This window comes from Rissa tridactyla, chromosome 2, assembly GCF_028500815.1.
Source record: "Rissa tridactyla isolate bRisTri1 chromosome 2, bRisTri1.patW.cur.20221130, whole genome shotgun sequence".
Classification (NCBI taxonomy): Eukaryota; Metazoa; Chordata; class Aves; order Charadriiformes; family Laridae; genus Rissa; species Rissa tridactyla.
Window position 1 is genome coordinate 37,360,290 of NC_071467.1, and position 513,197 is coordinate 37,873,486.

The window sequence follows — 513,197 nt, forward strand, 5'->3', positions numbered from 1 at the left end:
AATTATATAAATTTTAGTTTCACTTCAGCAACATATTTCCAACATCCCCATGTGTAGCTGCAGCTTAATAAAACTGCCTATAAGATTACCACCATTTAGTTGGTTTCACAAGTTCAGATTGTTGTACAGAATCATGCCATGTTGTGAATTCAGTACTAACCACACTGTAAACTATGACCTAACTTGGCAGAGAGGGTGTATATATTGTAAATAGATATTATGACAGGTGTATCAGCTAGTGCCAACAATCAAGTTTTTAAAAAATAGACAGTATCAAATGGTTATGGCCATAAATAAGCTGGAAAAAACTGTAAATGGCTTATTAAAATATTCAGGAAAAATGTTTTATTCAGAGGGTCATTTCTCATTACCCATATCATCAAGTAACAAATTAGAAATAAAATGCTAAGTCAGGCCAATGCATTTTACTCCTTTTTTGCAGAAGTTATATGTAGTGTGTGGTAATAGATTCTTGTGGGAGAAGAAAAAAAAAAAGAGGCTTAAGAGCACTATAATTATTTTTTGTCAAATAAGAGAGTTCAGTAAAAAACAACGCATCTCTGCTTTGTGTATGTCTTCCTTTTATGAAAATCGTAAGTTTTTAAAATCTGTTTTGACAGCACAAAGGTTGAAGCATGGTAGAATTTTCTCTAAAAACAGGTTCAAAGCATGATTGACCAGAAGCAAAATACTTCCAAGCTTGGAAGGAACAAGATGCTTAAAGGGAAGAGATGAAGAGATTAACCAGAAAAGTTAATGATTTAAAATACCTACTTCCCAATGCTAATGTACAGCACTAAATACAGCAAACAACTTAACTGTTGTTGATATAGCCTACGAATGGTTCCCATATGTGGTTCCTGACTATGTGTATACTGGGTAGTGTATTTATTCCAGTGGTAAATAAAATCTTAATTCAGCAGCCCAGTGGTTTACCGATAGGACATGTGTGGATATCCAGCTTTTAAGAAAAACATTCTTAGTGGTATTCATAGCCACATTACAAAACCCCGCAGACATAAAGTCCCTCATGAATTTCCACTGGAATTCCAGCCTAATATGGAACTCATGGGGTATAATAAGGATTTGATTTTGTGACGTCTAAGGCAAAGCACTGGTTATGAACTGCTTAGAAGTTTCACAAATAAGTACAGAATTGACATCTTCAGCATATTCTCCAATATATTTGCAGTACATACTGGTCAGACACTCCACAAGCTTACTGGAGTGTCACATGTTAAAGCTAATTGTAGCAAGAAAAATGTCAACATAGCGCACTAAGATCTTATTTTATCCCAGTTATAGTTACTAATCGATGCTGCATTCCCGCTTCTGCCTCAACTCTCATTAAAGCATTATGCAGGAGAATTGAAGCACTAAATATAATTATGAGGTAGTGGAGATATTCTCAGTTCTAAGAGTTTGTTTCATATTGTATACAAGAAAGCATTTACAAATATGTAAGAAAACATAGGGCAATGAAAACAGAACATTTCCTTTTACTTCCAAAGTCATAATTAATTTAGCCAACCTCTTGAAAAAGAAGAGAAACTTATAAAAGAAATACATTACAAAAAAAATGAAGGTTGCAACAATTAAGAGAAGTCAACGATAAGACTGCCCACATAGCTGTAAGCTAGTATCTTTCTGCAAGTACATTCAAGAAATGGTGAAATTAAAGACTACTTTTACTTCAGGGCTTCTGTCCAATTGACTGGGCAGAGTAGACTATTACACAGGACTAATTTGAATATAAATACCTATTGCTTGCAAGACCTTTGCTTGCTGCAGAAGTTGAAAGAAACAGAAGACATGGTATAGTAAAGTGTTGGGAAAGAAAGATTGTTCTCATGGTAAGTTACATTTTTGCCCTCTGAACAACTAGATTCAACCTGTCCCAAAAGTCCTGGGTGTTGCTCAGCAAAGCGTGTTATTCACATTCATCACGGCTGTTTACTTGGTGGAAACTTCTTCTCACTCTGTATTCAAGTTATGAGCCTGGAACTGGCTATCCAAAATGAATACTCTACTTTTAAAAACAAAACCAAACCAAAACCAAACCAAAACCAAACCAAACCAAACCAAACCAAAACCAAAACACCCCCCACCCGCAAAAAAAAAAATAAAATCCTTAGTATTTCAAAGTTTGGATTCATACTTTCTAGAAAGTCTTGATAAAATTAATCCTTTATCTCACAGGAATGGGAAAAAAGAGACTATTTTTTTGAAGTGCTTTAAAAAGAAAACCCTAAGTAATAAGCCTTACAGAAAACTCTATTAAATGACCTGTGTGTATTTTATAGCAAGGTGGTACACAGCAAGGCTAGGAGAAACACAAAGAGGAGAAAAGATTAATTAGTTGCTCATTAAATAAGTACTCTCCACAGTGAATGAGGCAGGGATCTTGCAGGAAAGAAATACATGATCATAGAAGTTACAGATAATCTAAAAGCACATCACTGGAGGATTAAATTAATTTTGGAAAACAAACAAGCAAACACACTTAGTTCTGGCATTTTCTAGTTTACAGCCGCATGAGTTTGCACCCAAAGGCATGTATGCAATTTACCCACTAAGAGCAGGGCGGGCTGTTAAATCTACAAAAAAAAAATATCTTTCCCATGAATTCTGAAAAAGCATGTCATCAGGGTAGTAACAGGGTGTTTGTCAGGCCACAGCATGAACTGCCTGAGCTGCAGCTGGTAACAGTAGTGGGTTGTCAGTTGCTATTTACACAAGGCAGACAGGACAAAACCTGAAGTTTGGTCAAGAAGTGGCTGAGATGTCTGCTGCCAGCAGAGGAACAGGGAGAGTGGGGAATTTCAGGTACTTCCCAGCACCTGAGCAAGTCTCCCAGATGTGACAGGCCTTTTTTTCCTCCTGTTCCCAAACCTGTCCCAGCTTTCATTTCTTGCTCCACATTTTCCACATGGATTTCTTTTTGATTCCTACTTTAGATATTTATTCTCCAACCTCATCCAAGACTTTCAATGGTTTCCCAACAGAGAAGTCTTCCAGAGGGCATAAACACACAATAAAATGGAGGCTTCAGATCTTATCATTTTGTCCACAGTAGTTTAAACAACACAGTGAGCTTTGGGTCCAATCCCAGAAGTATTGGAGATACCAGTTTCTCTTTTCTCTTCCCCGTGGTTGTGGACCCTGCAATAACATGCAGCAGTCACAAGGCTCCCATGCTCCAATTACCCCCCATCAGCTGCTCCCCAGCCTCTTGCTGCCTGAGGGCAAGGTTAACATGATGTGTGTAGGACTACCTGAAGCTATCTGCTGTCTTGGTGAAGAGGATCAAAAGAGTGGACTACGAGAAGTGAGGAAAAAAAATACAGGTGTGTTACGAGTGTAGGAGGTAGAGGAAAAGGGGTGGATATACAGCTGAAATTATATAGAGAATGGGTTTGGGGCTTCAGCAGAGGAACAAGAGAGGTAGGTGGTGGGCGTGTGGTTCAAGATGCATGACAGAAGGGTGGAGGACACAAGGATGATGATAGAGCAGTGGACTGGTTGTACAGCAAGTTACTTGTAAACTTCACTCGGAGTCTTGCCCCTGTTTAGACGAATAGATGCCTTCATGTTAATACATGCTTCAACACAAAGACAAACACTAACCAATAACTCCAACTTGCCCTTAGATACTCTAAGTAATACATTGATTGCCATCGATTATTCCATCAAGGCAGGCAGACAAATATTGTGCCCTGCTTCTCTGTGGAGAGAGAAAGGCAGAGAGGCGAAGCTCTGCTACGGGAGGATTTCAACTTGAGCACGCCTGACTCCCAAACATACTCCTTCTCACCCCGCTGTGCTTCTGCTTTTCATTTAGCATATTTTATGTACTGGGGGTTTCCCAACTAAACCGTTTCATGAGGCTCTGATCACGCATTATCAAGCCAAGCCAATCTGCCAGCTGCACCATGTAGCGTGTCACTCCTTGCTGGAAGAAAGGAAAGAAAAGGCTTGAAATATCTTTCTGTTAAAGATATATAGTGCTTTGTGTTGTGTCAGCATGCTGTATATTGGTCTTGTCCCGCAACCACTTCTGACCTAGCTACTACATATACACACGGTAGTAATATTTAAGTCTAAGTTTATTCACTCATGTTTTTTAAGTACAGAGTAGACCAATTTAATCAATGAATATGACCTCCTGAATAATGCTAAGGCCATACTAAATCCTGCATCTAGTCATATGTTCACATTTCTAAACACGTTGCCTTACTAAAGCATGCTTTCCTTCTCCAGCTGTGAAATTTCTACTGTAGACCTACAGTGTGACTTGTAATGTTATCCCGGAGTCGTTTAAGGGTTAAACTACAACCTTTTATTCTCCATAAAAACAAGGAAATCTCCAAGCAACTGACAAAAATCTTCTTAGGAATTGTTATGTTCAGCAGCAACAGCTGAAAGCATTTAGTTTATGAGCCAGTATTCATCTTCAAAGACTTCATTCTGCCCAGAAAAGAAAGAACAAGAGATCAATTAAGATCTCATCCAGTGTGCTAGTAACAGTGGGAAACATACCTCACACAAGTCATATAATCTTGGAACACCTCCTAAGCAAACCAAAGCCTGATTTTCACTTTCTTACCTTTCATAGACTGTACAGATGCTGCTTCAGACTGAGATGACCAATTTTGGGAAATGTGAACAAGAAGAACTTTTGGGAGCTCAGTTCTGAAAAAGGAAATTATATGCAAGGTACCAGACTCATCATTATTTAGCACACATTATCCAGGTGATAGATGACCAGTCTTTTTATTTGGTGTGATGTCATTCCCATGTAAAATCTGTACTGTATGGAGCAGGAAAATTGCATGTGGTACATTTCCTTATTTAATCCTCAAAGCAACTCCATCAAACTGTCATTTTTATATTAAACATGGAATTAATTATAAGATTATGAGATTTCATAGCAAGGGTTATAAAACTACTGTTTATTCATCTGAAAATGCTTAATTAGGTTTATTTATAACAGGTTTTCATGTTTTGTTTAGAATATTCCATTATGTTCCATGAAGAAATACAGCTCCCTTCGACATGGGCCTAAGCATAAGTCTGGGAGCTGTGCTCGCGTTTTCCTGAAGATGAAAATTTCTCAGATCTCAAGCCAGCTTGGCTCTCTACAAAGGTACAGACGAAGACTCTTACAGGGGTGAGAATTTCCTCTAACTTCTAAAAGGAGAGTTGGTGTAAGCTCCTTGCTAATTTTAATGGTAGTCAGGAGCTGGTTTTCTGCATGGACAATAATGGGTACAGCCTTTCATCCTACTGGTTTTCTATGTCAAATTCAGAACATTTGCAAAGGTGGGTCATATTTTTGGGGGGTCCATTTTATGGCCACTGTAAATTCTCTGTTCCAGGTTCTTGAGACCAAAAGGACTGATGTAAGAAAATGTATAACTTGTAACAGCGGTCCTTATAAATCTTAGCCACACACAAAAGAGCAAAGAAAATAAAGAGACAGTGAACAGACTTTAAGACCAGGGAAATAAAAGAAAGTTTATTTAGAGGAGACTCGCTACCAGACTGGTTTGACTTGAATGACGCTTGTAATCTGTAAAGAGGCTGCGTTATGTGAGGTGAATACAGAGTAATATTCCTCAAGGGCAAGAGAACGCTTTGTAGGACTTCTTGTGACTAAAAGTACCACTTACTGTGGATTAAGACATACAGCACCGAATTACAATTCCAAAAGTGCCTACAATTGGTGAAAGAAAACAGCCCAGTAGAGTAGAATTCACTAACGTGCATGTCAGGTAAATTATGCTTGTTTGCAGATTATTTTATTATTTTAAAGTAGTAAAGAAGTGAACCTTTGCCCTGTCTGATTCACTGTGAGAGCACTCACATGCTTTTGCTCCAACAAGACTAGGGAAAAAGAGGGCAAAAGTGGCTAGACAAGACTCTTTTTCAACGCTAGTATACTCAGTGGGTTCCACTAGCTCAAAATATAACTCCAGCTACCACAATAATCTCATTTTGAATCCAGCCTTTGATTTTTCTTTTATGGCAACAATTCAGACACAACATAGTTAATAAGCAGCATAAATGTCTCCATACCATTTTCAGTTATGTTCTTCCATAGATAGAGAGAGATACCTACAGATCTATACTTGAAAGAATTTTTACAATATTCTTTGTAGTTCTCACACTGCGAGCCAGATCTTTTTGAGTAATTCAGTTCAGACAAACTGGAAAGCAGCATCTCACAATATCCTCTTATGGAATAAAGTTATGAGCTCATTTTGAAGGAAAAAAAATGATATAATTGTGCAAAGGATTGGTTTGAACTACATTAGCTAACAGAAATTTAACTCCAGAGCCACTGATTTTGCAAACACACTTCGAGCTAAGTTTGGTATTAGAAATCAGGAAAGTGGTTAACTGTTTCCAGCTGGACTTAGAAAACAAGGTCACCTTCAAAAGAAACTTTTACTATGAAATTTTTGAAAGAAGTGACACCCATAGTTGTCACTTTAGCAATTCCTCTGCAAGAGACCACGATTACATCTTATTTCTGTGTGTAAGTGCATAAAACATTGTATTTCTGCTTTGTTACAAACATATTTACACAAAATCACGGATGTTTCTGGGAATCACGGATGTGAAAGTCCCGCTCAGTGCAGGTGTGCTACAGCCATGCCTTTTCTGTATAGTAGCATGATTCATCTCATTTAAGACACAGAAATGAAGACAAAAACCACAGGCACTGGTGTGCTACATTTCAGTATCCTGTGTATAATCACTACAGGAAGAATGCCTGCGTAGTTTACAAAACCTTCATCTTTTTTATCCATTCTAAACTTCCTGAGTGTAATTTTATTAAATATGAACAACTCCCAAAGAATTCTTTCCCTGACCCAATACAACCCTATTTCTTCTCCAAAAAAAGCAGACTGATAAGAAAGCCTACTTGCACATACATCTCCAAAAGCCACCAGATATTTCAGCATGCAGGATGGGTTGATACTGTTGGCAGGATACATTTCATTCTTACTGTAAATTGTAGACAAAGGAAACAGCACCTTGAAATGGACCAGCTGTTAATATTTGTGGCAGCTATTTGGATGGTATTTCACTAGTACATGGTGGGGACAGACTCAAATTACTGACTTGAACAATTTGGTATGTAGATAATGAGAAACGGTGGTTGGATAATGTAATACGGTAGTGCCAAGAATAAACGTTATAATATGTCAGCAGCTTTTTATTGAATTAAAACATGATTTTCTAGGTACCAAGCAGTGCTACTACTTTACACTTTCTCTGAGAGCTTTTCATCTCAAAAGTTCTAAAAAACCAAGATGTAAGTGAGATACAGAATATTCTTACCTCTGGGGTGAAACTGAGCAGCTGTTTAACATCACATACAACAGCACAGTTTAGGACAGCAGTTGCTAATGTGGGAAAACATACCCAGATGTTGACTCCTTGTCATTTTAGGATCACATCTTGCTTAGATATTCATGCTCAGAAGACTGAACTCTTTCATGCCTTTGAAAATTCTCTTTTCCCCTCAAATTCAAATATGAGAGGAAACCATTATTTTTTTTCCACATATAAAAGCAAGATGTATATATGGCTTTACTGACATTTCTCAAAGCCCCTGGTCTCAAGGTTCTGCTTTCTTGGACTTCAGCACTGTGGTGACGCATGCATGAACACTTGCATCTCAAAAGGCATTGGGAAGTGGCAGGGAGAAAGGATTTATTGCCTTTACTTCCAGACAATGCTCATGGAAAATTAGAAAGGGTCCTCGCATGGGTCACACAGACATCCTTAAGGACTGGCAGCTAATTTTGACAGCCACATTAAAGGTTGTCTCAAGACCAGAAACTGGTTTTCCAGGCCAAAGCAATTTCAAATCTCCATACTGTTATCTGATTTAAGTCCTTTCAAATTATATTTTTATGTTCTTTTATGGACAAAGCTATTTTAAGTCACGTAGCTTGGAATGGAAGAAATTCTGTATGGAGGAAAGTCTGACATGCCTGCCCAGGACTAATATGTTCTAATAGGTGCCACAAGCAAGGGATTCAGAGCAACAAAATACTCCCAAGTGCTCTGCCTAAGTCTGAAGTCCCAAACCTGCTGGTTTATATGCACAAAAACGTATACATATATATATGTAAAGTATATTTTATATGCTGAGCCAGCGACCATGCACACAGTGAGCAACAATGTCACGAGAGTGCTGTGCTTAAGAAGTGTCACATTGGACGAGGCAGCAGCTGGCTTCGACCTTGTCAACAACCATCATCAACTGCCTGAGGATGAACTTCAGCTCATGCTGAAGCACTGTGCTTGGATTTAAGCTTTTCTACAAGGGACTGATTCAGAGCTCAGTGCAAGCCTATATAGGTAGCCAGCAACTGGTTTGTTGAATGTCTGTCCATGGGCATACAGTTAATCTGGTGCTTGACTGACCAGGTAGATACAACCTGGATATGTCCTCAGTTTTCAACTGGAACCACACAGGATAAATATGACCACAGAGTAAGCTTAAAAGAAATATTTTTTCTCTCCATCACAAAGTCGTGCAAGCACTAAGTGTTACTTAACTTTATTGTGGTGGTGGGGGCGGGGGGGGAAGAATTTTTTTCAGTGTCTAATTTAGGCATCCAGTTTTGACACATACTTTTGATATTTTGCCACACTCCTCCAAAGCCCAAACACTAAACGTGCAGTTTTACATTTAACAGTTCCAGCTAATCTCTTGTCCACAGGTTGCATTAGCAAGGCAACAACACGTCAAATGATAATGACTTACCAGCACAGTCCCAGAACAGATGTTACAAGGAGATCACCCGTCAGGCGTGGCTTTGGGAATTTCCAGTCAGAGCACATAACAGAAGACTGATCCCATGAGCCTGAGAAACAGATGATTATTAATGGGACTTATATGACAAAGTTTTTGGCTCAGTCCTGAAGAGTTCAAGGGCTGAAACAAACCTGGAAGAAGTTCCCCACAAGGACTGCCAGGAGGACAGCTGCTCGAGGAAAAAGAAAAAAGAAGTGACCCACGTTTCATAGTGGAAATGGGTGGAGTTCAGTCAATAGACAAAGCACAGACACAAAATGAATCGAAAACCCTGCTGCTAAGTAACTGTGAAGTTTCAATACAAAGGTGATTCTGAAGCTCTAAACAAGGCAAAATGTCTTAGAAAAAACCTGGCTGCAGGAACCAAAGGGATATAATGTCCCTAATGACATCCCCTAAAAATAATGCTTTTGTTTATGGTAATGGTTTAAATCAGAGCCTTAGTGATGATATTTTAACTAAAGTTAAGTAATATAGTTAACTACAGATGCACACCATATGGAAACCAAGGTAACCAAAGCTTTCAAAGCAAAGGGGTAGGTCTAACCTGTCCTACTCAGGCAGATGGGAATGTGTTCATCAAGACAAGAAGTGACAAAATTTTTTGAAGAATAATTTTTTTAAAGTCGTATCCATGATTTTGTGTTCAGCATAGAAACATTTTTTAAAAAGCGGCAAAAGCAAAGATCTAACAAAAGAAAATAGTCAACAATACCAGAGCAAATGCTCCAGGTAACCTGTGAGAGAACATGATGATGATCCAAAGAGTCTTATCTCTATTCCCCTTGCTAGACTAGCAGAAAGACTGAAAGGAGGATAACAGGGTTAGAAGGAGAGTATCAAACCTTTTTGCTTCATCACCTCTCCAGAAAAGAGCAAAGAAAATGGTTAGAGATTAGAAAACACAAAGACAGAAAAATAGTTTGCTGACAAAAAAGGGAAAGACCATAGCATCCTTCAACTACATGAAAAGCTCTTGTCAAGAAGAAGAAAATCATCTGTTCTACTTGCTCATGGTGGAGAGAACAAGTAGTGACAGCATCAAAGGTTAAAGATTAAGAAATAGCTTTGGAATAGATTTTCTGGGAAGGTCACGGAATTTCCATCACTGGAAAAGGTTAGACAAACATCTTTCAGGAAAAAAAGATAGGTATAGCTGATCTTAGTTTAGGACTTCATGACCTCTTGAGGTCTTTTCCAGGACTATTTTCTGTGATTTGACAACTTAAGCAGTGATGACAAACTTTATAGACTTTCCTTTGAACTCTTCAGATGTCATTAAGATTATCCAGACCCTTTATTCTAACAATTACTCATTACATAGATAATGAAGGCAAAGTTTGCAGGAAGAGATGACAACCTTTATTTTTCCAACTACAACAATCTAAAAAGAGTATTTGAGGCACATGTGCTTTTCTGAGAATAGCAGACAGGAAAGGCAACACATTCCCATTGTTTAAAAGAACTGAGGTGCTAGTTGGAGAAGAGCAGGTGCACTTTGCGCTAGCATTTAATATGAGGTCATGAGGTTACATTATTCTTACGGAAACAGTAAAAGTTAACGTGCTGGAGCATCGTATTTAATACCAGAAAAAAATTCTAGTCTAGTTAACATCTTCGTATTCCAGTTGAAAATGTACGTTTACCTCCACAGTTTCTGTTTCATACTGAGAAGGAAGACATAAGGCTTTCAAGTGATAAAGTTCACTCCTGTGAGCTGAATTATGATTTTTTTTTTCCCTATCATTAGAAGGGAAATAAGATAATGGTCACATGGGAATAATAGTGAGAATTCAAGTAGCACCCTTAGCATGTGGTCAAGGACTCTAGTGACATGAAGAGATAAGCACCAGGCTGGTCTGATCACACGGTTGCTGATCATCCTTCTGTAGGACAACCTTTCATACGTGTACTTGGTTGTGCGAACTACTCATTGCCTGTGCATCCCTCAAGAAGAGAACGGCAAGGTCTGGGTTGCAATTCTTCCTTCCTATCAAAGCCCCCACCTGAAGCTGTCAATGGAAGGGAGAAAACAAAGACTGGGAAGGTTTGTTCATGAAACTATCTTTGGCCTTTTGTGGAAAATGAAGGTCATTACAAGGGTGCGCTACACAGAAAAAATGACTTCTGGCACAAGCCCTCCTCTGAGTCCACTACCAAAGGAACCACGTGGTTTCTGCTTACAAGAAGTATAACCACTTCAGTCATAAGACAGACAACAGTGCTGCTGCACGGTACTGTACCTCTCACTTCACTCAAAATACAACTAGATGCCATCAACATAAGCTGGTGCATGTAGCATGCTTTACAAATCTTATATTTCCTTCACAATTTTCCCTATTAAATAATCAGACCTGCTCATCAGCCTAGTTCTGTACTTTGTATTTACGTCTGCGATGACTAATTAAAAAAAATCATGAGACCTTGCTAGAAACTGTATTCTACAAACTTTACACACCTATTGAGGCTGAATCTCCCGTATTCCTCCTAGAATGAGCTTTCCAGAGATTTTCTTCCTTTCAGGAAAAATTCTATTCTATTCTATTCTATTCTATTCTATTCTATTCTATTCTATTCTATTCTACTCTGTTCTGTTCTGTTCCCTTCTTTTCCGTTCTTTTCTGTTCTGTTCTATTTCCATGCCTTTAGCTTCATTGTTGAAAAGTTTCTATACCTGAGTTTTGTGTGTCCTTTATCGGCCTTGGTATGTACTTAACAGATAACTTCAGAAATATGACATCAGAAAATATCTACATCACTAAACACTAATCACATGACATCATTGCAGGATAGTCTATTAGATCAAAATTTAACTAGCTTTTTTTCCTCCGTTGCAAATCCCATGAAAGAGCTGATATTACCGTTGAAATCCCTTTTATATGCAAATTAACAAGTCTGTCTAAGACACAAACAAATATAATTTGAGTTGTTAGCTATAGCCTAGAGACTCTGCTTGCAACATTTGGACAAACAGAAGCAGAGCCTTCTCCCTGGTGATCTCTTTTACAGAGATCAAAGACTTTCTAGCCTTTTATGGGAGCCAGTTTAGGAATTAAAAGATGACTTGGCCTTATGCAAACATCAGACTTCCATAATATTTGGAACAGAATTAGAAAGCCTTAACAAAGCCTGTGGTTTAGAATTTGCACTTCTCCTTTAAGCTTAGAATCAAATAATATTTTCAATGCTAACTATGTTAAATAAAACAGCCTCTCTGCCAGCTTATAAAAAATTGCAGACATCTTAGCTGTATAAAGTCTCTGGTGTGTTTATCTGTTTGAAGGAACTAGGCCCTCACTTCCAGATGGATTGAGTTCAGCACTTATTAAAATCAAACCAAACCAGTTTATAGAACAGAAATGACGTCCTTAATTATTATCCCAGTATTTTTATCTATTGCTTGTAAATATGTGAGGTCAGCTGTACCTTTGTAAGAAAATAAACATAGGAAAAAATCTCAAAGTGACTGAGCATGTGAAAAAACTTCCAGCTAAGCAAGCAAAGTCATTTTTGGAAGGAAAGCTGCAAGACTTCTCTAAAGGTCTTCCTGTGTAAAATGGTTGAATATTAACGTGCTGCAGCAGCAGCAACTGGCTCTTTACAAATATGTCAAAGAGGACAGTGGGCTTTGACACTCCTATAGCCCTCTTGTAGTAATCCACAACTTCAACTCATCATCCTGAGCACTCCTACTGCAACAGACAAGCGGGAAATGCAGAACAAGCCCTGCAACAGCAGCACAAAGAAGGATATGTCAGGAAGAGAATAACGCCGCAGAACACGGCTTGTCTTCAACTCTGAACTCAGACTGACTGTAGAAGGATGATGACAGAGGGTGGTTGGTGCAACACCAGCCTGTGCGTGCTCCCAAATCAGAAATGGACTTTACAGTTACTGAAAGCAGAATACTCTTTTGAGCCTCTAGCTCCCGATTCATTTTTTGGTTGTACTATTTAAAGCAACAACTGCTTACCAAGCATGATTGACCGAAGGAAAAAACCCACATTGGTTAAACAAAATAAGAAGTAATTATTGATATAAGGTGCCACTACATGGCAGTACGTCACTACTGGAATAAAATGTTTAAGCTATTCTGTCTTGAAGTTATATAATGGGGTTTTTTTTTCTCCCCTCCCCCCCCCCCCCTTATTGGCATATTAAAAGCATCCTATTAATTTAAATTTCTTTGGGGAAAAGGGATAAGACTGAAGGCTGTCTTTGTCCAATTTGTTTATTGGTCATGCACAATAAATAAGGTTTAAATTTCTACATAATAGGGAGAAAGGCTTAATAAAATTATAACAGATAGGAAATATATTAATATTGCAACACAAACAGTCCTAATGATTTCTTATCATTTCCAATCATTTCCTGATTTTGAGAAGCAATTTCAATAAATAATGTCTATTAATGCCTACACCTAGCCAAGTATTTCTGTACATTTGTCACTTTATTTCTTTTATATTTCATCAAGTATCAGTAAATCCAGTATATTTTTTGCCAGAAGCTTGTTCTAAGATATCCTTGTTTATTACATACCATATCTCTGCCTACTAAATAAACTTACACAAGCCCAGAGAGAAAAGAGGAAGATAAAAGAAGAGCAGAAAAAAGAATAAAGTTCTTTTAATCTTCTGTGGACTCTTTGTAATGTCGGTTACCAATAGATCTCCTTTCTCAAGCAACTGGCACATGACTTGTTCCAAAGACAGATCAGCAGAGCACCATGCACAGTAGAGGGAAAAAAAACCCAAACCTGGCATCAGTCTCCTAAGAAGGTATTCCCAACCAAGCCAAAAGCCTGGTTTATAAAGCCCACAGGGACAATCATCCATTTAGCCATCTGCAGACCAAACACAGAATGCCCTTTCTTCCTAAAAAGAAAAATTCATGTGAAGTCAGATGTGCAGGGAAAACAAAATCCTCTGTTCCCAAAAGCTTATGCGAACAAAAAGGATTTGCGGCTTCAACATCCCATGAATTTTTTGTTCTGCTGCGTTTTTATCTGACAGAAAAAAATTAACACAGGGCCATATTACCAAAAGGTAGTTCACAGAATGTCTTCAGAGTGCAGTGCAGTGCAGTAAGCGCAATTCTGTTGTTTGCTGTGTTTCAAACGAGTGCCTTCACCCATTCAAACATCTACAGTTGATACATACACACGGTATAAGAATTCATAAATCCAAGACTGTCTGAGGCAAACCTACAAAGGTAAGCAGAGTGACAGCCATGGGCTTGGCTGTGGTTTTGTGCTCTGAAAAGGTTTTCTGGAGACCAAGATCCCTGCACCTTGGCGTCCTGGGCAGCAACTCCCTCAAGACCCTTCCTCTCTCTTGGCTGGGACCATGAAACAGAAGGCCTAAGCGTAGAAAAAAAGAGCTAGAAAGGGTCTCAGAAAGTTGTGCAGGAAATTCCTGATTCCTGTGCAAGGCCCGTTGTGCCATGCCAATCAAGGCAAATTCCATAGCGCGTCTTCTGTGGGGAACAGTACTCTAGGAAGCATGGGGGACAGTTGCAATATGCACCATCAACGGTGTTTGTTATCAATGACTCTGGTGCTTCATGGGTGGAAATGTGCTGCCATGGCAGCAAGGGCTGAACACGACAACAGGCAGGACTTAGGCGGCATTACAGGAAAATGCCCAGTCATTAAGTTCATTTTTATAATGTAGAATAACATCATTTAGTCTGCTGGAAGGAAATGAGGCCAAATCCCTTTCCAGCCCTCCCCCTCCCACAAAAACTTCTCACTTGTTTTGTTGCTAATGACTACCAGCCCCTTCCCTCTTCTCCCTAAATGCTCTTTTGCGATGGTCCTTCCTGTGATTTAGATGCACTAGAATTGCAAGCATGAATAAGTACCTCACTTTTCTACCATGCTGTGTAAGTACAACACATTTAAACTAATAAATGTTCATTCTTCCATTTTTAAAATAGTTTTATTACTGATAATGGGAGTTTCTGTACTTATTCATTACATTTGCCAAGGCCCTTCTTTAGAAATTGATTTTGAGTTTATATTACAGTGTGCTCTGGATTAATATTAACGTGTAATTCTAAGCCACTTTTTTCTTGCCTTGCTGGATTAATTTAATGTCTTTTTAAAGACACAGTTCTATGTGACATCATTACACTCCCAGATTTATAACAGCCAATGAAGTCACCATTACAGCTTCTCATAATTTTCCTCTTTCACCAATGGTCTAATATGCCATTAGTCCCACTTCTCAATTATGAATCTAGCTTTTGGACAGGTAACCTTTACCTAGAATACGATATTTAACTCACAATAATGGTAAGAATTACTTTACAGTGACATTTTGATTAATAAACTATAAATCAGTACTACCGAATTTCAATATATCTGAGGTGCAGAGAAACAGTATTAAAATATAAGGGTTAATATTGAAAATGTTGCCAGTGTTTCTGAAAGAACTATAGCTCTTTCCATTTTTTTAATCCTCGTTCAAAATCTTGTTGTTTATCCTGTTTGCACCTACTTGTAGCACAGAAATTTCTTTGTACAAGAACACATATATGAAATTACATTCAGTATTATATGAAAAATACTTTGCATATTGTGTGTTCTGCTTCTTGTACCCTTATTAACAAGTGATTCAATATATTTGTGCTCCTCGTACCAAGTCTAACATCACGAGTATACAGAGTGTGAAATTAATAACTTTCTGGAAAAACATTAATTTTGGCAATTCAAATATTTTCAGCTATAAGTTGTACCTTGGGCAGTGTACACCTTTACATCTGCGTGTTTGCTCTTGGCTCAGTCACATTTTCTCCTTTGGTTTCTCTCAGTTTCAGGGTCTCTTGGATGACAAGGAGGGCCTATGCCTCTTCTTTCTGCCCCAGTGTGGTGTTTGATGCTCAAAGTATTTATTCTCATTTCTTCACATTTAGACTTTCATGTATGTGTGTGTTGAAAGGTGCCACAGGTTTGATAAATGACAAAAGGTTCACATCATGGAAAGGTAGTAGATCAATAGCTGGCCATGGCCATCAGATAGGACTAGGTTTTCTCTAAGAAGATTCTTTATTGCAACAAAAACTAACAATCCATATATCCATTTACACAGGTAATTTGCATAGATGTACTTCAGTGGGTTCTGAAATTAATTTCAGATCAACAGTCATAACTTTGGTGCCCTGGGCTAGTACGGCTGCAGGAGATGGATTTATGTTATTGTAGTTGTATAACATTTTTGTAAATGAGGGAAAATAGCTTATTGACAAGCTAATCATAGGAACGGTATTCCTGTTCCAAACTTCAGATGTGTTTAAGAAATAAATACTTGTGTATGGTCCTCCTTTTCTCCTCAGTAATGATTCTATTTCTCGGGGGATAGAAAAAGGAAAATGCTGGAAACATGGTGGCCAGGAGAAACAGCAAGTCAGAGAAACAGCAGAAAGAAGGAAGAAAAACATGACAGACAAATCAAACTGAGTACTCATCTTCAGACGAGTTTCCCTGGATTGAACATCTATTATGCTATTATGCTCATTTTTAATTTATCAAATCTCTCATCATTCTGATGATTCATTCTGATGAATCACCTCTATACATTTAACTCCTCAAAGTTCCTTGAAGAGCTCAAATGAGAAATAGTGATGCAGAGGTTGCTCTTTTACAAAGTATTTATGAGCATGATTTTGCTCCATGATCATCACTTGACTCTTCCGTTTGCCACAGGGCAAGCAGTTCCCCCATAAATTTTTAACTGTCAATGTGAAGAAGAAATAAGAGGTTCGATTTTTACATTTAAACTTTTCAAACCAGGATTAAATTTACAAAATTTCACCATATATAATTTGCCTCCTTACTTAACTTTCAAAAAAAAAAAATAGAAAGGGGATGAAAAATAATTTTAAACCCCCCCAACCATTCCTAAAACAAATGTTATCAGTCACTGGTTTAACTATATTTTTCATGAAAGGATCAAATGTCCCTATCCCTGACAACTAAAGATAATGAAAAAATACAAACATGAGCCTCATCCTTTGTTGCAGGGTCAGGAGATACAATCACTCACTTAAACTATTAAATGTAATGCATACAGGCATACAGAGATGAAAAGTGCCAGTTTAAATTAGCTTGACCTGCAGTGTTGACTCCTGGACAGATGGCATAATATACCCTGACTTCATTGCTGAGGCATTAGAAGTACACAGCAAGAGCCCATTGTGATATTAAGAAAAAGCTCAGAAGCAAACTCAGACTGAGAACCAAAACCCTGCTGGCCCCCTGTGAGGCTCTTGGCTTCCTTTTGCCAGACCTATTACAATATAGAATGAAGTCTTCTCAGTTTTAGCTAAAGCAATGCAGTGCTCAGGCAATGAACACTCATTTTCTACTTTGCCGTCTACAGAGCAGCCTTTAGGATGAGATTCAGAGTCCTAAAGACCAGGCTGACAAAGGGCAAACCAGTCAAAGTCAATGTATTCTTTCCAGGAGAAGGAAAAGCTAACTGTACCCAAACCTCACTGTTTGACAAAGCTGGCAATCCTTTTAAGGAAGAGTGTACAGGCATAAAAATTAGGTAGATCTGTAAATCCGCATATAGTATTTCTCGTGAGACAGCAAGAGTCATCTAAAGAAGTCTTTCTCCCCATAAATCTTTCTACTGTCAGCAGAAACTGAAGGATCTCCCACACACACACTAACCCACACAAATTTTTTTTTAGTAGATTTCAAATTAGAAGAGAAACAAAGTGCTTATCCAACTTCCCTTTTTGCATTCATTCTCGAAATTGGGAGGGATGTCTCTGAAATGAATAGATAATTCACTGTCTAACATCCTGAGAAACAGAAGCAGGGGTATAGAGTGCGGAGCCCTAACAAAATAGCTGGGTATATAAAAACAAAGAGCTAAAGGCTAATGGCATCTCAGCGAGTGAAAGGCAGTTAGGAAAGAAAAGCAATTAGCCGTTTTTACAATGCATGAAAGTTGGCATCGTGAAAATGGTTGGCTCCAAATATCAATGATTTACGCCCATCTGTTTCTTCACCAGCACAGGTCTGCAGCTACGCACTTTGGGAGTTTCGAGTTTATGGGCTGTAAGTGGGAAGGACACATCACAATACCGGTGCCCAGCATTCATCAAACAGGGTCACCCGCAGCTCTAAAGGTCATTTGGGTTCTGTTCTGTTATCTGGTCCCTTTATAAAACTAGAGAAAATAATATCCCTGAAATCTCCTCATGCTTCCCTCTCCTGCAAAGTCGTAAAGCTTAACAAAGGGCAAAAAAAGTTAAGAAAAGAGATGATGACATTGGATGATGTCTTGCACAGAAAGGAGTTGTGGGATGCTCTGTATGCCGTGTTTGCATTACTTTGAGTAGTCCTGCCCAAGTTTCTCCTTCTCTTTAGTCATTTTTATGTACTGAGATAATCCTACAGGAAGCCAGATAGTGATTTTTTCCATAAAATATATCCGATTCAAATTATTCCTGCCAGTGACCACACTTTCCATTTTGTTTTGGGGCCGTAGCGTAGCATAATCTTGTTCTTTTCCCTCACCCTCCAAAATCTTTATTGTTTTACAGACCATAAACTTGAGGAAGCTCTCACTTTAAAGGAAGAAAAGAATTAAAAAATAGGAAAACATTTTGTCACTTACAAATCATCTTAACAGGAAACTACAGTGATTCAACCCCAAAGCCTGGCAGCAATCTGCGGCTTTCAATAGGGGTTTCACTACATTTTGCAGCTTCTCCAGGCATTTGCCTTTTAAAATGGTGTTCCACCTTTGTTACATGGCTTGCAGTAAGTCTGCACACTAAGAAATCAAGTATAAAGTGTGGTTTAATTACAGCACAGACCATCTCTCAAAATGTGAATTATTTCCCCAAAATTTTAAGTGCACAACAAGAGAATGATTTGTGTTCCCATGTCAGTTTTTTCTAAATAGTTAGTCTAATAAAAGATATTTAATCCAACAGATGCTGCCTTGCCTAAAATTAGGCATCTGAGTAAGAAGTTTGGATTTAGCCTTCGCCTCGCTAGGGCATTCTGGCACCTGCTTTATTAACTTAAAGCACCCTCTTAAATTTAAAAATATTTAAGTACCAACACCAAAAGTGTTGGGCAGTTTCCATGAATCTCTGAAGAAAAAGAAAAAACAACACACATTTATCTCCCTGACTTAATTTCATCAGGCATATTAAAAATGTTGGCTTTTATGACTAATGGAAAGTCAAAATACTTTCTCAGTGTATTATTTTAAAGGATTTGCAACACAGTGGAGCTTTCTGAGCAATCACAGCACTGTGCATATATACCCTGCTTCTTATTTATACCCTGATAGCGCTGAGGCGGTGGATAATGGCTCCACTGTTGTAGTTACTGTACAGACAAAACTTTTGCAGCAACCTTTGCCAAATGTACAGTTTGGGCTAATACCGAGCCGGAGCTGAAGGTCTAATCAGGGAGCACTCAGAGCAAGTGAGGGAATATTAAAAGCTCCCTTGCAGTTCAGAGCAAAGAGAGGCCTCTAAGTAGGGCAGATCTCCATTCCTGGCTGTCAGAAGGCTGAGTTGTAACATGAGCTGGGCTCCATTTGCTTTTCCATTTATATAAAAACCTTTTTGTTTCTTTTGTTATAAACTTAGACCTCCAGAATAAAGCCTGGAGGAAGGGGGGAGGGGGAGGAACACTTGCTGCCTGAAAGATGTAGTTTGTTGTTCGACCACCTTATGCAGCATACAGTTCCCAGCTATCTGCCGAGCTTGCAGCGGCTCCTCTATGTCAGCTCTAATGTCCCAAAAAATAAAGTACTTGTCAACATCCAGAGAATCCAAACCAGTCCCTGCCCTCAACGACTCTACATTGCAGAGCAAAGACTGGAGGACACCAGGGAAGAAGAGCAAGCAAAATCGTTTCCTTTTACAATACTTACAGAATAAGTCAGTCTTTAGGAGGCATTTTAAGATGGGAAGACCTTGGCAAACCAAGACTTCAAAAGCAGCTCATGGCAGAGAGGAAGAAATCGATAGGATGGGAATAGGGTGAGCATATTAAGAAAGCTCTGCCTTTGGCATTACTGACATCAAAGACAGCAAACCTTGGACAGTAGAAGAGAAAGCACGCTAAGGGGAAGTGGCTTGGTAATAAATGAAAATAATGTATTGATCATTCAAGGATAATATATATTGCCAACTTGCTACACTTCTAAGAGGTTAGAACAAGAATAATAAGTAGTAGAACATTAGAAGAGTTAACGTGGAGATGATGAGTGAAAACACAAATACAAGTGTTCTAGTTTTCTGCAAGAGATGACATATTCACCTCTTAGGCAGGCAGGGAGGAAGCAACACAAGCTACGTGGATGTATTGCTGAAGGGAAAGAAATTAGAAGATTTTACTCAGATGAGACTTATGAGTAGCCATAAACAACAGCAACTATGCTCTTCATAAAATAAATTTCCATCATTACTTTTATGAAGAACCCTTATCAATGCTCCCATTTTACAGAAGAAGGAAAAATGACATACAGCTAAGCAATATAAATCACCTAGTACTGCCTAGGGTGGCAGTACAGGGGCAAGAACAGAAGCACGGTGCTTGGAAAACCCCACAGCATCTCACCCATGAAGCTGCATCCCTGCTGAAGCCAAACGCAGCTGTGGCTAAAGGGAATGCAGAGGGAAAACTCTTTTACAGTGAGCAATGTGGAATGCATGAGGAGAGAAAATGAACCTCCAGGTGAGACCTTCATCTACTCTCCATTGAGCAGGTCGAGTGCTACGTACAGGGACTAAAAAAATTCATTCTCCCTCCAAATGTAAATTAAAGTATTCTTCAGCTTTTCACTTATTCCCATTGGTTTATCTCAGGCCTGTAAAGAAAACAAAATCCGAAAAGAGAGCGAATTGCAGTAAATAAACAATTACTAAATCACTATTTAGGGCTGTACCTAGTTTACTATGCGAAATTTAAATTGAAAGAAGGAAAGACAGATCTCAAAAAAGAGCAACTTCAGTTTGGAAAGCAGTGATATGATTACCTCTCTGCATTTTGTATGAGCTCTATAACTTAAGCTGCTAAAGGAATTAAGCGAAGTTTCCAAAAGATAAATAGCCAACAAATTTCAGAAATCTGCAGAGTCATAGGAACTTTTTTTTTCAGCGTCTTCCCTCACATATGCCCTCTCATTTAAAAATTACACAGGAGAGTTCCTCATCACAAACACTTCAGTCATTATCTATATTGTAGATTTTTAAGGCTGATTTTTAGGGGGGGAAGGAAGAAGCGACTGATCTTGGCAATAGCTACCACATTTGATAGCACTGAAGGTGGTGGTTATTCCAGAATTAAGTATACACACACCTCTGTTATATAAAATGGCCAGTAATGTATTATTGCACGTTCCAATGGAAAACCTCAGAAACACACAAAAAGTAGTGTAAACACATATACGTACATTGAGGAAACTAGTGAAAATATGAAGGTGAACACAAAGGAAGAGCCTTGTCACTCAGAACCTGAAAACTGCGTGAGAGCTCCTACCACACTCTGCAAGCCCCCAGTGCTTCTGGAAAATATAAGGGCTAAATGCTCATAAGGTTGGGAAGAACTTAATATGACCTATCACTTGGATGACAGGTCTGCCGTGCCTTGCTCCATTTGAACTTCTCTGCTTCCCCCACCATTGGAGCACAAAGATTTAAGGTTGGGGGGCTGCAATGATCTGAGGTGAAATGAAAACAATGGGAGAAACTGTTTTCTTTCTCTTCCCTCCTATGAATCCCGCAGGGGCCCAAAAACCACATTTTATATCAGATTTCGAGGGATGAATTCTCAGCCAGTGTTCTGTAAAACATGCTTTTTCATGTTATAAATCCAGAAAACGCCAACAGCTTTAACATTTTAAATTTTATTCTGTTAAAACAGGCTTATTTCTATTTCCCCTCAGTTCCCTCTTTTTTTTTTTTTTTAATTGTTCCAAGCCTATAGGGACAAGTTTGACATTTGGCCAAGTTTCAGTACTAAATTTTATAGCTGAGATAATATAAACTTCTGTAAAATGAAGTAGCAAAATGCTGCCAATTAGGTTTAACAATAACTGGAAAGGGGAATATTGCGTCTGAAATAAGCCCCTTTCCTCTACTTGTTATTAACAAGTGCTGAAAGCGACTACTTTTTTATAGGTGCTATTTATCTTCCGCTTCTCCTTGCTATTGATTTATAAACATATAAATAACATATAAAACATATGTAAGTAAAGTATTTAATAGCACAGACACATTCAGAGTAAAGTGTTAGAGTCCACTGTCACACTGCTTTTCAGTAACACAATTCTATTCATTTAATTGACCTATTCCTGATTTATAAGCCACAGAAGTAGAGCAGAATCTGATCCACAGAGCAATAGGATCTTTCTCTGTAAAATTTGGTTTTAAATGTTAAATAGTCAGTGCCGCAATGATCAAAAGATGCCACAACAGTAGCAGCATCTCTGTTATTCTGAAATTTTCTTGCTTGTAAACTTCAGACAAAACCTCTTTTTGTTTGTTGATGTGAGCATTTTAACAGGAAACAGGAGTTCAGCCACTAAAAAGCACTTTTTTTCCGACACAAATTTCACCATTGTACTGTGATTGACAGCCATCCCAATGTCTATAAACAACCTACAAGCCTCCCAAATTGACCATTCAGTTCCTGCGTCCAACATTTAAACACTGAGCGGTTTTTGCGCTCAATAAAATTCCTTTTCATTTCACCCTGGGTTGCCATGTCTCTTCAAACAGAGACAGAAAAGCAGTGCTCTGTGTCAGACAGATTTTAATTTTCAGTCCTCATCCATTCGTACAATGTAGACACAAGCAAACAAACCCTACCCAAAGCCTAGCAACCCACAGTTTAAACAGTCAATGCGTATGAGCTACGGGATGAAGGCCTGGACCTGTTCACACATGAATAAAGAAGATTAAGATTTTCTTTCAAAGACATGAAGCCTTTTTGACAGCCTGTGTCAACAGCGCTGTCTGCCTCTCAATGTGAAACAGTCTTCTATCACAGGTTCCCACAGGGAGGTCTTGCTTATTAGCATGCTTTACACTTCCATTCCTTGTCAGTATTTAATTTAAGAATAAGGGTGCAAAGTTTTGCAAACTCTTACTTACCCACAATGAAAGGATAACTTACTGGAGACGCTGAAAGGAAATACCAGCTAACATGAACACCTACAGGGTACACTGTTAAAAGGATAACCTAGAAGGGAAAAAAAGCAGCACGTACAGTCGTGTTCTCTATTCGGCACTGCGGGAATACACCAGTAAATTTGTAATCACAGAATATCTTTTTTAGCGGGTTGCTTTTGTAGAATTCCTGTCAGCCTACATTTTAAGTGCAACAACACACATGCTGCTGTGCGGGGCAGTATTTCAACTAAAATTTTGGACATAAAAACAGAAAAAAAAATCCCCATCCAAACAGCAACAGTAATACTGACTGGAGTCATATAGAAGCACAGGACTGGAAGGGATCTCCAAAGTCATCAAACTGAGGCCACTGCGATCACAGGCAATATGACATATAATGCTTCTCAAAAAGTGACCAAGCGCTCTTCTAAAACAACGCTGTGCACAACAAAAAGTCAAAACCACGGTTCTCATTGAAGAGAAAGATTAGTCCTTGCTGAAACAATTTAGATTCCATTTTTCTGAATGAATGACAGCACCAAGTCACCATTACATACTGATGGTATCGTATTGTTTAAAATCAAAATATCCTAAGACTCCAGTCTTGCAAACACACTTAGGGAGCTGTTTAGATAAAGAAGTGAGTGGTCCCAGGGAAGGTAATTGCATCACGCAGATGTAGAGCACATGCAGCTTTCAGGATTACAGTTTAAATTTCTGGAGCTAAAAGTAACAGGAAAAACAAAATACCTCCTTCGATATTGGTATAAGTTTTGTTTTCAGGAACAAACGAAAATGCTGAGTGCTGTATTACCTCACTGGTTGGGTAAGACCACAGGTTTGTTACCAATTTGTTATCAATCTAACTTAAAATTAAGAATTTATTTTGAAATTATCACATGAGAAAGTTAGAATGTTCAGGGCAAAAAACTGTTTCAACAAGGAACTGATTATGTCTCAGTGAAGTAAGTGGGAAAAGCTCCAAATTTATCTCAATATTGGACTTAAAACAACACAATTAAATGAGAACGGTCCTGAAAGCCAAGTCATAACCCGTATCATGGGAAGTAAGATCTCAGGCAGGAAAATTATAAAGATTTTTTCCAAAATTGCTAAGATTTTTCTTAACATTCCAAATACTTTGCATCTGTATTTTTTAGGGATTTTATTTTTTAAATCATGCAACTGAAATAAAAGGAAATTAATGTTTCATGGCTCTGATGTAAAATTCAATGTGAGATACAGACAAGAGCTGAATGACCTCGTAACTAGAAATAAACAGCTAAGACAAGGAAGGATAACTAGGATTACACGGATCAACATTTAATGCATCAAAAATCTTCCTTTAAAGCTATGTACTGTACACAGTAATGATTCATAGTCTTTCACAAGTATCTGCTTAGCAGATGCTTTTTAACAGTATTCCTGATTTCTTCTCCTCTGTCTGAAAATCATAATTGAGTGTGTGTGAAAGCTAACACAATTACACCAAAGATGCACTTCCTTTTATCCTGGTTTAGTACATCCCAAAGAAATATTCTAGGTTTTTAATTAGTTATTTTTAAAGCAGTGCACTTTGAGTTCTACAATTTGATTCTAGCCAACATTTATTCCTGTCAAGCAAGTATGTGACTTAGTGCACTGCAGTTATAATTCATAACACATTTAGTTATGTTCTCAAAGCTACATATTTGTTTAACAGAAATAAATGTCAATTCAAGTTTTAATTTGCTAAAGTTAAATTTGTCGAGACATCTAGAGAAAAATTACATAGGTCAAAACACAAAGATAAATAAGTAAAGAAGATGTACAAATACAGTATGTGTGCAAGAGCCTGGAATTTATTCTCTCTAATGTCAGTTATTTATAGGTATTAATTTTGAGAAGGAACAGTAGGTTCTAGCAACAGTCAGTGGCAGGCCTATAAATAAAGCATCATTTCCACTATAAAAGAAAAAAACCCCAACAAATAAACTTGTTGATTTGTATATTCTGATCAGTTCTTTAAAGTTGTAACATAAAAAATGAAAGCATACATCCATGCCTTTGCATCTTTTTTCTTTTTTCCCCAAATTAATTTATTCACTGTCTCTCAGGGTCTCAGGATGCAGTCCTTTGTTTTGCTTTGTTTTATTTGAGACAGATGCATTACTTGGAATCAAACACGCTTTTTAGGTTTAGATATACAGCGCGTACTATTTGCAAGACACACTCTCAAGGCAGTTTGGAGACCCAGGCATAATTTCAGTCACAAGCAGGGACTCATCAGAGCCACCACGTTTGTTAAGAAATAAAAAAAAAAAGGTGCAAAAAAACCCCCTTGAATTACTTTCAGTTTTTGAAAAAAGGAAAAAACAGCTATTTCTTGACATTTTTGTGTTAATTTTCGTCACCAAACAAGCTACACAACAAAGTCCATCAGCAGAGAAATTTCACAAAACCTTGTGAAGTCCCCGTTCAACATGGCTGCCATCTCCCCTTATTCTTTCCCAGTTGACCTCAGTGGGCTGTGTTTTTGCAGATGGTATTTCTAACCCTTTGTTCTTAATGGGATTCTCTTGTCTCCGCCTCCTAACCAGTTAGGAGGTCATCCTTCTCCCTGGGGGCATTTGGCTTTACTGTCTGGAGCACAATGGGAAATTGCCACCCTTCACGCAATTCTCAACAAGTTTCTCTGAAGCATGAGATTCAAGAGAACGGTGGTGGTGTTATTTCAAAACTCTCAGTTGCAGCTGGCAGGAGTAAATGTGACCACACATATGAAATACTTCTCAGAAGTCCTCATGCACACTAGATCCGCTTGATAGAGTAGGCAGAAAAGAGGAAGAAACTTGTTTTAAGTGCATGGCTGAGTGACAGAAGGGAAAATTTAGGAATGCATGTCAGGGGATGGGGAAGCTAAGAGAGACCAGGCAAAGGCTGGCAGGTGGGAGGGGGAGGAAGGATGGGTGTTGCTTCACCACGAGCAGCTACTCCCACTCATTTTCTCTAGGGTATCTTTGGAAGATGCTAGTATAACACCTAGGCAGAACTGGTGGCTGACAAAGGCAAGAGTTAGCAAAATTTCTGTGTGACTGAAATGTTCTGGCAGTTTCAGACACTTCAGTCATCAGAGAGCAATCCAAGCCCTGGTCATGTAGCAGAAGCGTGCACCCGTGCTCCAGCTCTCAAACTCACAGGCAGCGCCCTCGCACAGATGTGCCCTTACCAGCAGTTTACACAGACATGCCAGGCTGTCCCACAGACACTGAAACTCTACAATCCAAATCCAAGTGTTACTGCATGGCACGTGCAGGACAAAATTAGGGTGAATTGGATGTTCTAATTTTGTCTTTCTGTAACTTAGCATTTGTAAAGAGAATGTCTCACAGGGTTTCTTCTTTACACTTTAATCCACATGTGGTATACCCATGCATGCTCGGGGGAAAAAAAAAGACACATTCTAATTAAGGTTTTGGGTTTTCTTAACGATTTATCAAAATAGTGAAGTGTTTAAAATGGAAACCAAAATCACTTGGTTTTAGATACTATTGCAGTACCCCACATCTTTTTTCATTGACCAAGTCCCTTGCTCAGGCCACCACTTCCACTGGAGTTCCATAAATTCCTCCCTCGCTACCTAGGCTATGAGACTGTAACGCCCCTCAGCAGCTTCTAAGGAAATTTAGGGCTGGGCAGTGAAATGTTCCTGTACCCCCAAATGGCATCTTACAAGCAATCACCAGGCTTCAAAGCTGGCATGACATCAAGGTGACCAGGACTCATGCCCCTCAGAGGTAGTTGTCATGTATTCAGTTGGGACAGAGTTAACTTTTTTACTAGCAGCTGGTATAGTGCTATGATTTTGGATTTGGGATGACAGCGCACTTTTGGTAGCACACTGGTGTTTTTAGTTGTTGCTGGGGAATCAAGGCCTTTTCTGCTCCTCACACCACCCTGGCAGCAAGTAGAGTGGAGGTGCACAAGAGGTCGGGAGGGGACACAGCCAGGACAGCTAACCCCAACTGACCAAAGGGATGTTCATACTCTATGACATCACGCTCAGTATATAAAACTGGGGGAAGAAGGAGGAAGGAGAGGACGTTCAGAGTGATGGTGTTTTCTTCCCAAGTAAAGGTTATGTGTGATGGAGCCCTGCTTCCTGCAGATGGCTGAATACCTGCCTGCCGATGGGAAGCAGTGAATGAATCCCTTGTTTTGCTTTGCTTGCGTGCACAGCTTTGGCCTTACTTATTAAACTGTCTTTATCTCAACCCACGAATTTTCCTTACTTTTACTCTTCTGATTGTCTCTCCCATCCCAATTGGGGATGAGGGAGTGGGGGGGAGTTGTTGAGTGGCTCTGTGGTTCTTGCTGCCGTCTGGGGTTAAACCACAACACTACTGCTCCCTGACACCCACAGTTCATAAACACTATTTCACTGTTCACTCTCAGTCGATATTTTCAAAGGGAGTTTTACAGGCAATCATATTCCAAACATAACTGAAACTGCCCTACAGTTCTAGGAGGTGTGCCAGCATCAGTGATGAATTGCATGGCACCTCCATAGTGCCCAGCTACAGGAACACAACACGGAATGTGTGGCTGTTCTGCTCAATTTATTATCATATCACAATCTTCAAACCTTAGGTGGTGGCATTGAGAGCATGGTCCTTCTTTTTGGCTTATTCAGGCTTGCTCAGGGTGTGAACGTGGCCCAGAGGGTTAGATCCTGTAGCTGGTATCTCAGATAAGCAAGTGGACAAGGATCAGTCAGGTTGAAATTAAGAAAGAGCAGTTCTCTGCCCTTGCTACTGTAAGGCTTGTTGACCATACTTACGAAGGACGGCAAATTCCTTCTGAAGATTTCAGGGCAGTAATGAACAGCCTTCCTTTTGCCACACAGCAAAACTGGGAGATAGAAAGGGAGCTGGGAGGGCAGTGCAGGGGGATAACAATTGGTTGAAGAATGGGAGAGCAAAGACTGTTTATGCCAGCTTTGTCTGTGGAGCCACAGCCAGAAGACACCAGGTACTAGCTCGCTTTTAAAGCCTACAGTCATCCTATGTCCTGAATCCCACTCAAGAAAGGGAAGAAGTAGCTGCAGGGACTGGGGCAGATCTGGGCATGTGTGAACATTGGGGAATCTCTGTCACATAAGAAGAAACGCTGATGCTACCTAACAAATGGTAGTATCCGTAGAACACTGATTTTGTAGAAAGAATTTGTATGTTGGACCCAATTCAGTGTCGGGCCTAAATCCATAGTATTTCAAAATTCTATTGCAGGTTATGCTTTGTGATCAAGCACATTCCCGGTTGTCACAGTACTTGTTACTCTCACCACAAAGGCAAACCAGGCAAAAAGCTGTTGCCTAATGTTTTCACAATTTATAGTGTGTTTGACATTCATTCAGTTTACCCATCTTGTTCCTAATCCTAAAATACCCAGCTTTAAAACAGGGGTTTTTGCAGATTTTACAACTTTATAACATCTGCACCAAATATTGTGGGAACGCTTTAACCCAAGTTCCAAAATTATACATGATTTAATAAGAGAGTTGTTTATGTTGGTTAAACAACAGTCAGCTATTGGAAACAGATTCACGGAGGATAAACAGCTCTAGTATGTGAATTGTTTAGGTTTATTGCATTGTCCTTAAGTATATTTAAATATAAGTTATTAAATTAGTTTACTAAGCCAGCTTAGCCTTACAAATCTATGTTTGGGGACTGTGTAGCATTTGATGGCACAACACTAAGCCACCTATTAGCATTTTCAAATTAACCTGTTTGAAGAGTAACTGATAAACAGGAACAGCATCAACGGGAAATGTTAAACATTTATTAATGTGTTTATCTGAGAAGTTTTCCTGTCTGTAAATACAGTTATTTTTGCATTGCCACTGATGACGATCAATTGTAATGAGTTTAAAGCTTTTGTAACTATGGCTCCACTTAACATGAGTGATCACATATTTATGCTAAATTTTGCAGTACAGCCTAGATTTGGTTGATTTAGTACCAGGAAAGTTACTTAAGGTCTCAAAAGAAGTACAGTGCGATATCTCTTTCTGAAATAATTTCTTTTCACGACTCCTGCTCCATGTAAATTGTTTTCTTTGCAATTTCAACATAATTTCAAAAAAACATAATAAAATGCAGTTCCTGCTACAGTATGCCAGCAATCTAAAATATCAGAAATATATTGGATAAAACACACGTACAGAAGATGGGACTAGTTAATAGCGAGGTATCAACAATTAATGACCTTTTTACACACTGTTCTTTTGCATGCACTTTTCTGCAAGTAGCTCATCTATAGATGAGTGAGCACGGAGACCGTCTTTGGAAAGCATTGCCCGCAGATGAAAAATAAGGAGTGGAATAGAGGGGGGACCGGGGCGGGGGGGAAGAGGAAGAAAATTATGTGCAGCTATTAGCATGGCATCTCTCACTTAGAGAATATGTAAGAAGGCAGATGTCATGCATTTGCTAAAGTATATTTCCACCTGTTCTCTATTCCCCATCCTCACACACAGCTCGGCATTCCTTCACCAGGGCGAAAGAGAGCTTAGCTGTGTTAACATCAGGGATGAGAATTCCCCTCCAGTGTTCATTTTTCTGTGAGACAACATATTCCTTTCTCTATCAGCAACGCTTGGCTCACTAACAGGAGAGCGCAGCAAAATTTGGGTAAGAAGGCATCCAAGGTTTATAGCCCACAGAGCCAACTCTTCCCACTGCTCTCCGCCAGCCTCCTACCAGATGTTATTCTGCAGGTAGTGCCAGGGTCCAACTGCTGCTCCTGTTAGAAAAAGCCATTCAGCTCACCTGCTGGAGACAGGAGCTTTGCTGTGACTACCTCTGCAGCCAGCTCATTTACTCTAACTAGAACAATCCAATCTCTCCCCCTGGGTTAAAGGACCTGGGATGGTAGGAGACGCAGGTGCCTTACTGGATAATTGAGACCTGAGCATGGCTAGACAGGAATTGCAGCCACCTGGTTTGCACACAAACGCAGCTTTTCTCCTGCCGGGGAGGCAGGCTCAAGGCAGCCTCCTGAGAAAACATCATTTCATGAAGTGCCAAACACTCAGCGGTGGCACATTTCCTTCTTCGCTCTCGGCAATATACAAAGACAATGGTCTGATTTCTGCCTTTCCAGAGGCAAGGCTAATTTTCTCTCAGTGAATCCACCGTAGAGCAGCGAGAAAACAATGTGTTGAGAATAGATATCAGACAAGGTAAGAGCCAAGGAAGGCACAATGATGCTTCTTCTCTGCAGCCATCAGCAGGCATGGAGATTTGAGCAGTTCTTTCCCAGAACAACACTGAAAAAACAGCCACAAGCCAAATAAGTGGTGAACCAAGCCTGACCCATGACCATTAGGATCATAAAACCAGAATAATTATAAGTGATCATGTCCCAGATTAGTATCACTAAAATCCTTGGCACTACCACTTACCACAGCTCTTTCAACACTACGTCCAAGTTCTTGTTTAATCCTGACTCACACAAAAGTGTGTCTTACATTCAAACGATAACACAAACCCTCCTCCACATTTCTGAAGTTCGTTCTTTCCCGGTTCCAACAAGACCTTATCATAAATTATCAGACAGGATGGGATCACAGCATGACTGAGGACAGTCATGAGAAATCTGAAGTTGTTTGGTAGGTTTAGTAGAACAACAACAGAACACAGCTGAAGAATACAGTAACACAAATCATAAAGCCTTATTGTCAGTACTGGAAAAATCAACTTTTATGTGACTAGCCCCACCTTTAACAAAACATTAACTTTTTCCACAAGTGAAATATTGGGTGATTTGGTTGTTGGGAGTGGGCTGAGGTCTGATATGCCTGGTTAGTCTTTGGTGGGTAATTCATTTGGATCCTGAACACCTAAACCAGATGTTTGTATTTAATAGGTCAGTGAGTCTCATAAGCAAGTCATTATTTAATAGTAGAATTGGGTATTTCAACATCTCTCTCTCCTTTTCCACTACCAAGCAGACATAGTGTCACACATACATACTTTTATCACTTGTGTGCAGCATACTGTAGGCAGTTAATAGCTTTAAGAGTTGTATGTAGAAGACTGATGTAATTTTTGCAGTTTATGAGAGGTCTAACTGTAGATTTATAGGATACAAAGGTTTAAGTATTCTATATCTGGGGCAGATTTGGAGGCGACGCAAAAAAAGAAAGTCACGTTTGGAATATAATGCAAGTGTGACACAAATACCACAACAGTCATCTGTTAAGTCCTCCTGACTAATTTGAGTTACGGTTGTATTCATTAAATTGCATTCACAGCTAGATACTCTACTGAGCCTTTCTTTAATGTGAATCTGGAGTGAATTTATTGGGGTAAGTCTCAGTTCCAGGTCTTTTTTTTTTTAATGTTCTTTTTCTTCACTGAATTATTTTGGATTTACTCCAGTGTAATAGGGTAGGGTTTGGCCCATCATACCCTGTTTCAAAGATTCCAGCATTTTCAAACATTGGGTTGCAAGTGAACCTGTGATACCCATAATTTATGAAGAAATCTATTTACCAACTAAATTTAGATCTGTACACAAATAAGTAGAAAACAGTCAAGATGTGTAAATTTGAAGCCTATCAAATCTATCTTGCCCCTTTTTCTCCAGTCTAGAAGGTGACAACTCATGTTAAATAAAGTAGAGTTTCCGAAGTTCAGGGCAGAATTTGGCCCCAAAACTGACACAAAGACAAAATAATCACTTTTCTTAATACAAATTTATTCTTTTTCTAAACCTTATATGGTAAAATGAAATTTGGAATGGTACCTTTATTCAGAAACATATTTTTGTATAATTCAGAATTTCAGAATGGGATAACCTCCTGCTTAAATGACATTTAAAAGCAGGTTTTAAAACAAAGGAATGCCTAATTGCCCAATTTTTTTTCCCCAGTAAGTTTCTATTTTGAGTTGCTCAGAACTTTGCCATATTTCAGTTGTTCATGCTGAAGTATGTCCTGCTGTTTGCTTGCTTCAGGCTGAGTTCTTCCAGAGAGTGTCATCTTAAATGGTTCACCCATTTCCAGGAATAGTGATAAGATTAAAATGGTGCTGTCCATGTAAAAATGCTTCCAGCTGCCTCATGAAGGAAATCTAACATCCTTGATGCCTGGAGCAGGGGCATGCATCTGCTCAGTAGGTTTATCCCTACAAAAATCTGCAGCAATTAAAAAGTTGCTGGAGACAGCGCTGGAAAGCGCATTGCTACATGCTGAGCACAGTCAGCTGGAGCCTGGCAGCTAAATTCTTTAAAGATCCTCTGGGCCTTGAGCGTGCCTTGTCCCCACACAGCTCCCGTGTGCTGGCCAAGGGGCAGAGCTGACAGCGCTCCTGGTTCTAGCCCATCTCTTGCACCATATTATTTTTTTCTGAAAATGACAGCTTCTGAAGTCCCGCTGAGCCTAAGAGAATCTCAGCTGCCAATATTTTTTTAAAGATTTCCAGCACTCCTTACTACAATGAAAAGCCTGCAAATGTGGTGTGAGTACATGCCGAAGTCTCAAAAAAAGATTTGAAAAAAACCTCAACAACCAAAAATTCTAATAAAAAGAACAACAGAAGTCTTTTTTTTTTTTTTTTAACGCACTCTTATGACTGTAAAGGCCGTTTCATGATTTCTTGTGGTCTGCCTCCTTTTAAATGCTTGTGGCTGGGAATACTGGAAATATGCACACGCTTCCTTGGGAGAAGCACTGCAAGGGCTGGGGTAGTCTTGTCATGCAGTTACTTCAGAACTGAAGACAGAAAACCAGTTTCTATCCAGTGAGCATGCTATTCCCATTGGTGTCCTGTCAGTAAAGGAAGAAACAACCCAATCCAAAGGGAAAGAGAGAAGAGGAACCAAGAGGCATGTGCTGAGAGAGGTCAGAACCAGAAGCTGGGGGTCTGGATCAAAGCAGAAGGGAGCAAGAGATGGCTGGGAAGCAGAAATTAACATGTCTATAGGCAGTGGTGAAATTCCTCCCTTCAAAAATTTGTGAAGAAAAGCAGCAGTCCTGAATTCCTCTGTAGTGCAATGAAACCCACTGCTGTGAAAACCACTGCTAAAATGTGTGGCTGCACACTAGGTAATAGCCCACCGCTGCAACCATGGACAACTCGGATGGCTGAGATCTTTGCTGAGTTCTGAAGTTTCGAATCTTCTTACTAGCCCTGCAGTAGTGGACTGACATTCCTTCCCCTTCTCCTCCCCATATGTTAAAAAATCCACATGAAATAGAACCCAGAAAAACAATGAATCTCCCCCAAAAGTGAAAAATGTCAGAATTAAGGTGGTTCAAAATGAGCTCTTTGTACATGTTCATTGTGGCAGTCTGTAATAATACTACTGCCCATTTCTTCCACAGCCTCCTTCATGTCATTACGGAATAGACAACAGCCTCTACATGGCTGATTATTCTATACTTTTTCTCAGATCAATGTATTAAATACAGGATAAATATTTATTCCCAGTCTTTTGAGTTCAGTCCTAATGCTAGAACTACCATAATGCTTCACAAATAAGTATGATTTTCCTGAAGTTCTCTTTCCATTTCTTACAGCTGGTGCTGGGATTGGCAGTAGGCAGCTGTGAGAACGTTAATTAAAAGCATTTGATCATCGTCGTATGAAGAACTCTGTGTCAGAAACAGAGGTAAGGGCCAGTTAAATATTGGAGTGTTTTTCAGCTTCTTGTAGTACTAATACTGTCCTTTTTCTTCTTGAAAGCCTCTGTTTTATTCACCGACACCTTTCAGCTTCTGTAAAAATATACCAAGTGTTCCCACAAGAAGCAGACTCATGCAATAAATCAGGTGGCCAAAGCTCTGTAGATGCAGGGCTAGCTCCTGCTCTTGGGATTTCTTTTTGCAGGTTATGTTGGCACCATGACTTCTGGCTCCGAGCCTGGCTGTGCGGAGAGACGTGTGCCTCCCACCTCCCCCTCCCAGAAGGATGTCACCGAGGTGACCCCGCAAGGTCCAAGCATCTGGCCATATGGAGGAACAGCAATTGACTGCATGGAAATACTCCAGCCAGAGCTGGACGAACAGTTGGATCTTGCCCTCATAAATACACTACGTTCATGCACTTAATAGGTATTGCAATTATCATGTAATTAAAGAACGCCATAATATGTACAAGTAGGTTGAATTAATATAACTTAGGCAGCTTTAACCCCCGCAGTTTTTAACTTCTATGTGCTCTTGACTTGCAGTCTTAGCATTCCTGTAGTGTAGTTTTCTGGATGTAACAGTCTTTACATATCTGACTATGTGTTTCATGCTTCATTTGCCAGAAATGTTATGAGCTTTGAGTCAACACATTAGGAGTATGTCTCTGTTTTCAGTGGCAAAAGGCCAACTTTTAATTTCACTTATTTGCCACTGGCTAAACTGTGTCATTTCCTAAACATTTCTTAATTTTTAAAATAAATGTCTAACTAGTATTGCAATATATTAAAACATACTGTTCAAATGACTGTAAGAGAGAACAGAAATATGTAGGTAAAGCACTATGTATGGGAGAACTAGAGGTTTCTACTCGATTTTTATTTTGGCAGTGAAGATTTTTGTATATATTCCTCTGCGTTTCAATTTAAACGTTATTTTGGGTTTGGCCCTACTTTGCTTTGAGCAGGACTCTGATCGGTTTACAGTTTTGTATTCATGACAGAATTTTATTCATGGTAGTTTCGTATTCGTAACATGTCTTCATGTCACAGAAAAAAAAAAAAAACCAGCAGTGCACACTACAAGGTAGTTTGGGTGTTCCTAGAAGTATAGGTATAGGTAACATGGATTGACATGTTACCTCAATAAAACATTTGTCTAAGGACAGCTTATAATGTTAAGAAGTCAGATGATTTTTCTTTTTCTCCAGAACACTGAATTAAAAAGACTCCAGCACTGTTCTCCAGCAGTGGCTATCTTCTGCATTCCCTATGGGTGCCAGAGATGTTAGCTTCTCCAGTATCTTTTTATTTTTAAGAGAAAAGCTCCTCTAACGCATTATGGTTTTTTTGGTGAATTCTCTGCAATATCGAGAGTTTATTGACACCAGTGTGCATTTGCTCACAACAGTACAGTCTCTGGTTGATAGATCCGGTTACAGTAAAGTAAACCTATCTAGAGGAACTGGGGACAGTTGTGATGAGAAGAATAATAAGAATTAAATTTAATCTGCAATCAGATTCTAAATGTTATCTGTAAACAGAATTTGTTTGGAATAACACGGAAAATATTATTGCTGAACCTGCATCTGATTTATACTGAGTCATGTGACAGTTTTAGTATTCACCAATATTCAGTATTTAGCATTCACAGAATGTTACACCTTCAGGAAATGTACTTTTCCTTCTTCATGACTGACTTTGATTACTCGGGTATTGCCATCATCACCCGAACAGACTTCACATTTGAAGTCGCTCCCCATAAAAAACAGGTCTGTCTGACCTTCCCCAAGCTGACTTTTTAATTAATTAATTTTAGGACTTTGAGATTTATTCTTAATAAAGTAGTCATTTTATGTTAAAATCTTATCACAAATATTGAATAGCTTTAAAGAAGATCCGTTTCTGCTGAAAAATAAAGCCACTGCCACTCTACAGTTAAGGAATACAGAGCCATTGGAAATAACTGGAGCAATCGTCTTTTGTTTTCAACATGGTAGCTAGCTTAAAGCTACTGAGCATTAAGGCATCAATAAAAGTGTCCACGACAGCAAATAATCGTAATAAGTGATGTCAGCAATTTTTCATGACCTTCCAATTTTATAGCCTTTTATTTGAAATACATTAATAAAAGAGCCCATAAATCAAGCCCTGGAATGTAATTAACATGCTCCTGTATTGAAAAGTCCATTCTGTATTTCCATTGAAATTTCCACTTCATCTGTTCAAATATCCATTGCATTAATTCAGACATAGATCTAATGTTTCCATGCTATCGGAGAGAGACAATTTACTTTAAATATCCATTACAAGTATTTTTAGGTTCTATTTGAAGCCCCAAGGAAATGTATATGATATGCACTTGAACACCAAATTAAGTCATTAAGATAAGCACAATTTTGTTAGTGTTAAATCAATTTCTAGTAAAAGGCTGCTTTTTTGTCCTGGTAATTTATGGAAACATTTGACTGTTACAGCTCCCAGCAAATCCTTACTAGCATGTCTGTAATCTTACTATGCTGAAAGTATTATAGATAGTAAAAAAAGATGCTTAGGCATCATTTTTAGAGAATGTACTGTACCTTGAGGCATTGTGGAATCTTCTTCCTCAAGAATCTCGTTTTTCACTTTAGGGAACTTCCAAAACAGTGCATGAAGTGGGCTCTCTCTTGCCTTTTGCTAGTGCTCTCTTGTCATGGTATAATGTGAACTTTCCACTCAGAGGAAAAAGGGGTAAGAGAGATGAACCAGGGAAAAGATTCCATTAAAAGGGTATTTTTTAGGAACTGTGTCACAATTCATTCCATTAACTTGGAGAATCCCAATTCTGCAGCAATTCACACTGAATACTGAGTGGATTCTTTCTGAAAAAGGTAGCACATAAGGTTTTTTACTTAAATTTTACAGGGCATGTTCTCAATGGCTACAAATCAGTGTCACTCCATTTGCACAAGCCTACAGTTCCACTCCAGTATAAACCAACTGAAGTCTACATTATCTTGGTCCAGGCTTCATCCTCACTCCCGTCCTTGTCCCAGTCATCCTTGCCATAGCAGCATGGCTGAGAAATGGCAGAGCAAGTTGCCACAGGTAGAAGACTTGCTGAAAACAACTTCAGCACAAACATTTGACGGGGTGGGGGTGGCTCCCTGAACTACTCCTTTGTGCAGGCATTTGGGCAGGTCAGTGTGGCCTAAGGCAGAGGGAATGAATACCAGTTTAGCAGGAGCAGCCTGGCTTTCAATCAGCTCAAGCCACTGTGGGACTGCACCTTTGACGTATGTCACCCAAACTTATCGGCTGACGAGCCTAAATTGCCTTGGGTTTAGGGAAATGAACCTTGCCACCATAAGAATGGGGCAGTTTTCCAGATAAGAGATTTTCAAGTAACATATGATTTGTCTATAAACACCGAGATCATGGTAGCTTGAGACACTGGTTGAGCAGGGCAGATAGATGCAACAGATCTTTTCAATGAAATTACATTTGATAACAGAAGACCGTAACTCCAGCTTCAAGATTCCCTGACAGAAGTTAAAAAAAAAGCAAACAAAACAAACCTCCCAAAAAACATATCGCAGACTTCTTCACTGCACAGATGTGCAACAGACATGTGGGTTAGTTGCTGAGGCTGCAGTTACAGTCTGCTTTGTAGTAGGATCACGAGAAACATGATATGTGGCTGTATCTATCCTGGAAAGCCGTGCGGCCCAGCATGAGCAGATCTGGGGAGCGAAACGGTGGGTGCCAAGGACCTCGCTTCCAAACTATCTGCGTTCAGGGGGACGGGTGGCTGGTTCAGATGAGCTGTATTCTGGCCGTGTGGAACAAATGCCAGTGAGCGGTGGGGGTGCATTAGTTCAGCTCCTGGAGCACATTTTCTGGCTTGGCTTAGCCCAAAAGGCAGCCGGTCTGCGTGCTGGGAGAGCGTGCTGCGACGTGGACCAACAGCGAGTGGGGATGAGTCTCCTCAGGAATGCTCACCTGGTCTAAGCTAAAAAGCTCATAAAGATATGCCCATATATGTGTACGAATGTCTGCTGTGATGGAGCAGATGTCCCTTTCTGGAAAGTTATAGTCCACCAAGGAAACTAGTGAAAGTTGTATGTGTGGAGCAAGCTATAGTGTATCTTAATCATCACTCCTTCACTTTTAGATATGAGGCAAAGTTCAGCTTTGATACCTGTAATTGCTTTTGTTAATGGTGTTTTTTCTTCATGGCCAAATGTTATATGAAACCTTATATATCCTCTGGTTTATTTCAGGCATTTTGCCTGAGTAAAGACTTTAGGATCAGGCTTATAGATCCTAAATTCTTAAGATCTTTTGGGAGACATAAATCATGACTGCATATAACTTGGCTGATTTAAGTGAAAGAAAATACATGTAAGAATGTGTACTTGTTAGAAAAATATGTTTAAAGATATATTGAAAAATCAAGTCCTGTTGCACTGATGTCATCTACAAAGGTAGGGCACTGCCTGTGAGGTACTTCAATCTTTTGTGGGTTCCTGTAAAACTTGGCCAAGGAGCAAACGCATTTCAGTTTAACAAGCTAATAAATAGTTTTGAATAACCCACCTTGTGTCTCATAACATTTGGAATTAAAACATAAAGCAAAGCCAAGGAGGATAGAAAATAAAGAAACGCAAGGCTGCCCTCTGCCTCTTACGCTGAAAGGGATGTAGGCACTAGTGATGGAAATGGTCGCTTTTTGATGGATGTGATCCATCAGCTTTTCTGTTTTCTACCCTTTGCCTCAGTAAATGGGCCAGTATATTGTATTAAATAAAATTAAAAAGATACTCTGCCACAAACTGAAGATATATTAAATAAAAAAGTGCTGTGCAGAACATTTTTCAGGGAATTACAAGACCTACATAGGTATGCAAAGACATTCAAACGTTGCAAGAGGAAATCATACTCTGTCTTGAGATCTAGCCTAGGATTGATAAAGCTGATTTGCATTTAATATTTTGGCTGGGGCTGGCCCTTTTCTGAGATTTTTTTTAATGTTCTTTTGGGACTGCAAGAACGTTGCCTTGGTGTCAGCATTACAGCATCCCCAACTGCCAGATAACCGGTCAACACTGTTGTGATCCAACCAGAGGTTTCTAAAGTAGGAGAGGAAGTGAAAGAGGAAGAGAAAGGCCACGTTCATGTAGGATGGACATATTTTAGTGGACAGTCTCTGCATTTTAATTCTGGCAGTCGGTATGATATTCAATGAAGTGATTTAGCTGTAGAACAGAGCTAAGTTAAAGGAGAGTTTTCTCCAAAATTTTTAGTATTGGTATAAACTACACCTTTATGATTGATAAGCCAGTGTTTCAGCTTTGGCTTTTAACCTGTATTTGAGAGACAATGTTTCTTTATGGCTGGTGTCTAGGGTAGGAGGAATTAAAGGTGATGAGGATAACAGAATTCAATGGTAGCCCAAATTATACTGCAATTGCTTTGATCGTTAATGACTTCTTTCAGCTTTTGATGGGAAGCCTTAGGCTTTTGCATGTGGAATACCAGAAATAAATTTATAAGAGTAAATTTTAAATATTAATTTTATACATGAAGTATCATGCCATGGATAACATCTGCTTTTTAGCTTCAAAAGGCACAAGACTGAATCCACACATAGAATTTCAACCAATTCTTGTTGTAGTTCATATAAGAGCACATGAACACTATGTGACCACTGTGGGGCCATTATGCAGGTTGAACCTACAAATCTTTAGGTGTCTGCCATCTTTAGTAATACCTGAGTTTCCCAATTTAAGGTAGGAATTAAACATATAGCAAATGAGAATCACATGGGTAACATTTGGAAAATAATTACAATAAGTATGTTCATGGAAATCATCCAAGAAAAGCTTTGGCAAAATGAGCTCTGAAGTACATTTCATCTGTGTTTACATTTTTAACACTAAGATACAAAGTTTATACTGTTCCCCTTTAGTCCTCACAGGAAACAAGGGATATTTCTCTTCTATGGTTCAAAAAAAACAAAAATAAGATTGGAAATAAATGTTAAACTGCTAGCTTAAGGGCATATTTTCATCTTGTTTGGAGCAATAATTTTTAATAGCATTAATAAGAGGCATGCATACTGGGAAAATAAATCCACCTGGGCTTGTGTGTCAGAGGTAGGTGAGCTGAGCTCATATGCGTATGTCTTTGTCTATGTGGAACTGATCCAAGCGCTCTTCGTATCTGATATGCCCAAGGACCTCAGTCACAGTCTTTGCCTTCACTTTGCCAGTTATTCCCTGCATACGCAATTAAGAATTTCTGTTACTTAACTATATAGTACTTCAGAAATATGTAATAGCCTATCATTAACCTTTGCACATTAATTTTCACAGTGAAAAACATGGAAAAAAAAGTACTTGCCAAAGCCTGCCTATGTTAATGTATTACAAACACAAAGCTCAAAAGAGTATGAGATCTAAGATGAAGGCATTATTATTTCTATTTATTTTTCTATTAGAGAAGCACATACAACTTCCAAACAAGGATAAGGGCCTTATTGTAGCAAGATCTGCACAGAGAGAGTGCAGAGAGATCCTGGAGAGACCTCTAGGTCTTCCTTGTGTCCCAGCCACCCACTAGTACCTTCCAGTGACTCAGGCTATGCAAGCACCACCCAGTCAGCTTCCCTTCTGCTGTCCAAATAAATATCAATAAAGTTTGGGGAACAATGGGCAACTTCAGCTAGTGAAATAAGGTAAGACAGCTCTTTAGCCAGAATAAACCGAGGTGGACCATAAACATGACTTGAAGGTCTGTGTTTGGAACAGTCTATTTTTTGTCTGATGTCTTCCTCAGTAAAGCAGGAATTTAAACTGAATAGATGGATGCCTGACTGCAGTTTTCTTATGAATGCATAAATGCATGTAAAAGACAGCAGATGATGGCTACTGAGGTTGGCAAGGCTGGCGTAGCCAAGACAGAGGTCACAGACGGGATGGCCCAGCAGAGGATAGGTGGTGCAGGTAGGCAGTGGTGTCCACCACAGGAGTCAGTTGACTTATCAACACAGGGTGGAAGGAGAGGAGATTGACAAACTAGAAAGAGGATCCTAGAAGTGGCATTTTAATATTACGGCAGCTGAGGTTATGACTTTCTGTTTCGATTAACCACCTGACACAGATTAAATAGACTTTCTTCTGTAACCTAAGCAGGTATAATTTACACCCACAGTGGGTAAAACAACTAACATGCATCCAGACATGGTTTTTAATTATATGTGCTACTAAAGTCGCTGTGATTTAAAACATCAGAAGGAGCTGCGCTGAGGTTAGTAAGCACAGACCAAGAGGCAACAGCATAGATGACATCATTCAAATAAATTAGAAGAAAAACAAACAGAATTAACTTCATTTTGTGAACTAGCAGTGGCATTAGCTCTTACAGCAAGTGCACCCCACCTCTGTTAATATACAGTTAACACTCAGGTAAAATAAATAAAGCTCAGTTACCAATAGTCCACCCTTGAGCATTTCACTACAATCATTAAGATACGATTAGCAAAACAATTACATCAGAGTCTTCATAAAAGAGACGCAGTTTTATTCCACAAGAGTAATCATCTTCTAAGGAACGCTTAACTTCTAAATACAAATAAAAAAACCTCTCAAAAGTCATGTGTCGTCTCTTCCTGCCACCTGCCCCCCCCACCCCCAACCCCCCAGCCTTTAATTCTGTAGATCTTGCTATTACAGATCAGACACACACTGAAGTGCAAAACATTCAGAAAAGGGTCTGGAAAGTTCACTCGTAAATCCTAGAATCAAAAACAATCTCAATGGCTTAAGGCTGTCAGCACATGCAAACTTCCTCCAGTGTCAGCAGTGGAAAAACTGTATTACAAGTAAATCAAACATTCGATTTGCAAACTGATAGCAGCTGATTAGACTTTCAGCCTTCAAGCTTAGCTTGGTTTCAGCTCTGTATGTATTCAAAGTAGCAAAGTACCAATTAAAGAATCTGCTCCTAACCTTCATGGCTCAATGTTCTGGAGAGAAACGTCAGTCTGTGTGCTCCCCTACTTCCAAAGTCTCCCAGCATAAACCTGAGGCTTCACCCTTTCATTTTACAGGATCTCTGGGACGTGAAGTGACAGGACTGCCACCTCTGCACAGGGAAGGGGAAAGAGGGTCTCATGACTCCTCCAGAAAATAGGATTTTTAGTAAGATAAAGGAAATTTTGTCTTTCTTATATTTAGACAGAAAAATTCACTGGCAAAGGCCTGTTCATAGCAGAGGTTCCTGTAAAGGTGGGTCTTCATCACTGGTAGAAACCAGCATGCAGATTCCTGTCTTTAATCTAGCTTTCTGGATACTTTGTGAAAAGTTTTGGCAAAGCTTAGTAATAATAACCCTGAGGATCCTGGGCTACCCACATGGCCTATAACCATATTTCTAGTTGGCTTGTGAGCATATCTGAAAACATCTGGAATTTCTGGGACTTCACTGTACCAACAGCCTCACTAAACAGTAAATCCAGTCACGCCAAGACCTGTGCTGAACTCTTCTCATTGATTTTCCTACTCAAAGACCATTTCTAAAGGATATCCAAAGGACCATTTTAAAAAATGTTGTTCTACTATACTTTGTGGTCCAGCATGCCTCATATTTTGCTCCGTCATGTTGTGTGCTTACCTTGTGAAGTAGCTAGCATGTTCCCTCAAGGCTGTCATGTCTGTTCTTTCTCAAACTTATTAAAGTTTTCCCTTTTGTTGCGACTAACCTGGAATGTTTGGCAACACTAGAAATTCATCTTGGCGGATGTGATGTACTGTAAAGGCTTTTTTTAAAAAAAAAATTTTTAGATTTTATCAGTGCTGATGATAAATATTAGCATGAGGGACATACATGAAATTAACTCTCTCTACTTTCGTCATCCTCTGGGACAATAAGAGGACAGCAAGGTCATATCCCTCAAATAATTCACAGCTTTTTGGCACTTTTTGAAGTGATCTATTACTCAGTAAATTGATTTTCTTCCACTATTGATTTTGAGCAACACTTTGTGGAATCCTGCCCATATTTCAGGAAAGGAGCTTCGTTTCATCCTTACACCGTGAGTGTGTCATAAGAATCTCTGTGACAGCAAAACCAGACAGACTCACGCTATGTGCAATAAATGCTACGTTTGAAAGCCCTTTGAAACAGATTTCTGTCATAAACAAACTGCTCCCACTGGGCTAAATTTTACATGCACATATATAATGTTACAGAAAGAAAAAGAAAAACCCCACAAACTCTCTTACTGACTGATGGGTACACTTTTTATTTACTCTGTGTGTGCAGTTTATAGGAAAGTCAACAGGAATGAAAATGTGTTTTTAAGTTGCCAATTGATAATATGATTTCGTGCATAAAAGCGAATCACAATCTCCCTTATAAATTAAAAGCATCACAGATAATTTATCTAATACACTTGCCAAGCTTTTTCTTTCTGTCAGTTTAGATACAGTATTAAAAATCAACTTGAAATAATAGAATGGTTTATGAAATGCAGCTACTGTCTGTTCTACATTTTTATTTTTAAGTAAACTTGTGCCAAAAGGAAAGCTCACACAGAGCCAGAAAGTCTGTATGAAATCATTTACTACCCCCCCAAAAATGCACTGAAGAGAAATTAAGTTCTGAACTTTGACTAATCTCTAATAAGGCTCCCTACAAGAAGTAGTTTATTGTTCATGGGCCAACACTAAAAATGTGATTAATTTCAATTTGTGAAATATGCTTTGATCGTAATTGTTACATATTTGAATGTATCATGAAAAAAACACCCTCGTTTGAGATGGGATTGCAAGTAGACTATTCTACAATAAGGTGTAAGTGGGGTGGAGTGGTTGGAGGGGAGAGAGAGGCAGTAGGTAACTGGCAAAACAGGGTGGCGTGACTTTGCATGCGCTAACACTGATAGCAATAAATCTTTTCTACTTCAAATCAGACATTCCAGTGCTCTATCACTGATCAAATTCAGATCTCAAAAGGCTGCAGCCAGAAAGCCTGGTTTCAATCCACCATTGGAATGGGGGCATGGGTGAAGGGAAGGAAAAATGAGCTAAACTGAAGATGATGAGATCAGCTTTTAAAGTGCAACATAGTGCATTTTAATTGCTTAAAACATATTTTTAAATATATTAATGTATAAATTCAGGATGTCAACTGTCACATTCAGAGAGACAATATGATGTTATTCCAATCCTGGTTAGTGAAAGTGAAACTCTAGCTCAGTAACATAATGGAAAAACAGGGGTTTGGAATCAAATTATATTAAAAAAAGAAAGAGGTGATTGATTCAAATTATATTCTGAGAAAACTCAGAAAATACCAAACAAATCCAGTATTCAGACTGTTCCCCTCAGAGTCCAAAGAAAGCAGAGGCTATAAAATTACAGCAAAGCTGCAGCAAATTTCAATTGCTTCAGCTCTGGCACGTTGGCAGAGCAGAGATGCAGAGTGCAGGTGGGCATGTCTTTGTCCATAGGGCACTCAGAGGGACTGCTGAATTATCCGGCTGTCTGGGGAATAGTGGAATGGTAGTGACTGTCCAAGATAAACGATCAATTATAATAGGACATAAACTATATAAACACCATTACATTAAACATTACATGTCTGACTTTAACAGTCAGGCGCTTCAAGGAGATCATGCAGGGGGGTTAGACTAAATGACCTTTAAAGGTCCCTTCCAACCCAACACATTCTATGGTTCTATGATTCTATGAAGGCTAGATTACAAGACTAATGTAAATTATGGCGGTCCAAAATAACACACCTTTGATGATTTCAGTGTTGATAGAGCCGGGGCTAGCATTCAGATCCTAAATTAGGTGGGATCTGAAAGAGTTGACAACGGCTTAACCAATATCTCCTTCCTGTGTGTTAACCTTCATTAACCGATTCAAAGGGCAGGGACTTTAAAAAAGAAAAAAGACGTCGAAAAGCCTCTACCAGCCCAAGAAAACATTGCTCTGAGACCAACATTCCCATGGCCAGCAGACTCTGATGAGCACGCAGTAGCTACTTCCCTCTTAAAACTAAAATTGTAAAAACATTAAAAAGAGATGAGTAGTTTAACTCATTTTGTTTGGAGATGCATAAGTACTTGTGAATGTAATTCATGACAGTTTTATATAGTGACAGATTAAGGCCAAGTCCTATTTAGTAGCTGCAAATGCTCCATAATAACAGCATCCTAAATAACTGTTGTCAGAGCACTGGGTTTACTGTTATTTACTCTCCTCCTTTAAGAGCACGCTTCCCAGTTCAGCCATTGTTGTGAGGCACAAGCAAACTTCACAACTGCTTTCTGGTCTCCTCCCTGTCCTGGCTCCTGAATCTGGAAGAAGGATGCTCTCCTGGATGGCACGCTGCAGAATAATGGCAACAGCGTGAAGGAAAGCAAGACTCGGGGTCTTCAGGTTTTCAGAAAAAGAGGGGTTGTTTCCATAATGAAGGATACTAAGAGGTGAGGAGGAAGGAGGGGAAAGAAGGGAAATGAGGAGGAAAAAAGGAATTTCTGAGGTTTGGGCTTTGCAGCCAAACGGATGTTTGCCTTCATGGCCAGGGCAGGCATTTTGCAAGACCTTGACATTTTGCTCAACCCAGGTCCCATTTTCGCTTAGTTTCTTTGTGAGTGAACCTTTATCACTCACAAAAGTCTCCCTGTGGCTAACCACAGACTAAGTCAGGAGAGATTTTCAAGACCCTACAGAGACACTGCAAGGAAACATTTAGAAAGAATGGCAAAGAAGGCAGGATATAGGATAGAGAGGGTAAAACAAATTTCAGAATAAACTAAGCAGAAGGATACTGCTCACTACTTCCAAAACTATCTAAAAAGAACAGTTTACAAAGGCATAGATCTAAGTCACTGCCACAAATGCAATGTGGCAGTTTGAAGATGGTTGTACAGCTGTGATGGGTACAGCTTCGACACCCAAGCAGAAAAGAGACCAGTTCCAGCATTACTTAGGAAAAATATGGTGTCCAGCACACATTAAATCTTGCAAATAATTCAGCAGTCCATCATAACTGGAACATATTTCTGGGGATGGTGAGTGGAAAAAAGTTCAAAATACAACAGCTGAATGCCATTTCTACCTGAACATACCTCAGTTTTTTAGTAAAATTGTTTTTAAATGTGTATGTCTTCAATATCAAATTTAACACATCTGTTAGAAGTTTATACTCATGGTGTCATTACCAGCTACAGCAGTTTTTTCACAGAGCTACAGCGACTACAGCTCTTTCCAGCACATTACTAAATCAAAGGACATTGCTCTAAAAGTAGCAAATGAGATTTGAGATGTCTAATTGTTATAAAAGGGTAATTTTATTAGCTCAGTTATACCCAATATGTAATACAGTTACATCAAAGCAATTAGCTCCATTAACATGCCCTTTCTGACTGATGTGATTTGTGATAGGCTTCCCTTACATACAGTGCTATATACAGGAAGCAATTAATAAAAGTCATTTAAATTGTTGCATACTATAGAACCCCCCTGAGACTGAACAGATGTCTTAGATGCACATAACAAATAAGTGAATCAACCATAATACAAATGGAGATTATTTCTATCTCAGAAATCATAAAATAGTTCTGAGGAACAAATATTTTTGTGTTTGGAACACACCAGCCTGCATCCCATAATGAAGCAAATGACAGAAACCCGCTTTCCTCCCAACTACGTAGGCTGAATATTGGGACTATCACAAATCCAAGAAGTAGAGCATAAATATTTCCAGAAAATGCACCTAATCCAAATGTGCTTCCTAATGATGCTTATTTCTTCCTGTTTATGAAAGCACTGTCTATTTTTTATGTAGGAGGGTAAAATAAAATAGCTACACTGCTTTCCCCTTTTTGGAGTACCCAGTCTTAGCAATGAATTTTAAATAGCAGACATGGTGGCATATTTCTTTGGTATTCCCTTGTCAGGGAGTGGGTGGAAAGAAGAAGAATTTCTTTTGCAGCACTTGGGACTACAATACTGGGCTTGCAGCAACCATATGTTTGCATGTAGGTGACCAGGCTATATAAAGAAACCGATCGTTATTCAACAATCCAATACAATATATTTTTTATTCCTTTTGTGATTGCAGTCACATTTTATAGCCAAATAAAGGCCTCCCCCTGAAACTGATTTGAACCCAGGCAAAGCTCCCCCCAGGTTAAAGGACCTCTGTGCTACCCATGCACAATAACCAGAAGGATGTTTTCAGCCTAGTTCCACCTCCACAGCACAGCTGGCAACTACTGACCCTGCTCGCCAGAGATCTGCATGTCTATAAGGCCAGTAGACTGTGGTTAAACTATAATATGAAAAGAGTTTTTATTTATATTTATTTATATTTAACCTGTGCTGCGTCTAAAGCTCTGCCACAGGTTTTATGGCTGACTCTAGAGACAATTGTGTGACCTACTGATTATATAGTACACACTATATCACATCGAGCAAATATAAGCAGGACCACCAGGCACAAAAGGGGTCACTTGATCAAAAAAAAAAAAAAAAAAAAGAAAGAAAAGAAGCCTGTTCAGCTCTTTGAGAGAGCATTAGTGAGTCCCTCCAGAAGCTACTTTCAAGCTAAATATCCTGATGGTTGGAGGTAGCTCCTTGCAATGCCAATCAGTGAGTACAGAGCCAGGCTTAAAACCCACCCCTGCATTGCATTTTTTTGCATTTTTCCTAGCTATCTAACCACTTTTGGTAGCTTTCTGCGTCATTTTCTAGATATGCTGGATCTTACCATGTGGCACCTAACTGTCCTCGTGTCCTCTCTGGAGACTATGGGAAGCTCACACCATGCTCTGGATACCATTCCAGAGGCAGAGGCAGGCTTCCAAAAGCTGGCATTTCATCCATTAATTACAAGGGTCTTCAAACCAGTATTGGATTTGTTCCCAAGTAAGATTGCGCATGCACAGGTACAGAGCAATGCTATGTGTTGCAAGGCACAGGATGTGCAATATTGCACTGGACCACATAATAGCTCTGTAGTCTTTACCAGAAGAGCTAAATTGCCTTTCTGAAGAACACCTCACAGGTATTTATATCCTTATTATAGTGATTGTTTTTTACAGTGGATTAAATGAGTCAGCGTGACATGTAAGATCTAGAAATCTAAATGGTTGAACAAGTCATCAAATAACTATCAGTAGTCTCGATTGATCAGGACAAGAATGTAATCTGGAAATGTCATTTAGGAATGTCTACACTAATAATTTCTAAGGTTTGCATTGTCTTGGTATTCTCAGAACTGTTTTTCTTGCTCAGTAAAAACACACGTCAGGACACCAGTGATACAGAATAAAACAGTGAGATGAGCAGTCATGCATCTATTTTTTCTACCAGGGATAGCTACTGATTTTTCAACTCTTCAAAAAAAATTTTAAAGACTTTATCAACTCCTTCACGAAGGTGCTCAGAAGTAGAGAAGGGCCAAGAACTTCCGTTAATATTTCATCATTGGAAAATATTAATTACAGAATCTTCCTGTAGGAACACGCTCAGCCTTTTCAAAAAGGTTGGATGCCAAATGAGTGGCCATGAACTCATTTCAGCATGTGTCCTCACAACTAGAGCACTAGCTATTCTGACATAGCTCTTTTGCCTGGTAGGACAGTTCCGCATTCCATAAAAGTTCAGTAATCACAAGCCTAGAGCAAAAGCAATTAAAAAAAAATGGTTCTATGTCCTGCTGTCTAAAGCACTCAAGAGATGTTGGAAAGTCATATTCAAAACCTTGTTCCGAATCAAGAAGAGCAAAACCACACAACTGTCTTTCTGTGGGAAGCACCTTAAACACCAGAGTGAGCTAGGGAGTGAAAGTAACCATTTCTTGCACTTTTTGAAAGACCTTGATTTGAGCTCAGTGAGGACTAGGACACTTTCTGAATTTGCAGCCTTTCAAAAGACAGGACAGTTGTTTTTCTGCTGAGGACCTTGCTGGATTTAACACCTGTCTGTGCTAAAATCTATACGTTGGTTTTCTGTCTGAAAAGACTCAGGACATTTAGTGTTGTTAACTTAGAGCTGTTAGAATTTGAGATTTCTCTGCAGACTCAATAAAGCGGGGTCTGTGTGATTAACTCAGTCTGGTTTGGGTATGAAAATCAGATTCTATTAGTGCTGAGATAATCTACATATGCATTAAGTGACATTCCATTAAAGGAACCATGAATTGTGTGTATTACATTGCTTCAGCATCCATGTGCAGCCAGAAACTCACCTCGCAGTTTTTATTCCGTTTTGTCTGAAAAGTCAGGGATGAAAAAAAAAACAAACCAAACCCAAACCAGAAGATAAGAATGAGTGGGTTTCCCTAAAATGTGGGGCTGTGGGAAAATGTACAAGAAAAATTGTCTTGCAAAAGGTTTGAACCCACATCCAGATCTCTCATTGCTCTCAGTGGAAGTAGGAACACTTAACATAGCGATCTAAAAGATAAAAGACGGAACTTGATTTTAGCATAGCTGAAATAAAAGCACTACAATTTCACTTGGCAAATGCTCGTATTTGTGTCAAAATTGAGAAATAGCAGTTTCAATGCTGTTTTGTGTTTCTAATGTTCTAGCTTTTATAAAATGCCTGTTCTCTGTACAGGAAAAGTGTCTGAACTATTAAACTTTGTTATTTCATAATACAGTGTAAGTATGAATGAAGGTGCTTGAAGAGGTTATTTAACCAATGTCCACATCGGACTTGAGACAAACCTTTTTTAATTAGCTGTCAAGTTAGAATTGATACAGTTTTGATGTTTTCATAAGCAAAGGTCATTAAAAGTCTACCATGATCTCTGTGGGATTTTACTGATAATGGGTAGGAAAAGAAGTAGTGCTGTAATACAGACAGGTTCCATGGGGAACTTAATAACATGGTATTAAAAAATATTTCATACAGTGATTCATAATATAGCTATTTTCCATGGCTTCTCAATGAACAATAACAGAGGCCACAAACTCTAACAACTCTGTTGGCTCAGCTTAAGAATAATCTTGTTATCTACTCTATTCAGACATTGTTAATTAATAAAAGGTTAAATCACTTAATAGTTTAACATGAATAATGTAAAGAATGATACAGTCTATATAGTCTCTTCTTTAAAATAAAACAGGAATGCACAAATGTCTCGCTGTGAAGGCCGTTGCCACTGTCAGTATGTTTATAATGTTAGTTTTTATGTTTAGAATGTGAATAAGAAAGTATATTTGAAAACAGATCTCATTTAGGTCACAAATACTTTCAAATTTTGGCATTTGAATGGACTGATTTGTCCCTGCTACAATGCTGATTTAACATAATCAGAAGCATAAAGCAAACTGTTTGCAAGGCTCATCCTTTGGTTAGGTTACAAAAATACAGTTCAGTTCAGTTTAGTTTAGTTTAGTTAACTTGGGGTTATTCTGTTTTATGCCCCAAGGATCTTGGTAATCAAATGGAGGGAGCCCTTAAAACAAGGCAGGCTAAAACCAGGAACTATTCTGCATTCTTTAAATCTCATGGCATTCTCACAGTTATCCTCTTGGAATAAAATAGCATCAGCTGAGCCAACAGCACATATGGTATCAGCTGATTTGACCTGTGAAAAATTTCAAAATGTATACAAAAAAAGATTAAAAGCTAATTATTAGCCCTAATGGAATTTAATTCATCATTTTAACATTCATACTTAACCGGAGTAAGATACTAAGATAAAGCTTTTTGAAGTATTATTACTCTTAGCATGGAAATGTTTTTAAATGTTAATTTAAATTTAAGTGTTTTAAATGTTTATAAAAATTTGCATTCAACCATTTAATTGTATATGCTTTTTAGCAACACACAAATCCAAAAGAGATTTTTTTCAATTGATAGAGAAAGATGCCAATAGATGAGGCTACTATGAATTGCAACCGTACATCCAGCTGGGCTTCAACCTTAATTATTATGGAAGCCATACCACATTCCGTATTTCATTTGATCCTGCTTTTATTATCAGCCATCCAAAGCCAAAGATTTTCTAATATAAATATAAATAGACGGGAGAAACTATGAAGGATACCTATCGGATCTACTAAAACCAGATTTCAATAGGACCTGACTTGCTAGTGTGGTACACTAGTTAAAATCAGAGCATATTAGTTGTGTGCTGCACTGATGAGGAACAAAAAGGACACGTCATTAAATAGGGTTACATTCTCGGTTACTGAGAAAAAGAGTAAGTGAAATTTGATCAAGAGCCATTCTTCAAACATGCCTATGACAAGAAAATACCATTGCTATTGTGTATCTAAGATAACCTGCAGTCAGTGTTGAGTTCTACTCATTTACAGTGTTGAAAATCAATCAGCATATACACATGAAAACATCAGGGGTAAATAAGGTTAATACTGGATCCCTGATCAAAAGTAATCTTATCAGATCATGAACTGTTTTCTCTGGAAGTTCTTGATTAATATCTAGCTTTGTACGACATAACTCATTACAGTATCACGTTGTGCCTGTTTAACAGCATGTTCATGTACAAGTGCTACTGGTAACCAAAGTCAAATCAGCCTGGGGAGGTTCCCAAGATGAGTGATTATTTTTCTCTTCACGTCACAATTCGCTATCCCTTCAGTTTGCTCCTTTGCTGTGGAAGAAGCATTACTAACAAGCCCAGCATCTGAGCAGTGTGGCGTGGAGGTTTGATATGTACCCTTCAATACCCAAATGCACTAGCATGGCCATTTCTGGAATTGCACTATAAATCAGAGCAGTGTGAAAATACACACCATTTTTTCTTTTCTGCTTTTTCCTCCACCTTGGAAATTTTTTTCTTTGGTTGCAATCCAGCTGACATTGCAAGCACCACAAACAGCTTTGCCAACAAAATTGGTAGGACACATTAGTAATGGCAAACCTACCATGAGGGTACGGGGGGCAGCAATATTTCAACTAGTATTGCTGTAAGAACTTTTTAATCTCAAACCAAATGACAGTCAAGAAAAGTCACATTTGATTCTCATAATAGCAGGACAGTCCTACAGAAAGCTTGTGGCTGAAACTGTGTCTGACCCATATTTTATTCATATGGCAAGGGTCCTTGTTCCACGTGCAGGGAAGCTATACTAACTGCAGACAGTTCCAGGAACAGACTAACCAGACGGTAGTCTTTTTCCCTAATTTCCAGCTCAGTTCTTCCCAAGCACACAGTCAATGATGCCACTTAGACATAAGGTCCTTGGACCTTGGCTGAGCTCCCATGGGCATCAGTGGAAGTCCTGTAAACCAAAAGTGCCCAGCACGTTCATCTGGCAGAGTTGTGAACTAGCACATTTGAAAGGCAGGAATGTCAATATGAGTGGAGAATGAGTAAAAGGGTTACTCTGAGGACTTTATGTAAGGTAAGACACCTCTTAGACTTGCAATGTATCTATCTGACTGATTTTAAGACTCATTCTCTCCTGAAGGACTCCTACAAAATATTTCCCATAAGGGACACAGTGCACTTAGTGCTTTTACATATGAGAAAAGTATATTTTGAGTGTACCTGTTGATAGTAGGGCAGAACCTGTTTATCACACCAACTTCTGCATTTGCTTTGACTTCAATCTAACTATAGGCATGAGTAAGGAAACATTAATTGAATCTTGGCATACCAGTGAGGAATAATAGATGAAAAAAACCAAAAGCTTTCTTGTAGAACTACGGACCACAGGAATGGAAGACCCTCACCCGACAGCATGACAACGGATGTAGTCATAATGCATGCTTTACAGAGAAAATAAATGACTCCAACGAAGTGACTTCTTTTTGCCTTATCATGTGGGTTTTGCATCCTTTTTACCATAGACAGTCAGCGTGCTAGGGACCCATTTTGGCAACAGTTATTTCCTGTTCTACCATCACAACTGATAAAGTATGGACAACCCCATTTCATTTAACACAAGCCAACCCTCTATCAAGTTGCTCGGAAAAGTTCTTATTCGCAGCCTCCTCTGGTAATAGCAAACTGGTGGCTGAAGGCAATCAGGGACTCCATCACAAATAGAAACAGCTGCTTCTTCTGCTTGTTAATTGTAAAGAAGATAGTGCCATGCCAAAATTTATTAAAAATAGATGGCATTAGTTTTTAAAAAAGGCCTGGAGATCTTCCAGAGACCCTTTTAGCTAATCTTTCAATGCACTGAGTGGTTTACAGCTAAGTGAGCTAAGTTATTCAGCTAATTGGCAAGTAGGTAAAGTAACTTCTCTTTTCCTTTCTGGATAGAGAGACAAACAATTTTGGGAAATCTGTAAATGTTCAGTGAAACACGCATTATATCTGACTTCAGTGTTCAACTTAGAGCTTTTTTTTTAAGTAAAGAAAATCCACACTTCATCTACTAAAAAGAGACACCAGTATGCTTCTGGTATCATTTTAATTGCCAGAACACAATCATTAAATTTAAAGGATTATACGCAATAAACAAATTGGCAATAATGGTATTAGTAGTTTCTTTTCACTTCTGTTAGGTGGGATTGTGATCAACTCTCTTGGCATCTAAGAGAAGCCTCTCCCTTTTTAGTTAGTCCCAGACTACTAATGAAATCTGAAAGCAAGAGGTGTGAAATCCCACTGCTGGAAAAATCAATATCAAAGCTCTTAAAGTTTTAGTGGTATTGGTCTATAGTTTGATGTTCCTCATCACTTCCCTCTAAGAATTGTATTTCTCTAATCAGGCAAGTCCCCTTTTTACTTTAATCAGTAAGTAAAAGGCAGTAAAAAGTGGCCCTACCTGATTGTAAAGGATAGATGATTGCAAAGAACTAGAAATAAAAAGCAAGTTCCTTTATTTGTTCATTTTCATCACAGTATTGTCTGCTTCTGCAGCCAGTAAACACTGGTGTTCAACATAGAAGTCAGTATATGTTATATTTATACAGGCATATTTGGCATATTTGCATAGAACTCAAGTTTCTTTTTCCAAGAATCAATTATTGCTTGTTTGAAAATGTACGTGTCAGGCAAGGACAATGAATTCCCATCAGAATTTTGCTAAGAAAACATTATATTCAATATTATCATCATTATCAGCAGCAGCGTTTTTTACCTTCATGACAAACCAGATTTGGAAACCTATACGAATTAAGGGCTTGCCAGTGATAAAACTGTTATAGATACACTGACTCCTACCAAATGTGGCTCTTTTCTTTTCATGTAAAGACACAAGAAATGCACCTCAAATCCAACCTCCCAAAATGTGGGCAGAAGCCTTAAAAATCTGTATCACATGCATTAATATGAAACAAAACATGAGTAACACTTTAAACGCTACACATTTACAAGTCATATATTTAGGAATCTAAGGACAGGGACAAGTCCATGACAGGACTGAGCTACTTTTAATGAAAATGCTCCATTTTTACAATTTTACAACTATAGATAGTATTAGAGCAAATAATTATGATGTGGCTGAAATGCATACACAAACCATGGGGTGTGTCTAAAGAAAGTACTTGATTATGTTAAAAAAAAAAAAAAAAAGAAGAACCACCACCAAACAGATTAATTCATGGAATTTAGACACACAAATGTTCTGGAGCCATGAGAAGCAGGAGCTCAGGGAGGTGCTCCTCACACGACTGACTGCCACGCAGTCATAAGTGTATTTTCACTGTGACAGCCCGTAGGGACATTCAGTAAGTTTTGATAAGACCCATCATAGAGGATGCCAGTCCCTTGTGCATACATTAATAGGTAGCTTGGTATGCAGGACCTGCAAACAACTGGATGTCTGAAAAGTCTTGAGTGAGTCTCACCGAGACCTAAGTGGTGTCCAGCCAATCCTTATTAACATTCTAGAGGCCAAAGGAGTTGGACATAACAATTTTCTTCTGTCTTCTAATATTCTTCTATCAGGTTAGTTTATTTTCCCTCTCCTTGACTACAAAAATTATCACTCTTGTCCTTCCCAGAACTTACTTCTTCAACTCTATCATCACAGCAATTTATTCTCACCACAGATACCATAAATGTGTTTTGAGCTCTCTCTGTCTCTCTCGTATCACTTAATTCCATTTTCCATTATAGAAGCAATTATGTGATCAGAAAGCACCTGAGAGAACTAAAAAGTCAATAGTCCATAATTGATTGCAAAAGGAGCTAGGACCAGATGAGAAGTTGCAATCTTAGAGAATGCATACTGACCATTTTGTCCACATGTGGTTTTACTGTTTTTTATATGCACTCTCTGTTTATACTGGATCAGCATTTCTCCTTGCCACCCCTCACCCTCCCACCTCACCTCCATATGCCTATAGTGCAATCATTAAATCTGTATCTTGGATGTCCAAGATGGGACTGAGGTTTACAGCAACCTGTAGCTAATTCAAATGCAAATAGCAGTAGATCCAGGAACCAATCTGGCTGAAGGTGATTAACAAAAGCCGGTGGTTCATTTTCAGATCATCATAGAGCCAGGAATACATTAGCCCTGGCACAAGGGAAGGGGTAGTTTCACAGCAGTAGCTGGTGTAGACCCAGTGTCAACAGAACAGGCCCGGATGACCTGAGGACTGACTGAGTTGTCAAACTGCAGAGCCAGATGCTACCCAGCCTCAGAGAAACTGTCATGTCCAGCTCACAAAGCTTTGGATATTCAATAAATCATTGTCAACCGAGGATAGAGCGCTACATACACCTTTGGCAAAAAAAGTTGCCAAATGGGGACAAATATGACAAGCAGCATGCCCCTCTGCAAAGGCGTTTGACATGTCTAGTGGCACGGTCACTGGATGGAACACAGAACTTCCCTTTTCAACTAGGGACACAGAACCAATGTATAAATAATGTGGGTACAGTGAGGTACAAAACTAATCTCCCTTCACTTGTACCACAATGCCCTCCTACAGTCCTGCATGTCAGTAAAGTCACTGACCTCAATGAATTCCAATAATGGGTATTCGCACAAATAATAAAAATAAAATGTTTGCTCTCCAAATTCCAGGTTAACTGTTCCTACCTTTAGTTTTGTTCCGATGTGCGGTGCAACAATTAGAACTGTAAAAATAAAGAGAAATTGCTAGGAGGAAAATTTTCTTTGTAAAAGGCGTTCTCACCTGAAGATGTGAGCTATAGTGTCAAGTATGTCCAATAATAACATTCCCCCCCATTTCTTGCATAAATAAAAACTACCTGTTAATATAAGTTAAAATAAGACTGGGGGTGATATTATGTAAACCTGTTCCATGACACCTTCTTGTCATCATGTATTTCAAATACACAGTTTGAAAACAAGCTGGCACGTTTGATTATTCAATGGTGTCAAAATAATGCAATAAGGTTCAAAAGCCCACAGCCCGCTTATAAAGGATTCGGAGAGACCTAATTATCACCATTTCTTGCTATCGATCAATATGCCACGATGCAGCATCCTCTGTCTAAGTTGGATTGCCTGGGAAGAAGGTTCACTGCTTTGTGTGCTACTGACATAGGTGCTGAACAATGTAGGTGGTGAAAATTGCCATATGGTCAGTATTAAATGAAAGCTGTGCTGCTATAAATCAAATAACGTTGCTGGCTGTCATCACTGGAAATACACAATCGCTTTCCAAAAGGGCCAAAGGCTGCTACTTGTTTTGTCTTTGCACTGGGCTACAGCTCAAAAACTAATTTCCCAGCCCTCACACAAAAAATATATTAAATTTTACAGCAGTAGATTAAACACTGTATCTATCTACTTAGTCTACTTGTTTCCACAGTCTGGTAAGTCACAGTCCTCTAAGTAAATCTCATTCCTCTGAAATATACCCGTATGCCAGTCACTGAAAGTTATTCTATAGAATAGCAAAATTTGTAATGACATGTAAAGAAAGGGAATATTTTATTAAATCAACAGTTTCAACTTCAAGGCAAAACAAGCAATAAGAAAAGGCTTAGCTTCCAAATACTTCATCAAAGGAACCTTAAATCTTATCAAAAAGGTGTTTTTAGAATGCAAAAATTCGAAGAGTGTAATAAATTTAGAATCCTGTATAATGTATTGGTGAGTGTTCCTCCTCTCTGTCACATAAATATTGCTTTCCACTGCCATCGATAAAATTATTTCCGCATTCTGGGAAGTTACAGAATCTCTCACCATGCAAATAACTGTTCCTTTCCTCGCGAAAGAGAAAATTGGTACCTCTTTGTACAGAATACACAAAACAAAGGGCGGGTTTGAATGCTCTACAGGTCAAAACTGGATTACAGTAAATGATGTCTGTAAGTCGGGTTGTGGGACTGGGGGAAGCACTTTCTGCAGTGTTTCAGCACGTCAGCATCAAACAGATGGTGTTCAGAAAGCATTTTTAAATGCCCTCTCAGATCCCTGTCCAGAGCTAGAAAGTCGCTTGGCAGCAGCATAAGCAACGCTAAATTGCATCATTTGAAGGATAAAAACAACACCCTTTGCTTGTGGATTTACGTCTGTTCTCAAACCTGAGACAGGACCATTCATCTTGGGACAGCAGCAGGACACCCTCCTGGGACACGGAGGATGACAACAGAAGACTCAAAGTGCTGTCAACAAGGCAAGGGAACTATGAGAAGACAGAGGATTTGGGGTGCATGAAAGGTTGTCAACAAGGATCTCTGTTTCCCAAGCTGATCTAGCAATCTGTTTACTCAGGGGGCTTCTGTTCACAGTGATGAAGTAGCCTAGCAGTAGTGGCATGGTTCCTTCAGAAACATATGACCAAGCACTTGGAAAAGTCTGGATGTTCATTGTAAGCAACATGGAGACCGCCCACCCTGGTACACAGAGATGCCCACCCAGTTCCACTTGTTCAAAAAGACAGAAATAGAGATGTACAGAAATATCCATATATACACACAGCCCATGCAGCAGCACAGAAACACCCGTGTACAAACTCCCTTCACTTCCCAATGCACACAAACTTTTCTCTACCTGAGAAGACACGTCTGAGGTCATTCCCATACTCCACCAAGGAGCGCTACAATGGCAACAGAGCAGCCCAGCCTACACGCAAAAGGAAGAGCTTCATGTCGCAAGCCACATACTGAAGACAGACCAGGAAGAGGACAAAAAAGGTGCAGGATAAATGCCACTACAGCAGCTTTAAAGGGGAGGAACTTGAAGCGCTAGAAAGAAGGAAAACACACAACCTTGTGGAGCTCAGGACAGATTTCACTGCCCTTCAGACTTCTACACTTGGCAGCACCCACGGTTGCCTCTACCTAAAGGCACTCTGGACCTGTGAAAAACTATTAAACAATTAAAGGTTGTCATAATGTTAGCTGACACCCAGCTACATATTCTGTGTGGCAAAATGCCATGCCATTCACCCAACTAATTAATAAAAAGCAAACAAATGATACAAACAAGAAAAGCACAGAAAATTCCTCTTATCTGGTAGCATCTGATTTCCAACTGAAAAATACAAACTAATACAAACTAAAATATAAGGCAAGACTACTCATTTTTTATTGAAGGATGGAGAACAGTCTCTAAAAATTCACACCAGCCTGTGAGAGTGTTAAATGTTAGTTTGCTACGGAGAAAACTAAATTTCACAGTGAACTATGATCAAACTTCTCCAATAGTGAAAAAGCATGAAGACCATAAAACAGAACACTGCAGTATTCACATGACATCATAGGGTATGGAATTAAAATGTAGACCAATTGTTAGCACACTAAATGGAGAAATGAGGGATTTTTTATCGGCAGATCTTATGAATGTGTTTCATACAGAAAAACTCGGCTTTTACAAATAATACAAAACAATGAAGTATTAAAATCCAGAGATGCCATGGAGTACAACACACTAAAAGATGAAGTGTTTTTCTCATATGGCTTGTTCCTTCAATGCTCAGATAAAGAGACAGAGAGAGACAGACAGACAGATGAACTTACAGTTTACAAGCAGAAGGTGAATCCTACCTAGCAGGCAGTTTTTTCATAACACCCCACACACACATTTCCTTGAAATGCTTTTGATAAAATTGAAGCAATACAAGACCATATATAAAATGAAGTAAATCAATAACGAGTTTTCCTTACTTTTACTCTTCTGATTCTCTCCACCATCTGAACTGGGGAGAGTGAGGGAGCGTCTGTGTGGTCCTAGATGCTGGTGGGGGTTAAAGCATGACACTGTGCCATTATAGACACATCATGCACATGGCTCCATTCTAGTATCTACAATTCATAACTTATATAGTGGCATTGCCTGGCATCCCCTTTTTCTTCAAAAGAGAAGTCACTCCATGTTTTGGCAATGAACATATTAAAATCAGCAATTAGGCTCTCCAGGACAGAAAAGGTATGGAAGGAGAAATACTGGGACTCTATCATGTTAATTTTGTTTAGGCAATCACTGAGCTATGACAAGATCAGTCTCCTGCCTGTGGCGCTCTCAAGGGTAGAAGGTATGGCAATCCATCAAGCTTGAGCAACAACCCAAACTAACAGCGCCTACATCAGTGCTGTCTGATACAGACAATTATTTTGACATCTGGTGGGTTTGATCCATATTTTCCCAAATATCCTTCAGTATGAACAAATAGGGAATATAATAAAGTATCACTCTTACTTGCACTGCATTAGTGGTGTGATAGTTCAAATCTTAAAATAAACGAAATATCTTAAACATTCTCAAAACCAGTCTGTCATAGCTGCATTCAGACCAAAAAAGTAAAATTGGAAAGAAGGATCTCAACTTCCTCTTGGAAAGAAATACCCTGGGGGGTGGAGGGGGAGTATTTCCTCCCTTGCCAAGGAACCAATGAAACATAAATCCACGCAGGCTTGTTCCCTGTGCTGAAGGAAACAAACAGCTGTGTTCCACTTCAGTAAGCAATATATTAAAAGAGTTGGTGGGGATGGGTCGTGGGAGAGGGCAGAGGGTCAACCTGAAGATGTCCCTTGCCCCTAAGCACCTTTTGTAAATTGAACTAACTGAAGTTATGATGGTTGGACTCGATGATCCGAAGGGTCTTTTCCAATCTAAATGATTCTATGATTCTAAGTTTCAAGTCTATCTCAGTTATCACCCTAACTCTCCCCCAAGTCCCATGGTAGTGATAAATTACAGTTAGTAGGAGGAAAACCTAGCATTGCTTCCCAGTAACACTCAAAAATGCTATATTTGGATTAGAGTAGCCACCTCAATTAAGTACTTCAGTGTTTAACATGGAGGCAGTGGGAAGAAGGAGAACAGGTATTCCTAATGGAAAAATTGTAGCCCTGTAATTAATCTACTGTAATTAATCTATGTCAAAGTTCTCCTAACCCCAAAAGAAATAGTTTAGAAAGAATGATTAAAACTTTCAGATGTTATTTAATAAACGTCCAAGAATAAAACCAGATGACTTCCAAGCTCACAAAACATAAAGACTGCAGGAGCTGGAACTTCACTGCACAGTGCAGAATCTGCTGGGAACAGCAGCAAGGATGCGAATGATCCTTCAGTGTGCCAAGAGGATGAGGCTGCTGGGAGAGTGCTCTCTGCTGCTGGGAGAGTGCTCTCTGCTAGGACAACTTTGCCCACCAAAGAAGAGAATTCCACGGTTTAAAAAGACAACAGGGCAATTTGGACATAATGCTTTTTACAGTTCAGAAAGGAGTTGGCTTTTTCAACACAGAATTTATTAATGCTAGAAATACCAGAATCTAACGGATGTAGCAAAAGCTGCGTCACAGAAGTGAATACTATGTACACAAAGATTAATAGTAATATTTTCTCTGTATCAGTAAGTACAGGATAAAACTTTATCCCAGTGTCCCTGTTATAACAGATATTTTATAACTAGAATAACCATAGAGCTGAAAAGTATCACGGGTCACTAAGCAGTTTAACCAAAAGCAGTTTAACCAGTAAGCAGTTTAACCACTAAGCAGTTTAACCAAAAATACCACATAACCATCAGAGGTTGAGGTCAAGCAAAAATTCATGTCAGTATCCCACATTATCTGTAGAGCTCATTCCTTAGTATTGGCAACCTCTCATTGTATCTCTCTGAAGAGATAGGGACCACTGCGAATGGCACTTCTCAAGGTTTTCAGATTTCCGAATCACTAGTGAAGACAGAATTAATATTAAAAGTGTTATGAAGGCATGATGAAGTGTATCTGATCTACTTGAATGTGGTTCCATTGGAACGAAGCAGAGAAGGAGATACTGTATACTTTTTACATTGAGTTAGATCATGCCCCAGATAAAACATTCTGACCACAAATACTTCATCTGGATACAAGATACAAGATTTCCACATTCCTGAATACATTCTCTTATACTTTTAAAATCTACAGTGTAGAATATTTACTTTTCCTAAATGAGTTAACCTTCTTCTGACGTGTCTGAAAGCTGAAAAATCAGTGTTCCAGCATTTGAACTTGTTATTCTCAACAAACGTTTAGCATACAGAACAAGTGACAGAAGGTAACATTTGTCATACTGTGAATTAATTGCTTTTAAAGGGAAATAGTGAACGTACATCTCTATCTGGCATTTTGGCTATGTTTTCACCTGAAGAGCTTTAGCTTTGGCTTTTAAATAGCTTACTGTCTTTACAAAGAGCAGGCACAGAATTATGGATGACGTTGATGCTACAGTCTTTCCCAGAAGGCCTATGTATCACAGGCAAGACCATCAGATGTTTTCAGCACATCCTCATAGGAAAATATTTTAAATTCTGTAAGATCTCTGTCCAGATGAAAAGTCAATAACAGATAGTGTGTTCTGGACACAGAAATGTAGCATCACCTGGGGGGATAGGAAGTATAAGTTGCTTTGGAATCTCAGCTAAAGGGCCCCACACTTTAATAAACCCAGAGTTGTGAGTGTGTAGGTGTTGGATTACACACATCAATAGGAAGAGAATGATTTCTGGAGGCACTTATGGAGAGACTTTGAATTATGGTACTTATCAGGCCCCAGGGAGCATTTTGGCAAGTTTTTGAAATGCACTCATGAATTCCTCATGCACATTTTGGAGACAGCTACAGTGACTGAAGCATGGAGGGTCGAATGACCCTTTGCTGTTTCATCACATGCCATTTCCAGTGCAAAAGCAGGGCTTCTCAGAGCAGCAACATGTGCAGCCTGCAGAGCACAAGTCCTTGCTGTCAGTGGCTGACACATCTCATGGCCTGTAACAATGCCTCTTCAGTAACTGACTGTAACTCTGGGGTGAAAGCCTGGCCACACTTATATCATTTGAAATATTAAAAAGATTTTACAGGACCAGTATTCCACTTTGTTGCTTGGGGTGGCATCTGAATTTAATGTTATCTGAGCTGAAACAAGATGCAAGCAATTAAGACGAGAATAATGCATTCAAGGGGAAAAGACCTTGTTCTGAGAAACTACTGTCAAGCACAAGTACAAGCACTTGGGTATGCAAATTTCTAAAGACAAGGAGGGGGATTCTCCATCTCCAGACATTCTCAGAATGGGTTAGACAAACATCTGTCAGAAATGGTTTATCTGCAGTTATGCTGCCTCAGGGTTAGCAACTAAATGATATCTGGAGGCCCTTCCCAGCCCCATTTCCTATTACACTCCCTCTGTAGGCAAACACATGCGTGCAGTTCTGGGAGACGAGGTCCCTGGTGAGAATCATCAGCTCACCACACAAGTCAGTCACAAGAGCTATTTCTGTTCGCTCTCCTGTGGTGTCTTTTTACAGCTTTGCTGTAGCTGGTTTTGGTGGGCAAAAAGAAGGTTCCTTCTGTCTCACAATTTAGAACAATATTCTGTCACTACGCTCAAAAGAAGGTCCATGAATCTACACAAGACATTGGTTCAGTGATTCTACCTAATTGTTTCAGAACCAGAAGCCTTCTCCAGGACTGGCTGATAATTAATTACAAGAAAAATAAAGTGAAGCTCAAATATAATACAGATACTATTCATACAATAAAGATAAACTAGTTGGAGAGTGTGTCAAATTCTACAGCAGAACATCTTCTGGAATAGCAGCTGGCATATTAATCACTAAACCATTGCCATCTTCCAACAACAGGGAGCTTTGTAGATTAAGTTCCAGTTCTCAATAATGCCGTGTTTATACATTTGTACTGTTTTTTAAGTGAGAACACCACTAGACTTCTTTGCTGGTTGAACTGAACGTGAAGTCCAGTACAGGGTTTTCACTTGACAGTGCACCTTGATAGAGGAAACTTCTAGTGACAACATATACTAAAATTTGTCGCACGTTCTCTCAAGCAGACAAAAAAAAAAAAAGAGTATCTGACTGTACTATCAAAAGAAAGAGAAAAAAAGCTATCAAACTAAATTCCATTTGGCTATGCTTTAGTTTTATATAACATGTCATCAGGAAACAAAGCCGCAATCAAAGTCATAAGGAAGTCTGTCAGAATTCTAACTTATAAAGATTTGTCTTCTTTTAACCAGCAACTTGGTAATTAAAAGTAATTAAAACGTATTTGACTAATATAGTAGTAAGTAAGCTAATGCTGTCAAACCAGTGGTCTGTTTAAACTTTACTAGATTAACCTCAAACTTCTGTACTTTCATCTAAAATTGTAAAGGGCCAAAATATCAACAACACAAGATACTTGCATTGCCTAACTACTTGCTGCCTAACCCGAGGAAAGTAGAAGCCAGGGCCAAGAGTGAAGGAGCACCAAACTTCTATAAGCACAGGAAGAGCCATTTGCCTCTGAACACGGATTTTTGCACATCTTTTTTTGTTGGGAAGCTGCCTGGAAGTAGCCATACAAACCTACTAAAAACATGGTAACTTCACGGTTAATGCACTTGCTGCAGAGAAGTCCAGGTCACTGTAAACTATCCCAGGGAGCTTTTCTGCATTTTACATTAATAGTTCATTGGATGAAATGTAAAGCATGTCCACATATAGCCAGAGCAATGAAACAATAGTGTCACACCTACGCGTGTGAGTTGGCTTTCATTTAGTTCATATATCTCTATGAGTTTAGCTGTTGCAATACAGAATTTCCCTCCCTCTCTAAGAGAAATGTAGACATACCCGAAGCAATATTCCAGGCAGCAGGAAACAAGTCTCCCTCCCTCTTCTGTAATTACTGGCTCAGGAGAAAGAGACTTAAAGTGCGAATAAAGCCATATTTTTAGGAAGCGTATTCCCACAGGGCTAGAAGCTTTTGCTAATACTATATGTGCACAGTACAGCTGGTTGTTATGCAAGTGCTTTTAAATTATTGCTTAAGTTTTCAAGATAAGGATATGCTCAGAGAAATCTTCCACTGGATAATTTTCTGTTTCATTTTAATAACTTCCGCACTTAAATTTTTCCCCAGTTCTCCATCAGCCACACCTACAAAGGCTAGAGCTAGGCACTGGGGTAGCAAGAGGTCACTCTTTCAAATCTGTCAAATGATGAAGTTACTTGATATGAGCAGTACAGAAGGGAATTTATTAATATTACTGTGCTATTGAAATGAATAAAGATACATTAAGGTTGCTTTTAAGATTACCCAGATAAAGTATTAAGGGTGTGAAGGTCTTAAAAGGAAGCAGCAGAAACTCATATGACAATAAAAACCATTTTATTATAAACTGGTGTTTGAAAGGAAGACAGCTGCTTATTAGACAAGCTACATGCATTTTTATATACTGAGATATATTTGTATTTTTTTCATTAATATGTACTGTTGAGAATGCTATGGACCTACATCATTGCATTAGTAAACGTTTCTAAAACCTAAGCTGTGAACATGTGGCTAGGAAAAATGTATCTGTTTATCATGACTCTTTTTCCATCAAAAAGCCCTAATTGAATAGCATCAGAAATGAGCCATGAAGTGTCTTTCTGAAAAGTACTAAATCTACTCTGTTCCATGCAACTAGAGAGAAGCACATTTCTACGTAGCTTAACACTGAACGTTTTGTGATGACTTTGAAGTGTCTGGTGCAGAGTCAAAAGCAAAACAAAACAAACCTACCTTGATGCTCTTGCCAAAATAACTGGAGCAGCGTCAACAAGAGGAGCTTGCACAGCTGACTCTCCATTCAATTAGGCACCATGGCAGCAGAGTTTATTCCATAAGCAACTAACAAATGGAAACTGCTTCCTGAAGCCAAAAAGGTCAAACAGAAAATGAGTAAGGCTTCCCGCGGCTCAAAGGTGAAAACAAGTTTATCACACATGCCTTCTCCATGGCCTTCCCAGCTGCTGTTTATCCTCCCCAGCCTGCTAAGCTCAGCTGCTTCTTGCCTATTAAGCGCATCTCAACCCCTCCTTGGAGTTCTCCTGACTTGTTACGCTTCATTGCCAGCTTGTTCGCAGTCAGGGTACCAGGTGGCTGCTCGTCCTCTAGAATGCCAGCAGTGGTTGCTGGGCTGAGTGCTAGCATCAGCCAAGACTGCTTGCCGTACACTTTAGAGGGAATAGTGCCAACCACAAGCGTTAAAAAATCATGAGATCACACCAAAATCATGAGAACTAAACAAAAAAAAAAAATTACATGGGATTTTCTGTATGTTTTAGTGTGAAAATAAAGTAACATTTTCCATGGTTTTATCCTTTATCCTTCTGCTTAGATTGTGTCTCAGAAAAATACCATTGTTCTGACCAGAGCCAAGAACAGCCAGATCTCAGGAGCCCAAGACTTCACAGCTTTTACAGCTGGAACCCGCCAAGAGTCAAGTCATCCTGTCACACTTCGAGACACTTGCACACAATTCACACTCACTAAATTATTAATCATTCTAATGAGTGTTGATGGTACCCACTATATCCATAACTGAAAAGTTTTTCGCCCTCTGAAGACCAGAAGCAGCATTTATGTTCTGCCTTCCTGCATAAAGCTTGTGTTTCTTCCCACGTAATCAAAATATAAAACCAGACATGTCCCTGACCCAACCTCTCTGCACTACCCAGCCAAAACTGCCTTCAAGTTCTTAGATGTGCAAGAACTTCTAGAATTAAGATACTGCCAAATTCTAATTTCTTTCTCTATTTGTTGTGGGCAAGCTTAGTTCCACTGAAGTCAATGAGATTTTTCCCAGGGATTACACGTGGTCATAATTTCAACCAGAAATGGCACGAAGCAGAAAGAATGGGGCTTAACAGATGTTCAGTGAAGGAACTGGAAGAAGAAAAAAGGCATACCTACTTTATGTTTTTCAGAAGTGTCAAGGTAAAATATGAAATGCAGGCCACTACGAAGAATAAAATCCACGATAAGGAGAAACTAATTTCAGAAGAATGTTTTACTGAGCACAACTGACTAAATATAGCATATCAGTGATAATACGCTCTCCTATATGCAAATGAGTCTCAAATATACTGCAAATATAGACAGCATAACAGATTTTCTTTATTGATGATAAAGAGCAAGGTAGGTTTAGATTAGACATTAGGAAGAAGTTCTTTACAATGAGACACTGGCACAGGTTGCCCAGAGAGGTGGTGGAGGCCCCATCCCTGGAGACATTCAAGGCCAGGCTTGAGGAGGCTCTGGGCAACCTGATCTAGTTAAAGATGTCCCTGCTTAGTGCAGGGGGGTTGGACTAGATGACCTTTAAAGGTCCCTTCCAACCCAACACATTCTATGATTCTGTGATAAATTAATAAAGCCCCTTACTGAAATGAATTTCAAGGGACTATCCCCATGGGGTTCCAGTATGCTAAATATTTTACCCATAGGAAGTCCATACTATGATGATACATACAGCAAGTACTTCTTCATCACAATGTTACCTTCCATTTTACTTGCTCATGACTTGGGACAGACCATCCACTTTTTGTGTACTTAGCACTGTAGGTTTGCGAGACAGCAAAAAAAGTTCACGCTATGAAACATTCATGACAGACAATCCATTTTTATTTCTTAAACAAATAGATGGCTTGTTATACTGTATTTTTTAATAGTTGCAAGCAATTTCATTATATCATTATGTCTAAGATACAGGAACTAAGCGTACATAACTGAAGACAAAGGAAATTGAAAACACGCTTGACAGAATAAACAGGTAAATGAAATCAGTAAATGCAACTGCCACATCCCTTCATTTGATGTCTGTGCAAAAGCATCTTCTAAAGTTCCAAGCACACAGCATACACCAGTTAGCTTATTTTAAACAGCAAATTTGTCTCAGTAATCCACATGGGTAACTAATGCTTTATCATATATATGAAGTTCCTTTGGGCGCTTTATTTTTGCATGCATGCTCCATTCCTTATTGATATGTTCCCTTTTCAACAGAGTCTTTATTTGTTTTAAAGATCAAAGTAGATAAACTCAATACAAAGCTATTCCGCTACCCCACGCACACTCTTTCGCTCAGCCCCCCTCCTGACCTCTCTCTGCAGGTGACTATGAGTGAACAGCTACTTCTCTGTGAGACCTGAATGGGACATACACATTGGCAGATGTGGGCGAATGCTTGAGTGTTTATTAATCTAAAAAAGAGTAAAGATTACAAAAATATAAGGAGTAGAAAACCTTAGACAAGTTAAAATACATAAAATCTCTAGGCAAAGTTTATTTTGGTCAGGCAGAGTTTAGTTTATCAAATGTCAATCCAAAATAAGAGGGGTATAAACTAAACAAAAACATTATACTAACTTTATACTAAAAGGCGACAGTTACCCTTCTTCCCTAAGGCCACTGTACCACAGTAAATACTCTGATTCAGTGCATTACAGCATCCACATATCAGAGCCGTTCCACTTATGCACTGCTGATACTAGAAAAATAATTTTATTTAAAATTATTATGTATAAACTAAAGTGAATTTTCAGGTGCAGTTTTGATTCACCATAATTTTGTTTTAATTAAATTGTTCTTCAAGAATCCCACTGATTTCACAAACCTGTGAAATCAAACAGAAAAACACAGAAATTAGGGCTAAAATTTAATGTACACAAAAACAGGATAAAAGGGAACATTTCCTTCGTTGTGTTGGCATTTTGTAAAAGTTTTCCATAATGCTGAACTCACAGTTAAATAAGCTACGTTGATCAGTATTTTCATGAATACCGATTAATTTTTATTTCTAAAATATTCAGAAGCAAATCACAGCTTCTTCACTTATATTATTTGTTCCAAGTATTCAGTGTTTTAGAGGGGTTTTCTGCTGCTTCTTTTTCAATAGGAGTAACAGATTGCAAAAAACGATCCATGTTGCAAAAAGCATCAAGCGTAATACGCAACAGTGATGAATCAGATAAGCTGAGACAGCAATGTGTTCATTTCTGATTGTGTTCAGCTTGAAAACCTTCCCCAAAGCAAAATGGAAATTTAGCTTTTACAAATATTTACATACGCATATTGAAATATTGTTTCACAAATGTTGCTGACTACAACACAACCTGCCTCCCCCCACCCCCGTGTTTGTAAAAGATGTAATGCCGCACCTGGCCTGTTACATGGATCCAGTTAGAGAAATCACGGTTATAAACTGGAAACACCGCAACCACGCTCAGTGACACAGCTGAATGCATAAAGGTCTGTATGTTACCTCAGAAGCCTTCACCTTGCCATTTTTAAACACTGAAGGAAATCAGGAACAGCAGCTTCACATTTATTCACTCCTTTTGAACATATAAATATGCAACCCCTCTTTGGGAGATTAAAGAAACTTGGCATGAACAAACTACTCCCATTATCTCCAGCTAATCAATTAAATGCAACTGGAACAAGATCTTTAAGTTTCACTTTGCCAGGTGATACGCCTGGACTTCATATGATGCTGTACTGATACTCAACAGAACAAGGAACATACCATGAAAACCTCTGTATCAAAAAAAAAGAAATAAAACCTATGAAATCTTAGCAACAGTTCTTATCCTTTATTAACCTTATATGTCTTTTTTTTGTCTTTTATACCTAATGTTTAACAACTGTTTTCCTTGGAGGCACTTCATTTAGCAGATACTCAAGCATTGTCACAGTTTGATCTTCAAGTAAAAAATTTGTCTTAAGGTGGGGAAAAGAAAAGGAAATATATGTAAGCCTGTTTCATTAGCAGATTCTTCTGGTGACTGTTACCCACAAGAACTCCAGGGACTGTGGTCTTCTCAGCTGCAGAAGGAAATGGGATGCCAGCCAGAAAACATATTCCGTGCTACCCCATATCCGTTATGGAATCCTTGACTGATGAGAAATGATATTAGCAAAATCGAATCAACTTTCAGTTGACATGAGATAGAGAAGTCTCAAGGTGGAGATGCAAGAGATGAAGGACACCCTGAAGGGGTGAAGGGATTCAGTGTGCCTGTCTCAGTCCCCCAGTAAGACAGATCTCTAGCGGTCCTCTGAGGTCCCTTTGTTTGTCTCCTTACTTCAGAGGACAAATAGCTCGGACTGGACTCTCTCACTTTTATACAGCTGAAGGTAGGTGAGATGAGTAATACCCCAACAGGCTGATCTCTCCAATATAAAAGGGAATGACAATAATTTAAAAGTAGTAGTTAATACAAGCAGGAAGCCACCATGGACTTGGGGAAAATAATTGAAAAACTACAGCCATTGTAAATTTAGCAAAATCACACCAGAAAGTAACAAAGATAGACATTAGAATTGGGGACCAGACTCATGACACATTTTAGAAACATTAATTGGTGATTTCTCATAGCTTTGCTGTCAGTTATCACATTTTATCATCCCACTTCACAGATCAGGGAAATAAGATCGAGAAAATAAGGGCTGTCCAGATCTTGCTGTAGCACTCACACTGGCACCACACATTGCCAAACAAGATTTAACCAAAATGAACACAAGTCACACATCAAGGATTAACCCTCCTCTCTTCTCTCTCTCCCCCAGTCTCCACATTCATGGATTTTCTCCCTGACAGGGTCAAGAACAGCCACCATAACTATGTCACAAAATCTTAACCTTTTCCATTACAGAGCTTTTCCTACTTGAATTTGAAATGCTTCTTTCCTCTTCATGATAAAAGAGGAATTTCTACAGGTTTGGCTAAGAATAAATCTTGGCCTTGTAAAACACATTTACAGAATAGGATACTAGGAGAGCTTGGAGAATACTGGGCCAAAGGAAAAAAAAACAGATGTATTTCATGGATCCTTCACCTCCTGGTCATTTTTGCACCCTGGGATTACAGTCAAACATTCTACATTTTTTCTGGTTTCTGCAGCAATCTGGCTGCTCTGCTGAATCAATCACTCAGCTGTGGAGCCAAAAGCCTTTCAAGGCCTTATTTAATGCAAAAGGATGTACTCCTTGCTTGCTGCTCCCTGGGTCTTGCACTTCATGGGGTCATTTGCATTCAAACGAATTGAGTGAAAAGTAGGTGTAGAACATGATCAATGAGCTTTGGTACTACTTGAGGGCTACTTCGTGCTCTTTCTTCACTGCTGTAAATGACTACATGAGGTACTGGTGAAAGATGACAGAGTTTGATAGCTTTTGAAAAAACTTGGGGCAATTAAATGGAATAAAAAGCATACACAGGTTTCCAGCAAGATCTTCTTGGCCCATAGTGAAAGCACTCAGCCAGCATGCCAAACAAAGGAATCAAGAAAGGCATAAAAGAATGAACCCGCCAGTGTAATTTGGTCCCTAGCTCTTTCCAATGCTCTGTACTATAAAGGACGCGTGAAATGGCCAGTTCCTTCCAACTAGAAAATCAGGACAGCAGTCCCCCAGTCAAGCAACTCATCAATATGTCCCTCTAAGGCCAGACGCTGTTTCATAGAATGACTTTGCACCTCACAATTTTCGTGGGGTTATAGTCACTTGTCTTTACTAAAACCCTAGGGGTATTGTTTCATGAGCATTTGGGGCTTGAAAGGCCAGCTGAAGCAGTTTCAGCTCGCCCCTGTCAGACTCAGATATTCTTCACAGATCCTCCTAATTGATGCAACACAAACGTTGGGCAGCCAAAAGGGTGAGCAACAATACAGGACTGAATTATCTGAGGAAAAATACTCTTTTTACTCAGAGATTTTTTTCAACAAGATCAGTTCTCAGTTCACTGCACACCTTCACAAAGAGCTACATTTAAGTTACCTTTACTCAACAAGTGTTTTGGAAGAGCAAAGTCTAAAAGGGGATGAATCAATCTGATATAATCAAAACGCAATCAAGTGATTTAGTTAAAGTTCCTTCATCAACATGCAGCAAACTAGGCTGCATTCCCATTAAAAAGTTACATTTCTTTGCTATAATGGCTAGCCATGTTAACTGGTTGTGAGTTATCAGTGAGTAAAAGCTTTAGTTTCTTTTATTCTCTGGAATTCTTTAACATTAAAGAAGAGCTTTATGTTCCTAGAAGTTTATTATTTTTTTATTGTGTCCTTTCAGACTGATCTTTTAACAGCACCTTATTAAACAACCTGTGTTTCAACACATACAGTATACTTTGTAATTCATATCAAAGTTCTTCTATCAATATATATATAGCCTGCTATATCAATATACAGCTAGTGCAGTATTTTTACTGTGACGTATTTAAATCAATATATCTTTATATTCTTATTTTGGAACAAAATTCTAATGAAGCTTAGTACAGTTTTTTAGGGGTGAGCATAGATGATTATCTGTTGGACTTACCTGTATATCTATTCAGAGTGGTTTATATAAGGCATAGAACTCTGTGGAATTCAGAAATTAAGCACAGCCAATACTTTTTTCCTGAAAGCTTAGAACTCCACTTGCAAATGTTTTTTTGAATTAAAAAAAAAATAATGTTTTAAAAGCAAAATATTTATATCACTGTTATTATATACACTTCCATTTAATACTGGACATTCACACAGATAACGTCAGCATGAACACATTTTGTGCTTTGAAATCTACAAAACTTCTATGACTATTTAGAGCACAGTAAAGTTTAACGGTATTTTATTAATACCTTTGTTATGGTCAATATTAATTCAAACTGTCATATCTTATATTTCCCAGGTGCATGTTTTTGGATCACTAAGGACAGACATTACTTTATCCACAGGCACCCCGACTTCTCAAGTAAATGATTTTTATATTCCAAAGACTAAATTACAATAACAAAAATAACTGGGGGGTGGGGGAGAAGGGAGAGCTTTGCAGTTTAAAATCACTAGAATAAACCATAGAATAAAAATCACAAAAATGTGTTTACATGTATATACTGTTATGCACATCTTCAAGGGTTTGTGGGAAAACAGGAAGCATAAATATAGAATCATGACCGTTATGTCATGTGCATCTTCATCAAAGCCTAACGTGTAGCGTCCAGGAAAGCAACTGAAATTGCACATCCAAATTGTTCTTTATGAGAATGAGTAAGTATATTCATAGACAGACACAAAGACAAAAAAATCTTGCTGTGATCATCTAGTTTGATCTCCCGTATACCTGTCTAGAGCCCACAGAATCTCCTGCTAGATTATCTATCATCCGTCATTCAGAAAGCTCTAACACCTCACGTTAATGAGTCCAATTTCGTTGCCTCCCTTAACTTTTGCTTACAATGCTTAAGGCTCCTGGTTGCAAGGACATAGCATTTAATTTCCTTCATCACAGGCTGATCAGTTGAATCTTTTTTATTTAAATGTCTACCTACAGATGCCAAGTCATCTCCAAGGTTCCTGTTTGAATGCCTTTAAGTGAGGCAAACTCCTAACAGGTTTCCCAAACCCTGGGTCATTCTTTATCATCTTCTGAAATCTCTCAAATAGTTCCAATCTTTCTTAATGGCAAGACACCAAAACCACAGTTTTTTACTGATATGATGTGGAATAATTACTTTGCTACTTAACTTCTTAGGAATTCAAGGATTGGTCTACCCTTTGTGACAGCATTATCCTGAGAGCTCACACCGAGATGATCTTCTATGATCATCCTAAATCCATTAGGTCACTGCTTTCCAGGATAAAGCCTCATTATTCTTCAGCAGAGACAGATATGTTTCTCTGGTGCCAGATATATTTCATTTGGTTCAAATATATTTCATCTGGTTATAATAAAGTGCATTTTACTGGAATGTGGCCATTATACCAGGGGATTCATATCATTTAATAACTTCAACTTGTCCTTCCCACCAATTATCCAAAACTATCAGTCCCTAATGAGCCCCATTCATCTACGTCTTCCCATTAGAAACTTGAGGGTTTGATTCCTCAGCGAGCCAGCTTTTAATTTACCTAATGTGTGTCCTGATAATTCTCTATGCCATTTTTTAAATGATAGTGTCATTTTTTATTATATTAAATGTCTTTGGGAATCCAAGTTTACCATAATAACGCAAGTTGCAGAAAAAGATATCCTTAGGTTTGGAAGCTGTACTGAAAACAGCTTTCTGCACTGAAACAAATTTTGAGAATTTTTTTCCTCGCTGCAATGGAAAATTCTCTCTTCCTCCTAAATTTAGTTCAATGTGAAGTTTTCCAAGATGAAATCAAATATTAGTCAGTAGAAACAAAGTGACATGAGCTAAAGCCTTAATAGTATAAGGAGATAATGGCAGCTTTGGATTCAAGTACATCCATTCAAAAAATAGGAATCTTGAGTTTAGTTCTAACATTCCCGAGGTGTATTTGAACTCGCTCCTCACTATACAACAGTCATCTAACTTCTGGTAGAAATAATGTCAATCTCTACTTTTGTTTCACTGTCTATAAATAATTAAATCCAAGTGGACAAGTTTCCATGCTAGAAATTTGTTTTCTCTCATTTTCAGACTCAAAAAGCAGTTATATGAAATGGTGCAGCTTCAGCTATGGGTGTTATAAGACATCCAGCAAAGACCATCCAATAGGCCTGGGGAAATTCTGTTTACAGGAACACAATCCTGACTAGTATCCCATTTCTGAAGTGGACGGACATATATCTCAAGAAATATCTCAAGCTAAAATACCTAGCTAGACACGGCAGGGAGAGTGAGAGACAATGTATCTTCTTTAAGATACCTATGCGCACTGGAGAAATTTGGAAAATGACTCATACCCCAAGCAGACAAAAGCTCCATGACACTTTCTAGAAAGGATATGTGGGATGGGGAGCTATGACTTTTTTACCCCAATTTATATTACCACTCTTGCAATATTAAACGAAAGAAAGATACCAGTAAGTTTCTCCAGAAGATTCATGAATCTGGAATAAAGTCACCCAGAAGTTCAATCCAGATGCACTTTTGGGACAAAAAAGTGAAGTTTATAGTGAATTTACTACTCACTGGGAAAAATTTTCAACTACAAATATTATGTTCTTATTAACCAGACACATAATTGACCGATACATTTGAGCAAAGCCTGAGAACTACCTTGCTCCCTAGAGAAACCTTGCCCTAAACTCACACCCACTGAGAGAGATGTTTCCAGCATTGCTACGCTCCATCAGAACAGAACACAAATACAAATAGCTGAATTTGACTGACAGAAATGGAATCTGTTTGTGATAATATCATAAAGGTTGCAATGAACAGTTGCTGCTCTAAGCTGGATTCTGTCTTTCTTACTCACACTGAGTAGTACCTGACTCGAGCAAAAGGAAACTTTCACAGCAAAAACATAGTCCAGCAGTAAACTCCTTATTATTATCAACTCTGATCAAGCAATTTTCCAAATCTTAGGAACACTTATTTTCATAATTAAGAAAAACTTAACTGTTTAGCCATGTGAATTTGCTCAACGTAAGGAATCTTACCCGTATACAAATATTGTATGGTTTGGATTTTTACTGGAACACAGTCTGAATTTCTTGTTTCTACAAAAAAAACCGTCTTCCATTCTTTCAGTCTTTTTCCTAGGTGGACATTTGTGCAGAATAGGAAAATTAAGGTTTTCTTCGATACCTGTTGAAGTCATCAGCAAAGTGTCTTTGACTGCAGTGTTTCAAGACCAGTACAAGAATGAATGGAGTGGAAATTCCACCTTTTTCCCAACAATCAGCTTTGATTTATCAGCAGTAGACCTTCCACTGCAAACGTAGAAAACAGTTTGCAGATGTATTAATGGCAAAACATTTAAGTTTCTTGCCACAGGTCAGTAGGTGACAGTTCAAGCCTTGTCCCAGATGAGCCAAGCTAGAAATGAGCATCTAGTGCTCCTGTTGGCAAGTTGGAGTGAAGTGATAGTAGTCACACGACTTAGCGTGCCAATGACTACGGAAACTGAGATGCCTTAAGTGGATTAGGGTAAAGGAATGTATATCCAACTATGTATATATTTAATATGGATTAACCGAGTAGCAAGCTCACTAAGAGTCTACATTATTCACCTGTCATATACATATGCAAAATGGACTGGCTGCAGGTAGGGATCGTCTGTGTCCCAAGTTGTGAGACCTGGGGAAATCTACTGTGTGGGTTACCTCTTGAATTAGGCACCCAAGCAAGCAGATTCAGGCTTTTGGGAAGTAAGTCCATGCCGGTACTACAAATAGTAGGTCAAATTATACCATAAGACTTTGTCTTTTCAAGGTTCTTGGAAGTAAGCGATGCATTAGAAGTTTCCAACCAGCAGTATTCGTAGGACCTGTTCTCAAGGGAAAATTCAAGCTGACTCTTGACAGTCCCCTGAAAGGCCAAATTTCTTCCATAAAAGCTGGCTAAGAAATGCTCTGCTGGTTGTAGACGCAGCTCTTCTGCCTCCTTGCATCAGTACCCCAAAAAGAAGAAAATTATTTTTGCCAGCTCAGAGAACTCTCACCAAACTGAACTATTGTGGAAGCGATAAATATTTTCTCTAGATCCCTCCTTTTTCCATGAACGATCTCTATGCATCCTCTGAAAATTCTCTGCAGAGAATCTGCACGCAAGCAAACTACTACATGAGGCCCTGCCTACAGGTGTTTCAGTGACACTAAAATCACAAAACCACAAATCCTTGATTTTTGGATCATATTGCCTTGGCCATTTTCACTCCTCTCTGCTCAGTACATACAGAGTATCAAAGGAGAACACATCTAGCAAGCAGAAGAAATTTAGTTACTAAATGACAGTAGTTCTTAAAAAAGCCAGTGTTGGTTCACATTTTTTAGTAACAAAATTTACATTACACCTATCTCTGTCTCTGACATATGGCCACAAACTTGATTAAGCACATAAAGAGGAAGAAGGAGAGGTATGCTAAAAAACTCAACAATGCTTCTTGAAAATGTTTTTCTTTCCTTAACATAACAAATCTTTTAAGCTGTAATAATTCATACTCTTTTATATGAGTACCTATTTGATTTCGAATTTTGTCATAATTGGTATGAAGCTTTAAAAATGATTGACTTCCAGTTGTCTTTGGATCTTGCTGATAAGGATAAATTCTTAAAATGCTGTCAGAGAGCCTGAAGGATTCAGAAAGTAAAGTCTGATTTACAAGAACTGAGAACCTAGATCTCATTTCCATAAGACAAGATGTGTGCTGTCATATCTGTTTTGCAAATGATGTTTGTTGGGAGATGTTGAGATGCCAAAGTGACCCAATTCTGTTCAGCTATCATTGGCTTTGAAAATAGCTTCTTTAAACTCCTACATCTGACTACATTTGAAACTGTTACCCCTAAATTTTTTTCATTCTTTTTCTTGTAGAACACTAACCAGAAGGTATTAATTTAAAAGAACTCAAGCTCTTTTTGCATTGTTAATTTTCCCACTACCAAAAACTAGCTTTACACCTGGCTGCTATTATCTCAAAGTAGTCAAAGAATGTGGTAAATATTATCCACATATAATTTATTAAAAGCTGAGTCAAAGAACAGGTGTTGCTATTGTAAAGATTAATTTTGCAGCTCTTCTGCTCAGACTCATAAATTATGAACTCCTGGGCCCCCTCAACACTAAATCACACACACAACATCCACACAGATCTATTAACTTTAAGGTGAAAAATGATGTGTAATCTTGCCAGCTGCTCTGCCTACAAGCACTGGCATCAGCAAGTATGCCAAGCCCCTCACTGACTCTCCACTTTACAACTGGGAATTGGCAGCTTCGCTTTGTCAGCGGTGGCAGTTCTACACTTTCTGCTTGTCAGACACTAGAATATAACTTTAGACGGGGATGGTAACATTCTAATTGTCATTTTTAATAGCACGTATCATTATTAGATTTCAGATACAGAAAGTATTGCTTTGATCAAACATTTTTGTTCTACTCCTTTAGTTACATTAGTAGAAACACTGACCTACTAATAAGGGTGCAGCAGTTAACTACACAGTCAACATGGGTTCACCACGGGAAAGTCCTGTTTAACTCATTTGATATCCTTCAATGATAACGTCACCTGCCTAGTGGATGAAGGGAAGGTGGTGGATATAGTTTTTCTGGATTTTAGTAAGGCTTTTGATACTGTTCCTCACAGGACCCTTCTGGACAAGTTGTCCAATTGTGTGACAAGAGGGTTCACGGTACGCTGGTGAAGAACTGGCTGAAGTATAGAGCTCAAAGGGTTGTAATGAATGGGGCCACATCTGGCTGGCGACCAGTCACCAGCTGTGTTCCTCAGGGTTCAATTCTAGGGCCGGTTCTCTTCAATACATTTATCAACGATCTGAATGCAGGAGTTGAATGCACCATTACAAGTTTGCTGATGATACCAAACTGGGAGGTGCTGTTGACTCTCTTGAGGGACAGGAGGCCCTGCAGAGGGATCTAGATAGATTGGAGCATTGGACAATGATTAATGGGATGAAATGGGATGAAGTCTAAATGCTGATTCTGCACTTAGGATGGAGTAACACCAGGCACAAGTATAGACTGGGAGAGGAGTGGCTGGAGAGCAGCCCTGCAGAAAGGGATCTGGGGGTGCTGGTCGACAGCAGGCTTAATAGGAGTCAGCAGTGTGCCCTGGTAGCCAAGAGGGCAATCTGCATCCTGGGGGGCATCAAACACAGTATAACCAGCTGATCAAAAGCAGTGATTATCCTTCTGTGGTCAGTGCTGGTGGGGCCTTATCTGGAGTACTGTGTGCTGTTCTGGGCCTCACAATTTTAGAAGGATGTGAAGGTCCTTGAACGTGTCCAGAGGAAGGCAACAAAGCTGGTAAAAGGGCTGGAAGGAATGTCCTGTGTGGAGCGGCTGAGGACTTTGGGCTTGTCTAGTTTGGAGAAAAGGAGGCTGAGGGGCGACCTCATGGCTCTCTACAGCTTCTTGAGGAGGGGAAGTGGACAGGGAGGTGCTAAGCTCTTCTCCCTGGGATCCAGGACACGTGGGAATGGTTCAAAGCTGCACCAGGGGAGGTTCAGACTGGACATTAGGAAGCATTTCTTTACCTGAAGAGGGTGGTCAAACACTGGAACAGGCTTTCTGGAGAGGTGGTTGATGCCCCAGGCCTGTCAGTGTTTAAGAGGCAATGCCCTTAACAACATGCTTTAACTTGCGTTCAGAAACTATAGCTTACAGCTACCTTCTTTCGCTTCTCTGTTCTCAGTACCATCAGATCAAGGAAAAACAATAGTTATTAATTAGGCAACTACCACCTCTACTGATCTGGTGGTAGGACCAAAACTTTTATCTATAATTTACCCCTCTGTCACATGGGGCAGTGAAAATGATCCACCAGGATTCTGGGAATCTTATAGCACAGGATCTTGGATGTTCAGAAGTCCCCGCACCCATGTAATTCAGGTACAGCAGCTATAAAAGAAACATGCCATGCATCTGACATGTCCTGAAGCATCAGTCTCCCTGACCACATAATTGGCATCATCTATGTGTGCACAGCCAGTTCTACCAATGTTTGTGGGATTGTAAATCCATCAAAGAAAATACAGAGAAAAAAATCATATGCACAGAAAAGGCAGGTACCAGGCTCTCCTTCTGGCTGCCTAAGGTGACCTTCAGCCCAAAGACAAGCAAAATGTTCAGATGCAAGTCAAACTGGACTTACTGGTTTTGGACTAAAATCAGCTGGACACACAGAACTTCATTTTAACCCTGTGCTAGTGTTAAAAAAACTGGCATGTGCTCTTCAATATGTAAATTGAAATTTCATAGTCAAACCCCAGGCAATGTATGGATTTGTGAAACTGGTATATGAATAGAAAACTCTTCATTTTTTAAGTGGCATAATTTAGAAATATACTCTGTTTATCTGGCATAATTATTATTAATCATTATTAATCATTAATCCCTTACACAACTGTTCCATTCTGTGAAGAAATTGGCTTTTTCTTATTTTAACTGTGCATGCTTAAAGCAGTTTTAGTACAACGTATTAAATTTTCTAAACATGCTGATTAAATCATCTGTTCTTTTCAAGTATATCAGCCAAAATATGTTAGGAAATAGTCTGTATATTCACCCTTGCAGATCACAAAACTACCGTGAATTAAAAAAGAAAATGCAAAAATTTTAATATTTTCAGCAAGATTATTTACAGGTACCTTGTAGGCAGATAGAACTTCCTACAGTTTGAATGTATTGCAATTTATAGCACGTTACTTGTTGCTACTTGTTCTGTCATTAACATTATAATCCTGCTGACCTTTGCTTTCATGATTAGACAACTGCTTCAAAGAGTGTAGGATATTAAGGATTACTTGTGTGATTAAGAACTTTTTTTTCATACAGAGGAATTCAAAAGAATGCAGGCAAAACAGAGATAATGGAGTCACAGGCCTGAGGAGGAAGGCTCTACTTTTCACAGTTACTGGCGTTTTTTGTGAGTTTTTTTGCTGGTCAATACAGAATTACTAAACAGAGTATCTATTTCAACTTCATGCTGCTTCTCTGGAACAGCTACTTCAACACATCAGGACAAATTGTTTCACTTAGCTAAGTAAACTGTGGTCTGCCATCATTTTGTCATTGTTCAGTGACTGCAGGAAAGCTTATGTAAATCAATCCTACAAAGTTCAGGCCTCAAACAAATGAGTAATTGGTACTTATGAGAATAGTTCCTGTGAGCAGGCATGACATCTTCACAGATTTGAAGATATGAAAAAGAGAAGTTAAAAGTGCGAGGGGTTTTGACATGTTATCTAATCCTAACAAATGTACTTACGTTTGTCTTGGTCAGCTTCCACTCCTTCACTTTCTGTGTCACTCGGCAATATCCAAGGTTGATGAGCAAGCTGAAGCTGTTGTAAGAATTCATCCTGCCACAAACAGATCTATTTTAGATAAAATGACAGAGAATGGTTCTATATAAATGCAGACTGTAGCAAACCCTCTAGTCTCAATTAACTAGAGAGGAGAAAGCCTTTAATAAAAAATTATTTTGCTGTGAAATAGAAGCAGAATGCAGAGGATATGGAGGCTTTTTTAATTCTTATTTATTTATCTACTCTGTGGAAAAAAAAAAGTCTCTTTATCTATCTATCTGCTATAGCCACAGACATATACATAATAATCCTAGAAATGCAGCGACACAGAACAAAACCTTAATGCAGATATTCCATCTGTCCCTGCAGTTTCTGGACTATGCCCAGACATGTCGTGCACGATTTGTTTAAGTAAAGCTTTGCCTTGTCAGAACTTTCACTGTTTCCAATCTAGCAAGAACAAGGACCTGAAACTTGATTTAGAACCTGTGGTTTTATTGGAGCAGGAGAGAGCCTAGAAAGGAAAAATGCTATGGAAACTTTTGTCTCCAAGATACCATAAAACTCTAAGCATCAAAATATAAATGTTTTACACAGTTAAAAATCCATACGGAGCTGAATATATGCTTTTAAAAATGTTTTACAATTGCCTCCTTTTTTATATGATGTATATATGTATGCATATAAAAATATTTTTCCATACACACACACACATATGTGAGCACATACACACGCAGACATATAAAATGCTTTGACAGGTTCCTTTGCAATATACAAGGTAAGAGATGAGACTGGAATGCATAGTTTTATTCTCAAAAGCAGTTCAAACACGCAGTTCTAGTCTCTAGAAGAAAACTTAAACGTTGGCCAGATATCATAAAATTACTGACCAGATTCTTATAAGTAACTGAAAAAAAAAAAAAGGGGGTGCCAGGGGGCTAACAGCCCTGTCTTCTTTTACACCAGCTGAAAACCAGAACCTACAGATTCAAAGGTAAATTGCATTTAAACAGCATAATTTTTATTGTTAGCCTACCTGTTGTTTTTTTTTTTTTTGTTAGGCCATCTGGTTTAAAAACAGAAACCATGTTTGTTTAAATCAGTTCTTGGAGACCAAATGCTGTTCAATCATCAAGATCTAACTCACTGGGAATAAATTATTAATTGTGTTGGTAATCTGTTGAAAAAATCCACAAAGACTGCTGCAATAGCCCAACACTAAGCTCAGGCAGGAGCTCCAGGCCTTACGCACATGTTGCCGTTTCAAATGTGCTCAGTGCTCGAGAAGGTTGCCGAGTACAGCACTGAACTGGGCAAAGCGTTTTGGTTCACGGAACAGGTTTCCTGCAGTAGGAGCGAGTGGCTCCCACGCTGATCAGCATACTTTTGAATCTTCCAAAAACACAGAGCAAAGAACTGAGCCAGGCAGCAGAACGGAATGGAAGTATCTTACCAAAAAGAGAGTCTTCAGTACATCCAGTTATGTTCTATACTCCAGTAAGTAGGAGAAAAACCTGTGTTAACCAATGCTATATTCAAATAAGCTGAAATTTCTCACTGTTAACAATGACAGACCAATAAAGATTACTGAATACCCTTTATACTATCTGGATAAATAAAGTGATTGCAAAATTCCGAGTGTTAAAAAGATGAAATGGCAAACAAGGGAGTCAGTAGTATTTCCATCTCAACAGCTATTGATAACCATCACAGAATTGTGTCACTTTAATGGAATCCTTCCTAAAGAGATAAGCGGGATTCAACATTCCTTTTTCAATTTATACAAAACACCAAAGGATAAGGTAAATGCATAAAAGTGTCTCTGCCAAAGGATTTGGAACTCTGATTTATTAGTTTTATAGAGATAATAAAACTATTTCTCTAGGTAGCATTTCTTTGCTATAATTCAATTCAGCCTTGAACAGAGCTGATAATAAAACACACCTGTTAGAACTTTGTAATATTATGTGTGCCAAGAGGCAGAAACTCACCCACAAAATCTCAGATCATGATAAGTCTTAAGCATTAAAAAAACCCAAAACATTCTTCACAGCTGATATGTTAAGTACTTGCCCAGTTATTTAAGATTTGTGCTATAACAAGATTAAACCATCCTGAGCTACAGCATGAGCTTTACTAAAACTTAAGAACTCTGAATTGTACTTATTAGTAATATTTTTGTATTTTAGACTTGTTACGTTACTCTGCAACACGTGACAAACTAGGAAGCATACATAAGGCATTGAGTGATATATTAAAATTCCTCATAAATAAACAAGTGACAGCACACACAGTGTAAACCCATGCAGATTCTGAATTCTTTAATTCAAACTCCTTATGGAGTTCGGTATGCCGGTACCCGGTAACTGCATCCTTTTCAACTGACTTATTCTCATCAAATATGTATCCATTTTGTAATGGTTAATTCCATTAACACCACCTAAGAGTACGGAAGCAGAACTATTTGCAAAATCTCATCTAGTATCTTCTATAGGATTGGCAATAGAACCACAGTGTATTCACATCTATTGGAGATTCCCAGTTCATACCATAAGTCTAAGAGGAATAAAGGCACTTTCTCTTCTTTTATTTTACTGTTTTATACAGGAGGAGGATACAAAACCTATAATGAAAGTTGCAAAATAATTTACAGTATCAGCCTTGAGTTTTATGTTTGTGATCTGTAAAAGTACAAAGAAAGACAGAAATTTTTTGTTCTACCCCAGGCCACCTTTGATGTTTTAAGATTTGTCTCCATGGTCAGAGAGAAGCTGTTACACAAGAGAATGAAATTACATGGCCACAAATAGAGACACACCTCTAACATGGCAAAAAATGCCACTGAACAGAGGTACTTCCTGGGTATGTTCTGTCTAAACCCAGTTCTCTAAGTGACCAGGAACTTCAGTGGGCAAAGACAGCTTAAAAGAGCTCCCAAAGTTACCAGTATAACACTCCAAACACAGAGCTGGGAGCAGCAGATTGGCCAGACTGCCATCAGCTACGTTCTGACATCCCAGGGCCTTTACGGCTTGACAGAGGAAGGTCTTCAGTATGAACATATCATATTAGCGGTTTTCCCCTTGGAAGCAGAGCTAGACCCAAGATGAGTTTCCATTAAGTCAAAGGTCACTTGTGCATGTCACGAAGGGATAAATAGGGTTTGAGCTGGGTCACTAGCAGCCAAAGTACTATTGTACCCAGGGAGCAAAGAGAAAGAAAAGAATTTGTCACTTCTAGAAGGGATTATAATAGAGGATAAGATCCTATATAGAAATGCTGAGATTTAACACCAGTATTACCAGTGGGCTTGCTGGATGAAACAGGACATGCCATTCTAACTGTAAAACAGGGTAATATTGCTCATTTCTTAATGTTCTTAAGACATATATATATATATATATATATATATATATATTGAAAGTATACCAGGACACTTGTTGTAAGAGCTATCAGCAATGCCTGGCATTTGGCAAACAGAAGTAACAAGTCACAGCAACTGAAATGGGACTCATGGTTATTATTAGTATAACTACAGAAAGGCTGCAGAAGAAAGCATTTTTAATTGCCTGCCTTGTTACAGGAAAGATCAGAAGTGATGGACAGACTGGATGTCCCTTGGTGGAGATGCAGTGCTCATTACATGGCACTTTTCAGGAGTCTATACAATAATTCTAGTTGGCATCACATGACTATGTATCAGTTAAGAACAGGACTGCTTAAAAAGAAAGAAAGAAAAAGAGGAGTGAAGTGTTTAGTGGTAAACAATGAAACCCTTCATTTCTTCTGAACATTTTTAGTTAAAAATTAATTGCAATTCTCATTTTCGGGTATGTGAGAAAATTCCAACACACAAACCCCTCAAAACAGGAGACAAAGGGGTTTTTGCTTGTTAAAAAAGAAATTTGTTACAATTACATATTTTTTTACATGGAAAACTTCTGATTTGAAAATATATCAACTATTAGTGAAGATACTTTCAACAGAACTGTAGTCACCTTCAGTCCTCATGTCTTTAAATTGGATATCCAGTTCTAGGCGAAGAAGTAGCTCAAGTGATGGGATTAGCACACTGCCATTCAAACACCAAAATGAGGATTTTTTTCCACCACCAAATTTAGGTAAGATTTCCTCACCAAATTCTTTAGTTTTAGAGTTATCTGTGCCTCGTTTCCTTTCTTTCATAATAAATAATGGAGGCCACATACTTAATTGCAAGATTAGACTAAGTATCAAATATCTAATTTTCCTACAAGCATCTCTAAACAATGTTACTATAAATAACACTTTTTAAAAGTCATTAGATTGATGATACATTGTGTCAAGTGTCACATCCAACAGATTTTTAAAACAAATGATACTTCTCAGAAATTACTATCTACAGGTATGATACTTTTCTCAGTCTTGGAAAAAACTCTCCAGGCTTTGACAAATGGATTACAAAGAGACTGGTAATAAGTGGTGGGAACCGACCTATTTCACCATTAAAAAATTAGCAATGTAGACATATAGGTCCTTCTCAAGTCTGTAGAGAAGGACTGACATTTCCTGAGAAAAAACTCACCTTTATAAGGCTTATATCTGAGATAGACAGCAGGGCTGTTCTTTCACAGGTGCTTTTATTTCCACTGCCTGCACACTAAAGTTATCTTTAAGGCAGCTAAAGTTAGCAGAGGAGAATCCCACTCAAACTTTACAAGGTACTTTAACTTTTTGGGTTTGTTTTCTTTTGTTTTTTAAATAAAGGCTAATCCTGTAAAAGCCATTAATATGGGACAGGAAGTTTTTATGCTCTGAATCAGCCTAGTTAACATGCATGTAGTACTAGAGAGTGATTCAACGATGTTGGACATTTTCTCATTGCAGTTCATTTTTGTTCTTTCGGAAAATTTGTCCATTCAGCAATGCCTAACTAATCATTCCAATGTGTTCAAAAATTGAAAGAAAAAGCAGACCAAGGAAATATTATGCACTGCCAATGCAGCAGCAAAAAAAGAATAATAATACCCTGGAATCATAAAGATAAGATAAAAGTGCATTTAATATTCCAGAAGTACACACCTCTTGGAAACTGTAAGGCTGGTAAAACTGCTACGCATTATGCAGGCAAAACTCTACCAAGCTCATGGAAAATTTAGGGGGCAGGAGTGTTTCAGTATGATTTCTGTAATAATACTGACATTCTCTAATCAGTACCTCTCAAAGATGAGCAGTATTTACTTGCTAATTTTCTCGTCATTATATTTCAAGTTCTTCTCACAGTAATAAGTTACATTAGGTATACTGATGTTACTGCAACATAAAACACAATCTAGTCTTCACTTATAGTAGCTCTTAAACACAGCAAAAACATTAAATTGAAAATCTTACTTCTGATAAACTGCTTCTCTGAGTAGTGACAGTTCCAACAATGTCTCCACTCATTTGCACAGAAAGCCCTGAAGCAGCGCTGAGGGTCCTCCCCATTTGGCTCTTAGATGTCAAAGATCTGCTTCTTTGCATACTAATGATGCCTTCCCTATTTCCTTGGTTGCTAGGGGTAAGAGGCCATGACAGCAAGCTATTTGGGGTCACGGGCCTGCTCCCCGGTGTTGATGGAGTTGGTGGCCTGTTGGTTTGTGTACCGGCTGTTGGAGGCCTACTGTTTGCAACACTGGAAACCAGTGTTCTGCTGTTAGTGGGCAGCGGTGGTGATTTGTTTCCTTGGAGCTGAATGTTCTTCCCCGTCTGAGTTGGCACCTGAGGCCTCGGATTTTGGCCCTGTGTAGCTTGAAGATTGCCTTGATGGTCAGATGTAACTAAACTATGATGTTGGATGGTAGGGCTTCTTGAGAGCCTTGCTTCTTCCCATAGTGCTAGGTCCTTTTCAATATCTGTGCACACACACAAAAAAAGAAAAGAAAAAAAGAAACTCACTTTCTGTTTCTCTCTGGTTTAAAACTCTTATTGATTTTCTCCAATGCAAGTGACAACCTGAAGCTGCGCAGAGAAAATCTATTCACCCTTAACATATAAGGCATCAGAATTAACAGTTCGAATGTTTGACAAGCATTTCCTCACAGTTTATTTACATTTGATTTACTGCAAACAGAGCTATCCCACAGAAACGAAATATTACCACTTCGTTGAACGTCAATACAACCCGTAAAAATCCCTCTCATTTCTTCAGAGTTATCTCTCTGTACCTTTTGCACAGATTCTCATCAGTATCAAACCAAGATGGAGCAGTGAGCTAAACTCGCCATCCTCAGCTGCAGTGACGGGCAATCCAAAACTGGTTCAAGGCCAGACTTTTGTTTAAGCCTCGTTACCTATTGCCCAACCAAAACTCTGGGGGAAAGAACCCTTGAACTGTGGCACATCTGGATCAGTGATCCTGTTTGAATCTAAGTTTTGTGCTCTGGCCTGCCATTACTGACACAGCAGGTGATGGGGTCACCAACACCTAGAATCTAAGGAGAAAAGGTGGCCACCAATCCCTACCCCTCACACAGCCATAAGGAATAAGACCCTATTTAAAGGCAGAACAGATCAGGGTTAGTGATGAAAAATGTCTTCTGAATTCATTTAAATTATATTAATGCTTCTAACGAATTAAATCAGACACATCCAACAAAGTTAGGTGAGGGTAGCTGGAAGTTAGGTTAGCATTGCTAACATACTAAAAGTCCTTGCAAGTAAAAACGTCAAGCTTAAGGAACAGTTTACTCAAGTTTATTTTATCTTTCACAGTTGTTATGAATTTTCACTCTCACTGTCATGTACTCTATTGTAACTTGGTTTTGATATGGATAGTTGGTTATCTTTAGAAAAGCAATGCCATTTCCCATTAAACTGTATAAGTTACAGTCTCAGAAGCTGTAAATCAACAAGGCTTTACTTATTTAAACAGCTGTTAAGTGAACTTATATAAAATAAGCATTTTATTCTTTATTTTGATAACAATAACTTTAGGTTCTGAAAGTCCTAAAAGATTCTAAACTGCATATTGGAAAATCAGATTTTCTTTCACTTATGTTTACCAGTAGGTATAGAAGGAATGCTATATGTAAAATAATTAAAGATGTGCTGCCTTTAACATTAACTTATTTTATAATAACACCTTGGAAACAGTAAAATAAGTTATGCTGATTTCATATTACTAGTCTAATACAAGACATTCTATACATTTCAAATGTTTTTACTAGAAAAGCTGGTAAAACTGAAATAGTCCTGAAAGCCTCTGATAAAAGTGCCTCACAGCTCTTTAATGATTAAATTTTTTGCTGTTAGCAAATTTCAAAACATAGTTATTGTTTCTAGCAAACAGTTAAAAATATTTCTAATTGCTACCTTGCCGGCCTCTTAAAATTAATTATTTCCATTTTGAAATAATTACGTCTTGAATTACTTTTCCATGATTCTTTTAAAGAAATCAATACGCATCACTTTGGAACTTGTAATATGCCTGGCAAAAAATCAGGGGCCAATAAATGATAATGTGGGCTAGCTGATTTAAACCAAATGAGGAATACATTCTTTGAAAGATTCAGCCTAGCCTACGTCTTTGCAAAATTACAGACCTCTAACGTCCCCATGATGATTCAGTATGCTAAGAAATTATCTGAATATTGCATGATTTAATAAGACTTAAATAAGCATTATATTCGGGCTCATGTTTCCCTAATTCCATATAGTAATCAAGCCTGCAGATAAATCAATTATTCTAATCATTTCTCCACACATAATTAAAATGTTTCCATAGTGTAATTATTCAGTTTTGTTTAGCACACATCCTCCTTTTGATTGTGCTTCAATATCAGCTTTTCAACCAGAAAGAAAAGAAAAAAAAAATAATCACACGTCTCCAGCTTTTCAGTATTATCTGATCCATAGTAAACACCAGAATTGAATTATGATTTAGCATTTTTTAAATCCCTTGCCAATGTCATTTAAAGGAAAATAAAATGCAGGTAACAGAGCAACACAATGGCATCTCACTTTCATATCAGAAACACCAGAATAAGAATATGATTCATAATGTGCTTAGAAACTGTTTATGCATTTAGCAGTTCTTCTTGCGATAAAATATATTCCAGAAGTATCCAATGGCCACAGAAGCAGTGTAACAAACCAAATTGGCAAGATCATGGAATTAACTACCAACAAAAATACATTGCCCACTTGCATGTGATATAAAGCAGCCACAGTAACATAAGAGACTGGATCTTAGACAAAAGTATTATGAGCCATATATAGAGAAGGAAAAGAAAACTCATTGCTTCAGTATCTGATTTTGTAAAATTGCTGCTTTCAAACATCAAGGTACTGAGGCAGTTGCTGGCAGTTGGTGCTAGTCCCTAATTCAGGCACAGGCACCAAATTGTGCCTTATGTTAGGAATGAGTTTTATCCAGCACGTAGTCCATGAGAGAAAGCCAAGCTCCTTAAGAAGGTGTATCTGAGACAGGGGACCACATTTCATCATTACACAATTAATCCAAGTCATAATTCAGGCATCTAAATGAGTGCCTAGTATTGCGTAGAACTGATAAGTTCCGGTGTGCGTGGTAAGAAAACTGAAACAAGGAGACTTGCTGCTATCAGACACACTTGAACTTTTGCAAATGTATGAGACAAATAAGGCTAAGCAAAAACACAGCATTACTATCTGAGCTGATTCTTCATGGAAATTCTGTTATGGTTGTCTGTGAGGGGAATAATGGTCTCAAGCAGCACTGGTGTTATAATAGGACATGAATTATTAGGAATACAAGAGTCCAATGTCTAATAATTGGGCTGTTTTCTTGTGAATTTCTCAGGCAGACAAAAATTACTGAATAGTAGAACGATTGAACCCCACGTTACAGTGTTACTGAAATAATGGTCCCAAAGCCATATGACAACAGCAGCATTGAAGCGAGAGAGATGACCTTGTAGGTCACACAACAGCAGACTGAACCTCGGAGACTAAGTGGATGTAGCTAGTTAGCTTACGGTCAATTAAGTATTTAAAATTCCATATTCTATTGAATACAGTGCTACCGTCAGCTTTGTCAAGAGAGATCTAAAGGAACTGCATGTTTCAGAGCATACTGCATACAAGAACAGCTTGTACAACCATGGAAGTGTGACCAGTTAGGACATAAATCAAAGTAGGGCGATCTTCACCAGACCCCTCCTGAGCAACAGCCGCAGCAACACACGGGAAGGCGAGTGCCACTGCAGTGTTCAGGTCCCTGCTAGGCCACAGAAACCTGCTGACCACAGCTCAGCCTGCTGCTCTCCTGGTTCCTACTGGATGTTCCTGACAGTTTCAGCTTGGAGAGAGGGCTCATGGATTTCAGTTTAGTTTGGCAGTGGCTACATCTCCCTCCACCTTACATACACAGTCTTTATTTTCCAGTTCTGCATTATTTTTCGTTGAGTTGGCCCACGAAGTACAGCTTTCACCATATGACAAATATCACGCATAATATAGGACTACCATGCTATAGGTCTATGTCATATCTTATAACTAAGGCTGAAGATAAGAAAATATTGATTACAAAGAACAACAAATTGCAAATTATATCCTAGGATATCCCTCATCATTTTTTTATAGAGCTCTGAAACACATTTTCACTGAAAAAAAGAAGTTTCTTTGTTTGACCTTTTAGAAATGGTTTCTCCATCAAAGATGTTGCAGGTGTTCCACTGCACTCAAGTTAACAGACTTCACTTAGTCAGAAGTCTCAGGAACGAGACGGACTTTTCCTGAAAAGTAATCTATTCTCAAGCTAAAGGTCCACTGCAGCCTCTTCTAAAGACTACTTATGTGCAGGTGAAGCATCAGTACCTCCTTATTGCATGTCTTGGTGAAATGTGAAAAACAAAAAAAAAGGTGCATTATTAAGCTGTCAGACTGCAATATATTTAACACAGTTTAACTACTGTTTAATTACTGTATTTACTGTAATTACAGCAAAGTTCATTACACCTACAAACCCAAGAATAATTGTGCTGTTTCTCCTCAATGAAGAAAAAGGGAAGTTTAAAGTTTTTATCTGTTTTCATCAGCATGTGAGAGAGAGAACTTTTTCCTTCATCTAAATATTGGCAGAGCTAGCTGGGTGAGTGCTGCTCACCGTTTTATGATCCCTTGCTACCATACATACCAGCTAGGTGTTTTTCCATGGTCTGAAGTTCTTTTGCTGCTAAGGAGTCCTTTAAGAGTTTCTGCCTTGGGGAACCTCCAGGTCTGACATCCATGGCATCCAGGGTCCAAACTGTCTGAGACTTACACAGATAAAAAGGAAACGGAATACTTTTAATCTAGTTTGACATTTACATGTGAAACAATAAAAAAAAAATTGGTGTCCCCATTTAGAATAGTCAATCTGGTGCTTTTTATGTAGAATATAAAATGCTATGCAAAATATTACAAAATATCATGTCTTACTTTAAATAACATAAATAGTAGGCATTCCTTCAAATCAACAGTTCTAAAATAATTCAAATATCTACCTTTACACAAGCTTTTGTTCCATGGTGAGACATCATAACAGGACAAATCCTTCCATGATTTACGTCCTGTGCAGTTCCAGTTACTTAGTGGGGGTTGCACTTACTTTAAATTACCATAACATTTGGCACCATATCTCTGCAAAGCAGCACTTCTGGGAATATCACAGAATTTCCTAATTAAAATTGCCAGCGCTGTTTTATCACTGCAAGAAGTATTCCTTTCAGGAACAACAACTAAATCATCAGGGCAACAGAGCAGTTTGGAAGGGATGCCAGCAAACAGACCACCTCCCCAGTCACTTCACTATTGAACGCTGTGGTATTCAAAATTATCTGCATTTTCTGGAACCCACTCAACACAGTCTCAAAAAATAATTTTAAAACATAATATGAGGTAAATTTGTTTTTTTAATGCTTATTTGAAATACGCAGGAAATACATGACCGAGTGTGCAAAATTTGGTCATAAAAACAACAAACAAGAACATTAATTAAAGCATTCTTAACAGCCTATCTGAAATAAATTTTATATTACCTCACCAAAACATTTCATCTGTAGTCTAGGGGGTTTTGTTGATTTCCTAGGTATCCTAAAGAAACAAGGCTTATGCAATGGTCTTCTCATTGTCATTCACCTCTTACTAATTTTTTAATCTTTCGGTAAATGTCAAAAATATTCAGAGAGGGGCCACCGTTTCAAAGACATTAAACTGCTGTAATTTCAGGGAGAAGAATGATCGAGCAGAGGAGGGAGACCCAAACTGGTGACACCATTCAAGGGAAACACACCAGGCTGCAGTGCCACGCGCGCTGCCGGGCTGCAACTGTGTCACCAGTAGGTATGTGGGTTGCTGCAGGCAGCTGCAGAACGTGATGGTATTTTTCTGGCTGGACTCTCATCTCATAGGGAAAGGTGTACAGCAGTTCAAAGGATGAACACAAAAATACAGGTTTGATATCATTTCTATTCACAAACAATTTGCTTTAACCATAAACACTAAATAACATACTGTGGCTGCCTTCCTTTTTAGAAAAGTAAGCATAAATCTACAGAAGTAAAATGTGAAATATATTTTGTATAATTTTTAATTTGTTCCAAATAAAGACTTTTTTGCTTTGCATGCATCCGATCATTGTGAACCATGTATCTTTAAAATATGTTAACACAGATTTATATTTATAAAGCAACAGCTATACTGTAATGCTGCATACTCATACATAAAAAAGCCTAAGCATATTTACTAGCATATGAAATAGTTTGAAGCGGCAGATAATTCTGTTGTTATTAGCTCACAAAATTTTTAGAACACTAATGACATTTTTGGATTTGCCAATTGTTTTCTACGCTAGTACTGTGCTGGTTAAAGGTTTAATCCCAGGTAAATACATAGAAACAGCTGAATAAAACATTAAGTTGCTCAGAAGTGGAACTGATCCTGCAAACACATTTATTTCAGATGTATCCCTAGACCTGATTCACCTGTTCCTCCAAGAGATTTTGAGCATTTGTCGCTTCAGTCCTCATTGTGAATTCTCCATCCAAATCATAAACTGGCTTGTTGAGGTCACTACAGAATATTGATCTGTATTAAATTACTCACATCTCTAAATGTTTATTCCTAATAGATATTAGTTACCCAATACCCACCTCAAGATGAAAGAATTTTTTATGCTGTGAACAATTCTTCTGAAATAAACAAAACTAAATAAGAGATGGGAAGGGGGAATAGAGCCTGTAACGAAACTTCAATATTTTAATTTTCAATCTGTTTTTAGATATACTCTCATGCCCAGATTTTTATGGTGGAAAAAGGCCATTTTTATATACATTTTATAGTGTATATTTTCATAAGGGGCAAAAACCAGCAGGACTTCGATAATGACTATGGGGGAAAAAAATCCCCAAGGTTATAAGGATGAATCCCTTTTGAATACACAATTTTATGCACAAATACAACTCTGATGAAATACAGAATAAAAACTAGTCAGTGGTCTATGGTAATACTTGAAGACCAAACTGCTCTTCTAATATTCTTAACTCTGAGTATTCAAGTTTATCATAAGCAAATTATTACGGGTTGTAATTATGGGTATTATATTTCCCTAACCCCTAAAACCACAGAGTTCCAAATGTTAGGCTAGTGAGAGGGTTTCACTCTCTATGTCTTGTTTTCTGGAAAGGCAATGGAGTTATCTTTCTCTTCTACAAACCTCTACTGTTTCTTCTTACATTCCACCCTTTCCTGTACTCTGCTTCTTTCCTTTAAGCACAGGAATCATGTAAGACACATACAACTAAGGCAACTGTCTGAGTAAAGTCAGCTCTCTACAGCCTGTAGCAGAATCTAAGATAAACAGAGAAAAATTATTCTTTAATGGTAGTCATCATGGTAGTGCTTTAGACGTTTATATAAGCATGAGTAATGTTTAAATTAAATCACTTGCAATTAGGAGACTCCAAATCACAAAGATCATCAACCATCAGCATTACCTTTGTACGTTTCAATACAGGATTTAAAATCTTATCTAAGTTCATGTAAGACATATCGATATGCCTGTGTATAAGGAACACAAAGGCAGGGACATGCATACATTTAATAAATATTTGTGTTTGTCTTCATCCTGTTAACACACAGCTCCAAAGCCATAAAGAGTTTGTGTTCAGTTCTGGATGTAGCATGGATGTATACATTAATCTTGTATATGATTTAAAATAAATACATTTACATATATTCAGTCTCTACCATTACATATTGTTATAAGTTCAATAATATCATAAGCTTATGGCATTTAGTCAGACAATAGCTTCACAAAATACCAGAATAGTATTACAATACTAGTTATGGAAGATGAGATATTTAATAGTAGCAATTTAATTTCATGATAAATTACATGCTTATAATAGTGCCTTCCAATTAAACACTCACTTGATAGAAAGCAACAATGATCTGGGGAAAAAACTAAAAACTAAAACTGTAGTGTAACCTTTTTTTGTTCCTTCTCTGAACCTAGATATTTCAGGGCTATAACCAACAACATTTTTGGAGGCAGGCTCAGGTAATGTTTTTTTCTATATATCTAAATAATACTGAACATAATTTTTTTTTTTTTTAACATTTTGAGACTATGAGTTCATCTATGTGATAAATGCATAAACACAGACAGAGGTCCTCCAGCATACCATTTATGCAACAGCCTTATTCCTAAAAGATAAACACAAGCTGAAAGTAGGGGATGTTATCAAGGCGGTTTTGGAAGCATGTCAGTTCAAATGAACGGAAAAATGAATCTGCAGAGCTCTAGCAGAATTCGCTGGTGCCCCTTCTCTCCACTGGATGAACGGCAGCAGTTCAGATATGTCACTTAAGAAAGAGATTCAGGCTGGCAAGCCACTTATTTAAACCTTCTTATTCCACTTCACCAAAACTTATCCTTTGCCTTCTGGCCAGGAATTGCAGAAATAAAACACTAATGTCAGCTAACTTGGACTTTAATAAGAAAGACAGCAGACGGAAAGTAGTTGAAAAATATAGCGTATATGTATGAAATATGTGCATAGAAGTCCTTCCAATTCCTTCAGTATCTTCCAAACTACAATTGACCTTGATCATTCATTAAGGTATATAAATATTAGTACAAAATTTATAAATGGCCTATTTACATTAACAAGATTAACAAGATCTAAATATGAGGATGTTCCTGCCTGAAAGACATCCTTGTCTTTCTAACTTGTAGAAGCAGCTCTGGCCCCTGTTCATCACCTGCAAACTTTGAAGGCGAGGCAACGTCTCTTTGTGCCAGAAATATGTTCCAACAAAGCCCTCAGGATACATTTGTCAACATTTAAGGTCAACTATGTGTCCATTTCTCAAGTGGCTTTCTTTACACATCATCATAATTTCTTCACATACGATGGAATCATAGAATCATTTAGGTTGGAAAAGACCCTTGGGATCATCGAGTCCAACCATCAACCCCACTCTACAAAGTTCTCACCTACACCATATCCCCTAACACCACACCTAAACGAGTCTTAAACACATTCAGGGATGGTGACTCCACCACCTCCCTGGGCAGCCTATTCCAGTGTCTAACCATTCTTGCTGTGAAGATTTTTTCCTAATGTCCAGTCTAAACTTACCTTGTTGCAGCTTGATCCCATTCCCTCTTGTTCTATCACTAATTACCTGTGAGAAGAGACCAGCACCAACCTCTCTACAATGGCCTTTCAAGTAGTTGTGGAAAGTGATGAGGTCTCCCCTCAGCCTCCTCTTCCTCAAACTAAACAGTCCCAGCTCCTTCAATCGCTCCTCATAAGATTTATTCTCCAGGCCCTTCACCAGCTTCGTTGCCCTCCTCTGCACTCGCTCCAGCACCTCGATATCTCTCTCGTATTGAGGTGCCCAAAACCGGACACAATACTCAAGGTGTGGCCTCACCAGTGCTGAGTACAGGGGGACAATCACCTCCCTACTTCTGCTGGTCGCACTATTTCTAATACAAGCCAGGATGCCATTGGCCCTCTTGGCCACCTGGGCACAGGGCTGGCTCATGTTCAGCCGCTTGTCAATTAGAACCCTCAGGTCCTTTTCTGCCAGGCAGCTCTCCAGCCACACTTCCCCAAGCCTATAGCGATGCATGGGGTTGTTGTGGCCCAAGTGCAGGACCTGGCACTTGGCCTTGTTGAAGCTTATACCATTAGCATTGGCCCATGGATCCAATCCATCCAAGTCTCTCTGTAGAGCCTCCCTATCCTCATGCAGATCAACACTCCCGCTTAACTTGGTGTCATCTGTGAATTTACTGATGATGCAGTCTATGTCCTTATCAAGATCATCAATAAATAAATAAATTTAATAGTGGCCTTCCAGTACCCAAAGGGGGCCTACAGGAGAGATGGGGAGGGGCTGTTTCCAAGGGCATGTAGCGATAGGACGAGGGGCAATGGTTTTAAACTAGAGCAGGGTAGGTTTAGATTAGACATTAGGAAGAAGTTCTTTACAGTAACGGTGGTGAGACACTGGCACAGGTTGCCCAGAGAGGTGGTGGAAGCCCCATCCCTGGAGACATTCAAGGCCAGGCTTGATGAGGCTCTGAGCAATCTGATCTAGCTAAAGATGTCCCTGCTTAGTGCAGGGGGGTTGGACTAGATGACCTTTAAAGGTCCCTTCCAACCCAACACATTCTATGATTCTACGATTTCTTTGCTGAATAGCTTAAATATCTTAAATAGACACATTTGACAGAGATCCCTCCAAATACAAAAAATTCCCTTTATTGAACAATTTGTTTGCAAGTGTCCCTTCTGTTCTGACCAAGCAGCTGGCAAGGACAGTTGTTATTCACCCAGCAGAACTTTTTGTGCAATATTTTGTTTGAAGAATCTTCACACAACATGTACTTTCTGTAAGAGTTGACCACAGGTTTAAACTTTCAGCTTCTGTAGTCTGTTCAAGGACATCAGGTAAGCTAGTCAACATGGGTTTTTGGTACTGTAAAAATAATAAACATTCTCAGAGCTCTGTTGCAATATTGGCAGCCATCTCTAATCCCCACCTTCCACATTAGGGCCTGTTCTACTTGAAATGCCGTGTAATTGAAATTACAAGCTTTTTGCTTCCCATGGCAGTCGGCCAGCACATTTTACACTAAACCTTAAACTAAAAAAAATGGTAGTTTAAGTTAACTTACACACCGTTTTTCTGTTTACAGGCAAGAGGGAAGGAGGAAATATGTGGGCTTCTGGGAATCACATTGGTTTCAGTTTGTGAAATGTAACTAGAATAATTGTTTTCTAAGCTTCAGTCCTGTTTTATTTACTGCTATTTGGACTAATATTTTTGAATTTGTCATGCCCAAGAAACCAAAATTTCAGACAGGTCAAAACAAGGCACTCCTTGATCTTTTTTTACAGCTATTTTTTTTACATTCAGAAAATTCTTTCAATTTGAAATTACATTTTAGAGGATTAAGTATTTTCAAATAAGAGTATTTTCACTCCAGAAGACATCTGTGCCTCTGTCTGCCCCATGAAAAGTCTCCTTGGAAGCACTAACCACACAGTGTGTGCAACACCTGCCAGTGGGGCTGATAAACTGAACTTGTGAGGAGCAGGAGCCTGTCTGGAAGCGGTCCTTATCCCTGGGGATCCGGGCAGGGAGATGGGGCAGCCCCACCACCCATCACAGGGGTCAGGCAAGCCCCCAGGGTGCCTCAAGTTTTGCAATATGCAACATGATATCAGCAAAAAGAATACCAGCAGGTAAGAAGTGAAAAAAAATTTTAAGTACTTCAGGTGCTCTCCAAAGTCAAAGTGAATTTTAAAAGTAAGAACTAATTATTTTGCAGCTGCATGTACAAAGTACTATGTCTATTTAATGGATTTATTTTTTTTTTCGATAGAGGAGGTCTCAACCGAAGAGGTTCAAGGTATGTAATTCAAGCTACTTGCTTAAATTCTTGCAGGAAATATCACTTACTTCCCAAGAACCTAGATATTATATTTTTCTACTATCTTTTATTGTTAATCTAGCTAACAGTAATTAAACTTATTTATTTGCATGGTTTTTTTGGACTAGCTGTGGAAGACTTGTACTAATCTAATATTATCTTAGTTTTACAGAAGATTTAAAATTTAAAAATTTAACTTTATGTGCCTGTATTTCCACATAAAAAAAGTCAACTTGGATTGAAAAACTTTTGTATCAGAACATACTAATTTTGTGTGTATAATACATAAATATGACCTTTATAATTCATACTACCTCACAGACACACTGCTGTTCCTGATGTGGTAGTGGAACCTTAAAATACTTATTTTAAAGACTAACCTGCTAAATGTTAAGCAGTGACCACAATCCAGCAAATAATTTATAGATTTAGTTAAATACTGAAGTTTGGGTGATTTAGAGTTTTGTCGATCATCCTCAAACTTGAACAAGTCATTAAGTTGTTTCTCAGCACTGTTTCCAGGGAAAACAGTGGGAAAAGCAATTACAGTTTAAATCACATGTCACCAGAATATAGGTGTATTCAACATAGATTGATAGAAAGAATTAAAAGCTTAATTTTTTCTTGTGCATGAAGCCTCATGTCACTTCACAAATTGAGTTACTGTTAAGGAATTTCTGTATTTATCGCGGAAAATCCATGTGTGCGTATTCCTTCCAGGAAAGCAACTGAAAAGTTCCAAAGCAGCAGGGAAAACAGGAGAAAATGTAAAACAAAACACCTTTATAAAACAATTCATTAGAGTATTTTCCCCACAAAAACCCAAGGCAAATTCATGCAGAATTGGCTTTTGCAGTTGGACAACCTTTTTTTTCCACAGTTTCTGTTACACTTGAATTGTTTTGCCTTACATGGATAATTTGCAAAGAAAAATATACCTTTTTATGTGCAAGGCAAGATGAGTGAATGCAAAGATTCACATAAAAAAATAATAAGCATGAGTCCTTTTAGATCCACGTGGTAAAAGAAGCAACTCAGAGGGAAGGCAAAGGCCACGTAATGTGAATTGCCCAGTGAATGTGCCCTCTTTCTTTCTGTTAGTCAGTGTACATTTAGTAACTTCTGATACCTTACTTTTCCATTTCTGCCAGAATTCCAACCCACCTCGTTTTTTCCCGGTATCACTTCATTGTTTTCTTAAAGATTGCTAGCCACGTATTTATAAAACTCATCTACATAAAGTAAAATAGGATGAGTTTACCACACTGCAAAAATCTCAAGAAAAGGCTTTGCATTTTGTCTAGCATGTTTTGTTACATTAAATGTTTGTCAGAAAGTGAGCTCTGCAGTAAACTAGGATTTCTAAGGACATTCTGAATGCTTGCTTACACTTTGAATCCTTGCAAAACACCTGGGAAGAGTGGCGATTCCTGTAAATACTTCAAACTTGTTTTTGCTAGCATTACTCGTTTATTCATTCAGTACGCTTTGTTTGGGATTGCACAGCACTGAAAATATAAGTTCTCAATTTTTCAAATAATAACGCTCTGCGTGAGAAATAAAGCATAACAAAAGATTCTATTAAAAAAGTTCTAAAGGAAAAAGGTCTAATTAGAAAAACTTCCAGATTCTTCAGAAATATAACAGTAAACATATATAATGTTACCAGAAAATCATAATGTAACCCTAGTATAAATTACATGAACCGTGTTCATAGATGTTGCCTATCTTTTCTAAGTACTGGTATTACATGTGGATTTATACATGGGACATGAAAAAAAGCTCTTTTCTAAAGATCTTTATGCATAATTCCTGCTGCTTTATCCTAGTTTTTCTCAAAACGCTTCTCTGAAGGCCAAGGCATTTTGAAAGAAAATTTGTAAATATATATGAGTGGAGAGAAATTTATGATAATGATCCATTTAACTAGTAAGAGACTCAAATTACCCTATTGGAATGCAGTACCAGTATTAAACATGGCACACCTTGAACCAGATCAGGAATTTTTAGATGTAATATGCACACTTGAGTGAATGCCATGAACCAATTTGTCCAATTTATGAGAAATGTCTGATCAACATCATATTTATTCTCTTTTTCCCCCATCTTGTGTCTCATATAGTAACTCATATCTCCTATAATATCTGAAAATCACTTAAAGTCACGAGAATGTATTTTGGTATCAATTCTGAAGTAATTTTACAGGTGTATTTCTTACTGTTTTGAAGAATTTGTGGGAATCCATTGCAAGAATGCATTTATCTTCACAGCCTTCCTATGAGGAATCTCAGTTTTACCTCTGTATTTTATAGGTCAAGATTGTCAAAGAATAAGTCTCACTGGAAGTTACTAGGGGACCATGAAACAGATATCTGCTCCTTCAGAGCTCTAAAAGGCAGCAACAACAGTTGGAACATTTTTTTCTTTTTTGAGGAGATAGAGTGGCAGACAAACATAGAGTGTTGGATAGCCGAATCTCACTCTGAATAACAAGCAATTTTGAAGAGATAAAGTACACAATCAGCTAGCTACACACTATTTAAGCAAGAGCTTTAAGATACAAAAAAACCCACAAGAGTGGATGAACTAACAGTTACTGGTTTATGCCTCCTTAGTAACTTAGGCAAAGGAATTTTCCAAGAGCTCAGGAAAGCGAAGCTATCTGCTTTTCCTCCAGGGAGGGGTTGGGTGGGCAGAGCAATAGCTGCAACTGCTCTTCTTGCCTTCTCTTTGCAGCACTGGCAATAACAACAACAGCCAGTGTGGCTTTCAGGGATTCAGCCCAAGCAACTTTGCTGCCTCTGGCAGTCTACTGCTCCAAACAACCTTACCAATGTCTAGAACTAGCAGAGCATTAAATGATACACGTACATACTGTTTATCCATTCATAAGCATGCACACACAGAACATATATCTAAAAATACACTGTTGAAGGCCGTACATTTCTGTAGCACAATTTTGGTAATAAACACAATGATCTCTTGTTTTCCTTGTATATTTATTTTTCTCTATATCTCAATTTATTTGTTGCCCTTTCCTTATGCCACATGTCTGCAGAACTGAAAAATCAAAGCTGGTAGCTGCGGGTCCAAATCAATAAGAAAAACATGGTTCCTGCTGCAAAATTTATTATACCTCTCTGTTCACTGCTGTGAAGCAGAAAGGACACTTGAGAAAGAAGCTCAAAGCAATGGCAACTAAAGCTCTGCTCCTTACTCTTTTTGACCAATATCTGCAAATACTCTGTGAGGTTCTTGCACTCCAAACTCTCAAAGAGCTTTAGGAATTGACCTGGAAGTCCACATCTGCCAACTGTTTTGATAACTCTGGTTGGAAATACAATATGTTCAGTATTATTTGGCTTTAGCAGTAGTAGTACTTAATCAGCTGTCTGAAAGACTGCACGATCAGTCTGCATTGACATTTTTCTTTTTTCTTAAATACTGCCCTTTTTTCCTCAGCTAACAAATAGCGAACCCTTCTTTTCAATTTATCGACACTAAAGCGTGCTATAAACCAGTATTGCTATGGTTGAATGGGAATTAATGTGTCCTCTTTACAGCTGTGTAAGATTTTGCAAAAACAAACAACTATTGTCGTTATTTGCCTCAGAAAACAAAGCAATCCTTTCTTTAACCTATGTTCAAATTTCTGATGCAATACAATGACAAAATTCTGATTATATAACTTCTAAAAAATCATTTTATTGCTGGTTATATTTTCTGCAAACTGCAAATCTGGAAGGATTTTCTTAAATTTCAAAATAAAAGAACTGATGAAAATACTACCAGGCATAATACTGTATTCTTCAAAACAATATATAAATTAACCATATATTTTAATTAGACACCTCCTGTTTATTAGTATCCAAACAACTGTTAACAAAAAGCTAAATTACAGTTGAGATATTATAATTTCATATTTCATAATGAAATTTAGAGTTTTCATTATTTTGTTCTCTTAATTTTGTAAAATTGAATATTATCTGGTAAAACGGATATTTGACTAACCTTTAAGAACATACAGACACAGGATAAAATGACTGCACTTTCAAAGGGAACTATACATGTAAATCCAACAACATATGGTTTTGTATGAGATTATAATAATTTCCTTCAAAATATCACCTTTCCTAGAATGAAAAAATTAGAACAGACAGAGAACTGAAAATTCAGATGGGTTAGGTATATTAAGTTTTCTTCTCTCTAGGATAACAGCGCTGGCAAGCACAACTTTTATCTTTATGCAAAATTTTTGTTGATCTATTTTTAAAAATTACAGGATTATGCGTAAGGGAAGATACTTACAGATACTGCCACTTGAGAGGCACTCTGAAATTCATCAATATCTTCCGTAAGTGTTTCAACCCCGGGTACTTGAGCTGTTCCAAAGAGGTAGAAGAGAAGTAAATCACTCTCATTAAGTAAGCATTAGTCACTTTGAAAATAAGATGCCTATAAATTAACTGCTGGGAAGGTATATGTGGCTACTATAAACTCACTGCTTTTCAGTTACACTTCAATGGATTTTAATTTATGTTGGATTTTAATTTATGTCTGATTTTAATTTACAAGCTTAATGCAATGTGGAACAGTGTCTCTAACACGATTAGAGTGATAAGCAAGCTTCCTTCAGCTGCCAAGGTGTCTTGTGGGTTATTTATTACTTTTACTATTAAAACTAAATACTTTTTGTCCTTTACACAAGTGAGTAGTGAATCGCCAGCTTTAATAAAATCAATAAAATTAAATTTAATTAATTCTGTTAAACTAATTAGAATATAGTTAAAATCCTTGAATCGAGAAGTTCTGGTCACTTTAGGCAATGTTCAAAAGCCAGGCAAGCTGTAACTTTTGCCCATACTGCCACATTTGTAAAACAACATGGCTTGGTGAGAAGTTTAGAATGCCTCTTTGACACATATGTAAGGACTTAAAACAGGATTGATGTACCTATGTAAGAGAAAGCAATTTCCAAGTAACATGCTATGCAGTTTCACTCTTTGCATGACAGTCTGTTAGGCCCTTAGATGCTGTGAGCAAGTAGCCTAAGAAAACAAGATGCCCTGATCTTCCCTAGGTTCTGCTGTTACTCAGACACTTAGCAGGGAGGTCCTTACATCTCCAGGGTACCCTGGTTTGTTAAACATCTCTGACAACAATAAAGACAGACCTACGCTGAAGTACGGCAACCATGCTTACCACACTCATTGCAAACACAAATGGAAACGGAGGAAGAAGAGGTGATGATGATGCAAAGTTCTGGTCAGAGAACTGTGCAGGAAGTGGGAGATGATGACACATTTTTGCCACTGCCGTATCTAGTTGTCAACCCTAATTCCCACATATTTGCATCCTTATTAATCTTTTTACCCTGATCATGCAGTTCTATCTGGAATAGCATTATATGTGTTTCATACATTCCTATTTCTGTTGAACATCCCCAGTTTCAAACTTTTGCTCTACATTCAAATGCCTGTTCTGAATTTTCTAATATATTGTCACTTTAAAGGAAAAAAAATATGTAGAAGCTACACATCCTAGTCTTTTCAAGTTTCTTCAAACAGGAGCTGGCTAACTGCAAATACTAAAAAGCAGTGACTCCTGTTTGATAGGGAACGAGCTACTGATGTGAAATTTGCTTAGTAAAATTTATTTAGCAAACTAAATATTATGTATCGCAGCATAATCTGTAGATCTAATAACACAGTAGAATAGGAAATACCACATGTACACACTGTGGCATAGTACCATATAATCTATCATTTTCAGTCCAATTATATCACTCCAGGTAGAGCCGCAAAAGAAACAAGTCTTTGCCCACACCTCAGAAATATGCAGAGTTGCACACTACACTGCAAAGTAACTCACTTTATGAATAGCTTTTCTCAGACAAATTGAGGAATGGTTTAAAAGTTTAGAAGTGCTACATTTTTCATTTATCCAATATTAAGAGTTTACTACCTAATAAGTTATTGTATTTTAAGCTTCCTTCTACAAGAATGCACTGACTGCAAAGATCTTATTTGCAATAATGTTTTCTTTTCCTGCCTTATATCGTGGCTGTCACTCAAAGGGTAAGGTACTTTTCAGAAAAAGAGATTGAAATAAGTGAAACAAGATCCTACGGTACTTACAGGCAACTGGAATTAAATGAACAGTTATCCTTTAGTGATATTATTTCTTCATATCCAAATTAAAAAAAAATACACAGTAGTAGATGACCTCTACAGTCCCCCCAATCTGAAAAACAGACTGGGGGTTGACAGATGCAGATTTTTTACTTATCAATCCTGTTGCAGTGTCTATCTTTTGAAGCATCAGCTGTTCTCCACGTCTATCTGTACAGAACAAGAGCAAGCTTAATGGAGGACTGATCCAAGAGACAAACTTGACAGGCTTGGCACCTACAGGGGAAATTTGCTGTGCGGTCACTGAAGCTGCTTCTTCTAACCAAAATCAAGAACCTAGCTATTACATTCTTCCCTTGAAGTGGTCCAATGGGAAAGAGAAACAGTTTTGAGAGGTATAGTTTAGGACAGTAAAAAGAAACTGCAGCGTTAAAGCGCCCTGTGTTCTACAACCTTGAGACCTGATTCCCATCTCTCATTTTTACTACTTAGATCAAACACAACTCTGTCCAATTCAGCAGGATTATACTAGAGGGAAATCAGTGTAGTGGCTAATCAGAACCAGATCCAGATTGCCAGTGGTCAGTATAGTGCCTGATGCTGCAGGTGGTCTTTTTACATAAGCTATTACTCTGACTTTATTAGGTGGAATTGCTTTAGTAGGGCTTATTTATAAGGGCTGTTAGATCAGATGTGCTGCCAATTACTTCTGAACCTAGTTCATCTGAAATCCACAAGAGAGATGCTCCAGATCTAACTACTTAACAATTTCCCACTAACCCAGAAACAGATCATTATCTAAAGAAAGCTACCCTCAACTTTGCTGTGCATCAGCACCTTGCTTTCCTATTCTTGAATGAATGGTTTACCTCAGCACTTCCCAATGCATAGTTTTCTCTCAGTAAGGTCATTGGTACTGATAAGTAAGAAGAGAAAATAAATTCAAATAAACGTGGTAAATGAAGCCTGTTAGTCACTTTTTCATGATATAATACATTCTTCAGAGAATATAACTAAAAATTCAGTGCAACATGATGCTTTGGTTACTTAGGGTTTTCTAACAATATCTTTAGGAGTCTCTTTTATCATCTTCTTTTCGTACATAATATTTATTGGAAATAAATATCAGATGCACAGAAAGCAAGCAATGATGTGCTGCATTTATAGGAAAGATTGATAGGACGGGCAGTTGCCCAAGTTCTGTGCCTGTTTCTAGTCTGTGCCTACTTGTAAAATCCAGCTGTGCTTTTTTCAAATCAAAATGTATTACTAGCCAAAATTGCAGGAAAAAAAACAATATTTTGAAAGGCTGAACATTTCTGAGACTGACTCTTGACAGAAATTTGTCAGTACCTCACTGTTGACCTCAGTCCTTTTGCGCTAGGCGCTTTGCTGTTCTCTAGCTATATGACTAACAGGTTCATGTGTACACACAGACATGAGGTAGATGTGTTTATAACAACACAAATGTCATTTGCCCCACCTACCTAACCTACATTTTTATTGGAGATGTTTTTTTAGAAAGCGCGTTCTCCATCTCTGTGTCTATGCTGACTACAGAGTACCCAGCAGCGTGTAACGTGGTCCAAGTTACAATGGCTTCACACTCTGTGACAATGAAAGATCCAGCTCCACTATTACACAGCATTATTCTGACAGTTCCACCTTCTTTAATCCCGGTGCCTCTGCCACTTAGCAACAGTTTACTATTTTACTGAAGTCTACAGTTTCAGAAGATGGCATGGCAAAGCAGGCACATTTCCACTTCAAGAACAAGGGTACACCAGAAGGAAAAAGGAAGGCAGAGATCTGTTCAAAACAAACTGTTTCAGGAAGTGTAGAACTTTTTCCTACATGTATGTCTTACCCCTCTACTTGTTTCTGCTGCAATAATCTCATGCTTGCACATCCTCTTTCCCATCCCAAACAAGCCACCACCACCTCCCTTCCTGGGGATTACTCTCCTAAGAGAAGAATTCTGCCTTCTTTTCACAGGGCTTGAGAGCAGTCACTCGTCTGGGTCTCTCTTGCTGAAAATCATCATCAAGCTTGTAAGAACATCATATTTTGAGATTCTGAGTCCCCTATTAATTTTTTTTTATACAGCGATCAGTAGCAGATGAAAGGAAAAACAAATGGCATGACTGCACGAAGCCATGCATTCTCCCAAAACCAGTTTGAAAAATTTATCTTTAAAGACATACTAGTTACTAATGCTGACATACATTGGTTTGCAAATGAGGCAAGGAAATGACTGAAAGCTCAGGTTGCCTTCATAGTTAATAGCACACCTAATAACACCAAAGAGCAGACAATTAGCAGGATAATTAAAAACAAAAGTTAGTTCCGATTTGTTTTGCATTAATTAATCAACATAGCTAACTTGTCTGTGGCTGCTGAAGATTAAACTGCAAATCAAATCCTCCAACCAATAGACTCAGCTGGTTCTGCCCAAGGGTAAGGGAATGGACTGAAAGATTTATTTCTGCAGAGTCTCTATCCAAACCTCTGTTCCTTTCTGTCTTCATTCCATTGACAGCTAAGATAAAGATAACCTTCATCAACGTAATCTTTCATAGGAAAGCAGGGCATTCTCTGGCAAGGTATCCCTTAGGAAGTGCCGTTTTCATTAGTTTTCATGTGTTATTCTGTTCAAAAACCTGAGCAGAAATTGAAATAAGGCGGAGTGTCCTGACTGCAAATTAACACAATGTATGATTATGTTTGTACGAGGAGAAAAAAAAGTTCTTCAGAGCTATTGTATAAAATCCTTTTTATTGTATTTTGATTCTAGTCTTTTATTGTATTTTGATTCTAGTGATCTTGTAGAGATCAAAGAAGTATTTCTGATACTCAATTTAAAGACAGGGGAGAAATACTGTAACTCTTTTTATTTTTACTGTATATTACTTGAATCCTGTGGATGCATTTGTAGTATTAAGTTCAATATTTCGAAGACCATTCTTTGGCTTGGAGGCCAACTGGCAATGAACCGCCCATGCTGTTAATAGCCATTGTAGCTATTAAGCTATTTTACATCCAAAATAGTGTGCTAATATATAAACTGTCTACAAGGAATGAATCCTGGCCCAAAGAGGCTCCCAAAATATGCCTAGGAATTACTATGGAGTGCTGACTGGCCATGACAAGAACCACATTAGGGGTTCTTCTAACAGATTTGGCATGTAAATGATTGAGTTCAAATGCCCAGTCTGAAAGTGTTTAATCTTCTTTTACAGACATAACCTCTACTCTTAAATTCAAGATGTTAGCGTTTGGGATTTTTTTTAACGAGCAGCAAATATTTATATATAACTTACCATCAGAGTCTGACACTGCTGGCTCAGATGTTTGAGACACCATGGAGACATCTTCTGGCCTTTCTGCCAAATTATCTCCTTGCAATCTAAATTGTGGAAAAATGGAATGAAAACATTCACAATCATATTCCATAGATAAGACACAGAAGAGTGTTATCTCTGACTACGCACTCTACTCACATTTTCCTAATTAAAAGGGTAGTTTTGCTGAAAAGTCAACATCCATGGTTCAATCATATCATCCCAGATTGTCTAGTAACCAAAACTAGCCTCTAAGAAATGGTAAACTGAATCCTAGCGTATGTATTTTTGTAAGACTTATTTTAACAGCAGTGGGGTTTTGGTGGCATCATGTGCATATGAAACTGCAAGCTTGCTTCACTACATTCAACAATATTTTAATTGAACAGGACTGTACTGGGTGTCTCTGTCAAGTGTTGGCAGTGGGGGGGCTGCAGGGGTGGCCTTGGTGGGGAGAGAGTGGAGCTGCCCTGTGACGGCTCCAAGAGACGTACAGAAGGACACAGCAGACCCCCTCAGACAAAATGGTGGTTCCTTGGAGAAAACATAGTAAAAGGAAGAGCAAACAATGCCACACAGGCAGAAGAGCAGGGAACAGAAAGGGTGGGAAACAGCAAGGTCAGAGGAGCAGATACTCCCCTGCAGCCCATGGTGAGGTGCACGCCAGTGCTGATATCCACTGCAGCCCATGAGGGACCCACAGCAGAGCAGCGGGATATGTCCTGGAGGGACTGAGGCCCATGGAGAATCCACAGTGGAGCAGATTTTTTCCCTGAAGGATTGCAGCTCGTGGGGATAGCCTATGCCAGAGCATGTGAAAAGTGTGAGGAGGAAGGAAGGGCAGAGAGGAGCTATTATGGAGTGACCCCGACCCCCCCATTCCTTGCTCAGGGGACAGGGAGAGGAGTCTGGAGTGAATCACAGAATCGCAGGGTTGGAAGGGACCTCTGGAGATCACCTAGTCCAACCCCCCTGCCAGAGCAGGGTCATCTTACAGCAGGTTGCACAGGAACACATCCAGGCGGGTTTGGAATGTCTCCAGAGATGGAGACTCCACCACCTCTCTGGGCAGCCTGTGCCAGTGCTCTGCAACCCTCAGGGTAAAGAAGTTCCTCCTCATGTTTAGGTGGAACTTCCTATGCTCAAGTTTGTGACCATTACCTCTTGTCCTGTCCCCGGGCAGCACTGAAAAGAGCCTGGCCCCATCCTCCTGACACCCACCCTTTAAGTATTTAGAAGTGTTGATAAGGTCCCCCCTCATCCGTCTTTTTTCCAGACTGAAGAGACCCAAATCCTTCAGCCTTTCTTCACAAGAGAGGTGTTCCAGTCCCCTTTGTAGGCATCTTTGTAGCCCTTTGCTGCACCCTCTCCAGCAGTTCCCTGTCCTTCTTGAACCGGGGAGCCCAGAACTGGACACAGTACTTCAGGTGCAGCCTCACCAAGGCAGAGTAGAGGGGGAGGATGACCTCCCTCGACCTGCTGGCCACACTCCTCTTGATGCACCCCAGGATGCCATTGGCCCTTTTGGCCACAAGGGCACATTGCTGGCTCATGGTCATCCTGTTGTCCACCAGGACTCCCAGGTCTCTTTCCACCGAGCTGCTCTCCAGCAGGTCAGTCCCCAACCTGTACTGGTCCATGGGGTTATTCCTCCCCAGGTGCACCACCCTACACTTGCCCTTATTGAATTTCATAAGGTTCCTCTCTGCCCAAATCTCCAGCCTGTCCAGGTCTCTCTGTATGGCAGCACAGCCTTCCGGTGTGTCAGCCACACCCCCCAGCTTTGTGTCATCAGTGAACTTGCTGAGGATGCACTCTATCCCCTCGTCCAGGTCATTGATGAATATATTGAAGAGGACTGGGCCCAGTACTGACCCCTGGGGAACACCACTCGTCACTGACCTCCAACTACACTCTGTGTCCCTAAGCACGACCCTCTGAGCTCTGTCTTGCAACCAGTTATCTCTCCACCCCACTGTCCATTCATCTAACCCACTCTTCCTAAGCTTCCCTATGAGGATGCTGTGGGAGACCCTGTCGAACGCCTTGCTGAAGTCAAGGTAGACCACATCCACCGCCCTCCCCTCATCTATCCATCCAGTCATGCCATCATAGAAGGCTATCAGATTAGTCAGACATGATTTCCCCTTGGTGAAGCCATGCTGAGTACTTCTGATAGCTCTCTTTTCCTCCACATGCCTTGAGATGATGCCCAGAACGAGCTGTTCCATCATCTTTCCAGGGATGGAGGTGAGGCTGACCCGCCTGTAGTTCCCCAGCTGCTCCTTCTTGCCTTTTTTGAAGACTGGAGTGACATGGGCTTTCCTCCAGTCCTCAGGCACCTCGCCTGTTCTCCAGGACCTTTCAAAGATTAAGGAGTCTGGCCCGGCAATGACTTCTGCCACCTCCCTCAGCACTCTCGGGTGTATCCCATCAGGGCCCATGGAATTGTGGATGTCTAATTGGGCCTGGGAAAGGGGGGGGAAATGTATGGGTTTACTGTTTGTCTTTTTGTTTCTCATTACCAAAAACTATTTCAATTGGCAATAAATTAAACTAATTTTCCCCAAGTCAAGTCTGTTTTGCCCACAACAGTACCTGGTAAGCAATTTCCCTGTCTTTATCTCAACCCACAAGCTTCTTCATCCTATTTTCTCCCCTCATCCTGCTGAGGGCAGTGAGTGAGCGAGCGGCTGGGTTGGGGGCTAGCCCTCAGCCAAGGCTAACCTTGGGAAATAACCACAGGGAAATACATGCAAGAATATTTTCTCCTCCTTTAGTACATTTTAAAAGAAAAATATAGCAATTACAGCAGGCTTCGTTTTCAGGCTTTCCCCCTGCATCAGCTGACTGCAATGCCTTGACAGCAATTTACAAAAATAGTCCTTGTATCTGTTCTTTTAAATGAGCATCCCAGGAGTCCCACCATCCTTCTCCGGGCTTTTATGAATCCTGAGTATGGATTCTGCTCTGAAGAAATGGTTTGCATCTCTTAACCCAATATAGCTGCCATTTACATAAAGGTTATCTTCCTTTGAATTTATTCAGACATGAAAAGAGTAAGAAAAATGCAATTCAATTTTGTAAAGCCCAGGAATCATAAAAATGCATTGAAGTAAAACCTTGGGAAAAAAAATAATTTATCTCAGAAAAAAAAGTTTCTTTCACTCTGTATTCTCGCTCTCTGCTATTGCTTTACACTAAACTTTGAATTAACCTTTGAAACCAAGCAGACGCCCCAGTATCCACCCTATCCAAATTTCACATTTTATGACTCTCTCCGTTATCTACTACGTTTGAATCTTAAGTCATCTATTTGTTTGTATCAAAACCATTCCCTCCACACACAATTACTTGGTCTCCTTTTATTGCCGCTGGGACAGTTTATTTATGATGGAAAGCTCAATGTAAATTCATAACGACTCTTACCTGAGGAGGCAGTTCCATAGAACACAAAACTCCTTAAGGCAACAAAAGTGTAAAACTCAGAAGCTGTAAACCTAATTTTGAAAATGACTTCTGTTAATTGTTTATAGCTCTATACCTGGTTTGTAATGCTCTAGTTACTAATTCTTTAAAAGCCTCGCTTGTCAAACAGGCTCTTCTAAAGCTGACAGTCAAACAGAAGCAAATAACTTTGTACATTATTGTAAAGATATTCAAATTGGGAGAAAACAAATTGCAAATGAAATAACCACACGAATAGGAAGATCTCAAAAGTAGTTTTCTTTTGCATTAAAATTGACCTTTCCTCCTTCGTTACATACGTATGCATGTTTACTGCATGCACGTATGCAAGCTTATAAGGATATGCATGGAATTGCAGGAATCAGAAGTGATGTACTATTCGCTGCAGCCATGTTGATAGTTTAATTAAAAGGAAAATTACTCCAACCTTCTCTGCTTATATTGCAGTCCTTAAAAAAATTATCTCTAGAATTGGGAGCTGCTTCTTCTATCCCATCAGAATTTTCAAGACTTTATAATACATTCCCCTTCTGAGTTTTCATAAATCCAAACCATACATGAACAACTGAAATTATTCTCAACTTATTCTAGAAATTACATGTATTTAAGTAGCCCATTGCCTCACGAAAAACGTGCAAAAATCCATCTTTTTAATGTATCTGGTCAAAAAAGCCATTTCATATGATTTCCCTTTGTAGGAGGAAATGGCTGGCTGAACTGAGCGGGTGGATGGGTGGATAAGATGTTTGACATACCTGGACCTCGTTTTCACATCCAATTTTCAACTTATTTATGTATTTCTTACATGTGGATTCATATTGGAATACATTCTCATGTGATTCGAGCAACAAAAAGAGTTACAAACACTACTACACGCCAAAAGAATTGTTACTTGGACTAGTCTGATTTCCTCTTCAATAGTAATACTATTCATGACACCTCCACAGTAAAATGAAAACACTTAAAAATTCTTAAGCAATAGACTAGAAAGAAGCATACATCTAGAAAAGCTTCTGAATGCTTCAGAAGCTCATTATATAATCAGATGTATTTTCTAATCCATCCTTGCTTATGCTACTTTCTTCCCTAGTTCATTTTTGCTGAATGTCTTCCAAGAAAAGGGTCTTGTACCATGCTGCAAGCATCATTAATGTTGGAAGGACTAAGCTATGAGATCCACTTATCTGGTCCCTAGTAGTACAAAAGCATTTTAATCTCCAAGTCTTTTTCTTGCGGACTAGGGTACACAGAAGTGTAAACTCCAAGGTAGACTTGATTCTTTATTGCCAGATACCAGGTAGAAATTCCTTCAGCAACAAAAGGTAAAATGATGACCAAAATGTTATGTTGGAACTTTTAATCCACAGCTTTGGGAAAGGTGATTATAAAAAGTGCGGTGTATATGCATATGAGAGTCACATCCCTGTTTGCAAAGCGATGTAAAAAGAGATGAGCTTTTCCAAACTGGTGGCTAGCTTTGAAAATCTTTGCTGTTATTTTCACTGTGTACTCTTAAAAAAAAAAAAACAAAACCAAAAAATGAACCAAGTTACCTAAAAATACCATCTTACTAATACTTTATGGACTGTTTCGGTTATTAATTAAAACATTACTTCAGCTATTAATTATTTTAATGGGAGTCTAAACTTGATACCTGGTAGCAAACATTTTTTTCTATGTACCTCTGTTTATAGTGCAGTGTGATGTCTTGCTTAGAGGCCATTGTTTCAGTTGCATTCAAACAGCTGCATGTTGGAGCTTCAAGAGCTACAAAGGCAAACAGCCTCCAGGCAAATATTTCAATTTCCTTTGACCCAAAACCACATTCTGTAGGACTTGTTCCAAGAAAACTGCCAAGGACTTCAGGACCAAAGACATTCTGAGTAAGTTCTACAGGATGGGTGCAGCAGCATTATAGCAGGTCTATCACTACAAACAAGCTTGTGGGTGTGTGAAACACAGTCGAACCGCCAGTATGATTTAGAAAATATGATATGATAAGAGTATGCAAAAAGAGGACAAAATGATTTCATCTACATTCCTTGAATGAGTCACAGCATAATAAAATCCTACGTTGCCTCATCAGAGGAAGGAAACAGCAAATAGGAAAAACAGAGTCAAGATTGAAATGATAGATTATTTTTTTTTCATCCACTACTTTGAAAAGGTCTTTTTACACTCCTGAACAATCTATAAGCACACACAGTATTATCTTAGAAATGGCAGTGACTAAAGTCAGCAAAAAGAAAACATGTTGATTCCTTAAGGATTCAGATTAGGAAAACATTTCCTCTTGACTTGATATCTGAAAAAGCAATGTTTTCTACAAACGTTTAAGATTTATCACCTTATCAAAGATTTTATATTATTTCCATGTAAGTTGCCTTTATCTACTATGTTTACTATGCTATTAGAGATGGTGCAGTATTTGGAAGCAGCAGTAACATACCTAAAAAAAAACCCCCAGCTTTTTTTTGTCTTTGTCTAAAAGTTCAGCCATCTTAAATTTTCACTAGAAAAATGCAAAATTACTGCAGCATCCACAAATACGATATGAAACAAACGTTGCAGTTTTGATTCAGTAACACATTTACCTAAATAGATTACTCTTGGGTTAAGTTAAGTGCATTGCTGAACTCGAGCATTTAGGTTATTTTTCTTTCTTAAAATATAGACTGTTTGAGAAAGGGCATGTCAACAAGATGAAGATATTATAATTCAATATTTCAATAGAAGTCACCAATTTTACCAAATGAAAAAATACTAAGATGAAACTATAATTTGAATCCCAGTTGCTAAACTGAAATGAAAGTGAGGTTAACTCCGTGATTTACATTGTGTAACCTCTCACCAATGAGGCTGTGTGAAATAACCTACATAAAACCCCATTCTGACTAATATGACAACCTCTTTTTGAATTTTTCAATATTTCACTGGCAGTTTTGAGTGCCCAACAACACCTCAGAACACATTGTTCCCTGGTATCACAATTACCGACAGTCTTAATGAAACACTTGTAAATCCCTATGATTACAGAGGTGGAAAACAACTCACTGACATTGATTTCATCCTGCAGGCAGTGCAATAAGCACTACCCTAGAGAAGTATCAGATACTAGTTCCTACTCTAGTTCAATTTGTTGAAAAAAAAAAAAAGTGAAATAAAGCAGACTAATGGCCATAAATGTTTCAACTTATTTCCATTTTCAAGATGACAGAATGTTCCAGGGGAATTCTAGCGGGATTAAATATGCAGCACGTAAGTATCTGTAACATGAATTTAGTGACAGGGACATTGTACACCATGCAGGTGGGCTAAGGATTCGGTGCAGATCTGCATTTCCTGCCTGGTAGATGAGCTAGCTCTGTTGAGCGGCTGTTTGGTCGAGTCCAGCTGGAAGAGATGATCAAGTGCTACAAAGTCTCAAGCTTCTCCTGTGCCTGACCTTTCAGAAAGACCCATTCTAGCACTCAAAGACAGACTCTTGAGCATTTCTGACGGTACAACTTAATGAGGAAATGCCTCACGGACTAACTTTATTTCCCTTCACAGCAACCTCCTCATCCTCCCACCCTGTTTTCAACACCAGAATAACATCCCCGTGGCAATCCAATCATTACTAGCAGAAGTAAAAAGAGAGTGCATCTTGATCTTTCGTCTAGCAATACTTAGCAGCTGGAAATAAATTGGCACAGCATGAGCAGTCATTCTGCAAGATCAGCTTTGCTTTGAGCTTGAACAGTCATCCATCATATTGTTTGTTTCTAGATCGTACTGTCTATTTGAATCAGATTATAGAGTCAGATTCTTCCACGTATTTGCATAAAGCAGAGAGTATTCTGTTAGTACTAAAGAAGGAATGAATAAGTAGTATGAATGAATGCATGCTGTAAGGCTTTTTTTTTTTTTAAGTCAACAACGAGTTTTCCGTAGCAGCAACATATTCCCCATTAGCTGACTCTGAAAACCTAAGAGCATTTCCCATTTAGTTTCTGGAATTTACCAGTAAGTCCTTTTGATACTATAATACATGCTACTTAATTATGCCAAAAATATTACAGTTGGAGCTATCTACATAATTTTATCTAATTACAGGTATATAGAAGTAGATACAAGAAAGGACCCTTACCTTAGGAAGATCTGTTCTCTGCAATACACAAATCTTTGAAATTCCATTTACTTTTTCAAACGCAGTTCACTAGGACATATTTCCTAGTGACCCTTTCTTCTAATCAAAGTGATATTACTTAAGCAGACTGTGTGATGAAACTTGTCACTACTATCTGAAAGTGGGTCCTTCCCAAAACTTGACTTATTTGACAAGAAAATAAATGCTGACAGTATCCAAGGTCCAATTGAGTTTATTGCTCTTCTTTATTGTAATCAGCTACGTAGCATGTCATTACACTTTCCCATTCCTTTTGTGTGACAGAACTAGTGGTCTTGTTTTCAAATCTCTCCGATACCCATCAATATCCAATTTACCTGAGCTATTAAGAGGACAGCTCCTTGACATTATGGCAATTGTTGCTTTAGAAAGATGACAGATTTATGACCTCACTTAGAAGCTGAAAAGAAAGAGACAAGATGATCCTACAATACAATTCCCTATATGAATCCAAAATCCATCTAACAGCATCCTAAAATGACTAATTATAATGGGTACCTAATAAAGTGTGGATATAGTGGGGATGGAAAGAGAGTAATGCCAGAGGAGATGTGATTTCTCCATTTGTACCACCCCTAAAACAATGCAGTAGCCCTCACGCAGCTGCAGAGTTTCTTGACAATAGGACACTGGAATAAAACTAAAGAGGAAAAAATAACAGGGAACAATTGAGGAAGCTGAACTAAAATAGTTGTTGGGTTTTTTTTCTCCACGATTTAAAGTTGGCATGTATTTTCAGATTTGAAATTTGTGGAAACATTTAGGCTTCAGCAAAGTGGATTTTTAAGAGGTAAAACAAAGTCCTGCTTTGAGGGCAACTATGGGTTTGTCTATACTTGAGTATGTACGTGACTGCAAGTACACATGCAGGACAAATTCCTACCTAAGAATTCCTCCGGTGCACTAAATGTAGACACGCACTATGATTGTCCTCTGTGTCAACACCGTTGTCCTATGATGTTCTTAAAATAAGCAGTAAATGAAATTAAAGTAAACTTATTGCAGAATATTAAAAAAAAAATAAAGTTCACTAGTGAACTTTAGTACTGTTCTTTGTGTAGACTACTAGTATGCTTGTTGTAGTGTATAGTAGAGGTTGCACTTTAGGAAATTTTTGTGTCAAATCAAATACTAAACAGGAGAGGAGATTCACCTTCAGGGGAGGGTGATTGTTCACTCACAGACAGAGGAATTTTGATTATATTTAGATTAACAATATTCTGACACAGTCTACCAGAAACATGTCACAACTCAAATAACCAAATTTTGTTCATTCCAAAAATGAGCCAAAAAACCACAAACAGAAGAAGGGTTAACATTTTTGGACAAATTCTCCTTTAATCCCCAAGTAAACAGCTACAGGCAAGAGTTAGATAATTACTGTGTACATGGCTGGCCTTCAAATTCTGGTACATGACTATAGGACTTCTTTTTCTTTTTAAACATAGCAAACCAGAGCTGTATAAATTTATTCAAATTCTGATGTTCCCCAGAGGTGAACAACAACAGAAACTTTGAAATTCCACTTGAGAAGAAATCCTGAAAACGTTTTTCAAGACAATACAAATGCTTCTGCTGACTTTTTAGTAATAAAGAAAAATTCCTCCAGGGGCTCCAAGACAGTAGAGGGCACTCCCCGAGGAGGAAGTGGGAAATTACATGTCTGAGAATTGCAACTACACCCATTCTCTCTGTTCCGCCCTGTGTCAGCTAAATTTTGTTGAATCTGGATAATTTCTGTAAAACGTTTTGGTTTCTGTGAATTGTTATTTCCTAAAGAACACACATTTCATTGGAAAATTCCTGATCTGCTTTGCTGAAGACTCAGCTCACTTCTTTTAGATAAACATGGTGAGGATTAGGGGAAAGTTCAAAAAAGAATCTTTAAATCTTTCAGCAAAAAGAGCAATAAAGCTGTTTTCATGATCGCCCAAGATCAGTGTACATTTTCAAAGCTACAACCGCAAAGAAAAGTTCTCAACTCTGGAAAAACAGAGATAGTCTCGTGTTTGTATTAGAATCTTAATTAAGGAGATTTTGGCTTGTTGAATCACCGATTTTGCTGAAATTATTTCAAAGTAGGTTAACTCTTGAAAAGATGCTGACAAATACTTGAGTGATTTACAGTTAGTTTCTTTATGAAGTAGTTATTAATTTGGATCAAAAAATGTAATATACATTTTTTTAAGATTAATGAATATCATGAAGTTATTAACAAAATAAACTTATTAAAAATATAACATGATGATGGGTTTTTGGCAACCAAAGGGAATTTCAGTCAGAGATGAGGTGAGGATAAATTTGACTTCCTGGCCTTCCTTTTTTTTTTTTCTTTTTTCCTTTCAAATCATCTGCTTCTTTTCTGTAATTTAAAACACTACATCTACAGCTAACATCTCTCTCTGATATCACTGTAATACGGAATTATAATTTCCCTAGAACAAATACATAACTCTAGTGAAGTTATAGCAACAGAGATCAGACAACAAAAGTCCTGAAAGCACCCACATGCTTTTAGGTTACATTGAATGTTTTCTTGCACCTTTCCCTAGCAACCTCATCACCACACCAGTAACAGTATTCCAAGCTTTATAATCGTTTGTCCTGACTTGCCTATATTATGGTAAGCTTATTTCATTCTTTGTTCTCAAACATACTGATCCAAGTTCTGATCTCATGTACCTTGACTTACTGTCTCCACAAGTCCTGCACTCCTTTATACTGGTGTAAAATCCAAGGCTTCTCCAGCACCCAAATATAAAGCCAGGAAATTCTGACCTATTCCATTTGTTCTACAAATGTCTTTTACAAAAATGAAAATGTTAAAATTGTGCCAGAAAAATTCTTAGTGTATTCACAGGTACAGAGACAAAAAGATGTCAGTCTTCCAGTATAGACTATGCCAGTTAATATAATGGTAAAATTATATTAAATAAGGATTATTAAACAATATACAGGCAAAAGTACTCTTTTGCTGGTAAAACTCTACTTTTGCTTTAGCAACGTACTCTAGCTTCTTAATGAAGATTAGGTTTTAAAAGAAGCTCATACAAATTTCAGATCAATAAACTATAGAAAAAAAATATCTTAGATCTATGGGGGCAAACAACAGAGGATTGTGAATTCAGCGAGTAATGAGAGTGGCTGGCACCTCTTGATTCTGAAGTAATAATGGGAAAGCTCTGCAGCATGTCACCTTGTTATATTAAAAAAATCAGTGCCACAGCTTCTGTTGTCATCATAGACTAAAACACAGGAAGCATCTGCACTGAAGAGAAATGAAGCATGAGGACTATTGGATTATCCCGCAGAACATTATCCAGGAAGGTAGACATTTCCAAAATTAAACTACAAGGCTACATGAATAAATACAGATGCTTACAAAATTTGTAATGCACTACAAAATTAGTGACATATTCAGCACGCTCCCCAACAGAGATTTATAATTCCTTTAAATCCATTTTAAAGAAGTGGTGCAAAGCTCTCAGGCACGAGTATGTCGTTACTACCATCACTTCTATTTATGTGAGATATACGGCATTTGTATTATTTGAGTTTCATCCTGATCTAAGGTACAGTTAATCTAAAATACCTCCATTTTCACTGATACTATTCAGATCACAGTTTGTTTCTTACTTTTGCACTCACTTTCTGAAGACCACTATTTCTCAGTGCTTGCACAATAAAAAACAGCAAATGATTTGGAAATCTATAAAAAATGTAGCTAAAAATAGATTTTGGTTGAAGTCCACTCTCTTTCTGCAAATTAAAAGCACTATTCTCCAGTCTCTTTTGGAGATCTTTGTGCAAAGTTTCCATGTCACCAATACATAATTCACAGCCATAATGTTTTCAGTTGGTAAAACTAGAATATCCATTGCTGAGCAAAACTTACACATTGACACAGCCTGCAAAATAATCTTTTTCTGTGTGCTGTTTGCCTTTTCAAAATGTCTGAATGCAGGTCTTTGTGCATTTAAATAAGTACACTCTGCAGCTATTTCTGAGGAGAACCAAAAGTGGAAATATATTTCCCAGAGTAAGGAATCCATAAAGAGACTGAATTATCTAATCCTTTTACAAGATGGGGAATTAAGCCATTCTTATGGCAATCTTTTATCTGCTGCTGGCTTCAAACCATTATCTCACAGGAGAAAAATTACAGTCTTTGTCAGTCTTTTCAGACTTAACACTCTTTCTTCCCCTGTGAACCATTTTTTCTCGGACTTGTGAAAGAGTTTTGTGTGTGTGTGTGCATGTGTGTCTTTAAGAGCTATATTAAACTGTTATCCAGAGCCTCAAATTATGACCAACAAGCTTCCCCAAGCTCATGATCTCCTGGCTTCCTCCCTATATCATTTGCATCCAGAACCAACTGCTATTGCCGATATACATCACAGGGCAGCACCAAACAGAAAGAATCTATAAACACTGCAATAAAGAATTAGCTTGCAAAGCACACATCAAAGAGAGCCAGGGAAAAGAAGGGGGAAAGGCTTGGGAAAGCACTTGTCTTTTTAAATTATTGAGGGGGTTAAACGTGTTCTGTAGTGGAAAAGAGAAGGACAGGATGAAATGGATGTTACTCTCTATTAAATGGTGAGACGGTACAATAATTTTCAGGACTAGACAAAGTGATATTAATTTCATTGGCAAATATGCTCCTACACCTTTCATTATTACAAACTAAGACTGGTACATTCAAAACAACTAAAAAATCCCCTAAGTCTACTCTTCTTAGAATTTCTCAACAGCATTTTTTTAAATGTTTACAAGTGGACCAACCTCCTCATTCCAGTCTATCTTTTTACAACCTGCCTGAGATTAAAAAAAAAATACCGCTACTGTTGAAAAGATGTTCTAGTGACACATCATTAATTCACAGCACCTTAAACTGTATTCTTCCTTCATAACCAAAACCAGATACTAATTCCCTGTCAGTAAAGTTACAGTAGGGTATCTCCAGATGAACTTGGCACACTAAGTGCCACATTTCCAAAACCAGTCCTATCATGAGAACAATACATTAGTACATATGTATAAGATGCAATTCACATGCAAATTCTATGTACCTAGTGTACACATTTCAAGTATAAGTCTATTTTCACTAGCATGCAAACACCTATCTTTCTTCAAACAAGCAGAGCTCTTCCGTTTCTCTTATGCTGACTGACAGTTATTTAGGTCAAAAACAAGAAGTCTACCCCACTCGTGCAGCCTTTAAGGAAATAAAATAGCTGTTAAATCAAGCTCAGAGGGAAAAGCTTTGTCTCTGAAAATACTGCGTAATGCAAGGACGCAGACACACACTGTTCCTTTTAAAGAGATATAAGCTACATCTGAAAATACTGGTTTCTTCACAGCTTACATAATTTTTGATAACAAACGATGTTTTTATTATCACAGTATTTTGTGGAACTTCTGATAGGTCCGAAATTATTGCTTGGAGGATTTATCCAGTGGGACATTCTGGTAAAAGAGAGGGAGGAAAGAAGTCTGATCCTTCTGGGATTTCTGTCTAAGCACTTGATATAAATCTCCTGTCTTACATTGTTCCCTTCCCAAGACACGGTTAAAATTTTGAAAATAGGGAGACCTTGGCCATTCTTCAAAAACACACATTCATTGAGAGTTTGACATAAAAGTAATTAAGGTTTGGGATTAAAAATTATCATATCTTGTGCATTTCAGAGGTCAAACTTAGATCCATGAACTCAAAAAATCATTTGAAATCACAGAGATATTCTCTATTTTGCATATAGTAAGATGTTTAAAAGAAACACGAGTCAGTGAAAGAAAAGGCAAGCCAGTGTGTTACTCTGACAACTAGGCAAATCAACCTACTAACTTAAAAATTAATTTATGTTCTCTGTTTCTGATAAACAGTAGGATCAGTAAAAACATTTCCTGAATTATTTTTTTCTTTAGTGTTTTCCTATTTTTTTGAAAGAACAAGTAAAATACCAAAGTGGTACACCACTCCAGAAAAGGAAAGATAAAGTGGTTTGGTTTAGCTGTATTTAACACTTACAAAATCAAGAGAAGACAATGAGACACTATCGTGGTTATTTCTGCATCAAAGCTGGGCCAATTAATCACTATCCCGATTCAACTCAGCCAAAAATCTAAATGAAATTTTTTTTACTAATTTTTTTTTGCAACAACTTTTTCTTTTCTTGTAATTCTTTTCGGTTTTCTACCATATAAGAAGTGCTAGGTAGCAAAAGTAGCAAAATATGGGTTTTCTCCACAATTTTCCAAAGTGAAAGGAGAGTTTTAAAAGTTACAAAGCACTACTATATAGAGTTTCATTTGCTTGTTTGCCGCTCTTGAAAGGAAAAAGATGCAAATAAGACTGTTTCGGACAAAGTCTGAAGCTAGCACAAAGAAACATGAGGAAAATTCAGCTCTTTGAAACAAGAGGTCCAATAAAACTAAGGTTACAAAAAAGAAAATAAAGGAAAAAAAGAATGAAAAATAGTGACACAAATCATCTGTACTTTCTTCTCTGTAAGAATAGCCACTTAGAAATAGTACACAGAGAGAAAGCTAATATGAAATGTAAGACGGGAAAGAAAAAAAACCTATATATACTCAAAAGGATTGGTAACATTTGAAGACATAAACTTCCTAATATTCTGTGCATGAACTTTAATCGGAGAATTTATCCCCCAAAATTATTTCTGTACCAATGACTTTGGTTTGGAAACGTTTTTTTTTCCCTTGGTATTTTGAAGTCATTCGTTGCCAAATTTCAGGAATATTAACAAACCAGAAGCTTCTGCCAGGAACTGAGTCACTAAGCTGGCCTTACCACTGCTGGGCAGACATACAAATCTATTCTTTATGCAAATACATGTACCAAACCACACGTATACCTGTATCCATTCCCCGGTATTACATCACAGTGTACAGAGCCAAACCAGGGATTATATGGAGGATTTGAGACGTTATTCTTTCTGACACATCCATATATTATTGTTTAATTAGAAATATAAGTTGTATGACATGATATTCTCCTCTTTCCTACCTTTCTGCTGCATGATTAGACAGAAATTAGCTGTTTCTTTTAAAAAAATTACATGTTTCAAAGGTATTTGCATACGGAAAAAGACTAAAAACTTCTGCAAAACCCACAAAAAAACCCCAAAATACAAATCCTAGGGGGTTCTTTGTTACATTTCTGTGTAAAAGGCTGCACTCTAGACAAATCAAAACCCATTTAAATGTAGAAAAGGACAAATTTACCTAAAATTACATTACCTAAAAAAATGGAACTTCGTGGGGAACATAATAAAAGATTCAGATGCAAGTCATCTGGACGCTCTGCATCTTCTGCTCTGACAGAATACTCACTATGCATTTATTTATACACATCTTTGGGGAGTAGCAAAGAAAGCTAGGAAAAAGGGGAATCAAAACTGTGGGTCAGGTCTAAAAAGGAAATGTGATGTTAGGTTTTCCAAATAGATACATCATGTTATATCATGATTTTGATATCAGAAATTAGAGTTTATTCTCCTCAAATCCCAGTTTCTAGTCATATGCATTCCAGGATCTACTATTTGTAGGTTACTCCCCAGGAAACGTTAGATTAGGATGGAAGTTAAAGTTTATAAAGAAAAATAAGGATTTAAAGACATCCTTTAAAGTCACATACACAGTGCTTTACTCCTAACACTGTTAGGAATAGATAATATTGTAGTCTTGGTGATCAGGTTCTCGTCTATCTAATTCCATCACCTCTTGGTTTATATGAACACTGCAGTTAAAGGAATTATTATAGTTCATGTAAACATACCCGAACCACCTATAAATACCTGAACTGCCTTTAAATTAGCATCTGCAGATGCTATCACAGAAGAGTTTTGACAATTCATGTAGCAGCTAAGGAATCTTTGCACAGGCAGAAGTCTCCCCGCCAGATTTAATGTAGGCATAGCCTTCTATCATCTCAGCCAGACACCAGCTACTGTTACCTATGCTCAGCATAAGGGGAAAACCGTCCATGGAGTTTTAATGTATTTTAGTCCTGCATGCATTTTCAAGCTACTACTCCCTTTAGAGTGACTCACACCAAAACACCTCAGCCTGGGAAAGACAACTTCACACTCAGACTCCGACTTCAACAGCAGTCAGTTAAAACAGAGCAGAGGGATCTACAGTGATGGCTTGGTCTACTTTGTCAGAACATAAACCTAGACCACCTGTTAAAAACCACACCAGCGGCAAACTCTGCATCCTCCCTTCTTCCAGGATCTATGACATCTATATGGGATGTCACAGGTTGCCCCTCTTCTTCACCCTACCTGATCAGACTCTGTCCCAATGTTGCATGGTGCAGCACCCTTTCCCTGACACCTTCCCGTCCCCGGCTGTGAAGTTAGTCTGGGATTACATGCCTAGACAAGATAGGAGAACCCACCCCATTTCAAAAGACAAGTCAGGCATCCCAGTGGTTTCTGTGCAGGGAACACAATGACAATGAGAGCCATGAACAATAAGGAAGGGATCTAGCGCACAGCTGAAGTTAAGGAAGGTCAGTAGGCTTCCTTCCTTCACTTGAGGAAACCTTCCAGGAGCCCTTCAGCTTTAACTGCTTTTTAAATATAGTCTTCAGTCAGTATTTAGAAGCTTGATCTTCCTCACAGGGGTAATTAATTTCATTCATTTTCCTCTTTGTTGTCTGAAGTTTCAGGTGTTGTCTGTGGACAGTACATAGAGTAATATGGCTTAACAACAGTTTTTTCTCTATTTACAGTCATAAGCCTTTCTGGTTTTGATAGTTAAATGAGACACACTTGTCAAGCTTCAGACACTATTTTCTGCCCAGCTCGTTATCAAATTTTCCACCAAATGCTTCTTAATGACCTCAAGTCTCATTAGTATTGTTGTAGCTTTGTGATACTCAGATAAAGTATCTCCACACAAACTCTTACTCTGTAAGAATCTAAAATAGTTGAAGCTAGATTAACACCAGAGAATTCCCTGACCAAACAGTTAACTCCTGTTCTTTTCTAGAGAGGTATATCATGGCCAATTCAGGTAACAGTTCTGTTCTTTCCACCATTATTCTGCAATTTAGGAGAAATTGTAGCTGGTTCCTTCAATTCTCTTGTGTCCCTCCCCACATGTTCATGTTCCTCATGGTTCTGGGTCATGATCTGCTTAAAGTTCAGTGGTGTATTTCAGAGAACTTACACATGATTCTAAAATTTCACATAGTACTATGTAGTTTATATGACTATGTCTTAAGTACGCATGGAAGTGGTGGAGACCACACTGTAGAAAACCAAACTTACTAAAATATTGCACAAATCCAGATGGTTAAAGAAAAGTTAACTAGCCTTAAGCAACCTAACTTGAAGATTTTTTTGTAGGACAAGACATCTTAAAGGACTCAAGAAACAGAGATGACAAGCAAGGCACGATGAAGATTTCACAGACAAGGCAAACTGACATGCCAATTTTTGAGTATTTTTTCCAAAGTAAGTTTTCAGAGAGCATCTGAAATGGTAGCATGCACAGAGCATCTAATTTATTCTACATTAGCAGCTCAAGCACACAAGTTACTACACTTGAACTGTACTCCACATCACAATGGTGCCAGTTAGAAACGCCAAATTTGCTTTTTTAATGTACAGATGTACTTTGTTTGTTTATATCTATATATTTGATTCCTCTAATATGTTAAAAGGCCTTAGGACATCGTGGTTTTGCTGTAGCTAATCTTAAAATATTAACTAAAATATTGCATCTCAAACCTACATTTGTATGCGACTAGTGCTCCTTCCCAACATTCTTGTTCAGAAGCCTTCAAGCTTGTGGCACAGTATGTTTTCTATAATCCCATTTCTTTTTTAATCACATGCAACCCCTTTTTTGTATTCTATTGATGTTAAGAAGAATGAATGCAGCCCTTGCGCTATTAAAAACAAAAAGCTTCTTACTTCCAGGAATGCATTGGCAAGACTCCACAAGAACAAGATTTAACTTTTGAGCATGGCAGTGGGCATACAAGGCTAATGGGTGGTCCTTATAAAAAAAATAAGAAAAAAGAAAAACCCCTAAAATTCATTCAATAGTACGTTAATATTATCTTATACCTTACGCCTGATTACATTCTTGCAAAACACTCAATGTGCAAGTCACAACACATGAGAAAATATGGAAGTGTTGTTTGGCTTTTACAAATTGTCATTTAGATCTTTATTTAACCCATATGAGTTTTGCTTATGTGTGAGGGTGTCTTACGATTCATCGGCTAAACCTGAAATTCATTTGTTTTGCCTGTATGTGAGAAAGGATTCACAAAATCTTGTTATAGAACGAGTCAGTTTATTCTCTAACTCAGTCAGACTAGTTGTGCCCCGAGATGCAGAAGTTTTTATTACAATATTTTGCTCAAATGATCTAAATCCAGATCAGCTGCAATAAAAGTGTCTTTGCTAATTTTCCAGACAAAATAGCAAAAAGCAAACCTTCCAAATACAGGGGTTTTTGCAGCCTTTTTTTCTGTATCTATAAACCTTGTTTTGTTCCACCTTGTGAATGATGTCACCCCTTTATTTAGATGACTTAATATGCTGCTTAACTTGCACTGTAGTCCAAGAGCGGCTATGGGAATAACATTGTTCTGTAGCTGCTTTCCCATTTGAAAAACCTCTTAAAGCTGTTATCCATCTGCATTTCGCTCATCGTGTGTGAAACATTTATACAGAAAACAGTAAGCTCTCTGTTTCTTACAGCTATATTCCAGTCTACAAACCAATTTATACTCCAGGAGAATTAACCCCTCCTTTTATTTCTCTTTCTCTCTCTCTTTTTTTTTTTGGGGGGGGGGGGGGGTTCATTTGGTTGGCTCTGGGGGTATTTTTTGGTTTTTTGTTTGTTTTTTAAATATAAGCCGTAAAAAACAACTTGGTGTGATAGCTTGAAAGAATCCTCCATCTTTACCTCCTAGATGTTAGGGTGGAAAACTACACCTTTTATTAAAATTACTGACCTGGGCTGTGATAATTCCATCTATCTATGATTTGAAGATGATTGGTGAAATCATCAGCATTGAAGGTTAGATACCAGTTTAAAAAAAAAAATTAAACGTTTGTGGGGGGGGGTTATTCTAGTTCAAATTACGTCCATTCTCAGTTTCATTTCTCATGATTCATGAAAAAGCCCTTACTTTTGTCTGAGAGACTTAAGGCAAAGGAGAATGTTTTGCAAAATGCAGCACCTCAACAGCATTGAAGGTTTGGCCCATAATATAAACTGGATTTAATTTGCCTTGTAAAAAGTAGACTTTTATCTATAGTCACTCCCATTTGGCATTCTTTTTTAAGATCTTCCTCTGACACTGTGTGAAAGGCTGCATCAGAAATAGAATAGGGGAGTTCAAAGGGAAGAACTGTAACTCTGCAGAGTAACAGCCTAGTGACAGTCAGAGAAAACCAGCCACACAAGGCATTTAATACTAGCTTGAACTAAATGCCAGTTAGAGAAAGAGGGAACCAGAAGCTGCTAGTATTGTCCTCTTATTATTACATTTTAGAATTTGGGTCCTGATTTTCATGTATATTTGAGTGGTACAAAGGGACAGAGCTAATCTGGAGCTAAACGAAGTTCGATGACATATTTCTTAGCGTAAGGGAAACAGCTGGTTCAGCCCATTCTTCTCACAAGTCGCTGTACTCCCATTTGTAGGAAGCTAGAGAAGCCACAGAAGAGGTAAGACATATTGCTGCACTGTACCCTACTGCAGGTGCTCTCAGTGGGCATAAAGAATTAAACCAGCACTCCTCTCAGGCTAAATTAACCTACACATAGACATAGACCTATTCTCAAATAATGAGGGAGCTCTAATGTTCTAGTGCAGTAAAAGGTAATCCTAGTAGCAGAAAGGTCTAAAACTTATACACGGTTTTAATGAAGCAGTAGAGTGGAACTTCAATTAAGACTATTTGTCCTTTTCAAGTGAGACCCAAAAAATTAAGCCAAATTAAGTTAAAGCTAGTACTGAGGAACTCCTTCAATTGTTTAAATAAATCCCCCTCAGAAGAGCCCCAACATGTCCAAGAAAGTGAGGAACCTTCTAGAGGAGGTATCACAGAAGGTAAATTGACTGGAGAGTAATTTTTTAAAAAAATACAGCAAGGTGAAAGAACTAGATTATGCAAATGCAAGAAGTTAAATTAAACTTTTTGTCTGAGCCAAGAAGCAAGTTTCCTAACACTTGGAACTCCACCATTCAAATTTCAAGCAAAAAGTTATATTCCTCCTACAGACAGCCAAAGTATCTTCAGCAAACCTGATTTGGTAATCTGATTTGACATGTCCGATTATCTACAGAACACTGACTACCATTAATAGGTCCACTCATTTCAAATCACTTTATACAACCAAAAAATGGCCAAAATTAATAGGAAAGACACCTGTTTAATTGTAACCAAAAGAATGCATAATGACAACTTATACTGACTTCTTTTTCAATTACTTTCAAATCTGCCTACAGTCAAATCCCATAGTATTTATATATAAACAATACAGCACACAAGGCTACTTAGAGAATATGAAAAACCAAAAACCTCATTTCTAAAAATATAAATATACTAATAGGTTCTGTATTATGACCTTAAAATAAATGCTAGGTTTTGTCATAACAATGGAGATAAATGCCAAGACTAAGAAACCCTCACAGAGATGACCCAAATACTCAGGCTGTGATTTTATAGCATGTTATTTTCAATGTCTATATCACTAAGTAACAGGAAATTTAATTGCTCTTGGAACCAAATAGGAAAAAACCCCTATCTGCGTGTCCTTGAAACCACTTGCTTCATGCAGCTCTCTCGGCCCACTATTTCAGCTGCTGTGAGAAGGTACTGAACAAATCCACTGCAGAGATATCAAAAGAGAGAACTAACTGCACTAATAAGTCTGTGTTGAAGTAAGAGAGGAAAGGTGTCATCAGACTCAGTAAGGTGGAAGGAACACATGCTCCCAAAGAATAGACTGACTTCATCATCTTGAAGAATAAATGCTAGTATCCTCTCAACTGAATACCATAGCAATACCCAGTTCTGTCTTTTGACTTCCCTTGCTCCTGATGAGATGGTATATTTTTTAATTCCTCCAAAGCTTAAAGAAACTGCTAAACTGCAGTGAGAGTGAAAAGAACTACAGCCAAGTAGGCATCATCCAGTTCCTCACCGACTTCATTAAACAGGGTAGGGAATGAAATGAAGGTGTATAGGTAAAATAAACTACTACTTTGCATTCTCTGTTAAGTGAAGTGACAAAAGGGGATTTTATGAGATCTTTCTCTCACAACTCATATTTTAGACTGCAGAGACACATAGTACAGCCAGTTGAAAGACAATAGCAATAGCCAAGGTTGCTAGGTTTGGCTCAAGATCTGAGCCGTTTGTTCCCTGGTGTGCAGTACTGAGAGAATATATAGTATCTTGGCACCTGCTGTTAGTGGTTACTTCAGGGAATTTAAAATTTAATTAACCTTCATATTAATCCATACAAGATTCTATGTAAATTCAAAAAGACCATGTAGGAAACTTAACATTTCTATTTTCCTTACCCTCTACTTGTTAATCCATGGACAACCGATACCAGTTGAAAAAATACAGCACACTTTGGTGTAGCTAGTTGTTTGGAAACATTTTACAACATAAGCAATTTGTTTCTAGTGAATTGTGAAGAATCCCATGACTAACATGTTTGCTCTTTTCTTAAAGCAGAAGGCCACACTGCTGACAGCAAAACTCTCTGTAACCACAAGGCCGTCCAGTCACTGCTGCTCTGACAGTAACGTGAGCAGAAGTTCCCTGAGGCTCCACAACCCTGATAAAGCTATTGCATGGGTGATTCAGTATGCCTGTAGTTATGCTCCCTGAGCATCAGAAAATGCTTTGAAGCCCCTCTTCCTACATAAGTGCCTTTTAAAAGTAGTAATTTACAAGCAAAATGGGAAAAAAGTAGAAACGTAGGGTGGCATATGGCCAAACTTTTGACTTAATTTCACCACAGGTTGCTTTTTATTTACAAGCGGCTAATCCCCTCTCAAACTACACAATAGAGCAGCCATTGGCAAAGGCAGGCAGATAAAATTGGCATGCCTCTCTATTGTTCTTGCTAATCTGAACCATTAACAGAAGGGTGAGAAGGTTAGTTTTGTCATTTAAACAGGCTTAAATCCTTTCTCCAAATGAGCTTTTGTCTACACAGAAGAATGCATCTAGGAAATTTAAGGGGTTTCTGTTAGTGTTGCATTCTCAAGTTGACTTGGCTACACGAATACCAACCTGTTTATTTGGCCCTCATACTGTAAATGCAAGAATTATTTCCAGCTGTCAAAACCAAAAGGGGTTCAACCTGACTAAATTATTTCTCAGAGGTGAAACAGGATGAGATTATAAAGTGCTAAGACGCAACTATTTGAAATCCTGAACTGCACCTGTGCAACTAAATCTCCATTTATACAGGTGCTTTTCAAATTGGATTTGAACCTTTAAATTCCCTGATTCATCTCCCGAAAAACCACAGAAGCTCAAATAACTAATGAAATTCAGAGACAGAAAGGCTTAAAATAGTTTCAAGCTGTGAAGTAAGGCCTAAGACTAACCATGCTCTTTGATTCATTGTCGATGAGACATATCAAGCATAAACCCAAGTTGCACAACCCAAATGCCAGAGGTCATAGGGCAGCCAGTAGATAAGTAATTATTTTTTCCTTAGCACGGGAGAGGTCATCACCTGGCCTATAAGCACAATACATAGCTGAAAACCTGGGGAAAAGAACGTATTGGTTAGTATGATCTGGTTTTGTTTTGCTTTTTACCTGGCACATCTTGCGCAGATATTCAAAGTGACCTTTGCTTGAGGCTCAGATGTATGAGCACTTCGGGTTTGATTGAATTTGCTCCCAGAAGACACCACACTTGTTACTCCTTCCATTCTTAGATCATCAAGATCCTCTGCAACAAGACAGAATGACTGGATGAACACACAATTAAATTTTGTAGCAATAAAGGTGCTTCACCTGCAGAATCACTATAGAACAGAACAACAAAAAATCAGTAAGAAAACACACAGAGTTACTTGTATAATAATAGGAAAAGACATTTGAGATGATTTTATTTATATATATATTATCACCCTGCTACAAGGAGTTCCTTGAAAAATATTCAGTATTATTTCCACTTCACACACTGCTGCATATTTTTTTCAATCTCTATTTCTCTGATGCACGTGGCTTATGGTATACAGTATGTGATCATCTAATTAAAATGTCTTTCAGATAATGTAAACACATGTATTTTCATATATTTATGTTTACAAAATAAACCTGATGATAAAGGATCTGAGCGGAGCAGAAAGTGCATAAAGGCAGATTTTAAATTGCAACATGAGATGGGGAAAAGTCACAAAGAATTTTAAAATCAGAAGAGGCAATGTTCAATTAGAATTTAAAATACATTATAGTCATTATAGATGGTCATTATAGATACACAGTGGCGTACTAGGCTCCTCTTCATACAAAAAAGAATGAGATACAACCCCCCGAATCATTACCTGAAATACTTCTGGTTGTCCCCTACAGTTCATAGACACTACTGTAACCACCATGCTTCAAATTCCAGGCAGTACGGTCAGATTGTCAGGATTATGCCCTATTAACAATAGTCTTTTTGGGAGACATCCATTTAAATAAGCAACATCCAAGAACAGCAAGGCTAAACTTAAATGAAGTTTTTGTGGCTGAAGTCGCTGAACTAGATTTTCTTATCTGTAATGTTTTGTTTTACTGCTGAAGAAAACCCTCCTCCCTCCCAAAATCGGTTGGCTTGGTGGTATAAACTGACAGTTCCCCTGAAGTTTCTGGCATCAGTTTACACCCTTTCCACACCTTTTTTCTTAAATTTCATCTGCAGTTAATATACAAACTAATTCAAAGGACTTGGAAGGCTATATGATAAAGAATTATGAAATCAATCATCTATGAGTCATTTCAGAAAAGGTATTACATATTCGGAACACATTATGTATTAAAATAAATACAGTTTAATTGTGCTTTAAAGAGGTGTAAAAAGTTCCATATTTTTTAACAGATGTAAACCACTGGATGGATTACAGTTTAAATGAAATTGAAGCATATGCCTCAGGTTTTTTTTCCCTAAACAGATGTGATTTCTTTAAATGAGGTTTTCAACTGTTCTCTGCTTGATTAACTTTTGGCTCTCTGACGAGTAAGACTGTTTCAATAGAGTGATGACATAGGCTGGCCTCTATCATAGCTTTTATATTTGAATCGGTCTATCAAAACCATGCCTTTTTTCATTTTTAGTCAAGTACCAACATTTTTCTCTCAAAAGAGAAGAAACGGGGATTTCAGAGCTGTAGCTCTGTGGTAGCTAACAGACACGTAGGCAGAGTATTATGCAGCACTGAGTTATTGTCACATGCTGTTAGACCAATAGCGGTAATGTGCATGCTCAAATGCAGATTTAAAACCAAAACCTAGATCATACACAATTGTTAATTTTTCTCAAGGAATTTTCATTGATCTAATTCAGCATTAGATGGAATTTGTCCATGGCAAGGTACAAAAAGCCGTTAATGTTCCAACTAGACATAGAAGTGTAACCCCATCTACCAACTCCAAAGAATAACTGCATCATTTGACTTAACTTTGACTACTGCACTTCTCCCTCAATACTGAATGATTTCAGTTTCTCTGGATACCTCAGATTTACAGTGTAGATATTGTGCTTTCTTCTCACTAAAGCAACTGGGCTTTGAGAATCTCATAACTTTGGATGGGAATTTTTAAGTTGTGAGCAAGTTTACGCGCCATCTGGCAATCTTCCTGATCGACCACATTCATTATTGAAGGGCCTTAATTAAAAAAAAAACAACCAAAACACAACAATAAATCTTATGGTAATTTTAGTACTAAAGTCCGTCCATGTGTTTGTATATATTGTTAAACAATCGATGTCTGTTTTGCAGAAGAATATTTGTTCATAAATAAGGACATTACTAAAATAAATACAAACAACGAGTGCAATAATGCATTTTAAGAATAATAAAAAAAAAGGTTTCCAAAGGTTCAGATGTTTCTATGTAACATTGGAAAGAATCAGTCTTAGCAAAAAAGGATTTCATTGAGAAGTCAATTCAGTTACAGGGTCTGCAACACTGAATCTGTTCTCTTTCTTTGTATTCTTTGCTAGACCAACGAGTGATGATACAGCTGAGTGGTTCAGTGATTTTATTGAGCAGCAATGAGGTAATTCACTGAGAAAAGAGAGAAAGAGAAGCCAAGTTGATGACTGCTTATGTGATGGAAGACAAGAATACTGTGAAACTTCACAAATCCTTAGAAGATTGTTACCTATCTTTGTACAGTTATTGATTAGAAGTTCACATAAATGAAACAATCTCACTTGTGCTGATAAAAGTTTGTTAAATGTGTGACTGTGCACTGTATTTCTTTGATTTAATGCTAATTCTCTGCGATTCTCTACATGGATAGGGTATGTGAAGACCCTACCTTGGTCCTACAGCAATTTCCATTAAGTATGTTGTATGTTCCGTGTAGTAAAAAACCAACTACCTACAAACCAAACAAAAAGCCCTTACATTTTTCTCAAACCAGCAATTCACAAAAATAAATTCACACAGCCGCAATCTTCATGCATCAGCATAACAACACTACATGAAATACTTAAAAGTGAGATAAAGATCACAAGTGTAATATAGCATAGCACAGAAACAGATGTTTTCTGTATTAATAATAATAATAATGCTGCACTAAGCTAAATTCTGTGTCTTTTTTTTTATAGACAAGTTTCATCAAAAAGGGAAGGGGAAAAAGGGTATCTATTTCAGCTAAACAAGAACATAGCCTAGTAACAAGGTAATGCTTTTAAATAGGATGTTGTTCGTAATTATTCACTTCCTTTCTTTTTGGGGAGGAAGGGGCACTAATGCCAAATATACTAGAAACTGTGCAAGATTGCTTAATGTCTTGGGATGAGAGGGTATGGAATCATCTTACAAACATCTCCTACAAGACTTGTGCACCGTTCACTTTAAGGACAGAGCTCTTATGCAAAAAATCTTATTAAATGCAGTGAAAGTTCAGTTACAGAGAAGGCTCATGTAACTCAGTTATGTGCTACATTATGTGATATGATCCAGTCACTTTGGTCTCCTTCCTCCATAATAAAACATTTTGTAATTTCCCAGGAGTAACTTAAGAAGTAGAAGGTACAAAGCTGGCAAAAGTCTTGGTTCGTCTTTAAAGAGGTTATGACAGCTCGGAGTTTATCTGTGCAGTCTAATGCTAAGGAAAGCACGAAATGTTTTCATGTGAGAGTAAAAAATTCAGATAATGAATTCTGATTTATGGTCTTGCAGGCCACCAGTCAATTCTGATGCACCAGTAAAATAATGCCTCTTTCTTTGAAACAATGAATTTCTCAACACAGTGTTCTTACATGATAGACATTGATGTATTCCATGTACATAGCATTGACTTGTTAAGGATTGTTGACTGAAGCACAGACTCTCAATATGCTCTACTACTTTAATTAAAAAAAAAACCCCAAACAACAAAACAAACAAACCACACAAAATCAACCAAATAAAAAAACCAACCCAAAAAACCAAACCAACAAAACCCTACTGCCAATAGCAGTTCAACTTCTGTTCCAGAAATTTATGCAGCTTTATATGTCATACTTGTACGTTTCCTATTATGCTAACCAGTCCTCTCTGTTCTAGACAAATTTTCTTACCAATATCAAGAGAGCCCAATAAAAATTCCACCTTAATTCAGAAAGAACTGTTGGTACAAGCAGGAATTAAGCTTCCAGACAAAGAAGAACCATTCATCTAGAACAACTGATGCTCCACTCCTGAAAATTATGTTTAATCACTTCCTTCTACAGAAGCAAAACTGGAGTTATCTTGTGCAATACACTAGCTACAGGACTACACTTTGTTTCTCCTTATCCATCAATGAGTTCGATGTCACAGAGTAGATGATGCTGTTAGTCTGGTGCGTATGTTCTAATATACCTTCCTATTAACATCTTCAAATATCAGAATTTGTCACAGTTCAGACCCATGCCATAGACCGTTGATGAAAATATCTTCCTAAGTAAATCCATCAAGAGACTTTCACTCCTTAGAGCCATTTTAGATTCCTGAACCCAATGTTCTGACGACATCTTATTTTATAAACATCACAAGTTGACAATAAATTCCCTAAATGTTTGTGCTCCCACTGATGGACTCACAATCGAAAACCAAATGAAACATGATGCTGCTAAGTCCTTGAGTTTGCATGTTCACCTCTACCTGCATCATTTGTCAGAGCCAATCTAGCAGAATCCCCCTCCACAGTCAAAAACACAAACCCAAGATGGGACTACAGAAAGCAGCATTGCTTGCAGGTACTGAAACATACAATGAATCATTGATTAGAGTTCTCATTTTTAATCAGCAACAGTGACAGGAATCTGTCTTCAGTTTCTGCATCATCCTATTTTAAGATGGGACTGGAATTAACATAGGAGGTAGCCTCTGCTGATGAAGATGTTCTAGCTTCATTAGAGCACACTTCATTATCTTTAGACAAATACAGTAAGCGCTGGCCCACAGGGATCCTATTTATTCTCCATTTTTCCACTAGGTGGTGTATTTGTTTACTACAGAAAATAAATTACTTGGAGGCAAGACTGATGGAGCACTGACTTAGAGGATGAGAGTGTCTCTAAAATGCAGTGTCCGGGCTTCAGACCCTTGCTCCAAATCAGGCAGATGAAGTTTATAAAACAAGTCTTGGATGTCCCAACTGCACAAACCACTGGCTGAACGCAATATTATAGTCTCATTTTATTTAAATAAGAAAGTCCATAAGCACAGTTGAAAAGAACTGGCATCACGCTCTCTTATCATTCCCTACTGGTAATCTTAGGACAAACGATTGAATATCACCAAATAACCATTGCTCACCCACTAGTTCAGCAACAATAACTGACTATTAGTTAGTGACTGGTGATTTCAAACACCAGGGTCTAAACTATCAACTAGGTAGTTTCATTCAGTGCTAAAGAATTATTTCAAACACTTTATTTTTACTACAACGATAATCTACTGTTTATTGGAGCACATTAATTACTTCTGCATTTCCAATAAAATAAAATTTAGAATATTTCACTTGTTACATCACATTCTATAATTCTACTGCAACTGCCATATTGTACAAAAGTACTTGTACTATAATAATAATAATAATATAGAACTGCAAAAAGGTCATGAGAAAATTCACGAAACAACCAGAAATTCTGGACTTCAGAAGGCATGTAAAAGGAATGTCTTTTAATATTTTTCCTTGGCAAACTTTTCTTTTTTTGCAATTTAGATTTAAATAAAACATCTTTTAAAAGTAAAAGCAAAATTTTATCAATATTTCTAATGAGCTCCAATTCTGATGTCATTTATTTATGCAACCACCATATTTATTTGAATATGCAATTCAGACCTCAGTCCAACTCTGCATTCTTAAAGAAAACCGCCAAAAAAAGGCTTTGTCATAATAACAGAATAAGCCATGTTTAAACTAGTAAGCTTTTTTCAATCATATCAAAAATATCAAAGCACTAGAAAGGAATGTATATTTAAAAGGTTTCATTTTGTTTTTAATTTTAGTCCATTTTTTTATTTTCTAACAAAGAGAAGCAGCCACATAATATTGAAAAATATTATGTTTTCAAGTGTATTTGGTTAACATAGTACAGATGTTCCTTACAATACGTATCCAAAATACTGAATTTCTCATTACATTGTCACCTATGTTTTTCTTTATTAAATCTATTTTTTAATTAAACTGATAATTTGCATGCTGTTTATATGAAGTTTTACAAAAATGAGCTAAGATGAATAACAATTCATTAATTCAGTAGTACACCTCACTAAACGTAAAGCAACTACAGTGAATCTTTAGCCAGTCAGAGAAGATATTAAACTGTTTACCTTTGTATGAATCATTTTTTTCACTGAGGGCCACATTTGTATTTCTTTGCATCTACCTATTTTACTCTACCAGCCCCTTGGCAGGATGAAGCTTAGCTGGCTTGTCAAGAGGCCAGTGGAAATTCATACACCTTTTATTGAAATGGAAGTTGAGGCAAAGCATAAAAATCACAAATAATCTTATGCCAAACATTTTCAGTAACACTGAAACTTCCAACAGCTTTCTTTTGAAAAATTATTACTACAAGCACTTCTGGAGTGACGGTTACTAGACCATCTGTATGCTCTCTTCATAGAATCATAGGGTTGGAAGGGACCTCTGGAGATCATCTAGTCCAACCCCCTGCCAGAGCAGGGTCATCTTACAGCAGGTTGCACAGGAACGCGTCCAGGCGGGTTTTGAATGTCTCCAGAGACGGAGACTCCACCACCTCTCTGGGCAGCCTGTGCCAGTGCTCTGCCACCCTCCAAGTAAAGAAGTTCCTCCTCATGTTTAGGTGGAACTTCCTATGCTCAAGTTTGTGCCCATTACCTCTTGTCCTGTCCCCGGGCACCACTGAAAAGAGCCTGGCCCCATCCTCCTGACACCCACCCTTTAAGTATTTAGAAGTGTTGATAAAGTCCCCCCTCAGCCGTCTTTTTTCCAGACTGAAGAGACCCAAATCCTTCAGCCTTTCTTCATAAGAGAGGTGTTCCAGTCCCTAATCATCTTGGTAGCCCTTTGCTGCACCCTCTCCAGCAGTTCCCTGTCCTTCTTGAACCGGGGAGCCCAGAACTGGACACAGTACTCCAGGTGCAGCCTCACCAAGGCAGAGTAGAGGGGGAGGATGACCTCCCTCGACCTGCTGGCCACACTCCTCTTGATGCACCCCAGGATGCCATTGGCCCTTTTGGCCACAAGGGCACATTGCTGGCTCATGGTCATCCTGTTGTCCACCAGGACTCCCAGGTCTCTTTCCACCGAGCTGCTCTCCAGCAGGTCAGCCCCCAACCTGTACTGGTCCATGGGGTTATTCCTCCCCAGGTGCACCACCCTACACTTGCCCTTATTGAATTTCATAAGGTTCCTCTCTCTGCCCAAATCTCCAGCCTGTCCAGGTCTCTCTGTATGGCAGCACAGCCTTCCGGTGTGTCAGCCACACCCCCCGAGCTTTGTGTCATCAGTGAACTTGCTGAGGGTGCACTCTATCCCCTCGTCCAGGTCATTGATGAATATATTGAAGAGGACTGGGCCCAGTACTGACCCCTGGGGAACACCACTCGTCACTGACCTCCAACTACACTCTGTGTCCCTAAGCACGACCCTCTGAGCTCTGTCTTGCAACCAGTTATCTCTCCACCCCACTGTCCATTCATCTAACCCACTCTTCCTAAGCTTCCCTATGAGGATGCTGTGGGAGACCCTGTCGAACGCCTTGCTGAAGTCAAGGTAGACCACATCCACCGCCCTCCCCTCATCTATCCATCCAGTCATGCCATCATAGAAGGCTATCAGATTAGTCAGACATGATTTCCCCTTGGTGAAACCATGTTGAGTACTTCTAATAGCTTTCTTTTCCTCCACATGCCTTGAGATGATGCCCAGAACGAGCTGTTCCATCATCTTTCCAGGGATGGAGGTGAGGCTGACTGGCCTGTAGTTCCCTGGCTCCTCCTTCTTGCCTTTTTTGAAGACTGGAGTGACATGGGCTTTCCTCCAGTCCTCAGGCACCTCGCCTGTTCTCCAGGACCTTTCAAAGATGATGGAGAGCAGCCCGAAAATGACTTCCGCCAGTTCCTTCAGCACTCTCGGGTGCATCCTATCAGGGCCCATGGACTTGTGAATATCTAATTGACCTAACTGATCCCTCACTGGATCCTCCTCAACCCACGGGAAGTCGTCTTCTTTCCCTGTTACTTTCCCCAAAGCCTGGGACTCCTGAGGGCTGGGCTGAGCAGTAAAGACCGAAGCAAAGAAGGCATTCAGTAACTCCACCTTCTCCGCATCCTCCGTCACCATGGCTCCTGTCTCATTCACAGTGGGCCCACAACTTCTCTGGTCTTCCTTTTGCTTCCAATATACTTGTAGAGCCCTTCCTGTTGAGCTTGACATCCCTAGCCAGGTTTAATTCTAAGGCAGCCTTGGCTTTCCCTGTTTCATCCCTGCACGCTCTGGCAGCATTCTTGTAATCCTCCCAAGGGATCAGTCCATTCTTCCACTTACTGTAAACTTCCTTCTTCCACTTGAGCTTTTTCAGCTCTTCCATAAACCCATCTAGACCAAGGAGTCCTACGGTGGAAATATGTCTCCTACCCTGACGACTTTTTTGTTTTTTTATTAAAATGATCAAATTCCAAATGTAGTGAAAAACCTTACTTGCCCTTCAGAGAATCCTCTTAATGAAGAGAGAAACACACTGAATAAGAAGCGAGATGCTTGCACAGCTTAATCTTCCTTCTGAGAAACTAGCTATTCTCCCATTTTCAAAAAAGTGCTTTTCAGTCAAGCACTATACCCAAACACACCTGGCTGCAGACCAAGCTGCTGTGTTAGCAAAGTTCCAGTTAATTTAGGGACTCGTATATGAGTGATCTCAGACTGGACAGTTTGGGCAGGCAGAGAGAAAGCAAAGAAATCTCTAAACTCTCTGTGAACACTGGCACATTTAGCAAAGGATATTTAGTATTTTGTGTGTGAAAGTTCATAGTAAGTTCTAGGTGCATTAAAGTCCTGACTGAGACAGTAACATATCAGTAATTCTATGATAATCACAAAAATTCTTAGATAATAAGCTAACTTATCTAGGAAACTTCCGCCAAGCTCCAAAGGGACAACTGCCCTCCTTGTTACCTCTACTAACCGAATAAAAGGTAAGAATAAGATGGCATCCAACAACTGAAGCTCTGCCGTTTCTTCCAGTTCCATCCCTCTATCAGCTTGCATCAACTCTGCTTTGTCCTGAGACAAGACCATCTGTTTTGTATCACTATCCCTATTTTGGCCAGACATTGGGACATCTGGAAGGCTGCAGTGTCTACACTCAGAGAAGCAGACACCGAGCTGGATACCATCAGCATACCAATGGCATCACAGCTGACAGTACATGCTCTTCCTCACTCATTGATTAAATTCATACCACTGACGTCTTTTGAGAGAGGGTAGAACAAAATTTTTAAATATAATTTTATCTCTCCAGCTGGGTCAAGCAGATAAACTAGCAGGTATGTCAAAACCATCCCACACATCCAATAGATTAGCCAGGTAATAAAGTTCCAAATAAACCACTCGGTTTTCCTGTATTTTTTTTACTGAAGAGAAGTAAATGCTTTTTAAAGAAATTTTTGGTTACTGAAAAACCTGTGTAGTTGGGGGTGTTGTATAGGTTCTGCTTGTTAGATTGTTTTGCGTAACCTATCAGTTCAGTGCACTATCGGGTTATGTTTGCTCATGCTTTTGGTTTGGATAAGAGAAAATCAGATTTTTGGTTTTGCCACAATGCTTGCACAAGCATACTGCAATACAAGACAGAGACCTGGCTGAAATGGAAAATAATCTAGTGGTACATAGAATACATGTGGTTGCTAGCTACATTTTCCTGAATATTGCAGGACAAGATTATTATCTAAATAGTAAACCAGCATTGCAGCATGTTAGTTCATATAATGTTAGCTCACGCCTACTATCTTATACATCATAGAGACACATTTGCTTTTACTCAGCACTACTTTATCTTCTGGATATGGAATAGAATCACACATTTCTCCAGAAGACCTCATTTCAGAACTATAAAACCATCCTGTAAACAAATCGGAGAACGTTACCTGACAATTCTGATTCTCAAGACATACTAAGGTTAATCATGACTCCATTGAACCCCAGTGGAACTTGGCATTGACTCCACAGACTAAAAAATTTATCTAAAATATTGCAAGATTCTCTCTTTAGGGTTTTAGCTCCTTAATATGACAGCTGTGAAAGGTCTTGAGAGGTGTTTAACTTTGGAGTCCACAGTAGTGGAACAGAATGTGAACCGCATCCCCTGGTGGCCGCTGTATGCCATCCTCTGCAGAGTATAATAATGGCGGGTTAACCATTCAAAGCAATTCTACCAACTGAGAGGGAGGCAGAGATCCCAGAATGGAAAGCCAGTTCAACATCAGATAGCAAATGTTCCTCAAAGAGTTGTAAAAAAACAAGGATGAAGGAAACACAAAACCTTAGGAAGCACAATCATCCTATCCTGGAAGGAGGCAGCAGAAAAGAGTACATTGTATCACAGAAGATAAATTACTAATTTAGTAGATTTTCCCTCCCAAAAAGAACCACCTGTACTAAATTCCTAGAGCGCAGGCAGTTTGACTGATAGACAACCTAAAAATGAAATGAGGTCAAGCTTGCAGGACAAACTGTATCAACAGGAGGAACAGAGAACATAAAAAAAAATTAAGTCTAAACTGAAAGCACCTTCAGCAAAATACAGCTGAGGAGACCTATTTCGAGCAAAAAGAAAACAGCTAGCATTGGACTAAAAGGAAAGTTAGGTCAACGCAAAAAGGCCAAGTGATTCACGGTTTTCAGGCTTCAGGCGCACTAGCAAAGCTCACTGGCCCTGAAATACTATCAGCTCAGGGGGTGGATGAATGAGGTCAAACTCCAAGGTGCAAACCAGCAGTCACTAAGGGTGCAGTTCTGTAATGTAGTAACTTGTTCTCAGTGATAGAGAAAGTCCCACTTATTTCCGTGCTCTTACCTCTTTCTACTGTTCCCAGTGATAAGGTACTTGATTCTTATCTGACCCTGGTGTGAGCTCATTCAGGGGAAAAACGTCATGTTATTGCTGGAATCTTCTGCGTTTGGCTCAGTGAGCTGCAGTGGCACACTGAGGGTCACAGAAGCATTGAAATCAGTTTAAAGGAAACAAGAGGAGCATACAGCCCTGTGGGAAGGAGCAGAGGAGGACGGAGGACTACCTTCTTTCATGAAACAAATATATCATATTCAGTTAGGCTCAGCCCATCTCCCAGAGCCGCATCCGAAGAGGTAAAATCATTAGTTATTTAAGCAACACTAATAATTCGAATATAAATGTTTCTACAGACTAAAGCACCAGAAGGAAAAAAAAAAAAAAAAGAAAAAAGTTGTTTATCAAAGTCTCAGAAATAAAAGTAAGCAAGACATCATGTTTACATTGATGGAAGGATACCCCATCTGCAGCTCACCACTGCTGCTTTTATGGACCTTAAAACTTAGCGTAGATTTGCTTCTCTCAAGACACAAGAATCAAAGTTTTTCAAAACTGGTATTATATCAGAATATTCAAGTATGTATTCAGAAAAGCATTCCTAATATATTATCAAAATATGATTCTTATTAGCATGTGTTAGCACATTAAAGATATTATTTTGGATTTTTTAAAAATTTATTACATTTGCCAAGTAATCATTGCCTTTCAGTTTTTTTTCTTATTTACCCGAGTAATGCAAAGCTGATATAATCTAGTATGACTGAATTTGTAAGTAAGCTTGAACATGAAAAGCAGGTTAAGATCTCTTGCTATCCACACAATGTCTTACCTTCTCAGCAGCTTTTCTTCATCTGTTTTAGAATTCCTGAAATATGGTAATGTGCATGAATTAAATGGATTCTGATAGTATGATATGACTGTATAAAGAGTTTTTAAGGTGAATGCAGATTAAATGCATGAGTCTTGCTCTAACAAGAGTTGAAAGAAAAACTGAAGTTGCAGCTACTTTGAAAGTTATCACAAATGAGAGAGGTCACCGATATGCTCAAAGAAATTTTCAGAACTTAGTAATTTATCAGTTTCATTATCATGGATACAAATATTATTCTGAAACTAATGTTCAGCTACATTTTCTCATTCATAAAATGATGTCATATCAATTAAACTACATTCCTCCAAATGCAATACCCCTCCAGTCTCCCAAAATACAAGAAAGTTTGTAATATCTGATCATCTTCAGCAGATCCCCAGAAATATTTTTTTTCCAGCTCCCTAATGACATCCTCGATTATCTACATACACTCGAAGTGCCCTTTCAGGTGAGCAACCCAAACCGGTCCTGAGCAAGAAGCTCTCCCATCTGTCATGAACTTACTGTTCCCTATCACCTGAGCAGCTTCGTTTGTAGACCTTCTCATAACCCTTTCAGTAAGCACCCTGAGTAAATACCCATAGCAATTAACATAACTTCCCATCACACCAGTGAAAGTCTCCCATCTGTTTAATGTTCTATATTCACCTACTCAAGAAACATTTATCTATGCGAAGATTCAATATCATGTGAAATATTGCCAATTTATTGCTCATTTACAAGTTAGAAATTATGTCCAATATAAACAAACTAAACCAATATAATCCAAACAAATTCTAAAGAACAGGTTATCAGAACCAGAATTCCCAAGGCACTGGTGGCATAATTACAATGTTTACAGAATTTGGCAGTTTTAACGGAAGAGTTCTGATTCCTTAAGCAAATGCATTATTCAAGCCTTTTCACCAATGTTTTTGAACACATCAATAGACAATCAATATTCAAAGATGAAGAAATAACTACTACTCAGCAGCTAGATCTTAAGAGTATTTTGTAACTAGACACACATTTAGAGCAAAGTTCACAAAACAAGTATTACTTTTATCAGATCATGATGGGAGTATTCATAAAAAAATGCAATGATAAATTCAGCTTAATTATTTGTGACTGACATAACCCAGTTGCTATCCATTTCCTGAAAAATGGCAGGAAAATGAATTCCTCTCAGAAATACTCAAATATGTCAAAAGATTTTTCTCTCCCTCTAAGGGCATCCAAGTAAGCATGAAAAACATTTGATAAAATCCCCTGCAAAGATCCATTTCCCCATACAACCAAATGGAGAAATAGGTCTGCGAACTATTGCAGACACCTTGCCAAGTCTCCTCTATCCCAAACATTACTTAGAGTACTTCTGCATTTAGGTGATAGTGATTGAATAATTAAATCTGTGACATTCTGAGGAACTGCCTCTCCACAGCCATTAATTCACATTTGCCTATGGCCATATATACACTAACTGAGAGTCAGAAATAGAAATGAAAGGATACATAAAGTTCCTTTGTATACGTAAAAATGACAAACATTCAGTTGGCTTCTGAGTGTCCCAAATAAAATGCAGAGTAATCCGCATACCAAGAAAAAACATTTGACTTTGATGTGCTGGAGTAATCTTTTAGAGATGTGGTTGGTGAGCAAGAGGAAACAATTCCACAAGTAAGGATTAATTAGGAGTGACTGTATTCTCTATGTATAGGAGAGAAATGAGGACTCTGGTCCACAGTTCAAAGTTTGAAGAAGGAAACACATGTTCGGTTAGAGTTACTTTTTAATACTGTTAACAGGGAACTACCACAGTGAATGCTAACTTCTCTGTAAGGCACACGCACGACATGCACCCATCTCTACAGTGCTTTAAGGATGAAACCAGCTGATTTGCCTTCAGGTGCTCAGAAATCTACAAACAATGAGAGGCATGTTTCTACATAAAAACTGTAAAAGCTGCACATGGCAAGTATGGCTTATCTTCTCAGTCTCAATCTTTATGTTTTCAGATGAGTTCACTTAAGCAAAAGATTGTATATGAAAACAAAACTAGTTATCCTTCATTTGCATTTCACATAAACCGTAAATAATGATTTATAATAATGATTTATAAACAGTAAAAATAAATGCAAATTTTATACAATACAAATGTTACTTTTTCCAGCCTACTGGACAATACTTTAATGCTCTACAATCTTGAAGCTGAAATTTCACATCAGAAGGGACCTGAAGGAAGACTAAGGAAGGTTTATATGCAACATTAGTTCAGTACTTCAATGTCAGCATTTATAGTTTCAAGAATAGGAAAATTTAAAAGTCAGTAACATTTAAGAGTTCTGCAATAATGTGGGAATGTATTGGAGAAAAAAGAAAGTATGTTCTTTACCTTTGTTGGAAAGGACAAATACACGACTATCACTTTTTTATTATGAACTATGCCTTTAAGAACAATTTTGTATTCTTATTGTTTCATTTACAACATCTTTCAAGTTTTTATTCTCATCATATTGAAAAGAAAACAATCTCTTTATAACTTCTGGTTTTAATAAAATAAGGGGAGAAACCTTTTTGAAGCCACAATTGGATTTGTCTCTCTTTGCATCTGGTTAAAAATCAAAACTGAAAAATCCTATTATTTGCATATTTATTTATATTTAATTATTCCCAGGACTGCAAACTTTCTCTGAAGAGAATTAAAAACAATGGAATGACTGTAATTCTTTTCATTTCTATTTTATTCCTTCATTATTCAATACTTCAAAGTTACACCATTTCTTTACACAGAAGAAACTTGGGCTTCAACAATGATACCCAAAAACCATTACGCCAATAAATGTAACCTTGTTGTGTTCAAAACTCCTCCTTCTGTCAAAAAGGCACATTGTAACCTCAACTGTTCAGCCCAGGAATGTATAAACTTTATGCATTTAACATCACATCCATCCATACATATCCTATTAAATTTTCATTTATTTTTCAGCTGCTCAATATCTCAATATTTTGCTAACCATTTCCATCCTTATTTTTATATATCCTTCCAAAGGTGACTCACCAGCTCTCTTCCCATGCTCACACTCCCTCCCAGCAAAACCTTGGCTTTATTTGCATCAGTGGCCAAACTCATATTTCACTGCAGTGAAGCCAGGATTTAACTCTTTTAAGTGTGCTTCCTGCGCAGCTTATTGTTCCAAGATAGGGTGATTTAAGGTGCAGTTTCACAATCAGTTTAAGCTAAACTAAGTCTGTGCTGCCACTGAGTCAGACCTGCCTGTCTCCCACTTCAGCTGACTAATGCTTCCCATCCTTATGTTAGCGGTAGCGCTTGTGTGGCCCACAGTGAGCTGGGCCAGGGAGCTCATCTGTCTGAAGGTTATCTCTTTTTTGCTGGGTTGATTTTTGGCCCAGCTGAGACTCACTCTTCAATATCTTCTTTGAGGTTTCTTGCTCAGACACGAACTGTTTTAAACAGGCAATCAGAAGAGCTGATTTTAAAAAACAGCTTAAAATTTTTTCTATTCAGTGTTCTGGTGATATAACACCAGTTAAATTTAACCAGGGTCAAGGATGGTTATTGAAGTTAAAATAGAGGATACCACCAGCAAGAATCTTCATAGAAAGTAACAATACTACGTCACCTTGAAATATCATTTTTATTTTCCTTGGAATGTGAAGCTGAAATCCTGTAGGCTACAATTTGAGGAAATATTTGGTAGATATTAGAAATGAGTTTTAGGAGTTATTTTAACACCTCTCGTTTTGGATTTAGTTTATGAAAATAATATTGTATATATTATCTTGAGATCATTGCTGCAGTAGGTAAGTACAGAGATAACATACAGAAATTGTCAAAGCTTTCACAGCTCCAAAGCATACGGTGCTAAGATAAAATTTTCTCCAAAAATAAATATTAAGCTTAAACCAACACTCCTTCTGACTACAGAAAAAACATCAAAAACAATGATAAATGTAATAAGGAAAGGACTAAGAATACAGAGTTACATACAACAGCTTCCAATGTCAACTCATACTTACTGCAACTCTGTAGACTTCAAATCATTTAATATCAAATATAACTCAGATCCTTATATTTAAATCTAGCATCTTTCCTCTTTCTTGCCTCATCTTTGTCCATGGGCACGCTTTTTTTTTTTTTAGATTTGGTATTTGGATGTATTCTTACTGTTCTTGCGTCTGGCTCATCCTTCCAGCCCTCACTAATTATGCAAACGATCTAATAGCAACTCATGACAGCGGACAGACATCCTTCAGCTGAAATGCTCCTTTACGTTCTTTGTTATTTATTTTCCAGCACTCTTATTGTGTGATGGTATAAACTGATGATTACCCCTGATTTCTCTTCATATTAATTCTCCTGTTTTTTAATTTCTCGTATCCTGAATTCCTTTCAGTCTCCACAGACTCCCATTTGACCACTTCTCTTGCAGTTTAGCCTTTGCTACGTTTTGCCTCTTTCTCATCTTTGCTACATTAATAGTCAAAATGTCTTCACATAAGAATACTTACTGACAGTATATTCTCATATAAACAACTATGTTTTCATGAATGCTGGGTCATTAAAGAAAAGGCAAGAAAAGAAGCTGGTAGCACCACTTCTGACATCAGCAGGTGCACTGCAGTTACTACAGCGATATGTCCAAGCCAGCACTGAACAAACTCAAGGTATTATGTGCCACAGTAACCCCATGAAATCACAGCAGTGGCTAATGAGCTTCTAGGTCTGCTCAAAATTGCTACATACATATTACAAAAGCTGGCATTGCTACCGGTATCTGACTTGGACTGCTTGAAGCTCTCCTTTGTTTGCAGGGCAGTCACAACATTTACTGCAGTATTTGTAATTTTACCTGATGAAAAGTCTGTCATGTGATTTGTTAAGACAGCAACTGAAGTAGACAAATGGGATACTTGAAATTGTAGGTGGGCTGAACAGCTGGTTAGAGGTGCTTTTATTTATTTTTTGTTTTCAGTCTCTCTCTCCTCTCATTTTTATCAAGGCTCTCCAAATCTAATTTTGAGTACTGCAAGTATCAGAAGTTACCTTTCTGAAAAAGCATCAATTCCCTTTCTACTTAGCTATAAAATGATCTTTTACTTCATTCTATTCTTTCTTCTCCATGTTTATTCTTCCTCCATCCTCCTATTTGTTTTCAGCAATTACATCCATTAGAAAAACTTAATTTTACAAAACAGAATACTCTCGGAATCTCTTCACATGCAAAACACTATTAGAAAGAATGGCTGGCCAAGCAACAGCTTTTTAATATATGTTGAATCAACTGTTTTCAAGTAAAAACAGGTAACAAAGTTTGGATGTTGTCATGTTATTTACTGCTTGCAGCATTTAAAATTGCATTTATCTTACGATTGTTAAATTCAGTGTTGCACTTGATATTATGTTCAATGGTAAGAGCACACACCTTGCAACCAGCAATAAAATTAAAATTCTACCTGGTCAGGGAAAGATACACAAAAGAAAAAAAGTAAAGGTAGTTAGTCTGTAAGCAGCAAACCTAATGACTCTCAAATTCTTATGGAATTGTGCTGCATCCCAGTAATTCCTTCATGTTAATTTCAGCTGTTTCCCTCTGTATTTCTTACAGTACCCTCCCCCTAGTAATTCTGCCCATCTTCCTTTTCCTCTCCTTCATTAACTCAAACAGCTTGTCCCAAATTGCTTGAGCAAGTCAGCAGATGCTTTGCTTGATTCAGAGCCATAATACTGATCAATCTGCAATTGTAACCTCTTTAGTTTGTACTGAAGCTTCAGGGGTGGTACTAGTGAGATTGTCTTCTATCCAGATAACAATTTTTAGGAAATTGGAAGAAATTTCATATATTAGAGAACCGTCAAATTCTGTTGAAATTTGTCTGTAGATTAAAAAGTTGCTAGGACTAGAACTCAAAGACAGATAGGCACACCTTACAAAAGTCATATAAGTGCACAGAAAACCAGCCTCACAGGAAACCAGAGGCTAGAAACTTAGAGCAGGAAAAATGGTGTATCATTGTCATTACTGGTTTACCATTGGGGAATATCATTACTGGTTTACATCCCACTGAGCTCACGGCTTTGCAACTGTTACTGTGAACATTTCCACCAGTTAAATACACACTGGATAAAACAAACATTTCCCTTTTTATCAGATTTCAGTAGTGGCAGTTTTATAAGCTTCTGTCCTTAAAATATCGAATGTATGAGGTCTCTGGCAGACTCACCCTGCCCGATGTTGCTACCAACCGAAACCATCTTCCCCTCCTCCAACAGACTTTGCTACTCTTCTAGGCAGAAACGGGCTTCCTTAATGCACTGGGCTGAAAACAACAGTGATTCACAAGCTGATTTACAAGCAGATCAGATGTCTCTGCCCTTAGGGCTTCCATATCTATTAAAGGTGCAGGGCAAGGCAGATGGCTGAGGGTGGCGATAACTTCAGCCAACAATCTCCTGCTGCAAGTATGTCAGAAGCCGAATAAGAATCAATTTATACACACTAATGATTCTGCATGCCCATTTTCATTCCTTCTCTAAACTGATATGTATAAAACTCTTCAACTTCTGGCTCTCTCCAGTCATCTCCCTCTCACATTTCCAGTCTCCTTCCCTTCTGCTGTATCCACTCTGAGATCAGGGTGACCAGAACAGAAAGCCTTTATACCAAACTGAGATATATCACTCACCGGATACAGACTGAAAGAGACCTAAGCGAAGTCAAGCAGGATATGCAGTGCAGACAATGCTACATTTTGACGTAATAGCATGGGCGAAACAAACGTGGGTCCTTTTAATGTCCACCGCAGTTACAGGCCTGCAAACACCTCATCACAACCATTCATGTTAATTTAGTAGTCTGAAAATTGTAGCTGTAGTTCAAATCATTCTTTCTCATATGTTCCCTGATATTTCTCGACCACAAAATTCACCTACTGTCATGTTGTTAATTTTTAGAAAATCCTTCACTTGTTTCTGGTCTTGACCAACTTGGGTATTTGTGTGTAATGTTGTAAATATCATTTTACTTACCATTTACCTCCCAGTGGAGAATAATAATATATTAAACTATAACACTCTAATTGAGGTACTCCACTGCTACTGGATTGCTAAAATAATACATATATATAAGTATCATGTATTTATTCATTACTATTGTTTTGCCGCGTGGGCAGCTTCTAATCCATGACAGCACTTTAGTTCTCATCTTGTGAATACTTTATTTCCTTAGTATCCATTTGACCTTCGACAAAGGTTTTTATACCAAAGTCCAAGTCATACCTGCCGGCACTCCTTCGCCAATATTTTGCTGACACCATCACAGAATCATAATTACATACACAAAAAATGAAAAGATATCTGCACTCAAGCCTAGTCACTAGAACAGTCTCCTTTTTATAGCTTTCTAGGGAGAAAAATAAACTTGACATCACTATGCATGTCCACCTTTAAAGAAGGGGTAAAAATCCTCCCTTGCTAAAACGATCGGTTTACTTAATGGCCTAAACCACGACAATACTGAGAGAAAAAAAGAAAGCAATGATTAAGTATTCAGTGTTCGAGTCCAATATTACCTCAGAAGCAGTGTAGCAGCTCACATCCTAACCATCCATTTCTTACAAGAAGCTGTGAAATATTTACACAGAAACCTCTCTGGTGTCTTCTTTCTCAAAACTGGACCTAATAACTAGCTAACTAAAAATTAATCAAACTGCATAGGTAAGCTCATAGAAAAAATTAAATACCACTTTTTAGTCATACCACCTGAAACAAATTTTCTAAACAATTCAATTTTTTTTAGTTTTAATTTGAAATAAGCATTTATTTTAAAAAAGGGTGGTTTTTTATTTTTATTACACAAGGTGTTGGTTAATACATAAGCACTGGGGTCTGTAATATTTCAAGCAAAGACATTTGTAGGAAGATATTCAGTGGGAGTTAATGACACTGGGATGTTACATACCAGCTGACAAACAAATTTTCCATGTAGAAAAACTGATGCTAGTAACATACAAGAAAATACTTATGTATTTATAATTCTTGACAATTCTTGGAATGGCGGGGTGCAATAGCAATGTTCTGATGTATGCTGATAAAATTTATAGGTCAGAGGAGGTTAATACGGAAAGAAAACAGAAATCAACTGACTATTTATTCACAATGAAACACTGAACATGCTTACAAGCTCCAGAATACTGCTATATCAGAGTCATAACTAGCCTTCACAGACAAGTGACATGAAACAGTGCATAAACGTGGTGATACACCACTAAGAGTCAAAGTCTACCAGTTACAAACTTTCTGAAACTTAAATTTGTGGCAAAACTGGAAGTAAAGAAATGTGGTTTTCCCTTGCATTCTCAATTCTGTCAGACGAACTCTTCGTTGTATTAAATGGTTTTGTAAATCCTGGCAGCTTCCCCTTTGATGTAGCCTGATTACACCAGGAAAACATTATCTATTTCACAGCCAAGATCATTTATTTTGTATTGGGCAGACTGCCGTTAAGGAATAATGCGATGCCTAGGGGATACATGCACTATTTACTCTCTATCTAAATTTCAGATCATTTTGTTAACTGAACATGCAAAGGGACAATAGCTGAGGGCCCCTTCTGTTAAAATATGTAAAACCACAGACAGAAGTATTTGCTATACTGTTAGTTAAGGAATGCCTCTCTAGCAGTGAAAAAAGCACAAGCTTTTCAGAAACATAGTTTGACGATCACCAACAATATTCCAGATTCTCACTGTTTCTTTTAGGAAAAGCAATTCTGAGCCGATAATGAAAAGATAACTTTGGTGTTACCTTTTCTTTATTTCACACATTTCATACTAGTATCTTTTCTAGTTGAATGTGACCAAAAGTATTTCAAGTGATAAATGGCATTATGTTAACAGTAGATGACTGATGTTCAGACATCCATGTTAATCTTTTCAGCTATATTCAAAAGCATTGTGTCATTAAGCTTAAACATATTTCATTCCAAAAAATACCAGGTTTCCTATACTTTTACCCAATCCAGAACAAATTTACTCCAGCTTTCCTACCCAGCAGCAATCACTTTGGTAGGTCTGTCTACGAAACGTTGTCAGCCTACAGTGATGCTGGAACCTGCTTGTTGCTATCACACAAGCCTGAGAACCTGGCACCAATCAGCATCTGCCTCTCAGAGCAAAGGGCCTTCGACTTTCCAAGGAGCTGTAAGCCTGCAGTTTAAAGAAGCTCTAGCTCTAACCAAAGATCAGGTTTACATGCTGCACACTTAAGTCAAAATGCCATTATAACCGTCTCCTAACTGCAGAGTGTGGGCACACACTATGCTTGTCAATTCTGAGATAGGCGGCCCAGGTCTCTAATGGCACAATGCACACAGGGGCCACAGATCTTGCCAGTCCCAAGTGGCTCTTCCGTGAAATCAGACATTCATGTCAATTTCACAGCGACTATTAGCAGGGAAACTGACAAGAATGTCAATGTCACCAGCCTGCAGCAGGGGAACTGGGCATTTTCAGACAAAGACCAAATTTTAAAATTCCAGTTTCAACCCTATTTGGAACAAAACATTTTTTAAAAATAAATTAAAATGTCTGCTATTCAGTCCAATCTGATATTCATACTTCTTTAAGGCATGTGTAAGTAGTCATGCAATTTCAAGACAAAAGCACATTGAAAAACATCTCTGACTTTCAGTGGTCACCAGAGCACATGGAAACACAGAAGAAAGATGTAACTACTTGTCATGGAAAATGCCCTATCCTTTTATTAGCAACAAACTACAAGAATGTTGCAACATTCATTCTCAAACTGTAATTCCTGACTACAAATTTAAAATCTTAGAGCAACCCTCCTCTTCATGGCAATCGTCAGTAATACAGAACAGCAAAATCCTGCAGTCACAGAAAAAATGTGGTATGTATATATAAACATATATATTTATATATGTGCATTACAGACTATTCTGATGGAGATTACTTGAGATCATTCACCTAAATATACTGAAATTCAGGTGGAAAAACGGATAATATATTTTCCCAACAATAGAGACTACGATTCTGCAGATTATTTCAGAAAATGAATGATCTCCAGATTACCACTCCAGTCCTCTCCTTGAAAAAGTTATTTAAAGTAGAGACGTTTCTGATGAGTACAGCTTTAAACGTTGAACAATTTCCACTGTATGATTATTTTTCAGTTTATTACAATATTAATAAAAAATTGCAATTTCAGCTCATTTTTTTTCCTTACTTCTTGTACCTCTGAAAAAGATTTTTTTTTTTTAACTCGTTGAATTAACTTGTTTGATCCGCTTCTAAGAGTTAGGAACATAAAAGTGTGTTTGCCCATGTTAAGAAAATTATGTACCTATTTTAAAAAGGAGTTCTTAGACTTCAGACATTGAAGCAGGAATCCAAAATTTTGTGGCAACTCATGAGAACTGCATTGCTATCAATCAGGCTTCTTATTGACACATCTACAGAAAACCCAGCCAATGTGGCCTCCTTCTAAGTGTCTCTAAAGTTCAAACTCGTCCATAGTTAGTAAAAGCTCTCAAGGTTAACATCTTATTCTGTCTACAATATGGGAATACGGAGAGATGTATCCTATCTGGTGACTATTCCATCTCTACACAATACATTCTTCCCAAAGGCTTCAGTATTGGACAATAAACAAAATTTTCTGTTGGATACTTGTCAGCATTGTTCTACCAGGCATCAGAACTGAGACCATGCCTGGCAGTCAGGACAGAAATAAGAAAAGATGAAGTGCAACTCAAATGGTGAGAAAAGTGAAGGATGGGCTTGGCTGGAAACAGGCATGGAGAACAAGAAAAAATTTAATCATACATCTAAAAATTATGTTGTAACATATATGCACAAGAAGTTCAAATGGCACACGCAACAGAACCCTAAGCCTACTATTTCTGAATTTCTGATTAAATGTCCTGCTGTTTTACTTATGTACATAAAATCATAGAATCATTTAGGTTGGAAAAGACCCTTGGGATCATCGAGTCCAACTATCAACCCCACTCTACAAAGTTCTCACCTACACCATATCCCCTAACACCGCACCTAAACGAGTCTTAAACACATCCAGGGATGGTGACTCCACCACTTCCCTGGGCAGCCTGTTCCAGTGTCTGACCACTCTTTCTGTGAAGAATTTTTTCCTAATGTCCAGCCTAAACCTACCCTGTTGCAGCTTGAAGCCATTCCCTCTTGTTCTATCGCTAATTACCTGTGAGAAGAAACCAGCACCAACCACTCCACAATGTCCTTTCAAGTAGTTATAGAGAGTGATGGTTATAGGTTTGATAACCCACTTACTAATGGTAGACCTCACAATGTTATTGCTCCTTAAGGTACTCCTGCAGGTGTAGTTTTGTCACAAATGAAATTCTGTATAAATGCACTTTACTTTTTGCCTATTAAGCTCTAATTACGTCTTTCTTTTCTTTTGCATTCTTTTCTTGCTCATTCCAACTCAATTCAGTTAATATATAGCATGCCCTGACAAAACAATTCATACTATTCTCCCTTCTACACTCTTTGAGGAATTAGAGTTGAATTGCAGCAACAGATTCAGGTAAATAATTTATTCTCTGTAGCAAAGATCAAGTCAAGCTACTGATGGTTTTCAGTAGTATTTTCTATGCAAGTTTGCACCTGTTTATAATGAACACCTTAGTTTATCACATATAATCTCATTGAACAGAAGATGAGCAATGCCTGTGCCCTAGAAATAAGTATTATTTAAAAGCATCTTTTGAATAGTATTAGCTTGATCACTCACACACACACACACAAAAAATCTATGAGCAGTGGCTTTTATATTAAAGGCCGTTGAGCCATTCATATGCATGGGTCAAAAGCTTTTATTAACATCTTGTAGAAAGATCCCCTTAAAAATTAGGTGATTATATCTCAATGCTACATTTCCTTTTACAAAATAATTTGTGAAACAAACTATTTTTTCCCATACGAGATAAAGGGAAGCATTAGATTTTTTTTTCAGTTAAACTATGAGTTCTCTGAACCCTACCTTCTTTCAACAGACTTAACTAACTCAGCCAATTATTTAAGACAGGCTTTTGTATAAGCAAATCAAGCAACAAAAAAATCCAGACGCTAAAATAGTCACACCTTAAACAACTCACTAGAAAAATAGTGGCAGGCTTAGAACCATTTAAAATTCAATTTTGCCACATGATTCTAACAAAGGACCAGGTGTGCTACAAACTAAAAGTATGAAGTAAAGTTTGAAAAGAGAAACCAATACATATACAATGAAAAATTTGCCTTGCCAAAGAGATGGAAACCCTTTAAACTCATTCGACCTACACCTTAGAAGAGAACAAATTGCATAATCAGTTCAGTAGGAGAGGTTTGACAGCAGCTGTATCCTTAACTTCTTAGTTTTTACAGTGATCAACATACACTTCATAAGTTAATCACAAAAGTTGCACATATGTCACTACTTTTAATCAAAATTAAAAAAAAAATAAAAATTCTAACTGCCCCATGAATCCAATGTGGTATGTCTTTTGAACACACCAATTGAGCAGAAATTCTGTTACCAACAAACACCATTTTATTTTCATGAAAGAGTATCAAATTGGTTAAAATTCTTAACAGCTGAAGTTGGAGATATCAAACCAATTTTTTAATTTCTATACATTTCCATTTTCTTTCAAAGGGTTTATTTTTCTGGTCTCTACAAAGAAACTATTTTTAAACCTTATTCTGTGATAAAAATGTTATAGAAATAATATCATTTTCATACCCAGGTAAAGAATACCATAATCGCTGTCACTAAACAGGGACAAATTCAATAAATTTTGTGGTAAAAGGATGAATCAAAGATGACCATTTTGATGACGACTTCGTGTTTCACATCTCCTTTGTCCCACCCAAATTAGTTCATTTATCCTGATACAATTAGCCACAGTTTTGTACTACATACTAATATATGTTTGATTAAACACGTTACATCATAAACTATTTCAGGATTTTGGTCTGTAAATCATTTTCCAGCACTATCTAAATGTCACAATTGGTAAGTCTAGCATTAACTACATGCTAAGTTAATTACAAGTGCTATAAATTTAAATAAAGTTCAAATGCGTCACAACAACAAAGTTCATTCTTGTAAAAATTCAAACTCATCATTCTTAGCTGAATACCAGCACTTCTTGCCTTCCCTATGCATTTATTCCCCTCCCTACGCATTTATTCCCTTCCCTACGGATTTATTCCCTTTCCTATGCTTAAGTGACTGCTTTGCCATCAGGCTTACAAAATTTGGGATAAATTTTGAATATAAGTAGGCAGCAGCAGTCTTCATGAGCAGCAATTGTTGATATGATTCTGCTACATTTTGACAAGCGTTGCCCTCTGAGTTTACTCGCTTCTACATTAATCAAGATGACATAAGCCAGTTATTCACAATTTGTACGATTAGATGAGTCATGCGACAGGTTTACAGGATCACTGACCTAGGCTTGGAAAATTTGGCAAAAAGAAACACATTTTGTTAAAATCGACAAATCCGGGCGGTTTCAAAGATAGCCACCATAGTGCAGGCTATATTTTTTTTGCTGCACATTACAGCATTTCTTGATCATATAGAAGATTAAGATGTTTTCTTCCTCATATGAAAATATTACCTTTTAATTTCAAGGATAAAAAAAATAAATCTGTTTCTCCTTTCTTCTGCACGTTTCTTTTAAATGGTGCACGCTTATTTACAATCACAAGTTTAAAATTAATGTTCATTGCAAAAAGTAGCAAAAAATATTTTGCTGGAGCTTACAACAGTGAGCTACTGAGCATTAGTTAAAAATTGCTTATCGGTCCTTGCAGTCACATGGAGACTTCACTGTGAATTTGCATACATCTCTTATTAGAATGAAGCACCTATTTTATTTTTATAACCTTTGAAAAGAAAAATACCTCAGGTTTACAGTATACCGATTTTTTCCGTTTTCCTGTCCGTACGGTATTTTTTACCCTGCAACGTTAAGCACTTTGTTCGCCTTTTAAATTGATTAAATCTAACCTACAGCCAGATTAAGCAACATTTAGAGAAAAACGCCAGCGCCCCCTGGTGGGCACAGCGTCCCTTTGGCGATTCATTTCCCAGGGATTATTTCATCTAGCTATAGAAAAAAAATTAATTTCATCAATAATCGTATTTAATTCCCTTGCTAGGCATTCATATTTTCTAGTCATCTGTGGAACTAGATCTGTAAACTGGAGAAGCATTCTCTAGTTTACTCAAACATTCATGTTTGTCCATTTTCACTATAAAATAGATGAGATGGGTTTATAAAGAATAATCTGCAGCTAATTTAGCTCTTTATTTTAGCTGTGTGTTTAAAAGATAATAGCTTAATAAATGAATTAGAACTAGTAAATTACATTTATTATGTTGTCTAGTTATTCTAAAATAGGCAGAAAAGTGTTGCAAACTCAAAATGAAACAGAGAACACAAGAATGACAGGCTGAACCTGTAGGATGCAATCTTATTGCAAATGGACATAATAGCCCACACAATGTATAGGGGCATTAATGCACTAAGAAACAGTCTCTTTGTTTTAGTAAGGCTGTTTGCAGGGTCAAAGCCTGAGTTTGTTCACAGCACTATTCACAGTAAATACTTTTGCACGGCTTTAACATTGCAGATTCATAAACAATATAAGGTTATCAGACAGAAGTCTCACCTGAACATAATTCCCACTGATATCATTGGAAGTTCAGGGTAAACAGCAATCACAGTATCCTAATTGTAATGTCTTCAGAGCATAAAACATTCAGTGCAGAATAAAGATATTATTGCAGCATCAATGATACAGAGTGAGTCACAAATGTATAGCAGCACCTGGAACCAGTATGCCAAAAGCCGTTACCCCTAACTGAGAAACTATCAGTCCACCCTGGAACTGTGTTCATCTCTGCACACAGAAAGTCTCTGAGGTCACATCCCAGGGCTCTCAGTGATGCATAAGCCAAGTCATTCTACCTATTATTTCCAGCATATTACAGGAAACTCCTTTCTGGAACAGGAAATAAACTCTAGCCTGAGTCAGCACTGAAGGGTACTGCAGAAGATTAAGCCTATACCAATAATTTTCAGAGAAAACCATGACTCTTTTTGAGCAATGAATTTTGTTTATGTCCAAATACTTGTGCTAGGGTGATACTCAAGTTACGAGATAACTTTGGATCCAAAGACAAACCTTTAAACAAGCTTTCACTGAATCCATTGTTCTGGATAAAATTAATGGGAACCTGGTTTTGCAAGACGTCAGTACAAAACAAGCAAAAATCTTTACGTTTGGTCAACACAGATATAGAAGATTTCATTATTGTTCCCTGTTCATGTAGCTTGTTCATCATTGACGTAAAGGAAAATATTACTTATCCATCAGAACTTTCTTTTGCCTTTGGATTTTTTCTTTTCTTAAACCATATTAATCTCATAAAATTAGAACAAAAAGGTGTATGTTTAGAAGACCCTAATCCAAACATGCTGTTTCCATTTCTTTTTAATCTCAATAAATAATTATAAGCCTCAGCGATATCACAATTATGTTAAAGAGTTTTGAAGATAATGGACCAGCAAATTTACATTAAGGCCATTTAAACTGCTACCATTTTTTTTAGAAGTTACTTTCAGACATTTCAGTCCATGTTAAGGACTCAGAAGAGAGCAACAATTGTAATGCGCTATAATGACTTATGTAAGTAGTTTTCTATTAACTTTCTATCTGTATAGTTTTAATATTAATTACTTCAGTGTATTAACTTCTAAAATGTGGCATAAAATATATTTTCTTCTGAGTCTTTATCGCGACAGTACTCTTCAACTTTTTTCTCCTCTCTTTCTCTCATGTGATTTTCTTTCTAAGCACAATTCAACATTTTGGTTTTGACTCAGCTTACAGTTTCTTTTTTTCCCCGCACATTCCGGAGATAACCATGAGGTCTGACAGCGTTTTGGCAGTACCAGAGATCTAATACAATTTTCATCAGTAAATGAATCTCCTTTCTGGATGACTGAACCTGTAATCAGCTGCTGGTTAGTTAAAAGCTCAGCTTGAAGCTGTAATACTTGTTACCAGATTTGAAACTGGCTTTTTTATATTAAGCAATGTAGATATGTTATGAGAGGAGAAAGGGAATACAGCAGTCGTTCATGCATGTTTGCATGACAGATATACTTCTCATACAGGTTATCTCAACCATCTACTATTTTAAACCCTTCTGCATGTCTTATAATCACACAGAAAATTTCCTATTTCATTACCTGTTTCACTTTTTCATTCTTCTGAAGTCCAGATCTAATCTCTTTGTCTCAGTCTGCTTGTTCTGTTCGGTAAAACATACACTTGCACAGTAGTTTACTCAGATACAGACCAACATTTACTTTCTAATGGTTTCATTTTCAGTATTTTACAAGCAGAGTACAACAAAATTAAATTTCAGGGGCTCATGGTCCTCCCTACACTAGCAATTCATAGAATCATTCAGGCTCAGAGGGACCTCAGGAGGTCTCTATCTCACCTCCCTGCTCAAAGTAGGGTCAGATAAGTTGCTTAGGGTTTTATCCAATTGAGTCTTGAAAATGTCTGAGGTCAGTGACTCCACAACCTCGCTGGGCAATCTGTTCCAGCAGCTAAATATCCACATACTGATATTTACCACACACCCGCCCCCCTCATCATATCTAAATAGAACCGTACCTGTTTCAATTTATGCTCAGCGTCGCTCACCCTCCTGCTGTGCACCTCGGTAAAGAGTGTGGCTCCTTCTCAGGAGCCTCCGTTTAGGCACTGGGAGGCTGCTCTTAGGTCCCCCTGAGGCCTTCTTTTTTCCATGCTAAATAAACTGAGTTCCCTCAGTTTCACCCCATAGGCAGGACCCCTACACTACGAATACTAGACAGTCTGAAAAGGGATATCATCTGCTCTTAGCTGCTAAGCTTCCTGCATTTCCACAATCTCTTTACTACCACAACTTCTATCCATGCATTTAACTTCCCCCCCACACCCCGCCTATCCAGAAGGGCTACAAGAAATAACAAGCTGTAAGAACAAGGTGAATCTCCCCATGAGAAAGGCAACAGCTCTGCTTCTTTACTATCACCTTATCTCAAAGCTGCTATATCCCATCACATCAAAATAGACAGATCTGCTGCAGCAGGTGGAGCTTCAGGAAAGCTGAACTTCTCATTTGACCCACATTTGTGTTCATGAGGTTTTGCCATTTTATTTTTTTTAATAGCCTAGAGGAAAAAGCAAGGTAAGGCTCTGTTTTTCTGTTCATTCTCCTAACTATACTTCACGTCTCTAAACCATGGATACATCCTCTACTTTCATTATTTTAGCCTTAGGAGACAATACTACGTTTACATGATATATCAAATGTTTTAAGTACTAGTTCATTGTAGTTTCTACTGGGAATATTAGTTATTCTGAAATATCCACACTTCTGCAGAAAAATGTGTTACTGAAGCTCTAATATTATTCTCTTGTGGTGCTACAGTACTTGTCAACTCCAATTCATTGTGCTACGACTCATACTAAAATATGGCAGAGTTTTACAGCAGAGACCTTACGATCCGGTTACTTCCTCTCAATAAAACTATCCACATAATTCTCAGTGTCTTTCTCATACTTACAAATCCACATTGCAAATCTGTGAATCTAAACCCAAATAATTTATTACATATTAACAGCTAAGTGTTTAGTCTTCTGGAGTTAATAACATTGGTAGTGTCATAGAAGCATAGAATGGTTTAGTTTGGAAGGGACCTTAAAGATCATATAGTTCCAACCCCCCTGCCATGGGCAGGGACACCTCCCACTAGATCAGGTTGCTCAGAGCCCCATCCAGCCTGGCCTTAAAAACTTCCGGGGATGGGGCATCCACCACCTCTCTGTCCACTGTGACATATAGATTTCAACTTGATTTCCAAAGTAATGAACTGACATTCAGCATTCCCTGCTCATCCCCTGCCTTTCACAAAACTGTCAGAGCTTATCTATATATGTTTTGAATGTTCCTTCTATTAGTTCTGCATCAACAACCTGTACTGACAATTGTGAATTAAATTATACCAATTGCTAAACCGGATGGCAAGTCTTAGCACATGCTAATCTTATGAGCCAAAATTAAGATTTGTCTTTTAGTAACTGGTTGTATAGATACTGTTTGGGTTTGGCTTTTTTCTCCCTGGCAATCCACTAAAAGCTGACTCTGTCTTTGAGATTAGCCCACAGTTCTGCGATTCTCAAGTTCTGTGATATGATTTATGATTCATCAAAATACCTTTTGTTCCCTTCCAGAAGCTATGTGGTAACTTAAGTGAAATTCCCATGTAAGTGATATTTATCTACATTAACACATAACATTAGTATGCCTTCTCCTCCCTATTTCTACTTTTCTTTAATAGCAGAGGAAGGAGTAGCTTCAGCACTCAGTCTAATACTGAGGAGTTATTAGTTTCTCTCAAAACTCTGCTGAAAGAGCCCTAGTGTTCCACATGAGAAGGAAGTAAGCTCATGTCTTGACAAGAGCCAATACAATTTCACTAAGTCACGCAAAATTAAGTTTATAAGATTATGAATGTAACAAAATATAATTTTTTTTTATGAGGAATGTGTTCTGGTGATTATTTTACATGGCATTCATCATCAGTCTTGGGGGGAAAAGAGACTACATAGAAGTTCAAATCTAACTCTTAAAAGAAACCACTAATACTACTGAACAACATCAAAAAAGCAGTAATTAAAACTTACTTTAATATATAGTTAGGAATAAAACACAAATAACCTACGTCTCAAACACATTTATAGTGCCAAACTCAACTATCAAAACCAAATAAAACAGAAAAATGAAGCAAATATAGTATAAACTACTGGCGAACAATACCTAACAAGTTTTTAATCATAATATTTACATAAGAAGGTAAGATCTTCAAAATATTCGGTATTTACAATACTACTTCCTTAGTTTTGGGTGCATCAGATTCAACATCAATTCAGAATCATGCATCAATTGCATCAAATGCATCAATTCAGAAATTTCATACACTTTCCACTAACTGTACCAAAACCTAAAACATCTATATACATTACGAAATGTAAATAAAAACCCCTATTTTCTGTAAGCAGCATTAAATTACAGTTTCAGCAATTGGAAAGACTTCACTTTTTAGCAGGGTCTGTTGTGATAGGACAAGGAGTAATGGTTCTAAACTGAAAGAGGGTAGCTTTAGACCAGACTGAAGAAGTTTTTTACAATGAGGGTGGTAAGACACTGGCACAGGTTGCCCAGAGAGGTGGTAGATGCCCCATCCCTGGAAATATTGAAGGTCAGGTTGGACGGGGCTCTGAGAAACCTGATCTAGTTGAAGATGTCCCTGCTCATTGCAGGGGAATTGGACTAGATGATCTTTGGAGGCCCCTTCCAACCCAAACTATTCTATGATTCTATGCTTCCATGAAAAATAACTTCAAGCTCTGCTGTGTTTGTATATAATTTTTGCCTTCACATCCTTGCTTCCCAATACGAATTAAATTCACAAATGCCTCTTTAAATAAGCCCTCTCCCTACTACTCTGATGAACAATCTCTCCTCAGCAGCTGAAAAGAGCCCCGAGGCCGAGGAATTCACTGAAGCAGGTCAAACTCTAGCTATAAGGGGTTATGATACCTGAAATCATGTAATCATACTACCTCTCACTCTGCTGCCACCTCCCTAAATTGTCCTGATAACTTTCATCAATCCTATTCTCCTACCACAAAGACAGTGATTTCAGACTTGTGTACAATTGAGTAGTAATGAAGCCTCACCAGAGTTCACGCAGTTCCACTGTTGCCTTGTGAATCTCCAAGTGAAGAAAAACTGTCATTTCTTACCTAAGTACGAGCTTGGCAGTTGTAACTATTTCTTTCATGCTTCCTTTCCCTGCACGCTCCAAAAAGAGGATAAGATTGCTCAGGAACTGGCAGCAGTTTAGCCCACAGACTAGTCAATCAAGTAGGCCAGATCTCTCCAACCAGCTTCTGAATTCCAACATTCATATTTTGATCTTCAGTGTAAACTAAAGAATATACAGAGGTTAGTGCAGATTACTAATACTGGAGACTCAGTGGCCTCACTAAAACAGATCCAGGCACGAAAGAAATTACATCCATTGCTGGATTTCCTTATATATTGTCACTGAAGGATTTCTCAGCAGTATATCTAGACTAACCTAAGTGTTCTTAAGAAGTACAAAGTAGTTTGGGCATCCATTTATCTAGCATCCTAGGGATAACCCATTCCTAGGGATGAGTACAAGAACAGAGCAAGTATATAATGATACTTTACTAGCATAACCCCTCAGCCCCAGTCGATTCATGCCCAGGGACTTTCTGAAGCAGAGGTAGTATCCATATCTTGCAGCCCTTGATGTATTTTTCTTCCATTAACCCTTCCAGCTCATTTTCAGCATATGTAAATTTTTGGCAGCCACAACACCATTAGCAAATAAATCCATACGTTAACTGTGCAGTACATGAAAATATATGTCCCTTTTATTTGTTTTGAACTTGTCTACAGACTACAGTTTCAACTGAAGCCCCACGACTACTATAAAGGAAAAATCAGTAACCAGTTGTACCTTGTTCACCCTAGCTAGAGAGAGAGAATGTACCAGAACTAACATACTTAGTAAAGTGGTATTGATCTATCTTCCATGAATTTATCTACTTTTGTATATTTACACTTGTAGTCTCCACAATCTTCTGTGGCCACGCATTCCACAAAACAACTATGCTGAACTCATGAAAAGATACTTCCTTAAACTTCGTAGCTTAAAATGGTATCTAAAATATGCCACCTGACTCAACCACAGCTCTTTATTATTTGCCCAACACTTGATGTGCTTGGCACATCTGGAGGTGGGCAGAGAAATAAGATTGGGGAACAGAGTTGGCTGAGAGAGTCGCTTTCTTGTCTTATAAATGGTGTTGGGGTGGGAAGAAGCGTCTTCCTACAGCTTCTCTAAAGGGACCTCTGTTGTCTCCACAGACATTAAACATCAGTACTGCAAGCATTTACAAGTCTAGAAGAGTAACAGTCTGATCCCATCACATTGGGATCAGTATCACATCATAATGAGTGATATATACCATGTTGCTGTGTCCCCTTCATGTCCTTTAGAAGAAATCTCAGGCATAGAGACCGTAAAAAGGCTATGTTAATACAGATACTTATGTCTTCGATATGGACAGTCACAGTGTCCCTGCTCTGTTCTTTGGGCATAGGCTTAAAAGCTTAAGCTTTGGTTCCTTGTGTAAACCGCAAACAAATGACATTTTAGGCTCCTGCACATCATGATATTCAGTACACATCTATTTCTTGAAAATGATTCATTCTTTTGAAGCTTTTTATTAGCTCATGTAACTCATTTCAACTCACAAGAATCTAGTATCTCTAACTATAATTGATTTTCTCTCTCCGTTTACCCTTTAGCAATATGAAGCACAATCAACTCCAGTTTCAACCCATTTTATGCTTATCAAACCAGAAATAACTATACAAGTGTTGCAGCAAGTGACTAATCCAATTCATAATTTATTGTAACCTTACAAACAGCCTCTTAACCAAACTATAGAACTTACTAAGTTTACTAGAAGTTATTGTCAGTCTAAAAATGCTACATAAACATCAAAAACCTGTAGTATTACTGACAGTAGAATTCAAGAGCAGGATTCCATTATCTTAAGACTTTAAACACCAAATCCCTGTTCTTTGAATAACCAGTTAGAGTGTTGCTTAAAATCAGATCAACTAAAACATTCTCACTGCTGTTGCTGTCTTTTAGCATGGACCACAAGATGAACTGAAATCAATAAACTCCATGAATGACATTAAAGAGGCCTGCACGTCTGTCTTGCTTCAGTGACTTTATATATTGGCAGAAAGAAAAAAAATACTGAATATGGTATTTGTTAAACTTATACACAGCTGTTCAGCGACAAGTATAATACATGAAAACATTGCTTTAAAATTAGTAGTAGATTTCAAGTTTACGGCTTCTCTCTAGACAATAGTTCTGCACTAAAGAAATCTGGTAAAAAATACTGTTGACAGTATCTGCAATAACATTGTAGTTAAAATTTCAGTGAAATGCCATAAAATATAAAAAAATACTTTTCAGGTTATATCTCACCTTAGCTGTTTTGTATAAATAAGTACTCCAAGTGATTTACCTATTCTGGCATTATTTGTATACTATGTTTCCATAAAAGTGATCAGCATTTACTTTATTGTTTGAAGCACAGCATAACAATTCATATATTGCACTAAAAGCAAAAAAGATAAAGATTTAATGAGACTTACTAGAGCAAGCTAATCACTGTAGCCTGAAGATAAAAATACAAGTTATCCATAATTGCCCATTTTAAAAGAGAAATTCCTGTTCACAACCTTAGTAGTTTCTTCGCTGCTCTTCTTCCCCTACCCTTTCCACTAGACTGCAGTATTTATTACACATTCTCAAGGTTAGATCCTGCACACGGATCCCTCCAGGTAAACTCCACATAACCAACTACAGTAAAGAAATAACAGAATATGTATGTTAAAAGGGAAGAATGAGAAAAGGATTTACTGCAAATACAACCTCCTGAAGGAAAGAATGTTTCTTTATGTAAGTCCACAGAAGACTAATAGTTGTCTGAATAGTAACCATAATGCTCTCTATTGAGGTCTACAGGTTTTGCAGTCTTTACCACTTATGGTACACTTACACAATTGCATAAGAATCCCAGCCAGATACCGTCACTTACAAACTGTATCCTCTGCGACAACTATGGTCACTTCTCAGTGCTATGCTAAGGCCTTTGTGCACAACAAAGACTAAGTAAGAAGCAAACACAAGAGAGAGAGGGCAAGTGTGAAAGACATTCTGGAGTCTGCAACTATGGTCTAAAACACCCATGGGGAGAACAGAACCATCTGCAAGTGAAAAGCAGTATAAAATTGGGGAACAGTTGCAAGAGATACACCTGTACACTAGTCAGCTCATCTCAGGAGAAGAGGAGCCTTTATCTAAAAGAAGTGAGAACTAGAGATGTCAGAGAGTACAAGAAACCTTCCATCATGTCAATACAACCTCTCAGTCTTCAAAAAGACAACAGTGATGGAAAAAATATCTTTAAGGGATGTCCTGGGCCTAGCTGGGATGGAGTTAATTTTCTTTGTAGCACTTCATATTGTGCTGTGTTTTAGATTTGCAACTAAAACAGTGTTGATAACACACCAACCTTTTAGCTATTGCTGAACAGCACTCGCATAGAGTTAAGGCTTTCTCTGGTTCTCACTCTGCCCCACAGCGGGTGGGCAAGAGGCTGGGAGGGGATACAGCTGGGACAGCTGACCTGAATTGACCAAAGGGATATTCCAGGCCATATAATGTCATGGTCAGCAATAAATCGTAGAATCATAGAATCATTTAGGTTGGAAAAGGCCCTTGGGATCATTGAGTCCAACCATCAACCCCACTCTACAAAGTTCTCCCCTATACCATATCCCCCAACACCACATCTAAACGACTCAAACGCATCCAGGGATGGTGACTCCACCACCTCCCTGGGCAGCCTATTCCAGTGTTTGACCACTCTTTCTGTGAAGATTTTTTCCTAATGTCCAGCCTAAACCTACCCTGTTGCAGCTTAAAACCATTCCCTCTTGTTCTATCGCTAATTACCTGTTAGAAGAGACCAGCACCAACCTCTCTACAATGGCCTTTCAAGTAGTCGTAGAGAGTGATGAGGTCTCCCCTCAGCCTCCTCTTCCTCAAACTAAACAGTCCCAGTGCCTTCAATCACTCCTCATAAGATTTATTCTCCAGGCCCTTCACCAGCTTCGTTGCCCTCCTCTGCACTTGCTCCAGCACCTCGATATCTCTCTCGTATTGAGGTGCCCAAAACCGGACACAATACTCGAGGTGTGGCCTCACCAGTGTTGAGTACAGGGGGACAATCACCTCCCTACTTCTGCTGGTCGCACTATTTCTAATACAAGCCAGGATGCCATTGGCCCTCTTGGCCACCTGGGCACACTGCTGGCTCATATTCAGCCACTTGTCAATTAGAACCCTCAGGTCCTTTTCTGCCAGGCAGCTTTCCAGCCAAAACTGGGGGGTGTTTTTTCCCAAAGTAGGTGTTGCTTGGGGACTGGCTATGCATCAGTCTGCTTGTAGGAGGTGATGAGTGATTGCTCTGGCATCACTTATTTTAGGTTTTGGGGTTTTCTTTCCTTCCTTCCTTCTTTCTTTCTTTCAGTTATCAAACTATCATTATCTGAATCCATGAGTTTTCTTGCTTTTGCTCTTCCTATCCTCTTCCCCCTACCACCGTGGGACAGTGAACAAGTGAAGAGCTCTGTGGTCCTTAGCTGCTTGCTGGGATCAACCCACAAAGAGGGAAAAAACATCTTTTGGAACTTTTGTCTTCAACTGTTCATTGTCTGTCCAAATTCTAAATCTTTTAGGAGTTTCAAAGTACCCAGTAATCAAGATTATCAGAAATTGCCTACCATACACATAGAAAAAGATTGAAGATAAATGGCAGATAAACAGAAGACTGAAGATCAGAACTTTTAGAAATTGTGATGACAGAAAATTGCATTTATTGGTATTTTTCCTATAATCAAACAGTTCTATTCAAATTGGGATGAACTATATCTTTCACATCAGACTCTAAAGAAAAAGCCACTGAATGTCAAATACCTATCACTTAGAAAGTCGATTACATCTCACAAAAGTAAAGCTTAAGATATTCCATTCATACAAGCCATATCATTCACAGGGCAGCAACATCATGGCTGTTCATATGCTAAGCCTGGTCCATATAATACAATCCTTCTTTTGCTCCAGTAGTAACCATCAAGGAGCACAAAAGTATATAAATGCTTTACACATTTTGGGAGGTAATGCAACTAAAAAAAGGCAATAAACCAGTGTTTTCTTCTTTCTCTTTCAGATACAGAGCATGCCTCCTCTTTTCAGCTGTTGAAATTTGAAGGAAACTGAAAACTTCATACAAATAGTTTCATAAAAGCTATGATGATTCACCCTGTAAGACATTACAAATGAAAGCATGTAGATCTATTGCAATTTCCAAAAAAGCTGCATCTAAGTATTTGTCTACATGTGAACTTTTTTCAGAAATACTACTAGCAGGGCAGTAGTGATGCAGATAGTCAAGTGATGCATACAAAGACATTTCACTTGACTTTTGAAGACATACTATAAGATGAACAACTTTGCTTTTTTTTAAAGATAAAAATAATCCTGGATCATACCTTGCTAAATATCTTTTTGGAATCTGAGAACGGCAATGTTTATTATTGCATTGAGGGTAAAGAATCAGCATGCAGTGATAAGAACATGAGACAAATACCACTGCCATTATCACTCTCCTGTGATGGGCTAAAGCAGTGATCACTCTCTCTGACTAGACATAAAACTTATTTTCTTCCAGTGGCATGAAAATACTGTGCTACACTGACTTTCCTCCTTGCTGGTGATCCAAACCTGGGGACCATTGTACAATGAGTTCATGATCCACTCAGAAATTGACCTGAGCAGGCGCAGGTCTGTGCTGTGCTCTGCAGGCTGCACACACCACTTGGCTGCAGGCTAAAGTTGGCCTGGTAATCATAAGGGACAAGACTGCAGGCAGCTCTCACTTGGCATTTGGCAATTACACCACCTGCGTGGTCTTATCTTAAAAGTGAACCACCATGTTGTCATGCGAACATCTTTTTGCTTGACAGTAGAAATGCTGAATGAAATTCTTTAGTAAACGAAATCATTTACTTCTAAGAGCCCTAAGAACTGTAATGCTGGTGAACTTTAGCATGGCAGGATCTGTGCAGCATACGGTGCTGTGACTAGAGGCCCGACCAATGTCGCGTAACTTAGGGATCCCAGTATTTGAAGGGATGTGAGATTATCTATGCTATCCTATTTTTCCACCTCAAAAAGGTATTTAAATCCACACCTTATGGAGTCTGAGTGTCCTTCTAATGGAGATCTGCAACACACATTTGCACCAGTGCATTACACCTCCCACTGAAAACTTTGCAATGCATAGTGCAGCCAGTCTCTGCAGGCAGAAGAGGCCTACTGCCTCCCACTGGTGTCAGCGTCTCTGCATGCACTGCGCAGCAGCTGCTCATTGGTAATGTTGCTGATTTCCCAATAGCTACCAAAAAAGAAGAGTCAGCAAAAGGGGACACGATGAGCAATTCACACAGCTTTCTCCCACAGAATCATTCTACTTAAACTCCAACAAAACAGGCTGCGGGCCAGAAAACTGTTCTGAAGACATAGTACAACTCACATACCATCTTTCCCAGGGCATTGTGGCCTCTCTTCTGGCAAATGATGTATTCTAGTCACATAATGGAGGAGATGTTTTTGTCCAGCTAGGAGAGACAACAAAGAGGAACAACCTGCTGCTAATATTAGAATAATTTATCAGGTCTAGAGACTGTTTTCCTGGATGTTGCCAAAGACCTATAGGAAACAGGGAAACCAGGAAACAGGGAAAAATACATTTCCTCATCAGAGGAAATGTACTAAAAGCACTGCAGACTGGACACACTTAGAGACTTATTAGAACAGCAGTATAGACAACATAAGGGGTAGACTACCAGATGGTGAGTTATTATCTCATCCTACAGGCAAAGGCAATCTCCACTAAATTCTGTTTCTCCTCTTCTTATAAAAGGTAAATATATCACCAGCCAATCTTTCTGGGGTGTTACAATGACTAAGTAATTAGCATTTGGAAAGCTTTTGAGGAAAAAAACTTCTAAAGATTAGAAGAAGAGATAGTAAAGCAAACAGAAGACATCTGGTATCTCCTGATAACAATAGTTAAAAAAATACATTACTACTTAAAGTGCATTGCTATCTTTAAAGATTCTGGTTTGTTAGTGCATAGCAAGAATTATAGGTAATAAACATGAGGCAGACAATCCTTGAACTTTCACTTAAGATCTCTGCATTGAGCAAAAGAAACACTATTACTGTGAAACCAGCTCTGAAGAAGAGATGTTTTTACAAGTCCTGATGTTGCAAACACTTAAATTTCACTCAGATATATGATTATTTGCATTGAAATCATGGAGGCTTTTCGGAATCATACGGACTGGCATATGCGTCAGCGTGCCAGCAGGAAATGGGCTTCAATTATAACCACATTTCACTTCAGCCACACCTGTGTGAGCTTTCTGGGTACACTTATCTTTGAAGTGGTGCTTCATAGTTAACTATTGCACAATATGTATTAGCATATGGTAACACTTTTAATATTGTGAGCATGCATAAAGATTGGACAACAACAAGAGGTGATTGAGCATTATGACTAAGTATCAATATTGTGTAAAACAAAACAGAATTTCTTTTTCATGTTCCTTACTTCTAAAAAGCTCAAGAATGTATATTTAAGTCCAAGTGTGCTACAAAAAAATTTATGCTTTTACCATGTCTATGTTTATGCATAGCAATGAGTCATGCTTTGGTGACTGTTCAATCAATATTCCCGGCAATTTCAGGGAAAATACAGTTCAAGTCCTCTCCAATGGACATCAGTGAGATACTGAAGAAATAACATGATTTCAAAGTCTCAGTGGACTTCAGCCAAATGCGAAAGACAGCTTAAGCTCAAATCTCATGGAATTCCAAAAGGACTGCAGAGTTTTATGAAGAACTACTTCAGCTCCCAATTAGATTTACAAAACACAATACTTGGCATTATGATGTATACAAAACAAACCGTTGGATATAATTTTCAGTCACAGACCTCAATGGCATTACCCTTTTTACATTTACAAATACATGTGATACTACAGTTACAGTTCTCAACTTCTTAAAGTCAGGAAAATCCTTTCCACTACGATGTTATCTGCCAATGATCTATTTCAGCCACCTGCGTAACTGAACACACTTAGAAAGTTATGAGTGTGATAACAGCCCTTCAGTGCATCTTATGTTGTGATAACTGAAATCAGAATGTAGCCCCATAATATTCTTTTTCAGTTTTGCACATATATTTCTTTTGATATGGATTGTTCAGAAGTATAACAGCTTATTTGTTTCTTCTATTTGGAATGTTTCATTGTAGCTTTATTGACAATTCTGATGTGAGTACTGGGAGGGTTTTTTTAAAAGAAAATATACCAACAGTCAGTTTCATGCTTTTAATACCTAAATAAATCAATCAAACTATGAAAAAGATTCTCTTGAACACACATAAAGATGGAAGCTTGTGTTTCACAAAAACCTGCATTATAATTAGGGTATGCAGTAAAATCATCTGCTACAAATAGTAGAAAGTTTTTTTCCAGAATCCAGACTTAGGAGCGTGACGTTTTGTAATTTTTTAAGAAAGGGCTGAATAAGCAATAAATACTGAACTCTAAAGGGAACAAGTCAAGTAGCTGTATGCAACAGTGCCCTGCAATTCAGTGATGGCAGAAAGCTATGATTTGAAATTAGTTTTACTGCATATAAGCAGTGTAAAAAGCATCAAAGCGGTTAATGGATTAATGCAGTACATAATAAAAAAATTCAATCCCAGTATCATACAGTTACTGATCTGGAAAATATAGCAATGAAAAATACCTATGTTTGCCGATAGAAACTTAAGTTCTTTACATTACCCTCAAAAGAAAATAAAACACCCTTCCTGTGTAACACTTTGTCATATCCTCAAGTTTTGAGCAGTTCTGCAGGATGTAACCTAACCTTATATCAAATATAAACCATATACTGTCAGCAAATTGCAAAATGACAATTAAAATAAAAGCCAGTCTTTCAGAAGCACAGCACTTTCAACACCAAGATATGCATATTGAACTTTCTATCAGTGGTAGGTTACAATAACCTGTCTATTTTATAATCACTATAATCATGTCTGTTCATCAAATACGCCATGATTTTGCTTCAGAATCTCAGAATCACTTGTATGACACTCTATCCAAACCAGGGGCCCTGTTTATGACCTTTCCTATTCTTGAGTTTATTTTGTATAAACTTTGCCAGTTTCAAGAAAATGCATGACAGAAAAACTTTCCAGGTTTCACATGGCAAAAAAACCCCCAGAATGGATTCTTACAATTGAGTTCTTATTAAAAAAAACACACAACAAAAAAACACTTGCTTGTACACAGATAATATATTGCCCAAATGTCAAGACACTAGAAAATAAAATTTCCTTTATACCGCCTTTCTGGTTCTGGATATTTTGAGGGATTCAAATGTCTAGAAGAAAAGACCTAAACATCTATTTGATAACTTTTCCTCAACAAAAGATTCTATTCTGTATGTGATATATAATGAGGCCAACAACATCACACAGACACTCACATATTGTACCTTCCAGATGCCACAGAATACTACTTCAGGAGTCCTGTGGTTTATGTCAGTACAAGACACCCATTCGGCTTGTTTTTTATGTCACACTGAAAAGTTGGAAAGATCTGTAAATTGCAGGAGCAAATAAAGAGATAATGCAGCTACAGACTAATTATGGCCTTCACTGTAATCCATGGATTAGTTCTGAAAAGACCGACTGATTCCATGAAGACTGCAAGCCTACAGTCACAAATAGTGTGACTTCCTTCAAACACAAAGAACTGACCCACTGTGACACCTGAGTGACCCAGCTCATTAACTCTTATTTCCTGTAAAAACAAATGCATGCATCAAACTTAAAACTACCAAAAAAAAATAAAATATGTATTAATTCACAATTATTTGAGCATATAAAAAAAATTCTTTTGCCATGAGCATGGTCAAGGATTGGAACAGGTTGCCCACAAATGTCATAGAGTCCCCATTATTGGAGAGTCAAAACCCAACTGAACATTGTTCCGAGCAACCTGCTCTAGCTGATTGTTTTGAGCAAGGGGTTGGACTAGATGTCTCCAGCAGCCCCCTCCAACCTCAACTACTCTGTGATCCTATGAAGACTGTAGTAAGAAAACAAGAGAAATATAACAGAAAAAGAGTAGAGCACCATGTGTTTTTCTGATTTCTAGATTAAGGTCCAACCTGAAACAAATAATTTGTGATAGAATTCATAAATGTAAGAATGCTGAGCTATCCTGAGAGTGTGTATTTCCTGTGCTTTGATCCCACATAAAGTTCTATATAGCAAAAACTGTGGAAAAAAAAAATTGAAATACATGACTACTTTTTAAACATCTTACATTGAGGCTTTTAAAAATGGCAGAAAAGACTACTAATTAACTTTCTTCAGCAATTTCCCTCCTGTCACAACTAGTAATTCTAGGAAAGGGAGAAAGCTGTGAGCACAGAGCCTTCTAGAGTGCAATTTAACATACTATACAGTCTACCGGAAAATTACAATCAAATCCTCTGCAGAGGTTACAAATTCACATTGCATAAGCTATTCATAGCTAGTAAGTCTCAAACAAAACCTACTGAAGTTAGAACTGTGATACAGCTAATAAAAAGAACTAGATGAAAGCCAGTGAAGCCGATTCTACTCCTTGTATGTAAATATATTCTCCAAGTAAAACCTGCAAGTGTTTTATGTAGGAAATCAAATCAAAACTTTAAGCACCTGAAATGTTTGATATTTCATGGGATTTTGATGCAGCTAGCAGTTTATTCACACACATATACGGTCTTCATTACATTCACTCCTGAAAGTTGCAAGTTAAACGCTGTGAACCTTCACACAGCTGCTGGATACTTTAGTTTCAAACATAGGGAGCAGATTCAAACTAATTTATGTTTGATCAGATATTACACTTTTTAGATTAATCTATAATAAAAAAATTATCAGAAAATGCACATAATTTTTTGCAGTTACCCAGCAGTTCCATTGCATCATCTTCATTGTCAATATCTTCTTCGGTTACAGATGGAGCTGTGCTTTGAGCAGAATCAAATGAGTCCTGAGAAAGCATGGCAGCCAGCAGTTTCTTATGTTGCTGCTGTTGTTGTTTTAGTCCTTTGGTCTTCGGCTCCATTTTTAAGCTGTGAGGGAGGAAAGCACAACTTTATGTCACACATTTGGCAAATTACTGTACCCCATGATGTCCTCCAGATTCTGAAGGTTAATGCCATCAGATCACACATAAATCAGTTGGTTATCACTCATTCCCTGATCATTGGATGTTATAAGTCAGTTTGTGCTTTCAATTCCTATCTAAAGTTTTGATCAAATGATAATGGAAAATTTCCTATTGCCTTTATGGGCATTAATCAGGCCTAAATAAGCCACATATACAGAACAACAGGATGTCAATTACTAATCATTATTGCTAAGGCAATGATCACACAGCAACAAAGCAGAGAACAAAGAACTGCTCCCTTGAGTGGTTGCATTATCATGACCACAGGATTAAGGACTATATAGTTATAACAGTTCTCATGGTTTGTTGACTTGTGTCCCTAACCTAAATAACATAGAATTGGAACTGCACAGAAGTTAGCAGACGGGTCTAAGGCAGGACTTGCAACCGTTAGCAATTTCTGATTCCTTACAATATCAAGATAAAGACAACAGGACAGAAATATTGTGCCCTGCATGAGGGTATCAGCAACACCTCAGACTCTTACATCCTGCTGCAGGAAGGCGGATCTGTTGCAGATGTATGAAATTTAGTATAATCAATTACAGTTCATTTCCCACTGCAAAGATGAACACTGATAAGACAAAGTGGACCTTGGAGATGAAGAACGGGCTTTGCATTTAAGGCATCAGGTTATGAATGGGGCCTCTGCAAGCTCTAGTTCATTTCAGGCTCTAAGAAACATATTAAAAATCACCCAAATTCCCCATTGTGTACACACATTATCCCTTGAGGAAATTCCCCAAGAGACTTGCTTCTCTGAATTTCTCTAGGAAATTCATCATGTAGAAAACTACTAACAATGACTTGGAAATGAGCTTAATCCTATTTTCACAGTGTTCACATTTCTGAAAGATGAGCTCAGTACCAGCAGGATTGCCATCAGCACTTTTATATGGTCACTTATCACATATTAATACCTTACCTTGCACCCTTACAGCACCAACACATAGCAACACAAAACCAGTGACAAATAACAGTCTTTCCTCTGTAGCAATCCAGAATATTAATGGCAAAAAGGTGACAAGACATCACTAACTCAGCTCCCTCAGACTGGCTCCGCTGTCTTTCCTAGCCAAAGTAGAGGTGAAACCTGCCTTTTCAGTTACTCGAAATTAATTCCCCTTCTTTTTTTAAGTAACTGGGCCTGGCTTTCAGATACACAATGTGTGCTTTTGTTGCTCATCATCACAGGAACGTATGTTTTTAAGGAGGAAACAGTGGTTCTTTTCCACTGTCCGTTACTGAACAGAGCAAAAAGTGAGGTTCATGGTTGCAAAGACAGAAAGACAACTCATAGATTCCCAAATACCATGTATTATGTACACCCATGTACCATGTATATGTATCTGCGTTATGCTGAAAAGGCCAATATTGAAAATGGGCATGTTATCAACAGACTAGTGGTCCATAGGAATATGCTGTTCTCTGCAGCTTATTCAGTCCTCAATAGAATGCTATGAATGTGTACGGACCGAGGGCTTCCCCTTCCAGCAAACAGGTAAAGACTCGTAGACTATGGTCTGTGAAAACAACACAGAAAGAGGGAGTCGCATGACAATTATGGCAATTACCAGTGATCCGTAATGCCTAATCCTCTGGATATTTATACACTATTTCATTTATGTAGCGTTTCCTTATGTTTAGTAATAGGTAAAAGAAAACATATTACCTGGAAATAATGGGACAATTATAGTTTTCAGTTTCCTGTTATGCTGTAACTGATGATTAGGATTCGTTTTGAGAGTTTGCTGGCTTATCACATAAATCCTGATAATTAGTGATCGATAAACTATCACTTTTTATTAAAAGTGTTGCTAAATCAAATTTAACAAGATATAATTGGAAACATTCAGTATGAATTTCAAATTGCTCCCTCTTGCAGTTGCCAGGTGAAAACGTCACTGAATTATTTTAGGCTACATTAACTATGAAGTAGATGAATGAAATACAAATGAGGTAGCCAAAAATTCTTTACAACTGATAACAAATTCACTCTTTTCAGAGTTTAATTTAATCTCATAAAATCCATACTACTCTCACCGCTTCTGGATGTACTAGGTATATGCTACATTAAAACTAAGTTATTGTTACCTATTACTTGTCTCATGCATTTGGTGTATAGTCAGTTCCAGCCTCTGCTATTAGTACTTTAATTCCCAGTAACACTGAATCAGACCTTGAAGAAACTGCCTGTTATTAGTTAATTATTATTAATCATTCAGATTAACCTTGATCAATACAGGTCTTTTAAACTTCCATGTATAGGTGACATCAATTTTAGCACCACCACTATCTTGAAGTTCTGTGATTTTATGATTATTCTGCAAGACTGCAAACATGCTTTTTACAAATGCCTTACAAAAGCTGATGAAATGCTAATGAAGCAAAGAATTATCCCAGACATAAAATCAGTCATCCAAATGTAAATCCATATGCTGCATGTAATTTAGTACTTATTCATTTACACTGAAAATCAGTGTTCCCACTTAACGATACATATTTTCCAACAGGTCTTCATCATTTACGCCCCGTAAAACTGGAGATGTCAGTATCCCATCAGTCTTTCCTGGCATCAAGTACCCCATATTCTCCTTATTTGATACATCAGGGAATGTGATTTTGTCATGATACTCAACAAGACTTCTCAAATACTATTCTCAAAGCCATTAATCACATTTTTTAATTATAGCATTAGCTGTGAGGTTTCTCACAGCTTGTACCACACTCTACAAAGAGAAAAATATGCTGCTTTGAATCATCTTTGTTACTCAGAACTAAAACCTCTTTGCTCCCGTCTAGAGATCAGAGATGCTTATTTCTGCTCCTTCCTATTGAGAGAAGGGATACAATAGTCTCAATTTGCTCTGCAACGTGGAACAGATCTTTATTCAGTGTCTTTATTGTACTGCTGAATAAGTAAAAAAAACCCCAGGCCCCCACAATCAAGCTATGGTGCCAGTTGCTGACTCCATTGCTTTCCCAGGAACTGCACTGGAAAGACCCAGTGTTTGAGTTCTGTTGGTTCCAGTCCGATGTCTGGCTACATTACTACATGCTGCTGCTTCTTTGAAATGGTAGTACTTGCAGCTACCCCCACAATAATCTAATTAAAAGAAGAAAGAAGTACTCATGGATAAAAAACATTCCCAACGTGTAAAAAAAGTTAACGAATACAGCCTGTAAGAGTACAGCAAGTGACAGACTAGTTTCCCAGTGACAGGGAGGTGAATCCCAATGTAGAAAGCATATGGAGGACATAGTGAAGGAATATTCATGATTCAAACTGGGGGACGAGAGGATGGAGAGCGGTCCTGTGGGAAGAGATCTGGGGGTTTGGGTTGATGCCAAGTTGAATATGAGTTAACAGCGTGCCCTGGCAGCCAAAACGGCCAACCACGTTCTGGGGTGCATCAAGCACAGCATAGCTAGCCAGTCAAGGGAGGTGACTGTCCCACTCTACACTGCACTGGTGCAGCCCCACCACAAGTATTGTGTGCAGTTTTGGGCACCTCAATATAAGAAGAACATCAAACTATTGGAGTGTGTCCAGAGGAGGGCGACCAAGATGGTGAAAGGTCTCGAGGGCGTGACCTAGGAGGAGCGGCTGAGGTCACTTAGCTTGTTCAGCTTGGAGAAGTGAAGGCTGAGGAGTGACCTCATGGCAGTTTACAACTTCCTCAAGGGAAGCAGAGGAGGGGGAGGTGCTGATGTCCTCTCTCTGGTGACCAGCAACAGAACACGAGAAAATAGGATGAAGCTGCATCAGTGGAAGTTCAGATTGGACATTAGGAAAAGGTTCTTCAGTGAGAGGGTGGTCAGTCACTGGAATAGGCTCCCAAGAGAAGTGGTCACACACCAAGACTGTCAGAGTTCAAGGAGACCTCTTAGTCATATGGTATAGTTTTAGGTAGTCCCGCGAGGAATAGGGAGTTGGACTTGATGATCCTAAGGGTCCCTTCCAAGTTGAGACACTCTATGATTCTGCAATAATACTTTAGACCTTTTCAAAGGTAAAGCAGGGAGTTTCTACCTTCTTAAAAGAGGGAGAAAAAGATGTCTGCTGCAGTCGGAGTACTAGTTATAACCAAGGAGAAAGGCTACAGAGCTGAGGGAGAACCACAGGTGTTTAAGGCAGTGCACAAGCTTTACATTTAAAAAAAAAATAAATTTACATTTAAAAAAAACCCCACAGCATGAATCCCTTTTAAAGAAAGGCTGTGAATACTTCACTTTCTGTGATAAACAGGTATCTTTAAGTCATGGTAAATGGACTCCTTGGAAAAACGATAATCTCTTCCATGTAGCTGAAGCACATTAACAGACAGACATACTCCCCCACCCTCAGTCAAGCACAATAAATCATCAGAAGTAATTTACTGCAGAGAATACAATTTTCTCTTTGAGAAAGAATTGTTATTAACACCAAGTTGCTAAGTATAATAACTGAAGATTAATTTAGGAAGTCCTGTTAAAATTAATATAGATACTGTTTCCCTTGTCTGTCTTTCCTTTAAATGTGAAAATCAAATTTATCACTGAAGCGTCAAGAAGATTAACAAAGAGTCACTATCAACTGCTGAAAGACAGAAGGGTTTGAAGTGTCTGAATGCATCTATACATCACACAATGGGCCCTAGCCTTGTCAACATACACTTAACTTCATACATAGGAATAAAATCATGAGACTGCAAATGAATATAAAGTTAAACATATATAAAAGCATGAGAAGAAACCAGTCACGTATTAATATCTTCCATTGATTCTGCATGTCGCCAAACTGTGGCATGCGAATTTAAAAACCCTGCATTCTGCTTTCAGAAATGGGGCGTTACAATGACATAGCCACTTAACAAATTATAAAATTTCTAGGCAGAACCAAAATCCCACCTTCCTCCAGGACTGCTGCTATCCTCACTGTCCCACTGCTCATTTTTATTTCTTGGTATTGGTGGCTGCAGCATCTCAGCAGCCAGTGGGTCAGCATCATTCTCTTCACGACCAATCCATTCTCCAATCACACGAGGTCTGAGAAGGGGAGTGTTAAAACCCGTTGTGTCCTGAAAAGAAATTTTAAAAAAACCAAACAAAACAGAAACACTGCATTGCTTGTTCTCAACCGCACATGTAAATAGGAAAAAAAAAAGAAGAAATAGAAAATAAAGCTATTCATTAAAAAAGTACAAAACCAGTACAGTATATTATAGTTTCAGAGGGCGACAAAATACCCAGAAACAATCATGGACTAATGAAAAGATTCCCATTAACAAAATTCCAAGAGAGATTTGCCCACCCTGATGCCACAAATCTCTCCTATTTCTTACTTTTCAATAGCAACTGTAGAAATCTGGGGTATCATCTTGAAAAACTATAATTTTTTTAATAAACGCACAATTCTTAAAACCAGCACTGTCAGTTCTGCTAAGCAACAGATGAGGTCACTTGCATAATGAACACCCCAACCAAAATACTGTTGTAGATTAATAGCATCACTCTTATTTGCATTATGAATTAATGCAAAACTAATAAATACATCTGCATTTGGCATTTTAAAAATAACCCTGCTGGGATTTACATAATGTATCTTTCAGTTCTGAAAATGGTATTAACATTTTAATAAAATGCATTTCTGAAACTAGTACTCATATTTTTAACCACTTACTGGAAGAAGATAACTGGAGAGGACTGCAAGAGGCAAGCAAAACCCAACTGGAGTATTCAAAACAACAGCGATGATTTGCATCATTATATTAGGAATTTAGATTAAGGAAACAAATTGTGCTTAAAAATTGTATGAAAAAGCTGTTCTGAAGTGGTAAGTATCTCTTCTTAATGTTACAACGGTTGTAGATAAAGGATCATGTACCAACAGTATAGTGAAACTAAAAAACAAGCATACATGCAAAAAAATGAACATGAAATTATAGGTTAGGAATATTAATTTTGCTTTAGTTAAACTCTTTTCTAGGCTAGCAAAGACATTTCACATACAGTGTTCCTAATTAGGAGAGAGATATTCTATCCTATCCTTTAACGAGAGAAAATTTTAAGAAAACAAATCCTCGGCTGTTACCTAGTTCAGTGCCTCAATAAATATTCCTGCCATAAAACAATGCTTTCCAAACAAAAAGCATCTGGAAAAAGTACAGCACAGTGATTACTTAGCCTAGCAACCATATTTTCTCATCTTTCTAAAAACAAACCATTTTTAAAGTCTCTTCCTAATTGACACAGATATGGTAAAAGCACAGTTTGAAGTAGACGCCTCTACTGAAATGAAACAAACACAAAAAGCCTGCAAACTGCTTTCATATGAATATATTTACCCAGCTCCAGCTAGACACTGTAATTTTGTTCAGCAGAACTCCAAGAGCTTCCATTTTGACAGAGCCAAATATGAGCCAGGCCCTTGATTAGACTCATTCCCCCTTGTTCTTTTGTTCTGCTTTCTGCAACGTGCCTGGGAGTGCATTACCACAGTCCACTCTCCATACATCTGTCCAGAGTTCTCCATCATTTGACTAACTCACTTTTTACACAATGTCTGTTTTCTGCACGGTTGACATGACACAGTAGGACCACTGAAAATGGAATGCAGCCAATACAGAAGAGAGAAATCTAAGGAAAACACTGCGGCTTCAGAGGTTTTAGAATACCTAACCACTGGTGTCTTATGTACTTACGAATATACATTTTGTACATCTGTCTGGTGCTGTGTCATAGTCAGATAGATGACAGTGGCCTCTACTCACATGACAGTCGTATTATGTCACCACTGTGACTACCATCAAATGCCTATGAGCCAGGAAAAAAGATTATTCCACTGCTCACAATGCCTTCATTACACAAGATGCCTACAGTAGTTGAAGTTAAGAACAATTTGGCCCATTCTAAGGTTTATTCCAGCTACTCTAGCCATTTTCTCCCTTTCTTTTCTCCCTAGGATAACGTCTAATAATTAATAAAAACAGGTTGCTGGAGCTAGTTAAACTTGCAACAACTTGCAGCATCAATCTTGCTAAAAGCTTTCAGTCCTTTAAGTGAAAATGAAAAGCACCTAAAAATTTGCCCTTTTTTCCATTCCACGTTCTTCCTGACACTGTACACTGCACCACCAGCATATGAATAAGTAAACCCTGAATGCTGTGTCTATCCTTGTTATGCTGATTTCTTTTCTAGACGTTTTATGGATCAAAGTAGCACTTTCATACTCTACTTAATAGAAATGTAATTTACATTACATAGTCATGCTTTGCCTCATTTTATCACCTTGCTTTCCTTTTTGAATCGTGTTAGACTAGTACACCATAGTTTCAGTGACCTAATTTATTTTCCTCCTTTCAACTATCTAAGCAGCCACAGTGAAAACAGTAAATGGAGAATCAGAGAGAGCTCTATTGAGAACACCAGGACGTTTATTTGGCACCTTATTTCAAAAGCTTCAATAAATTCAGATGAAGTATTCTGTTCTTAAAAAAGTTTTTATAGGTTGTTTTTTTAATATATAAACCTTAGAATCTTAACTGATTTCCAATTTGTATTCTCTCATAAATAACAGAAGAGATTGACAGTGACATTAGTGTACACAGAAATATTTTCAGGACAGGTAGGTATTGAAATCTGCACTAAATGAACTTAGAGGATTATTTTATGGTGTAGTCCAAGTGTCATCCACTTTTTATACACATCAGTGGCTACCAACTTGACACACTTGAGCTTCCTTTATGTGGAGACCAGGAGAAGGGAAAGACTGGAGGACAGCTGAATCTCACCTTTGCATTGGGTTGAGATGTGGTTGCAGTATGGAACCCCTACCAGGGAGCACAACAACATCTGTGTATCCATTTATTTAAGCATGGTTTAAAAAGCTCAGCATTTCTAATTTCTGGTACGAATTTTGAGGGAACCTCTGTAGTGAGAAATACTTTTGGGTGAGGAGAAATGTGTTTATTTTTATGACTTAGAGTTGTTGTTTCCTCTATTTTATTAATTATAACCTGTGTTCATTGTAGCAATACTACATGCAAGAAGAGTATACCCCAGACACATCATAGAAAAAAGTGTTTTAATATTAACCTTGAGGGTCAAAATCTGTTATGAATTATTAGATCATCTTCATTCAAGTCTGATTTTGTATCTCTAACACTTAGCTGTCTCCCATTATTGATGTTTAAAGTGACTGAAAGACATTGTTGAGAATTTCGAGCAAATTTAACAATGTTATGACAAGTCTCGCTATCTGTGAGAGCTCCACTACACAAAGCTTAAGTAAAGCACCAACCCATGGAATATTGGGATTATGTGAAAATCTCACCTATTTAAAAAGAAAATATTCTTTTAGTCTTAGTATTTGCAGTTAAAAAACCCAAACAAACAACAACAAAAAAAACCCAGCAGCTTGGAAAACATTTACTAAGTGTTGAGAGAATCAAAAGCCAGAAAATTAATAACCTTCCCCTGCCTTCTTTCAAACTGTTTTAGAACGACATTATTTTAGTCAGTCTTCAACCGTGGCAAGAGGTAAAGGGTGTAACTCCTTATTTTGCATGGTCTGGTTCAGAAATATAGCTGAAATGGGTACAATCATATAAACTCATTTTAAACCTCTTTCTGCGTTATAGCATCCTGGCTACATAAACACAAATAGGGTCTTCCAGCAGCAGCAAATTCTAGAAGAGGCACATCATCAGTAGCCCCATTGTCAGAGCATTCAGGTAGGACGCCAGAGGTTCAGAAGTATGGCTGGTCTATATTTCTGTGTAAATTTGAACTTTCACTTCCCAGAGAAGCGTCCTAACAGACTTCGGAAAAACCCTGAAACTCACAGTGAATTCAGTGGTTTTTTCCTCTATAATTTTTTTTTAACCAAAGTAGAATTCTGTGAATTTCACTGAAATGCTAACATCCTAGCTCAACTTCTTTGTGAACATAAAATTCTTCACATTATTGAGAAGCTTTACAAACCGCACACTTTCAACCGCACACAGTTTCTGTGCCATGGTAGGGAGGTGAGTCAATTTAGAAATTTGTATTATATTAACTCCGCACTTTAGCCTTAAATTCTGTGAGTCACAACGCATCCCTTCTCATTTTCTTTCCTTACACAAGCAGTGCCAGTTGCTGCTTTTACATAGCTTCCATGGCCTAGAGACGCGGTCTGAATCATCAAGCGAGACTAAACACCAAACTCTGCAAGTCTGAAGTAAATGAGATGAAAAAGGAGGGAATCTATACGATAAATCTGTTTTAATTGCAGTAATTTTAGGAAATTTTTTTTTGCAATTATATCAGTGAACCCTGAAATTTTATTAGACTGTCAAACTGAAAGCTTCCATTTTGACTGACCTTGTCTGCCTGTATTTTCTCTACCTCTGTCTTGGCCTGAAGCCCTAAATACTGGCACAAAGCTAATAATAGCAGATATTTGACAAGAATCCATTTAAATGAAACACCCTTCCACAAAAGTGATTGTAATTCAGAGCAAACTGGTTTTCCAAACCCAAATGCTCAAGTAACTAAGCAACTAATTAACTGCATTACTTGGAGGAGGAGTTACATCAACCAACAATACTGATCAATGCTCCCTGACGAAGGCAGTTAGAGGTTACTGCAGCCAGAAAGAAATAATTTTTTAAAAAAATACTTACATAATGAGAAACAAAAATAAAGAAACATATGGTCCAACCAAACATGGTTGGACTTGATGATCCCAAGGGTCTTTTCCAACCTAAATGATTCTATGATTCTATACACATGCGTTCTCTGTTTTCTCTGTGTTCCTAACCTAAAACACAGATAAAACAGCAGGATTATGGGCTCTGTCCTACTCCCAAGAATGTTACCGATTGTCAGGAAATTAAAGCAAGGAAGAGCATATAGAATAATTTGCTATTGTGTTTTATGTTTCTCGTGACTTCTATGTAATGACATTATAACAGAATCCAACGCCAAGTTTCATCATCCTGTTCTAGATCCATGACATGTACCTGAAGGGTTAAATAGTTAACCCAAACCACTGATGGTTTGAATGCTGCCACAGCCTAGATAAGGAAGCTGTAGTATCAGCATATATTTCTGTGAAAGGAATTACAATGAACTTAACTATATTTATACCCGAAAAATAAGCATCACCTGGGAACATGGAACCGTGGCTCAGGTGAAATGGAACCAAATTCTGTCTAATGTTAAATGATTATCAGGTAGTCTTTGGTTGCTTATGGCCCAAGCCAAACAATACACTTAGAAACAAGTCACAGGAACATTTCAGGAATTATGTCATGTAAGGGATCATTCCTAAGAAGCAGGATTCCACAGAATGGTCCTGGCTACACTTATTTTCTTAACACAGAACTAGCCTTTATGTCCATTAAAAATCCTTAAGGGGCAAAACAAGAAACAGAAGTGTTCACTAAAGCCCATAGAGATGAAAAATTGTACCTCTGTAAATCTGTCCTGAAAGCCTGTTGAGCACTGCTGCACAAAGGAAGCATGTTAAGAGCTTCATTGTTTTATTATGTTTTATTTATTTATTTATTTTCAAAATAACTTTCAATTTCGAGAACGTTCAATTTAGCTGTCCTCATCAGAAACAGATGTTAAAGCAGATGCAGTATTGCAAAGGTGTCAGGTAATATATGCTATTGAATGTATATAACATAACGTCAAGTTTTACTTAAAAAAAACCCACATCATCTTCCAATTTCAAATCATAAACAATAAAGTATACATTAATAAAAAGAAAATTAACTCTTCTCTCAGACCGGGCCCTGAGGAAATTCACCAATGATGTTCCTCATCTCAATTTTCACACTGAATAATTACATTTAAAAACATGAATGTTTTTGAACAATAATCTATCACTATTTTAAAAAAAACAACATAGAAGTATCTCCTAAAAAATGTAAAAAATATATGATAACAGCCTCTAGCCCTAGCCCAAAACGTCTTCTTCCACACACAAACAGTATTTCATAGTTTTTTTCAACAAACAAAACCAAGTGGAGTTCTTCATAAGTATTCTTAAAGGTAAGGGTTCTAACGGAAGGGCCTTCTAATTGTATTTCTCATCACCTCTGAGCACAGTTAAGGAAATAGTAGGAAGGAAGACTTAGACACTGTTATACTCTTAATATGAACAACAAGAGAAAGCAAGATCAAGGGCAAAATGATAAGTAAAGGCCATCATTTTGAAATGGCAGCCCCACATGCACATGACTGCATGGGATCTATCAGTGATCAAGTCTTGTCTAACTGGCCTTTCCTGGAGAACGCAGAGGAGATATTTTATACGCACTTGAGTAAGAAAGGTTCGTGCCCTCATTCTACCAGGAGAAAGGAAAGATATTTAAAAAACTGTCTCCTATATTAGCCATTATTCCTGTGTCTTATATACCTTTTGATCCTATTTCCCTGATAGTAATGATTTTTGACACCAAGAACACAACCCAAGATTCTTGGCACTAGAAGTGTACTGCTGTTCACTGGTGAAATTAGGGAAGAGAAAGGTGTTTTGTTTCCTTTGGAACTTTGAAAAATTAGCTTGATTGCTCTTTCAGCATAGAGTTCATTATAGCTAAAACTAAAATTTATATTAACTGCATAATACATCAAAAGAAGCCAAAACAGAAGAGATCAGTGTTTGTTGCATTCAGCAAGGAAGTAAAGACTGATCTTTATGCCCTGTGCGTTCTTGATTGAATCTAGGGAGCAAAAACTATTCCTAAATATTCTCACAAATCACATCTGAGAATGTAGAATTCATGACTTCATGAACAAAAGGTATTTAAAGCGAAATGTTTCCAAAAGTATATAAAGTAACCCAACAGACTATATTGAGCAAAGATGGTATCAGGATCAAAAACATTTCCATGGCCTCATTAAGAGTCTCCTAAACTCAGTGAGATTTTTTTTCCATAGTTGATAGCCCATCCTGGATCAAGCTCTTAATGTACTGTACTTACGCATATAGCTTTCCATACCCGAACTTCCTCTGAATCCAACAGAACTGAAGTGTGTATGCCAGTACAGGGAGATGCAGGTCTCATTGCCTAAAATTATCACAATCATCTGTCTTTTTGTACTGTTCATTAGGCATATAGTAAATCTTACCTTATCAAGTTCATCAGAAATAGCAATGCCTGAAAACAAAACAGATGAAAAAAATATAAAATTTAGAAACATTCTTTCTATAAATGTCTTTTATTACAGTAAGTGAAAGTAAGGTTTAATCTGAGAAGTTTACATATTGTTCTCTGCACACTGCTGTACCATAAAATGTACCATACTTTGTTCCATTAGTGAAATTGCCTGGAAACAATATACTCTTAACTTTCCTCAGCTGCAGTATTATCAAAATGAGTTTTCAAAAAACTATAGAAATGGAAATAGCAGATGTGCCAGTAAAGTGACAACAAGCTTAAGTATACTTCTACTTGCTTTCTAAAATTAAACCATCAACATAATATTTACATATGGACACACTATTATGCAAATCTCACCATGACCCGCATGCATAACATCATGCTGCAATTACAGGGCAACACGGACATGACTCTTCTCTCTTTCTCCATCATTCTATGAAAACAGATGGAATTTAAAGAGAGGAAAATCTCAAAGTAAAATTTCACAATAGAATGCAAAACAGTTTTTCTAAACCATCTGAACAAGAACTTCTTTATTTGCTCTTGTCCTTTCTGCTGATGCCTGCCTGAGGCTTTCCTATGCTTGCTTCCATCATGTCATCTAGCTCTTTTGACTATCCTGTAGCTTATTAAATATGAACAGCTGGTCTCAGAATTTTTAACACATCTACACGCTTCAGTCATATCACATGGAGAGATCAAGTAATCGTACATTTAATGCTATCATGTTGAAAATTCAGCTGTATTGAAAGCAAAGCATTTCCCAGGTTCGTATGAGGTCTGATCAAAAACATTTCCAGGTTAGAACTTCAATTCAAAAACCAAAGGAAAGCATCTCCTGGTGGAGAAAATAAAGTGGAGAAGTACCCATGTATAGGAAGAACACACACTTGAAAGTTGTTTTCTAATTCATATCATGTTATCAAGCCAACTTCTTCCAAAGAATGCAAGAGATGATATGGCAAAATATGTAGTATCAGCTGAGCAGAGAGTTGTTCTTTCTAAAAATCACACTAAAGATTGCAGAATTACAAGCTTATTTCCATGACATTTTTATTTCTTACTATTTGGTATACCATAACTACATTAATTGCTTGGGTTTTTTACTGTGCTTTCAATCATTAACTCTATATGGCTAATTCTCAGTTTAGATGACTTCCTTATATCGATTCTTGGTTTTAAAAACAGTGAAGTGCTAGGAGAACTGCAATTATAATTTTCAGAGCTGATCAACACCTAAGAAATATGCCAGGAGTTAATGGAATATTTTCAGTCATTCAATAATTATAAAGTAGACTGTATTGAAAAAGATCTATTTTGCCTAATCCTTCTATTCCTCACAGCAATTAACCCATTTTAATAACTTCAGACTTTTATTTAGCCCAGACACCACACTTATGTCCATACAGTATAATCAGCAGGTTGCACCAACCTGAATCATTCAACAGGACTTTAATGTGTCATGAATTCCTTCAGTCCTCAATGGGCATTTACTAGAGAAACGATAACTGCGCTCTTGGAGGCAATAAAAACATTATTCAAGGTTTCTTTGTCTCAACTTTGAAAACCTGATTTCCATCAACCAGCTCTCCGTCACATTGGATGTATTTTGCATAACCAAGGTCAATCCATTTTGCAATGACAAATGTTCTTTCTAAATGGACAAACTACCTTTTCTCAGCAATTTCCCACAATGTTAAGACAGTTCATTTTGTTTTGATGTGGGTTTATTTCCTCAGACTGGAGGTTGGTCCCCTTTTCTTCTGCTTTCACAGATGCACTGTGAATGGGTCTTTGAAACCTGGGAGCAGACACAAAAGCAATTTTTCTTTGTACTGACCTACTTGTTAAAAATATTTATTTTCAAATATAGCAAAAGAAACTACTAAAGGTAACTCTGCCATTTCCAAGACTCCATTCTAAAAAGTGCCAAATGCTTTTACTATTCAACTGCCTGTTTTGCTAATCAAAGAGCAGTAAAGTACCAAATAGAAAATGGGAAAAACTGTACGTACAACTATAGGCCTTACACAAAAAGCTCCTAACTTCTCTCATCAAGTTACATATAAGCACATAAAATTGAAAAACATCCATAATCTAAAGGAGTGCTTTTAATAAAATGCTTTTTTAAATAAGTCCCATTGGTTCCCCAGAATCTACTCTAAATTTAGAGAAGACTAAGCTGAGTAATTGAATTGACCAGAATGCCTCAAATTTCTTCCTTACTAAATTGCAAACAGTAGCAAGACACCACAACGAACTGTATTTCTTAGATAAGCATGTAGAGAGATAGCAGTTTCTGAGGACATCTTGCCAAAATAAGTTAGAAAACTTTTTGCAATCAAAAATTAAACCTGCAAACTCTTTTTATCTCTCTCTCTCTCTGATGTGGTAACAAGAGAAAAGATAAAGGATTCTTGGGAAGAAATTTCTTAAGGAGCTTGTTACAGTAATCTTGGCATGATGATTCTTCTGGAGGCGGGATTTACCACACTGTCAGTTATACAGACCTTTATGTTATGGCTTCAGCTCCATTAACATTAGCAAAAGTCCATTAGTTCCTGATAATACAACTCCATTAGCAGACCCTGGAATAAATTAACCCATTAAAAGGTGTGTGTAAAAAAGCTTCTCGTTTTCTTCCAAGGCACTACTGCACACTTAGTGTGTGCCCACTCTTACCAATTTTCTTTTGCAGTTGCCAAACTGACAAAATATCACGGCTGAAGTTAAGAAGAGGGGCGCCTTGCACCCTGTGTGCAGTAGACAGAAAATCACAACAGTGAGGTGATTTTTGGGATGCAGATCTCAGGTGGAATAATATGGACTCCAATTTGGACAAAGTAGTCCCCCGAAAAATTAAACCCATTGCGTATATTACTGTAACATTCAAAAAACCCCAAAACACCTTAATCCAGAATCCTGACAGATAGTCATAACTATCAGAATTGTCATACAGGAGTATTTAGGGTTTCTGTTATTCTCTTAACCCTTAGCACACTCCTGGCTTTCTGGTAGGCAAATAGGTCATTGTCAGTTACTTTATTTTCAAGTAATACATGGACAATTTAAAAAAAACTTAATTTCTACAAAGTAATGGTAACAATGGTTGCTATCTCCAGTTCATGTAATTGCTAATATCCAGAGATCAGCATTTTTTAAAAAAAAAACAAAACAACAACCCTCTTTTCACTTATTTTGTATATTTGACAACACATAATTGGTTGTGCTCTCTGTACTCTTATAGTTATTTTCATTTTGTTTCGCTGTGGTTTTCATACAACGTCGAAAAGGAAAAAATAAATTTTATTTTTTATATATTCTCAATAGGAAAACATCATTGTAAAAATCACAGAGCACTAGAGACAAAGGGACAGCCCATTCCATAAAACTATTTTAAATGGAAACAGCTATGTTTAGGTTTCAGCAAAACATCCAAAAGTATAGCTAAAATGTCCACACACTAAAAGTTATTACCTAACAATTTAGCCACTTCCTCAAACTGTAGCCTTTTTCCATCACAACTGAATCCTCATCACCAGAAAAACTGACACACCTAGTTTGTTCAAGCTTGAATCCAATGGCTTTGTTAGAATATAAATTACTAGGAACTAGTTACTAGTTTCTGACTTTGCTCAGCTTCAGGCATTTAAAGCCTGACTCTGCATGATGGTGAAACATAGAGAATGGAAGTTTTAGGGCTGCTTCATCATTCCTCTGCCTCAAGTCACTGAGCAGTGGATAAGAAGGGTACTGCTGAAAAAGTTCTCCTCCATTTGTTGGGGAAGGTCTTCTGATGTCAAAGGCAAATCCTTCAGAAATAAAGGAATATGCTTTCCCCTTTCTCTCACAGCAGCTGTTTCTCACAGACAACATTTGCTATAGTTTTATATTATACTATGATTGACAACTATACAATAGTCTCCCTTTCTTACTTTTTTGCAATGAGAAAATGCAGTGTTCTGACTACTGGGGTGAGAGGTTTGCTTGCCACCATCAGCTAAGGCTCACAGACAAGATTTACAGTTAGATACCTAACTGCCAATTTCATGCCTTTAAAAATCCTCCCTTTTAAAAGTAATTAAAGGTGCTGAACTTTGATCAGGCACCACAATCACCCAGCCCACTCAGCTGCCTGGTGAATTGCACAGACAGATTCAGGGCGCTTGTTTCTGCTTTTGAGTGTAATGACCCTCTGTGCTGTAAGGGTGCTGGAACAATAAAGTAATTGGTCTGAACATGCTTTCACAGTCCTTCAGAAACGCTCCACAGCCACAGCTACTGCCATCTCTGATCAGCAACAAAGCTGGAGTGGGGCTGTCCATGCTAGCACAGCCGCTCTCAACTGGCACACTTTCAGCCTGTCAATCGCTTGGTTTTTGAACTGAACTGGAAAAACAAGGTAGTCGCTGATTGCAAGAAGGGTCTGGAACACTGCAATTAAGTGAAACATGACTGCCAGAAAATGTAATAACAACATAACTTATTAATACTTATTATACTTTAATTAATATTATCGTGCCTACATTAAGCAGATTGCCCCAAAACATATCTCACCATGTTACCCATGTACCTTATGGCTTTTTTATACCTAAAATACTAAACCAGTTGTTTGTCACACCTTTTTTAAAATTATAATGGATTATTAAATTGCCCATACATATACAAAACCATTCTTTACATGGTTGTCTTAGATTTCTGTTCCCAATCTTCTATCCCTTCGGCAATCTGCAGCAGCACAATGGTAGAATCATAGAATCACAGGGTTGGAAGGGACCTCTGGAGATCATCTAGTCCAACCCCCCTGCCAGAGCAGGGTCATCTTACAGCAGGTTGCACAGGAACGCGTCCAGGCGGGTTTTGAATGTCTCCAGAGACGGAGACTCCACCACCTCTCTGGGCAGCCTGTGCCAGTGCTCTGCCACCCTACAAGTAAAGAAGTTCCTCCTCATGTTTAGGTGGAACTTCCTATGCTCAAGTTTGTGACCATTACCTCTTGTCCTGTTGCCGGGCACCACTGAAAAGAGCCTGGCCCCATCCTCCTGACACCCACCCTTTAAGTATTTAGAAGTGTTGATAAGGTCCCCCCTCAGCTGTCTTTTTTCCAGACTGAAGAGACCCAAATCCCTCAGCCTTTCCTCATCCTGTTGTCCACCAGGACTCCCAGGTCTCTTTCCACCGAGCTGCTCTCCAGCAGGGCAGCTCCCAACCTGTACTGGTCCATGGGGTTATTCCTCCCCAGGTGCACCACCCTACACTTGCCCTTGTTGAATTTCACAAGGTTCCGCTTTGCCCAAATCTCCAGCCTGTCCAGGTCTCTCTGTATGGCAGCACAGCCTTCCGGTGTGTCAGCCACACCCCCCGAGCTTTGTGTCATCAGTGAACTTGCTGAGGGTGCACTCTATCCCCTCGTCCAGGTCATTGATGAATATATTGAAGAGGACTGGGCCCAGTACTGACCCCTGGGGAACACCACTCGTCACTGACCTCCAACTACACTCTGTGTCCCTAAGCACGACCCTCTGAGCTCTGTCTTGCAACCAGTTATCTCTCCACCCCACTGTCCATTCATCTAACCCACTCTTCCTAAGCTTCCCTATGAGGATGCTGTGGGAGACCCTGTCGAACGCCTTGCTGAAGTCAAGGTAGACCACATCCACCGCCCTCCCCTCATCTATCCATCCAGTCATGCCATCATAGAAGGCTATCAGATTAGTCAGACATGATTTCCCCTTGGTGAAGCCATGCTGAGTACTTCTGATAGCTCTCTTTTCCTCCACATGCCTTGAGATGATGCCCAGAACGAGCTGTTCCATCATCTTTCCAGGGATGGAGGTGAGGCTGACTGGCCTGTAGTTCCCCGGCTCCTCCTTCTTGCCTTTTTTGAAGACTGGAGTGACATGGGCTTTCCTCCAGTCCTCAGGCACCTCGCCTGTTCTCCAGGACCTTTCAAAGATGATGGAGAGCAGCCCGAAAATGACTTCCGCCAGTTCCTTCAGCACTCTCGGGTACATCCTATCAGGGCCCATGGACTTGTGAATATCTAATTGACCTAACTGATCCCTCACTGGATCCTCCTCAACCCAGGGGAAGTCGTCTTCTTTCCCTGTTACTTTCCCCAAAGCCTGGGACTCCTGAGGGCTGGGCCGAGCAGTAAAGACCGAAGCAAAGAAGGCATTCAGTAACTCCACCTTCTCCGCATCCTCCATCACCATGAATGAAGAAATAAAGATGATGATCATTACAGCATTATACCATCTTCTTTGATGAAAAAGACGCCTCCCAAAATGTATCTGCACCATGTTTTAACGAAATAAATTCCCTTTTGAGTCTAGAATGAGTATGTTCCACAGTAAAGAGAAGACTTCCTGCTTAGGACATTCTGCTCCGTTTCTAGTTTACCAGGAAATGAACTTTCTTTCAAAAGAAAAATGAACATGAGTTCCATGAGCCTTAAAAACGCCTAGCTCTTTCATATGCAGTTCTTAGCAGAAGAGTTTTATTTGTTGCTGCTCTCCTGCAACAAATACAACTAATCCAGTACCTAATGCCTCTCCACTCAGTGGTATTATTCCTCTTTGAAAAGTGATTTTTACACTTCAGTGCTCTCAATTCAACAGCATAAAATTAAATTTCAAAACAGTAGGCACCATATGAGTTCAGGTCTTTTTGAAATGGCAAGTCATAAAATCCCTGTCTGCTGCATTATTCCTGATGAACTTAAAAAGTTGCAATATCTTTATATGCTATATAAACCTGAAATTATAGAACAGGCGTTCTGATAAGAATGAAACTTCTCGAGGTATCTACCATTTTTGCTACCATTATGTGGGCAGCCTAGTAAACTCTAGACCTTGTGCCTGTTTGCACCATGTATTAAACACAAGATAAAACACAAGCTTCTATTTGTGGTCTTTAAATAATTATAGAAAGAGATAACACAAAACAAAAATGAGTTGAAATTTTGTAAAGACTTACATTTTTCTAAATGCACAATGAACATCTGACAAATCTAATGTGTACCTAGTCATAAGAAAATAAAATGCTATTACTTTAATGCTTGATAGACATATTATTCAGCTCAATGGGAGCAAACAGTTTATGCATTTTCCTAAACATCCAGAAGATGGCCACATAGCTCCCAATAGCCAGTTTTCCTACTCGCCAAACAAATCCTTCTGGATTTGACAGGTTTTGACATACAGAGTTTAGACATACTAAGACAACTCCAACGCAACTCTGATTAACTTGACAAAATTCATTTTCAGTCTAGGCCAGAGAACTTGTGGATGGCTGGACTGGCAACCTCACAGTGTGTCGTAAGTTCTGTAACAAACTCCAGGACAGAAACGGTGTTATCATTCTACCATTATTAATACTGCAGCTTTGAGCATGAACACAGGAATAACGCTTCATGTATCAACTGCCCAGGAGTTAATTGTCCCAACGCATTCTCCTACCCATTGTAAATCAGAGGAAGCATATGTTCCCTCACTGGTGGGACAGGCCATCTCAGATGTACTTGCATTTCCCATGGCAAAACCTTGTGCCATACTGCAGCGGGCAGCATACTAAACTCTAGACCTTGTGCCTGTTTGCACCATGTATTAAACACAAGATAAATTAAAATTATTTATTTCACACCATCCTTGGATTATAAAGAACATAAAATGGTTGCTCTGGCTGCAGCATACAAAGCATTTCCCCCAGAAAATACATACATAGGAGCTAAACCAGCTCAAGCATTTCTGTATAGGAATTTAAAAATAGATTTGTCATTGACTGTAATAATAGACATTCTTATATTATTTCCTTTACTTATATTGAGTCATTTTACAACTTTCAAAATTAGACATATTTCCTCCAGTAGTAACTCAGAGATTTTCTGCAAAGGCATGTTGGATTGAAACCTCAGAGGTCTTGCCAATGAGGGGCATATGTCCCTATATTATTAAACAACTATGTATCAAGTTTCTGTAGTGGTATCCATCTTGAATTAGGATAATTTTCCTCCCCATTATCTAGCCATATAAGAACAAGGCAAACAGTGTCATCTACAAGGTACCACACATTAACGTATCAGCACACTACACATCAGTATAGTCACTATCTAGGAAACATGAATTTTAAAAAAAATAAATAATTAATCCCCAGCAAAAGAATCTGTGCTTTAGACTTGCAGCATTTCTATATGCAAATTTCAGAGTTACTGCAATGGAGAATACAGGTTTCAGAATTAGGCTTGGTGAGTAATGAGATAGGCAGAGAGAGAAACAAAATACAAAGTACCCACCAAATATTATGTCCCAGAAACTCTCTTAGGCCTCTCAGAAGAGAATAATCAACACTGCAGAATCTTTCAGAACTCTTGTTTTTAGGGAAAGATATACATTACAGTTGGTTGGTTAAGGTTGGTAGCCCCCAACAGCCAGTAGCCAAGGACAGAGTCATAGCTCACCCTTCTACAACCTCCTAAATGCCAACCCTCTTCTGCTAAGAACTAGAAAGTACCATATCTAAGATGACAGTCCCACAACCCCCAGTTCTGCAATAGCATTAGGGAAACCTTTAGCAGGTCAAAAACTGTTGCAGAAAAGGACACTGTAACTCAAAAACAGACTTTAATCCTGGAACATAGAGTAGGCTAGATCAGAATGGCAAATACCTCCACAAAGGTAATTAAAAATTTAACATCTGTAGGAAAAAGATATTCATAACTGAAGTAACAGTGATCTCCTGGCCACATAAGCTCCCCTTTATAATTGAATAGCAATAATTATGTTCACATTCTTCCTGTTTCAATCTCAGAAAATATCATTATTTTGTATTATTACTCATACATGACACTAAAAGCAAGTGGATTTTATGAGCAAAGGCAGTATTGGATAACAGCTGCAGTACTGAGATAAAATTATCATCCTTAAAGGTTTGATTGAGCTTATCTAAAAATGTCAATCTCAAAATAAATCACAAACATTGATCTCACACAAGAATAACACGATTTTAAAGTTCAGCCTGAACAGAAGAAAGGAAAAATCCTCTACAGAATACCGATGACTAGTTTTGTGGTTCAATTTGCAGAACACATTTAGGGCTAAATGCTCAACTGATCATGGATAAGTCATTTTTACAGACTAAGGCCCGTTTCAGACCAACAACTGTGTATGATTGAAAAAAAATACTGAAGTATTATGTCTTAAAGCAATTCGTCTCATGAGGTGATTGATAAAAGTCTAGTTACATGTCATGCAGGTGTGCATTTGCAGTTATATAATCATTATCAGAAATGCCTAGTTTCAATGAGAAAATTCAGAGTCTCTGATAAATGTTACTGGCATTCCATTCAAGTACATCTTCCATAACCAGAATGTAAATCACTAATAGTATCTTACAGTGTAGATGCTTCTAAATGAAACTCCATTCTAATGTGTTTCAGAGACTGCTAAGTGCATTGAAGTAGTTCATGATGTATATATTAAACTTCTCACATCCCACATACTTGCAGGTTCATCTACAAAAACGAGGACATGATTTTAGTGGTTTGTTAACATATTCTGATCTTTTTTTGAACTAGTTCTACACGCATTATTATGAGAGATTTACTCTTGTTGCTTATCTTCTTCCTTGTAAAAGATAAACAGAACATACGCTTTTACATTTCACAACTTCATCTTTTTCTTAAAGAGGTAAGATCATGCTTGTCTTTCTTAAGCTATGCATAAACAATATCAAGTCATTCTAACATTATGAGAAATAACTGTTTGAGATACTCTGGAGGGACTCGGAGATCTTTCATTCTTGGAGACTGTCAAGAGCCATGGACATGGTCCTGGAGAACTGGCTCTAGGTGGCCCTACTTCAGCAGGTGGGTTGGACCAGATGACCTCCAGAGGTCCCTTGCAACCTCAACCATTCTGTGACTCTATGATTCTCTATGGTTTCCAGCAATATTTCCTACTAGATTGCAGATGGCTTTCTTAGTAATTATTTATTTATTGATTACTCCCCTTCAAATTAAGAAACAAAAGAGTACTTTTTTCCTATTGGTTATAACTAAATACCATTATTTCTGGGATTCCCTCCAACTAACTGAGTTCAACAGGTCCCCAAATAGCTTTGGTTAATGTTAACTTAATACCATTTTCTGACCCTAGTATGTCTACTGAATTCAAAGCATGATAAATTTGTTTCTTCCCCTCTGATCTGCAGTATAGACCTGGCCTTAACAAGTATTCAAACATTACTAACAAAAGGTTGGTTATCTCTGTTGAAAGCCTATGTGCAATTATGAAAAAGTACCTGTCTCACAGTAGGACATTTTAAGTGTCATCAAATGCTGTTACCATGTATAAATTGAAACATCCTATAAGCACACATTTTCAATATGCAATCTTATCCTTAACTGTTCATATAAAAGATATAAAGTAGTTCCCAAAGCAGGCAGACTTCCTATCTACTTTGCAGCAAGCTCTTGTTGATTTAGGCCTCATTTTTCCCACTCAAAACACTCATAATTCACTGTTTTCTATCTCTTGTTATCTATTTTTCCATCCTTAGAAGACTGGGGGTGAAGACAGATATATTCATGAGCAAGATCCTCAGCTATACAGGCTATTTCAATTCTCTTTAAAAGGCAAACAGGCCAGAAGGGGAAATACATTTGGAACAACAGGGAACTTCTCTTACTTATGATCAGCTGAGGGAGAAGGATGACTGCAATAAATATGAGAGACCCTGCAGTCAAAGAAAACTAAACATGCAGAAGGGAAATGCAGTATATTCCTGTACGTTACTTCATAAACCAAAATCTCCCCTAAATAGTTGACTTGACAGTTCAAAATCCACTTCAATGACACACAGCTGATTGGAGAAGGAAACAAAACCTAGGTTTCCCACATGAGGAGGCCTTTCAAAAATGGTGTATTTAAATCACCCTCTAAAGCACTTAGACCATCATTATGGCAATACTCTTCTCCAGTCTTTCAAACTTGTAAGATACTTTTAATGCTGAGTGTGAAGTCACTTTTGGTTTCTCAGATCTACTGCAGCACAGAATTACTCACACATTGTCTTGATGGGGCTCGGGAGGGGGGCTGCAAATATAAGGAATTTCACTTTTAATCACTAGGACTGAACATAGGAGAGACCAGTCATCCAAGTGCCTGAGCCTCACCTTCCAAAGCTTTCAGGAAGTACTAATTTTGTGTGAAATGCACAGGTTTTCAAAGCAGATATCTAGGACTGCATAGCGAATGAAGCAATAGAAACTAGAGTTTAGTTCACAGGCTGTGTCAGCTGCGTAGCAGGCAATGAAGTCCTGGAAGATCCCAAGCTTATCTTTAAAAATGGAAATGAATTCCAGGACTTGATGGAAAATTCATTTAGCTTCAAACATCTAGTTTTATGTGGCACTCTTCCCTGATGAAATACTGAAGAATGAAATGAGAGGGTGCTGTAAAAAACCATTGATAGTGCGTTGTGATCATTTGCGTACTCAACTATTTCTTGAGACAGGTGCCTGTCCCATACTGCTTTGAAACAAGATTAGTACCAAATGTAGCATTAGACTCATAGACTTTACAGACATGCTAGTAGAATCAAAACCACTGACTAACCTGCCCAAAACAAGCATTAACACTGGAGAAGGTAGCTGCTGGACCTTGTCATGGCTTTTGTAAAATTCACATAGGATGCTTGTTTGTGTACAGCACAGAAAGAGTATCACATGTTTTATACTTCTAAAATTCTAGATGTGTCTATTCATTGAAACCCTCTAAGATATTTTCTATATGCAATCGGTATTCTTCATTTGGGAGAACAATAAAGCCACGTTTGTTTTCAAAATTATACGTTTTCTTTTTTTCCAAACTTTCCACATTTTTTGTTTTTAATTTTTATATCATCCTAACACATAAGAAATCACAGCACAGAACAGATTTATTTCTTGAAGTGATCTGAAAATGAGGAGTACAAAAACTGGCAACAAGAACATACAGCTTAGAATTAATCCGATGCAAGTGTTTAAATGATACAATCAAAAAGGCTAAAGCGCAAAATGAGTAACAACTACCAAAGAACAAAAAAAGCCACAAGAAAAGATACTATAAATACACTAGGAAAGGAGGACAAAGTAAAATACAGAACTATTACATCGAAGAGAAGGAAAGCAAATAACAGATGATACAAAGAAATCCCAGTGTTCCACACTTTCACTGCTTCAGTCTTTACAAAAAAATTAATTGTGGACAGATGCTTAACGCTAGTGATTTTAAGAGGAAAAACTGTAGGCCAGAAGACGGAAAGCTGAAAGATATTCTGATGACTTAGATATATGCAAGTTGGAAGAATCTTGTGAAATGCACTCTAGAGCACTTAACTAACTAGCTGAAGAAACCTGTAATCTATTAGCAACTGTCTTTCAGGAATGGAGAGGACAGAAAAGGGCAAATACTGTTATCTTTCTTTGGAAAAGAAAAAGGGAAGACACGGGAAACTACTAACCAGCAGGACTAAATCTAACAGCAGCAAGAATATTTGACAAAACCGTTAAATAAACCATCAACATCTAATGGATTGGAAAGGTGATAAGAACTAGCAAACATGAATTTATCAAGAATGAATCACATCAAATCAGTCTAATTGCTTTCTCAACTGGGAAACCTGCCTAGTGGATAAGAGGAGGAAGCAGATGTAAAATACTTCAGCTATAATAAGACTTTGTTTACTGTCCTAGATGATACTCCAGTAAACAAATTAGAGAATTACATTCTAGGAGAAATCACTGCAAGGTTGATAAACATCTGGTGGGAAAAAACGCACTTACTGAGTAGCTTTCAAGGGCTGGTTGTCAGATCTGAAATGGAATCATGAAGAGGTCTGACAATATTTCCATTAATGATCTGGATGAAGAAATAGAGAGCACATTCATGAAAGTGAACTTAGTATTACACTGCAAGTGATTTAAAGCACTCTGGGGGATAGAATTAAAATTCCATATTATCTTGATAAATCATCAGAAAACATCAAGTACTAGCAAGAAATAAGGAAGAATGTTTCATTTGTGAAATAACTTTATGAAAACCTGACTCCAACAACACTGAGCAGGTACATTCACCTCCAGGCCACGTGTAGGACCCAGAAGAGCTGCAGTGTTTTGCCCCAGTTAGAAAACTTCGTGGCAAAGAGAAGTATAGAATGCTGCAAACTGTATTTTAGGTATAAGGAAGACAGAGTTCAGTGGAACCTAAACAATATTCACAAGGAAAGACAAAGATGTAGGATTGAAGACTGGATTTAGTTCTTTATTATTGAACTCTCACATTGGATTGGTTTGTATCTCCAGACAATGAATACATAACACTTCTGAAATTGAAAAAAAATGTTTCTCGATCTGTGTTAAGCTTGGTTACAAGTCTCTAAAGGAGAAAAGCTTGAAAAACGACACTCGCACCCATCACAATAACGTGGTCAGGCAATGGTGGGGCTGCAAATCAGAGACCCTGATTGAAGGTGATTTAGCTCCTTAGAGGCAGATAGACCAATTCACTAGAATGTATTTGAAAAGAGCCCTGTAACTAAACTACTATAATTAATATAAATATGAAAATTGCTTAGAATATAATTATTGTGAACAGCCTAAAACATTTGGGAGAGAGGGAATTTGTGCTAACTAGTTTTGGGTATTTGACACAATTTAGAAAAATGCTGAATCTCAAAATTCTCCACAAAACAGATCTTCCATTCTTCATTCAGCTCTGTTTCTGACTTCACCATCTGCAATTTCTCCAGTGAATCAAGAAGTGCCATGGATAAAATTAAATGAGAGAAGAAAGAAAATATTACTCATTCAAATATCTCCCACCATACTTGGTTTTCATGTACCATGGCAGACTGTACTTTTCATACTTTGATAATTGTTAGTAGTGTTTACTCCCACCAGTGTACTTCAGAATTCTCTTCTATAGGAAAGAAAAGAAAAAAAAAAAAGCTACTCCTTATTATATCCAGTAATTCTCAGAGCTACTACTTACATGAGCATGCTATTTTTAAACGCTGCTCCTGTTTGACTATGTCTTTTAAGGGACAGTACTTGGGTTTTGTTATTTAATAATTAGCTACCATGTTTCTGAGTATGCTTTAAAGTATTTATTTGAATTGCATTTGAAAACCGGAAGGAATTAATTGCGGTCAAGGATACAAAATACTTAATTGTTTTTCAGTGACAGGTCTGATCTCCATCAACGAGGTTAAGGTTTCACAAAGGTTAATCCAATCTTACTGCTACCACCCAAAGGAGTAGTCTCACTGCCGCACGTTCCTAACATTTTCCTTAAACCAGCCTCTTGTGTTGATCTTTTTATGAGTTAATTTAGCTCACTAAACTGGGAGAAAACTAATATAACAGAACAGGAGGTGCAGGGGAAGTACTTTCAGTCAGCAGGAGAGCTAGTAAATTATCTCCGACATTCTGTAAACCTCATCAACAGGAGTGTAACTGCTGATGTCAGTGAACTTAGTCTTCATTGAATAGAAGACCACCTTCTTGATACATACTTTGAAATTACAATTCAGGCTGCATGGTTACATTAAAAAACTAAAATCAATCAACTTACTGCGAGACAGATTCTCAAGGGCTTTTCCAAGTTTTTTGCTCTCTTGAAGAATATGATTTAGTTCATCAAAATCATGGTTCTCCGGTTTTGTCCTCCAATCCCATTTAGGATGCTCTATTGACCTTGGCACTAAATATACACAGATATATAGATGAAGTTTAGATTTGGTAGTTCAGACTCCTACAGTAGAAAAAAAGCTGCACAATGAGTTTACAAGCTCAAGTACCTTCAGTGGAAATTACTTAACTATCCTCCTATTTTAACAGCTGGAAACATTTTCTTTGGACAGTGTGAAGTAAAAATGAAAACACCTATGAACAAATGCATAGTTGGGATGATTCTTGTGACTGAATTAATTGGTAAACAGGAATTGCTAATATTAACAATTAGAAATTATAAAAATAATGCAATAACAGAAAAAGTTAATAAAAATATTGCTTGTGAAGGTACTTCATTTCCATCAAAACTGAACTGTGTGTCCTAGGGGCCAATAAGGAAAAATGTCAAAATGAAAATGAGTACTCTTGTCTTTGCTAGTCATTTTATCAAAAAGAAAAAAAAATTTAGATAAAGCTTTTATAACAACATGTATATACATTTTTTTAAAAAATATCATAAAGTGTATATAACAGTTCATAAAAACAGTGAAACAAAATATGTCCCTATTGCTCATGCTGTATCTTTATTCCGATACTTAAACAAACTTGATCTTTGGGAAGCACAGTCCTAAGCTTGCAGTCTCCTACTCATTATCTATTACCAAACCCTTGCATTTAATTTTAAAGTAACAGTTTCTCAACTGCTAAGCTAATTTTACCTACAATGGCAGGGAAGAAGAGGAGTTTCTGACATATGTAAGACTGACAATGAACAGAGCTGCACTGACCAATGTGAACATTTTGAACAATTTGTAGAAATGAAAACAAAAATGATGCTGTCTAGAACTGCAGTTTAACATGTTCTTTTTGCCAGTGTTCTGAACTAAGTGATCTGCTGTCTTCGCCACCAAATGCAATTGTTGGTTTGACTCCAAACACAGCATTACCCTGCTGAGAACGGCACATGCTGGTGTGAAGATTATGATGCCTAGGCTACATTCCCAACAGAAAGGTCCAGTTGCGTTTATCAATGGTTGCTAACTAATCACTTAAAAATAAAGTCAAACCCAAAGTCTATAATGCCCAATATATCCTGGCCAACTTTGAAATTTTTATTTACTATTTTGACAGTTGACAACTAATTTATGCTTACAAACTTCATTTTCATTACACGCTAAGAAAGGAAGTTGCAGACTCCTACAGATCATGCAAAAAAAAAAGCAGTACCTTATGATCATTTGGAATTTCAGAGTGCTTTTACAATGGTACAAGGAAATTATGGTCTGACTTCGAGTTCTGGCAGCTCTTATAAAATGTGTTAAATAACTGTTGCTATCGAAATTTGCCTTATTGCTGACTGCCCTCTGTGTGAATATAGAATCTGTTCCATCCACTTTGGATCGACTCCACATGGAAAAGCTGAAGTTAAGTCAATAGCCATCTTTTACAGGTAAAGAATTGGGACAATGGTATGATTAAGTCCTTCTGTCAGAAAGAATGTGATTCCATCTCCCGTAGACATAAACCAAGCCATCTTCAAACTGGACATCTGTACTGAGACTGACAACCCAGAGTATATTCTGATCTGCAGCACCCACTCAGGAACCTGGGTAAGTATTGGGGAAGTTAATACATTAGATTGCAATTACAGACATAGTCAAAGACAGAAGGCAAAGGAGACATTAAAAAGAACCTACAGAGATAAAAGTAGGAAGAAAGAGACACAGGAAGCCTCAATAAGGAGAGGGGAAGAGAGGGGCAAGTTGGAGTGTCTCAGAGTCCAGTTCTGCTTTGTGTTCAAAAAAGACAGTCACTTATTTCCTTCAGAGGACAATGGAAATAATGAGCTATGGTGATTCCTAGTGAACAGATAGAGGGATTAAGGTATGCGAACAGCCTCTACTCAGATGGACAGCTTATAACTTTTGTTGATACTTAATGCCAATCATTAAATTCATAATTCCTAGTTTAGAAACCACTATGTTCATTAAAAGTTATCTAAGAAGTTATCTAAATTTTTGTGTGACCAAAAATTTGCTCCATTCATACACCCTAGTATAATTAATTTAAATTTAAAAGCACAACTTCAGTATTTCTCATCCTTTTTCTTATTTACAGGTAACAAAGTGTTCCACCTAGTATTTTTTTCTAAACTTTTACTAACTGTAAATGTAAATATTTAGTAAACTAGAAAAGAAATTCTATAGTGAGGTCTATTTTTGCTCACCTTTGTTTTACATTGAGATCACATGCTCCTTTACTGCCTGCTTATTAGCAACCTGATCTTCTCCCTTCAGTGTACCAACACTATATTCTACAGCATCACTCACTCTAGCCTACTAGCAGTTTGACAGACTTTTCTTTCCATGTTTATATTGAACTCACCACACCACAGAAAACTTGTATTATCACAAAAATACAAACAGACAATAATTTAATATCGTAAAACCACGTACAGAGATTAACAACCTTCGAGCTTCCAGGTTGCAGAAAATTTCAACAAACTGGAATATGATACCATGTCAATTTGAAACAAACCACATTTTTAAAAACACCAAAGAACAGAACTTTTGAGAAACCAAACAATTTTGTGATGAGTCAGAAGCCAAACAAAACAAACATAAGTTCTACTCAACAGCTGTGGAGCTTCCAGGACCAGCAACTGCCGAGTATGTGGACCAACTTGCATCAGGAAAATGAGAGTATCAAGACTCTATCCTTGGAAAGTAAGGCAACATGCTCAAGAGACAATTATCTGGTCCCTAATTTCAGAGAAATGTCCCACAAACACAGGAAGTTGGACTGCATCTCACTAGATGGATGGTGGGAAACCAGTCAAAAACACAGTGGAAATTTGCTTTGCATGCTGTTGTACAACAGTCTGTGTTTCAGTGAACCATTTTGTACTTCAGTGAAAATGTAACAAAACAGATATGCTGTCATGGAACATTTCAGACTTTTAATACAATTTGTTCCAACAATGAGTTTGGTTCATTTTAATGAACCAAAACTGAAGGGTAAGTTAAGCAGACTTAGAACTGACTGAAATTTTTATTACTTCTAGAGAAAACATAGTTCTTCTTACTTGCCTACTCTTCTAACTAATGAATGTATACTAAAACTAAAAATCTACTTCATTACATCATGTGGCACGTGTCTCTCCTTTCAAGATTCATCTTCTGCTTGTTTACAAATGTTATTTTAAAATATATCCTGTATCTTCCCAACTATAGCATCAACAAGCATTGGTCATTTTCAAATGGATGGCTTTGTGTGAAGCATGCAGAACTGTATAAAGACCATATGAGGCTCCCTTGAGATCTTTTGAAACACATGAACTTCTTCTGTATGTATGAAGTTCATCATGTATCATTTCCATGTGTATGCCACTACACACTTAGTAAAATCCTTTCATAATATTCTGCCCTTCCTCTTTATTATACTCACTCACATTGCTCAAAATCATCATATCAGTAATTTTAAATCCCACATCATATTACCTGCCTCAACTTCATCTCTGTTATTTGAGATATTTATATAACACCTTATCTTGAAATTATTTGCCTACAATTAAAAAAATTATTACTTCTACATCTTCTACTTGTATAGAAACATTTAGGTTTTCCCTTTATGGAGCTGCGATTTCCCCATCTCATCTTAGAAGACCGCAAAGACATGCTTTCCAGTATTTCTGATTTTCTGGTGGCACACTCCCCTAAAAAAATGCACATCAGATTCATTCACGGATGTATTATGAATTCTGTCACAAATCAGCAGACCTTTATTTTCTACTGGAAAGTAGAAAATAGACGGTACAAGATCAGTACTGTTTTTATCTACATATACGTGTCTTTTCAAGACATGATTTGCAGACAGAATCAGACCAGTTGCTCATTAAATCCTACATTTCATTAACGCATTGTATGACCATCTTACATCTCAAAGAACAAAATTATGTGTGTTATTATTGAGCATAAAATTACTCATGTATTTAAATTTCACAATAGAATTCAGATTAGAGTTCTTTGATAATATAGGCAAACTGGTTTACACAGTACCTGGATATTATAAGGCTAAAAACGATGGCCTCCAGTCCTAGATTGACAAAGGGCAATTAGAAGTACACAATATTGTAAATGGGATATGGTGAGTATGGTGAAGTGAGGCAAACTGAAAGAATGATCTGTGATCTGATTTAATACAGAAGTGGTGAAGAGATCAATCTACTTTGCCTAAAAGCAGTTGGTCGGGAAGCAAGAAGTCTGTCTCACTAACTATTTACAAACTCCCAAATTTGTTCTTCTTCAAACAGAGAATGTGATCACTTAAACATTTCATTAAGTATACTTAATATAAACACACACACACGCTAGGAGTCCTAGCTTCAAGCCTTTTCCTTGCCAGACAACAGCAGCAGCTTCTGCTTAATTGTGGTTTTGCACACACCAAACAAGTGATCAGACCCCTTAGATACCAGGGTTTCCTCTTTCTGTGTTTGTTTCAGGTGCAACTGAGATCACAACAGGCAAGAAGAAGGACTGAAGGAATCTTTCCAGTAAAAAAGTTGAATGGATAAGAAAGAGATATCCATGCAGGAATAACATGCACGCTGCAGTCAACATCAGCTCTTCTGAATGAAAAAAATATTTCCTAGTTAAATAAATCAACTCTCCTAATGTTTCCAAAGATTCCTATGAAAGGGTATTTCTCAGTTCTGAATAAACTTACAAGTTCAGGATCATTTCAACAAGATAGTTGTAAGACAAAAGCTCTGCAACAGAACGCATTACAACTGATGGACTCCATTAAATTTTGTGGGGTTTTTGGCAGTTTTGCGGAGCTTTTTAGGTTGTTGGGTGTGGTGATTTGTTTGTTTGTTTTAAACACAAATCTGAGAGCAAATCTTTCGCTCCCAGCAGGTCCAAAACATTCTGTTTCTCAGATGAGTCCTTGCTACCTCTTTGGATAGTGTTTGAAAAAAAAAAAAAAAAATGTACAATGACACCCAAAAATATTTTGAGGTACAAGGTGAAGGCACAAACCAAATGGAATTTGCACATCTGGACAGAGTAATGAATGTCATCTGAACATGCTTGCTTTCTGCTGATCTGGGTGGTTGAAGGGGCATACAGTACCCACTGATTTTGGCATAAACCCAGAAAAAAAAAGTCAAAAAAGTCAGTATTAATTTGGTTGTTGGCAGAAAATAAGCAATATATGGCAGGCAAAAAGGCGCATGCCTGAAAACAGCCTCTGTGATACGAATTAAAAAGAAAAGTAGTTCAAATACAGATGGTATTTTCAAGAACTTGCAGAGACAAATATTTGCAGGGGTGAGTAAGTCATGAAAATAATAGGAGAAATCAAGGTTTAAAACAGTGGTATGGACAAAAAAATAGGAAAGGGTGTAAACAGGAAAGCATGGAATCAGAGCATAATTAGACTGAGAAAGGATCTTAAAATCTTCTAATCCAACCAGCTGCTCAAAACTGGTCCACTGAAGGCAGGTTGCTCAGACTATCCAGTTCAGTTTTGAGTATCTCCCCAGACGAGATTCCACAGCCTCTCTGGACAACCTCTTCCACTGTTTGACCACCCTCGCAGTATATTTTTTGTTGCCTGTTGTCCTTTGCTTATCCATCACGTGCTCGAGCCCTCTCATCATCTTGGTGGACTTCCACTGGACTTGCTGCAGTACACCATTGTCTATCATGACATACTCCAGATGCCATCGCAAAAGTGCAAAATAAACACTGCTGACTATACTCTTGCAAATGCAGCCTAGTGTGCAGCTCACCTTCAGCGCTGCCAGAGGGTACAGCCATAGCTGGTTCATATTCAAGTTCTTGTCCATCAGCACCCCAGGTTTTTTTCTGCAAAGCCACTTTCTAACCACACAGACCCCAGTTTATACTATTGCTCAGAGTTATTCCATCCAAGATGCAGGATTTTGCATTTGCCTGTGTTGAACTTCATCAGGTTCCTCTCAGCCCATTCCTCACTCCTCTTGAGGTGCCTCTGAATAGCAGCCTTGCTACCCAAAATACCAACCACTTCCCACAATTTGGTCTCACCTGCAAACCTGCTAAGAGAACATTCTACCTTCTCATCCAGGACATTAAGAAAGACTTTTAAATGGTATTAGCCTCAATACCAGTCCCTTAAGCATGCCACCACTGATAGGTTTTCCAACTGGAGTTTGCATTGCCAGTCACAATCCCTTGAATCCAACCAATACTACGGGAAACTGACAATGGTTTTGCTGAAGTCAAGGAATTAAACATCCACTGTTCTTTCTTTGATTACAGGGCCAGTTATTTCACCTAAGGGGGCAATCAGAATGATGTGATACAGCATGTATGATAACATAAATCCATGTTTGCTGTCCCCACTCACATTTTCCTCCTTTTCACCTTCCAGGAAAATTTGCTTAATAATCATCCCACAGAGTGAGGCTAGGCTGATCAGCTTGCAGTCCCGAAAGTCTCCTTCTTGCCATCCTCAAAATTGATGTGATGATTGCCTTTTTCTTGTCATCAAGAACCTCCCACAATCGTCATGACCTTTCAGTGATGACAGAATGGCCTGGCAAATACATTAGTCTCCTCTCTCAGCACGCAGAATAAATCCCATATAGTGCCATGTATTTATATATATGTCCAACTGCCTTAAGCACACCTTAATTCCGTCTTCCTCTGTTGGGGGTAAAGAGGCACTCCCACAAACTCTGCTGCTAGACTTATGGACTTGGACAGCTTGAAGGCAAGCCTTACCAATTGAAGAGCATTATTAGATGCCCTTCAGTCCAAAAGGACAGATCCTTGAGTCCTGTCTTATTATGGATGTATAAATTATTTCCTTGCTTGACATTTGACATGCTAGTTTAGAGTGCCCAGCCTCTTCTTTGTCCCTCTCCTGGGACAACCTAAGGACCAACAAGCATGAAACTTGTAGTAGGCACACAAATGAAGGGAGTGACATGATGTCACACCCCTACCTGGGATAAAGACTGAGAACTTGAGGTCTTTAGGAGGTGTCATAGAAGTTACTTGATGCATATCACAGAATCTGAAGTGCAAGAACAGGGATGGAGAAGAATAACATAGTATGATGACAGGCACAGCTCACAACACCCTTGGCCACTGTTTCTAACAGTGTATCTCCATAAATTGCTCTTATCCAGCAAAGGCTGTTAGATTAGACTCAGATCACGAGTGACTATGACCACTTCTCTGAATCTCCCTATTTACTCTAGAAATTGAATTAAAATCCATATGCTCCTTTTGGACTGACTTCAAAATTTATGTGCCTATAGAGAGGTACAGTGGAACCGATGAACAAATTTGAGTAATTTTGAACCAGGGAATGTGCTTCATGAAGAAGAAATATAGACACATGCTTCATTTCCAGAAAAATAATCCATAAATCTTTCTAGGACAATACAGTCCTGAGAAAAGCTGTGCTATGGGACACAACTACCTGTACAGCTTTCTTTAACTTGTTACAGTTATTTATTCCCAATCAAAAAAGTTTTCATAACTATACAAGACCGTTAGTTACCCAAAAGCACAGTGTCTCTATTTCATAAATCTATCATGATTTACTTCACCCATTGCTGTGCTATATTTTGACCTACTGAGGCCACTGGAAGATTTTTCTTTGACTCCTCTGAAGTCTAGACTTCTCCATCTTGCTTTTAGAGGAAAGACAGCAAGCCTTCTATTGCAGCATACTATATATCTCTGTTCTCATCTGATCCACCTGTTCACAATCTGAGTTATTAAAAAGATGTGTCTATTATAAACATTTCAAAAAGCTACAACAGTCAACAGAAGAACATATAATTTTGCAATTTATTTTGGAGAACAAATCTTGTATACATACTTGTGTGTGTGTGTCTACTGATATGTACATATGTATGTATATTGTAGATATATTTATTTGTGTAAAAAAACCCAAACAATTAAAAATCAAGCTTAAAAACTAAATTTCTTCAATAGCCCATACACAGGAAGCATTATATTTCATTAAGGCTTGCTGCCTCTATTTTTACCACTTCTGTTTTACAGGTCATTGACAATATTCTCTTCAGTCACTCTAATTATATTCTGCCTTTTCTTTCAGTGTACATTTAGATTCCTTCAGCAACTCTCAGAGCAGTACACCTGTTCTGCTGACACTGTCTCCAGATCTTCAACAGTATTTATTCATAATTCATAGTTTTGCATTGCCTGACACATTGAAAAAAAAATCTATTAGGACCAATATCAACAGAACAGATTTTGCACGTGCAAAATGGCAATGCAAACTAAAATATCAAATCATAATTGGTACCTGAACATAAAATTGTGCATGACACCCAGATATTCTTCTATTTTTTTATGTATTTACAATTCTATTCTATCTATAGATGACAACATAAGGTATTATTAACTATTCATAATTCAAGTGAAAGGAAAGCAAGAATGAAACTCTTCTAACATATATATCTAGCCATTTCAACTGCTCATAGTTTGCTTTCCATTTTAATCCAAATTGAACAGAAAAACATACTATGGGTTTGGAAGTATGCACGAATTAATAATGTAGTGAAGCTTCCTTACATGACTTGGACTCCGGTGACGGTGGAGAAATGTTGGACACGGCAAGGTCGCTCTTTGACTTTTTAGGCTTTTTTGCATTTACCTGCCAAGGTTTATCATAACTTCTAAAATCTCTCCTTGTTCCTTTATTTTCTGTTAAAAGAATTGAATCAGGCAATTACATTTGTAACAAATAACATTTGTAGGGTCATTTTTCAAAGTCTTAATAAACAATTAATCCAGAAAAAACAGCCCAAACCAAAGTCAGTTCTTTTTGTTCTCCTATATCTGATTTATGCTAAATTTCATATATTTCTTCCATTTCCTAAACATCAACATTTAGAAATTCATTAATATGTTTTTCATTAAAAACACAACATCCTAGGTTTTGTTATGAAAAAGCCCTTAATCTCCATTTATTCTCTTACACGTTTGACTGCCTATGCTTAAAATTTCACATTTGATACAAATAAAAAGTTGATTTGTCAGGCAATTAACATTTTGACTATCAGCAACTATTTGAGATCTATTACAGCCTGAAACAGATAATCAGTCAGTTTTTAAATGCAAAACCAACATTCTAATAGTAGCTTGTACCAGAATATCAAAGCTAAAATTTCTACTTTAGAATTAGCGCAGATATTATTTCAGAAATTTTTTTATGCTTCTGAAGATCTACAATCATAAATTATTCACACTGGAGTTCATAAAGTAGTAATAGCATCTTCTCATTAAGCGTTGGAATGATGGGTTGTTAAAAACGTGTGTTATTAAAGAAAATACCTCAACAGAGGCTAATCTCAGGCACAAACACACCACGGGAGGGAAAAGGAAAACAAAGCAAAGTGAAAGGGAAAGCAAAGAGGGCACCTGGGGAATCAAGGGACCTTTATATGCACCTTCTTTTTCATTGAGACTGAGATTGTTTCCACCTTGTAACTCTCACCCATACTCACATAATATGTACACAGGCTGAGCTGATAGCCAACGATATATATTAAATTCAGTATCTACTGGACAAACAGAATTTATTGTACATGCTCAAAACCAGAGTAATATCTTTTCAGCAGGCAAATGTGCATCCAGAAAATCATAGACAAAAGTGTGGGAAGATTATACTGGAGACTAGCCCTTTCCAGCATACAGAACATACCTGATGTTTCACTCTCTGCCCAAAGGGCAGCAGAGCCAGACAACGTTCTCTGAAGCTGACTGCGGTTCCCCTGTTTGGACTGAAGATGATCAATTAGAAATGGAATAGGCTGGTCAGGTGTCTCTGTTATCAGCTTGGTCATCAACTCCTTTAGAAAATTAAAACAAAACAAAAAATTAGTGGCATTAGTGGCACCTAAACTAATCTTGCATTTACCAAAAGTAAAGGAGCATTTATAAAGGAAAAACCTGTTTTCAACTTTGAAGAAAACAGCTGGAAATGCCCAGGTCCTCAAACTACTGCTAGCTTTGCCCTATGAAGTGTCCATGTCTGAAGTGCTCTTAGCCTGTACAGTCACTTATCCACTAGAATTTACATTAAACAACCCAACCCCCACTATCTGCTCAAATTTACTCCAAACAATCTGAACACCGTTCATTTAACAAACACCTTTTCTGATAGCTCTTCTCTAACCTATACATTCAAGTTTCTTCTCATTGGAAATTGCTGTATCAGGAAGGTTGGTGCATTTTTGATCTCACCCAGACATGGAACAATGACCTGGTTAGATTGCCCATTCATACGTGGGAACTCCAGGGTCTGATGATCAAACAGGCAGACATTTTTTACAGCAAGTCCTCCAAAACATTATAGTATAGACATGAGCAAATATTGTATTACACTGTTGCAGACATGGATACGAAATCAATGTCAACAGGAAACCACCTCCTAATGCCATGCATTGATACTATCTAATTGCTGTTATACACCCTGGCCTTGCAGGGCTGTGGAAAGAGAAGCACTCTCCATAAGGCTGCTGAGATTCTTCCTGGCTCCCTACACATAAAACACAGACCATGAATCCAGAAAATAAGATATGTCTCTGTGTCGGGCACGTGCCCTGAGAGGAAATCAATGACTAATGTGGGAGGTGACCCTGAAATCCCCATAGTTCCCCATAGGAAATCTGTGGCTGACACTACAAAACAAAAAAGCTCCACAGAAGTAAAAAAATTACAGAAACGTCCAACAAAATTAAAAAAACGGCTAAGTTATCAAGTGCATTTATTCTCTCTTCATCTATCCCCAAGCATAAATCTTACCGTAATTTCCACACAGTTAAGTCTATGTCCACTACATCTTTTCCACACAGCTTCATTTAATAAATAATTTTCCAAATACCAGTACTTACTTGCTATTACCATCAGTTAATTGTGTTGGAAAAATACACTTAAGAGGTAGTACACAAAATAACAGTAAACATGAGTAACAGCATGCAAGATTATTAAGACACAGCAAGTTACCATTGTCCATTCTAAGCCTTTCCATTCTTTTTATTCAAGTAGTGGTATAAACAATTAGGTATAAGTGAAAATGAGACAGAAACAAGCTTTCCATTTCAGAAGGAGAAATTTAACTTCAGAAAACAAAAAGGAGAAAACATGCCCAATCTCATGTCTTGTGAAGACATGAAGATCTGTGACGTGATTTTTGATAACTATCTACAGGGAACCGAAAAAAAAAGTGTCTTTTGTTTTTAAATGAAATTCCACAGGGAGAAATTCAGCTACTTACTAATCTTAGAAACAGTAAAGCTATGGAGTGTAACTTCATCTAGACTGTCTCTCACCAAAGGTAGGAGAAACCCTCCGATATACATCATACAAGAAACATCCAGAAATTGGAGTAATTCACATTTTGGTTGCTTGGCAACACTCTATCAGCAAACCTTTCTTTTTTTCCCTGCCAAAATGTAGAATTGGTGACAAGTGGAAAGATGTAATCTTGTGCTTGTAACAGACCACAATAGCCGTAGGAGTTCCACTGCAGAGGATTCTATCACCAAAGGAAAAGTGTCAACCTGTAATAGCTGACTTGCAATTTAAATCATTTTTTTGAATCATGGTTTGAAAATGATTTTTCTGTCTTAGATTAATAAAAACAAAATGATGAGAACTGAGATACATGCATTGATACTATTATTTTTTTTAAAGACATGCATGGGTGACTATTAATAACACATTATAAAATTAATGTAGCATTAAAAAAGATAATACGGAGATGAAAAATTTTATAATGTCTATGTGTCAATATAAGAAAAATGCTACTTGATTGTTGCCATCACCAACTTGCTTGTCACAGGAACAAATGGTCTTTAATTAACATAAACAGACCTAATAAAATACAACTGATCATAGGATTCTTCACTTTATTCTGAGACATAGTAATAACACTAAAGAATATAACTGCACAAAGTACAAAAAAAAAAGAAAGTGCTATTCCGAGGTGATGTGAAATTAGCTCCTATTCAAAAGGACCAGTTTTTTATCTACTGTTAACATAGAATAGTTTTGTTAACATAGAATCATAGAATAGTTTGGGTTGAAAGGGACCTTTAAAGGCCAGCCCCTCTGCAATAAGCAGGGACATCTTCAACTAGATCAGGTTGCTCAGAGCCCCATCTAACCTGACCTTGAATGTTTCCAGGGATGGGGCATCTACCATCTCTCTGGGAAATCCGTTTCAGTGTTTCACCATCCTCATTGCAAAAAAATTTCTTCCTTATATCTAGTCTAAATCTTCCCTCTTTTAGCTTAGAACCATTACTTATTCTCCTATCGCAACAGGCCCTACTAAAAAGTCTGTTCCCATCTTCCTTATAAGTCCCCTTTAAGTACTGAAAGGCCACAGCAAGGTCTCTCTGGAGTCTTCTCTTCTCCAGGCTGAATAACCCCAACTCTCTCAGCCTGTCTTCACAGCAGAGGTGCTCCAGCTCTCAGATAATTTTTGAGGCGATCCTCTGCACTCGCTCCAACAGATCCATGTCTTTCCTGTGCTGAGGGCTCCACAGCTGGACACAGTTCTCCAGGTGGCGTCTCACTAGAGTGGAGTGGAGGGGCAGAATCACCTCCCTCAACCTGCTTGGCCACACTTCTTTTGATGCAGTCCAGGATACAGTTAGCCTTCTGGGCTGCAAGCGCACATTGTCGGCTCATGTCAGCCGGTGAGGGGTCTGGAGAACAAGTCTTATGAGGAGCAGCTGAGGGAGCTGGGGTTGTTCAGCCTGGAGAAAGGAGGCTGAGGGGAGACCTTATCGCTCTCTACAACTACCTGAAAGGAGGTTGTAGAGAGGTGGGGGTCAGTCTCTTCCCCCAAGTGACAGGCGATAGGACAAGAGGAAACAGCCTCAGGTTGCTCCAGGGGAGGTTTAGACTGGATATTAGGAAAAATTTATACACTGACAGGGTTATTAAGCCTTGGAACCAGCTGCCCAGGAAAGTGGTTGAGTCACCATCCCTGGAGGTATTTAAAAGACCGGTAGACATAGTGCTTAGAGATATGGTTTAGTGATGGTTTTTGTCGGAGTTAGGTTGATGGTTGGACTAGATGATCTGAAAGGTCCCTTCCAACCTAGGCAATTCTATGATTCTATTCTATGTCCAGCTTTTCATCCACCAGTACCCCTAAGTCCTTCTCAGCAGAGCTGGTATCAATGCCTTCATCCCCCAGCCTGTATTGATACTGAGGGTTGCCCCGACCCAGCTGCAGGACCCTGCACTTGGCCTTGTTGAACCTTATGAGGTTCACACGGGCCCACTTCTCAAGCTTGTCCAGATCCCTTCTGGATGGCATCTCGTTCCTCAGGTGTGTCAGCTGCACCACTCAGCTTGTTGTTATCTGCAAACTTGCTGAGGGTGCACTCGATCCCACTGTCTGTGTCATTGATGAAGATATTAAACAGTAATGGTTCCAATATGGATCCCTGAGGAACACCACTTGTCACTGATCTCCATCTGGACATTGAGCTGTTTACCACTCTCCTCTGGATGTGACCATCCAACCACTGTAGGGAAGTCTGCTGTCTCCCTGGGGCCAAAGTTAAGGATGTCCAGAAGAAACTCCCTACCCTAGTTAGGCCTGCTGACTACTACCCTTTATTGATTTTTCAGTTAGGCAATGATGAAATTTCAGGAAGAAGCCTGAGGGCAATGAAGAAAGACTTCAGAGCCCTGGGACGGATGGTTAAGGGATCAGGAGCACAAGTAGTGTTTGCTTCTATCCCAACAGTTGCAAGGATTGATGAGAAGATTAATAGGAAATGCCAGCTGTTCAATGCCTGGCTCAGAGACCAGTGTCATCGGCAGGACTTTGGGTTCTTTGATTACGGGCTGCTTTTCAGGACGCCAGGCCTGCTGGCAACAGACAGCAAAAGCCTATCTCAGAGGGGGAAAAGGGTTTTAGGGCAGGAGTTGGCGGGGCTTATTGACAGGGCTTTAAACTAGATTCGAAGGGGGATGGGGATAGATCCAAGCTTGCTAGCAAAAAGCCTGAAGGTGGCATGCTGGCACTAGACTTGGAAAAGATAGGGGGCGTAACCAGGCTCCTTAGAAATAAGTCTGGGGGTGGCAGAATTTCGGCTCCCGCCAGTAAAAAGGAGAAAGGACCTATAGCCCAGCTGAAGTGCTTATACACTAATGCACGTAGCATGGGCAACAAACAGGGGGAGCTGGAAGCCATTGTGCAGCAGGATAATTATGATGTAGTCGCCATCACAGAAACGTGGTGGGATGACTCACATAGCTATAGTGCTGCCATGGATGACTATAGGCTGTTCAGGAAGGATAGGCAAGCAAGGAGAGGCGGGGGTATGGCCCTGTATGTTAAGGAGTGTTATGAATGCTTTGAACTAAATGATGGTTATAATGAGACTGAATGTTTATGGGTAAGAATCAGGGGCAGGGCTAACAAGGCGGATATCATAGTAGGAGTCTGTTATAGACCGCCCAATCAGGATGAGGAGGCAGATGAAATATTCTATAAACGGCTGGGAGAAGTCTCAAGATCGTGAGCTCTTGTCCTCGTGGGGGACTTCAATTTGCCGGACATCTGCTGGGAATACAATACAGCAGGGAGGGAACAGTCTAGAAGGTTCCTGGAATGTACTGGGGATAACTTCCTGACACAGCTAGTGAGAGAGCCAACTAGGGAAGGTGCCCTGCTGGATCTGTTGTTTGTAAACAGGGAAGGTCTTGTGGGGGATGTGAAGGTTGGAGGCTGTCTTGGGAACAGTGACCATGAAATGATAGAGTTTTCGATTCTGCAAGAAGCAAGGAGAGGGGTCAGCAGAACTGCTACGTTGGACTTCCGGAGGGCAGACTTTGGGCTTTTCAGGAGCCTGGTTGACAAAGTCCCCTGGGAGGCAGTCCTCCAGGGCAAAGGAGCCCAGGAAGCCTGGATGTTTTTCAAGAAGGAAGTCTTAAAGGCGCAGGAGCAGGCTGTCCCCATGTGCCAGAAGACAAGCCATCGGGGAAAAAGACCGGCCTGGCTAAACAGGGAGCTAGTGTTGCAACTTAGGGAAAAAAAGAGGATCTATGGCCTCTGGAAGGAAGGGCAGGCCACTCAAGAGGACTACAAAGAGGTAATGAAGGTATGTAGGGAAAAAGTCAGGAGGGCCAAAGCCCAGCTAGAACTAAACCTGGCTTCTGTTGTCAAGGACAACAAAAAAAGTTTCTATAAATATATTAGCAATAAGAAGAGGACTAAGGATTATCTCTATCCTCTAGTAGATGGGGCCGGCAACATAGTGACCAAGGATGAGGAAAAGGCTGAGGTACTTAATGAAGTCTTTGCCTCAGTCTTCAGCAGTAGGACCAGTTGTTCCCTGAGTATCCAGACCCCTGAGCTAGAAGACAGGGATGGGGAGCAGAATGAAGCCCCTGTAATCCAAAGGGAAACGGTGAGGGACCTGCTTCAGCACCTGGAGGTGCACAAATCTATGGGGCCAGATGGGATCCACCCAAGGGTATTGAAAGAGCTGGCGGAAGTGCTCGCCAGGCCACTTTGCATCATGTCCTGGACAACCGGGGAGGTCCCAGCTGACTGGAGGTTAGCAAATGTGACACCCATCCACAAGAAGGGCCGGAAGGAGGATCCGGGGAACTACAGGCCAGTCAGTCTGACCTCGGTGCCTGGGAAGATCATGGAACAGATCCTCCTCAGTGCCATTACACGGCACATGCAGGAGAACAGGGTGATCAGGCCCAGTCAGCATGGGTTTGTGAAGGGCAGGTCATGCCTATCAAACCTAATATTCTTCTATGATAAGGTGACCCACTTAGTGGATGAGGGAAAAGCTGCGGATGTTATCTACTTGGATTTTTGCAAAGCTTTTGACACCGTTTCCCACAGCATTCTCCTGGAGAAACTGGCTGCTCATGGCCTGGACAGGTGTACTCTTCGCTGGGTAAAAAACTGGCTGGATGGCCGTACCCAGAGAGTGGTGGTAAATGGAGTTAAATCCAGTTGGTGTCCGGTCACAAGTGGTGTCCCCCAGGGCTCAGTGCTGGGGCCGGTTCTCTTTAATATCTTTATCAATGATCTGGATGAAGGGATCGAATGCACCCTCAGTAAGTTCGCAGATGACACTAAGCTGGGCAGGCGTGTTGATCTGCTTGAGGGTAGGTTGGCTCTGCAGAGGGATCTGGACAGGCTGGACCGATGGGCTGAGACCAATGGTATGAGGTTCAACAAGGCCAAATGCCGGGTCCTGCACTTGGGCCACAACAACGCCATGCAGTGCTACAGGATTGGGGCAGAGTGGCTCGAAAGCAGCCCAGCAGAAAAGGACCTGGGGGTGTTGGTTGACAGCCGGCTGAATATGAGCCAGCAGTGTGCCCAGGTGGCCAAGAAGGCCAACAGCATCCTGGCCTGTATCAGGAATAGTGTGGTGAGCCGGACTAGAGAAGTGATCATCCCCCTGTACTCAGCACTGGTGAGGCCCCACCTCGAGTACTGCATTCAGTTTTGGGCCCCTCGCTACAAGAGGGACATTGAGGTGTTGGAGCGTGTCCAGAGAAGGGCTACAAAGCTGGTGAGGGGTCTGGAGGACAAACCTTATGAAGAACGACTGAGGGAGCTGGGGTTGTTTAAGTTGGAGAAGAGGAGGCTGAGGGGAGACCTTATCACCCTCTACAACTACCTGAAAGGAGGTTGTAGAGAGATGGGGGCTGACCTCTTCTCCCTGGTGACAAGTGATAGGACGAGAGGAAACGGGTTCAAGTTACGTCAGGGGAGGTTTAGATTGGATATTAGGAAACATTTCTTCACTGAAAGGGTTATTAAACATTGGAATAGGCTGCCCAGGGAGGCGGTGGATTCACCATCCCTGGAGGTGTTTAAAAAAAGGGTAGATGGGGCACTTAGGGACATGGTTTAGAAGTGGCTTTTGTCAGGGTAGGTTAAAGGTTGGACTCGATGATCTTAAAGGTCCCTTCCTACCTCAGCAATTCTATGATTCTATGATTCTATGACTTCCTCATCCACCGAACAGTCCACCCATCAAATCCATATCTCTCCAATTTAGAGAGAAGAATGTTGTGGGGGACAGTGTCAAAGACCTATTGATAATAAGGCCTGAATGATTCAGAGATCTGTGCTGTCACAGAGCATAATCAGTTCTATTTTGTGACAGCAATTAGAAAAGTTAAAAGAACGATAGATATAGGCTACTTTTATCTATCTGGAGTAAAAATTAGTTGTACCAATCCTGCACACGTAAAAGCAAAAAAGAAATAACATTGTTGCAATCCTCATAAACTGAAAATAGTATGCAGTTCAAAAAAAATACTACTTATTTGTGTAATAAGCCTCAAACTGATTTCCCTCAAAGACTTTCAGAGATGTCATTAAAAGTAAATACAACTTCAAGTCAACACAAAGGTGACTCAGATTATGAAGCCTGCCATTTAAGGAAGAAATAGCTCTATACTATGAGTATTCTGTTGCAAAACTGGAATGAATAAACTCTTAGGGATTTGCTTCTCAAGCTGCTCCAAGCAAAGTGTGAAAGCAGTCTCTAACTTACCACAGCTGGGTTCCCAAACTCTGCAGAATTTGCAAAGAACATCTCCACCCCAATCAGCGATAACAGCAGCAGTGATAATAGTGTCAGACATACGCTCTGGGTAAATCCACATTTACATGCAGGAGGTGTTACCTCCTCCCATACCCTCCTGCCACACGCACTGTCAGACATCCCAGAAGTAGGATCAAAGCTCCCCACTGCCTTTCCCCTCCTACCAAATTCTCCCACCCAGTCCATCAAGGGACCTAACTCCATCTGCTCAGCCTCCAACCTGTGCTCTTCAAGCTCATGCTTCCTTTGAGCCTCTTGTCATACACAACAAATTGGCAATTACAAAGAAATATGTTATCTGTGTTTGGTTGCTTGGCTATGCCTTGGGGTGGAGGGCTGGGAGGGGTAAGAGATAAAAACACACAACCAAAAACCACCCAAGAAAAAAAGCAAAAAAAACTTCACACAGGCAGTAACTTTACTTAGTGAGCACTCAGCTCATTTTTTAAGTAAAAACATAGACTTCACTGCAGGTGAAAAGGCATTACAGATTAGGAATGCCTAGTAGGGACATTCTCATCTAGCACCATTCCTTAGTAAAGGAAAACTTATCTTAAACTTATGATGAAATTATCCAAAGTTTATTTGATGTTCTCATCTGCTGCTTGAATCTTCATAGCAGGAATAACATACTGCATGGTACTCTAAATATACTCTTACAAGTTTTAAATGTTTCAAAAAAAGATGACAAAAGTGAAGGTATTAAAAAAGAAAAACTAAAGTGTACAACAAGTTACAAAAATAAAATTCCATTTTGGTGAGCAGCAGTCTGATCTGACTCACAATGTGCTAAGTAGGCAAGGTTTCACAAGAAAAAGAAAAGAAAAAAGACCAACTAGTCTCAATGAAGCCGCCTCTGCATTAACAGCAGAATAAAAATGGCACAAGATCACTGAAACTGAGATTCATTTCCTGATGAAAAATTCAACAGATAAGTTTCAACTATGCACAAAACCAGAAATGTAAGACACGTCTCTTAAAAATATTAACTATAGTTTTTGCCTTTCTAGACCAAACTCCTAAGTTTTCTACTTGTTCCCAATTTCACCTAATTTAAATAAGAAAAATTAAAAAAAAAATTGTTTACCTTTATAACATGTTCTTCTATGCACAGTATGCCTTATAACAACACATAAAAAGTCATGGCAGATTTGATCTCCATGCTGCCAGATGACCCATAATCTCTCTCCTCCTATATTCTTTCCACTGCTATGTCTTTCTTTCACTCTACGTTCTTTTGTCTTTTGTATCAGTGGGACTCCCTCTTCCAGCTATGTAACAAGGGAAGAAGCCTGTTCAGATGTCAGTGGCTATTAATTCCCTACACACCCACAAGAGACACTGCAGCACAGGAGAGGGGGTGAAAGGGAACTTCCATGATTACTTCAGACTAGAGCACTAGGGTGAATACAGTCGGTTTGGCTGTTTCCCCACTGTGTTGCCCCAAACTAGGTTCTGCCCTGACCAGAATGAGAAAGGACGGGCAGAAAGGTGATATAAACTCCAGAAAAACTGGCAGTTAAACTCCTCCAAGGACTTTACTGTGCACTGTGCAAACCAGAAATGAAACCAATTTTTTCCACTTTCTTCTATAATGGTATCTTCATATGCTTTTACATTCACTAGTTTTATTAGCTATGTAAGATAGACTGTTTTAAAAGAAACTTGCAAAAGTTATCTGTGGATATTTCCAAGAGATTCATGCACATATTGATAAGGCTGCAAAAGAACTTGAAAAAACAGGTATAAACTAGCAACTTAATATATTAATTCTTTATAAAGAGAATAATATTTCACTACTGTGCTGTCCTGAGGTGCTCTGTTAGTTATTCAATGTAGGCTCAAATTTTAATTTCCTTCTGACTGTCCATGCATTTAATACAAACGAAACAGTCTTCACAGTCTATTAATCATAGGCCCAATTACAAGAAAGCTCTAATTAGCTATGTCTAAACATAACTATCAGGTTATTAAGTTAATTAAGAGACATTCTATCTTGCCCTCTTACTGATAATATTAACTACACAACAATCACAGGTTTTGTCTTTAACTGCATAGACTTCTACAGACTATGGCAGAGCGTGCACAGATTTTGGCTGTATTATGCTCTCATTTCATGGTTTAAATTACATGTTTAAAGTAGGTAGAGTGAATTGCCCTCAAAAGGTATCTCTCTCTCTCTCTCTGCCCTGACTAAAGAGACAAGGTGGCTTAGTTTGAATTACAAGGTTTTGATGGGATGCAGTTCCAAATTAAGACAATTAAATACAGCAGTCCTCACACCAATGTCAATGGTGATCTTCAATGAAGAGGTCAAGGGAGCCTAGAGAGCTCCCAGTTGACCAGCCAGTGTATCTCCACTTAAGACAACAAGAATTGCTCTCCAGGCTCCACTGACTGTATTGGCTATATATCCATTGACTACAATGGAGTTTAGACGCTTAGAAGACAGGCAGACATCAAAATTTAAGTTTGCTAATCACTTCATACAGGCTGTAAGTGAACAACGAAGACATAACATTGAGTGAAAACCTGTGGAAGGAAAGTAAGTTTAATAAACTTTTTAGTGATTGACATTTTTTTCTTTAGAATTTCTTTCTGATTTCTGCAGTATTAACACAAGGAAATAAAAAAAATAAATTTAAAAAGTATATTTCAACATTATTCTTACTAGCTAAAATAAAAGTCTACAATTCTTAAATAAGAGCAGAAAGGTAAAGATCACCACTTCTGCCACAAAAGATATTTTCTTTGGAAATGAAGGAAAAATACCAGTATCCTTCTTTCAGAAAGTAGCTAGTCTTTAGATCTTCTCGAGCAATTCAGAACTAAAAGACGAAAATCACATTACAAACTATAATCAAAATGGACTTCAACATATTTAAGCGTTCATGAAATTATCACGTCTCCCTATGAAATAAATTATTCAAAACAATGCAAATCTCCACATAAACACAATTCGCATGCCTGCACCATACTAGTTGTTTCAAACTAACCAAGGTAGAAAAACAGTTGAGAGCAAACCTCTATAGGATTAGTAGTCCTATTCAGCTTGTTTGTGAAAATATTCAGACTTTCACCTGGAATTCAGTAAAAAATTTCAACCAGTTCTTTCTTTGTTCAAAGCCTCAAGACTACTCATTCCTGCCATTTCAGCTGTCTGTGCAGCTAAATTCCGTATCACAAAACTCCAGTACACAGCATGGCACATACCCCACGAAAAAACTACTGTGGACGTACAACTAAAGAGGAAGTACAAAGCTGATAATGGTGGCCCTGACATTATGGTGCAAACAAAATTCCCCTAAAGGTGGCACTGGGAGGGAAATGTACAATATGGGTCTAGTAGCATAGGTAACATTTTCAGACTCAGACTAGTATCATTCCAAGTCTCAAACTGCTTTTTCTCACATCTCAAATCAGTTTGATAACTCTCTGATATACAAAATTGGTATACTTTTCATCATACAATGAGAATAATAAGAGGGAATCTGAAAACAAACATCACTGAATAGCTAACAGTCCTCCCTAAATGTTCATGTATTAAACATCTGTACCAATTCAATAACAGAAGACCAGTTTTGGGGGCCTATGTTACTAACCATTTATTTTGGGAGACTCCGGAGAGCAGAATGGAAACACCACATTCTTTCCACTATAAACCCTTTGAAAATCATATAATAAGTTCCCTCAGTGGGATGAACTAGCCCTATCTGATACAAATGCAACTCATGTATGTAATAGTTGCTAAAATATGCACCACTGATCTTACTTAGTGATCCAGAAACTAAAACCTTTTGCATAGGTGATGTATGGTGGACAATTCTGAAGTTCCACTGAGTAAGCTCACGACAGTTTATCAAACTCCACCATGCACATAACGGGCAATAACTACCTGAACCTCTTGCTGTATTTTTTCACTTTTGTACCCTTTGAGGGTTTTTTTTTCTCTTATCTTATTCTTGATATTTCAAATATCATTGTCCCAAATGTATTTTACCACTTCTTAGTTCACAAAATAGCTTCAAACACCTTTGCTCTTTGGCTTTATTATTGAAAGGTTTCTTTTCTCCCATTCAATCATTTCAGACAAGAATGCTGTCAAAAGGGAGGTCACAGGTACTAGGTTACTCTAAAACATTAACTACTTCTCAGTAAAAGAGCAAAAGGCTGAAGACATGCTCTCAGATATGCCAAGCATGTCAGCAGTTATCACGTTTTCTCCCATGGTTTTCAAATCACAAAGATTTTCTATGATAGTTTACACTTCTTTCAGGAGTCCTGTATCCCTGTATAACAATTCACGCTGGTGGAATTATGCATACCATATCATCATCTGAACTCAGCAAGGATTTATCAAACAATGGTAGTTTGTGTTAAGGCAGAAACACTGTCAGATTTCCCTAAAGCATAATTCAGAAATCTCCCTCAGTTTCCACCCACTCTATCAACCAGTGGAAATTCTGCCCTGAAGGCGTGGCACTTCACAGTTCCACCAAGAGAAAATGAAAACTACTGGCTTTCTGAAAGGTCTGTAGAATTTACACCAAAAGGGATACTCATAGATAAAAACTAGGAAAGACTATTACAGCCTGGACTGATTTCCTTAAATTACAGCCATAAAGCAACACTGACTGCACATCACTGTCTTTCCTAAAAGCTAACTCAACAGGCTAGAGCTGATATTTCTCTGACTAGATGAAGTAATCTTATTCCAATTTCAAGGTCTAAGGTGAAGCCACTTGTTCCTCTGTGTTCAATGATTCATTACTGTCACTGTTGAAAAAAAATAAAAAAATCACATCATATTTCCACTTTAATCTTCACTGACTTAGTTTCTACCTACCTGGCACAAACTTTTTTTCTGAGGGACTGCTATACTTGGAAAGCAGTAGGTATTTTTGTGGCTACCTCTGATGGGTTGACCCCAGCCAGCAACCAAGCAGCCACTAGCCGCTTACCCACTCACACCCCCAGCAGGAAGGGGGAGAAAATGGGAAGAGCAAAACCAAGAAAAACTCATGGGTCAAGATAAAGACAGTTTAATAAGCAAAGGGAAGAAGAAAAAAACCACAACAACAAGTGATGCCAAGGCAACCACTCACCACTTCCCACTGCCTAGGCCAGTCCCCAAGCAATGGCTGCTTCAGAAAATTTACCCTCCTTTTTTATTACCCCCTCAGCTTTTATTGCTGAGCATGACATTATATGGTATGGAACACCTCTTTGCTCAGTTGGGGTCAGCTGTCCCAGATGTGTCCACCCCCACAGGCTGGCCCACCCCCAGCCTGCTTGCTGGTGGGCAGAACAAGGAACAGAGAATGCCTTGACCCTGTGCAAGCACTGCTCAGCAACAGCTCAAAGACTGGTGTGTTATCAACACTGTTTTAGTCACAAAGACGAAACACAGCACCATATGAGCTGCTACAAAGAAAATCAACTCCATCCCAGCCAGACCCAGTACACTACCACTATACTAATGGTTATGAAGGGTTTATGATTGGTGATCAGAGAGAGAAGGCTGTACATGAAGAAAACAATTGGTATACTAAGGGACTGACTCAGTAAAGAAGTTAAGCTTTGATACTTTTTATGCAGGAGAAGTAAACAATTATAAAGCCAGGTGCATGCTTAAATGCCTTGATAAATTAGATCACTGCTGTGTGACTGAAGAATTGCAAGCATTTCCTTCCTTACAGGAGCCTACTCAAAACAACATTAGGTCTTTTTTAGAATCTAACTATGTAAACGTTTTCAAGATTGATGAAAGTCTTTTCAATTGTATCCCACGGAAAACTTGGACAATACACATTTTCAAAATGTGTGCAGCAACCAACCACACCCGCCAGGTGCTTTTTTCTTCCCTCTCTGGACCACTTATCCCAGTAAAGTTAAAAAATGTAAATACATTTTTCCTGAATTAGATCACACATTAGATATACTACTGATATATTACCAGAAGAAAAACTTATCAGAATTACATGTTGCACGTTTATCACTTCTCATGCTTTTTCCTAGTTCCTGTTCTCACAGTTTAGGGGAATTAAACTGATTGATTTGTCAGTGCTTAAAGAAAATTACTATGCAAGACATGATTTTATACTTGTTTGGTTTGTTTTTTTCCAATTACAGTCACATTATAATATCTCAAAGCACAATACCAGAAGTACGACATTGACAAATTTGGTCTAGGAATTAAGAGTCCAATTTTCTTACTACTTAAAATCTCAGATTTCAACATGGTTACTCTTACTTTTTCCAACAGAAGACAGAAGGACCTAAATCTGGAGTTGGGCAACAAGCGATGATTTAGCGTAAAGCTGGTGAAAGCCCTAGTCCTACCTAAACTCATGAGCAAGGTGCACGCCCATCCCACCCATTTTCTGAAACCACGTTACAACCAGCAAAGAACAGTCCTGGCGATAGTGCAAAAGCAACATCCCCTGATCCACCTGCTTGCTTCAGTGCCCTGGTAGCTAGAAGGTGAGCACTGGGGTTCATTCCACCAACAGTGGCATGGCCTCAAAGAAAGCACTGTCAAATCAATTTTTACAGTAAACTCTTGAGCCACAAGTTTGACAGCCTGGTGCTGTGCTCCTCTCTCCCCCATTTCACGTGGCTTGCTACTACTCTTCTGTCTATTGTACACATAAAGCATATACAAGTGAATAATAAGATTACGTTTCTGTAGGTAACCACGAAGTACTTAGTGACAGCATGAATCTAATATGCTTGCGCTAGAGAGTCACTGCCTTCAATTGCTCCCATGAACTAGTTTAGGAGAGCTACCAAAACGCTGCCCAGAGCACAAGCAACTGGAAGAGAGAAGTCAACTTCCAAAAAGCTCAGGGCTCAGCCACACCCCAAATTAATTCATACCGTAAGTAAAGAATATTTTTTAACACAAAGAGTTTCAGCACTGCTGAATTTCACAGTATTGAATTTCACTAGTACTGATAGTATAAGGCTAGCTCAGAAAATGGTCAGTTACACATTTCAAAGTAAACTGAATTAGATAATTTAAAAACAGGGCTTAAATACAACAATTTAAGTTCCTTACACGAATAACATTTCTGCTTTTATGCAGAAAAAATACACACACAGAGGGGCAAAATATGCATAGCTGGAAATACTGAATATATTCAGTATTGTTGTTACTCTTATGGGTGTCAATGCAAAAAAGAGCAAAAAGGATTTTCCAGTGTTTTGCATATATTCAAGAGAATACATTCATTATCATTGTAATGACTGGACAGCTGAGGTAAATGATAATTCATATACTCATTAATGTATTCATAATATGCAATCCAAACTCTACCTGAAACATAAAAGCATTTGTTCCTTCTGTTTGTAAGACGATTATTTGCTGTAAAATTACGTTAACATAAATCTGATATTACAGCCTGTTGTATCTTCAAAGTTAGAAATGCACATAGTCCATGAATTTTCCCAGTAAGCTAAAGTTTATACCATTTACATGTAACAAAATGGATCTTCATATACATGAAATATTAACATTCAAAATGAACAATCCACGTTTTCTTCATTTTTCATCCTTTTAAAAGCCTGTCAAAACTTTCCTAACTGTATAACAAAAACTGGTGGTGAGTAGTCACATTAGAAGGCCTGATATTTTACTCAGACAACTTCCCTGTGGATAGCAGTATTGGAGGTAAGAAAAGATGACAATATGACGTATACATGTCAACAGTTAACATTAAAAAAAATTGTTTAAAAGCAGCTCTTTTTTTTGTTTTGGGTTTTTTTTTTTTTTACATTTCTATTTTAAAAGCTACTAACTATATGACCAACAGTGGCACCAAAGGCAGAACACTAGCAGGAGCAGAGCTCTTCCAAACAGCGACTTCCCAAAGAAGTTACTGCGAGTCATTTAACACTGTGTACTGCTAGTGACATTTCCCACTAGGAACTGTTTGGCAGTCACCCACACAGCAAGACAGCACACTCAGGACTCTTGGGTGAGCTGTGGACGCACAGTTTCCAAATCCTTGCTCCTTCACCGAACTCGGTCACATAGCTTTGCCTAGTCAGCTTTCAGCATAGCAGGTACACTATCAGCCACCAAATGCTCATTTATGCACAGGATAATTTACCAGCAGGCATGAGGAAGACTTCTGAGGCTGATCTCACACATGAACGAAGGAGACAACAAAACAACAGAAAACCAAATCAGCAATAATATATCTAGCATAAAGATATTAACATAAATGTTTTTCTCCATTTACATACCCACTTTTTTTTAATGAAGCCTCTTATAATAAATCTAATGGATTTCTTTTTAAGTATAAGGCTTATTACAGAAGAGAGTGAGTGAAGCTGTTTAATTTTCAGTTCAATCATTTAAAATTAAATTTAAAGTTTTTATTACCAGAGTTCAAATAATTATTTCAAGGACTGTGGGGTTATGCATGATTGTACTAGGAACACTACGTGCCAGTAAAATATTTCAGTATCTAAACTGAGAGTTACAGAAAATTTAGTTACCCAAAACTAAAACTGTACCTTCACAACCTCTGTAGTATTGATACCATCAGCTTGACTTGAAAATACTCCAGGTACATAAACTGTAAGTGAACCTTTGTGATCTGATATACTTCAGGAACGAGCTTATTTTGTGCAAACATTTCAGGATCAAAGTCAATCATGGGGAAATGACCAGAATGCAAGATTACTTTTACAAAGTAGCTGCCTGAATAACTATGCTACAGCCTGCTGACACTCACCTGCAAGGAGGTGGGAGATGTGAGTCTAATCCCTGCACACTAAACGGGACACTGAACATAGGATCTCACAGTCCCTGAGCAAGTGAACAGAAGAGGGATTCTGTTACTAAGGGATTGTCTGTCCATATAACAGCCTTTGGATGTAAACAGTTGTGAAGATGAGTAACCCAGCTGCTAGAGAAGATCACAAGAGACTTCTTTGGCATGAAAAACGTACAAGAGACTTCTAAGGAAATCACAGAACTTTCACAGCAACAAGTCTTTCAGATCCTGCAAAACCTGATGAAGACTAGATGGACTGGCACCTAAAATTCTTGAGAGGTCTCATGGAGTTGGTGTTCTCTGACCATACCTAATGTGTGGCCAATATTAGAATTCTCACGAATATAGTAAAGCCAATATAGTAAAACTCTGGTTCTCATTCAGGATACTGGAACCTAGATACAATAAAAGGCTACCATCAGCCTGAGAAGATACAAATTGACATCCCTCACCACACAGGATACTGTCTTAAATTCAAGGCTATAATGCATCAGGGGAAAGAAACTTTCTAAGCTGCCTGATAAACCTATGCTACTGCACAGTAAGATATATAGACAGGCAGACAGATAATTCACGCAGTGACACAAGAGGGAGCGCAATTTGACAATCCAGTGGCTAGGATTAAGCAGCATTTAGATAAAATACAGACACAGTTCTTTGACGCTGTGGAGAGCTGCTTCACTTCTGGCCACACTTGAAGAGAAAACAGGGAACTGTTATCTCTGAAACACTCCTAGCATCATCCCTCAGGGAAGTATGCAGATCTCTGTGCCTATGTGCACAGCAACATCTGCTTTCAACTCCAGCTTGACACTCTAGATCTGGCTAATATTTCAGACATTTCTCTATGGGTGAGTTGCTTAGTATGTGGGGTTTCTGGATCACCATTCTGAGACACATAATACTACCCATGCAGTGTTTAGACCTAACAATGAGACGAACTTGGCTTGTAACTAAATGTCCATCATTCCTTGGATCACATCCTCATGACTTTGTGTTTGTTCGCCTTCCTTAAAAAAGGAGGTATTGAGAAATCCCATAACTGCAATCATGGAAGTATGAACATTAGGGTACCTCTTTGTTAGCATCATTTTTACATGACAAAACCCCATTCAGACATTAAAGCCTTATTTTCAAGGGAACCTTGGCTTGATGCTCATGCCACAATATGAAGTTTGCCTCTGGAAACCACCACTCGGATGTCTTCCATGAGTTTCACCAGCTCATGCAACTAACAAGTAACATACAAACCACAGGATAATAGACACAATGAAGCTGCAGACAGTCAAGCCCAAGTTGGCAGAAAAATTAAAACTCAGAGCTATCAGGTGTCCATTAGCAGACTGCTCTTACAGCTTTTGGAACACGGCACCGTAGATCATTCATTACCTGTAAAAGGCAAATCAGTATTACTTCTCCTGTGGAAAAAGGATACAAGCAGTTGCATTACTACAACATTACATTTACTACTCAACTTGTAAGAAAGATAAATTATTAAACGATGTTTTAAAAAGTTCTGCTGTCCAGTGTGTGTAGCCAAAGTTATTAAATATTCTGTATAAGTTCTATGCATTAAAATAATCATAAAAATTTTGTTTTCAAAATTTTTTAGTCTTGACCAAGAAGTCTTAAACTATTCACGTGGAAGTTCCATGCATAACCAGCAACTACAGTGACACAAAATGGGGAGTATGAGTTACCGGAGTCCAGGGTAGGGAAGTCCTAACACAGATTTAATTATCCTGACTTTAGCCTGTCATAAATTAACACTAAATTTGCTCAAGTAATGATCACCAAACAAATTCCTATGAAGTTAACAGATGCCTTCCAATTGTTAGAATTTACTTAAATCATGTCATTTGGAGATGTTCCTTTAGTACAGCAGCTAAACAACTGTTGGTAATACTCAGTCTAATTATGAGTTTTATTCATACACTTTGAATAGATGAATATCTACTTAGATATGCATCTTAATTTCCTATTATTTACCTGTGAGAGATTGACTTGGTCTCGTAAGACTCCATACCAATGTTGTAATCAGCTTTTTAAACAGAACTAAATGTTTAATATGCACCAATACAACTGAGATTTCTGAACTGGAAAGGTCAGAATTTGTTGCCATAGAAAAGTCTGGAAATTCATTTTCACCACAGGAAAATACAAAGGGTTCTTTTATATCTGCAGAATTTAAATACTGCAAATGCAGTTGGAAGTCCTCAAATAAGACTAACAAGCACTTTTTATATAGCATTTTAAGAAGACAAACCATTATTTCACAAATAAGCAGTTGCTTGATTAATTTAAAGCTACTTGTATCCTTTTTTCCCCTCACAGGAAAGGTCACACTAATTTGCCTTTTACCGGTAACAAAAGATGCGCAGTATCTTGTTAGAATCATTACCAAAGCCACTGAAGGCTATCTGCAAGCAGATACCTGATAGCTCTCAAACACCCTTAAGAACACACAGTCACGTTAGTTTGGGTCTACACAGCTCATACTCAGTGCTTTTCTAAATGCAAGTGGAAATTTTAATAGTAAACAAGGAGATTTTTATAAGTAACACTGTTATATTAGCAGTCATTTTAACCTGCATTCATTTAGGCATAGATGAAGGTTTTGCTTAATTATATACACACTTGAACTTTGTCATTAAAAAACCAAGCAAAACGCACAATGAAATCAGAATGAAAAAAACTGATGTCTTTAAATGCAAGAATACAGGAATCTTTTGCCATGCAGAAGCCATCTGCCCATGGATATAACAATAAAATTTTATTATAAATACAGGAATTCATAATATTGTAATACGTAGCTAAATAACTATGTAAACTAATAAAGAAACAATATTGACCAATTTTTTTTCTATACTCTAGGGGATCTTCCCGCATTTTGTGTACTACCATTTATAACATGCTACCAGATGATACTGGCAACTATTTTATTTCTGTTGGATATCTGCGTACCTGAATTTATCTTCGGCCACAGCTGGGAAGACACATTAATAATTCCAGTTCAGTTGGAAGTAAAAATCCACCTGTGATTGCTTCCATATGCATTTTTATCAGCCATCAGTTCAGCCAAAATTACTTGTATGATTTTCCCCATCAGCAAGCAAGATGACAGAGAAACTGCTTTAATGATATCTTTTTTTCTTAATATTAGTTTCAAAGTTCTGACAGATTTCTAACATGCTCTCCCTTATGGATAATCTCTTTATTTCAAGTCAAATTAAAATAGATATTTCTGCTGCTCAAATCAGATAAAACTTCTGAGAATGACTATGCCATCCATAGTCAAACTAAAAAACAAAGTGAAGATTGAGCACACACAGGGAAAAAGACGTGCATATGTCCATTTTGACCTAAACATTGCAGGTTTAGAGTGCAACACGAACCACGAAGAATCAGGTATGAGACACAGAAAAAAATTGTGAGGGAAAGGACACAACACTAATCACAGAGCTACCCACTGTCTACATGTCTCCAACCACCTTCCAGCGTTCTCAAACTGCTTCCTGCTGGTACTACCAGGTTCATTGCTTTGCCTGAGCCCGGAGAAGGTACAGTCACTGCCTCTGATTCCACCTAAAAATCGCCCAGGCTTGTGGAACAATCCCCAGGCTGCCGTCCAGGATTCTCCTGAAAAACAGGCCCTTCAGAGTCAAGGTTTGAATACTCACAGACCTGGCAAGGCTGAGGACTCAACTCAGCAGAACACAGAGCCTACTGAAGACAAACAACGAGCTGCCTAACTGACTGCTTCTACAAAGAAAACCTATGCCTGCAAAGCAGGACACTAACCTTACTATCCAAAAATACATGCTCATACTACTTCTCCTCCAAGATCCCCTCCACACATTTACTTGCTTACCTCATCTACTCGCTTTGAGCTGCCTTGAAATAAGACTCTGAACTCAGCGAGCAGAAGTTCTTGCTTGCAATATGTCTGGACAATTTCTAGCACAATACAGTACCTTTTCCTCATTGCAGCCAGCAAATGAAAATACAATATAGAGAGACTGGAGTTTTTCAGCAGATAATTGATTTAACTACATAAAGAAAGGATAACCTATTACATTCCTTTTGCACATCTCGAAATATACACAGGAAAAAAAGACACCAATATATTCCCTAAAAAGCATGAAAAGATAGGCAATGGCAGGCATAGTTCAGTAGTCATATTAAGAACAGCACTGATATCTAATATTTACCTTTGTTCATTTAAAAAAATACTGTATTTTATTTTAATCCTGGAGGACATAATGTCAAAGATAAGATCTGAACACTTCTATCAGGAAAGTCCAGCATTAACCAAATTATTTCCAGATACAAACATCAACTCCCTATGTTTCAGCATCTTGTGTGGAACTGTTACTTGAACGATTTTTTGCCAGGTTAGGCTACTGGAATCACAGAGCCAAAAAATGCTTTTAAGCAGTGCACAATTGCATTTACATAGGTGATGTTACAGATCAGAGAGAGATCTAATCACCATCAGAACACAGAGAAGCCTCTCACCCTACCCTCATGCCTTCCAGACTCAGCATATTGCAAAGCGTGTCCCTGCCTCTGGGGCACCATGAGGTAAAACACATTCCCATACAACTTCTGCACGGGAGGAGTCACTGGAGAACTTACCTCAGACAAGACACTTCCTCCTCGGAGGCTGGATGCCCTATAACCATGCCCAGAAAAGAGCACCCCAGAAAACAACTCTCCTCAACAAAAGATGACTGATAAAGGGAAAGAACAGTGTGTCTGCTGTACTCTACACAGGAAAATAGCAAACTTTGTTGACAATATGTGATGGATATTAGAGATGATGAATTATAGCCAGGCACTTGTTTAACAGAAGAGATGGTCCAATGCCAAATGTGTACTTCTAAATGCTCAGCACTATACAGCTGCACCAATGCTTCAGACTACACTTACAGGCTAGGGCTATATCTGTCCCTGGGCTATAACAGCACATAACTGGGTTTTGTCCTCTTCATTTTTGATTTTGGATAAATTTCATGTTTGTTTTTCAAATCTCATTTCCTATGTTAAAACAAAAGTATGCTTCAAAGTAAAAAAAAAAAACCAAACACTACCACAATCACTTGAAAGTTAGGTTTATAATTGCTCATACAAACTTAATGCAGTTCACTTTTATATATATTGCAGTAATCACACAGACCTTTAAAAACACATTCTGTAATGCTTATTCAGCTTGACTTTCAACTTGAATGTCGTTATTTGAACAACTTTTGTATAGAATATAAAAATAATGCTCAAGTACTGGATCAAATGCAGAAATCATCCAGCTGGTGGGAGGCGTAGAAAGCATTCCCTTTTCCCACAAATATGTATACATATATATTATATTATTGATATACATCAGGCTTACAAAATCTTTTGATATCATGGAAAACTACAAGAAATAAACTCAATGTTCCACTGAATGTCGGGCAAAAAGATGCTATGAGAAGGTCTTCTTGATTATTATAATGATACCTATTATTATAAGGACTACAAGAATGGCAAGATCCCATTTTGTGTAATACTATGGTAAATTTTTCATATGTTTAAATATTAGACAAAAATATTATATAAGTAGTCATGGAAAAACCCATTAAAGCACTTTAGCACTATAAGGGCTACAATTTGCAACACGTTAAATTCAAATCCTTCCATTTACTTCAAATTTTGCAAAATTGGAAAAAGCCTCAAAATATCTGGCGTTTAATTACAGCTGAACACAAATGCTACAAGAATATTTTTCCAGTGAATAAATGTCCACCTATTCCCAGTCCAAAAATTTGGACAAACACTCTTCTGAAGGTTCTGAGAAGAGCCATTCGACTTAATAGTCCATCTCCAGAAAGAAACACCACCGCAGGCGTAACGGTCTATTCTCATGGGCTTCTTTTTCAAATCTAAAGCAATAATCTAGCCTTACCCAAATAGTAACGCTCACTTTTTATCCATCAGCAATGGACTTTTTTTGACATTACCTCTGGAAAACAACAACAACAAAAAAACCAACACAGAAACCCAAACTACATATGCTACTCTTGCATTCCTGTGTAGTAATTAAATTTTATATGGATGGCCTGTATTTGTGATCACTACTGGTCAATGTGAAAAAGAACCATGATGAGGGAAGACAGAATTAGTGTAATTAATATTGAACACCTATGTTTTCCACACAGGATTTATCAATTTGTTCTCAGCATAGTCAAGCCATGGAGAGAGTTTGTAGGAGTTTAAGAGAGCTCCAAAATATAATTCCCATCAAGCAATTCAGCCAAATTAAGAAGTCCATCTGAAAGTCAACTCATCACAAAAGCACTACAGGTTGCTTTAATAAAACATTTCAATTTATCAAATTTAAAGGTTTAAAGGAGCTGTGTTTTTCAACAAGAATAAAAAAAGAACAGAGCCAGTCCTAAGTTATACATTGCTGACAATCCTTATCTTCCAAAAAAGATGGCTGTAAATTTTACATTCTCAGACCTACTCACATCTGCTCATCAATGTATCATTATGAAGGAATTTAAGGTAGCATACCTTGTGTGCTGAGGACAAACATAAAATATGATATATGAAGACTTAAGGTAAAGTATAAGTGACCCAACTACTGTTACTCATATTTTTTGATCTTTTTTCTTTTGTACCTCTCAGCCTAATACCAGCACTTATGGCTGAAAACGAGATTAATTCAAATGCAGATTCATATGTGATGCTACTGGGAAAAAAATTAAAGCATGTATATAGTTTACCTTCATATTTTGTCACATGGATTAGTCATTATTTGTTCCATCAAAAAGTCACTTGCATGCCCAAGACCTTACAGAATCCTCACCTAAGTAAGTAATGTGAAAAACCTCCCTCACGCTAGCTTTAAAGGGCAGTTGAAAACTGAGAACTATGTCAATACCAAGCTGAAAAAAAGCCTCTGAAATGAGAGGATGTTGGACACTTCTTTTTGGCCTCTGGGAGGACAAATGCATTGGTTGCACAGGCTTAAGGCTGACACTTATCATATCATGCCCACAAATAAAGTAGGTCTGAGATAATGGGGACAGCTAAATAAATATCAGCTTACATAAGCAGGATACACTTTCCACTCTATAAGTTATAGATTAGCTAAGTTACATATATGATTGCAATATTAAAGCCATTTTTACATTATGCAAAGCATAAGTATGAAATAAGAAAAAATATTAATATTGGTCTCTGTGTAACAAAAATATAAGGTAACGAATAGAGAGAAAAGAGAATTTTTTTTTTCCCTAAGAGAAAAAATAGCAGGAAAAATGGCTTTAAAAGAAGTCATCAAAAAATAAAAGTTCTAATAATTACCTCATATGGATCAACTTATTAAAACCACTTTCTAGCACAAACAAGGTAACACATAGACAAAACCGGTATCTTTCTAAAACACTGTCATTTGCGCTTTTACTATCTCCTCCGTGTAAACTGTCACCATGGATCTAGTCATCATGCCTTCACTAACCTACCCGGGACATGACCTGCAACATCCACAAGCTGTCCTCCGGCTTAGGTTTTCAAAGGGCTAAAGGAGTATATTTTACGAGAAAGCTAGAGCCTTAAGTAGATATTTAAAGACTGTACTAATGACTGAAAACTTTAAATATGTAGCAATGGTAATTTTTAAGGACAGTTAACTGAACTGTAGCTACTAGAACTGTAGCTACTAGAACTGTAGTTAGGTCCATCATGTCTCATCAGACACTTTACCATCAAGACTACAATGGCTTACGCAAATAAGAATCACTTGATTTCTAGAAGCTGAGATCTGGGCAATTTTAGAAGATGTGGTAGGTTTTTGGGTTGTAGAGCTCTGTTTAATAACAGCCAAAGCATTATTAATCTTATTTTCTAACGCTTTTTATTTAGAAAACAATGCCTGCAAATCACTGGCATATGTTTTTGTTTGTTTCTGACACAGCAAAGTAACTCCCCAACCCTGACAGTGATTGCTCAATTAAAGCTTCCTGATGATTTGATTGCTATTAATTTAGACTAAATCTGCCGGGTTATGAGCGAAGGCCTTCCTCTTATAAATCAGGGCCTCACCAACTGCAGCAGGGTTCCCTGTGGGAATACAATGTGCTCACATGGACTGCACTGCAGCCTTGAGACTTGTCAATGCTCTGAACTGCCACACTAAGCAGGGGAGAAGGGAGGAGAAATCAATTTTTTTTTTTGAATGTGTTGCACCAATTAATGGGATTAATAGTGCTACCAGGCACTGAGGCAGCACAAAGAAAGATGAGGAAGCAGAAAGGCCATAATGAGCTCAGGGCCTTGCTGTGAAAACTCCTAAACCATGTGAAGACTGTAAGAGCCAGAGGGGTTTGCAGTCTCTGTGCCGATAAACAAGACAGACAAAGGAAGGGGGGAAAGAAACACAAGCACAGAATAATATGTGATAATGCAGTGGGACAGCAGAAGCATGAACAGTAGCCAGATAACTGGCCATCATTTCGGTACCCTAACTAGGTACGAGGGAGGTGATTCTCCCCCTCTACTCCACTCTCATGAGACCCCACCTGGAGTACTGCATCCAATTCTGGAGCCCCTACTACAAGAAAGATAGGGACCCGCTAGAGCGGGTCCAGAGAAGGGCTATGAGGATGACCAGAGGGCTGGAGCACCTCTCCTATGAGGACAGCCTAAGAGAGTTAGGGTTGTTCAGCCTGGAGAAGAGAAGGCTCCGAGGAGACCTTATAGTGGCCTACCAGTATCTTAAGGGGGCCTACAAGAAAGCCGGTGAGGGACTTTTTAGGATGTCGGGTAATGGTAGGACTAGAGGCAATGGATTAAAACTAGAGATGGGACGATTCAGATTGGATGTTAGGAAGAAGTTCTTCACCATGAGGGTGGTGAGACACTGGAACGGGTTGCCCAGAGAGATGGTGGAAGCCCCATCCCTGGAAGTTTTTAAGGCCAGGCCGGATGGGGCTCTGAGCAACCTGATCTAGTGGGAGTGTCACTGCCCATGGCAGGGGGATTGGAACTAGATGATCTTTAAGGTCCCTTCCAACCTGAACCATTCTGTGATTCAATGAACTACTCTATATTTTATTCCCTCTTCTGACTTCTTAAGTTTTTCTTCAGTGTTTAAGTAAACGTTAAGTGGATCTTAATTTTAGCCAACTTCATTCTTCTAATCTTTTTTCTATTACACAGAATAAAATAAGTTCTCTTGAATTTCTTATTTACCTTTGTTCCTTTTTTTCCCCTGCTTTTTTTTTTTGTGTATTCCTGCTTCCCAAGAAAAAAAATCTAGATTAAATCTATTGTTCTAGCAATTTAGTCTTCTCTTTGTGTATCCCTTCTTTGTTCCATATTGGTAAGCCTGCATTAAGCCTTTGTCTCCAAATAGCTTCACTATCTTACACTTTGTGTCAGAGTACAGGCATTATTATCCGCGGACGTTACTCTGAATGAGGGCACACTCAGGAGGAGCTCTGAAATACCTTTTTTTTTTTCCTGAGGGCTCTATATGATGCAAAAGTATGTGTCTTAAAAGGAGCCTGCCAGCTCTCCAAGGTTAGTGCTGTGCAGAGTTCATCCTCAGCACAATTATGGGTGGTGTTTCATGATGCCACACACAGAGGAGTTTCTGCACCTGCAGACCTTGGGTTTGTCCTCAGCTTGTGTTTCCCTGGACATCTCTGCTTTATCCTGATTAGGCAGGAAGGACAAGACTCTTCAGAATGCTCAGGAAGATAAATACCCAGGTCACATTGGGTGTAATGCCTAACTGGCCTGGACATGTACAGTTAATACAATGTGTCTGAACGGGAACATACAGCACCTACCATGTTTATGCAGGATCTTTGTCCAGCGCACATGGGATCCTCAGGTGTGTTCCAATGCTTCAGAGTGCCTACATGCACTGCATAGTGCGTGCACATGCACACACGTATTTCAGTCTGAGAAACCCCAGTAAAGCCAGTCACAGAAATCCAGTAATCATATCTCTCCTTTTTCTTCTCTTTCAAATGAAACTATAGCCTTACTCACACTTGCGCCCCCTACTCCATCTCTACAAAACTATTCCAGAATCTGTCTCATAACATTTTTTTCTTCCTAACTGCCCTATACATAATCACTTCCACAGGTTCTCTCCTAAGGTCATCTACAGATGAAACTACCCTTCCTTTTGAGTTCTGTGAACCATCTCCCAGGTCTCCAGAAGAGACAGCTTCCACTTATTTAGGCTTCTAGAGTGAATTCTGCTATCAACAATACAGAGCAGCTCTTCTGCATTAGTGCACCAAAAAAACCACAGATCTTAAGTTATCATTCAGAATTCCTTTCTTTGTGATAGATAACTGATCAGAGGAATCCTTCACAATCATTGGTTTACCTCTCCACTCAAACAAATCTCAGAGATGCAATGCCTATCAAATTGGAGCATAACGCAATCTTGATGAAGAAGTTTTGGGCACAGCAGCCAGCGTTAATAGTAGTGCTAAGGACACTTTTAACTCCCTGTCAAATCTATACCCAAGCAGTATTGCCAAGATCAAGTACTAGAAGTATGAGTCAGACACTGCAAAACATGCACATTTCTTTAGATGATAAGAAGTTACATTTTCTTGTATTTGCTCTGCATTTCTCGCTCTTCAGTCTTATTCTCAGCAACCACAAGCACTAGAACCTTTCTTTAAAAAAAGAAAGTACAGATCCCAGGTACCCATTTGACTATAGGGACTGAGATGATAATAAAAATAAAAAATAGAAGACAAAAAAAATGCGTTGGCAATGCAGCATTAATCTTTGTCATCCCATCCCCTTCCACTTCCCATCCACTCTCACTTTCATGCTCAGTGTCTTCATATGGTTCGTTTCCTCCTAATTCATTAGGCCATCCTCCCTAATTATTCAACTCCCTCTTCTGTTCCTTCACAGAAGGGACTGGGCTGGGCTCCAGGACATTCTCCTGACCTAAGGGGAATTGCACCTTTAAAAGCCAAGATTCATACGAAGGTAGCTTAAGCACAAAAGCTCCTCATATACAGGACTGAGCAGTTAGTTAGAACTCAAGGAGTGATCTGGAGATCACTTAATGCCCGTCTAGCAGCTTGCTGCTGGAGAAAAAGGCAGCTGTGCTCCTCTCCTTCCCCTCACCCGCCGCCACCTACATTTTCTCTCCTGAGTCAATGCCGTGCTTCTCATAGACCACATGGTGACCCACCGAGCTAAACCAAATGAGTACTTTTCACCTCTTTTCAGACTTCTTTTTCTTCTATTTCATCTTCCCAAACTGGGTAGCTGTAGCATGAGACAACTGCCAGCTCTGGAAAAAGAACAGCAGGAATGGGCAGCCAGCAATGAAGATGAACAGGACCTGCAGCAACTGGCTATTAGATCAGCCTCACAGCCTGCAATTCTGAGTACTAAATCACCAGAGAGTCTGGAGTAAAACAATCTACGAGAGAAGGAATGATTCAATTAAAAAGGCTCCAACACAGCTGAAAGACCCAAACTCTCATGATTCCTGCCCCAGAAAACAGCTCCTCCAGAAGCCAACAAAAGAGCTTGATAAGCATATTGTCCCAGCCACTATAGAGAAATTTGGTGCATGAATAGAGTTATTTTACTCATTGAATATTGCAGGGAGCTGGCAAAATGAGGAGAGAGAAAGAATGCTTCATGTAAATACACAAGAAGTAACAATTTCCACTCTCCATATGGACAGAAATTTTATAAGAAGTGGCTAATGTAAAATAGCCTTCTACTTATCATGGGTGAGCGAGTTCACATACATTCTTCATTTTGTAACATGCATTTCCCATAATTGTAACACATTTCTTCATGGTGCTATGTAAAGTTATGTTCAAAACTGAGGTGTTGCACTGGAAATTCTATGTTTAATGCAAAGATGACACTTGAATTTTATGTGAACAGGGAAAGAAAACTGTCCAAAACAACAGAAGAGTAAAACCAAAGGGGCATCATAACTTCAGCTTAATGACTCTGCCTGAACACTTTTGGATGGAACTGAAAATAGGTATTCAGTGAAACTGAGTAGCCAAAGGAGAAATTAACACATCATGGCATATGGTAGCTGACATAAAAGTTGAGGCCATTAAAAATATGCCTGTTGCAAGCTCTTTAAAAGGCTATTAACCTCTATACTGAAAGCAAATATGCATATTGGGTTGTCCTGGCAAAGGCATAGGTGCACATTTCAAGTGATCATGCTCTTTTCCTACATCCTGGAATTAAATTCATGAATTCTTGTTCATTCTATCAAATGAGTGCTGCTTTTCATCACCTTCAGTAATATCTGAAACAGCACTCTGCCTTACTCAGGACGCCAACAGTTTCCTAACAATTCTATTTGAAAATGATTTTGCTTTCAAGCTGGTTTTTAACTGTTTCTTATGGTTTCAGGTAGAGAAGCATCTTCTCTTAAGACAGAAGATATCCCTCTCTCATACTTCACAGCTAGGAGAATAAGAAAGCGTGCATCTCTGCAAGGAGCGATAATACAGAATACAGTCGATAACACCTCATTTTTATCTGGATATTACAGACAATAAAGGGTTTGGATAGTCTTTGTTCCAAAAGTTGGTGAACACAAAAATACCTGACGCCAACCCTTGAGTCCAGAGGTAACAAAGTATCTCCATTACCCCTCACTCATACAAAAGCACACATGCTTTTCCAAAAAAAAAAAAAAAAAAAAAAAAAAAAAAAAAAAAATCACCATACAAAAAAAAATTTAATCACTAGACAAATGAAAATGAGACATTATCAGTCCCCATCTCTTCATTTACATAAACAAGACAGAAAATGGACAGTACCAAGTGGGAAGAAAAGATGTTGAAAAAAGGGAAAGAGTATTTATTAGACCTTCAAAATTAGAGGCAAACTGTAAAAGAACATGATGTTAAAATGCTCTTAAATATTATGTTTCTAACTCAATTTTTTAATGCTTCTGATTACTAAGTAACACTTTCAAAAGAAGCAAGCACTAATAACAGATGTCTTTTTAAGTGTGTCTTTTTAGTCAAGATAAAGAAGCTAACTAAGAAACCCACTTGCTCCAGAACAGTAACGAAGCACATCACACATGGCAGAAATGCCGGTTAAGGCATTAGCTGCCCCCTTCCCTCTCAGAAGCTCCAAAACAACCAGAAGGCTGAGACTGTGCTGACTCTGGGGTACAGATAGCATCTAGCTCACCTGGAAAAGTGTAAATCAGTAACAGCAAAAAACACATCAGAAAAAATTAAAGACTGAGTTAAAGCCATTAACATTTTTTATTTCATATTTGACATTTACATTTGTCCTTTGTACCAAAAGATTTGGATTAATCAAAAGAAACAAAACAGTTGAAGAGCTTACTTCAAGTTTAATTAACAGCATGCATTAAATATCATCCAAAACTTGGAAGAGACTTCATAATGTGATAAAACACAAAAAAAAAAAAAGCATGGCTTATTTTGATCCAGACTGATTCATTAGTACAGAGGCTGCCAGACAAAAATTCAAAATTGTCATTGTCCCACTGCATGTCCTAGAGCAAAGACACTAGACTCATGGCATTTCATTTTATTTTAAACAGGAACATCTGCTAGCTCTAGACCTTAGCATTGAGCAGCCAGGCTCTGCTGGTACATGATGGTGAGAGCAACGCAATTGAGAGCTACCTCTCATTTTCCCAACTATTTTTTAATAGCAAGCTAGTTACGCATTCTGCTCCCCTTCTCAAGAAACAAAGTAATTGTAATTTTGAGAGTTTAAAACCATTAAAAGTTAATGTAGCAAAAGGAAGTTATGATTCTTTCATTTTAGCATTTTGTACTTTAGATACAGTTCTTCAAATTTAATTATTACTATTAGACAAAGAATGTAACTTTGTGTGTCTTGTGCCCAGAAGGAATTTTTTTTTAAAAAATAGCAATCACTGAAGCTCACATTTTCCTTTCAGGAAAGTAATGTTTTTGCCACTATGGAAACAAGGTTTATGTGATTATCATCTATGTTTGTGACCACACAAATGCATACCTGTATCTGTGATCTCTTTTACTGTCTCTTTCCAATATTTTTTTAAACCTTCGACTAATTTCAGACAAATTCGCAGAAGAGTAGACATCACAAAAATTCAAGTTCTTTCAAATGCTGAGAGATTAACTAGTCAGGTATCAAGACCAAAATATGTGATTTTCCTCATTCAGAAACAACATCTTTTCTTAAACCCAGATTCCACAGGAGAGAAGAATTAGGAACGCCTCATCCACAGAGAAATTTCTGACAACTTTTGCATGTTGTTGGTCACCGCAAAACCCAAGCAAAAAGCATAAAGACATTACTTATGGAACTGTTTGTTAATGGAAAAGGGCCTGTCTATAGTTTTAATTAGTATTTTTCACTTGTTTTCCCTCAAAGACAACTTTACCAACGCAACTATCAGAATGCACAGTGAATTCTCTGAAAAGCAAAGGACATCTCTGCACCACTTTCTTCCATTTGATTTTCATTCCCCTCAAGTAGGTCTTTTACTTCAGTGCACATCAAGGCTACCACAAAGTCCTACTGTAGCAGGCAACAAAAAAAATTAGAGTTTATATATGATTCCCTACCCCCCACTGTGTAACACTGCGGCATTTCCAGATCACTGCTGGTTTCCAGACATCCTTTGAAAAACAGCTAATATTGGCTGCTCTGAAAAAAGGACTGTCAGGCTGAAACAATGTCACTGGGTAATCAGTTAGTACCTAAAATGATGCTCATGATGTCCAAGTACTGAAAAACTTGGTCTTCCAAAGGCTCCATCTATCTGCCTGAAATGAAATTGTTTCTCTATGCAAATTCACATAATCCAGAATAAAGACCCTTTCATGCTAGCAACAGAATCTAACCAATTAAGCATAATACCAAAATAAAATAAAAGATTACTTGAGCAAGCTCAAAAGAAAACAATTCTTTGAGACCATCCCTATCATTCACATTGCAGACATTGCAGCTTGAAACATAATTTGATGCTGTGAGCAATCTTAAACTGGTAAATGAGACACTCAAGTTGACTGTGTCTACATTTGTGTATTTTAAGAATTAAGGGCAAACGTTGCTTCAGAAGACAGTCCAAGCTCCAAAATTCATTCCCAAACTTCAACTAACTCAGTCACAAGGTGCACTAGAAATACTGTTAGTCACCAAACAAAACAGGTACATTAGGATGTGTTAAGGTTTAAGTCAGAAGTATAGTTGTTTTCTTTAAACTAAATAATGGAAGCCAGTGCATAATATACATTAATAATGCCATCCCATTTAGGAAAAAAAAAAATACAACCCACCATGAATTAAAATAAAAAACAAGTTTCCTATTATATTTGCTTCAGAAATTTTGTCTGATAAAACAAAACAAGGTAAGTGTGGTAATATGAACACAGCCTTTACGTTGTTCAAAATAAGAATTATAGCTCTAAACCCACATTACTTTGAGAAAAACTCTTAGGTAACCAGGGATTTGGTATTTTTATTTTGAGAAGAGTTATTTTGGCTTTTTATAACTCAAAGAAATTACAGTCTTCTGGTTTGCATAACAACAATGTACCTGCCGGATGCTTTTTAGCTGCAGTTCTATAAATAAGAAAATTCCAAAACACTAAATTTATCTCAGAGCTCTTCAAGATTTATTGCAATCTGTTCTTAAGAGTGCTGATACAGCTTTCAAATTCACAGAACTGTCAGGTTGCCCAAATGACAACACAACTGGATGCTGAGGAGATACATAGTCATACAGAAGTCTAGATGTATGGATACTCACAGGCAGCAGGATTATTCATTGAGATTATTAGCGCACAAAAAGAATTTGTTGGATTGGATGCTTGAAACGCAAAGTGGGTCAATACTTCACTCAGACAGAAATGAGTGGGTGCTGATTCTGAATACTATGTCCCAGCCAATTTTAGGCACACACCTCCTGTTCACATTTTAGAAAGATGGTAAAAAACAACAGTGAAGCTTCATCACAGAAATAATTCATATTTAGAATTCTTGTTACATTCCAAGTTAAATGTAAAAAAAAAAAAAACTAAAAAAAAATCAGGTAGTGCTATGTTACGTGTTACCATAAAAATCCCAGAAGAGAGGCGTTTCTAAAGGGCATTCCTCAAATCGAAACTAGATGTCTTACCACAGTATTCTCAGATGCCAATAATCTTTTAAAGAAAGATGTCTAAGCTTTCAAAAGTGAAAGAAAGAAAAAAAACCAAACCAAAAACAAAAGCCACAACACACAAAACCTACACATATAAGTCAGCTCATGAAACCTGAAAACCTGACTTAAGACCTTACAGTCAGCACTAACAACACCTGCATGACCTGGGGCATTTAGAAGTTGACCTACAGGTTCACAGGAATTTTACCTGCAAAAACCTTAGGCATCTGTCAGATGAAAAGGCAGAAAAGTAACAGTTTTGAGAAACCATGATTTGAAGACCTACATTGAACAGGGGGAAATAGGGCTGAAGTATCGAACTTGTTTTGCAATCTGTCTTAAGTCTCAAAATTGACAAAGTCTCAGATGTATACACTAATCCCCACCCACTTTCCTTCCCACCTCTAAACTATAAATAAGAATTTAACTAGTAAAAATGTTTGGAATCAAGTGAATCCATGTGTTACCATTCATAGCTGAGTGGACAGGACTTCCTACTAGCCGTTCACAGGTACTGGTAGTCAGTAGAAGACTGATGCCTGCTGAGTCAGCCTAAACTCAATAATTCTTTCTCCAATAGTTACTCTTACGTTTCATTATAGAGATGGAAACAACTTTTTAACCAAGAGAGGGCCTACAGTCTTCCTGCATCTCACACCCAGCACTTCTCTTGAAGTGAGAAGACTTCTCTTTTACACAGATTAGAAAGATAATTCAAGTGTCAAACCATACAAAATTTCACCAAAGAAAAATGATCTGCATATGCAGCATGTGCTGAAGGTAAAAAAAAAAAAAAAACAAAAAAAAAAAGATAAGTCCAAAAGAACAGATGTTCTTAAGTAGATACTGCTGGTTAATGAAGTACAAAAAGCCCTAACCACGGTAACAGAAGGCCACAAATACAGGACAGAATGGAGAAAAGAGACACTACCGGGATAACTGCAAGCAACTGGAACAGAATGACCAACTAGCAACTAACAGCATCTACTGCTCTTGACTAACGCAGGGGAACTGTACTTCATCATCAGGAAACCTCCAAGTGTTCCAGACACCAGCTAACTGTGCCTGTGTAATGGTCTGAGGTTTATGGTGTACAGTCCTCCTGATCACTAATCATTCATTATGGAAGTATGCAATACGATCTGTTTAGGCATCACCATCCCTGCCTTCATCTCAGAAAGCCTGCACGTCCTTTCTCCACTTCGTTCTTTCCTGTGACTGCCCTCAATTACCCAACATTATTTTATGCACTCCTTAAAATGTTGGCTTGAAGCATATATTGAGCAATTATAGTCACAACCTGCTCAGCAAATAACACTGCAGAAAATCGAATCCAAGTCTGCTCTGTTCCTACCTGGTATTAGAAAATTAGTACTCACTGCAAAAAAAAAGATGGCTGTCATCCATGACAAGTGGTGATTAATTAGCATCAAAACCTGAAGTGGTGTAAGAAAACACTAGCTGTTCCTGAATGAAAGACGAAGCACAGGTCTGTCTTCTCAATGTGTCAGAACTCTTACAGACATGAAAAACTGATGCATTAGTGAATATATCTGACTGTGAACACATGGTATTCTTGATACACCACAATGCATACATAATAGGAATACTAGTATAGAGCATAAACTTCACCCTATGCATAGCCTTTGATCAATTCCTGACAACTTCAACTACATGTCTTCCCCTTACTAAGGACTACAAGATCAAGCTCGGGTTGTAGATCATCAAAAAACTGTTGAGAACAAAAAATACATCACCAAAATGAAATATATAAGTAGATTTTAAATGGCTAATCAGGAAGTTGAGGAGATAAGAATTACGATCCTCTTCCTCCCAGTGTTATGGATTAAAATAACTTTAAACAGCTACATGAATGCTACAGCCCTATATGTTAAATCCACTCCCCAGTATTCAGGTCTAAGTGGATTTCACACAAAAATCTCTTCCTGGTGTACAGGAATGCACTAACAACCTGTAGACAGCCTGCAAGGTTATGCGAAGAGCCTTCCACAGATTCCTTCTACCACAATGAAATTCATACATCGTAGTGATTAGTGAAATATTTAGTGACACGTGAAACACTGTAACAAATACGACTTCTTCACTTTTTCCTCCGCTATTGATAACTGAAGCATCCTACTATTTGAACAGTAGACATGAGCACCTGAGAAACTAGAAGAATTCTCTACTGAGAAACTAGGTTAAAATACAGTGACTCAGAACAGTAACATCAAATAGCTTGTTTGAATTTTAATGTGTAAAGCAACGGGTTAAGAAAATGTAGAAGAAAATGACAGCCATCAAGGGCCTAACTCCTCAACAACCCCAAGGCACTTAATTGAAATATACAGGAGTCAGTTACGTATATAGCTCTGGCAACTGTGTTGATTAAACAGTCTTTTATTCAGAAATTGAACCGCACAAATGTTTCCGTTTCTATGAATTCTAGAAGTAGAAAAATCACCTGCTGTTCCCTAGTGACCAGTTACCGTTCCATCAAATGGGGTTTTATTTATTGCAAAATGAATATATCTAACACCTCTGACGCTCGGCCAACATAACCTGCCTCGGTCCATGCAAAATATAAAAAATGACCCTTAGCGAACAATTTTCTAACGAAATTTGAACCTTTCTTATGAGGGTTGGCAAATGCTACCCAAAACATACACTACACCAGAATAAAAGAGATTTCATACGTAGGAAGCTTGATTGAGAACAAGTTAAATACTGAAAAAGGAGACTTGTGTCTTGGGATAATACTGCCAGAGTATAATATATGTGCATTTAGATGTAAAAACTGTATGAGAAACAGGATGATAAAATGGTAATAATCACGATTGCTCTAGTACCCTTTTAAATTCGAAGTATTCATAGCTTATGCACAGAAATAGTAAAATATGCACATCTGTGCATTTACAAATCCAACCAAGTGCATCTTTTTAAGACCAAGGAAAATGTAAAGCAAAAACAGAGTTCCCAAGTATATGACTACAGATAAAAATTTCGGAAAATGCCATCGACCGGGACTTTTCCCAGGGCAGATTTCCTCCCGAGTGCCGGGTCCCAAGGGCGGGTTTCCCGGTGGGGTGGCATCCATCCACCTCTCCCCTTCTCGCCAGCTGCTCACGGATGGACCAGCGCCCCGGGGCCGTGCGGGACCGGGCCGCCGTCCCACCACCACCCAGCGGCTCCGCGGCTGCCGAGGCGAGGCGGGCAGCCCCGCGGGGCCGATTCCAGGGACCGGGGCGGCGGGTGGGAGGCCGACGGGGCACCTGTGAAGCAGAGGGCGGTGACTCCGTGGGGGAAGAAGCGGGGCGCATCCGCGGGATGGCCGGGAAGGGAGGGCTGAGCGGAGCTCCGACACTCGTAGGGGCGTGGAGGAGGGACGCGAGGGCACACGCGTGGTGCGGTGCCAGGGGGTGCCGGCGCTGCCCTCTCCTTCCCCGGCCGGGCAGACCCTGAAGCGGCGCCTCAAACTCCTCCTCGCTCCCCGCTGCACTCACCTGTGCCGCGGGGAGAGACGCGGCCATGGCGGGGGCACCCACCGCGAAGGAGCCGGCCGGCAAGAGCGCACCTTACCTCGAAGAGGGGACCGATCTTATTCTTCTCCAGGTAGGCTTGGATCCTGGTCTGCTGGTGAGACGCCATGAAGAGCTCCGGAGGCGGGGGCTGGAGCTCCTCTCCCCCGGCGGCGGCGGCGGCTGCAGTCCCTCCGGCTGCTGGCGGCTCACTCCCCCGCCGCCCAAGCGCTGCCACAGCGGGAGCTGGGGGAGGCGCTGCGAAGGGGCGGCAGCCCGAAGTCCCCGGGACGGAGCTAACTCAGGTAGCCGGGGTAGAGAAGGGGGGCGGGTAGCCGGGCGCCAGTCGCCCGCTCGACTGGTGGCGGGGCGGCAGCGGGCTGTTCTCCCCTCAGGGAGCAGCGGGCGGGCGCTGCCGGCAGCGGAGCATGGTACAGGGAGAAGAGCTGTAAAGGCGGCCCCCGAGGCCGCGCTCGGTCTGTCTGTCTGTGTGTGCGTGTCTGTGTGTGTCAGGCAGCGCCTTGGTTACGGGAACAGCCGCGGCTGGAGCTGCCGCCCTTGCCACAGCGCCGCTCACCGAAGCCAATGGCCGGGGGCTCCTGTCAGCGCCGCGGCCGTTGGCGCCCGTTAACGCCCGGGCTCCGGCGCACAAAAGGCGGGAGCGAGGGAGAGGGGGAGGAGAGCGGGCGGGGAGGCGGGGGCTGCTCTGCTGCCTTCCCTCCGCCACTCCCGTGCCCTCCCGGGCACGGGCTTCTCCCCCGGCGGAGACGAGTTCCCGCTCTCCGGGGCCGCTGCCCGCCCGCGTTTTGCCAGGGACCCCGGCCCGGCTCCGCTCCCCGCTGCCGGGAGCCCCCCGCGGGGCCGCCCGCCGTGAGGGGCCTGGCCGGCGCTCGCAAACTTCACCTGGTCGAGGGTCGCGATGGGAGTGAAACGAGTCTCTCCGAGAGCAGGGAGTGGGGGTGCAGGGACTACAGTAGAGGATCTACTACTTACAATGCTGGCTTTCGTATGATACTGATGAAATTCCCAATTAGCGACACCGAGCATCTTAATACAATAATTCGATTAGCCATGTAGGTGTGCCCTGGTCTCGGGGTGTGTTGAGTTCCCTCAGGCAGCCAAGGACTCTCACCCAAAACCCGGTGGACAAAATGAGAAATTTCCAACTGGCTTCAGGGAGCAGTGAGTTAATGGCTACATCAAAGAAGCAGTATTTATTCTTTCTTCACTTCAAGTAATTAGTTTCCCCACCCTTTCTGGAAGCAGGGTCAAAACCAGCTTTTTTTTTTTTTCCCTTTCACTCTTTAGAGAAGAACAAATAAAAGCATGCTTCTCAGGATTTAACTCCTCTGTTGTTCCGTTCTGCAGTAACTGATTCTGCTGTACCAGCATTCACCTGTTAAAAAAAACCCACACAACCAACCAACACACCCACAAAACAGTGAAAAAGACATATCCTATTTTTCACAAGAATCATTTAAAAGCACAAAACAGCTCAGGTATTGGGAGCGTTCAGCGCATCTGCTGAATCAGGCCGCCTGCTCCCAGTCAAGCAGTGTTCTGCAAAAGCAAGGGTACAAGCCTCTCCTGAAACGTTAAAGACGAATTTTGTCAGGAGTCAAAAGATCGTGAGTTCTGCTTCCACAGCCATTGACTGTTGTTCGACTTCAAAGTCCTCCTTACTGACCTAAAACTTATGCTTCTACTTAGAAGGAGGTCAGGTGTAAGTGTATTATAAAGAGAGTTTGCAGTGTAACATAAGCAATAGCTTGTGGAATTCTTTAATGGTTTTGCTGGAACATGCTCAGTTTCACTGTCTCAGTAAGTCTGTGTTTATTTTCTGTAGTAGCCACTGAAAAATAGTCTTTTTCATTTGAATTTTTAGTGTGTTGGTAGTCTTCTAAAATTCACATCAGCTCAGAGTTTTAGCATTTCATCTCCAGCAAAGTACAGCTGCTTTGCCTGGTGCTACTTAAATAATATGGTGCTAAGCTAGTTTAATCAGCCTAATGAGGATCATACAATCATAAGGGTAATTGCCAGTGATGCAGGTTTTCTGTAGTGGCTCTAATGATTCCTATCAGTTGAGGATGTTTGTAAAATTTCACAAATCTCACCAGAACCCAGACTGCTCCAATAGATAAGTCTCCCACTTTGTAAAATGTTGCCTCCCTCCCATGATCCAAAAATGAGAACATATGTTTCGGTAGCCCTACACAGCCTGACTTTTCAAAGCAGCAGTTACTTCCAGACCTGCTGGGACCTGACCGCACCAGGACCTGCAAACTGTCACTTGCTCTATGTCAACCAATAAGAGGACTGAAGGAAAGAAACAAGACTATCAGCAATACAAACAGAAAAGAGAAGTTATTAAAGGAGGTTTTAAAGATACCATAACTGTCTAAGCATATTGTGCAATTTGCCAAATCCTAAATTCTCAGTGTTAAAACCTCAGGGTTTCGGTTGTGGTATTTATTTTTCTCCCACAGAACAGTTGTGGTTGGAGCAGGGTCACCTAGAGCTGGTTGCCCAACGCTATTTCCAGGTGGCTTGTTAGTATCTCTAAGGATGCTGGATGTTTCTGGTATCTGTTGTCATTTTTGCTTCCTATTTCCCTAGCCCTTCTTTTCCCTCTCTTAATTCTCACTCAGACATATAATCTAGACTTTCCAGTTGGCTTGGGAGACGCACTAGCAATCCTACTGTGGCTGGGGAAGCTTCCAAGGCCAAATGCAGAATCAGCTTTCTAAACAGACACATCTCGTAATCCCACAGCTCCCATAACACTTAACTGACAGGTTATCCTTTGATATGGATTAGGCAATTTAAGGAGACATGAACACAGACAGTTCCTTACCAAGGGCTTTGTGTTCCCATTTCCTAGTTGAAGGTCTCCAGCCACTCCCTGACAGGAAGCTCTCTGCGTGCTGAAGGATGGGAGTGCAGGTGCCTCCTGCAGAGAGCTCAGTGACATGATAGATTAGGTAAAGGAAGTTCACTGTTAGCATTTTTACCTCTTTTTTTTCCCCAAGAAAGCACAAAAACTGTTGCTAGATTTAAGACCAGCCACACTAAGATAGCTATCAGTAAATACCTGTGATTTGCAAATAAGCACAGAAAGCTGGGTACATCCCTTCTGTCGTCTCAGTCGTTAGGGGAAAATCTTTTTTTTTAATTTAGTTAAGGTATTTCAAATTAGGTTTTAAAAGTAACTAATACAGGTCTTTTGAAATGAACTTTTATTTTCATCAAAGCATCACAGATTTAAAAAAATATCTTGGATTAAAATTACAGATTGTGACATCCATAAATTTATATTACTCAGCAATATTTTGTGTAGCAACTGCACGCTAAATTACTTTACAACCCAACTAATAAAATACAGTCTCTCTATTGTGCTTTGCGATGATCTTTATTTCGTTTTGTAGAATTTTTTCTTTAAAGAACATTGTTCAGCATGTGCATCTATGTAACACTCGGAACTGAACTGCAAAAACAGAAATGGCTGCAAAAATTTGCACGCAGCCATCAAAAACATGAAAGGTGTCCCAATTTCAAATTATATGCATGACACAAAGTAAAAAACCATAAGATTCCAAAAAAAGCAGGGAGAGGGACAAAAGAACAGAGCTAATTTCAAGATGCCCGTGACCACGCGCTGTTCAGTTCTTACCCTGTGTCTGCACGTGTGATATCTGTGCTCTGTGCTCCTTACCATCCTATGTTGGTGGTTTTCTCATCCATCGCTCTTCTCGCCAAGAGAAGAAGGGCATGCATGTTTCGCTAGGTTGTTTCTGGTTTGACTTAGTTCAAGGACTTCACTGAAGTGGGGGCCCGTTAAGTAATTCCATGGTATTCTGCATAATTTCAGTCCTGTCATCCATTTTTCAGGAATAAGAATGCTGCAGTTCCAATGCTGAACACCGAATTTTCAGTTATGGGCACTTGCAGTACCCATTCATCATTGGTGGAGTTGAGTTACCCAGGCTTTACGTGCAAAGAAGGTGTTCTTCAGGAGTCAGAGCTGCCACTGCCTAGCAGAAAAGGAAACTGATGACTTGGCTGTCTGTAAAGGTACTCTGTGGGTCACAAATACCCGGTGCCAAGTCAACAATTTTCTCCCTGCTGGCTAAAATTTGATCCATGTGCTCTGTAAGAAGTTTATTTTTTGAGATGGCATCTGGAGTGCAAAAGAGACGTTAAGATCTGAGAAAAATCTATAGTGGCAATACATGAATTTATTACAGACCTTTCCGTGGCTTTCTAGCTCCCATTAAGTGCTTCATGTTTCAGCTATCAAAAATCATAAGACATTCCTTAATGAACCTTTCAAAAAACAATTAAGAAAAAAAAGAACAACTAGCAGGCACATTAAAAGAAGTAGTATTCATCAAAACCTGGCGATATTTTCTTTATAAAGCTTTCAATTTTGTCAATGTTTCCTTTAATGCAGTAACTTTATAACAAAGAATTCTTCTTCCATTACTGGGGTCTGTTTGTATTGAGTTTGATATTCTGTGTAAAGACATTATCTACTTCATGAAGAGGTAAGAGCCATTAGTCAACAGCTGACTAAATGTAGTTCTTAACATATGCTTGCAAGTTAAAAAAAAATGCAATGGAAGTTACCTTCAGGAAAATAAAATCCCTGAGTTCCTGCACTTTGTACATGAGGCATTATTTTTTATTGCTAAAGCATCGCCTTGGAACTTTACAAATCCCTGTCGTAAAATTTTTTAAAACAGCGCATGTGCGCACGCACACACACACGCACACACACGCACACACACACACACACAGGCTGAATATTGCAGTGCTTCAAGCTTTTTAAAATAATGGAGGTCTAGCAGTTCCTGACCTAGAAAGCTGCCATCTAGCTTTTTATTTAGTATTCCCCTAAAAATGGATCTGCTCAGATAGCATGTTGTCAAAAGAAATTGAAGCATCTTACTACATTGTACTGAAATATCCAATTTACCTTTTATCCCGTATCAAGTTAGCAGACAGAACTGGGAATAACATCGCTGGAGGGCTCATGCTAGTGATTTGGTATACTTAATTTTGTTTGGTGGGTTTTTTTAAACCTACTCAGTAAAGGATAATATCCCCACAAGCATCAGCTGAGTTTAGACAACCTTGAATATCCTTTCTGTGGTTTTCTACTCGCACCAAGAGCCATACAACTTCAAAATCTGAGCTAGACTCAGACTTGTAAAGAGCAAGGACTCCTTTGCATCATCATTCTCCTAGAGAATTCAGCCTAAGTTTTGGATATTTTGTCCTTTATACATTGTGATCTTGGTCACAAACCTAAGCCTCTCTGGTAAAACATTTCCTGTTCCCTGCAGGGCAGGAGCCCTTGGGAACTTAAAAGCTTGCATTATCCTCAGGCTCTCAATGAGGACAAGAACAAATCACTAGAAAATCCAAGATTCATAAACCCAAACTGTGCTTAAGGAGGATGAGTGACTACCTCTTTGACTCTTCTTATTCTCAGATGTATTGTGTAATTTGTTTTCATGCATCACGTTCACTTTCCTGCTTCCGAGTTCTCTCATCCTATTCAGAGAAAAATCCATCTAAACTTGAAAAATTTAGTTAATATCATATTACCAGTCCAACCACTAACAGAAATCACTGTTCTTTCAAGATTTTATTGCAACTTGTATCCATTTTTAGCACTTTTATAGTTGTTTTCTTTCTATTTGGCTACACATAAGAATAATACGCAAGTAAAAGGAAAAGCAGCAGTACTTATGAGCACACTGATAATAGAGCAGGACCTGACTGTATATATTAAATATGTTTCAAGGACAAATCTGCTCTGAGATTTCACAGTTTAAGTGCAGAACAGAAGACTACAGCCAGGCATTATTAGGAAGCCAGCTGAGACTACAATGCAGCCAGCTAAGCAGAGCTCTTGGTACCCTCCTAAAGATGGATAGGCCAGATTCATATTCAGCTACGCTAACACCCAGGGACTCAAATAATTAAATAAAAAACTACAACACCAACTGACAGTTACATTCCTCTTCCTTTCTGAGGGCTACAAATATTAATTTAATTATTTGGTAGTGTCTAAGGACATGAAAATACAAGCCTTCAAAAGCTGTTCCTTTCCCCTCCCTCTGTAGCACTGCCAGACCACAGAGCATTTGTCTGTGCACTGCTGGCGTTCTGGTAGTGTGGGTGGCAGCAGGGACTGAACCAAGTCATTTTGGCGTGTATTGCTGTCCCAAGAGTCTGGTCTAGTTTTTCTAGCCCGTCACTAGTAACTCTAGTATTATGCAGACCAGCCACTAGAGGGGAATAGAGAGTCACACTCCGCTAACGTGGGTTGCGGCCTTGTGAAAACTGCTTTGCGAGAAGATCTCAGACGTGGCCGTGAAGAAGTGCTGGACCCGACTCAGCTGCCAGCTCTGGTTCATGCTGTAGTCGAATACGTTTGTGCGTGTCTATTGCATTCAGACAGCAAGGTTTACTTAAGGGTCTATAAAGTTGGAATATGTTTTTATACTCCCTGCATAATTATTATAAATGTTTGTACTGCCAACTGTATCCTGATTACTTGCGGCGGTAGTCTTGTAGGCTCTGAACCACCAAGCATTTCAGCATGTTTTTTAGCTAAAAACATACATGTAAGTGAGGTTGTCAGGTGCTTAAAGGTAAACATATTTAAAGCTTATTGCTACATGGTGTTTTGGGGGGGTGGGGCGGTCAGCAGGGATCAGTCACAGCTAATTCTAACCTAGGAGGGCTGGTAAGCCTTATCTGCCTATAAAACACTCCTCCGGGAAGCTGTTGAAAGCAGGTAGCATTACTAAAGCTGCTAAAGAGTGAACCAGTGCAGAAGCCAATCTAGATAGCGGAAGTTTAGGACAACTGGTTTTCAGACGCTCCAGTTAGCTTTTGTGTGTACAACTTGGACGCCCCTGCTCTTAACAACACAAGTTAACACTAGTCAAGGATTCTTCTCAGGAATCCCAAAACGCACAGGAGGCTGTTTTCCAGGTTGCTTTTTATTACAGGAACATACCTAAGAATGAACAGGATTAGGCTTAATAAGCGCACCAGTAATGCCAACTTCCAATGTTTAAAAAAAGAAAAAAAAAATGGGTATGGGTCTCATCAAGAGAGACCTTAAAATAGATCTTAAAGCTTTACATTTCACAGTTTCAAGGCCTCTGGCCCTCCCTCCTTCCCTTCCCCCTCCCGACACAAAGCTGTGATCTGATCTCTAGCAACTTATTTTTTATAGTGAAAGCAAAGATCCTGTTGTAGCCATTTGATTGCAGGAACTAGAGGCAGAAAAAACCCAACACTAAACATAAGAAGAGTAATGGTAAAAAATATGAGAGTTGGCAACGCTGCTGTATCTTCTTTTCCAGACATAATGGAGCTGGATTTGAAGACAATACCCAGGGACAGGAGCTTAAAAATTGAAAATTTACCATCCTAAAGATTGCTATCTCCACACAAAAATCCAGGCAGAGGTATGTGTTGCTTTTTAGTGAGAGGGAGGCTAGTAATGATCCCATTTAATTTCCTGTAGTAGGAAGCTTAGCAACTATTCGGTAATAATATCTCCTTGGGTGATTACTGCTTATACTCGGAGGGATGTGAAATTAGAGAAAGTCCTTGAAATATTAATGCCAATGCCCATTACAGTCCTTGAAGAGGAGGACAAGGACCTTGGACTGAATGTGCCATTGAATGCTTGCCCTTGGCAGCATTGCAGCCATCACACACACATCTGATTCTTTCTAAAGGGGAAAAATTCTTGGCTTGGGATCCATCCCCTTGGGTTTGTTTCTCATGGAAAATGCTGGACACAAGGTTACTTCATCATGGCTGATTTGCTTAATTGGAAAGAGAGATGGATATTTCTGCTATGAAAGTAACTGGTGTTTAAAATTTCTGCATCTACCTGCTTTCATAAAGTTTCAACTGATTTTCTTAAAGCAGCATTTGCGTGGATCTTCATAGGCTGCTGCCTTGATAATGAGTTGCATTTTCTACCCGATACACCAAATCTTAACCATACAGCTGTCTCCCACTAGCAATTAGGAACTTAAAGCATTTAAAAGAATATGCTTTACAATAAGAACATACATCAGACAATTAGCAAAAAGGTAATTGAATTTGTCTCCTGTCCCAAAATAGAGGGAAAAGCTTGGCTTGTTATTAGTAACATGACATCCCTAATAACATTTTAAAATGTATTTTTAATCTAGGATTAATTTTCAAGCACTTGGTAAAGGAATTTACATTTCATAAGCTTCATTGTCCTAAACAATTTTGAAAGGAAGTATTATCTTCTGTAGCAAAATTGAAAGGCTCATTTAGAGACTAGGTTACCTATGTGCCTGAGCTTTTTTATTAAAAGATGTAGATGGTTATTTTGATGGAAACTTTTTTTATTCAAATAGAGGAATGTATTGTCTGTTTCACAGAAATATTTTAGGTTCAGTCATGTTCTTATCGGAAAATTTAAATTCCAGACTCTACATATAAAATATAATATGCAGGTTGGTACCAACTTCCCTTCAAAAGAACGAAACATGCAAATATAGGCCACATATATTATAGAGATACTAATTCAGTGCTTACAAACAACACGGCAATTAACTATTAATGGTATTTTTAAGTGTTCTAGGAGCCAAGATTTTAATGTTTTGATAATCATTGGCTGACCTGCTTTAAATCTTCTTACTAGTGTGTTTACATGAATTGGAATGCAGTTATATTCCAGTTGGATTTGTGCACTGAGTCTTGAATGTTTTATTCTGTGGGAAATAGTCATGCCAACTGACCCATGTAGAATTATAGTGTATTTTTCATAATGCACTATAGAAATTCAGCATAGTGGCTTTCTTTACAACAAGAACTATTTTCTAATTGTTAGGTAAGCATTAATACATGACTTGAGAGACTGTAATTTATGGACTTCAGTACATTATCAAAGATAAGCATAAGAATTTTTTTACATTTGTATGCCTTTTAAGGCTTTTTGGCAAATGCTGTAGGGGAGCACCTGCAAGATGGAACCTATGCCTCCAAATTCTGTTGGATCAGTATCAGGTCCACAGTAAGGATAAAGGGTAAAAAGAACAGAAAGCCTGAAGCTCTGAAATGAATTTTGAGAAGTTATATTTCAGAAAACAGAAATACATTGATCTGCCGGATTTGTTGGTGCAGCCTTTTTCTTAAGTAGCAACATGCTGCACTTGAGAAAAAAAATGCATGAATGAACAGTCTGTTCAAAACAGAGAAAATGTAAGAAAGAATGGCATTGTCGGTATCTCCAACAGATTGTGAGCATGTACACAGGTTGCTATTACTGAGCTTCAGATAAAGTACACTGGTATTTGCAACATTTCAAAAGGTTTGGAGAATCAGTTTGGATAGTTTTCGGAGATTAAGTTGGCAGTGAACATTATCCTAAACAATTAATCCACAAGCCCATTCAGGAATGGAATACCCCTCTTACTCAGATGTTTTTTCCCATTTCTTTTCCCCCTGTTCATTTCCTATTTATCAGTAATGATTGCATGAAGAGGTATTCCAAATAGATGATTACTTTATCTATCGAAGTAGATAAGCATATTATCTACTTCTTTATTGTTTATTAGTAAGGATGCTCTGCAAATTCAGTATTAGTGTGGGGAAAAAAGAAACAAGATGACTGGGTTTTGGTCTCTGGTACTTAAGCACATCACACACAATCCACATGTTCACTGACAATGCATTTCCTTACTGTAAAATGAGCATCTCTCTCTTTTTCTACTTTACACTGTTTTCTTTGTCTAGTCTGTAAAGGCCTCTTAGGCACCCCGCTTTCCCTTCTACCCCTTTCTTTGGCATAGATGAAGCATTCCTGCCACTGAAAAAATTCTTTATCCCAGGATCTAACCTAACTACTCTCATCTCAGATGCTAACATGGATTCCAAGGATAGGAATCTCAGTTTTTGTTACTTTAGGCTTTGTTTTGCCTTTCTTATCTGCCTATGCTGAAACATTTGTAGTAAAGATACTTTTGTTGAAGGCTGCAAATCTGATGTTTCAGATGTTTCATTGCAGATGTTCTCCTCCATCAAGTTGCATTCACCTCTGTACTGAGATTGAACTTGCACTGATTTTCAAAATTCTTCAATTCCCCTTCCGCCCACCATTCTTGACAAGACTTTCAATCTCAGTCACTGCCCTTGTGCACTGTTGGTGTCCTCTCTTACCTAATCCGTAGTCTGCAATGATGAAAATTTTATATTCTGTGTTATTTATTGGAATATTAATATTTGGTATATTTCTCCAAATCATTTATTTGCTAGCAGCACAACAAATTTTATGTTTCTTTTTAGTTTAAAAATGCATACCCATTTGAGTCATTATGCATGACAGCAATGAAGCTATATACAAATATATTTCCTTTATAGTGTTATGACCGGCTGGTCCAAATTGATGAGCTGTTTTCTGCTGCATTGCATTTTAACAGAAATTCAAGTAGTATATACACCAGTACAGGTTATAAGTCTTTTCATGACAAAATTAACTCTTACAGAGATAAAATTTGCTTCTTAGTTTAAAAGTAGGTTAGCAATAAGAAATATTAAATTCTAGTTTGTTAGTGTTTCTCATAATCTGAATAAACTGATGTTTCAAATATGAGTTCCCATTCCACTATAACCAGCACCTTAAAGCAGTACATTCCAGTCAAAAGCTGGCTAGCATATAGGCATCCTCTTCTAATTTTCATTCAATAAATTAAAAAAATACATAATATTACAAAATTATCTGGTTCTGGTTTCTGAAAGAGGTTGAAATCACTCCTTCCTCCCATGAGGATATTATCTAAGGAGAACAGCAGAGAAACTGCCACCTGAGAACAGGAGAGAAACTGCCACCTGAGAATTAGTTTTAAAACATTGTAAAGGTATCTTAAAGTGTTTTTAAAGCAGTTTTAAATGCTCACAGAAAGCATTGCATGGACAAAGAAAGGACATGGAAATACTACAAGACGACATTTTCCTTACAAGTACAAAACAGAGTGTAATTTAGTTTCAGTTCACATTCAAGAAGCTTGAAAAACAACATACCAGGAATGCAAATGTATACAATATGTTTAAAGACAAATATAATGCAATTGGTCTGGGTAGTAGCTAAATCAGGAAATTGACTGTAATTGTAGTTTATTTTATGAGAATATAATATAATTACAAGGCTGTTGAAAGAGCAGCTTATATACATCAAAATTACTGGATTAAGCCATTATGTTCTTTATATGGAATTCTGCCCTCAGACTCTGAGGCAAAGGATAAAGTGGCAGAGAGTGTGCTAATGGAGTTAAGAGCCCCACAGAGCACTAGAGAAAGCTGTACGGCCAGCAAAGTTCAGAGGGGGTGCAAGGAAGGAATCAGAGTGTCATTTCAAAATGAAGTGACACAAGAGCATGGGATAAAGGAACTGCTCGGGCCCCAAAACACACCCTTTCGTTTTACAATGAACGTCATTCGTTTCATTTGACAGGCTTCAGATCAGCCCACCCCTACACCCACACAGCATTAGAAGTAAACAGTATGAGGACACACGTAGCCTTCAGTGTCCAGCCTGGACTGGATGATAAAGTTACCAATGGGCAAGTGATGATCTCCCAACTGATTTGGAGCTTGGAGACACAAAAATAAGGCTGTTTTCATAGTGCTCAACAATCGCAGACAATAAGATTTGCCACCATGTATTAACAGAAAACTAATACCAATCCCTGAGAGCAAGAAAAGCAATGCTTGTAGAGTTGCTTGGACATTAAAGTGACCTGTAAAAGGATTAGTTCCTAAGTCCTACAGAATTTCCATTAGATTTGTAGAGTAAGTGAAATAAAAATTCTAGCACGACTATGAAAATTTATGCGGAATACAATGGTGGTGATGAGCTGTGGGATAAGATCAGATGTGTTTTCTCATATGGTCTACTGAACAATAAGATCAGAGACCATTTTGGATATAGTCCAAAGAGCATGCCAAGCAGAGCAAAAAAGATATGAGCTGAAGGAACATTAGGAAATGAGTGATTACAATAAAATCAGATATAAGGTGTGTGCAAAATGCATGCTGCAAGAAGAGGTAGTGTGCTTTTAAGAAATGGACTGGAACTGGGGTTTGGGAAGATGTAAATTGCAGTGGTTGATCTATCCTAATGACAAAGTTAATGTCACTTTGGGTAAAATAAGAATGAGAAATTAGTCCATATAGACAAAAAATACTCTAGTGACAGACGAGGAGTCAAATAGGTTTTATATACATTCTGTTCAATTAAGTTTTCCTAAAGCAGCTGGACCGTGATTATAATTTGCAGTCTGATATTAATACACCACCCAAAAGATTCTTTAAATGCTACCCAACACTTTGGCAAGGTGACAGCCCCAGCAGAATCGCGTTCAAAACATTTGCAAAACCTTTCAAAAGTGCAATCCAGGTGAAAAAAAACCAATTGTAACTTGTTACAAAGACATTTCTGTAGTGCTGTATTTTCTATCAGCAGTTTTCTTATGTTTACCCGAACTTTACTCCCGGGTAAGGTAGGGGAGATTTTCAGTGGTATGAAATTTCAAATTTCTTAGGTCAGGATTCTAGAAAGAACAATTTTCCTGTTCTGTATTAGACTAGGCCACAAGACTGCCAGGCATCAAGTCTTCAAGTTATCACGTGAAAGAAGAGCTTTTCCATATAAATGCGTTACTTTCTACCAGCAGCTGAAAAAGGCATTCCTTTTTCAAGGTCAGAATTTCTACCAGGTGGGCTTATTAGAAACCTTCCAATAAGCTATAATGTGCTGGGGGGTAGTAAAGATCTTTGATACGCACATTTCTCCAAAGACAAAAAATGCAGAATGGTACAGCTTAATAAATTACAAAGAGGTTTGTGGTCCTTCCATGCACCCCAAAGTTTTTCCCTTCGTATAAGAATGAGCCTGGAAACAACTATATAGACTTGGCAAAGATACAGATGTTCGGTTTGCTTGGATTAGCTTTGTCTTACCCAGTTCTGCAATGGAGACATACATTAATACTTGCAATAGAAATATGCAAAAAACCTTAAGTTTCAGTTAGAGAAAGCCTAAAAGTCCAAGCGTTTTCAGGTGGTACCGTTAAAAATAACCCTTTTTGTCTATGCATGAGGACATTTATATGCTCATTCCACAGAGTGTGGCAGAAACTACCCAGTAGGTAGGAAAGTGTTTGGCTTTCACAGGTGTAATTATCACTGGAAAAAAATTACCCTCTGCCCTGCATCTTCCTCTTCTCTCTCCTCCAGCTGGCAATCAGCATCAACCTTTAGCCTCACAGTAAACAGCTACACCAACAATTTTTCATAGTTTTCTGCTCCAAATAAGCACATTATTTTGAAACCTTAAGCTATTTAGATGCTATTATGCATATCTCAAATTTATTATTTAATGTGATTAGCAAGTCCTTATGGCTCTCCTTTGTATAATATGGTCATTGTATTCACTCCTCCCCCCCCACCCCGTTTTTTTAATGATGACAGAAATGAACAGTAGTTCTTATTGTTCTGTGATCTCTTCAGCTCATACAAACTGATTTAGGTCAGCCTGCACCAAGTTTGGATGCTCTTCCAAAACTCAGAAGGGGGCTTTAGTAGATTGAACTAGTGATTTGCAACTTGACAATTAATCTGGTGTGATTTAATGCTGAATGAGCTAGAAGACGCTGGATTGCTGCAGAAATTATTTGAGAGGTAAAGAGTGGATTCCAGCTCCTGCTCAAATTCAACTGCCTTCTTCAGAAGGGTTTTATCCAAGTAATATAATTACCATTAACACACATAATAAAACTTTCCAGTCGCACATATATCAAGAATGCTTGTGGACAGAGATGCTTTCTGAGATGAGTAAGTGTAGCAGAATTTATTCCAAAGATGTATTGGGATCTCCCTTTTAATCACATAAATGAATAGTGTCAATCAGCTACCCAGAACTCTCCAAAGGGATTAAATGTGCCCCGCATTGAAGACTCAAGTACTGAGCAAGAAGTCCTGAAGTCTGCTCTCTGCATGTGAAAATCAATTGCAGAAATTAAAAACCAAGGGAGAAGGAGGAAGTAGGAGACCCACCCTTTCCACAAATCCTCGGTTGCCCTGTCTGCTCCTATAATGACCCAAATTCTCCAGTCCACTTCAGAAAGTTTTCTAAATTAATCCCTGGATCTGTTAAATTTGGAACACCTCTCCTATGAGGAAAGGCTGAGACAGTTTTGGTTATTCAGCCTGGAGAAGAGAAGGCTTTTGTGTCCTTCCAATACCTAAAGGGGGCTTATTATAAGAAAGGTGGGAACAGCCTTTTTGGTAGGGCCTGTTGCAATAGAACAAGGAGTAACGTTTTTAAACTAAAAGAGGGTAGATTCAAACTAGATATAAGGAAAAAATTTTTTTGCAATGAGGGTGGTGAAACAGTGAAACAGATTGCCCAGAGAGATGGTAGATGCCCCATCCCTGGAAACATTCAAGGTCAGGTTGGAGAGGGCTCTGAGCAACATGATCTAGTTGAAGATGTCCCTGATCATTACAGGGGAGTTTGACTAGATGACCTTTATCCTTGCAACCCAAACCATTCTATGATTTTATGATTCTACGATTCTACATTTGCTGTTTACCTGCCTGTGCATACTTTGCAATTTTTTCATCAACTATTCAAAACTGGACTTTAAAAGCACAGGGATTTCTTGTGGGCAAGAGCTGTTTGTTTGTTTTCTAAAGAAAAGATTATAATTTCTTTAGGAAGCAGGTCCACAAATGTGAAATCTGCTACCTGACTGCAGGAGTACTGCAAAATTGTAATTGATGTATTGAATGAACATAACAACAAGGAACCAATACATTTATAATGGAATTGCAGTCCGTCTGTAAGACACACAGCTCAATAGATTGTGTAAACATTGTTGAGGAAGGTTTAAAAATATGTGATTGGTATTATGGTAGGAATTTGAGGAGTATGCCAGAGAATACTGTATAACCTTATGAACAAAACAAGGACTAGCATATGAAATTTGGTGGAAGATTATTCATAAATTATCAGAACTGTGAGGGTGAATCAGAAGACAAATTAAAAAAAAAAAGATTTTTCAGTCAAGTGGGATCAAAACTACTAGCCTAATATCTACTAAATAGTTTCAGTGTATGGTTTGTGAAATTATTCAACAGATAATATGGACAAAATTTGTAACTACTTATATTCTTTAACGTCATTGGGCATTTATGCTTTTCTTTTAATGTATATATAGGTTAATTTTAAAAGGTTTAAAATCTTTTGAGATAAGTGCTCTCTATGCAAGGAAAACATATTATATGTACATATATGACATATTTCAACAGAACTAATGCTTTTAGTGTCAGTTAGATTTTGGGTTGGTAGGTTTGTTATATAACAAAGCCAAACATATGCTGCATCCAGAGAGAAGTAATATTTAGAAAAAAACTCCACATAATAGAACATAGTAAAATCCTAAACACATATGCAAACGAGAAGAAAAACTTGGTAATTAAAACTTGCAATGACAAATGGAATAATTTTGCTTGGTCAGAAAAAGATTCACTGCAGAATTCAGCACGGTTAGAAACTCCTAGACAAAAAGGGGCAAGTCAAAGCAGTAAGGCACACAGATAGATAGAAATTGCTTACCACAATTCAGTGAAAATCCACAAAGACTGGAAAATGTACTGTGTAAATATTCCCAATATCTAATAAGGGAGCCAGGGCCAGTAGGAGCACATAGGCAATTAGGTTAGCCTTGTTGTAATAGAAGCCAGAGAAACTACAAGATCAAATAGAATCAATATCCAGATGTTTAAATTTAGGTGCCTAGAGACAGCTGAGACCTTCTTCCTGAAAGTAGTTATGCATACGCTTAATTTTACAAATCTTAATAGCTTCATGAGCACAGAGTCAACAAAAGCTGAGTGGTCTGCATCTTGGGAAGCATAAGACCGGTCCACAGAGGCAGACAGGACAAATGGAAAAGGAAAAAATCCAGGGCAAATGCAAAAGAACAGAACAGATTTAAATATGTGCATACATACATACACAGACGTGTATATATATAAATACACATACACATGTGTGTGTATATATATGCGTGTGTGTGTGTATGTATATATATGCATGTATATATAATGCCCAAGGAATGGATATGAAGAATTGAAGAAGTACAAGTTTACATGTCTGGTTATAAGTAAGTGCCTTGAAAAAATAACGCCAAAGCACAGTTCATTTGAAAAGTCTCCATATTCCACAGGCTAGGCCAACTATTATTAATGTTTGCTGTAGAGTGCAGAATACCCTTTCCAGTTCCTTTTGACTCCAATTCCAGCTTTTGCAGAGGTAGACCTCCCATACTTTAGTTCTAATCTACATTTTTCTGGATTTAGATCTTACATACTGCCCAGTTTATTCAAAATCCTGTTAGGAAAGATAGTAAAAGCAGTGACAGACAATAATTTTTACTTCTGTAATGCACACACAGTTGTGTAGCAAAATGCTTACAATCAGATAACTTTTTGGAGCAGGCAGAAATGGTTTAATTGATTTCAATAATGCCATTCTTATTTATAGCAGCTGAAAGTGGGTTTCTTCATGCTTAACTTCTATTTTGCATAACTTTACATTAACACAAAATAAAACAAAATAACTTCACTCAAGTCTAAAATAGAAATTTTATGGTAATGGTTGCTTTTGAAGTAGTTTTATGTTTGTTCTAAATTACCAGATACTATCAGTTCCAAAATGGGACTTTGAACATTCAAAGTAAAGAAAGAGCTTTTTTCTATTGATGCCAGCAGATGTGCAAAACCACAAATGATACAAAATGAACATTGACTGTGTTTCATTATCAGCCTGTGGGTCAGGGCAAGCTCAGGTTCATACTAGAATGTCATAACAACATCGAAAATTAGGTCTAGAAAGGTTTTTGAGAAGTCCTTTATGCCATTCTTTGGTCCAAAGGCAAAATCAGCTACATCTGTATCACTTGTGACACACATTTGTCAAATATATTCCTTAAGACCTGCAGTGTGAGAGATTGCACACCTTTCCTATTCCAGCTCTTCACATTATAATAGAAAGCATTTCCTAATTTTCAGGTTTTTTCCTCTGCTATTTGAGATCTTTCACACAAAACACATGGAGGGGGAAAAATCCCCATCCTCTTTGCAGCAGCGTTCAATATACAGGGAAGTCAGTTGTAGTTAAGAAAAAAAAAGAAAAAGTTTGTTTTCTGGTGAATAAAAAAAAAAAGCTGTTAAAAAAGGTTTAGCAGAAAAAGTGTAACTAGAGTAAACCAACATTTTTTTTTAAAGTACAGTTTCCTATAGAATATTCAGACACCTAAGAAAACAATGCTGTTTCATTCTAGGAAAGCACGTTTATTCTTTGCTTTTTCTCTCTCTAATGATCCTTGCCTCTCTAAATCTCATTGAATCATTCTGCTGTCACTGGGTGCTACACTGTAGGGATGAAAGAATGTACACTTTATCATCACTATCTCTGTATTCTGTTATTAATTTTTCAATAGGTACCCAAGACCATTCCAAAAAGGGAGGAAGCAGTGTCTTCCAGTCCTCATAGGGAGGCTGTATTGTAGCCAGATTTCCATCTCTGCATTCCCTGAGGAAGCCCATTAACTATTTTTATTGGCGGCAAAGAAAACTAAATATTCAAATATTTTTCCTTTTAATATTTATATGCATACCTTATCTTCTTTTAAAACTCTGTTTTAGGATTCTGTTCTCCATCTCACATCCAGGCCCTAAAACTTAGAAGATGAGTTACAGTCCTTTTCTTGATACATTCTTGGATTGAAACTTTTTGTTATAGTAAAGAAGTTCTGACTTAGTCAAAAAGTCATGTTATATTCATGGTTCAAGTAACTACTGTAGGCAATTATTTAATGGCACTTGACTGTACTTAGCAGTCTGGGTTTTCCTGTTCCTCCTACTTTTGTTCTTTTTTATGCTTTTTCTAAGTCCCTTTACTACATAAAACGAAATCTCTTAACTCCCATGCAGGTGTCCAGGGCTATTTGAGAAGGACTGAAAATGTGTTACTATTTTCAAAGTAGTGTTCACCTTTCTGATGTATTTTGTCATTGAATAGTTTTATCCAAAGTGATGAAGCATTCAATCTTTATCTTTCTTTGACTTTCATTGGACAGTGTAATGAAATTACTAACACATCCACCACACAGTTGAAGTCAATAGTAATAATTGGATAAGTGGTATGTAATCATGTTCTTGGCATGTAAAGAACCGTAAATATGTGACTCCATTATCTCTGAGATCCATAAAATGTGAAGAGGCCAACTACTTATGTTAAGGTCAAGTTCAAGACTAGTGCTTTCCTGAGCACACCGATGTCAGCCGCTCTGCTGAGTAGCTGCAGTGCAGCTTGGCATACCACTTGCATCTCTTCACACCTGCACAGAGGCTTCTCGTGTGACACCTGGTGAAACATCATGTGGTAGACACAGCCAGAGGTATCCACAGCTACCAACTTCAGTTCATCAGTAATTGCTGCCTGCTGTTGCCCCTCTTGTTCCTCCTGCTCAAGAGTCTATGCCATCTGAAGTGTATCTGGCTTTCCCTAGCCTCCAGCATTGCATAACATGAGCAATTGCTATGTAGATAGTCAACTATCTGCAAGAACTGATGTTTGAAAACTGGCTGTGCATAGAGGAGACATTTCCATCAACAGCTCAGGTCTTTGACCACTGGACTGTTTGACACCATTCTAGCCAGGCTCCCTGTAACGAAGAGGAAGGTTCAGTGTAGAAGATCCATGCCATGTGTTGAAGACACATGGTTCAACACTCCTGGCATGACCAGGAAGCCTGTCCAGAATTTTCAGAGGCAGACAGTCATATTTGAGAATATGGCTCACCACATCTAGCACCTTCAGGAAGCCTGTGGAGTCTAATCAGCTGGTACTGATTAGCTGGTAACCAGTCTGGGGTCAGCGTGTCTGGAAGGAACATGCTGGTGGCTGAGGCCTTTATCTAGTGGCAATTGATTCAGCAGCCAGAGTAATTTAGGTCAGAGGGGACATGAAAGCCATGCTAACTTCAAAGTTAGATCAGATTGCTTAGGGCGTTTTCCAGCTGAGTGTTCAAAATCTCCAAGGATGAGGATAGATTTCACAGTCTGTCTGGGGCAAACTATGCCAGTGCTTAAGGTGACAAATGTTCTTACTCTCAACACTGGTCATGCTGCATTTCCCTTATTTTCTCTTGTGCTTTTGCTTCAGCTCTGCTATTGTCAGAAGAATCTGGCTTTGTTTCTGCAACCCCCTTTTCTCCTGGCTGAGCAAGCCCAGATCCTTCAACCTCACCTCGTGTGCCATGTCCTCTAACCCTGTCTTCCCTCTGCTGCACACTCTATGGTTTGTAGACATCTCTTGTACTGGGATGAGGGAAGGGTTTGAAACTGGACAGAGTATTCCGGCTGTGGTCTCCTGAGTGCTAAGTAGGTGCAATTACTCACTTCACTTGATCTGCTATTTACACTCTAATATAGCCCTGTATGTGGTTGGCTTTCATTGCAACTGCTGACTCATTACCAGCTTCATCACTACAGTCCCCAGGCCCTTGGCTGCAGAGCTGTCACCTACCCAATTAGTTACCACAGCCTGTACTGCTGCTCCAGGTAAAGGATTTTGCATTTGCCATCACTGAACTGAGAGAAAAACTAATAAGCTCCCAGAAGAATTGTTAGACTTGTTCCAACGTCCCTCACCTCTTGCCCTTATGTTCTTTACAGAGCTTCTCTGGTAGTCATTGCCTCTGTGGCCACACTGTGCTATGGCAGGCCCATACCTTCAGTGAGTCTGACTGTGGATTTGCTCCAGTGATCTCCAGTGATCTCCAGTGCTCACTGCGTGGACAATCTGAACTTCACAATCCTGGGCCTGATGTTTGGTTTGTCTGCAGCTGAAGTCTTCTCCTTTTCTCCACTTGTTCCTGGAAAAGGAAAGATATGAAGAATTCCCATTCTTTCTTATTTCTGGGAATGCATGATATTCTGTATTACTGCACGTACCGGCTGCTTAAGAAACCAGTATTCTAGTTTTGCAGCTCTTATGAGCATGGCTGGGGTGGGTTCATTCATTGGAAGATACGACTTGCATCAAAGCCTTAAGGTATGGAACTTAAAGTATAGGTTTTCAAAGCCTTATTTGAAGACTCCCATCACTTAACTGTCATATAAAGTCAAGTAAAGTTTGAAAATGCTGAGGCGTTTAAAAATGAAAAACAATATCCAAAACAAAGCAAAACACTTTATAAAAGTGTTTTCATTGTTTGTAAGTTTGTCAGAGCCAGCTTTCATCCTAGTTTTATTCTGTCCCACCGTTGACTTCAAACATACAAGGAGGCAGTTTGCTTCACGAAAGGTTTGTAGAAGGCATGGAAATAAGTTTGGCAATATCTTAAAAAAAAAAAGTCAGGGCTGATTTTTTTACATGATACACTGTTCTCTATAGTGCTGTCCTTTATAGAAATCAATGCAACAACTGCTTATTGAGGCTTGTTCTAGAAAAATCTTATTTTGGAGGGGAGGATGAGTTTCTGTGATTGCTTGATAGCAGGCTTCATTATTTGGATTTGTTCTTCTATTGCACTTCTTTATTTTTAAAATGGTTTAATTACATTACTTTTAAAAAGTTTCTTCCTGTACCAATTGAATTTTGAAGTCGCTCAATGAGCTGATAAGCCTTATTTTTTCATGTTCAGCGTTTCACCAAGATGGAACTGTCTGCCTCAGTAAACACACCGGGATCTTGGTAAAATCTGCGTAAACTATTGCTGTCACGTAAGACCTCTGGAGCCTATGGAGTTGCTTCAGAAAAGAGTATCACGCATAATAAAACTGCATAAGCATCATTTTTTCTACTGCTATGTATCTTTTTTTAGAAAAGGAAACTTCCAAGCAGCTTCTGCTTAAGTACAAAATATGAATCTTCTCTGTCTTGTCAGTGTCACAGATCTTACGAAATACTAGAGTATTTTGTAATTTCAAAGGAAATTCTACCTCCTGTCTGGCAAAAAAGCCTTTACAGTAAGAGCTTTCAAAATGTTTTTTACATTACACGTAGCAGAACACAGATGCAAGATGTGATATTGACAGTGCCTCATTTTGCCAGAAAAATCTTGTAGAAATAGTTGTAGCTTGCTTTGATATTTGTAGCCATCATGCTACATAAAGCCCTTCCTCAGAAGCTTTTTTGCTACAGGCCTAAACGTGAAGGCTTATAGTAAAATATTCTGGACTCCTTAAAACACAGCACTGCAAAGACTCACTGACTCAGCTGATACGTCCTGTTTTCAAAAATAACTTCAGCATTCAGGGGCCTAAATCTTATCATTCTTCACTCAAGGCTTAAGTAGCTTTTGATCCAGTGCTCGATTTAGACCTGCAAAACCATGTGTAGTACTTCTGCGCCCAGTAAGAGCTTTGGACCATGCTGAAATCCAGATTTAGTTCTGTTTCATAACTTCCATCCGAAAGAAACAACTTGACATTCTGGATAAGTACCATCACTGGTATTTCAAAAAGGTGGAATAAAATTGAAGTTACTTGAGGCATCAGTGAGTCAGTCAGAGCCAAACACACCTAGTCTTTAACTACCCTTTCTCCACTGTTTCAATGCAGCCAAACAGAAACATCTTTGCTAACATTTATATTGCAAACAGAACAAGAGGCAGATCCATATGAGGATGGTGTTTATGCCTCTGGAACTTCTGGTCTATTGAGGCTCCAAATGCACTTTTTTCTTTTTCCTTTCCAAAGGCCATAACACCAATCTAATTCAGATGAACATAGCTGTGCTTACTGCAAAGAACAAAGCTCTAGTTTTCATTAACCAATGTTCAGCTCTCAGAGACACTCCCAAATGGAGTCTGAAAAACTGGAACAACTGATGGACTTTCCATCTTACAGCTTTATGTAATTGCTTAGCAGGTCTTCTCAACTGACAAATCACAATGATTTTTCAGCCTTTTCATTGCGTATAAAATGCCATTCCTGAGATGTTTCTGAGATAGGTAGCAAGAAATTTAAGCTAGTGCCACTTACTTGAACATGCTTCCCTCCAAACTCCTCTAGGGATAAGGAGACGCGACAGCTCAGCTGCTTCCATTGGAATGACTTCCTTTTGCAAGCATTGAAATGGAAAATGGTAAGAAGTAGTAGATTTTTATCCCTGTGTTTGCTTTAATTTAAGCTTGAGATTTGAGCCCTGAAACATCCTTCAGAGCATAGAATCTTTAGGAGCAGACATATCTGAGACTTTCAAAAATACTGTGCAACAATGAAAAAGCATCTTTAATATTTTTCCTTGGAGGGGTGACCCTTGATATTTTAAATGCTCCGCTAAAAGTAAAGGAGTTCACTCCAAATGATCAATACTAGTCCTATGATTTTAGTATTTTCAGTCCCAGGTACTTAATAATTCAAATATTTCAGTAGTCAATAGTCCTTCTCTCCTAAGGAGATTCTTAATATCTTCTTTATCACAGAAAAAAAAAAAGTTGTGGGGTTTTTTTTCCATAGGAGATAAAGCTATTTGGTGTTGCATAAATTCCAGCGGGAATAAAAATAAAAGAAAACATATCAGCAAAGCAGACATCCCCTCTTCCTGGAATTAAAGTTTCATTCAGTACCCAGAAGCTCCCTATTCTTCACATTTCTATGGTGCTTCATTTGCTTTTGCTTACGGTAATCCAATCATATAGAATTTTCTACCTAAGTGCTGGGGGGAGGCCTTGGGTGGTTTTATGTTTTACAAATATATTGTTTCTTCAGACACATGTCCTTCTACCTCACTTTTCTCATTGCCAGTGCTGAAGAACTGTTCAAAATTAATTGCCAAATTTTTCTGTCTTTGGATACCAAAGAGACATGTCAAGGAAATTTCAGGAAGAACGAAGTTAAACAGCCCTAAGAGCATCAAATTTATAGTCTCTGGATGTTTTTTTTTTAAATTGGAAATTAGGAGGTAACTAATGCATTAATGCATTTCCCAGTAATTATTCTGCAGTGACATAAAAGCAAATGCATATTGGCAATATAGTCCTTTTACTGATTCCTATCCTGAATAATCTTTCTTTGGGATTCAGCATGAAACTTTTTTTCCTGTTTCACAACTTTTATACATACACAGTGACACAGTGTGTGCATATAAAGAACCCTAAATAACTAAAAAGTAGAAAGAATGCTTGGTTCCAGGTACACATCCTAGAGACATTTTTTCCCAAAAAATTAGAGCAATCAAGCATTTTAAGGCTCAGTCAAATCTAAATTTAAACGACTGTCAGTTTGGCCACCTGAGCCTGGGAGACGCTTCTGCGCATTAAGCATCCTCAAGGGCTCTTCAAAATACTCGCCACCAACAAAAAATGGCAGAAAGTCTGAAACACATTTTCTTTTCTTATGATCGTAGGCATTAACAACACTATGGCAATCAACTCTGTATGTTTAATATAGCTTCTGAGCAATATCAATGGCTAAAGCCTCCATAGCCGCCTTTGCAGAATTACAAAATTACAATTTACACAACTTACTCAGCCCAAGTCGTAATGAGACTACAAAATTATGTCGTTATCTGAGCAAAGTTTATGACCAAAAAAATCACCCTGAATGCAATCCAAAACCTATTCAAATCTATGGATGTATGAAAGATGAACCTGTTGCTCTAATTCTTCCATACTTGTTTTTCCTCCATGAAATATACGTCGTAGATTAGAGTCTGTATTTTTCCTGAATATACAATGCTCTGTGTACTCGCCCAGCTTCCAACCCCCACGTAATGTGAAAACTCAACTTTGAAATGTTTTATACTGCCATGCTGATTATTCTTTTAGCTTCATCTGTAGGAGTGCGAGAGCTTTCTCTCATCGTCTCGTTCAAATGAAGGCTCCTTCAAAGCCACCTGAGGCCAAAAGAGGGTTTGCCATTAATGTTACTGGGTTTTGGGCATAGCCTCTGTGTAATGAGCTTACTCATCTTACCAGCTTATTTATCTCCCCCTCCTCCTCAGCTGCTCTCTTCTTCCTCACCGAGTTAGATAATTTGGAGGCACTTGCAAACAAAAGATTCTGTGTGCTTAAAGAATGAGAATATGATAAATAATTAATACGCTGATGCGAAACTTCACTTGTCTTGCTCACTGGGTAGACAGAATACAGAAATATTGCTGAACATATTTTGTTGCAAACGACCCATTTGTTAGAACATGGAGGGCAAAGCAGAGCTCATTATCACCAGCAGAATTATAGGCTCGGCAAATTGCATAGCTTCTATTCTGATAGCTTCAGAAGAAATACCACCCTAATCGTTAGCCTGAAGAGTATTGACAAGGGCCTGACTTGGCACGTCTGGCCTATGTAAGCCCTTATTATGGGAATAATCTGTAGTTATGTGGTGAAATAATTAAGGTTCAGCTGTTCCTGGAAGCTTCTGCCAGAAGAACTGAATGACTCAGCAGTGCACCCCCCCTCTCAGTTGGTGCTTCTGAAAAGTTATCAATTCTCCAGAAAGCCCAGAGGACACGGATTTTCCTCTCTAACCTTCATGTAACTGTATATAGTGCTTCACTGCTAGTAAAATCAATAAACACAGGTGGGCTGGACTCCCTAACTGCTGAAGGATGACCTGACTATACCGCCTCACTCTCAAGGTTGTGTGTGAGCTCTGATCTGACATGGGTGTTCTAAGAAAACTCCTTCTAGAGAAATATGCAGGGCAATATCTACTTTGTGTTTCCAAAGAGGCTAAATCATTTACTGCACAATGATAGAGACTTGCATAGTGCGGGGGATGCCACGAAGCAGGCAGGCAGGAAGGCAGGCAGGCAGTTGACTATGGACTTTTACCGGTGCAAGTATCATGACTTTAAAGGTTGGTTGGCATTAAGAGGATCAAAACTTGGCTACAGATGCTTGTAAGCAGCGTTTGCATGCTTTTATATAGAGAAAGAGAGGACAGAAATAGAAAGACCTTAAAGGTTGAAGGAATAGTATTATTCACGTTTTACAGATACTGAAGCAGAAAAGATTCCATGCATGAAGTATTTACCTTAAGTAAATACTTAAATGCATATTAGTGATTGGAAACTGATCCAAGACTTCTTAATTCCTTGCCATGGTCATGAACTATCCTCCTTTCCTAACTTAGTTACAGTCCTGCAACAAGACAGGGAGACTATATATAACATTTCCACATGGATCTAGGAAAGATGTGGTACCTAGAGGACCGAACACCAGCATGAATATGATGACTGTATAACAGTCCTTGAAGATTATTATAGTGCCTTTTATTATCCTCAAGGAATACATGTTGGAGATTAGTTCTATCCCTGCTGTTTCAACAGAAACACTGACTCACTTGAGTTCTGATCTTACAGATTATGCACAATTGTTAAAAATCTTTGGATAGTTGAGATATCTGAGAAGCCGTGGTCATACAAATACAACATGAGTGATAAGGTTCGCAGTGGGTGGGAGCCAGCCAGAGAGCCTGTCATTAGGTGGTTAGCCGAGACATACATATATTCAAGGACATTTGGAAAGGAGGTTAGAGGAAGGTCTGAACATGAGCCAGAATCTCTGAATAACTGATCATTTTGCCAGTAAGGATTTAAATGTAACTTTCCGTACACTGGGATTAGCAGTTACGGGGAAAGGTCTCTAAAGCAATGACTCAAGACAAATTAGACAAATACATGGTGAATTGCCTACAAGTGAAAGGCTGTTGCTTTGACAATATTAAATACTGGAACTTCATGTGAGTATGAAAATATGTGCACTGCTCTTATGACTGGAAAATCATAAATGAAATATCCAGTCTGTTTATAAGAATTGGTACTGCACTTCTGTTCTGAAGGAAGGTTATGACAGCATGAATATTACCTCCTTCATCTTATATTTTATATGCATCTGGATGAGACTTTTAAAGCTACCTCTTTACAAATGGTGCAGATAGCCTGGTGGGATTTTGAAAAGCATTTTGATGCCTAACTGCCATGGAAATAATTTGGACGAGGCTTCAAAAAACTTCACAAGTGGTTGTCTTCATGATTAGGTATCCAAATACAAATGTTTCATAAAAGGGGTTTAAGACTTTTCTTGCCATAAGTCAGAAGAATTTAGGTGTTCACTGTAAAATTATCAGAGCTGGCTAATGGAACAGGAGCGTTAGTTCTGTTCTCAGAAGTGATTGATCTACCTGGACACTTAGCATTTGTTGACACCAGTGACTAAACGAATAGAAGCCAGGTTGCATTTCAGAATCCAAGTCCAAAGCTGGATTAATTCCTTTGATACATATCTTAACGCCAGTTGAAAAAAAAATACATATATATTTTCTGGTAACCCAGCCCTGAGTTTCTTTTGAAAATTATGACATAATTTCTGATTTTACTTTTTGATAACCACAACTTTAGTACCTATACCAAGCTATCAATCATTAAGTCCAAAGATGTTACTCAAAATGGCTTCTAAGTCTGCCTAAACTCTCCAGATGCCTCCCTTCTGGAGGAAAAAATCCCTTGAGTGACCGTTGCTCTGCTCTGGGTCCACCTAGGGCTGAAAGGCAAATGGAGGCCAGAGCCTAGCTCTCATCTAAGTCCCTCCAGGATCTGGAAACAAAGCAGGCCTGATCCAAAGCATATACGTTTATAACATCTAACACAATCAAGACTGAGCCACAATAAATATCTCAGAGTTTTTGGCCTGGCAATCAGAAGTTTTTAGTCCAAACGAAACACCATACTTTCCTCTGCTTGAGAACAGTTGAACGTCCCAAGGCTGCGCAGCAGTAGCCTGTGGCTGCGCTGCAGAAGAGGAGTGATTCTTTATCTGTGCTGCTGGAGCTACACAAGATGCACTGGACTGACAAGAGTTCAAGACAGACAAACCTCATCTCTGGTCTGTCCTCCCAAATCTTCACACTCTTAGCCAGTAGCTGAAACACTACACAACTACAATCACTTCAAGATGCAGATAGCAGATTATTTTTCAGCAGACTGTTTAGATCCAGGTTGACAAAAAGTCTTAATTCCCAGAGCAGCATATTTGACGAGTCCTATACGTGATCCAAACAGCAAATTTCACAAGAAGAGGAATCGCATTTCTTCCATATCACTCACCTTATTCAAAGCAGAGCTACTTCGACGTATCACAACTTCAAAATAATCGGGCAGAGTTCGTATTTCTGCACTGCACCAACAGCCCTGCTCAGTGAAATACATGAGACCAACGCTGCACGAACCAGAAAATGGTTGTGGCTCAGCACATTTGAAAAGCCTTCGGCACTTGTGATTTTGTTTCCTTTGAACATGAGCAGAGTCCGTTTTCCGTGCTGGTTTATTCTTTGGCCTCCCCGTTGACTCCACTCTAAGGAACATTCACAGGGGTTATTGGTGTTTGGGAACAGGGAAATAGCACTTGGAGAGTGGAAGAACAGCAGAATGAGTTCCTCACTTTACATCAGTTTTTTTACTTCTTCGGAGAAAATTTTGACCCGCTTTGAATTTTATTGAAATCCTGATTATAATGAGGGATACGACCTCATTCTTTTGATCTAATGTGGCCTAAAGCAAATTTAAATATTAAGGATACCTAGGGACAAACTAGGGATTTCCACTGTTCTTTCTCCCCTTCTCATTCAAACTTTATTACCATTCTAAAGCATATATAAGCAGGTGTCCCACATTTATTCTAAGTGGTACAGAATATCTATTTCCTGTTTTTCTAGCAGTCAGATATATGAAAGGCCATCAGTAAGGCTCATATTCTGCTTTCACTATACTGACCTGCATTTTTTGTTATAAGCTCGTTTAGATCACAGCTAAAGTCCAATGAAAACAGAGTGCATTTTTACCACAATCTCGAGAGAAAGCACTCTGGTCACTGCTCCATCCTCAGAGTCTTCTCTTTGCCCGACTGCTCACCACTGGCACAAGTGCACCTGCAGGAAGCTCCAAACGGACCATGATCTTCAAGAGAGGTTTTGAAAGCACAAGAGGCCCATAACTTCTATGTGACTGGAATTTTAACTTCTACTGTTCCTCTGAAAGGCATCTCACCTGGCATGAACAGATGAGTTTATTAAATGCAAGAGGAAAAAAAAAAGGGGGATGAAGTCTTAAAATCCCATTTAACAGTTTTGTTACCGAGGACCGTAGAGAGACACTGATTATTTCTCACATTAGAAATAAAAATAGAAGCTATGATTAGGTAGGGAATTTGTGTTTCTATAAAGACAAGGTTAAGATTAAAAGAATTTCTCTTTCTTCTCATGACTGTTGGGTGATGAGTATCCAGATAATGTAGTTTAGTCCCACACTATAGTTTTAAATATTAATGCTTTCTCTCAAAGTCACGGGAACTAGTCCAGAAATGAAAGCCTACTGTCTGTTCTGTCTGTATCTGGCCCACAGATGTCCTTTAAAATTGGCACATGATTATACTTATTTCCCTATGTTTCCCAAGCTACCAATTTTCTAGGGTGTGTTGACAAAATTCCAAACACCTACCCTACTTCTTAATAGATGAAAGCTTTATGTATTTTCCTATTTCAGAACGGCATCTAATTATTGCTAAACATTGAATCAAGCTTTACTTTGTCTTAAATTTGACGTCAACTGTCACTCAACGTACTTGGAGATGTATTACAATACGAGGCAGTAGCACTGTTTGGGATCACGCATTATTTCTCTCATCATCTGGGTGATACTTTGTCATTAACTTTCAGGATGATGCACTGACTTTAGTTAATGCAGTACTGATGTTCATTTGCTCGCAATCGTGCCCTGTATTGGTTTGATTAGACCTACTGTATGGCTGGTTGATGACAAAACCTCATTGATTACATGTGGTCTGCTTCTCATTTCCAGGCAAGCTTTCTGTCTTGAGACATGAATAGTTCCATTAATTAGGTGACCTAAACACGTTGACAAGCATTCAAGCTAGTCCGGTTCTGGCATAATAGCCCCAGTATTATGGATTCATTCTCTGTAGTCGATGAAAATTTGGTTATTCATTTAAATGAAAGCAGAATCAAAACCTATTGGTGTTCCTTATATTTGATTATGTTCCCAGAATACATCCAGTACAATTTCCTCCTACTTTTAGAGGCTGTTATGCTTCACAAGGAAAGACACCAATTATTTATTCTGGATGTTAAAATCCCTCCTGCCCTGATAAAGAAATCTAAATAACAAGAACAAAACATGACTAGCTAAAACCTAGAACTTTTAAAAATTCTGGATATAAGTCAAAATCGTAAGAATTTACATTAAGTCTTCTCAAAAGGACGCAGTTGTTTAATAACATATCAACTGCACTAAATACTTGGAAAAATTGAAGTCAGATCTTCAGGATATTTCATTGCTCTGTTGACACTGCTCAGCACTTGTCTTGTCTTGCACTCTTTCTCAGTAACCAGTATCTTCCCCACTCTCCCCCCACCCCGGTCCTGTCAGGTTCTGGAGACGCATTTCCAAATCTTTTCGCCAAATTAGGGCTATATAGGATTTTAGATGCTACCCTTAGTCCCAAGATTAAAACCAATGGAAGAGACCTCCCCTCTGCATTGTGACTGGAAATGGGCATTTTTCCCCACAACAGCACGCTAATCCATGAATCTGCTTTAATGCAACACAAGCCAGTAGTATGTTAGATGTGGCAGAACCTGTACCAGCACTGGATGTTCCTCTCAGGGAGCAGCAAGCGCGGGTCCACTCCCCAAGGGAGGACAAGCCAGGACCCGTGGGTGAACACAGCCCAGTGGCCTCCCCCTGGCAAGACCAGGGTGACAACAGGCTCTGCTGACATCCAGGGATCATCAGACAAGATGAAATATTGAATCGGGTGCAGGGTCCATCCAGAAACAGCAGAAGATGAGACTAAAGACAAAGCTACCCGTAGCACAGGTTTCAAGGTCCAACCGGGAGATGAGGCTGGAGCCAAGATCAGGGCCCAGGGCCGTGGCCAACAGCTGCATGGGTGAGTCTGGTTGGGGCAATTAGGGATTGTTAGTGCCCTCAGGACCCATGCAGGTCAACAGAAGAAAATGTATGCAGAAATGGGGCAGGGAGAATCGAGTACTCTCTGGGAAAGCAGTTTCAGAGAATTAATATTTCTCCAAGCAAAAATGAAGTAATTGTTAGCAATTCCACTTCATTAGTATAAGCAAAGTATGAGCATCATCTATCCTGTTTCTGCAAGACATAATGAGCCGTAAAAATAATAAAAAAAAGGCAAATACATAGTAAAAGTAAGTTTATGAGTAACATTTAAAAGGAAGTGTCTGTCTTAACTTCCAAAGATTAGCTGACACATACTTTGACGTGAGGCACAGATACATTATCTGTTTCGAATCGTGGACTCACGCTGTGCCTCATCTGACCTCTGACATGCCAGTGTAGCAAGTCCCTTTGCAGACATTTTGACTTTCCAATCATGATGACAGCAGTACTTCCTCATGAAAATGAGAAATTACTGGACAACAGCCAAGTGCTACCGTGGTATAACTGACATCTTTCTCAGAAGTTGTTTCAAAGTACTATTTATTCCTATTGTGTACACTGATCAAGAAAGCAATTTGTGATTCTTTGGACTTTATTTCTGATGTATACGTGGCCGCTGGTCAAGACCACAGAAACGAGGAGCACTGAAAAAAAGTTGGTAGAAAAGCAGGCCATATTTGAAATGATCTGGTCCCTTCTGCTTCTTAATACTAACCCAAAATTCCATACTGCCTTCCTTCACAAAATTATGGAGAGAGGAATACTTATGATAGAAAAAAAAGAAATTAAAAAAAAGTAAATATCTATCTGTTGAAGTCTAGCTATCCAGAAAAACTTTCGTCCTCACCCTCCTCCCTGCTAGAAGAACACGGAAAACAAAAGGGATTTTACAAAACCGTTGTAGTTGCTTTTGGTCCTGCCCACACTGGTGCTTTTTGATCTTGATCACAACCATGTAGAAATCAAAACTTCTTTCAAATAGAGATAACTGCTCAGGAGGGTCTAATACTTCATCGGCTTTCAGTCCTATGAAACATTCAGTGCACCTCCTCAAATCCCTGGCATCTCAGCAGTAGCTACAAGCAAGTTCCCAGTCCCTCTAAAGGATCAGTCATTTGTAGGAGTTTCTTTAGCGCAGGGAGTACAACACCCCGCATTACGCTCATCAGATTCTCCTCATGCACAGCAGTAAAGAGATGACGACCACTTCATACTTCAGACAAGGGGATGCCAGAAACCGTGGCTGTTTCGGACCTTTGTGGGTCAGTAATAGCACCATGGGGCCAGAAAGGGATTTTCATGCCTGTCTCCCTTCTTCCAGCCTTCACAAAATACGGCTGCCCACAGCCAGGGACTACTGCTCATGCAGGCTTCAGTTTTCCACTTGGTGATAAAGACATAGTTTAACTGTCAGCAATGAACCTAGACTGGGCCTGGATTCTCAACAAGAGATTCCTTTTGCAAACATACATTTCTGGAAGTTTAATTTCTATTCTCCTGCAGCAGAATTCCTAGAGCAGACATACTGAAAAGGTTAAAGACCCCCCCCACAAACTCCCCAAAACTTCTGTATTGCTTACAAATAAAGAGATTTGCAGTGGCCATATTATGAATGGTTTTATTGCTGTCTGACATTTTGTAATACATTGTTACCTTTCCAGTCTTTAATACGTGGACTAAAAAAATAAACCCTAGATCTAAAAGTACACAGTATTAGTTTAACCCATAATCAACATGGCAACTGCTATATATGCTACACAGGCGCTTTACAAAAATGGGAAAAGTCATTTAAATCCATGTTTCAAGGATATTTAACATTAAATTCCTAAGGTTACTTCTAACAAACTCAACTACCCACAGAGCTGCTAGTTTGACGGTTTTCAAACAAAAGCTCACGGAGAGATTCTGTGTATGGCTGTACTTATACATAATATTTCAAAGCAGTAATTCTCTCTTGTGCTTAATGAGACAATATATTCTTCATTTGAAAAACGTGTGCAATACTCAATGCAGAAATTAAGTTCATTTTTAAAGGGTAACACAAGTATAACCAAATACGTACACTATATACAGGGTGTTAAAAAGTTAATAAGGCTGCTTAGTCTCTTAAATCTGGCGCATGGTACGGACAGGACACACACACATACAAAAGATGTTGCGGATGTTCCCATGGAAGTCCAAACTGAAGTACTTGCAGAAATGTCCCGGCTACTTCGAACACTCCATTGGACTTTCAAACTGAAGCAAAAATTGTTTCTAAAGTAGTTCCATTCTAGCCATACAGGATTTCTAGCATGGAGATGTTATTTCTGGAGAAGAACGTAAGAAATGCCTACTTGATTGGCCTCTGGACAATCTGAAACTTCTCGCCGGTGTTAACATCTGCATGACTGTGCATGCTGTATATTCATTTATACATCCATAACAAGAAAACATAACCCCACGTCTTCTAGCAGGAGAAGGGAAACATTCCAAATAATACGTTTTCTTTAGGAAAACTTGATTGATATATACAGTATATATAAAAAAACCCTACATAAGTGTCAGCATACAAAAATATGAGTTCAGTATCTTTTTATACTTCAAAACCTAATGCTGAAAAATCCAGGTATCCTGAGACAGGTATGTACTGTGCATCTCATTTACCAATGCCAGTGTACTGCTGGAGTACAATTAGAAAAGCACTACCTGCATTTATCAACAAGTACAGAGATAAAATACATAAGGCAATGCATTAGCTTGAGAAACTCTCTTCATAATGTTAAACAAAAATGGTGCAAAATATGCGTAAAATGCTGGCAGCCATATCCATGAAGTAGCTGTGAAGTAACGAGTATGGAACAATATGTATATATACTACAGTTACCGATTCCACAACTTAAATGAAAATAAATGAAAGATAATTTTCTGAGTATCATGCTTAACCATGATGTGTATACTCACATTCAGGCAATTGTCAATTTTATATATATATATATATATATATATATATACACACACACATACACACACACTACATCCGACAATGAATTAATAAAACAGAAAAGTCACTTGTTTGCTTGTGAATTTCTCTGGCTAAAAACAGATCAATAAAACTGGTTCATTTTTTTTCCATTAGGGGATTCTAACCAATGAAATGAAGTATGATTACGATAAATCCTCGTCAACTTAAGTTTAATTGTTTTGTCTCTAAAACAGTAGAAAAGCAGTTCTGACCACTACTGATTACATTAAAACAAACAAATAAAACCCAAACAAAATACTGATGCACTTGCTAAAACCCACTGAAAGCTATCTAAAGTGCCCCTGAAGATTGCAACTATCTCAATGGACGTAAAAGTGGTTGGTTGGTTCAGCTGATAGCAGGAATATTTACTTTAAAATGGATCCCTAAATACAAAAACGTTTGACTTCTAGAAACCAGAACATAGATGGTTTTGTATTAATTTACAATCTACAAGGAAAATAGGTGTTATAAAATACTTAATTTGGGGAATTAGACTGAATCAATGCTTACTTCATAGATTAAAGACTGTTTAGCGTCCTATCATTCATAGATGATGGTTACAAAGATAGGACAACATCATCAGCTCCACCTTAAAATCAAAGTGTAAGTTTTCTCCAAACATGAAACCTATGGCAACTTAGCTGTTCCTTGGCGCTTAACCCTCCCTTCCGAGCTGTTAAATCTCCTATACATCCCCCACAGACTATCACTGAATCATGGCAGTCGGTATTTGGTAACGTATGTCTCTAGATCCTTGAATTTATTCCCCGAAGAATTACACTTGTCATGGATGAAAAAGTAAAGTAACACACAGAATGCTTTCCCTAAACCAGTACAACACATTGTTGTAAAAACAGGCTGCATAATCTGTTGCTGTAGAAGCAAAGATTTAACAAGCCGTGGGTGTTACAGTTCTTGTAAATCATCACTCTTGGTCATCTCTTCTTGTCGCCTGTAAGTCTAAAAATTTATGAGAGGATGAACCTACTGTGATGAGAATGGATTTTTTTTTTTTACTCTGCAAGTGCACCTTGCATAAGGAACAAATACATCCTCTACAGATACCAAACAAGATAAAGAGCTTTAATAATGCAAAAATGTAAATCTATAAATTTAAGAATGGACTTCTGAAATGTCCATCTAATGTTCTTAGAAGCCAGATGTGTTAGAACGTGTTCTGAGAACAGAGGGACAAGAAAAGGCGTTTGAAAAGCCGCACAGTGTTTCAAGCAAACACTGGCTTTTGAAGGAAATTGAGACATTAGGCACCCACTTTCCATAGACAGTCAGTGGGTCATTTATGCCCAGTTCCCTGTGGAAATCCTATCTTTACGTGCTACTTGTAATCCCAGAAAACTAGGGCTTAAGTTTCTCAGACCCTTTGATGCCAGGCTAAATAGGTATGTTATTTTGCAGCATGGGTCACCAATGAAGCTCATAGTGCTATATTAATTTTTGAAAACTGACTCTGGAGGTGAAAAAAAGGCATAAAGAACCAAAAATTCGATACAAAATCAAGCGGTCAAGCCATGAAACGCTAGCTGAGGAATTTGGTCCAGTGACTGGCTTGAAAGTGTTTGTCCCTCTGTGTTAACAAACGTCTATTACCCCTTACTTTCAACAACAAGATGAATTCGACAGCTACCGTACTATACAGGGAGACTATTTTGGCATATTTGCACTCCTACCATTTTCAAGGCAATAAAAAAAAATAGCGATGACTAGTTGTAATAACGTGTATGCATGCAACAGATTTTGTCCTCTAGGTTATTCTATATTGTAGAGGATTAGCAGCTCTGCGCATCTAACAGCTGACTTGCCTCAGAGCAAAACTCCTGTGGGCAAATCTCACAGGAAGATGGGAGCTCGCAGCCGGGGCTGACACCGGCACCATCCTTGGCATGAGGAGGTTACGGCTTCTCTGTACTCCCGATGTCTGAACAAGCAGAAACTGAAACGTTTTTGGCGCTTTTGCCTGGAGCGGGAATTACCCTAGGCAGTACTGCCTCTCTGAATAAAACACATCCAGAAGTATGAGATTATGACTAGAATAGCAATGATAGAAATCGTGGCTCATTCTGATGTACAAGCATTAGGTCATCCTAGACAAAAACAGTAAGTTCCTAGAGAGTTAAAACATTGTTTTCTGGTTTTGTTTTGTTTTTTAATCAAAAAGATTATAGTCCCACAGCTTCCAGTAACTATGAAAGAGTGTAAACTTCAAAGCACAAAGGAGAAATTGTTACTGACGTGTTCGTTATTGCATGTCTTTGTCACAGTATAAGGCAAACGTTCTCTATTTAAGGTTGGACTGGTAATGGATATGACTACATAAATATATACATATTGAAACTCACGTATATGCGCCGACATATATATCTGTGGATATATAAAAATATTTATTTTCTTAGCAAAGTTAAAGTCTGTGTAAAAACATTAAGAATACTGAAAAAGGTAGGAGCTCTAATTCCTCCTTTGGAGAAAAGTAACAAGTCCCCTAGATATCCTATATAAAAAACACTCTCTGTAAGAGTGCAGCTCATTTTGAATTCTCATTTCATTGTGGATTAATATATTTGTTGAAGATTTCATAAATAATTAGATAATATGCAACAATTACGTTGTGAGGTTTGATTGCTACAGCACAGCATAACTATAGATCGCTGTTGTACAAAAAAATAAATTTTATTCAGACAGTATATGTCCTGCTCTAATGGAATGCAAAGCTACCACTACAAGTAGAACTATTTCAGAATATAGTTTTTGTTTTAATGCGTTCACGTATGAAACCTCATTTGGGGGCATTTAACTGAAAATTCTTTTGGACAAAAGAACAGCAAACACAGATACGTTTTCCCTGGGCCCTCTAAATACTCAGTACAATTTCAGAATAAATCTATAACAATTACCAACTCCAAAGAACTGCAACGCTATACAAAACCATTCTGACAAAATACAGGAAATGGTAGCATAAAACATCAAACCCCCAAACTACGCTTCAACTTAAACCACAGGCATTTCCAGTTAAACACAGCAAAACTGCCTCATCCTCGCCTTTCGCTAGTATAGTCCTATACAAGAATATACACAACTCTGGAAAACTCTCAAATGCAGAGGCGCGATAATGCAAAACATCCCTTAGGCAGAGTCTGAAATTCAGTCTAACTATGGGTGAAGATCAGACTCACGCTTCTTCTCCTTCATTATAACGGCAACTGAAAAAGGGCAAAACTCCACCTCAGATGCCATCTAGGTATTCCTTCTAAAGAAGTATGACAACAGACTGCGTAAGACATGGCTGAGTTTACTGATTACAAGCTGATTAACACCTTCATAGCAGCAGTCTGCCTGCAGCCATTAAACACCATTCTGAGATGAGTTTTCCATTTTTAAGCCTCACTTACATTATATCCTTGAAACAGTAGCGTCATCGTTCCGAGAAATTATGATGGTGACAGGAAAAAAGGGATTATCAGTGCAAAGGGCTCTATAGGAAGTTCATGCTCATTATCAAGCCTAGTTTATCTAGGTGTTTATTCCTGCCACAGAAACACATTCTGTATAGCGGACAAGTGAAGTCATTCTCTCTGAACAAGACATTTGTTTTCAAGCTGCTGGCTATACCTGTTGTGTGGCTGAACAAGACACATCAAATAAATCTGATTCCAGTGTAAAATTCCCAAGGAAGATTCCTGTTCTACTAGTGTAAGGCCGGAGTGCACAGATTCCAGAAATGCTTTTTGGAAGCCATTTTTCAATGCCAATGGAGAATACTTAGGGTATTTCTTTCTTTATCCTGAGTAAAGGCTGTTTGTTTGTTTGTTTGTTTTATTTAGCAAAGCCCCAGGCACATACTGCTATAGTGCAGTTAGATTTTGTCATACAGTCCCCGTATCCTAAAGGCCATTATCGGATTATTTTCTGAAGCAGTCCTCCTCATTCTTCTCCAACCGGTGGTGGTGGCTGGCATAGCTTGTATAATCTGACAATGACAAAAAAAACCCAAAGGAATTGTTATTCTGAGAGCTTAGTCATTATCAAAATGGGTAAATTTTAGGAACAAAAACTTAAATTAAGTCTTCCTGCACTGCAAAACAAGAGGTACTGAATTCAGTTTAATAACATTGATACAAAAACAGTAACATCTTATTCATGAGTATGAATGTTTGCATTGAAAGTGTTATTATTACAATACACATCTATAAGCAGTCTTATAAAGACATCCCAGTTTAGTGAAGTTTTCATATTTCTGCAGTGAAGACACCCCCTTCTGGAGGTCTCTACTAAGCCTCCGCTAATGCAATTACCTGTTGTTGCTCCAAATTTCTAAATTGGAAAAGCTGCTTGGTGAATGCAGTTGCCTCCAGTTTTGTTTTGTTTTGGCACAGAGTCAGACCTCGCTCTAACACAGTCCCCTATAAAACTGGTGCTGCTTGAAGAACCTAAGGCAGATGTCAGACATGTGATGTGACGCGCCAGCACGAAGATTTCAGACTCTCTCCCCACCACTGCTACATGTATGAAATCAAGACCAGTAAGATATGGTTCAAATAACTACCTCAGCGCAGACTGAAATAGTGACTCCATTTATAAAGGCTTTTGAATTTCTGTTAAACCCTTTCGCATGGACTTGGTCACTAGCAAGTGTCTGAAACTTTACCCTAATGTTAGGAATACTGAAAAATAAAGGGGGGCAATCATTCCGACCTCAGGCTCTCTGCTCTCTATGTCCAGCATACAGTATCTCCCCTGCAACCGCAGCAATTAGAACCAGCAACAGACATGATCTCATTTGGAGATTACATATTTTCCTCAGGGAAAGTATATAATTGAAGGAATGGCAAAGAGAAGAGACTGAGTACGGCATGGCAAGGAGAAAAAGCATCAGAAGCCAAAGATGAAGAGATAATGGCACAGCATGTGCGTTAATACCTGACAATCAGAATCTCTGATACTGAAATACCAAAGCAGGTTTGGTAGGTCTGGCTACAGGCAGGCTGGTGAACCGTCCGCTGGCTTGGGATATTTAGGATGCTCGGGGTATCTGAGTTTTCCAAATATATTTTGCAACTTTGCCTGCCAAACATCACATTAATTTATATGACTCCATTGTAACTAATCATCAATTTCAAAATCACACTAGAAATCAACACAGAAAACAAAAATCTGTACAAGTGGCTGGGCTCCCCAAACAGTTCAAGGTGCCTTCTTGGCATGATACTCTGCTACTGAAATTACGTGAGGCACGGTATGTATGGCTGCCCCCATTAAAGCCTCTTCAACATCTAGACACATCCTGTGGCTGCACAAGAGCAGGGCAGGACAGCTGCTGTTCTCTGACTTCACTTCCCTTTGAAGTTAAAACCTGTAGGACACTGACAACACAGAATGGCCATGGGCTAAGTAACTTTTCCGAGGATCTCAGTGGCAGTGGTTAGCAAGCAGAGTGTTGTTTCCAGATGGTAAGAACAAGGAGCAGCAGTTCTGTCAGCCAAATGGCAATTGCAAACCTGATTTCAAACCTCCACCAAAATGCGTTCTGAAGATCCCTGGGCTCTTCCACGTTGTCATCTGGCAGACTGATGAGCATTTAAGGTCACACTGTGCAGACAGCAATGTTAGGAGCCATGCACATATATCTCATATTTGTATACCAACGAGACAATAATATGGCCCGATCCTTACACAGAGAAGTATGCAGAGAAAAATAAACAGGGCTTATTTGAGTTATTTTATTCTGCTAGTGTCATAAAGCAGTAACATTCAAAGCTGGCAAAAGACAGATAAAATTACTGTCAGAATCTCATCTAAGCGTCCTGATTTCAGCTGAGATAGGGTTAATTTTCTTTGTAGTGTTTGCTGTGTTTTCAGATTTGGTATGAAAGGAATGTCAATAATGCATATTGTTTTAGTTGTTGCTAACTGATCTTTATACTAGTCAAGGACTTTTTCCAGCTTCCCATGGAAGGTGAGGAGGAGCATAGACAGAACAATAGAATGGCCAATGGAATATTCTGTACCATAGACGTCATGTTGGGTGTATAAAAAGGGGTTGGCTGGGGCTGGGGGAGAGAATCTGTGATCTCTGCTCAGGTCGGGCTGGGAAACCAATTCACCAGGCAGTGAGAGCAACTTGTGCCTTGTATATTCTTTTATTGTTATTATTGTTATTTTATTTTTCCATTATTGTTTTATTAAACTGTCTTTATCTCAACCCATGAGGTTTTTTATCCTTTCCTCTCCTTTTCTCCCTCTTCTCCCTACCCTTTGGGGGGAAAAAAAGAGGGGTGAGTGAGAGGCTGTCTGGTTCTAGTTGCCGGCTGGGGTTAAACCATGACACTAAGCGGGGTTAGTTCTTGGTGATGTTTTAGCAAAATCTAATTTCTATGGAACAACGCGCAGAAAAGCTCAGCCCCAAGTACCAAGGTCTGTGCAGAGCAAGTGATGTGGGAGAATTTTGAAGCAAATTAACAAGGCTCCATAAATCCCTAAGGAGCTATAGTTGCTGAAGATAGTGTGGAGAAGAAACAGCCTGTTCTGGGTCAATATATATGGAACTATTTGAGATGGTATGAACAGATCAGCTGAGAAAAGACAGAAAACAGCTGCAACTGCAGAGAACTGAGAACATTGTTAAAGTGATGTTAAACGAAGACAAGGTAAAATTCTTTGCAAGACAAAGAATTAAGAACCCACAGTATCATTTACCTATACAGCAAAAGTATCACTCCTGCTGATGACTATTCTGACTTATGTGACCTATCTATCTAACGATACACCAAATGCCCCAAACACGGAGGTCAATGAGATATTCCTGTGACGTTGCTGCTGACTGGCAAGCATGTCAGATACATCTGTCTATTCTATGTTCTAGGAGCCATCTCAAAATTTTCCTTCAGCTTTTCATTGCTATGTTGTGGGAGTGTCAATTGGAAAGAGGGTATTTTTCTCCTCAACTGATGTAAAGCCAAAAAATATCTCATGGCCCGGTTTTTAAGAACTTAGATTTTTCCTTTATCACAAAAGCTCTGAATCTAGATACGTGCTCTGTCGTTTAGAGGTGGGAGAAGTTCAGTTTGCAACAATTCTTTGGCTGCCTCTAGAACTATGTCATAAAGGAGTCGTCCATTTCAGGCCAGAACCATACCGTTCAAAATCTGAAAAGCCTTCTCACAGCTTTTACTGTAATAAAATGTTTATTTACTGCCTTAGGTTCCCACAACGCAAGACAGTTGGTCAGACAATTTTTGGTCTCACCTGCTGGTAAAGGCAATGACTTTACTGCTGATGGGTTTACGCTAGAATCAGCACTTTTGCTGGATCTTCCTTAGTCTCTTTCATGAGGCACGCAAGAGGCATATATGCTCCAACAAATACTGCTCCTCAGCAACTGAACAGAAGCTGCTACTCAGATTTACTCATACCTTGTACACTTAAGGTACACTTCTTTTCTAGAATCAGACCAAGCACATGCACAGAAAAATGTGCAGTGATTTGTTACAAACAAATTATAAGCCGTAGCCTGATTCCCTACTGGGAGAAACTGGGACACCTGAGAAATGGGGAGCAAACTGAGTAAGAAGAAAATGTTCCTGAGTATTACTGGTCAGAATCCAGAAGACAGGCTTTCTCGGAGGCTACAGATAGTGTATATGTTCATTCACGTGGTTACCTCTATCAGGTATTACTAATTCGTTGTTTCCTTACTAAAATTTAAACACCACACTGGGTCTGTTCTGTATTTTCACATACCTGTTTAGCTCATTCAATGTGTTATTGTTAGTCAACGAAAACCATTATGTTTTAAATTGGTAAAAAAAAAGATTTAAATTAGAGCTGGATTAATAAAACCACTTTAAGATAAAACGAAGAACATTGCTGTTTGGTTATTTTCATTTATGAGTATTGTGCTTGTTAAGAAACATTTCAGGTACCTGCAATCCATCACAGCATTAAAAAGCTGGATAAATATAGAACAGTCACATTTTTCATTCTAATGGATGTTTCAGAAAGAGACAAAGAAAGACTACATCATCTCTAAAAGCAACTAGAACACGATTTTGCTGAGATATTGCAGTACAGTATTTCATTAAAATGGGGTTATGGATTTAGTTACGAATATTTCCCCAAAACCACTAAACATCACAAGTGATGAAGGACTTGTTCCAGTGTTTTCATAATTAACATGAACTAGGTTTCATTTTTCAAAAGTGGGCACATTTTGAAGTGCTACAGAGCCTGAATTTCTGCTACTAATTACTTTAAGTAAAATTGTATGGCTAAGAATGTAATCGATTTTATGTACATTAAAAGCCAAATCTTAACAATTAGTGCAGAAAACGGTCAATGTTTATCGTTAGCTTCTGAGCAGCTAGGACAGAATTTAGCACAAACTAAACAAAACCACGGTGTAGGACACAACCAATCAGTTACCTCGGGACAGACTGTGGTGTTCGATCCCTCACCCCTAAATTCTTGGCTGTGTTTTGTACTCTCGCACCCTGTGAAAGAAAAACAACAATTTTGCTTCATTTATTCCAACACAAGTTAGAAAGTTTTCTGAGCTTTCTAGATGAACATAACTATTGGTTATAATTAATTAATACATACGCTCTGTGTCACGAAACATCCTCTTCTAAGGTGGGGAACAAGTTGAAGCAGTACATTAATTCTCAACTTAGAGAAATATGCAGAAAAGAGACAAAAATCTTTCCCCTTGTTATTAAATAAATGCGTACACATATATCTTACTAACAAAAGACTTCATAAAAAAAAAAATCAACATTTAAGGTTTCAATTTGTTTGATTTTTGTCACCGTTCTTTGTAGAAGGCATGGATAACAAAGTTATTGTCTGAAATGTCACTTATTTCCTATGAACTTCTGAACAAACAAAAATTTCAGATTATTTCCTATGAATAGTTTTCTAGTTAAATCTAGAAAAATGGCCTAAATTGAGGCACTAAATTAGGATCAGAAAAATGCAGGTCCTGATCTTCCTTTATAATCACAGAGTCACACACAAAAAAAGAAAAAAGGTTGAAGGGACCTCCTGAGATTGTTTAGTCCAACACACCTGCTTAAAGCAGGATCAACTGGAAAAGCTGGTCTCTCTGACCCGTTGAACAACCATAATGAAAGCACTTTTGTCTCATTGACTCATCCAGTAAGGAGAACGTTGATAAGACTTGCAGAATGTAAAACATACATCGTGACGTGGAAAAATGCAGACTCTTCTGCAAACAATCTAGCTCAGACATATGAAAGAACTTAGTAGAATTTGGTTTTAAATTATGAGGTCCAGCTTTTAAAGTGCAGTTTTATTAATGTAAAGTAGTCATCATAAAGAAACACAACTGTTAGATTTACAGTCTCTTTCTGTTTTCTAACATTTTAAAGGAGATGGAAACTACTTTTTCTGTCTATAATACAAACACTGATTCTCCCTTTATTTGTCCTTCTGTACTACCTAAATTCAGGACAAAGTAAGAGAGAACAAAAATATATAATCTCGGAATTATTACCGTGAGATTTTAAATTGGTGTGAAACATCAAAGATAATTTACATTCCAAGCAGTGCTGCAATGGCAGCTGCACATGATGTAAATATGCGGTATAATCAGTGATTCAATACGTAGAGTAAGACTGGACTTTGCATTTGACAGAAATCTGCTACCCAAGTAACTGAGAAGGTATTAGTTCACTGTTAGGGAATCAACAGATGAAAAAGGCTGGCTGGTTACACACAGGTAGGTTCTCAGAGTTTATGTAAATCAACACATGCCACAAAAAATACTGTGTCCTTAAGTTTCTCTTAGGAAAAAAAAAATACTTCTAAAGATAGAGAAAATAACTAGAGTACCTGTGAAACTGAAGGCAGAATATAAGTGACCTTAACTAGCTTTACCTCTAGCTCAGTAAGCTCGTCTTCGACAGTTGCAAGACACGTGACTACAGACCACAACAAACATGTCTTTCCCCAGAAACTCCTCCAGAATTCAATCATTAGTCACTCAATACTTCCTCTGTTCAGCAGTGAGTATGTATTTAATCGATTTCAGTAATTCTCTTCTATTCTTTTCCATCTCATCTTGAACCCATAAATAACTTCCCATCACTAAGCATCTTGTGGAAGGAGATCCACATCTTGGGTACAATCTTAGCTTGTTGTGGCAAGAACCACTATTTTAATTTGGTTTGAATCTGCTGGTTTCATTTGATGCCTTTAGTTCTGCACTGGTGAGGCCAACAGTCAGTCCCTATCCATGCCACTTTTTCTTTAGACCCTTGTCATATCCTCCTTCACTCATGAAGCTGAACTTCATGAACTTCACTCATGAAGCTAAATTATTTTGTCTGTCTGTCCTGTCTACAAACCATTCCCAACCACTGATCATTTTTTCTGACCTTCTCCAAATATTTTCCATTATGCTATATACTTATGGAAGGAATTAGAACATCAGACACTTTAAATAAAGGGTCATGATAACATGATTTCTACTTTGTCATCTATCCTTGCCTAAACCACTATAACTTCAGATTTGCTTTATTGATAGCTACCGAGAATTGAGCTGATGTTTTCTACCATATCCTGAGGTCTTTAACATGAGATGTAATGGCAAGCTCAGAGTCAGGTATTGTGAATGTCAACCTGGGGTTTGTTTTTTCCCCTGTGTGCATCACTTAAGAGTTACCTACACTGATTTCCACCTGCCATTTTGTTGCTCAATCATGACATCCTCTAAGATCCTTTTCAAATTCTTCATAGTTACTTTTCATCGTTAATAAAAACTTGAAAAGAGTTCAGAGGACAATAGGGAGAATGGTTACGTAAGAAAATACAACTGAAAAAAGAAAGATCAGCTGAACTGATGTTCAGTCTATGGTTGGACTCGATGATCTCAAAGGTCCTTTCCAACCATGAAGATTCCAAGAAGATTCCATGATTCTATCTACAAAAGTGACGGCTTATGAGGGAAATGATAATCAAATCGGGGACAGACTTTTTAGTAGGGCCTGAAGCAATAGGACAAGGGGCAATGGTTTTAAACTAAAAGAAGGTAGATAAAGACTAGATATAAGGAAGACATTTTTTATGACGAGGGTGGTGAAAACACTGGAACAGGCTGCCCAGAGAGGTGGTAGATGCCTCATCTCTGGAAACATTCAAAATACTAAAAAGTCTACTGCTAAAAAGGGAGTAAAATCTGGTCTCTAAGTCTACAGTATACTGGACATAAAACAGGAGACTTAAATTGAAGGAAAAAGATAGAAGAAGAAAAAGGAAAAAAAAAACAAAAAAGACTCAAATGAGGCACCAAGTCAAGCATCCTAATGAAAAGGTTAAGAAAACTCTGGAACAGACCACTTGGGAAGCACTATGCAGGAGTCTCCACTACTGGAGGTTTAAGAACAGATATGACAAGTGTCTGTCATGAATTACAACAGGAAAGCTGATCCGGTATTGGTCACAAAGTTAGACAAGTTGAGTCCAGACCTTCATCACCTTCAGTGTCCTTTCCTCCGTGCTGTTTTCTAAAATTTTATAATAAAGAAACACCACCATGACAGACTGCTGAGACTGGCATATGATTAACATAACTGAGAGCCAGAATATACATATACATGGGAAAACTATCTAAATTAATCGCATGTAGATCCTGAACGTCAGTGCTGTGACTACCTCTGAGAACAAAACCAACCTATTTTTACTTGCATTGCTCACCAGACAAATTAATTTTAGTATCTTGCTTACATAATAAATCAAATGCGTTGATTTAAAAAGGAGTCTAGCTTTATACAACCATGTAATTTATTGTTTGTCAAGGGAACAAATTAGACCGACCTTACAACCACCAGATTATTATTTCTTTTGAGGAAAACCCCCCAAGAATTACTAGCAACTTGCCACATGACATCTCTTTGTCTCCACTGAGCATTACACGATTTCTATTTCAATATACTGTTAATTTATACTTCTCAAATATGATTCTTAAAGCTATAGCAGTGTAAATATTGACACTGTTTGTCTCACGTAGGCAATAAGGGGCAGTTGTGCTATGTGGCTCCAGAATGCTTCCCTCTGCGTACCAGTACTGCCAGAGCACTGGTGAAAGATGCCAGCAGCTCTGAGGAGACACCACCATCAATCTGGACTCTCATATATGAACCAGTTTTCTCATTGCCATGAGAAAAGAGTGATAGGTTTATTTTCAAGCTACACACTAATTTAAAGATAGCAAGAACCAGTCACATAAAGAAAACATATTCTCTTTATGCCCTGCTCAAAGGGCTCTAAATCAGTACAATTCTTATGAGAATTACTCAAAATGTAGTGCTGTTATTATGCTCATGAAAAGGCATGGAAAAATGATTACTCACTTAAAAGACAACACAAATTCTCTCCTAGTCTTTTCTGTTTATCAGCTTTTTAGTCACTGTTCTTCCTCAGAGCCCTGTGCCCTCCTGCAGCTCCTTTCCTAGGCCTCCGTCCTCCCCACTCCTTGCTGCATCCCGAAAACACACCCCTGTCAGGATGCTTTACATAGTATTTTGTGCATACAGATGTTTACATGAATAAATATACATGAGTAAATAAAGTTACTAAAAGATAGTTGGGATGTTTTGTCAAAATTTTGATTTTAAAAATCAGTCTAGACTGGATCAGCAGATAAAAACCAGAAACCACTTAACTAAAAGCATCTCTCAGACCCAAGTTCATACCAACTCCCAACAAGTTGGTCTCTTTCCTTTAGTTCTCACAGAACAGGTGCTTGCGAATACCTAATTACAGCTGACAGGGCAACTACTTTGCATAGTGTTCCAACAATACAGTGGGGGCCATTATCAGTCTTGTTAAACACGATCATGGACCTCATTCGATTGAAAAGAAAAGAACCACTTCCTGAGGTCATCCATTCAGTCAAGTGACTCCAGTTATTCAGCACTGGTGCCCCAAGCTGGAAGAGGTATCAGCTTCGAGTGGAGACAATTTCCCCTTCTGGAAAGCTGATACTGCCAGGAGCTAACATTGCTGGCTTCTCCAGAATAACAGATGGAAAAGATCTCCTTTCATTTGCACCTCCCTGTGGCTAATCTCTTTATTTCACAAAAGATTCAGGGTGTAAATGGGCTAACAAAGTTTTTGTTTGGTTGTTGGTTTTTTTTTTTTTATATTAAGCCAGTTAAAAGACACATGTATTGCCTTTAAACTGCATCAAACCCCAAGAAGCCTTTTTTGTTTTCCCCTCCAAGTTTTATGGCCTGCATTATACTCCTGACAGTTAAATCCTTCAGATAATTTAAACACTGAATCCAGAACAGGTTTCTAGAAGATACCATAGCGCGTTGTTGAAATTACTCCAAAACATTTAGAATTTAATGGAGGGTTATATTTCTACTACAGAACTCCAAGACTGATTTTAAATTACAACAAAAGATTATCACTCTATTAAATGCTGTAGTGGTTTCCTGCAAGAAGAAGAATGTGTGAAAAAAAGCCTGGCCTGATATACTAGCAGACTTTTTTGCAGTGTCTGTGGGTGGTATTGAGATATTGGTATCTTTAACAGCTATTGATCAGCAGCTGTTTACTGCAGAGAACGGAGCCCCTGTGCAGGCTTCTTTCCATATCTCTATTTGAGCAAGTACAGTTACAGCTGCTCAAACCCATGCAAGTTACTTTCATTCTGCCTTTCATTTAATAAACTGCAGAAATGAATCAGCATTTTTGAAAATGGTCTAGAACTGTACATTGAAAAGGCGGCCTTTGACAGAGCACATCCTGCAATCAGACATATGCAAAACTCTACATCCACATTTTTTTGATTGCAAAATACTCAGATTGGCCTTTTGTCTAGAACTTCAGGAGCAGACACATCAACCTATACTTGCAAGTTTATCCTTACAGAGCAGTATTTTTCTTTACAAGTCAAGTTAAAGCTGTAATTCCTGAGCAGATCAGCATGATCTGATTCAAGAACGTCGAGGGTATTTATTCACCACAGAAACTTAATTTATGCACCCAATACAGTGAAAGTCCGATACGAAAAGGAATGAGACTAATTACTCTGATGTATCCATGTCAGGCATCAGCGCTTACGTATAATTCATCAGAAGCTATGGCTTGAGAATATCTACGCAATTGCTTTAAAGATTAAAGGTTTGATCTAGCATATGTGTATTTTTGTCTACAGCAAGTTAGAAGTGAAGTACAGCTGTTTAATCATTTTCATAACTAAACTGTGATTGCTGCACAGAATATGTAGCAGAATTAATGAAACTAACAAAATTAGATGCAAATTAAAAACCACAAATTATGAATCTTATCTGTGATTAATTGTTCCAATATTTAATTATCTTTTTTTTCACTGCAAGATTGAGTGCATCCTGTATCTTGTTTATGCTTTTGTCATAAGGTTGAAAGCTACCACAGGCTGGGATATACGTTCCATATGCACACAGAGGGATTAAGCCCCCGCTCAACCTCTCTTTGATCAACTGAATAGGTTGAGTTCTTTAATCTTCACTTCATAAGCCTTGCCTAACAACCTCTGGATCATTCGTGCTCCTCCTTTGAACTCCTTCCAAGATTCCAAACATCCTTTTGAAAGCATTTATCTGATAACAAGATATTCTAGGACAAATTGTGCCAATGCAGTCGAGTATAACCCCCATTTTCAGTTGATATTGCCTTTTAGGCCAGCATTTTTTTTGTCACACCTTAGCACTGAGTTCAGGTTGAGGTGGTTATCTATCCACGACAGCCTCTAAATCCTAATATTCTATTACGACGAAAGAGTGAAAAACACTACTTCAAAATAAGCACATTGTCCTCAGGAATCCTGCCTGGAAAGTTAAGAACCAGGATATTTATTTCTTCCCTTCCTTCCTACACTTCCCCTTCATTCAGTACATGAGTCATTTTTTATTAACAATACTTAATAATCTTAAGTTATTTTTATGGATAATATATAATAAAATAAAGATTGTCGTACTGAACAGACTATTCTGTTGTAAGGTGATACCACAGCAGTTACTATACAAAAACCACTAAGGAAAATATATAACCCTGTAGAAATTATGATCCATTTACACATAGAGAGAAAGCAAGCATCTGGTTAAAAACAGCCTGTTCCATTATTTTAAAGAAAACACACCCTTTCAGTCAACAATAGAGGAAGAGAATTAAAAAAACTCAACTAAATACCCAGACTAACAAAACTCGCGCAGGCATTACACAACATTAAGATGGAGGTAAAAAAAATGCTTGGTCAAGTCAGTCTTGTTGGATGATAACACGTCTTGTTCGGAAACATCAAGATCTTACCCATAGTGAGCATCTTACCTGTTTGCGCATGACATCCGTAGCTTGCATGATATAGCGAGGAGGTAGCCCGTGGCTGCGAGCCAGAATGATCGCCTGCTCCAGGGTAACACTCAGAGTGCACCTGCAACAGATGACAGAAGTCAGCTAGCTCCTAGTAGTAGTTTCCTTAAAATAATTGCTTTCAGATCAATTATCTTTTTTAAAAACATTATAAATAAAAATACTGTAGTAGACCTGGCCCCCTATCCCTCCCTCACCCATGCAGGCATTAGCCTGAACACTGAAATGTTTCTTAATTAGAAAAATTTTGAGTGTAAGAAGTGCTCCTGCTGACTTACAGACAAATGCATTTATTTGCCTTGTTTTGCTGCTGTTTAAAAAAAAAAAAAAAAAAAAAAAAACAAAAACCAAACAAACAACCAGTAGAAAACACAACCCAACTATGGCTTGGCAAGTGCATGAGAGAGTGACAACTCAAGGAGAAGGATTTTTTGTAACTGTATAAATCCCTTTCCAAGTGGTTGCTGCACACCTTATCTTATCTCTCACCCTCCACTGCTCATGCAGACCCTAGCTTTGGGACCAGGAACCTGACCTCTTGCCATTAATTTACCTTGGTTATTCTGATGGCACATTAGTGCAGTTCAGTCCAAAATTAAGAGACATTTACCCCTTTCAAAAAATAAAATAAATAAATAGGGCATTCCTTCAAATAAACTGTTGTCTCCTGCTTTGCCAATCCTTTTCAAGGAAATGCTTGAGGAGAAAAACGGATCATGGTACCACAACCTAATGAAAAGGCTGTAATGGCTCTGTCAGAGCAACCAGGAAAGTTTCAGAGCTAAAGATCTTTCTGCAGGACAACCTGTCATCGCACCAGACAAGAAGTAGTAGGGAAAGTCATTTTGGACATGCCATCCGATTTCAGTTGTCATGGTGAGAATGAGGACAGATAGATGGTTTCTCATACAACCAAGACCAAAGCTGTAGAAGACGCACAGATAAAGGCAACAAAACTGAGTAGAAACAGGTACTTTTTGAAAAGCGCAATGTGTTTGAGGGCTGCTATCACCCAAGAGGTGAGAGTGGCTGCATTCTGCACCAGTAAGCTGCTAGATGATTTTTCTCCTCACAACCAAAGTACTGCAATAATCAGATCTCTTCAGCCAGAAAGATGAGGTGTACAGAAAACGATCCTACCTCAGCAGAACCTGACAAAAGCTGCATATTTCAAGTTCAAATAATAAAACTAAGACACACGGTTAAAACGTACTTTTGAGTAGCCTTTTGGCAAAATCCTGACCAAAAGATTCTGCATAGATTACATTATGCACACAGAACAGACAATATGTTTCAATCAAACACTCATCTTGCTGAGCAGAAGATCTGTAGGAGGAAAAAATGTGTCTGCGCTGATTTTCTCACTGAAAAAAAAACCCCACCCTGACACGTTTTAAATACCGCTTAAGTAAATTTATGGACTGTAAAAAGTTTCACAGTAGTGAGTGTAGAAGATATTAAATTTGATCTGTAGCTTTATTAATGGCCTTTCATTAAAAATTTATAAGCTAAGTGATTTTTCCTTGGTAATGAAATAATTTTTATTCCCCAGTTTCTTGTATACACTGACCTCAGAGTTAACTTGAAGCAAAAATCTATTGGTCTTTTGTGTTTTCTGTTTGATTAAGGTGCACAGTAGTTAAATATTAGACTAGAAATTCTAAACACTGTGCTTTCATCTTGTCTTTGAAAGGTGAAATATTGCACAAATACAGTACATGCTCATATTTACCAGCATCATAATCTAAACATCTAACCTTCAAGACCAGACCGCAAAGGAAGCTTTGTCCCACTGACAAGGGGAAAAAGCAAAAGTATCTGAAATCTAATTTGACACATGTAATCTAAGCCAGAGAAAAAGGGTAAAAAGTCTCTCTGTAGGTATAATAGAGGTTAATGGGCTCCAAGCTCAGCTTTCAGCCAACCGGTTACTGAGCCAGCTCTCCCATAAATCCCATCTTCCTGGAACCTAAAAGTCTGAAAGAACAGAAAAATCATATTCTGCATGCGTGAACCAAAACGAACAAAAGGACCCCCAAAATGAAGGTCAGCTTGAGGAATGAGGTGCAAACAGTAATCTTGTGATCGCAAAAGACTGCCAAACTGCTCACTGTCCAAAACCTGATGAAATGGCTGGTGATTACGGACATTATGAGCCATCTACACTTTGACAATGCCAACCGTGATTCAGAAATAAGGTTGCCAAGTGTGTACATAAAGACAGAACCGGAGCGGGAAACGCAGAGACAAAGAGTGAAATGGCATAATGAAGATTTCTTTTAAAGGCTGCTATGAAGCTAGGCAACAACTACAGTACAGTCCTGAAACAATGGGACTAACATTGAAGATCTCACCTCAAGGCAAAAAAGAAAAGTCATTCTAAGGACAATATTTTAAACGTATCCTAGCAAATTAGTAGTGAAGACACTCAAGATGACAGCAGTGATGATGATGTTAATTATTATCAGACCTCTTTAATAAAACATTTTACATTCGAGGTGAAGTCCGACAGTAATGCTGGTTAGATACATCCAGTGTTTCTTTTAAAAAACATTCTTAATCATTAATGCATGTTAAAAATGTTAAAATAGCATCAGTGGCATGGCTGCATTTCAATATACTATTTTCTTAGAAATGCAAGTTAACATCGCTGGACTTTGTGTTTCTCTTAAGGCACGTAAAAGGTTTGATGAATGGGGAATTAAAATTACCGTTTATGGCTTTTGTAATTATGAAATAAGGTTACTACTTTCCAAATACAAAAAACAACACTCAAATAGCTTCATTTTTGTTGAATACTGAGTCCTCTGATAAAACTGATCATATAAACCTTCCACGGTGCTATGCTGAACCGACTCAATAGCAAACATGTATTTACATGCTGGTGCTTTCTCCCAGCCCTTCAAATATAGTTTTTGAATTACTACATATTCCTTATCACAATTCAAACCGCTCTGAAAACCAGCTGTGAACGAAACAAACACACACACAAAACATCAGATGGTAACATGGAAACGCCGTAACTGGAATTACCTCAGCAATAGGACTGCCAAGCACAGAAAGATGAACCAAATGCAAATTTAAACCAATACAACTTGTACAATTTCATGAAACAACACGAAAGCTGGGAATTCCTCATATGGCGAGACTGTTCTGGTGGTCTGAGCAAGGTTCAACATCAAGGACTGCCAGCAAATAAGCGCAATATGTAATAATCCACCCTTCTCCCCCATTTTGAGAGCTGATGAGCAGATGGTATTAAAGTTTACAAAGCAGTTTGGAAGCAGTTCTGACCATTGAAAGTATCTGGTCATTTGGATGCAATCAGCCCAGACAAAACAAACAAGGAAAATATTAGGGGAAAAACTCCTTCAGTGTTCTCATAACGTTCTGCTATGGGAAGTATAAATCCCAAATCCATATATTATACAGTGTAAACAAATCAAAATCTGTTCTCACTCCCTCTCTTTTCCTCTCATCCCTTCTTTTATGCCAGAAAAACAAAAGACCCGAATTCATCATCTCAGAATTTATGTCAATTAGAATCACAAATTCCCTGCCTTGACAGATTACAGCAGCAAGGCAGCACAGACATTTGGCTTTCCCAGCACAACTGGGCTGAGAACTCCTCATTTCACCCATTTGGTTTCCAAGAACCAGAAGGGACTGCAGCTGCTCCCAGCCCCTGCCTGCTATCCCCAGTCTCTCATCAGTCATGACAGTATTGATGTGAAGATTAAATACAAACTTTCAAACATCTTCTGGATCAGACCATCCCGAACAAACGAGGTTAAATCATTTTCTACCATGAAAGTCCATTTCTTTCTGACTGGATGTGATTTTTACTAAAGGGCAGTAAAATCGGCTGGATAGACATACATCTGCACTGAAAAATTGAGTTGTAACAGAGGAAAACAGATTGAAATTTTCTAAGAAATGGATTACTTCATGACAGCTTGTTTAATGTCACCTGGAAGAAAAAATAATTTGAGTTCATGTACACTACCTACAGAGCTGCCACTCAGCAAACTGTCTATCTATGTTACCAGAGTAAAAGGAATCTAAATGACTCAATTCATTCTCAGGTTTCAGTTAGGATTCCGGCCATCCTACATCCAAAGATGCATCAAAACATCGCTTAGAAAAATGCCCTGAATAGAAAAGATGAGGTGAAACAAATTGGTTTCGTAGTTACCACCGTCAGAGATGTTGAAATGAATTATGCTCTGGCTATGTGAATAGGAAAAAAAATACGAAAAGGATGCATATATGCTTAGTCTAATTAAAATCTAAAGCTTCTACTTAACAGGTAATTTAATGCCATTATTATTTTAATTACTTTTGTTTCTATATTTCATAAGCTGATCATACCTATATTTGACCACCTTTTAAACCAATTACACTATTAAGTATTCATTTGTTTCTGCTGTCATTTAAATTAATGCTTATAGAGCAGCTATTTTTTATGTCACTGTATGCAGCAATTAAAAACTTTAATACTAAGTAAGTCAATTTTGGTAAAAATTGTGGGGGGTATTTCTCTATAGTGATTGCTGGGTAATATGTATTGATTCTAATGAGAAACCCAAATAAGAAAATAGGTCATGATAAACTAAAAAGAAGGGAAAATGATCTTCAGGACTCTAAGAAATAAGCATAAAAAGTGTAGACAGGTCTAACTGAAGACTCCCCAACAATTTCGAAGCTGTTCTCATTGTGGGAATACGTCTCAATGCAAGTAAAATTGAAGTTTGCATTCTCTGTGCCCATATACTGAATCTTTGCTGAACAGAATTTCATCTCACAGGGAGAGGAAAGCTGGGCCTGCCAATATGTATTAAAGAGAAAACGCCCAAGAAGATCATACTTTAAGCTACAGTATTGTATTTTACAATTACAATAAAACTCTCCTGGAGATCAGGACTCAGGTTCTGTCCCTTTATGAACCTTTGTGAAGCAGAGATGTTCCCAGTGTGGAAAGACCACTACTTTAAAGTCAGCCTTGGACTGAACCCATCCACTAAAGGTTAGTCCCAAACTTCTTTTGCCAAAATATAGCAAGCCATTACTCTGCACATATATGTATCCCATTATGACGGTTCAGTAATCATAAACAATGCTTCAAAAAGTGACTATGTGTGGAAAATATTACACCACCACACGGAAATGGATAGTCCAAGGTTAAGGGGACTTCTGCCATGTATCCATTAAGCATCAGCATGCACAGGCTTCTTTCACGAGAGGCACCGCTGTGATTACGTAGTTGCACAAACCTCAAAATAAATACATCCCAACTCCTGTATCAGGCATGCATCCGCCATTCCACGGTAGGATATTCAAACCCAGATCTACCAGGTATTTTCAAACACAAGCTACCAACAAAGTTCTGACTTGCTAAAGTAGATGGCATGAACTTATCAAACTAGAGAATCAGCCTTGGGAGGTAAGTATACATTAGCCATATTTCGGACCTAAACTTGGTTAATGACTTCTTTTGTAGTTTACGAATATAGTTTTAATCAGGTTTATTAGAAGCAATATTAGTAATTTTCAATCCAGAAGCATGAAACATGCAGCAGGTAATGATGGCTTTTTTTCTTGTAGTTTACTTGGAAGATTACTATCATCCAATCTGTTTCTAGAAATTAAATGTGACTTCTACCTTTTCTAAAACAGAAAGCTTTTCAAAGAACGATGAAAAAACTCAACAAAAACAGCACTTCTTTTCACTGTACATCTGCCAGTGCACAGAGCATCTTTTTAGAAACATTCTTCTTTTAAGATCTTGCCACCTTTAATCAGCTGGAAATGTTGCAAGGAGGCACTTCCACCATTAAATATTCTTTTTTTGATGAAAGACCAGCATTTTCAAAAGATCCAAAGTATCCCATGCCTTTTGTTTGCTCAATCTCAGTCATACTTGCAAAAACAAACAAAAAAAATCTAAAGTCAACTGAAACCCCAGCCATTATCTCTTGTTCTGCATAGAAAGTCTTTCACATTAAAAGCTTCTTCCCATGTAAACAAACAAGTAAATCTGCTGGAAAATTGCAGTTTACTTCCTGTCTTATAACAGTTCAGGTTATCCACTTAACTCTCTTCCACCTCAGAATTTAAAGAAGATTTGGATAAGTTTTTAATGTCAGACGGTTTGAGAGGATCTTTTGGGGTTTTCTTTTTGTTTTGTTTTGGTTTGGTTTTTTGTAACGTAGCAGTTTTTGTAAGGAAGAATCGGATTCTCCCAAAGACCTGGACTGCAGATAAGGTGATGCTGCAGCAACTGAAGCATGACAGGATGATTCTACAGAGCAAGGTGATGGAGTTGTGTGTCAACCCTGCTACTAAATGTCTATCCTGGTCCATCATGTTAAAAGGAATCCAAATAGAAAAAAAAGAACACCTTAAAATCCATACTAGTAACAAGTTAGATCCATCTTATCTGTCTCAGTGCGCTTTATGCACTTCTCTGCATTTTCAGATTGCATTTTAAAAAAAAAAATACAGTGCCTCAGAATTTAAATATGCAAGAGAACTCTAAGATTATAGTCCTTCACCTACATATTAGAGATGAACAAAGCAAAAACGTACCAGGTTGCCCATGAAAGGTAAATACAGAACAAAACAAAATAATCACTGTACAAACAACCTATTTGTGCTAAATGTCTTTTTTACATCATCTTAAGACAAATTTTCATATATTTAGCAATTACATAACTGTTTTCAAATAGTAACCAGCACAGAATGAAATACTCTACTATCCTAACTTATTTTACAAAAACAGAAGTTTGTTTATGCCTCAGCAAGTAAGGTATCACAAAAATACACTAACTGTAGACAGACATAGCAAAATTGCCTTTTAAAAAAAGAAGGGCATCTTGACTAAATGGGAAGGTAGCAGGACTAAAAGCACGGTTTAGACCAGATGGCTGGAGAGGAGCAAGGATTCGTTTTTCAGCCTGTGCTGACCTGCCTCCTCAAAGTAGTCCCATTAATCCCAGAAAGCCTTCTTATTGTGAAGATAACAGCTTGAGTACAGCTGCAAAAACTTCAAGGAGACTTTTTTTGTTGGTAGCACACAGTCGTTGAGCTCAGAACTAAATTCCTAGAGAAAATTTCTAAAATAATCTAAAAGGAAGAATTCTTACGATAGAATGTCTAAAATATAAGGTCAGAGTACCTATTTTTCACCTTGTTTCATTTGATTCACTGAAAGGGAGTTGGCCATGACGGACAGCTTATGGTGCCACTCTGCTTTGCTATGTAGAAGATGGAGCAGGTTTAGCCGGATTGCAGGAGCTGTGCCAGCGAGAGGAGACAGCATAATCAACCCTTGGCAAAACCTGCCTCATCATTCAGCCCAGCGTCTGCCAGCCAGAACCCCACTGCTTGAAGGATGGTAACACTAAGGAGAGACTTTCTGCAGAGGAAATTAAAATTCCGAAAAGAAAATAAGCGAGGGATTTTTTTCTGGGCTTCATCAAGATTATAAAAGACTTCTTTTCTCTCAATCCTCCAGGAAATGCAAAATTTTAAATAAACTTGGGATTTGTTTCATTTGGATGCTTTAAATGATTCCTTTGAGCCTGGAAAGCCTATGGTCCCCGAATAGACTTCTGCAGATGCTGCACCTAATTTCATTTTGGCATGGAAAGAGGCTAGGACATGTCTGTGCAGTGCAGTCTCATTCCTCTCCCTCGAGCAGGAGCTAGCATCATGATTCAATAAAATTTAAAAGTGCCTTTCATCACCTCCATTTGTGCAGAGTGACTGCAACTTCAAACGGAACGAATACAAGTAAAGAAAGCAGAGCATTGTTTACAGGGTGACAGCTGATTGGCAGGCAGAAATATAATTATGGATGATAAAAAAGGGAAAACAGAAATGCAAACTATTGATTTCTTGGACTAATTTAGAGCTGTGTTCCTGGTGTTGATCAAGAAGGCACGTTTGCTTATGATAATCCGAGGAGACTTTGTAGTATTCATATGTCACTTAGGACAGTGAAGTGTAAAGGGACTTATTTTTCCCCTTCCTTGTTTTTATGGTGATGGAAATATATTTGAAAAGAACTGCTATCTGAAATAGATATAGGATTTCAGGCTGTAATGTAAATTGGTAAACATATTGTCGTAATAAAAATCAAAGCAAAACAATCACCAGCAATTCAAAATCCCCAGCATTATCTTGGATATAGGGATGAAAATATGAACTCTGTCAAGCTGTTTTAGCCTACTGCAGTGTAAAAAGCAATTTAATATGGATCACAGAGAAGTCAGAAACCAAGACACTGCTGATCCAGAGATCAGCAATCACTGTCAAAGCAGACAAAGCTGCTGTTTCATAGTTCTTGGCCTCTTCTGCATTGGACTGCCACCCAGCACCTCCCTCCCAAGATATCTGGGATTTGTTTCTGGTTAGGAGGAGGGGTGGCGGACCTCCTCGCCCCCTGTCAATCCACGACACTTAAGTTGAGAAAACACAGAAAGGGCTCTCCAGTCAGTTCATTAAGAGACAGATAAATTCAGTGAGGGAAGGTTCATATATATTTTGTCTAAAGTCTATTAAATATACCTAAATTCTGACAGTTTAATGGCTTGCTCAGTTCCCACTCCCCATGAACAAAATAAAGATGCTGATCAGCAGAGCACCCTGTACTTTTCCACAGACTCTCAAAAATTCTCTCCTATTAGAGACCAACCACAGAAAATGGGCTAAAATTAGGGTTTTTTAAAAAAGAAAGCATACAGGAACCTTACTCTGAGTTGTTTATTCTTCATTTTTAAGCTGGCAAGACTAATCAGTGAAGAATATATTTTCAAAGTTTAACCTGCAAGGACAATTCACATCTTTCCCCCATCTGCCTGCCTGGTAGCATCTGTAGATAATCTCAGTTTTCAACTCATTTAATATCTGTAGCACAGTGTTAAAAACAGTTGTGAGTCCTTGGTCTGGGCCTACAAGATGTGAGTTTCTGCAATTGATCGCAATCAAGCACACTTCACAGCATTTAGTTTCTAAGAACACAGAAGGCCAGATACACTGCTGAATACAACCAGAGACAAATATCCTCTCACTGAAAATCAGTAGCTTGCACTCTAAAGCACTAACTTACAATTTAAAGAGCATTATTTTGCAAGATTATCTGCCCTGATTAAATAATATTCCAACAAATAAAAGAATTAAGCCTTCAAGATTGCAGGCAACAAGCATCTATGGCTGCAGGACCTGATCACATCCAGCATCTTATTCTTTCCTCTTTTGTTCTCCTCACAGGATTTCATGGTGCTGCAAGACAGTTTCACTCTACAGATCAGCAAGGGGAGCAGGTCCACAAAAACACAGCAGAATTTAGCAGTAGAAATGTCGGGAACAAAATTCACCCAGCAAGCCTAGTAGCTGGCAACAAAGCAAGCTTTCTATCTGGGCAAAGACAATTTCAGAATGCCAAAAAAGCAGAGCCTACTTAGTGCCGGACTGCAGAGATGAGGCCCAGGGAGTCCAGAAAGAGAAAAGCGCAGACAAAGTGACTTTATATGACTGAATTCTAAGGAAAGACTCCTTCATCCATCCAGTTTGTATGCACAACAGTAACTTCAGGAAACTGCTGTTAAAAAAGACTTCCTCAGCTTTTACCACTTTACAAAAAAATAATAGGACAAGAATCTATTCTAGTCTCTAAATATATGAGTTTTCTTCTGAACTTTTAGAAATTCAGGGCAAAAACTCTTTGAGTACCTATAAAATCTCAAGTAATGCGTTCCTTTTTCCTGGAGGGCCTATCTTAAAATGTCTCTGATAATGCCAAGAGCTGATGTTTCTTTCTCTGAACAGATGGTAGCCACGAAGGCCGTATGAGTGCACAAGTGAAGTAACCCTCTCTTGTACAAAAGCTCAAATGGACTCGCTGTAAAGCAGAACTAGTCTCGCTTTAGATGAAAGTGTTTTGCGCCTTTCCTTTATACAAATAAGCAATCTTGAATCCTTTAACATCTAGGTGGAAACCCACACGTATCACATTTAAACCCGATTCCTGCTGCTCATAATATAGTCTTGAAATCCAATATATCAGTTTTCTAATATTTTGTGGTTTTAAAATATATTTAAATAGACATTTAATAGTTTATACCTTTGGCTTATCCCTAGTTTTGAGCAGAAATTTGACGAATAATTTATCTTCATCTAAGAACAGATCACGTTCAGAATCAAGCATACCAAGCCACCAAATTATTCTAAAAAATTTATAAACTATTACACTGTGGCGTAATAGTTTATTGGGGCTATTAAAGTTGCTCTGACTTTATTCTTAAACTATAAGAATTTTCAGCAGAAATATACTGGCAAATTCACAACTTAATCCATGAAATCATAATGAAATCCAGAGGTAGACTTTTTCAGCTTTGTAAAAAAAAAAAAAGTCCATGCTATGTAGTATTTCCACCTTTATCTGATACAGTGACTAGTGTTAAATAATACAGAGGTTTTTCGTTATTGCCTAAAATTAAGTACAGTATACAGCATGCTATATACGCTTGTATCAACGATAGAAAGTAATACAAATAGTCTGTTGCAACTTCTGTTAAAAGAAATGGCAAGCACTGTTTTTATACAATTTAATTGTGTTGGCTACATACGGAGCTTTTCCTGGTTTTCATGCCTGGTAGCTGCAATTAAGGTTATGACACTTACTTCCCCCCCAAAGCACTTTAAAAGAAGGATTTTCATAGATCAAAAACTAAGGAACATATTTTTAACATTGCTACCTGTAATTCGCAGTTTGGAATTCTTACCAAAATGCAGATATTTAGCATCAGATTGTTTTTTGGTTTTTTTTTGGCTGCTGGGTTTTCCCCCCCCCCCTCTACAAATGTATTCTTTGCTTTTTTGGTATAATGTACAGAAATGTTGTAATCTGGCCAGCTAGAACGTAAACATATTTCTGCCTTTGATTAATATCATTACGTACTAGAGAGCTCTATAATGACGCTATCGTCATACCTACATATGTCTGTTGAAATCTCTTAGTGTTGATGACAAAGATTGGTTGATTATAGCTCAGTTCATTTTTTGCTACTGTATTAATGACAGCAACTGTTCTGCAGGCTGAACTTCTGGTCATCCTAAGGCACACCTGCAAAAATGCGCCTCTCTTCTGTTTTGTTTTTTTCCTTGAAACAAGCTCTACTACAATTCCCCCCAGCTTACAAAGCAAATAAAAATTTCAGCATTTCTTGCCTGTATTAAGAGTTTAATATAGTATGTGTTATTCACCTAGGAAACCTTCCTTTTTCTGCTTTAGCAATTAAGATTTCTGCCTTTTTCTGACTGGAATGAGGAACAATCCATTACAAGTGCACAGACTAAAATCGTACTGCTCATTTCTGTCGATCACTGCAAATACGATTCTAGAATTTCACCACAGATCTTTCAAGTGTGTTAGATATTTAGTCTAAGATGTTAGATATTTAGTGTTAGACCTCTCTATAAATAAAAAGCAGCAGTCTCCAACCTGCAATGACTGAGTGACTGACTGAAACAAAGGGAGGAAAAGAAATTGTCATACCGGTGAACTCCACTGTTGCACATAATGATGTGACAAGCTCCAAGCCTGCTACAGAGTTCGGAAGACACTGAAAGCAATCCAACTCCGGAAGCACTGCACGCAGTGTACGCGCAGGCAGCAGTGCGCTTGGATCGGATAAAGGACCCGATCAGTCGGTAAAGTTCATCCAAGCAATTGAGAGGCCTCATCAGCTGCAAGAGAGGAAGAGAGAGTGAGATATTTAAATATTTGCTACTGGGAGCACACGAAATGCTCTTTTAGAGCAGATGGAGCAGCAGGGCTGGTGGAGAAAGCCGAAGCCAACTTCCACAACATAAATACAGAGCACACAGTCTTCCGTTACATGACCTATGACAACTTTTTCAAACTTTTGAATTCTTACCATCACTGACTGTTTCCTTCCCAGTCCTGTCTACAGAAGTGTTTTTCACTTCAATAGACTGAATAGACCCATCAGTGCCATTCCCATTAATGGTACTGGCAAAGAAGGGAAGCCATGAAGAGGCAACCTAGAACTGTACGCGTATACAGGAGGGATGCCAAGACTGGTTAATTGACTTGCTGAGAAAATCAGCTTATCATTAAGACAACACTGTCCTTTATTTATGCAAATGTCTAGTTCCTAATCCTGACTAACAACATGGAAAAAGAAAAGTGAACAGAAGTGACAAAAACATACTACAAAACAAGAACAGTTAACTTTGTAGCGTGACTTAAAATAATCTCAGCATTATCGTACAGAAAATAAATGAACTGCCCAGTAAAGAAGGCAGCTTCAAGTGGAAGGCTGCTTTCAAAGAGGGACTTCCAAGAGTGGTCTAGCAATGATAAACATCATCTCATGGTGCTTAGTGTAAAGGAGACATTCACAAGACAGTTTTGCAGACCTCATAACTCCAAATTCCCCATTCTCGTTATTCCAGAAACACTTAAAGATTCCAGCAAAACCCCTCGCTACTGAAAGAATAAATCTTTTGAAAGACAGGTTCATTCCCTAAAGGGCAATTAGGGAAATGGCAGCCTCACTTGCTCCTATATGAAGCTTACTTCATTGGAAAGCATAGAGGTCAAGTAAATCAATTATAACATCCAGCATATTTAAACCTGGGCACAAACAGATTTAACTTTGTTTAGGTCCTATTGGTTTAACTTGCATCCATTTAAGTTGATTCTAGCTGGTGCCATTTACTAGTGCAGAGCTATGGAGAGCAGAGCAAAAGGCACACACAAACAGATCACGCACTCTTAGCTGGCTCCAATTGCAAATAAATGCATGAGCTTAACCTAGCATCCCTTGGTCAGATCTGGATTATGATATGCTTTTATCTTGCCCTTGAACTTTTCCCTGAAATAGACAGGGAACAGGTTTAGGGGTAACAAGCACTTCACCTAGAGCTAAATGTCTTCTGCTGCCCCTGTGACTGCTTAGAAAGTTCCGTTGTGGACTCACCAAGGAAGGAGAGGCACAGGCACATGTCCTCCTCCCTCACGTGCAGTCCAGCATGGATCCAAGAAAGAGGAACTATCAGTCTGTTAACACACACGCTGGATGATACTGACATAAAATTTTAGTCTGTCATAGTGCTCAGCTGGTGATCGCTGTATTTCTCAAGGCACAGTAGCTCGATCACTTCTGAAGGCAGTGTAGGCAAGACCATAGGAACTTCTTTTTTCCCCTCTACTGGGCTGCAATATGGGCATTAACTCTCCAACAATGGGAGAGAGCATTAAATGAATTTTCATAGCCCCTGGGATCTCTCAGTCACGGAGGTTTAAAGACAGATGAAGGCATTTGAAGAAAGCCTAAATGAGGAGGTTCAGAAGAAAGCCTTCTGAGCAGGATGCTGAAGGAGTATTTAATTTGGAACAGCGCTTCCAGTTTTCAGAACAAAGAACTTCCGCCTGCACCTGCTCTCCCTTCGCCCTACACTTCCACTGCCAACGTGCTCCTGGAGCAATTGCATTGCTCTGACAGCACGGTGAAAAAGGAAAGCTACGGTTCCCCCTCTCAAATACAGTGATGCCCCTCAAGCCACACCTTTTGATACAGAACCAGATGGCACCACGTACCCCTAAAACCCAGGTGAGACAAAATGCTGCAAGAGAGCTCCTCCTTTCCCTGCCTCCCACCCCAGCTTTAAATAATTCATTTTTTTTCAATGGAATTAAGAAAGGCTCAGGAAAGGATTACAATAACACAATGTGTAACATGCAAAGTTTAATTAGGTACTTAACATTTTTATTTACCTTATCTATATAAGCCGCTTTAGATGTTGAATTTGGAGGCAGGTTTGATTTGTCCAGGTAGAATGCCCTGAAAGAATAAACAGAATAAGGCAAAAATGGAATATATGTGACTATTCTTAGACATCATCCTAAAGTTGGAATTTTTTTTTTTTTCCCCCCGAACTTCATGCTAAGAGAGGATCAAGGAACAATACATGGGTAAATAGGCACTATCACACTTTCTTTTAAAGTAATAAGGAACATCTTTCGTTCCGGAGACAAAAACTGTCCCTCTGCCCTTTGACAGTACAGTGCAAAATTTTAATGTCTAGTTAGTAGAAAAACTAGACCTGAAAATGATTTTCACCAAAGCTATCCATGAAAAGGTTTGTGGCAACAGTCTAGATGTTAATAGTGACTTTGGGAAACTTGGCATTTGAACAGTGCCTGAGTCTCACGCGCTACAAGCTTTTTTATATTAGCTGTATGTAACTGCAATAATGTAAAGCCAGAATCCCAAACATGAAGCACAGCACTGACACAGGAAACATACACAAGCTCACAATATACGAAGAAACCACCACGCAAAAATGCTACAAGGGGCAAATATGCATCATACAAGAAAAATGGCATTTGCAATGTGTGTGCTCATGCATGTGTGTGCAAATAAAAAACAAACTGCCTTTCTTTACAACTTCTTTGTACACACTTCTTTGAAAATAAATTAGTGCATGAAAGGAAAAGCCAAAGTAAACTGAAATTTGCCTGCAGAACACAAATGTGATAGAGAAAGCATACTTACTGTATCACAATTATCTATTGTGTACTAAAGCTCATCAACCCACATTCTCCCAGCTCCTTTTATACCCTTTCGATTATCAATGAATAGTACTAGAAAAAGTTCCTATAAAACGGAGAAATGCAACATGTGTTGTTTTCAAAGACAAAGGTTGGCTAATTTCTGCGTGGCACAAAGGAGGGCTTCTATGCTATCCCTTCTCTCTTAACCCAGGAAAATTTCCCTTATTCAACACCAGAGAGGAAGAGTTTTAGCAAAGAGCACACAGGAAGCACGGAGCTCTTCTCCTGTCTCTTTCAACTCAGGAACCCTAAAGGAATTTTTTTTTTTTCTTTCTACCTTCTAAGTAAATTAATTGCTTACTACAGATGAGCTATCATAAAACATCTCACAGGCAGAGGAAATATCTTACATATCTCTGTGATAAGATCAGTTTCTCTGCCTCTGCAGCATCGCTTAAGAAAAAAAATAATAAATTATTGTCCCTGCCCATGGCAGGGGGGTTGAATCGGATCATTTTAAAGGTCCCTTCCAACCCAAACCCTTCTGTGATTCTCTGATAACAAAACTCATTCTGCTGCTTGAAAAGCTCCAAAAACCTGCTGGGGCAGCTAAAAATAGAAACACCTGGTAGGCTTTCCTGCCTGAGTGAGGCATTCAGTGAGAACCAGGCAACAGCTAACTGCAGCAGTTCTGGCCAAGGCTGAAATAAAACAAAACAAGAAAAATCCCACTCAACTAGAGAACGCGTAGGGGAAAAAAAAAAATACAACAAAAACCCCACAACCCAAAAAACCCCAAACAAACCAACAACCAACCAGTTTCTCCAGAGGAAACCTCAAGGCATCACTACGACCCAGCTCCACCGCCTGTGTGCAAGGAGCAGACCTTACTGAAGGTCACAGCTGAGCCACGACCCAGGCTGGAACTATGGAGTGTGGGAACTAAATCTCAGTGGCAATAAAATACGAAAATAAACACTGAAAAGAATGCATCCTTGCATCCTAGCTGTAAAATGACAGGATCACCTGGATCCTCCAGTCATGAAAACATTCATTCATATAACATACACGGGTACAAACTGCTCTCTCCCTTTTTTTATGATTTTATCCATGAGTGAAGTTATTCTCATTGTTACGTAGTTGAAGGGCAGGGGTGCAGACTGCAGATTTGAATAGCCTCTTATTCTTCAATAATCTGGAATAACTGAGCTGATAAAAAAATCCATCCACCTTTAACTCTAAGTAGATTTTGCTTCCCATAGCTTTGCAGTTTGGAAAAGCATCTTCTCCCAAACTTAAGGTTTGAATTAATCCCCTCGGAAAGCACAGTAAAGCTAATCTAGTTCTGTTACTCCATTAAGCCTGTTGCACGATCCAGAATGTACTCTGAGTCAAAGGAAGCTGGAGACTATTGGAAGGAAAAGAGGTTTGCAGAGAAAATTACTCATAAATCACTTTGAGTGGCCACAGCGCATAAAAGCTACCTCGGCAGCAACAGACCAACCTTTTTCTTTGTTAGCAAAGCTAAAAAACAAAGCATCACCCTGCCATCCACTGAACATTATCAGACTGAAAGCTTTTATTGTTTTTTTCCTGCCATGCTACAGGAAAATCTGCTTCATTCAGAGTCTGTTCAGCACTCCTTTCTCTTTGGACTGTTATTTCCGCAAATTCGGCTGCATTAAATGAAACCAGAAACCAAATATAGAACAGTACACACATTAATGGAGTACACAGAAAATAATCAACTCGGGGTACAAAATGAAGCAACATGGACTCTAGAATGGGCTATACAATTATAGGAATTACTCCATTAATTCAGTCAATTATTCATTAACCTAAAGAACAAACAAAAATCAGCCATACACAACATTAATTTTAAACATCAAAATATCCTGTTACAAATGAAACTACTTCCCCCCCCACAATCAGATAACACTCCCAGATGTTTCTCAAGTGCTTTATTTTTATTGCTTTTCATAAAAAGTGTCTTCAGTATTTTACAGAACATGACAAACTGTGGACAGCATATAAATTTCCAAAGCACTTCACTTAATTACTAAATGCTTGTTAAGGTCCTTAATCATATTTTATGGGAAAAGTTAATGGCAATCTTGGCATGGTGCCCAATATAGACAATATTTTCTAATCCATTTGAAATGCACAAGAATGAAATCATAGTTCTTTGTCTGTAAATGTGATGCTGGTTCTGCTTCTAAAGGTCTTTCAATTTCTCTAAACTGTAGCAGAAAAGCTGCTCTTTAAGAAAAGGTAGAAAAATCCAATAGGCATTAAAACTACAGGGGGTTATTGCTGTGTTCCACTATTGTAAGATATCCCCTATGTAAAAATGTCAAACATTTAGACAAGCATCTCAAGGAAAACTTGCACTGGTAACAAACATCTTAGGGTACAAAAAGAAAAATCTACCACGAGATTAATGTTTTCCCAGAACTTGAGTACAAGGGAGATGCAGAAGCATTGATGTTTTCTTAGTGAAGCATTTTACAGGGTACCCTCCAAAATTGACCTGAACATGTAAAATCCTGAAAATTTGAAATATTGAAAATTGAACCCTAAGGAGCCTCCAAACCTGTAGAGACGCATGTTCCTGAGTAACTTTGTACATGCAAATAATTCAAGGAAAGCCAAGTTTCTAATCTTACTCTTAGCTTGTTGTTCCAGGAAGTCCACAGGGTTATCCTAGATGCTGATCATCTTTTCTTTGAAATACAAGGATAGTAAAGAAGTGATTGGAGTGGCTGAGGGTGGGAGGACAGGTAATTGGGTTATGGCATTCAATAAAGGCAAGTTGCTCTAGGAAGACTTTGCTTTGATGTTATAGCAAAGAAGAATTTAGTCTTTTATATTTTCTTCATCAATGTGCTATACATATAAATAAATTCATACTGCCTTCAACAGAAGGATGGAAATGTATTTTAATTCTACTTGATTTTTCAATCCTTTGGTCACAAGATCATGTAGATAAGTATGGTCAACTCCTGAAAGGAGGTTGTAGCAAGGTGGGGGTCAGTCTTTTCTCCCAAGTGACAAGCAATAGGATCAGAAGAAACGGCCTCAAGTAGCACCAGAGGAGGTTTAGATTGGATATTAGGCAAAATTTCTTCACCGAAAGGGTTATCAAGCATTGAAACAGGCTGTCCAGGGAAGTGGTTGAGTCACCATCCCTGGAGGTCTTTAAAAGTCGTGTAGATGTGGCACTTAGGGACATGGCTTAGTGGTAGACTTGGCAGTGCTAGGTTAACAGTTGAACTCAATGATCTTAAGGGTCTTTTCCAACCTAAATGATTTACAATTCCTGGCTTACTCCATGCACAAAGTGACAAATCAGCTTTTGACGATCTCTACTATAAGTTTAAGCAAACAGAACTGAGGACTGTAAGGTAAGACGAGCACAATACACAGAGAAAAGTGGAGAATAATTAGATTCAGTTATGCACAGTAATACCTACAAGTGGGGAGGGGTGTTAAGAAAATTTCAAGACCTGAAACTTAGGGGGTTTCTTGTCAACTGTCTGCTTTAGTGAAATAGACTGGGAGCATACCTGGGACACAGACTTTCAACACTGTAAAACTGAATTCCTAAGACTGGGCTCTTAAACTGGGGGAATGATTCTTCAGAGTGCTCCTCATGTTCTTGCAAGCCTGCAGCACCTGGCTAAACTACTGGTCTCCCACCAATTTAAACTCTCTCCAGTCTGTGAAGAGGGCACATTGAGAAATTGGTGTTAGGATGAATACAAGTATCTGAGGCGCAAACCAGCAGGCACATCACAGCCTTACTCTTGTTATAAACACACAAGCAGGGGACCATAGAAACGTGAGGACAGAAAGGCATGGATGAAAAAAAAAAAAAAGGGAAAAAAATACCATGTAACACTGCCCACTTTTCACATGCTACATTTTAACCCCTGTTTTTCCAGGAATCTCATCTCCAGCATCTCCACCTACTTCCAAGATGACTTGAAATATCCTATTTGTGATGTGAAAGGGAAGTTCTTGGCCCACAGACCAATTACAGCTGCCCTCCTACTTCTCCCATCATTATCCAAAAAGCCAAATCCACACTGAACCCATTAGTACTAACTAATTGCTTCCACATTTGCCTTTCAGACAGTAGATGTCTCCTTTTAGGCTCTTGATATTCCAGACATGGAATACAGTGTTAAAAAAAAAAAAAAAGACAACATGCCAAATAGTCATTGGGTGGTCAGGGTTTCTACTCCAGCTACGAGCTGTACAAGCTGCAGGCTTGGGCTGGATTCCTGTCAGGGACCAGCAGCGAAAGAAATGTCTCCACCTCTGATCACTGCTGACGCACGTTCTCCAAGTTTGCAGAGGATAAAGAAAGCAAAATGAAGCAGGTGTCCACCTCAGTGAGCAAAGACTCGGTATATATAATCTATCAAGACACGTAATTTTTCAATTTCAGAACACTACCTATAATAAATACTGATGATACTTCGTCAAAAGTCTAAAGAAACGATGAATTTAACACTCACAGAAAGAGCATAGCACTGGAAGAGAAAAAAATACAAGCTAAATTCGAGCCAGCTGGCAATATCTTTTAGACCAGCTAGACAAATTTAATTTACTTTGTCCAGGATCTCTCTATTCCCTCTCTGGTCTTGCTTCACTTAGATGCAATGAATCTTAATTTCTGTTCTACCTAAAATGCTTCTCATTAAGTTCATCAGGAGACAAATTTAGTTATTATTTCCTTGTTACGTCCTTCAGAGTGAATGCTTAATATTCAATCTCTCCTTCATAAAGATTTTGCATTTAGAGAGAGTTCAGCCACAATTATCTAGTTCATTTGGAACCAAATTTTAAAAATCTAAGAGGCATTAGATTTCCAATTGTTATAGTCATATAAACTACATGATACATTTGTGTACGTAGTATTGCAGTCCAGTTTTACTGTTGCTTTTTTAAACACAAAGCAATGTATCAAATACCTAGCGTTGAAAATAGGAAAACAGTTTTCACCTGCTTTATAAATATCCTGCTGCACTGAAAAGAAAGTATTTTCACAGAATTACTCTCTGAAACCTACAGTTCTCCTTGGGTTACTCTTTTCTGAATTTGATGGCAATGACAAAAACCGTTAATGTTGCTCATTAACATGTCACTCTCTAAAGTGGCTAGACATGAGGGAAAGGAGAGCAAGACTAAAATCACAGGACAACAGCGGCACAAGGCAGAACAGCATAAGCTTCTTAACCACACGAGAAATTTGGTTTGGAAAAGCTTTCCACTGGAAACAGCGAGGGAAGGAACCTGCTGGTTTTGAGGTGGATTTTAATGCATTTATTACAGGAATTGACATAAGATCTGGTCTTTGTGATAACACAGGTATTATCTTGAGGACCCATCAGTTTGTTCCAGAGACAGACGAGCTCTTTCTTTCATAGGTAATTAACTATCCCTAAGTGGATATGTCCTTTATGTCATTGTATCTCGTTTATACCAAAGCAACTATTAGAGAATTTTAGTTCAGCCTGAAGCCATGAGTGCCATCACATCTATTTTCTGCTTTGACTAAATTATACAGGATATGGAAAACATCAGCCTGCCAAGAAGCCTGCAGCTTGAGAGGCTGCTGTGCGCATATACATGCGTGTATAAATAAAAAAGATGTTATATTCCTCAGACAGATTTTGTTCCACGCTTGCATAAATCCTAGAGACTGAAATAGTTTCCTTTTCTTGTTTTTTTTAAAAATGAAAGGAAACAAGCAAACCCAACAACATACCTGAATAAAGAATTAAATTAAATTTGCCATCATTCTGTGGAGGACTACTTATACCATAAAATAAATACAGAGGGCTTCAGACAGAGAAACTGTTTGAAGTTACATTGTAAATGAAACACTTTAAAATGACAAATATTACAGTCAGCGTAATCAAATGTTCAATGTAATGAGGGTAGTTAGCTAAATCATTTGTCATTAGATTCACTGATTATAATTGCTTCCTTAGCGTAACAGACTTGCATTTACCTCCTAAAATGATACCCAAGAAAGCAGCAACATAGGGGGGGGAAAAAAAAAACCACCACAAAAAATGGCCTTTTCCCTTTACTGCTTGCTTTAATTTTTCTTCTATTACGGTTGTACAACAGGCTACAAAAGTAGCTGCCAATAACCTTGGACACAGCTGACTTCAAAGAATAGTTCCAAATCACACAGAATGGTAGGCAGGAAGGAACATTTTTTCCAGACTTTCTTTGTCTACTGATGCACAGGCAAGTTAATTACTATACAGTGGTAATTAGCACCCACACCAGTGGCGGGGACGGACAGCAATCCTCAGCTGTCTTTCCCACAGCATGATCCTATCTTTGGAGTGAAGAAATGGGTCATTATATAGTCAGGGGTGTCACAAGAAAGTGCCATGCTGGGGATAAAAGAAAAGTTATGTGAAAGTAGAGCTCTCCTAACCTCACCTTCATCTATTACTTTGCTTATTTCCCTCTGAATATTCCCAATCCAAGCCACCATAACATCAGTAACCAAATTTTAAAGGTGTTTAGATATCTAAATGCAAGCACAGGTGCTGAAGAAGCATTAAAAAAGCTTACAGATCTAAAAGCCAGTGATTTCACTAATTTCTCATCAGCTAAAAATTATCTGCATAGACAGTTTTGGAATCCAAACAAGTGTATTGATGTGCAGTTTTTGGCACCTATAATCCACCACAGCTTGCTCTTGCAGTCAACAATGTGCAGTGAAGCATATTGCAGAGACCCAGAAGTCTTGGTACAGCCATAGCCCTGCACCCCACTGAAGGGCCTGTGCCCTGAACATCCTCTCTGCCTTCGAGATACAGCCCTCACGTGCACAGACACATCCAGGAAAACACTCTTAAAGAGCAGATGTGGCTGGACTTTTCTGACCAAGAAGCTAACCAGGAGCACCTGTAGAAAATTGCGTTTTAATAGAATGTCACAGGAGGGTGCGAATTTTTTCTCAGAAAAAATTCTCAGAAAAAAAAAAAAAGACTAATGTGATAAAATGTTAAATAATCAGAGTGAAAGACTGGAAGAGCAAGCTCCCTTACTACTTTAGACTGAAAGTGTCAGCCAGGGCCATCAAGTCCATATCTCTGACAACTTGGACAAAGATTACAGAAGTTGTCATTCCTACACTCATCAAGACCCATTTTTTAAAATAGCTTACTTTTTGCAAGAAGCTCATCAAAAGCCCGTTTCTCTGAGGATTAAAACTGTTCTAATAGCCAACTAAATGTTTTATCTTCAAGTCATTATTGAATCCAAGGACTGGCTGAATTATGGCCGTTCAGCCAACCTGTCTGTCAGGGTCTGTCCCAGCTGAAAGAGCTGGGACTCTTTAGCCTGGAGAAGAGAAGGTTGAGGGGGGACCTGATTAATGTTTACAAGTATCTAAAGGGTGGGTTTAAGGAGGACGGAGCCAGGCTCTTTTCAATGGTTCCCAGTGACAGGACAAGGGGCAATGGGCACAAGCTAGAACATAGGAAGTTCCGTTCAAATACACGGAAAAACTTCTTTACCGTGAGGGTGACAGAGCACTGGAACAGGCTGCCCAGGGAGGTTGTGGAGTCCCCTTCTCTGGAGATTTTCAAGACCCGCCTGGATGCAGCCCTGAGGGACGTGCTTTAGGCAATCCTGCTCTAGCAGGGGAGTTGGACTAGATGATCTCTAGAGGTCCCTTCCAACTCTGAAGATTCCGTGATTCCGTGATTCTGACAGGCCTCCGTTGCAACCAATCTTTTGTTCACAGTAATGACCATAAGATTTATTTCTATGCAACGTAGTAATAACTACCACGCTGAATCTCACTCTGCAGGAAAGAGACCTTTCTCAAATATAAAAAAATCATACTCAAAGGGCAGAAAGTATTTTAACTAAATAATTCTTAAAGCAGTAATGCTTCAAAAATTACAATTAAAGTTTACCCTTATGCTTTTACAATTACACAACTGAAGATTTTACTTAAATCAACCAAGTAAATACAGCGCATTTATGAGTTTTCATTATTCTCATCAGCATTTGTAGTAGTTGTGGATTCAAACACCCCTGCGCTGTTGAAGCAGAATGGTCTCTGGTATCTGCAAAAGCAAAAGGACTGATTCAGGATGGAAAACCCCTATTCAAACAGCAAGGAGTACCAAAGGAAGATGATGGGGAAAAGTGGAGAACACTGCAGGCAGGAGAATACAGAACAGGCTCACGTAACACCAGCCTCTGTACTAGTCAGATACGCAGGTTCTTTCTGGTCCTCTTCTAAATTAGAAGACAACTGCTGAGCTATCACACAAGTAGTAATTAAGATCTTTAAAATCTTTGCTGACCTAATTACTTTCACTTGGTTGTACTGCATGTTTCTCATTAGCGAACAATTTGACGAGGTTAGATTTACATTGCTGGCAACTACTAGCACCAGCTCAACTTGCAAACAGAATTTGAGCATAACTTTCTTTTCCTTATCAGTATCAGAAAAACAGAATTGGTCAACTACATAAATAAGCGCAATCTGGCTAACTGTGAAAAAGAAAACATAATTGTGGGCCCGATACTGAAGAACTCCCAGCAGTTTCAGAAATTTCATAAACTAGGTATTTGTTGTTTGGGTTTTTTTAAATAACATCTTTATTCTGATAAAGGACTTCCTACATGTTGCTGGGGTAGGGGATGTTACCACAGGAATTGTAGAAAAACTGAAATTCAGCTGGCCTTAGAATAAAAGTTCCCTTGTATTATTAATTAGATTCAAATAGATAGGGTTAAGTCTATTACAGAAGATGGAGGGACGTTCGTTCCATTTCACAGAAGCATGAAATTCTATAACCGATTTTCAACTGTCTTTCATGCATTCTCATAAAAATGATAATCTTATCATTACTATTTCATAGTTGAAGTAGTATTTGCAAAAGCCCCAAAGCAAGAACCATGAAAGACAGAAGCTCTTATGATGCTCAAATCAGTGTCAAAGAGGACAATTTTGCACCTGGATTTATTGTATCACTTCTGATACTGTGGAAAAGCTGGTCACAGTTCCAGTAAAATTTTGCAGTAAATGAATTTTGCAGTAAAAGCAAGGATTCAGCTTCTTGACTTTATATGATGGATAAAGGACATCCTTCTTGAAATCCGCTAAAAACTTTCTAATGTATCTTTCGATTCATTCAAATAAATTGTTTTTAAATGATTTATTTTAAGGCACACATCAGTACCAGATTTGTCACCCAAAAGACACCACATTACTGAAAAACGTTCTATGTACTGAAACTTTAACAAGACTTTGCCACAAGAAATTAAGAGGTATGTGAGCAAAGGCAGTACTCATTTTTAGTTTTACTGTCTTGCTTGGGTACATCCCAAGTTAGGCCAACATCTGTGTTTGTAAAGTGGGACCATACACAAGAAAATAGTCTCATCTGTTTCATGTTACTAGAGCATTGCTATCTAAATGCATCAGGAATAGGGAAGCTGAACTTGATCAAGAGGTCTCATGAACGGATGGCTTGGCCGCAGTGTCACTGCCAACCAGTGGTTTCATTCGCACTAGTGCCCATCCTCTTCTCCCACTACTTTTTCCTTTGCTATTGCTCCCATTTGCTTTCTGCTGCTGTAGTGATAGAGAGATTATGAGACGGTCATCAGGTGGTCATTTCACTAGCAAGCAATGCATTCCTTTTCTATGGAGAAAGAATGGTATACGGATTGTGTCTTGGATGACTTATTTTATTACAGATTAGGTGGTTCTGCACAGAGCATTTCTTCCATGTGAAGAGTTTAAGATAGTATTATTGCACTTGAGTATGTTTCTAGGGAATATTCAATTTCATTTTTTTTGTTTTTCTTTAGAGTAATTATCCAAATGTTAATATCTTTTGCTGCTGTAGTTACTTTGTTTGATTCTCCTGGCCAAACACCTACACAGGCTAGCAAATGGCAGAACAAGAACGAAGCATCTGCTTTTCTGTTTTTCCTCTTCACATTATGTCAGTGAATTCCTGAAGCTGTTTGTGCCTCATTTAAGAAATGGGTAGAGTTCACCAGAAAGAAAAAAAATAATAAAATAAATCAATTACCGAATGTTCTCACCAGACAGTCGATGGCTGTAAAAAAAATCCAAAATTTTCCTATTCTTGTGACTGGACAGAACTACCCATGGTAATCTTTCTAGAATGCTAACTTTTCCTAGTAACTTCTTGCAAAACCAGGCCTTGGAGGTTAGCAACTGATCAGAGCTGTGAGTCACAACACCGTGAGAGGAATGTACCTCATTAGAGCCACAGCACGAATGAAGGTCCTAACACACGAGGTAAGCAAGGTCAGGGAACACTAGAGCATAGTCAGGAAGAATTCCTTTTAAGGATTTTCATGGGGGCTAAATTGGGCCTATTCATAGAAAAAACAGCACAAAAAGTCTTGCCTTGTCCAACTGATAGAAATCTCTTTATAACACCAGCTGAGTTCATCTAGGCCAAATACTGGCATGACCAATGCTTTCTGTAAAAGTGATTTATAACATAAGCCTTGTTAAATAGATACTCGGGAGGAACTTTTTTTCCAAATAGGAAGTACTAATACAAGAAGGTGGAAAACAGACTAAATAAACACTACATTTGTCATTAACATCAAAGTGCATTGACATAGATGTCACAAAAAAAATAAATATACAATACTCACTGAATACAATTGGCTTTAAAATCACTTTTGCTATAGTACTGCTCAGATTAAAACAGAATCTAGAAAGTCCAATGCTTTGATAACACATTAGAGAAATAGTTTTGCAAGATCCATGAAGAAAGCCTTCCAAAGACAGGAGTGGGCTACAGCTAAAGGAATTGGAAAAAAGAATTTCTCATTTATCCTCTCTCCCCTTCTCCACTGTCCTTAACCTCTTTTTTAAACTCCTGTTCTCTGCTGATTTTAAAAGCTGCCTAACAGTTCTAGTGAAATGACAGTATTTCCATCTGACTCAAGAATTTTCAAAGTGAATAGATGTGATTTTACTGCAGTCCTTTACACCCTTTTTCTTCAACTCATGTGTAAGCAAGTGTACTCAAACAGGTGTTTTTCACAGATGCAGTGAGATGCAAGAGCGGTCTATGTACACATCTTCATTATTTTACTTCATAACTAATGGTGAGACACTGGCACAGGTTGCCCAGAGAGGTGGTGGAGGCCCCATCCCTGGAGACATTCAAGGCCAGGCTTGATGAGGCTCTGAGCAACCTGATCTAGTTGAAGATGTCCCTGCTTACTGCAGGGGGGTTGGACTAAATGGCCTTTAAAGGTCCCTTCCAACCCAACACATTCAATGATTCTAATAGATTATTTTGCATAGCAGAAATTCTGTCTTTATGTGAAACTTCTTAATGAAATATTTACTGAAATACAGAGGTACATAATTTACATATACTGGCAAGTATGCACTCTGTAACCCATACCGGAAGCTGATGCAAGTATCCAAATATGTTTATATTCCCATTAGTATGGTGGGGCTTTATATGTATGTATGTTCAAAGTGTGTTCAGCTTTAAGGAAAACAACACTATTTTTAAAGTCCTATTCTGTAGAAATTAGGTAAATAAGGTCTGCAAAATCAGATCATATTGTTTAGCAATTCTGATACTCCATTTGTGATCAAACAGACATTTTCTTTTCTATATGCATTAGTACAACAACCTAGAGGAAAATACAGATATAGTTTTCATGGGAAAACATTTTTTTTTTTTAAAAAAGTAACTTCACAGCGCAGAAATCAAAAAACTAAGAACCACGAATCTTGGATCTTATTCAATCATGCACCAATAAACAACCACCATACAATGCACTTCAGTTTAAAGATGTGTCGTAGTAACTGAGTTGAAAAGCAGAAACTGGTAAACTAATGTCAGGAATGTTGGTTTATCACCCACCGTAGTTTCTGGTTATACTGCTTGACTTTTTCTAGTGAGGCTGCATTAATCTGAGCTTGAAATTCTTCTACTGAAACACTGTCTCTGTAATAATATCCTTCCATGCTCTCCAATGCTGTGAAAAGAGAAAGGAGAATGGAGAAGAGAAAAATCAGTATTAAATATTTAGTATTCACCTTCTTTGTAGCTTCGTTCACACACTAGTGAATTACTTTTTAACCGTGAGGCTGTGACCCCACTGTGGATTGCTGAGCTGTTTCCGTATGTCATCAAATTCATACGGATCGCTTTTTAAGATTTCATTTACAAGAAAAATTATATTTCTTGCCCTGTGGAAAATATAAAGGAGAGCACTAGTTTGAGTTCCATTGCTCTAATTGAAGTACTCCTGCCCTGTGAATGTAAATGTGGGTTTTCGTTCGGTACCCCAAATGAGATGGGGTAGCAGAAAGAACGATTAACGTACCAGCTACTTTCACAAAGGGAGACCTAACAACTTCTTACAAAGCCCGATTTTGGGAGATGCGAACCACTTGAACCTCGAGTTATTCACGTTGATAACACGAATGTCTTCTGGATCAAGTAAAGCAAATGTCTCTGGATCTGTGAAAATGCCCTAAAGCTCCCTTTCAGGAATCAGGTCAGTTTCTAAAGTCAAATACTTGACTATGTCCACCTTTGTTGTATTCACTTCACCAAAGCAAGAATGAATATTGCTACAAGAACTCAGGAACTAAACAAAGACTTCCATTAAAGGAAGGACTGTATGTCCTTCTCATACAATCATTGCACAGAAATTAAAAGGAGGAAAAAATGAACTCACTACCACTCCATTTCGGGATGCTCTTGCAAGCAATAATTTTCAAAAAATGAAAGAAAGAAAAAAAAGAACATTCCTCCAGCCCCTTTAATTTAGATACTGGGGGAAGTTTAACCTTTTCTTTAACCAAGTCAAATCAAGTGTTTGAAAGGTTCTCAAGGAAATTTGGACTGGAAAAAAAGAATCCAGATCTTTACGTTAAGAGGTTAACCTTTTTACAAGATAAAATGCAAGCTCTCAGTGAAATAGTTTTTTGGGGGAGAAGCATTAAAAATTTTACAATTAGGAATATTGCCACTTTAATAATCCATACACATTTTAAGAATTCATCATGCTATCAGAAAATGCAAGCAATAAGCAAAGTTCTGATGGAAACATGCTGCTGTCTTACAGCTTCAGCTGCACACAGAATATTAATTCTGCTTGTACTGCTTAATATGACCAGTTAATAAATTATTCATTCATTGTGAAAGAACATGCAAATTGCACTCCCCCTCTGTGCTTTCAGAGTTTGTAATTCTACTTCTGCGCAAAAAATATTAAATTTCAACAGCCAGACTTGCTTCTTAACTTCCTTGGTGCTAAGTCACACCAGAAAGCCCCCACAAAAATATCCACTGAACTCCATTTATAATAGCATGGTAGTGCAAACAGAGCTGATAACCCGTACTGCTTATTTTACTGGCGTAAAGTTGGTTTTACCCGATTAGATCACCCAACCGGGAAACTCAGTCATGTGTCAGGACTGGCTGGAGCACACAGTTCTGCCTCTGCAGGCGCTGCGGGGGCCACGCTCACGGGCGCTGGCAGGGAATCCCACAGTGTGTGCTTTGGCTCTCCCCCTTGTGAAAAGGGTTTACCATTTTTCTACCTAGCATATTAGAAAGCTCTTTTGTAAGGGAGCATTCCTTACAAACATGGTTTCTTGTGGCATTCTTGAATCCAAGTTAGGATATTATGGTCTGAACGCATAGACAACTGAATGGGGAAAAAACCTGGAGGAATGGGTAGACTCAAAGAGTAGTATCTAATGGGACGTGGTCTACCTAGGGGCCCATTACAAGCAGAATACCACGGGCATCTACACTGTTCAACATCTTTATCACTGACCTGGAGGAGCTAAGTCAAGTTTACAGCTAATACCAAATTGAGAGAAGCAGTGGATATACTGAAGTACAGGACCACCTAGAAATGGACCTAGACAGGCTGCAGGAACGGGCCAGCAGGAACCTTGTGAAACTGAATGAGTCCGATGTCAAGTCCTGCACCTGGCAAGGTACAGCCTAAAGAGCAGCTCTGCTGAGAAGGACCTCGGGGTCATGTCAGACAGCAAGCTGAAAGTAAGCCTGCAGTGTTCTCTAGGAACCACGAAGGCCAAGAGCATCCTAAACTGTATTAACCTAAGCATGGGCAGTAGACTGAAAAAGTGCTTGTCCTCACTTTACCGAACAGTGACTAGATAGCATTTTGACTACTGTGTCTAGTTTCGGGCCCCACAGAACACAAAAGCTGTTGATCAACTGGAAAGAGTTGAGTAGAGGGCCACCAAGATGGTCATGGGATGGAGCACACACTCTGTGGGGAGAAGCTGAGTGACCTGAACTTGTTCAGCCTATAGAAGTGATGGCTTTGGGGGCGGGGGGGACCAACTAGCCAGGTGCCATTAGCTACCAGAAAGTCAACAAGAAAACAGAGCTAGGCTCTTCACAATGGTGCATGTTGGCCGGACAAGAGGCAATAGACATAAACTGAAACAAGAGATGCTTCAGCTTGATAGAAAGAAAACACTTTTTCACTATTAGAGGAGTCAAGTAGAGGAACAGGTTACCCAAGAGGTTGTGCAATTTCTGCCCTTGGGTGTTTTCAAGATCCTACTTAATAAACACCCGAGCAACCTGGCCTGATGTCACTGCTGACACTGCTATGACCAGGAGGCTGGACCAGGGACATCTCAAGGTCCCTTCCAATCTGAATTATTGGAGGATTCTAAGAAAAACCAAAAAATTTAAGAAAACCCACATAGCAATTTTAAATAAACTGAATTTTAATTATAAATAAAGCATTTTTTAATTAAGCTTATTTGATGCTGAGATCCCAATTCTAACGTAGGAAATAGCGAAATCTGAATGCCAAGAGCAATAATCTCAACATTCTCAGACAGAGTGTCCTGCAAATCAGGATCTTTTTGAACGTATACACTGAAGTATATGGTTGCCTCACTGTTTTTACAAGTGGAGGGATACATAATATAGCCTGGGTAAACATTTAAAAACTTTTAAAAATTTCTACAGTCCAAATCCTGCAAACATATAGACTTGCAATTTTAGGCATGGAGCTACATAATACAGAATAGAGCAACATAGAGATAGACAGACTGATGTGTGCTGATTTTTGCCTTTGATAAAGTATTATAAAAACATGATTTTCTAAATGTTCCATTTGCAAGAATCATAAACCACTGTATTTTAGGCAGGAAACAGTTTAGCTCTATTAAGCTTGGGAAGCAAGAATTCACTTCACAGAGGAACTTACAGAAGATTTCTACATTTGTAGCTAATAAATTTCAGTTAAAGATGGGGATCAACTGAGTTTCATGGCAGCTCAGCCAAATCTCATAGGAAAGAAGTAAAAAATAGCATCCCAATGCACTCATTAATGAGGAAAAAAAGCCCCAACAAAATAATGATTTAAACAATAGGATTTAACTTCTTATCCAGGACTACTTATTCTTGGAGTCTAATGGACTATTTTGGAGACGGATCCTTGAAAATTAAAGAAATTTGGTATGATATAGAAAGAAGAAATCTTCTATACTACTGAAAATTATTAAGCAGATGTAACACTTGAATGAATCTTTGCCCTTTTCCATTAGCTGACTACAAAGATGCTTATCCTAAGACTCAAATATTTTGGGCTTTTGGAAACAGAAAGGGAAAAAAAATCTGCAAAACAAATTCTGTAGCACACTGAATTCCCCCCAAATCTAAAAAAAATTAGTATTTACAGGATTTCATCTGAGCCAAGGTATTTTCTGTTCTCTTTCATGTGCTGTTTTGTCTGCTCTACTGCAATGTGTCTCTTGTTTTCCTCTAGGACTGAAATCAATATATTCAAAAGAAATCCACTGAAGTCTGTCTTTATTAGTTTGTTTAAAAATCAGACTTCAGGGATCTTATTTTTAAAAAAAAAAACAAACCCTGTGTGTTTTAAGTTTACAGTAAGTTTGGCTGTTTCTCCACGTATCTTACTGTTTGCTATTTCCTTTTACCTCCTCCTTATCTACCAGGGACCAAACCCTCCTCAAAACCTTCATTTGTATGCCTGACTTCTGCCTATTCCACATAGACCCCGGAAGCCTTTCGCAAGGTAGGGAGTACTTTCAGCTCCCTCTGAAATCAAAGGCAGCTCAAGGCAATCAGCACCTCGCATTCACCGTTTCGGTGAATCAAACTCCATGCTCCTGATGACTGTAACGACACTGCAGCTAATGCAGGCTGCCTGCAATTTATGAACCGTCTGAGCATCAGCACCACCACTCATCACTTCCGTAACGTTCACAGTGTCGTAACTACAAAAGCCTGAAAACGTTATTTAAGTCTTTGTAACATTTTAAAGAGACAGAATTCTTAGTAGACAACAATTTAGTCCTTAAATTTGAAGTAACGGGAAAAGATTACAATAGCATTTGGAATCCAAAACACTTTTAAAAGCGAGTTTAATGGTCTGACTATTGTCCACTAATGACTACAAAGAACAAGACAACATTGATGAAAGAAGATTGATTCTTTGGTGTTGGAATCATATAACAGGTATAAAATTAGAAATGTATATCCATTCCTCCATTTTTTTTATCACTAATCTCAGCATTTCTTAAATTCACATTTTAATTCAAAGTTCTCAATAAGTTCCACATTAAACAATATATTTAAATAGTTACAAAGGGTTTAAATCAGAGTGAATAAGTAGGGTTTTAAAGAAGGGTTTTAAAGAGAGTTAATTATTATGTGAAAGAATTGGTGGGGAAAAAAAACCCTAAAACTCAAGTTACCTTGTGAAAAAAGTACTGGGTGGATTTTAAATCCCCCTCCGTTCTTCAGCCTTTGAGGAAGCTGTTCAAAATGGTAGCTATCAAGGTAGAAGTAAACCTTCAGGGTTTGCCGGCTTCCTTCTGCCTGGTATGTGATGGGTACATCTAAGAATACAGTCAGTGTTACTATTTCATTAAAAGCAACAACACATCCTTTTCCAGAAACGGTTGCACCCAAAATTCACACAGTTAGATAAAAATCACTACAGACACAAAACTATTATGCGCAGTAATTTACATCATACTCGCTGTTGCTGTGGTCACTTTTGGCCTATCCATGATCAGGAAGCAGATAAACAGAAAAGCAGTGACTCTGCCAGCCTGTCAATGACAGCAAAAATACTAAGCAAATAATGTAGTTGGCAACATCCTACTTGTATTCCCTGAAATTCTGAAGAAACATCTATGTACAGCACATAGTTTGAAACTGCTGAAAGGATACCTTTAGCCATATTTCATATGCCTTCCTCAGAGGCACGATGTATAAGGTCAGTGTGATATAGAGAGACAGATTCTCCTCAGATTTGTCGGGGATAGAACACAAGTAAATATACAGTAGCTACCAGCATAATCATTAAATTATTATTAAAAATCAGGACTCAACTGAGAAAACAAATGGTAGAACATATAAAACTGTAAGAGCACATTTCATTACACTTTGACAAGGTAAATGTGATAATACATCAATCGGTGTAGAGTTCAGGGCAACTGGCAGTATCACTTTGCAGTTACAGTGACTCCCCAACATACATTGTGTGTATTATGCCAGATGATTAACATTTAATCACCATCAGCAAAAGCCGACGAAAATTTTCCATCTAGCTAAATCTCTCAGAGGAAGTCAGTTTAAGCTTTGTATGTATTTCCTGTTAAAGTATCATTTCCATACATAACTCTCCAAGTTGAAAGCAGTAAAAATAAAATTCAGCGATTTGCATTTATAATATTATTATTATTTAGTTTTTACACAGCGTACATAAATTATTTCATACCTAAATGGAAAAGATCCCAATGGAACATTTTGCACTGTTTTTGGTAATAAGAAAAAGACTTTTCTTTCTTTTATTGATTATGCAGAATCAAATGGAAAAATCAAATTTGCCAGTTCCTCGTCTTCTGTAACAACAGTCAGGATGACTGTGGTGGCAGCACTTAAACCAAAAGGAAATACAGAACTTACTACAATCCTAGAACATGCAGACTTTCCATTTATCTCTGTTTTAGCACAGACACCTCAGTTGGAAGCTACAGCAATATGAACAGTTCATGACATAGGCGTAGGGTTAACTCCCCATCAGGCAGCCCTCCTGTAACTCCAGTTCCATGTTGTCACCTGGCCTGGCAGGGCTTCTTTTTAAAACAAACACTCTGAACAGGATCTTTACTTGAATTATACAGAAATAAATATGGTCTTATATACGCTAATTCCAATCTGACTGCCAGCCGTGTGCTACTGAATTCTTTGGAGCACAGGCAGCTTTGTGGAGGAGCTTTGTGTCTTCTGGTTTTGGTTATTGCAGAAGTTCTCTCATGTGTGGTCTCGATCCGGCAAGGGAATTGTTTTAGAAAAGCTTGATGTGAAGCAGACATGCTTTCCTCCCTTCCCAAGGGAGTTATGAGACTTAGGAAAAAATGAGGGCTTTTTGCTCACTGAACAAAGTTCACTGCAGGAAAATCTCTACTGGCTGAAAACATATTAATAAAGGAGTGGCTGAAAATGAGTGAAGGGTATAAACAGCAGACTGCGAAGGCAGTCCCTTCCTGCGAGTTGGGCGAGCATTGGGAGAGAGGGTTTAGGACCCTGATCGTCTGCACCAGCAGGTCGCAGAGAAAGTTTCTTGCACAATTTAAAGCTATCCTAATAGCTTTAAATTGCTTTTTGCCATCTCCTTTCAAAGAACTCTTCCAAGATCTACTTTGTCCTTCAGATGACAAAATGAAATGGTTTTTACGCTTCTCCATCTCATCTCAGTTGCATTTCTCTATTAAGACCTTCAAGTTTATTTTGACTCAATAACAACTAGATCTTCCAAGGGACTTTCCTGATGCAGTCACATACTCCCCATGGAAAATTCAGTTAAGAAGTTTTGTCCCCAAGGTTACTGACATTGCCAGATAACGATTCTGCATTGTCACTGATGTTAGCTGTATTTCAGGAAATCTAGGAATATTAGGAGAGCTGCAGATCTACTAATTCTCCATAATCCCGAATTATATAATATTCCCTGTGGGAGGTAATGTTCTAGGAGAGAAAAATGTTACAAATACAAAAAATGTTCCTGAACAGTAAAGCCTAGATATTAATAATAATTACTCACTTGCAACTAGTGGTTCTGGCTCTGATTGTCTGAAGTAAAAAGTAACTTTTTCCAAGTCAAACAGTGCAACCAATGTATCTTCTAGCATGGCTTGCTCATCAGCCTAAAAAAGGCAAAAGAAAAAGTGAAATGGTCATTTTAGCCAGATGTTTTCCCTACCAGAAATAATATGAGAGCAGGACATAAAAGTAACTACAGAATGTTGCACAACATTTCACTGATGCAGTGTATAACCTAATTAACTCCTAGATAATGTAAATATCTTTGTTTCTATTGGCACCTTCCCTTTTATTATTGGTCCAAGATTATTAAAAATTAATAAAAAATTAGTAAATTAATAGGTAATTTATAGCTACCATTACTTCTCAAGGCTTTTAATTAAACAAAACTGTAATTATTCTTCATGTAAGATACCAGACTTCAAGAGCTTGTCTTGACACCAGTCTAGCTTGTAAGTTATTAATGTAATAATTGAAATACATACAGAGGGTAAATGTGGAAAATAAATTCTTCTTTTTAGCAATTTTCTTTAAAAAATGCCATAACTTTAGCATTTCATTCATAAACAACAGATGAGGAGTTCATTGTGTCCACTCTAAGCACCAATAACTGAACCAGTAGCTCAGAACGCGTACAGCTCACAGAGCGATTCACACCTTTGTCTACAAAACTGCAGATGCAAATCAAGTACGTACATATGCCAATATTCTGTTTTGCACCTATGATTGACCCTGTGTACTCCTGAGCTAGAGAGACAGCTGAAGAAATCCAGACTAATTGACCAAAGAAGCTTCAAGAAGTAAATTGCTAACTTCTCAAGACACTTTACTGAACCTTTAAAAAGGAAAAGTCATCTACAAGTATGGTTAAGATCTTGAGTTAAATATGCAGAGCAATTATAGCAGAAATCAATAATCACTTAAAGTAATTTTGTTCTTTATACAACCCTCCCCTAGCACTTTTAGTTAGCAAGAGCCGAATGGAAACCTGAGGCATGCATTTTTCCTCCTCTAAGAACTGAAACAGTAGGAAGGCAAAGAACAATAAACCAGCTGCCTATAAAATAAGAATAAACTATAGCTTACTGAATTATAGACAGGGAAAAAAAAATAAAAAAAAAAAATCAACCCTATGATTTTCCCTGATCTATATAGTGAAATAGCATTTCCCCCTTGTAGTTATGAAAAAGCAAAGCTGCTAGAAATATTTTGTCTCCTGGCTCATTTTATGAAGTCTCTATGGACAGAGCAGTTTTATCAGCAGAATAGTCTAAAAACCATTCAGTAACATGGGAAATCTTTGCACAACTGCTCATTCTTTACCGAACTCTGGCCATAATGAGTGTAATTTCCTTCAAATACCCTTGCTTAAAATAACAGGGATCATTTGTAAGCAAAATAGTGCTGAGAAGGTATTGAAAAAGTTGCCTTTAAATACTTTTCCCTTGGTTAAGAACACTTAGACAGAAGAGACTAAATTTATTTTCAATTCGAGAATGCATACTGCTGGTATCTGATTACGTGAAAATAGCTAAGTAGCATTAATTTTCACTACAAAGGAAATCTCTACAATCTTGAAAGAAAAAACGGAAGTATTCGGTGCTGTAAAAACAGCTATTTTGTGATAACATGACAGCTAGGCACATGGGAAAAACATAAGACAAGCACCAACTGAATTTACTCTTGAACTCTGAGGACTCCAGCACCAGGACATTTTGGTGCTGCTTGGTGCTAAAAAGCATCCCAGAGTCAAGACATAAGCCCAAGCTCCCCTGATGGTGCTTTCTTCACATACTCCTCACGTAGATAAAGAGCTCTTCACACTAGCTCAGGTCATTGCTCTCCAACAATACCATAGACTAATACTTTATGGTTGTGATTTAGAAATACCTTAACTTTTATCGATCTCTTCTGCTTCTACAGTTTATCAGGTCAACTTGTTGGCAGTTTGTTGACGAGAAAGGCAAGGCAAGGAAAGAAAAGCTTTGATACGAGGAACATTATCTGTTATTTGTGTGCACTTTTATACAGTAGGATGTACCAAATCAAATTTTCAGTGAGCAGCTCCAGAGGTTGAGAAGACTGCCACGGTGCAGACCGCACAGACTGCTTCACAGCTCTTCAGGTTAGCAGGCACCAGTCTTGTGTGAGAAGCAGCTGAAATAGCTGAAGAAGCACTTCGGATAACTGGGGATTAAAGGACTACAAAGCCACGTCCCTTTTTTAATTGTTTCTTAAGCCATGACTCTTTGCCAAACCTCGTGAAGAAACAGCAGATTTCCAATTACCCTGCCAGGCTATGAGGATTTGCCCTATGACAGGAGCAAAACAAACAAGCATGTCTAGTCCTTCAACTACTACAGACTTATCACTTTTGGGGTGACAGGGTGATAAAATTATCCAAACCAGGTATTTCATTTATCTTGCATTGCTGCTTATGGCAAACAGAAGTTCTGGTTATTGCCTAATACTACATTCACTCCTAGGGAACAGCTACAATAGCAGTGGGGAGTCAAGAGTAAGCTCGCTATCTGCTAACTCAAAACAAACATAATACTGTCTTTGTGGAAAACCTACTTCCCAGATCACAAACAAACATTTCCCATATCTGTAATTATCCAAAATGCAAACCTGCCAATTAACAGCCTATTAAGTAACAAGCTAAGCACAAAGGACACAGAAAATCACATTTATAACTAAGGATGCTTAACCATGCCGCTGGCTCAGGAACAAACACAGGCTGTGACCACGCGTGCCACATGAGGTGTCTTACCAAGTTAGGAGAGAGCAGGGACTGGAAATGAAGGAGAAGACCCGCGCTGGCTATCTGTTCCAACCACCTTCTGCTGGCCTCCAGTGTCTCCATTTCATATTCTTTGTTGTTGTCAAACATCTGATTTAAGGCCACCATTAGTTGCTCTGAAAAAGCACAGACTGTGGCCACTAGGCTCTGACAGAAGACCATGTCTCGCCTCAGTTGTATCTCGCTATCTGTGATGGGTAAAAGCCAAAAGAGGAAAAGCAGAAATGGAGCAGGACGTTAATTAACAGCAAAGAAACTGGGCGGGATTTTTTTTTCTTTGTCTAAAAACCAAGTCATTTTAATGTAAGGTAAATTACAAATTTGCAGCCTAATGTTATTCCCAGTAAATAGCACTCAACGACCCAAACTGCCATTTCCCACATTAGAGGACTACTTTATAATTCTAAAACTATATAGAAATGTATTTAAAATCTGTAATTTAAACTAGTTCCTCATAAACAATGTATGTTTATCTTGTAGATTTTAATGTACATGCCCTCGGTTCTATGTACTTTTGATGTTACAAGGTGAAGGATGCGAGTCAGATCTCTTTGCTGCAATGTGAGAACCAGCTGGGCACAAAACCATTTACTTTCCACAAGAAAGCAAGGGTAGTCAGAAGCTCTTCATACAACTGCATCACCTGGTCAACTCCACAGCTACCAGCTGGGTAGGGCAGACAAAGACTGCCTGCTGTAAAGTGCAGACAGGGCATAGAGGAGTGTCGCTACCCGAACAAAATCCATCCAAATAAAAAAAATAATAAAATAATTGAATATGACATCTATAAAATAAGCACAGAGCAGCAACACATATCCAGGAAGCAGAAGAGATTTATGGTGTCAGGAAAGTCCAGGACAAGTCCCTAGGTAGATGTCTGTGGAAACATTAGCAGCTGATTAAAATTAGGGACTAGCTAACCTACCAATTTATTCTGGAGGGCACAGGCATTAGATTAGCTAAAGGTCAAAAGAGTTAGAAAGAGAAATATGTTCTCAATAAAGCACAAAATTGTGGTGATAAATATTCAGTGCTTCCTTCTTCTCTTCTTTTCTGAAGGTCTTTGAGTATTTTATCATTATGAGCTGTTAGGCAAACATCAATCACAAATGGTACAGGTAGACTTAATCTTTGTCACAGCAAGAGAAGAAGATTAGGTGATACTGAGGTCTTCCCAAAGCCTAAAATCTTTGTCCTCGCTTTTAGATTCCTCTGCCTCTAAGAGGCTTAGCTCCTTTTCCACCTTCTCTATGGAGCTGGCAAGACTTTAGATGACTAGATAAGTCAGCAGAAATAATTCTGTACTCACAAAAGTAATAATTACTTTAAAAAATGCTTTTGTCAGATTCCAAGAATTTCTCAAAGTAACTCCATTCTATCTGTTTTCCTTCTGAGATCTTCAGTCTTTTCCTCAACTATTGATAATAGCAACCGCTCTTTTACTATCATTTTGATTCCATTTGCCAGCCTCTCAGGACCTCAGGAATGTTTTCCATAAATGGTCTAATCAGTACTGCTTCTGCACTGTGACTCATTGCTTTTTGTTTTGATTATTAAAATTAGCCTCTCTCGCTCTCTTTCCAATCTCTCAAGTTGTGCAGAATCCAGGACAGACAGAACTTTCATCTATAAAAACTCTACCCATCTCCAGCTTCAAAATTCCCACTGGCTTCTCCATGGCCAAAAACTTTCCAATGTCACAGCAGTGCTCAGGGATTTGAGCCCAACACACATTCTCTCTCCTCGCTTTGCTCAATTTGATCTCCATTTGTCTAACAGCAGCTGACTTGCAGTGCCTTCCTCTGCACTGCCTGCTTCTGAAGCAGCCCTCCTGTGTCTCCAACACCTCATTTCCAAATCTCATTTAATACTACTCAAACCTCAGATACTGCACACAAGAGCACTTTGGGCTCTTTTTACAAAAATATTTTTATACAAAATAAACTACAGAATTTACGAACTTAAACCATGTAAATAGGGACAACAGCTTTAAAAAAAAAAAAAATCAAGCCTGGGGTATTTTCTCAGGTCACTTCCTATTTTAAAACACCTGAGGAATTAATAAAAACTTTTGTAACATTTGGAAGAAATCTGGCAACAAAGAAACGTTACATTTCCCTTTCTAAAACTGCTGTTATGTGTCATAACAAAATCACAAAATAATGCATTTAATATAGTACTGCAATATGGTTAAAATAATCAGCTTTTGCAGTCAAATGTGACTGCTTACTTGAACACTTACACACCTACAAACTGTAGAAAATCTTCTGCCATAAGTATTATTTTCTAAATACCGATTTACTGACATCTATTTGGCAGACACACATGCCTATTTTGTGTATTTGAAGCTATATGCTGTATGGATTGATGGTAGAATAATACAAAAAGGAACGACTTAAAAAAAGGTATTCTCTAAAAAAAAGATAAAAGGAAAGGCATGGGTTAGAATAGTAAGGTAGGTCTGGAAATAGATGGGAACGAAGAGAAAAGAAAAAGATAGCAAACAGGAAAAAGGCCAAAAGAAGAAAGACAGCAGAAGTACTGTGCACAAGGCTCAGTGATTTAGTAGTTACTTCATCTGCCAAGATCCAAAGTAAATGACCAGAGACGGTAGTCTCCATTAAAAAAAAAAAACAAACGTGCAATGTTTGTTAGAAATGTCTTTGGAATTGTTGTATTCTTCAGGAATCCTCACTGTAAACACAGAGGTAAAGTTGTTGATTATCAGGTTATCATATCCAAGAATTTTCCCCTTTCTCTAAACACAGTATTATGTCCAAAAGCAAAAAAAAAAATCTGAAACCATCCACGTTCACTTCCCCCACTCCCAAAACAAGCAAAATTACCTGTATACTCAAGAAGTGCCAGAAGTATTCGTGCCTTCACCTCTTAAAGAAAAAAGAAAATACATTGAGGTCACGGTTAACAGTGTTTCCAACAACATAATAATGCATTTGCAGTTTCTTATTTTATACCAGCCCACCCAACTCAAACTTCCTGTGTAGGCAAATCCTGATTTATATCTACAAAATAGTAAGGAGTCTCAATTCCACTTAATTTTACATATGACTTGATAAAATTGATAGTAACCAAAAGGATCAACACCTCGAAAGACACATGCAGAGGCAGCTGCGATCTCAGAGTACATGAGTAGCAGCTGGCCACTGCAAGTCCAGACGCGAAGAACATCAGTCCTAAAACTTGGAAAAACAAGACCACTTTTCACTGATTCCCACACTAGCCTAATCTGTTTTTTTTTTTTTTATTTTCTCTCTCTCATTCCATACTTAAAAATCTCAAATTATCCTCATTTCAATGTATACCAAAACATCCAGGAAAAATACAACAGCATTTTCACTTTATTCTCAGCCTTCGGGATTTGATTTTGCTTCAAACATTTCTTTTCACTTAACGGTCTATGAAGTACAAACGTACAGATTAGAAAAGTAGTCTTCATTTACAGACAAAAATTTGGATATATATCCAAATATATGGGAGGGAAAGCGCTTCTCAAAGTTTGCATGCTGAAGGAAGTGATTCTTCCCCTCTACCATGTACCAGAGCACAAATTTATATGTGTTAACCACCGCTGCAAGAACAGGCAGATTAAAAAGCTGCCATAACCTTAGGAAGTGTCAAACTTCCAGCATATCCGTTGTCCTACAGTAATTGCCTGTACGACCACACCACTACTTCACATGCTTTTGCATCTTTCCAAACTCTCTTTCATACACTCAGTTTTCTGTGCAGCCCTATTCCAAGCCCCGCTCAATGAACCAGCAGAGCTGTTCTGGGGCATATGGACAATATGAAAATTTGGGAATATGTTGTCCCCTACTAAAACTAACCTAACAGGTTCAAAATTTGAATCATTTGAAATTTGAATACAACTCAGATGACGGAACTGACATTAGGGTTGACTGTATCAGCAGAACAGTCTAGAGTCTGTATACTTGAACATATCTATGAAAAGCTAGAATCTTCCCCAAAGGGGACTTTGCTTAAAAAAGAAGAAAACCTTTCAAGCCTGATCTTTATCCGAGCTGTACACATACTGCAAAAAGAACTGGCAGTGCCTACGCTTCTGAAATGCATGCCCACGGTATCTCAAATACAAGCATCAAAACACTCAAAATTACTGGTTATTCTTGAAAATTGCCTGGTGATAGGTCTTTGCCTTAGCCTTCTGTCTTTTGAAAAAAACCTTACAGAGATTAACAACTTGTCATCTTGGAATCTGAACAATATAGGGAAATACAGCTTTTACCCAAAGAATTTAGATACATTGAGGCTATTACTTGCAGCTTGTTTTATATGAGATTTGTTGGATCTCTGAATTCCAAAGCATTTGCGGTATCTATAAATAATGATTTCCTGCTTATGGGAAAATTACAGGACACTGCGAACCTCCTTTATCATTGCTATAAGTCTTCATTTCAAAAAATACCCACAGGCAACAGAGTGTTTTTATGTTATTTGTAGACGTACCTGGGGTTGGAAGAGAACACTGGATGTCAACCATTTGTTTTTCAACAAATTCCAAATGCTATTGTAGTTTTCACCTCTTTGTGTTACATGGCATACGGAAAGGAGTAACTCTTTAGCAATTTCTCTTTAGATCATCTGATTTGTAATGCAAGATGCCTTCAACTTCTTTTATTCTTTAATTTGTTTGTACTTTTTTTCTTTCCATAGTATAATATTCTGATCTTTGCCAGTAAAGGGCAGATTTTATTTTTATTTTGTTTCTCACATCTGAAAATATTTTTGAAATAAGACTAAGATTTGCACTGCATATTTTATGATTTAAGTTGACATACATTTTTTTGTGCCTTTAAAGCCTGAAAGGCTCCTTCAGTCATCTTAATTTAAATTAAAATACACGTGGATTTTCTCAATTGCATAGAATATCCTGTTTAAACTTAAAACTACTGCGCTAGCAAAACAACTGCATTTCCTCATGCGACTAGCTGACTAGAAATTTGACTTTTTCTGAAACATCACTTCTTTTGACCAAAAAACGTTACCTTTTTTTCTTGGGGAAAAAGCAACTACAGAAACTTCTCCTCGTCTTTTCCCTCTTTACACCTTTCTATTGTTATGCTGGATGGTTTTGGGTTTGCCTGCTTTCTGAAGCGTCCCTTTTTTTCCATCCATCTTGTTGATTTTCCTGATTCCCACGTTATTCTCACATATATATATCCAAAACCCTGTACCTACATTACTACTTCTCTTTACAGCGACCATTGAATTCCTGCCCTGACTAGTGCTCTCTCCTGCACCAAAATCAAGCACTCTATCTTCAAAGATCTGCCTCTGCCAATAACTTATCTTTATCTTTATTGGTTTAACAATTTAGTAGGCCCAGTCACTCTGAGAAATTACTTTCACCTTTCCTTAATTACTTAGCTCCAGATAAATTCTCCTAGAATCTGTATACTATTTCAGAGAACTCTTCAATTCTATCAACTTGATTAGCCTTCTAGGGCTTTCTCTAATGATATGGAAGCCAAATGAAATGAGACAAAACAAACTCCATATGTGTTTTAAATTTACTGTCAAGGAAGGTTAGGTTGTGGGTTTTTTTGATTTTTGTAACCTGTGCAAACTTTCACCGATTTTTTTAAAAAATTGCTCTCCCAATTCCAATACTAATAAAAAGAAAACTGGCAGACCAGAACGATTATCCTCAAGGCATTCTGAGTTTTCCCATTTCTTCATACTTGTTAAACAAAGTAAATAAAAAGAATCTTAAGATCTATGACTCAAACCACCTCATTTCTGTGGGACTCCCATGTCTCCTTCTGCTTTAAAGCACTGATCGGTTTAATCTAATACAACATGTTCTACAATGCAACAGAACAATATGTAAAAAATTACAATAGCCTGTGATATTTTTATGAATATCAGGATAGTTAGAACTAGATGATCTTTAAGGTCCCTTCTAACCCGAACCATTCTATGAGTCTAATAAGGAGATGTATTTACTGAAAGCATTCATCCTTACTTTAGCATTCATCAACAATGGTTTATAGCAATTCGAGGTTTTAATTACAATTTTTTCTCCCCCGTGGTGAACAAATTTGTATCTGTGGTCTTCTCTGACTACTTCCTCTAGAACCTGCTAGAAGAGACAAATATATCTGCTTTCCTCAATTATTAAAATACTGCCTTTTACTTGTAAAGGAACATGAAGATTTCTATAAAATTCAAAGAATTCAAAAAATGTTCTCATAAGCACAACTGATCAGTCAAGTTAGGGACATATTTTGTTTTTTCTGAATCAAGCAAATAAGAGAGAAAACAAGGAGGTAAATCGCTATACTACATGTTAGGTTTTCACCCAGGAATAGCTGAGGGCAGTACTAGTGGTTCTCCTAGGTATCCTGACCATTTGTGAACACAATGCATAATAGTAAGATTGGAAAGGAGAAAAACAAGAAATGAAGATATGAAGAGAAAACTTAGCTGCTAAAGCATTATTAACCCTGCTTCGTGCTCATCTGATTTCAGTTAGATCCAGCTGCTGGTTGTGTCTCAAGTTTAATTTATACAGGCCTAAGCCCGTCTAAATCACAGCAGTCTCCCAGAACTGCCTGAAGGGCACTTTTCTGACATGAATCTTTTCAACACTGAATTACGTATACCTGTCCACACATGCCTTGGAAACTAAGGCTTGAGAAGCAATTATTCAGTTCCATTCTCCTATTTCTCCTTTACGCTATTTGTGCGGGGAAGCCACAAGAACCTAGGATTTCGGGTACCCTTTAAACCACACCAACTCCTTGGTCCCACAGGCAAATCAAAATTATGATGATGATGTGGATCACGATTCTCCAGAGTACTTCTCAGGAACACGTATTAGTGATACCAGTTAGGGGGGCAAGGGCATGGAATGGGAATCAAATTAAAATAAAAAAAACTGCAAGAGAATAGGAAGATGTAAAGACTGATGGTGAATAAACAACCTAAGATTATAATTTTACATGTAAACCCATGTATTTGGTTAAGAAGAGGGCACAGAAGCCAGTTGCTGGAAATCTCTGACAAAAGCCCAGATGCCATGGATGAAAAGGGAGAAACAAGAATATTTAAAATGGGCAGGCAACTTCTGAAACGCAGTGATGAGAGAAGGTAAGACAGGCAGAGTGTGTGCTCTCTTTGAACAGCAGAAGAATAATGCCTTTTACTGTTCAGCTCTCTGACCATGCACCATCCACAAGCATTACAGTTGCAATGAAGTTAGTTACTATAATTTATTAACATAGAAAACCTTTTTCTGACCCTAATTTCTAAAACATTAGAAGATGCCAACAGTTTTATTGTTCTGTAAACATCAAGATTCCTTCTGATAAATACCACCCTTACATTATAGTAGTATTGTAAAAAGATAATGTTTATATTATTGAGAGGCAGGAAGTCATTTGGACCTTGCCAAAATGATATTTTGTGGTAGATTTAAAACCAAATTTATCTGAATAACCTCAGCTCAATATTGAGGGTATATGACCAATGTCGAAATTGGTTAAGTCTATTAATTCTATTTATGGGCAAACAAGTTATGTGAAAACAGTCTGTTAGGCTTGGCTTCAGAAGAGGGGACAATGAAGGACTGTTAAAGACACTTGCATTCCTTCTGAGCTGTGAAAGAAACCATGATTAATACTTGAATATAATTTAGTTTAGGCTGAAGATAGACCTGTAGAAAAGAAGTCCAAAAATATTTATTCATTTTTCACTCAGTAAGAGTCACCATTAAACTAGAAGTAGTATTCTTAGTATTGGAGTGTAAACCCACTGTGATTGACTCCAAAAATAGGAGATATTTTTGTGGTTGTTTTTATGATTTCCTAACCCAGGGCCTGAAAATATGATTGTATATGAAATGAGAAATACCAAAAGTCAGAGGAGGAGGAGTTTGTTTGGTTTGGCCGGTTGGGTTTTTTGGAGGTTTATCTTAATAAAACTTATCAGAAAGTTCTTTTCCAGTGACCTGAAATTTAGCAGTTTCTTTATGGGACACCATGGAAATCAGCCAATAAAACAAAGGAAACTAAACACACACACAAATCATTTAAAGCTAGACTTGACACAAGTTTTTGTTCCCATGTAGACTCCTAGGTGCAAGTAGTTTTATAAAAATAATTTTGCTCATTATTACATTTCTCTATCAAACAGCACAGGAAATAAAGCAGAAGATACAGGCAAGATTTTCCGGAGAGGAAATCCCAGTTATTTTCTTATAAAGCCAGGGGAGAGAGCAGAAACCCCCAACTCACATTGTCACTTGGTGGTGAAGAGGAACAGAGTACTAGGTAACTTTTAGGCAGTGGTGGGAGGGAGGTAGAGGAGGAAGAGTGATAGGATCGGTTGTAATGGAGTGAGTAAGCGAAAATCAGTGCCAGGAGTTTGGCTTCATGGCAGAATAGGGAGCATAATTTTAGAGGGATAATAATTTCAGATCAATGACAGATAAGAGCAAGACATAGGACAAAAGTTGTCCTGCAGAGTCTTCATCTCTCCATTTAAGATGGTAGAAAAAAAGGGAGTTTAATTTCAAGGAAAGTCCCATTTTGGTGTATCAGTCCCATGAAGTTTTGTGACAAATCAGTCAAGCCCAGTGGACTTCAGCAGCAACTGAAATACCATAGCACATGCACATACGGTTCGCTTGTCAGAAGAGACGATTTTCTCTTCCGTGTCTGAAGCCAATAGAGGGAGCCTGAGACAGCTGAGATACACTCCACTAACCTTGTTACTAAGAACATTAAATAGTCCTGAAATTCAGGCATTTCCCATGGACTACACTGTGTACAGCAAACCTTGCCTAAGAGCAACACGAAGCAGTTGTATCTTTCCCCTTCCCTTCCCCAGGCTCTCTATCATTAACAAAGTGTTTATTTATGGTCACGCTGTTCTTACTAACCTTCAACAAATTTTCTGATATTCTGGGCAAGACTCCGGACACCGCTGGGGAGGTTCCAAGGGTCTTGCTTGATGTGGAGTCGTAGCCTCTTTGGACAGTTCAGCTTCGGTTCCATTTCCTGTTGAAATTCTAAGCAAGGACAAAAATAATATTTTCCTGCTTTAATCTCCTGAGAAAGTCACAGTAAGACATTAGTTCTTCCTAAATTTTTTCACAGCTTAAGGAGCTGTGAACTTATTTAGTTAAAGTTAGGGTGACAGATCTGAGTCATCTAAGCTCCCTACTTAGTCAAAGAAGAGAGAGAGCGAGCAGCACTCTCAAACATGATTCTTCCTGAACCAGGTACGTAAAATAGAAGATGCCTGTCTCCATGGAGGAGACAGAACCCTGGAACTTTTAGAGGCAAAATTAATTCAATCAGAGAATTAAACTTAAAATTACTTATTGCTTAACCTAGTCTATCTTTCAAATAACTAAAGTGCTCCTTGTATGGTCCATCAAGATGGTGCAGTTCAAGAATAGACTATCTGACTTGTCCGTATCTTGTGTCTAACCGAACATTTATTATATCACTGAAAGGATAACATTTTGTTGTGTGACCCTGACAGGAATTCAATCAGAAACACAAGAGAGAAGAAATGCTCTAGGTTCATCCCCATTATCTTGGTCTCAAAGTAGGAAATAAAAGAAAACGGAAAAAGAAAACGGAAAAAGAAAACGGAAAAAGAAAACGGAAAAAGAAAACGGAAAAAGAAAACGGAAAAAGAAAACGGAAAAAGAAAACGGAAAAAGAAAACGAGGAGGTTATGTGGTCTTCCATGCAAATTCAGTGAGGGGGAATTACTTCAGGCTTTGTAAAACCAGATAATTGGTGTAGAGTAATTATGCTCTGTTGACTTCAGTAGAATTTTGGTGATTTATAAAGCCAAAAGATCCACCCTCTGGCCATTCAAAATCAGTTTTCTTTGCCAAAAAACATATGTACAATCAATAAAATCATAATCAAACCTATTGTACATATTAATACGACATTCAGTCTCCGATTGAGCTTTTTTTTTCCTTTTTTTTTTTTTTTTTTTAAAAAACTCAGTTCACTGAAACAAGTCCTTTGCATTTTTCATCATAGTCTTATGGCTACCACCAGATATCTATTTATACACTTAGACTTAAGCAACTATATGAGTGTTAGCAGAGTATCTGAAATTACATACAGGATTTTTTTTTAAACAACCAATAATACTTATATAAGCATATATTTGCCGTAAATACTACTGTGACTATAAATTTACATTTGCAGATTATTTAAAAAACAACTTCACAAATAATGTATCTACAAAAAATAATAAAAGTTTGGCATTCATAACAAATATATCAGAAATGGCTTCAGTAGTTGAGACAAAAATACCTGCAATACACAAAACCTCTTTCTTGCTTCAAAAACCTCGTCAATTCTATAGTCAGTTCAGAGTCTACTATTTAGAGCTGACTTTCCAAAAAACCTGAAATTCTTTCGTATGTTGTGTAATAAAAGTGTAAGAAGCCAGTTTTCAACTAAGAATAAGATCTACTTCACAAGTACTTCAACAATTGCCAAGATTAAGCAAAATCAGTTCTTTAACACCCAGCTCGAGGAGTAGATAGCCATATCCATGTACCCTTCAAGTCGCCTTTCGATTCTCATAGATAGAATGAAATGTTACCTTGGAGGCCTCGACCCGGTGTAAAGTATTTTGTCTGCTCAAAGGCCCTCATCACAGCTGGTCCCTTCAGAAGATTGACAATTGAATCAACCTGTTGGGATCAAGGTTCTGTGAGAAAGATGTTTTTTACACCAACAATTAGAAATTCTTTCTTTAAGAAATACGGACTACAGAAAAGCAGCTTTCGATTCTTTCTTAACTGATGGCTAAATTAAAACTTACTAATGGCTCTAGTTAAAGTAACAAGATAGGGAATGTTAGACTAAATCTAAGGATGTGTTTAACTTGCAGTTTTGAACTATTTACAGAAAACTGAAGGAGAATGAGTAAATACATACCATCCCAGTAAACAGTGGAAAGCAAAAGTAAAAAGAAAAAGAAGTATTTGCTAAAGACATCTTAGCTCAAACATGGACATTAGTATTAAAGCCAAGAAAAATAATCTCATACTTGACCAAAAAGATGCTCCAAACAGCTATGGAGCTTGTCCTGTTTATCATGGGAGATTCGAACACTTATGGGAAGCTCATCACCTGAAAAATATTTTAAAATGAAAAACTGTTTACAAGTTTCAGCATATTTTCCAAAACCTTTGTAGCTTAGATAATCTGCTGTGCACATGCGACTGATGCTTCGGCTTTCAGGATGATAGTAACTGTTCTACCTACATATTTTGCATTTAGTAGCCACTCCATAATACAGAAATAGTTCTCAGAGAAAGGACCATATTCAAACCCCAACTGGACATGTCCCTGGACAACCTGCTCTAGATGACCCTGCTCAAGCAGCAGATAGGACTGGACTGGATGATCTCAAGAGGTCCTTCAAACCTCAATCATTCTGTGACTAGAACACGCGATTCTTCTATGCTGGAGAACATCCTAAACACCAGACTAAATGGCTAAGTAGTGTGAACTTAATACAGCAGACCACAAAGTCACTGAAATGCATTCACCCTAGAATTTTTTGTAGGGATTCTATAGACAATTCACAATCTTAATGTACTTACTAATTAAATGGGCCTGAGATTTTAGTAATTTAACAAAAATACGGCATCCAAATCCTGTATTTCATATGAAGTTTTTAGTAGTACATACCACATCTCTCCTAAGAGAGCACAAACGAGAAGGACTCTCCTAGGTCACTGCCCTCAGGCAGTCACTCCCTCAGACAATGGGTGATGCAACCTGAACTCTTCCAAAAGCTGTGAAAAATTGAGCTTAAAACTGGTTTTCCTCCTTGCTGTTGCAGTGACAGATAAGAAGTATCCACTTGATAATTTATAATCTAAATTTATTCATGGTCAGTCTAGACTCATTTTTCTTATGTCAGTGAAACACTTAAATAGCACTTTTCTCTCCGTGATTATTTTTTCAGCTCCTTTAGATGTCCTTACAGCCAGTAGTTATAACCTTCCACAGGATTTTAATTGCAACAGATGGAGCACAGTGCCAAAGAGCCCTGATCTGGAGTTAACCAGGTTAGCTTTGGAACTAGGAGAAAATGAAGTCATCAGGAGAGTGAGAGTTTCACTGAGCAGCAGTATTTATCAATTCGAACACTGCATCAGGCACCTCAGCTGGTAGCTCAGCTTGATGCTGCACAAGTGCATATCAGCCCATTTATATCTTAAGTTGAAGATGCAGACCCTGGGTCTCCTCTTTTACTAAGAGTTCTTTATGTCTTTCGTCCCTTCCTCTGTATCTGCTCTGCTCTTTAAGTATGGACCACTTCTCGAAAGCAGCTGGTTGGAATTGCATTATTCACAAGGTATCTCGGTTACCTTACATAATGTCATTAATACTTTCCTGTCCCAACTCAAAATACCTCTGCTGGTACAACCAGCAATAAAACTTGCCTTCTTTATGTCCATGTCTCACTGGTGGCTCATATTCAACTAATATGCCCAGTTCTTTTTTTTTCCTAAATCACTCCCAAATGATAAACTCCCAGCCTGGAGCAACTATTTTTTATTATTAGTCCCTGAGCGTATGACCTTGTACACCATGCAGTTAAATCCCATCTCATTCCTATTAGCAGCTGCATTTATTTAAATTCAATTTGTCATGGCATAAACAAAAATCTGCTTCCATGTGGTCTCACATTCCTTCCTACAAACATACACAGCCATATCCTGCCGTCTGGGTACTGACGCAGGCTGGGAGAGCATTCCACACTCACCTAAAATGCTCCTCACTCTGTGCAACACAACGCACTGTCAAGGTCAAGGCATGAAAGTGGTGAAAAGCAGTGACTCTAAGAGCTCTAACTAATTTGGTCTGTTCACAGAGATGCTGGAACGTTGGCTCTCTCTCACAGAAGGATTCCTAAGTGCAGCACTAGCTGGGCAGAAGCAAAATGGTAACACTTCTATCACCAAGGAGGATGCAATTTTTAAAACAAAACCAGCAAAACTGCCAGGCAAATGAAAAGAATAAAACTCAGTAAAATGAACAGATGACAGATTCATAGTCGACTTTTCTAAACATACCTGAATCCATTTCATCACTGTGAAAATAAGAACTGCACTGACTGCTACAAATGCTGGTGAACGAGGCAATGGAGTTCCTATTGCTGTTGCAATCGCTTGAAGAAAAAAAAACACAAAAGAAAAAAAAAAGAAATAAAGTTATGTCCTTTAACACAGGCTCTGTATCAAAGTTTTCCCCTTTTAAATTTAATGATGAGATAGTCTGTGCAAATCTTTATCAACAATAAAATCCCTATTCTTAGGCTATCATATAATTTGCAATCCTCTTAGGACATAAAGGAACAGATTTTCAAAATATGAGATTTAATTGTCTCCCTTCACTTTCCATGTGAACAAGTACCTGCAGAATGATAATGTACACTTTTGATGCAAAACAACCAACTTCTCTTACATGAGTGACAGTTTTTCAAACTGTGGCCTCAAATGTTTTAGTAACTCCACGTTTAATTTCTGTACTCCTAGTGCATAGCTAACACAAATGACAAAATACTCTGGTTTATGACTTGCAAACTAGAGTCCATAATGGGTTTAGAAGAGATTCGATCCATTTGAGTAGCACCAATACTCAAACTGCAAACTATTTTTCCCTACTAGCCAAAATATAGTTTATGATCCCATGTCTTCCAGGTTTTCATTTTGTTAGAAATGTATAGAAATTTACATCTGTGACTTCAGTGAAAACTTCTATGCATATAAAATGTCACCCGCACCAGTCTATTAAGGAGATTTGAGGGTTAAAGGCTTGGGGGTTTTTTTTCTGCTCTTTTCTCTCAAAAATAAATTGTTCTGTCCATAAAATGGATGGAGAACGTACCTACTTATGCAGCATAAACAGAGTAAAACATAGCCTTTTGGGCTAAAAAACCTATGAATACAAATTTGAATTCAAAGTCTTCAGAGTTATTTAGCCACATGAAGATCATTTAGCTTCAATGCAGGAAATGCTTAAGTAATTATCTAGCAGAGGGAGTCTTAAAAACCCAAGTGAATATAGGAAAATGTAGAAATGTACCTAAAGGATATTTATATATAATGATCTGCTTTTGGTTTCACATACCCATTCACCAAGATATACATATCTGTATTTTATATATAACGCTGCTGTTATACATGTACCCATCTGCTCCCTATTTGTTTTCTTTATTTTTGTAAATACAGAAGTGATCTTCTACTAGTTTTAGCATACTGACTTACATTTCCTGGCTAAGGTATATGTTTTGGACCTGTAACCAACCAGGTAAGTGAATGGGGAAAACTTTTAAATGAAGCAATATGATATAATTACAATCACATCCATTAAGCAGATGAAAATACATCAGTAACAACATGTTCCTAACAGAGGGTGAACAGTCCCAGGGAGTATTAAGAATTTCTGGCTGGATATTAAGAAACGTCTTCTAACTAACTCTATTCACTTATTAAAGTCTCCAAAGGGAAGATGAAGGTTATTTAAAACTGGATTGTGCAAAGCATGAGAAAATAAAACACAGGAAAATTAGAAACAGACTAGCTATATCATTCTGCATTTTTATTACGTTGTATTGCAAGGTTTAGAATGAGACCCTACAACACAAAATGGGAGCATTCTCACGGCTGAAGTTAGCCTACTAGTTCTAATAACAACCACAGTGGCATTACGTGATCTGGAGATTTTAAGTATTACCTAAAGTAATTATTTAAGCAAAGAAACAAAGAATTCCAATCTCACTTCAACAACTGTTCTAAACTCACCAGTTTTATGATTATTCTGCATAGCGAAACCTAGATTTTATCATTCCTAAACAGCCAGAATGGACTATAAACGACAGAATCAGAATAAAGAAAATATTTTAAACGAAGAGGGAGGCACCCATGTCCTAAGTCACACCTTCTTTGTACACATCAAATCTTGTGCCAACTGGGGAACCTCCCAACTGGAGCAAACACAGGCCACTAGGAGCATCTCCTGCACAGTCAGTTTGACACATCATGGACATGCAGAAACCCCAAAAACACTTCAGCTGGAACAGTGCTTTGCTTCTGTGTTCACCATGGTTAGAACAAGATGGACTTAATCTGTGCAAATTATCTCTACATTTCTTTCTCCTCAAGCTTAGATCTGTTTCTACTCTGACAAAGAGTTCCTATTCACCATGCTGCAGTAATCAAATATTAGCTTATGAAAGAGATCTCAGCAACACAGAGTTCTGTAGAAAAATGACGACCCTACTGAGATTCTACTTTCTGAGCATAATAATGAACCAAGATAATGAACAAATAATGAAGCCTTTTTTCACTTGCAGCTAAAATTTTAATTTAGATTTTATATCATGTAGTTAACCAGTTCTCTCTAAGCAACAGAAGATGATCTTTGTAAGACCTATGCTTGCTATAATTACTCCTTCCTTTTCAAAATTCTTTGTATTTTAATTCACAGTAAATGTGGTGCATTGCAAATTCTAGAGATGTGAGGATGCTACAATATTTAGAATGGAAGAAGGTGAGAAATACATGTTGAGAAACTGATAATTTTCTTTAGATCAGCAAGAGTGGTGGCTCTGGCATCTTGATTTCCATGGCAAATATTTGTTTTGTTGTTCGGGAACATAATAACAAAAATTATTTCTCTTTTTTATATTACGGGTAATCTAAAGTAAAGCTTTACGACTCTGGCTGTGATATTCTATGAAGGTTAGGGATACCGAAATCTAATAGCTAATCTGCACTCATAAAAGAGTCTATTTTACAAATTTCATAACACATCTTGATACTAGTTATTCCTCTGTTAGAAATGTCAGAATTGTTATATCCTGCTATTCCTCATAGCCACTTGAGAGTCTACAAACCCACAGGTCTGAGTTGAGAAATGAAAATATTATTAGTAAAGTTACCTGTAAGAATCCCTGTTGCTGATGGTATCATGACCGGAATCTTCTTGTTCATCACCTGTCACACTGAAACAGACTTTTTTCCCATTCCTTTCCCCCTTTTCGTTATCACTGTCTGCTGGTACTAAAGGCTCAGGCGTTTTACGTTCTGATTTGGGAGAGTATGTTATTGAAGAAAGAAGGCTGTGAGACAAAGAAAAAAACAAAAGAAAGATAAGTTCATGTTTTACCAAAAGTGAGCTAACAAAAAAATAACATTTCTCATCAATGTCCTCCAACATATAATATGTGGAGAGAACATCTTAATTCAGTCCATACCTATTTGAAACATGGGAAGAAAGTGACACAGTCCGCTGTTAAAATGTGTAACTGTGAAACCTATTAGCATTACTAAATACTCAATCTTGTATGAAGGCAATGATTCCGGCTGGGGAAGAAATACAGCATATTCTTGAACACTTGGGGTCAAATTTTGTATTAACATACCTGTTTTTAAAAGCAAACCATGTACTTCTCAGGAAAAATCAAGAAAACAAACTGAAGAAACTGTATCTCTGTCAAAAGCATATATTTTCTCAATTACTACTGTACTAGACATGCCAGCCTGCATCGTAAGCTATTTTACTAAGGCATTTAAAGAATCTTTATTAACATAAAGATACATGTCTGTGTATTTTCTGACATTCAAAGTGTCTAAGCTACTATCACTAGTAAAACTGATGATTAATCTACAAGCTTCTGTGATGAGCACAAGAGTGACATCCAGTCACGAAGAGAGAACAGTGCAGTCTGCTACATTTAGAACATGCACAAATATTGGAAGCAAAAGGTTCATATTCTTGGGTGATTAACTCATGTTGAGATGTTCTAATTTAGTTTCAAGATCAGAACAGCTATAATGGGCAACTGTCCTTCAATTCCTATTACTTAAACACTCCATTAGAATGACGTTTTCAAACTAATATTTGGTTTTGAAAGGCAGTGTTTTTCTTGAAAAAACATACCTTTTAACTACCTGAAATCAGAAGACACTGAATTAAGCTTTTTTCCCCTGTAAAGTACTTAGACACAGTAGCAGGGTTTTATCGTAGCAGTTGTCCAAATGGCCAACTGGCAAACCCTCTACCAAATACGTGGCAGGATTCAAACATACGTTAGATCTTTTTGTTACACGTAATTCTTACTTCTGAAGGGAAACTATGGAAGATGCATATCTCATATGAACAAAATGCTGCCCTAATTGTTATTAAAGGGTAGCATTCACAATTCCTTCATTTACTCTTATTTCATATATTAGCACTGTTACATTACACAAGGGAGGAATTCTAAGTGTTTTAGAGCTCCATCTTAATTTTGGGGGGCTCTGCCAGTTGAAGTAATTTATTCTTTATCCTAACAAAGTTAAGTTTGTTCGGCTATAGTTAACATCAGTACTGCGCTATTTCTCTACTCTTTTGACAAACATATCCTACCAGAAAACAACCTGATCCCAAGCTTTTCTTGATGTTGATGTTTCTGGACTCAGAACAGGGACTTTTTGCATACAAAACATGGTATTCAACACCAACTATAACGTTTTTGAGTTTATACAAATAACTTCCTGACTCTCAGGAATGGACAGAGTTTTAAGAAAGAAATTAAGAAAGCACATACTTTGGAAATGCAATAGGGTAGATTAGCCCTATAATTCTGTCTGTTGACTGCAGAGCCATGAATACATTCCTCACATGGTATATCAAGCTTGGTCTCATTGGAATCATGACCTGATAGATGTTAATATGGGGTTTGACATTAACTTTACGGAAACAAGGATGATAAGTAAAGTGTTTTAGCAAATCTCTTCATCATTTCTGCATAACTTTCTCTATCTAAAAGCTAACAAGAGACAGACATATTTCTCCTACATATTGGAAAAGGTACTGATCTAACTAGAACTAAAATATAGAAAAACTATACAAAAGGCATAATTTTACTGGACTTTAAACCCACGGATCCACATCTTTTGGGCCACATGATGCCTTAACACTTCTTATCAGTGTGAAATCACAACTCACTTCTTCCCTACCATGTAAGTCATCGGTTAGCAGGATTTCACAAGGACAGGAAGAAAGACAGGGCCCATATTTTACAGCAGTGTTCAGTTTCAATCTACCTGCTAGAGCATACATGTTCTTGAACATGCCCTAAGATAAATGTGTTATGGAAATGTAGACCTTAGAAAATGAGTTCTTCATACTTGTAAAACTTATTTTGTGAACACAAAAATACAAAAAGTGATTAGACAAATTCATGGCATATCATTCTAACAGTGCTCTTAAAACACCAATTCCAAGAAGACCTTGTAGCACTGCCTGCTGGAAGATGAGATGAGATAAGGACAAGGATGAACTTATACTTTTGCTTTTTCTTTTTTTCCCATTATCATCCACTTCTAGGAAAACAAAAATAGGCTTTGGGCAGATCCATTCTGGTAACTCCTTGTGGATTTTGTTGTTGCAAGAAAATAATCAAGAGTAAGAAACAAGCATAATGAACTGCAATTTCAGCTCCAGAAAATATCTTCCCCTGAGTAATTATTTGTCAAGACACAGACAGACTATTATATCCTCTTCTTTTATGTGACTGTTTAGTCACTGCTGCCAAGATCTCACTAAAAGACTGATGAAGGTAGCTGGAGCTTTTCCTAAGGGAGCTTTTCACTTTCTCTCAGCAGGCAGGCTCTTTTTTCAGGAAAATTTTTTTGCTGCACTACCATGAACGAAAACTGGAACTTTGGATAACAGAGTTCTGGAGCTGGTAGTTCCTGAGGTCACTGAAGTGCTCTTAAAAACCCAATTCACAGAGTCTAAAACACACAAACCCAAACCTGGACGCAAAAAAACCACCTAATAATCATGCTTAAATAGACATTTTTTTTTAGTGTTTTTTTTTAATTGTATTATTCTTAAACACAGCACATGCACATCGTATTTTCTTTGGAGATGAGTCTACCCCAAGCAAAATTATCTTAGATGTCTATCTCATAAGATAAGTATGTGAATGAGTAGCAACTAACAACTAGAAAGTCTGTAACTATGAACAAAATTTCCATGAAAGAGAGAAATTCAAATCTCAACCAAAAAAATCCTCACATGTGGAATTAATCCTATATGCAACCCAAATCAACACAATCCTAAAAATATGTCAAAGAAACCCAAAATCTGCTATGGTCAATCACAGCATTAAAAAAATGCATAGCCACAGGCAGTAATAAGAAACCTATGCAACCTGTGAGCTGCTTTGCCTTTTCCTCACTCCCTGCAGCTCGGAAAATGTTCAAGTCTCTTGTATACTCCCAACAGACATCTTTCCAAAAAACAGCTGGGATGGTGGGAGCACACTGAGTGCATGTGAACCAAGAACACAGCAGAGTCACCATATAGAAAATAACTTGAAGGACTTATTTCTGTATAACATCTAGCATCAATGGTGCGTATCTGGCAATGGTACTAAAGAAGTACTGGGATACTATTAAACTGTTTGCAAGCAGTCAATGGAACTTTGAGAGGCTGTGGAAAGGGGATACGTGTCTTTTTTGTGTCTATCTCTGTTTCTCTCTCCATCAGTACTGTACTTATTCAATCCAGTCTGATCAAGAAGCCGTGATGAAAGTTGTTATGAAGATAATGCTGGTGCAACACAATCTTCTCTTAAGACATCCCCATAATTCACAAGCTCTCACAGACTTGCTCTTCAGGTGAAACACACTTGTTCTTCAGTTCTCTTTCATTCACTAACAAATAGGAGAGGTTGGACAGATAACACTGCCGCAAGATTTTGGGCGTTGAGAGAGATCATTGCTGACCTCAGCGCAGAGCAGAGACATCTAGTAACATGCAAGAGCAACACATTTTTCAACAGTACTATTATAAAGGGTATCAAAAAGTCATTTAGTAGCCCAATGCTTTTTTATCAATCAATATTATATACATTCAGAATTTTGAAACTATACTCGTATTTTCGGTCTTAAGAAAATTATAATAATGAGGATTGCTTATAATAATAAGCAATTCAGTAAATGAAGACATCAATTTTATTGTTGCCCATGTCATAGCAGAAAACAAAGTTCTACAGTCTTTGTAAAAAAGTTCAAGGATTGGTGTATTTAAGCATATACTCCTAGCTGCTGATGTATGAACACTTCTAAATAAAGCACAGACATTTGATTATCCAATCTTATATACTCTATCTTTTGCTTCTTAGTAGGCCTAACTTTTCTCTCAAGAGTTAATTAGTAGCAGTAACTGTGTTCTAATATAATACACCATGTACTGCTGAACTGCTCACACCCAGATAGTCCCGGCTTCCCTCTTTCCTGTTCAGCACTTTTAAGTAGGTCCCTTGGCTATCCTGTTTCCTGTATAGAACCGCCTTCCTCCACAGTAATTATACACTGGCAGTGCGCTCAAAGACCGTGAGGAATAAAGCATGAAAAGTCTCAGTCTTACAAACAGCAAAGGGTAAAATTTCATATATAAATCTGTGCACCTTATACAAGACCCACTACAAGGTCAGGGTACGGGAAATTTATGAAAGAAAAAAAGTGAACCCCTGTGATTACTCTCACAACCGTGTGACTCACAAAATGAACATACATGTATATACCTGTACACACAAAATATATATGTGTGCGTGTATTTATACATATATGTGTACGAAAAAAGGCTCAGAAATTCCTGTGTTTTTGCATCACCAGCTCAAGGGAGTGAAAAGGAAAGGTGTGGCAGACTGGGAACTGGAGCTTCCTGCAATATTGACTGAACTTCCACATATAATTTTCTGACTTCCTTGAGGAAGAGTGACAACACAGGCTTTACAGACAGTCATTTTTTTAAGTGCACCCAAGCACTGAAATCACCTTAAATTTAATTAATTGACTCCAACTTCAGCATGATAATTAGCAGAACTACTTAGAGGAACAGAAAGAAAAAATCATTTTCTTAAAAAAATTTCAGGCCAATCTTACTTTCATTCCTATTACGGTATGTAATACATTATAATTACTTATTACTATATAGCTATTACATTATATTGCTATTACAATAATACACAAAATGCTACTCAGAAATAGCTATGAAAGGACAAACCATTGTCCAATCTTCAACATAACAGGAAAAGCAATGAACTACCACTGTTCCAAACTGGAGATCATGAAAGATCGGCTTTTAAACTCAAAAAACTTATATTATTTATATTTTCAAAAGGAATAATTTCTGCTGTTTGCTTTACATATGGGATCTTTCAGAACTGAAAGACCTATCATCCTTCCTCATCCTTATCCCAACACAGCAAATAGCCTAGCAGTCAACCCACTTACCTCACAACTGTAAAAGCAAGATTTAAATCCTTGTCCTGAATTAGGACGAACTGTGTTGAGACTCTGGGTCTCCCACATTCAAGCCTAGTGTCCTAATCACTCAAGAGTGGCTCTCCCTAGATCCACAGCTCTTCATTAAAGCCCATTTCTAATAAATTCATAGTCTTTCTATAGGTGAAAACCTACAAATTAATCTTCGGGACTATTCAGCAATACCTGAATAGTTAACTAAAAGCTATTTTTCTGCCCCTGATGTTTGTTTCCTTTCCTAGTGAAATTTTAGATGACATGTTGGCCTCCTGTTTATCTCACCTCAAAATAGTTAGCATTTCCACATCCTAGAGAAAAGCTACAAACTAAAGTCGGAAAAAATCAGGGATCCTGGGAAAAAGAACAAAATATAATATTACTTACACTTAAATTCTTCACCTTATTTCAATTCTATCTGAAGTCAACATTGATCCCACACTACACAAAAAGGATACACGGATTTATCGGTATTGTCAATGGGAAAAATAAAGGCAAGTCCAGATGGTAACATTTACTTACTCGTCTATTTGACAGACACATGTTTCCACCTCTCTCAGTGCAGCTTGTAATTTGAATAGCAGTTTTTGATAGACATCTTGTGTTTCTAAATCTTCTTCTTTTAAGAGGTACCTCAGACCACGGCCCTCTTGCTGACCAAGAGACTGTCCTGAAGGGGCAGCCATAGTAGTAATGGTATGTTGGACATAAATCATGGGATTCAGTTTACCTGGGAATAATCCAAAGAGGTTAGTTACATCATTATCTTTTTTTCAACAAAAATTTTGACGTTAGTAAAATACCTAACAGACACTGAAATATTTGCCTGCTTAAAACTTCATGTAATTATTTAATCTTGCATTTTATTTTGTATATCAAGTCAAGCCTTTTAAGGAAAAAGTTATGGTGAAATTATGAATAGCCTTTATTACGCTTTAAAATAAATCTAAATATTGAAACTAGGGTGATTTCATAAAAGCTTGTCCTTAATTTTAATATTTGGGACATAAACCTAAAGCAGTTACCTTTTAAGACTCTGTATCAGAAGCACTGGAAGTAGTTCCTCCAAGCTCAACTGACTTACCTTGATCAGTGTTTTTATTTTCTTTTTCATGTGAGGAATGTTTTCTGCTGTCTAACTGTACACCAAAGGCACTGCCAAGGGAAGTTGAGGTTTTAGGGTAAGAGACTTCCATCACATTGATATGGCAATTGGTTGGACAGAAATCACTGCTGTGAAGTGGTGAAATCTTTGACTTAGCTTGTTTGAAGGTAGGCCAAGCTCTATTTTTTAATACTCTTGAAAACTAGAAGTGAGAAAGAAAACAAAATTTTGATTAACAGCTTTTGATATGTCAGCACTTGGCTGACAAAACTTATGTACCTGACTAGAAAACAAAAGCTTAAAATATTTCAGGCATCCTGGACTTCAGATGCCTTGACTTCATAATTTCCATCTTCCTCTACAAGGGAAAGAAAAAATATTTTTCATTTTATATTTTTGAGGGGTTGGGTTTTGAAGTAAATGATACATTTTACAAATGTAAATAGCCATGTAACAAGGAGGTAGAATTTATTTTCCTTGCAACTTAATAAAATATTAACAGTGTCTTCCTGGAGAGAAAGTCTTGGAAATGCTCTATGATCTAGTGCTGTGCTGCATATGATGTTTATAAACACCTGCTGACACAGATGTTTTCAAGTCTATGTCTTGCAAAAATTTCTGAAGTTCTTGCCTGAAGCTATAATAAAGCCAGAATTGGAAGCTAAGTATTATGAACTTCACATTCAGGATGGATGAAGTCCTCCCTAATGGCTTCCTGGGCTGCATTAGGAGTGTTGCCAACAGATAGAGGAGCTGCTCCTGCTCCTCCACTCAGCGCTGGTGAGGCCACACCTGGAGTACTGTGTCCAGTTCTGGGCACACCAGAAATAGAGAGACATGTGCATACTGGAGAGAGTCCAGCTAAGCGCCACTAAGACGGTTAAGGAACTGGAGGATCTCTCCTGTGAGGAAAGGCTGAGAGAGTTGACACTGTCCAGACTGGAGAAGAGAAGGCTTGGCGAGGATCTCATCAATGTATTCAAATACCTGAAGGGAGGATGCAAAGAGGAAAGAACCAGGCTTTCTTCTGTGGTGCCCAGTGACAGGACGAGAGGCAACAGGCACAAACCAAAATGCAGGAGGTTCCCTCTGAACATGAGGAAAAACTTTTTCACTGTGAAGGTGACTAAGCACTGGCACAGGTTGCCCAGAGAGGTTGTCAGGTGTCCATCCTTGGAGACATTCAAAAGCCGCCTGGACACAGTCCTGGGCAACTGGCTCTACGTGGCCCTGCTTGAGCAGGAGGGTTGGACAAGACCTCCACAGGTCCCTTCAAACCTCAACCATTATGTGATTTTGAGTGATTCTGTGAAGCTGATAAACGTCAGATGATAAAAATTGCAAACACCATATTTTACAGAGTTCGCTGGTTCACCACATCTTCTCTCTCCCATATATTAGCTTAGCAATGACGAACACTTTTTCTTTTTCCTGTTTTGTGCTCTCATTCTAATACAGGAGCCAAGCCATGTCTCCTTCACTATAAGGCCTGAAATTTGTGCGCACTCTTGAACAGGCTTAGAGGTATTTGGGTTTTAAGATGAGATTATGTCAACCCAAAATGGCTAAGGCAGAACTGTACTAAATTTAGACACTTAAAAAATACACCTACTTCAGAATCATAAGAGTCATGAGATCAAGCTCTCCCATTGGAAAAGAGACCCATCAGTCATAAGTAGGATTTTTGTCCTTTCCAGTGCAGTTTGTTGTTAGGGGAGAATTTTTTGTGGAAAAGACATAATCAGTTCCAAGTCCCTGGTATTTTAATCACTGTATCTCTCCAGTCAAAATATTGCACAGACCTACCTCAGCTATGGAGCACAGCTCATGCATAAGAATACGTTCTAAGTTACCTTGTGAAGTTCCTTCCCTAATAAATGTCAGAACAAATTCAATTAGTCAAGTTTTGACTAACACTTCAGTTGAACATAAGTCTTTCCCCTCTGAGTAATAACAGGGTTTTGTGCTGGGATTTAAATTTCTGTTTATTTTAGTGTCATATTACTTCAGCCTGATGAATATTTGACTGATTAATTACATTTAAATCTTTATATCAGAACAAGATCTGGAAGGTTACAAGAAATCCAATTATGGAATTGTTCGAAGGCTGAAGAATGTACAAATAGTTAAGAAGGGCACTAAGGACATTCAATGATGAAAATGTTCTTGCAAGCAGTACATATTTCACATCTCAATCTCCCACACATCCTGCTCCAGAGAGACCAAATGCCTGGCTACGATTTAATCAGGTCATAAGTCAGGTCCAAAATTCTTTTCATATATGTGTTGAGAAACATCTGGGACTCATGGCACTGGACTCGAGGTCTATTATGAGCAAAATGTTCTGATAATAATAATAGTAGTAACTGCAGAAATCTACAGGGTTTCTATTTATAGAATTCGAACTTTCGCAGTGAAACCAGGAGCCAAGCCGGGCTCAGGCACTCTGAAAGTCTGCTGTAACTATGGTTACCTTTACCTTGCCAAGAAAATGACATATCTATTCCTGAAATTCATTGCATTACTAATTGTCATTAAAAGCTGTAACTGTGAAACTACTGATTTTTGAGCAGATGAGCTTGAAAGTACAGTTTGTATCAGCAATATCTGCTTCTAGACAGTATAAGCACCAGAAAAACTTCTCCGAGACTACACATCACGCTCAAATTTTTTGGCTACAGGAAAGGTATAAACCACCTACAAGTTGCTCAAACTCTAAAATACACTATCATTAATGTTAAAACTAATTCATTTGTTTTTTTATAAAAAAAGATATTTTGATTTTGAATCAATTTTGAAAACACAGAGGTCTGTAATTCAGGCAAACAACAGAGAGATCGGATGTTTGGTAATACAGTATCAGAATCCTTTTGATGTCTCCTTTTGTGATTCCTCAGTTTATTCCATTTCTTGTCAGAAAGCACCCTGAAAAGTCTTTGGAAAGCCACTTTTTGGCCTCCGTGCTACTGAAGCTATATTTTTTTCCTCAAAAAACAAGAAAACATTATCTGTTCTTTTCCATGCAACTTTTATAACTGTGTGAAGGTTCTACATTGAACCTCTTTTTCCTTTTCTTTTTTTTTTTTTTTCCCCTTTTCAATTTTTTGCATATTAACTCTAAGAACAGACCAGTTTGTAAATGTCACAACTCAGATGCCCAACTGAGATAAGGCAGGGAAGGCAGAGACAGTTCTACGTAGCCATTGTGGACCTACCTCAAACTATGTCTAAACTCTCAAGAATCAGGTTGTATAGGGGAGGAAGCAGAGGCCAGGATGAGAAAATAAGTTTGCATTAACAATTTGGCAAATGGTTGATTCATTTATGCCCTGCTTAGCTAAACAACTATAAAGAAATACACTGACAGCAACTAGAGGTCATACTCCGGGTTATTTATTCATTCATATCTCATTAGTTTAGATCTCAAGTGTATGAAAGTCAGCACCTTCTCCTTTTTTCCATGCTATAATCTTTTATTAACCCAAGTTAATCTAACAATTTACAGAGCTATTACTATTAATAGTCATGCTAGAAAAAAGTAATACCAATTTGAAGGGCATAAAAGATGAATAAAAGGATAACAATTTGGAATTTAAAATTAAGATGCATTAGAAGGAAAAAACCAATTCTGCTGTTATTGCATCATTTTTGGTTAACATCTGCAAATTCACTAGAGTATTGATTTAAGGCATTTACAAGAATGCTGGGCCTGTTGTGGGAAATATGCAGCTGATTGTATCTACAACTGAACACTGCAAACAAGAAAGGATACGATACCCAGTGTCTCAAAAAGGGATAATAAAGAGCACAGTTTGAAAACAATTTTCAATTACTCAGTTTAGACATTTACTCCTCAAAATAGCTAAACTTTCAGCCATACTTTTTGTCATTGCGATAGACATTTTGAAGATTGATTCAAACTGTACCACATTCCCCTGTTTTTCCCTTAAAAGACAAATATCGCCAAGCTTAGGACGTGCCAGTCATACCTTTTTATAACTAGAGATTCTTCGGTAGATATGCTCAATTTTCTCACTGCAAATGACACTGAATTTACTTTGAAGCTCAGTGGGGATCACTTCATTTAAGGAATTGAGGCTGTTGCAATTCTGCACAAAGTGTTCATCGCTTTTCGCCAGTGCTTCAAGAATCTAAGATAATAAAAACAAGAGCAGTACGTTACGAAATAAGATGACTAAGATAACCCCTTACTTATCACCCCTTATAATTAAAGCTGAAAAGCCTGATAATCAGTTGCCTTTTAACATTACAGGCAATGCTGCATAACAACAATTAATGAAACTTGGGAAGCAGGTTTCTTAAAATCTATCCCCTGCATAAGTAATACCCGTAATAAGTACTTTTATTTGGCTTCTCATGACATTGTCTGATAATGGATTTACTACTAATTTCCTACTAATGTAACTATGGCTCCTCTGAAATGCATTATCTGCTGTATTCAGCTGAACAGCACGTATTATGCAAAGATGATGAATTAATTTATTACTTGTAGCAAAACTTTGGTTTAGCAGTATAACCAACACTAACACAATGAAAAAGCATACGAGAAAACTGAGTGCTCTCTTCTTGTATATTCTGCATATATAAACAGGAAACAGGATAAGCTACACTGCCCAGCAAAGACTGAAGCCTTGCTATGATGGGAATAGCACCAGCAAACGATGGTGATACAAAACTGAAGAAAAAAAAAAAAAAAAAAAAAGATATGTTAAAGAGATAAGGGTAGCATACAGCCCTATTTTGGATTTAGACTTAGGATTTCACGCATTGAAATTAACCGTGTTATGGAACTTAGGAGATGTCTATTGCTGGTTGAGTCCAACTCTGAAGATGTGTTTGAAAAACATACCCAAAATAACTTCCTAACAAAGGCACCTAAAATCCACATTAAAGGGCGCCTAAATATGAAAAGGCTTGCATTTTAGAGATGCTCAAAGAAGTCTGGACAAACAACACATATAGTATTAATCCATCATGGGACTTAAATCTGTAATTCACTTCTGCTAGAGTTCATTATTATACTATCCACCATCACAGATGTAATATATGATTTATAAGCTTGACCAAGGAGTTTAGATAAAAATGACAATGTACAGAAATTTTGGAATGCAAAAGCTAAAGTCTCCAAGAAGTCACATTTCAAAACTATAAATAACTAGATCCTGAGATATTTTTTTCTCAGGTCCCTACCAGGATGAATCAAGGAAAGCTTTCAACTCTTTTGCTACAGCGTTTAATTACTGCATTAAAACATCCCAATCACTTTGGTCACACTTTTAAGTTTCCTTTATGTATGGTTTAATTAATAATACAGATTTGAATAATTCAATATTTTTTTTCAGCTGTTCATTAAAATAAGTGCATTCAAAACCAGTAACTTTTGCAGCGCAACACTGGATACCTTCTCATCATAATAATTAACACAGGAAAGATTTGCACAATATATAGAATAGCAGCCCAGGATTACTTCACTCCCCTACTACAGATGATGCAGAACAGAAATGTTCAAAAATGCAAAGCAACAATAAATACACAGGAAAGAGAGAAAGAAGACAAGGAGAGAAGCATAAGAACCTACTGAAAGCACAGATAATTTGACATTTAGAGTATTTAAAAACATTTGCAGACACTTATAATTGATAAAGAGCCACTACAATTTTTATTACTGCCTTTTAGTTAAGGGGTCTGATTTTTCACCTGTGGACCTTTTAGAGTAGAGTAGAGTAGAGTAGAGTAGAGTAGAGTAGAATAATTTCAGTTGGAAGGGACCTACAATGATCTACTCCAACTGCCTGAGCAATTCAGGGCAGACCAAAAGCTAAAGCATGTTGTTAAGGGCATTAACCAAATGCCTCTTGAACACTGACAGGCCTGGGGCATCAACCACCTCTCTAGGAAGCCTGTTCCAGAGTTTGACCACCCTCTCAGTAAAGAAATGCTTCCTAATGTCAAGTCTGAACCTCCCCTAGTGCAGCTTTGAACCATTCCCACGTGTCCTATCACTGGATCCCAGGGAGAAGAGCTTAGCACCTCCCTGTCCACTTCCCCTCCTCAGGAAGGTGTAGAGAGTCATGAGGTCACCCCTCAGCCTCCTCCTCCCCAAACTAGACAAACCTGAAGTCCTTAGCTGCTTCTCACAGGACATTCATTCTAACCCTTTCACCAGCTTTGTTGCCCTCCTCTGGATGCATTCAAGGACCTTCACATCCTTCTTAAATTGTGGGGCCCACAACTTCCCAGAGAGGAAGCACCAATGCTGAACACAGCAGAATAATTACCTTTTTGGACCACTACCACATGAAATAAACTTTATATTGCCCTACCATAGCTACATTACATCTCCTTATTGTTTTTTAATCATCTCCAGGTATTTAATTAGCCAGCCTAAACGCTAAGGTTGATGACACTGCATTATTTAAGGCCAGAATAATCAGCGTGCTGGAAGTACTTCTTTACTTAACTACTCCATATACAACAATGGAAAAGTATTTCTTAAGCAGTTAGGAAATAATACCTTAAATATTTTATATGAAATTGTAATTACAGCAAGAATTAACATCTTTCAGGCCAATGACTTGAAGCATTGACTAGACCAGCTCTATCAAATCTCCTGATGTTGGTGCAAGAAGTTACTCCCCTGTCAATGTGACCTGCTCCAAAGTGAAGTCAGAGAAAGGAAACATATGCCCATGCCTCAGTCATTTCAACAAAAGATCAGTGCGTTAGCTTACATTTCCGATGGAAAGATCAACAGAAAAAGAAACTTGCAAATACCAACACACACCCCTAAAGTTCAGGCTTTCATATTTTTATTAAGTGTACTTTGTTAATGTGTGAAAAGACAAAAGAAAACTTAGTAGAAGAGCTGTATTACTACATCATTTGTCAATCTGACCCAGACAAGACTAGCTATTAACAAAAAATTTTTACATCCCATTCATAGCAATCACAGGGTTTACCATTTGGAAATATTCACAAAGAAAAAACAGCAAAGCAAACTCAAAAGTTGCACTTGTTTTCTTTTTTCCTCTGTGATTTTGCCAATTTATGTGCCTGTGTTATTTTACTTTAAGACACAAAGACAACAGATGCTGTGCTACTCCTGTTACTCTTACTGAAATAAATTTAAAAGTTGCATATCCAATTCTGATGAGATTAAACAACATTAAGAAACTACAGCCTACCTGCATAAAGTTTTGACATTTCAGTGAGTCTTCAACTTTCTTTGAAGATTTATTTGATAATTAAGAAAAAAAGGGAGAGGGGCGGGAGGAATGGCAGACTTCCAAGTTCTTTAACATTTGTTCAGTTTAGAGTCTCAATTTCTAACCACACCGTAACTTATTTTGCTTCGTGAGTACACAATCATCCTCCAAAATGTCAAAGGGACAAAGGTGACCAATTACAAGATATTAAATGAAATACATATAATCCTAAGAATCAGCAGAAGATTGCTCCATTGGTATTAAACATAGTAAGAATTAATACACACAGAATTGCTTCATACCTTTGCAGTCAAGCTGAAAAATCCCTTTGGTTCAATCATTTTTTCTAACACGTGGCATTTTATTCCAGCTGTGCTGTCATATTCGTAAACCACTCCATACTCCAAATGAACATTGTCTACAGTCAGACTCACGTGATCTTTCTTCCCATCGATTATTGCCATAGTGTTAAACTTGTCAATTACCTCTAGAATGAAGAAAATGCCACAAATCAGTTGAGGAGGGTTGGCTGCTAAACAAAATTAAAAGGACCTAGGCAAGTATTCTAAAACCAGGTATGATTTGATCATTCTATTTAAAGACGTTCATCAAAATCCCAGCTACCAGCTGAATGATTTAAAAATCATAACACCAGTAGGTTTATGAATGTTAAAATATTAGATTGCTAAAGAGGCATGAACAGACAAGTCACAATAGTCTCCCTTTACAAACAGTTATTGAAGGGGACTAATTCAACTTCATTTATAATCCAGAGACATAAAAAAACAGCAAAAAATGGAAAGCTGAGAACTTCTAAATACACTAGAAGAAAATGACCATGAGAAGTGTCAAGATTCAGAAATGAAACCACAATATCAGCATTTACCCAGAGTACATAAATACAGTTCACATGTTAACCATCTCTTTAATTACCATGATGCATATGAATCCAGCTTTATCTAAATGTTAATTTCCTGAAAATAACCTGAAGGATAGCTGATTTGTTGTTTCCCATGCAGCAGTGACTAATGCATTGAATTTAGCCTTAAATGATTGGATTATGTAGGATTATGTATCCTATGAAAGAAAATTGAACAGATTTTCCCTGAAGTGTTCGCAGAAGCTTCTTCTCAAAATGGGAAATATAATAATTTTCAGAGAACAGCATGTTAAGTTTACATCTTCAGAATACATAAAAAAGCAAATCCTTATGTAAAACACATCTTACAATCTTCTGGCAGTTTCCCCTCTGAAAACAAAACCACTGCCTATATTTTCCTTGCTACTACACCAATGTTCCAAGCAACAACAATATCACAACAGACATCACATACCTTCCACTTTGCAGTCAAAGGCATCACCTCCATCATCTCCTGAGGGCTTGGCGTTTGTTTTCTGAAGATCCTCCTGTGCACTTTCAATGCTGTTGTAAACCCACTGTATAGAATCTTGCTAAAAAAAAAAAAAAAACAAAAAAAAGAGAGCTAGGAAAAGCTTTGCAAGTGCAATTGATAGCAACTTATTTCACTGCTCTCAAACATGAAATAGTTGCTTTAATTCCCTGATTATTATCAGCTTTATTGCCTTCTGAGCTCCAAGTTAAAATTAGTATTTTGAAAATCACAGAGAATTTTGTCTTTGTCTAAAACCATCTGAAGCATTTTGTCAACTTGGTTTTTTTTATTTCAGAGTATACTGTCATGAGATAGTATGAAATCTGTGACAGCATGACATCCATCAGTTTCATGTCTCCGCCAAAAATAATTTAAGACATTTCAAATCAAACTGCAGATTGAAAAATATTTGAGACAAGAAAACGTGAGAAAAAAAAAAAAAGAGAATTGATTTTTGCTTTGCTAAATCTCCTGTGCATCCACAAATCTGCTGGCAAATATTATGGAATGCCAACCAAAGAAACTGTACATCCAGTTAATCTATCACCCATTTGTCACTGGCAAGAATATACACTACAGCCATCATTACCTATATATACATTATTTTTTTTTTATATTTTTTTGAATCATAGAATCTTCATGGTTGGAAAGGACCTTTGAGATCATCGAGTCCAACCATACACACACAAAAAAAAAACCTACAATCTCTGTCACTAGAGCATGCCCTCAAGTATCACATCTAGACGTTTCTTAAACACCTCTAGGGATGGTGACTAAACCACCTCCCTGGGCAGGCTGTTCCAGTGCCTGACCACTCTTTCAGTAAAGTAATTCTTCCTAATATCTAATCTAAACCTCCCCTGCCACAACTTCAGACCATTTCCTCTGGTCCTGTCATTATTTACCTGGGAGAAGAGGCCAACACTCGCCTCTCTCCAGCCTCCTTTCAGGCAGTTGTAGAGAGCAATGAGGTCTCCCCTCAGCCACGTCTTCTCCAAGCTAAACATGCCCAGCTCCCTCAGCTTCTCCTCATACGACTTGGTCTCCAGACCCCTCACCAGCCTGGTAGCTCTCCTCTGGACACGCTCCAGCACTTCAATGTCCGTCTTGTACAGAGGGGCCCAGAACTGAACACAGTACTCGAGGTGAGGCCTCACCAGTGCCGAGTACAGAGGCACGATCACTTCCCTGCTCCTGCTGGCCACCCTGTTCCTGATACAAACCAGAATACTGTTGGCCTTCTCGGCCACCTGGGCACGCTGCTGGCTCATGTTAAGCTGGCCGTCCACCAGCACCCGCAGGTCCTTTTCTGCTGGGCAGCTTTCCAGCCACTCTTCCCCAAGCCTGTAGCGTTGCATGGGGTTGTTGTGACCGAAATACAGGACCCAGCACTTGGCCTTATTAAACCTCATACAGTTGGCCTTGGCCCATCGATCCAGCCTGTCCAGGTCCCTCTGTAGAGCCTTCCTACCCTCGAGCAGATCAACACTCCCACCTAGTTTGGTGTCATCTGCAAACTTACTGAGGGTGCACTCAATCCCCTCATCCAGATCAGTGATAAAGATATTAAACAAAACTGGCCCCAAAACTGAGCCTTGAGGGACACCACTGGTGACCAGCCGCCAAGAGGATTTCACCCCATTAATCACAACTCTCTGGGCACGGCCATCCAGCCACTTTTTTACCCAGCGAAGAGTACACTTGTCTATGCCATGATTCGCCAGCTTCTCCAGGAGAATGCTGTGGGGGACGGTGTCAAAGGCCTTGACTACAGTTACTTTACTAGCTGCTCTTTATTTTTCCCCCAGATTAGCAAAACCCCCAAAAAAGACAGAGTGACCAGACCCAAAAGTCCAGCATCTTATGTGACTGAGTGACACATGAGCACAGCAACGGTGGCTTGGTCACACAACCTATGAAGAAGCCATGTGTACACCTTACATTTTGTTCACCCCCCCGCCACTTACTCAGCCCTGTGCCCACCACTTCCTTGTGGAAGGGCCTATCAACCATGGCATTCTCCAGATTACTCTTCTCTTCCCCTTACATTTCAAAAGAAGTTTGACAGTCAGTTAATCATTCATTCTCCAACAGCTACAGTGAATAAATGACACAATTATGACTAATCTGAACTCACAGACTTCAAAAAGAAGTTTGTGGAAAGAATTAAAAGTTAAGCAAGGATAGCAAAAGTTTAAGCTGAATGTTAGAATTTTCACACAAAATGCAAAGCACCTCAGATTGTGCTTTGCTACTATACAATATTCAGTCCAGTATCTTTAACCCATTATTTATAGACAACTAAGTTTTTGTATGATTAAGGTAGTATTTGTCCCTAGGTTTCCTAGATTCATCCATGCCCTACTTTTCACTCAAAGGCACTTAAATATTTTAATAAGGAAGCTTAAATTTCAGAGCTTCCTGTTGACTGTTGGAAGACACCCATGCACAAACTGATCGACACAAACACTTCTGAAACCCATGCGACTTTGCAGGTACACCTGAAAGCTTGCTGCTTAGTTATGGAGTCTTACAGGTTTGCTTCGCAGCATTAAGACCACCATGCCAATCTCTAATAGGGGATTTACATTATGTAAAGGTTCCTTCCTTATTTGAACTTAATATGGCCTAACAGAAGAACTACTTAAAATGGAACTCCCTCTTTCAAAAGTTAACACAAGATACGATTTGGAGCAATGGCCAGAAGGCCAATCGCATCCTGGGCTGCATCAAAAAAAACGTGGCCAGCAGAGCCAGAGAGGTGATTCTGCCCCTCTACTCTGCTCTCGTGAGACCCCACCTGGAGTACTGCGTCCAGCTCTGGAGCCCTCAGCACAAGAAGGACATGGACCCGCTGGAGCGGGTCCAGAGGAGGGACACGAGGATGATCAGAGGGCTGGAGCACCTCTCCTGTGAGGACAGGCTGAGAGAGTTGGGGTTGTTCAGCCTGGAGAAGAGAAGGCTCCGGGGAGACCTTATAGCAGCCTCCCAGTACCTGAAGGGGGTCTACAAGAAAGCTGGGGAGGGGCTGTTTGCAAGAGCACGTAGCGTTAGGACAAGGGGCAATGGTTTTAAACTAGAGCAGGGCAGGTTTAGATCAGACATGAGGAAGAAGTTCTTTACAATGGGGGTGGTGAGACACTGGCACAGGTTGCCCAGAGAGGTGGTGGAGGCCCCATCCCTGGAGATATTCAAGGGCAGACTTGATGAGGCTCTGAGCAACCTGATCTAGCTAAAGATGTCCCTGCTTACTGCAAGGGGGTTGGACTAGATGACCTTTAAAGGTCCCTTCCAACCCAACACATTCTATGATTCTATGATTACAGTGTTGTCCAAAAGCATTACAGAGGCACAAACTAAGCATCAATCTGTCACATCATGATTAGTATCACTGCAAAGACATTGTAATTCCAAGAAGTAAAATCTGCTTTAAATTTTCTTTATCCAGACAAGACAGAAAGAATATAGTCATTGTCCGACAGAAGTCACACAGTTATTCACACTGCAAGAATCTGAAATGAAACTTCACGCTCCAGGCAAGCAGGAAGAGCCCGCACCCTGAGAACGGGAATATACAGGAGACAGAAAAAGATCCCCTTGCAATTATGCAATTGCCAGCCACAGGAGGCACCGCAATATTCACGTTAATTAAATGATAGGCTAATATACTGTACTTACAAAATAGGAGAAATTCATAGTCATCTTCCAAATAATTAAAAACCCAAATTTCTGCATAGGAAATTAAATTTTAGCTATCTTGACACCAGTGGGAATACTGCCATTTATTTCAGTCCAGGCAGTTCTCCCATAGCGTTTGATAGCACTACATCCTAAATGAAGATTTTCTTGTCAGTTTGGGGGATTTTAGGTATTTGTGATTTGCTGAATTATGATCAGCTACCTTTTAAGATTGAAATAAATACTCTCTGTAGGAAAACCAGTTATGCACTCCAACATATTACACGAATGGATTAAAAAAACAGAGTAATTTTGCATGTCAAGTCATTCATGCCAGACAACATTAATCAATCCTCCTTGGATGTCACTAATCTCCACAGGAACTCCACACTTACACACAGAGAGAACACACCTGCTATGAAGAACTAAATTTATCTTTTATGCTAGCCAGTTTTGCTACCAGTGCAAAAAGCACCCTCTCTTTCCTAGAGCACATCTTCCTTAAAGAATAGGTGAGCTTGATCTTGATGTGTTAGGTAGCAACTTCAATTCTGTATCACAGTTTAAACACAGACATCCAGACAAACATTTTCATAAAGACTGTATTTGCATGACACAGTTCTAACTAACTCTTACTTATCATTCTTATCTCATATCTATGCAATAGGTGTAGGAGAAGGATTTCACTCCTGATTTTAATTGGATTTTTCTTCTCAATTAACATGCACTGGAAGAGTTTGTGAAGTTAATTAATTCTATTGATTCACAGTTTATGAAAAATTTGCAGGGTCTTGGAAAAATTACACTATAGAATCCATCTGGTTTTGGTTTTCTTCCTTAAATTCATGTCTTGGAAGCCTTAGATTTTCTCCTAAACTAACATGAAAAAGATAACAAAAACAGCATGCTTATATTAAAAAAAGTGAAATTTTGTGTCCTGAATGTCCAAGATTAGAATGCAATGGGAACACAGAGACTTTTATAGATGGGATATGTGCACTCTGCTCTCTATGTGCTGAAGTGTAAAAAATTCTGGAAGAAGATCAGCTTTTTGCATTGCATTCTCTTGCTGCTGAGCAGGCAATGAGGTGTATAAATCCCCCTCCATCATGATGAGAATATACTTTGAGAATATACTTCCTAATGCTTTCTGCATAGAACCGCAGAAACACTTGAAATAATACTCTAAAAATTCCATGTGGGAAAAAAAAAAGAAGCTATAAGCTTAGATTTATTTCAATGAAGAAATTAAACAGACCTTGAACATCAGAAATATATTAGGCAATCTTCAGCTTTTATAATTCAGCTGGCTTCCCTTCACTTTTTTTCACCACTCCTTTCCCTCATCACACTCAAACACAACAGACACATGGACCGAGATACACACCACACTGGTTACTTTGACAAAAAAAAAAAAAATTTAGAAGGAAATCTGCCAGGGTACCAAGTGAAATGTACCTGCATTGGCCGCCTGTACTTCCTGCATGCCGTGACATGAGCAATAACACTTGCATGAGTCTCTTTGCTGACATTAATTCCATTCACTTTGATTATGCATTGGCCAGGGTGGAGACCTGCTGCAGCTGCCACTGTTCCTATAAAAAAAACCAAACATAGTTAACAGACTTCTCCTAAATATCTCCTTAAAGCTTACATCCAAAACCCTCATTTTTTAATCAGAATCCGCTGTCACTGATTCTTAAATCCCCTGACCACAGGGCACTTCTGCAGTCAGCTGGACTCCAAGAAAATGGAGTTCCTCAGCAGATGATTCCATACAAAGAGACCAGACTATTTTCTAAAGGCTATTTTATAAAACAAGTGTTGATTAGTAATATGAATATGTGGAAAATTGGTCTTAAATAAAAGGATTCTAAAAGGATAAAAAGGCTCTAGCTTGAAACTCACTAATTATAACTTAGATCACTTTTAGTCTGAATTCTTTTATATGCCCCAAGCTTACGAGCTTCTTTTATTCTGAATTCTTTTATATGCCCCAAGCTTATGAGCTTCTTGACTACTTCAGGTGTCTCTATCTTACATACAAACCGGAAACTTTCTGACAATTCATAAAGAAGTATCAGAGCATACCATATTTTTTTCTTAAACATTAAGAAAAATATACAAATCCAAAAACATTTCCAAGGAACTTGCTCTTATTTTCATCTTTTTACCAACTCAATCATAACAGTGTGCCTTATCGCTTTATTCAGAATACCCAAAGATAATCAAGTAGAAGATCTCAAATTTAACTAATTTGGGGGAAAAAAAAACACTGCACAAAACAAAACATTCTCTTTGAGCAACATAAAATATATGGTTCAGTGATTTATTTTCACAATGCAATAACCACCTTGGGCAAATCTTCTACCCATTGTATAGGGGCTACAAAAATAGCAGCTGTCTCCAGGTCTTTTCAGTGTGACTCAAGCCCACTCCTGAAAGACTGCCTAGTGGAGTATGACCTTAGGTTCAGCTACCTGAACGTTCGTCTCCTTATGTGTCTCTTGATACTGCCACAAAGGTGCCAGGGAAGTCGAACTCTATTGCCTAGAGACTGCAAGGCTGAGGTGGGGAAGCTAGCTGCTATGAAAGCAAAGGCTAGACTGAATCTGCAGGGCTGACAAATACCAAAGCTATGTCATGGCTTGTCAGCTGAGCGTATTTGACTAGGAAATAACATAAAGAATATACCTGGATTTCCCTCATTGTAGGTATTATCAGGTTAGCTGATACTTGCATTTTAAATCTAGTATCAAAGAAAGTCTTTGGAAATGACACCATTACCAGCTATTGCAATTAAAAGAGGGGATTTAAAAATAAACATTTAAATAGGCCTTCTTAAATACTCTCTCCAAAAAAAAAAGTAAATAATCAACCCTCTCTTCAAAAAACCCAAGGTCCCAATTCAGCAAAGTATTTATGCATATGCTTAAAATTTTTCAGGTTTAGCAAACTACACAAGCAAGCACTTACACACTGTTGAGGCTAATTGGAATAAAGTATGTGCTTAATGAATAAGGATAGGCAGTGGAATTGAGATCCAGGTGCAGAAATAATTATCACATCAGCTCAACAGTCTGTAGTTTATTAGACTTTCTCTTGAAAATCTAATTTCTGGCACCACAGCCTAGGAAAAAAAAAAGTCATCGAGCTCTGTTCAAATCTGGCTGCTTTGCAGACTAGTTCACTTTAAATTCCTCAGTTACAAAGGGAGGAGGGGGGAAAGGACACAACTGCCCCACAATAGCTGAAAACATGGTGTTAGTCGGCTCTACCATTAACAACATACGACAGCAACAAAGAATGGTTCAACTTCTATCACCAGTGCACTAGTCAATAACATATTGAGTTAGGGATGGCAAGCATTTGATAATCACATCACAAATTGTACAAAACAGTATTTAGAGGAAACATCTGCAACTACTAGGACAGACTATGTCACTACAACCCTTGAAACGATTTGTGAGAAGTGCGCTTTCTGTAAAACGTTTTCAGAGCATTGCAGAACCACACGGCCACCTCACAAATTACAGCTCAGGAACTGAGTGGTTCCCAATACCCATTCACTGCAGAAGGTGATTTTGCATCCATCAGCTATTCCTTAGTCTGTAAACAATGCACGGCCTTAAGTTAACTTTCCTACTTTCATACAAATACATACCCCACCGACAAAAAAAAGCCAGAAAAGGAAAAAAAAAATTAAAAATAAAATAAAAAAAAAAAAAAAATCTATCTAAAGCTTACAAAGTATAAGAACACAAAATGATCTTATTTGGTTTTATTTAATATTATTTGTTATTTTGGGGGAAAACACAAATCTAAGCTGAATCACTGGACCTAATTTTGACTTATCTCAGGCACACCATTTAGATATTAAATGTATATTTACCACTACCATTGACAGCTCTTACAGCTTACCTCTCCCAACGGCATGAACAACCGATGGGCCAAAGCCCCGGATTTGGAATCCAAGTCCATCTGCAGAATCAGGAATCTTCACTGTCCTGATACAAGCAAAGATTCAATATGAATGTAGAAAAAGGTAGCATTTTGTTATTCAAGATAAAACTGGACACCAATAAGCAGGTTACAAGGGCATAAGACTCCATACTTTCATTCAGTTGACAGTTTCAGATTCGGCACCATTCATATTCCAGATACTTTACACCACTGACATCAGAAATAAGAGCAAGCTGAGATACCAAAACCAACCAGAGGAAGGCAATACTATTTCACACAGAAATTCAATATGCTGATTTTGACCTAAGGACCACCATAGCTTTAAAATTCCTCCCAAAAGGGCCGCGATTTAGCTAAATTGCCACAGCACAGCAACAATGACAGCCCTGGGAAGGCAGGCAGTCTCTCAGCCAAGAGGACAGCCTGGGGACCACAGATCATGGCAGGCCTTGTCAGATGGGCTGCAGAAGACTGTGGAGACTAGATCAGCATTACAATTCGTTAACATCTAAGCGTCTACTTGGCGAGTTTTATTGAAAAAATATTTTGTTGCCATTTTTCTGAGCAGCTATGCAAAGTACTGAGTTTTGTAAAGCAAGAATCACCTACTACTGTTCATTACTAACTTGTAAGCACAATGCTACGCTCCCGCTTGGTCTAAGAGCAACAGTAATAAATCTACTGACAAACATAACCAACAAAACCACAGTTCTGAGAATCAAAATTCACATTTACTCCTTAAAATGAAGGCCTGAGCCTGTCCAAGTAAGACAGCATATCCACATGATATCAGCTCAGGGTCCAGAAAAAGCAACACAGCTGCATTAGCCCTTATCAGAGCTAGTTAGGTCATGCATAACAGTCCACTGATTTAACTTTGCAGTCTTACTTCCAGAGTAAGACTGTTATTGTTATTATTGAAGGGATCTTTGCCCTGAGCTCCATATGCCAGTGCAAAAGCAGACAAATTCAAATTGGTTCTGAAAAGTGATTTTAAAATATGCTGGGACTGTAATAAACTTCATTTACATGCAGTTTTGAAAAATATCATTGCATCATTAGACATTAGGATGAAGTTCTTTACAACGAGGGTGGTGAGACACTGGCACAGGTTGCCCAGAGAGGTGGTGGAGGCCCCATCCCTGGAGACATTCAAGGCCAGGCTTGATGAGGCTCTGAGCAACCTGATCTAGTTAAAGATGTCCCTGCTTACTGCAGGGCAGTTGGACTAGATGACCTTTAAATTTCCCTTCCAACCCAACACATTCTATGATTCTATGATCATTTTTTGTACTTTTTTTTTTTTGGCATATATAATGTTTAGCATTTGGAGATGACTATCAGCAGAGGTGAGAACCAAAACCCACTGAAATCTCTATTTTTTTTTAAAAAATCAGAATATTCTCGAGATTAGTAAATTTTCATTTGAAACTATAGCATCATTTCTATACTTATACATTAACTAAGTTTGATACAATTCATATGATTTCATTCTGAAACTGCTTTGTGAACTTGCTAATGAGCTATGAAAAACTATCACTGGCAGTTTAGGCAAAGAACTTAGGAGAGAACCGTCTCTTCTTCTGACCCAGTTGTGCTAGCAGCAGCTCCTGACAAAAAGCAGGCACCACTCAGAAACGAATTCTTCAACTCCTCTAACTCCTCATTCACTAGATTGTCTCTGTCAACCTTGAAATTCACCCCCATTTTCACTGGCAAGTTGTGTCAGAAATTAAACCAAGATCTACATTAAAGAAAGGCCAAGATATGCCTTTTACACTTGCCACAACACTATCATCTGCTGGTTTGGGGGATTTCTTTTGTTGGTTTTGTTTGGGGTTTTTTTTTTTTTGTTTGGAGTATCAGTCCAGATGATCATTTTTATGCCATATTTCTTTCTTTGCTCTTTTGCCCTTTCTGGATGCCATTGTATTTCTCAACACACCTTTGCTTATTAACTTGAGAAATAAGTCTCCAATCTACTGCTGAACCAGAGCCATTTCCAAGGCACTCTGGGTGTGCTATCTGGTAATAGAGGATGGTTCCTCCTTACCCTGCAAAATTTGATCTAAATCATTCCTGACCACTGTTTCTTTATCCCCTCTTTCTTTGGTATGTACGAACCAGTAATAACTGCATTAACTTTATTAATAGACCCATGCTTGTTTACATACTTTCTGAAGCCAGCCGTTAGGCTTCAACTTTGTATTTTGTCTACATATCAAAAATTGCCTTCAGGTAGGAACGGTCAAAACTGTGTACAGAAATGCATCTCATACAAAGATGGGGAGCTGTTTACTTGCTCCTGCTGTTTACACAACCAGCACACACGCTGAAGAGACCCATTAGTCCAACTTCTGCCAAACCAGCAACTAACCCCCAGACAGAGGAAACTTGTTTGATAAACACGGTGAGAGATAAGTGATCAAAACTATCCATATAGTCAAGGAAACTTCATTTACACTTGCGGTTCCTGCATGTATTTGAAGTGGCAGAGCTGACGATCTAAAGCACTTGTGTTCTGCTTTTGCTGACTGACAAGTGTAATAAAACCAAGCAGATCAAATTGCTTGACTCCACAAAGTCAGATGAGATACAGCATTTAAAATAACTTTACAGCAGCGCTGTCTGAAGTTCCCCTGGTCTTTTAAAATTCACTTCAATTGCAGTTTGTAAAAATTCCCCCAAAGGAATGACAACTTACTCCCGTGGTTTAGTGCTCACAAGAACCCGCAGGGGCTTTCTGCTGTTTAAACAGGCTTTCAGGAAGCAATCCACTTCACTGAAGGGTCGCAGAAAAACCAGGTCACCGTTAATGGCAAAGATTTTTTTCCCAACTTCCAAGCCTGCCATCTAGAAAACAATAACAGTTGTGCATTTGTTTGCCTTTTATAACAACTAACCTTATGTTCTCTCCTGCTGGCATGCAACCCCAATAGGAATAATGACATGCACATTTCCTTTACATTCTTTATGCCTCCTTCACATACCACGCACAAAAGACTTATACCACGAAATGCTTCTAGAACTGGTTAAACTCATGAGAAGGATACAGTAAACACTCATTGTGAAGAGACCTAAATACAAGACCTAGTCTTAATCAAGATTTTGTGACAGTATTACAATCTCAGTTAATATTTGTAATATTGTAATAATTAAGACAACAGCTTTCATTGAGCCAGTTTATTTTTTTATGATGCTACTTAATTTGTCCGTCCACCACCCTCCAAAGAAACTAAAGCTTCTTTTCATAAGAAAAGACCCGATTAATATTGTAGTTAGTGAATATTTATTAAGTTCCAAAATAAAACCATATCCTTACACTTTTCATGGCCTTTGAGCTAAAGGTATGGCAAGCCAAAATACATACAGTTTTTAAATTCTGGCCTAACAAGAAAGGAACCATAAACAGTTGGATGGCAGGAGTGCACAGAGCAGCTTAGGACACAGGCTAAGCCTTAGCGCCATCTGAGATCATGGCAGAACCTGACTGCCAGAAATCACCCTGGATATAGCTCTGTGGCTCTATTTTATTATTGATTTGCTTTATCTATTTTTCTCTTAAATTCCTATTCCATCATGAGAGTTAAAAAGGCTTGAAATCCAGGTCTAAATTTTCTCTCTCATGTCAGAGGCTCGTTCTTTATCTTCACATGTATAGAGACGCCCACACAGTTCAGTAGAACATGAATTTACCAAAAGAGCACCTAAAGCAATGCTAACAAACAGAAAGGCTGTAATTTATTCATTCAGATTCTCAAATTCTAGACTTTATCCAAAGCTTGATAAATTCTTTATTATGAAATATATAAAGTGCAACTCCCAGACTAGCTTTATATTAATTTCATAGTCTACCAAAAATGTTTATTCCACTCGTTATTAACATCATCACCAGAATATTACAAAATGTATAAAAATAAAATGATGACTTTGATATCACCACTCAATATAACAATTTACCTGAGCAGAAAATGAGTGTTGATAATGGTCAGAGCAATATTTTAAACAAAAAATACCAAAACCAAAGAAAAAAAGGGGAAAAAAAAAAAGATTCATAACCACAGCTTTCTTGGAAAGTTGTCATTGTTACATTCTACTACTATAGATTTTCCTAACTGATGTATAGAAGATAGACCTGCAATCAAGAGAATAAAAGAGGAAAGATAATTTATAATATTTGATACCTCAGCATTTGATCCTTTCTCCACCACTTTAATAATCGGCACCTTATTTTTATCTTCTAAACCAAAACCATAGGTGCCTTCATTAGATTTAATCTGAAAAATAAAATTGTTCAAAACATTGTTCAGAAAGGCATTAAGAAGAGCTAAAGTATATCGCCATTAAATAAAAATACACAGGGTTAATTTATTGTTGCTACAACTAGGTTTTTTTACTCATTAAAGCATACAGTCATTGCATTTCACTCACCAGTAATGACTTGGCTATGACATTTTCCACCACCTTCAGATCATGTTTCATAAGTCGGTGCTTCATATTTGACCCTTCCATTTCTTCATCCGCATAAAAACGGAACAGTAGCGGTTCATCTTTAAATTCGCTTTTCTCTAATACTGTATGATACAAAACCACACATATTAATCCTTTTTTTCTTTTGAACTTTTGAATATCATGTCTTCCATGAAATATAAAATACGGAACATGCATACATATATTAAATGCTAGCAAACTATTTGTGTGTGTGAATCTAGGGAAACCTTAATTTTTAACATAAACATGATTTTTATTTGTATCCATTACAGATAGGTATCACTAAACTCATTTTCAGCTACAACATCTGGATTCCAGCAAGCTGAGGAATACATATTAGCCTGAAATGGTTTTAGTGAAAATGTCAAAATCCTAAAAATTATTTAAAAACATGATTTTGAAAAGTTCTGCTGGACATGCTCATCACCAAGTTCTGCCACTCTCCAGGTGGTGAAACATGCCAGGTTCAGTACTCGAAATGGGTTTGGTGGGGATGTGGAAGCAACTAGAACAGCAGACAGATGCAGTTTTTATGTTTAAAAGTCAAAGGAAAAAGAATGATCAGTGCCAGAGAGGAAGTTAATTCTCCCTCTTTCTCTAAACAAGCTGATGAGAAAATCATTTCTTCCTCTTTTCATTTCAGTAAATGACCTACTGCTTCAATCCTTTCACTGAAATCTTCCCTCTGATGGTATTAAATGTGACCTTGTTCACCTCATTTTTGGTACTGCACGTATCTCTGCTCTCCTCTCCCTTCTTCTTTGTTCGCTGCTGTCCTTATGATTTTCTCATTTTTCTACAGTCCACTTTCTGCTATTATCACCACTTCACTTTTTAAAGTCATGCTCCTCCATACTTTAGTCAGTCCTCCAAAAATGTCTCCTTTCTTTCCTACATATTCCCTAAATGTTTATCATCTCATCTGTGCAAACACGTATTACCTGCTTAAGAAATTTCTTTCAAAGCAGCTAATAAAACTGTCCCCCCTCAATCCTTTATAGGATGAATTTCTCCGTACATGCTTAAAATTGACTAAAAATAATTTTCAGAGTATACAATGGGTATTTTTTTATCTTGAAGATTGTAGCATAGGTTTCTTCAGCAATTCAATGTAACAACTTCCTATCCCTTCTTTCATATCTTTACCAGTCCCTGCATTTCCTTCCAACTCTGTAGATAGCATTAAACAAAGGGTAAGCATAGCTTGTACAGAATGTATTTACTTACCATGGTGCATAAACCCGTTATCACAAAGAGCTACGCCAAATATCATAGCTTCCTCCCTTGTCCGGCAATCCCCCTGTTAAACCATAGCATATCTTTTTTTAATATATTTTTAATATAGCAGCAAAATGAATTCTATGCACGATGGTGTAACCTCACAGGGCTGGCAATAGCTGTGGATTATATTTTCTGACACCACCTTTATATATACATTTATAGCATACATATAAAACAGTATATACATTTTTATCATAGAATGATAGAACAGTCTGGGTTGGAAGGGTCCTTCATATGGTTTACCTCTTTATAGTTACAAACAAATATGTAAAAATTTTAGTAACACTGCATTCTCCACAAAAATTGCACATAATAGAATCTCAAAATGTCGAAGACTTTAACTTTTATTTTATGGTAAACGTAAACTGGTACATGTTGACTGAGTGAACTTGTTCCAAGTTAGCTTGAAATAAAACAGAACTGATGAAAGCAAATTAGTATTGACTGTTATCCATCTAGTTAGTAATGTACTTTTTCAGAGCCTATCCATTTCGTTTTAATCCATGAACAATGCTACATGCTGAATCACAAAGCTAAGTCTCATTAAAATATTTAAAGTTCAATTGCAAATAAGGAAGATAAGCACAAAAGGGACGAACAGCATGGCTGCTGACAGCTGATTTCTGTTACTTTACTTGTTTAAGAGGATTATACTTACACATGCTGTTCTAATAACCCTTACACAAAGTGTTTACATGTTATTCTGCTTAATACATCACTACCTTTCAAATTAGAACATGTACACAAATCTAAAGGTGTATACTTGCCTGTGCAATCAACCAGTCTATGAGTTTGTTAGCCATGACCACAGATTTGTAGGTTCTCAAGTGATAATCTTTATCCCTGTTCAAAACAAACCAAAACAATTTTAAAAAATCAAACAAAAACCCCAAAGAGCCTAACAGAAAAAAACCCTTGTATTTCATAAACAAGTTAGTGCAAGCACGAATTGAGCATTTTATCATGGTTCAGAAGTTGCCTTTGGAGTAAAAAAAGCAAGTCAAACCTTTCAGTGTAAAAAGAAAGGAGGAGGAGGACCATATCTTACTCGGGTGATAATGTCACTGGAGTATAAAGGCAGTTGTTTTGTTACAGCCGGCACTCTCCAAAGGGGGTAATGGAGTGTTAGTAAAGGACTGTATTAATATATACAGTAAGCATATAAGCATATCCATCAGGACCTAAAAGGCTCTAAAAGTCTGTAAAAAAATTCATATTGAATGGAGCTTGCAGTCATTTAATGATTCGGTTATGCTTTTTGTCTTGATAGCCCTTCAATTTTGTTTGATTACTCCCAAGAGACCAATCTTGAAAGGATGGTTTAGGTTCCTACATTCAAACACAGTATCTTCAGATTATATACTTCTTCTGAATGACACTCTAAGGATTTCCCAATTGGACTCACCTAATTACTGGGGTAAACAGACTGTGAAGGCGACAGTACAGTCGCACACCCTGTTAAAGAGAAAGATGAAGTTACTTAACCGCACGTTCACACCACAGAGAAGATAAGAGGGACAGATGCAGTAAGGAAGCCTATATGTTCTAAATGCACTTCATTTAGATAGTAAAAAAGTCTTTTCAATTTCCTTTATATTTTCATGTGCTGAAACTTAATATTTCCAGATAATAATATTGATTAATAAGTTATGAGAACAAAAACATTTCCAATCTAATCTAAGCTTCTCTGAGACACATGCAAAAAGGATTAGCTTTAATGTAGCATTAAAAAATTCTGAAGGTATAGTACTTTGAAAAAAGTTCACAAAACCTCAAAGGTAAAGCAATGTTTCCATGCGCTAAGATTTTCCCAACCACTGCTTGCTATTCTATACACAAAGTGAGTAATTAAAGTAAAAAACACTGCATTTGATTATATGCATCAATACCTTACTTACAAATTGAAATTATAACCAATAAGCTTTAAAAAAAAAAAAAAAAAGCACAACGATTCAAAGATTGGAAATGCCTTAAAGTAAAAATAAAATTTTTGGAGGCGTTTAAGAAACTACCATCGGAAAATGTTATTTAAAAACAGAAGTCATATTAGTATTCCTTAGCAGACTATCAATAAACAATTATGTTTATAACATGCAAGAACTACCATGTATAACTAAAAGTTGTGTCAAATTAGATTCCATCCTACTTTGCTGTGCCTAGTAGTTCAGTACTGAAGATTTTTCCAGATATACCTTACATTAACAAATTCCATCAGAAAAGTGAATGACACGGTAATGTAATACCCAAATGCTGACATTTTCTACCACCTCGAAATCACAAAGAGTTTTAATATTAATGATTTTAGAGGCAACTTCATTCAATCATTTTGTTATGCTCAGTAGCGTAGATGGATAGCACTGCCTATCTGTGTTTACACATCTATGTAACTGCAGATTTACTGCCTTTTTAAGGCACTAATAAAAGACACTCAGATCTAAGAGCAAATTTAAATAAATTTTCTACATATAGCTTTGTATCTATTAAAGAGGACTGAAAAATACAACAGTCTGAAACACCAGCTTCAGAATCACCCAGAAACACAGGAAATTCATCCCGCATATGAAACCATTAAATAACCCAAAAAACCAAAAAACTTTTTGTATTTGAAATGTGTAGCAACAAGCCAAAATCTTCCCTCACAAATGGAAAAGTGAATTTGATTCACACAGAGACAGTCAAGTGTTATTTATCCTAGTATAATATTCTACATTATATTTCAAGTAGAACCTCCATTTCTGATGTGTTCTTCCTAATAATAGCAACTATTCTATCTGTACCCTTAGAGATCACGTCCCTGCATCTCATTTCTGGGGTAGTATGTTCCATCATCATATCGGAATCTGTACAGCATGTGTTCTGGTTTGAATTGGTGCTTATCTGTAACTGAATTAAAAAAGAAAGAAAGAAAAGAAAGAAAGAAAGAAAGAAAAGAAAGAAAGAAAGAAAAGAAAGAAAGAAAGAAAGAAAGAAAGAAAAGAAAGAAAGAAAGAAAGAAAAGAAAGAAAGAAAGAAAGAAAGAAAGAAAGAAAGAAAGAAAGAAAGAAAGAAAGAAAGAAAGAAAGAAAGAAAGAAAGAAAGAAGAAAGAAAGAAAGAAAGAAAGAAAGAAAGAAAGAAAGAAAGAAAGAAAGAAAGAAAGAAAGAAAGAAAGAAAGAAAGAAAGAAAGAAAGAAAGAAAGAAAGAAAGAAAGAAAGAAAGAAAGAAAGAAAGAAAGAAAGAAAGAAAGAAAGAAAAGAAAGAAAGAAAGAAAGAAAGAAAGAAAGAAAGAAGAAGAAAAAAGAGTCATGCATTGTTAGGTGACTTTCTGAAGAAATCAACAAAATATAAGACGGCCAGCATCATTTCTTCTAATAACAGCTCATTACACAACAATAGGTAGATTTCAGGCAGGGAGAGCAGGAAGCCCAATTAGATCATCTGCCCTAAGTTCCTTTCTGTCACTGGTGACATTATTTCTCACTATGTTTAAGCAGTCCAGAAGAAACTGAAACATTTTAAATCAAAGGGCAAAGAATAAGAAAGACAAACAGGCAGGGAACAGCCTGAAAAATTAGGCACTCAAATCTGCTCTAGTCTTTGGTGCTTTTTGCAAAGCTTATTGACCAAATAGCCAAATAAAGCTTCTTTTGCAACTATACATACTATTGTTCCGCATTGTTCTAATTCTTGCAGAGGCCAACCTCAGATGAGTCAACAAAGACACGAACCCTCTAAAACACATCCGACCCATCTTGCACTGGGGAGGAAAGGGAGAGGGAACATCTTCCTCTAAACATAGCCAACTGAAGGTCTTCGGTGCAAGAGACTTGTAATCATTATGAAGGTGTTCATAATCCATTTCCCCAGACCCATGAAAAAGGATCTTAAAATTGATTTCCAGAGTTTCACAGGATTCCAACAACCACCTCACAAGTTCAAGGGGTTTGTCAAAACAGACATATCACATGACACTAAACATATGATACAAAACCTCTCCTGGAAATGGTACTAGAGCAAGTCTTTCTGAAAAAAATGCTGATCATTTGATGGCTGAGGACAGCACTAGGCACTAGCATCATCCTAGGATAACCATCTTGTATTAATTACTGTTTTGCTTCCAGATGTAAGCTTTAATTTTGAAACTAAATTTGCATGTCATCGACTGATAAAGAAGGCTACTGTAATGTCTTCATTAATCAGAGTAACAGACCTGACAGCGTCAGGTAATTCTTCTGTGCATGCCTTCCTACACCAAGTGATTAAACCATCATCCCTTATTCTCCTCAAAAAATGTAGTTCAGCACCATAAGCTTTGTACAGTACGGTGCCTTCTGTCTGTGTCGTTTTTCATGCCCCTTCAAGCTCCTCAATACCTCCACACATCATTTGATACACAGTCATAAAAACTGGACTTAATATATTAAGTGGTTTTACCAGTGTATGTGCAAACGCGAAATAACTTCTATGCCTGTATTTGATGTATCTACTAATAGCAAAGCCCAGGACACTATTCCAATCGCCTTGAACTGATGGTTCGCCCTAAGGTGATTATCCAAAATAACCCCTAAGCTCTTTTACGTATCATTGCTTCTCAATATACAACATGTAGACTACAAAATTTTCACATGCAATGCCTAGTATAACTATCTAAATGAATTTGAATCAATTGTGACCATTTAATTCAGGAAAAAAGATAGCTTCTAGTTCTGTAACTAAAAATAATTTCCTACTGTTAGAGAAAAAAATATATTAGACTAGATCAGCATACATTAAGGGGTTTTAAAACTATCAACTACAGAATATAGAAAAAAACTCCACCAGGACAGTATTACACAGAATCACAGGGTTGGAACGGACCTCTGTAGATCATCCAGTCCAACCCCCCTGCCAGAGCAGGGTCATCTTACAGCAGGTTGCACAGGAACGCGTCCAGGCAGGTTTTGAATGTCTCCAGAGACGGAGACTCCACCACCTCTCTGGGCAGCCTGTGCCAGTGCTCTGCCACCCTACAAGTAAAGAAGTTCCTCCTCATGTTTAGGTGGAACTTCCTATGCTCAAGTTTGTGACCATTACCTTTTGTCCTGTTGCCGGGCACCACTGAAAAGAGCCTGGCCCCATCCTCCTGACACCCACCCTGTGAGTATTTATAAGCATTAATATGATCCCTCCTCAGCCGTCTTTTTTCCAGACTGAAGAGACCCAAATCCTTCAGCCTTTCTTCATAAGAGAGGTGTTCCAAACCTCTAATCATCTTTGTAGCCCTTTGCTGCACCCTCTCCAGCAGTTCCCTGTCCTTCTTGAACCAGGGAGCCCAGAACTTTGGCCTAAGGCCAAATTGTTCCTCACAGTTACAGGGATGTGCAAGGAGGGAACCAGGACTACGAAATGCCTTTCCATCCTTGCATGCCCGTGACGAACAGAGCAGGCTCTGCCCTCTGAGGGACACAAGCACCACTCTGCCTTTGCAGCCCCTACTTACACACAGTGCACCACAAACTAGGGGAGCAGGTCCACAGAACTGGCACTTCCTGAGCTCTGGAAAGCGAGGAAACCAGACAAGGATGCTTCCGACTACAGCATTGTATAAAACACCACATATATCCAGGGAACGCTGTGATGGACGCTGTAAATCACTATTTGTTTTTTTTGGGGGAGTTGTCTTCTATGATATAGACATGATGATCTATCAGCTACTGTACTAACATGGAAACCTTCAAAAATTATTAAAGCATTTGGCTTACTATATAGCTTTTCTTTTAACTAGAATCAGCTATACAGAGTTTCAAACACTTGAAGCCGCTAAAATGCTGCACTACCAACAAAATAAGGAATCCCAAGTTGTTTTGTATGTCACTCCCAACAATACCTATACTTTGGGAGAGGTATTTATATGGCACACATTAAGAAAAGGGAACTGATCCAGGTTTAAACTGGTCTTTACTTTTTTTTGCCGTGGTAATTTTGACTCAAATCAGCATATCATTCCCGGAAACTCCACAGCCACGTAAATACCTATTCATTTTAAAACTATCTGATATCCAGATTTTTTTTGTAACTACAAAGCTTACTGCTTCCTTCCATCCATCTTTCTTCCATCTCTAATCATGAGCAGCAAGTGACTGGACAAAGTATCTCAGCCCACAGGCTGGTGTAAGTCAATTCAGATATTAGAGAATGCCACCAGGTGGATTTAAAATAACAACATACAAATAGATTTTTCCCGTTTGCAAAATCGGAGAGAAAAACAAACAAACAAACAAAACAATCAAGGGGAAACCATAACTTTTCTACTTGCAAGAGTTCACACACCAGGAAGGAAAACAATGCCCATCACAATATGGGTCTGGCATCGCTAGAATGAAGCCCAGCACAGTGAAAATAGAGGCCAGCACAGTGAATATGTAAAGTCTAACGAAGACCTCCACAACATTTGCAATGTGAATAACAGCCAAACTTTCTTTCTCCCTTGCTCCCTCTGTGAAAACAGATGGTTCATTCAACTTTATTTTAAGAATTCTATTTTCACTGAACCACAGCTGGATGCACTATTCAAAGTAGCATGTCTGGCTCACATTTCTGTGCTTTAATATAATTACCCTTTTATCTCATGAAATTGCACAATATTCATTTAATTCTGTATTGAGAAAGTCTATGAGTGTATTTGGGATACAAATTACAAGATCAGGAGAAGAATCTTTGGCAACAGAATCATTCAACTGAAAACAATTCTGTGTGTGTAGTAAACACAATAGCATCTGACATTTGAATGATGGTGGAGGAAAATCATGTAGACTGACATTAAAGAATTAAAGACTACATGACTACTGATGAATAACCTCAATGTTTTTCCTCCTACTCTGCGTATGTTTAAAATGCACACAGCTAAGTGGCACTCTTACTCCCGTTTTATTTCCAGTCAAGAGCACTGAAAACATCATGGCAAAGAACTTAAAAAGTAATTATTCAATTCATTCCTGGGCTGAAATATGAAACTATTAAAATGTATATCATCAATGATTCCATCTAAATTTACACCTTGGATCTATGCTGGAACAGTAGCTAACTTCCCCGCTGTTTCATTACTTGGTTTTAAGTGACTGTACCTATTGTAAGCCAAACATGCCTTCAAAACCAGAAGTTTCTCCAGTTCGCTTATATGGTCCTGCTGGACTGTACCTTGTAAAAGGGACAGAGATGAGGACTTGCTCTGCTAAGAGAAAAATGTTGCCAATGCAAATTACCTCCAGAAAGCAAACTTTCTTATTGGCTCAAAAACTGAACCACTTCTTCCAGAATGAGCTAAACACAGATAGTTGACCGAAAGTTTCAGCATAAAAATACTAATTTCATTAACTACACAATCTAGTGAAAAGAAGGCCTTAAAATTCAAAAGATTAAACTGTTGGATTCCACCAGCTCCACTTGTAATACCCAACAGATGAGCAGTCACATTTATCAACAGCTAGCTGTGACTGAGTCTTTTCTACAATTCTTAGTTGAGCACGTATTCCTACAAAATCTGTCCTTAATAGAAGGCTTAAATCCTTAAAAACAGTCTACCATTATCTGTTCCGCCAGAATTTATTTTTGCTTACAAGAGAATAGCAATATTTCTCTAGGTCCCTGTTTGCAATGTCGTGATACCAACAGCATAGACATAATCTGATTAAATCAATGGAGCCTCCTCTCCCAATAAATCTGCTCAGCATGGACAATGGCCCCATGAGGTCCCTGCAAGGATATAATGCAGATTCAACAAGCTGTCTCGCATTAACAAGACCATCTTTTGTCAAACAAAATTAAGTCCACTCTAATTACAACAATTACCTTGAAAACAAGTAAGTTAAAACTAATTATATTACCATGATGGATAATGCCATTCTCTAATAAAGCTTGCCCAAGATGAACACCTTCTTCAGATTTGTGTATCTCTCCAATTTCTAACAACCAGGACACAAATTCACTGAAATAAAAACAGACACAAAAAACAAACTTTAAATGTCATACCACCAGATCTACTACATTTCCCTGTCCATTACTAGTTTCTTACTAACCTAGTAAGTGATTCTTAAGCCTAGTGATCTTCAGAATGTCATAGCATGTTTAAAAAACCCACTTATTTCAACCTTTTTATTATTTCAACATAAAAACATATGGTTTCCCTTGAGACGTCTTTTCTGCTCGAAAGTTTTACCTGCACGAAGTTTACCTTGCACATGATGAAGACTTTCCATGTTTTCTGGGATTTCCTAAACTAGCACAGCCACATTTGACCAGGCGGTCAAATATAAGGCAATCCCAGGCATACTTACTGCACCCGCCCAGGGCAGATATGCCACGAAGGCAGAACATAACCCCAGTATGACAGAACAGTAGCCCTGTTACTTCCAAGGTGTGTCAGACACATTGACATCCTGAGCATATATATAAAGTATATACTGCATGTGCAGGAAATGCTTGGCTTGTATCACAATAAACCCAATGCAGTTCAGAGACATGGAATTTATAGCACATAAGATATTTGCACGTATATTACAAATCAAAAGAATGGTGTAGTGAGGTAGTGAGACAATGACATTCATGGGTTTCAACTGGTGACCCAGGAACCAGCAAGAGCGTACTCCTAAAGGGTCCACTTCAAAGACAGCATAGAACAGCAGCCTTTTGATGGCAGGTTGAAATGTTTCACCCATGGCTCCTCACCATCAGTGTATTCTTCACCTGCTTCCAACAACCTCACTGAGGGAACATGATTCCACCACATCTCAGTCATTAATCTTAATCCTGGTTTCAATTCTCATCATTTATGTGACTTCTGACAGTACATGAAAATCTCCCAAGTTTCATTTCCACTTTTGAATCCAGTGATGAGTATCCTCACTACAACATGCTTGTGTAAAACAGTACTGTACTTTATAAAAATACTTTCCATACTTAACTGTCTTACGGTCAAATTAATTAAGTGATAACCCCTCTACTCCCCAAACTAATTTTTCTCTCATATGCACATTTTTAGGGTACCTATTGCTTTCTCTTTCTCTTGCATTGTCATCTTAAGCCATAGGTATACTATGGCATTATAAAGATCTTCCTGATAACAGAGGTAAATTTTTAAACATGTAAAATTTATTTAGTAACTCTGTCCGGGACATTCAGGCAAGAGGAGGACAGAACAGTTTTACAGACAGAGATTTTTTTTTAAGTGGAATAAAGCAAATTTGATACTCTAAAGTAGGCATTTCAGAGACAAAATGCATTAAACAAATTGACAATTATTTCTTCAAAGAAACTATTTTATTTGATGCATTTTCATACTTTCAACATGCCTTTGCAGCTTTGTCCCTTTAATAAAGCTACTCTGGAATACGAGTACACATCCATATATTTCAGGCAGACCAATTTACATTTTGGCTAAATTCTGGGAGGCAAATAGACCTAACGGAGATTACAAATAAAGTGTCGTTTCCACAGAATCCCAAATAAGATTTAAAATGTGGTTTTAGCTGGTTAAAATTCATGGTATAAAATGCATATAATACCTTCCAAGAAAGCATTTGGGGAAAGTCGTTAATTTCCTCTTCCGGTCTTTGATGAGATTCCCTTGTTTGCACATCATTTTGTACAGTCTTTCTCCTTGCTCAGAGATCATCACCCAAGTGTCCTGTTCCATGCCCAATTTTAAACCTGCCAAAAAAGCATTAAAATTTTATGAAGTGATCTTGCCGTTATATTTCAGCATCTTCCCCCAAATGGAGAAGCAATACCAATATTATACATACCAAAAAAAAGTAAAGTAACTGTTTGCCATTATTTTTCTCACAATCAAGTTAAAACATGAACATCTGATCTTCATAAAGCATAATCAAATGATATCTTAAATCTCCTCGTAGCGAAGTTAAACTGTTACTATATCGACATCACCATTGATATTGCAGTAATGAATACTAATGCTGTGATTTTCAGACCAGCGTATGAACATTTGCAAAGAAGTAGTCATGTCTTCACAAGTTTAAAAGAAAAGGGCCTTGGTTTTGCTCTTACCATGTGACAGTAAAAATGTTTTCACTTAAAGGAAACTTTTTCATATTTCCAATTAACAGTAACTACTTATCTGTTATACATTTGTTAGTTTCACATAAGATTAATTCAATCCTTTTCCACAAAAACATATACACGACTTGTCTTACTGGTTTATTTTTTCCTGTTTCTCTTCTTGAGAAAATCATTATGGTTTTTGAGTAACGGATGATCAAAACCAGTTTTTGTTGAATTACGCATCCTCACACTCATGTGAGTGAATTATGCCACTCACAGAATACTACAGACCGCCAAGGAATACTACAGACCTTCGTGTCCCACGTGCTTTCTCAATAAACAATTATTAATTCTGAACAAAACCACACATTTCTGGAATGTCTTGTATACATGTTCTCAGTTTCTGTTCAGATTTTCATATTTTTTAAACTGTACCTGTACATATTCAATCTGAGTAATAGTCTCCCACTTCTTTAATTCTGAAAATATAGCTGGAAAAAATGTACTTGTCATGAGAAAAAGCTAACAATGGTACTGGACAGAGATACAGAAGTGTCTCTCATTATCCATAAGCCAGTGGCTATCGTTGATGGTGATGATGCCACACAAATAGATAAAACCTGATGTATTCCCGGGAAAAGAAAACTTAAACGATATACTACTTTTGGAGCTTATAGGATGCTTTTATTTGTATTGACTGTTTGAATCAGGTCATCACAGCACCATCAGCCTTGAAGATCATCACCTTTTAAATAAATTTCTAACTTGCTGAATGCCTCAGGTGGTTACATGAAAGCCCCAAAAGTGACAGAAAGACTTCCTAGCAAGAAGTTTCCAATTCAGCTTGATTCCTCCTAGCAAGAAAATACAATCTATAAAGTGGTGCTAGTTGATAATTTGATTACAACCACTGAAATCTCTGCTAAAATGCTTCACTTGGGGCATTCTTCTCCCTTTTGCTCAGCTTCTGCTATATGGATTCCAAGTAATAGTATAGATTGAGTTTCCCTAAGTACATTGAATCTCTGAGTCTCCCAACATGAACAGCCCAGTAAGCCCCAGTTACATGGCGCACTCAAGATGTATTTCTGTGCTGCACTCCTGCTCCACACACTGTGTTTATCTAGGCTGGAGATCACTGCAATCTGCCATTCTGTGTCAGATGTGGGGTCTACAGCACCACTAGGAAGAAACGCACGGGCACACAAAGCACGATGAGGACAGAGTCACTCACATGAGCCCAAGAGAGCTGACAAGTGCGTTCATTTGATTTAGTCACTCTCAGACTTGCAAAGGAGATAAAACACTGTTCTCACATGTGCAGTCACTTAGACTTCACTGTAATTGCATATATATATATACACACACACACACACACATATGAACAGCCTCCATGTCTTACTAAGTAAACATACAATTAAAGCCTCTTTATGTTCACATGAATGAGCACGTGTTTATAGGTACATTTATATACAGTATTTGAATTCTAAAGAGAGAGCCGTTTGGTTCCCGACTCATTTGGCAACCTGCCTGCGATTAAGTTGATACAAAGCAGGATGCAAGAGGTGTTTATACAGATATTTTGAAAAAAATCACTGTGCTGGAGAAGATGGATAAATTTATAAGATAATAGACTAACAGAGATATTCAAGAAATACTTTTGAAGATTCTGTGTTGCAACTGAGTCTAAGGGCGTACCAAATCCTCTCCTGCTCTGTCCTCTTCCTCTTTCTTTCATGGTTGTCTCCTCGGTGGCAAAACTCACTGCAAACACCAGGAGTTGATAAATGCCCCAAATCATAGGATGCTAAAATCCTAGGACACGGTTTGACTTTGGGAAGGCCACCTCAGGCCACAAGCTTGGCAAGGTTTAGCTCACCTCTACTACCTGTACTACCAGCTGCACAATATCACAGTGTGAAACAGTGAGAATACATCAACATAAAATACTCCTACTTACTCTTTCTATTTCTTACCTAAAGGTATCAAAAGTCTAAGGGAGGCCAGAAACTTATCAACAGTGAAGTGGGATTTGTTAAAAATCTTTTTAGCCATTTTCAGATACAGAAGCAAAAAAAATGTGGGTTTTTTTTTTCTATTTAACACCATCTCCACCACACTGATTTTTCATTTGTTATTTTAAAATGTTGAGGTTTTAGACCTCTAAGGCATCTTTTTAGCTCTTCTACTATCAGTTCCTGATGGCACTATTAATTAGCCAGTGCTCAGACACCTTAGTTGAAACTCTGGCCCTACAGCAGATGTTCTACAAATATCCAGTATTCAATTTTAAAAGACCAAAGAAAGTATTGTTAGTCTCCATTTACAAAACAACAGCTACTGCAACAGGCAACAAAAAAAATCTACGCAGACCAGGAAAAGAATCCCAGATCTAACTACAAGGTCATATTTTCTTTCAATACCAAGGCTCCAAACACCGTTACTGATTACGATGTTTTAGCTTGCAAATGAAATTAGCTCCAGAAGATGATGATGCATCATCTTTCCCTGGTTCTACTTTGTGCTGGGTTCACCTTGAATACATGAGGTTATTCATGGTCACATCTGAGATCAGGATTATATTTCATCCAAGTATTCTTCCATCTTAATTCAGTTATTCAAAAAGATAGTGGCTTGCCAATGGTGATTTCTTATTTTCTTGGGTAGAGGAGAATACATCAAAAAATGGGGTTGTGGGTATATTCTGAGCCATTTCATGTTGGATCATCTGCATGAAGATCCGACACAGAAAACCTGGCTCATTTCGGTGATTCAAATGGCCAGTCACAAAATGGAATCAATGCATACAATTCCCACAAGGCATTTAGGATGGAACCTCATATATCACAAACCATAATAGTACACAGGCCTCAGTGAAATTATGACTATTTATACTGGTTGAGGATAAACTGTAAAATCACAGTTTAAATCATCTCCCCATTTCCAAAGCAGCATTCACTACCAGCATACACGGTTCAAGCCATTACGCCCTTCCCAGTACAAGTCTGATTTATTTTTTCCAAGCTGGCATTCATAAACCTTCAGCTGAACTTGACACCGTAAGTTTGCCGAGCAGCTGGTTTTGCTTTATATCTCAACATAAAAATACAGTATGGCTTTCTGGCAAAGCAACCCAAGGAAGTTTATTAACCTACCTTTTCTTCTCTCTCGCTCTTTCAAAATAGCTTCCAGCCATTCTTGCTTCTCTTCAGGGGTTTTTGCCATGCACACAAACCATTTGTTCTTTGCTGTGTTGTGGATCTTCCAGCCATTAATAACAGTGTGGCCGCTGCTGTGATAGTCAGCTGGGAATAGATAAAACGGCTTAAAGAGCACCAATTCTTAAAAAGTAATAGTAGCTATAATTATTAAGAACTCTCATCATTACACATAAAGCTCAGGAAATACAGAAGAATAAAAATGAATTTAAAGTTTTCCGTGCCACTTGTGAACTATGTTATACCGTAATAAGCTTTACTTTTAACTTTTAGTAAATAATGTCCCTTTTGAAATGTAGCAGAGAATTGCCTAGCATACAGAAGAAAATATAAACTTGACACTAAAACAGGCAGGATCCTATTAAAAGAAGAGATCACAGTACCTGAAGTACTTTTGTTCATGTTAAACTGTAATAAATAATTCCTTTAAAAAGCAGCATGGTGGTTTTGCCCCTTAGATTACTCAGAGCGGGTGTGCTGATTGAATGATTTACTACTAAATTTTAAAAAGGACTAAGTATATAGGGGGAAAAATACAATTTCCATTTGACAAGTAAGTAAATCATATAGATTTGATGTATCTTTGCTGGTTACCTGAATAAAGAAATGTCTACACTTAACTTGTTTAAACAAACTGAAATATAATATAAGACTTACTCTGATTTCCAAAAAAATGCATTAACCAAATGCATAATTTTCAAAATACGTTCCTAGCAACGCTGTGTTCAGTGTGCACATTATAGGAGAGAGGTAATAATTGCTGATGTTCTTAGATATCTTGAACTTCTGACTCTTAACATGGAAACCACTATGTTACAAAAATCAGACAATTTAATATTTATTACTCTTTCCTTACTTCTGTAAGATTTGATTTTAACATGCTAGTTAAATCTTATTCAAAAATCAGCTAAACAGACTTCCTCTCCAAAATTAACACCCTTGAATATCCTTCACTAGGATTATATGCATTTCCTGGGGGAAAATTTGCAAGGCATAAACGCCTTATGATAACAAATATATTTTTGTGCATAAAATACAGATTAAAACTAGAACTAGCAGCTACTGCACAAAATATTAAGAAAATCAAAGGTCAACATTTTCTCACCACAAACTTTCATTAAGAGGTAAGAAAGACCTATGGCCAGCCTTGAACTACTGTAATAACTATAGAGCTTTTTACTTTGTAAATACTTTTTCATAATTCAGCCCTGTTTTGTATAATGAGATGGGATTTTCCGAAATGGAAACCCTTGCTGAAATGCTTGCTAAGATTTATCATAAATCTCAGTAGACACGCTAGTATCCTTTCAATAACTCTGCATTTTAATTAGATGGAAAGCAGCCAAGCTTTGCATACTGGACGGGGAAATGTCAGGAACGACTAGAAAATCATGAGACTGACGGCTAATTTCTAAACGAACAAAACTTTGTAGTAATCAAAGTGTATAAGAAAGTGCAAGCAAGTCTACGACAGGATAAAAAATGAAGTTATTTTTGCAACATCATGTTTATACCACTTACCTATTTATCATCTTTTTATTCACGTAAACTGTGCATAATATCCTTTGTCCCTTTAAAAACCCTGTTACTTGAAAACTAGCCATCATATCATTCATGCACTGTCAGAAAATCAGACTCGAAAGACAGGGAAAAGAAAGAAGCCTCGGACAGAAGCTCTCAGCTGAGAGACTGAAGCCCTTTGGAGATCAGAGGCAGGAGCACCACTGGAGGATGGAAGGTTAAGGGCCCTTTGTATTATTTAAGCATATGCTTATAAAACTTGCAATATGGCACTAGCTGCAGCTTTTTGTTTATTTATTGAGTTAGCTGTTAATACATATAAACCTACAGGGTGATATTTTTCCTGTGGTCTTTGTTACCATATATCATCACAACACCCATGTTATGTAGGGAAATATGATCTCTTATGCAGTGAACTGTAGCAGTTAAAATTGTTGCAAACAATTGCAAAATGATCGATTTAGATCCTCCCATTTGACTCTGGATGGAAATTTGGTGTCAGCTTAGTACTTTAATTCAGAAAAAATGGCTCATCCAGCCACCTGAATATCTCAATGTAGGAGATGACATTTTAAACATGCAACTTCCTTGGCATCTGAAGTTCTGCAACCGCAGGGCCAAGAGTGCTGCAAGAGTACCAAATGCCACAACAAACTCACGGAATTCTGTGAAAAGCCCAATCACCTAGCTAGGTACTAAGACTGCCTAATGTACACAGACGGCAATGAGTTCAGGTGGAGGAAAATTGGTAGCAATCACCCAATTTTGCAATAGTAACCCATTCCCATGATGACCTACTTGACTCGAACCTCTACCTTTCACCGCTTTTTCTTTTGCTCCCCATGTTCCCCATGACTACAATCCCCCAAGGCTCCTATGAGCAGTTTGTTCTCCCTAATACATCCATGCCCATAGTCTCCTGAAGAGCATTCCAGCATTACGCTATCATCCCATATAAACTCGTACCTTTTTTTGGACTGGCTATTGGACAAAATCTGGTCAAGAGCTGCAGAAGCACTGGCCGGCCAGCCAGAGGGTATGTATGTTCTGACCGGCCAGCTGCACAGGATATATGCACACTCTTCACATCAAGGCAATCACAGCCACCAGTCAGGCTAAGCAAACGATTTGCAAACCTGACATAACGGTTACAGAAGAAAGAAGTGCATGAGACTTCAAGTTGCTCCACGCAAAGTCTGAACAAGTACGCTTAACAAATTATTAAGCCTCCAGCTTCCCAAGAAAAGGTGATGAAAGATGACATCATCTTCTAATGATACTTGGTAATATATTAAAGCTTGTAATTTGAACTGTACTATATTGTTCAAAATTCAAGACTCAAACCTTTGAGAGATGCACAATAAGCAATTCGTTACAGCCATATACAACAGAATTTATTTCTTCCCCCAAAAAAAACAAACTACAAGTCTCTGTATTGAAATACTTCTAAGTTTCTCAGACTTTAAGTTCTTAGGAGTATCAATGCTCAGAAATACCTAGGAAATAATTACTGCATAATCTCAATTCACTTCCTTTTCTGCATATTTTTTGACGCAGTCTCTGGTTACTATTATCATGTAGTGTTTTTTCTATTTCATGCCTCATTTCAAGACAACAGGGGACAGAACTAAGATAGTATAAGCAACCATAAAACTGGTATTTCCTAAGTTCCAAGTGCTTGTCTTCATAAATTAAGTAACATTCATTTAATGGCTGGTGAATGTCTTTAGAAATGTACTTTTCTCTCAAAACTGCATTTTAAAAACTGAATAGAGAAAAACAATACCATCAGAATATGGTATATATTAATACTTGCAAGTGGTTGTGTAGCCACACTGTTCTAAGAACACAAATAGTCTGCCCTGATAAGTCATATGCATTCCACTCTAATCAGAGCAAACAAAAAAAGGCATAGTGCTTCATGATGCTTAAAATAAAAAAGAAAGCTTCCACCAACAATACTGCTCAGCCAAGGCCTAATTTAATCAAAGAAAAATTGCTTTTCAGAAAAAGCTTTGTTAATTTCTGTAGGCATGTCATTAGCATGACAATAAACCACACTGGGAATCTGTTTTCCCATTTCTATGCCTCTACTTATGAGCAATGAAGACTACATTCCTGTATCTATCAATGCCGAGAGCAAACACTCTCAGTTACCCCATTCCCTGGAGCACTATGGTCTCTCACACCAAGTGAACAGAGGATCCCAACATCTACAGTAAAGAACTGTGGAAGTATCATCCAGACTCAGAAGTCTCTAGTGTCTTACAAATAGACCCATGAAGAGTCATGAGAAAGAGTCATGTCTAGGTATGAAAATATAAACACTCTGCACTCTAAATTAAGAATTATAGAAAGTGACAGGTAACACATGATTAAGAAGAAGAAAATAATACAATACACAAAAAAAGCACATGCAAAGCCAATGTGAATAAGGCTTAGAAGACCAGATTACTACACTTGGGAACGAGATGAGACAAAAAGAACAGTGCAGAATAGTAGCGGGTTACAGTTCAAATGCGGATGACTACAGGGGATGAAAAACAAGACATCTGGGTGCAACAAATGAGAGCGGTACAGAAAGCAAGACAGCGGAAGGTTAAAGGGCATCATGATCTGAGTGAAAGAAAAAGTATCAGTGTGAGGAGAGGGAATATGCTTCTGACTACTAGGAATAAGAACAGGTTTTTTAGGGAAAAAAGAAAAGGGTGGAAGGGGTGGCAAGAAAAGGGCAGAAAGGTGCCACAGACCAGGGAAATAACACAGACATTTCCATATTTCAAAGAGAACCATAGAAAAGAGTGAAAAAATAGCAGCAATTACAAGCAAGAACTATTTTACGATATTGGACAAACTTAAATGGAGAAGGTGGAAAATGTGGGGATATGGAAAAAAAAAGCAGGTAAGAATAATCTAGAAGTCCAAATAACCAAACCATTAACTGATGTCTCAGAAGGGTGGAAAGGAGAATGGATTTTAGAAATGTTGCGTATATAAAAGTGACAAGATTTTATATGGCTCAGGAGAGCAAATGGGAAGGAAGCACGACAGCCTCCAGGACTGTGTGCAAGGCTATAGGAAATGGGGACAGTAGCAAAATTTCCTGTGGCTGGAGGAAATTAGACTACTGGCGTATGGGGTAGAGAAAAAGACGATTTGTGCTTAGCCAAATTATATTTGAAGATTCATTGAGGAAGAAAACAAACGGGCAGGAAAGAAAACGGACAGTGTGAAAGAGATCAAGGACCAGATAGCCGGAACAAGCAAATGAAAAAAGGTAGGACAGATTTGAGAAATATAGGATAGTCATGGAAGGAGGAAAGAAGAAATACTTGCTAAACACTAAAAGCGTGGCAATATGTGGGACTGGAACCAATGAAAGCAAAAAGTTGCATCAAAGTTACAGAATTTTGGAATATTCATCAGGAGGACGATGGTGGGTCCATGTGTCCACAGTAACCACAAGAGTTGTAAGTAAAGAGCTGCCATCTTAAAAAGTGACATAATGGAAACAGGAAAACTGTCTTTTATTTCTAAAGCACATATAAGGAAGACAAAGAAAAATAAATGAAAGGTAGTCAAATAACACATGACATAAAAGACTGAAACTCTCAACACTTTTTTGCATAAACAAAGTGCTAACTGAGATTTCATACATATAAAGCTAACAACTGGACAGGAATACAGGCCAGGAAAGGGAAATAGCAGGATATAGAATAGTGGATAAATTATATTTAAGTCAATGAGGCTTGATGAAATTCACTGTAGTGTACCCATAGATATCTCTAAATCACTAACTAAATTGGTGGGCTGGGTGAAGGACATAGCCCGAAACAGATGTCAAGGAGTTCTCACAAAAAATGTCTAGTAAACAAAGAGAATGAATCAAGTGTGACACCACAGTGCTCTACCTTATGTTCAGCACTTTCCAATAATTTTATCAAGAGCTTAAATGGTTCAGTAGTAACATTGTTTGTTCATGGAACCAGGGCAAGAAGCACTGCAAGAGCTTTGGGGAACAAGACATGAATTCTGAATGCTTAATGAATTGTGGAAATAGTAAGATAAAATTCAGTACAGAAAAGAAAGTAATTGTTAGGACCTACTGTCAGACATTCACACAGTATAAGATATAAAGGGAAAGGCATCAGTACCGCACAAAAGGATCTGGTGTGGTATTCTGGAACACCAACTAAAAAATTGAAAAATAATGCTCTCAGAAAAGCCAAACAATCCTGGGATTAACAATAGACATCCCACATGCAGCACTATAGTGATTATTCTGTTCTGCTTGGCACCAGCGAAGTTTCAGCTCTGGGCACCTCGTAATACAAAAGATGCAAACAAACTGGAAAAAAAACAACCCTGAAACTCCAAAGGACACAAAAAGTAATAAAAACTTAGAAAACACAACCTATGACAAACGTTGAAAGACTTAAAAAGAAGAGATGAAACAGAGATACAAGAGGCTTCAAATAAACTAGTCTGTTGCAATAATAACTGCTATTATAGTGAAAACTGTTATATATACTGGTATAATAGTCAAACTGTTCTCCAAGTCTAGCCAGTAGAACAAGAAGCAAGCAAACCAGCAGAAGTGACCGGCAGAAGTAGGGAGGTGATTGTCGCCCTGCACTCAGCACTGGTGAGGCCACACCTTGAGTATTGTGTCCGGTTTTGGGCACCTCAATATGAGAGAGATGTTGAGGTGCTGGAGCGAGTGCAGAGGAGGGCAACGAAGCTGGTGAAGGGCCTGGAGAATAAATCTTATGAGGAGCGATTGAAGGAGCTGGGACTGTTTAGTTTGAGGAAGAGGAGGCTGAGGGGAGACCTCATCACTCTCTACGACTACTTGAAAGGACATTGTAGAGAGGTTGGTGCTGGTCCCTTCTCACAGGTAATTAGCGATAGAACAAGAGGGAATGGCTTCAAGCTGCAGCAGGGTAGGTTTAGGCTGGACTTTAGGAAAAAATTCTTCACGGAAAGAGTGGTCAGACACTGGAACAGGCTGCCCAGGGAGGTGGTGGAGTCACCATCCCTGGATGTGTTTACGAGTCGTTTAGATGTGGTGTTAGGGGATATGGTGTAGGGGAGAACTTTGTAGAGTGGGGTTGATGGTTGGACTCAATGATCCCAAGGGTCTTTTCCAACCTAAATGATTCTATGATTCAAACTATTTTGAAAACAACAAACTCAAGATTAGGGAAAAAAAATAAAATCTTAAGTTCTTAAGAAATATTTAACTTCTATGAAGCTTACTTAAGCTGTACAATCCTTGTAATTAATGCTCAGTTTTAGAAAGAAATTAGATTAAGAAATGCTTGGAATCCATAGTAGGTGTAGGGCAAACCTAATGCTATTTTAAAATCTGGAGAAATAATATATAACTCACAGAAAATTCCCCAGACCTACATATTTGCAACACCATTGCAAGTTTCCGGTATTTATTTTTTTTTTCAGTTTTACATTAGAAAGCCCAAAATGTTTCATGTTTTCTTTATTAATTGTAAGGCAATGATAATTGTTAAGCTCAAAGGTTAAACTCAAGTTTCTAAAACAAAAATTTGTGGGAATACTTTGGGTTTTCATTTTTTTTACTGTATGTTGGGAAAACTTCAAGCAACCATATGGATTATATCCATAAAGATATTAAAAAAAACCTTCCTTTTTTCTTAAACCCTTATGTTACAATTTCAGCATTTTTAGCACTTGAAGTTTCATTCCAACAGAGGTAAATATGCCATTTGCTTTTACAAATATATCACATACCTAGGAATAATCTATTTAGGAGTGCTACAATGCTGTAAAGTGAAGTTAAATACACAATTTCAGTTGAGCAATAAATTTCACCATATTTTATTACTCTGTTCCTGTTAGCGTAAAACAGTCATCTACGACCACCCAGCTAATAATGCATGAAAGCAATGATGTGTCACAGAAGCAGAGTTTTGATATGAGCAGAGAGCGCTTTTAAAGTGACATCTTACTCTTTCTAAGTACAAGGAGCACCCTCCATTCTCAAAGAAATCACGAAGCTGCATTTGATTTCGGCGTCTCGACAGGCTGCCCTGTAAAATATACTCACCTGTTCCGTCATCTACATTCTCTACTTCCATCACTTCTGTGTTTATTCTGCCCCGAAAAAGGTAGCGGTGGCCATCTGTAGATGCTTTGCTGTTCTTCAATCGCCTGATAAAAGAAAGAGCAGATGAGCACATCATCCACCACGTTTTTCTGTGTTTCTGCACCGCTACCTGTACACGTAGCATTTAAAGACTACTGTAAGAATCACAACACATTTATACATGTGCAGTTGAACTGTGAATGGGAACTGAATTGCTGAATGGGACACTGCTGATGCTCATGCAAAGATGCTACCTCTATTAAGAGTAAGCTGCAAATCGCTGGCTCACCTGAGAGCTTATCAGCAAAGTCTCACTCTGTAAAAGCTCTGTTCCAACACTTTGGTACCTATATGCCATTGTCTATCATCAAAAACAAAATACTGCATTGGGAGGATCTTTCCTCCTAACTGGTGTAGCCTCCCCTGTGCTAGTCAAGAAATTCAACACAAGGGTAGCATGACTGAAAAAATGAAATAAGAACACCTTTGGATATAAATCTTGACCTACACACATTAGCCTCATAAATGGGATTTATGCACAGAAGAACAAAGACGACACTTTTCCTTCCTCTTATAAGGGCTAACCAGGAACTATAATTAAGAATTGCTGAAACTATGTGGCAGTTTCACAATGATATACTCCAAAGCTATAACTCTTCCATTGTTATAACTCTGTTCCCTGTGAAGTCAAGGCCTTTTGAGAATCCCAGTTCTAGGCAGCTTTTCCCACCTCAGGTAAGCCAGGGATGATTTTCTGTCCATTTTTGCCTATAATGATAATTAATACTTTATATCAAGCAAAGGTCAGTTCCAGAGAATTAAAGATCATCTGAATTCTGACCTTCACTCACTCCAGAGAGGTACTGATCTTCAAAAAGTGACCTGCCTCTCAATCATTACTGTCTAATGAGTAGCTCTACTATACTATAAGTTTCTTATTCAAAAACTGAATATATTAAAAAAAAAAAAAACAACTACAAAACAGCGGCAAGCATAAAGGTTCAGTATATTTTTTCTCTCCAAAGTGAGGGAAATCCAATAATTCTAGTGGCCTTTATGAACCCAAATTTAGTAATTCACATTTCTATAATTCCGCAGTAAAAGGATGCTTAAAAATTACATACAATACCTCAAACCAAAAAAATAGGATGATTTCTGTAAAATTTCCAAAATAAAAACCTCCTGTGAGCAACACCAAAAATTCAGTCTGTTCACCCTTCCTAAAAGGGCTGTTGTGGGAGACTGACAAAACAGATTCTTTCTCCTTGTGCTGCACCATTTGGATTCTGCATTCGTACAAAGTTCTTCCAACGTTTGAATTAAATACACTTCTCTCTGGATGATAGGTCTCCCTCTAAAAAATGCTGACTTTTATATTGCAATTAGCTTCAGTAAACACTTTGGTGTTGTTCAAATATTCTTATGAAACAGCATACAGAGCTCTACTGTGAGAAAAAGACATTATTTTTGAAAGTATAAATTAATCATTTACCTGTGCTTTTTTTTGCAGTAGACCAAAAGGTTATCAAAAAGAAAAAATATCCTTTCTTGGATATTTCCTGCTGAAATTTTCAGTAGTAGTCCACTTCGCAACATCTCTGTGCATGTGTCTGTGATGTTGGACCCCTAAAATCAATTGGAAAGAGATTATTTTTTGTTCTGTGAGAACTGAAGGACTCGGCACCAACTAAGGAAAAGTTTCTTATACAAACTCACAACCATAATGATTCTCTGGAAACACCAAGAATAAAACTCATGGTTATTTCTTACATTGTAATTAAATAAAAATTTCTAATGATAACTAGCACCAGCTTTGTATTCGTCTAGTATTGCCATTAACTGGGGGGGAGGATTTTTGCCTTTTTGAATGGATAAAGTTTAAGCACTAAAGCTCCCAAATCATATTACATCTGTGCATGAGACTTTTCCTGAAAAAATCAGGCCAATTTTATACAATAACTCTTATCCTCAGTAACTTTACTATTTAGTCAGAAATGTCTGAAAATGGGGCTTTACGAGACATAATCTATGCCAACATGAACTTGGAAGCTGAAGCGACCCGGAAATTGAACATCATTAAGGGTATATACTTATACACTAAATTAAGCTAAACACAAAATCAAAAACTAGCAAGACTTAAAACTCAGGTAAAGCTAACAGTGGCACATACAACTAAGACCGTCTAGTATACTTCCTCCTAACATACTCCTAAGACATCACAAGTTTGCTTTCAATACTTGGGATGAAACTTCCCATGCCTCATTTTTGCTTCAGGCAGATCATTCTTTCATGTGAAAAGAAGGCAGGCATTTTCATAAAGGTTAATGAAAAAGAAGCAACTTTTAACAAAGGATAACGTTTTCCCAAAAATATTTCTGTGAAAAAGTCATGGCATTTCTATGCCTTATTAAGTGAACTTACCCCTCGAGGAAGCCTGCTTTGAATTCAGAGGTTTATTTTGCTATTCTGAAAACCCATGTTCCTGTGGGACAGAGCTCCTGTCCGTGTGCTATATGCATCCAGCCACGCCATCCTATTGATAACGATGCGTGCTGGCTGCACCAAGCACTCACCCATGGCTCGAGGACTTTCCTAACTTGGGGCAGTCAACAGTCAGCTTGGAAAACCTGCAAAAGCCAGGACTTTCCTTTCATCTACACATGTTCTGAATGACTTGTGCCTGCAATAGCTGTAGTTACTTCCTAATTCTTGATCTAACCACAGCAGCCCAAAGAAAAATGCATCCAATTAAGAGCCAAGAAACACTCGTGGCTTCTGCTCTCAGCTCTTCATCTCACCGTTCATCCTCTGGAGGTCACATCATTGAATATTGAGCAATAGCCCAGACTCTGTTCTAAGGAGAATGCAGTCTGTTTACAGAGACGATAACAGAGATTGCACAACCATCCCACTGGAACAGAATTCAGGTCTCCAAATAAAGCAGCTTCAGTATCAGTATTAACTAATCACTCTTTATTTCCATTTAGGATCAAATGAGCTAAAAATGAATGCCAACTATTGCCACTAGGCCATACTTCCCTTCTTAAGACAGAAGAAGCACCAAAAGCTGCCATACTAATTTTACCGTTTTATTTTAAACCAAACACTGAAATACCCTAAAAGCATACTCAGTAATATAAATTAAGCATAAATTAGGGCTGCAGTTAATGTTTGGTGCCCACAACTGCAGAAAAGCAGGTCACTTTCTTTCTATTCTATTTCATTGCTTTTGTGTATTGAAGAAAGTAACCAATACCTTATGCTGCTTTTAAAATTTGCTGGAACAGTACCTACTAATAATTTACATTTTTAAAGGCTGGATATTTTTTAAAGGTTTTTGGGTTGTTTTTAGAGAAAACTTCAGCGTTGCTGGAAAATTGTGATTTTTTGTAAGGAAGCCAATAAAATTTCAGCTTAAGGCTTCAAAACAGTTTCATCAGTTTCAGTTTTCTACAAATGAGTTTATTTTTTTCACAGAAAGGGTTTTATGAAAACATTTTGTCTCTTTTATTGAAAAAATTTCATTTTCACTGTAGAAAAATACAACCTTTTCCCATCAGTCCCAGCATGATCTGCTACTGTGACAGCATCATATCATAAAATACCATATTTTATACATATTTTAAATGTATGTAATTCAGGCTACCTGAATTATCAGGATTTGCCTCATCCATGATTCAAGTTCAATGTTGCAATATGACAGCGGGTATTATCTGTATCACATTACTACCCTTTGCTATTGTTTTCCTCTTCATTTTCTTCCCTTCCTAATATAAACTGCTAGATGATGGAAAAAAAAACCCCAAACAAATATTCTAGACGTATTTTTTTCCCTTGGAGACATCCCGTCCAAATACTGAGCTGTGTTAACTTCACTTATCGGATACCTTTTGACAAGATCACAACCCATGCTGGTGAGGCCGCAGGTCAGTGAATTTTGTTATTGCTGTTTCATTTGATGAAGTCCAAGGGAATAAGCTAGCAGGATGAGAAGTCACATCTGTCTGTCCTACATAACACTGCCAGTGCAGAAAAATCCCCCACCACCCCCTTGCCTATGTAACATTGTTAGGGTCAGCCTGTTCCTAGACTCTGGGTGGGCATGGAGCTGAAAGGGAGAAAAGAGGGAGGGCATATTATGGAAAAGCACTGCCGTCTCTACACCTGGGGTGAGCACTCCTCTCCATCACATCCCTTAGGGATGAAAAACATGCCCGAAGAAGGATAAAGCAGAGAGTACTCAAGCACTGCCATATCCACCATGCAATTCAAAGGAGGACTGACAACTAGAAGAACATTTTTGTGAAGGATGTAGCTACACCTTGAACCTCCACATGGCTTGGGTTTACAGCAGGGACACCAAGCTACAGTTGATATCCAGCACAGTTGGATAATTCATTGATCCATCTCCGAGCTGTCCCTCTCATGGGGGAAGGCTCAAGGCTGCAGTGGCAGATGAGAGGTCACCCTTGTCCCAGAAGCAGGAGAGGCTATCTACTGCACAGCTAAAACTGAACTACGCTACCTACAAGTAACACTTACAGAACAAATATTACCAAAACCTTCTAACACAAACATGCTTTCATGAAATGTTTGAATTGAAACTACAAGGGAAATCTCAAATATGAGCAATTTTAATCCGAAAAGCAATTTGCTATTTTTAAGTTTTCAGGGATACATACATTTATACCCACTGTTTGCAAGGGAAGATCATCTAGTTGTTCAACCTAAGCATAAAATAACTACTGCTATGCTACAATTCATATTTCTATGCATTTAAAGCAACTGCAATTGGAGCTGATGGGGTATTTTCAGTGAAACCAGCATTTGCGTAACACGTCAATTTCAAAATGCCATGTAGTGTAGAAACAAACCTGTTCTAATCATCTTCCCACAAAACGTATAAAGGATTCAATTGGAAAAAAACGCGAAACAAGTTTTTGCCTTCCAAAGCAGGCTTACACTGTGAAGCTAAACTAGTTTTTCCTCCCTCTTTCCTACTAAGCCATTGAAGACTCCAAACATCTAACTGAAGAGCAATTCTCTCCTGTGGGTCGCTCTGGGGCTGAGGATTGTGTAGTTTTTCAGGCCAGCTAGTGTGGAAATTAAAAACCCGTAAGATCTCAGAGCTTCCAGGCTATTCAGATAAAACTGGCTCCGAACAGCCCTGGGCTACCAGTCAGTCGCCTGTCAGTGGACTAAGGCCATAGTCAAGCAAGAGCTCTGAAATGTGGGCTACCACGAACCTATCACAAAATACATACATTTAAAATGCACTGGAAGGAGGAGAGAGTATATGCAAGAAATGTAAAACAATATCCCCTTCATCCTTAAGTCATTAAATACCCATCTTTGACATTAAAAAAAAAGTCCTTCGTTACCTTGAGATCAAAAGCAGCATTTGTTGGTTTTATTTGTTACAAAAGCTACTTATCCATATATTCTGGGCAACTTTGAGTCAAATACAGAGATCTGACTGTACTGATTCAGTGGCCACCACGCCAGCAGTGATAAAGGTCAGAAATAGCAGCTATCAACTTAATCTTCAGTACTCGCTCATCGGCATAGAAAACAGAAATAAAACAGGGGAAAGGGCTAAAAATTCAGTAGTTCAAAACAGAAATCTCTATTAAAATACTACTTGATGACATGGTGGAACGGAAACGAACAGAATACCCCATGCTATTGTCACTAAGTTGGCCTGTGACTCAGACTGGGTTGTTCAGTTTCCAGCTTACAACAAATGCAACAATTTTATTTTTTCTTCTCTCACTGAAACAACCACGCAAATTTTACTGACAGACTCCTTCAGCTGCTGAGCCATTCTCCAGCTGAGAAAGCCACCTACACAAGTTCTGAATTCAGGCCAATAAATTTAACCACTTAGGAAATTAAGTGAGAAAGTCATTATACTCAAAATTTTTTCTTGAAACAGATGTTTCATTTTTCCATGAATCTGTATTTTTATCATAATAAACACAAGCTTCATTTTATGACACTTATGTATAGGAATTCAAGTCATGCTTTGATCAGATTCTAAAAATAGTCTTTATTTTTTTCCCTTTCCTTCTAGTTGGGGCCAAGCAATGTGCTAAGCATTTCCTTCTGGAAGGAAATCTCCAACAAGTTTGCCTCTTTATTTTTAGGCAATGCAGAAAACCAGATGTTTATTTAATTAAATCCACTCTCATACATCGCATTCAGAGATTTTTTGTAGTTGTTGTTGGGAATCATTCAAAATACTGTTAGCTGTTATACACGCTCTGGAATTCTTACCATTTCAAGGACTAACCGTATATTACTTTTGAAAAGGATGCGCATATTAAGATCAGGGCAATTTTGCCAGATTGGGCACCCTGTGGTTGCCATAGGATAACATCAAACCTCATCAGCTAAACTACAATAAACACCACATAACTCTACTGAAAACATACTATTTTAAGACAATGGCACTATTTCAGAGTTCAAGCACAAGTGAAATCCTAAAATTAACCTAGGGGGGGAAAAAAAAACAACCAAAAAAAAAATCCGAGGTTGGAAGGAAATTACTATGTTACCGTTCTCAGAATAAGTCTATGTTTCCCGTGATTCTGTCCATATTCTTACCTTTCTTTATTGCTACCTTTGCTCACCAATATATTTCCAAGAGCAAATATATTTACTACGGTAGTCTTACTAAGCATTCAGAAGAAACTCAACGCAGGAAAGTGGATTCCCTTTCCAGGGTTAGAGCTTTGAGAACAGTCAGTTCTTAAGCAACTTATATGACTAATCATGCATTGAGTTAATAATACTGTAACTTTATACTTGAGTGTGTTCATTAAGATGGATTTGACAAGTATCTGTAAGACTCAGGCACTGAAAGCAAGTAGAAGAATTTTAATCACTATAGTGCAGTAGAAAACTTAATTGAAAAGTTGAAAATAATGGAGTAAAGTCAGTGATAGGCAATAAGGATTATTTAACAAATCTTCTTGCCATAAAATATTCAGCAACGTAAGCACTTGCTATTGCCTCTATCATGAAGTTATTGCACAAGTATGTCTAATGTATTTTAATATTCACATACGCTAATCTTTCCAAGTTATTGCTGATGACAGCAAGTTCAAGCTAATTACAAAAGGAAACTTATTTTCACCAAGTCTGAAGAACATCCCTTCTTTTGGAAAGTGTTAGATCAACTAGACCTCCTCTTAATTACAACATTTAGAGGTTTACTTTACCTAAGCAGTTTTTTCTTTTTCAAAATCCTACAAACAATATCATGGCATGAGTACACATTCTCTGTCATTTGTCTTTAATAGCTTTTTTTTTTTAAATATTTATTTATTTGAGATTGTGGATTACGACTAAATGCAGAAAGGTTTGTCTGAATACAGACCAGCAGTTATACAGCTTTTATACTTGCTAAAATTCCTTCTCTTCAGGCATAGTAAATTTCTGTCAAATGTGTTCTAGTGACAGTCCTGTATCAGAAGACTACAGTGCCCTGAACTCTGGCATAAGAGGATTTCTCTGCTCTAAATTATATGTACCCCAATTACAGGCACGGAAGAACAGTTCTTGAAAATGCTGCGACACAGGAAAAGGAAAAAGACCTGAAGTGATACATTTGAAATCCCACAATGCACTGAAGAAACACGAAGAATTTTGATTAAAGTAAAATCAGTTGCTTAATCCATGTTTAGAATGAAGCAAATCTTCCCACACTACTCAATTAACAACAAACCAAAGGTTTGCGTAAGTCCACAGATCAGGAGATTTCACGTGGAGCAGACAGGAAATAATTCTGCAGTGCCATGGGCAGTATTTAGGGGGTTCTTTGTTCAGGGTAATTTTTATGCTCCTTTCAGTGGCTTGTTCTGCTGAACCCTTCTGGGAGGCAGGGGGAGACTGAATCCACTGCTGCAGAAGCGGAGTGCATCCTTAGGCACAGCAAGTTCAAGGAACAGCAGGTGTGGTAACAGCAGGAGATGTAGGGAGGGAACAGAGCTGTATAGAAACTATTTTATTTGTTTCTGCTGTTTTGTCTATTACTATGAATACCTCCTTCAAAATTGACTGTTCTGGTCAATATTGTAATTTTTAGTTGTCAGACTTCTTGGGGAACTCTGTCAGTTAAAGTTCAGGCAGGTCCATCTCAAAGCTTTCCCTGATTCACTGTTCCATCAGTGTCCCTAACCTAATGTACAAAGGCCATTTCCCACTACATAGCTGAAAGATCATCTCAATCTATCAGAACGTGCAAAAAACACATTTTCCTTGCTACCTTTCCCAGCCAGCAGGCCTTCCACAAAGCTTAAAGGGATAAAAATCTCTTCCTCTAGTTCTTAAGCAGCCCTCTCAGGAGAGAAGTAGCACAACTGAGTAAAGTGCCCAAAAAAAGTGAAGAACTACTTCCATGTTGAAATTCATGTCTTAAAAAAACCACAATTGTGTATCATATTCAAACGCAGTTTTAAAAAAAAAAGTTTATATTACTTGCTTTGCATTTCTTTTTCTGGGACTTCACTTGCGTTTCCCTCCCACCTCAGTTCAGGCAGCTCAGACATTTCGATATGAAACACCCAAGACCATTTAAAGGTACATCTGTCTTTCTGTTTAAAAGAATTATAGTGCTCAAAATAATATAAAAGGAAGATTTTGGTGCTACAGCTACTTGATCTTGTTATCTAGGGAAAAGGGTGGCTCTTCTGGTTATTACTGAAAACTCTATGGTTTCTTCACAAAACTACAGCATTAAAGCCCTACATTTGCAAACTATAAAGACAACAAAAAGTCTTACACGGATTCTATTGAAGACATTCATGTTAGTTTAGCTCAGCCAACAGTAAGGGATGACCAACAAACTGACAAAAACTGATGGACTTAGTGCTTAATCAATAATAAATAATCAAAATCTTTTTCAACCAGAAAAATGCTGTGAGGCAGGCATTGACAGCAGTAAAATCAGAGCAGCAGTTATCATATATGGGTATGTGTGCACACATACATGTTGATGTAAACGTTCAATATTCTAAGTCAAACACTAAATATTTGTCCTCTTTCCTGGCAGTCTGCTTTTTTTATACAGCGGTGCTCAGTCATTTAATTTACACTTAATTTACAGAACAGATTCCAAATAAAAGCTGTGATTTCACAGAACTGAGGAGCTGACGGTACCTCAGGATCACAAAACCAGTACAATACGTGCTTGTTGACAACTGTTACTCCCTCCTCAATACAAAAAGCGACAAATCTTATGACAGTACCTCCCATCCTTCAACATGAGACTGCCATTCTTCCAAAAACTCTAATTTTTCCATTTGTCTCTTGGCCTCATTTATGTTGGAACAGACAGCTTTCATGGCCTGGAGGGCTTCCATTAGTGCCGCATAGTCACTGTGCTTCCTTGGAGTCCGCTTCAGTAACTCCTATTTAAACATTAAAAAAAAAAAAAAGAAAAAGAAAAAGAAAAAAGAAACCTGTCTTTGATCTCTAAATGTACATTACAGGAGGCTTAAATTGACTAAGATACAAAATCAAAAAGTAGACAGACTTCTCTTTTACTAGGTGGAAAAGTGGAAAAGTAATAAACCCTCCAGCACTGTGTCCTAGTAGGACACTAAAACTCAGAGGAATAAATTACTAACAATAAAAATAATCACTACTTAGGAAAAAGTTTGCATTTCAGCTACTTTCTCCCCCCAGCAATGTTTCTTCATGTTGAGCTTTGGGTGGGGTTTTTTTTTGGTTTTGTTTTGTTTTGTTTTCATATTGCACAGGATGGAACTGTTCAATAGCAAGGATAACAATTCTGCTTAAAAATGTTAGCCTACTGACGTCAAAATTAACACCTGCCTTTCCTGCAACTCAGGACAAAACGCATGTTCCTTTAGCTCACAGTATTGTTTAATCTAGTGCAGTACACCAGGGCACTGAACAATAGCTTAAGTGACTCACTGATTTCAGATGGTTACTGGTAATGGCAGCCATACTAAAAAACAAAAGGTGAGTTGCCAGCATTCATGTGAGATTTCCCATCTCAAACTACCAACTACCCATTTACAGCTGGAGCGCCTATGGACAGCCTTTAGCGCGTACCCAGCCAGGCGCAGGTACATTCCTCCTGGAGCCCTAACACCGCTGTCACCACACCCTGTATTTAAACTTTACATAAATATATTAATTTCAATGTTTTCCTGAAGTAACTCATGATCCATTTTTCCTTGTTTTGTCTGTAGATCCTTCATTCAAAAATTAGAAGACAAAAATAATTTTAAAAGAGGCCAAGGGAACTGTTAAACCACAGATATCTGGGATGATTCAAACCTCACTGCAATTATTATATTCTTTAACTTGTTTTAAAACCCTTTATTTTATCATGTTTACTCTTCAGTTTTTATGTCAATGCAATGAAATGCATATGCCTCATAATCGGTAATGTTTCAAATCTGAACTCACACATGCATTGGGAAAATACTGTCCGATAATCAGGTTTCAACCAGCTCCTACAGCAGAATCTGCTCTGACTTATCGCTCATGGTTTGAAACAATAAACAATATTAAACGCTAGTTTGTTAAGCAGAAATTTGTTTTAAATATTTATTTTCCTAACATGCGAAAAACTTCAGTAACGCAGAGGTCTGAATATCTAATGTTTATTAGCACATTTAACATTTTCCATTAAGTTTTAAGAGTAAGATAAGAACAAACACAGAAATGGCCATAGAACCACCTACAGCATCCTACTGTTACTCTGCAGTGTTACTCTACAGTTTTTCTTACAAATCATTTTCATAAACATTTTTCATTTGCAGTTTGGTGATGGTAAATCAGAATCATCAAAGCATGTCACTAACAAACTCTGCTATTCTACGAATTTTAAGCGAGGACATGGTCAAACCCAGCTGAAATCAGTCTCATTAAACTCCCTTAAAATGGCTCACTTCCGATCAACAATGGAGAGGCAACCTTACGACTAGACGCAGAAGGGAACTAATCATCTTGACCCAGCCAAACTCCTCAGTCCTTTTAATACTGATGTCAGAAGACTTGCCACTGGCTTTAATGAGAGCAAGTCTGGGTCCAATATCTAATAAAGAGATTATTCACTGTGTGGAGAGATTGTTTCTGCAGTTTGGAAATATGCTTAGCAACCAGTTTTATGTAGAAGTATAAAGTCCTAGATAAAAATCTTTTAAGTACCTTCAAAAGAAGGGGATACTTGCATATTCTCTGTATCGGCGTTACTAGATACCCCTCCAATGGTACATCTGTGTTTTTGCGTCCTCCAAGGAGCATGCAATTCTAGAATGTGAACAGTTTCAGAAATTATCAAAAAATCCCAGGAAAATGATGAGAAATAAAGACAAGGGCACATGCACACAGCAATACTGGCTAAGCTATATACAAATATGTTAAATATGTCATGAGGGAGGTTTGCAAGAGTGTCGAAAGAACAGGTTTGAACACATGCATAAGCAGGTCCATTGACTATCATACATGACAAGGAAGCTGCTAATGGTGTTATGCAGGCATCTCCCAAGGTATCCTCTTCATCCCGGCTGATTAAGAGTGGCCTTTTTTTAAAGTTTAAAAATAAAATACAATTAATACAATGTTAAAAATATGCTTTCACATTTCAATTAACAAAAATAAAATTAATTCAGGGTGACTACTGTAGGGCCTGTTGGTCTCCAAAGGTGCATTCGCAACAGTGAGTAGCATAAAGAAGCTTTGAAAAGTTTGAATACGGCCATCCTAATACATACACACACAAAAAAAGTCTTCTGTTTACATGTTTCTATATTTAAACACAATGTGCAATGAATAAAATATCCTTAGTCATGGGCTAAAGAATATGCGAGTTTTGAGAAGATATCCAACTATGGAAGCAGAGAATACATGAGATATTGGGTGGAACCATCCATGAAAAAGCAGCTGAGAGAGAGAGAGATAGAAAAGAATAAGGGCTATTTGAGATAACGAAGTATGCAAGGGACATCACAGCAAATATTTGAAATTGTTGGAATTAAAGTATAAGTACATAAAGACCTAAAGTAACGACGGAAATTATTTTATGGAGAGATCAGAAGGAATTGTGATGCAATGGTATGAGATAATCTACAGCTTCAAAGAGCAAGATGTCTAAACTGAGAACGCTATACAAAAGTAGTTTAACACAGCCAGATGGTATGTTGACGCAGGCCACAAATCTGGAGGCAGACACATTGTTGATGGAACAGAGGCTACGCAACCGGGTGGCCGCTCCGCTCAGCACATAACTCACAACACACACACCCCATAAACCAGTGCTCCTAGGGGGATCTCTACACCCACCCTTCAGTCTCTGCTTTGTACTCACGCTTAACCGTCTTTTGTCTTATCCTAAAGGATCCTTTATCCTAAAGGATCTCACTTAACCTGCCAACGAAAAAGCTTTACTGATAAAGATTGAGCAAGATAATGGCAATGAGGACTATAGGTTTATATAATGACTGTCTCTATACTTAAAGGCTCAAAAGTTTGGTTCCAGATCCTGATTATTTATAGATAATCTCATCTCTAATGACCCGAACTGTTCTGTCTGACTAGAAGGCTTCAACTGTTCTTTCAAATCCAAGAGTCAGACTGCCTGTCCTCTAGGTTAGACTACTGTCACTTACTCTACAGACATGTCCTGAATCCATGAGGAACCCAAAGCAGATGTGGACACCCTGGGCATGTGCCCAGGAGAACATGATACTGATACATCATGAACTGCCACAACTGCACACTTAGCTTCCTTTCTCACAAAACAAGCTCTTTGCAATCTTTCACTGGAATATTTTGGGGGTTGCCTCTAGTTAGCATTCCCCCCTTCTTCTTGAGTTCAGCCACGATGCTCCCAATACAAGAACCATGTGTGTGCAGCTCCTCAAGTCCGGGGCCAGGTGAGGGATACTGTGTCAACCGCTGAGGAAAAACAGGGCAAATTTGAAGCTGTTTTTAACTATGAATGGAACACTGCTGAAGAGTAAGAGACTCTTAACCAAAAGGCTTCGTGTCATCCAGTACCCCCTGTAATAAGGAAATTCCCATATTGCTCATTAACTTCGCTGTAAGTGAATGCAGCTGGGAAGGGAGTCAGACCCAGAATCTTTCAAAAATTTAATGAGCTGCAATAGGACAACTTAACCAAGAACTCTGCCAACAGAAGCACTGAAAAGCCTACCGCGTGCTAAAAATAATTAATAAAATTAAATAAAACTTGTGATACTGCCAGCATTGGCATCATCTCGTTTTTTAACCGTGTCTGTGATGCTTTGCTGATCGTGTCATTTGCTCTCCACTTCTAAAATGCAATAATCGGATCTGATCACTCTGAAATTTGATATCATATCTGAGGGCACCTTCTCAGGCATTTAAGATCCAATATAGTAGGCCCCACATTTCAAAGCTGACCTTGCTATCACAGGACATCATGAAGGAAAACACAAAAATCACTCCATACTGAAACTGAATTCTTCTTTTAGCAACCAGTATCAACTATTAGGAAACTCAGTGTTCACACAGATACTGGTTTTGCTGTGGGAAAATCATGAGGCCCATCATACTTAACATTTTAAAACCCCTCCTTATTTGTCTGGAAAAGTGAAAGACTAATTGTGTAGCTGTTTCTTTTGACCTCGGACTAAGTCAGCATCTAAGATCAGGATGGCTACTCCATGATCCATAACAAAACATTTTTCTGTCTGGCACAACCATGGCTACAATACCAGAACATGGACCTTCAGAAGTTCTGACGAGTCCTCCAGTTTCCTTTCTCTGATTTCTTTCCCAACCCCTCCTCGTATATCATCCTATTTTTCCTTTCTACAGGCATGGCTGGATTTACACTCTTGTCTCTTGGCCTGCAAGTTCAAGGCATACTGCCTAATGCTGTATTATGCACAGATCTAAGTGTGGCAGTGAAAACATGATGTACACAACCCCCTCCTCTGGAAACACCACCCCCACCTAAAACTGCCTGCTAACCGCTTGCAGGTGTGCTTGTAGTTGTTACATGGTGGAGGTGACATTGCTAACAATTCCCTGCCCAGTCAAAAAATATTAAGCTAGAACACCAGTTTAAAGTTTATTTACCAAAAGAAACGTCCGCACTGTTCTTATTTTGTTAAGGTCAAGCAGAACTTTCTGTGCCTTCTCGTGGTTACTGCAGTATTCATCATAGATACGGAATTTCTCTTTCTGCAGAAACAAAGAAATACATTGTTTTTCACTTGCCATTTTGATTTTTTTTTTTAATTAATAAAACATGGAACGAACACTTTTCAAAGCCGAAGAGTCTTCATTTTGGAAGGTCAGCTCTTCCTCCTACTTTTATTATTTGAGGTCCAGCATCAAATTAGAATTATGAACAGTCTGGAAGCATCACTTAGGAATTTTAATCGTAGAATCACAGGATACCAGGTTGGAAGGGAATTCAAGGATCATCTGGTCCAACCCTTCTTGGCAAAAGCACGGTCTAGACAAGACGGCCCAGCACCCTGTCCAGCTGAATCTTAAAAGTGCCCAATGATTGGGAATCCACCACCTCCCTTTGGAAGATTATTCCAATGGCTGATTATTCTCATTGTGAAAAATTTTCCTCTTGTGTCCAATTGGAATCTCCCCAGCAGTAACTTGTACCCATTGACCCTCATCTTTTCCATGTGACTCCTTGTAAAAAGGGAGCCTCCGTCTTCTTTGCAGACACTCTTTAAATACTGGAGCATGGTGATAAGGTCTCCCCCGACTCTTCTTTTCTCAAGGCTGAACAAACCCAGTTGTCCCAGCCTTTCCTCATAGGGCAGGCTTCCCAGTCATCTTTGTGACCCTTCTCTGGACCCTCCCCAGCCCGCCCACATCTTTTTGCATAGCAGGGACCAAAACTGAACACAGTATTCCAGGTGTGGCCTGACAAGCGCTGAGTAGGGTGGGATAATGACTTCCTTATCTCTGCTGGTGATGCCCTTGTTGATGCAACCCAGCATCCTGTTGGCGTTCATTGCCGCAGCAGCTCACTGTTCACTCATATTGAGCTGCTTGTCCCCAACTAGGGACCCCCAGGTCCTATTCCACAGAGCTTCTCCCCAGCCAGGTAGATCCTAGCATGTGCTGCACTCCTGGGTTGTGTTTTTCCAGGTGCAAGACCTTACATTTGTCTTTGTTAAACTTGATAAGGTTGTGCTGAAAAATTTCAGAGGCTGCACTGTCACAAAAAAACCACAGGATTAAAAAAAACAGGAAGAAAATGCACGACATTTGCTGACATCATTACCTATTTTGTCTGCAAACACTCATTTGCAAATATGATCCATACTTCTGCAGAGTCAAAAACTGATGTTACTCAACTTCTGTAAAGTATTTCCATAAACTAGTAATAATTTTCTCCTCCCACAATGAATAAACAAAGACTTAACAAACAAATGGGACTCTAACCAGAGATAGCAATGAAACCTAGACTTTTTTAGGCCTACAACTGAAAGCAAACTAACTTATCATGATTTTGCAGAGTTCTGTAACACTGCCATCCTTGTTTTGCTCCAACAGGAAAAATAACACTCCTAGAAAACAATTACTACAAGACATACAAATATACTTGTGGAGGTACTGCAGTTGTGAGAAGCAAAATATCTTCACAGTCCAGAACCATGGAGATATTTTACCCAGCATATGCAATTCTTTGTTAAATATTCACATTTTCGCCTAGCATCAAAGTGGAATAAAAACAAAGCATACTATTGCTGTCGCTGTTTCATGAAATCCTGATCCTTGTACCCCCATCTCACATAAGGGCACCAGCCTTGCTTGGGCTGAAGGGCTCCATTTGTCAGCCTGGGCTAATTTGGTGAATGTAAAAATGATGAAACAACGAAAGTTTGCCCATTTGATATGTTCTTTCTTCATTCTCCTCCCTTTTCTTTTTTTTTTTTTTTTTGAAATGACAGTAACCAAGAGATGACCTCAAAGTACTCTACATTATGCAATCAAGTCATATTTTGTCCTCCCGACTACGTACATTCATCATCATGACAGTAACTAATAAATACAATTAATAAAGGAAAAAAGTGAAATAAGGCCGTAATAAAAATAGCATACATAATGAAGAAAGCAGGTTCCAACTTCATGCTGCGCATTAGGTTCTGGCTGTAAGCACTCCTCCACCAGGGACAGGAAGTTTTTGTGAACTGCAAGAATATCTTCAATATTTGAAAACAACATCTGCGAAAGAATAAAACATACATAAATAAAACATCAGATACAAAATAGAAAAATATGCAATTAGGAGACTAACCTTAACCGTCTCTTCTGTGACATTTTTATCCACTTTGGCTGTAGCACATTGGATCATTCGGTGAAGGAAAGCCTGCATGAAACAAGACAAATAAGGAAAAAGATATTTAAGGAAGTCTTGAACAATGTTTGGCATTTTATGCTTATAACTTGTTTGCCCAAATTTCTTATGCTTTGGATACAGAGCCACATCAAAATATTATTTGGAATCTAAGCCAAGTATTTTATTTACAAAGCATTTAGTAGTCCTGTTATCCTAACATGATATAAAACCTTATCTACGCAGTGTTAAAAAGGGTTAAATAGTGAAATATTAATGAAGCTCAGAAATTGAACATTCTCGGAAGTACCACTTCCACCCTGCACTCATATTACAATCAAGAGCAAAATGAGTAATTTTCAGAATCTTGCTCTAGCACTTTAGAAACTGACTACAAGACAAAGCCAAAATAAGTCACTAATTTCTAAATTAAATCTAGTCAGGAGATACTATTATGAAATGTAACTTTCACCATAGTAACCACAAGTAAGATTTCTGATGTATTAATAATCAAACCTATTGTAAAGTAAACTTGCGTAAATAATAGCCAGCTGCACCTGGTTTTGCTTAATGAAAACGTTCACTCTTGCCTCTACAGGACCTCATCCTTGGGGATCAAATGAGAAGTTAGTAATACCACTAATAAAATACCAAAAAAGTAAGTTGTCTTATATTTCACATTCAAGAATTGGAAACAAGAAGAAGAGATGTGCAGTTAAGTCATTCCAAAAGAAATAAATCACATTTCACGTACAAAGGACATAATTAATTTTTATGAATTCGTTCCATTACAAAGACTTGGGTACGTTCTGAAAATATCTACACACTGTAGACTAAAATCTTGCATTGACAATTCTTCACACAGACACGCATATTCTTTAGTCATTAAAAACTGGCACCACAAGTGCACAAACGTCATGTCTTTCATAACCATTTAGCTCCAAGTCACTGTGCATTGTACACTGTACATGAACTCATCTAAATTCTGGCGTGGTGCAAATTCCATAAAAGAGGCAATAAATAACCCCTGTGTGGAAGGAGGGCAGTCACAGCATCCCTTTTTTTCTCTCTGCTGGGACTTAAACATTTTCATTCCCAAGCAGGGATCCTTTCTCTGCTGAAGAGGACTATGTAACTGGCATTGCACATTTTTATTACTGAAGAGACAAATCTAGTTATCCAGGACATAAACAGAATTAAGTTTGGAGTACTGCCAGCACACTGTATGTTTCATATCACTCTCTACAGTGATGTAGATTTTCTACTTCGTTAAACCCCTCTTTTTCCTGACTATGCATGCTTGCTTTCTAATGTTTTATTGATGGTAAAAAATGCCATTAATTCATTTGCAGCAGTTAACTGTTGGGGGACGACAGGCCTTTGTGTCTCTCCTTGCTATGAATATCCACGGGGGTTATGGCAAATTTACCGTGCGCATCCCCTGTACAGTGCACAACCAATCCCACAGAGAGGGAGAAAGCCTGTTTAACTGTATGACTCTAAATTCATTTTTGAAAGTTTTCACTAAACCAGCCAACAGTATTAAACATACTTTAGAATTGAGAGGGGAAAAAAAATAATTCACGAGAACTACCTCTGAAACTCACGTCTATTTTTACTGTCCGTAATCTCTCTCTGCTCACATTATTTCCCCGTAGACCAAACATACTGCTCACCCACACTTATGTTATCCCAGAAGATCTTCATTTCCTGTAACTGTGAAGGAAGGTGAACATTCAGTTGGCTGAAGGCGAAACAGAAAATGATCTGGGAGCTGGGGCATTAGTTATTCTCGAGTGATTCAAGACACTGGCTGAGAGTCAGGAGGTCAAGAAAAGTATACATCAGCTGCAATAAACAGAGCCCTCCAAGCCGCGCTGTCCCAGACCCCACATCTGCAGAGGTTATCAGAAACTGAATACAGGAAAATCCAAACTCCCACAGAACCCAGACACATCGCTAAGTAACAGAGGCCTAGGACGACTTCGGCCCCTTCCAGCAACTTGGCATAAGGCCGTATGTTATGCTGCTGTGCTTATACTGCAAGAGTAGCGTAGTCACGGTGCTAGTATTTCCTAAAGATTTGCCACCTGTTGTTCCCATCAATGCAGGTTTGCTTCCTGAAAAAATCATAACACTGTGTCTCACAGATCTATCGATGTCACCATTTGAACCTTTCCGGGCACTGACATGCACTACGAGGTCACACGTATCTCGAAGTAACCAGAAAAATCTCATGTTTTCTAGAAGAGTGGGGTAAAAGAATTCAGGGGAGTGCAAGTAGGCATGGAGGTGTCTACCTCCATCCACCTGCCACCAAGACACATCCTTGGTGGTCTTCAACTACTGTGGAGTAAGTACTGCAAAGCAATGGTGAAAGACAGGTTTCCACAATGCCAAATACCCCTACCAACTCCCTTCCTGGAATGCAGACACACCACTAACTCCATACACACAACACCTCTGCTGTGGGACTCTGTCATCAGGCAGGAGGATAGAGAAGTAATTGCTTTGGTTACAGTGTAAAATAACCTGTGACTATGAAAAGATAGATATCTCTGAACTTGTATTAACACACATAAGGTCTGAGGGAGAGATGACTACTCAAAAGACTCCAGAATTATTTGAATATCAACTAAGGACAACCAAGAACAGTTCTTCAAAAATTAGTAAACAAAGAAAAATCCAGTAATTTGTAGACACAGCCTTAAGGAGGAGCCCAACATAGAAATTACAAACCTTAAAAGGAAAATATATATGGATGCCCAGAAACTACTGAGGTGTTGACAGCTGCTGAGCTGAAAGTTTATAGACGCTTTTGAACATAAACTACATAAACTATTACTAAGCATTGAAAAACACACCTGTGAAAAAAAAAGAAAAAAGAAAAAAAACAAAGAAAAGTAAAATGGACATCTCAGCCAATTTATGATTCTCTAAAGAATCAGACACACAAATAAAGTCAGAAACTCCTCTGAAAAAGCAGTGAGTGGTTTCTAAAAATTCTACCATAACTTCAAGTCTGCTGCTCAAAGTCCAGACTCATTGACCACCACATTACATGAAGGAGCAAAGCATTACAAATTGCAAGGACACAGCTAAATAGCCCCTGCTACTGGTCTGAGCAAACAACTGTAGCAATCAACTGGTACACAATTCCCATGCTCATAAGGAAAAAAAATACCAACCCACCCACCCAAAGCGAAAAATCAGCTCAAACTTAATGCAATTTCATTTATCACGCACACACGTCAGTAAATCATGACTCATTGTTGTTTCTCGGAGCATACTGCATGTCTTGCTGACGTTACTTCATCTGTGTTAGTGTAGATGTGCCTTAACACCACAACAAGCGCAGGGAATAACACGTATCCCTACGCACGCCAGGATTCCAGACCTTTGTCACCTAGACAGTGATCCTCAGCTCTTCTAAAGTTTTTCTAGTTTCCATTAACTTACCTTCAATTCCTAGTTTTCTCAGGGAACAGTAAAGACATATGGTTTAAATATAACAGAATTTTCCATTTTCCTCTTGTGCTACCAGCATCCTAGCTACAGTGTTACAGTACAGGGATTCACCCTTGCAGCACCGCAAATGGAGATCTGCTGCCCCTGGCACTCTCTGGCAGCCAGACTCTTGCCGATTTCCTGAACTCAGAGTTGAGAGACCTCCATGAAACTTTCCAGAGGAGCAAGCTGGCTGGGTACCATAAAGAGCAGTCTAAATTTAAAATATCAGATGAAGAGGAAAGATAAAAGAGAGGATGTTTGCTATTTACATTTTAAAAATAAATAAATAATCCAGTTTCGTTTGTCAGCTTTTAGAACTGTCTATGGAAAACTTTGTCATTCTAGGAATATCCTTGAGTGACTTGGATTCCAACAACCCTTGCCCCCGCAAAGTTTGAGATTCAAATTACAAACCTAAACTTCCTCAAGCATCCTTCTGGAAACTTCATTAGCACAAAATGGCACCTGAGTGATCGGTGAATAGCTGCTTTGGAGAAGAAATGCCCAAAAATGCTGTGGAAATTCTAGACACGAAGAGGCACAACTTTAGAAATTTGACAATCTTCAGAAGTTTGATGAACTTGCAGACAGAAACATGGGGTACCAACTGAGCCTTTTGGAGTAGGGGAGCAGCTACACACAAAATATATTAGATAACAGTTTGGGGCTAAGGTTCTCTAACTCCACTGGGGACATAAAAATTCTATTTCTATGACTCAGTGCCTCTGTGTGACATTGGTAAGGAGGACAGTAATTCACCTCTACCTTAGAGAAGTGTGGCAAAGAATTACCCAGAACATTTGGAGAAGATTCAATACTAATAATATCAATGAAGACAACTAAAACCTTTTTTGATGGTTGTGCATTTATTACTTCCCACATATTTTGACACACTTTCTGTACTAGTCTGTGTTCTGACTCTTTTACCCTTTGCCTGACACTGCTGTAACACACTATAGGAAACACCGGGACTGAAAATTCAGACATAAAGACTGAAAATCCAAATTCAAAGAATTATAAAAGAATCTGTTCTCTATGCCAAATAAACACTAATGCATTTGCCTGTCTGTTGATCTGCTGCCATTTTGCGAGGCAGTGTGTTTCACAGAGAAGGCACAGCACACTGAGCTCCTGTTACGGGGATTTTACTTTTGGTCTTATGAAAATAAGAGTAGTGTTGTTAGGTTGTTTGGTGGGGTTTGTTTTTTTTCTCTATAGTTGCTCTGTGTGTTATTCAGGGGAAAGAAAAAAAAAAAAAAAAAGAAAACCACCATCACTACAGATAGCACAAGAAGCTGCCAACAGCACAAATGACTTCTCTGACATCTGGAATGAAATCAGGGAAGACAAAGAAGTCTGCCTGCAGAAGATTCCCAGGGCACAAAGAGTTTTCGCTTTCTCGACAGATAAGAAATTAAGTCCTGAAATTATGTCAGAGCACCTGGATCACAAAATATATAACTATTTTTCTGAAAGCAATCATCCTACTTTTGTGAGCCTAGAAAGAAATATTCTTTTTTGTTTGCAAAAAGAATTAAAGAAAAAGCTACTTATTTTTTCCCCCAATAGACTTATTTTAACATTGTTTCTACCCTTAAATCTACACTGTCATAAACAAAAACAAGGTGGTCTGCAAAAACATATGTATTTTTAATAAGGTATCCTGTATTTCATGTATCCTGCATATTTTCACATTAGGAAAACCAGTTCAAATTAAGCACCAAATATATTATATTGAAGCATACTGAATAAAGCTAGCAAGATGTTTTGTACATTAAAACTTAATAAATTTTATTTTGCACACTGTCAAAAGACAGAGTCCTAAAAGAAACCCACAACAAGGAAAATGTTCATATATGACAATTTTTGTGTCTATTATAGTAGGCTTATCTTCACAAATTTAGAAAAAAAAGATTAAACACTTGTGGGTTTTATGTTTTCTCTTTACATTCTCAGTGTATCTACAGGCATCTGGAAGGCGGAAAATATTTCGCTCTTTTTGCAATACTCAAAATGATCCTAGAGAGAACACGGAGACCTATACTTGGGAAGAAATCCGCCCAAGATCATCGCGGCCACGCCAAATGTATTTTCTTACCATGGCTAATTCAGTTCACAAACATCAAGGTAGTATTTTGCACATCAGTCTGAGTTTCTATGCACTCTAATTAACGCACATCAGATTCCAGGTCCCAGAAGAACACCGTGCCGGTTCTGTTGATGCACTTCTGCTTGATTTTGCCACAAAAAAAAAAAACCCACCCCAATTTCAATCGAGAAGACTCCAGCAGCAACAGCAGCTGTGGGAAGCACTGTGCGCTTACCCCCCCCTTCCCATTAACCTGTGCCAGCAGCAGTGGCAGTGGCTGCTCAGGCTGGCTTCTGCTTCTGAACAAAAGACTCTTCTCTCTCCAGTAACTCACCAGCTGAGGCACCACCTGTTTCTCCCATCTTGCCTGCAGGACTGGATGAATCACAAGCAGCAGAGAGAGCATCGGCCAAGGTCGGATACGTTCTTTCTCCCTACTGTACCTAGAGCCACTTTCAAAGCTGGCTCCAGCTCCTGCTGCCTATAAGGACAGGGGAATAGATGGACCACATCTGCAATACCTCCCATTCTAGCACTGATTTCCTTTCCCCAACTGACCGAACTATTTCCTTCTCCATTCCTCCAACCCAAAGGGGCATCAATCTGCCTGAAAATGCAGCCCTGGCTTCTTTCCTTAAAGTAAACATGAACTCAGAAGTCAACACACACCCCCACACAACAATGATTGCATTGAAGAAATGTGGATCTTCATAACCTGCTCATAAATGATGAATACACTACTGCCACATATTGGGATAATCGTAACCCTTTCTCCATTATGTATATTTTTTTATTTTCTGCTAAAGTTGCTCGCTAACATATCAGGAAACTTCTTTCCAAGCGAATAACAAGAAAACCATTTCTCACCTCATCCTGTGTCTTGATCACCTGTTCTGCATTTCCCTAGTCACTGACAATATTTCTCAACTTCTTCTGGCACACCTTGTTCATCCTTTCATGCCCACTGAGACTCCTAACTCACCTTCCTCCTTTGACGAGGAAATGCCCTCTAAACTGATCTCCCCCACCTCTACAGTCACCTCTCTGAGCTCTGTGCTTTCACTTTTGATCCCCTCTTTCCTTTCAGCTCCGTCGCAGATAAAAGCAAGAGATTTATAGTCAAAGTCCAGTTCCCCTCAGCCAGGCGGGAAGTCAGATGTCTCCACCCTCTTCCTTGTACTGAAGCCATTCTCAGAAAGATTTAGTACAACCTTTTCCTGGCCTGAATCAGAAGATATCTGTTCCCTTTGCTTCCCAGGTATCAAAAATCCTGTCACCCACACCTAACAGCTGCATTTTGGGACGCTGGTTTTCTGATATCTGACGCTGGTCAATACAAGTTTGGCTGATGAATAATGATGGAGTTATTCCCACGCTTGCGGTTCAGTTCAGATCATGCCTAGAGTGAATTGCCAAATCAGAGGCTGGAGTAAGGCCGGAGCACACAGGCTGCTGCAATCTGAAGCCAAGTGCTAGAAGAAGCTGCTGCTAGAAGACCATCTAAATTTCTTCTTGATTAAAATACAGCTTAACTAGAGCTTTAGAGAAAGGCCATACACTGGCGTAAGGGATGAGCACCCATCTGCAAGCTAAGCAGAAGGCAGAGTCTGTCTAATATTTTTGGCAAATATTTAATTCATACAAGTTGCTGCGAACTGGGCCTTTATCCCATTAAAAACACAAACAGGTGGCGGTCTCACCACCACCAATGGAGATCTTCTGGAAGGGTTAAGTGGAAAGGAGGAATTTGCCAGGCCCACATGAACTTCTGAACAGACTGCTGGGATTACAACAGATAAACCAACCAATCAAGAGGCATGCACGTCAATAACTAAAATGTTTCCAGCATGTTTGTGAAGAAGTACAAGATAAATCTTTATTGTCTTTTGAAGACTCCCCAATGAAGAAGATGATACTCTGGATTGAAAAATGTCCACATGTATGTGGAATGCCCTCTGGTAATACATCACATGGTCCTGTTGGTGCATTTTACAAAGTGAATAACATACTGCTAATCATACAACTGATCTAATATCACTCAAGTGGGAATGGAAAAGAAATGACGTCTACAAACAAAGTTTACCTCTCGTAAATGTTAGCAGTTTCCTGAATTTACAGAACACTAGGTTCCTACTGGGAAATTTCAGTGAATTCAGCTGCATTCACTACCAGCAAATCAAAACAAAAAACTAGGAAATCTCAGAGCAATTGCAGATCTGGAAGTAACAGTTTGTTCCTATTAAATTGCAATCATAATTAGAAAAGAATTCATACATTTGAAAGCTTTATACTTCATAGTATAGTTTCTACTTCTTTTATGCAGACATGTCTGCTTATTCTAATCAATAAAAACAGGGTTTTTTTCTTGAATTTGCATTCAATTTTTACTCCAAAAATTAGGATTTTTCTAAACATTTTTTTTTTTCAGTAGGAGAATACCAGTTTGAAAGAATTCAACATTTCCAAATTATTTTGGAGACAACTTTAAAATCTACACATCAAATTTTATTTCTTTTTAGCTTAAAGCATCTCATGAGCTTCAGAAAGTGTAAAATGGTCAAGATGAGAAATACATTTGTCACAAATTACCCCTTTGAAAGAATCTTTTAGATATTCTGATTCGAGATATAGTAGTTAGAAACCTTGAAAATACTACAAGAAAGTAATTTTCTGCTAATCTCCCTTCTTTATCTTTCCAAAGTTCATTAACATGCTTGAAAACAAGTCCGAGTCTTTTCTGATTCAAAAACATCCATCAGAATTAAGACATAATCTTTATCACCAATTACGAGAAACTCATCACAGCTTCACTTTCAGAATTACAACTTAAAGCTTAATTCTGACTGCATCTAAATAAGGGGGTGAAAGCCGACTCAGCACCAATGAAAATGAATTATTAAGTCCTTAATGACTAAGGCAAACAGCTAATTAAAAAAAACAACTGTTTTACCTATAAACCGAGAAAACTTGAAACTACTGACAGGCAATCATACTCGAAGCCCACCAAACACTTTTTCCATGATCAGTTTTCAACACATAACACATTTTTTTTCTAATATTGGATTGCACAGTCCTTAATTGTGAGTTTATTTAATGTTTAATGTGGTTAGATGCTAATTAGGAATTAGGAGTGTTTGAGAATTCTACGTTTTTTATTGCCAGAGTTGTATAAATAAAGTGTACTTCTCAAACATGATTCAGTGCCAATTCTGGCTGCCATTTGTATTTGCACACTTATGCCAAGAAAAACACGAAGCAGGGAAGAGTATGAAACAGCAGTTTTCTATCCCAATCTCAATTCTTCACAAAGCCTAAAGGGAATCTAGTAGTGAATCTAGTACTTCTAAGGAGTGCCCTCCTGACCACAGAAAAAAAGCAGAAACATCCCACTTAAGCTTTTCTTCCCCTCAGTAGAAACCAGAACACTTCCCTGCATAAGGAAACCTCTCTTATGTCTGGAATACGTATCCTCAATTCCTCACTTGTCATTTAGATAGGTCCTGGGATGATCAAATGGTACAACGTTAATAGGCTCATATGCAATAATGCATCATTTCATGCAACAATCGTGTCACGTTTCTGAGTCTCAATAAGACAATAGTCGTATTTTGGAAAAAATCCCAGACAATGACATGTACTCTGGCTTCTCCTACGAATATACCAAACTGAGAATCTGCATAATCAAAAGACATGCAGGTCTATACCATGATGTTGCTATTTAAATGCATTGTGAAACAACTTTTATCTTCAAGGCAAAAGAAGGTCTTAAGAAAATCGTATTACTTTAAATTACTTATTTCACAGAAAATTAAGATGGTGTTGGCTTCTGAACTTAAAGAATAACTCAGTAAATGAGGAAACTTCTGAAGGTTAGATGCTAACGTTAGTTGTCGTAACTCCATTCCAACAAGAATACAACCATATCAAAATCTAAATTATTTTATTTTACACACAGCTTCATACAAACAAAAGATTGTTACGTGCCCCTGTTGCCTACCATGAATTGTGAATTTTCATCTGCCTATATGGTTTTGAGCCAATTTCCATCGAAATACAATCATTAATAATATTTTTTCTGGCTTATATTTGATTCATGAGACACTTAACTGTGCAAATGCAAAGAATAGTTCATCTTTTATTTCTTTATTAGCTTGATAATTATCAGAAAGAGTATATGATAAAAAAATTTTAGCTCTGACTTTTTTTCTTTATGCTACTGTCTAAACATCTGCTGAATATTAATTATATTACAAGATATTTACATGGTAATCTCAGTTTACATCCATCAAAGAAGTCTCATTTCTTGAAGGATACAATGATTACCAAGGACATGATGTTAGAATAATAAATGGAGCATATTCACATCCAGAACAGAGCTGCAGGAACAAAGCCATGCCATTTGAATTCATCCACATTAACTAGATTGCCTTGCTGTCAAATAAATTCGTAATTTCAAGAAATCCGGACCTAGATTCTACGTGCACGCTGGGGAGAAATAACCCCACACACACACTCACGGGCTTTCCTTCTCTCACCGGTCATTTCTTTTCTCCTTTCCCTATTCAAGCACAGAATCTTTTTTTGTAGGTCTTATGTAGGTCTATGGCCTGTCTTTGGCTTTGATGAGTTCCCGGCATAATTGCACAATTTCACTGAACCATCTGTGAAGCATGTGTTCCTCAGCAACACAAAGATTGCATGGCTATTCTTGCTCCTTTCGTTCATTTTTATAAGGGAACAGAACACAAAGCTTGATTACAGCAGAATTTTCATTGCCTTCTTAAGGAAATTTTTTGTTTGAATGCTGGGACCTTAAGACAAGAGAGCTTATTGTTACCTTTTCCTGAAATGAGAGCCTCTTTCTTTTAGGTTATAATCAAAAGCTTTAAACTGTCCTCCAGTTGAGCAGAGAGGATTGGGGATTTTTTTAGATATTAAATCTGTAAAAAAATAGTACAAGAAAAACTGACACTCCCAATCAGTCCGCAGGGACAGTTTGTAAGAGCACTACTTAAATGAAAAAAAGGAGAATATTCAGCTCTCACAGCGTCACACAAATCACCCTCCTTTTACCAAACCACCTGCACCACAACTGCAGACAAATACCAGCAGAGCACGTTGGTGGCAACTGCCATCTGCTAATACTCAACTGGATTTTGACAGCGATAAATACTGCTCGTACCAGGACATACTGCTGCTTACCGAGACACCCACGTTGATTACACAAACTCAAGTTGCACAGAGTCTTTTCCACATAAGGTTACACGAGGATATGGAACTTTTTTTTTTTTATTTCATTCATGAATTTGCTGTGAGGAACATACTTTCAGTTCCTGTTCTCCAAAGAAAAAAAATAATTGTCTAAACCATTCAAAACCCCAGATACCAGACTTCTAAGAACAACACAAGGGAACAATGGTGTTAGTGGGACCAGGAAATCAAGAAACCATAAATAAATATCAAGTATTGTTTTCCAGCATCTTCAATAGTTTTGTATCCTGCAGTCCTTCCTCTGGGTGAGGAAATGACGCCTCCACAAGTTTTCCTCATGTCCACAACAGACCACAATAGTTTGCCTTACCTGGGCAAACTGGAGGCATCGAACTTGCAGTCGGTGAGCCATGCACAAGCCCAGCTGCTGGGCAATAAAAGCCACTGTGACCACAGATTCGTTTCTTGCCTACAAGGTGCTGATCCTCCACTACAAAGCCGGATTTTCCGGAGTAGGGCTGTCTCAGAGATGACCCATCCATCTGTGACATGGCACTGCATGAATATACTGGTAGAAATAGCTTGCAAATACAGGCAAAATAGCTTCGGGGCAATACAGTGACTAGGGAGCAGCTTTAGGAGGAGAGCTGACACCAAGATCAAGTCTGACGGTCTTCAGGTCTATACATGATTCTGGTAGAAACCTCTTCATCTTCCTCCTTCCCTAAGGGATCCTTCCCATAGGAAGGATGTGTGGCAGGGAGGCAAGTGAGGCAGTGAGGCCAGGGCAAGATGTTCTCCACTAATGTCATTCTAGACATGCAGTATTCACAATTATATCAAAAATGAAGGGAAAAAGAAGCAAAACTTGTGGGAAGAGAGGTTCACTTTAAATTAGGAAGCGCAAGCTCAGAGGAAGAATTAATACTTCACACACAAATGAAGCGGACACTACACTAACAAGCTGAAATCCTGTCAGAAGGAAGCAAAAAGAAAAGTAGATTGCTTGGTCTTTCAGGCTTAATCTTACTTTCCCCAAACTGCCTGTTAAAAAGTTACTAATTGCTACACTTTGATTTTCCAGTGGCATGTGAAAGAAACTGGGATAAGTACAGAGGAAAAGCTGCCAAATCCACAGAGTTAGAAACTTTCCACAAGCTTTTTTTTTTTTTTTTTTCCCCAAAAGAGACGGAGTTTCATTTCAAAATATTTTTCTAGCCTCTTCTACTGTGAAGACTGCAGTGCAATGATTTACAGAATGGATAGAATGGATGCTATCTCTACAGACAAACAAAACCATCATCCCCAAGAGATTTGACCTTCACCTTCCATCCTAAAATAGTATGGCCAATTACATAGCAGCAGCAGCCCACATCCTTAAAACATGTTTGACTGAATTATGGAACTAAGTGCTAGTCTTGACTTCTCAAGTTTGCGAGGGACTGAAACCAAATAGATAGAATAAAATACACAACTAAAACAAACAGTTATGTTAGAAAATAAATTTCAGCAACTAAATGGCGATGCAGCAGTAGGTACCGTTGAATTTTTTTTTCTAGTTACAAAGAGGAGCTAAAAAAATGCACAAACCGACTCATCGTCACATCAACTTGAGCAGTAAACTACAAGCTTGCAGGAAGTTTATCATCCTGTTTGATGGCTATAATTTGGCTTGTTGTGTTTTGATACCATGTTCCTGTTCCTTCAACTCATGTCCTCCAAACAGGGCAAGCATTGGCGTCTCACTGCCTGTACTCCAAACGCTTGCTCAGCCCATAAGCTTTCTCATCCCACAGATGCTGTAAAGGGAGTTGTAGGGCAGAAACGGCTTCACATCTTCCCCCCAAGCTGAGGGAAAGCGCAGACCTGTGCCATTTGGCTAGAGAAGGGTAACAAGAACACACCTGTGTGAAAAGCATCCTAAATATGCAGGACATTCACTGACCAAACATAGTGCAAATATATAGGTAACGGGACATTTATCTGATCCGTTGGCATTTAAAGAGAGAACCACTGCAGGTCCAACAAACAAAAAAATTTAAAGTTCACACACAGGCCTTTAGTTGTTGGGTGGTGTGTTACATTTTAATCCTATTTTTAATGTTAGTTTTACGGAATTTCCTTTCCATTAACACAGTACTTCACCAGAATTACCAGCAACAAACTTGCAGAAAAAAAAATCACAGATCCACAACACAGTCAGCCCTAATATTGCCACTATCACTTCTGCCACAAGAGCAAGGATAACTCTTTGATGACCAACATGGGATACGCTCACTGCATAACTGACATTTTCCTATCGTTTAAATAGTTTTCTGCAAATTCTGTTCTAAATCCAGGATAATAGGATTAACTCTAACCCACGAGAACTAAGGGGAAAAAAAAATACTTATCAATGATTCTGTAAGCCCTCTCTTGATGACCAACTCAAAAGCAGCAACTTTTGAAATATAATAGTCATCATAGAAAACTGAGCTCCCTTATTAATCAGATATATCAGTGGAACAACGTGAGTTCAAAGATTGGCATGAGAGAAAAAGTAATTTGGTATTAGGGAATATTTCCTTCTTTGTAGTCTCTGCCATTATCTACGAAGCACAATAAGCACATGTGACATATACTCTGTATAAAGAAACTCAGCATCCTGGACTAAGAACACTGAACAGAAATCACAGAATCACAGAATGGTAGGGGTTGGAAGGGACCTCTGGACATCATCTAGTCCAACCCCCCTGCCAGAGCAGGGTCACCTACAGCAGGTTACACAGGAACGCGTCCAGACGGGGTTTGAATGTCTCCAGAGTTGGAGACTCCACCACCTCTCTGGGCAGCCTGTGCCAGTGCTCTGCCACCCTCCAAGTAAAGAAGTTCCTCCTCATGTTTAGGTGGAACTTCCTATGCTCAAGTATGTGCCTGTTACCTCTTGTCCCGTCCCCGGGCACCACTGAAAAGATCCTGGCCCCATCCTCCTGACACCCACCCTTTAAGTATTTAGAAGTGGTGGTAAGATCCCTCCTCAGCTGTCTTTTTTCCAGACTGAAGAGACCCAAATCCTTCAGCCTTTCTTCACAAGAGAGGTGTTCCAGTCCCCTAATCATCTTGGTAGCCCTTTGCTGCACCCTCTCCAGCAGTTCCCTGTCCTTCTTCAACCGGAATAAAATGAACCTTGGAATAAAATTCCAAGGATAACATAGCAAATACTGCACACTTTCCTTCTAAACCCTGAGTGGACAGGTATCCTGGTCATATATAATAGAGAAATACAACATTTGCTGTAACGGAAAAGCCTTCCGGAGATGGCTTCATTTAGTGCAAAAGACAATCTGGCAAGGCTTTAGCACACAGAGCTTCATAGATGAGGGTGGAAATTTCCAGATCCAGAGAGTTGCAGGGAGCTCATAGACACAGGATCCCTTCTGGAAGCACCAGGAGGCTTGTCTCATTTTCCGAAGGGATGGATGACATCCAGATATTGTTTGACATCTATCTTTTTAGACAAGGACAATTCTTTCTCATTGTCATCCAAAGAAATGGACCAAAGGAAAAGAGCACAATTTCCTGCCTATTTTGAAAAATCAGAGTTCACCTAAGGAACAGAGGGTGGAGGCCCCAACGCTACAGAGTCCTTCTGAACCAGAGTAAGTGCTTGGAAATAGGCAACACTCGTAACACATTGACTTAGAGCAACCACATCATGCTCAAATAAACAAGCCTGACAGACAAATATAAAAAAAAAGAAGTCTCCCTGTGCAGAAAAGGTGGGCCAAACTGAAGGCAAATCCCCAGTGAAGACAGAGCTGCTCTTGGCTGAGCTGACCCCAAGCAGCTCAATACCTCAGCAAGTTTTGCAAGGCAAATGCACAGAGGATTTAATGGCCAACATAGTTTTCCTGGTCATGTGATATGATCTAGCATTGGACTGTGCATTTCAGACAGAAAGAAGCCTTGGCCATGGGCATTTTATTCAGGCGCCTTTTATTCAGGGGCAGGAAAAGGATTAGATTAGCAGCTAGATCGGACTGAGAAGTCAACCAAAAGTACATACCCTGTCTGTCACACAGCTGGTTTGTAAATAAGTAACAGTGATTAGCATGGCTTTACAAAAGTATCTACCTAAGTGATTAATTATGTTCAAGAAAGCAGGACTAAATCATTCTGTAAATACCCCAGAATACTCTATTTTTATTTTCTCTTCCAAAACTGGACATCGATTTGGAAAGATTTCATAACGTGCTCCCATTCAGCAAATGGGCAAGAATATTATATTTGCACAGCCTGCTTCTCCCACAATACCTATTTTTGTCAAATTTCTTCTGCACATGAAAAATTCCAGAAGCAAAGTTCCGGATTACAGCACACTGTGAAACCAGAAGGGTTTCTGAATGCACCTTCCACAGGTCTCTGTGCAGTGCTGTCAGTCTGGCATCCATCCCAATAGCTACTCCACTTTCTTCACTTGAGCAGCATGAAAAAGCCTGGAAATTTCCCAAACTACAGAACAAGTAAAGTTGTCAATAGACACGAGCCTCCTGCTCCTACATAATCAGATTCTTACGTGGTTCTCCCAGACTACCGTATCAGGGAATCCTCTGAGAAAACACAACAAAACAGATCCCTCTTCTTCCCTGAAATGGTCAGCATTTATTGGAACTGAATGCATGTTTCCCCACCCCCCACTATAAGGGAGAAAAAAGGATCTGCTTGCTTATTTTATTTGCCCTGTTTTGTTCATGTCCTAGATAATGGAGGAACTGAGGCAAAGTTCTGCTCTTCTGAAAGAGCACTTTTTCCAGTTTTCTCTATAAACTCCATTATCTACATCAAACTCTTGAAGTTCACATCTTGTGTCTGGAAGCCTTAGGAACCAACTGGATCACTGGTTTACCACTGGATCACAAAATATAGTGCAGGACACGCAGATGGAGGCTTCTTAAAGTACAAAACCTCCTCTGCATCCGGTGTGAAGTCAGTGCATAGTGCTGTTTTTGAGAGAGGTGCTCACAGTAATTTGTAGATAGCCAGGTTGCTGAGCTGTGGGCTATTTAAAACTTTTTTAGATTAGGTAGTAGAATTTGTACAATTCAGATAAAGTAATGAAGTCTGAATGAGTCTGGCTCACAGTACTGGACCAGTGGGTGCAACGTTCATGTGAAAACTCCCATGATCACCAGAAGAAAACCACCAGCAGTTCCTTTAGGCTATTCGGTCTCAACTTGCAGTGCTGTGAAAATCTGTGTGAAGGTCTGATGTGTCTAGTTTCTGAGATTCCTGAGCACTGCAGACAAGCCAAGTAGACACGATCCTCCCAGCTCCTGTGTTTAGACTATGTATGTGCTTTGCAATCCCCATGAATACCAATGGATTAATTTTCGACCACAGGAAAACATCCTCGGCTTTACTGTTTGCCTCTGGTTGGAGCGAGTGCAAAACTGCAACAACTTTGATAGGAAAGAGGACCTACACTCATCTGCCATTGCCTCACTTCCATGAACCAAGTCTTGCTCTCAGAAAAGTACTACATGCCTAGTCACTGATTTTGGTGAAAAAAAAAAAAAAAAAAAGACTTTGAAAAGATTAACATTTTGTCATAAGTTTGCAACGCTTATCCTAAGTTGACAAATTTAGTTTATTGACCACTTTACAAATAACTTGAATCAGATTTTGCTAAAAGCTGGCTCTTCAGTGTGCTTCAGAATATGCATACAGGACTATCACTCCAAAATGCTTTGCTAGCAGTGTTCACAATCACAAAAAATGATACAAAGTCAAATATATAGATTATTACCAGATTTACTACCATGGTAATAAAATCAAAACATTCTAAGGACAAAATAACAATGGGTTTTCCAGCAATTTAAAAGTGACCTGGGACATGCCAGAAAGACAAATATCTAGGTGACAATTACTAAGGCTTCAGCAGCCCACAGCAGATCTCCTGCCTAGTTGGTTATTTAAATCAAGAAATAATAATCATTAAGCACTTTCTTTAGAATTCCTTTATCTCTATATAACAGATAAAGACTTCCTCATCAATCAGTTTGAATGAGCTTTCCAAAGAAGCGAATAGTACAGATGGGGGCACAGCAAAGGCTAATAGATGGGACATAAGGATCTTAGTATAAAGCCGCTGTTACGTAGCACGAAATACCAAATTTTTTACAAAGTGGAGTAACTTCTTACTGGATAAACCCACCGTACATGGAAGCTCAACCGTCAGATTATACAGATTTACAAATGCACTGTCTCATATGAGGAGGCCCTACAGGTGAAACCAGTCAGGATATGATTAAAATGATGCATCACTGAGAGGATATTCTCTTCTGGGTTCTTGGGGTTTGGTTTTGTGGTACTGTTGCCATTGTAGATAGCAGGTCTGTTCCCTTGTTTGGCCTTCCTAATGAATGACATATTCTACCTGTATGGTCTAGTCCTATTCCTCTAGTTCTCATGCTATAAGATGAGCCTCAGGGGAAAAATAACTGAATTCAGACACATATTTTCGATAAATATGTCACGTTACCCATTTAAAGTATGCTATCTGTATGATGTTAACTAGGCTATTCTAAGTAAAAAATTAAGTGAAATGTCAGTGATGGGTTTTGTGAGGATATTGTCCCCTGCAGTACTCCATCGTGCATGAACAGAATGGTAATGCTTTTTTAGAATTTGGTTTAGATGGCTACAGTAATTTTATAACATGTTTTAAATTCTGCTTACACGATTCCAAGTATCTGGCTGGGTTTATACTGGTTTGGAACTTCAGAATCAAGCTATTTTGCTAATTGTGTATACTGACATTCATTTTTAGAAAGGATAGACACTCTTATTGAAATATATTCTTCAAACACGAGCTTTCGGTCAAAGCCTATGCAAGGCAAATTCCAGCATCAACATGTTCCTCCATCTTTTTGCTTATCCATAGGACTGTATGCTAAACATATCAGATTCGAGTCTCAAAAACTATTAGAAGTGCTGGTTAATTCAATGTTTGGGATAGAAAAATAACTGCTTTTCCACAACATGTAATGTAGTATTTACATCAGGATGCATGATGTAGCTTTTCCCTCAGGATGCAGCCCTGAGGGATGTGGTTTAGGCAATCCTGCTCTAGCAGGGGAGTTGGACTAAATGATCTCTAGAGGTCCCTTCCAACTCTGAAGATTCCGTGATTCCGTGATTTTGGAAAAAGAGTAATCCTTGATAATTTAATTAAATTCAACTTGCAATGACTGACATGCTCCTGCGTCTTTTTTTCCCCCCACTACAATGCAGTCAGATTGTAGGAACTTTCAAGGTCCAAAATTTTCTTCTAAGCTCTATGAAAACAAAGCCCCAAAGATCATTTCACACAAACTCACTCACAGAAAAAAAAAAAAAGCTGGAGAAAGCAGTCAGAACAATAAGGATGTGCTGATGCAAGCAGAAATCCACTTTTTTTTTCATGCTAGAGGAACATCTCTCAAAGAGGCATTAGGTCAGAGACCTCAGAGGTAAGAGGCTGGTAGCCAGCTCCAGGCTGAAACAATGTCAAGGACAGTCTCTCCTTACTGCGCCACACTAGAGCACACCCAACGCTAGTGATGCAACACCAGAGAATTAGTACTTTTATCTCCTTTCATGCATTAGTCAATTATGTTTCTAGTGTAGAGTTCTGGATTACGTCTTACAAAATATGCCAGTTACATCTTAAAAGGAAAATACCAATTCCCATTAAAAAAAAAAAAAAAGAATCCTTACATCATTTAAGACTACAAGCTGTGCTTTCAGAAGCTTGTCCACAGCCCCAGAGGACGGAACCTGAGGTTCTGCTGTTCCTGGGTTCTGCTACACCAGCCAGCTGTCCAGGCAGTGCGAATGGGGCATGGCTGCCTTGGGGAGATCTTCTAAACTGTCCTCAAAGACAGAAAAAAGGTCTTTGCTTTCTATTCTGAATGGGCCCCAGCAAGCGTTTAGTCAGACATATATCTCTCTCTCCCTCCACACACTGTTCTGACTCGGTGTTTACTGCAGATTTTTTTCTCCTCCCTCTTTTTTTTTTGTTGTTTTGTTCATTTGGAGGTTTTTTTAAGATTATTGGCAACACAAGCGCAAAAAACATCAGCTTCTCAATATTTGGAGAACGATAATTATTTGTCTGTACCGAAGCACAATCATCCAGGGGTATGGAAGCGTTTCACAAACACCACACTGAGCTTCCACAACGTAGCCCAGAGAAGGTGTGGATGCCCCATCCCTGGAAGTGTTCAAGGCCAGGCTGGATGGGGCTTTGAGCAGCCTGGTCTAGTGGGAGGTGTCCCTGCCCGTGGCAGGGGGGTTGGAACTAGATGATCTTTAAGGTCCCTTCAAATTCTACCCATTCTATGAACGTACTTGCAACATTATATAAAACTTTTTCTGCACATCATAGCTCTAGAAGCCAAAAATGAAAAAGGGATGCTACCACACATTTGCAACAAAGCATGACAAAATCAACTGGCATGTTTTGCAAAGAAAAGTGAGTTCTGAAAAGATGCTATTAAAAGGCTTAATTTCCATGAAGGACAATCAAAACTGAGAGGAGTAAAGCCACGTAATTCATTAAATCCACTTATATTCAGCTGGAATACTTATTAAGGCTTGTATTCCCATAACAGATCTACGTAACTGTAAATGTACCCTGGCAGGAAGCCTTCAGTGCCTAATAACTCCAAATAGTGCAGAACACAGGCACAACTCTGCAGCAAAATAAACTGAAAACATCACGCCTATTCACCTTCTCTATGGAATTTTGATACGGCTTCAAGGAAACGCACAGACAGGGCCTTGACGATGCAACACATTGTCAAACTTCAGCATAATGGTTATGATGGACTTTTCTGCTCCCTAGGCTCCATGCACCTCTTGCAAGTAATCATCTAATTAATTCATATAAAAAGAAGAAACTTGGACCATAGTCAGTGGTTGTACAAGAACATTTCCTGATGTTCTTACAGGAAATAAGGCACATCGCTGTCTCGGTCACCTTCCGCTTTAAGTACGGAACGCATTCCTTTGATTTTGTCTTCCCTTAATAAAAACATAGCAACAAGAGTATTTAAACAAAAATCATGACCCTCCTCAAACAAAACACTCAATTGCACATGCTTCCCCCCCGCCCCCACAGAAAACATGAAAAAGCAAAGGCCACATGACAAATATTAGCCACATCACTCACTATATAAATGGAAGACTCTCATCACAGTGTCCACAATACAGGAATTTACATAGGGCTAAAAGCTTGAGAGCGCTCTTACTGTCCTAGATGGGTATTTTTTAGCAAATAGTTTTATAACTGATCTGCACGTTCAATTTCCATTGGTGACCAGGTTTTTCAGAAGCAAATAACTTTGAAACCTTTTAAAACTTGCGTTTAAGTGTGCACGCATTAAGTCCTGGAAGGTGGCCAGCTTGGAATCCCTTAATTCTTGCATCAGAATTAAATTGTTTGTATCTGTTTTCTATGTATGTGTTTTTTACAAAATTTGCAGCAAGTCTGAAATGCAAAACTTGCCGGTCCACTTCTTACCAATTGCTAACTTCTTCCTTTAAACTGCGTAAAAGACACAAAAATGAAATATCTCAGATTTCAAACACATACTTCTGTGAGGTTTTAAAGTGGATTTTTATAGGAAGTTTTTTGCTTTACAAATGAAGAGATTTTTAAGCAAGGTTTTGAGCTATGGCAATTCTTATGTCATTAGCTTGGAGAGACCACTGTCTTTCTTTTTTTAAAAAAAATAATTACTAAGAAGTTACAATAAAAAGCCACAGTTAAAAAAAAAGTCACAGAGACATGAACCTTAACCACACTACCAGTTGATGGCTTCCATGGAACTGTGGGAGCACTGGGCAGAATGGTGGGCCCTTCCTGAATTTGCAGATCACAGTCCTATAGACACCAGACCACTGTGGATTACATTTAACGCACGGATATAGCGGAGATGCTCTGTAAATCTAAAAAGAAGATAACCACGGTAATAATTTTCTCCCATGTATAATCTATTTGAGGTAACAAGATATATTAACTTCCTTCCTTTCCTTTTTCTCCATCCATTCCTACTCTCAAGACCATAAGGCTGTGAAAGACACTGAGTGAGTTAAAAATCTAAAGCAAAACGAAGTACATCTATTCACCCTTCAGACAACACCCCAGGGAAGAACGTGAGGGAAACAGCTGCCTTTGCAGCAGGGAGATCCGCCATTTGCCTTCTCCACACAATGCAGAAATTCAGTGGCCTGAGAGAAAAGTACAGATAGTTTAGGCTTGAACTTTATCAGCAACCACTCACAGCAACGCTGAGATCAGAGCCAGGCACCAGTTCAGTCCCACCCTTTATATAAAAATCAGGGGAAGTCTACAGTAGATTATTATAGTTTATTTTTTAGTTTCACTCCCAAAGCATCAGTGTGAATGGAATGGGATTCCGTCAAAAGTAAGGACTTGCTTTCAATGGCCACCTTAACTTGCGCAAAGCTGTACTTCTAAGAGAAATGTTAAATGATGACTAATATTATCATCTGCCCTATCAAGACTCAGTATTTGAGAATTCTGTCAATCTGCTTCACAAAAGTAATATTTCTGACCCACATAAACCGATCCCTTCAATAGGGATCAAAGAACTGGCTAAACTGGTGGTTAGCGTACCACAGGTGACCTTTAAGGTTTGAAGTTAACAGCAGCTGCTTTGGGTTTTCCCAAAAGCAGTACAGCCGGCACCCATCTTTGACTTTTTATACCATTTATTAACAAATTCTCAAACACAAATACTTCCAGCTTCCTTCTGATAACAACATGATCTTTTGCTACACGGTATTATGTCCAATATACTCCTCTGCAGCAGAGCCCACTGGCCGACAGAGGAAGGCAGCGCTGCCAAGACATCTCTGTGAAGGGGCTATGACCGCTGCCTCCCACTTCTTTTGGTAGCAAGTGGGGAGGTGGGTATAATAAAAGAAGGAGCTGAAGGTATATTACTGTTTTAATTACTTCTTTTCTTATTAAACTGTCATTTCCATACTGCCTCACAAGCTAAAGAAACAAACAAAAAAAAAATCATTACCACCTCAGAACTCAGGGAATTTGTAACAGTTAACAGCAGATTTGTTTAAAAACTGTTTAAAGATTATTTTAATCAACATCTACTATGTAAATGTCTTGTTTCCTAAAACCACCATCATCTGCCGTATCTACTGTTAACTGTTAATTAGTGAGCACATATAAGCCAAAAATTGCAGAGTTAAAAAAGCGCCGTGCATGCCTGCAACAGGCTGCAACAGTAAGCGAATCACTCAATTTAAGGAACTATGTGGAGGAATTTACCCACTGAGCAATACATTTAAGAGCACTTTTAGTCAAAAAAACTGTAAGAGAAGTTACAGAAAGATTAGGACAGGAAATAAATACTTACAAATGTTAATATTCTGCCTACGGACCAAATTCCAAAGATTATTGAGTTTAAGCATAAATTTGGACTTCCTTCATTTACCGTAGCATGAACTGATCCATGAAATAAAAATATAAATTCCTTTCTTTGAGTTCTTTTTCAATTAACTGAATTGATTAGAGTATATCATTGCGGAAATACTTTTCCTCATATGCATTGCTTTAAATCCTCAGAATGTGAAGATTCAAAACTTCTCCCAGTTTTCATCTCTGACTGGATTTTCATCTGATGCAAAAAACATTGATGTAGAACAGCAACATAAACCCAATGAATGTACTCCAACTACTGCCAAACTTTGCTTGGTAACAATATTATGACAAGTATCCGAGGCTTTTGTTGTTTAAAATCAACTTAAAGCACTGAGAATGCAATAATTAGTCGTGATCATCCTATCCTTGTACTGGACGGTACAGGATAAACTTAAGGGCATCTGCATATCATCACCACATCTTAACACAGATTTCTACAATTTAATTACTTTTTACTATAATATTTGAAGCGTAACTTCCATTTGATATTTTTTTTTTAGTAAATACTTGTGGAAGCAAAATTAGATTTCAGCATGTCGAAGCATTACAATATTCTTAGTCTCTCCTATATTTTCATAGGTATTTACAGTGGAATAGGATGAAAGAGAAACACTTGAGAGTTTTGGTGGCTTGGTTTGTCTGGAAATACTGTGACGACAAAGCCTGTATCTCAGACCACTGAGGTTCCGTGTTTGCAAAGAGCAGGAAGATCAGGAACACGCTGCCTAACTCCTAATTACACCAACTGCAGAGCATGGCACCTCTGTACCAGTGTCGTTTGTTAACAACTTCGTTTAGATAAGATACATATGCCTCAAAGTCTTCCTGTTAGAAATGGCAGACACCTAATTGGATCTTATCTCTGATTCATATTGAACTTCAATGGGATACAGCCTTCAGATTCTCTTGACCATCTCTGAAAAACCCTTGGCTTTATTCAGAAGCAGTGGAACTATATTTAGGGAATTACAGTATTCCTTTCATAAAATAAGAAATACACTGTCACCTTCAAGAATAATCAATATAGTCTCTTCCTCAAATTCTTGGGTGTCCCACTGAATAAATATTTCAGGGGTTGAAAATTCTTACAAATATTGAAAAGGGACAATTTTGTTCCACAATCTGTAGGTAAGAAGCCAGGAAATCTGTGCAGCACAGGAAGAATGAGTTACATCTTTTTGAACCATCACTAGGAAAAAAAGATGTTGCATCAGAATCTGTTTTCTTTTACTTCACATTTATAGCTGTCATACTATACAGAAATTAAACAAAGGAAATAATTTTCCAAGTGCAATGAAGGAATGGAAAAAATCCTCAAACAATTCTGGGTTTATGAAGCCTAATTTTTTGAAAATTAAAAAAATGGTGAAATTCTGCAACTGCCTGTTGGATTTTGTAGGGATAAAGAATTCAAGTAATTTTACTAACACATTGAGCTTCATAAGTCAATGCATACAGTTGCTGAAATCTCTGACTTTCAATTCAAGACTCATGGAATGTGAGGTATAACGCATTGCCTTTCAAAAATATGAATATGTTGGAGACATCTTTAACACATCCTTTCTGGAAAAAAAAAAAAAAAAACAACAACAAACAAACAGAACAAAACACCAAAAGACTCCTAATCAATTCATATCCTAAACTTCAAGGGAGAGAATGGAGAAGCATTGCAGCCCAAATTGTAACAGAAAGGAAAATGCCACAGCATAATTATTTTTAATTGGGTCCCACTAACAATGAGAACACTTCTTACCACTCGAAAAATATGGCAGAAATATTAGTCTAATCATCATCATCAACAGCACTGTTGTAACCACTGTTTTGTTTTCGTACCCTTTTGGGGGTCCTTTTTCCTGAATATCTTTTCTATTGTGTGCAAATAATTTAAATACTACCTCTAAATTCTGCTTTAGTACAGTCGAGTATGTTTCAAGGACTAAAAACAGCTACACAAATATTTCAATTTTGAAGACTTATTTCCATATTTAACCATCACAAGAAACTGCAGACAGCTTAGTGCAATAGAGGGGAAGAAGAATGTCTTCAGACAGCAATAATAAACAAACACCCTTTTATTCTGGCCAGACCTAGTGACGATTGGGCACGACAATACTTAGCTCATCCTTTGAATTTAGATCACTAAGATCTTTTATTCTGATTCATCACCATCTTTAATTCCTTGAAATATTTATTTTTTCTCATGCACTGAACCCATAACCGTATCACTACTTGCATGTTTCTGACTGTGTGGTTTGGAAGAAGTTTTAGGAGCCTTTACCTACTAGCCAGTAGGACGGTCCAGGCGCATTCCATACACAAAAATAAGTCTATTGTGGCTTGAATTTCATTTTCTAAAAGAACTGAGACCTAAATTAACCCAAAACCTGACAGTACACATCACATTCATCGTGCAAAACAAGCCAAAAAAACTAGGAAAAGACAGTGGTTCAAAAGAGTGCCTGCTACTTGGGTATCTGAGTAACAATAGGGAAAAATTCTGCTTACATTTCTAGCTCTGCAGACCTATTCAAACTCAGCAAAGCTATGACTGTACAGTAGAAGATTATTTGTTCCACGTATTTCAAGACCTGGTAAGCAAATTAATTTTCTAAGTCATACAGACTACCTTCATCTTTAAAGAATTAATACCTAATAAGGGGGAATGCTTTTTGCAATTTTTTTCAGCTACCCACAGAATTCTTTGTCCTTACTGGAAACAGTTTTACTTTCCAATTAATGGTTTTCATTCATTCACATAACTTGGAGTGAAAAAAAACAACCAACCAACCCACAAATCAAAAATTATACACTTCTCATTACAGATGTACACAAAAACCTTACACGTGGAAACAGGTATGGATAGTTTTCCAGGTTAAAAAAAACCTTGACAAAAAGCTGATTAACAGTCACAGCGATCATTACAACTTTATACTAAATTCTTGATAGTTTTTTTCTTTACAAAACCAACAACAGCAACAGCAGCATCACCGCCCATCCTCCAAACTCAAATCACATTAATTAGCTAGGGCAGCAAAGTTTCAAAGCGTACCAAATGCTTACTAGAGCTCACTCTGCTATTGTGTTTAACTTTGAAAACAAGTCATGATGAGGGAAATCTACATGGTAAGCATACTTCAGCTACAGAAAAAAGGTTTTAATCTGCCTAGAAATTGGCAACCGCTTGCCGTGTTTTCTATACTTTATGTTATGTTTCTCTGCTCGCTGGAACGAATTGGCTGCTATGAATGAAAAGAAATTTTGCATCTAATCAGTGGCATGAATTTAGACTGAAAGCTGCTGTGCCGGACTTCTGTGAAGAGTCTGGGCCCTCTGCCATCCTTGCGCTTGTGAATGAAACGGCGTGAGCCACATGCCCTCCTCCTCCTCCTCCCTCCCCCCAAGCTGGGGCTGGAGAACCAGCCCTTTGCTGGTGAGACGACCATGACCCAGAAAGGCATCCAGTGCCATCAGTGCACTCGCCTGAGAGATCTCAGCTGCGCTTTCCATCGGCCGGCTTTCGCTCCTGGTTTCTAAATCAACTTGCGAACCAATGGCAAGGCAGCCCTCCCGACTCATTCCCGTGATAAATAGGCCCCTAAACTGATCTCTGACCTCTCTGCATACTTTTCCTAAGTTACTGCCGGCCCCAGAGACTCTGCGCCCTGCTGCCCCTGCAGGTTTGGCTTTGTGTATCGGGACATACTGATCAAGAAGAAAAAAACAAACAAACCAAAAAACAAACTTTATTACCATACAATTACTTGAACTGCAAAGTCCCTATTCTTCTATTCACTCGTAAGAACTACCATATGTTTCTGATTAAAGTACTACAGCCAGGGAGTTTTCAGGAGACACAAAAATAACGCAAAATCTATTTAGCCTAATGGAATTTCACATTTCTTTCAAAATCAGTGATAGATGTCCTACTTAAGCAAAGAATTCCTAACAAGCTAAATTTTAAATATAAAATATTGCTGAACCTGGATGAAGAACCAGCTGCTGTCAAGTAATTCTTTTAATTAATTTAACAGCTGAGTCAGACTTAGACAACAGGCTATGAACAATTTCAAAGAACAAACACAAAGTCTGTTTGAGATGTGTATTTGTTTAGCTCTCTTCTGTAGTCATTAACTATGTTCAAAATACTACTTAGAACAACTTCAATAACGCACTTCTCAAAACAATTTTAAGTATATATTTTTTAAAATAGTATACTTAAATATATGCCTGGTCTAGTGGGAGGTGTCCCTGCCCATGGCAGGGGGGTTGGAACTAGATGATCTTTAAGGTCCCTTCTAACCCGAACCATTCCATGATTCTATGATATATACTTAAAACAGTAAAACTGTAAGATACCACCATTTTCCAGACAATACTACATTAATGGTTTTCTGTCATTTAAAAGATGACTTTAATAAAATTCCTAGTGTGTTATTCAAGTTTACCACTTAAGTTTTCAGAAACTTCTTGATGTAATATCCAAGTTTTCCTACTCTGGGAGAAAATTTCTTTTTATATTTCTACCCAAGAATTTATGCAGATATGTTTCCATTCAAATAGTAAATATTACTAAGCCCTTGAGCTTTTGCATTTTTCATTAAATAACACTTCTTCTAAAACTACTTTAAAAAAAATCCCATTTTACTAAAAAAAACCAAACATACTAGAGTGCATCTCAAGTAACCTAAGGTAATATACGAAGACCACAACAGATCAACTCCAAATTGTCAAGGAAGCTCCTAGCTTCCAGCGCGAGGAATGTTACTGATCTCCACCACACACGAGAAACCTTTTCCAAGCACAGGACTAGTATGACTCCAGAGGCAGCATCCCTCATCACCTCCCTTCATCCAACACACATGGCATCTTTGTCCCATAGTCAAAGACATATCAGGCAGCAAAACTTCAGATGAAGTGTGAGGTGCTTTGTCAAAAGTTGAGAGGCAGGACTCATTCTGTGTCACATGACGGATCCTCAACAAAACATATTCTCTGGCTGTTGCAAAAAAAAATAAATAAAAGAAATAAAAGGGGGGGGTATGTTGGTAAAGCAAAGAGATGATCATGGTAGGAAGCAGAGTCAAGATTAATATTTTGGCTAACTGAAAGAGCAGGGACTGGCCCAGTTGCCCCTGATGTCATAACACTGTTGCACAAATTATGTCTTTATCTACAACACCAAGTAGATCCTATACAAAAAAAAAGTTGTTCTTATGGTGACAGTGAAAACTTTTCACTGGAGGAGGAGTAACAGGATGAGCAGAACTTCAACAGACAGCAGTCACCGGCACTGCAATGAAGATTGATCTAGCCCTGCCCCTCTCTGTCCAACTCACTTAACATGAGCAGTGAAGTATGCTAACCTCTAGTAATTGTTTCAGTATTTTTTTTAAGCTGAAAAACATACGTTCTGCCATGTAAACTGATACTCACCTCTGCATAACTCATTAGCCTTTACGTTCAGAGCAGAAATCTCTACTGCTTCAGTACTCTGACTGGTAATAATAATAAATTAAGTCATCCTCAGAGTTTACCAGAGCAAGAAATCACACTTTTCTAGTGTTTCACAACTATTTCTAAATAGCCAAGGAACAAATAGGAAGACCTAGGAAACCAGGATTTCAATTCAAGGCTTTTTATGCAGAGTGCACTCAAGTGTTCTTATGTATTGATTTCTGCTTACAATTTATTGGCTTTTCCTGCCTGTTCTCCCTCACTCACCATTTCCACTCCCAACATCCACTTCTGGCTCATAATTGTGTTTTTCTGCTTTTATGCTTCTTTTCCCTGGTCCTGCATTTATCAACACATTCATCAAGTGGGAGAAGAGGCACAAAGCCTTTCCCAACCCAGCTTTAAGGTTTCGTACCAAAAGGATCCAGTCTATCAGAGATGTAACTACTTGGAAAATCCCACTCAGGCCAGTGGCTCTGGACTGGAATAAGCTCAGCAGCAGCAGAGACGGCAGATGAAGAGTGAAATCAGTGCAGCGGTGTGAAGGGTGCCAAGAACACTGAGTGCAAACAGATTCTGTGGGCAGCGACGGTGGAGGCTCCTAATTAGCCTCCACCGAGCGCTTCCGAGCTTTTCATTTGGTTGAATTGACTGGATTCGCACACAAGAGTTAAAGCCAATTCTCCAACATTAGGAAAAAAACCCCACCACATCCTCCACTTTGCCTCCCTCTCCCTCATGTTTAATAAAGTTCTATGAAATATAAAGGTGCCGGTTTCCTGAGCAAACACACACAGAACTCTATTCTTGCATCTTATCTGTTTATTAAAAGCAAATGTAGTGTGCTTTACTGATTTGGCCATAAATCAATAAAGATAAGCTTTTCTTTTGTGCTGCATGCTTAAATACATGCAGAATGAAGTTACCACTCAGTGTGCTATACAAAGCCAACATCTTCGTATTTCTCTATACTATAAAATTATTAAAATATAAAAGCTTTAAATACCTCTTTTCACCTTAAAAACTTTAAATACAACATCATGAAATCGAATGAGAGGGGTTTTTTTAAGTTAAAATGAATAGAGCACTATCTAGCTACCTTTTGTTAATATAGAGCACATACGTATCACTGAAAAGCACCAGTTTATATTTAAACTACTGTTAACACCCGAAGCACTGTGTTTTCTCTTATCCCATTGCTATGTTTTCCCTACAGTACCTTCAAATTAACCAGCCCTCTCTTTTTATCTGTTTCCAGTTATCTCAGCCAGGTTCCCAAAGCCTGCTGCTCTTTCACCCAGCAGTATCGATGGCTACTCCCTCATACCAGTGATCCTGTTCAACGGGACAGCGGATCAGCTTTTCACATCATGTTTTATTGCACTATGGCAGGCCAGTTTCCTTAGACAGAAGTAGCCAGAGGTTCAGTATTTGAGACACATCACTAGGAGGCAGCTAAATTTACCTTTCCTGCTATTTCCCTACCCAAACCCAGGAGACCCATAGAAAGCTTCTGCCATTCACAGGTACACATCCAAATCTAAAGTTATTATTATTGTTAAAATTTTCAAATTTAATAATTATTAAATGTATTTAATATTTATATTAAATTAGATTTATTATTAAAATAATGATTAAAATGCTTGAGCTAAGAAAATAAAGTTCCAGACTTCTGCACTTTGTTACTGGCAGGGCTGGCAGTTGCCAGAGCATTCATCAGTCTCTGTCTCTGGTCCTCCCCGTACCTCATTCAGCTCCAGATGCCACTCGTCAGAATCTCCACCCGCAGCAAGAAGTGGCACCGCTGACAGGAACAGCGTGGTTCGACTTCCAGTTGTTCCAAATAATGAAAGCCTGAATGTACCGTAAATAACATGCAAATCTCAGAATAACTGTGGCATTCTGAGAACGCTTATCCATTATGTGTTATCCAGCACCATTATCAGAATACACAATCTACAATACACAGTAACAGTCTTTTTGGCTAATGTAAATTTGGACTTTCAAAGTAAATATTTATTTAAACTAAGACAAAGCACTTCCATTACAACGCGAGAGCTGCAGGATAATGTTAACTTCTTAGTGCTTTTTTGAGCTAGAAGTACATACAGTAGCTCATCTAAAAGCCTTTAGAAACACAGACACCAAGTACGCTTCTGGAAACTTAAATATTTTTTTCATGGTCACTTAATGAATTCATTCTTGCGGTTACCAAAGAGAGGTGATAAAATCTGTCTTCTTTTATCCATACTAGGGACAGACAGAAAAGACTGAAAGTAAAAAATGCACTATGAATATAGGAATTCTTTACAGTGTAAGAACAGTTTTCAAGGGAAATCTAAAGCTAAAAAAAATTATAGACAAATCTGATGGAAATCTTGTCTGCTGATATAACAGCAGTAAAGAAAAATGGATCATGCAAAGGGAAATAAAAATAAATCTATCAGTCAGCGTTTAGGAAGGGTATTTAACTTCATACGGTAACTGAGTGAAAAAAAGAGAGAGCCTCCTAACCAAGGTTCTCTGAATTAGTCCTTGAGGCAATTTCTCTTCCTCCATTAACTACCTAGATAAACAACTCCTAAAATAGGCATATCGAGTAGATGTCTCAGTTTAGGACAGAGCTCCCCATTCATATCTGCACAAACACATATTACACAACCCTAGTTCTTTTATTATTCTGACATAGCATTGCTTTGTCTGCCTCTATCTTTTTAGAACCTGGAAATAAAACTGATATGAGACAGAGCGGGATCAGCAGCCCATTCCCGACACCACCCCAGAATCTAAGCTAAGTTTGTTTTCCTGCAATTTCCAATTAACAGGACATTCATAAGTATGAGCATACAAATTTAGAAGCTTATTGTGCAAAAGTTTGTTTACAGAAAGTTAGGGGCAATCTAAATGTATTTTCATTCTTGCATTATCAAAGTACTTTGCCACTGAAACCATTTTTTCCTCATTAAGGGAAAAACTGGACATAGACTTATTAGTTAAAACAATCAGAGCCTCTGTGGGGGAAGAGGAGTATCTAATTCCCCAAGGCCAGGTGGCAAAGTCCTGAATAATAGTCATTAATAGAGCATTAAAAAAAAAAAAAAAAAAAAGAGAGAGAGAAAATTATCAAGTGTGAGTACACACAGAGGTGGAGAAGAAGTGCCTTGCCTAAGTCCTGTCCCTGTATGAAGAGCTGGGAGCAGCACGGGCACTGGCAGACGAACTGCTTTCACCTGGCACCAGAAGCGCTGGAGATCTGCAGAGAATCTGAAATTTAATCAGCAGCCTGGTTCCTCAGGTCTTTGTCTTAGCCTAGGCATAGCATCAGGCCGCATCATGATTTATGCTAATTACCCATTTTTACCAGGATATTAATCATCCCCTAGAAGCAGCAGATTCACATGGACAGTTGACTTTTCCTTCTCCGCACCCCTGACGCAGCCTGTGCACACGCAGTGACAAAAAGCCAGAGGTGTAAGAACCATCAGTGACAGGCTGATGCCTGCCGTGGATGCACCCATCAGTTAGGCATTTCACAAGGATTCTGAAATCTCTTTACACCATTTATCAGGGAATATTTTTCCAGACCTGCCTGTAGCCCTTAAATATTTTGAAGCACTGTCTTTAGCTCTGAAGCTCAAATAGATTACTTACCATTGGTCTATAGTGCTTTTTGAACAGTTTTATTGGACACTTTTAATCAAAAAGAGAACAATTGTCATACAATATACCTTTCCCACAGGTATAAAATATGGGACCTGAATTCAAATATCAATGAGATGTAATTAAACTTCACAGACCAAGGTTTTTTTGGGGAAAAAAAAGACAAAAACAAAAAAAACCCCACACAAACCAAAACCAAAAACAAAACATAAACCACCACACACACACACAAACAAAACCCCCACAAAAACAGAAAGATAAAAAGGACAAGCTTCCAGAGAAACAAATATGCATACAATATACAACAGACATAAAATCAATGGAGAAAATGAAAGGTTTAGAATCTGTTTTAGCGATATGTTTATGTAACAATTGAAGTGTGATAAACAACTACACTCACATGAGGTCTGGTCATGACTCCTCATGATTTTACAATACACAGGATAATTTGGTACGCATGTAAATTAGAATTAGAGACATACTAAGAACAGTGGGCTAGATATATCTGTATATGACAGCCTACTGAAGTAGAAACCAATTTATAAAGTGATATGAAAAGCTTTTACATAGAAGGTTGAGATTTGATAGCACCTGTGGTAGCCGCTTCTCCTAACTGTGAAAATTCAGGAAGACAGTAGGCCCTAAAATCTTGGGGGTTATTGTATTAGTAGAGGCTTTTTGGAGGTCAAAACCATTATTCTAAGATCCACTGTGCACCAGTTATGCTTCATTTTCTCTCAAAACCTTAGAAATGAGCTGAGTTTAAAATGTGGCTGCGTGTGGCAAATCTGCAGTTTACATTTTTCATTAACCAGAAAAAAACCTCAGATCTTTCACTGTACAAAACTACGTATCACAATAGGAATATTCAATATGCAAATATTGGCTTCCCATCCACAGTGCACACTAAAGCTATAACTGCCCTACTGCCACTGAACGTTGTGCTTACCCCGTTAAGTCCAGTTACTTACCAAGAACACCACTGTCTCTTGCAAGACAAAAGTAACTAACTGAAATTTGAATAAATGGGAGAAATACAGGGTCAGTAACCATAATTGCTGTGATAAACCAGTAAATTCCTTTTGGGATTCCCTGGGATAACTACAGTGAATGCTTCTTCCATTACCACCGGCCAGCATATGAGAAATGTTTACTCTGTGAAATCAAAAAGTTTAGAAATAAATGCGAAAGTCAGAGTCTGATGCACTGTATTAGCCCAGAGCTGTTTGGTGGCTGCAAAACAACAGGAATCGGAATGGAATAGCCATTACAGCCTTTATTGCCGTGGCACATTAAGGCAGACAACAGCATACAAACAACAAACAGTTGAGACACAAAATAACATTTTGCCAAAATCCTGTTTTACACGTAACAGTTCTTGCAGTCAAAAGCCAAATTATACTTGGCAAGTGAGTATGGGGAATTTTCCAGTCCAAAGATGCGTAATATGCAAATGTATAATAGCAGTCATGGTGACCATATTTTATTTTTTTTTAAATCATAATACCATTTGGTCCAAATGTAGCTATTAATGTTTTTTATTAGTAAAAGCTACAAGTGCAAAAATTCATTGTTACTTTCTGTGCTGGAAACTGCTGTAATACAGATCAAAACTAATTAATCCAGTATATATCCAGCACACATTTCTCACAAGATGCCCAAATTAACTTCATTTTTCATGATACAGCAATTTTCAGCAGAAAGCAACACATATCCCGTACAGTAACCTACATAAAATCAGTTTAAATATCAGAAGAACAGAGTATTTTATGCAACGCTGCCATTGATAACTGTTGTAAAGTGGCGTTTGTATACAAAATAGATTTGACAGAGAAATAGGAAAAGCTTCAGAAGATAAAAGGCAATTCCTTTTTACCAATTCACCTGAAAATTTTGACTCAGACACAAGAAAGTGTCTGAAAGGATCCCATTATCAAGAACATTTCTCAGTTAAGAATTTGGAAAATGTATGTTTTACTGGATGGCATGTGTTGAAAACTGCATTACAAAAATCTAAGTTAAGAACTTAGCACGACTGAGTACTAACTAGTCAACTTACTGATTTAAAAAATCGACAGTGTAGCATATGATAAAGTACTATAACTACAAAATAGAATTCTACTTTAAAAAAAAAAAAAACTTGGCCAAAGTTTCTTCACGTGGTCTACTGAATGAAATAATGAATTAGATGTACCAGTACTATAGCTCCTGTTACACTTTTACTTTCATGTATTCCAACTAAAATCGTGGCTGAAAGTCATCTCCACCATCTCACGGGAGTGTTCTGTAATATATGTATATGAAATTTAAAGACAAGCAATCTTACAAGCTCATCAGGCTGAATCTTGACTTAAAGGGTTTTTGCAGTGTTGTTTGGGGGAGGGTCAGATCCTTTGTCTTTCCCTTCCTATGGAAAACCTCCGCTTATATTGCAGCAATATCAGTGCAATTTACCCTCAGCTTCCCATGAAAATTTCATCACTGTATTTGCTGAGACGCTGATTTACCAGCTTTCCCCAATTTCGTCCTGGCACAGTAGATCAAAAAACACAAAAACAAAGCACAATTCTTTTTTGCAGTTCAAATCCTTATTATTCTGAAAAGCTTCCGAGTCTGCTACATTCATATTCTCCTCTGCTTCCCTTTAGAGGCTGTCAGTCAGGCACACAGTAGGTACACAAATGTGAGGATTATTTAATACAATTTTATTTCATCACCTATCCAAAAGCATTCTAATCAGAGCGCAATATATTCAAGCGTTTATAAAGAGGGAACTTTAAGCCTTCCCTACTTTAATTTACTACTAAATGCAAATACTGAAATGTAATCAAGACAGGTAGAACGGACAGTAAATTGCCTGTAAAACGTGTCAGAGTGAACGGCTGCTTTTCAACAGAGATGACCGCAACTTCATACACTAATGAAAACCATTTCTTTGTGCACTCGCACTCAGACTGAAGAAAGCTTTACCTTCCTTGGGGCCAAAGACCTCTTCGATATCTGCAGAAAACAGGAAACTTTCCTTCCCATTGTTTCTGTCCAGTCTGACTATTGTAACAGTTCAGTATAACTAAACATGGGAAAAAGTCGCTTTATTTCCTGTGAGGACAACCTCCTAGCATATGGGAAGAAATTAACACACTCATACAGAATATAACTGCCAACTTCCAGGCATTATTCTTAACAAACAGGATCTCGCGCGGTGTCAAAGAGATAAATGAATGAGGAGTAAACTTAAAGTAAACGAAAATAAAATTTATTGCCATCAGGTCTTCACTCTCCTGCCCCTGCCCACAGAAAGAATGCTTCCAGGTATATTGCAACGTATTTAAATGTGGTAACCAGATCCAATTAATTTTGACATTTCCAGTCATTAATTCCAATATTATTATTAATGGTAGTTAGGTGTTGTTTTGTGTAACTGAACTACAGAATCAATGTCTTAGTAGAAAATGAACCTTTCTACTGAGAGAAAACAGCAAATACGATCCTGCTATTTAAGAGGTCTCATCTGTAATTCTAACCTGCAGAAAGCTCTCAGCTCTGCCAAAAATATTCCCAACGTTATGAAGCAAGCTACCACTTGTCCCCTTCACAACATGAAATCAGTCACATCATCTTGAAAACCTGGAGGTCTCTTTTACTGGTAAGCTTCAGATCAGCCAAAGACAACTTATGTTTTGCTCTCTTTAATTACAAAATTCTCAATTGTCTCTTGATAATTATTGAAACTTCATATTTTATCATAAAATAAATGAAAATAAGCAGACAGTAACCAAATGCAAAGGGAATGGTATTTTCACACCTCAAGCTGACTGTATTTGAAGATACCTAAGAAACTGCATTTCTACATTACTGCTAGCTACACCCACTTCAACCACCCAACAACACAGTTTATTTCTGGGACCACGGGTAGCCCCTAATTTAACACTGCAAAAGCCGGTGATGCCTGTCCTATTACCACAAATACAACAATATGAGGAAATCTCATCACATACTTGACAAGTTTCAAATGGGGTTTTTGCGTGCCTTCTCATTTTCAGAAGAACCAGTAACAATTCCCTCTTCCTTTTCTACCTTGTTCAAGCACGTTTTTCTTCATTTCCAGTACTCGCCCCCTCCTATTCCCAGGGCACAATTTCTTCTATAATCTCACACCTCTCATTCTTCATGTTTGTTAGTGTTGTTGACTACTTTTGTCCTCCACTGAGCCCTCTTTCGACACCTTTTCCCGATACAGTTTCACACTGCAAAACAGAATGGTGAGAAGGACAGCAAACAGCAGCTACAACTCACACTTCAGGCATCTTCCCCAACCTCTAAAAACATCACTTTCAATATTTAAAGGCAAATGAAGAAAGCGAGGCTTAAGTAAGGTGCTAACTACACTTTGGAAAAGAATAAGCAGAATTCTTTAATATCTTTCGATACAAGAAAAATCATAATTCAGTACCTCAAACATCTATTACACACATTTGGCGGTTTTAATTTTTACGCACTGAAAACTGTTGTGCAGAAGGTTAAGAACAAAACCAGGGTGAAGATCAATGATACTGACACCAGAGGAATTCACCCCAAAGGAGTCTGAAAAATGATCAGAAGTATGAAAAGGCTTTCATAACTGGAATAATTAGACTTGGACTTCTAACAAGAAAAATAGTGTCACAAGTACTTAGTGAATTTTTCAGGCAGGACATTTAAAACGAGCAAAAGGAATTATTTTGTGAGAAACACTTTCAGAAGTTACTAGTGCCAAAAAAATATAAACTGTATAAAAATAAATCAGGCAAACTCAGACACTGCTTAGTTTGCATCCAGGCCCTACATCCACAATCTCCAGTACAGAGATCCTCCAAACCACTGGTGCCTGCAGTTAGGAAGGATACACTCTCCTTAAGTAATGCTACTAACCACCATTATGAAAAAAAATTACTGTGATAGACCAACTATTAAATCTATCACAGCAATTCACAGGTTCCTTTCAACACCTCTCATTTTAGGTCTTTATCTTATACTGCAAGTTAATTTTTAAGTGGTATTTTATAAGCTATCAGGAACAAAAATCAGCAGGCACTGGAAGGAAGGAAGCAGCTATCATTATAAATTTAGGGTGGCCATTTTTACAAAGGCATTCTGTGAATCAGGAGGCATTTGCTGTCTTCCTGCTTTATATGATTCTGCAAAATAACTCCCCTCCACAGACAACAACAGGATAATAGGAACTAATCAGCAATGAACATTTTACAAGTGACAAAACACAAACTCGGCAGGTATGGGCCACTCTTTCCCTTCCCTCTACCTTGTAAGGCTGTAGTATCTTTTTAATGAAAGCACTGCTTATACACTGCAGAGCTCCAGTTGCTTCCACGTCTGTTTAAGTCTCAAATGCCTCTGCGACTCTTAAAGCACAGTCCCTTTACCACACTTACACTATAGAATCTGAGGATGTTGTCTCAAAGCATCCTGTCGTATGCTATTTCTTCTAGGCATCTGGATACACCATATGCTTAAATTCCTTGGGTAAGGTAACTTAGCACATACTGAGCCATAAAATGAAGTGATTTTTCCAGTCTTGTTACACAAATTCATTGCATCCCAGAGATCAATCACTTTGTTATACAGTACATCATTTCAACTTTGTAGCTTTGTGCTTTTAGTGTACAATTTTTTTTCAAAACATCACAACAGGGAGTAAGAAGTAAAAACATGGCCAATTAAGTCTACGGAAGAACCTGAGAACATCCTGAAAGCGTATTAAAGGCTGGGGAAGAGAAACCTTGCTTACCATTCTTTCAATTCGTACCTAGTACTTTCTAGCTTATTTCAATAACATAAAATGGGAATTTGATGAGTTAAAGAAATTTGATTTGCCAAAGAAAATACAAACTAGCGAACTATTTCAGGGATTGCTCCACTTTTGTGCTGTTACCTAGTAATCAGTATTTAACCTAATTCCCAATCTGGAATTTTTAGCTAAGTAATAACATAAAACCAGCTTTGGTTTAGATACACATTCATCATGTTTTGATCTGTCATGCTTTTGGGGGCAAGAGGCAGTGAGGACAGAAATATGGGTGATTCAGGGTTTGCTACTGGATGTGTCTCAAAGTGTCTCACCTACTTCACCAGTTTGTGCCTATTACAAGGTAGTCTTTCCCATACAGATGCTTGGCTACCAAACTTGCCCTTCACCGCTTGCCAGAAAACTCTTCCTAAACAAGCCCCAAAATACAGGTCTCTGAAGGCTTTCTGTAAGCACAACTTCATGAAGTTAGTAAGGCAAAGACATTAGGTTTTTCAAAAAACTGGACATTTACAACAAGTACTAACACAGCTGCAGCCCAAGTGAGAAAACTCTTGTAGTTTAGCCTTTCTGACTTACAGTTCCTGAAATATGCCCGGCTATTTCATCTGGGGACTCAAAGATCACAGCCACACATATATTCCAAGTGTCACCTTCAGAACTGTTTCTCAGACTGCTGAGTACATGAGACTGGTCATTGTCCCTCAGCCAGACAGACCTGGCCAGCCTTTAAGCTTTGACTAGCCATTACCCAATTATATTTTCCCGATTGCTTCTTGTGATGCAAATAAAAGCATCTTTATTATCTATCAAGAGGCTGAAGTCCCAAGTACAGAGAATTTCCCATCGCCCAGCTCACACCTAACCAGCTACAATAAGAATTAACTGCATGAATCTCATGGATAACTCTTCCTGGCCTAGATATTCTCCATGTTTGCAGCCTCTTTCTCCTTTTCCATTCAGCCTGGCAGCTGATTAGTCTTGCCTAATCCACGCTATTCAAATCAATTTATACCCCTGATGAGCTCTTAACACCTCATCTTTAAACATTACAGAAGACATGAAGCATACACCTCAAGCAACTCAGCTCTCCAATACATTACCACATTCCTGCTGAGGTTGCCTGTAACACGTTACTAACATGGATACCAGGTAGGGCAACACGTTATTTTCCAAGACTTGTCTGAGAGAGCCCTGTCTCCACTGATGCTCCTCTCTCACATCACGTTTGATTTTGGCATAAGGAAGCTGGGATTGTTGAGTTAACATGTAGGAACACATCCATCCATCCATCCCTCTAGGAATGAATCCATTTAAACAGTTTGAGAAATTAACCGCATATTTCACAGGGCAAAAAATAAAAAAGTATTTAATACAAAGTCACTTACCAGTTGATACTGGTCACTTGCTATAGCTGTTATAATAGGCAAAACTGTATTTAAAAAGCAAACGTACGAATACATATAATGTACTTAAACTTCAGGAGTAAATAGCAGCAGCTACAGCCAAATTTCATTTTGAAGTGGCCTAGGAAGGTCAAGGAGTGCATTATTTACTCTGTTCCACTCAGCAAGATATTACCAATTTTCAGGGAGCCTGCATCACACAAATAACATTGAAATAAAGCAAGCCACCCTCCTACATCTTATTACTGTTCTCTCCATTGCTCTTCAGTTCTAGCTGCTTCTCCTACCCATTCCCCTACAGTAAATTCATGCTGTTCAGCCTTGAACTTGAAAGCTCACGAGGTATGCCAGATGACCTGGCAGACAGGCTGCCATAAGCAAAAAAGAGAATCTCAGGGAGGTCTCATGGGACCTAAAGTAAGTGTCAACCCCTAATATCTCCGTTCTGTCCCTACAACAGGATAACTTCAGCTGTGAACAGCCTATGAGAGAATGACAGGAGCAATAAAGCTTGCACAAAATGAAGCTGGCTTTGAAGAATTATCCTTGCAGTTCCTCAGACATTTTAAGTAGACAGCCATTCTTCTATCATCAATTACATATAAAGGGAAAGGACTGTTTTGCTGTCAGAGTACTGAACTGGGAATCAAGACATCAGATTATATTTTTGGCTCTGCCACAGACTTCCACGGGGACCCAAAAATCAAGATCTGTCTCTAAGTTTCGCGTTTGTAGAACTACTCAGATTTGATTTATTAATTACAGCAGTGCACTGAGAGATCTCTAAATAGAAAATATTACAGAAGGGACAGGTTATCTATTTCCTGATCAAATATAATATAGTGGAAAAAATATCTGTGTATCTGAGTTTCCTCTTGGATTTTGAATATTTGTTTGCTGAACAGTACAGCCTGGCCATTTGCATTGCAATTTCAGAGGACAGAGGAAACCAAGTAGAGGTGCAACCCTGAAAAAATTTGCTCTCCTGAAGAGTTGAAACTTCAAGACAGCCTGCCTTTTTCCCCATCATATCAATAAATTGCAAAACTGATGAGTCATATAGGTTGCAAGGGACCTTCAGAGGTCATTTAGCCCAACTGCTTGAGCAAACCAGTGTCAACTAGAACTGGTTGTCCAGTCGAAGTCGAGCTTTGAATAAAATATAGGTATTCTACAGCCTCTGGGCAACCTGTTCCAATTTTCAACCATCCTCATAGCAAACAATATTTTTTTTCTCTCACATTGAATTGGAATTTCCCATTTTCGGTTTCCTCTCCTTCTTCCACTGTGCACCTTCGTGAGGACTGCGGCTTCTTCTTCTCCATAACCACCCATCAGGGAGATGCAGACAACAATAAAAATTTCACTAAGACTTCTTTTCTTGAGGTCAAAGAAACCTTGTTCTCTCAGCCTCTTTTTGCAAGTAATATGCTCCATGCACCTCATCACCTTCCTGGTCCTCCACTGGACTTGCTCTAGTACACAAATTTATTTCTTGAACTAGGAAGCCCAAAGTTAGGGCCACAAAGGCCCCACAGCTCTAGAGTAGAGAGTGAAGAATCACTTCCCTTAACTTCCTGGTGACACCATTGCTAAAATAGCCCAGGATGCTGACTGTTTTCTGCACCGCAAGGGTGCAATGCTGACTCGTGTTCCAGTCCTTGTCCACAAGCGCTGCCAGAGCCCTCTCCGTAAAGCTGCTTCATGGGCCCCAGCCCATACTGGTGCATAGCATTATTCCATCCCAGGTGCAGGACTCTGCGTTTGCCTTCACTGAACTTCATGAGGCTCCTGTCAGTACTCAGTACTCCACCCTCTTGAGACCCCTCTGCTGAAATTGCACCTTCCTATCCCACCATTCAGGACATTACTGAAGACATTGGTTTTTGAGGGACACTGCTCATAACTGGCCACCAGTTACGTGGTTTTTGCTGTTGACAACTGTCCCTTGAGTCTAACAGATCCATCAGTTTCCCACCCACCTTATTGTCTATTTATCCAGTTCAAATTGATGAGATCTGGATGTCAGGATACTATGTCAGACCATGCCAAAGACTCTGGTTGAATCAAGGTAGACAATATCCATAGCTCTCGCCAAGTTCCCTGAACCAGTCATCTTCTCATAGAAGGCAATCAGGTTGGTCAGGCATGATTCACCCTTGGTAAACCCCCAGAGGCTGCTTCCAATCACTTTCTTTTCCATCAGCTGCATGGAAATGGTTTTGAAGATGATTCACTGCATCACCTCCCCACGAACTGAGGTGAGGCTGATGAGCTCGCACTTCCCCAGATCCTCTTCCCTGACCTTCCTGAAGCTAGGTTAGACATTTGTGTTTTCAAAGTCATACCTCAGCCTTTTCCATGTCCCCTTTTCACAAGGCACCCTGCCCCACTGAGCTGTAGGCACACATTTTCCTTTTGCTACCAATGTACTTATGGAAGTCCTTTGTGCTGCCCTTCACATTCCTAATTTCAATGCCAGCTGAGCTTTGCCTTTGCTATCTCCAGTCTTGCATGTCTTTATACTTCTCCTGAGTAGCATGTCCCTAAGCTCTCAAGCCCCACACCAACACACACAATCTATTCACCAAAGACAGGGACAATCCTGCTCAGTCTAAAACAGAAAACTGAACCAATATGCATGCACTTTAGAATTAAACCAAAAATAGTTAAACAAAATTACTGGAAAAAAAATGCATTAGTACGTAAGTACGCAAAATTATTCAAGATACTTAAATAAAAAGGTAGAACCTAAATTATCCTAATTATTCAAGTCTGTACCCGATTCATGGGTAACCCAGTTCCTTTCCAAACAGCGACATATACTTAACATAGACACATGGTTATAGCCTTCTACAGGCTGGCAAGTTGCCCCCATCGGTATCTTGGGTCAACTATAGCCAGTTTGGATTTGGTTTTTTTGGCCAAAATACAGTTCCTTTTGGTTTCCACGGTGAAGAACTACTCAGTTCCTCCTATAGTGTAACACTGTTACTAAGCTTGAATTCCTCTGCTTTGACAAAATCGTTCTTCACTATAACTCTACCAAAAAAATACAAACCAAGCTTGTAATGCGTAGTTTCAAAGCACTTGGTGTTTTAGAATGGTGACAAAAATTACTACTGAAGAGGGTTGAAAAATATGTCTCCATAAATATTTGAAATCACTGCAAACAGCATACTATTCAACAGCATTAGGCTGCATAGAGCAACTTAAGTCTGGACATATTGACTGACAGTCCCCTCCAAATAGTCTCTTCTAAATCGGCAGCTCACATTGCAAACTTATGAAACATATGCGGCAGGAGAGTTAAGACTGAGCTATAAGGCAGAGCAAAGGAATAACTGGAACACTGCAAATACAATGATATTTATAAATACAGATAAATCAAGAACTTGTACAACACCCCTAAGCATATCATGGTCTTCAGCATGATACATAGAATCATAGAATTGTTGAGGTAGGAAGGGACCTTTAAGATCATCAAGTCCAACCTTTAACCTACCCTGACAAGAGCCACTTCTAAACCATGTCCCTAAGTGCCCCATCTACCCTTTTTTTAAACACCTCCAGGGATGGTGAATCCACCACCTCCCTGGGCAGCCTATTCCAATGTTTAATAACCCTTTCAGTGAAAAAATGTTTCCTAATATCCAATCTAAACCTCCTCTGATGTAACTTGAACCCGTTTCCCCTCGTCCTATCACTTGTCACCAGGGAGAAGAGGTCAGCCCCCATCTCTCTACAACCTCCTTTCAGGTAGTTGTAGAGGGTGATAAGGTCTCCCCTCAGCCTCCTCTTCTCCAAGCTAAACAACCCCAGCTCCCTCAGTGGTTCTTCATAAGGTTTGTCCTCCAGACCCCTCACCAGCTTTGTAGCCCTTCTCTGGACACGCTCCAACACCTCAATGTCCCTCTTGTAGCGAGGGGCCCAAAACTGAACGCAGTGCTCGACATACATCTTAGTCTACAGTAAGTCTTATGAACAGAAAAGTTTCCTAAATGCTATGAAACAGAGAGTCTCCTTTCCATATTTTAGACTTTTCACTGAACAGCTAAACAAAACACCTTTTTTTTTCTTAAAGAGCATCTTTTCAAAATATAGTCTAAGTACATCTGAGAGCAATAAGAGGAAATCCATTGAAAAGTATGAAACATCTCCCTAGAGTATAGTGCAGTAAAATTCCTTTACGCTTCCAAACAAGGTAAGACATGGCTTGAAAATCCTTCCAAAAAAACCCTGCTTTTCGCCATTCTCATACCTTGTATGAACTCTGTGCTCAGCTAGTAGAGATGGGCATTATCTTTCTTGCTAATCCACTCCATAAAGCAAGCATTCAACCTTGGGGGTGCGGGTTACAAAGAAATAAACAGCTTTAAACAGTTACCCTCACTCTGATAAAGATCACAGGTGGCGCTATTGATATAGCCAAGTGAAGCCAAATAAGAATAGAATACCACATTCAGATTTTTTGTAACGCTTAAGCAAGTTAAAAACAGCAGAAATTGGAAGTGAATGGAAAAGATATTGACTTTCTATGGTAATTGTGTTTGCACTTCCTTTTGACTTTTTATGATGAAGTAGCCATAGAATGTTGTTTTTCTTTTCCTGAAGAGAAAGGAAATCACATAACCTTATCAAAAAATGCAGCCAGCTAAAACCCTTCCCTTCCATTCATTTAAATCCCTTTTATAAAATATAAATGTAATTATGCAAACCATTATGAAGTCACTAATCATTACTGTAATTGAGATATACATACAACATACTTAGGGTGTCGGACTTGATGATCATTATGGGTCCCTTCCAAGTTGAGCTATTCTATGATAGATACACATACACACAAAACCAACACACACACAGTGTTACTGTATCAAACTACAGCCATAAAAGATAATTTAAAAACAGTTCTTTTGTGGAAGGCCCAACACTGAATTTCATCGTCTAGTATAACCATTTCAGGAGTTTCAATCCAGGACACGAATCCTCTATTGCTGGTCAGGGTTAGTAACACCAAATTTGACTACAGTTTTCCTGGAGTCTCAACTACTATTAATCACTGTCCAACTAATTAGTCTTCTCAACAATCAGAGAAATACCTATTGAGTCAAAAGAAAGGAAAGGCTCAGTGTGGCAGGGAAATGCAGATCCTGAGGAGTCACACAGCCACTGAGAAGGCCGGGCAATAAACTTTAACAAAAATCTCTTTATGCCCGTTGAAAAGCAAGGATTCGGCTTCTCTTAACAGGGCACACATTTAAAGAAAATGAACGCTTTTTTCACTTTAGTGCAAGCAGAAGAGAAGGGAGAAGACAGTACAGTAGGATCTAATGGAATCAAACTGAGATATATTCACAGAAGAGACTCTGTAAACCATGCTGTAGTCTACATAATAAACTAGCTTTGTTTTTTCCCCCAGCTGCTTCAGGATCTAACTAGTCACCCCAGCTGAGGCCGCGGGGTTTTGGAAGGCCTACACAAGTGCCAACATCTGCTTCTATTCCCATCAACGTCAAATTTGTCAGAACATGAAACTGCACCAGAAAAACAATCCCTGTCATAGAAAAATAAACTCTACTTCCATGGATATCCCCTGAAGTACCAAGTGTAGCAGATCTATTACATATCCAATTCCTATTCCAAAGTAAAATTTATTTCCCAAAAATATATATACACATTTATATTTTTATTTATATATACACCTATATATATATATTTTTAATACATCTATATTTATTATATATATATTTACCTACTCTTGTATGTAGCCTATTTCCCTGCAGTGTACCTGCATCCTAAAGTTCTTCATGTTTTCGTTTGCCTTTACTGGCCAAACAGTCAGTGGAAAGCACAATCATAAAAACTAAGCCTTACACCAAGTTACGCCAGCCACTTTATGGCAACTATTTACTATTAAATACTTATTAATTTCTCAGCAACTTCTATCCACAGTTTTACTGGTGTCTTTACCACTGCTATGTTGAAAGTTCGGGTGAGTACCCTGATATATACAGTAAATGAAACCTTACCTGAAAACATTACATGAATTTAAAAAAAAAGAAACTTATTTTTTAAAACATTCATTAAAAAGTCAAATATATTCCCCAGCATAAAATCATGGGCCAATCAGAATCTTGGAAAAGTTTATGTAGTTTTACTCTAGCTAGCTAATTGTGCTTATAGAGCAAAATAGGAAATTTTCAATATGTTTACACAGAGCACAGTAAATATACACGCTTTCTCATTTGCTGTAAAAAATGAAGTAGATAAGGTACCTGTTGATAAAGTCACAAATTTTTCTTAAAACACCTTTACCATGAACACTCAAAGTAATATTAATTGAGCTACACAGTTGGATAACACTTAATTATTTTAGACGGATTGAATATTCACCAATTGTTGTTTTCTCTCCCCTCCAGAAAGTACATTTTGGTAAAAAAAAAAAAAAAAAAAAAAAAAAAAAAGATTCTCCTCCTCTATCCTTGCAAGTACAACTTCTCTTTTGTTGGAAAACAAAGACTTCACCATAGGAAGATGATATGATCCCCAGAGAGATCACCCAGCAGCAGAAAAATCCCAATTGCTAATTTAGCCAGTATCAATAGTTTGTAACAGAAAAAAAAAAATGAAAAAAACCAAACAAAATCCACCTCCATCTCTAGATACAGTTTTCAAAGAACAAAAACTCTGGTATTGCAATGACACTCCAAATGTTATAATGAAATGTCTGAAGGAGAAGTTTAAGCCTTTCTTCATAATTTCCTGTGCATGCCTCCTCCCTCCGACATTGCTGGGACTACTGGTGGACTTCAGTTTATCCACCTCACGTATGTTTACATACCTCACTCAAATGGGCCCAAAATTGTTATTGCTCACTATTACTCATGTCTCAACATACTGTGCTACTATAGTTTATTAGTGGCAGATTCAGGAGATCCAAAAGAATAATATTGACACAACCAGACCTTTCCACTCAGATTTGGTCTGTGATGAGTGCAGATTAAAAGCAATATACTGTATTTACACAGCATAAAGCCAAAAAGAAGAGGTGAATGAAGTCACATGGGAATGACTACTTGGCTACATCTATCTAATAAAATAATTAATATATTAAACCTTCTGCTTTGTACTTAATAACCTTGTATAAACCTGTATTTAAAACCTTGTCTAAACTTTTGGCAGAATACACAAACCAAGCTGCTTCTCACTACACTGACGGTCAGTGGAGGATGAAGAATCACAGAGGAGTAGGGGAACACAAATACTGTAAATAACCAACCAGAAATTTGTCCTCAGTGAGAAGCTCTTTAATTCCAGTATAATCTGAAGAATCTAAATAAATCTAACATGTAATGAACATATTTCCAGTGTAGGAGCAAAGCAAAGCTTCCAGTAGAAGCAAAGCACTTCCCATGTTGACACACAGCAGCAAAGTCACTTCCTCCTTATAATCTCTTCATTCTCCAGGCAGCCACAAGCTGGCTACCAGGCAAAGCCCCATCTCCCCAGCATGACTGCATCAGCCACAGCAGTCTCCTCCTCCCACTAGTCTCATAAATCAGGCTCAGGCTTCGCTTCCACCCCTGTCTGTATTACATACTGCCCATTGTGACAGTGTAATTTTGCCTCAGCCGAAGGGGTCGCGCACATTACCAATTCACTTCACAAGATCTCATGAAGCACTCAGGAAAATGAGTTAGGTGCGGTGTGATGTAGGTTATGCTTCCACACAAATCCCACTTACGTTCTGCCCCTTTCCCACAAAAGAATAATCAACTGAAGAAAATTAATTTTTTTCTGTTCCTTAATTTAATTGCCTCCTCAATGGGGCATATACACAAAACAGCAACTGCAGTCCAAATGGGTCCTCTCTTGCCCGCCACTGCTACAACAAGGGCTAATGTACTTTTCCATACACATCATAAAAGATTACATTCTGTAACCCCACAGAAGAAATAGGCTCTAACCTTGAAACAACAGGGTTATTTTTTCATTTATCTAAGCGAATACTCTGTTCCTATTAACTGCAGTGCAGGTACTCTGTGCAAACTGTTAGGAAGACTATAAATGGCTTCAGCTTCTCAATCATAAAGGAAACATGGTTTCCACCACAATGAGCTCCACTGACAGTGTTGAGGTGACCCAGAAGCCTAACTTTTACCTTTTATTGGAACTTCAACCCCTTGGGCTGCTTCTACTTTAAGAAGACATCCTGGAAAATAGGATAGGGTTTGGACAGAGAAATAGTCAGTGCTGGGATGTCATTTCAGACTAGGTCTAGTCTAGTCCTGGGAACTGCCCACGCATTAGGATGTGTGCAGTACTGTGTCCAGCTCTGAAGCCCTCAGCACAAGAAGGACATGGACCTCTTGGAGTGGGTCCAGAGGAGGGACACGAGGATGATCAGAGGGCTGGAGCACCTCTCCTGTGAGGACAGGCTGAGAGAGTTGGGGTTGTTCAGCCTGGAGAAGAGAAGGCTCCGGGGAGACCTTATAGCAGCCTCCCAGTACCTGAAGGGGGTCTACAAGAAAGCTGGGGAGGGGCTGTTTGCAAGGGCACATAGTGATAGGACAAGGGGCAATGGTTTTAAACTAGAGCAGGGTAGGTTTAGATTAGACATGAGGAAGAAGTTCTTTACAGTAAAGGTGGTGAGACACCAGAAAAGGTTGCCCAGAGAGGTGGTGGAGGCCCCATCCCTGGAGACATTCAAGGCCAGGCTTGATGAGGCTCTGAGCAATCTGATCTAGCTAAAGATGTCCCTGCTTACTGCAGGGGATTTGGACTAGATGACCTTTAGAGTCCCTTCCAACCCAACACATTCTATGATTCTATGTGCTCCTACAGAAAACCTTTCGGTTCACTTCCATCCAAAAGCAACCCAGCCTGTGTGCCCCAAGACCACCTCATGATGTGAAACAAAGTAAGCTGGGATAGTGTTTGTATGTTAGAAGAGCTGGTCCTGGGACTGATAATGGTTTTAAGAAAAAGAAAGGAAACCATAAGCCTAGGACACCTAAATGAGGGGATCTACCCTCCAGATCAAGGAGTAACAATAGGAATGAGTACATAATGCTTTTGATGGCTTATATAAAATATATGTGATGGTCTCCAGGCTGGCCTTAGTCAGTGGCCCTCATAAATCCACCACCACAGCTGCTCTCAACAGCAGTCCAAGGAAGTAGGCCAAAGAAAAGCTCCGAAGTTGTTCCCTCAAACCAAGGCCGAGGCACAGCTAAAATGCATGACATTTCCCCGTGAAGGATTCACATCTCTGACCTGTCACTTGAATCTTGTTCACAGCTGTTAATGAATATGAAATACTTGACGTAGAACCAGGTATTTAACTCCAGCCCACCTCCCTTTCTCTATATGATTTATTTAGAGCACCTTGACCCAAATGCCAAAAGACTTATTACCGAACTCAATATTTGGATGCAACTTGAAATACGTACAGTCTGCTCCTTAGAAGGAGCTGAGCACTTACTGCTTTAACACCAATATCCATTATGCCTTAAAATGTAGAGTCCAAAGCTAAAGATGTTACAAATTCTTTAAATTTGCTGAAATGACCTAAGACTTTGACGTACACCAAATTTGGGGCTTAAGATAAAATATTGAAGAACATGCCTTTAGGACAGATTTTTTTTAGAATTGGTAAAATCTGACTGTTAAATGGAAGTAAGTAAAACAGTTGCACAGCTACTTTCTCACAACATACATGTTAAACTTTTTTTTTTTATTTTCAAAAAATAGAAGACACGTTGGACCATTTACTATTTTTCATGGTTCTGTTGAGGATAAACATATGAAGAAAATAAGCTACTCTGTAGATCTTATTTCACTCCAGTGTCTGTGCTTTTATTCGCCCTGTCACAGCCAAGTTGAGAATTTCCTCTTTCATGATAATAAGCAGAAAGTTCACAGATCTGAAGGCAGCAAAGCAGGAAGTTTGCAGTTTGAAGGATTTCCCCTCTTTGGTGGGACGGGGAGGAGAGAAAAATATGAGGGGGCTACTGTGAAGTCTTTTGCAAACTTAAGCAGCTGATTTGGACGTACTTATCTCAACAGGCTCCAAAAAGTGATCCTATGCGCAAACGAAACACTGCCCACATCTGTTCTGTAATAATTTGTCACGCTGGCTTTTTGAGAGAGTGAGAACTCCTGCCTTTGTGATTAGGGTGTTACCTGGCACAACTAAACTTATCAACAGTCGGATGCAGAAGGAAGCTAGAACTGCTGCAACACCACTCTCACCAGAACACGCTGCCTCCTCCCAGCTGACCCCTGTATCACAAGGCAGGAGGTGAATGCCACATGTGGCTTTAATGCCAAGCAGCTGCTGCGCACCAGCGCGCACACACGCACCGTGTCCCCCCCGCCACCGCTGCGCTTCACGGGCGATCTCAAGCCACGGAACAGCGGGCGCCCTGCCACGAACGCCAGCCCCCACACCCGCGGCACCCCCGAACCCAAACGCATCCCACACATACCCCCCTCACCCTCCGTGCCCGGAGGAGCGAGATCACCAGTGCCGGCTCTCCGAGGAGGGCGGTAAACACACGACTCCTCCCCAGCCATTTCAAAACCTGTTACTTCTCCCTCCCTTACGAGCAGAAGCGGCCGCCCCGCACGGCTCGGGCCGGCAAACCCCCTGCCGGCGGGGCCAGCCTCCCCCGCCCCGGCTCGGCTCGGCTCGGCGCCCCCTCCGCTCACCGACACCAGGAACTCCAGAGTGCCCACGTAGTCCCGCTCGGTCTTGAGCAGCTCGTTGAGCACGCAGACGCGCAGGCGAAGCTGCTTCTCCAAGTCCTTCCCGCTTTCCCCCTTGCCTTCCCCTTTGCTTTCCTCTGTCATGGTGCGGCCAAGCAGGAGCGGTGCTGCCAGCCCGCCGCCTTTCCCCGCCGGAGCGCCCCGGCGCTGCGCTGCGGACAAGGACAACAAAAGACCCCGCTGAAGTTACATAGCGGGGCCGGGCTCCGGCCGGTCCCCAGCTTCTCAGCCCCCTTCTCACCCAGCTCCAGCCGCGGCCCGAGGTCCGGAGGCGAGGAGCCAGCCCAGTGCCGTCCTCCTTTTCCCGTCAGGAAGGGGACACAGCCTGGAGGAAGCGAGCGGTCACTGGTTCCCAGCTCGCCCTGTTAGCTGAGAGGTTGGAAAGCCTCCACAGCAGCAGCACAGACTTGGACATTAATCAAAAGCTTTGTATCCATGTGACTCCAAACCCTCCCCCCCCCCCCCCCCCCCCCCCCCGCTCCCCTTCGCTAAATCTCAGGAAAAAGGAAAGGAAACAACTTCAGGGAAGATTGCGTGCCAGCAGCTGCCTGTTTCACACACAAGCTGCGAGCTGCAGTTTGAGGCTAATTGGAGATCTCCAACAACACAGCACAAGAATTATAAAAATGTCCCGGCAAGCTGGCTGGCCAGGGAATCAGCAGTTGGTTTTGTTTTGGTTTAATCATCAGCGAAAGAGCCATGTCAACTTCCCCTTCCACACCTTCCCCCCAGACGTGTATTACAACCTATATCACAACTGAGGTGTATTACAAATACGGGCTTTGGTATTCTTCTGAACAAACACGCACAGCTAAGCACGTGCATCTGCTAAGCAGGTACAAACAGTATATTCTACAATAGATACAGAAAAGTTCCTCCAAGATAGGGTTTTTTAAAGTTTTTTGTTTGTTTGTTTATTGAAAAAAAAGTGATATAAAATCCTCAGGTTATATAGTTTTCCTGTCTGCATTGGAAGTTCAGATTTGCAGGATACGTTACAAGAGTAAAAAAAAGACTTCAGTAACCTTTTCAAACAGTCAGCAAAAAGCATATAGCTACTCAGTACAAGAGAAACAGATTTCTTGAAAACTTAAATATGTCATGTGAATTTTGAGACTACTGTTGAAAGCTGAAGATTTCTCTGGCTACCTCTTCGATCTGTGACTGGAAAGAAAATCTAAGTCTTCAACTTCAAGATTCCATATCAAAGTAACATTCTCAACCTGCAACATCCTAAAAGGAAGGGATAAAATGGAAACCAGGGTGTAAAACTCTTCTACAGCCGCAGTACAAGCTGAGGCAGCAAGAGTGGTCCTTACTGGGAGAGAATAAGCAAAGGCATTCGTGTTCAGATAACTGGACATCATCTAGCTGTCTGCCTCAGACATCTATTGGGAAATAGAGAATACAGTTCCCACGAGATGTTTCTCAAAGAGCTGAAGTAAAAAAGCCTGTTTCCCTGAATGCGTCCTACTTCCCTGCCTTCCCGCCCTTCCCAAGCATACACAGCTCCTTCAGTCCAGCAGTTGTTGGGACTGGGTCTGCTGCCTGTATCCTGCTCAGCCATTTACGCTCATGCAGACTAGCCTGCAAGCTTGCCTACAAACCTCGAAGTGTAGCTCTTCCCTCAGTGGGACACTGGTTTGGGACACCCATTCCAAAAACAGACAGAGATTTTTCACAAATTCTGAACTTCATGTTTTTAAGGACCTCACAGCTACAAACCTTTTCAACCTCTTGGGTGGGTTTCACCAGTGAGGCAAAGAATCAAAGTCCCAAAGCTCTGTAGCACCTGCCGTGATCCTGTGGAAGAGATGAAGTGCTTCCTACTTGCTTGTACTATCACTGAGGAAGCTGATGCTATAGTGGGGAAAAAAAAAAAAAAGGAAAAAAAAAGTGATAACCAGAAAACGGGTCTGAGACCACTGGAGCAGAGAGACCATGGAGGACTGGAGACCATGTTATTGCTTTCCCACTCCTAAACATATGCAGGTGCCTTTCTCAGGCAGTCATAGCCAGATGCCTCAAACTAGTTAACCTTCCTGTCAGCAAGCACCTTCTCTTTCCTTTGGGACTATAGAAATAAGGGACCACTACACTTTCTGATTTTGGACATTCCCCTTTGTTCTTGGCTTCAGCCGTGTGCCATCAGTTTTCACAACCCACCTTCACAGACCAAGGTCTAAAAGAGGCAGGAGCAGCAACTTGCTGTCTTTTTTTCCCTCATCATGTACAGCAATAAGAATCCCTTCCCTTCAAAGGTTTGTCATCTCATCACCGGGAGACCTTAAAGCCCAAGCGATCCTTGTCCCGGTTTACACTCCTGTTGTCCTCACACAACTGATTCTTGCTCCTTCGTTCATTCAGGCAGGCAGCTCCGGCTATTTGGGCCAGCAAAAGCACAACTGACAACACTGAAGAGATTTTTATGACTCACATGTGCAATGAGAGGAAAAGTAGTTCTAAGTACCAGACACAATCTATGGAAAACATACGTGCATACAAGCTTAGCCAATTTTCCTGACAACCTGCTTGAAGTACTAAAGACAAGGGCAAATTACTCTTTTCCCCCTCGCTTCAGGAAAAAGCTGAATTGCTCCACCTGTAGTTTTCACTAGAACAAAATTAGGAGAAAAAAGAATAAACCAAAAGAAAGGTAGAGAATACACACAAGATGAAAAAATTCAGCCCAAGCAAAATGTTTTAAGCAAATAAAGAGCAGATTTTACACTGCGATGTATCAGGAGACCTGACTAGTAAATAGCGCTACCTGTCTTAAATACAAAAACAAGTTATGTAAAACAGTATATTGATTATGCTAGCATGTGAGAGACAGCAATTCTTGCTCCCTACGGAGAAAGCCACAGGTTTGGAGAAGCTGCAACAATCCGATTGTTCCCATGGGATTCTATAACTTCGGAATGCAATAAGAACTATTTCAGTCCAAGGGTACTTAAGGCCCAAATTTGAACTCTATTTAAAGAGTCCTGTTGAAAAAATATGGCACCACACAGCTTTTGGTCTTTCACAAAAATCACATAATTGGGGATGGATGGGACCTCTCAACATCATCTATTCCACCCCACCTGCTCAAGCAAGTTCACCTACAGCAGGCTGCCCAGGACAAGAGGACAGGTTGCAGGTCCAGCCAGGTTTTGAGTATCTCCACAGATGGAGACTCCACAGCCTCTCTGGGAAACCTGTGCTAATGTTTGACCAGTGTTCTACAGCTAAAAAAAAAAAAAAAAAAGTTTTCTCTTGTGTTCAAATGGAATTTCATGGTTTTTTAATGTGTGCTCCTTGCCTTTTATCCGGTCAGCAGGCGCTACTGAGAAGAGTCTGGCTCCCTCTTCTTCATTCCCTCCTGTCAAGCATTTAGAAACATTGATAAGATTGCGTATGAACCTTCTCCTCTCCAGGCCGAAGAGTTCCAGCTCTCTCAGTCTCTCCTCGTATGGAAGATCCTCCATTGCCTTAATCATCTTCACGGTCCTATCTGATGACCTGAAACAATTTTCCAGATATTAAAACCCCTATCCATGACAGATGGTAGTAATTAAGTTCAACGATCTGCCATGACACTTGTGTATTCTGGGAAAACCACATGGATATGTTTCTGTGTTTCCACTGAACGATGGGTGTCAGTGCAAAACAGCTCCAGTATCACATGTGAATCAAAATCAAATGTTCTGCAGGGCATATTATCTTGTATCACAGAACTGTAAAGGACTCTTCAGTTCAGCTGGGAATTTAAAATTGTCTTCTTTTCAGAGAAAGCTGAAATATCTTTCTGAAGCTGGATCAATAGATGGGATAGCTTACTTCGCAGGCTTCTCACCAACGCTGAAGACTTTTCTCTCTCCAATGTTAGTTTTCCTGAAGTACGAAAAACAGGAACAGACTAACACAATCCAGTAATTTCTACTCCCCTTGCAGAAAACACTACCGGGGGGCCCTTTTCTCAGGCAATACTAATAATGCAGCAGTTTCTCCCACTCTAGCCAGCCTAAACCATCCATGCAATGCAGATATGGCTGTCAAAGCTAAAACTACCCATTTGCCTGTAGCAATCTTCAATACCAGAATTTAAAAAGAAAACATGTAAGAATTCTTAAGAGACCCATCTGATTTGATAACATTGATTTTGATATCAACACTTTACCTGAATAAAACCACTTTGTTTACAGGTGGCTCTAATACCATACTGAGCAATGAAAAGGTTAATATGTATGAGACTAACTGTAAACTGGTATGAAGCGTTGGAGGGTGAGTAAATCGAGGAGTTGACTTTTGACACATTGCTGTCTGCTCGTTCACCACCGAGTTTACACCAAACACACTTTGCAGCCACAGGTTTTAAAGAGAAGTCATTATTTGTGTAGAATGGACCAAAGTGATCAGTTCTGTAATCTTCCCTTATGGCATTTTTGAAGGAAGATGAAGGTGCTTTAACCATAAAGACATTTCAATGGCCCCAAGCACCGTAAGTTTGTGGAGGCAACATAACATAATCATGAACATAATGCTTACAGGGAGCTCATATAATCAAAAGATTTCTGCAGGTATTCTGAATACCAGCTGGTCCCCCCCAAAAAACCAAACATTTTTTCTCCAAACTGCTAAAATATTACTTTCCAAGTATGAGTGCACTGGACTTCAACACACAGTTTTTACACAAGCCTCTAATAATGGTGCATATCCATCTGCAAGGCTTTCAACCATTTTATTCCCTCCAGCACAAGAGACACAGCAAACATCCGTAGCAAACAAAATCTTAACGTTCAGCTTTACTTAGCACGTAAAGAACTACTGTATGATCCAAATCTGATTTATCCAAAAATAAATCTAAAAGGATATATATAGATTATAACTCTTAAGAAAAGGGGCGATTTATAATTCACTTGAAGGAGTGTATTTGACTTCCCCTACAGGAATCAATTGTACCTTTAAGAAATCCTGCAGCAAGAAGCCACCTAAGTCTTCTAATGGCAAGTGATCACTACAAATGGTTTTTCTTCAGAAGGCTCTGTAGCATGAGCCAGCATACCTCCAGAACCTCAAGACAGGAACAGAGTTAGTTCACATACCTTTTGAATTTAAATTGGTGTTAAAAGAACATGAACTAACACAAATGCATGGCAAGATCTCTTCAAGAAACTCTAATTAGTTCAGGAAGAAATTGACCTTACATGGAGCCAGCATGACAAAGTAAAAATGATCTCCACTAGGTTCAACACCAGTTTAGTGTATCTTGATGAAAGCTTTTTAAACTAAAACCTCACCTTATGTAATAGCTAATCAGAAGGACAGAATGGACAGCTGTGGACAGTTACTCCAATTTCAAGAGGACATCTGATTACAGCTTCTTCACAGGAGACATTTAGCAGCCTTTTTAAAAGCTGATAGGAAACTGAAACAAAATTAATTATCAACCATGCAAGCTGAAATAAGCTGAATACAATTTACACAAGTAATCTCAAAAAAACCCTCCCATATGTTAGTGAGAAATAAAACAAATTAACTTCAGAGTATACAAGGTCTTTCATGTTGCTAGCCAGATTTATATCACTCTGGATTCTCCATGGGAGCGAAACCATAACTGATCAATTAAAACACCTTTTTTGATCTGCTTATGGGAGCTCTGGAGAGCAACCAAACAGACTGAGGAGCAGGGCTTTATGTGGAAACAGTGACGGAAAAATAACTCAACCACTTCTTTGGCTTTTGGATAACAGACAGTAAAACAAAATTTGATATGAGGGAAAGCGTAATGAATTACCATTTGGTTTACTTCACAGTAAAGAGAAAAAACAATCTTCTAATAAGAATCTAATTATGAGCTTTCAGGAGAAATGTTAGCTGTGATAGTGAGTTCTTCAAAGACAAGAGCGTGTTTGTTTGTTTATAGTTAATCAGAGGACAGTAACTCATCAATACGTTTCCAGCACTAGCGGCTGAACTGTTACATAAACACGCCCAACTATTCTGCAGTATTTAGCAGGTGGAAAGAACATCAGATTCATCAGCTGGTACAAGCTATAGGACAGACACATCTGTATCTGGCTTTCACAGGCATCCTTTATACCTTGGCGAGCGCAGGATGGGCGGACCCACTTGAAGGCACTTTTTCACTTAGCTTGAAATACCTTTGATACAAGAGGTAATTTTATCACATCTAAGTAAGGAACTTTTGTCCTTCAAAGTGCAAAGACTCACTTCTGTTATTCAGAGGTTAGTACATTAAATGTTTCGTTGAACAAAATCTTTGTTTTGCTGTTCAAAAAGCTGATTTTTTTTTAATTTTAATATTCTTACTGTTGTACAATGACTTATAAGAGTTTTTTTCATCTTTTTTTGAAGGGTAAAATTGATGAGCAATCTGTCTAATCATTGCATGTGCAGTGTAAGGTACTGTCAATATTTGCTGAAAATCTTAAATTGATCTTAAATTAAGCAAGGCTACTAATTAGGTTAAAAAATTTTTTATCTTGCTTTAATTGCTGTATGAAGTGATATAGGAGCCTCAAATACCAATCAATTGAAAGCCCAAAGCAAACAAACAAAAGAAAAAACCCACCTCAGCTCCTACTTTGTCAGAAATTATTTTTTATGCTCTCAAATGTGTGTTTGAGAGAGAGGGAGGGGAGCAGGCAAGGAGAGGTAACATAAAGCAGATGTCCAGAAGCAAGCTATACATACGTGTAAGCAGAACACAAGTCACACTGGTAATACCAGCACAAAATGAACAGCATTTGACTGGTCTCAAGATTTCCATTTTGTTTGAAGGAACCACTACTTGCACTGTATCTCTTTGTCTCTGCCAAAGAGCAAATACAGACTGTTCAAGTTATGATGTGCTATAAGGTACATGGCAGCTAAGCTTCTTTTTTCTCCTAGTTTCTTTCTCCATGCAACAACTTGCATAGATAATAAAAAACAGCTGAGATATTGAGTTCACTGGTTAAAGTTGAAAGTACAGAACAAACTGCCATCATACTCCAGAGATTTAATGTTGATGATACCCAAAGCAGATATTTTGTATTTCCAACCCTTCGGAGAGTACAAGAACAGAGAGAGTAATATTTTGAAACCGTTCCAAATTTGGGTTCTAGCAAGACCTATCAATCAAGAAAGGATAAACTTTAAACTAAACTGAAAAATTAATTTGAATTTTATTATGGTTGACACTTTTTTTTTTATTGAGAAGCTGAAAGAATGATAACCATTACAGAGAAATCTAAATATGTTCTTCCATAGGTAGAATTGTTACTGTCAGAAGATGAAGCTTCTGCCAAAATGAATCCTCTAAAAATCTTTTTCTATTAGGGGTTATTACCAGAAAAGCAAAATAAGACTGGACATGCCCAGAAAGCATGACCAAGTACAGAACAGTATTACGGTATTCATTTGCTAGAAAGTTTTTTTATGAAGAATTGAAATCATTCCATTTGTAAAAGCAGGATTTTAAAAAAAATCTGAATGGTAAGTTTACCACAGTGGCAACTTACTATTTTATAGCAAGATATTTGATAGACAAACTGTGATTTGTATGTTCTGGTGTTCTCTGTTCATTTGTCCAAACAGGGAACAAGCCAAGGCTCCACAGTCCAAGCCATGTGCTTTAACCACGAAACATCATGACAGAAGGTTAGATGATCAGCTGAGATAAATCACCACAATTCCATTAATTTCACTGACTCAAATGAAATACGGACTTGCAGTCTAACCCTACTTGAACTATCACCCATTTATTTTAGCTAAGCACGTGAAAAAGAACAAATATATTACCATGGAGCTGCAGTAGTTATTTGGAGGCGGAAATGTTACTATTTTACAGTAATTTCCTAATATGCTTTTCTTCTCTGGGAAGGTGGGAAAAGGACAGAAAACACTAAAAAACAAAATAGAAAATCACTACCAAAAAAATATATGAACTAAACAACAACACAAAGATTCCTTCATAAATATACTTAGTTCTTCAACCATGAGAGAGTTACACACTGATATTAAATGTTTAAATAAAATATGATAATTTGCTCTGACACACTTTCTTTTTAAACTTCCCTTTCACTTCTACCTATCATAATAACATATATGACTTTATCAATATACTCATGTCAGGGAGGCTCTCCAGAGGGACCTGGACAGGCTTGAGAGGTGGGCCCATGCAAACCTCATGAAGTTCAACGAGGCCAAGTGCAAGGTCCTGCATGTGGGTTGGTGCAACCCCAAGCACAAATACAGGCTGGGTGGAGAATGGATTGAGAGGAGCCCTGAGGAGACGGACTTGGGGGTGTTGGTTGATGAGAAGCTCAACATGAGCCAGCAGTGTGCGCCTGCAGCCCAGAAACCCAACTGCATCCTGGGCTGCATCAAAAGAAGCACGGCCAGCAGGTCGAGGGAAGTGATTCCGCCCCTCTACTCTGCTCTTGTGAGACCACACCTGGAGTATTGTGTCCAGCTTTGGAGTCCTCAGCACAAGAAGGACATGGATCTGTTCGAACAGGTCCAGAGGAGGGCCACAAAGATGATGAGAGGGATGGAGCACCTCTCCTATGAGGACAGGCTGAGAGAGTTGGGGTTGTTCAGCCTGGAAAAGAAAAGGCTCCAGGGGAGACTTATAGCAGTTTTTCAATACTTAAAGGGAGCCTACAGAAGAGGTGGAGAGGGATTCTTTATCAGGGAGTGTAGTGATAGGACAAGGGGTAACAGTTTTAAACTGAAAAGGGATAGATTTAGATTAGATATCAGGAAGAAATTCTTTACTGTGAGGCTGGTGAGACACTGGAACAGGTTGCCCAGGGAAGTTGTGGATGCCCCATCCCTGGAAGTGTTCAAGGCCAGGCTGGATGGGGCTTTGAGCAACCTGGTCTAGTGGGAGGTGTCCCTGCGCATGGTGAGTGGGTTGGAACCAGATGGTCTTTAAGGTCCCTTCCAATGTAAACCATTCTTCATTCAGCTCCTTTGTCTTCCAGGACTTTTTTTCCATAACCCAACCATTTTGATATAGTACTTTAAAAGCTGAAAATTTACTTACAAAAATGGAGATTTAAGCTGGAAATACAAAACTACTTTTATACAGTAGCAAGTGAAAAGATTCTGTGTTATGCTTACTTGTACCCGAGTTTAACCTAAACATTTAGATCTTGCAGTCAAGTCATACTGACTACACTCCAAAGTTTCTTCAGATTTTTTTTCCCAGTTTGTTCATATGTGACACTACCAAACTAGGTTACATTGTGGGTAGAAGGATTTCAGCTTATCAGTAATTACAGCTTTCCTCCTTGGCTGGTGTTCCTCCAGAAGCCTCTGATGCACAAAACTAGTATCTTTTGACCATAAGTTTTTTCCACTTTTCCACAGTTTTCTGCACTGACTACACATTTCTGAGACTATTGTGTTTATTTTTTAGTAGCCTCTTCTGTGCAGGTTTTTACCTGATCTTTGTGGTATGATCCAAGTGACTACTACTCAAGCATGAAGCAACATGACTGGGAATTGGTACATGTTTTTTCTCTTACCCTTCTTTTAAGGGAAAAGGCTTATGCTGTTAAGTGTTAAGGTTGGGATTAAAAAAATCAGATACCAACATACAAATACTGCTATTTATAATGGAGGAAGGACAGTCAAAGCAGCAGTCCTTGCATTTCAGTCAAAAACTGGTTAACACAGCAACAGTCCCCATTTTTTGGGCAAGTTAACTGCAGCCCTTTGAGACTGTGAGAAAGCTGCTTTTTTTCACAGGTACAACTAATAATATGTTTAAGAAATACTTTGCTAGATAAATCTAGACTTCGAGGCTATGTCTCTTTTCCCTGCACCATGGGACCAGATAATAGCCAGTTCTGGATCCAGCCAAGCAAATTAGACAGGATTCCTCTAATCTGTGTGGTTTTATCTGTAGCTCTAAAATCCCTTTTGCCTCTTCCCTATACCAGGGTTCTGTAAGGAAGTACAAGAACTGTTACAGTAACATATAACCAAAATAATCGTATAGGTGGAAGGGAACTCTGGAGTGCTTCGAGGTCAAATATCCTGCTCCAAGCACATGCAGTTAGAGCAGGCTATGCAGCTGAGTTTTTAACATCTACTATTCCAGGCAACCTGTTCCAGAGTTCATTGCTCCTATGGGGTTTTTTTCCTCTTGAAGAGTCAGCATTTTCCATGCTTTTACTTGTGTCTGTTGCCTCATCCTTCCACTGTACAGCTCTGGGAAGATTCTGGCTCCATCACCTTGCCATTTAGGGAGTTACAGAGAGCATCACCACCATCACCTGCTCTTCTTAAGGTTGAACAAACTCGGCTGGTTCTCTCAACCCCTCCTCATACATCATGTTGTCCAGCCCTATAAGCTTCTTGTTGGCTCTTTGCTGGACTCATTCCACTATATCAATGTTTCTCTGGTAGCAGGGAGCCCAAAACCGGGTGCAGTGCTCCAGCAGCCAGGGGAGTGCCAGACACAGGGGAAGAATCACTTCCCTCAACCTGCCATCTACACTCTTGTTCTTATACTCAGCCCAGTGTGACATCCATCACTGAATAACTTCTCCTTATGAAGGGAATGCAGGAGTTGCTGACTATGCTGATTTTAAAACACTTTTGTTCTGCCAAGAAGCAATGCAACCTGAAACAGAGCCAAGTGGTGCCTCAGTATTAATCTCCTCTTGGTTATTAGCTAAGTTTAGCATCATTCTATGGCTAAAACAGAAGTGTTAAAGGTCAGCAGCAGTATAATGCCGCTCTGAGACAAAAGCTTACTAGATGCAGGATATAAACGTGCCTGCCAGTGACAGCACACTGATTTATGAGTGCTGAAAAATCAGTAATTTGAATAAAAGTTAGGTTTGCAACAGCAACCATTTATGGCCATCCATAAAGGCTGTGTAGCAATAAGTGCAGTGAGGCAGCCATGGGAATAGATGATTGGGAATTTCCTGTGGAAGTAGCATTTTTATTTTCCACAGTAAGAATTCCCATTCAGCCACCATGACATTGTTTGGAATCTAGAAAGTTTCCTGTACAGGTGCTCCACAAATGCTGGAAGGAACTGCAGAAATGTTTGTGCGGGTAAACAGCACACGAGTATGTTCTGTCAATAACACGAAATCACAATTAAAAAAAAATGTTTCAATATACTGATGAAGACACATGGCTCACTGGCCAGGAAGCAATAAACTAAGAACTGAATTTGAAATTTACCACTAATTTTTCATATAAGCACTATTAAGTCATTCTACTACATGCACCTCTGGGTTCCTACCCGCTACTAGCTCCATTTACACACCTGACTACCACTAACCCTCAAATCAGTATAGGCTCTTTTTTTTTAGCATCTGTTATGTTTTCATAGGCCTTCATAACTCACACTTCCTTGCTCACAGAATGTCAAAAATACCTGGTGGTATTTCCACAACATACCTCCCACTGAAAAGAAACACAGATTTGCTGCTGTTGTAAACTGGAAGTGTCAGTGAAGGGCTGCTCTCTTACAGTAGCAGGAATTTCACCATAGGAGACTAAACAGTAACACCCATGCAAACCCATGTAAATTGTAATATCTGATAGGCCTTCCCTTCTCAGATCACAGAATTTATTCTGTTAGGGGAATAATGTTGCCTCAATATTTATCTTTTCCATTATTTTTCAAATTACTGCAATACGTAAGACCTTATTTTTGCTTTACAAAGGAGTGTATATGCAACAGAAGCACAGTTGTAAGATCTGCTGTCCCAGTGAGTTATCACAGATTTGCATACCCCTTGCTAGTGCAGTTGGCTTCCCTGTGAGACAGTGGAATACAGCTCTGGTACTTGACTCCATGCATGCTTAATAACGCTGGATGCAGGAGTTGGACTTCCAGCAAGGACTGGTGAACTGAGGTTTATCCAGCAAATGACAAGAATGATTGCAGGGTTTGATTTGAGGAGCTGCGCAGTATTGTTATATAGAATAATCTTTGTAAGATTCAGAGTAATAAGCCCAGGATGGTCATGTTGCTTGTAGGATGAACAAATTGAGCCACTTCCAAAGTACAGCTTCAAAACCCAAGGCTTGCACTCCTTTTAGTAGAAAATATACTTATTATTGTGTCATTCTTTGATAAACCATGGCACATTTGGTAATACAGGAACTTTATCGGATATCATTACTATATATATCTGGGACTGTTTAGCCTCGACTGGGCTAGACTGTAGCCTGGAGAAGAGAAGGTTTGGGTTAGGGGAGGGGCAAATCTCATCAATGTATACGCATACCTGAAGGGAGGCTGTAAAGACAAGGGCTCCAGGCTCTGGTTTTAGTGGTGCCCAGTGCCAGGACCAGAGGCAATGGGCACGCATTGAAACACAGGAGGTTTCCTCTGAACATCAGGAAATACTTTTTCACTGTGAGGGTGACCAAGCACTGGCACAGGTTGCCCAGAGAGGTTGTGGAGTCTCCATTCTTGGAGATACTCAGAAGTCCTCTGGACACGGTCCTGGGCAACCATCTCTAAGCCGCCCTGCTTGGGCAGGGGGGGTTGGACTAGATGACCTCCAGAGGTCCCTTCATACCTCAGCCATTCTGCGATTCTGTGAATTGCCAGGCTCAGAGGGCACTGGCACAGATCACTGGCACAAAGTCCAGGTGGGGGCGAGTTACTAAGGGTATACCCAAGGGCTGATACTGAGTCTAGTATTGTTCAACCACTTTATTAATGATCTGGCTGATGGGACAGAGCGCATTCTCAGCAAGTTCACATATGACATAAAACCAGGAGGAGTGGCTGATACAGCAGATCATTGTGCTGCCAGTCAGAGGGACGTCAACAGGCTGGAGAAAAAGGCAGAGAAGAACCATGAATTGCAACAAAAGGGAATGTGAAGTCCTGCACTGGGGAAGAATAACTCCATGCATCAGCATGCACTGGCAGCTGACCAGCTAGAAAGCAGCTTTGCAGAGGAGGACCTGGGGGTTCTGATGGATAAGATTAACACGAGCCAACAATATACTGCAGCCCCATGGATAAAAGCATCACGGAGCAGAGGAAAAATGCAAGAAGAAAGAAGCAGCAAAAGAGAAGAAGTAAGGAGCAGCACAAGGAAATTGCTACACACAGACCCCAACTGCCTGTGCTACCATCACCTCACAAAGGGACTGGGAGTAACCCACAGTGATAACAAAAGGAGGGAAGACAAGGAAGATGGAAGGAGAAGTTAAGCCTCGGAAAAGGGAAGGAAAGTGTTTTTCCCCAAGTCTTTCAATGTTTGTCTTCTTTCTCAATACCCAAATCAGTAATTAAGTGTTTATGTCAATTGGCAGTAAATTCTCCAACTGGAGTCTGTCTTGCCCTTTGACTGCTGCACAGCCATACACTATCACCCCTCTAGCCCCACCTTGACGCTTGTCTCCTCAAAACTTCCCTTGACCTGCACGCAAACAGCACCAGCATCCCAAAAACTAACAATCCCACCTCTGTGCCACCAGCAGTGCCCCTGATACCAAGCACTAACCAAGTACACCAGTCTCTCCAGTCATAAAACATTTTCTGCATGTTAAGCCATTATGTGTGGAATTTAGTCTCGGGTTATTATTCAAGTGTGTAAAAAGTGCTTTCTTATTTCAGTCTTGTTTCACCCCTGCACTGCCAAGTCAGCTGGTGTGGCCCACCCTGCATTTAGGTCTCTGCAGAGCTGTAGCAGGGCTATTGCTCCAGGTTATGTCTGCTTCCCTGTCCTGATCCTCTGTGTTTTCTCAATCATCCACAAGAGAGAGCAGAATCAATAAGACAACATCAGCATACAATCAAAACCTAAATATACTTGCTCTGATTTTCACCTAGAATTTAACCTTGTTAACTGCAGCACTTCTGCAGCCCAAACCCCACAGCTTCTGCTCAGGTTTTGGCACAGTTTCTCAAAAACTAAATACAACACAGGTGCTGTGTGATGTCACCTAACTGAACTATTCCCTAATTTAGAGCAACTACAGAAAAAACTTCTTCTGAAGCAACTTTACTATGAAAGCAATCATCAGCCTTTGCAATAAAGTACAATATCTGGTGTCTTCCCCTAAAATTGCACAGGCATAGTAAGAACAGCTGCGTTGAGGATTTAAAGAACAAAAATATATGTGGGATATAATCTATTCCACAGGAAAAAACCAACATTATATATACAGCAGGGAATCAATAATCTGACATATCTCAATTAGAGACTGCATAGGAGACAGTGACTGAAATAAGGAAATGTCTGAAATGCAGTCAAAGGGCTGTCTCACTGCTTGAGAACAGCCCAGTTAGTCACTTTACTGAACTCAGGATACCCAAGGCAAGAAAAAACCCATCCAATTTTCTTAATTATTTGGAGGTAGGAAAAGAAATATAGGATCCTTTGTCTGGGATTAGATGTTTGGACACGGTCCTGGGCAGCTGGCTCTGGGTGGCCCTATGCAGGCAGCGGGGGTGGACCCAAGGACCTCCAGAGGTCCCAGCCCACCTCAGCTGTTCCGTGATTCTGTGTGATTGCCTTTGTAAAGCTCATAACGATGACCCCACTTTGCCACTTAAAACTTCAGAAATTCACAGGCAGCAACTTCAGGTTAAGAGTATTAAAACAGATACATTTTCTGTCAAGTATGAGTACAGAGACATATATGCTTTGTCAGGGCCCCGAAGGCACTTTACCTGCCTTGCCCTGCCTTCCCAGGACTGGCCCCATCCTGCTCATGGTCCAGGCGACCATTTCAGTTCCCCAGGGCTCACCCACCCTGCCCACAGCTCAGGACTCCATGTCAGCTCCCCGGGGCTCCCCTCAGCCTTCCCATGGCCCAGGAGGCCATATTAGTCCCCAAGAGCCATCAGCCCCTGTTCCAACGATGCTGCAGCAGGGCCAGTGTCCAGGTCCCCACAGCCTTGCCAAGCCACGGGCCCCATCAAGCTGGTCCTAGCCATGGGCTGATGTTCTGTCTCAGTCTCAGCCCAGCCCCAGCCCTACAGCTCTCCCCAGCCGTGTCTGACCATGGTTCCTCTCTCCAGGCCTGATCCTGACCCCAGCTGCAGGCTGATGTCCCAGCCTGGCCCCAGCCCATCCCCATCACCATGGCCCTGTCTGGCGGCCACTGGACCTGTCTCCATTATCTTCAGTATTTTTGTACCTGTACTATCAAAACGTTAGTGATGTTTTGATAGTATGTTAGTGAAAATACAGCAATGTGGTTTTCACGTGCAGTCGCATGTTTTCTTGAAAAGCAATCGCTTCTGTCTTTTAATTCTGCCCTAAGTTATGTGTGTGTGTTTAACAGCACTAGTCCAGATCACAGCAATTAACGTAGAAACTGTTTAGGAGCTTAAAGTAATGAACAACATGGGAAAGACCGCTTGAGTTGAAAGGTTCATTATGACTGCTTCTCTCCCAGATTTTGTTTTGCTTTGGAAGTGAGAATTTCTTTATCACCCTTCACCCAGCCTAATTTTACCTGAAGAGTCTGTTTTGCTGTTAACCATATTTCATCTTCCAGAAAGTACTTTTCTTCATAATTGTTTCTTCCCCTGCTACTCATACATCTGATAGAAATGGAAACAATTTCCCATTCTAAAAATGTAATTGTACCTTGTTTTTATAAACAAAGGCAAATGTGCTACTTGTCAAAGGAAGATTTTTCCCTTAAGTGCTGCACTACAGCTATCCTGCGTACTACTGCTGTTCCCATGCACAGAAAATGGGAGAAAACAGGAGTGTCACTCAATACAGACACAGCTCATCCTCCAGATATCAGTTTTTATTTAAGTTATTTGAAAAAGATAAAAAAAACAACCTCAAATCATACTAAAGAAAGAAACATACAACTTCTAAATCAATACTTGTATAATCTACCCAACCATGATTCTTTGAAGCCAGTAGGGACCCAGTCACACAACCCTTCTTCCAAGCACAGTTAAGTCAACAAGAGTGCTTTAAGTTAGCTGTATATCTTTTATCTATCCATCACCGTATGTGTAAGTACTTTCCTAAATACAGTAAGTATTAAATACAACCTTGAATATTTAGTTAGCATCACTGAAGTTAAATTTTAAGCATTTCTCTAAGTGTTTAGAGTCACTGCTTTCAGGACAGAAGAAATGACAATATATACCTTGTGAGAGCATAACCATAGAGGTATTTTTTAAGACCAATAATTTTGGGGGTTTTAAGGCATTATCAAGATAAATTTTTGCAGTCATCTTAAGGTTCCAGAGATTTGGCCATGCCTTTTACCTATGTAACTCACATTTACATATCCTGAGGATATCTCTAGGAGAGAAGCAAAATTCAACTCCACGACTGAACAGTGTTATGTAATTTAAAACTATATAAATTGGTCTATATTGTAATGTTATAAAAGTATGGCCTATATTATCCAGAGTTATGCTAAATACACTTGATTTCATTTTGATTGAGTTTTTTGTTTGGTTTGGATTTGGGTTGTGTCCGGAGGGAAGTGAATTCTCTTTCACAGAATCACATAATGACTGAAGTGGGAAGAATCTGTTCCACCCACCTCCACTCAAGCAGGGTCACCTAGAACTGGTTGGCCAGGACCATGTCCAGACAGCTTTTGATTATCTTCAAGAATGGAGACTCCCCCACCTCCCTGGGCAACTGGTGCTGGTGCTTGGTCACCCTCACGGTATAGAAGTTTTCATATGGTGGATAGCAGAAGAATTATTTTCTCTAACTGAGTACCATTCCATATTCTATCACTATATGGCTTTTTTCCCCCCCTGGCAAACAGCACTTCTGATAATGCAATTATTTTTATGCTTATCGAAAGATTTAAATACGACTCCCTTGTGTGCAAAAAACGTCTGGAAAAAATCAGAAGCTCAGCGATCCTAATGTGGCACCAGAGAGTGACAAAAGAGTAGCTCTGAAGCAGAAACAGTTGTCGTGATCACCAGCACCGTTCACAAAACTAAAAATATATGAGAACTATGAAAAATGTTCATGAGGAACATTTGAGTAAATCACAGAACAAGTTGAGTCATTTTGTGGAACACAGCTGAAGGAACAAGAGCTCATTGATATGCCACTGGAAAATATGTCTTAAATGTCGACGATCCACTGCCAATATTGTAATATTGTCGTAGCAACTGTAATTAGGGCAGAATAACATTTAAGAGCATCTTAAGTACTAAAACCAAGTGAAGTGGTGATGGTGCCTCTCTCTGGTCATTAGCTATGTATCAGATGCTGTTTGTTCACATTTTTCATAGCTTCCAGACTGATTTACACAGTGTAGGAACTTAACCCACAACATTTTAGATATCAATCATCACAGCTCTTCAACATGTATATTAACATTATTTGATTTCCCAGTAGAGAAACAGACACATTCAGTGTATTTATAGATCTTCCAGTGCTGTCTAGTCTGGGAAATGAACCATCTATTCTAAAAATGTATTTGTTTTGGTTATATTTCCAAACTGATGACTAAAACATTTTAAATGCCTAAATAACAAATAAGCATTTTTTGAGATTTTCTCACAAAAAACAACCTCTCTGAGTTGTATATGAACACAAATTGATAGCATCAACAGCTGAAGAGCAAGTAAGAACTGACACACAGATAAGAAATTAAAACTGCCCCGATATCATTTGCCATTTTCTTCCATATTCACTAGAGAGTATGGATTTTTATCTATGATCTTGAATTGTCTCTGAGTCCACACTCTTTGTTACAGATAACAGTCAAGTTATCAATATAAATGCAAAATAAAAGCATGAGCTCCCACCACCTTCTCTCATTTATTTTCTTTTTAAATAGCTAGGCCATAGAGTCCTTCTTAAGCATGGAAATGCACGTGAGCCGCAGTGGTGACAGCTTTGTCAGCTTTTACACTGGGGCTGGATGGAATGGAGTTAATTTTCATCACAGCAGCCTGTATGGTGCTGTGTTTTACATTGGTGACCAAAAAAGTGTTGATAACAAAGCAAAGCTTTCGCTATTGCTGAGCAGTGCTTGCAGAGCATCAAGGCTTTCTCTGTTTCTCACTCTGCCCCTCAGCAAGCAGGCTCTGGGGGTGGGCAAGAGGCCGAGAGGGGACAGAGTCGGGACAGCTGACCCCAACTGAGCAAAACGATATTCCTTATCAGATAGAATCATAGAATAGTTTGGGTTGGAAGGGACCTTTAAAGGTCATCTAGTCTAACCCCCCTAATGTCAAGATAATGTCATGCTCAGCAACAAAACTGAGGGGAGTTTTTCCAAGGTAGACGTTGCTCAGAGACTGGCTGGGCATCAGTCCGTGTGATGAGTGAATGCTTTTGCATCACTTGTTTTCTTTTCCTCTTTTTCCCCCCTTCACTTATTAAACTGTCTTTATCTCAACACATGAGTCTTTTTCTCGCCTTTGCCATTCTTTCTCTCCCATCTCGCTGTGGGGGAAAGTAAACAAGTGACTGGGGAGGGGGCTTGCCTGCCAGCCAGGGTCAATCCACCAAAACATGTTTCACAATATCTCATTTTATTTATTTCTTATTGTCCAGAGTATCCACTGATGGAAAAATTCCAAATTGTACTTCTATAGTTCAAGGGCATTCTTAAGTTTCAAAAACCTCAGAGATTTAGTTAAATATTAAGTTTTTCCCAAAACTTTAATCTGCTGAGGCCATATTGCTAGCTCTTGACTGTTCAGATATTATACTGTAATGTCATGCAACATTGTCTTTTGAAATGTGCTTTCAGACTGAGCTGGAGGAATCAACTTCTTTTTCTATGGTTTTAAACTGCCCTGTGTTGACTTCGATTCAGAGAACACCTGGAGACTAATGCTCTGACTTTGGGCATCCATACAGTTTTATCTCTACCTCAAACAGTAGCACCGCTGATTTTAAAAAGTACTACTCACATCAGTAAAGTTCAGCAGATACATAATTAGTAACAGAATTAGACATATGTTCAAAACAATTAATTTACAGTCAGATATTTTTCTGACTGTATAGCTCAGCCAGCTAATTGTGTTCTTATGCAAAGCAAAGACATACTGCTAACTCCGAAAGCATTCAAAAACATTTTAATATATGTTTTCCAGTACAGCATCTCAAGGAAAAAAATCAAGATAATATTTATCTTGTGGAAAGTCTAAAAAGATTGAGAGTGGAGGGCTGGCAAGTATCTCCATCACTAATGAAAGAGAAAATTATATCATTCTCCAGTAGTTTTGATTACCCTATATCTTATAAGCATTTTATTAGCTCGATTTGGTTTTTTCCCACTTAAAATGGCAAATAAGAGAAAATAGCCGTATAAGTCTTATATAATGTATGCCTTCAAAAAGTCATCTTTTGGTAAAATAGCTCATCAAGAAAAAGAAAGCAAAAACTCCAAGGAAGGGAAAGAAACCAATGAAAACAGAAGGCCAAGCAACCTACAACAAAACTCATTTTTAATAATTGTAGGTGTTCACTGTATTTAATATGTTTTAATCATCTTTTTCAACATGTACCCTTTAATTATTTCAAAGGTGCCAAGGAAAGAGAAAAAACATGGCAAATGAGTTCATTTTTGCCTACTTTCAAGTTAGTCTCCCCACTCTTAAGACTGTTTACACAAAGAACAATAAAATTAACACTTCTTGGCAAAGGGTGGCATTCTATTCTCTGTTTGATCCTAAGTTTTTATCAATCTTTTTCCTTCGAACTACTTTCTTAGAATTCTGAAATGAAGTCCTGGAAAATTATGAAACAACGCAATTCATATCTCCCCAAGTAGGCTATTTTTCCATGTGCTGAATTACCACCCACTAAATCAAAAGGAGGACTCTGGGGGTTTTGCGCTTTTAAGAAAGGATACTACTCAACTAAACAACTATCGTGCCTATCTATAAAAACAAAGAACGCAATGTATTCACCAAGTTCTTTGCTAACCACATTAAGAACTTTTTTTACTTTCACATCTTTCTTATGAGGCAAGGATTCATTCATCCCATAACTGTCATTCACCCGTTACACCAACAAAATAGTCAGAGCTTATCCAATAAGACATAAAGCTCCAGACTGTGCTCCATCTACCAGCTCTATCAGACTCAGGTACTTGATAGCCATTACATGCATCTGTAACCATATGATACTGTGTCACCTGAGTCATAGATCTATGACTTCGGTGCTTCTTTCAATCCAACATCTTTTACCTCAAGTGAAGAGGGTTCAAATTTACATCACAAACCACAAAAATAACAGGCAGAGTTTGATTTGTCGTGCAGTTTTATAACACTATTCACTTCCAGAGCCAGCAACAGAAAGCTACACTCCTGATGCCCAGAAGGGCACACATCGATATCTGTATAGCTCCATCCAGGAGATAAAAATCACCCTTTCACACATAGCTGCTATAGGAATGATTTTTGTTATAAACCTGAAGGGAAGGGTTGTCCTCCTTGAGAAAAGCAAAACAAAACAAAACTTCTGTGCACCATTTAGTACAAGCCTCTAAGTAAAATTCCCCACTTACATTACTCTGTACCTAGAAGTGAGTGGACTTAGTACTTCATTGCTGTAATTAAGTTTTTATGTTTTTAGCTAGAGGTGCTGTTCCTTTCACCACAGTACAAGACAGCTGGAAAAAGCTCAGTGTGCCTAAATAAAAAAGATTATTTACTTTTCCCAGCCATATCAGCTAGTGTAGCAAAATATATTCTCTTTTTCTTCAATCATTGCTTCATGATAGCCTTGTTAGTCACGGATGCAACAGTTATGAAGAATATGGCATCATGAGGCTATGGTCTGACTCCACTCCTGTCCTTGCTCCCAACTCTACAAACATGGGATCTGCCTTGGTTTCCTCTGGTTATTTTTCTGTTCTTTTGTGTTGCTTCCACATATAGAAACCATGATAAAAACAACACTGCCACCTCAACACATTCACCCCCAGATACTAATTTCTTTACTCACTTCAAATATGAATGACTCAGAAAAAAAATATGTTTCTTCTGAAACATAGAATCATAGAATGGACCTTTGAGATCATCGAGTCCAACCAAACATGTTCTACTTGTGCTGCCAGTAATGATTAGGAGAATGATTTCTATCAATAGTCTGTAGCTTAATCTACATGTATCAAACAGTACAATATCCTACTTGCACTTTTATTTTTATCCGATTTTCATCAGGACTTCTTATATTAACTTATTTCTACTTTAATGATAAAAAAAGTCACTTACTGTCACTTGCATAGTTATTGAGGAAAAGGAAAAAGAAGTGTGTCATACTAATTTACAATTTCTTTTGATTAATCATCTTCTGTTGGCAGAACTGCTCATCTTTCACGTAAAAAGCTTGGGTACATTGGGTAGTTCTACTGGACTGAAACCATATAAAAGCTACTGATCAATTATTCATACACAGATGAAAGTGAACTAAAATTATCATCTTGGAACATCAGGAAAATATAAAATTACCAATAATTATTAATGTAAAAACCTTCTAATAAGTTATAAAAGTCAAATTGTCAGCTACAAGACTACTGTTACTTTTTTGGTCCAAAAAAATCAAAGGAAAACTTAGTATTTCTTTTTTATATGGTCATTCATTCTTTCACAATTTCAATTAATTGTTGAAGATTTCACAGAATCACACAGAATCACAGAATGGTTCAGGTTGGAAGGGACCTTTAAAGACCATCTAGTTCCCACCCCCCTGCCATGGGCAGGGACACCTCCCACTAGACCAGGCTGCTCAAAGCCCCATCCAGCCTGGCCTTGAACACTTCCAGGGATGGGGCATCCACACCTTCTCTGGGCAACCTGTTCCAGTGCCTCACCACCCTCATTGTAAAGAATTTCTTCCTGATATCCAATCTAAACCTACCCTCTTTCAAGTTTGAGGCTGAATCTTGTTCTTATTAAAGGAGACCATTTCAAAGGAAAAACTGCAAAAGTAGTTCACAGGATCGACTCACAGTTTTGTGATGACTTCAAGCCCTATGCAGTCCTCTCATGACTGACAAAGGCAATCTGGAGCTAAACACTTCCTTCTCTGCTCATGATGTCTAGGAGCTGTAACATTTATGTCTTCAGGTCTTTCACCAACTGTGAAAAAAAAAAGAAAAAAGTGAACCTAGCATTGTTGAGCAACATCATTCTATAATAAGAGCACCAAAGAGTTGGCAAAGAGTCCAGCTGTTCCTTTCTCAATAAGTTTTGGCACTCATTTCGGTGACGCTAAGGATATCGTTCAGAAAATCTAGATAATATACAGCCAGTCTCTCACTGGACACCTTGTTTTGCACCAAGAGCTGCTGGTCTGTTACGATCCCAGTAACAAAGCCACTCAGACTCCATAAGGTATCATTTAAAATGCTATTTATTAGAGATAACACTATGAGGAGAAAAAAACAAGGGTAATCTTACGTCCCTTTAGGTGCTGCTCCAAGTGGTGTGGCATCGAATGAGCCTCTGATCCATGTGTAGCACATCATGCAGACCCCATCCACAGAATTTTTGGTCATTTGAGATATTATAGGATTTTATTGCAAGAAAACAACTGTGCTCATCGTTTCTGCTGTCAAACAGAAAGGATGTTTGCATGAGAACTTCTTGCTGTGCTTTTAGATAAAGGCAAGGCCACGCAGGTGGCGTAATCGCCTGTACCTAGTGGGAGCTGCCTGCAGGCTCTCCTTTTGCAACGAGCTGGCTGAGACTATCCCAAAGCCAAGGGACTTCCGCGGCAGAGCACCAGGCTGAAGGCAAAGCTGCATGTGGAGCTCAGCACAAACCAGCCCTGGGCCTGCTCAGGTTGGCTGTTTTGTGAGTCACGAACTCCTCCAGGCACAGTGGTCTTCTGGTCAGGATCACTATGCACATCCTTCAGCCTGTTTCCCCTAGAACATTTGTGTGGCTGATGCTGTATTTTTTACAGAGGAACAATGTACTTCTGAAAGGGATTTACATTTCTCTCCGCAAGTTTAACATACCCATCATGAAGGTTCCAGCTCTCACGGCTGCTGTCCTATTGCAGAGAGCATGCAGGTCTCCTTATGGAGCTCACATACAACTAATAAAAACTCTTCTTCCACCATCCCTTCTCCTTTCCTGTAATTGTGTACCATTAAATACATCGTGCATGAATTAGCATTAAGTAAATCTATTTGCAGAAACACACGGCAAATTTTTCCGCCACCTACTTGTTCAGTTGCACCCAGTGGTTACATTTCCTATGGCTTTTTACCCATATCTAGCCTTTCCATTCAACTCCTTTCTCAAACAGAACACTCTCTTTATTTCTACCAGTCAATTCTACTTGCATTCACCTCTGTTCATCCCAGTGATGCACAACCGTGGGTTTGCACACATGCACACTTCACAGGCTCACAGCCCTCCGTCTGAACACCCATCCTTCTTCACTTCTAGGTGCAAGAAAAAATACAGAGACGGAATACGACCTTGTATGAATGTGCGCGCATATATGTGTCTGTGTGTGCTTTGGTAAGTATTTATCCACAAGCACACACATATATACACATGCATTTGGCTGGATGCTGGAGTAGAAGATGATGGAAGCAAGTTCACCATCCCTGCAGGGAGGTGAACAACCTCAACACAAAACCACATCCCCACAGGCAGTGAAAGAAACGGAGTTGTTTCTCCATCTGCAAGCTGATACACGTAGGATCTTTATCACTGCTGCTGTCATGGCTGAGCAGGGCTCAAATCCAAAGTTAAATTAAACCTTCTAACAGAGTAATCGAAGTCTGAAAATGAAGAAGGCTGAAGTCCTGCACCCAGAACTCCCTGAACCTGGCCCCTGGGAGGATGGATTTGATGTCCTGCCTGCACAAGTCACTCTCTTCTGTACTAATATTCAAACTGTGGTGCACCAGAAGCAGCCATAGAGAATAGACACTGCCTACCTCTATGCAGTGAACATATAAAAAACCCGAGCCACGTTGCAACTTGCCCTACACTGGACACTTAATGCAGTTGTCATGCCTATTGTGGCACTTACAGACAGGAGACCGGCCCCCAGGTTAAACTGCCTGCTGCACAAGGCAGCCACGCCATGGTCAGTGGACCAACAGAAGCTGTCAGAAAGGCTAAGGTTAGGAACCTCTGGTTCTACAGAAATCTATAGAAACTTTTCCATACCTGTTTTCACTGAAGGCAAACTTCAAGCCTCGTGTGTGACAAATGAGGTATGGCACCTTCTACCATGGGAAAAGTGAGCAGAGCACACAAAAAATCGTGTTATGCCTGCAAAATGCTTAAAGGACCACTTGCCATTTTGGCTTAAATTTTTGTTTAGTTTCATTAGCTCATTAACTAGGTAATATTCAGAAAGTCAACTTCTATTAGGGGAGACAAATTTCACTCCATTAATACTCAGAATTAAAATAATTCAATCACAAAGGTATGCTGAATTTTTATCGTAGATCAGGTGCATCCTTTTCATCACCACGACATTGCAAAGCCAATGTACTGTTGTCAGAAGCACAGGTGATTTAATCACTGATTAATGAAATGCTGCCATCAGAAACATAGCATACCAAGCCTTTGGGTCTAAATGAGAAATTCTAATCAGATGTAAATAGTTCAGTTGTTCCAGCTACTGCAACAATATTTGAATTCATGAGTTTTTTAATAGGATGAGACAATTTGACTGTATCAAAAATGCCATTGCCCAAGTACAAAGCCGTACGTACTGCAGGCACTTCTCGGTTGCCTAATTCTATTTCAAGCCTTGAAAAAGCTGTTGGGTTTGTTGTGCTTATTGATTATCACTAATTTTCACAGATTTTATTTCGTTATATTTGTTTTTTTCCATTATGGCCACAGCACCTTTAGTATCATGATTATTTTCTAAATCCATCTTGCTTCCTCTTTTCAATCAATATACAGAACTTGTAGTTGTGAAAAACAGGAACCAAGTAGAACAACAGATTCCAGTGGCAGAAGAAAAAATTCACCTAAAATTACACTAAACATCATAATTTTTGCAGATTTGATTCGAGATTTTTTTTTTCTTGATACCATATGTGACGGGTATGGGGACCAAGCTCCTTATTCTTTCTGCCTGGGTGGTGGTTGGAGAAACCTGCAGTAAAACGCATCTGGCGTTACCCTTGCTGTGTACTGCCCTCTTGCGGAATTGTGTCAGAAAAGAAATCCAAAGCAATAAAACAAGAATGTATGTACACCCACCAGATTGTTTTCCCAAACCCTGTCAAGACTCTGTACATGCTTGAATTCGAACGCAGAAGTGGGTCCACAGGAAATCGTACTTAGTCGTATATACAAGCTTTTATAGAACTGATTTCTAATTAAGCAGGAATAAAAATATTAACTGTGTATACTTCAAATTATAACTCCTTATATAACTAATATTCATACCATCAGGGAATACCTATTCATGTTTTTACATCAAAATAGATTGAAACTTTATAATTTCAGCTACAAAAGTCAGCCTTTGTATCCACTATAATTGAAAAACACTTTAATTAATGAAGGCCTTAAGCTACTTCAGAATCAAGCCAAGTATTTTAAAATTAAAACAAAATATACGACGGTTTTTAATAGGCATTTATAAGTAATTTAAATAATTTATAGCTAATGTAAGTTTATGATATACATTTTTTAAGCTGACTGGTAAAACATCCAAACTTTGACTACCAGAAAGAACATTTATATAAGCTGCAGAAAAGAGAGTCACTTCAATACAGTTGACACATTGAGCAAGAGAGGTCTGCAAATATTGTCTAAATAAATCCTTTGAGCATCAATACTTTTGTTCACTTCATGTGAAAATAAGAGCTTCTCTACATTTCAATCTGCCCCTGAAAATCACCAGTTCCTGCCTTTTTTGTCTTTTTTCTTTTTCTTTTTCTTTTTCTTTTTCTCTCATTCTTTTTTATCATTTGAGTTAGATAGATAACTAATTTACCTCTGAAGTTGAGGTATAGTAGTTGGCTGAATTTTTTTTAAAGGCAAAATCAGATGTACTCAAAAGGATGCCACAGGAAGGGTGCTTCAGTCTATAAACTGTAGGGCTAAAAGCTTGTGTCAATAACCACTTTCAGCCCAGGCCAAAAAAACCCACATTCCTTTCCACCTCCTTTCACAATTAATTGATTTGCAACTAATTCTGAGAGTCATTAGGAAAAAGATCAGAAGCTCTTAATTAGCATGGTTTACTATAGTATGAGAAAACAAGCCCTGCCACTGATCAAGGAACACAATACGCACAGTGTTTCCACCATATTTTAAATCAGAACTTCAGAACAGGGTAAATTATTTTTCATTTCTCCCCTATCAAAAAAGCCTGCATCCCACAACACTCTCACAATGAGCAGATGGACATTCAACAGGAAAATCAAATCTTGATAGTCTAGGATTTTAATCTGTATAGTCAACTATGTTACCACTGAAATCAAGGGATCTTGGCCAACAACTTCTTTGACAGGAAATAAACTCAAGCTTGTACTGGAAATGAAGAGTTACATTGCATGACTGTCTCCAGATGTGATGAGGGATAACACAGGTCAGAGTTCAATGCTAGAGTAAAACTGAAGGTTCAGCCCACAGTCTGAATTCATTGCCAACATCTAAGGGCAGATAAGGGTACGGATTGCCCCATGCCAGCAGCTATATCCTTCCTACAGGGCTGCAAAAGGCTCCACCAGAGCCCTTCTGCTACCCAGCTGAGTCTGTGCTGCAGTATGGCTCTCATTTCTTCTGACTCCAGGAACCAGAAAGTGCAGCGCTTTTTGAATTGCTTCATTCAGGATTTAGCTTTTGTGGCATTGCCCATTTTTAAATACACATCAGGGAACAGATGGATGCATGCCTGTGCAGTACAATTCCTTATGGAGCGAGCTGCCAGATTTTAGTATTTCTAATTTACAAGAATGATTTTATATGTTTTATCAGCATCAGACGCTGAAGCTAACTTTCAGAAGCAGCTAGAAGTAAATAGCTATAGATTTTAGAATGGGTAGAAAAGGAATGCACTTCAGGGAATTTCAAATTCAATAGACGTCTATTGGAGCTTTTGGTTCTTTTATCTGGGCATCTTTTAGAGCCAACTAGGAACACTACAGAATGAGTGCAGGAAAGTTTTCCCTCCGCAGACATCCAATCAAATTGAGTAGGTCAGCTTTAGAAAGGAAAGCGTTCTTCTTGTTTCCCTTTGAGACTCGTACTCATGCATTGATGTGATATTCTGGTTTGTGCCTATTTTCTACTCTTCTATTAGTACAAGAGAACACGGCTCAAGAATACTGGTCTTTTTGTTTGATCTCTCTCACAGTAGTAAAATCAGAGCAAAAGCAGGATTCAGCAGAAAAATCATAAAGAGCTTTAGAGACTTGTGGATTCCACTGATTTCCATGGCAGTAGCAGAAAACAACATCGGCCTTATTCCATTTCCTTCTATGCTGCATTGCTTCCTTCCTATGGTAGATGGCACTAGCAGCACCTATTATCAAATTTACCACTTTCCACATAAAATGTTGGGTTTAGTTGTTAACAGCCTTGCCAAGTATCGGTAGTTTGCCCTTAGATTTTGTTTCCAGGCCAAGTATCATGTCAGCTTGAAATGTGGGGAGGAGAGGCAAGAAAAGGAAAGGAACAGATTTCAATAAAAACAGTTCATCTGGGTAGTCAGAATTGGCTGAGGCTAGGTTTGCCTGTGTTAAAGAAAAGAAAAAGAAAAAAAACCAAGGTAATCTTGTTTTCTTAAAAGCTCTAGCAATTTGTTCTTTGAAGTAGGGACTTGAATTTCAGGTGGGCAAGTATGGGAAGGGGGGAGTGCCAGCCTCTGTATTAAGAATCATCCTTTTGCAAAATCCACACAAATTTGTGTAGGTTTTAAGTTTGCAGAGAAGTACAGTATGAAGATCCTGAGCAGAGGCTGAGATCCTAGCAGTATATTTTCCCATCCAGGCCATCTGTACCCAAGCATGCTTTAACCCCACCCGAGCAAAAGCATTTTTGGAATGGCAGCAGTTGGCTGCTGAGGGCTGCGTTTGGTCTCTGTTCTCGGCATGCAGAGGCCGAGACACCTATCACCTATGTGGAGCTCCCAGCCTGGAACAATTTTCTGCAGACAAGAAACACACACATGTACACACACACACATAGAGCAGGAACAGCATCTGGACATGTTCTCAGTGATAGCTTTGAAGGAGCTGGCCGAGGATGGGGGTGGAAACCCAGAGGCAAAGGGAAGTACAAAAGGAATATGAGATTATGGGGTGACTTATCTAAGGGTAAGAGAAGAAACTTGAATTTTCAGAGGGTTCTGAAAGATGGATTTAAAACAACCATAAGTGCTAAGTACAGTGGTACTTACCCAAATCTCAGGATATTCAGGCAGTTATCACTCAGCATTAGAGAGAGAAAAAAGACATTTAGTCACCAAAATGTTTGCAGCTTAACATGGGTGGAGCACTGAACAAAAAAAAGAGCCTTTTAACCCTGTTTTGGTACATGGACAATGTCGTCTTCATCCCTTCTCCAGTGTTATCCTGTTAATGGCCAGCTAACACCAAAAGCTTTGTACTCAATACACATTTTCTTACAGACTCCATTTTGAAGTACTCGGCTTTCCTGTGCATTGAATAGAGACCCAACAGATAACACAGGATGTGGCAGGCAGCCAACAAGAGCGCCATTTCCACACAATGTTGAACTGACCAAGTCTTTTCATGGATACAGCCTTGGGTCTGGGAGGGAGGAGGCCAACGTGTTGAGATGATGACTGAGAAGCAGGTGATCTCCAGGTGGCAGAAGGGACAACTGTAAACAACAGAGAAAGTTGAGATAGAGCAAAGAGCCAAAACACAGCCAGGGAGTGTGTGGGGCTGGGAACAGATGAGGAGCAAGACTCAAACATTCTGAAAGGCAGAGAAGAAAAGACACTGGCAACAAAGATGAATGTGATTAGGAGGCTGGGTACAGGAAAAATAAAAGGCACTGGCTGAACAAACTGATTAAGGGTAGGAGCAGCAAAGCAGAGAGCTGGAATTGGGTTGGAGACTGGGTTATAAGCCTGAGGGAGAAAACATATTGAGATAAAGTGGTGGACAGAGTGAAGAAAAATGGTATTTTTTTGAGGAGGGGTAGGCTTGGCAGAGAACTAGGATAAGGTGGAGAAGGATACTAAAATTAGGAGAGCTGAGCTCAAGAGTTTAGGGCATTGGACTAGACCTTGCACCGTCAGGGGACTGTGCCCCTGAGGAGAGACCTGAGGACTGGTGCATGCAGCTGGTTGAGAAATCAAACTGAACTTGAAACAAAGGACCAACATGAAGGGAGAGGCAAGACTAGGGCCAAGAGAGACTGAAAGGAACAGAACAAGATTCCCACCTAAAAAGCTTACTCCCCACTCCAGAGGGGACAAGTAAAGGAATGGATTCAAGTTCTAGCTGATGAAGCTGCATCAACTAGCATCCCAGTACATGGACTACCATTGAAAATGCAAATGGTGTGGAATCCAAATCCATATCCAACTCTGGAACAGACAGAAAAATTTAACAAAAATGAGCATCAGCCTTTCAGGCATCAAAGTAAGATACTGAATAGTAATATTCTTAGTCCCAATTTGGGAGCTCTGTTTTCCCACATGGCATTTGGAAAAGAGCCTTCTGGATTCAAGACAAAGCAGAACAGAACGTAGGAATAGACTGAGATGCCACAGACTCTGTTGGCAATGCTTCTTTTCTAACTTCGGCCTTAGAGACTTGACCTGAACTGCTTCCATTTTCAAGGCTGAAGTTACTGTTACCGGTACTGACTTCTTTACTGAACTTCTTATTCATTTTCTCTTTATTTTAAGGACAGGTAGGACTGGTTTTCACCATCACTGGGACATACCACTTCTCTCTTCACTATCAGGAAACCATTCCTCTGAAGGAAAGCAAGGATTGGCAAGGTGCACCTACCTCAAGCCTGTAGGCAAACAGAGCCCAGTGCTATCAAGAAGAAAACCAGCATCTGCTGTATTATTTGAGATGTGTAAGAGTGTATTGGGTTTATGTGGCAAGGTTTCGGTAGCGGGGGTGGGCTACAGACGTGGCTTCTGTGAAAAGATGCCAGAAGCTTCCCCCATGTCTGATACAGCCAGTGCCAGCTGGTTCCAAGATGGACCTGCCACTGGCCAAGGCCGAGGCAATCAGCGACGGTGGTAACACCTCTGTGATGACATATTTAAGGAGGGGAAAAAAACTGCTGCGCAACAGCAGCCCGAGAGAGAAATGAGAGAAATGAGAGTATGTGAGAGAAACAACTCTACAGACACTAAGGTTAGTGAAGAAGGAGGGAGAGAAGGTGCTCCAGGCACCAGAGCAGAGATTCCCCTGCAGCCCATGGTGAAGATCGTGGTGACGCAGATCGTCCCCCTGCAGCTCATGGAGGTCCACAGTGGAGCAGATATCCACTCTGCAGCCCATGGAGGACACCACACCGAAGTAGGTGGATGCGCCCAAAGGAGGCTGTGACCCCATGGAGACTCCATGCGGGACCAAGCTCCTAGCAGCACCACTGGCCCTGTGGAGAGGAGCCCATGCTGGAGCAGATCTTTTGGCAGAATCTGTGATCCCGCAGGGAACCCACTCTGAAGCAGTTTGTGAAGAACTGCAGACCATGGGAAGGACCCACATTGGAGAAGTTCATAGAGGACTGTCTCCTGTGGATGAGATCCCACATAGGACAACTTAGAGACTTCTATTAAGTTTAACAGGGCATCGAGGTGAGGTGCTATGGTTGGAAGCAGCCACTCTTTTAATTTCAATCACACAGCTAAAAAACTTCAACCCTTTTTTCCAAGTAGATGCTACTTATTAATACTGCTCACACCAATTTTAAGAAAGTTCTTCTGCTTGGAAGCTGGTTTTCAAACACTATAGTCACTAGTACTAGTGTATTAGTACTTCATTTGTGACAAGAAAAACTAGGAACATCTTCAGGGGAGGTTATATTAGTCACAGTAATTGTGTAACTCTAACACATAAGATTCTTTATTTCATTGAAAAATGTATGTCATATTATGTGCTGCTGGCGTATATAAATTAGTGGGACTCCCCTTTTTAAAGAGCTGTTGTTCCTCTGTTGCAAACATAAGCAAGCCCTACATGCAATACTGCTCAGGGCAATGAGATCTGCAGCCTTGCAAGGGAATACTAAGTCCTACTGAGGTGAAAATATGGCAGGGTAAAAATAACTGCACAAGTGCCAGTAAATCAGAACCTATAAATGATAATCTGAGAAGTGAAGTGTATTCAAAGGGGATATTTCACAAAAGTGATGGAATGGTGATCAGAATGGCGTGTGATGTTCCCAGGAGTTTTGAGAAAAGCAGGTGGTGACAAAAATGTTGAGAGAACTTTGCACAGATGAGAACTCCAAGCAATGTGGAAAGTGACAACCAAAATACTGAAAACAGTGACTAAGCTATTTTCTATGAAGAGAAACAAACAAGTGCATCAGAGAAATGAGGTCTACAGATTTACTGAGACTCTCTGCATTGCTGATCCTCTATCTCATGTCATAAACAGCTCTGCTCTGAAAAGCTAACTGGAAAGTTCTTCAGCAGCGTTGTTAACTCAGCAAAGAAAAGGGCTCATACTGGTTCATACTTTTGAAAAGTATGAACTTTCAAAAGGTTTCATACTTTTAAAAGTCAGGTAAACCATCTAAGAGAACTGATGACAGGTTCACAGAATAACAGAATGGTGGAGGCTGAAAGCGACCACTGGAGGTCATTGGGTCCAATCCCTCCACTCAAGCAGAGCTACCAAGAGCCATGTCCAGACAGCTTTTGAGTATCTCCAAGGATGGAGACTCCACAGCCTCCCTGAGCAACATGTGCCAGTGCTTGGTTACCCTCACAGTGAAAAAGTATATCCTGATGCTCAGAGGGAACCTCATCTGTTACAGTTTGTGCCCATTGCCTCTGGTCCTGTCACTGTGCACCACTGAAAAGAGCCTGGCCACCCTCCCTTCAGGTATTTATATACATTGATGATAATCCCCTGAGCCTTCTCTTCTCCAGGCGGAACAGTCCCAGCTCTTTCTCAGCCTTTCCTTACAGGAGAGATGGTGCAGTCCCTTAATCATCTTAATTGCCCTTTGTTGGACTGTCTCCAGAATGCCCATGTCTCTCATAATGAGGAGCCCAGAAGTGGACACAACACTCCAGGTGTGGCCTCACCAGTGCTGGGTAAAGGGGCAGGATCATCTCCCTCCACCTGCTGGCAGCATTCCTCTAATGCAGTCTGGGACATCATTGGCCTTCTCTGCCATGGGAGCACGTTGCTGGCTCATGGTCAACTTGGCGTCCACCAGGACCCCAAGGCCCTTTTCTGCAGGTTATCTTTGGTTTCTACCAGTAACACTTTTGCTGTGCTCTCTCTCTTTCACCAACTGCTTCACCTCTTTCTTTCTTTCTTTCCTTTCCATTAACTGAGAGGCTTTGGGGATTTCTACAAGGTCTTCAGGCAGAAGACAGGAACATAACCACAGGTTGTCTGAGGAGGCACCAGTTTTCTAAAGGTGTTTTTTCAATAGGATATTTAGATGAGTTTGGTTAACCTGAAGTTTAAGTTTTAGACATTAAAATACAGTAGAAGAAATTTAAATATGACCTAAGTCATAGTTCAGCAGCTGAACATGTGAGTGATTTGAATTGGGATGTTTAGCAGTGATCATGGTGGTAAAAACAGATGCTAGATTATTTAAGGGCTGTTGTTTAGCCGTGCACACTTACATTTTGCACACTTTTCTGTTCTCTCTGCTGTGCATCTGACATGAATCCTACTCAAAAGTACCATGTCAAAGTCACAGGTTTAGCTTTAGGCAGGGGTTCCCAAGGGAGGAGAAAGCACAAAAGCAGTAAGGCAGGGTCCTGGCTCACTCCCCCTCGCTGATGCCAGGGCAGGGAAGTGTAGTGTGCTCCCCAGCACAGGGGCCGCCCTGCTGGCCACATGTCCCTTCTGTGGCAGTGAGAGCTGGTGCCAGGCCCAGGCCAACGCCTCCATTATCTCTTGGCCCAAAGAACCCCATATCTCCCTGACTGCTGCCACAGCTTTCCTGCAACGTAGCCTTCATCTCCAGCTTTGCCTGGCGGTGTTACATGTTAGTCCTCCAAACCTAACTCAGCCATGCTGGTCTGCGCCCCACAAAGACTAGAGGGAATGGCAGCTAACACTGTGGCCCTGAGGAGACCTTTTAGCAGCCTTCCAGTACTTAAAGGGGGCCTACAGGAAGGATGGAGAGGGACTCTTTATCAGGGAGTGTAATGATAGGACGTGGGGTAACAGTTTCAAACTGAAAGAGGGTAGATTTAGGGAAGAAACCCTCTTTGCTGTGAGGGTGGTGAGGCACTGGAACAGGTTGTCCAGGGAAGCTGTGGTTGCCCCATCCCTGGAAGTGTTCAAGGCCAGGCTGGATGGGGCTTTGAGCAGCCTGGTCTAAGGGAGGTGTCCCTGCCCATGGCAGCGGGGTGGGAACTAGATGATCTTTAAGGTCCCTTCCAACCCAAACCATTCTATGATTCTATGATTTTTTTCCTAGTGTTGACATTTCATCTACAAATCTTGGCAGTATTGGGGAAAAAACAAAACAAAACAAAACAAAAACCAGAAAAGGAACAACATAAAATTGTTACTTTGTATTTCAGCTTCAGTTGAGAGACAGAAAAAAATGTTATATCTAATATTTATGTTCCTTTAACATTTGGAGCAGGGAGCTCAAGCAGAACTAGATAGAGAAATTCAAATTAAAAAACAGCACGATGTACATTTGCACATATTCTGTGGGGATTTAGATCCTATGCAACCAGAGGTTTCAGTGATTCAGCACACAGTGTGAATTGAAAAGAGAACTTTGCCCAAAACATGTAAATAATTTTTCTTACAAGGAGCATTGCAGTTTAGTACATATCCCAACTTACATTGCATACTCCAGGCGCTTAAGTCTACAAGGTCAATGATTCAGCTACACTGCCAGAAGTCTCTCTTGTGACAAGTCACCTTGTTCCCAGATGGTTATGAAACAAGAGCATTGACGTTCTGTCAGAAATCTGTTGGGTTTTTTTCTCTCTCTTAATGTTCAGTCAAGTTAGAGCTACAGAAGTATGTGAATGACAGCCCTGGTGACTGTATTCCTTTGTGAATTCACAAAAAGGTTCAGCTTGAGCAGAACTGGCACCAACCTCCCAACACTGTCTTATCAACAACCATCAGCCCTGGCCTGCAGTGACCTCTTCCAGCAGTGAGCTTTGTTTAAACCCAGTTTAGGCAGTGGCTTCTGTGGTGGCCAAGGCTTGCAATGCTGACAGCTTTGTTGATGTGGCCAACTGAATCAAGATCACCAGCATATTTCACATAGTTCTCCAAGCAGTAGATAGATGGTAATTGTTGGTCATCTATCCAACCTGGAACGTGTTATTAACTGATTTTTATGTCCATAATGACTATTATTTGCATCTATATTAGTATCTTCTGAAATACAGCTCAGGGAGCTATTCCTGGCAAAATCTTCAGGCCTTGATATTAGTAGATAAATCATTCCATAAAGCAATTAAAACTGTGCAAACAGCCGGAAGAAATCCAAAGGGATTGCCTAAAACCAAAAATTATCCTGTGAAGACTACTGTCTCCAAGCTCCCTTGTTGTTCAGCAGTGAAAGAGAAGTTTTCTTGGGCACAGTTCAACACAAGACCAACTTCAGTCAACCTGCATCTCCCTCTAGAAGAGTCCCAGTGGAAGCCTAGGGTTATTAGTTTTATAAAGCTTAAGTTAACAGGATGTAAAAGACCCTTTAACAGGCATTTTTTATGGTAAGAACAACAGGGGCTTTGTGGGGTTTTTTTCATTTTTACATTATTTTTGACTGCTCAAAAATATTCCATAATTCTGCAGATCCATGAAATTTTAATTCTCAATGAATAACACTGTCAAATTTCTTATAGGAGAAATTTGTAGGGAACAATGTTACTTTTTATTGTATGTACCCCTGGGTGTGATGCCCTTGTGACTTCCTCTGCAATTTTGTTATTTCCCCAGGCCTACCTGACAACAACTGCCATTTTGGTCTGACAACCCAACACATCTGCAGGGAAACGCAACGGCAAGAGTTAAGAGGACAAGATAACACCTATTTTGACATGATTACCATATTTAGAAAAAAAATAATTAGAAGATCTGGTGTCAGGTTATGGGCATTTGAGGTGTATAACTAGGTAAACTTAAGTCTTGGGTGGGGAAAAAAGGAAACGAGGAAGGAAAAGCAGTGCCTGCCTGCACTCACTAATTGCACAGTTATACTGCAGGCACTGGTGGGATCCCCAGTTGCAGAGACCCACACCCAGCTACTTTTGCTTTCTAGCATCTTACTGGTTTACACTATTCCATTCTGTCACTTATTCACAATAAACCTATTAAGCAGCAACAGCTTAGTCAGTACAACATTTTGACTCAAATAGTGCAACAAAATACTACCAATAGAACTTATATTCTTAGACTTATTCATGATTATTGCATACAAATTCCCATATATTTTAAAGGGGAAAACATAATTTAGAAATTATCAGTTTGAGGTGCACGTAAAGAAATTGTGTGATCTATAAAAAGCTTATTAATAAAATGCTTTACACTACTAAAGTGAAATGTGCTAATTAAACCTCTCAGTGGCCATTTCATAATTAGACTTATATATTATTCATAGTGTTGTGGTTATGGTAAATACCTGAGCTACATTCCCCAAGTCTTACAATATTTTTTTAATATTATAAAACTGTATTTTTGTAGAGCAAGTGCTTATAATTTAAATTAAGTGGCTTATAGAAAACAAAACAGACACGCTGATTTTGAAACACAAGTATTTCCGATACATAAGTGACAAAACTGGATGGAAATATTTTTTAATAATGCAGTTAAACATTGGTTAAAAGATAGTTGACCAGATCCTGATCCCACACATATTATCCACAAGAATTCACCCTCATGAGCCTACTATCCTGATGTTCCAAAGCATGCACACACGCCCTAAGGCACCTCAAGTGCTTACCGTGGAGAAACTTGACATGATATAGAATCAAAATAGCTCTTACTGCAAAGCAAGCAGTGCAAGATACATAGGTATGCTTATACTATTCATGCAACAAGTGGATTCCTAAGATCTCCTACACATTCATTGCGTAATTTTTTCTTTCTGACAAGCATTCAGCGTGTGATAACAACTAGCTGTTTGTTAGCTTGTTCTCTTTGTCAGATACTTTGAACTGGTTGAACAGCTTATCAAACTGATTTTTCATCACGTTCAAAACTGAAACCTGTTCCCATCACTTTTCATCAAAGAAGATAAGATTACAAAGATTATACATTAGTGACCTCTGAAAAATCTCTTCCATTCCTACTTTTCTCTGCTATTGCATTTCACATCTTCTCTGCAAATCCCTGGACTCCAGTGGGAGTACCATTTCTTCTGAAAAAAAAAAAAAGAAATATAAGAAATATATGTACAACCAGTTATACAGACTAAACTGGTGCTAAGAAACACTGTGGTGTTTCACTGCGGCAAAACAGTTGTTTCCAACAACTGGTGGGTCCCATTCCAACATCACTGATATTTCTTAAGTTAGCATTTTAACATCCGCAGTTCCTGTAAAAGTCCTACTCAAGTAACCCAAATTTCCTGTTTAGAGCCTATATAGTTATATTAAATGATATTTCCCATAAAAAGATAAACTAAAGGTATAGGGATTAATGCAACCACTCTTTGGCAAAGCTTTTTAAGAAGCTAGCAAAAATTAATTTGACAGGTATCCATGCAGTATAAAAGCAGCACGATGCTGCTCTCTCCTCAACACATCATCTTAGTTTCCTACAGCAGTTGACAATGTGGTCTCCAATGCAATTTTGTCATTTTGTGTCCTTTGGTTTTGAGGATTCTCTTTCCAGTGTCACAGGGCTACTAAATACTTAAAAAAAAAAAAAATGGTTGCCGGAGCTAGAGGTGATTATTGCAACTCCAGAAAAACTTTTTTTTTTACCAACTCATTTCTCACATGCTAAAATCTGAAAGTAGCAAATAAATTGCCTGTATACATATATAGAACTGCAACCAGTCTTATGCTTAAAATTAACCAGGGACTTAATTACACATAGGCTAAATTAGGTGCTAAGTACTCTCATTTGCCATCATTCTAATTTAAAGGAAATATATTTATCTGCAGGTGCTTGGAAATTAAACAAAAATTTAGTGGTGCCTTGTCAAAAGCTCGCTATGCCTTTTCCATGGAATTTATCCAAGAGACATGGATATGGTTTCTAAATGCCAGGCACTATCTATACAACTTATAGGTCACTGTGCATTTTAGTTTATACAAATAAGTTGGGCAGAACATGCAAAAGGTATCAGAGTTCAGTCTGCCTGCTGCTAGGCCGAGGGAATGTACCAAGGGACAGCTCATCCTACTTCCATTTGCAACGGACTTTGTGATTTTGAAGTTTAATTTGAATACATGTTTATCCATTTGCATCTCGGTTCAAAGAATAGCTGTGTGGCAAGTAGAGAATAAAAAGCAATTAAAAGAGCCACAAGCCACAAATATCAGTCAGTGGTGATCTTGTTTTTCCTACAGTGCTGCTCCTAGTCTGTCTTCAGACAGTCTTGAGAAAGGAGATAAACATGAAATGAGGGAACTGGGGTTGTTCAGTCTGGAGAAGAGGAGGCTGAGGGGAGATCTTATCATTCTCTACAACTACCTGAAAGGAGGGTGTAGCAAGGTGGGGGTTGGTCTCTTCTCTCCAGTAACAGGCAATAGAAGAGGAAATGGCCTCAAGTGGCACCAGGGGAGGTTTCGGATAGTTATTAGGATAAAATTCTTCACTGAAAGGGTTATCAAACATTGGAACAGGCTGTCCAGGGAGTGGTTGAATCACCATCCCTGGAGGTATTCAAAAGATGGGTAGATGTGGTGCTTAGGGACATGGTTTAGTGGTGGTTTTGGCAGTGTTAGGTTAACGGTTGGACTTGATCTTAAAGGTCCCTTACAACACAGGGAATTCTATGATTATATGAAATACATTGTCCAACAGCAGCCTTGAAAAGACTCTGTCTGGACACAAACCTCTTCCAATTTTCCCTTGCTAAAGTGGAAGGAATAATTTCTGTGTGATCTTTGCCTATTATGTATACCTTATACCATAACTGTTGAGAAGATCCGTGGCTCTATTAATTCTCTAATTTCCTTCCCACGCAGCTTCCTTGACACAAAAGCACATTGACATCTGCCTACTCATCACAAGAGTCTTATTGACTGGCGTGTTAAAATGTAGTCTTAGTCTTAATCTACATATATATCAGCTTGTGTGTATAAACCTGCAAAGTTCAAAGGGAGATACATTTTTAAGGGAAGTAAATTATATGGTATTTGCCAAATAGCCAGGGTTAGAAGAGCTTATCAGTGCAGCAACACTGTTTTTATAGGAGTCTGTCAAAACTTTGTCTTGCCACTATGACAAGCCACCTTGCACCAAAATTAAAATGTATTCTTCAGGTCAATGTTATATCATGTTTTGACCTTGAACCCTTTGAACTTAAATAAGAGTGAAACAGTGGCAGCAAATTTGGAAGGACTGTCAATCCAAAGCCTAGCAAGGACAGAAGGAAGTAGAATCCTGGACTGCATTAATAGCAGTGTAGCCAGTAGATTGAGGGCAGTGATTATTCCCCTCTGCTTGGCACTTGTTAGCTGGCACCTAGAGTACCGTGTCTGGTTTGGGGGCCCCAATACAGGAGAGACATCAATTAAACTAGTGCACAACCAGTGAAGGGCCACCAAGATGCTTGGGGGCTGGAGCACTCCTATGAGAAGAGGCTGAGAAATATAGACCTTCAGTCTGGAGAAGAGACAGCTTTGGGCAAGACTGAATAATCCCCTGCCAGTACCTATGAGGAGATCATTGACAAGACAGAGCCAGGCTAATACAGCAGTGCATTGGTGGGAGCACAAGAAACAACAGGCACAGTGAAGCAAGAGAAGTTCAGACAACATGTGAAGAAAAACTTTTTCACTATGAGGACAGTGACGGTGTGTCCTGGTTTGAGGTAAAACAGAACCAATTTTCTGATTTGTAATTTTACTTTTTAGCTGGGCCTCTTCTAACTGACTAAAGTCTGAAATTAACAGCATATCTTTCAGACACTGTTCACTCTCAGAGTGATAAGACCTGATTATACCAAGGAATGGTACGCACAGAGGCTCTTGCTTAGACTTATTGCTATAACAACCAAGGTCAGCTAACTTTGCTGTTTTGCCCCATTAGAGGGTCGGAAGCAGAGAAGCGTAGAGGGGTCCCACCTGCAGGGAGGAGCAGACGGGACAGGTGACCCAAAACTGACCAACAGGGTATTCCATGCCATATGCATCACGCTCAGTATAAAAGCTGAGGGATCAAAGGGGCAACGGGGGCTCTGGCTCATTTTTTCTTCAATGGCTGATGTCTGAGGAGGACCCTGTCTGTTTGTCTGCCTTTGATCCCGATCTGAGCATTCCTGACTCTAGTTCCGGAATTCAGCTCCTGTCTGTCACTGACTCCAGTCTGGGACTTTTCTTGTGTCTGCTGGTGACGCGATCATTATCCTGGGAGCTGGATACAGTTTTGTATATATTGTATACTTTTTTTTCTTTAATTTTTATTATTCTATTATTATTTACTATTTTCTTATTTATTATTACTTTCATTAAAGTAGTTTAGTTATTTTTCTAAACTCGTAAATCTCCTTATCTCTTCCTCTCCTCTCTGAGGAGAGGCGGAGGGAAAGGGCCATCTGTCATTCTGCTTGGCCAATCTGGCCAAAACCACAACACAGTGAAAAAGGTTTCCCAGAGGGGAAGCACAGTCTCTGTTCCTAAAGGTTTTCAAGATCTGACTGGATAAAGCCCCGGTCTGATATATATATATGCCTCTTTTGAGCAAAAGGTTAGGTTAGAAACCTCCTGAAATCCCTTCCAACCTGAATTTTCACGTGATTTTATGCAATACTCTTAAGAGAAGGGGGATTAATCCAGTCAAGTGTCCTCTGCGTACACTTACTCAGGATGTTAATTTTTTGCTGCTAAACTCAATGACATTTATCAGTTTCATTAGTGAGGGATATGAACCCATCACAGGTGCAACTACAATGATCATGCTATTGAGATTTTAGTGTTGCATAGACGTAATGCTTTAAGTGTATGTCTTAAATCAACTGCTTCATGTAGTAGTCATATTGTATTCTAGCTCAAGTCTGTAACCCCCAGAGATGGCAGTGGGAAGAGGGACTTTTGAAAGCATAAGGTTTGAAAACAAGATGGTAACAAGACAGGAACTTTACCTACAGGTATAGCGGCAATAGTTCAGATGGCTCCATGGACAGCTTTTTTCCCAACAAGTTTCTTAATCTAACCTGTAAATCCTTCTACAATTTGTCGTTCTTCCATCTTATCCTCTTCACTGCACTTGCAGTATTATTTGCACAACAGGTCCCAGACCTGACCAATACCCATTGCACCAGCAACCATATGAACAAATATTAAAATAAAGAAGTTTGGGGGAGGAAAAGAGAGGAAAACATTGTCATTCATGCATTGTTTTCTTGATGTTATTTCCCATTACAAAGTACTATGTTGAAAAAAACCCATTTAATAACTTTCTTGTGTGGACATTTATGGATTTGGATAGTCTTCAATTGAACAATGAACCCCTCCTCCCCAATAAAAATTAAGTAACGCAGTTGAATTGCCAGTAATCATTGAGACATGGGACACACTAAGATATGACATTTTAAAAGCAGAAAGTCCTAACTTTTATTTGCTAAGATCAAAGGGTAATTTGAGTAACTGTACTTTCCTGTGTACCTATTTCTCAGGTACACTGACAAAAAGATTTTCTTTTAACTCAGATCTTCTTACTGGTTCCATTTATAATGGAAAGCACAGCGTGTGCATACCTGCAAAAATATCTGCATTTAACAATGTGTATAAATGCTATTTTATTAAATTACATTAGTATGAATTAATGACAGTATATTACATTATTATGGTAAATGCTAATATAAAATGCAGCCAGGTAATTGTTTAAGAAAAGGTGATCTTCACCTCTGCTAATGATGAATCTTTCCTCAGCCTTAGGTAATGATAAAAAAAAAATCCTCCTGTCCTACTTATTTTGTGTTTAATTTCCCACTCAAATTGCCAGAGGCCACAGTGAAAACAATTTGTTGCTTATTGCCTGCACTATGTGATTCATCCTTCAGAGGAATTTTGCATCACCACTTAGAATATGGCAAAATGACAGGAGAAAATTCAGGGTTTTTTTCTTATTTTCAAGATATATTTGCTGAACAGAAAGATTTTTTTGAGGAACAGGTAAAAACAGGAATACGACTAAGATGTAACATAAGGAATTAAATAGGAGGGGAGAGGAAAGAAAGGGAGACACTGCTGTGTTGAGGGAGCGTAATCACCCAAAGGTGAGAGTTTGGGAGGGAACTGGAAAATGCAGTTAGGATAAAAAGGAATCCGTAAAGGAACCACTGCAAAGGGCGAGGAAGAAGAAAAAGAGGAAGATGCAGTCAAACATAACTAGAAGACCTGGAAACTAACAGACAAGTAGAGTGAATGAATAGGCTGAGAAAAGGATGAAAGATTCTAACAGGATTCACCTCACTCTAAAGGGAGTGTTGGCCATACCAAAGTGCCTCATGGAAGTCTTACCTACCTCCCTTTCTTTGTGCCAGCCCAGTCGTTCAACAAGGGAGTTGGTCTGCTAGGATGTGATGTGGAAGCCTTTCAAAAATCTTTACCCAGGATGCTGCAACTACAGACTTGCCTCAAGACACCTCAAAGTTGGTGAAGAAGTTAACGAAGTAAATTTTGCTGACCAATGGTTAATATATTTCATATTACCTTCCAAATATACACAATAATATGCATGCTTGTTTGATTGATCATGTAGGGTTTTCTTAAACTGTTCTACACTCAGTTACAAAGCTGCACCTCGTTTCAATGCCAAACACATCCCAAAGGCTGAGAGCAAGGGTTTAGTGCATATGCTGGAATCAATAAAGACAGAAAAGACCTTTTTTCATATATACAATACATACATACTGACTTTTATTGTGCTAAGGTGCTAAACACTGACAAAAAATAACACCACGATATTTTATAGTTTTGTCACGTATAGTTTAAAGTTCCAAGAGCATGTGTGAGCTGAAGGAGGTGCAAATGTATTATTTCTGACACTAGATGGCAGGAGATTGAAGTAAATTATTTCCAGTGGGTCAGAGTAGTCTTTTTAATAAATCAGTTTAAAAAATAAATGCCTGGTGTTTTGTAAATCGGGTAATAAAATCAAATTGAAAGATATAGTGAGGATTCTGAAATAAAGCAGAAAATATTTTTGTGCTTTTAAATCTGAGACATTTCTTGGAGAATGACTCTCTGTTCAAATACATGCATATAATCTCAGTAATTAGATGGAGTCCATCATGGGTTCAAAAAAGAGTGGAACTGATTCTACAAATTTCAAACCCCAGTGAAGTTTTCCCAGATGTGATATAGAAGCAAGTAGTGTACTTAGAAACTAAATTACATGTAAGAAAGTTGTGAAACTTCAAACCTCAGAGTCCATGTTTGTTAGATAGACAGATCAGGAGGAAACCTAATGGGATGGACAGACTATTCCACACCAAGTAAAGGATTTTTGTATCTTCTACTGAATTGCTACTTGGCACAGCTGAAGGAAGTGAGCTGGACTAGAGGGACTGAGATTCCGATAGACACTTTAGATAGATAGGTTCATATCGACCCTTTGCTCCCTTCTAGAATTTTATTCTTCATAGTGTCTGGCTTAAACCTTCACTAGTTTTGGACAGGAATCTTCAGTGTTATCAGTGGAAAGGGGGTTCTTAATGCAATTCTTACAAGTATCCCTCGTGATTTCTCACACAGCATCATGTTGTCTGAGAGGGACAGAGGTACTACAAGAGTCTTCCTACAGAGCTGATAGGTTCTTTGGGCTGCAAGGAGACACTTACCCCTTACAGGAGCTCTTGCAAATAGGCAGTGTCTTCTCCAGCTCTTCAAACACATGAGGCTGATGTGCTGCAGGAAAGCTGGAAAATCAGAAATACCAGGTATACCTTATGAGTGGGTTGATCTTTTATTATGGGTTTATTTTTAAAACATAATAATTCTTGACAGGATTGGCTCTGTCAGTTTTTATGATTTTCCAGACGTGGTGTTGTCACTGGCAATTGAATCTCAGGACAAGCAGGAGAGGTGACTATCCACACGTTTAGTAAAAAAGAAATTGTAAATGAGGGAAAGTGGCATTTTTACTGAGACTTTTTGATGGTCAGAATAAGTTGTTCCTGGTCAGCTGCCAAAAGAAGACCCTGAAGCTTGGTCTGCAAGTGACCTGCACTAGCTAGAAAGACAGAGTATGTCTCCACAGCTATATGGGGCTACTCTGCAAAAACAGCACAGTGAACTGTCGTGATATATGGTCATACTGATTCCTTGGTTTTAACAACTTTGAATGTCATCGAATGCTTGGAAGGATACAAGACCCCAAAAGACATCCTCACTTTTGCATTCATTAAGTGTTTTGTCAGTCTGTTTCTTTACCAAAAAAAAATATTTTAGAGCAGTTACTAGTTACATCCATTACATAAGGCGGTAGTTAAGATAATACAGAGCCAGTAAAATTATCTGACACTGTTCACTTTTCATTAAGTGCTCTCTAAAAATGGTGAGTATCACTATACATCTTTTCTAGACAAGAAAACTTAAGCTGAGGAAGATGGTGTAAATTGTGCAGGGTCATCAGAAGGCTAGAAGCAAGATCCAGACAAAAAGTTAAGTCCGTCAGACTCCCAGCCCCAGATTCTAGCCACTGTCTTCCAATGGCATTGTAAATACTCATAAATAGGTTTTGGTTTCTTTTGTCATCTAGAAACTTTTGCTTTAATATTGAATTTTATATGTAAAGGGTGAGTAGGAGGTCAGCCAGCCCCTGGTAGTGGAAACTGGGCTAGTCTCAATTACCCACCTCAGCTGATGGTCCTTTCTACATTTAATGTGGATCCTATCAAATACAGGATACTTCTCTCCGATGTTATAAAATATCCATCTACAAACAGGAAAAGCAGGTCACACTGAACTTAAACCACCCAAATGATTCTCTGTAATTCATTGCTCCTCTGCTTATTGCACTGGTTGAATTTGGTTTGTAAGTAAATGCTTTCAGTAGTGACTTTACATTTACTTCCAAATCACAAATGAAAGTCCTATATCAAACTTAATACTCATATCTATGGAACCCTGCTTAGGTGGTTCCTATTAATTACAATCTTCTAATAACCACCACTTTCTTTTTATCTGTCAGCTAGTTCTTAAACTATGAATTTACACTCTATTGATATTGCATAGAACTAGTTTTTATTTGTGCCAATGAGAACGTCAGGCAACATGAAATCATGTCCTGTACTTCTTAAAAGTCTGAATATATTGCACCCAACTCCCAGAGGGGTGGCTTATACTTTGTGAACAAATGTCAAGCATACTTGATTTAAATCTTTTGAGGTAGCTTTTTTCACAAAGTATACTGACTAGCATTACTTCCACTCCAACCCTCAGATTTTTTTTCTGATTGCATTCTGTATAAACCAGTCCTCTCTCTTCCCTAGGACTCGTGTCAGACCAACAAGCTTATGCTTACTTGAATCAGACACTTTGCCTTTGTAATATATAATATGGAACAGTATTTGACTTTTCCAGAAACTTTTCAGAAATTCAGTATTTATTTAAAACCATGAGGGGCCAGGATACAGATTCCCTAGCCATGCTGATTAGTATTTTTTTAATCCCCTGGTAGATATTGTTTGTTTCTCCTTGATTACTGCTGAAATGATTTCCTGATTCTCCTGTGATATAGGATATAATGTTGCTTCTTGCTTCTTTTCAAATACAGAACAGATTTTCCTGTTGAACACTTCTGCTATTTCTGCACTATTATTAACAATTTATCCATCAAGGAGTGGCTCTTTGCCACTGCTAGGATTTCCACTGTACCCAATGTATTTAAATCCTTTTGTTCTTAGTTTTGCCAGCCATGAATTTTTTCCTGATGGCTTTAGGTCCTCTTATAATTCAAAATTTATGAAGTGTAGGAAATGTGTATCCATTGCTATATATTTCTCATTTTTTTCTTATTGCATATTGCTTTGTTGTTTAATTGCTCCACCTATTCCACTACCGAACCAGGATGGGCTTTTAGACAGTGCTGTCCTGTTTCCCGGGAAATAGAAATTGTTGAATTGTGTCTTCAGGCTATAAAATAACTTCTCAAAGAACATTCAATTGAATACAGTTTTTACTTCAATAAATTGGAGTGGTGTTTAGGAAATAACTCATCTTTTTTACTTAGCCTTTGACAAATACCTACCAGTGCCCTTCTTGGGCTTTGTTAACATGTTGATCCGTAAGTATTCAAGATCCCGCAATTCCGTGTTAATCAATGTTCAAACAGGTAACAGTGTATTTAATGTGAAAGACCTTACCTTTATATGCTGTTTACTCTTTCCGCCCTTGCTACATGAGTTAAATGCAGTTTCTCTGCAGTAGGCTACTGGTCTTTTTGAGGTGTTACAGAGGAAGACTGTATTACAGCTGTTCTAGAAAGGGATGCCATCAATTATCTGTTTTTCTGGCAGGTAACAGATTAGTGGCAGGATGTGCAACTGCCTCTAAACCACCCGATGGCATTTTGAACACCAAAGATGCGTGGAATGAAAGGAAACATCATGGCACTTCTCTTGCTCAGGATGTATATTCCAGTAGTAGGATGGTACAACCTTCAAACAGCTGTGTGGCAATTTCCTCTTAAGTATTGACCTTCCCAGCTATTACAGAAAGCTCTAGATTATCAATCTGAATCCTTGGATTTAATCCAGAGAGAACTGTCTCTGAGCTCAGAGATTTTCGCTATGGAAACAGTTTCCATGGTGCATGGATAGACTGATTCTATCAGATATATCAACCAATTTGACACGATTTGACCAACGTACGTATAGATTTATTTTCCATTTTCTTGGAAACAACAGTATTCTCAGCTGCAGTCACTTGTTTATCCCCAGTCATAACTGTGTCACAGGAAGCAAAATGGGATTCTGCCACAATACTTCTATATTAATGAAGACATTACTTGGTTAGACTATCCCCGACATTTCATATGGATCTTCACAACTAAGCTTTGCACTAATAGAGGGCAGCAAACTGTAATTCATTCCCAGGGAAAAGGTCCCACAGCTTTTCTTACTTGCCATCTTAAAATAAGGGGAGTTTTCACTCGATGGAGCTGGAGCCCCAGTTCAAAAATGTTCATTGCTTGTCTGGTATGTCAGGTGCACGTTGTAGGCAGGAAAGCAGGACGCTGGCTGGGCTGGGAAAAACAAACAAACAAACAAACAAACATCAAGACCAACTTATAAAGTTTAGCAAGATAGTTGAATTTATAATTGAATAATTGAATTGATAATTGAATCTGAATTGAGTTTTTTTTTCACTTGGAGATCTTATCTACTATACTTACTTAGGCTTCACGTATACCTGGGTTAAATGCTATCATAAGGGATTATCCCACTTCTACAGTCACATAGATTTGAAGGATGATATGTGAAACACTTTAACAGTGTTGAGAAACAGCAGAGAAAGGCATCACTTACAGAGGTAACAAGTTGCCATCCACTGACTGACTACTCAGAGAAGTGAAAGATGGTTTAACAGGCTCCTAAGGGGTAAAGGTATCTTCTGCTCTGCTTGGCTGTTACTGCTCAGTGTTTTCATGTGTTTACATTTGTGGACAGTAACACAGCAGCTGAAAAACATTATTTTTTTTTTACGTATTGCTTTCAGTTTTTTTCTTGTTCCTCCAACAGTGAAACAGGCTATTAAGAGACAAGTACATTTTTACATTTGTGGGGGGAGAGTCGGGGTGTCATTTGCTCACGCAGGGAAGTTTAATCAATCCAAGTAAAAATAAAGTGAAAAAAAATTGCATTCCTGTGTCCCAGCCACTTGCTGTCATGCCTGAAATCACTATGTTTAAGAGAGCAATGAGTGATGAAGACTACCTGCTACCCACATTATCAAACACCAGGTACTTCATCTAATGAAGAAAAAGAGATGCCACGTTCAGATCACGTACTATAAGCTCTAGCTTAGACATCATACTCAGATGTCTCTCCCTATCAACAGCAAAGAGAAAAATCTCAAATGGCATCTAAAATGTTTTTTAACCATATCGCACGTCCTTCCTGCGCTGTAACGCTGTATGAAACAGCATTACCAACAAGGATGTCAGTTGAAAACAATCTTTGGTCTGCCTTGGAGGAAGATATTAATGAGCATCTTTAGCAATTTTTTCTTTCTTTCTACAAAATGTTTTCAATCCTTTCTCTTAGTAAAGAGTTAGAAACAGTTTTAGAAGTTGTCCTTTAAAATTTTGGAATGGAAAGAGCACATAATAGTTCACTTTAAAGGAACAGGCTCCCAACAGCAGATTACTTCAGATAACTTTTTAGGCATATTCTCATCTTACAGTGCACATTTCTGGATCTCACAACTTCCACCAGACAATGAAATGATGGAATTCTCCTGATGAAATTCTTTCCTGAACCAAAATTATGTAAAGCCAACTCTTGTTAAGTCGGTAGAATATTTGCCAAATTAACTCAATGGCTGTAAATTCAAGTAGCGTATTAATCAGAAATATGGGGGTTTGAGTTCAGATTATTTTTTTGGCGTGGTGTTTTCATATTTATGACTACGCTGCAACTTTTGGTACCCGAAAGCTTCAGCCACCCTGACCCTTCTGGTTTTGTGACCGCTCGCCTCTGATTTGAACTGCAAGGCTATGCTTTTGTTCACTGCTTCAACTACCAAGACGAAGAAGATAAACATCAAGTTAATGTCAGAGAGCAGCAAAAACCAGCAGCTCCCTGTGGGCCGGGAGCACCAGGGGCTCCCTGGGGTGGCTGGGGGCTGCAGGGCAGCCAGGGGCACCAGGGCAGCCCCGGACATTGGGCACCTCCCTGGGGAGGAAGAGAGGCCCAGGCCGGGACATGGGGCCACAGGTGGGCCCGGCTTGGTGGGGCCCATGGTTTGGAGGGGGCCCATGGCTTGGTGGGGCCCATGGCCGGGCAGGGCTGTGGAGAGCTGGAGGCCAGCCCTGCTGCAGCATTGCTGGGGAAAGGGCTGACATGGGGTCCAGGGCTCCCCCCATCCTGCCTGCAGCCCTGGGCCCTGGGCAGGGGTGGGCAGGGCTGGCAGCCCGCGGAGCCCTGACAGTTCTCTATCGCCCAACTGAAACAATTTCCTCTGTGGCAGAGCTCCTGTACCTCCAGGGTTTTGGGTTTTTTAAAGTTGGACAGACAGGTGGTGGTGTCTCACTGTAATGCCGCCTGCTTGTAACACACAATGATGTTCGCATTAAATATTGGGGTTGGAACCCATTGGGGGTTGGAACTAGGTGATCTTTAAGGTCCCTTCCAACCTGAATCATTCTATGATTCTATGATTCCATGAATATGCTTTGGGGTGCCCTCTTGGTTTTCCTCCTCTGCTCTCTTTTCTGACATATTTCACCAGATCTAGACCTTATTCCCTGGCTTTTTAACATTTCAGAACTGGAATGACAGAACCCTGTAATACCAGTATTTTTCACCATTCACATTTTCCAGTCTTTTCAGCATTTTTCAGTATTCAAGTTGCATAAAGCCCTGAAGTACATGCTCCCTAATTATATACAGTTTCAAGCTTTTGAGGCATCCAAATTTGAAGGAGGACAATCAAAATATCATTCCAGGCACAGATGGCAAAATGACCTGATAATTACCAGGCAATGTTAAGGGCGAGAAAGGGAGGAGGAGGAAAGACACTTTTCATGCCAGTGCAGCTGACAGATAAATTAACAACTCAGTAGTTTCTGCTTCACCTACCTCCAATATGATATTCTGCGTAATGTTCCCTTTCCTCCCAGAAGACATAATGATGGTCCACTGCAGAACGTCTGCAGCTGGGAGTCGTTTGGAGAGTCACACTATTGCACTGAACTCACTCTTTCCAAAATACCTTTTCCTTCTAAATATTTTCATATGTGCACAAACGGTAAATGCTAGTTGATATAAATAAAACCTCGGCACCTGTCATCTTTTGTGCACTGTAGCTGCTTTAGAGCAGTTATAAACAGAGACTGCCGGTTCAGAAGTCACTTAGATTTCTCACAGTGTTTCAAAATAAACACTGTTATTATTTTTCCTTTCTTCTCAAGACTATAAAAAAAATCATTAGTGCGCATCAAATGATTGCAGATAACATGTATATTAAAATTAGACACATCATCTTTCACTGTGAATGTGCCACTCCCCTTAGAGTAAAAGGAGTGAAACTGTAACTAAGCCTGAGTATGCTCAGACAAGTTTGAGACTCTGGGAACTATTATGTTTGCCTTTTAAACTAAAAGTACGATCTAATGAAATTCACTAATGGCATTTGCTCCAGTTGTTATTGTCAGGAGACCCAAATGCTACACTTAGAGTTGCCAAAGACTTGCTCTTTCACCTGGGACAAACCATTCATCTTAGTATCCCCATTTGCAAAACAGCTTGAAAATACTGGTTACATGAAGTTAGAGGACGGCTGACATCTTTAATGATTGCAAAGTTCAGAGAGGGCTGGGGGAACGTGCACTAGAAGTTCAATGTGTTACTAGTCACAAATCATTTGTACAGAAAGTAAACACACATGATTTGTGTAGGAGGTGCAAGAAAATTTGAAATTGCCATCCTCATAATTTCCCAGTGTGAAATTTGCACCAGGATAGAAAAGCTAGAGAAACTGCTTGCCTAATGGCTTTTCACTCACATGAAAATCTGAACCTAAAGGTTCAGATATTGGAAATTTTTTTAATGTTATTTCTCTATGAGTGCTAGCAAGGATAAAGAGACATCTGAGACAAAGTTTACATACAGTCATACTGCAATTTGTTTATGCAGTTATAAACATCTCTCACTTGGGAAAAAAAAAAAAAAGGTTGTCATGAGCAATGCTTTTTTTCAGAACTCTTGGCCAGAAGTTTAAAACCAAGTGGCCACATGAGTCTTCAAGCAGAATCTCAAGACAGAACAAGCTTTCCTTCACAATGGTCCCAGCAGTAGATTCTTCAAAGAATTTTTTTTCTCCTATGGGTATTTTTAAGAAGGAATCCCATACGTATAAAGAAAACTATAAACACAAGTATAGCAATCTTTCCAAGACTAAAACCATGCGCAGGAACAGAATTCATGAGGTGATGTAATACTGTCATCTGATGTTATCTGTCAGTATTGTTTCTAAAGACTCCTGGGGGGGGAGTCTAAAGCATACTTATATTTAAACATCTCTAATTTCTACAAAACAGAAAAGAATATTTAACCTGTGTTCCTGTCCTTCTGTAGAATAACAGAACAATAGCAGAACAGAAGACGGAAGTACTTTAAGTGAAAGAGTTCCATTCTTTCACTTAACTTTTTATAACAGTTGAGTGCCATGGACACAAATCCAAACAAAATGACTCAGTTATAGTAATGCAGCACGCCCAAGTAAGCTAAAGCCACAGTGTCCAGATTCTTAATTGCAAACCTCATGGCTTTTAAAGACACTTGTAAGTCATTTTAGAAAGCTAATTACATCTGAATACCCTCCAAGGCAATGGTCAGCACTGGTTCATTGTTACAAAACTAGCTGATCATTTATTCTTTCCTCTGCTGCCGCGTCTTAGGCCACAGCGAGGGCAGGGTGATGGTGACACCCTCCCAAACACCAAGTGGTCAGCAGACCCAGGAGGAAGGACCACAGAGCTGTGTTATCAGGCTGAGCAGCAGGTTGAAGAAACTGAAAGGAGATGGGAGTGCAGATGGGGATAGGGACAGGCATAGGGAAGAATGTGCTTCAGAATGTCAGTAGCAATCCTACATACAGAAGCACAGACACCCTAAGTGTCTTGCCTCTGCAGTGGCCTGGTACCCCAATAACTTTAGACTAGCTCAGGTACCAACAGCAGCTTGTCCCTGACAGTGCAAAGCTCAGCACAACCTGAATAATCAACCCTAGGCCTGGATAAATCCTCAGGCTATCAGCTCTCTGTTGCTACAGTAACGCTCCTGACTACACAAAGTGGTTAAAGTTAACTCAGCCATGGCACTCATGCATGGATTATTATCGCTTTCATGTTCTTTTAGGCCCCAAACCTAATCTAGCACAGAATCGGCAGGGCCACTTTCACTGTCCTTCATCCCCTGAGGTCTCTGTGTGAGTTAAAAGAAATGGAGGCCGGATCTTGAAAAGGAAATTGCACTCAATCAACTTCAATCTTTTTTAACTAGTTATAGCAGTACAAAATCCCAGCATGAACGTGCTTATTCCAATTTATTATTAACCTGAATGATTTAAATTAGAACAATGTAAACCTTGTTTAAACTCCCGTTTCTGAACCGTTATGGCTCTAACAAATGTACAGCAAGGATTGTTTATTCAAGCTAATGCAACCTTCTCATGAAGGTAAGAGTTGGGACAGCTCAAAGGTATAAAACATGCTTATAAGAAATTATTTCCCTTTTTCTGCTCTTCTGTGCAATTACAGGCTTCTCAATAAACGGCATGTTCTCAAGTTCAGGTAGCAAATGTAGGCTGCCTGCCCACTCACTTTACATGAAGACTTTCTAGTTTTCATGCCATGTAGAATTGCCTCTGTTTCGGCAGCCCGCGTTCCTTGCAAAGTGTGGGATGCTGTGATAAATCCCACATCTTGATTCATTAAGAGGGAAACCATATCTCGGTCCTCTCTCTCCTGTTCCTTCACAGGCTCTCATCACCTCCAAGTCAAAGCTGCACACCAGAACTCCAGTCTTGGCAATTCCTCTCTTCAGCTCCAAGAGGCAGAGGAAAAGAAACTCCTACTTTCTTCCTCCCAAATCCTTTGCTTATCTGGGTGCAAGTTTTATAGCCCCATTTTGTCAGGAAAGTAGGCTTACCACATGCGTAACTTCCAGGCTCGACCACAGCAGTTTAATTCTTTCTTAGCTGCCAGCATGATGGAGTTCCAGCCCTCCCTCTAGTCTGCCCAGTCACCTACTGTGATTTAAACTGATGGACCAGAGAGAGACCAAGGGATCTTTATCCCCCTCACTATCCTTACCTCTTTTAAAGTCATTTTTTGTATTTTTTGACGTTTTTCTCTCTCCAGCTTCTCCACAGCTCTAAAGATGTCTTTTAAAATTAATTTTTAAATTAACTTTAAACAGGCAGAAGTAGTACATATTAACAAAGATAGCAAAACCTTTCTTTGAGTGAAACAGTGATAGCAGTACCTTTCTTTCCACATTCTGTTATTTATCTTTACTGTTTGGTTTTGGTGGTTGACCTCCCTTTCTTTCTCATACCCTCTTGCATTTTACTTTCAGGGAATGTTGCAGAAACACAGCATTTAAGACTGAAATCTAGAGCCACAGAAGCCCATAATAAAATTCTCCCTAACTCCAATGGAGCCAAGTTTTCCTTGGCCATTTTTGCCAAGGAGCCAATTTTTGCTTGAA

At 38.6% G+C, this 513,197-nt stretch overlaps 2 protein-coding genes across 4 annotated transcripts; both read right to left on the bottom strand.

Annotated features, from left to right (window-relative positions):
- Window positions 1-79,476: 79,476 nt before the first annotated feature.
- Window positions 79,477-266,987, bottom strand: C2H8orf34 (chromosome 2 C8orf34 homolog). Of its 3 annotated transcripts, XM_054193000.1 has the most exons (14): window positions 266,562-266,987; window positions 264,305-264,448; window positions 208,017-208,164; window positions 206,885-207,016; window positions 198,184-198,312; window positions 183,540-183,568; window positions 176,322-176,491; window positions 171,167-171,333; window positions 128,460-128,595; window positions 105,955-106,040; window positions 100,812-100,885; window positions 89,706-89,826; window positions 84,941-85,443; window positions 79,477-79,624 (listed from the first exon to the last, which is right to left on the bottom strand). In XM_054193000.1, exons 3-14 carry the CDS (start codon window positions 208,156-208,158, stop codon window positions 79,514-79,516), a joined length of 1,800 nt encoding a protein of 599 aa, XP_054048975.1. In that variant the 5' UTR covers window positions 208,159-208,164; window positions 264,305-264,448; window positions 266,562-266,987; the 3' UTR covers window positions 79,477-79,513. The 3 variants fall into 3 exon arrangements, with proteins under 3 accessions (XP_054048975.1, XP_054048974.1, XP_054048976.1); XM_054192999.1 differs by lacking the exons at window positions 264,305-264,448; window positions 266,562-266,987 and adding an exon at window positions 244,492-244,608; XM_054193001.1 differs by lacking the exons at window positions 198,184-198,312; window positions 264,305-264,448; window positions 266,562-266,987 and adding an exon at window positions 244,492-244,608.
- Window positions 266,988-274,121: 7,134 nt separating this feature from the next.
- On the bottom strand, window positions 274,122-460,799 carry PREX2 (phosphatidylinositol-3,4,5-trisphosphate dependent Rac exchange factor 2). Its single transcript, XM_054192997.1, has 41 exons — window positions 460,514-460,799; window positions 411,138-411,209; window positions 410,942-411,064; window positions 408,944-409,048; window positions 406,025-406,126; window positions 404,089-404,250; window positions 396,330-396,463; window positions 394,799-394,902; window positions 387,130-387,279; window positions 383,479-383,623; window positions 381,802-381,902; window positions 376,752-376,844; window positions 375,922-375,930; window positions 375,367-375,418; window positions 374,729-374,804; window positions 373,908-373,980; window positions 372,621-372,763; window positions 372,374-372,466; window positions 370,894-371,042; window positions 368,148-368,233; window positions 365,685-365,821; window positions 360,489-360,606; window positions 359,457-359,641; window positions 355,918-356,079; window positions 351,908-352,130; window positions 351,346-351,553; window positions 345,444-345,623; window positions 342,574-342,668; window positions 340,533-340,615; window positions 340,083-340,173; window positions 338,383-338,511; window positions 332,303-332,344; window positions 329,427-329,644; window positions 326,655-326,757; window positions 324,298-324,441; window positions 319,430-319,544; window positions 306,717-306,783; window positions 304,470-304,660; window positions 292,868-292,970; window positions 285,956-286,023; window positions 274,122-281,504 (listed from the first exon to the last, which is right to left on the bottom strand). Exons 1-41 carry the CDS (start codon window positions 460,652-460,654, stop codon window positions 281,459-281,461), a joined length of 4,821 nt encoding a protein of 1,606 aa, XP_054048972.1. The 5' UTR covers window positions 460,655-460,799; the 3' UTR covers window positions 274,122-281,458.
- Between the last annotated feature and the right edge of the window lie 52,398 nt (window positions 460,800-513,197).

Coding starts and splice junctions, on each gene's coding strand:
- PREX2 (XM_054192997.1), bottom strand. CDS start 460,654: ATGACAGAGGAAAGCAAAGGGGAAGGCAAGGGGGAAAGCGGGAAGGAC. Junction 352,131..355,917: donor GAATCTCTAGTTATAAAAAG/GTATGACTGGCA, acceptor TCTCACTTCTAG/TTTTCAAGAGTATTAAAAAA. Junction 319,545..324,297: donor CCCAGTACTTTTTTCACAAG/GTAACTTGAGTT, acceptor CTCTTTTCACAG/CATTGGAGAGCATGGAAGGA.
- C2H8orf34 (XM_054192999.1), bottom strand. CDS start 244,560: ATGGCGTCTCACCAGCAGACCAGGATCCAAGCCTACCTGGAGAAGAAT. Junction 183,569..198,183: donor CCTTGAGAATCTGTCTCGCA/GTAAGTTGATTG, acceptor TTTTGTTTTCAG/GCATTGCTATTTCTGATGAA. Junction 106,041..128,459: donor ATCTGCGCAAGATGTGCCAG/GTAAAAAGCAAA, acceptor TCCACAATTTAG/ATTGCAAGGAGATAATTTGG.